The 576,716-nt window shown below is 42.8% G+C and overlaps 6 protein-coding genes across 17 annotated transcripts; 4 read left to right on the forward strand and 2 right to left on the reverse strand.

Moving 5' to 3' along the window:
• Positions 1–14,783: 14,783 nt before the first annotated feature.
• LOC140482765 (kinesin-like protein KIF13B) lies at positions 14,784–204,000 on the forward strand. 2 transcript variants are annotated; one of them, XM_072580355.1, is made up of 40 exons: positions 14,784–15,208; positions 55,761–55,854; positions 105,501–105,513; positions 108,964–109,024; positions 110,149–110,241; positions 110,889–111,069; positions 114,810–114,897; positions 116,387–116,521; positions 117,807–117,919; positions 129,981–130,092; positions 132,568–132,780; positions 139,859–139,969; positions 141,680–141,814; positions 143,532–143,662; positions 144,276–144,362; positions 144,825–145,015; positions 146,304–146,511; positions 146,819–146,981; positions 149,422–149,568; positions 153,714–153,863; positions 156,093–156,233; positions 157,193–157,366; positions 158,576–158,733; positions 162,780–162,912; positions 164,954–165,100; positions 165,616–165,645; positions 167,170–167,269; positions 167,911–168,037; positions 169,797–169,852; positions 173,936–174,060; positions 175,134–175,310; positions 175,719–175,811; positions 179,154–179,306; positions 183,381–183,458; positions 185,404–185,457; positions 187,171–187,279; positions 190,721–190,857; positions 192,867–192,929; positions 193,864–195,088; positions 196,647–204,000. In XM_072580355.1, exons 1-40 carry the CDS (start codon positions 15,154–15,156, stop codon positions 196,955–196,957), a joined length of 6,072 nt encoding a protein of 2,023 aa, XP_072436456.1. In that variant the 5' UTR covers positions 14,784–15,153; the 3' UTR covers positions 196,958–204,000. The 2 variants fall into 2 exon arrangements, with proteins under 2 accessions (XP_072436456.1, XP_072436457.1); XM_072580356.1 differs by lacking the exon at positions 192,867–192,929.
• Positions 204,001–205,321: 1,321 nt separating this feature from the next.
• hmbox1a (homeobox containing 1a) lies at positions 205,322–249,649 on the reverse strand. 8 transcript variants are annotated; one of them, XM_072580362.1, is made up of 9 exons: positions 249,376–249,649; positions 224,099–224,572; positions 223,263–223,348; positions 222,232–222,342; positions 218,064–218,214; positions 217,340–217,422; positions 216,038–216,133; positions 214,084–214,178; positions 205,322–210,452 (listed from the first exon to the last, which is right to left on the reverse strand). In XM_072580362.1, exons 2-9 carry the CDS (start codon positions 224,560–224,562, stop codon positions 210,312–210,314), a joined length of 1,227 nt encoding a protein of 408 aa, XP_072436463.1. In that variant the 5' UTR covers positions 224,563–224,572; positions 249,376–249,649; the 3' UTR covers positions 205,322–210,311. The 8 variants fall into 8 exon arrangements, with proteins under 8 accessions (XP_072436463.1, XP_072436461.1, XP_072436464.1 ...); XM_072580360.1 differs by having other exon boundaries at positions 218,064–218,217; positions 224,099–224,569; positions 249,376–249,648; XM_072580363.1 differs by having other exon boundaries at positions 214,084–214,172; positions 218,064–218,217; positions 249,376–249,647.
• A 160-nt stretch (positions 249,650–249,809) lies between these two features.
• Positions 249,810–288,365, forward strand: ints9 (integrator complex subunit 9). The gene is made up of 17 exons (XM_072580357.1): positions 249,810–249,965; positions 254,838–254,965; positions 257,606–257,666; positions 259,375–259,437; positions 260,488–260,627; positions 263,772–263,858; positions 267,543–267,663; positions 275,170–275,304; positions 275,986–276,097; positions 278,165–278,345; positions 278,788–278,848; positions 279,521–279,692; positions 280,058–280,182; positions 281,341–281,508; positions 282,287–282,385; positions 283,711–283,848; positions 286,463–288,365. Exons 1-17 carry the CDS (start codon positions 249,957–249,959, stop codon positions 286,637–286,639), a joined length of 1,977 nt encoding a protein of 658 aa, XP_072436458.1. The 5' UTR covers positions 249,810–249,956; the 3' UTR covers positions 286,640–288,365.
• An 8,421-nt stretch (positions 288,366–296,786) lies between these two features.
• On the forward strand, positions 296,787–390,533 carry map3k21 (mitogen-activated protein kinase kinase kinase 21). 4 transcript variants are annotated; one of them, XM_072580367.1, is made up of 11 exons: positions 296,787–297,846; positions 361,664–361,844; positions 363,174–363,322; positions 366,956–367,131; positions 369,319–369,559; positions 371,135–371,257; positions 379,651–379,773; positions 381,707–381,860; positions 383,190–383,290; positions 386,816–387,595; positions 388,284–390,533. In XM_072580367.1, the coding sequence occupies exons 1-11, from the start codon at positions 297,075–297,077 to the stop codon at positions 388,718–388,720; spliced, it is 3,237 nt and encodes a 1,078-aa protein (XP_072436468.1). In that variant the 5' UTR covers positions 296,787–297,074; the 3' UTR covers positions 388,721–390,533. The 4 variants fall into 4 exon arrangements, with proteins under 4 accessions (XP_072436468.1, XP_072436469.1, XP_072436470.1 ...); XM_072580368.1 differs by having other exon boundaries at positions 369,319–369,499; XM_072580369.1 differs by lacking the exon at positions 379,651–379,773.
• An 8,219-nt stretch (positions 390,534–398,752) lies between these two features.
• On the reverse strand, positions 398,753–404,833 carry LOC140482581 (microtubule-associated protein 1 light chain 3 alpha-like). The gene is made up of 4 exons (XM_072580110.1): positions 404,553–404,833; positions 404,399–404,454; positions 404,201–404,307; positions 398,753–399,666 (listed from the first exon to the last, which is right to left on the reverse strand). The coding sequence occupies exons 1-4, from the start codon at positions 404,599–404,601 to the stop codon at positions 399,393–399,395; spliced, it is 486 nt and encodes a 161-aa protein (XP_072436211.1). The 5' UTR covers positions 404,602–404,833; the 3' UTR covers positions 398,753–399,392.
• Positions 404,834–414,737: 9,904 nt separating this feature from the next.
• Positions 414,738–437,813, forward strand: dact2 (dishevelled-binding antagonist of beta-catenin 2). The gene is made up of 4 exons (XM_072580371.1): positions 414,738–415,141; positions 424,460–424,592; positions 434,090–434,392; positions 435,640–437,813. Exons 1-4 carry the CDS (start codon positions 414,896–414,898, stop codon positions 436,944–436,946), a joined length of 1,989 nt encoding a protein of 662 aa, XP_072436472.1. The 5' UTR covers positions 414,738–414,895; the 3' UTR covers positions 436,947–437,813.
• Positions 437,814–576,716: the final 138,903 nt, after the last annotated feature.

Below are 576,716 nucleotides of genomic sequence, written 5' to 3' on the forward strand. Positions count from 1 at the left end.
CCGAGTGCATGGCCTAGTACTCCATTTGGTCCTTGGAAAGTGAATGTGAGGCCAAATGGAGTTCCTATTTCTTATGATCTCATTGTCTCAAGTGCCTATCCAATTTCCTTTATAAAATATTCATCATCTGTGCTTCCATCATTCTTATTCCTATTCACTATATAATAAAGTCCTTATTACTATTCACTATATAATAAAATCCTTCTCCACACACACCCTGAATCTCTTGCTAAAATTTTAAAATCTGTGACTGTAGTCCTTGTACCCTTATCTAAAGGGTAACCTTTTCTTTGTCTCTCTTATCAGCTAAAAAGAAAGCCAGACTTTTCAATGGGTGATTGATTTTGCTTTTTAATATGTGGCACACAATATTGAACAGCTTGACATGACAATAGATTACAAAACTATCAGATTGTTTATACTGGATTGTAGCCTTCACATCATGGAAGGATTGGAATGGACTGAGAAAGTCTGGGGGTGAAGACGGGTGGCATCGAAGCCTCTCTAGGAATTAGAGAAGCCCTTTTCTGCTAACCAGCACATATGTATTTATAAGATACTTAAGAACTAACTAATAAGTAGCAGGAAATAGGCCATATTGTCATTATCTTCTGACTTAATTTCACATTCAGTTGTATCCCCATATCCCTTAATAACCTTTGTACGAGGTATTGGAAAGTCTAACAATTTTAGTGTTGAATATACTAAATGCTGAAAATCATATGAAAAGGATTTCCCTGCTTCTGACAATATGCTAGTAGCTTCCTTCAATGCATTGACCATGTCAAGTGTTGAACAAGCAACACAGAAACCATACTGATCTTAACACATGCAGCAAGAACTTGCAACGACTTAAGGATGAAATGTTAAATGCCTTACAGATAAATAAGCAGGAGGCTGGAAGAACACAGCAAGCCAGGCAGCATCAGGAAGTGGAGAAGTCAACATTTCGAGTGTAACCCTTCTACAGGACTGGTCGACATTTCAGGTTGTCTCTTATAGACATATTAAGGCAGACATCCCCCTGTAGTTGTTACAATCATTCCAAACAACCTTTTTTTTGTCCAAAGGATTAAGTTGGCGGTCATTTGTGTCTCCTGCTGAATATTCTTCCCTCCGATATTGTTCAAATACAATCTTGCTTCACTATTTAAACATTAATTTCACTTCATTCTGATAACAGGAAGGTAGTTGTCCTTTAAACCTCAGTTATAAAATGACTCAAAGCCAAACTCCTAAAAAATTCTGAAGCCAGGTTTTGGTTTCAATGCCACATCAGAAAATGGAGCCTTGTGGGAATAAAAAATTGATCCTTTATATTCCAAAGGCAAAATACTTCAGATGTTGGAAATTTGAAATATAAACAGATTTCATGTCAGTGATCTTTCATCAGAACTGGAAAAGGTTTGGAGATACAAAATTGGATAGGAAGCTTGAACAAATAAAAAGGCATGGAATGGTGGGAGGCAGGTGAAAGAAAAGAACAGAGAGGAAGATGTATGGTTGGAAGTCAAAACAAAAGGAGGTTAGACAACAAAGTAATGGTACAAGAATAAAAGGGCACAATCATTGGAGGAGAAATTTCAAGCAGCCTTGCTATTATTGCAACTGCTGATATAACCACGAGGTGGCAGAAAAATGTAGCATTAAAGATTCATCCAGATTTTTAAAAAAATCGCACAACACCAGGTTATAGTCTGACAGGTTTATTTGGAAGGACTGGTTTTCAGTGTGCTGTTCCTTCAACTACCTGAAGGATGAGCAGTGCTCCGAAAGCTAGTCATTCCAAATAAATGTGTTGGACTATAACCTGGTGTTGTGTGATTTTTAACTTCGTTCACCCCAGTCCAACATCTGAGATTCATCCAGGTCTCTGTCCAAGAAACTTTTGTTGCCTTCAAGATTTTGGCTACACAGTATGCAAGCAAGAACAATTCATACCAATTCTTCAATACAATGTCCAAATGTTCATAAAATTAAATATTTTAAGAATAATTTTAATTTGTATCAAATTTGGAAGACTTTAGATTACAATCTGATCTGCAGTGCCATGACAGCATGGAGTGTTACATTACCCTGAATTCCGGCTCATTCCTGATGAAGGGCTTATGCCCAAAGCATTGACTCTCCTGCTCCTCAGATGCTGCCTGACCAGCTGTGCTTTTCCAGCACCACACTCTCAACTCTGATCTCCAGCATCTGCAGTCCTCACTTTCCCCTTACTGAATCTGATGTCATTTCCACTGTCACAATATATTATTGCACAATAGTCTGGAAAATTTAAAATTCAGTTAACAGAAAACATTGTCTGACAATTATGCTAATCTGCCTGCTGTGAGGTTTAAGCCATTGCTCCAGCTTTATTCATAACCCATGCCAATTCGTATGGTTGCTTCCTGCTGTGTGCAAATTAGGTTAAATCAATGTCTTTATACACTCGAGGATAAACATAAGAAAGAGGCACTGAAATGTGCAACCCTTTTCAGACATTCCAGTCATTATGTACTTTTATTCCCAGTCAAGCCTCATGTTTCCATAATTCATTTTCAGTTCTTACTAAGTTCTCAACTTTGTTTTCTGCATTTTTTTTGTTTCTCATTCTACTGCCACCCATACCTCCACCTCATTTTGTTTCAGTTTTAAATTTTCTCTGATCCCTCAACTCTGTTGTTTTGTGATGGCTCAATGGGTGGCGCTGTCACCTCTAGTGCAGACAAATGTTGGTTCAAGTTCTGATTAAGATACTTGAGTGCAACAATTTGGACTGACAGCCCTATGCAGCATATTGTCAGAGGTACAGTCTTTTAAATCGTGGCCCTGCCTGCCTTCTCCTGCGTGAGGTGAAATATCGTAGGGCATAACTCGAAGAAAAACAAGACCTAATATGTTATAACGTTCTCGATCAGATGGGTACATGATAGCGTTCTAAAGCAGATTTAGAGTCCTGGACCACTTACAGTGGTTAAAAACCCATTCACCATATTTAACTTGCTTTAATTCCTTATAAAAACAAGCATACAAATTAATATTTCCACTCCAAAGAGTTGGCAAAAAGTCCGTACTGTCAATCAAACTGTGAACTGACAGGCACCCCAACTGTGATAATAAAAGATTGTGAAATCAGTCAAGCAGCACAAATTCTGTAAGATTAGCCTTCAGGTTTATGTCAACAACATGAGATAGTAAGCAATCAATTCTGTTTCAGTTCTTTTGGTCTTCTTTCCCCCTTATGATGCTAAAGTGACTCAGGATGTTTCAGACATTAAAGGCTTAATATATATGCATAGAGACAAAAAAACTGCAGATGCTGGAATCCAAGATAGACAAGCAGGAGGCTGGGAGAACACAGCAAGCCAGGCAGCATCAGGAGGTGGAGAAGTCAACGTTTTGGGTGTAAATCTTCTTCAGGACTAGGGGCGGCTGGCAGGGGGGCTGCAGATAAAGGGGGACGTGGTGGCGAGGTGGTGAAGTGGGGATAGGTGAAGACAAGTAGATGATATGACCTGGTTGGTCAATGGGAGGAATGAATCCAGTAGGTGGCTAGGAGGAGTGGAAGAAAAGGGGAAGGGCTGGGAAGGAAGGTTATTTGAAATTGGAGAACTCAATGTTGGGTTCTCCGGGCTGTGGCTGCCCAGGTGGAAGATGAGGTGTTATTCCTCCAATTTGCGTTATGGTTCATTGTGGAAATAGAGGATGCCTAAGATGGTCATGTCAGAGAGGGAGTGGGAAGGGGAATTAAAATGGGTGGTAACTGGGAGGTCCAGTCAGCCCCTGCAGGCCTGGCTGAATTCTCAACGAACCATTTCCTAAGTTTATGTTTGGTCTCCCCGATGTAGAGAGGACCACATTGGGAATACCTGATGTAGTAAACTAGGTTGGAACAACTGTTTGGGGCCCTGGATGAAGCTGAGGGAGGTGGTGTTTCAGCAAGTTTTGCATCTTTTCTGGTTGCAGGGTAAGGTACCTGGGGGTTCAGGGGGGTTGGTGATGTGGGTGGTGCAAACCAAGGACTGGCAGAGGAAACAGTCCTTGTGGAAGGCAGAGAGGGATGGGGAAGGGAAGATGTTCTTGGGTGGTGAGGTCTAGTTGGACTTGGCGGAAATGTTTAAGGGTGCTGTGTTGGATGCAGGGACTGGTGGGGTGGTACGTTAGGCCAAAGGGGACTCTGTCTTTATTGCATCTGGAGTAGGGGGGATTGAGGACAGTGGAACGGGGAATGGCGATGGTGTAGTAGAGAGCTGTCTGATGACAGTGGGGATAAAAGCATGTTGTTTGAAATAGGTGGACATCTGGGATGCTTGGGAGTAGAATGTCTCCTTGTCCGAGCGGATGTGGTGGAGGCGGAGGAATTGGGAGAACGGGGCGGAATTCTTGCAGGATACTGGGCAGGAGGAGGTGTAGTCCAGATGGTTGTGAGAGTCTGTGGGTTTATAGTAAATGTCCATTTGGAGACTGTCGCCAGAGCTGAAATTGGAGAAATCAAGAAAGTGGAGGGAATTGCCTGAGATGGAGCAAGTGAATTTGAGGGTGGGATGGAAGTTGTGGGCGAAGCCAATGAACTGCTCCAGTTCAGCCTGGGTGCAGGACTTTGCACCGACGCAGTCATCGATGTAACAGCGGAAGAGTTGGGACATAGTGCCTGTATAAGTACTGAAGAGGGACTGTTTGACATAGCTGACAAAGAGACAGGCACAGCTGGGACCCATGGCCACCTCCTGGATTTGGAGGAAATGGGAGGAGTTAAAGGAAAAGTTATTAAGGGTGACGACTAGTTTGCCAAGGTGAAGGAGGGTATAGGTGGAGGGGGACTGGATAGGTCTGTTGGAGAGGAAGAAGCTGAGGGCTTGGAGGCAATCCTTGTGGGGTATGGACATGTATAAGGACTGCACATCCATAGTGAAGATAAAACACTGATGGCTAGGGAACAAGAGACTACTGAAGAGATGGAGGACGTGGTTGGTGTCACAAATATAGGTAGGGAGCGGCTGGACCAAGGGGGAAGAGGATGGAGTCGATTTCGGACAAGATGTATAATTTGCATGTTACTTTTCAGTTGGAACCTTCTGACCTCTTCATTGTGGTATATTACCATGAGGACAGACCGTGTCACAGAGATTTGGTGGGGTCTTGGTCGACCTTCTGGGCCTGGTGCAACTAGCATTCAGAACTGAGCTGCTTGGGCAGTGATGCTTAATTGGAGGCAGAATTTAGTTTGGACAAACCTGTAAAATGTAACCTGTTGAAATCCTAGGGCCTCTCCTTCGGTTGGTGCAGACTGTGAGTCCATTATTCAACCTTCTGAATGAAAATGTCTACAAAACCTCTCAAAGCACTGATGTTCTCCAATTTTTTTGTTGTCATAAACTTGAAACAAATAAATTATTAGCTCTATCTCAATGGGTAATGATTTTGCCACTAAGCTAGAAAATTGTGAACTTACGTTCCACTCCAGAGATGAGATACCTAAGTTGCTGAGGTGTTAAATTGAGGGCAATATCTGATGACTTAGGCGGACATCTGAGATCTCATAGCCACTATTTCAAAATCAAGAAGTCAGCTCTGATGTTTCATATTTGTCTCTCAAACAACATACTAAAAATTAGACTTTCTGGTCAAAATCATACTGCTGTTTGTATGGATTTGATGCGAACAAATTGACTGCTGCATTACGTATTAATAGAATGGTTATAGCAGGGAAGGAGGCCATTCAGTCCCTCCCTTCCATACCAGCTATCAGTTAAGTTTGTTGCATTCCTTTGTCATTTCACCGTAGCCCTGTCTTTCTCTTCAGATAATTATCTATCCCCTTTCGAAAGTCACATTTGATTGCTGTTTCCACTATTCTCTCAGTAGTCCATAGCAGATTTGAAAAGTGTGGCGCTACAAAAGCAGGGCAGGTCAGCAACATCCAAGGAGCAGGAAAGTCAGGAATGAAGGGCTTATGCCCGAAACATCGACTCTCCTGCTCCTTGAATGCTGCTTGACCTCCTGTGCTTTTGCAGCTCCATTGTTTTTGACGCTGATCTCCAGTATCTGCAGTCCTCACTTTCTCCTGGACCATAGCAGATCCCAACTAAATGATGTGTGATTTTTATTTCTGATTTTGCCTTTAGATTGTTTTGCCTTTCAACTTAGGACTGTGCTCTTTGATTCTTGACAGTGGCCTACCTGACAATCAGCCATGGGATAAGTTTCTCCCTATTTACTCTGTCCAGATCCTTAATGATTCTGAATACATTCATTAAATCTCCTCTCAAATCTCTCTTCTCAAAGGAGAACAGGCGCAACTTCTCTAATCCAGCCATGTAACTGAAGTCCGTCATCCCTGGAAATATTCTTGTAGATCTTTTCTTCATACTCCATAATACCTTCACATTCTGAGAAAGTGTGATACATAGAATTTGACAGTACTCCGATCAGGCCTTATCAGGTTTTTCTTATAAAGGTCCTCTATGCCACTTCTCAAAGCTCATTTATAGTTTTCAAGACTGTCTTGCCATCTTTAATAACTTGTGTAAGCGATGGGCAACCCTGTTTCCCAGAGATGCTGCTGGTTGACTGTTTGGGCTTCAGCCCTGCTCCTCGTCAGTTGTTGCTTCAACCTCTACCTGAAGCGGTTGAGCCAAGTGAACATTCATGGAGTTTAATGACGGAGTTAATATTGATGCTGATTTTAGAACTGCTGAACTTCACAAGGAGATTAACAACTAAACTGAATTTGCTTCATGACCTGATGCCTTTTGTTGTCTCTCAGGACTTTTAGCAGATACCGAAATAATTGCAGATGCCATGATCTATCTGCTCAACTTTCACACCACTGAGCTTGACAACATCAACACGTGCACATATCTGATAATTTGTTCAAAGAAACGTGTTACAAATATTGTGAAGCATTTATGGCTGGGAATCATCTTAACTGAGTGGGAGAAAAGATGTGGACAGGTCTACAAAATGCAATGCAGCAAGGTACCAAGGTTCCGCCAAAAGAGCAAGTTCTCTTTCAAAGCACACACCATTCTCACCTGGAGCTGTATCACTGTTCTTTCATAGTTACTGGGATAAACTCTGGATTTCTTTTCCTAACAATACCGTGGTTCTACTCATTGGCGTCCTGCCATCTCTTTCTCAGGGATAATTAGGAATGGGCAACAAATGCTCACTTGGAGCCAGTGAAAGGCACATCATGTGACCGATCAAATAAAGAAAAAAAAGGGTGGGATGATGGTCTGACAGTAACTTTTCCTTGATGGCTCTGGTAGTCTCTACATCTATCGATATGTTGACCCCCAAACAAACCTGGAGTGATCAAGAATGAATATTTTGGCTTTACTGCAAATTCTCTTACACTTATAGAGTCATAGAGATGTGCAGCATGGAAACAGGCCCTTCGGTCCAACTCGTCCATGCCAATCGGATATCCTAGTTAGAGACCAGGTATCTGGTCTCTAATAACCTAATCTAGGCTCATTTGCCAGCACTTGGCCAATATCTCTCTGAACCCTTCCAATTCACATAACCATCCAGATGCCTTTGAAAATGTTGTAATCATACCAGCCTCCACCATTTCCTCTGGCAGCTCATTCCATTCACGCATCACCTTCTGCCTGAAAAAGTTGCCCCTTAGGTCTCTTAAATATTTTCCCCTCTCACCCTAAACCTATGCTCTCTCATTCTGAACTCCCCAGCTCCAGGGAAAAGACCTTGTCTATTTGCTCTATCCATGCCCCTCATGATTTTATAAACCTCTATAAAGTCACCCCTAAGCCTCCGATGCACCAGGGAAAACAGCTCCAGCCTATTCAGCCTTTCCCTATAGCTCAAACCCTCCAACCCTGGCAACATGCTTGTAAATCTTTTCTGAATCCTTTCAAGTTTCACAACATCCTTCTGAAAGGAGGTAGACTAGAATTGCACACAATATTCCAGAAGTCGCCTAATTATGGATAATTTGGGGAGGTGATTTATGCAGTAGCCATCATTGAGAAAGGAATTCTCTCTGAGCAGTAGAGCATCAAGTTGTCAGCATAATTCTTTGCAAATGTTATCCAACTGAGGAGTTATATCTAATATTGGATACTATATTTTGAGTTTTACAAGGGTGGCTAATTGGGTATGGTTCATACCTTCTCTGTTGAGAATAGCTAAGGGAATATGTTGTTTGATACAACACTTGTATCTTTGGGAATGAATAGCCTACATACCTACCATCACATCAGCACTGAAATTCACATATCACATTATTCATTTGTGTGATAATGTGGAGGTGCCAGTGTTGGCCTGGAGTGGACAAAATTAAAAATCACAACACCAGGTTACAGTCCAACAGATTTATCTGGAAGTCCAAGCTTTTGGAATGCTGCTTCAGCTGCCTGATGAAGGAGAAGTACTCTGAAAGCTTGTAATTTCAAATAAACCTGTTGGACTAGCGAAAAAGCAGAATGGTGAGTTACTTACCTGGTGCCAGGATCAAGGATGTCTCAGAGAGGGTGCAGGGGAGAGGGGCCAGCAAAAGGTCATTATCCACATTGGAACCAACGACATAGGAAGGGAAAAGGTTGAGATTCTGAAGGGAGATTACAGAGTGTGAGGCAGAAATTTTAAAAAGAGGTCCTCGAGAGTAGTAATATCTGGATTACTCCCAGTGGTACGAGCTAGTGAGGGCAGGAATAGGAGGATAGAGCAGATGAATGCATGATTGAGGAGCTGGTGTATGGGAGAAGGATTCACATTTTTGGATCATTGGAATCTCTTTTGGGGTAGAAATTACCTGTACAAGAAGGACAGATTGCACCTAAATTGGAAGGGGACTAATATACTGACAGGGAAATTTGCTACAGCTGCTCGGGAGGATTTAAACTAGTAAGGTTGGGGGGGTGGGGGTGGGACCCAGGGAGATAGTGAGGAAAAAGATCAATCTGAGACAGGTACAGCTGAGAACAGAAGCGAGTCAGTCAGGGCAGGCAGGGACAAGGTAGGACTAATACATTAAACTGCATTTATTTCAATGCAAGGGGCCTAACAGGGAAGGCAGATGAACTCAGGGCATGGTTAGGAACATGGGACTAGGATATCATAGCCATTACAGAAACATGGCTCAGGGATGGGCAGGACTAGCAGCTTAATGTTCCAGGATACAAATGCTTCAGGAAGGATAGAAAAGGAGGCAAGAGAGGAGGGGGAGTGGCATTTTTGATAAGGGATAGCATTACAGCGGTGCTGAGGGAGGATATTCCCAGAAATACATCCAGGAAAGTTATTTGGGTGGAACTGAGAAATAAGAAAGTGATGATCACCTTATTGGGATTGTATTATAGACCCCCTAATAGTCAGAGGGAAATTGAGAAACAAACTTGTAAGGAGATCTCAGCTATCTGTAAGAATAATAGGGTGGTTATGGTAGGGGAAACATAGACTGGGACTGCCATAGTGTTAAAGGTTTAGATAGTGAGGAATTTGTTAAGTGCGCACAAGACAATTTTCTGATTCAGTATGTGAACGTACCTACTAGAGAAGGTGCAAAACTTGACAGACTCTTGGGAAATAAGGCAAGGCAGGTGACTGAGGTGTTAGTAGGGGAGCACTTTGGGGCCAGCGACCATAATTCTATTCGTTTTAAAATAGTGATGGAAAAGGATAGACCAGATCTAAAAGTTGAAGTTCTAAATTGGAGAAAGGCCAATTTTGACGGTACTAGGCAAGAACTTTCGAAAGATGGTTGGGGCAGATGTTCACAGATAAAGGGACAACTGGAAAATGGGAAGCCTTCAAAAATGAGATAACGAGAATCCAGAGAAAATATATTCCTGTCAGGGTGAAAGGAAAGGCTGGTAGCTATAGGAATGCTGGATGACTAAAGAAATTGAGAGTTTGGTTAAGAAAAAGAAGGAAGCATATGTCAGGTACAGACAGGATAGATCGAGTGAATCCTTAGAAGAGTATAAAGAAAGTAGGAGTATGCTTAAGAGGGATATCAGGAGGGCAAAAAGGGGACATGAGATAGCTTTGGCAAATAGAATTAAGGAGAATCTAAAGGGTTTTTACAAGTACATTAAGGACAAAAGGGTAACTAGGGAGAGAATAGGGCCCCTCGAAGATCAGCATGGAGGCCTTTGTGTGGAGCTGCAGAAAATGGGGGAGATACAAAATGAGTATTTTGCATCAGTATTTACTGTGGAAAAGGACATGGAAGATATAGACTGTCGGGAAATAGATGGTGATACCTTGCAAAATGTCCAGATTATAGAGGAGGAAGTGCTGGATGTCTTGAAACAGGTAAAGGGGGATAAATCCCCAGGATCTGATCAGATGGACCCGAAAACTCTGTGGGAAGCTAGAGAAGTGATTGCTGGGCCTCTTGCTGAGATATTTGTATCATTGATAGTCACAGGTGAGGTGCCGGAAGACTGGAGGTTGGCTAACTTGGTGTCACTCTTTAAGAAGGGTGGTATGGAGAAGCCAGGGAACTATAGCCCAGTGAGCCTGACCTCGGTGGTGGGCAAGTTGTTCGAGGGAATCCTGAGGGACAAGAAGTACATGTATTTGGAAAGGCAAGGACTGATTAGGGATAGTCAACATGGCTTTGTGCATGGGAAATCATGTCTCACAAACTTGATTGAGTTTTTTGAAGAAGTAACGAAGAGGATTAATGAGGGCAGAGTGGTAGATGTGATCTATATGGACTTCAGTAAGGCGTTCGACAAGGTCCCCCATGAGAGACTGATAAACAAGGTTAGATCTCACAGAATACAGGGAGGACTAGCCATTTGGACACAGAAAGGTAGAAGACAGAGGATGATGGTGGAGGTTGTTTTTCAGTCTGGAGGCCTGTGACCAGTAGAGTGCCACAAGGATCCACAAGGTGCAGGGTCCTCTGCTTTTTGTCATTTACATAAATGATTTGGATGCGAGCATAAGAGGTACAGTTAGTAAGTTTGCAGATGACACTAAAATTGGAGGTGTAGTGGACAGCAAAGAGGATTACCTCAGATTACAACAGGATCTTGACCAGATGAGTCAATGGGCTCAGAATTGGCAGATGGAATTTAATTCAGATAAATGCGAGATGCTGCATTTTGGGAAAGCAAATCTTAGCAGGACCTATGCACTTAATGGTAAGGTCTTAGGGAGTGTTGCTGAACAAAGAGACCTTGGAATGCAGGTTCATAGCTCCTTGAAAGTGGAGTCGCAGGTAGATAGGATAATGAAGAAGGCGTTTGGTATGCTTTCTTTTATTGGTCAGAGTATTGAGTACAGGAGTTGGGAGGTCATGTTGCGGCTGTACAGGACATTGGTTAGGCCACTGTTAGTATATTGCATGCAATTTTGGTCGCCTTCCTATCGGAAAGATGTGAAACTTGAAAGGGTTCAGAAAGAATTTACAACGATGTTGCCAATATTGGAGAATTTGAGCTATAGGGAGAGGCAGAACAGGCTGGGGCTGTTTTCCCTGGACTGTCGGAGGCTGAGGGGTGACTTATAGATTTTCACAAAATTATGAGGGGTGTGGATAGGATAAATAGGCAAAGTCTTTTCCCTGGGGTCAGGGAGTCCAGAACTAGAGGGAATAGGTTTAGGGTGAGAGGGGAAAGATATAAAAGAGACCTACGGGGCAACTTCTTCACACAGAGGGTGAAACGTATATGGAATAAGCTGCCAGAGGAAGTGGTGGAGGCTGGTACAATTGCACCATTTAAGAGACATTTGGATGGGTATATGAATAGGAAGGGTTTGGAGGGATATGGGCTGGGTGCTGGCAGGTGGGACTAGATTGGGTTGGGATATCTGGTCGGCATGGACGGGTTGAACTGAAGAGTCTGTTTTCATGCTGTACATCTCTATGACTCTATGACTATAACCTGGTGTTGAGTGATTTTTAAAATTTGTGTAATAGACAGAATGTCTTTTTGCCTTCGTGGTAGCATCCTTTCCTTCATGACTGTTCTTTAGTTTTTAGCAGAAATGCAGTTGCAAACATTTGAGCATCACTACTCTTTGTGCTAGTCCGTCTTTCTTTCCTTTTTGAATCAGCACTCTTGCAATAGAGATGTATTGTATTAATTCTAATTATATCAATGCAGAACATGATTTTTTTTGTCCTGTTGATATGTCCTTAAGATTAGATTAGATACCCTACAGTAGGGAAACAGGCCCTTCAGCCCAACAGGTCTATACCAACCCTCCGAAGAGTAACCCACCCAGATCCATTCCCCTTATTCACCCCTGAGTATGAGCAACTTAGCATGATCAATTTACCTAATCTGCACATTTTTGGATTGTAGGAGGAAACCTGAGCACCCAGGGGAAACCTGAGCACCCGGAGGAAACCCATGCAGACGCAGGGAGAACATGCAAACTCCACACAGTCAGTCACCCAAGGCAGGAAACGAATCTGGATCCCTGGTGCTGTGAGGTAGCAGTGCTAACCACTAAGCCACTGTGCTGCACTGTGCTAAGACAAATAAGATGTCGGCCATTTGGCCTGTTGAGTCCAACGGCATTCACTGTGATCATGGCTGACTTGATAATCCTTAACCCCACCTTTCTGCTTTATCTCCATAAACCTTGACTACCTCAGTCTCAAATATACTTAACAACCCAGCCTCTGTGGTAAGGAATTCCACAGATTCAGTATTCTGAGAAAAAAAATCATTATGCTGCCTTGTTGTAGACTCTTCCTCCAGGTGAGGCAATCTCTTTGCATCTATGAAGTCAAGCCCTCTAATAATCTTATGTTTTTTTTCTCTTTTGTTAAATTTAACTTTTTTTTCTAATCAACTTTTTCAGAAATAGTATTACACACTATTGGAACTGGTGGGACTTGCATCCCAGTCCAATGGCAGGGACACTACCATTGTGCTCAAAGAGGGCTTCTCTTATATGTTTCAATATAGTGTCCTCTTATTCTCCTAAACTCCAATGAGTACAAACCCAAACCCATAACTTTTTCTCTCCCCCTCCTTTGAGGGAAGTCGATTTTAAAACTGATCCAATGTTTCTCAAACTGTTTTCCAATCTGACCTCATTTATAACTGGGTGAGAATGTTAGTTGTGTCAAACAAAGCAAGTGACCCAAAAACTTAAGCCTGGGGACCTGATCATCCCGGAGGTAAAAACAATGACTGCAGATGCTGGAAAGCAAATACTGGATTAGTGTTGCTGGAAGAGCACAGCAGTTCAGGCAGCATCCAACGAGCAGCGAAATCGACGTTTCGGGCAAAAGCCCTTCATCAGGAATAAAGGCAGTGAGCCTGAAGCATGGAGAGATAAGCTAGAGGAGGGTGGAGATGGGGAGAGAGTAGCATAGAGTACAATGGGTGAGTGGGAGAGGAGATGAAGGTGATAGGTCAAGGAGGAGAGGGTGGAGTGGATAGGTGCAAAAGGAGATAGGCAGGTCGGACAAGTCCGGACAAGTCAAGGAGACAGTGCTGAGCTGGAAGTTTGAAACTAGGATGAGGTGGGGGAAGGGGAAATGAGGACGCTGTTGAAGTCCACATTGATGCCCTGGGGTTGAAGTGTTCTGAGGCGGAGTATGAGGCGTTCTTCCTCCAGGCATCTGGTGGTGAGGGAGCGGCGGTGAAGGAGGCCCAGGACCTCCATGTCCTCGGCAGAGTGGGAGGGGGAGTTGAAATGTTGGGCCGCGGGGCGGTTTGGTTGATTTAGTGCGGGTGTCTCGGAGATGTTCCCTAAAGCGCTCTGCTAGGAGGCGCCCAGTCTCCCCAATGTAGAGGAGACCACATCGGGAGCAACGGATACAATAAATGATATTAGTGGATGTGCAGGTAAAACTTTGATGGATGTGGAAAGCTCCTTTAGGGCCTTGGATAGAGGTGAGGGAGGAGGTGTGGGCACAGGTTTTACAGTTCCTGCGGTGGCAGGGGAAAGTGCCAGAATGGGAGGGTGAGTCGTAGGGGGGTGTGGACCTGACCAGGTAGTCGCGGAGGGAACGGTCTTTGCGGAAGGCGGAAAGGGGTGGGGAGGGAAATATATCCCTGGTGGTGGGGTCTTTTTGGAGGTGGCGGAAATGTTGGCGGATGATTTGGTTTGTGCAAAGGTTTGTAGGGTTGAAGGTAATCACCAGGGGCATTCTGTCCTTGTTACGGTTGGAGGGGTGAGGTTTGAGGGCAGAGGTGCGGGATGTGGACGAGATGCGTTGGAGGGCATCTTTAACCACGTGGGAAGGGAAATTGCGGTCTCTAAAGAAGGAGGCCATCTGATGTGCACCATAGAAGCCCTGAACAAATCCTTCCAACCTCCGTCTCCCTTCCAAAAATATAACAAGTACGAAAATATTGGATCTCTGCAATTGTCGTTGTCTAGTTCATGTGATCATGATCATTTGTGTGAATTATAGAAATTAAATTAATACTTCTTAGTAGTCTTCTGCATTACCTCTCAATCCATATTTTAGTTCATTTAAAAAAACCAAACTATTTCACGTGGTATACTTTAGGATGTTGAGCCTCGGCGCTATATAAACGTAAGTCCGCCGTTCGTCCATTGCCGAAAATTGCCGATGCTTCGCGCGCTTAGCGGAAATAGCCGACCCTTGGATCCGCAACTCCGGAAGTTACCGATCCTTGGATCCGCACTCCGGAAGTTGCCGATCCTTGGCGCCGCTCTCCGGAAATACCCGATCCTTGGCTCCCCTCTCCGGAACTTTCCGGCCCGTGGGACTGTCCCGGTCGTTCTCCGGAATTGTCCGAGCGGCCCCGCCCACTCACCGACGCTCCTTCCGGAAAGTGCCGAGACATTCCGAAGTCTTCCCTCCCTCCCATCGGCCTGCCCTTCCCTTCCCTCCCCTCCCGCCGGTCCCTGTGGTCGCCGGCTCGGGTTTACCGCTGTCATGGCGAAGAACCACCGTTTCAAATTCAGGCAGGGGAACAGGTGAAACACACGTAGGAGAGAAAGAGAGTGAGAGGGGAGAGGGGGGAAAAAATAAACTGATTTGATAAGAAGTTTTATTTTTAAATTTTGAGGAGCTGTGTGCCGCGCTGGAGAGTTGTCACCGGCTCTGTCGACGTTTTCTTTTTAAAAAAAAATCTTCCTGAACCACGTCCCCAGCTGTTTTTTTTAAAAAATAAAACTGAGGGAGGGAATTAAAAAGTTCCTTTTTGATTTCCGAGCTGGTGCTTCAAGCTTTCTCCTGTCAGCAACATGTCCGAGTCCAATGTGAAAGTGGCCGTGAGGATTCGACCCCTCAACAGAAGAGGTAAAAATCCACCAAATATTACCATCGTTAAAGTGTTCAGATATTAAATTATATTGTTTAAACTGGCACTGATTTGAAAATATCGATGCTGGGTGGGATTTTAAACTTGTGATGTTAGAGCTTCCTTGCGCCCTCCCAAATTAAGGGTGTGTACAATTAAAGTATTAAATCTCTTTTTCTGTATTCTCCTTAGATATTTTTTATCTGTCTTTTGATGGTTTAAAATAAAAAGAAACTAGATGAGTTCGTGTTACACAACTGAATCTTGGCATGTTTTTTTTTTGCACAATTTTTGCTTTTGAAACTAGCATCAGCTTAGAGTGGGTTTCCCCCTCTTATTCTGTCTGTCCCAAATAAACTTTGGTGCAGGTGGGTCACTTGTACCAAAATCTTTCGATCTTGCCCCCAGTCTTCCTCTTTCCCCGTCACTCCCCCGATTGGGAATAGGGTTTTAGTTTAAAAAATTAATTTTGGGCGGTGAAGAGGAAATCAAGGTCAAGCTGAGTCACTTCATGAATAAAACACTTCATGAATAAAGGTGTTCTTGACTAAGCGCTAAGGATCACCTGTCGGTGTGATTCAATTGCTTGAAGAGCTCGGGGGCTTCTGTTTTGCAATTTGATTTTAATATATTTAGATCCCTTTTCCTACTCCAGTTCAAATTATGGAAGTTGAAACAACTGTACAATGCAGTTTCACTAATTTTGCTTGCAGGGCTTTTTTTTTGTTGCAGAAGTTATTAGTGGTAGTCGGCTTTGATGTAGTTCCAGTTAAATGTTTGTTTTCTGTTTAATTTTTAACGTGAAGGATTTCTTCAGGATATTTAGCAACTTTTCTTTTCAGCGGGATAGACATGCTGTTCCTCTACTGAACAGGGCTGCTTTGTGCTGTGATCAGAGATTTCCTGCAATGTTCTTTTTGAAACTTTTTTGTCCATTTTAATTTAAATCTCAGAGACAATGGTGTTCTCACTCCCCTCAATCAGAGACTAAGCTGATTTAAAAAAAAAACAAAAAATTTAAAAAAGAAAAGTTAGAAATGAAATACTGCTGCTTGCAGCCACACCAACTTGAAATGCTAAAAGCTCCTGAAGAGGAGCATTATCGAAAAAAAGATTGACATTGCACTCCAGCCCTTGTGATGCGTATTGTTTACAAAACATTTCAAGCCTTATTGCATCCTCTGTCCATTTCTCTTCCTCCTTCGGATGGTGTTAATTCATCCTCTGGCATTGTTTCATGGATTCCAAATGTACTTTGGAGACTCACTCAAGTGACTGTTCTCTGGCTGAGCATAACTGATAAATGCTATCACGATTCCAAATTTGGAAGCAAAACAGTCCTCAACCTTCATTATGAATCCCTGAATATAATCTAGGAACCTTGACATTTTCTTCACCTTGCTGGGCAATAGCGTAAGAAATTGGGGCGGCACAGTGGTTAGCAGCCAGAGACCTGGGTTCAATTCCCGCCTCAGGCAACTGTCTGTGTGGAGTTTGCACATTCTCCCAGTGTCTGCATAGGTTTCCTCTGGGCGCTCCGGTTTCCTCCCACAGTCCAAAGATGTGCAGGTCAGGTGAATTGTCCATGCTAAATTGCCTGTAGTGTTAGGTGAAGGGGTAAACAAAGGAGAATAAGTCTGGGTGGGTTGCTCTTCGGAGGGTTGGTGTGGACTTGTTGGGCCGAATGGCCTGTTTCCACACTGTAAGTAATCTAATCTAATCTAAAAAAAAGTATCAGAAGTGTAGTAGGTGATGGCCGAGTGATATTGTTGCTAACTATTAATCCAAAAACTGAGGTATGTTCTTCAGACCTATGTTTGAATCCCACCGTGGCAGATTTTGGAATTTGAATTCAATAACAATCTGGAAATCAAAGTTTAATGATTGCCAATTGTTAGGAAAACCCCATCTGGTTCATTAACATCCTTTCGGAAAGGAAATCTGCCATCCCTACCTGGTCTGGCCTGCATGTCATGCCCTGAAGAAGGGCTCATGTCATGCCCTGAAGAAACGTCGATTCTCCTGCTTCTTGGATGCTGCCTGCTCCGCTTTTCCAGCAACACATTTTCAGCTGCATGTGATGTCAGACCTATAGCAATGTGGTTAATTGTTAACTGCCTACTGGCAATTAGGGATGGGCAATAAATCACTGTTCCAGCCAGTGATGCCCACATCATATGAATTAATTAAAGAGCTAGATTTTAAAAATACAATGATGGTTACAGTTATGTGTGATACAGAATGATGTGCATTTTAATTTGTTGCAATTGGTGTGGTAGTTGTGGTGTCCCTCAGGAACTTAAATTCGTATCCGTGAAAATAATGGTACGTCCAAAGATATCATCTAAGATTTGACAACATCAATTACTATTTTGGATGATTTTATGGGGAAACTTTGTGACAACACTTTTGTAAGGGCTTCTCACTGTAATATGATTCTAAAGACTTTCTTCATCTGATGCAGAAAGAATTGGACAGTTTGCAAACAAACTGGAAGTACCAATTCTGCATACTTTTTGACTGTGATATTGGCCAATGACTGTCCTGTTTTTGAGTTCTTGAGTCCCTTTAGGGACAAACCACGTCTTGGTTTGAAAACTAAGTTCAAAGGTAAAATAAAAAGGGAGAATTTAAACCTATGCAGCAATTTTCACGACCTCAAGATAGCCCAAAATACTTCTCGGCCAGTTATGTACTTTTGAAGTGTTGCAGGGGAATTTGGCAGATGATTTGTACACAGCAGACTACTGGAGTTTGTGATTGACCAGTTAATCTGATGTAGAAGCGTGAGCTAAGTGTTAAATATAATAGACCAGAAGACAGGAGTGGAAGTAAGGCCATTCAGCCCATCAAATCCACTCTGCCATTTAATCATGGCTGATGGGCATTTCAACTCCACTTACCCACACTCTCCCCGTAGCCCTTAATTCCTTTTGAGATAAAGAATTTATCAGTCTCTGCCTTGAAGACTTTGAAGTACTGGCTTCCATTGCGCTCCATGGCAATGAATTCCACAGGCCCACCACACATTGGCTGAAGAAATGTCTCCTCATTTTTGTTCTAAATTGACCCCCTCTAATTCTAAGGCTGTGCCCATGGTCCTAGTCTCCTTGCCTAACAGAAACAACTTCCCAATGTCCACCCTTTCTAAGCCATGCATTATCTTGTAAGTTTCTATTAGATCTCCTCATAACTTTCTAAACTCAAATGATTACAATCCCAGGATCCTCAGCCATTCACCGTATGTTAGGCTTCCCATTCCAGGGATCATCTGTATGAGTCTCCGCTGGACACACTTCAGTAGTAGTATGTCCTTCCTGAGGTGTGGGACCCAAAGTTGGGCACAGTATTCTCAATGGGGGCTTAACTAGAGCTTTATAAAGTCTCAGAAGGACATCGCTGCTTTTATATTCTAACCCTCTTGAGATAAGTTACAACACTACATTTGCTTTTTTAATCATGGACGCAATCTGCAAATTAGCCTTTAGAGAATCCTGGACTAGCACCCCCAGATTCCTTTGTACCATGGCTTTATGAATTTTTACACCTTTTAGAAAATAGTCAATGCCTGTATTCTTTTTTCCAAAGTGCAGGAACTCACATTTGCTCATGTTGAATTTCATCAGCTACTTCCTGGACCACTCTTCTAAACTGTCTACATCTTTCTGCAGGCTCCCCACCTCCTCCGTACTACCTGCCTGTCCACCTAACTTTGTATCATTGGCAAACTTCACTAGAATGCCCCCAGTTCCTTCCTTCAGATCATGAATATATAAAGTGAACAGCTGAGGCCCCATCACTGAACCCTGCAGGACACCACCGGCTGCCATTCTGAAAAAGAACCTTTTATCCCAACTCTCTGCCTTCTGTCAGACAGCCAAAGCTCAATCCATGCCAGTAGCTCACCTCCAATCCCATGGGCCCTCACCTTACTCAGCAGCCTCTTGTGAGGCACCTTTTCAGACCTTTTGGAAGTCTGGATAGGTAACATCCACTGGGTTTCCCTGGTCTAACCTACTTGTTACCTCTTCAAAGCATTCTGACAGGCATGACCTCCCTTTACTAAAGTCATGCTGACTTGTTCTAATCTGACCCTGCACCTCCAAGAATTTAGAAATCTCATCCTTAATGATCTCATCCTTGACTCTAGAATTTTACCAACAGCTGAGGTTAGGCTAATCTGCCTATAATTTTCCATCTTTTGTCTTGATCCTTTCTTGAACAAGGGGGTTACATCTGGGACTTTCCCTGACTCTAGTGACTTTTGAAAGATCACAACTGACGCCTCTTCTATTTCCTCAGCCACCTCCCTCAGAACTCCAGGATGTAGCCCATCAGGGCCAGGGGATTTATCAATTTTTTTTTACCTTTTTAGTTTTTTGTAGCACTTCCTCTTTTGTAATGGCTACCATACTCAACTCTGCCCTGACCCCCCTCAATTATTGGAATATTACTCCTGTCTTTCACTGTGAAGACTGAGACAAAGTACTTATTAAGTTTTTCAGCTATTTCTTTGTCTCCCAGCACTAGCCTTCCTGCATCAATTTGGAGCAGCCCAATGTCTACTTCTGCCTCTTTTTTGTTTCTTATGTGTTGAAAGAAACTTTTACTATCATTTCTGATACTACTGGCTAGCCTACCTTCATACTTGATCCTCTCTTCTTTCGATTTCTCTCTTTGTTGTTCTGTTTGTTTTTGTAGCCTTCTCAATCTTCTGATTTCCCAGTGCTCTTGGCCACTTTATAGGTGCTCTCTCTTCCTTTGATACATTTCCTGACTTTCCTTCTCAGCCATGCCCCCACCCCAACCGATAACCTTTTTTGTTCTTTGGAATGAACCTCTGTACTGTGTCTTCGATTACACCCAGAAACACCTGCCATTATTGCTCTACTGTCTTCCTGTTAGGCTCTGTTTCCAGTCGATTTTTGTCAGTTCCCCTCTCGTGCCCCTGTCATTACCTTTATTTAACTATAACGCCATTCCATCGATTTTGTCTTATCTCTTTCAAACTGCAGACTGAACTCTACCATATTATAATCGCTGCCTCCTAAGTGTTCCCTTACTTTAAAATCTTTTATAAACTCAGTGCTATGGAATGAGCTAAAGTCCAGAATAGCCTGCTCCATTGTGGGCTCCATCACAAGCTGTTCCAAAAAAGCCATCCTGTAAGCATTCCATGAATTCCCTTTCTTTGGATCCACAGGCAACATATTCACCCAGTCCACATGCATATTGACGTTCCCCCTTGATCACTGTGACCTTGCTTTCTGACTTGCCCTGTCTGTGTCCTGGTACATGAAGCGCCCCTGGTCCTGACCACTGTTAGGAGGTCTGTATGTAACTCCCATTATGGTTTTTCTTTTTGTCTTTGTAGTTCCTCAACTCCACCCACACAGACTCCACATCATCTGATCCTCTGTCATTCAGTGCCATAGATTTAATTTCATTCTTAATCAATAAGGCAACCCCGCCCTCTCTGCCCATCTCCCTGAACCCCCTGCAACCATGTCTGTGATGCCTACCACATCATAATCATTCACGATGACTTGTGCCGTTAATTCGTCTACTTTATTATGAATACTGCGAGCATTCAGATAAATGCCTTAATGCTAACTTTCTTATCATTATTAGGGATATTGGAAATCATAAGGTGTCCTAAGTTATCCTTTCTTTTTCCTTCATTCCTAGTCTGCCTTGAACTTAAACCCTGTGCACATATGCTGTTTATGTTTCTACCTGACTCCATACTATCTGTCGCTTTCTCTTTCCTCCCCACACCCCCCGACTCACAAGTTTAAAGTCCTAGTGACCATCCTAATTATCCTTTTCGCCAGAACACTGGTTCCAGATCAGTCCATTCCATCGGCACAGATTCCCCCGGTTCCAAAACTGATGCCAATGTCCCATGAAATGGAATCCCTCTTTCCCACACCAATCTCTTAGCTAGGTGTTTATCTCCCTAATTTTCTTATCTCTATGCCAATTAGCACATGGTTTGGGTAGTAATCCAGAGATTATGACTCTTGAGGACCTGTTCTTCAACTTCCTTCCTAGTGCTTGATACTCCTCAAACAGCTCCTCCTTCCTAGCCTTGCCTATGTTGTTAGCTCCAACATGGACCACAACAACTGGTCTCCCTCTGTCCAATATTCTTTCAAGCCGGTCGGAGATGTCCTGCACCCTGGCACCGGGTAGGCAATACACCATGTGGGACTCCTGATCCGGCTCACAAAGGATACTATCTGTTCCCCCTAATTATAGAATCCCTGATAACAACTACTTGTTTTTTTTTTGCTCCCCCCTCTTGAATAGCCTTCTGCACCATGGTGCCGTGGTTAGATTAGATTAGATTAGATTACTTACAGTGTGGAAACAGGCCCTTCGGCCCAACAAGTCCACACCGCCCCACTGAAGCGCAACCCACCCATACCCCTACATCTACCCCTTACCTAACACTATGGACAATTTAGCATAGCCAATTCACCTGACCTGCACATCTTTGGACTGGGCAGCTGGCTCATCCTGTCCACAGCCCTTTTCCTCATAATTTTTAATATCAGGCGAATTAGGCTTCTCCTCTTTGAATACTAAAGTGGAATCTATTCCATCCACCAGGAAGGGGAGGGTGAACCTCATTTTACATCTCATCTTAAAAATGAGTTGCAGTCCAGCATTTTCTGTGCTGCTCTGATGTGTTCACTGAGATGAATATTAAGGTCTGAGTTCTCTATTCCCTCTGTCCCCAAAGGATCTTAAATCAAGATCAGCGCAGATAGTGAGTTGAAATTTCTTTTCCCTCTTGATTGGTTTGTAATCAATTCTGTGAAGAAAAGAAGCAAGATCACTTTGGAGCCTAGCTAGTGTTCATACCACTGACGTAGGTGGCCCAGGTTCACATCCCACCTGATCCAAATGTCTGTAATAAAATTTGAAGTTAATTGTAAAATATCTGGATTCTAGTGTTAGAGCTGTTTCTGTGTGGTACACAGTATCTGTTGATTACTATGTTGACCAGTGGTGTTGTTCAGTTCACTCTCTTAATAACAGCATTTTCACTCGATTTCTGTTTGAAGTTGCTAAAGCTAGACCATAGTTATAACTTTTGGCATTTGTAGTACATGTTCCATGAGCTCGTGATAGCATACGGTGCTATTATTTGACAGGCTACAGTATAATCTCATCTCTTGCTTCAGGATTTGGATCTGTGCAAAGCAGTAAGATCAGTGGACTTGGTGATGAACTTGTCTCATCTCAGGATGTTTTGTGTTGAACATCTGAAAGTACATGATTAAGCCATTGGTTGTCACAAGATTATGATTAGAATAATGATGTAAGTATCTTAAGGCTGAAACTGAGGATTCTGTATCAATCCAAACTCAGCAGAGGAATTTCATGTCAATCAAACTTTTCTCCCAGGCACTGTGGTCACCTGGGTTGCTGGTTTTGAACTATCGTTTGCTGCACTAGAGTTGTTTGATAATGCAGAAAACTTTAGTTTGACTTCTGGTAAATGCTTTAACATGCTAGCTAGCACGATAAACTTTTAATGCAATTGTCTCCATTAGCATTTTACTGGATTTACTTTGTCTCACCTGCCACCAGGATTGCATCAACTTCTTTCTTTTGACCTGTGCTTGCACACCTGTTGAACTTTTGGAGGCATAGAAATCTAAGCTCACATTAATTTTTATGTATCTTCATTTGTTGATAGAGTTTTTATTGTGTTCTTTCACCCACCATTGAGATTGTTCTGCTAAAGTCAACCTTTTCTGGATCTGCAGTCTCATAAATTTTAAATCAACAGGAGAAATAAATGCAGAATGGATTAAATAGCCTTGATTGCAAAGTAACTGTTAGCAGATCAAGGAGTCTGTGGCTTGGATTTAATTTGCATATATGATCTTGAGTGATGGTGCTCCAGTTTGAGTGAAAATCTTATGTTTTGTGTGATTTATGCACATGAGTTTGTGTTAACTCATGCAATGATTAGCAATTAAAAATTTCATTGTGTATGAAACACTTAATTGCAGCAGTCTAATACTGGATATTAAAATGAGAGTCTGTTAATATTTAATTCCTACTGTATTTTCGTTGCTTTTGTGCTTGATCTAATTTTTGAGATCAGATATTTTATCATTTCAGATCAGTAGCGATAAAGATATTTTACAGGATGCAAGCAGTGAGAGTTTCATTGACTAGCAACTTGAAAGATTTAATTTAATAAGAAACAGCATGTTATTTGCATGCATGGTTGGAAGTAGAATTTGAATATTTCTGATAGAGAAATATTCTCCTTGTTCAAAATACTTGTTAGGTTTGCTGTCAGATTTATGGATTATTCTTTTATTGGTTGTTGAAAGGTCAGTGATGCAGCTGGGGAGTTTAAGTGACATTTACTTTTATTCTCTGCCCCCTTTTTCAGTAAATTGAACATAAGAACAGGAATAGACCATCCAGTCCCTTTGACCTGTTACACCATGCAACGAGATCATAGCTGATCTGTGGTCTAACTCCACATACACCTGCCTTTAGCCCATATTGCTTAGTACCTGCGCTTAAGGAAAAAAAAGCTCTCAGACGTTAAATTAATAACTGCATTTGTGCAAACATTACCATAAAACCCTCAATCTATTTTGTTCTCCTGTATATTCATTTTTCATTCCACACAAGCTACTGCTTAAAGAACTAATGGACAATCTGCTCTAAATCCTCTAATCTCATTATGACATTCTTCCCCCTGATTTTTATACTTTGCACCAGCAATGTGGTTGAAATTGGAAACTCTGCTATGTATGCATATGCTTGCCCACGACTTGATAATCCCTAGCACAGACCTGCAATGAAGTGCAACACTTTACTATTTGGAACCTGGTCTTTTTAGGTCTTTGCATTGGGCGGTGAGCCCTCTTGGGAACAGTAAACTTAATTAAATTATTGTACCAAGTCAAGTTTCTCTGCTGCTTCCTTGAAGATGTTAATTTATTTTTGAAGGTAAAATACCTTTTTGTTTTGCATTGCACCTATCCAGTTTCTGTGACTAATTTGTTCATCATGATACACTAATTATAGATTGTATTGCTAAGTGGTAAAGTTATTACATGCAACATGCTCTTATGCATATTGCATGTTATGATAGTGTCTTCTTGACAGTTTTATAACATAAATTAAAGGTTTTGTGGGAATGAACAGGAATGTTTGTTTTTTTTTTCCCTTATGAGCAATTTTTGTCAGAATGGTGCCAGGCTCAATTTATGTGGTGTAGTTCAGTTTACCTGGAAAACTAATGGGTAAACCCACCCATGTTCTGGGAGCCATATAGCCTAGGAAAGTCTCATTTTTAATTTTTCAACTCTGCTGAGCACACACATCTTGGAGTGTCTGGGCAAAAGGGGAAAACCAATATGTTTTTTAAATGTTGTCCAGTGACTTTGCACTGGACTTTTAATAACATCTCTGAACAGGTTGATTAGAAAAATAGGTTAATTTAAAAAAAAGTTAAACACAACACAAACAAAATTGGCAGGGTGGAGTTTCGAATAATTGGCTTAAAAGGACTAAAGTTGTTGTGGATCTACTTGTTCTGAATGATCATGAAAATGTTCATGCAAAAAAAATGCAAATAAGATAACAAAAACATTATGTTAATGGTCCTCTCAGAATACCTGAACAGTCTGATAAAGTATTTGAAGACAATTCTTTAACTGTATTCGGATGGCTATGTGAGTTCTCAAACTGAGACCCCTCTATATTCCTGCTGTCAGCCATGTTCATATGGCAATATGGGGGAGGGGAAGCAAAACATTCTCCAACAGGTCAGTCTATTTAAGTCTAATTTTGGCACATTTTCATTGGCAAGGTGGCACAGTGGTTAGCACTGCTGCCTCACAGCGCCAGGGACCTGGGTTCAATTCCCGCCTCAGGCAACTGTCTGTGTGGAGTTTGCACATTCTCCCCGTGTCTGCGTGGGTTTCCTCTGGGTGCTCTGGTTTCCTCCCACAGTCCAAAGATGTGCAGGTTAGGTGAATTGGCCATGCTAAATTGCCCATAGTGTTAGGTGAATGGGTAAATGTAGGGGTATGAGTCTGGGTGGGTTGTTTCTACACTGTAACCTAATCTAATCTCCAGCTTCCATAGTATTTTACTTTTGTTTTGTACACAAATTTTCTCTAATTACAATCTAGCAGCTTCCATAGTCACTTTTCTACTCCCAGATCTCACATCATCAGACTTTAGTTAAATACAGTTTGCTTCAAATCTTGACCTTTGGGTTGTTTCAAACTACTTGCTCACCATACCCCGCAGCAGAAAGATTCTTTAGCAAGATTTAAATTAGATTACTTACAGTGTGGAAACAAGCCCTTCGGCCCAACAAGTCCACACTGACCCTCCGAAGAGCAACCCACCCAGACCCATTGCACTTACCCCTTCACCTAACACTACTAGCAATTTAGCATGGCCCAATTCACCCAACCTGCACATTTTTGGACTGTGGGAGGAAACCCACTCAGACACTGGGGAGGGGGGGGAATGTGCAAACTCCACACAGACTGTTGCCTGAGGCGGGAATTGAACCCGGGTCTCTGGCGCGGTGAGGCAGCAGTGCTAACCACTGTGTCACCGTGCCGCCCACCTGAAATAAAAACAGAAAGCTAATATCATTCAGCAAAGAGGCATGTCACCTCTCCAGTCTCTGACCTCGATTTTCCACTTTTGCCTTAGGAGAGTTAGGGCTGAATAATAAGTATTTTATTTACATAACCCATGTACCAGGAACATTTTTTAAAAAAAAAGTGATCTTCTGGCATCTATGACACTGTTATGCAACACTTAGAGCAAAGTACTACAGGATCAATACTCTTAACATTTTCAGTACATCGTCACAAGCGAGTCAAGGAGAAAGTTTATATTTGTGAACAAGATCTTTTTCACTATCACTGCTATTGTCTGGTGTGTCATGACATTATCTGTTCTGAGACTCAGCTCCACAAGGAATATCAGTTTGATATTCATCAAGGTTATCCATTTTAATCTGTGCACTTCAGCATGTGTGCACGTAAGTGGATGTTGTCATAAATAAACCCAGTTCAAAATCCACACTTGCCGTTTGTCCAGGCACACCAAGAAAAGTATGCTCAGCACAGTTGCAGAATTGAAGATAAGATTTTCCTGGGTTATATGGCTCCAAGAACATGGGTGGCTTTACCCATTAGTTTGCCAGGTATGGTCTGAATTACACCATGTAAAGGCTATAAATTGAGCCTGGCACCATTCCTAAAATAAAACAATCAAAGATTGCTCATAAGAAGAAAAAAAGACAACATTCTTGTTCATTTCCACTAAACCTTTGTTTCTCCTCTACAGTTTTATAACAGAAATTAATTATAGCTTCCATGATGCAGGTTGCATGTTATTAGTTTTTCATGCGTCACCCAGTTAGCCATTTGATGTGGGTACTGGGTGAATGTAAAAATATTCTATTGTAGACGTATCAAACTGATCCTGTTTGTTACCAGATCCATGGATAGCAAAGTTTTCCAGTTGAGATTGTTGGACACCAACCATAAGTATTATTGCGGGGGATTATAAGGGAAAGCATAGTCCTGGACTGAATTTTGATCATTCCTGCCCGCTGGCCAGTTTTGAAATCCCATTCTGAGTGCCATGTTGTTCAAATAAGGGCTGGTGCCAGTGAGGATCTTGGTATGTAAAATGAGAAATAAGTAACAAAAACAGAGATTTTTGGATGCCCTAAAGTTTAGAGCTAATGACTATTTAAAACATAATTTGTTAGTTCCTGCTAACATTATGTGCAGAATATGAGGCTTTAACTGTTGCCTTTACGTTATTATTGGTGGCATATTCCATAGAACCTGATTTTTTTTAATATGCGAGGTAAAATAGAAGTCCATCCCAAAATATCATTCAACAGTCTACACTGCAATTCAGAGCATGGCATGATTCCAAAAGATTGCTATAGGCAGAATTCAATAGTTTGAAAACAACACACTAATTATATGTCTTGTTAAAGAGACCAAATCAGACTTTTTCACTGACAAAGCTTTAACTGTGATATTACTCATGACTGTCATCAGTTGGGCCTTCAGTTACAAATTTCCTACTCCTTGTCTTAATCTCAGGAAAGAATAATTGTACACACTGCCCTTTGTGAGCGTGGAATCATAAATCGCTTTTGCCGGGTATTTGTTGTAAATTAGGGAAGAGAAGCAAGGTGCTGTAAATTGATCAATAGCCAAGCTGCTTTAGTGGTGTTGGTTTGATGATAAATATTGGCTTAGAAACAGAATGAAGCTATTCTTTGAATAGTGCCATGGAATCCATTTCATAAAGGATAACATGCAACCTTTAGGAGCATAGTGTTTCACTTACAAAATTAGTAGTGAACATTGTACTCTTGTACAGTACATGTCATCCTGCGAAAGCTTGGGCATCGTCACATCGCAGTTATAGAGCTCAGAAGGAAAATGGCTAACATTTGATATCCCTCCCTGCATGATATAGTTGTCTCGTCAGTATTCATCTCCAAGCTATTATATCATTGAGCTTCCATGACCTTCACCTTTTACATTGCATTAACTTCCATTAGTTTAGCAATTGAGACTTTCTGTCTCTGTTAGAGATCCATAGCCACCACTCATAAAGTGCTTGCCTACATTTCAGGGAAAGGATCAAAGCAATTAAGACAGACAGATTTATCCACTGGTAAGATAGAGCTACACTAAGAGCAAACGAAAATTTTTATGACTCCAGTTTGTACAAACCATGAAGGGGGTTTGAGGATCTAGTCTGATGACTTGATCTGGACCAAGGCTGTCTGACAGATTTCTTCTGTCTCCATACTAATGACAAAATTGAGTCTTGTGTACAAGATGGACATTATATTAGCTTGTTCTCTCTCACTCTCACCTAGCAGGGAAGATGACAGTTCAGTGGTATTACTGCTCGGCTGTTAATCCAGAGACCCAAGTGATGTTCTGGGTACCTGTGTTCGAACCGAGCGCAGCAGATGGTAGAATTTAAATTCACTGTATAGGAGAAAATCTGGAATTAAGAGTCTAATGATGACAATGAATACATTCTCAATCATCAGGAAAAACCTATCTGGCTTACTAGTGTCTTTTTAAGGAAGGAAACTGTCATCCTTACCTGGTCTGGCCTAAATGTGACTCCAGACTCACTGTAATGTGGTTGACTCTTGACTGTCCTCTGGGCAATTAGGAATGGGCAGTAAATGTTGGGCTTGCATTTATATGCTAAAATATGTGTTTATATGCTAAAATTCAATGTTTAATCTAACTACAAATATTGTATTCACTGTTCTTCCCTTCAATGAATTTTTGGGGTAGATGAAGGATTTAATTTTGAAAAAGTTGTGTACAATTACAGCTCAAAAATCTCTCGAATTTGCAAGAAATTTGTAACCTATGATTTGATGTTTTCCTGGTTTCCAGTTAGTTGGGTATTCCTGTGTTGACAGACTCCCCTTTAGTCACTAGTTTCAAACAGCCCCAATCTCTCTACTTTGTAATCATGGGCTTTTTGCATCCTGTTTCTCCTCTTCCACCTCCTCCACCCCCCCTCCCGTCCGCCCTCTTTTGTTGACATTGGCTTCTCATTGCAGCCACTCTCTTTTCTCTCATCCTCATCCTCCTCATATCTTGTCGAGTAAACCCTCCCTTCTGGTCTGTCTTGGCAAACTGACTGCTACTTGCAGCTTTTCTAGTCGATGTACCCTTACCCCGGCAACTTCCCTCAGATTGGATAACCTTGCCACGCTTTTTCTTCTGTCACCCACCCCACCACCACTACCCTAGCAATCCTGCAGACTGATTCCCTATGATTGGAGGGGCAGCTCCTTTCAAAATTTTCCAGTTTCACATAAGGGCGTGACTTTGTACAGATCAGTTGGCCCTGTTAGTCATTTTTACTGAGTGATTTAGAATTTGTCTGCTACCATGTATTGTAAAGGTTGTTACAGGGAATGTTTGGTGGTGGAGGTGGTTTAAGATGCCTGTGGCTTAATTTATGGCCTGCATAATGGTAAAACAAATAAGTGGTGGAACAACCACATGTATTCTGCTTTTATATTTGACACTTGATACCTTTGGAACTTTTTGTTCTTATTTTATCATGTCCCGTTTGTCCTTCTCCTCTGCCCTCATTTGCTCAAATCTGCGATCATATAACCTTTATCATTCCTATGCTACTGGTGCATACAGAAAGGGCATACTTGGTTAAAGGTGCTATATTATAAGTTTCTATTGTTTTCCAGTCTTGGGAATACCAGACATTGTTGATATGTGCATAGAGGTTCTTCAACCATTTGAAAAAAGTGTATTCTTTTCACTGAGAATTGAGCTGCTAACTGTTACTCTACTTGAATATTCTGGATAATGTCATGCCCCAAGGGTCACATTCTTAATGAATATTTAATGTGTGTAGCATATATGTATTAATTGATCTGTATAATTATTGAGAGTTTTGAATTCTTGTTTATAAATAAATACATACAATTATGAAAGTATATGCCATTTTAAAATATGTCACTATCTTCAAAACCCTTGAAGTCAATTTATTTAAAATATAAGGAATATTTACAGGCTTTTTAATTCTGTTAATTCGTACCAACAAATGAATGCCCACTTAGTTTATTTTGGTAGTGACAGAGCTTGAAATAATTATGATGTTCAGGATCCTGCAACAGTTCTCTGCTGGAAGGAAAAATGCTACAGTATTTTTACGGTCCCAATTAGTGAGAGCACTCCTTTCTTCCTCATTACATGGAATGACATCTGTGCCATATGGAAAATTATACATTTGAGTGCTTACAGTATGGGCTACTTTTTAAAAAAAAATCAAAGCCTGATTGGCTCCCAGGTAGTTGAATAACTTGTTGGTGTGAATGGTATAAACAGAAACCTTTGGATATCCAGAAAAGGTGCTGTATTTTCTCTGCAGTAAATAAAACCGAGACTGAAATAAGAGAGCCAGTTTATTTTTCCTCACCAGTTGCTCTTAAGTGAGAATTCAGGAGGCATGGATAGCACCAAAATTGGTGGTAAAGTCGACAGTGAAGAATGTTACCTAACATTGGCCTAATTGGTCATTTGGAATGTTCTAAGGAGTGGCATCTGGAGTTTAATTTTAATAAATGAGGTATTGCATTTTCATAACACAAACAAGGACAAGACTTGTACAGTTAATGGTGGGGCAGTTAATGGGTGTTATTGTTGTAAAGAGAGACCTAGGAGTTCAGGAATATGGTTCTTTGTCTACCTGTGACACGACTTTCAATGTTTAGTACGTTTGCGCAGACCATTGTGTATAGTAATTGGGGCATCATTTGGAGTTGTATAGGACACTGGTGAGCCACTTTTGGAGTACACTTTAGAGTTCTGGTCGCCCTGTTGTAGGAAGGATATTATTAAATTGGAGAGGGTTCAGATATATCTAAAGGACGTGGGCAGAGAATATTTCATTTGATTAATCAATGCTGGATAACATAGTTAGCCACGCATTGGGACTTAGCGATCTTGTTCGGATCATCTGAAATACGGTTAATCGAATGCCGGATAGTCGAGATTCCTCTGTCGACAGTAATTTATTGTTACATATATTTCTGAAAGTAAAATAAAATGTGTATAAAGTCACCATGATTAATGCAACACCATTTTAAGAGGGCATAGGTTTAGGGTGAGGGTGGTGAAAGATATAAAAGAGACCTACAGGGCAATGTTTTCACACAGAGGGTGGTGCATATATGGACTGAGCTGCAAGAGGAAGTGGTGGAGGCTGGTACAATTCAACATTTAAAAGGCATTTGGATGGGTGTATGAATAGGAAGGGTTTGGAGGGATATGGGCCTGGTGCTGGCAGGTGGGAGTAGATTGGGTTGGGATATCTGGACGGGTTGTACTGAAGGATCTGTTTCCATACTGTACATCTCTATGACTCTAAATTATAAAAAAGAAATAACTTTTGCAAAATTGTTTGTTCCAACATGACTACTTTGTTTCATGAGCGGTTGTGGGACACTCCATACTCCAAAGCTGTCCCAGAGGCCATAACACCAAGGAGGAAGCACACTGTAGCCCCTGCTGCAGCTGACTGGATCTAGAATGTCTCCACCAATATTGCAACCGTTGCCACAGCAAGGATTTTATCCCAACTCTTGAGGCCTGGGGCCCCATTCTCAACTTCGTAGGACCGACAGACCATCTAAGTTAACTCTTGAGGATTAAGGATCATGCACTCTGCCGCTGTTTGCAGTTGCTGCAGAAACACTTTTTTAAAAAAAAGAACTGACCTCAATCCATCCAGCTGTAGCTGCCATGGCCATGTGGAATGATCTGGATCCGTCACCCAACAGCTCCCTGCAACCCCTCTCCTCCACCACAGTTACAGAAAGAAAAAGTGAATTACCAAGATGTTGATGGGACTGGATGGTTTGAGTTATGAAGAGAGGCTTGATAGGCTGGGACTTCTTTCACTAGAGCATAGGAGGTTGAGGGGTGATCTTACAGGGATTTATAAAATCATGAGGGGCATAGATAAAGTAAATAGCCAAGCTCTCTTCCCAGAATGGGGAAGTATAAAACTAGGGGACATAGGTTTAAGATGAAAGGGGCAAGATTTAATAGACACCTGAGGGACAATGTTTCCACACGCAGGTTCATATGTGGAATGAACTGCTGGAAGAAGTAGTAGCTACCGGTACAATTACATTTAAATGACATTTGGATAGGTAGATGATTAGGAAAGGTTTAGAGGAATATTGGCCAAGTGGGACTAGTTTAGTTTGGGAAACTTGGTCAGCATAAAGTTTGAACAAAGAGTCTGCTCCTGTACTGTATGACTCTATGGCTCTATAACCAATAAGTCAGAGACCTTTCAACCATCTGTGTCTCCTGCAAGCAAGTGTAAATATCTGGAGAAGGGAGTTCAAGGAGCACCAAGTCCTGGCAATCATAGATGTTCACCTTAGTGAACCATATGGACAGGAAGCATTAAACTGCCTTCCCACTCATCAAAGGAGTGATTTGTTTTATATCTGGCTGTGTAGGGAGTTAGAGTTTTAACTGGTGATGTAGTGGACAGTGAAGAAGTTTACCTCAGAGTTCAGCGAGACCTTGATCAGATGGGCCAATGGGCTGAGGAGTGGCAGATGGAGCTTAATTTAGATTGTGAGGTAAGGCAAATCAGGGCAGGACTGATACACTTAATGAAAAGGTCCCAGGGAATGTTGACAAACAAAAAGACCTTGGGGTGTATATTCATAGTCCCTTGAAGGTGCAGTCATAGGTAGACAGGGTAGTGAAAATTGTGTTTGGTATGCTTGCCTTTATTGGTCAGTGCCTTGAGTATATGTGTTGGGATGTCATGTTACAGCTGTACCAGATATTGGTTAGGCCACTTTTGGAATTCCGTTCTGGTCTTCCTTCTACAGGAAAGTTGTTAACCTTGAAAGAGTGCAGGAAAGCTTTACAAGGATGTTGCCAGGATTGAAGAGTTTGAGCTCTAGGAAGAGGCTGAAAGGCTGGGGCTATTTTCCTTGGTGAATCAAAGGTTGAGGGATACCATATAGAGATTTATAAAATCATGGGCATGTATTAAGTGAATACCCAAAGTCTTTTTCACAGGGTAGGGGAATCCAAAACTAGTGGGCAAACTAAAATGAGAGGAGAAAGATTTAAAAGGTACCTAATTGGGGGGGGGGGGGGGCGGGCAACTTTTTCACAGAGGGTGGCATGTGTATGGAATGAGCTGCCAGAGGGAGTGTTGGATGCTGGTACAATAACAACATTTAAATGGCATCTGGATGGGTACATGAATAGGAAGGGTTTTGAGGGATGTGGGCCTCTGCTGGTGAATGAGACTAGATTTGTCTCGGAGATCTGGTTTGAATGGATGAATTGGACCGAAGGTTCTGTTTCCAAGCTGTACAAGTCAATGACTCCAGTAGTTATATGTTAGCAGTTTATAACTGTTTATCTGTAGCTGTAATTTATTTATTTGTAATAAACAGCAAACTTCATTGAATACAGAAACCTGGTCTGTTCTTTCTGAGAATCCTGGTCTAAAAAGGCAGGTAAGCTAGGGAAGTTTATGTACTTTATAAAATCTTCTATTTTTATGGCAATTCCAGGAATTGCAGGGCTCGATTTCCAGAACACTACCCCAGTGAAATGAATATCTTTTTAAAAACAAAAGTCAGATTTGCAAGGAAATTAAAATTTCTTTTCCTCCACTTTACACCGCCAGAACCAAACAATAATAATATATTATGAACTTTCATCCCATCATCTGCATAGAGGTCAATATGTTTAGCGCTTAGTTAACCAGATCTGAATTATGACACTTAGCAATAGAACATGGCCTCAGTTTGGCATGGAATGTCAGTCTAGATTATGTTCAGCTCCTTGAGTGGAGCTTGAACCCACAATTTAAAACGTCTAGGCAAAACTGATGCCAACTAAGTAAGTTAACATTCTCCATGTTGGTGGAAAATGGTTCATAATTGGAGCCATAAAATAAAACCTGAATAAGATTTTAAAAAAAAATGTTGACTCAAGTTCATACTGCTATCTGACATGCTGCTTTGTACCGTTCATGAACATTATCTGCTTAAATGTTTTAGTATTTATGACAATACTCTGGTGAAATTGGACTAATCTTCCAGCAGTTAAAATTGTGTTCTACTAGTTAGAAAAGAAATGAGATTTTCATTGATTTCTCCTGAACTAACAAGCCATTAATGTTCTCAAGTATTTCGTAGCACACTATAGATATTGGTTGTGGTAATTTTCATAATTGTACTGCACTAACTCCAAAAGATTCCTCTGTCCTGCTTCGATAGCTGTATTCCATAATTCCCATTATTTTAACTTTACTCTTTCTTTCTCACTGTCTAAAATCTAAGATCCATTACTAACTTGAGCTCCAGGAGGACTAATCCTAAAATAACAAAAATAACAATAAAAGGTTTGGAAAGTTTTATTGCTTCAACTGAAAGTAGTCAAATAATTGAGGGACAGGATGGACGTGTATTTGGAAAGGCAAGGACTGATTAGGGATAGTCAACATGGTTTTGTGTGTGGGGAAATTATGTCTCACAAACTTGATTGAGTTTTTTGAAGAAGTAACAAAGAGGATTGAGGGCAGAACAGTAGATGTGATCTATATGGACTTCAGTAAGGCATTCGACAAGGTTCCCCATGGAAGACTGGTTAGCAAGGTTAGATCTCATGGAATACAGGGAGAACTAGCCATTTGGATACAGAACTGGCTCCAAGGTAGCACACAGAGGGTGGTGGTGGAAAGTTGTTTTTCAGATTAGAGGCCTGTGACCAATAGAGCGCCATAAGGATCAGTGTTGGGTCCACTACTTTTTTTTTGTCATAAATGATTTGAATGTGAGCATAAGAGGTACAGTTAGTACATTTGCAGATGACATCAAAATTGGAGGTGTAGTGGATAACGAAGAAGGTTACCTCTGATTAGAATGGGATCTTGATCAGATGAGCCAGTGAGCCAAAGAGTGACAGATGGAGTTTAATTAGATAAATGCAAGGTGGTGCATTTTGGGAAAGCAAATCTTAGCAGGACGTATACACTTAATGGTACACTTATTCAGAGTAGTAAGGGTATGGAACGCTTTGCCTGCAACGGTAGTAGATTTGCCAAGTTTAAGTGCATTTAAGTCGTCGTTGGACAGGCATATGGATGTACGTAGAATAGGGTAGGTGGCTTGGGCTTCAGATTAGTATGAAAGGGCGGCGCAACATTGAGGGCCGAAGGGCCTGTACTGCGCAGTAATGTTCTATGGTAAGGTCCTAGGGAATGTTGCTGAACAAAGAGACCTTGGAGTGCAGGTTCATAACTCCTTGAAAGTGGAATTGCAGGTAGATAGGATAGTGAAGAAGGCATTTAGCATGCTTTCCTTTATTGGTCAGAGTATTGAGTACAGGAGTTGGGAGGTCATGTTGCGGCTGTATAGGACATTGGTTCGGCCACTTTTGGAATATTGCGTGCAATTCTGGTCTCCTTCCTATCAAAAGGATGTTGTGAAACTTGAAAGGGTTCAGAAAGATTTTACAAGGATGTTGCCAGGGTTGGAAGAATAGAGCAATAGGGAGAGGTTGAATCGGCTGTGGCTGTTTTCAGTGGAGTGTTGGAGGCTGAGGGGTGACCTTAGAGGTTTATAAAACCGTGAGGGGTATAGAGTCAGAGTCATAGAAGCGTACAGCTCAGAAGCAGACCCTTCGTTCCATTTCGTCCATGCTGACCTGGTATCCCAACCCAATCTAGTCCCACTTGCCAGCACCTGACCCGTATCCCTCCAAATTCTTCCTTTTCATATAACCATCCAGATGCCTTTTAAATGTTGCAATTGCAGTGGCCTCCACCACTTCCTCTGGCAGCTCATTCCATACACATTCCAGCCTCTACATGAAAAATTTGCCACTTAGGTCCCTGTTTTGTTTATATCCCCTCTCACCCTAAACCAATGCCCTCTAGTTCTGGACTCCCCCATCCCAAGGAAAAGACTTTGTGGATAGCATAAATAGACCGTATTTTCCCTGGGATGGAGGTAGTCCAGAGCTTTTAGATTAGATTAGATTACTTAGTGTGGAAACAGGCCCTTCGGCCCAACAAGTCCACACCGCCCTGCCGAAGCGCAACCCACCCATACCCCTACATCTACCCCTTACCTACACTACGGGCAATTTAGGATGGCCAATTCACCTGACCTGCACATCTTTGGACTGTGGGAGGAAACTGGAGCAAACCCACGCAGACACGGGGAGAACGTGCAAACTCCACACAGTCAGTCGCCTGAGGCGGGAATTGAACCCGGGTCTATGGTGCTGTGAGGCAGCAGTGCTAACCACTGTGCCACCGTGCCGCCCACTAGAGGAGATAGATATAAAAGAGACCTCTGGCAACCTTTTCACAGAGGGTGGTGTGTATGGAATGAGCTGCCAGAGGAAGTAATAGAGGCTAGTACAATTGCAACATTTAAAAGGCGGGGTGGGTATATGAATAGGAAAGGTTTGGAGGGATGTGGGACTAGATTGGATTGGGATATCTGGTTGGCATGGACGAGTTGGACCAAAGGGTCTGTTTCCATGCTGTACGTATGACTCTATGACTCTCATCTCTCTTTCTGGTCTTCGCAGATTTAAGATTAGACAACATTTGCTGGATTAGTGTGGCAAGATTTGTGGTTGTGGCTACTACTGTCTTGGTTGAGCTCAGGAGTTGAACAGTGAAAAATAACCAGGTCTCACCAGGTCACAAAAAGGTTTCTATACTCCAGGTTGAGCAGTGGCAGAGGTGACTGAGTACTTGCTTACCTACACTTGGTGGAGATATCAGAAATATTACAGAGCGGAACAAATGTGTTTCCTAATTGGACAAAAAGCTATTTGTGATAAAAGCAAATTACTGCGGATGTTGGAACCTGACACCAAAAGAGAAAATGCTGGAAAATCTCAGCAGGTCTGGCAGCATCTGTAAGGAGAGAAGAGAGCTGAAGTTTCGAGTCTAACTGACCCTTTGTCAAAGCTAAAAAAAAGGGAGAAATAGGGAGGTATTTATACCAGGCTGAGAGAAGGTGAGTCATGGCTCCAGAAGCAAAGGTAGCAATAAAGAGGTGATAATGACAGTGCATAGAGAGATTAGGAGCTGTGAATGACCAAGGCTGAAGCCAGTGCTATGTGACAAAATATGGGGGATGGGTGAAGCAGAGGCAAAGTGGAAAACAGGGGAGAAGGGTAGCAAAGGGGGAAGAGGAGAGGAAAAAGGTGATGAGAGAGTGGGGAGCGAGAGAAAGAGAGACAATCAAGAAATAGGAGGTACAGAACAGTGGAAAAAAATTTAAAAAAAAGATAATTTTATTTCATTTATTTTAATTATGAGCAGAATGAAAACAGAGTTATCGAGATGGGATAATCATCTGAAGTTGTTGAATCATTGTTGAGAGCGGCAGGCTGTAACGTGCCTAGTCAGAAGATGAGATGCTGTCCCTCCAGTTTACGTTGAGTTTCACTGGAACATTGTAGCCAAGGACAGACATGTGGGCATGGGAGCAGGATTGTGTTGAAGTGGCAAGCCACAGGAAGATCCGGGACCTGATTGCATACAGACCGAAGCGATCACCCAGTCGGCGTTTTGTCTCTCCGATATAGAGGAGACCACATTGGGAGCAATAAATGCAATAGACCAAATTGAAAGAGGTACAAGTGAAACACTACTTAATCTGAAATGAGGGCCTTGGATGGTAAGCATGGAAGAGGTAAAGGGGCAGGTGTTGCACCTTCTGCGATTGCATGGGAAGGTGCTGTGTGTGATGGGTGGGGTGTTAGGTGTGATGGAGGAGTGGACTAGGTTGTCCAGGAGGGAACAATCTGAGGAATTCTGGATTAGTGGTGCTGGAAGAGCACAGCAGTTCAGGCAGCATCCAACAAGCAGCGCTGCTTGTTGGATGCTGCCTGAACTGCTGTGCTCTTCCAGCACCACTAATCCAGAATTTGGTTTCCAGCATCTGCAGTTGTTGTTTTTACCTACCTAATCTCTAAGGAATGCAGACTGGGGAGGGAAGGGAAGATGTGTTTAGTGGTGATGCCGTGTTGGAGTTAGCGAAAATGGCGGAGGATTATTCTTTGCATGTGAAGGCTGGTGGGGTGAAAAGTGAGAACAAGAGGGACCCTATCCTTGTTCTGGGAGGGGAAGGAGGGGGTGAGGGTCATGGTGCGGGAGATGGACTGCACGCTGTCGAGAGCCCTGTTTTAACAACTGTAGCTGGGAAGCCACGGTTGGGAAGGGAGCACATATTAAGAGCACCACTTTGGAAAGTGGCATCATCGGAACAAATGTGGCGGAGGCCAAGGTGCTAAGGTGCGAAGAGCTGTAGTCCAGATAGCTGTGGGAGTCAGTGGGCTTGTAACGGATGTTAGTGGATAGACTATTGCCGGAAATGGAGACCGAAAGGTCAAGGAAAGGCAGGCAAGTGTCAGAAATGGATCAGGTGAAGGTAATGGAGGGATGGAAACTGGAAATGAAGTTTGTGAATTTTTTGCAGGTCAGGACGAGACCATGAAGCCGCACCGAAATAGTCATCGATGTACCGATAAAGCAGTTGTGGGAGGGGACCCGGGTAGGCCTGGAACAAGAAATGTTCCACATACCCCATGAAAAGGCAGGCATAGCTAGGACCCATGCGGGTACCCATTGCTACACGTTTCATTCTGCTCTGTAACTTTATTTCATTTTAAAATTTTTTTTCACTGTTCTGTACCTCCTATTTCTTGTCTCTCTTTCTTTCGCTCCCCACTCTCCTGTCACCTTTTTCCTCTCCTCTTCCCACTTTGCTACCCTTCTCCCCTGTTTTCCATTTTGCTCTGCTTCACTCATCTTCTCTCCCCCTCCAATATTTTGTCACATAGCACTGGCTTCAGCCTTGGTCATTCACAGCTCCTAATCTCCCTCTAATCTGTCTATGCACTGTCATCGTCACCTCTTTATTGCTCCTTTTGCTTCTGGAGCCATGACTAACCTTCTCTCAGTTTAGTATAAATACCTCCCTATTTCTCCCTTTTTTTTAGCTTTGACAAAGGGTCAGTTAGACTCGAAACGTCAGCTCTTTTCTCTCCTTACAGATGCTGCCAAAGCTATTTGTGATTTCTTTCTGTAAATAGTTAGAGATGTACAGCATGGAAACAGACCCTCCAGTCCAACCTGTCCATGCTGACCAGATATCCCAACCAGATACTTCAATTAGATCTTCTTTCATTCCTCTAAACTCTAATGAATACAGGCCCAATCTGCTAACCCTTTCCTCATAAACCAACTCGTTCATCTTACGAATCAACCTATTGAAACTTCTCTGAGCTACCTTCCTGTAAATGTATCACTCCTAAAGTAGATTTTCCTTGAGTATCCTATATGCAGTCTTCACAATCCCTGGAGAACTGTAACAAGACTTCCCTGCTTTTCTACAACCATCAGGAAGATGCTTTCACCCAGTGACTGATTTAAGATATGAAATGCGCTGCCTAAGACTGTGGTAGAGGCAGTTTGAATTGTGGTTTTCAAAAGAGAATTGGATAATTATCCATAGGAGAAAAGGTATGCAGGATTGTGTGGTAAGAGAAAATTGGGGAGTTGTTGGTGCAGTGATAATGTTGCTGGACTAGTAATCAAATACCACAGGCTAATGTACTGGGGACATGGGTTTGAAACCTCTGTGGCAGATGTGAAATTTGAATTCAATTAAAAACAAGAGCTGAAATAAAGTTAGTTAAATGTCAACCATGTTGATTGACGCAAAACTGTGTTTGATTCATAAATGTCTTTTTAGAGAAGGAAACCTGCCATTCTTACTTGGTCTGATATACATGTGACACTTAACTGAACTCTAGCCAGGCCAGAATTTATTGTCAGAGTGATGCTGATATCTCATTTTTCGAAAATGTATGAGAGCGTGACTAGCTGAGTAGTTCCAACAGAGTCCCCAAAGTCATAATGGGCTGCATGGCCTCTTCCTGTGCTGTAACCATTCTGATTCTAATGTCTTGCTAACCTCCTACTGACTGTATTCTGGGATGTTTGCCATCTGGGCCAATGGCACTTCACTTTCAGTTGTAAAACGGCAGCTGACACGATTAGCCTGGTATAGAAATATAATCGTTTTATATGTGCTCTTTTTGAAGTGTTTGCTTTTGTTCCAATATAGTCAGTTTACAAATTTGTCTGCTCTGCAAGAATCCAGCTAGCATCAGTGTTCATCACAATACATTTCAACAGACTTGTTTTACATAATTTGTTTTCAAGTATATGGATGTATTTCTCTACAGTATGGGCTCAGGTTTACATGTTGATTTGAAGTGGAATTTTTGTGGTATTTGGAGATCTCAAAATGTCGATTCTCCTGCTGCCTGACTTGTGCTTTTCCAGCACTACACTCTCGACTCTGAGCTCCAGCATATGCAGTCCTCACTTTCGCCTATTCGAAGATCTCCATGTGTGGTGACAATCTCTGGACAGTAAGTGTTTGTGGCAAAAAGGCACAATAACACACTCAAGGCGGTTGAAGTGTAACTGGGTAGCAGCAAGTGACAGAGCGACAAAACTGTCTCTGCCTCTGTTCCTGATAGTATGGATGACGTTTTTCACATGGACTTTGGACACTAATTCATTTCCAACAGTTGACTCCTGAACCCTATGTCTAGGAACAGCCTGTTTCTAGTTCCTTCGGTGCAGTTGTGTGGCAAATAATTTAACAATGTGTGATATCTTCTCATCCCAGTTTTTCAACGACTGTAACTCCTTTGCACTATCTGACAATCACTATTCCATCACTTCTACCCCACAAATAAAAATGCTGAGACTGTGAAGCTATTAGACATAATTATTTTTCTCCTCCTTGGTTTTTGCATTAATCAGTAAAGATCATTTTTACCTGCATTGGTCTAAATGCCACCAGACTTATTCTTCAATCTCTGCTCTCTAATGGAATAGAGATGATAGGGAGAGAGAAGTTTAGACAGTGTTACTGTGATGTGGAACCCATTGTGGCATCTCAACTTGTAACTTGCAATGTTTCAGTTGACTTTCAAATTACAATAAACTTTTGGTACGCAAAGAAAAGCGGTTTGTCAAGTTACTTGTGCAAATCAGTACAAAGGTGTATGATTCAGATGCCATTACAGAAATGTGGTTGCAGGATAGTAATGACTCGGAATTAAATATCCAAGGGCATCAGGTAATTAGGAAGGATAGGCAGTAGGTAAGGGAGGTGCGGTCACTCTCTTAATTAAGGATGATATTAGGGTGATAGGGAGAGACTATTTAGGATCTAAGGAGCAAAATGTTGAATCCATTTGTGTGGAAATCAGGAATAGTAAGGGGAAGAAGTCACTTGTGGGAGTAGTTTATAGGCCACCCACTAATAATGTTACAGTGGCACAGGCGATCAATAAAGAAATATCTGACGCATGTAAGAATGGAATGGCAGTAGTCATGGAGGACTTTAACATGCACATTCATTGGCCAAATCAAGTCAGTAGAGGCAGTCTTGAAGAGGAATTCATAGAACTCAACAGCAATGACTTTTTTGAACCGCATGTTCCTGAACCTACAATGGAACGTGCAATTTTAAATCTGGTCCTTTGTAATGAGACAGGTAAAATTAATCTAGTAGTTGAGGATACTCATGAAAAGAGTGATCACAATATGATCAAATTTCAGATACAAATGGAGGGTGAAATAGTATCATCTAAAACCAGGTTGTTACATTTAAACAAGGGAGACTATAATCGGATGAGGAAGGAGTTGTCTAAATTAGACTGGGAACACAAGTTAAATGGTGGAACAGTAGAGGACTTTGAAAGAGATTTTTCATAGTGCTCAAGGAAAGTATATTCTGGTCAAAAGCAAGGGTAGGAAGTGCCAGCCTTAGATAACGAAGGAAATAAAAGAAGGCATCCAATTAAAAGCCCAGGCTTACAAAGTAGCCAAGAGTAGTGTGAAACAGGAAGATTGGGAAAACATTTTAAAAAGCAACAAAGAACCACAAAGCAAGAAATAAAGAAAGATTAGATTCGATTACTTAGTGTGGAAACAGGCCCTTCGGCCTAACATGTCCACACCGATCCGCCGAAGTGCAACCCACCCAGACCCCTTCACCTAACACTACGGGCAATTTAGCATGGCCAATTCACCTAACCTGCACATTTTTGGATTGTGGGAGGAAACCGGAGCACCTGGAGGAAACCCACGCAGACACTGGGAGAATGTGCAAACTCCACACAGTCAGTCGCCTGAGGCGGGAATTGAACCCGGGTCTCTGGCGCTGTGGGGCAGCAGTGCTAACCACTGTGCCACCGTGCTGTCCAAGATTAGATTATGAATGCAAACTGGCAGAGAATATAAAAACAGGTAGGAACAGCTTTTACAAATATATAAAACAGAAAAGGGTGGCTAAAGTGGATGTAGGTTCCTTGCAGGATGAGAAAGGGAAATTAATATTGGGTAATGCTAAAACAGAGGCCTTGAATAACTATTTGTCAGTCTTCACCGTGGGAGATGTGTCTAACATGCCAAAGAATGATGTTAAGGATACGATGGGAGTTGAGGATCTCAACTCAATTGTTATCACTAAAGGGGTAGTGTTGAGCAAACTTAGACCATAAGACATAGGAGCGGAAGTAAGGCCATTCGGCCCTCGAGTCCACTCCGCCATTCAATCATGGCTGATGGGCATTTCAACTCCACTTACCCGCATTCTCCCAGTAGCCCTTAATTCCTCGAGACAACAAGAATCTATCAATCTCTGCCTTGAAGACATTTAGCGTCCCGGCCTCCACTGCACTCTGCGGCAATGAATTCCACAGGCCCACCACTCTCTGGCTGAAGAAATGTCTCTGCATTTCTGTTCTGAATTGACCCCCTCTAATTCTAAGGCTGTGTCCACGGGTCCTAGTCTCCTCACCTAACGGAAACAATGTCCTAGCGTCCACCCTTTCCAAGCCATGTATTATCTTGTAAGTTTCTATTAGATCTCCCCTTAATCTTCTCAACTCCAATGAATACAATCCCAGGATCCTCAGCCATTCCTCATATGTTAGACCAACCATTCCAGGGATCATCCGTGTGAATCTCCACTGGACACGTTCCAGTGCCAGTATATCCTTCCTGAGGTGTGGGGACCAAAACTGGACACAGTACACCAAATGGGGCCTAACCAGAGCTTTATAAAGTCTCAGTAATACAACGGTGCTTTTATATTCCAACCCTCTTGAGATAAGTGACAACATTGCATTCGCTTTCTAATCACGGAATCAACCTGCATGTTTACCTTTCGATAATCCTCGACTAGCACTCCAGATCCCTTTGTACTTTGGCTTTACAAATTTTCTCACTGTTTAGAAAGTAGTCTATGCTTGTATTCTTTTTTCCAAAGTGCAAGAGCTCGCATTTGTTCACGTTGAATTCCATCAGCCATTTCCTGGACCACTCTCCCAAACTGTCTAGATCCTTCTGTAGCCTCCCCACTTCCTCAGTACTACCTGCCTTTCCACCTAACTTTGTATCATCTGCAAACTTCGCTAGAATGCCCCCAGTCCCTTCATCCAGATCATTAATATACAATGTGAACAGCTGCGGCCCCAACACTGAACCCTGCGGGACACCGCTCGTCACTGGCTGCCATTCCGAAAAAGAACCTTTTATCCCAACTCTCTGCCTTCTGTCAGACAGCCAATCCTCAATCCATCCCAGTAGCTCACCTCGATCACCATGGGCCCTCGCCTTGCTCAGCAGCCTCCCGTATGGCACCTTATCAAAGGCCTTTTGGAAGTCTAGATAGACCACATCCACTGGGTTTCCCTGGTCTAACCTACTTGTCACCTCTTCAAAGAATTCCAACAGGTTTTTCAGGCATGACCTCCCCTTACTAAATCCATGTTGACTTGTTCTAATCAGACTCTGCTCTTCCAAGAATTTAGAAACCTCATCCTTAATGATGGATTGTAGAATTTTACCAACAACCGAGGTTAGGCTAATTGGCCTATAATTTTCCATCTTTTGTCTTGATCCTTTCTTGAACACTGACACTAACTTGAGGATCTAAAGGTAGATAAGTCCCCTGGTCTTGATGGAATGCATCCCAGGATGCTGAAAGAAATGGCAGAAGTTATAGTAGATGCGTGTGTAGTAATTTACCAAAATCCACTGAACTCTGGGCAGATCCTGGCAGACTGAAAGGCAGCGAATGTCACATTGCTGTTCAAAAAGGTATAGGCAAAAGGGGGTAACTTTCAGCTTAACATCTGTTGTCAGGAAAATGCTGAGGGCTGTTGTCAAAGAATAAACCAGTGAGATGTCTGGATGGAAAGGGTTCCATCAGGCAGATGCAGCATGGATTTAGGAAGGGAAGGTTGTGTTTGATAAACTTAGTGGAGTTCTTTGAGGATGTAACAAATGTAGTGGATGGAGGATAACCGGTGAATGTTGTGGTTGGTATTCTAGAAGGCATTTGATAAGGTGCTGCATAAAAGACTCCTCTATAAGATAAGTATGCATAAAGTTGCAGGGAATGTACTTGCTTGGATAGAGGACTGGTTAACCAAGATAAAGTAAAGAGTTGGGAAAAATGTTTTTTTTTCTGGTTGGAGATCCTTGGTGAGTGGGGTGCCACAGGGGTCGGTGTTGGGTCTGCAACTGTTAATGATATATAGAAGCAGAGACAGTGTAACATATCCAAGTTTGCTGATGAGACTGACACTAAATTGAGTGGAAAGGCAAACTGTGTAAAGGATGTGGAGTATCTGCAGAGAGATTGAAATAGGTTAAGTGAATGGGCAAGGGTCTGGCAGATGTTGGTAAATGAGAGGTTATCCACTTTGGAAATAAAAATAGTAGGTCAGAGCATTATCTAAATGGTGAAAGATTGCAGCATGCTGTTGTGCAGAGGGACGTCGGAGTGTTCTTACATGAATTGCTCAAAGTTGATTTACAGATGCAACAGGTAATCAGGAAGGAAATGGAATATTGACTTGCATTGCGCGAGGGATTGAACTGAAGAGTAGGGAGGTTCTGCTGCAATTGTATAAGGTGTTGGTGAGGCTGCATCTGGAGTATTGTGTGCAGTTCTGGTCTCCTGACTCTAAGGATATACTGGCTTTGGAGGCAGTGCGGAGGAGGTTCACCAGGTTGATCCTGGAGATGAGGGGGTTCCCCTTTTTGAGGAGAGGTTGAGCTGCCAGAGGCTGTAATTCACTAGAATTTAGAAGATTGAGTGGGGATCTTATAGAAACATATAAAATTCTGAAAGTGATACATAAGACAGAAGCAGGCAAGTTGTTCCTGCTGGTGGGTGAGACAAGAACTAGGAGACATGGCCTCATGATTGGGGGGCGGGGGGGGGAGGTGGGGAGGAGAGAAGTACATTTAGAACAGAGACGAGGAGGAACTGCTTTTCCCAGAGAGCACTGAATTTATGGAATTCTCTGCACGTGGAAGCAGCAGAGGCAGCCTCATTTAATATATTCAAAACACAGTTGGATGGGTTTTTGCATGGTAGGGGAATTAAGGGTTATGGGGATAATGCAGGTAGGAGGAGCTGAGATGATGAATAAATCAGCCACTATCTTAATAAATGGTGGAGCAGGCTCGACGGGCCAAGTAGCCTACTGCTTCTATTTTTGTGAAACTTAATGCGGTGAGGCCCTGAGCCATAAGAGTGAATTCTTTAATTCCTGAAGTATTTTGGTAATCAACCTCTTCAGAGGTATTTTACCACCTGGAGCAGGTTGACCTTCTGATTCAGAAATGGGGCATTATCACTGTGTAACAAGAGCCCCACTTGAATTCCTCATGTTTCTAATTCACCTCAGAGATGTTATGACACTCCTGAAGCAGGTAGGAAATTTCCTTGGGGTGGTGGAGTCCAGAACTAGAGGGCATAGGTTTAGAGTGAGAGGGAAAAGATATAAAAGGAACCTCAGGGGCAACGTTTTCACAGAGGGTGGTGCATGTATGGAATGAGCTGCCAGAGGAAGTGATGATGGCTGGTACAATTACAGCATTTAAGCCATCTGGGTGGATATATGAATAGCAAGAGTTTAGGGGGCTATGGGCTAAGTGCTGGCAAATGGGGATAGATTAGGTTAGGATATCTGGTCGGCATGGACGAGTTGGACTGAACGGTCTGTTTCCATGCTGTACATTTCTATGACTCTGACTCAGTCTCTCCACCATTTGATTATGGCTGATAAGGTTTTTAATCTCATTCTGGGATTCTCAGTTGTATTCTGAGGTTCTCGATCCCAGTTGCCTGCTTTATCCTGTAACCTTTGATCCCCTTGCTAATAAAGAACCTATCTATTTCTCTCTCAAATACATTTAATCATTTGCCCTCCACAGTCTTAAGTCATTGAGTTCCACAGATTCACCACCCTGTGGCTGAAGAAATTCCTCCTTCTCTCAGTTCTAAAGGGTCGTCCCTTTACACTGAGGCTGTGCTCTTACGTCCTAGTCTCTCCAACTAATGTAAACATCTTCACACCTATTCTAACCAGGCCTCTCATATTCTATAAGTTTAATTGAGATTCTCCCCCATATCTTTCTAAACGCCATTGAGTACAGACCTAGAGTCCTCAACATATAACAGAGCCCTTCGTCCCTAGAATATCTTCTGAACCTCCTCCAAGGCTGGCATATCTTTCCTTGGATATGGGGCCCACAATTGCTCAATATTCCAAATGTGATCTGACCTAAGCCTTTTACAGCCTCAGCGGTGAGTTCCTGCTTTTGATTTCTAATCCTCTTGAAATTAATGCAAATGTTGTATTTGTCTTCCTAACTGCCACGTGAACTTGAATGTTAACCTTGAGAGAATGAACTAGGACTCTCAAGTCTGTGTTTCAGATTTCCAAAGCTTTTCCCCATTTAGAAAACAGTTTATACCTCTTCTTCCTATGAAAATGCATAACCTCACTTTGCCAAATTGTTTTCCATCTGCCACTTTTTTGCCGCCTCTCCTCCTGCAGCCTCCCCACTTCCTCATCACCTAACTATCCCTCCATTTTGTCTTTGTCATCTGCAAACTTAGCAACAATGCCCTCTGTTCATTCATCCAGATTGTTACTGTATAATAATGTAAAATTATGGTCCCAGCACTGACCCCTGAGGAACCCCACTAGTCACTGGCTACCATTTTGAAAAAGACTCATTTGTCCCAACTTTGTGCCTTCTGCAAGTCAGCCAATCCTCTCTTCATGGACAATTGGATTAGTCATTTAAATTTCCTTGCTTTCTGCATATTTTTGTTTTGTGCACATCAATGTGCAGGAGTGTGCCTCCCTCTCCTCATGCCAAAGTGCATCAGAACTACATTGATGTCAAGGTTCATGGTTGGCTTTTCAGAATACAGAAACAAAATGCTGCAGACTCTCCGTTGTGGTTAAAAATAAAAGGTGCTGGTGGAAAAATTTAGCTTGGATAGCATTGATGTGGAGGTGCTAGTGTTAGACTGGGGTCAACAAAGTCAGAAGTCTCACGACACCAGGTTATAGTCCAACAGGTTTATTTGAAATCACAAGCTTTTGGAATGCAGCTCTTTCATCAGGTGAAGTGGAGGGAAGTGCACAGGCGCAGATATTATATGCAGAGAGATAATGGAAATCACTCTCCACACAAAATTCTGTGCCTGTGTGCTTCTCTCTTCATCTGATGAAGGAGCAGTGAGCTGAAAGCTTATGATTTCAAACAAACCTGTTGGACTATAATCTGGTGTCGTGTGACTTCTGACTTTGGGCAGCGTTGGCAGGGAGAGACACAAGTTAATGTTACAAATAAATTGGGCAGCAATTCTGACCAATTTTTTTTTTCATTTTCTGTTTTTATTCTCTGTTGTTGAGAGGCAGATTGCGAAATGTTGAGTGAGGACAAAGCTTCTGTTCATCCCAGTGTATTCCCCTAGATTTAGTAGATTGTTGCAATTACTAAGTTTGTATACGTTTAGGGTGCCACAGTGCAGTCTGGTACTGAGCTTTATCAGTCTACTAGCCATATGGAGTTGTTAAGAAATATAGCCTGTGAAGCTCCAGTACTTTGAAAGCAGAGTGCAGTTATTTCAAATCTGTGTGAACCAGACATTAGTAATGTTAATAGATTAGTTCCAAAGGATTTCAATTTGCTAGAATATCTTGGTACTTTGTTTCACAAGGAAAATGTACAATTATTATGTATTGACTATACTTTTCACTCTTGGCTCTAGTGCTGTAAGCAACTGGCACTCCCTCCCAAGTATCAGAAACATCACGAACATCTACTTAACATCCTTCTTGATGTTTATTCTACACTTGCATCTTTTTAAAAATTTTTCCTTGTAAACAGAAAAACAACATTGAGGTATTAGGATCTTAATATCCCCATTTCTAGTGCCGCCTTAATTAGAAGCTATGCAATGTTTAGACCTGTTGATGAGTGAAATGCTGGCATGTTTATTGATTGTATTTGTGAATCTCAGCTGTCAAGGACATTTCTAAAATTACTCCGCTATCAGTTGCAAGCTAACTAATGTTTGCAGTACTCAACTCACTTTTTTGCATGTAGGTAAATCTAGCAGATGGCACTTGTGTTGTTGCTGACATGTGATTTGAATTTTTCCAATGATTGGTGGTGTTGGTTCCCTATTCGGTTTGTTATTCCAGTTAACCAAGCGAATATGAGAAGAATGCAAAATCAGCTGGAATAGATATTCTGTCCTTATTTGTTTCAACATTGGGGGTTTAAGTTAACATAATTCTGTTCATCGTTTGTGAATGACTTTTCTGGGTTAGTTTTCTGACCTTTGCCTGAATTGACTGAGACTGCTCCAGTTGATGTCAACACCACAGGGTAGAAAGGATTGTTAAAATAGTATACAATGGGACGTTTGACTTGGGACAAATAGAGATCTGATTTGTTTCTGTTTCTCTTTTGCTTATTCTTTTCATTTCATATGCTTTCTAAAAACAAGAATCTGAATGAACTTGTATGTCCTGTGTTTTAAAATGCTCAGATAATTTGGACACATTATGCAAAAGGCATCTGGCTCTTAACCTTCAGATCATTTTAATATTAGTCATTAATTATAATAAATAGTGGATTGGAGATTTCTGCAGCATTGTATTAGTATCAAGATATGTTGCAAATTGGTAGGATGTGGTTTGTGACAGGATTTCCTTAATTGAATGTTTGCAGTGTTGATACATGTTTAAAGGGGGTAAAAGAAAATGCAGGCTAGCTACTTACCGTTAGGGAATGTCAGTTAGAATGGTAGCTTCTGCTCATTTATTTTGAGGAACTATTACTGACTCGAGTGACAAGATTATTCTTTTAAGTATCTTTCAGCTAGTGTATAACCCATGGTATGCTAAAGTTGGAACTATGTTTTCCTATATTTTAGGTAGGGAAATCTTTATGAAAGAGACATTTTGAAAAGCATGTGTTGTCAGGAACAGAAAAGAATTAGAATTTACCCACTTCTTAACATTTCAAAGCGCATCTGTCACAGCATGGTGAACTTGTTTAACTGGTTCTTATAACTTTTGCTTTTTTTCTGTTTTATTTTTCTTCTTTAATGGGATTTGAGCTTTCTTGCTAAAGGCCAACATTTTTATCTTCCTTTAATTGCCTTTGATTAGGTGGTAGTGAGCCACCTTTCTTGAACTTCACCAGTTTAGCTGTTGCAGATAGATCCATAGTCTTTTAGGAAAGAAGTTCCAGCTTTTTGACCCAATCACGTGAAGGAATAGCTGTATACTTTCAAGACAGGACAGGAAATTTGACGAAATGACATTTATTTGCCTTATCTAAATCATTTAATGAAAGAAATCAATATTTGTAGGGAAATGGTGTTGGGGAAATTGAGATTAAAGATTGGGAAATTCCCAGGGCCCGATGATCTACATCTCTGGGAACTTCAGGAAGTGACCCTAAAAATGGTGGATGCAGTGGTGGCAATCTTTCAAGATTGTGTAAACTCTGGAATAGTTCTAATGGATTGGAGGATAGTTCATGTGATTCCACCTTTTTTTAAAACGAAGGATGTACAGAGAAAATGGGGAATTATAGACCAGTTAGCCTGACGTTGGTAGGGACAATGTTAGAATCCATTATAAAAGATTTAATAGCAGTTACAGAATTCAACACAGTCAGCATGGATTTGCTAAAAGGAAATCATGGTTAAATCTGTTTGGAAGTTTTCGAGGATATGACTAGTAGAATTGATATAGAAGAGCTGGTAGATGTGGTTTACTTGGACTTTGAGGCTTTTTGTATGGTCCCACATTTGAGCTTAGCATCTAAATTTAAAGTTTGTGGGTTTGGGGGTACTGCTATAGATAGAGAATTGTTCTGGCTATGGAGGGAGTGTAACAAAGGTTTACTAGACTAAATTCTAGGGTGGCAGGACTGATGCAGTGAAAGGAGTCTGAAGAAATATGAAGGAAAACTGGTTAGAACTATGTTGACTGGAATTCAGAAGAATGAGTGGTGATCTCATAAAAAAGTACAAAACTGTAACTGGACTAGACAAGGTAAATGCAGGAAGGATGTTCCCAATGGTTTTCGACTTCCCAGTCATAGTTTAAGGATACCAGATAGGCCAATTAGCCCTCGGGAGGAGAAATTACAATTGCTGGACTGTTAATCCAGAGACCCCAGGTAACGTTTTGGGGATTGAAATTCAAATCCCGTCAGGGCACATGGTAGAATTTGAGAGTTTAATAATGAGCATGAAACTATTGTTGATTGTCAGAAATACCCATCTGATTCTTTAATCTCCTTTTAGGGAAGGAAATCTACCATCCTTATCTGATATGGCCCATATGTGACCCACAGCAATGTGGTTGACTCTCAACTGCCCTCTGGGCAATTAGGAATGGGCAATAAATAGTGGCCTCACCAGCAATCTGTGAATGAATAAAAAAAAAAGTGAGTGGGGATTTGCAGAATTCTCTGCCACAGAAATCAATTGAAGTCAAAACATTGAATATTTTCAAGAAGGTATTAATAAAGTTCTTAGGGCTTCAGAGATCAAAGGGTTTGGGAAGAAATTGGGAACAGGGTACTAAGTTTGATAATCAGTTATGATTGTGTTGAATGGGAGAGCAGGCTTGAAGGGTTGAAATGGCCTACTCGTTACAAAGTTGCTGTTTCATTGGAGAGAACCATGCAGGCAGTGATGCTCTCTGACATCATCTATCCTGTTTGGGAGATTTTGAAGGAGGCTTGTTGAGTTGTTGGCGTGCATAGGTACAGTACACTGCTGCCACAATACCTCAACGACCAAGGAAATGTCTATCAAATGGGCTGATGTCAAACTTTTTAAGTGTTGGTGGATCAGAAATATGGAGAAAATTCCATCTCATTTCTGACTTGTGCCTTAATAGGTGGTGGTTATGTCATGGAGAATGAGGAAGTGAGTTACTCACCATAGAATTCATAGCCTCTGATTTGCTTTAGTAGCCATAGTATTTACATGGCTAGTCTTGTTAAATTTCTTATCAGGATGTTGTTGATTTCCTCTGCAAACTTTCTTCCTTAGCATGAATTTCCAATGCCCGTTATCTTGACTCATTGTTAATTTGTAAGCTGGAATGTGGGCTGTTGATGGGGAAGTAGAATGGTTGAAGGATAGTAGCCAAATTATTGCAGATGCTCTTTTTGGCAATACTCTGTATGGATGTGCTTCCCCAAGAGCCATGAGGTAATGTTCAGGAGTGGGAACCACAACTGATTTTTACCTCTGTATCAATGTCAGAGCTCTAGCATATGCATGGCAATTTTAAACATTCACTCCTGGGGTGCCAAGCATTTATTACCCTCCTTAATTTCCTTTGAGAAAGTTGTGGTGAACTGCTTTCTTGAACCATTTCTCTCCATGCACTGTAGGTAAACTGACAAAGCCATTAGGGAATTTCAGATTTTTGACCCAATGATACTGAAGAAATGGCAGTATATTTCCAAGTCAGGACGGTAAGTGGTTTAGAGGGAACTTGCAGGTGACTTTTTGTTCCCATGTATCTACTACCCTTTGTTCTTAAGTATGAAATTAAATTTGTCTGTTTTTGACCTTTGTCGCATTTGACCTCCAAGATGTACATTCAACCTCATATTTGAGATTTTTGTGCCATCACTACAACTGTGAAAACTGCCTATTTTCACATGTATAACATTCATCAGATTTCTCCTGTCTCAGCTTTTCTGCTGGTGAAACCCTCATTCGCAACTTCATGATGACTGGTTTCCCCCAGTCTACTTTTTGTACACCTGTGGTCATCCAAACCTCTGATACCTTTCTGCTGATTGCACTGGATCACATTCCTCTATTGTCATGTGTTCACTAACCTTCATTGGCTTCTGGTTAAGCAGTGGCTGAATTTTAAAATTTTAAGCCTTGTTTCAAATTTGTCAATAATCATACCCCTACTTATGTTTTGTAATTTCCTTCAGCCGTATACCCTGCTAAGACTTTGAAAAATTAACTTACAGGATCCATACCTAATTTCCCATGAAAAGGCAGAGATAAGTTGGTGTTTTGAACTGCTGTAGTCCACATGAGGAAGTGCACCCACAGTGCTAGTTGGGAGGGAGTTCCAGGATTTAGTCCAGCAATAGTGAAGGAATGATGTGGTTCCAAATCAGAATGGTGTTTATCTTCAAAGGGAACTTTTGGAGGAGTGGTGTATCCATGTATCTACTGTCCTGTCCATTAGATGCTAGAGATTACAGGTTTAAGAGCTGCTGGTGAACGAGCCTTGTTCAATTGTTGCAGTGCATCTTGTCGATGATAGACAGCGCTGCCGCTGTGCATGTAGATGGAATGAATGTTGAAGATGTTAGATGGGGTGCCAATCAAATAGGTTGCTTTGTATTGGATAGTGTTGAGTTTCTTGTGTGCTATTGGATATGCAGCCATCCGGGTAAGTGGAAAGTATTCCATCGCGCTCCTGACTTCTATCTTGTCAGTGGTAGATAAGCTTTGAGGAGTCAAAAGTTACTCGCTAAATTCCCAGCCTCTGAACTGCTGGTGTAGCTTTATTATTTACATAACTGGTCCAGTTTAGCTTCTAGTCATTGCTGACACTTGTGTAAAGTGTACTTTCCTTTCTGCTTATCAGCTGAAACCTGTAAGTTTTCCAGGTTTTTCTGCTTTTAGACATGAGTTCCTCAATATCTGAGGAGTTGTGGATGGTGCTGAACATTGAGCAGGCATTAGCTAATATTTCCATATCTGACTTGATGGGGGAGGGTCATCGATAAAGCTGCTAAAGATGGTTGGACATCAGGCACTATAGAGATTCCTGTGATGTGATGGTAGTGTCCCTTGGCCAGCAGACACTGGTTTAAGTCTCACCTGCTCCAGATATGTGTGATAGCATCTCTGAACAGGTTGATTAGAAAGTATCTGCAGCGATTCCTGTGACCATCACTACCATCTTCCTTTGTTCTTGGTATGCCTCTGACCAGCACAATGTCTTCCCTGATTCCCATTGAACCTAATTTTCTTGGGCTGCTTGATGCTGCTCCCAGTCAAACGCTCTCTTGTTGTCAAGGAATTTCAGCCCTTTTTGTTTTGTAAACATACAACAATATTGTAATGAGGTTGGGAGGGGTGTGGCCCTGGCAGAATCTAATCTGAACATGAGTGAGCAAAGTAATGTTGAACAGGTGCAGGTTGATAGTGTAATTGATGACGCCTTCCATCACTTTGAGAGTAGGCTGAAAGGGCAGTAATTGGATAGCTGTATTTACCCTACTCTTTCTGGGGAGGATGGACCTGGGTAATTTTCATCTTGCTAGGAAGATGTCAGTATTGTAGCTGTATAGGAACAAGTTGGCTAGGGGCTTGGTTAGATCTGAAGTACAAGTTTTCAGTTGTCTGTGCTTCTTGGCATGCAGGTAATCCTGTGTTGTAGTTCAAGTTGATGCCTTTTTTCAAAAAGATATTCCTGGTGCTGGAATGCCTTCCAGTCCTCGTGAACCAGGCTTGACAGGTTGGATCTTCTGGCCCAGTGTTAACGGTGGAGTGGCAGATATATTGGGCCATGTGATGGCATTATGGTTTAATGTAATTCTGCAGCTGTTGTGGTTAATGGATGCCCATTCCTGAATTGATTTGTTGGAAATTTATTTCATTTGGCACAGTGGTACTGCCACACAACATGACAAAAGGTATCCCCAATGAGATGAAGGACTTCATCTCCACAAGGACTGTATGGTGGTCAGTTCTTCTGATACTGTTAAGGCCAGATGTATCTGTGATAGGTAGACTAATAAGGTTGAGTAAGTTTTTCCCTCTGGTTGCTTCCCTGCTGCAGGCCCAGTGTTGCAGCCAAGCCCTTTAGAGCTTGGCAAGGTTGGTCAGTAATGACGCTACTGAGTGACTATTGCTGCTGACCATTGAAGTCCCCCACCCAGAGTCTCTTGGTGAGTCCTCCAAGTGGTGTTCGACATGGAAAAAAGCTGATTCATCAACTCAAGGGGTGCAGTATGTAATAATCAGTAGGTGTTTTCCTTGCCCATATTGGACCTGATGCTATAAAGCTTCATTGATTCCAGACTCCATGTTGAAGACTCTGAATGCAGCGACCTCTTGATTGAATGCCTCTATGCCTACATCTGTGGTGGTGATGTCTTAGAAACAGTTGTTCTCGTGGAATCATATTTTACGTACAGTGTCAGGCTGTTGCTTTGATGAAACAATGGGACAGGTAAAGCAATTTTGGGCTCCAGCAGCCAGGTGATTGGAAGGTAGATTTGACATGGCCATTGTCATTTCCTGTGCCTTGGTTGACACCAGATGGTATGTGAGACTTTCTGGAGAATGGATGTGACTGAGAGATTTCTAGATCATTTCAAAGGTAATTTTAAAAATGTCATGAATGTGGACTCTCATGTAGACTAGATCAGGTAAGAACGGCAGATATCCCTTCCCTAAAGACATCCATGAACCAGATGGGTTTTAATGAGATTGGCAATGGCTTCATTGTCACCATTAGACTAGTTTTTAATTTCAGGTGTTTAGATTTCAACCCAAGTACCCAGAGCATTAACTGGGGTCTCTAGATTGACTTCATTGACAATGTTACTAATCCATGACCACCTCTAATTTGAGAATAATGAATTCTGGCCTTATGCGCATTCCAGATTTTAAATTACTTTGGCATGGTGACAGTTCCTTCACCTGCCTAAGCCCTAAACTTTGAAAAGCCCTTGCTACGCATCTCAATCTCTACATTTTTTTTCCTTTTAAGTAATGTTGGAAACTCATCTCTTTGGCCATCTAACTTAATATCTCCTTATGTTACCTGGTGTCATGTCTTGTTTTGTAATGATGTTGTGAAGAACATTGGGATATTTTATACTCAAGGCACTGTGTAAACAAGTGGAGTTTTGGTGGAGGTTGAAGTTGGGAGCGGCTGCCAAAGATCCTGTGCATTAGTGGTGGAGGTGCATGGTGATGCACTTGATGTTGCTTTTTTGTAGTTGCATTGTTATAGAGCTACTCATCAAGGAACAGTCAAATCTGCTTCACATTCAGTAGAGAAGCAAAAAGAGATGTCAAGGAAAATGGATAACTTGAAGAAGATTGTTGACAGCCTAAGGTGTGGTTGAGAAAAGGATTGTTGAGATTTCTGAAATTGAGGGAGGTGCAGGAAACTTGGCAGGGAGTTGCAGTGAGTCAGAATAGCATAGATGAATAATAAGCAATCATCAAGACTGCAGGTGAACAAAAAGGGTTGGGAAGTGCAAGCAAAAATGCAAGGTTGGAGGAAATCATTAAGGGATGATAAATGAAGTCATAATTTTTAATTTATGGAAGTACTTTTGAAAATGTTTACTTTTACAGGTATATAAAATATTTAGCTGCTTTATGATGTCTTCTGATATAGGCTTAAAAATGTTTTGAAGATGTATCAGTGTTATTTTTCCTGCCTCAATTTGTTTTAGTAAATGATGTCTCATTTTTGTTTTTAGAGATTGATTTGAACACAAAATGTATTATAGATGTTGAAGGCAATCAGACCATTCTAAGTCCGGCTAATGCCAATCTCGGTAAAGGCGATGCCAGGTAAGCTGTTTGCCATATATGGATTTTTCATGTTACGTTCAAAGTTGTGTTGATGTGTCTTTCTCAGTGTATTGCACCGTTGAAGAGAGACTACTGGTCACTGTGTATTGCAAAGTTTAAACAATACATTCAAATTTTATGTTCTAGAGTTGCACATTAACTATCTTGATTCTTAGTAATGAATTGTTGATTGAAATATTATTGAACTTTTAGAAATAAGCTTTTTGTTCCTTCTATATGCAAGTTACTCTCAGTCATAGTATAGAGTGCAGTGACTGCTGTTCTTCTCGAAACAAACATACTACATATTATATAAAGCCTGAATTAATTCAGTTGTCTAAATATTGTTACCAAATCTCCTAAGTTTCAAAAGTTGAGAAATTTAAATTGTCAGAGTTTGCTAAGCAACACTATTTTAAAGCATTCTATTTCTGTCTGCTTCAGGACTTGGAGAGAGAAAGCTAAAGGCGATCTTTTGTAAGATAAACAATGTATAAATCAGTGATGTCTGAAATTATAATCTTGCTTTTTAGCCAGAGTTGTAAATGGTACATCTTTTAACCCACGTGATGTGAATCCCTCTGAGACTGCTCTTGTCTTTGATTCCTATAATTGATTATCCTGGGTAATACTGGACAAGGAGTACTCTTGTGTGAAAATTACCCTGCATTAAGGGCAGGAAGTGCATTGACAGTTGGTGTCAGCAGATGCTACCATTACAAGAAACTGAGCAAATGCAAAATAAAAGCCTGTGAAGCCTGTGTGAAATTATACCCAATCTGAGAACAATTACTATACAAAATACCAGCCTAATTGCGGGGGACAATTTAAAAGGTTTTGTGTTTATTGATGCCTTCTGAATTACTGTGGTTAGACCTGTGACTAGTAATCAGTTCCAAGTATTTGCAATTGTTAATTGTTTGTACTGTTAACCTAAAATATTTGTTGCTGTTCATTCACCTGCTTGCATGCTTCAGCTTGATCATATATACTGGCTGGTTGCCAGGTGCTACATGGCATTTAAACTAATTTTGTTTTGTACAATCTTATTTCCTCTTGCCCCTGCAAGATCTAGGAACAAATCTGGCAAACTGTTCTGAAGAAAAGTCATACAAAACTTGAAACATTTTACTCCTCTTCTCTTTGCATAGCTGCTGCCAGATGTGCTGAGTTTCTCCAATATCCTTTGTGTTTGTTTCAGATTTCAAGAATCTGCAGAATTTGGCTGTTACAAAAGCCTGGCAGCTTTATGCACCTATCTTCCCTGGCTGAGGAAAGGGGGTGGAATTCTGCTTCTAAATGTCTGCACATTTGTAAGCAATAATGATGATGAGGGATGTGCTGGTTCAATTTTCCCTCCCCAAGGAGAAGCGCAAGTGTGTCTGAGCCTGAGGAGCAGCTGTGTGAAGCATCTTTACACAAATCCATTTTTGAGCATTTTGTGGTGTGGGTCACTGAAAAGCTGATGTGATGTGCCATTGTGTAGCCCAAATTGCATTACAATAAGAGGTTAGAGCAGACACAAAAGGGTCAGAGTAGATAGAAAAAGATGAAGGCTGTCCAGGCTGCAGTTAATAAATTAGCACAAATATTTAAATAAAACACAATATGACCTGTTGTTGAATAGACTGAGTGTTGTGCTTGTCATTTGGGATTTTACACCTCCAGGCTGCATTGACTGTTGTGTCCTGTGTATGCAATCTTGTTTTTCTGCAAATTTGATTTCCACATATGGCTTTTCAGTTTTATAATGTTTGTTTGTCATCAAAATAGTGCAACGGTAGTCAAGGTCCTGTACAATAATGTTTTTGTACAGTGTATGTAGCCTTGGCTTTGGCTTTGAGTGCAGTCTCCTGGTCTGAAGGAGTTGGTCAGAATGCAAATTAGACATCAACTGGTACGTGTTTTAATAATTGGTGACTCTTTTAATTTGGTTGGTGCTGTGTCCAACTTAGGAAATTAAAACAAACATGAATGTAGGTATGTCAATAATTACATTTTGTTTAGTCCATTTTACTTCTTGTCAGCCATTATTTTTAATTCAAGAGAAAGGAAAAATGTCTTGAAGTTCTGAATATCATACCAATTTTGCATTAAAACTTAATTCTTGGAAGACTGCTCAAACTGAGCTGGATTCTTGTATTTTTTTTTCTGTCCTGTTCAAGCTAATTTTGACCCCCTCTTTGCCTTTGGGTCTATCAAGAGAGTCGCAAACTGATGTCAATGCCATTTGTATGAGGTGAGCTTTTTTCTTACCATTTTTAGTTCTTTGAGATACTCTTCTTAATCTTATTTTTCTCTCTTCCATGTTCACCCTACCGCATGTCCAACCAGCTTTCCAAAGATCTTTAGAAGCTTCCACGACCCTCAATCTTGAGTCCCACCATTTGAGTCCTTAGATAATACAGTACTTTGCATGAACGAACCCATTCCATGTATTTTGAATTCAATTCCATTATGTCCTTTGGAATAAAAAAAACTCTCCATGTTTGGGATAAACTTCAATAGAGTATTAGATCCTTGATGTGAAACAGAATATATGGTACACAGATGATCGAGTGAGCTGTTACATTTGTCTGACCTCAGGATAAGGATCATATTAACAGTTTACCATTTCAAATTTTTATTGAATTCCTTGACAACAGCACACATCTAAAGTTCAGAAATGTGAAATGTATTTTCTACCTTGCCCCCTCAACTTGGCCACAAACACATTTTTAGGACAGAGTGAGGACTCAGATGCTGGAGATCTGAGTCAAGTGTGTGGTGCTGGAAAAGCTCAGTAGGTGAGGCAGCATCTGAGGAGCAGGAGAATCGACGTTTTGGGATCAGGATTGTGAATGTAGTCAGGAGCCCATGTGGAATCAGTCAGTTGCATAGGCAGGTACTGAGGTAGGAGATATATGGCTGTAGTAGTGGGTCTGCTTCAGGATGTGACTGAAGAGCTTCAGGACAGAGGAGATGACCTGGGGGGTACAGTAAGAGAGAAACTCAGATCCTTGAAGAGGGAGATGGAGAATGTCAAGGTTGAATGTCATCCTTGGAAGAGGCTTCATAGCAAGGTTATAATCAACTAGGAGAAAGTAAGGACTGCAGATCAGAGTCAAAAAGTGTGGTGCTAGAAAAGCACATCTGATCAGGCAGCATCCAAGGAACAGCAGAATCGACGTTTCAAACAAAAACTCCATGAGGAATGAGGAGATGATGAAGAACTTATGCTCGAAATGTTGGCTCTCCTGCTGCCTGACTGCGTTTCCAGCACCACACCTTTTGATACAGAAACTGGTCAAATGCAACTTGAGGACTCCTGTTAAGAAGCACTTGGCACAAATTCTGTGACTGGCCTTCTGGATAGTGTAATCAATGCAAAAACTTGAATCAAGCTGTAGGATGGGATATATTGTAATGGAAGATTGCAAACGACTGTGTGCAAGAGGATGGAATTACTTCACTCACCTGTTAAGTTGTAGCTTTTTTTTGAAATGTTCATTTTAAACTGGATGAATGTCTTCCAATTGCCTGATGCTCTAATAATCCTAGTTTTGGATTGACTGAAGGCTCTTAAAGACTGTACTTTTTATGTCCCTGCAGGCAATCTTGCAAAAAAATGTTATCTTGCCTTTGGGCAGGTTTTTTTGATGTCTTTGTACTTGGGTTTCAGTTCTGTTAAAGTCTGTGGAAAGATCTAATTAAAATTCCTGTTGGGTATTTTTTCTTAGCCGTGGATCTGCATGTTTTTTAGGTTTGGCACTGAGTTTCCAAAACTGGCCAGCTTCTGTATAGATTCTTTTGAATGGTATTAAACCAGCTGTAGTCATGAGCCAGTCCTAGTTAATGCCTCCATTGTCTGCTGTCACAGAACTTGATGGCTATGAATGGGTTTAGTGCTTTCTGAAGGCATATTTTAATTCCGATGACAGGAAATTGGAACATCTTAGTCACTTTTAAAAGAAAACCTTCACCAAGGTGACTTAGTATTTTGAATGTTTTGATTTTATGGAAAAGAAGCTTAGCAAAGTATTCATGTCTTAGAGCTCAGAATTCTTGTTGGTTCTGTGTCAGCTGGAATTGCCATAATGGTGTTCCTCACATGCAGTGCAAGGAGTGAAATGACTCAGCTTCACACACCTGATGCTATTTGTGACCACTGCTGGAAGATTTACCTATACAGTATATCAGACTCTGCCATCTTAACAAAAAAGCAGAATATGACAAATGTTAGAAATCTGAACAATCACCAGGTTAGGCAGGAAAAACTCAGCAGGTCTGACAGCATCTAGAGAGAAAGAATTAATGCTTCTTCACGAAATGGTCCTTCTTCATGAAGGAGCATTCAGCACCCGCAGTTGTTTGTTTGATTACCAGGTCAAACAGCATTTGTATACGGAGCAAAAGAGTTTGTATTTCAGGTCTGGTGGAAGGCCTTAGCATTTTTTTTTTCAACATTTTCTCTTTTTATATTTTTCTGTAATACTCACTGAAGAATGATGGCTTAGGTTGTTTCAACTTGGCACTGATTCTGCCTTCAATTGTTGACCATGCATACTTAACTTTATAAATGAAGTCTTGGTCCTTCCCCTGTTATGAAAACAGAATTCCTTGCATTGGCTAAATGTTCACAGGCACTCTTCAAAATGTTAATAGCCTATGTAGAATTGGTTCAAATATGTTGCATATTTGTTGGGGACAAAAGTAATCTTTAAATGCAAGATTTGTTTGAAGATATTGTTCAAATAGTCACACTTATTGATGTGGAACCAGTGATTTAAGATGTCATTGTTTGTACTTTTGTGTGAGACTTGGCAAAGTGCTATTAGCTAATTATCTCCTTTAAAATTGTACTCCATTATTAGTGTACTTTTTTATTCATGCATAGTATTATTGCCCATCCTTATTGCCCTTGAACTGAGAGGCTTGCTAAACCATTTCAGAGGGCTGTTAAAGAGTCAACTATCTTTTGAGTTGTATAGGCCAGAGCTGATAACGATGACAGCTTTCTGTTCCTAAAAGACGCTAAAGAAATAAACAAAAACTGGGCTATCTAAATATAGAACACAGTTGGAAAAACCTTAATTAAAAGCAGAATGTAGTTTTTGCTAATTTTCTGATAACTGTCCATTTCAGATTCAAATCCAGAGAAAGTCCACGTATCTGTCTACTCCTTTCGATTCTATTAAGACCATAAGACATAGGAGCGGAAGTAAGGCCATTTGGCCCATCGAGTCCACTCCGCCATTCAATCATGGCTGATGGGCATTTCAACTCCACTTACCTGCATTCTCCCCGTAGCCCTTAATTCCTTGTGACATCAAGAATGTATCAATTTCTGCCTTGAAGAATTTAGCGTCCCAGCCTCCACTGCACTCTGCGGCAATGAATTCCACAGGCCCACCACTCTCTGGCTGAAGAAATGTCTCCGCATTTCTGTTCAGAATTTACCCCCTCTAATTCTAAGGCTGTCTCCACGGGTCCTAGTCTTCTCGCCTAATGGAAACAAAATCCTAGCATCCACCCTCTCCAAGCCATGTATTATCTTGTAAGTTTCTATTAGATCTCCCCTTAATCTTCTCAACTCCAATGAATATAATCCCAGGACCCTCAGCCATTCCTCATACATTAGACCTACCATTCCAGGGTCATCCGTGTGAATCTCCGCTGGACATGCTCCAGTGCCAATATGTCCTTCCTGAGGTGTGGGGACCAAAACTGGACCCAGTACTCCAAATGGGGCCTAACCAGAGCTTTATAAAGTCTCAGTAATACAACGGTGCTTTTATATTCCAACCCTCTTGAGATAATTGACAACATTGCATTCGCTTTCTTAATCACGGACTCAACTTGCATGTTTACCTTTAGAGAATCCTCAACTAGCACTCCCAGATCCCTTTGTACTTTGGCTTTACGAATTTTCTCACCGTTTAGAAAGAAGTCCATGCTTGTATTCTTTTTTCCAAAGTGTAAGACCTCGCATTTGCTCACATTGAATTCCATCAGCCATTTCCTGGACCACTCTTCCAAACTGTCTAGATCCTTCTGCAGCCTCCCCACTTCCTCAGTACTACCTGCCTTTCCATCTAACTTTGAATCATCGGCAAACTTCGCTAGAATGCCCCCAGTCCCTTCATCCAGATCATTAATATATAATGTGAACAGCTGCGGCCCCAACACTGAACCCTGCGGGACACCGCTCGTCACTGGCTGCCATTCCGAAAAAGAACCTTTTATCCCAACTATCTGCCTTCATGTCAGACAGCCAATCCTCAATCCATACCAGTAGCTCACCTTGCTCAGCAACCTCCTGTGTGGCACCTTATCAAAGGCCTTTTGGAAGTCTAGGTAGACCACATCCACTGGGCTTCCCCGGTCTAACCTACTTGTCACCTTTTCAAACAACTCCACAGTGTTGACTTGTTCTAATCCGACCCTGCTCTTCCAAGAATTTAGAAACCTCATCCTTAACGATGGATTGTAGAATTTTACCAACAACCGAGGTTAGGCTTATTGGCTGATAATTTTCCATCTTTTGTCTTTATCCTTTCTTGAACAATGGGGTTACAACAGCGATCTTCCAATCATCCGGGACTTTCCCTGACTCCAGTGACTTTTGAAAGATCTCAACCAGCGCCTCCGCTATTTCCTCAACCACCTCCCTCAGAACTCTAGGATGTAGCCCATTGGGGCTAGGAGATTTATCAGTTTTAAGACTTTTTAGCTTTTCTAGCACTATCTCTTTTGTAATGGCAACCATACTCAACTCAGCCCCCTGACTCCCTTTAATTGTTGGGATGTTACTCCTGTCTTCCACTGTGAAGACTGATACAAAGTACTTATTAAGTTCTCCTGCTATTTCCTTATCTTCCATCACGAGCCTTCCAGCATCAGTTTGAAGTAGCCCAATGTCTACTCTTGCCTGTCGTTTGTTTCTTATGTATTGAAAGAAACTTTTACTATCATTTCTAATATTACTGGCTAGCCTACCTTCATATTTGATCCTCTCCCTCCTTATTTATCTCTTTGTTATCCTCTGTTTGTTTTTGTAGCTTTCCCAATCTTCTGATTTCCCAGTGCTCTTGGCCACTTTATAGGATCTCTCTTTTTCTTTGATACATTTCCTGACTTCCTTTGTCAGCCATGGCTGTCTAATCCCTCCCCGGATAATCTTTCTCTTGGGGATGAACCTCTGTACAGTGTCCTCAATTATACCCACAAACTCCTGCCATTTTTGCTCTACTATCTTCCCCACTAGGCTCTGCTTCCAGTCTATTTTCATCAGTTCCTCTCTCATGCCCTCATAATTACCTTTATTTAACTGTAACACCATTACATCAGATTTTGCCTTCTCTCTTTCAAACTGCAGACTGAACTCTACCGTATTGTGATCGCTGCTTCCTAAGTGTTCCCTTACTCTTATTATTTTATTAAGATTTTTTTTATAAAGTCTGGTTCATTACATAGCACTAGGTCCAAAATAGCCTGCTCCCTTGTGGGCTCCATGACAAGCTGTTCCAAAAAGCCATCCTGTAAGCATTCCATGAATTCCCTTTCTTTGGATCCGCTAGCAACATTATTTACCCAGTCCACCTGCATATTGAAGTCTCCCATGATCACCGTGACCTTGCCTTTCTGACATGCCTTCTCTATTTCCCGGTACATGTTGCGCCCCTGGTCCTGACCACTGTTAGGAGGTCTGTACATGACTTCCACTATGGTTTTTTTGCCTTTGTGGGTCCTCAATTCCACCCCCACAGACTCCACATCATCTGATGCCATGTCATTCAGTGCCATAGATTTAATTTTGTTCTTAGCTAACAAGGCATCCCCGCCCCCTCTGCCCACCTCCCTGTCTTTTCGATAAGTTGAAAACCCTTGGATGTTTAACTGCCAGTCCTGACCCCCCTGTAACCACGTCTCTGTAATGCCTACCACATCATAATCATTCACGATGATCTGTGCCATTAGTTCATCTGCTTTGTTACGAATGCTACGAGCATTCCGGTAAAGTGCCTTAATGCTAACTTTCTTATCATTAAAGCTATCCTTCCTTTTTGCTGCATTCCCAGTCTGTCTCAAGTTTAAATCTGCCTGCACATATGCTATCCTGCTGCTTATCTTTCCATTTAACTCCATACTCCCTGTCGCTTTCACTCCCCCCCCCCCCCCCCCCCCCCCCTCCCCCCCCCAACTCATATTTAACTGACTTTTGATAGCTTTTGTCATGAACTGTGATGACACTTAAAATCTTTTTTCAATTTGCCATGGTGAACCCTTCTATGATGCTCAGAGCCTAAAATTATTTTCTCCTTTCTAAAAATCTGCAGATTTCTAGTCAACTGGACCTTGCTTGAAAATTCCGCCAACTAATTTTTTTTTCTATGGAGGTAGCTTATTTCCTGAATTGCTCTGAAAAACCCCTGTGTAGGAGGTAGACTATTCTTCTGATCTCATTCAGGTCTCCTCCAAACTACCTTAAAACTTTCAATCTTTATCTTCTGAGCTAAAATAAATTCTTCATTATTCTGAACTGAAATGAAATTAATGGCCTTCCATGTTTATTCTGCCAGTCGTAAATCCCACAGTATAAACCCCTTTATACTCCAGGGGTTTATAGTCATCTACTCTTTAATAATTTCGGATTAGGTTACTGTTCTGGAAGAACTCTGACTAGTTTTGTGAAGATTTTTTTAAAAACAAAAACAAAGAACACCCATGGTGCTGCTTTTGAAATCCTGGCTCAAAAAATTATGTTTAAATACCAGTCAGTCAGTCTCTGTTCATCGCACCTATCCTTGATTTTTTTTGTGTGTGCCCTTGTATTTGTAGCTTTGCAAATATTTTTGAAAATGTGTACAAATAAATCAATTACATTCTTTTACGCTGTATTTTTCTAATTAAAATGAGGCAATCATTACCTTTTTAGAAAGCATTGACAGTTGACTCTGCGGAGGGTGAAACCAGCAATCTAATACTGCCATTAACTCAAGTTTGCATTTTAGTGGCGCAGTAGATTAATCTAGATTTATTTGTGTACTGTTTTGTATTGGACCAGATCCCCTAAAAACATATTAGGAAGGTAGCCTATACCCTAAGTTTTTCCTTATTTTAAAGATAAATGTCAGGTGCTTGTTCTAGATACAATTTGATTGGTCAAACTACTTGATGTAGTTGCAATATATTCAACTGCAATATATTGCTTAAAAAGCAATATATTCAAATACTACAGTTAAAATGCAATAAAAGAAAGAAGAACTTGGAATAACTCAACTCGTAGAAAATATAACAGGATAATATATACAGTAACTATGACCAATTAACTGTTCCAATGTAGTAACATTCTATAAGCACACCCTTGGCAAAAGGCAAATTCTGAAAACAGCTTTTATCTCACATGCAATCCAGGAATCTAGGAAAAGACCCCCAACTTTTGGCTGTATTTGAGAGGGGGAAAAATAGCTTCCACTTCAAGTTCCCACAGCAACTGTTGCTGAAAACTAAAATCCCTGGTTCTGTGGATGTAAACTTGACCCCACCCATTCAGTCTGCTTCTGTTATTCCAGCTTTCTTAAAAGAAATGAAGGCTTCACAAGTTATTTATTTTCTCATAGATTGCTCAGCACGTGTCCCCCAAACTCTGCCTGAAAGAAACCAGGACAAGGCAGACCTCTTAAAGCTGCAGCATTGTCACAGTACTACCTCATCAGGTCTGCTCAGTTAGGTGTTTCCCATTTCACGTTTAAGAGCAAGACCTTGCTTATGCAGAACAGGTAATGCACGTGCAGTATTTGATTATATCCAACTTGTTTTATCCAACAACATTTGAGGCAAAATGTCAATGCCATACTGATGTGATCAATCAGGTGTAGATATACAATAGTGCTGTATACAACAGAGCTATTGTTGGCCATTCATTGACTTCACTTTACAAGCTGTTGATAAAAACAGGAAAATAATCTGTCTGGCACTTGCAACTTCTACAAGCTCCTTAAGGCTTACATTAAGTTGAATCAATACATCATTCATATACAGTACTATTTTATTGCAGATATAAGAATACTAGGATATTGAGTTTCTTTAAAAATATTTCTTCCTAATTGGTCAAGAAGGTCAATGACCATAACTTGTTCCCTATCCCATCACTACCTCTGTTGACTTGTCTGAATACACACATAGTGAAAATAAAGTAAACCAAAATACAGAAAAAAGGTTGAGTGAATTTCTAAGTAAAGCATATCACTTAAAAGCCAGTGCATGTTAGCATTTTAGAGAATCTGATCAGCTAGATAAAGCACATGTTAGAGGACCTGCAATATTAGTTCTGAAGTAGCAGAGTTTGAAGAATAGTTTTGTGTACTTTGGGTCACAATTTAGGTTGGATTTGATTGATGGGGTGGGTTATGCATGAAGTGAAGTTTTAAAGAGCACTCTTATGAAACTTTAAATCCACGGTACAGATTTTGAAATAACTATTCCATTTTGTGAAGATAAAATGTTGATGAATTTGGTCAGAACTTGCTTGAATCTAACTGCCTCATGATTTTGCTCCAGAGCTGTTAGTTGTCTTCATGTGGCAACCAGTATACCCACACATCATAAGTGCACAACTTCAGAGTAGAATGCAACCTCAACTTACAATTGCATGTGTGCTTCCATTGGAAAGCACTTGAGAGCAGAGAGAAGTGTCTAATAAAAATGTATGCTGCCTTTCCCACATTTTGCCAATTCTCTGCTTCCAGCTTTCAGCTTTGGGAAATGTTCGGTTTGTCTGTGTATTGTGGGGAGAGAAAATTTACTTTTGATCATGCCAGTATGTCTGCTTGGTATTTCTTTGGAGCAGATCATAGAATGAGAAAGGATAGTGTGAACGAACTGAAAGTGAAAAATCCACAAACCCTTTTGTAGTGCTTACTGAATGGATTCCATCACTTTACATGATTCAGCTTGAATATTCAAGTCTGTGGTGGCTATTTGTGACACTGTTACACAAATGTTGCTGACACCCCAAGGATCGTTTGTGACCCCTTTTTTGGTTTGAATGATGTGGGAAAGTTAAGATGATTGAATACCTTAGGTATGCACATCATTTTGACTTTGCTAGGACAAGTAAGAGGAGGCTATTAAGCTGTGAGATCTTTGACTAGATCTCTGTATTGGCACTGAGAAGTGAAAAGTAGTGGTTGGTTCATCAACCCAGTTTTGGGAATTAATTGGATAAGTATGGAATTTTTTTTAGTGATGTTGCACAGTGAATTGACTATATCCGCATACCATATTAATTACAATGGTCTATCCTTTGTTAATCTCCACTCCATTATAGCAAGACAAATGCAGGTAGTTGCATCGCTGTTGCAACTATGGATTTCCACCCCCACCGACCCCTGTACCCATGGGGGATATTTTCCAAGACCTGCCTCAGCCCTGTGGTCCCTGGTTCTGGAATGTTCCATGTAATATGTTCAGGCTGTGGTAAGCTGCAGGTAACTGAAAAAGGACCTGTGGATACGGCGGCCGCTCTGTAAGTGTTCTATGGAAACCTCCTCATTTACTTAAAAATTTTTTTTTCAGCATGAAAGATTTCTTCAAGTTTCTTTTTGTTAATTGTCGGTATTCACGTTCCTGACTAAAGTTTTCAAGTCTGGAAATGAGTGATTTCTGAAATGAAAACACGCTTGAGAATTATGAAAATGGATTAGTTTAACTCCCATGATCTGAAGAAGAGTCATGTTTAACACAATGTTAGCTATTTCTATCTCCACAGATAATGCCAGATCTACTAAGATTCTCCAGCGTTTTGTTACAATGGATGCTGCAAATCTGAATTTTGCTGTTATTTTTGCTTCAGTAATCGTGCTGGGCCACATGGCTGGTTCAGGATACATGTTTTGCTGGTTATTTTATAATCTGGGTATTGTTTTGATACTTTGACAGTATAATAACTTGTGTAAGATTCTCTCAGTTATTATTAGCCTCCATCTCTGATCCCATAATAAATGGTTCCCTCTCCTTGGGTGATGTCACTCCATTCCAACATAAATGTACCCTGCTCAAGAAATCATCAGCCCATCCTCCCCTTCCTCTTGAATGAATAGATATATCCTAAATCCAATGTCTTCTAGAAAATCCCTCTCTCAAAATCCATGACTTTCTTTCAACTTTGGATTAATCTTCCAACTATCTCCTCCTCCAGCTTGCTGCTTTATTTTGCAGTGTATTTTGATGCTCAGTGTACTTCGTAAATGCAAAGTGGTTGGTGAATTATGAAATGATTGTGCCAAGTCCCAGAGCCCTCAGTAATTTTCGGGTTTATTTTGTTAGTGTCATAGAATTTTTACAGCTTAGAAAGAGGTCCTTCACTGTACGGTGTCCATGCCGGCCATCAAACATCCACCTCCATTTTGCAGCATTTGGCATGCAGCCTCGAATGCTATGTTGTTGTTGCTCCATTTTCCATGTCTAAAATATGGATTAAATTTATCTTTGACAATCATGCCCAAACAGTCATCAATTGTATCAATAGTTTGCTTTACACCCAACCCAATATTTTCCTATTGGGGTCAAGTATTTGGGTGTTAAATGGACTGCCATTTCATTGTTTCCTGAGTTTTCATTCGATTGGCTCCCTGCCTCCATTCCTGATGGAAGGGCTTTTGCCCGAAACATTGATTTTCCTGCTCCTCGCATGCTGCCTGACTGGCTGTGCTTTTCCAGCACCACTCTAATTTAAACTCTGGTTTCCAGCTTCTGCAGTCCTCACTTTCCCTATTTCATTGTTGCCTGTTTTGTTGATGCTAATTTCCTTTTCCTTGGACCTAAAAACGCCTTGGCACTTTTTAAAAAAAATCATTTTTATTTTGCTCCACACCTGAACTATTTTCTATTCTTCCAGAAGCATGCTCTTTCTCTTTGTGCTGAATTCCTCTTGCTCATTTGTGACTAAACTGTAATGACTTGCATTTATAAATCTAGTGCCTCGATTGTTGAACCAACTGACATTTGTTGATTTGGTACAGATTTAATTTGAAACTCAGTTCCTCTGCTTATGACTCATTTCCACTGCAGGGAATCTACTCACAAACAGTCATAGACTAGCTTTGGAGAAGTCTTAATTGCTGAATGCAGACTTAATGATAAACTATTTGCTGTATTGTGATATGGATATCCAGGACAGTTGTAACTGCCTTCTTGTTTTGTAAAACAGTGTGGCGTGCTGTGATCTGAGACATGGATAGTGCTTCTTAGTCTGGCACAGAATTTCTTTTTCCCTCTCACTGGGGTGGAGGAGACTGGAGGATCAAGCACAGTTTTGGTGATCTGATAATCTGTCAATTTTTTTTTGAACCAAAGCATGCCTTTGCAGAACCTAGGGTGGAGAAAACTAGCACTACATGTTTTGATTGCAATTACATACCAGATTTCAAAAAGTTGGTGTTTCTGACTCTGAAATAAAAGTAACTTTGCTTGCAAAATAATTTATAAATATGTTGAGAAAGACTGGTAAAGTGGGATGCAGGGAATTAGCAAAGTATCCACTGGAGTTTAGAAGAGTAAGTGGCGTCTAAATTGAAACAGGCAAGAACGAGAGGGGTCTTGACAAGATAGAATGTGGCAAGGATGTTTCTTTCTGTGGGCGAATCTAGAACTAGAAGTCACTGTTTAAAAATAAGGGGTCACCCATTTAATCCTGAAGAGGAAATTCCTCAAGCTCCCATCCCCACACATTTGAAACTCTCTTCCTCAATAAACAATGGTGGCAGTATTTTTGAATTTTTTTAGGTGGAGATACACAGACTCTTGATAAGCAAGGGGGTGACATTTTGGGGTAGCCAGGAATGTTGGATAAACGTATAAGGCATAATATTACTAAATGGCAAAGGAGGCTCAAGGGCCTACTGTTTCCTAATTTATATGTAGATTCAGAAAAGATAGATGTAGGAAAGTCAACACTAGTAAACAAGGAATTACTAAATTGATGTAATGTGTCTATTAGGAGTTGAGAAGACAATATATCATTAACACAAAGATATCCAATAATAAGGGGAAAAGCTTTGTGGAATTAATACACATTTTTAAAATGGCAACGGAAAAACAAATAAGTTAGGACCTGATAATTTAACACTTTGGGGTGGCAACTAAGTGAAGGAATTGCAGATCTATGTAGTCCTCATAATTAGTGGGATCACATTTTTTAAGTGGAAAAAAAATCAAGAAACCAGCTAACTGCATAACTGTCAGTTTATAAATTGTAGGGAATAATACAGAATAACAATAATAACAAAGACAGAATAATACAATGAATGGATCAAAGTGAACCAGTATGGATTTGTGAAAAGTGGATTATATCCAACTAATCCAATTGAATTTTGAGGTGGTCAATAGCTGAGTGGATAGGGAATTATCGATCTATCTGATTAGCAAGGTAACACACTCTGTCAAAACACACTGATGAGCAACTTTTTTATTACAACATTCTGGTAACATTCAGAAAGATGAGCATGGAACTTAAGATCTCTCGTTTGCTACCCTTGAAACAAAAGTGCACACCTAGATAATAAAAAAAAGTGAAGTAGTAAATGTGGACAAGAACAATGTCAATGATATCTTTCTCCTTTGATCTGGCACACACATTTTGAAACTCAGATGATCTTGGAGAGACAAGGAAAAATACAACAAATTTTCAGAATTAGAGATGGATAGTACATGCGAGTCTGGCCAGCAAAGTCCTCATTCTGTGAATGAATAAAATACAATGCATGCTTTCAAGGAGATAAATATAGTTCTTAGGTTTAAAACAACCAAAGGGGATCGGGCAAAAGCGAGCATAGCGTACCAAGCAGGATAAACAGCCATGAGCACATGAACCAAGACTAGAGTGGTGCTGGAAAAGCACAGGTCAGGCAGCATCTGAGCAGGAAAATCGATGTTTCGGGCAAAAGCCCTTCATCAGGAATGAGGCTGGAAGCCTCTGGGATGGGGAGCAGTTAGCTGAGTGCAAGAGGTGGATGGAGATGGGTGTAAAGGTGATTGGTCAGCGAGGAGGGTGGAGCGGATAGGTGGGAAGGAAGATTGACAGGTGGGACAGATCACGAGGATGGTTCTGAGCTGGAAGGTTGGAACTGGGGTAAGGTGGGGGGGTGGTGGGAAATGAGGGAACTGGTGAAGTCCACATTGATGCCCGGGGTTGAAGGGTCCTGAGGTGGAAGAGAAGGTGTTCCTCCTCTTGGCATTGGGTGGTGAGGGAGTGGTGGTGGAGGTGGCCCAGGACCTGCATGTCCTCAACAGAGCGGGAGAAGGAATTGAAATGTTCGATCACGGGATGCTGGGGTTGATTGGTGTGGGTGTCCCAGAGATGTACTCTGAAGCGTTTTGCGAGAAGGCGTCCGGTCTCCCCACTGTAGAGGAGACCCCATTGGGAGCGACAGATACAATAAATGACATGTTTTAGATTAGATTAGATTACTTACAGTGTGGAAACAGGCCCTTTGGCCCAACAAGTCCGCACCGACCCACTGAAGCGTACCCACCCAGACCCATTCCCCTACATTTACCCCTTCACCTAACACTATGGGCAATTTACCATGGCCAATTCACCTAACCTGCACATTTTTGGATTGTGGGAGGAAACCGGAGCACCCGGAGGAAACCCACACAGACACGGGGAGAATGTGCAAACTCCAGACAGAGAGTCGCCTGAGGCGGGAATGGAACCCGGGTCTCTGGCGCTGTGAGGCAGCAGTACTAACCACTGTGCCACCGTGCCGCCCACGGTGTGTGGAAGTGCAAATGGAACTTTGATAGATGTGGAAGGCTTCTTGGGGGCCTTGGATGGAGGTGAAGGAGGAGGTGTGGGCGCAGGTTTTGCAATTCCTGCGGTGGCAGGGGAAGGTACTGGGAGGGGAGGGTGGGTTGTTGGGGGGAGTGGACTTGACCAGGTATTCGCAGAGGGAACGGTCTTTGCAGAAAGCGGATAGGAGTGGGGTCCAATTGGAGGTGGCGGAAATGTCAGCGGATGATGCGATTTATGCGGAGATTGGTGGGGTGGAAGGTGAGGACCAGGGGGTTTTGTCCTTGTTGCGGTTGGAGGAGTGGGGTTCAAGGGCGGAGGTGTGGGACATGGATGAGATGCATTGGAGGGTATCTTCAACCACATGGGAGGGGAAGTTGCAGTCTTTAAAAGGAGGTGTGTTCTGTGGTGGAACTGTTCCACCTGAGAGACCATGAAGTCTGCAGATGCTGGAGATTAGAGTTGAGTATGGTGCTGGAAAAACATAGCAGGTCAGGCAACATCAGAGGAGCAGGAAAATCAATGTTTCAGGCCAGAAACAATTCTGATTCAGATTCGTGAAGAAGGGCTCCAGGCCGAAATGTTGACTTTCCTGCTCCTCAGATGCTGCCTGACCTACTGTGCTTTTCCAGCAACACACTCTCAACTCTGGTCCTCTCGGGAGCAGATGTGGTGGAGGTGGAGGAATTAGGAATACGGGACAACATTTTTGCAGGAGATAGTGTAATCCAAATAGCTGTGGGAGTCAGTGGGTTTGTAAAAAATGTCAGTGTTAAGTTGGTCATTGTTGATGGAGAGGCCCAGGAATGGGAGGGAGATGTCAGAGAAGTTAAGGTGAAGTTAAGGTCGGGGTGAAATGTGTTGGTGAAGTTGATGAACTGCCCAACCTCCTCATGGGAGCACAAGGTGGTGCCAATGCAGTCAATGTAGCGGAGGAAAAGATGGGGAGTGGTGCCGATGTAACTCTATGGATTGTTCTACGTAGCTAATGAAGAGACAGGCATAGCTGGGACCCATGTGGGTTCCCATGGCTACCTCTTTCGTCTGGAAGGAGCAGGAGGATTCAAAGGAGAAATTGTTGAGGGTGAGGACCAGTTCAGCCAAACGAATAAGAGTATCAGTGGAAGGGTACTGTTGGGGACATTGGGAGAGTAATTCCTGATGAAGGGCTTTTGCCCAAAACGTTAATTTTTCCTGCCCCTCAGATGCTCCCTGACCTGCTGTGCTTTTCCAGCTCTAATCTTAACTCTAATCTGCAGTACTCACTTCTGCATATGAATGGCAGAGCAAGCTCAAAGGGTTTATTTTCAATGTTTTCATTACTAGCATTTGGGACAACACTCCAGACTTGAACAGTTTTCGTTAGAAATATATTAGTTTTATCAAGCCACCTATAAAAAAAGTTAATCAAATTCTTAGATACACCTCAACAAAAACAATATAACTCATTATCCTGTTTTATTGTTCCTTCACGCCTTCTCTCCAACATATTAGGCATGGCGAAGTAGAATACATGCTTCTGAGTTTGGGTGTCTTGCAATTTTCTCTAGTGAACCATTCTACAGTTTTTTCCCCAGATTTGTCGTCTCCCTTAGTTGACAGAGTGTGTATTTTGAAGGCCATTCTTAAAAGACTTGAGGTGCATATCTTGCAGTTCTACATTTTTAAAACAGTACACATACTGCTGATCGAATATCATTTGGTTTGAATAAGATGACAGAGTCAAATTTGGCATAGTTAAATTTTTAAGACTAATTTATTTCCAGATAAGGTTTAATATTTTCAGACACAGTTGAGCTGAATCACCTTTGCTCTATTGCAAGCGTGGTACAATGTTCAATATCTTCCTTTGTTTTATAGATTTGGAAGTAATTTCAAGAGAGTGCTTCAGCATGTGCTCCCTTCTTTAACGTGGTGGATTGTACTCAATTGGCAGGCATTTAAGTTTTTTTGTTTTGCTTTTTGGTTTTGAATGTATTGTAATGCAAAAATGTCTTAGAAATACACGTTGAAGTGGAACTTGACATGGGGCACACAGATACAATATGGCCGCTGAGCCATAAATTGGTCACTTAGAACATAAGATGGCAGCTGAGCTATTACACCAAAGCATACACAGATACTGCCCAAGGTTAACAGGGTACCAATACAATAGACACAGAGCAAGATGATTAGTTTAAGGCAGGTGGGGAGAGAATATAGATCAGTCACATCTACTGTCTGCTAAAGTGTCTGAGTCCAACCACCACCTTCAATAGAAATGTTAACTACCTGAGACTGCTTGTATACAAGTGTTAATACTTCAGATCTGCCGTAATGGAAAATTCTCTTCCTTCTCAGGAAGAACGATCAAGACCACTCAAACTGACAATGATTCGGTAATGTTTTCTGTAAACGAACCATGCTGTACAAACAAACACTCAAAACTTGAACTATTGTACCACAAAACGTTTAAAATATCATGACGTGCACAGAGAGTGAGAGGAGCCTCAAAACTGACAGTTGTGCTGACAAACGCCTCTCTCTCCGGAGCTTTGATTTCTTTGTACAATAAACTCTGTCGTTGAATCCAAATTTTGACTCTTTGAGACTGGTGATTTTCACCACAACAACGTATTTTTCAACTTCAAAGCAAGTGTTTTACAAGAACTATCACGCCTGGTGGTCAGGACATTTGACGTGCTTGAAATACAGTGGATGCTACAGTTGCGAAAACCTGACACCAAGCAGCTTTCTCTCATCTTTCACTATTCTTCAGAAGAATCATTAAAAGGGCACAGTCATCTTGTTACTTGCACCTCATTTCAAACCAAATACGTTTCTGTTCTTGTTGAAGGCTAAGAAGAAATTTTTAACATTATAATTTATAATGCAATGTAATGTTTGCAGAACATGTTTATATTCTGATTGTTACTCAGTCTTACCGATATTGTCATAAACAGAATTGTCTCATCACTTGTTGTTAGTATGTGTAATGAACAGCAAGTACTGCACTTCAAATTAGTTAGGATGTGGTAAAATGTAAATACAGATAAATTTACTCTTTAGATTTTAAAAACTAGTTTGGGTGAGGAATTCATGAAAGTGTTTTTGCTTGTGTTTTATCTAGTTAGCTTGAGAATGTTGTGATTGTATCTTTTTGTTCATTATTAAAACTTCACCTGTCTTCTCAGAGTGAATCGATTCCAATTTACAAGTTGACAGGCTTTACTGTTTATATCTGTGAACACGTGTCTACGACTCTAAAATCGCTTCTATCATTTATAGATTTCACTTTGGAGCATGAAACTTGAAGTGTATTGAGATTGTTTCCTTTGAGTTGTATCCTACAAGTACAACATTGTTAATTCTGCACAAGTAACTTTTGGATAGTATTGGATTGGGTCATAGATTTGTTGTAATTATTGAGAGATAAATAACTCTTGGGGGGAGGTATTCTGCAGAAATAATAGAGGAACTGTGCATTGAAACGTTTAGGAGCTGAGGAAAGAGTGATATATTTGGCATGACTTTGCATCCTAAATTGCTCAATTGTCACAGTGTACTGCTGGTCTAGTCTTCAGCTGCTACATTTTCTTTCTGTTGTCTAGTATTAATGAGTACCAAGTGCCAATCCCCCATCGGTTTTTTTTTGCTGAAACTGTGTTGCCTTAGTAACTGTACCAGCTGTCAGTGTGTGGGGGAGCATGAAAAGGGGGTGTTTATTGATGCGTTTGTGTTAGTGCATTTGTGACATTAAATCCTTTTATTAGCTGTCACCTTAATAGTAATGCAAATTATAATCACTTTTATATTCAGTATATCTGTGACTGTCTTGCCACCATCTTTTAAAAAGCCTTCATTATTTTCTGTGGTTAAAAGCCACTCAGTTACGAGTTTGGTTGGTCCATCTCTGAGAAAGTGAGGACTGCAGATGCTGGAGATCAGAGTTGAGGAGTGTGGTGCTGGAAAAGCACAGCAGGTCAGGCAGCATCTGCGAAACAGGAGAATCAACGTTTTGGGCAAAAGCCCTTCAGGAATGAGGCTTGTCGGCCGGGGGCTGAGAGATAAATGGGAGAGGGGTGGGGTTGAGGGGAAGGTAGATGAAGGTGGGGGAGAAGGTGATAGGTCGGAGAGGAGGGTGGATAGATGGGAAAGGTGATGGACAGGTCAGGTGGGTGGTGCCAAGTTGGAGGCTTGGGACTGGGATAATGTGGAGGGGGAAGGGAAATGAGGAAACTGGTGAAATCCACACTGACCCTTGCAGGGTCCCAAGGTGGAATATGAGGTATTCTTTCTCCAGGTGTTGAGTGATAAGGGTTTGGCTATGGAGGCAGCTCAGGACCTGCATGTTCTTGGCGGAGTGGCAGGGGGAGCTGAAGTGTTCAGCCATGGGGCGGTGGGGTTGGTTAGTGTTGGTGTCCCGGAGATGTTCTCTGAAGCAATCCGCAAGTTGGTGTCCTGCTTCGCCGATGTAGAGGAGACCACATCGGGTGCAACAGATACGGTAGGTAACATTGATGGAGGTCCAGGTAAATTTCTGTGGGATGTGGAGGGTCCTTTGGGGTCTTGGATGGAGGTGAAGGGAGAAGTGAGGGCACAGGTTTTTGCACTTGCTGGAGGTGGCAGGGGAAGGTGCTGGGAGTGGGGTGTGGCTGGTGGGGGTCATGGATCTGACGAGGCAGTTGCGGAGGGAATGGTCTCTCCGGAACACAGATTAAGGGTGGGAAGGGAAATATATCACTGCTGGTGGGGTTTGTTTGTAGGTGGCGGAAGTGGCAGAGGATGGAGATCGCAATTTCCCTTCCCACGAGGTTGACTGTGCCCTCCAGCGCATCTCCTCCATTTCTCACATCTCCGCCCTTGAACTCCACCCCTCCCAACGCAACAAGGAGAAAACCACCCTGGTCGTCTCTTCCATACCACCAACCTCCGTATAAATTGCATCATCCTCTGCCATTTCCACCACCTACAAACAGACCCCACCACCAGAGAGAGAGTTCCCTCCCCACACCTATTTTGTGTTCAGGAGAGACTGTTCCCTCCGTGATGCTTTCATCAGATCCATGTCGCCCCACCAGCCTACACCCCACTCCAGGCACCTTCCTCTACCATTGCAGGAAGTGCAAAACCTGTGCCCACGCTTTCACCTCCACCCTCGCCTCCAAAGGATCCTTCCACATTCCACAGAAATTTACCTGTACCTTCACCAATGTCATCTACCATATCCGTTGTACCCAATGTGGTCTTCTCTACATCAGGGAGACAGGATGCCAACTTTCGGATCGTTTCAGAGAATGTTTCTGGGACACACACACCAACCAACCCCACCGCTCTGTGGCTGAACACTTCAGCACCCCTTCTCACTCTGCCAAAGACATTCAGGGGTTGGGACACCTCCATCGCCAAACCCTTACCACTTGGCGCCTGGAAGCAGAATGCCTCCTATTCAGCCTTGGGACCCTGCAACTACATGTGGATTTCACCAGTTTCCTCATTTTCCCTCCTGCCACCCCCCCCCCAACATTATTCCAGTCTCAAGCCTCCAACTCAGCACCACCCTCCTGACCTGACCATCACCTTTCCCATCTATTTTGCTCCACCCTCCTCTCCGACCTATCACCTTCTCCCCCAACTTCATGTACCTATTGCATTCTCAACTGCCTCCTACCCACCCCCCCATGCAAATGCATCAAAAAAATGAACTATATAAATTTAAAGTATTGTAGTTCATCAAGTATTGAGATAACAAATCATTAGAGAAGATTTGTGGCATACGGAATGAGGTGAAAGGTAGCACGTTTAATTTAAAAAAATACACTGACTGGAAAGGGAAAAACCATAAAAGATGAGTGTTGGTTTATCAATGATGGTTTGTGGAATTTGTTTGGTGACCACTCCCATTTACCATGTAAATTATATGGAACCAAGGATCAAAGAAGGGTACGTAAATTTGTGTTTGATAGAAGAGACAAAGTAAGTCATTCAGTGAGCCCATTGAAGAGCCAGTTATTTACAATATATGTTAATGATGTGGTTGAGGAAAGTGAAAGTATCATTAAATTTGTGGATGACTCAAGAATAGGTGGGAAGGCAAGTGGTAAGGATGGTAAAAACAATGACTGCAGATGCTGAAAACCAAATACTGGATTAGTGGTGCTGGAAGAGCACAGCAGTTCAGGCAGCATCCAACGAGCAGCGAAATCGACGTTTCGGGCAAAAGCCCTTCATCAGGAATAAAGGCAGTGAGCCTGAAGCGTGGAGAGATAAGCTAGAGGAGGGTGGGGGTGGGGAGAGAGTAGCATAGAGTACAATGGGTGATTGGGGGAGGAGATGAAGGTGATAGGTCAAGGAGGAGAGGGTGGAGTGGATAGGTGGAAAAGAAGATAGGCAGGTCGGACAAGTCCAGGAGACAGTAACTGAGCTGGAAGTTTGAAACTAGGATGAGGTGGGGGAAGGGGAAATGAGGACACTGTTGAAGTCCACATTGATGCCCTGGGGTTGAAGTGTTCCGAAGGGGAAGATGAGGCATTCTTCCTCCAGGCGTCTGGTGGTGAGGGGGCGGCGGTGAAGGAGGCCCAGGACCTCTATGTCCTCGGCAGAGGGGGAGTTGAAATGTTGGGCCACGGGGCGGTTTGGTTGATTGGTGCGGGTGTCTCGGAGATGTTCCCTAAAGCGCTCTGCTAGGAGGCGCCCAGTCTCCCTAATGTAGAGGAGACCACATCGGGAGCAATGGATACAATAAATGATATTAGTGGATGTGCAGGTGAAACTTTGGATGTGGAAGGCTCCTTTAGGGCCTTGGATAGAGGTGAGGGAGGAGGTGTGGGCACAGGTTTTACAGTTCCTGCGGTGGCAGGGGAAAGTGCCAGAATGGGAGGGTGGGTTGTAGGGGGGCATGGACCTGACCAGGTAGTCACGGAGGGAACGGTCTTTGCGGAAGGCGGAAAGGGGTGGGGAGAGAAATATATCCCTGGTGGTGGGGTCTTTTTGGAGGTGGCGGAAATGTCGGTGGATGATTTGGTTGATGCGAAGGTTTGTAGGGTGGAAGGTGAGCACCAGGGGCGTTCTGTCCTTGTTACGGTTGGAGTGGTGGGGTCTGAGGGTGGAGGTGCGGGATGTGGACGAGATGCGTTGGAGGGCATCTTCAACCACGTGGGAAGGGAAATTGCGGTCTCTAAAGAAGGAGGCCATCTGGTGTGTTCTGTGGTGGAACTGGTCCTCCTGGGAGCAGATACGGCGGAGGCGGAGAAATTGGGAATACGGGATGGCATTTTTGCAAGAGATAGGGTGGGAAGAGGTGTAATCCAGGTAGCTATGGGAGTCGGTGGGTTTGTAAAAAAAATGTCAGTGTCAAGTCGGTCGTAACTAATGGAGATGGAGAGGTCCGGGAAGGGGAGCGAGGTGTGAGAGATAGTCCAGGTAAATTTAAGGTCAGGGTGGAATGTGTTGGTGAAGTTGATGAATTGCTCAACCCCCTCGCGGGAGCACGAGGTGGCACCAATGCAGTCATCAATGTAGCGGAGGAAGAGGTGGGGAGTGGTGCTGGCATAATTACGGAAGATCAACTGTTCTACATAGCCAACAAAGAGACAGGCATAGCTGGGGCCCATACGTGTGCCCATGGCTATGCCTTTGGTCTGGAGGAAGTGGGAGGATTCAAAGGAGCAATTGTTAAGGGTGAGGACCAGTTCGGCCAAACGAATGAGAGTGTCAGTGGAAGGGTACTGTTGGGGACGTCTGGAGAGGAAAAAACGGAGGGCTTGGAGGCCCTGGTCATGGCGGATGGAGATGTAGAGGGATTGGATATCCATGGTGAAGATAAGGCGTTGGGGGCCGGGGAAATGGAAGTCTTGGAGGAGGTGGAGGGCGTGGGTGGTGTCTCGAACGTACGTGGGGAGTTCCTGGACTAGGGGGGAAGGATGTCTGAGTTTGCAGAGAGATAGACAGGTTAAGTGGACAACTTAGCAATTGGAATATGCTGAGGGAAAGCATGCGATTATGTACTTTAACAGGAAGAATAGGGCAGTTGAATATTATTTAAACAGAGAAAAATTGCAGAAGGCTGCAGCCCAGGGATTTGGGAATCCTTGTGCATAAATTACACAAAAACTGGCATAAGAGTTCAGCAAGTAATAAGGAAGACAAATGGAATATTGGCCTTTATTTTAAAGGGCTTGAATTTCAAAGTAGGCAAGCCCTGCTAAAACAATACAAGGTACCAATCAGACCATAGCTGGAATATTGTGAACAATTTGGGCCCTTTAACTAAGGAAAGCTATACCGGCATTGGAAGCAGTCTAGAGAAGGTTTACTACGCTGATACCAGTTATGGAGGGACTGTCTTCTGAAGAGAGTTTGAGCAGGTTGGGCTTATACTCAAGTTTGAAGAATGAGACGCATTCCAGATTCTTAGACTTGACAAGGTAGTTGCAAATTGGTTCTGGATTAGTGGTGCTGGAAGAGCACAGCAGTTCAGGCAGCATCCAAGTAGCTTCGAAATCCACGGGGCGGTGTGGTTGATTGGTGCACCCCCTGGCCCAACATTTCAACTCCCTCTCCCACTCTGCCAAGGACATGGAGGTCCTGGGCCTCCTTCACCGCCGCTCCCTCACCACCAGACGCCTGGAGGAAGAACGCCTCATCTTCTGCCTCGGAACACTTCAACCCCAGGGCATCAATGTGGACTTCAACAGCTTCCTCATTTCCCCTTCCCCACCTCACCCTAGTTCTAAACTTCCAGCTCAGTAACTGTCCCCATGACTTGTCTGGACTTGTCCTACCTGCCTATCTCCTTTTCCACCTATCCACTCCACCCTCTCCTCCCTGACCTATCATCTTCATCCCCTCCCCCACTCACCCATTGTACTCTATGCTACTTTCTCCCCACCCCCACCCTCCTCTAGTTTATCTCTCCACGCTTCAGGCTCACTGCCTTTATTCCTGATGAAGGGCTTTTGCCCGAAACGTCGATTTCGAAGCTACTTGGATGCTGCCTGAACTGCTGTGCTCTTCCAGCACCACTAATCCAGAATCTGGTTTCCAGCATCTGCAGTCATTGGTTTTACCTAGTTGCAAATTGGTTACTTCTCCTTCTGGGAGAGTCTGAGACAAGAGGGCACACCTCAGAATAAGCAGTCATCCGTTTTAAGACAGATAGCGAATTTCTTCATGGAGCGTCATGAATGTGTGGAATTCTTTACCACAGGTTTGCAGAGGCTGGGTCATTAAGTATATTCAAAGTTGAGGACAGATGTCAGAATGAAGGTTTATGGGGAAAAGGCAGGAAAGTGAAGTTGAGAATCATCAGATCACCATGAATTCAATGAGCAGGAGAAATGGGCTAAAAGCTTACTTCTCCCACATTTTATGATCACAGCTTCAAGATTGAGCTAAGATGGTATCAGAAAAATGTCACTGTCACGAAGTATAAGGTGAAATGTTTTCATTTCAAATAAGTAGAAGCAATACTTAAAAGAAAATCGGTGAATTGGTGACCAGAGGATTGGGTGGCCAGTTTCCCAATAGTTATAATTTCACAAAAGAAGACTATTTGACCCTTTGTATCTGTAGCTTTCTAGAGCAATCCACACAGTCCCATTCTCCTCCCTCCATCTCATTTGCTCAAAAGCTTATCTCTTTTCAGTGCTTAACTAAATTTCCTTTCGTACCCCTTCCCCAAGTCTTAGGAAATAACTGCAGATGGGGAGTAAGGAAAGGATTGTGCTCTGTTGTTCAGAGTCAAGAATGTGTTGCTGGAAAAGCACAGCAGGTCAGGCAGCATCCGAGGAGCTGAAAGCCCAGAATGTCGATTTTCCAGCTCCTCGGATGCTGCCTGACCTACTGTGCTTTTCCAACACCACACACTCTTCTCCAATCTCCAGCATCTGCAGTCCTCACTTTGCCACTGTTGTTCAGAGTCTGATTGATATGGCCTTCGAGAAAACCCAGGTGGTTGTTGGCTTGGTGATGTTACGAAGTTTTGTTTTGGTCATCTGTCTGTCTTTTAGCTGTCTAGGATATGTGGTCAGAAGATTCATTTTGCTTTGTTGATCTTTAATCTCTCACCATTGTTAATTGCATTTTAATAAGGATATTCTTCAGATTATTAGATTACATTACAGTGTGGAAACAGGCCCTTCGGCCCAACAAGTCCACACCGACCCGCCGAAGCGTAACCCACCCATACCCCTACATTTACCCCTTACCTAACACTGCGGGCAATTTAGCATGGCCAATTCACCTGACCTGCACATCTTTGGACTGTGGGACGAAACCGGAGCACCCGGAGGAAACCCACGCAGACACTGGGGGAACGTGCAAACTCCACACAGTCGCCTGAGGCGGGAATTGAACCCGAGTCTCTGACGCTGTGAGGCAGCAGTGCTAACCACTGTGCCACCGTGCCACCCAGATACATATGTTACCTTCTTTGGGGAAAGAATGAGGGTAAGCCAGGCTTCTGCTGAATCAGGTCATCTTTGAGATATGATTCGTGCTGATGATTGTGTTAAGCTCAGAAGTAGGGAGGAAAGAAATTCTAATTTAGTTCTTTTTAAAATGTGCTCCTGATGAATTTTAGACTTCTTGCAGTCAAGTAGAAGGAGCAAGTGACTGGTTCCAGAAATAGCCAGCCATTGTCAGGACAGAAGCAAATGCATCCTCTCTCAGAATGTGGCATCTCTTGGCATTGTGTGAACATTCAACTGAGCCAACACAAGGACTCAAATGAGGTGCTTACCTCAGCTAGTTCTGAATGAAGGAGACAATTAAAACAAGTTATTGCTTAACTTGGTGAAAATGTCTGTATCGTCATCTGCTGAACACAGCAGGTTTTGAACATCACAAACCCACCTTGTGAGCTAAGTGGCGAAATGGAACTATTGATTTGTTGAATCACCTTTTAATTATGTAGCTTTTGACTTTTGTTCATTAATCTGGTGGTAGTAACTGCTCCAGTTCCAGGTTAAGCTCTATTCCTGTCTCTGATCTCAATATCTCTTGAAAGTTTGGCTCCTAAAGAAAGAAGCTCTTTTGTTTGTGAAGTGAATCAATTTGCAGTTTACAAAATCAGCAATTCAGTTGCATCAGAGCTCCTATGAAGGTGACTGCTGTGTACAGTCTTCTGAAAGAACCTCAATTGAGCATTAACTTACTGGACTTCAACTCGTGGACTCATTCTAATCCTTTGATTTTAAATCTCTTAAATTATAACTTCTTTCCCTTTTTCATTTCGTGGGTACATGTCTGTGTTTCATGATTTCCTCAGGTTTAGATGGAAGTAGGCAGAAGTGGGTATTGTAGGTGCTGGAGATTAGAGTTAAGATGAGAGTGGTGCTGGAAAAGCACAGCAGGTGGGGCAGTATCTGAGGAGCAGGAAAATTGATGTTTCGGGCAAAAGCACTTCATCAGAAATCTTCATCGGGATTCCTGATGAAGTGCTTTTGCCCGAAACGTCGATTTTCCTGCTCCTCTGATGCTGCCTGACCTGCTGTGCTTTTCCAGCACCACTCTAATCTTGACTTTGGATGGAAGTATTAGTCTATTTTTTGATTTAACCCTAAAGAATTTGCTCAGGATCATTTTAAGTTGGGCTTCATGAACAGTGTTTGGGAAGATACAGCACTACATATTTTAAAAAAAAGAAATAAAAGAAAATTTTAAAACTGTTCACTGTTAAAAGCAGGAGATAGCTTTTAAAAATGCAGTTTACCTCTCTGCGCCCCCACCCTCCCCATCAGTGTCAAATTTTGGATTGTCTTTAACCTAATTGATAATCTTAACTGAGTCTGGCAGGTCTGCCTTGCTTCAGGATGTGGTTAATGTTTGAGTTGTATTGGCTCATCCATTGACATGTTTCTGGTGGAGTGTCCCTATTCAATTGTGGATAACGCTACTTCCTAATATCTTGATGCATGGCTTTACTTGGACAAAACTAGGTTTAAGCATTATTGACCTCATTGGGAATAGAATTTGTATTCTAAAATATTTGAATCAAACTGATGACATTATGATCCTAGTCAATGGTAATACAGGCAAGTTGGATTGAAAAGAAGACCTCAAAAGAACATATGTTTAGTTTTTGCATTTGGTTACAATACAGTAATGATTAATGACTTAAATATATTTCCTCACGGGTGCAGATGTTCAACCACAGAACATAAATAAGTTCTATATTGTTTATTTTCCTTGAGTAATAAACTTATGAAAATTTTAATAAACATCAAGGCTAAGTTTCAAACTGTTTCCCCAGTGCTATACATTGCAGGTATGCAATCGCAGAGAAATATCTCTCAAGTTAACTTTTAAAAAAATTAACTGGTTTCTTCCTGGCTTTTTTTTAATGGGCAGTTTTGCGAGGACTTTGAGTCAATAGCTATGTACCCCTCAATTCTAATTACCTAAATTTTTTCCGTTCTGACAAATTGAAGAAATCTGTCCAAACTCCATTGGCTTAGAAGTTCCACAGACGAGAAATCACTTCTGGTGAGGTGACTGGCTTTCCTGTACTGATTTGATTTTTCCTGCTCCAGCCAGGAGAGAGCTGAAAATGTGTTGCTGGAAAAGCGCAGCAGGTCAGGCAGCATCCAAGGAACAGGAGAATCGACGTTTCGGACATCAGCCCTTCTTCAGGAAGAAGGGCTGATGTCCGAAACGTCGATTCTCCTGTTCCTTGGATGCTGCCTGACCCGCTGCGCTTTTCCAGCAACACATTTTCAGCTCTGATCTCCAGCATCTGCAGTCCTCACTTTCTCCTCCAGCTAGGAGAGAGCCTGTTCTCTGATGATTCAAGACCTTGAACCTTCTGTTCTGAAACTAAAAGTAAACTACTGGCCTCAATATGTTTACTCTGTTATGAGCTCAACAGCATAACATTTTAACCATTCACACACTATGTACTTAACTGAAGTCATCTACTTTCTTAGAAATTGAGTTTAGCTCAATGTTAAAGCATTTTCGACTAATGCACAGAGACTACACTTCAAGTACTTAATACTCACTGTGCTGCAATCATTATTGCATTCGGCATCATAAATGAGGATTCTGAGTCTCTGCTCATTCATATGTTAAAGAAACTGTCTGCATTTCACTGAGCACAATCAGTGTGCATCAGTTGAGGGAGGTCCGTTTTTATCTTGGGTTTAATTTTGAAAAAACCAAAGAAAGCAGATACCTTAGTGTTTAACACAAACAAATCCCTCTATCATCCCAGGTTGATTCAGAATTCATGTTCTTACTATTGTCATAGAATGCTACAGCATGGAGACCAGCCCTTTGGCCCAAACTGGTCCATGGCAACCAATGTGTCTACCTACGCGAACACGGTTTTCCTCCATTAGCCCATATCCTTCTAAATCTTTCCTATCCATGTATTTGTCCAAATGCCTTTTAAATGTTGTTAGTGTACCTGCCTCAACCACTTCTGCTGGTAGCTCATTCCTTATGCGTATCACCCTCGCTGTGAAAAAAAACGTTGCCCCACATGTTCCCTTTTATTCTTTCCCCTCTGAACTTAAACTGATACCCACTAGTCCACAATTCCTCAACCCTGAGAAAAAGACTGAGTGTATTCACCCTATCCATGTCTCTTCATGATCTTGTACACTCAGAGACATAGAGTCATAGAGATGTACAGCATGGAACCAGACCCTTCGGTCCGACCCGTCCATGCCGACCAGATATCCCAACCCAATCTAGTCCCACCTGCCAGCACCCAGCCCATATCCTTCCAAACCCTTCCTATTCATATATCCATCCAAATGCCTCTTAAATGTTGCAATTGTATCAGCCTCCACCACTTCCTCTGGCAGCTCATTCCATACACGTACCACCCTCTGTGTGAAAAAGTTGCCCCTTAGGTCTCTTTTCTACCTTTCCCCTCTCACCCTAAACCTATGCTCTCTAGTTCTGGACTCCCCGACCCCAGGGAAAAGACTTTGCCTATTTACCCTATCCATGCCCCTCAAAATTTTGTAAACCTCTATAAGGTCACCCCTCAGCCTCCGACACTCCAGGGAAAACAGCCCCAGCCTGTTCAGCCTCACCCTACAGCTCAAATCCTCCAACCCTGGCAACATCCGTGTAAATCTTTTCTGAACCCTTTCAAGTTTCACAACAACTTTCCGATAGGAAGAAGACCAGAATTGCACGTATTATTCCAACAGTGGCCTAACCAATTTCCTGTACAGCTGCAACATGACCTCCCAACTCCTGTACTCAGTACTCTGACCAATAAAGGAAAGCATACCAAACACCACCTTCACTATTCTATCTATCTGCGACTCCACTTTCAAGAAGCTATGAACCTGCACTCCAAGGCCTCTGTTCAGCAACACTCCCTAGGACCTTACCATTAAGTGCATAAGTCCTGCTAATATTTGCTTTCCCAAAATGCAGCACCTCACATTTATCTGAATTAACCTCCATCTGCCACTTCTCAGCTCATTGGCCCATCTGTTGTAATCTGAGGTAACCCTCTGCTGTCCACTACACCTCCAATTTTAGTGTCATCTGCAAACTTACTAACTGTGCATTTTATGCTTGCATCAAATCATTTATGTAAATGACAAAAAGTAGGGGACCCAGCACCGATCCTTGTGGCACACCACTGGTCACAGATCTCCAGTCTGAAAAACAACCCTCCGTCACCACCCTCTGTCTTCTACCTTTGAGCCAGTTCTGTATCCAAATGGCTAGTTCTTTCTGCATTCTGTGAGATCTAACCTTGCTAATCAGTCTCCCATGGGGAACCTTGTTGAATGCCTTACTGAAGTCCATATAGATCACATCTACCACTCTGCCCTCATTAATCCTCTTGGTTACTTCCTCAAAAAACTCAAGCTTGTGAGACATGATTTCCCACACACAAAGCCATCTTGACTATCCCTAATCAGTCCTTGCCTTTCCAAATACGTGTATATCCTGTCCCTTTGGATTCCCTCCAACAACTTGCTCACCACCGAGGTCAGGCTCACTGGTCTGTAGTTCCCTGGCTTGTCCTTACCACCCTTCTTAAACAGTGGCACCATGTTAGCCAACTTCTAGTCTTTCTAGCACCTCATCTGTGACTATCGATGATCCAAATATCTCATCAAGAGGCCCAACAATCACTTCTCTAGCTTCCCCCAGAGTTCAAGGTTACACCTGATCAGGTCCTGGGGATTTATCCACCTTTACCTGTTTTCAAGACATCCAGCACTTCCTCCTCTGTAATATGGACATTTTGCAAGATGTCACCTTCTATTTCCCTATAGTCTAATCTTCCATATCATTTTTCACAGTAAATACTGATGCAAATTAGTATCTCTCCCATTTTCTGCGACTCCACACAAAGACCGCCTTGCTGATGTTTGAGGGGCCCTATTCTCTCCCTAGTTACCCTTTTGTCCTTAATGTATTTGTAAAAACTCTTTGGGTTCTCCTTAATTCTATTTGCCAAAGCTATCTCATGTCACCTTTTTGCCCTCCTGATTTCCCTCTTAAGTATACTCCTACTTCCTTTATACTTTTCTAAGGATTCACTCAATTTATCCTGTCTATACCTGACATATGCTTCCTTCTTTTTCTTAACCAAATCCTCAATTTCTTTCATCATCCAGCATTCCCTATATCTACCAGCCTTTCCTTTCACCCTGACAGGAATATCCCTTCTTTGGATTCTCATTTTCTTATTTCTGAAGGCTTCCCATTACCTGCGAATATCTGCACCCAATCAGCTTTTGAAAGTTCTTGCCTAATACCATCAAAATTGGCCTTTCTCCAATTTACAACTTCAACTTTTAGATCTGGTCTATCCTTTTCCATCATTATTTTAAATCTAATAGAATTATGGTCGCTGGCCCCAAAAGTGCTCCCCAACGACACATCACTCACTCTGACCGTCTAGAGAAAAAAGACCTAGATTGTCCAACTTCTCCCTGTAAGTCAGACCATTGAGTCCTTGTAATCTACTTCTGCTCTCTTTCCCGTTTAATAACATCCTACAGCATCATGATCAAAACTAAACACAGTACTCCAAGTGTGGCCTCACCTACGCTCATACTACAGCACTCAATCAAGACTTTTTTGACAGCACCTTCCAAACCTGTGACTCTACCACTAAGAAGTACATAACTTCCCAACTTCGATACTCATGCCCTGATAGATGAAGTGCAGTGTGCCAAAAGCCTGCTTCACTGCCCTGTTTACCTGTGACTCCACTTTCATAGAACCATGCACTTGATCTCCAAGGTCCTTCATTCCACTACACTCCTTAGGGCCCTACCATTGACCATGAAGCTCCTACCTTGATTTGACTTAGCAAACTGCAAGACCTCACACTTATCTATATTAAACTCCATTTGCCATTTCTCAGCTCACTTCCCCAGCTGGTCAAGGTCCTGTTGCAAGTCTGGTAACCTTCCTCACTGTCTACAATATTGCCTATTTTAGTGCCATCTGCAAACCTTGTAATTGTACCTTGTACGTTCTCATCCAAATCATTGATCTAGATAACAAACAGCAGTGGGCCTAGCACTAGCCCCTGAGGCACTCCGCAAGTCACCGACCTCCAGTCCAACAAGCATCCTTCAGCTATTAATCTCTGTATCTCACATCAAGCCAATTGTGTATCCAGTTTGGCGGGTCCCCAATATTCCATGCTATCTAACCTTCTAGAGCAGGCTACCATGTGGAACCTTATCAAAGGCCTTAGTGAAATCCATATAGACTCTGTCCACCACTCTGTCCTTGTCAACCTTAACAAATTTGTGAGACGTGATCTCCCACGCACAAAGCTCTGCTGACTGCTCCTAATTAAATTGTCTTTTCCAAATGCATGCATGTCACCTCAGAATCTTCTCAAGTAACTTACCCACCACAGATGTTAGGCTTACTGGTCTATAGTTCGCAGGTTTTTCTTTGCAGCTCTTCCTGAATAATGGCACAACATTTGCTACCCTCCAGTCTTCTGGGATGTCACCCCTGGCTAACAATGACGTAAAAACATCAGCCAGGGACCCCACAATTTCTTCTCTCGTCTGTAGTAGTATTCTTGGATATATCTGGTCAGGCTCTGGAGATTTAACCACCTTCATACATTCCAATATGTTCAGCAACACCTCTACTGTGATGTAGATTGTCCCTAAGGTATGACCACTAACTTCCCAAGTCTCCATGCTGTTCTCATGGGAAACAGGAGAAATATTCATTTAAGACCTTGCCCATCTCCTCCAGTTCTACACGTACATGTCTACTTTGGTCCTTGAGGTGTCCTATTTTCTCTCTAGTTACTCTTTTTCCTTTAATATACTTAAAGAATCTCTTTGGATTCACCCTAATCTTCTCAGCCAAGACTGTCTCCTCTTCTCTCTTTTTTGCCCTCCTGACTTCTTTCTTCAGTAAACTCCTGTGTCCTCTGTATATCTTCAGGGATTCCCTTGATCCCAGCGGCCTGTACCTGAGCCATACCTCCTCCTCCTTTTCTGGTCAAAGCCTCAATAACTCTCTGCATCCAGGGTTCCCTATTCCTGCCAATCTTGTCCTTCACCCTCACTGTAACATATAGACCTTGAACTCTAGCTATCTCACTTTTAAAGGTCTTTCACTTGCTGAAGGTCCCTTTCCCTGCAAATAAGCTACTCCAATCAACCCCTGCAAGCTCCTGTTTAATTTCATCAAAATTTGCCTTGCCCCAGTTTAGAACTCAGCCTGTGGACCAGTTTTGTCCCTCTCCATAACTATCTTAAAATTAATAGAACTATGGTCACTGGTCCCAAAGTGCGCCCCTTTCTGTACTTTCAGTATTTGTCTTTTCCATTTGCCCAAGGTGCAACAAAGCAGTTCCTTATTATATAATAGCTTAATTTAGCAAAGTTGAAAGCAGATTTGCTTTGGAACACTTCTCATGTTTCCTGATTCTTGGATGTTCCATACGTTTTTTTCACTGTGTGCTTCTGGACAGCATCTCGAGATATCATAAAGTTCATATAGCAAACAGGCAGTTTTCAAACTCACTTACCAAACAAAAATAGGCTAGGTTTGTTTACTGAGAATACATAAATTAGACGGGGTAAGTGATTGTTAAAGATCGTTGTCTTTAGATCCAACTTTGTAAATTTATGGAAGCCCTTTGTGTCTTTGAGTACAGTGCTTATTGCATTATTACACAGAGACTCTGTAATTTTCAAAGACTATTTAAGCTATAATCACATAGATGACAATCTCAAATGAGAGAAGCTAACTAGCTGCGCTGTGACATTCACTGGCATTACCATTGCTGAATCCTCCACTGTAATTATCCTGAGTGTTATCATTGACCAGGTACTGAATTGGGCCAATGTTTCAAATGTAGTGGCTGAAAGGACAACAAGCAAATAATTCACCACCTTTTTCATCAGTGTATGCCCACAAGGTGCACATTGAGTGTGAGAGCGAATGCTGCCCATTTGCCTGGATGAGTGCAACTCCAATACCATCCAGGATAAGGCAGCCCTCCTAATTGAAACCACATCCACCACTTTCAGCATACACTTCTTTTATCACTGACAGCTGTGTACTATCTAAAAGGCATACCACTGCAACCCATCAAGGCTTTTTTGACAGCACCTTCCAAACCTGTGACTCTGCCACCAGGAAGGACAAGGACAGTAGATGCATGGGAGCACAATCATTGACAAGTTTGGAATTATATTACCACATTTTCACTTTGGGTCAGAATCTGACACCCTATCGACATTGTGGGGCCACCTGCGCTGGAAGGGCTGTCACATTTCAGGGAGGTGGCTCACTACCATCTTCTCGATGGTAATTAAAGATGGTCAACAAATGCTGGCCTTGTTAGTGATATCCATATCTCACAAACACTTTTTTTTAAAAGAATTCACTGGATAAGAAAGACTCTGTGAGATAACTTATTATATTGATAACAGACTCATTCAAACATGACTGAAAGAAATTTCAGAAGTTTTAGTCTGTATGCTTTTAATTTGATATATGAAGTACGACGTTGCCAGTAATATCTTTCAGCCCTTGTACCTTATTCCATTTACAGAACTACTAGCTGAGCTGAACACTCTGTTCTCTAAATACCATATAGACAGAACACCCAGGCCATTGTGTTGTGCATTCTTTTAAGGTTTGTTGTGTAATAGATCATTTTTAAATATCAGACCACAACGTACTGTCATAGCCATAAGACATTTAAAGTACCGTGGGCTTGAGTTTATGTAAGACTTTACTTATTGATTCTGAATAATCCTATTGATAGTATTAATTAACCTTTTCACACGTGTTGTGACACACCTCTGGAACAGGTGGGATTTGAATCAGGGTCTTCTGACCCAGAGGCAGCGATGTGATCACTGCTGCAGGAGATCCTGATTAATCTTCTGTTGGTGTTACAGACATCGAAATCACCAGACATAGTACTTCTCCACTTGAAAACTTAAAATTTCACTGAGATGATTCAGTGTGATGCAGAGAGAAAGTGACAGCTGAAAAATTAACGCACTGGGTGTGAGCAACAGAAAATAAAACTTTCCTGAATCATCATTTCAGTTCGCTGAATGTTCTCAAGTTCCTCTTGACATTTCATGGTTAAATCTCTCCTTCACTGGGAATATAGAGCCAAATTGGATTATTATTTGAGAAATGATAGCCAAAACACGAAGTGATTTCCTTGAATAGTGCCATGTGATTTAAGCTCATCACTAGAATTTTACTTAATTTATATAAAGATTTGACAACTGCCGAATCTCTTACAGCAAAGGTATAGATGCATTGCATATCAATATATTGTTTCAGAAACAGAAAACTAACACAAACAAATGTCAGGTACCTCTTCACTCTGTTTAATGGGAGCAGTAGAGATACAGAATGAATGCAAATTACATTTTGCTCCATTTCACGAAAAAGTTGAAGGTATTCTGGAATAAACCCAAACTGTTTACACACCAGTTTAGATTTTGGAACACAATAAGATATAATTGCGTGAATCCCAAAGCATTCCTTTCTGGAACACACAAATACCCCTCTACAGTACGTAAACACATCCTTAGTTCAGAACTTTGACGAGAGAGGGAGAGAAAAAAGCCTTCTCTAAAACCTTAATAGATTTAATTTCCTTGTGAACTTAAAATCCGAGTCTGGAAGATCTGAGTTACTTTCTAGATTTTCATATACTTGAATTTAAATGTTCTTAATTTCAAATAAGCTCTTCAGGACCTCCTCCAAACTCTTCTGATCTGGAAGTATTACTAAATGCCTTACTCTATCTTCCTTTCTCAGCAGTGTTGCTTTACACATCCATCTAGGTTCAAGGACTAATGCAATGGTGTGTCCAAAATTGAAAAAGTGACGCAATTGTTTACCGTGCTTCGTTGTAAACTTAACGAGTGTACTTAAAAACCCATTCATTCTGAACTCTAATCCCGCCAACTGTTTTAAAATTCAAACTTAAAATGGTATCAAAAATTTAGAAATTATCACGTTTTAGGCCAGCCTTTTTTATTGTATCCTTATCTTAGCATTAGTCATGTGCATAACTAACCTTTGGCAGCATTTGCAGGGGCATGGTCGGTGGATCCATACTTGTGAAATTCATTTTGTGCAAGTTTACCCCAAGTTGTTAAACTTCATTAGTTACACCTTGCACAGGTTGTATAAGAAAAATGCTACTGGTTCCCTTAATTCTGAGTAACTGAATGTTCCTGTTAGAGAAACTTTTGAATATTTGTTGAGAGAAGGATCGGATTATGGCATGCTTATTCTTATAAAAAGCCTGTTGGCATTTTATATGCTTGCATGGAGATTGGCCATATGGGTTGAGTAATCAAAAATTATATTACCATCATCTCAGCATGAGTCATTGACATCAGAGGAGGTGAGGGTAAAATACAATTTTGTGCATAAATTATATAACTATTTAATTACTTGCTATAACTTGTTTGTAGAGTTAATCATTTTTAGAGAAAATGGGTAAAATATTGTAGTTGGAAATCTAATTCAATAGTGGGAGCGGGAGGAATGAATAAGTCAGTACATGCAATGTTTAACAAACTGCATGTGAACTTCGATTATCCTCTTGCAGCATATCCGAAAGTATTCTCAATACTGTTTCCTGAGCAAGTTTTCAGAGTCAACTGCCTATGTTTGCCGACACTCGTCCAATCATGCTAGAACATTAGATCGACAGCAATATGGACATCTCAAATCCTATCCTTTGTCTTCAAGAACTAACACTTATTGGCCACTTATTCCCCTTTACTTGATGTGTGTGTTTTAGGTTATTTGGAAGAAGAAAAATGCATGTTTTCATATTACAAGCCAAGCATGATAACTAGTTTTACATTTTAACCACAGATTTTGATTATAATCAATAGTTTTCATGTTTATGAAAGAGATCTGGTTGAATACGCTTCTAATATAGCAAATGCATATAATTGGCAACTGGATAATATGTGCAATTTATGTGTAGAATAGTGGGATTAGAGAAGGGCAGTGCACTCCTCTCATCTGAGTCATAACAATATTATTGATTTAAATTACACACTAAATCAATCTTTACAAGAAAGCAATAAAGATTAAGTTATATTGCCTTTACAAAACATTAGTTACTGAGTTGTGACCAATTTATGACCAAGTTAAATTCTTTACACAGAGTTGTGAATGCATGGAATGCGTTGCCAGACATGGTGGTGGAAGCAGAGTCATTAGGGACAATTAAGCGATTGCTGGACATGCACATGGATAGCAGTGAGTTGAGGGGTGCGTGGGTTAAGTGATTTTAGTTTACATTAGGATTAACCCTCGACACAGCATTGTAGGACAAAAGGTCTGTTCTGTGCTGTACTTTTCTATGTTCAAAATTCTTCATTGTGCTATATGTACGTTGCTAAGTGATAATCATTATTATCAGGGGTATAGCTTAGAGGAGATACTGAGACTAACCAATGTGAGGAAATTGATTTTCATGTCCTCAAGATTGTAATTGCTTTAGTAGAGAATGTTGTGTAACTGGTTCTTTAAGCCTGGGGTTTTTGTTGTCATCTTGTCAAACGTAAAATATCCTTGATCCAACAATTCCAACCAATTTCTAATAAATTCATAGCTTTCAAATCCAGTGCCTTAGATTACATTTCAGAGCTGTCCTGTTTTTAAATTAGTTGAATAATCAGTCTCTACAGTCTCCTCTCCAGTTAAAATCATTTATTTTGGGTCAGGACTGAGCTGACAGCTGATTGGCACTAACCAGGTTAAAACCTGAACCATTCAACTGTCTAAGTTGCTTGTTCATGCTGAGCACTGTTCCACAGGATGTGCAACTTAATCCTCACCTTGCCAGTCATCTTTTAAATGGTTAGAACTTGAAAGATCAGGTGATTATAGTTGACATGGGATACTATCTGTAATTGAGACAGTTGTAGTCTAAAATGAGAACAGGAATGATGGGCATACTCAACAGGTCAGGCGATGCCAGTGGAAAGAGAAACTGTGAACATGTCAGGTCAATGACATTGTTTAAAAAATAACTTTGAAGTTAGTCATCAATCTGATGGTTTTAGAAGTGTTGACTTTCCTTGCTACCAATAAGATTGGTGTACTTATTTTAGATTCAAATATTGATTAAAGTAATCTGGAGTTAGTTGTAGCAAATATCCTTTCATTTGCTTCTGAATAAATTTAGTTCACTTTCCAGTAATTCTGTTTGCATTTTCTAATGTAGTTTATATCTGTTTTGTTCATCTAGGTTACCTCCCATGCAACTGAAAGGTTAGCTAGCTACAAACTCAATCTTTTCAGGCAACTCCTACTGCTTGTGTTGCCTATCAGAAGACATCAAGAGCAAGCTTGACATGATCTTCTTACCGCTGTAGAAGTTGCCAGTTTTTCCTCAGGCCTCTTATCCCATGCTTCACATAGTTCAGGTTAAGAGTTGAGCAGCTGCATTCTGCCCTGCCTCCACCTTGGCTCTGTGTACAGAGCATTGCCTAAAGCTTTGGAATTTTATTTACTCCTACGTAAATATCTGACCTACCAAAGCACTGAATCTTTTCTTTCAACCTGCCCACAGCACTGCAATGTTAAAAGCATTTTGTGAACCAGCTTAAATACTCAACAGTTTTCCAAAGCTGTGCAGAGATTTTTTTATTTAAGAGGGACTGGTGGTTTTTAAAAAAAAGTGTTCAGGTTTTACAAAAATGTGTCTTGACTTGAATAGAAATTAGCCAGTACTATAATTATACATTATGAATCTCTTGTTCCAACTTGCCCTTTGGCCCACTTCCCAGTTTGTGGTGACTGATGTTCAGGAGGTTCTGCTGGATATGAGTGGGGACCTCATCTAGTCTCCACTTTCAGAATTGTACTAAGTGATTGTGCTGAATCTTTAAGATTTAAGGTTCACATGAAGCATCTTTGTACTCTGCTAAAAGACTGGAAGCTCTTGTAATACAAAAGTATTGGATGAGTTTTGGATACAGCAGTATGTCCAGTCCCAATTACATTTTTGGCTTGTTGAACACTGTTTAGTTATGAATTTCTTGAAGGAAGCAAAACCTGAAATATTTGCATTTTTAAAGCACCTGTTTGTCACTGAACTGAGTTTTGCATCTGGCAATTACTCTTAAATGCACTGTTGTGTTGGTGAATGTGGAAATCACTGGTCACAGCAATGACCCAAAAACACCAGTGAGACAAATGAGCAACTAATTTATTGTGGATGATTGAATGTTGGCCAGGAGTTGGGAAGAATTAAATACCTGCTCCTCAACAAAACAAAAATGCTATGGAACAGTTAGCATGGGCATGTTTAGTGTCTCATTTGAAAAATCTGCTTTCAAACTTCGGTTTCCTTCGCTCACTATTTTTCAATTCCTCAAAATGCACAAATGATCCCGCTTACTGCAGTGGCTTCACCAATGCTTGCTTATGCTACTTGAAAATGCACTTAATTATTACCTTCAATAGAGATGGAGTTAAGGCAATTGGAAAATAGGTTTTATATTCCTTGGAATTTAGAATGTTAGGGGTGACCCTTCAAAGGTATCAAGATAATCAGGATTGATGGAGTAGATAGGCTAAAATAAGAACCGGGCTGCACAGGGTGGAGTTCAGAGACACTCTTGTACATTCCTACCATATATATGCATGCATATAACATGTAGCTATTTGCAATACTCTTCTACATGCGACAGTTGAGCTACATCATTTATAAATTTTAAATCAGAGAATGACTGATTTTTTTTGTAAGTAAAGGTTTTAAGGAAAAGGAGGCAAAGATGGATTTATGGAGTCAGATCACAGATTAACCATGATTATATGAAATGGCAGAATAGGCTAAAGTGGCAAAATGGACTCCTATTTCTATGATTCAACAATAATTCTTTAGGATCTGATTATTTTTTAAACATGGGACTTTATGGAGGTGTAGAAACTGGCAAGTTAGCCCATCAAGTCAGTGCTAGTTGTTTTTCCATCAAAGCCACCTTGTTAATCTCACTTTGGTCTCACATATCACTTTTTTGAGTAATTATTTTCTCTTAAAGTAAATGGACTTCATGTCTGCCACCAATTGGCCAATAGAATATTTTATAATTCCATATGTAATTCTTTTTATGCTTGTGGTCATAGAGATATACAGCATGGAAACAGACCCTTTGGTCCAAATCATCCATGCCGACCAGATGTCCCACATGCGAGCACCCAGCCATATTCCTTAATCCTTTCTAATCCTATACTAATTCAGATACCTTTTAAATGTTGCAATTGAACCAGCTCCTCTGGCTGCTCATTCCATACACATACCACCCTCTGTGTGAAACAGTTGCCCCTTAGGTCTCTTTTATATCTTTCCCCTCTCTCCCTAAACCTGTGCCCTCCAGTTCTGGACTCCCCCACCCTAGGGAAAAGATTGTCTATTTATCCTATCCATGCCCCTCATGATTTTATAAACCTGTATAAGGTCATCCCTCATCCTCCGAAGCTCCAGGAAGAAGAAAGCCCCAGCCTATTCAACCTCTCCCTATAGCTCAGATCCTCCAACCCTGGCAACATCCTTCTGAATCTTTTCTGAACCCTTTCAAATTTCACAACATCCTTCTGATAGGGAGGAGACCAGAATTGCATGCAATATTCCAAAAGTGGCCTAACCAACATCCTGTATACTGCACCATGACTCCCAACTCCTATACTCAATGCTTTGACCAGTAAAGGAAAACCTACCAAATGCCACCTTCACTATCCTATCTACCTATGACTCTACTTGCAAGGAACTATGGACCTGCACTTCAAAGTCTCTTAGTTCAGTAACAGTCCCCAGGACCTTGCTGTTAAGTGTATAAGTCCTGCTAAGATTTGCTTTCCCGAAATGCAGCACCTCGCATTTATCTAAATTAAATTCCTCAGCCCATTAGCCCATCTGATCAAGATCCTGTTGTAATCTGAGGTAACCTTCTTCACTGTCTACTACACTTCCAATTTTGGTGTGATCTGCAAACTTACTAGCGCTACCTCCTATGTTCACATCCAAATCGTTTATATAAATGATGGAAAGTAGTGCACCCAGCACTGATCATTGTGGCACTCCACTGGTCACAGGTCTCCAGTCTGAAAAATAATCCTCCACACCACCCTCTGTCTTCTACCTTGGAGCCTGTTCTGTATCGGGGAGAAAGTGAGGACTGCAGATGCTGGAGATCAGAGCTGAAAATGTGTTGCTGGAAAAGCGCAGCAGGTCAGGCAGCGTCCAAGGAACAGGAGAATCGCCGTTTCGGGCATCAGCCCTTCTTCAGCCTGTTCTGTATCCACAAGGTTAGTTCTTCCTGTATTCCATGAGATCTAATCTTGCTAACCAGTCTTCCATTGGGAACTTTGTCGAACGCCTTACTGAAGTCTGTATAGATCATGCCTAACGCTCTGCCCTCATCAATCCTCTTTGCTACTTCAAAAAACTCCATGTTGGTGGGACATGATTTTCCATGCACAAAGTTATGTTGACTATCCGAATCAGTCTTTACCTTTCCAAATAGATGTAAATCCTGTCCCTCAGGATTCCCTCCAACCACTTGCCAATCACCGATGTCAGGCTCACCAGTATATAGTTCCCTGGCTTGCCCTTACCATCTTTCTTAAATAGTGGTACCACATTAGCCAATCTTCAGTCTTCTGGCACCTCACCTGTGACTATTGACAATACAAATATCTTAGTAAGACGTTCAGTGGTCACTTCCCGAGCTTCCCACTGAGTTCTAGGGTACACCAGATCAGGTCCTGGGGATTTAACCACTTTTATAGGGCCCTATTCTTTGCAGACAGTATTTGCAATTCACCTGTTTCAACCCAACAAAAGAATCAGCCAGTTACTAATTCATTTCTACGGACAATGCCTTTACCTGTCCAATTTAAGACCGTATAATGCTTGGCAGTTAGCTCCGTGTCAGCATTAATGGTATATTCGCTATGGCAATTGCGGGTGTAATTATACAACTACTTTACAGTTATTGCTAGAAAAAATCAATTAAAATAAGAGGTTAGATTTTATCACCTTTTGCATTTTTGTTTATACACGCTGTATTTCTTAATCTGACACTTTTCCCTTTATTTTCAGCCATTGCTTCCATGAGCATGAGTTCTTTTGATTGTCTCATACTACAAACCTTTTGCATTTTTCTCTAAGTGCTCAAATTTAGTAATTTACATTTTTTAAAAGTTGAGAATATGCTAAAGGATGGCATTCAAAGCCATTTTGGACTAGTTCTAGCCACCCCTATCCATTTGCATTTTATGTTATGTTGAACTATTTAAATAAGGATGACTAGTTCTGGGCATAGATTCTCTACTCGGAGCTTCATTGCATCAAGTGCATGCTAAAAATCTTCTCATTATTCAACGTGGGAGCATTGCATGTTGAAAAGTTGAGCTTTTATTGAGCAATAGCAAAAGTGAAGGAAAAACCAAACACAAATAGCTGTATTTGTTTTGGGCAATGAACAGGGCCTGCTTGTCTTTGAACAATAACAAATTTACAGTTAGTGAGTTACAACTGCATCACCTCAGCTCTATTGGAAGCCAGTGTCAATTAAGGGCTTTCTGACTTCTGCCAGATGCTGCATTACTCTATCATGCTCAAGGTGATTATTTTCCTGATTGCATTTATTTTTACGTCTTGGAAACTACTGCTGTTTTCTCAGCTCTTTAGTGTTCATTATATCCCCTCTTCGCATGGCTATAATTGTGCAGAGCGCAGCATTCTGGGATTATGCAGCACAGGCTGTTGAGTTACTGCAAAGCCCCCCACTTCCTAAAAAATGCCAGTGCAACCATTTGGAATCTCATCTTCAAGAGACACCATGAAGATTTTGGATCAGGAATAGTTCTACTGAATCTATGCTTGGCCTCAGATCAATGGGTCGCATAATGGTTTCCGAGCATAGCCCCTTTCACCTAATAACCATCTTTGTAAGGCAATTGGTCCTTGAAATGAAGCAAGACGATAAAGTGTTCTTGTGGAAGTAGGAATTGTGCCAGCTTCTAGTATACCTTGCATTGACTTCTCAACTGAGGTGCCAATGATCAGAGATGACTTGTACTTTGATGGAATGGAATGCTTCTGTCTCAAAGTTTGCTGCATTGATATCGCGCTGTGTTAATGTGACGTGTGTTGGTCTGTAGCACTGCCCATTTCGGGGAAGCCAGCTAAGTTGACAAAACTTACTGCACAAGCTTCAGCACTGCCCTCGTCATGGAGGAAACTAGATGAAGTGTCTAGCACAAGCTGCATCACTGATAGCCTTCACACACTTGTGGATTGAGGGAAATCCACACAGGTCCCAGTTGATCCTTGGAAGCAGCAGTTGCATAAAACCTGACCACAGCTGTCACCTTGAGAACTACTGGGATAGGATGGTCACCCACCTCTTCAGGTCAGATACTAGCAGTTGGAATAGTTCTGCTCTGATGTATTATTAGCCTGTAGTGACATAAACCTCACTCATTTGGACCAATGGCATTGAGAATGATAGACTCTGGACATCCTGTAGAACTTCCACAAGCTGTGGGGACTTTCATCCGCAAATTATTCATATCGAGGCTATTTGTCAACTGCTGGAAGTTGCTCATGATTCTGCACTTGCTGGTGCATCTGTTTTCTTCTATTTCTCTGTGTCTTCATGACACCCGGTCTACAGCAATGATGACCTATTCTGTGGTGGGGTCTATAGGTCACTGCTCCAATGAACCAGTTGGAGGAACATCAAAAACAGGCTCTTATATACAATGCAGCCATTTTACATTTTAAGAGTACGCTGGCCAATACTTACAGTTCAAGTTGAGAGAAAATCATCTCTGTGCCCTTATGCAGCATATGCGATGCTGGATTGTCTTTGTGAATTTGGGTCCTCAAATGACACTTTTAAGGTTGTCTGTGATGACTTCTCTCTCGTTGACATGACTATTTATCAATCTGTAATGACAAAAGACAAAGTAAGGTTGCTTGTGACCAGGATTTGTATTTCTCACTGTTGGAAACTACATGCATTTCACATGCAAGGTATTATTATTACCCTGTGTTGTGACAAGTGAATGTGATTTGCTTCCAGCTGGAGCTTGCGTGTGCAGACAGAGAAAGGTTACTTACTGTGGATCTGATTGCAAACATTTTGCATTTCTGTTGCATGTTTGTGATTTGAATGAGAGAGAAGGCAACACAAGTGAGTCACAGGCTTAGCCTTCATCTTCCTTTCTCTCTTTCATTCCCTGGTGACCTTGCAATACCCAGCTTCCACACATTGCGTCTTATAATCTTTCATTAATGTTCCTCTCTCAACATCACCTTTGAGCTTGGTCATGTGAAACATTGTGCTGCATCCCCCACCCCCACGTAATCATGTTCTTCAATGTACTGTTGTCATCCCCTTATCCTTAACTGATGTCATCTCTGCATCCCAGCATGCTGCCTCCAATTCCCTCAATTGACTTCCCAAATTGTCCTAGTGGCTCCTTGTAACATCTCTTGATTTTCATTTGAGCAAGCCCCAACTGTGACTGTGACCAAGCCCTGCTGACCAATGTGGATAAATAATCATGACTGAGTGACCAGGCCTCTGACTGATCTCTCCCCTGACGGGTCAGATCCCCTGACGGGTTTAACTCAAATTCCCAGACTGGTTGGACTAGACTTGCAGGATTAACTTTGTGCAGCCCTCTCAATTGGTAATCCATCACCTTCAACATTCACACCCTTTATAGTTGCTGAGCATTGTGTACCATTTCTAAGATGCATGGCAGCAATTCACAAAGGATACTTTGACAGCCCCTTCCAAATCTGCAACCTGTGTCATTAAGGGCAAGTGCAGTAGATTAGAATTATGTTTAGAATTACAGTTATTCTCACAGATGCTTGGGGATTGGAGGTTTGCACCAAGAAGTTGACTGGAGGAATCCTAAATGTATTCAATTGTCTCTGTTCCTGCTCAGCCATTGTTTTTAATTACAAGTGGCTAACTTCCATTTTGCCAATTCAGTATGCTTGTAACCTTGTATAAGTGAGTTGTTCGAGAGGAATTATGTATGGCTACTCCTTCTAAAATTCTGCCTGCACTTTTTTTTAACACTTCAGAGTGACTAAAACATGCTGATCTAGTCTAGCAGTAATTTGAAAAATATCATCTAGTATAATTTGAGAAATGACTGTAACCTATAGTTTGGTATCTGTTCTCAGCCATCAGAACGTGAGGTTTGTTTAAAAAAGAACTTGCAATGTAGTTTGGCTTGAGTTATTCTTTTACATGTAGTTCTTCATGAATATGAGTGTTAATGGGCTAGTTACCTGATGGGAGACGTGAAGTTATCTGCTACATGATTTTCATGCAGAGGATAGTACGTGTATGGAATGAGCTACTAGAGGATGTGGTGGAGACTGGTATGATTGCAACATTTAAAAGGCATTTGGATGGGTATATGAATAGGAAGGGTTTGGAAGGATGTTGGCTGGGTACTGAGGTGGGACTAGATAGGGTTGGGATATCTGGTCGGCATGGACCGGTTGGACCGTAAGGGTCTGTTTCCGTGCTGTACATGTCTGACTCTATGATGAAACAAGCAGTAGCAGCATGTACTGCTCTCATTGTAAAATAGAGCTTAATTTTCTTTCCCTTATATCAGAGTAGAAATGAAATCAGGAAACTTTGTTCCTTGCTGCATTCCCACTTGTGTTGTATGGTATACGAGGTTATTCCAAACTCATTACTCAGACTGACAGTGGGATTTCTGCAGTCCTTTGTTAACAAGTGAATCAGCAAAAAATGTGAAGTCGTCTTTTGAATTAAGATCATTATGAACTATTCTAGGAATGCTTTGGAGTATAAGGCTCTTTTTTGTGTGGAATGTTTTGATAGTTGCTCATTTTTGTTCCTTTATTGAGTAGGATAGTAGTAGGAGGAATAATGACAAACTTCAAAATGTATCTTTTGAAGCAAAACCAGAGAACAAAATTTTACTTATTAAGCTGTTTTCTTGATGGAAGCTTAATTCCCATAAATAAATTTATAATAAGGATGCACACTGATTCCTTTCCCTGCAAAAGTTTCACCATAATCAAACATTCAACATTGACTTTGCCAGATGATGTAAAGTAATATGAGCAGATCACTTCAGTTGAATTACTCTCTGTGTTTTATAAATCTTTTTTTCAAAATTAAGTACATGCAGATCATGATGAAATTTATATTTTCTTCCAAGTACCATGTTGTGAAGTTGTATCCAAGTCAGCAGATGATCTGTTCCTAGAATTCACTGATAGTTATTGTATTTTCTTTCTATGCTTGCAATTCCTTGCAGAAGATAACTTCTGTTCTGTTTCCTTTTGAATAGATTATATGAACCCAGGTCCTACGATTAGAATAGTCCAAACTAATAATTGGGTAGAAACTGATGAGGATTCCTTGTGCCATGATAGTTAACTGAAATTCCCACAAGGAACTGTATTGCTAATCATTTCATTGTTTTTTGGCAGTCATGCTTGAAAGAGGAACTCCGAGGTGGCCTTGGTTTACTATCTCATCCAAAGTGCAACACTCCCTCAGGTTTATACTGTTATGTTAGGTTATTATTATGTAGTCATGTCTTGGGAATGGTGCTTGAATCCACAATATCTGACTTGGAGGTGAGTCAACCGATCCAGATTGCTACTACGTTAAAAAAAAACCATGTCTCAGTGCTAGTTCAAGCCTTTTTGCATTTGTTGCAAAACATGAAATGTCTAGCAGATCCAATATTGATCAGCTTGATGATTGCTATTGGAAGCTCCACTTGCCAAGTTTACTGTGTTAAAACCTTCTGCCTATAATTTTGTGAAAATAAGGATCAGATGTTTATTTTGGTTCTGGAAAATTGTTAAATGCTTTCTATATTTTACTTGCCTTAATTATGGTGGTTCATTTTGTTGGAGTAACATCTGATTTGGCTCTGACACCTGAGTATACAATGCATTCTGTTTCTACACTAAACAACATTAGTTCCTTGCTTTGGTTTCTAGCAAAAGTTAAATTTGCCTAGATTATATCATTACTTTTTTTTTGCTAATCTAATTGAAGTTTTAAAGATTGGTTATATGGATCTGCAGTCATAGGAAGGTTGGCTACTAGCCCTTAGTTGCTTAATAACAAAACTGTTTTTTATTTCCATAATAGTTAATGATAACACTTTCTCAACTTTATTAATAATGCATTTGAAAGTAAGACTTCATTTTAGTTAGAGAAAAAAAACTCAAAAATTAAGTTACCTTATTTACATTGTCTCATGTGCCAGTTATTCAGTCTGAAGGCATAACCCATTAGTTCCCATACTCTTATTTCTTGTTTGGCAGCTGTGTTTCTCTATTCAGAATAATTTTGCTTGCCTTTTCTTGATCTGTTCATTACCTGAAGTACTTGCAAGCATTGTGAAAATGCGCACTAAACATAAGGATCTGATGGTGTGTCTTAGAATGTTAGAATAAAGCAGGCTGTGAGCCATCTACTGCTCCTGCACTATATTGTACCGAGAGTCTCACTATCCTATAGTAGAGAATAAGGTTATTTGGCCCATTGTATCTGTGCTGACATTTTAAGGTGCTATTCTATTAGTTTCACTCTAGTCTGTCAACATGGAATGTTGAGTTCTGAAGAGGGAATGTTGAGTTAAGACTTCAAAAATATTGTCGTCATTGATGCCTGTGGCACAGAAAATGGTCCTTCAGCCCATCAAGTCTGCACCTATTAAAACAAACTATTCAAATCCTGTTTTACACCACTTGGTCCATAGCCTTGACAGTATGGGTCGCCTGGTTACGTTTTTTCTAAACGATCCACACCCTTATTATATACTAGAAAGTAAACATGTGGATACCAGTACAAGTCCTCAAGTTATTGACCTATATGTTTGCTCAGACAAAGTTATGTTGTACTTTTAACTGTGTTCCCCGTGTCGCTTGTAGCTCTTATGATGTAAGGGTGTGTCTATATGTGTATTCTCCAGTCAATTGGATCAGCTAGACAATTCAATCCCGAAGTTTTCAAGTGTGTTAAGAGACAACACATTCACACATAGTATCTATTATTGAAAATCATCTTTGTACTTTATGCCATTATGTTACAAGTATCTATTATCAAACATTCTGGTAATAGGAACTTTACTGATGCAGTGATTTACAGTTGTCAAGGTTCTTTTGTTCATAGAATTTGTAGTTTCATAGCATTTTAAAAATTGGTCAAGGTCAGAATATTGTCCCAAGGTTAATTCAATTTAATAATGCTGGTTTTGTCAATTATCTGTAAGAGTTGAGAAATCCACTAATTCTTTGATCAAACAGAGACTTTGAAATTTGTTCTGTTACGTACATAAAACTTCTCAAACTTTGATTTTAAAGTCCTCCATACTGTGTTAGAAATGCTGCATGGATCCTCTACCACAACTCTCATTTTCTGTATCAAAATTAGTAATGCAATTTAATATTTTAATTTGTCTATTCGACTTGCAGTAAAGCTAGCTTGGTGTAAATGCAGTCCAAATCGCAGCGTGCAGTAACATCGGGAATCTGTTCATCACTAAGTACTTGAAGCATTTGTGAAAACGCACACTAAACATAAATATAACCCATTCGTGAACTTGATTCATTTTGTTTGTGGTTGCACTTTTTTTTGGTTTAAATATGAGAATCTGATCAATTACAAACCTATTTCATATGTAAGAGAAAGAAACTTTCAAAGATGTAGTCTGTGATATTTACCAAGCTTATTAAATGAGAAATGCAGCCTGTATATCAAGTGACACTGGCATGTGAAGTAATATGAAATTCTGCATTGCGTCCACCCCAAAATGTCCAAGTCTGTTGCTGAAATCCATTCTTAATCGTTGACCCAAATAAAATACATTGACTTTTCTACAATTATGAAGCCTTGTAGATTTTATCAGTTATTTAAATAGGATATTCTGATGTTTGCATCAGTTCAAAAAATTCCATAGGTTTTTGTTTTTACTTTAATAATTAGATATTGGAATAATATTCAGGCAATTGTCCCACTTTCTATTTGAGGTGGGAGTGGAATTCAGATGACAGGTTTTAGTTTAAACTTTGCTCTTGATGTCAATCACATTATCAAGACCTTTTTCATCCTGTTTTGTGGCTGATCTGACACCATTTGATTGAACATTTTTTCTGAACTTGTGTTGCTGGAAATAACAATTGTTGTTCTGTTGCATGACTCTCTCGTGATCAGCCCAGAGCACAATTGCCATAGGCAACCAAATGCATTTCAGTTGTCTATGTACTTTGCTTTCATTCCATAATTTCAAGCTAATTTTTGACAATAATCAAACTCTTTTTTTTCTTTCCATTTGGGTACTTCTATTTGAAAATTGGGATGTCATTTAACAACAGGAGCCAACCAAAGGTACGTTTGAATTTGTTTCTGCTCTTCTCAGTGTTAACAGAGACAGTGGAGTGATACAAATTTGCAGTATTATATATACCCACTACATTTAGAAAACAGATCATTGCAGTTCAGTGCAAAAAGTTGGTTGTGAGGTTTGATCCTTTCCATCAGAGACAAAATGAGAAATCTTATGGAGTATGTCTCACTTGCCTGAATGGGTACTGCTGAAACAATATTGAAGAAGTTTAGTGTCAACCAAATCAAAGCAGTTCTGCTTCATCAGCAGTTAATCCAGCATCTCAAATATCCTCTCCTCTCATTGCCAGTATGACTGCGGTTTATGCTATCTGCAGATGTACTGCAGCAAATCCCCAATATCTTGCAAACTCATGATCTTCACCATTTTAGAAGGACAAGGCGAGCAAGTGGTTACACCTCCAAATTTCCCTCTAAGTCATGCAGCATTCTGACCTGAACATATTGTATCATGTCTGTATTATTGCTGGGTTTAAATTCTGGAACTCTGAACTCCAAGCATTGTTGGGTATATTGATGCTGTAGTTCTACAAGTTGACAAACCATGCCCACCTTAAAGCAAATAAGGATGGTTAATAAATGTCATTGGCACCCATATCATAAACAACAAGAAAATTAATGAATATTTTGGTGTTGGAGTGTTATGGCTCCTATTCTAAGCCTATTACCTATTTCTCAAATGAATGCAGTACTAGGGAAGTATTATTCCACATTCTATTTCTCATAATGAATTTGCTGTTGAATGCCTGCATCCAAATATTAAACTGTCACCTTTTATTTACATATAGGCATCCTAGTTTTTATAAACTAAACAATTATTTCTCTGGAAGCTTCATGACATTACTTTACATTGTAACTTTACAATAAACAAAGTAAGAGTGAAAATTTCATTTCAGTTTTATCAGGTAGACCTGAAGGTTTATTAATTTAAATGGTGTTAGAGTTTATACAACAAGCTTTATGTTTCACTTGTGCACATACTAATAGATTTTGTTAATATTTTATTTACTCATTGCTTATTCTTCGGTAATCTGATACTCAATTCTTTGGCTCGGTATCGAACCTACAAGCACTGATGAACTTAAAAGTTTGTGTGCTCTGTTGTGTCGATAATTAGTACGTCATAGATTATGCTCGAGTTTCTAATCTACTTCAAGATTCCAATGTACATTTTTTTGAGCTGACCTTCTTTAATAACTGGATGAGACTCCTCTTGATAAAGTGATCAGACCGTGGTAAAGTTAGTTCTGATACTTAATTTCTCTATTGTCTTCAAAGTTCATTATTGCAGGAAAAGAAAATGCCTCAAAGGTCTCTTAAAAATCTGAAACAGGTGAAGTTAATCGTTTCATACGCTTGCTGTGCAGTAGCAACTCGAGCAATATTATAGAGTCATACGGCGTGGAAACAGACCGTTGGGCCAACCAGTCTAAAATTCGAAGCTAAAGTAGACTAACGTGCCTGCGCTTGGTCCATAGCCCTCCAGACATGTCTTATTCATGTACTTATTCAAATGTCTTTTAAATGTTATAACTGTGCCCGCATCCACCACTTCCTCTGGAAGTTCATTCCACACACAAACCACTGTGTTAAAAAAAGCCCTCATGTTTTGTTTTAATTTTTCTCCCCTTACCTTGAAAATATGCCCCATAATCTTGAAATCCCCCACCCCAGGGAAACTATACCTGCCATTTATAACCCTCATTTATAACCCTCATTATTTTATAAACCTTCATAAAGTCACTTCTCAATCCCCCTAGTCTCCAGTGAAAAAGATCCCAGCCTCTCTTTATAATTCCATTCCTGGCAATGTCCTAGTAAATCTCTTCTTAATCCTCTCCAGTTTAATAAAATTCTTCCTGTAACAGGGAGACCACAACTGGGCGCAGCACTCCAGAAGAGGCCTCATCAGTGTCCTCAACATAACGTCCTTACTTTTGTACTCAAAGGTCTGAGCAATGAAGGCAAGCCTGCTTCAATATTCTTCATTAACAGGATATTGTTTCCAAGCCCAAAAGATATTCTAGTCACCACACAAATGAGCAATGTAGTACATGAATATTAATGCTGATGTGATGCCGGCCATGTAGGTCATATGTCCCAGTGACTGATAGGTTGTATCAGTTATCAAATCCCTTTTGCTGTTTGGTACAGACTGCACTGCACCTGTCCATGCTGTCAAAACTCAGAACTATTAGGTGTGATTAGGCAGCAATCACTGAACAAACAGGCATGTGTCAAGAATTACACCAGCATCCAATTCAAGATTATCAGTCATTCTTGCAATATGGCTCGCTTACAGTTACTGGAAACAACATATTCATTCAGAAGACCTTGGTCTCATAGAATCATTGAATCCCTAGTGGAAGTGGGAAAAGGAAAAATGTACAAACTCTCACCTGAGGGTGAGAATCAAACCTGGGTCCCTGGCACCGTGATGCAGCGGTACTAACTACTGTGCCATCCTAACTATAGACAAGAAGAATTTGTGTGGCTTTCAGTTAAAAGCTATGGGATAACTGTCCCCTGATGCATTGGTTGAGGCAGTGTGCACTTGTCAACGAGGTATCATCCTGTTCCTCAATCAGTATAAATTCATGTTCCCTTTGAAATTGGGTATTCTTGCATCTGTTCTGACAAATGCAAGATGAAAAGCTTGACAGTATGTCTGTCTTTATTTCCAGTAATAATCAAGTTCTGTGTTACAAAGTGACTAAAATGAGTATTACTTTGGTCTTGGCTAATCTCCTGATTGGAGGGGGAATGGCCAAGATGAAGTGACATTTTGAATTTAAAATTGTGAATGGTACAAATCTAACATTTAAAAACTGCTGGAAATGTACAGCAGGTTAGTCCAATGAACACGAGAGAGAAGATTTCAGGTTGGATCCGTCAATCCTAGAATGAAAGGTCTTGGCTGTAACAGCTTTCAACTGAAATGCATTCTGTGCATTTAAAGCATGAAACTATATCTTAATCTTCCATTTTTATTTAAGACCTATATATATCATTTTAATTTTATTTTATTTTAGTATACATACAAAAAAAGTGGGCAGCACGGTGGCACAGTGGTTAGCACTGCTGCCTCACAGCGCCAGGGACCTGGGTTCAATTCCCGCCTCAGGCGACTGACTGTGTGGAGTTTGCACATTCTCCCCGTGTCTGCGTGGGTTTCCTCCAGGTGCTCCGGTTTCCTCCCACAGTCCAAAGATGTGCAGGTCAGGTGAATCGGCCATGCTAAATTGCCCGTAGTGTTAGGTAAGGGGTAGATGTAGGGGTTTGGGTGGGTTGCGCTTCGGCGGGGCGGTGTGGACTTGTTGGGGCCGAAGGGCCTGTTTCCACACTGTAAGAAATCTAAATCTAAATGTCCTTTCCAAGACCAATCTGAAATGTATGCTGACCAAGTTTTTTTTCCCCTTTTTATGTACGTAGGTTTTTGCATATGATCACTGCTTTTGGTCAATGGATGAGTCCGTTAAGGAGAAATATGCAGGTATATTGCATTTATTCTACAGTAAAGCTTTAAGGAATTAATATGGTGTCTGTGAGATATAGCTTGCTTGTGATATAAAGCTAATTTTTAGTTATCCTTTCGCCACCTCCTGTTTGTTTGGGTCCTTCTGCCTCTGACACCATTTGAGAAGGTGAAACAGTGACCACATGGGGATTTGGAACAAGTACTGGGAAGTGTGGGGTCAGAATAGGAGCTTATCTTCCGGATTGTATCGAAATGGCATTTCATCTTCTTGCTCCCTAACTACTTCTGTTAACCTCTGATGTCAGGAACTTGCTGTATTCACTTAATAATTAAGACGTTGGTGGCATAGCAAGGTGAAAAGCAAGAATTCATCTCTTTTACTCTTTATATTGAAGCCTTGTCTGTCACTTTTCATCCACTTGAAATTATTCATAGGTTACAAACTCTTACTTAACTCACAATATATGTGCACAGGCTGACCAGGCTTAGGCTAGTGTGATGAAATAATAAATGTGGTTTATTTATTTGACTATATCAAGGCCTTTTTCATATTGAGTAAGAACTATTGGACACCCTGATCACTTTTCTAACTCTTGGCATCCACAAAGGGACAATTAAAATACCTAGCATGAAGTGCATTGGTGTCTGTTCTTTTTCTTTCATTCAAAAATGTTGTTCCAACTGTTCTGCTGTTTCAAATGCACTGACACATATTGAGTATAGTTTGGAAGATGCTGGTAGTCTACTTGAGTGCCACCTGAATGGTGATTCTTTGTATGTGTACCTGGACAATGATGAGGATAGCATTGCAGCTGAATCTACTCCTGGTAGCCCCTCACCATCCATATGTGCATTCATCATTGCATAACTGCTGCTGGGAAGTGTGAAATCCAGAATAAGGTCAAAGTTGCTGAAGAAATGCAGCAGATCAGGCAGCGTCTGTGGAGAGAAAAAACAGTAACTTATTGGGTCCATTGGAGTTGCCAGAAGTACCCGCTTAAGATTTACAGTCCTGTCCTACAATGTGTTGACCTCATTAAGTGCACATTTGTACTGCTACTTATCAGTATTATTCTTCATTTTATATAACTGTACAGTTATTTCCATTTTTTTCTCTCCTCCCTTTTTCTTCATTCTAGGTCAAGACATAGTGTTCAAATGTCTTGGTGAAAATTTGCTGCAAAATGCATTTCAAGGATACAATGCTTGTATATTTGCTTATGGACAGACTGGTAAGAAATTTCAATCGTGTATTTCTTTAAATGAATGTAACTTGTAAAACATTGTGCAATTACCAGAGCAGCTTAGCTGTCATGAAGTTCTAGCTAAATATCTTACAGTCAAGTGAATAAATGTAAATATGATTTAACAGGGATCCTTGCAAGCTTTTACTATAGATCGTTCTGATCTGATGTTACTTCTGTCAAATAGATGCTGCTTAAACTGATGAAAATGGGGCAGCACGGTGGCTCAGTGGTTAGCAATGCTGCCTCACAGCACCAGGTCCCAGGTTCGATTCCACCCTCGGGCAACTGTCTGTGTGGAGTTTGATCATTCTCCCCGTGTCTGCGTGGGTTTCCTCTGGGTGCTCCAGTTTCCTCCCACTGTCCAATGATGTGCAGGTCAGATGAATTGGCCATGCTAAATTGCCCATAGGTTAGGTGCGTTAGTCAGAGGAAAATGGGTCTGGGTGGGTTACTCTTCGGAGGATTGGTGTGGGCTTGTTGGGCTAAAGGGCCTGTTTCCACACCATAGGGAATCTAAAAATAAGACAAAGACAACTATATTTCAGACTGCTCTATTTTCCATAGTGTTTGGAAGAGTGAAACTGAATTTATTTAGTGTTTTAATACCTTATTAATTACCTATTTCCTGTTAGGCTCAGGGAAATCATACACAATGATGGGTTCAAAGGACAAGCCAGGTTTGATCCCCCGATTATGCAGCAAACTATTCGAGCGAGCATTGCAAGAGGCCAATGAGGAACAAACTTTCACTGTTGAAGTGTCATACATGGAAATCTACAATGAAAAAGTCCGCGACCTCCTTGATCCAAAAGGGTAAGTGAGAGAAAATAAAGGTGAAGAGCAAGCGTGCTTAAATCTGGAAGTGGAAGTCATTTTGTTGGGTATGCATTAACTTTAATTCACCATTGACCATTTTTTCAACGAGGAGAAAGTGAGGACTGCAGATGCTGGAGATCAGTAGAGAGCGTGGTGCTGGAAAAGCACAGCAGGTCAGGCAGCATCCGAGGAGCAGACGAATTGGCGTTTTAGGCACATGCCCTTCATCAGGAATGAGGCTTGTGGGCCAGGGTCTCCGATAAGCTGGAGGGGGATGTGGCTGGGGGGAAGGTAACTGGGAATGCAATAGGTAGATGAAGGTTGGGGAGAAGGTGATAGGTCGGAGAGGAGGGTGGAGTGGATAGATTGGAAAGACGATGGACAGGTCAAGTGGGCGGTGCTGAGTTGGAGGCTTGGGCCTGGGATAATGTTTGGGGGAGGGTGTGGGGAAGAGGTGGGGAGGGAATGATGAAACTGGTGAAATCTACATTGATCACATGTGGTTGCCGGGTCCCAAGGCGGAAGACATTGGTGACTAGGGCTTGGTCATGGAGGAGGCGCAAGACCTGTATGTCCTTGGTGGAGTGGGAGAGGGAGTTTAACTGTTCAACCAAAGGGCGGTGGGGTTGATTGGTGCAGGTGTCCCAGAGATGTTCTCTGAAACGATACGCAAATAGGCGTCCTGTGTCCCCGATGTAGAGGAGACCACATCGGGTGTAACAGATACAGTAGATGACGTTTGTGGAAGTACAGGTAAATTTGTATCGAATGTGCAAGGACCTTTGGGGCCTTGGAGGTGAGGGGGAAGGTGTGGATGCAGGTTTTGCACGTCCTGTGGTGGCAGGGCTGGTTGGGATTGAGGGGTGGTGTGGGGAATCTGTTAAGGGAGCCACAGAGGGAATGGTCTCTCCGGAGTGCTGATAGAGGTGGGGAGGGAAAAATATCCCTCATGGTGGGGTTTGTATGTAAGTGGTGGATGTGGCAGAGGATGGTGCGATGTATTTGGAGGTTGGTGGGGTGGAAGGTGAGGACCAGAGGGGTGGGGTTCATGGGCAGAGTTGCGGGAAGTGGAGGAGATGCACTGGCGGGCATCGTTGACCATGTGGGAGAGGAAATCGCAGTCTATGAAGGAGGGGAGGCCGTGTTGGATTTTCTGTGGTGGAATTGGTCCTCCTGGAAACAGATGTGGCAGAAGCAGAGGAATTGGGAATAAAGGATGGCATTTTTACAAGAGGCAAGGTGGGAGGTGGTGTAGTCCAGGTAACTCTGGTAATTGGTGGGGTTGTAGTAGATGTCTGAGATTAGATGGTTGCCAAAGGTGGAGGCAGAGAGGTCCAGGAAGGGGAGGGAGGTGTCTGAGATAATCCAGGTGAATGTGAGGGTGGGGTGAAAGATGTCAGTGAACTGTTCAACCTCCTTGTGGGAGCACGAGTTAGTGCCGAAACAGTCATTCATGTACAGAGGAAAAGGTGGGGGATGGCACTGGTGTAGTTGTGGAAGATGGACTGTTCCATATATACGACAAAGAGGCAGGGATAGCTGGTGCCTATGTAGGTGTCCATGGCTACCCTTTTGGTTTGGAGGAAGTGAGAGGATTGGAAGGATTTCTTCCACGTGGCAATTTTCTGTCTCTTTACACCTCGTGATGTGTGTCAACAGTATTAATTTTTCTTCTTGCATGGATTAAACTTTATTTGGTCTCATTTGTTGACACTTCAGTTGAGATATACTTTTTGATCATGATTTCTTCAGCAAGATTTGCACAATGGTGCTAGGGCTGGAGGATTTGAGCTACAGGGAGAGTCTGAATAGGCTGTGGCTGTTTTCCCGCAAGTGTTGGAGGCTGAGGGGTGACCTGATAGAGATTTATAAAATCATGAGGGGCAAGGATAGGGTAAATAGACAAAGTTTCCCGCCCGGGGTGGGGAAGTCCTTGTTGCAATTAGAGAGGTGGGGTTCAAGCACGGAAGTGTGGCAAGTAGAGGTGTACACACCCTGGCTCGTGTGCTCACATGTGCCGCCTCCCGCCCTGGTTCGTGTGAAATGCTATCCCTTATTCCCAATTTCTCCCCTCCCATGTGGTGGATAATGCCCTCCAGCGTATTTTCTCCACTTGCCATACCTGCAACCACAAGGACAGAATCCCTCTGGTCCTCACCTTCCACCCCACCAACCTCTGTATACATCACATCATTCTCTGCCATTTCCATCACCTACGAACAGATCCCACCATCAGGGAAAAATTTCCCTCCCCACCCCAATCTGCATTCTGGAGAGACCATTCCTTCCGCGACTCCCTTGTTAGGCACATGGCCCCCTACCAACCTTCCCCGCCACCACAAGAAGTGAAAACCTGTGTCCACACCTCTCCCCTTACCTCCATCCAAGGTTCCAAAGGATCCTTCCACATCTGACAGAGATTTACCTGTACTTCCACACATGTCATCTACTGTGTCCATTGCTCCTGATGTGGTTTCCTCTACACTGGGGAAATAGGATGCCAACTTGTGGATCGTTTCAAAGAACATCTCTGGGACGTGCGCAGTAAACCATCTCACCATCCCATAACCAAACATTTCAACTCCACCTTCCACTCTCCAAAGGACATGCAGATCCTGGGCTGCCTCCATGCCAAATCCTAACCACTTGATGTCTGGAGGAAGAATGCCTCATCTTCTACCTTGGGATCCTTTCTGGAGATTGATATCATAAAGCACCTACTTCCTTGGAGGTGCTGCATGCATACTCTTTATTCCATCATGGAATGAATGTGTTGGTTTTACTGTCCAACTCTAATTCTGCTTCAGGTGGAGATGAGCTACTTTTTTGAACCTCATACCTCTAGTTTCATCACGTTTTCAATTCATATTATGTAAAGAACCAGAGAATCTCATCACTGCATATGACTTTTCTCTTAATGCGGACTGGAGTGTGGCTTAAACAAATCCTGTCTTTAGCCATATTTATCTCTTGACATTAGAAGAAACTTATTTTAGTGGGTTGTGTGAGGATGAATAATAGGTGAGAATACCCTGCTTGATGGAGAAGATAAAGTAAGCAGTATTTTAATTATCTTATTTCCTCACATATCTGCCTGTAGCATCATGTGCGACGAAAATCCAGTCAGCCACAACGGGCCAATGAGCCTCCTGCACTGATGAGAATAATGAGATTCTTTGGTTTTTTACATAAGATGAATTGAAAACATGTGGTGAACAACAGGTATGAGGTTCAAAAAAGCAGCTCACCTCCACCTGAAGCAGAGTTAGGGTTGAACAGTAAAACCAATACATTCATTCCATGATGAAATAAAGAGTATGCATGCAATAGAACAGTTTTACAGAATATATTCTAAGACATGCCATCCCATTGGTCAGCCACCCCATTTCAATTGCTACATTCTAACCAATGTGCAATTAACAATTTGCATTAGAAATGGTCCAGAGAAGCTTCAAAATGGTGAACTAAGAAAATAAAATTAGAAACATTTCAGAGTTTTGATCTCCTGAATGAAAAGTTCTTTCTTTTTCTTGATTGAAGGGGAACATTATGGCATTGGTTCCACTTTGTAAAGTGCATCATCAGCTGCTCAAAATGCAGACCTTGCAGTCACAATATTGTTTCATATCCATCAGCACTATTCTAATATGAAACCAAAGATACAAATACAATTTGTTTCTCACCTGAATTTTAAAAACTTTTATTTTGTTATACATTTTTGCATACTTGTTTTATAGGAGCCGACACACTTTGAAGGTGAGGGAACACAAAGTTTTAGGTCCATATGTGGACGGTCTGTCCAAACTGGCTGTGACAAGCTACAAGGTAAGGAACATAATTAATCAAACTGTGTAAAACATGATTGTGTGGGTAGCAACTTCTAAAATGTAGCAGAAGTAAGGTTTTCAAGTGGTTGGTGTAACCAGTGTTTTGGTTTGTGGTAACAATTGAAGTCGCTACAAAAAAAATTACTACTTTATTCAAAGCCTTCAGTTTAAAATTTAGTGGTTAAAAATCTTAATTTATGCTATTGGATTTTATTGCCAACATGACAGATTGTTTTATGCACACGCTATTGCTTGAGGTGTTATTTACTATTGTTTTGGTTGAAGGAAATGGCTGAACGGTTGTAAATATTCTTGGAAACAATGCTGACTTTGTTTTAATTTTCAACATGCTGGAAGTTTTTGACAACTGAAATTTGGAGAAACTTTGGTTTTCATCTTTTACTTTTCTTCTTAAACCAAAGTTAATTCAGTTACACTTGCTCTCCTCTATTCCCTACCACCAAGTAAATTTAAAAATAGCATATTGTGGGAGTCTCCCAAGTTTTGTCTCTGAAGTTGCGCACCTTTCTGACTTGGGTGTATATTGTTGTTTCCTTCTAATCTACAACATACAACTCTTAAGGGGTGCACCAACAGAGAGACCCAGTGTTTGGGCAACAGGATCTTGTTGGTGGTATGTCATTCTACACATGACGTAGGGTCCAATATAATGCATTAAAATAGTTGAAATTTTGCCAAGCATGCAAAGAAGTTTTAGACTGGACTTGACTTGCAGCTGCTGTCTAAGCTTCCCCAGTTTTCTTAAAGATGTGACTAAGATGCTTTCAACATAAAGTGACAAAATTCCTAAATGCAGCATATGGAGATAACACATTATCTGCAGTACACCACTCCAAGTATTATATTTCTCTCCAGGTCTGGCAGTATCTGTGGAGAGAAAGCAGAATTAACATCTTGGGTCTAGTGACTCCTCTTCAGAATGGACTGTAGCTGGAAAAAGTTTGGTAGATATGGAGTGGGGTGAGGGGGAGGAGTAAACGATAAGTGGAGATGGAGCTCAGAGAGAGAGAAACAATTGAGCAGACAAAGGAATGCCTGAAGGTCAGCCTGGGATAATGAATAGCTGCTAATGTGAACTGTTAGTGACTGACAATGGGTTTTTGTGGGGTTGTTACCCACAAACTCTCTAGGCTCTATCTGCTGCCAGACCTGCTGCGTTTTTCCAGCAATTACAGATTTTGTTTCTGATTTACAATATCTGCACTTGTGTGTTTGTTTGTTTTTTTCAAACCATATCCCCTGTCTCACAAGAAAATAGTTTTTTTCTTGGAACAAGACAAGTGACAAGTTGTTATTTGCAGCGCTCAAGCCTTTAAGAAGCTGTCTGTTGGGAGCTGTCGTAAGATTTGAAATGAATGACCTTGGTTGTACCTATTTTAAGATAACAGGAAATTCGAACAGAATGGGGAAAAAAGTTCTATGGGAGAGGGCACTATTTTAAAAAACATGCTTCTCTTATTCAACAGGACATTGAGTCTTTGATGTCAGAAGGGAATAAGTCTCGAACAGTTGCTGCAACGAACATGAATGAGGAGAGTAGTCGTTCCCATGCAGTATTCAACATTATCCTTACTCACACACTATATGATCTCCAATCTGGGGTGAGGAAATATGCATTGAAATCTATTTGAATTTTAGAGGTGCTGCTTATGTGCAGGAGGTAGCCTGGGTGCTCAGGTGAAGTAGTTGCAAATGGGTGCCAGATAGAAAACAGTAAGAGATCTCTGTGACTCTAATACTCAATAAGATGAAGATTTAATGGGAAGAATGGCTTCTAAAAGCTGGGAGGCAAGCAGGAGGCTGGAAGAACACAACAAGCCACACAGCATCGGGAGGTGGAGAAAGTCAATGTTTCTGGTGTAGTCCTTTTTACGCCTGAAATGTTGACTTCTCCACCTCCTAATGCTACCTGGTTAGCTATGTTCTTCCAAGCTCCTGCGTGCCTACCTTGGATTTCAGTATCTACAGTTTTTTTTTCTCTCTTTCTAAAAGCAAGGAGGCTATTTTGAACTATGCCCAGAGTTCCAAAATGCACAGTGGCTCATTGAGTGGGCTTTGGTGGAGTGCAATGGAGAAATTAAGATCTCATTTTAGGCAGAGTGTGCTTGGATCAAAGTATGGTTAAATCAAAGTGGGGTGGTGCCATGTGGAATTTGAAAGCCAAGGTGACAATTTTGAAGTCAAATGGTGGAATTATTCACAATTACTGAAACAGATGATTGTCTGTGTTGTGAGGATCAATTTCTATAAGGCAGATTACACCTTATCAACTTTTATAGGCTTCTTAGAAGCAGGAACTGGGCATTAGAAAAAGTGGATGTAGTTTATTTGCAATTTCAAAAACATCTGAAAGGTGTCGCATGGAGTTACAGCAAGCATAATATTGTATTTGTGGCAATGTGTCACACAAATAGAAAGACAGATGTTGGAGAAGAAAACTTCTTGATCTGTGAAGGTCTGAAGGAATATAGCACAGATGCAGCCTTAGGGTAAGGGGCCAATTATTTGGAATTGAGATGAGGCGTTTCCTCATTCAAAGGGTTGTGAATCTTTGGAGTTTTATGCCAGTAGGGGGTTGTGGAGTTTCCACTGCTGAATACATTCATCATTAGGGTAGGTAGGTATTTGCTGTTCATTGAATCGAAGGACATAAAATGTCGGCAGGAAAGCTGAGTTGGAAGCCCTAGATCAGCCACTGTTATATTAAATGGTGCAACAGGCTTGACAGACCACATGGCCTAAGTCTGCTCCTATTTCATGGGTTCTTGGTTTTATATCTTGGGTCATCTTGGGAAAGAAAAGTGGTTTGGATTAGGAGAGGAATTAATTTTTGAGATTCCTGTATAGCCAGATGTGAGCTAACTGCAGTATTTTCTTCCTATATAGACTTCAGGTGAGAAGGTGAGTAAACTGAGCCTTGTGGACCTGGCAGGCAGTGAGAGGGCAGCGAAATCTGGAGCTGCTGGAGATCGATTAAAGGAAGGAAGCAACATTAACAAGTGAGCTTTCGTGATCGCTGTGATGAATTGTTCTATTTACAGCTACTTACTAATTGGTGCTTATAAAAAGGATATTCTAAAGCCATAGGTGTCAATTGTGCAGGATTACTACCCCTTAACTCCAAATCAGATGGGCAAGCCATTATCTAAACATAAGAACTATTGGCTTTGTGACTTGTTGAGGTAGTCCCTATTCATCCTTGCCTCTTTTTCTTTAGAAGTGTAATGTTGAAAGGAACATATTCATTTTTCCAACTCTTTTAAAAAGGATCTTGGATTTTGTGTAGGACGTGCAATTCTCTATCAACCCCTCTCGGAATATTTTTGGACATTCAAAAGGATTTAGTAAAAAAATCCTACCTTTTAATTTTTGACCTGAATTGTAATAGTTGAAGGAGAAACGTTCCATTTACTTGACATTCCAAGTCCGATATGGCAGGTTGATGTATACTGAATCTACTGTATTATCTTTCCCAGTACTCTGTGAAGTTGTTTATATTTAAACAACTCCCTTACTATCCTTGGCTTGGCTACTTGATTGCGTCATAGAGATATACAGCACTTCTGTGGTAGGCAAAGTAATGGAAAGGGTACTGAGGGATAGGATTTACGAGTATCTGGAACGGCACTGCTTGATTAGGGACAGCCAGCACGGATTTGTGAAGGGTAGGTCTTGCCTTACAAGTCTTATTGAATTCTTCGAGGAGGTGACCAAGCATGTGGATGAGGGTAGAGCAGTGGATGTAGTGTACATGGATTTTAGTAAGGCATTTGATAAGGTTCCCCATGGTAGGCTTATGCGGAAAGTCAGGAGGCATGGGATAGAGGGAAATTTGGCCAATTGGATAGAAAACTGGCTAACCGGTCGAAGTCAGAGAGTGGTAGTAGATGGTAAATATTCAGCATGGAGTCCAGTTACAAGTGGAGTTCCGCAGGGATCAGTTCTGGGTCCTCTGCTGTTTGTAATTTTTATTAATGACTTAGATGAGGGAGTCGAAGGGTGGGTCAGTAAATTTGCAGATGATACAAAGATAGGTGGAGTTGTGGACAGTGAGGAGGGCTGTTGTCGGCTGCAGAGGGACTTAGATATGATGCAGAGCTGGGCTGAGGAGTGGCAGATGGAGTTCAACCCTGCCAAGTGTGAAGTTGTCCATTTTGGAAGAACAAATAAGAATGCGGAATACAGGGTTAATGGTAGGGTTCTTGGTCAGGTGGAGGAACAGAGGGATCTTGGGGTCTATGTACATAGATCTTTGAAGGTTGCCACTCAGGTGGATAGAGTTTGTAAGAAGGCCTATGGAGTATTATCGTTCATTAGCAGAGGGATTAAATTCAAGAGTCGTGAGGTGATGTTGCAGCTGTACAGGACTTTGGTTAGGCCACATTTGGAGTACTGTGTGCAGTTCTGGTCGCCTCACTTTAGGAAAGATGTGGAAGCTTTGGAGAGGGTGCAGAGAAGATTTACCAGGATGTTGCCTGGAATGGAGAGTAGGTCGTACGAGGATAGGTTGAGAGTTCTCGGCCTTTTCTCGTTGGAACGGCGAAGGATGAGGGGTGACTTGATAGAGGTTTATAAGATGATCAGAGGAATAGATAGAGTAGACAGTCAGAAACTTTTTCCCCGGGTACAACAGAGTGTTACAAGGGGACATAAATTTAAGGTGAAGGGTGGAAGGTATAGGGGAGATGTCAGGGGTGGGTTCTTCACCCAGAGAGTGGTGGGGGCATGGAATGCGCTGCCCGTGGGAGTGGTAGAGTCAGATTCATTGGCGACCTTTAAGCGGCATTTGGATAGGTACATGGATGGGTGCTTAATCTAGGATAGAAGTTCGGCACAACATCGTGGGCCGAAGGGCCTGTTCTGTGCTGTATTGTTCTATGTTCTATGTTCTATGTTCTAGAAAAACACCCTTCGGTCCAATGTGTCCATGTTGACCAAATAAATCCAGTCCCATTTGTTAGCATTTGGCCCACGTCCCTCCAAACCCTTCCGTTTCATATCCCCATCCAGATGCCTTTTAAATAGGATTGTACCAACCTCCACCACTTCCTCTGGCGCCTCATTCTATATGTGCACCATCCTCTGCATGAAGAAGTTGCCCCTTAGGTCCTTTTTAAATCTTTCCCCTCTCACCTTAAACCTATGCCTTTTTGTTTAGGCACCCCCATCTTGGGGAGAAGACGTTGTCTATTTACCCTATCTATGCCCTTCATGACTTGATAAACCTCTATAAAGTTATCCCTCAGACTCTGGTCCAGCAAAACAACCCCCAGTCTATTCAGCCTTCCTCTCTAGCCCAAACCCTCCAGCCCTGACAACATCCTTGTAAGTCTTTTCTGAACCCTTTCAAGTTTCACAACTTCCTTCCAATAGGAAGGAGACCAGAATTGCATGCAATATTCCAAAAGGGGCCTAACGAATGTCCTGTATAGCCACAATATGACCTCCCAACTCCTATAGAGTCATAGAGATGTACAGCATGGAAACAGACCCTTCGGTCCATGCCGACCAGATATCCCAACCCAATCTAGTCTCACCTGCCAGCACCTGGCCCATATCCCTCCAAACCCTTCCAATCATATATCCATCCAAATGCCTCTTAAATCTTGCAATTGTACCAGCCTCCACCACATCCTTTGGCAGCTCATTCCATACATGTACCACCCACTGCATGAAAAAGTTGCCCCTTAGGTCTCTTTTATATCTTTCCCCTCTCACCCGAAACCTATGCCATCTAGTTCTGGACTCCCCAACACCAGGGAAGAGACTATGCCTATTTATCCTATCCATGCCTCTCATAATTTTGTAAACCTCTATAAGGTCACCTTTCAGCCTCTGACGCTCCAGGGAAAACAGCCCCAGCCTGTTCAGCCTCTCCCTGTAGCTCAGATCCTCTAACCCTGGCAACAGCCTTCTAAATCTTTTCTGAACCCTTTCAAGTTTCACAACATCTTTCCAATAGGAAGGAGACCAGAATTGCACGCAATATTCCAACAGTGGCCTAACCAATGCCCTGTACAGCCGCTACATGACCTCCTAACTCCTGTACTCAATACTCTGACCAATAAAGGTAAGCATAGCAAACGCTGCCTTCACTATCCTATCTAACTGCAACTCCACTTTCAAGGAGCTATGAACCTGCACTCCAAGGTCTCTTTGTTCAGCAACACTCCCTAGGACGTTACCATTAAGTGTATAAGTCCTGCTAAGATTTGCTTTCCCAAAATGCAGCACCTCGTGTTTTTCCGAATTAAACTCCATCTGCCACTTCTCAGCCCATTGGCCCATCTGGTCCAGATCCTGTTGTAATCTGAGGTAACCCTCTTCGCTGTCCACTACACCTCCAATTTTGGTGTCATCTGCAAACTTACTAACTGTACCTCTTATGTTCGCATCCAAATCATTTATGTAAATGACCAAAAGTAGAGGGCCCAGCACCGATCCTTGTGGCACTCCACTGGTCACAGGCCTCCAGTCTGAAAAACAACCCTCCACCACCACCCCCCTCTGTCTTCTACCTTTGAGCCAGTTCTGTATCCAAATGGCTAGTTCTCCCTGTATTCTGAGAGATCTAACCTTGCTAATCAGTCTCCCATGGGGAACCTTGTCGAACACCTTACAGAAGTCCATACAGATCACATCCATCGTTTTGCCCTCATCAATCCTCTTTGTTACTTCTTCAAAAAACTCAATCAAGTTTATGAAACATGATTTCTCATGCACAAAGCCATGTTGACTATCCCTAATCAGTCCTTGCCTTTCCAAATACATGTACATCCTGTCCTTCCGGATTCCCTCCAACAACTTGCCCACCACCGAGTTCAGGCTCACTGGTCTATACTTCCCTGCTTGTCCGTACCACCCTTCTTAAACAGTGGCACCACATTTACCAACTTCCAGTCTTCCGGCACCTCACCTGTGACTATCGATGATCCAAATATCTCAGCAAGAGGCTCAGCAATCACTTCTCTAGCTTCCCACAGAGTTCTCGGGTACACCTGATCAGGTCCTGGGGATTTACCCACCTTTAATCGTTTCAAGACATCCAGCACTTCCTCCTCTGTAATCTGGACATTTTGCAAGATGTCACCATCTATTTCCCTACAGTCTATATCTTCCATATCCTTTTCCACAGTAAATACTGCTGCAAAATATTCATTTAGTATCTTCCCCCATTTTCTGTGGCTCCACACAAAGGCTGCCTTGCTGATCTTCGAGGGGCCCAATTCTCTCCCTAGTTACCCTTTTGTCTTTAATATATTTGTAAAACCCCTTTGGATTCTCCTTAATTCTATTGGCCAAAGCTATCTCATGTCCCCTTTTTGCCCTCCTGATCTCCCTCTTAAGCATACTCCTACTTTCTTTATACTCTTCTAAGGATTCACTCGATCGATCCCGTCTATACCTGACATATGCTTCCTTCTTTTTCTTAACCAAACCCTCAATTTCTTTAGTCATCCAGCATTCCTATAGCTACCAGCCTTCCCTTTCACCCTGACAGGAATATACTCTCTCTGGATTCTTGTTATCTCATTACTGAAGGCTTCCCATTTTCCAGCCGTCCCTTTACCTGCGAACGTCTGCCTCCAATCAGCTTTTGAAAGTTCTTGCTGAATACCGTCAAAATTGGCCTTTCTCCCATTTAGAACTTCAACTTTTAGATCTGGTCTATCCTTTTCCATCACTATTTTAAAACAAATAGAATTATGGTCGCTGGCCCCAAAGTGCTCCCCCAGTGACACCTCAGTCACCTGCCCTGCCTTATTTCCCAAGAGTAGGTCAAGTTTTGCACCTTCTCTAGTAGGTACATCCACATACTGAATCAGAAAATTGTCTTGTGCGCACTTAACAAATTCCTCTCCATCTAAACCTTTAACACTATGGCAGTCCCAGTCTATGTTTCCCCTACCATAACCACCCTATTATTCTTACAAATAGCTGTGATCTCCTTACAAGTTTGTTTCTCAATTTCTTTCTGACTATTAGGGAGTCTATAATACAATCCCAATAAGGTGATCATCCCTTTCTTATTTCTCAGTTCCACCCAAATAACTTTCCTGGATGTATTTCTGGGAATATCCTCCCTCAGCACAGCTGTACATAGAACATAGAAAAATACAGCGCAGTACAGGCCCTTCGGCCCTCGATGTTGCGCCGACCGAAGCCTACCTAACCTACACTAGCCCAATAACCTCCATATGCTTATCCAATGCCCGCTTAAATGACCATAAAGAGGGAGAGTCCACCACTGCTACTGGCAGGGCATTCCATGAACTCTCAACCCGCTGAGTAAAAAATCTACCCCTAACATCAGTCCTATATCTACCACCCCTTAATTTAAAGCTGTGTCCCCTAGTAACAGCTGACTCCATATGCAGAAAAAGGTTCTCACTGTCAACCCTATCTAAACCCCTTATCATCTTGTACACCTCTATCAAATCTCCCCTAAACCTTCTTTTCTCCAATGAGAAAAGTCCCAAGTGCCTCAGCCTTTCCTCATACGATCTTCCTACCATGCCAGGCAACATCCTGGTAAACCTCCTCTGCACTCGTTCCAATGCCTCCACATCCTTTCTATAGTATAGCGACCAAAACTGCACACAATACTCCAGATGAGGCTGCACCAGAGTCTTATACAACTGCAACATGACCTCAGGACTCCGGAACTCAATTCCTCTACCAATAAAGCCCAGTACACCATATGCCTTCTTCACAGCACTATTTACCTGGGTGGCAACTTTCAAAGATCTGTGTACATGGACACCAAGATCCCTCTGCTCACCCACACTACCAAGTAGTCTACCATTAGCCCAGTAATCCATCTTCTTGTTACTCCTACCGAAGTGAATGACTTCACACTTAGCTACATTGAATTCCATTTGCCACCTTACTGCCCAACTCTGCAACTTATCTATATCGTGCTGTAACCTGCCACATCATTCTTCGCTGTCCACAACTCCACCGACTTTCGTGTCATCCGCAAACTTGCTCACCCAGCCTTCAAGCCCCATCTCCAGGTCATTTATAAAAATGACAAACAGCAATGGTCCCAAAACAGATCCTTGTGGAACACCGCTAGTAACTGCGCTCCAAGATGAACCTATACCATCAACTACTACCCTCTGTCTCCTTCCAGCCAGCCAATTCCTAATCCAAACCTCAATGCCATACCTCCATAGTTTTTGCATTAGCCTGCCATGGGGTACCTTATCGAACGCCTTGCTAAAATCCATGTACACCACATCTTCTGCTTTACCCTCGTCCACTTCCTTGGTCACCTTCTCAAAGAATTCAATAAGGTTTATGAGCCACGACCTGCCCTTCACAAAACCATGCTGACTATCCTTGATCACATTATTCCTATCCAGATGTTCATAAATCCTATCCCTTACAATTCTCTCTAAGACTTTGCCCACAACAGAAGTGAGACTCACTGGCCTATAGTTACTCGGGCTATCCCTGCTCCCCTTCTTGAATAAGGGGACCACATTTGCTATCCTCCAGTCTTCTGGCACTATTCCCGTAGACAGCGACTACATAAAAATTAAGGCCAATGGCTCTGCTATCTCCTCCCTAGCTTCCCAGAGGATCCTAGGATAAATGCCATCAGGCCCAGGGGACTTATCTATTTTCATCCTTTCCAGTATTCCCCAGACCTCTTCCCTACGTACCTCAACGCCATCCATCCAGGGAAGACCGTGGAGGAACAATGGCAGATATTTCTGTGTATAATGCAGAAGATGCAGGATCAGTTCATTCCTAAAAGGAAGAAAGATCCCAGGAGGAGACATGGGCGGCCGTGGCTGACAAGGGAAGTAAAGAAGCATATAAGGTTAAAAGAGAAAAAGTATAACTTAGCGAAGATAAGCGGGAAAACGGAGGACTGGGAAGCTTTTAAAGAACAACAGAGGATTAGTAAGAAGGAAATACGCAGAGAAAAAATGAGGTACGAAGGTAAACTGGCCAAGAATATAAAGGAGGATAGTAAAAGCTTTTTTAGGTATGTCCAAGGCAAAAAAATGGTTAGGACAAAAATTGGGCCCTTGAAGACAGAAGCAGGGGAATATATTACTGGGAACGAAGAAATGGCAGAGGAATTAAATGAGTACTTCAGATCTGTGTTCACTGGGGAAGACACAAGCAATCTCCCTGAGGTAACAGTGGCTGAAGGACCTGAACTTAAGGGAATTTCTATTTGCCAGGATTTGGTGTTGGAGAGACTGTTAGGTCTGAAGGTTGATAAGTCTCCGGGACCTGATGGCCTGCATCCCAGGGTACTGAAGGAGGTGGCTCGGGAAATCGTGGATGCGCTGGTGATTATTTTCCAGAGTTCAATAGAATCGGGGTTGGTTCCTGAGGATTGGAGGGCGGCTAATGTTGTGCCACTTTTTAAGAAGGGTGGGCGGGAGAAAGCAGGAAATTATAGACCAGTTAGTCTGACCTCAGTGGTGGGAAAGATGCTGGAGTCTATTATAAAGGATGAAATTACGGCACATCTGGATAATAGTAACAGGATAGGACAGAGTCAGCATGGATTTATGAAGGGGAAATCATGCTTGACTAATCTTCTTGAATTTTTTGAGGATGTAACTCGGAAGATGGACGAGGGAGATCCAGTGGATGTAGTGTACCTGGACTTTCAGAAAGCTTTTGATAAAGTCCCACACAAGAGGTTAGTGAGTAAAATTAGGGCGCACGGGATTGGGGGCAAAGTACTAGATTGGATAGAGAATTGGTTGGCTAATAGGAAACAAAGGGTAGTGATTAAAGGCTCCATTTCGAAATGGCAGGCAGTGACCAGTGGGGTACCGCAGGGATCCGTGCTGGGACCGCAGCTTTTTACAATATATGTAAATGATATAGAAGATGGTATCAGCAATAACATTAGCAAATTTGCTGATGACACAAAGCTAGGTGGTAGGGTAAAATGTGATGAGGATGTTAGGGGATTACAGGGTGACCTGGACAAGTTAGGTGAGTGGGCAGATGCATGGCAGATGCAGTTTAATGTGGATAAATGTCTGGTTATCCACTTTGGTGGCAAGAACAGGAAGGCAGATTACTACCTCAATGGTATCAAATTAGGTAAAGGGGCTGTTCAGAGAGATCTGGGTGTTCTTGTACACCAGTCAATGAAGGCAAGCATGTAGGTACAGCAGGTCGTGAAGAAGGCTAATAGCATGCTGGCCTTCATAACAAGAGGGATTGAGTATAGAAGCAAAGAGGTGCTTCTGCAGCTGTACAGGGCCCTGGTGAGACCACACCTGGAGTACTGTGTACAGTTCTGGTCTCCAAATTTGAGGAAAGACATTCTGGCTATTGAGGGAGTGCAGCGTAGGTTCACGAGGTCAATTCCTGGAATGGCAGGATTGCCTTACACGGAAAGACTGAAGCGACTGGGCTTGTATACCCTTGAGTTTAGAAGACTGAGAGGGGATCTGATTGAAACGTATAGGCTTATGAAAGGATTGGACACTCTGGCAGGAGGGAACATATTTCCGTTGATGGGGGAGTGCCGAACCAGAGGACACAACTTAAAAATACGGGGTAGACCATTTAGGACAGAGATGAGGAGAAACTACTTCACCCAGAGAGTGGTGGCTGTGTGGAATGCTCTGCCCCAGAGGGCAGTGGAGGCCCAGTCTCTGGATTCTTTTAAGAAAGAATTGGATAGAGCTCTTAAAGATAGTGGAGTCAAGGGGTACGGAGATAAGGCTGGAACAGGATACTAATTAGGAATGATCAGCCATGATCATATTGAATGGCGGTGCAGGCTCGAAGGGCAGAATGGCCTACTCCTGCATCTATTGTCTATTGTCTATTGTCTATTGTCATTCTAATCACTTGAGACTCAATATTCACATTAGCAACAGTGTCCTGTTCCTGAGTGAATACTGATGAAAAGTATTGATTTAGTGTCTCACCAATCTCCTCCGCCTCCACACACAACTTCCCACTACTATCCTTGACTGGACCGATACCTACCCTAGTCATCCTTTTATTCCTGACGTACCTATAGAAAGCCTTTGGGTTTTCCTTAATCCTACCAACTAAGGACTTTTCATGTCCCCTTCTTGCTGCTCTTAGCTCTCTCTTCAGATCCTTCCTGGCTACCTTATAACTCTTAATCGCCCCAACTGAACCTTCATGCCTCATCTTTACATAGGCCGCCCTCTTCCCTTTCACAAGGGATTCCAATTCCTTATTAAACCACGGCTCCCTCACAAGACCCTTTACTCCCTGCCTGACTGGTACATACTTATCAAGGACACCCATTAGCTGTTCCTTGAACAATCTCCACATATCATTTATGTTCTTCCCTTGAAGCCTAATTTTCCAATCCACGCATCCTAAGTCATGCCTCACCGCATCATAATTTCCCTGCCCCCAGCTATAACTGTTGCCCTGCAGTGCACACTTATCCCTCTCCATCACTAAAGTAAAAGTCACCGAGTTGTGGTCACTGCCCCCAAAGTGCTCACCTACCTCCAAGTCTAACACCTGGTCTGGTTCATTACCTAGAACCAAATCCAGTATAGCCTCACCTCTTGTTGGCCTGTCTACATATTGTGTCAGGAAACCCTCCTGCACACATTGGACAAACACTGACCCATCTAACGAACTCGAGCTATAGCTTTCCCAGTCAATATCTGGGAAGTTAAAGTCCCCCATAACAACCACCCTGCTACTTTCACTCTTCTCCTGAATCATCCTTGCAATACTTTCCTTTACTTCTCTCGGACTATTAGGAGGCCTGTAGAAAACTCCTAACAGGGTGACCTCACCTTTCCTATTTCTAATCTCCGCCCACACTACCTCAGATGGCAAGTCTTCCTCCATCACCCTTTCTACTGCTGTAATACTATCCTTGACAAGCAATGCCACACCTCCCCCTCTTTTACCCCCATCTCTGACCCTACTAAAACATTTAAACCCTGGAACCTGCAACAGCCATTCCTGTCCCTGTTCTACCCACGTCTCTGTAATGGCCACAACATCGAAGTCCAAGGTACCAACCCATGCTGCAAGCTCGCCTACCTTATTTCTTATGCTTCTGGCATTGAAGTATACACACTTCAAGCCACCTTCCTGTTTACAGGCACCCTCCTTCGAGATCGACGCCATGTTCCTAACCTCCCTACACTCAAGGTCCTGTACCCTAAAGCTACAGTTCAGGTTCCCATGCCCCTGCAGAGTTAGTTTAAACCCTCCCAAAGAGCACTAGCAAACGTCCCCCCAAGGATACTGGTGCCCCTCAGGTTCAGGTGTAGACCATCCTGTTTATAGAGGTCCCAGAAAGAACCCCAGTTGTCCAGAAACCGGAATCCCTCCCTCCTGCACCATCCCTGTAGCCACGCATTTAACTCTTCTCTCTCCCTATTCCTTGACTCTCTATCACGTGGCACGGGTAACAAACCAGAGACAACGGCTCTTTTCGTTCTAGCTCTGAGCTTCCAACCTAGCTCCCTGAAAGCCTGTCTAACATCCTCACCCCTCTTCCTACCTATGTCGTTGGTGCCAACGTGGACCACGATTTGGGGCTGCTCCCCCTCCCCCTTGAGGACCCGGAAAACACGATCAGAGACATCACGTACCCTTGCACCCGGGAGGCAACATACCAATCGTGAGTCTCTGTCGCCCCCGCAAAACCGCCTGCGCGCTTTTACAAGAAAAAAACCTTCCCAGGTAAGCTAGCGCGACACCAGCTTCCGGGTCCGTTAGGCGCTTAAAAAAAACTTTAAATTTTAGCTGTTAAAAAAACAATAACTGGACTATACCGTGACTTACAAAAAACACCATCAGACAGCCGTTACCTGCTCTGCTGTAATGCTATCCCTTATCAAAAATGCCACTCCCCCTCCTCTCTCGCCTCCCTTTCTATCCTTCCTGAAGCATTTGTACCCTGGAACATTAAGCTGCCAGTCCTGCCCATTCCTGAGCCATGTTTCTGTAATTGCTGTGATATCCCAGTCCCATGTTCCTAACCATGCCCTGAGTTCATCTGCCTTCCCTGTTAGGCCCCTTGCATTGAAATAAATGCAGTTTAATTTATTAGTCCTACCTTGTCCTTGCCTGCCCTGACTGTTTGACTCACTTCTGTTCTCAGCTGTACCAGTCTCAGATTGATCTCTTTCCTCACGCTCTCCCTGGGTCCTCATCCTCTTCTTCACCCCCCCCCCCCCCCACAACCACCACCACCTTACTAGTTTGAATCCTCCTAAGCCGTTCTAGCAAATTTCCCTGCCAGTATATTAGTCCCCTTCACATATTTTTAAAATAAATGTTAGAACAAACCTTAATGACTCTCAGCTATCTATCTAATATGAGGGATCTACTACCGTGAAAGATTTTGAAGTCCTTCTGCTCTATGACTTAATTTCTTTTTTTCTCATGTTTGATTCTGAAAGCCCTTTTAACTTGGTGTCCATAATTTACCTTCAGGAGTAAAATCTAATTTGTATTCTAAATTTGGATTAGTATAGAAAATGTCCTTTGAGCAATCACAACTTTGCATTTCCATGGAACATCAGTGTTGAATATGAATGTATGAATTGAGCCAAATTGTGGTAATGTCACTGGAATAACATTCCAGGGCACCAGCCATTCATTTTCCAGAGACGTGAGTTTGAATTCTGACATGACAAGTGATGACATTCAAATTCAGTAACTATCTGAATTAAAAGCCAGCATGCTGGAAACTAGAACGCTGTCAATTGTAATAAAAATCCATCTGGTTCATTTAAGTCCTTCAAAAGAAGGAAAACATGTCCCTGTCTGGTTTGGCCTACATGTAACTCCGGAGCACAGGAGTGTAGTTGTCTTGTAACTACCCTTGGAAAAGGCCTAGTAAGCCATTTGGTTCCAAGGTATGTAGGGATGGCCTAAGTGTTGGCCCTGCTATTGATGCTCTCACATGTAAATTAACTTTTTAAAGAGTTCCTGTTAGAATGAAAAATATTATTAGATGGTCCTCACGATTATTGGACTTGATTGCGAATGGATGAAAGTACATTTTCTTAGTGATGTCGTGTTTCTTTATGTTAAATCTTCCTTCCCCAGATCTTTAACAACACTAGGCCTAGTAATTTCTGCTTTGGCAGATCAGGCTGCTGGTAAAAACAAGAACAAGTTCGTTCCTTACAGAGACTCTGTACTGACTTGGCTACTCAAGGTAAATTGTTAATTTACACCTGGTTTACGATTTTTCAAAGTTCAGACCTCCAGCCTTTGTTTTGTCAGATGTCTGTCTGTACTTCTGTATACTGTGAAAGCAGAGCAGAGGCTAAGTGATTAGATTAGATTTAGATTACTTACAGTGTGGAAACAGGCTCTTCGGCCCAACAAGTCCACACCGACCCACCGAAGCACAACCCACCCATACCCATTCATTTACCCCTTACCTAACACTATGGGCAATTTAGCATGGCCAATTCACCTGACCTGCACATCTTTGGACTGAGAGGAAACCGGAGCACCCGGAGAAAACCCACGCAGACACGGGGAGAATGTGCAAACTCCACACAGTCAGTCACCTGAGGCGGGAATTGAACCCGGGTCTCTGGCGCTGTGAGGCAGTAGTGCTAACCACTGTGCCACCGTGCCGCCCACTAGGTGAGAGAAGGAGAAGTTGGTATCTTAAAAACTGACTGACTTTATTGAAAGCTACTTATCTGTTCTTGTTCCCAAGAGTGGTATATTGTATCAGCAGAAAATACGAACATTTTTCTTCCAGTGGAGAGGTGATATAAGAGACACAGTCACAAGATTTGTATTGAAGCTTGTTTACAGTCAGCTTTGCCTCTTGTAAACATTGAATGTGGACTGCTGTCATGTGTGCAGCTCTGCTTCAATAGAACAGTGTTTAGTGTTCTTTATCTTGTTATGTAAATATACCACACCCAGTAATTCTCTTTTCTAGACCTGTTTTATGCCTAATTGGCTGATTCGAGCCATGAGGCTTCACGTGGCTGAACACCATCCTGTGGTGTCTGCTATGAAGTGGACACCTGATCATAGAATCAAGTTCTGACAACCCGCTATCCCCAGATTGCGTACCCTGCTTCTTTAGAGTTTCTAGAATACTATTTGGTTACTGGTGACTTGGATGTGGTGCTGGGTTCATAGTACTTCACCCCACACCCAGACTTTGGAAGAGTAGAAAGAATGTGGTGATGAAGATTAGATGATTATGAAGGGCTGTACATCTATTCAACTATTTGAGAGTCAGTTTTGTTAATTACTTCGTTCTGCTTCTTTCAGATGTGGAAAGTAGTTTAGCTAGCTCTTACTGACCTGCACCAAAGGTGGATTCAAAGTTTGTTGTCTGAATCACCAGTTGAATTCTTTCAGCTAACACTTTCTGTTTCTGGTTATGTTTGCCTGTTGTTTGAGGGCAACCAGAGGAAGAAAGATGACTTTGTAATAAGGAGCTGATGTTTTTATTGCTGCTACTGTTGTCCTTTCTGGCATAGATATCTGAACGGGTCTAAATTCTGTCGTCCTCAGCCAATAAGGCTAAAGTAGAATGGAACTGGGTGAGATTAGTTTGGCATGATGAGTAAGAAAGTAGGGGTATATATATGTTTTTCTTGATCTAACCTTCCACTGTTTCTCCACGATGAAGCAAGCATAGATAATAGGAGCAGAAACCGCCCAGTCAGCCCTTTGAGCCTGCTTTGCCATTCAATTTGGTCGTGGTTGATCATCCAGCTCAATACCCTGGTCCGGCTTTCACTCATACCCTTTGATCCATTTACCTCTGAGTTTTGTCTAACTCCTCTGTGTTTTGGCCTCAACCATTGCATAGAATTCCCAAGCCTCATGAAAATAATGATGCATTAATTGTATCTAACTCTTAGCACCACTGCTGCAGTGGCAACCACGGAGCAATCTGCAAGCAGTCCTTTTCTCCAAGTATTGTATCTCCGGTTAGTTCTCATTGTCATCTGATTAATATACATTAAATAAATATATTGTAAACAAGGAAATGGATGAATTCTATCCTTCGTTGCTGACACCATGCACTTTGACTTCTCATTGGTCAAGTGTTTGGCTGAAACCCAGGTTAGGATGAAAGTAATCTTTATACTCCTGATTATCAGGTGCTATCTGAAAACTGGTTTGGTCAGTCTAATCTTGCATCTTATTTTGGAATGGAGCATAGATATGTAAAATAGCCCATAATACTTTAAGGCACTGAGTAGTCGTGGATGTGATTATTTCAGCATTGATTCTTCCTAGTACTTTAGCAAGAAATCTTTCCTTGTGTGAGCTTTGATAGATTGTATTGGTGTTTTGACCATTGAGAAGGAGAAACGTGAATATGGTAGAATTTAATCCTGCTATCACCCTATGTGTATGCATTCTCTTTTTTTTGTACACTGTATTAAAATAATGATTATCAATGGGATATTGGTACTTAACAGCTTGATCATTGACCCACCATGAACGTCAGTATAGCTCCTGCCTCTGAACCCGAAATTCTGGATACAAGTCCTGCTCTCGGACTTGTTTTCCATGAAAGATGTGTTCAGATCTGTAGTCCATTTGGGAGATTTATAATTGAGATTATGTACATATTCGGATATGGATAGTTCAGATACTTAGTCCAAATCATTGCTTTATTTTTTTAAAAACATAAACGCAGGATAGTCTTGGTGGAAATAGCAAAACAGCAATGATCGCAACAGTGAGCCCGGCAGCGGACAATTATGATGAAACCCTGTCAACACTGAGGTATGCAGACAGAGCCAAAAACATAATTAATCATGCTGTGGTGAACGAGGATCCCAATGCCCGAATCATCCGTGAACTCCGTGAAGAAGTAGATAAACTGCGTGAGCAGCTGTCCAGAGCAGAGGTATGATGTGATGGGAGTCTCTGATTTTAAACCAAATGCTATTAAATACGTTATAAATAGATTAGTAGAGTGCATGTCTAACCTGAAGGAGGGAATAGAAATAAATCAGTCAATATTAGGCACAATTTTAAATGGCTCATGGCATTAAGTGTTACATATATAAAATTCTAATGTTATAATGCTAAGAAAAGGTCATAAAATGAAGAATGCAAATGCTGGAGATCTGAAACAATAATAGAAATTGCTGGAGAAACTCAGCAGGCTGGCAGCAAATTTTGGAAGAAAGCAGAATTAATGCTTAGAGTCTGGTGACTCTTCAGAACAGAGTTTAACTCTGCTTTCTTCCAGATGCTGCCAGACCAGCTGAGTTTCTCCAGTTACCTGTTTCTGTTTTGAAAAAAAAATCCTAATCCAAAGGCAGTTACCTGATTCAGAATCACTCAGTAAATAAATGCATTGACAGCTGTTATGTTGTTATGTTAGATTGGAAGATCCAGGTTCAGATTCTAGTTAATATTCAGTTGAAAGGCTGTTTCCGTCTAAGAATTTCTGAGCCAAATATGAAAGTTGGAAAAGAGGAGCATGCAGAGCCACAGTGACCCCTGCTGGAGAATGCAGATTTGTTCACTTTTAAAAAATCACATGACACCAGGTAAAAGTCCAACAGGTTTATTTGAAGGCACTAGCTTTCAAAGTGCTGCTTCAGGTGGTTGGCACAATTTGGTGTTGTGTGTTTGTCCATCCCAATCCAACAGCAGCTCCTCCAAATCTTGTTCATTTTTGATAGATTCATAGAAGCAAATAGCACAGAAAGGAGGCATCTGGTCTAACACGTTTGTGCCCCCTCATCGTGCTTCATTCCATGCACTTTGTCCATTCTCCACTAATCAACTACCTGGCTAACTCACTTTATTTGTGGAAGTCTTCCAAAATAGTTTCGTGTGAAGGATTGAACAATTGAGTAAAAGCACTTCTCTTTTTACCGCTGTCTCTAATCTTTCACCGATGAAGTTGAAGCTATACCTTCTTTATCATTAACAATTCCTCAATGTTTAGTTTTTCCTTTATTCTATCAAAATCTCTCTTCACCTTGATAACCTCTATGTTCTAAGGAGAAACATTTCTAATTTTTTTTCAACCTTCCCTCATAATTCAAAGTCCATGTCCCGGTAAGGCCCTCTCTGTCTCTTCTCAGGCCAATCCATCTTTCCTGAAGTATGGTGTTCAGAATTGTCCACAGTACTCCCAACTAAAGTGTAGCCAGTGAATTAGAGTCATAGAGATGTACAGACCCTTTGGTCCAACTCATCCATGCTGACCAGATATCTTAAATTAATCTGGTCCCATTTGCCAGCACCTGGAATCGAATCGAATCGAACCTGGGACTGTGAGGCAACAGTGCTAGCCACGGAGCCACCGTTTGCCCTTTTTTAAAGGGTAGATTAGATGATATTCCCTACAGTGTGGAGACAGGCCCTTTGGTCCAACCAGTCCACACCAACCCTCCGAAGAGTAACCCACCCAGATCCATTCCTCTCTGAATAATGCACCTAACACTATGCCCATATCCCCCTCAACTTTGCCCATTCATGTACCCATCCAGATGTATTTTAAATGTTGTAATTGTACCAGCATCCACCACTTCCTCTGGCAGCTCATTGCATACATGCACCACCTTCTGCATGATAAAGATGCCACTTAGGTCCCTTTTAATACCTTTCCCTTCTCAGCGTAAACTTATGCCACCTCTCTAAGTAGTTGTGGGAGTTGGTCAGTTTATAGTAAATGTCCGTGTTGAGTCGGTCGCCTGAGATAGAAATGGAGAGGTGTAGGAAGGGGAGGGAGGAGTCTGAGATGGTCCAGGTAAATTTGAGGTCGGGGTGGGAGATGTTAGTAAAGTGGATGAACTGTTCAACCTCCTCGAGGGAGCACGAGGCAGTGCCGATACAGTCATCGATGTAGCGGAGGAAAAGGTGGGGGGTGGTGCCAGTGTAGCTGCGGAAGATGGACTGTTCCACATATTCGGCGAAGAGGCAGGCATAGCTGGGGCCCATGCGGGTGCCCATGGCTACTCCTTTGGTTTGGAGGAAGTGGGAGGATTGGAAAGAGAAGTTGTTCAGAGTAAGGACCAGTTCAGTCAGTCGAAGGAGGGTGTCAGTGGAAGGGTACTGGTTGGGTTGGCGGGAAAGGAAGAAACTGAGGGCTTTGAGGCCTTCGTGATGGGGGATGGAGGTGTATTGGGACTGGATGTCCATGGTGAAGACAAGGCATTGGGGGCCGGGGAAGCGAAAATCATTGAGGAGGTGGAGGGCGTGGGTGGTGTCCCGAACGTTGGTGGGGAGTTCTTGGACTAAGGGAGACAGGACCATGTCGAGGTATGCAGAGATGAGTTTGGTGGGGCAGGAGCAGGCTGAGACAATGGGTCGGCCGGGGCAGTCAGGTTTGTGGATTTTGGGCAGGAGGTAGAAATGGGTGGTGCAGGGTTGTGGGACTATGAGGTTGGAGGTGGTGGATGGGCGATCCCCTGAGGTGATTAGGTTATGGATGGTCTGGGAGATGATGGTTTGGTGGTGGGAGGTGGGGTCCCACCTAGATTACACCTCCTCCCACCCTGCCCCCTGTAAAAACACCACCCCATATTCCCAATTCCTTCACCTCCGCCGCATCTATTCCCAGGACGACCAATTCCAATACCGAACAACCCAGATGGCCTTCTTCAAAGACCGCAATTTCCCCCCAGACGTGGTTGACGATGCTCTCCACCGCATCTCCTCCACTTCCCGCTCCTCTGCCCTTGAACCTGGCTCCTCTAATTGCCACCAGGGACAGAACCCCACTGGTCCTCACCTACCACCCCACCAACCTCCAGATACATCGTATCATCCTTCGTCATTTCCGCCACCTCCAAACAGACCCCACCACCAAGGATATATTTCCCTCGCCTCCCCTATCAGCATTCTGGAAAGACCACTCCCTCCGCGACTCCCTCGTCAGGTCCACACCCCACACCAACCCAACGTCCAATCCCGGCACCTTCCCCTGCAACCGCAAGAAGTGCAAAACTTGCGCCCACACACCCCCCCCTCGCTTCCCTCCAAGGCCCCAAAGGATCCTGCCATATCCGTCACAAATTCACCTGCACCTCCACACACACCATTTGCTGCACCCGATGTGGCCTCCTCTACATTTGGGGAGACAGGCTGCCTACTTGCAGAACGTTTCAGAGAACACCTCTGGGACACCCGCACCAACCAACCCAACCGCCCTGTGGCTGAACACTTTAACTCCCCCTCCCACTCTGCCAAGGGCATGCAGGTCCTTGGCCTCCTCCATCGCCAGACCATGGCAACACGATGCCTGGAGGAAGAGTGCCTCATCTTCTGCCTAGGAACCCTCCAACCACAAGGGATGAATGCAGATTTCTCCAGCTTCCTCATTTCCCCTCACCCCCCCATCTCAGTCCCAATCCTCGGACTCAGCACTGCCTTCTTGACCTGCAATCATCTTCCCGACCTCTCCGGCCTATCACCCTCACCTTAACCTCCTTCCACCTATCGCATTCCCAACGCTCCTCCCCCAAGTCCCTCCTCCCTACCTTTTATCTTAGCCTGCTTGGCACACCTTCCTCATTCCTGAAGAAGGGCTTATGCCCGAAACGTCGATTCTCCTGCTCCTTGGATGCTGCCTGACCTGCTGCACTTTTCCAGCAACACATTTTTCAGTATCGCTAATCAGTCCTTGACTTTCCAAATACATGTACGTCCTGTCCCTCAGGATTCCCTCCATCAACTTGCCCCCCCCCACCGTGTCAGGCTCACTGGTTTATTGTTCCCTGGCTTTTCCTTACCACCTTTCTTAAATAGTGATACCACGTTAGCCAACCTCCAGTCTTCCAAATCTACCTATGACTATAGACGAACCATGTATCTCAGCAAGGGACCCAGCAAAACCTTCCCTAGCTTCCCACAGAGTTCTAGGGTACACCTAATTATCTCCTGGAGATTTATCCACCTTTGTGCGTTTCAATTATATGCTCAGGATTGGCTATAGTAGTAATGGTGAAACTATCACCTTTTGTCATCTTTGTTCCACTGAAACTGATAACTTAGTGCCCATGTATGTGCAAAACATCAAAGAAAATGCAAAAAAAATTACTGTCAGGGAATTTATGTCCCTTTATACGATGAACTGTAAAGGTCATACAGTGAGCCCTTGCAGTCACGAATTGTTGAGAATTTCCACCTTAATGAGTTTAAAAGTCCTGGAAAAAGTTGCTTCTTGAATATAGTGTAATGGGATTCTTATGGATGTGTTAGCTTCATATTTATTGCACATTATGACACTTCACCTGCTGAAGGAGCAGCCCTCTGAGATCTTGTGATTTTAAATAAACCAGTTGGACTATAACCCGGTGTGACTTCTGACTTTGCCCACCCTAGACCAACGCTAGCATCTCCATATCTTCCCTGCCTGGTAACATTATTCCTGCTTCATACCACAACTTGCCTGTTATTTGGGGTCAAATTTGAACACCTGTCAGGAAAGGGGAAATTCCTGCTGTAGAGATTGCTGGATTTTTGTGGGCGGCTTTCTTTAAGGACAGCAGAGTGTCCTTGCATTCCACCAACCTTAGAATCCAAGGCATAAAGCTCCAGTTCAGGATTTAGGCTCTGCTGTAACCTTCATAGTTAAAAGATTTACTGAGTGATAACTCAAACAATGCAAAGGTCCCCTTTCTTTATCAATGTATGCTAAAGGCAGTCTGTTTCATAGGATGCAAAGAATAGACTGCTTGAAGAGATTTTAAAGGCATTAATCTAATTGAAGAATTCAGATGTGCATTTAAAGGTTTGCAAACATTTGCTTTCATCGTTTAATTTCAGGACTCTTTACACAGTAAATACCTGTTCTACTTAAGAATATAGAATCATAGAACCTTTACGTGTGGAAGGAGGTCATTCAGCCCATCACATCCACACTGACCCTCAGAGCATCCCTCCCAGACCCAGCCCCCTACCGTATCTTGTAACACTACATTTACCATGGCTAATCCACCGAACCTACATAATTTCAGTATGGCCAATCCACATAATCTGCACTACTTTGCTCTGGAGGAAACCCTGGCACCCAGAAAAAACCCATGCAGACATGGGAAGAATGTGCAAACTCCATACAGACAACCACCCAAGGCTGGAATTGAACCCCAGTCCCTGTTGCTGTGAGGCAGCAATGCTAACCACAGAGCCATCGTGCCTCAGATTATCACAGTCACCATATGGACTGCAACAAGATTATTTTTGTGATTATTGTGGTGATTTGTGTACCTTGTTCTTGTGATCCTGTTAATATTCATTGAATTAAATGAATACAAATGCACAAATTCTGTTGACTGGATACCTGGTCAGGTCCACACCCCCCCTATGACCCACCCTCCCATCCTGGCACCTTCCCCTGCCACTGCAGGAACTGCAAAACCTGCGCCCACACCACCTCCCTCACCTCCATCCAAGGCCCTAAAGGAGCCTTCCACATCCATCAAAGTTTTACTAGCACATCCACTAATATCATTTATTGTATCCGTTGCTCCCGATGCGGTCTCCTCTACATTGGGGAGACTGGATGCCTCATAGCAGAGCGCTTTAGGGAACATCTCCGGGACACCCGCACCAATCAACCACACCGCCCCGTGGCCCAACATTTCAACTCCCCCTCCCACTCTGCCGAGGACACGAAGGTCCTGGGCCTCCTTCACCGCCGCTCCCTCACCACCAGACGCCTGGAGGAAGAACGCCTCATCTTTTACCTCGGAACACGTCAACTCCAGGGCATCAATGTGGACTTCAACAGCTTCCTCATTTCCCCTTCCCCCACCTCATCCTAGTTTCAAACTTCCAGCTCAGCACTGTCCCCATGATTCGTCCTACCTGCCTATCTCCTTTTCCACTTATCCACTCCACCCTCTCCTCCCTGACCTATCACCTTCATCCCCTCCCCCACTCACCTATTGTACTCTATGCTACTTTCTCCCCACCCCCACCCTCCTCTAGCTTATCTCTCCACGCTTCAGGCTCTCTGCCTTTATTCCTGATGAAGGGCTTTTGCCCGAAACGTCGATTTCGAAGCTACTTGGATGCTGCCTGAACTGCTATGCTCTTCCAGCACCACTAATCCAGAATCTGGTTTCCAGCATCTGCAGCCATTGTTTTTACCGAGCTGGTTTGTATTGCAGAGTGATGCTAACAGTGTGGGATCAATTTCCGTCCCACTTTCTCAACCTTGCTCCTCAGCTAAGGCATTGTGACCCTCATATTAAACTGATGACCCAGTTATCTTGCTGTACCAAATGAGCAGCCTTATGGTCCTGAGACCATGCCAACTTTACCTTGCAAACCTGATTGTTATTATTTCCATTGAACATTCAGTTAATCTGCTTTACTGCTTGGGAAGCACATATTGTGCCTAATTTCAAACTCTGTTTAAAACAAAATCAATATACGCATGTTTATTCATGTTCACATGAGCCTCCACACCATTGCATCCCAAATGCCAGGTTGTTTTTTTTTACCTGTCAGATGAGTGAAAATTGGATACCGGTTTAAAGCCTGGGGTTTGGCACATTAATATTATCTTAGTTGTTCTGGGGCTGAGATATTTGAAATGAAATGTTAACTGGAATATAGGTTTGAAAGTTGTATGGCCTAGTGAAGCTGTTGGTCATTAATTGTAAAAGACTGAGTTCCTTTGTGGAACTGATAGAATGGTTACAATAGAGGAAGCCGTTGGCCATTGTGCCAGGACCAGGTCTCTTTAAGAGTAACTTCTCTGGTCCCACTTGCTGCCCTTTGCCTGTAGCCATGTAAATGTTTTTCTTTTAGGTGCTTATACAATTCCTTTCTGAAAGTCTCCGTTATATCTGCTTCCAATGCACATACAGTACATTTCAGATCCTGACCACTTTTCTGCATTTAAAAAAAAAGTTCTTTCCCATGTTCCCAAGTTTATCTTAGTTTTGGTTTTTAATGCTGACTTTAGAATTGTTCATTTTGGTTTAATTGCATGTTTACATTTTCATTCCAAGGCAATGAAAGCCCCAGAGCTGAAGGATCGTTTGGAAGAATCTGAAAAGCTAATTCAGGAAATGACTGTTACGTGGGAAGAAAAGCTTCGGAAGACTGAAGCCATCGCACAGGTATGTTCTGCAATATAATCTTCAGAAGTCAGAAGGTGAATCTTGCTGAGGCTGGTTAGTGTGCTGCATTTTTAACTCATCTACCTCAATGAGTGACCCAAGTTTGAATCTTTACTTGACCGATGAGATCATACACTTTTGCAATGAACTGTACAGGTTCCGCCAACTGCAGTCTTCCTTTTGTGCTAGGTATGACTCCAACCATTGGGGAGTTTCCTGCCCAATTCCCATTGACTTCAGTTTTGATTGTGCTCCTTGATGCCACTCAGTCAACTCCAAGGCTGAAATGAAATCAGGGTTGAGTGGTCCTCATGGAACCAAAACTAAATGTCCGTGAGCAAGTTATTGCCATGTAGGTGCTGTTTGATAACACTGTTGATGACCCCTACCATTTCTTTACTGATGACCAAGAGTAAATTCAAAAGTGATTGGTTCGGATTTATCTTGTCTTTTATGCCTGGGCAACTTTTGACCTTGTCAGGTAGATGCCAGTATTGTAGCTGTACTGTCACATCTTGGCTAGGGGCGCGGCAAGTTCTGAAGCACATGTTCAGTACTATTGCCGTTTCTTGAGATTACGGAGTGAATCAAATTGATTGAAAATTGGCACCTGTGATGCTGTGGACCTCTGGAGGAGGCAGAGATGGATTGTCCACTTTGTATTTCTGGTTATAAGTTGTTGAATGAATTTCCACGGACGCTGCTGTGTCCAGATTCTTTTTGCTCCCTGCTCACTAATCCACTCTGTGTCATTTCAACAACCCTCTTGGTTTTTGGATATCTGAGTCAATGTTCAAGAGTAGATGCATGCTTCTCCATCTCTCTCTAGTGGTGAACAGCGAGTAAATTAAAATTCACATGTTGCCTCAGTTAACAAAAAGCCCTTATTGGTCCTTCATATATCCATAGTACAAGAGTTGAAAGTCAGTTATCACATTTATTCAATACTGTTGATCTAGATATTTTAATTATTTTAATTTTGCAATTTAAAAAAAACTCATAAGTATCCCTTTTGCATTTTCTCATCTGTTTAATGTTTTGATTATTTGTTGTTTAGTTCTCTATATCAACCATTTTATCTATGTGCCCTATTTCCATACCTTTTTACAGTCACATCCTGCAGGGTTCTTTCTTGTTATTATTAGTATTGGCTTGTCATGCTTGTTTTCATTCTTATTCCAAAGTCTATTTGATCATCTTGTAGATCTGTTTATCATTTTTCATGTGTCATGCACTGTTAGACTAAGCACTCTTGTAATTGCAGTTTTATCAATAATCTTGATCCTAACTTCTAAGTCTGCCGTTGATTACAAAGCAGTGGGTAATCGAAGCAAGAAGTTCAGATAACTTAAAATGCTAATTTGTTTTTGATATCAGAATTTCCTGATTTAATTACTGATTTGTAATTGTGCTCAATTATCTGTTACTGTTTCAAGTAAGGAATCAACAAACCTCTGAAAAGTTGAAGGTTCACTATGTACAATAGAAATGTAACTAAATTGGTTGATGTTTAAACAAGCCTTGATGCTTTCAGCAGATAAGGGATGCATTTACTGCTCTGTAATGATGGCTGAAGTTTCTACCTATGTCAGTTTCCCTGCTTCTCTGTCTTAGCTGTTCATTATTGAAATCCTACTGTATTGAATGTATCCTAGTATCTTCCACGGAAAGTTTTTAATTAGATTTTTATGATTTGCGGACTGTTTACAGGAGCGTCAGAAACAATTGGAAAGACTTGGTATTTCTCTCCAGTCCTCGGGTATCAAAGTTGGTGATGACAAGTGTTTCTTGGTGAATCTGAATGCAGATCCAGCCTTAAATGAGTTGCTTGTTTACTACTTAAAGGTATGGTAACTTGTGGATAATGCTTTGGCCATGGTTTATGCAGAGCGCTCACTATTGCCACATTTTGCCTTTGCACAGCTGAGAAAAAAACTAATAAATTGTTTTGACTTGCGTATGAAAGGGCAGCTTGTGGTTTTTTCCAACCTTTTGCTTATTCTATTGAGTTAAAGGTCACTAGAAGCCCTTTCATACATTGCTAAATGCCAGACCTTAATTGGACATGGAGAAAGTGAGGACTGCAGATGCTGGAGATCAGAGCTGAAAATGTGTTGCTGGAAAAGCGCAGCAGGTCAGGCAGCATCCAAGGAACAGGAGAATCGACGTTTCGGGCATCCTGTTTCGATTCTCCTGTTCCTTGGATGCTGCCTGACCTGCTGCGCTTTTCCAGCAACACATTTTCAGCTCTTAATTGGACATGGTCAGGTTAGGCGACTGAGGGCCTTAGACTTGAACTTGGTCCTAATCCCATCCATGCATATACATATATGTTAGTTCCAAGCTGCAACTGAATGAATGTTGTATCGAGTTTGTGCACAGATCAGCCATAACTTTATTGAATGACTGACCAAGCTCAAGGGCCAAACATTAACTCCTAGGGCGGCACAGTGGCTCAGTGGTTAGCACTGGACCCGTGTTCAATTCCCTCCTCGGGTGACTATCTGTCTGGGGTTTGCACATTCTCCCGGTATTTGCATGGGTTTCTTCCGGGTGTTCTGATTTCCTCCCACAATCCAAACGATGTGCAGGTCAGGTCAATTGGCCATGCTAAATTGCTCAGAGAATTAGGTGCATTAGCCAGGAGTAAATATAAGGTAGGGGAATGGGTCTGGGTGGGTTACTCTTTGGAGAGTCAGTGTGGACTTGTTGGGCCGAAGGGCCTGTTTCCATATTGTAGGGAATCTAGTCGAGTCCTATTTGTAAATGAGCTGCAAGCATGATGGATTCCCCTGTCCCCATTAAAAATAATAGTTTCCAGTATTGGCTGAGAATTTAACATGGATTTTATTTGGTGTTTTACCTACTGAGAAGTAGAGTTCATAAATATTATCAAATTACAATGATTTGTAAGTTACAAATCGAGCTTAACAAATCCTTTGGAGCAGTGCTTCCTCAATGCTGAACAAGAGGACAAGCAGGAAAGTTGCTTTGAAATGTGAGCAGAAGGCAAGGGGAAAAACAAATTCCAAAGATTTGTACCTTTTTCCTTACTGGCTTCTTGTTTTTGTGTTTCCCTCATTATGTCAAGGAATTTGTGTGCAGTGATTTGTTTTTCCAAGAAATATTGTATTGTTGTCTCAGCAGCCAATCACTGGATATGAGTGGCCATACAAAAGAACTAGAAAATAGCATGTGTTAGTTCAAGTTTGCATGAATATAATTATACTCTTTTGGGTGATCCTTATTTATAGAACTTGACTGCACAGAAGGAGGTCATTTGACTTGTCTTGCTTATTTGAAACATCTAATAATTAGTGCCACACACCTTGTTTTTCTTCATAGCCCTACAGTTATTTCTTGCCTTCAGTTATTTGTTCAGCTGAAAGTTAATACTGAATCTACTTTCACTGCCCATTCAGCAGTATGTTCATAATACACTGAAGTACTGACAACTTGTCGGTGTTGTTGGTATCTAAATCAGGTCTTCTGGTTGTTGGGAAAACTCATCTGTGTTGTGGAACAGAGGGATTTGATTTTTGTATTTATTTTCATCTGGCAGAACCACACTCTAGTTGGGTCTGATGATTCCCAGGATATCCAACTGTGTGGCATGGGCATACTTCCGGAACACTGTATCATTGATATCTCTCCTGAAAGACGAGTCATTCTCACACCAAAGCAAAACTCCAGGTGAGATTCTTTTATTCAAATTTGGCTCGTTGATTTAAAAATATGACTAACATTCATCCTAATCTGATCAGGTGGACAGGATTCTTGCACCTAGACTCTGGAAGTTATGGTTTTTAAGCCAAAAGATAAACACTGAGTCATTATGACAAATGATTGTAAAGCTTATCCATTTGTTTATGGAAACATCCGGTTCCTTCCAGATATCCCAATTTGTTTCTCTGGCTTCTTAACATGTTAACATTGTTGCCAGTGCTATAGTTATTATCAGTTGTTTGTCCATTGAATTTTGGTATTCCCTTTCTAAACATATGAGCAGGAGTAGGCTATTTGGCCTTGTGACCCTCTTCCACCATTGGGTATTATGGCTAATCATCCAGCTCAGTACCCTCTTCCCACTTTCTCCCTGGACCCCTTATCCATTTAGCTTTAAGAAAATTAACTCCTCCTTGGAAACATTTAATGTTTTGCCCTTAACTGCTTTTTGTGGGTGCATAGAGATCTTTTGGTATGTTAAAGGCACCTTGTAAAGGCACAAGTTGTTGAAATTAATTGTGTGTTGTCAACTTCACCAGAATTTTCACAACTTCTGGTTGTAATCTTTCTTCCTTGTTAGAACATTTGTGAATGGCTCCCTGTTGACCACCCCTGTGCAGCTTCACCACGGTGATCGAATCCTTTGGGGAAACAACCATTTCTTCAGGTAAATTTGTGTGATCATGTAAAATTAAAGTTTGCTAGTTCTTCTCTAATCTGTTATCATATGGCACTTTAAATTTAAAAACTAGGTCAAAATACTTCTGTTGTGTAGTTAGTGAATTGAGATTCAGAAGATTTTCTTATTTAACGGCAATAAAGTATAGTGAATTTTTGAGGCCTGGTTCGTTGTATTAATTATTGCACTGCTGTTGCAAAAGATGCTGGGTAAATGTTGCGTATTCCAAATCCTGTGAAACCTGTTCAGCTGCATTCTCCAGGATTCAAACAGGGCGGGACCAGGGTTTACCCAGAGACAGTTTAAGGAGGAGGAACCTTGATTGTATTTATCGGAACTATGACTGTAAGGCCGTAAGAAAGGAAGCAGCTGCCAATTTGGCATATTTGAAATATAAATTTTCAGAGTCCACTGAATATGAAATAGCATCTTTGTTTTGACCCTGAACAGAATTAATTTGCCAAAAGCCAAGCAGAAAAGAACACAGGAAGAGGACGGGCAGGAGAGTCCAATGAAGCCAAGTTACAGCAGTGAGCAACTGGATGGAGATGGGGACAGTGTCAGTGAGGGTTCCAGTGAAAGCAATTACAGCTATGAGTTTGCACAGATGGAGGTCACTATGAAGGCGCTTGGAAACAACGGTAAGTAACAAACACTTACTACCCTCATCTTAAAGAATCAGTCTTGTTTAGATAGCTGTATGTTAAAGAAAGAAAGGCTTGTATTCAGCTTTCATAACCACAAAATGTGCTTTGTCCCATCTGGGTATGCATTGAAGTTGTGGTTGAAATAATCACAATCTACAAAAATAAAAATATAGGATCAAGTAGAAGGCTGCTCTTGCGTGGATTTTATCCATTTAGGTGCAGCTTGGGCTGAGGAAGTGGAAGACGTAAGAGTACTTAGTGAGTTTTACAGTACAGAAAGTGACCCATTGTATCTGCTCAGATTATCAACACCCATCCACTCTATTTTTTGAAAAATTGAATAACTGTGGATCCTGGAAAACAAACAAAATCAGATATTGCTGGAAAAGCTGAGCACGTCTGGCAGCATCTGTGGAGGGAAATCAGAGGGTGATGGGCATTTGGAACGCGTTGCCAGCAGAGATGGTAGAGGCAGGAACAGTAGATTCATCTGGACAAATGCATGAGTAGGTGGGGAGCAGAGAGATACAGATGCTTAGGAATTGACTGACAGGTTTAGACATTACATTTGGATAGGCTCAGGCTTGGTGGGCTGAAGGGCCTGTTCCTGGGCTGTAAATTTTCTTTTCTTTGTTAATATTTCATGTCCAGTGACCCTTCCTCAGCACTGCAATTCAACTAATGCAGAGTTTTATTACATTTGTCTTTAAGTGAGTTGTCTTTGGAGAGGAGAATATTGGTGTTAGCAGACAGTCCAGAGCATCTTTAGAAATTCTGGCAAGTAATGTTTAAAGCAGGTAATTGAAATATTGATAAGAGGTGCCTCTGTCAATGCATGAAGATCTGAGGTTAAGGCATCAAGGGCAATATGTTGTATAACAGAAAATAGTAGAAATACATAGCAGATTTGGCAGCAGAAGAGAAGTTCAGGTAGATGGTTCAGCTTTTAACACAAGTCTCAATTTGAAGCACTAATTGTTTTGATCTTCAGATATTGCCAGACCTCCTGAGAATTAGTGAGTTTTGAGAAGATTTGAGGATTGCTAGAAACCTTTTATTTTAGATCAGATTTCTATCACCCGGTGTGTTTTCATTTCGAAGTACGAAAAGGTAACTTGTTAAATTTCTGAAAGGTAAAGAAATTGTCTTTGAAGAATATCCAACTTCTCTGTCGCATTCCTTATATTAATCTTGCCCCTTACTCCTTGATGGATATGGAACAGTGCAAGTGGCGGTAGGACTTTGCACTTTTTGCTAATTCCATGATTTATTGGATTGGCAGATGCAATGCAGTCGGTGCTGCAGAGGTTGGAACGTCAGCATGAGGAAGAGAAGCGCTTTGCACTCGAACAGCAGCGCCTAATGTACGAGCGGGAACTGGAGCAGTTACGTAGGCGTTTGTCTCCAGAGAAACATTATCGTAGCATGGAGCGCCTTTCATTCGGCTCCCCTAGTACTCAACAGCGGCTACGTCAGTGGACAGAAGAGAGGTAAGTCAGTGGCAAGCTCAGTGTTTTTCTTCATAATGACCTCATTGTAGGGTTGTACTGAGTGATCCTTTCCTGCTCCTTTCAAGAAGATGCATGTTGTTTCTTTGGCAAACATTTCTAAACCTGAATTAAAACTCGCTTAGAAGTTATGTCAGCATAACTAGAGGCCAGGATCAAAATTGATCTACTGGATTTTGGTTCTTGTGTGAAATTTTACATCTTGCATTCTTTAATAATTCAGTGGTATTGTAAGTAGCTATTTAGGACTACTATTTTGCTTTTCACAATGGATTTCTTATCATTACAGAGAAGCAATGCTCAATGTCAGTCTCCTGAAGTTACAAGAGCAGATTGCCAAGGCAAATCATTATGTACATGAAGCAAATTATATAGCTGAAGAGATGGAAAAGAAGACAGAGTATCAAGTGACTCTACAGATTCCAGCATCCAGCCTAGATGCTAACCGAAAGGTAAAAATTGGTGTATTGCATGTTCTTAAGTTAAGATGGAAATTGAGAGCATTTATTTGCTTTCCTTGATTTTATTGCTACTGAAGTGCTGTGAGCTTTGATATATCCTGTGTTTCAATGCAACTCCCAAAATTTTGCTTTGTTAGATGTCCCAGTAATTTAAAATACTAATCTTAACTGGTTTAAAAAGAAAAATTGTACAGATGGTCATGAATGTTAGTCCTTCTGCCATGAACAAAACAGGAGGAAGAGATTTCATGAAGCAGCTCATTATGGAGAAGAGGAACCTTGGGGTAACTTCATAAAGGTAAAAACAATGACTGCAGATGCTGGAAACTAGATTCTGGATTAGTGGTGCTGGAAGAGCACAGCAGTTCAGGCAGCATCCAAGGAATTGAGGTAACTTCACCCTACAGAGATCTGAAAGAATTGTGGCCAAGTAGTGTGAGCAGAGGCACTGTTAGACTGAATATGGTCATCCACAATCTAACACTGAAAAATATGTATTTCCATATGTGCCAACTGGCTTATCAGAGTGAAGTTGAAATTTCTTAGGGGACAAGAACGAATTAGCAAATGATGAATGATTTTGATAAAATATAGTCCTTATAAGTGAGCAAGAAATGATCAAGCAAGTCATCAATAGGGGTTCTGTAATGACAGGTTGACATCCATTCATAAGGAAGTTGGAAATTCACAAAACATTTTCCTTTTCCAAATTGAATCTCAGATGTGTTGGTTTAGGAAAGCTCGAAGGATATGGGCTCTAAAGTTCCCCCCAAGCCACCCTACTAAAGTTCTTCGGCTACAGTTTTGAGAAGAATGTTGTATCTTAGATATAAGTTTCATTTCTCCATCAGATCTTTTTATCCCTATTTGTTAGGATATTGCCTGGTGTGGGACTAAATTAATTGATATAAAAATAGCTTTTGTACATTTTGCAAATGGCTGACCAAACACCCTGAAATTCACATTATCTTTGGATCTCATTTGCATTATAAAAGAACAACAGTGCTTGAAATCAGAAATGAACTGCTGTTATTGTGCAGAATGTAAATCATCTTCATTAATGTCGATTCTTACTGCAGACATCTGTTTGTGCCTGTGAATGATCCCACAGTATTGGGATTAATCTCTGCTTTCATTCCTTGTTTGTGATGAGGTAATCGCTGACTAAAGGTGGAGCAATCCTATAGTTAGTTTCAGTTGGTCCAGCAAGGCATCTGCTGTTAAATGTGTATTCAGTAAACAATGCAAACGAGTAATTTCCTAAGCATTGAAGAGATGAGAGAACAAATGAGTGTGCAATTTATATTTGTTAAGACAAATGCATTTAACAGAAACATTGAATTCTAGATTTTCCAACAATAGTTATTGACTCACTTCAACTATTTAGCACAGAAAACTGTATCATATGTAATAAACAGAAATTACTAGGAACACTGAGCGGTCAGAAAGCATTTTTTGGAAAGAGAAGCAGAGTTAATATTTCATATCAGAATTGAAATGTTAACTAATTTCTCTCACCACAGATGATGGCAAATGTACTGCATATTTCTGACTCCTTAGATTTTTTTATATCCACAAAATTGTGCCGCCCATCATCTGACTTGCATATTGTACTTGGTATGATGTTAAGGAGTCCTTCAAACTATAGTTATTCATTTAATATGATACAAATAATTTCATCAGTAAAACATGATACAGAGTCCACATCAATTATTTATTTTATCTCTGACTGTTGCTGCAGGCTTTCAAAATGAGTTATTATGAATGTAGATGTTATTTTCGTGCAGAGTGAAACTGCAATACAGCTCATTTTATCTTAAATATGCATTGCATCATACATTAGTTTGCCTCATCAGTTTCTGTTCGCCCACTAGTACAGTCTGTGGTTGCAGCTAGTATTCTGCTTGTGCCTCGTTTAAATGTATCATGTGGGATAAATTCCAACCTCAATTTACCAGATCTAGATTCCACTGGTGAATGAGATTAATCAATGTTTCATGGCACTGTGTGACTTATTTGGCTCATGTAAATGATCACTGAATTTACAAAAGGTGACCGTGGATTGTCAAGCAACCTATCTTGTAGTTATCTTGTTCCAGGCAGAAGTATCTTTTTTTTTTCCCTTCTCTCCCCCTCAGTTGCTCTCCCCCTACACTCACACGAAGTTGGCAAGATTTCAGTCTTGGAATCTTCCTAGATCTGAATTTCAGCATGTCTTTGGCAATCATTGCACAGAAGGGTTTAGAGTCACTTGTAGCACTTATTCTAGTGCTTCCCCCAGTATTTCAGTTACTGGTCTGCAGAGATCTTATCTTAATAAATAGATTCTGAATTGTTTGTGTAGCTCTAAGTTCTTGTGTGTGTCTGTTGGGGTATTTTGGATGGATTTTCGGTAGGAAGCCACTGCTTTTACATTCTCTGTTTCCAACAGCGTGATTCCGTTCTCAGTGAACCAGCCATTCAGGTACGAAGGAAAGGTAAAGGCAAACAGATCTGGTCGTTGGAGAAACTGGAAAACCGATTAATTGATATGCGGGAACTTTATCAGGAGTGGAAAGACTGTGATGAGGACAATCCTGTAAGTAGATTTATGTCACCTTTTAATACATTGTTAAACTTTAGGAATGTGGGAATATGCTGAAAGAGCTCCTATACCTCTTGACACACTCTATCATATGTAAATATTGTATCTTCATGAGCTTGCAAGTCTGGTTCTCTTCTGTGATGTCATGTTGGTCATCCTATGATATATTCATTACTCCTTGAAATAACTGAACCGGAAGTATATTTTCAGCTAAGTATACTTGATTTTTGATGTTGACATTGTGTAAAAAGAGTTGTTAGAACCCTTGCTGAATTTACATCAGTTTATTTTTAATCTTGTACAATTTGGGGCTGGAAATGACTGGTGGACATTGGGACAGATTGTATTAAAAGGGGAAAAAGCAGAATAACCAAGCTTTCCTTTGTTTGTGAGGCAAAACCTGGTAAATAATTCGAGGCTGAGCCTCGATTTTAAGAAGGTACTAACCGATACAGTGACCTCCTAAGAAGAGCATTGTGTTTTAAACCGATAACAGAAGTTTGCTATTTACAAGGTCAGTACCTTGGAATTGGTTCCAGCAAATCTGAAAGAAACCCTATATTCAAGCTGGTGGCAGTATTTGAATTGAGGCCTTGGAAGTGTCAATTAGTTGGGGTGGAACCAGAATTAAAGTTTTTTTTTGAACCATGTTTTATGAGAAATAAATCCAGACTGCTGCTAAAACAGAGTCAAGATCTGAAAGTTCCCTGCCTGGCCTGATACGCTGACACATTACTGAAACCTAAAGAGTAGAGAGTTGAGTTGGAAGCATTGCTGCTTTTGCAAGGGTTAACCGAGAAAGTGACCTAAATCAATATTTCAGAAAAGCAGCCAAGGGATCCACATTTATGTCTGAAACAATGCCTTCAGGAAGTCCGTTTAAATAATTTGTCTAGATATGTTGTTTTATTTATCCCATAACTATGCTTGCTTGTTTGTTTTTGTTGGTTTGTCTTTTGTGCAAATGGGGCCTGATAATAAATGCTATGGTTTTAAGCACAGATGTTAATCAGCTTACTGTGTTTAATTTTCTCTTTGCTGAAGTTATTGTGTGATTGAAAAGTTAAATCTCTTGTTTAAGATACAAAACTGATGGCTGGTGCGTGTATCAAATGATTGGCCAGAGGAAGTGGTGGAGGCTGGTACGATTACAGCATTTAAATGGCATCTGGGCGGGTACATGAATAGGAAGGGTTTGGAGGGATATGAGCCAAGTGCTGGCAAATTGGACTAGATTAATTTAGGATGGCTGGTCGGCATGGATGGGTTGGACTGAAGGGCTGTATGACTATTTTTAAAAAAAGTTTGAGATTGGTTATTCAATAGTCTGGTTAGGAACCATTGAACTGACTATTTGGGGTCTTTGGTTTAATTTTACTGTGTTGTGAATACTGAGGTAGAAAAGCTGGTTTGGTTCAGCTGTTCCTGTGTTGTCACGTTGTAAAATGTTTTTATTTCAGGTATAATCCTGAAAAGACAGTTCATGTGTCAGGTACCCTCATCATTCACTGGTGATGATCTGTAGCACTGAAAGATCAAATAACAGACTAGGAAAAGTGGGAAATTTCATTTAAAAAAGTATGTCGAATAACATTTATAAGGCATGATTTACCACCTTAGGACATAAATAATCAAATGCATATTGTGAAAATGGAGTTCAATGGGCACCAGTAGGAATGACAAGTCCTCTTCCATGTAGATAAATAGAGAACCAGTTGTGTTCTTAGTGCATACTAACACCTTTTTCCAAGTGCTAGCTTACAAAGTACTGCATTGAATTCAGTTTATAGCTTTTCATGACAGGATTTTAACTGTTCATTCTCTGAATTTCTCATGCAGTGCCATACAATTACCTCTTACACATTGTGAGCATTCTAAGGACAGTATTTTAACTGCATTCTTGCAGTAGTTTCATAAGTTTAATTTAATAAGTCTGTTTAATTGCTTAGAAGTATCCTTAAGCAATAATGCTATATTAATAGGAAGATGTTCATATGTGGCAATGTCTTATCTGAATTCTGCCTCCATGTTTTAACATAAGTCAAGTTTTAAGCACTGAGATGATAGTTTTGGTCCCTGGGCAGTTATCCCTCTGAAGGGTTTAGGTCTGTGTTAAGGCCCGGAACTTGATATGAATTACTGTGAGCTACATAATGAATTGGAATTATGATATTTTGTTTCTAATTTGTACTGGATTGCAATTGTAGTTGGGCGTTTATGCCTATAACTTTGCAAAACTTTCTTAGGAACTTAGGCAGGAGCCATTTAACCCCTGGAGCCTGTTATCCTCCCTCTTGTGGCTGAAATACTTATTGTTGAACAAAGTACATGACTCATATTGAACCTTGTCATGCCTCTCAGAAATATCCTAAATGTTTCATGTGTAACAAATTTCTTTGAAATTGCAGTGATCATCACCCAAACAAATGTGGCAATCAGTTTATTTGTTACAAAATTTCTCAACTGTAGTAAGATATCAATAAATTTGTTTTTGGTGATGATCCTTGAAGAAAAATTGCTCAAGACACCGAAGAAGGCTGCAATTAATAGTTTATCCAGTTATTTTCAATTTTTGGTAGGACATCACACACCCCTAGCCACTCACTCCCACCTCTCCTTTATTATTTTTAAACATACATTTTGTTATAGACGCCTAAATGAGTACATGATGCTGTTTATACAAGGGTTCTACAGTGTGCCATTGTTCAGAATGAAAGTTGCATTACTAAACTTCCTCCAATGAATTTAGGGATAGGCAGTGAATGATGGCCTAACCAGTAGCACCCATATCTCATAAAGGAATGAAAGAAATTAGTGCATCTACTTGATCTAATTTAACTAATATGTACCAGTCCTTTCAGAGGAGCAGCCTTGCAGAATTCTATCTCAAGAGTAATTGACTACTAGTCTTAAAAGGTTGTCAGCAGTTCATGGATTTTAATGATCTGTTGAGGATTTTTAATTTCAAATCAAATAGACTCCATTTTAACCATCCATGTTAATAAAGTAAAACATATGATATTTTCATTCTAAATCAAATTTATTAACAATACCAAATTACTCTAGTGCTTAATCCAAATGTTGCCTTTTGCAATAGAGCATTCTCTATAGTAATACATGAATCTTGCAACATGGAGAGCACCCATTGATGCTTGTTTGCTCAGTTTGGTATTGGAACTTAAAACTACTTCATTTAGAAATGTGTGTGTCATCAGTTGAGCCAAACAAAATTAAAATGTTCTTCCTATAGTGGACCACTAACATTAGGCTGATATTAGCATATACCCCGAATTCTGTCAGTGGTGCTTTCAAATGTTCACTTGAGATAGAGGTGAGCAACTTGGGATGAAATTGCTTTTAGATAAGAAAATAAGATTGTAAAATATCTTCCTTTCAAATCAAGTTTACCTACCGCATGCCAAACCTGTCATCTGTTTGCCTCCAGATATAATCTGTGCTGGTACTTCATCACATTTAACTGTCAGCTTTTGAATTGCCACTTTATCTTCTATCAGCTTATAAAGGCTGTAATTACATGCAAGTCAACCATTTTGACCCAACGCTCTGTACTTCAGTTTGTTTCCAATTTAAAACCATAGTTCTGAAACAGCTAGTTGTAAGCTAGACTTTAGTGATAGTCTGAGGTCTAACAAATGGCATTGAATTTTATTTGGAAGATTGTTTCAATATATTAAAAATAACATGAACTGATGCTGAAAGAATAGGAAGAAAATCCTGCACTCCAATTCATACTCCTCCTTGGATATTCAACTGCTCATGTTCAAAGATCTATTGGTCAAGAATTGGCCTATTCCATTACATGGCAACCCATGGCAGAAACTCAACTCTGAGATGACATCCTCTTCCAACTGAGGATAGCTGATGACGATAAGTGTTGAATGGAGTGAATGTTCAGACAGTGTTTCTCATGCGATGTTAATATGCTGATGAACTTGCATATTTTAGGCATTTTCAGTTTTATTTCAACTTTAAACATTTCCTGTTTTCCTTCGTTTTAGTTATTCATGAATTGCCTCTGGTTCTGAATTTATCGAAGCTACCTGAGCATATTCTGACACCTTGTTTGTATGGGTTCAATTCATTATCAGGCTGTTGGTTGAATGATCTTTCTTTTGCAGATGATGAGATCCTATTTCAAGCGAGCTGACCCGTTCTTTGACGAACAAGAAAATCATAGTCTTATTGGGGTTGCAAATGTATTTTTGGAATTGCTCTTTTATGATGTTAAATTGCAGTATGCAGTACCCATCATTAACCAGAAGGGAGAGGTATGTGATAGTTCACTGTACTTCGCTGGTAATGTTGAAAGGCTGCAGTTACAAAATGTTGAATGTTATCCTTCCACCTCTGAGATATTGATGTTAACTCCAACCTCTGAAAACCTTAAATTCTCAAATAATATGCAAGGGAATTACCCACTTGATAAGATAATAATTGTGTATTGTAAAGCTCTTGGGTTGCTGTTTCCTGCATCATAATCGCTATGGAGATACAAATTCACATCCAAGCAAACATCAACATTAGCTACTAAATTCACTCTGATGCAGCTCTATTGATAGCCAGAACGTTGTTGAGAGGGAGTGCCTCAGGATGACCTTATACCTTCAGTATCTGCTCTGATTTCTGACGTTTTCACTTCACAACAATCTTTCCTCATAGCAAGTTGATGTTTTGCAGAATGGAGCAATTTTAAAATCCACAGAATTAAGTTTAAAAACTGTCGACAGTGCACACAATGTGTACTGGGATTTGAACACTTCAGCTTGCATTTCACACAGAGGTGCTTTGCCAGATTGCGGGTTGCTATCCAAAAGCCTGTGGAATTCACTGACAAAGTGGTTGAGGCCAAACTATTGAATAAGTTGAACAAGGGGTCGGGTATTGTTTTTAGGGCTAAGGGGGTCTCAGAGATGGGGAGAAAGTGGGAACAGAGTACTGAGTGGGATGATCATATTGAATGTTAGAGCAAACTTGAAGGGTTGATTGGACTACTCCTATTTTCCATGGTAACCGTATTTTCCATTCAGATTGTGTGATCTCCCATTTGCAATTTTAATTAAAGTTTCACTTTTTCAGCATTTCAGATTTTTCATTTTGTATCTATAGGCCTGTCCAGAATTATGTGGGAATTAAATGCAATCCTGCTTTGAACTTTAAATGTGTTTTTAAAGTAACTATTTAGTTGAGCCATGTTTAGCTGAATTAAGTATTAGGAAGATTGAGTCGCTATTTTTGGCTTCCACTCCAAAATCCATCCAACCGAAAAACGTTTGCAACTTCTGTCATGTTTGAGACTAAGATGAGGTTCTAAACCACATATTTGTACCATCACTAAGACTTCTCATGTCTGCTGTTCCACATTTTGCCAACCTTAAATTTGAAGAACATACTGCTGCTCATGTCATAACTCCAATCAAGTTCCCATCTCCCATTAACCCCAATGTATGTTGACCTGTTTTGGCTCTTGATCAAACAACACTTCGGTTTTAAAATTCTTACCATTGTTTTTTGCATCCCTCCTTGCTTTACTCTTTCTCTGTGTTTTCCTCCAGCACCACAACCCTCAAATATCTGTGCTCATCTAATTCTGGTTTTATGAGCAGCCCTGATTTTAATCACTCGCACCATTGGTAGTTGTAGCTTTAGTTACCTATGACTTAAATTCCTAGAAGCCTTCTCTGCATCTCTCCAGCTTCATTTTCATCCTTTAGGCCACTAATTGAAACCTAACTCTCATGATCAAATATTTGGTCAATAGCCTGGTCATTGTATTGCTCAGTGTAATTTTGTTTTATAATGTTTTGTGAAAATGTATTGCGATAAAGATCTTTAAATAAATTCAAGTTGTAACTGTGAAGGATTTAGCCTAAAGTCAAATGACTTCATTCCTAGATGATTTCTAGCTTTGTGAACTGAATTACATAAACTATCTTGAGAGTTTTTTCTGTCAGACAGCTAACTAGTATCTGCATAAGTGAATCAGATATAATAATGCTGGTATCACGGGAGAAAAATAATTATGAATGTAGGTGGACCTAAAATCAGTGTTGCAATGTGTCTACATGTTTGACCTAGCTTCACTATTCTACAAACAAGCTCTGCTGTTCAGAGCTATGGGGCATAGTTGACTGTGTACTGAATACACCAACCTTTGCTTAAATCTGTGATGGGGATGAAAGGAACACTGCCAAACAATGCCACAAAATGTAACTAGGTGATAACTCATTTAACTATCCTTTGTGGCAAGAATGGCAGTGTTTTTATAACAATGGAATCTAAATAAGTTATTATCATTGCCTTTTGATGAAGCTGTGTGGTTCGCCAGGCCATACGAGTCATAATTCCACCCCCCTCTTTTAGACATATCAGGAAGATTTCCCTAAAATTTGAATTTGTGTTTGAACCCTCAATTCAAATGTAATATACATATTAGGTAATTTTGAGCATCAAAATTTGTCATCAGCTGGTATGAGTTGCATTATTTGTCCAATTTTTAGGTGGCGGGCCGCCTGCATGTGGAAGTGATGCGAACAAGCGGGGATCTTAGTGATCGAATTGCTGGTGGGGACGATACTTTGGACAGTCCAAATGAAAGTGACATGCAGGAGAGAGAAACAGTGCGCAAAATAGTCTGCAGAGTAAGTGTGACTCCAGTTCGCTGCAACACTGTGCATAAGAGGGAATTTGTTGTCTGGAAATTGGCTGAAAACAGTACTACATATGCAGTAGTCCAGAATTGGTTATTGCTTTGTCATAGAAATGAAGAGTAAGTATGGCAAAATTTTCTTAGTCCCAAAAGACCATTTGGATTGTGCGCTCATTAGAGAGAAAGAGAACTAGTGATGAGATTAACCTGAGGGTCACCATGTCTCTGGCAAGGCATGAGGTTGAGAAGGTGAGACTTTCATGGTGACCTTTGCCAGTATGGGGATTGAACCCACGCATCACACTGCATCGCCATTCAGCCAATTGTGCTGTCTGACTCCAGTTGAAAAAAGCTATGTAATCCATTTAGCAGTTTGTATCATCTGTAAATTACGCAGTAAAGTAATTTCACTGTTTTCTTGGGAAAAAGCAGAACTTGTGCAAGTGACATTCACAACTATAAGGATTGATTATGCAGTAAGTAACTGCCTGTGAAAACAGTTTACTTAATTAGTTTATTTTAATATTCTGTTATTGAATTTCACAAAGATGTGATATGGTAACTGAAATCTAGGATTGGAATTCGGCCAAATATGATTTTTCCTGAGAGATTCCTTTCCCTCCTGCATTCTGTCTTCCAACAATTTCAGCAGTGGTTTCTACAACTGTTACAAATTGTTTGTCCTTTCTGCATAAGTCCTGCATCCCACATTTTGATCACTGATTTGAATAATTCCTTGATATAAGGGTCTTTAAAAGCCATGCTACTGGTCACCTGTTTAAATCTCTCCCACTGATTTTTAAAAAATCATTGGTGATTTTGTAAGATCTCTGTATTGTACCGCGTATGCTAAATGAGTACCCCGATGAAATTTAACATGTATAAAACTCTCCCTCCCTCCCCTCACCCCCTTCCTCTTCCCCCTCCCCCGTCATTCCCCACCACACTTAGATAAAAATTCTTCAAGCGACAGGGCTGCCTCGACACCTGTCAAACTTTGTTTTCTGCCAATATACCTTCTGGGATCAGACTGAACCGATCATTGTTGCACCAGAGGTGGATCCTTCCTCCTTAACCCCACCTGGCAAGGATCCAGAATGCATGGTGGTTTTTGATCACTGTAAGGTAAGGGGATAAATCTTGAAACTTCTACTGACTTTCTGTTGCATCTTCTAATTTGCTCAGGTATTTGGCTTGATTTTGTTGAAGAGATTTCATATTGAATCAAATGTCATATTGCTTGGGAGTCTGAAAATCCGCAGATGTTTAGGCATTTTTTTCTAGAAACCTGCAGAGATGGAATGGGGAGACTAAAGTACTCAGTAATTTTTAATGATGGTATGTACTGTTGTGCCAGAGCTTGGTTAATTGAGGGCATATAGTATCCGAAACAATTGTTCTTCATTTTGATGTCAGTTTAGAATGCTAGAATTGCATTGCAGGTCAGTGTATAGCTGGTGAAAATGCCGTTGCTCGTTAGGGAGACATGTTGCAGAACATTGTCATTAGGGGAAATGCAAACAGGCTACCTCAAAATTAGGCTCTGTTTGACTCCAGCAGTGCACAGAGTGAAACAACAAGAAATAGGGTCAATCTATCAGACCAAAGGCCTGAATATCCTTTTTGTTTGCACAGAATGTGTTCCTACATATGAATGCATCTCACTTCCAAAAAGCATAAATGAGCCATATTAAAATATTGACTTATTATTTTAAATTTCTTGTTAGTGTAGCTATTAACACACTCTCGATTGTGGAGCAGCTGCTGCCCAGTTGCAGAATCAAATCTCATGGTTTGTTCTGGGTTTTGCAAATGTGGGCTTATTGAGTACAACTGCATTTTGTCTATTATAAACCATTAAAGGTACATGCTCAAGGTGTATATAAGGAATATGTTTAATTTGGCATTCTTACATTTGTGCAAGTGGGTGCAAAATGAAAAGCTTAGGTAACATGTCTCCTTCTCCAACAATAAAAAAGTTGATTTTTTTGGTGTAAATCTTCACGAAACACAAAGACAAACCAACCTTTTTAAATTTCATATCAATGTATGAATTTCTGTGTTTTTAAAATTTCTGTTTCTGGCATTTCTGGTTTTATTTTTGTCTCATTATTTCAGCATTTAAAACATACTCCTAGATGTAAACTATAAATATTTATGAACAATATATTCCAATATCCAACCTAGAATTACTCTGATACATTTTCTGGAGTATAAATATTTGTGTTAAATATTTATACTCTGGAAATGTATTCTTGAGTAATTTCTGCATGTTGGACGTTGGCATATTGATTTGAAGTTAATGTATAACCGCATCTAGTTGATTTTTTTCAGGAATTCTCACTCATCCTTTCTGAAGATCTGTTGGAATATCTGTCAGAAGGAGCACTGGCATTTCAAGTTTATGGTCATAAATCACGTGACTCTCGGAAAAATCCCTCCATATGGGACCTGGGAATAATACAAGCCAAAACCCGATCGCTACGGGATAGGTGATTATTCTGATACTGGGTGTTGATTTCTGTTCGATCGTTACCTTCTAGCTTATGTAGTAGTGAAAGCTGTGTTATTGAGACTGAATTCAATTTTAAAGTAATATCTCACTGCTCTGATAGCTACCTCCCAACCTTTCTGTTGATGTCTCTCTGACTTTGCTTCAACCTTTTATTTATTCATTTGTGGGACATGGCTGGCCAGCATTGATAGCCTATCCCTATTTGCCCTTGAGAAGGTGGTGGTGAACTACCTTCTTGAATCGCTGCAGTCCACTTGCTGTGGGTTTGTTTCTTTGTGACTTTCTAGCAATTGATACAACTGAATGGCTTTACTAGGCCATTTCAGAGGGCCGTTGAGAGTCAACCACACTGCTGTGGCTCTGGAGTCACATGTAGGCCAGACCAGGTAAGGATGGCAGATTTCCTTCCCTCTGGGACATTAGTGAACCAGATGGGTTTTTCCAACAATTGACAATGGTCATCGGTCGACTCTTAATTCCAGATTATTTTTATTGCATTCAAATTCCATCATCTGGATGGAATTCCATCATCTGCCATGACTGGATTCGAACCCAGGTCCCTAGAACATTATTCTGGGTTTCTGAATTAATAGTCAAGCGATAATACCACTCGGCCATCGCCTACCCCTTTCTCTGTCATGATTATGCGCTATCCTCATCGTTTCTTATTTTAGTTGGGTTATTCTCAATATTCAACCATTGTTATTCAAACCTATAGCAATTTCAATTTTCTATGTGCCATATTCCACCAAATAATTATGCAATTATATTTTTCAAAAATTTCATTTCAATTTTACAGTAATCAACAAGGCCTCCCCCATCCAACTATACATATTTTGAACAGAACAAACTTTTTAAAAGCATTAGTGGTAAAGCCAGCATTCATTGCCCATTGGTGATCTACTTTCTTGAGGCTCTGTAGTGCTCACCATGTAGCGACTTCCAGATTGCTGCTGGGCAGGGAGTTCCAGAATCTTATGTGACTTGGAGGGGTTGATGATCCAAGGCATCTGCTGCTCTTGTCCTTTTAGAGATCATGGATGTGGAACCTGTGGTCAGAGAGGCCTTGAAGAATTAGTGCTATGCATAGAGTAGATGGCACACATTGACAGCAATGTGTATTAGTGTGAAGGGAGTGAATGTCGAAAGTTTTGGATCGAGGTCTGCGTCAAGGACAGACTATTTTGAGCTTGAGTGTTAGTGGAGCTGGACTCATCCAGGAAAGTGGAGAGCATTCTATGACATTTCTAACTTCTGTCTTGTAGATAGTGGACAGACACTGGAGAGACAGGAGGTGTGTTACTTGTAGCAGAATTCTTAACCTTTGACCTGTTCTTGTAGCTACAGTATCTATGTGACTTGTCTGATGGATGGTAACACTCAGGATTTTGAAAGTGTGAATTTCAGTGATGGTAATGCTGTTGAGTTTCAAGAGGATAGTTATATTCTCCTTTATTGGAAATGATCAGTGCCTGATACTTGTGTAGTGCATGTACTTGCCCCGTAACAGCTCAATGGATATTGTCCAGGTTTTACTGTGTGTGGGATGTTGTGCAATCAGAGAACACTCCATCCTGATCTTCTGATGGAGGGAAGATCACTGTTGAAGCAACTGAAGATTATTGGACCGAGGACACTACCTTGAGCAACACTTGCAGAGGGACCTTTGGGCTGAGATGATTGTCCTCCAGTAAACAGAACTTGCTCGGTATGACTCCAAATAGCAGAGAGTTTTCCCTCTGATTTCCATTGAATTGAGTTTTGCTCCGGTACCCTTTCTGCAACCTCGATGTCAAAGGCTTATTACTTTCACCTCTTCACTAGGTCAGTTCTTATGTCCCTGTTTGGCCCAAGGCTGTAATGAGGTCAGGAACTGTGTGACCCTGGGGCATCCCAAGCTACTATGATCAGTTCATTCCTTTGCAAATGCCATATGGTAACACTGACAAATGAACCTTTCTATCACTTTATTGATGATCAAGAGTAGAATGAAACAGGACAATGTGAACAGGACTTAACTATGTAATTTTCCACATTGCTGGACACAGCCCAGATGTCAGTATTGTAACTGCACTGGAACAACTTATCTAGGATACAGTTAATTCTGGAGCACACCTTCAGTGCTGTTGCTGGAATGTTGTCAGGCCCAGACTTTTGCAGGATTTGGTGTCTTCAGCGGTTTCTTGATATCATGTGGAGTGAACAGAATAAGTTGAAGACTGACATCTGTGATGCTGGGGATCTGTGGGGAATACAGAGATTGACACCTTTGGCTGAAGATAGATACAAATGCTTGAGCCTTGGCTTTTGCATTAATGTGCTTTGTTCCTCCATCTTTGGGGATGAAGTATTTGTGGGACGCTGCCTCCAGTTATTTGCTGAACTGTCCACTATAATTCCTGACTGGACTTAGCAGGATCACATTGTTTAGCTCTGATCCATTGCTCGTGGGATTGCTAGCCCTGCCTGTTGCATGCTGCTTCTGCTGCTTAGCATGCAAGTAGTCATGTGATGCAGCTTCACCGGTGCCTTATTTTTGTGTATGCTTGGTGCTACTCCAGGCATGTCCCCCTGCACTTTTCATCAAACTAGAGTTGGTCTCCTGGCTTGATGATACAGATTAATTCTAGATATCCAGATTTTGGTTGTTAGATATGTTTGAAGTTGGTCCCATTTAGCATATGTTTGACCTGCTACTGAGAGAGTTTGGGAGGGTCTGGAATAAATGTTGAGTATACCAGGATAACTCCTCCCTGATTGAATACCACTGTGCTAACATATCTGGTTGGATCTTGTCTTGCAAGTGGAACAGGGCATAGTCAGAAATGGTGATGGTGGTGTTTGGGATAATAGCTGTGTAGTATGATTCTGTAAATATAACAGTTGGGCTGTTGTTTGACTAGTCCAAGGGACAGCTGTCCCAATTTTGACACAACTCTCTGCATATTGGTAATGATGATTTTGCGGGATTGATGGGCTGTGTCTAACATTGTAGTTTCCAATCCCAGGTGGTTTGTGCAGTTTCATTCCTTTGTTCAGATTTTATAGTTATTCATTGCAATTGCATGGCTCGCTAAATCATTTCAGAGATAAGTCAACCACATTGTTATGGATCTGGAGTCTCAAATGATCAGACTCTAAGGATATCCGATTTACTTCCCTGAAGAATAATAGATTTTCCAAAATCAAACAAGTTTATTGTTGTTGCCAAATTCAGTTGATAGCCCTGATGAGTCATTTTCAATTTTTTCACTCAAATTGTCACCTTCTATTTTTCAACTGTCTTCTGTAGTATCTACTGCACCCTTCCTGGGCTGATACCTGGGCAAAATTTGTATTAGAAGTACATATCATTGCCAGGAGATATCATAGTCTTAATAACTTGAGAAACAAAAGTATAAGTGTGCAGTTTCTGGGGACTGCTTTCGAAAGACAAGGACAACAGTTTCCAGGTACATGCTGTTCATGGCTGGATTTCAGTGCACTTAATTGGTACATTATATGTGCAATATTTGGACTGCATGCTTTTTCTTCTTTCCCCTACATCCCCTGCTCAGTAGGTTTTATTGACTTATTTTTCTCATAAGTCTGCTCAGAGATGCTCACATCAGTCTGCTCACGTGCCTGGAGAGGGTAGGACTTTAACATGGGCCTCCCACTCCAAGGGTAGGGACACTATTACTGTGCCATAAGAGGGCTGAATGATTAGGTTTTATAAGTATGTTCAGTTTGCACCTTTAAACCAGAAACTTATTTGTTTTGATGTTCTGATCAAAGTGCATCGTGATGGAACATATGATATTTAAGGTAAGATGAAATAATAAATTATTTATATTTCATTTAACCCACCATCAGAAAGAACTAAATCTTAAAATAAATCTCTTGCTGTGAATGAAAATAATATTATCTAAATATCGCCACTAATAACTTGTTATACAGGAGGAACTTAGATGACTATTCAGCTTAACCATTGTTTCGCAGCGTAATAATTTGTGTACCTGGGCGATTATTTATAATCAACAGGTGGAGCGAAGTGATGCGAAAGTTAGAACTCTGGATCCAAATATTGGAACTGAATGAAAATGGAGAGTATGTTCCTGTGGAGGTGACCTTCTCGAAAGATGTTTCCACTGGTGGCATCTTTCAGCTACGGCAGGTAACTGGAGGGCGGGAGAGTTCCAAGCTGTGCGTCAGTGAGGATAGAGGTCTGGAAGTCCTTTTGGAGTCTAATGTTGAGGTGGAATGGAAAGAATGCGATTTTGGCAGAAGGAAGACAGTGCAATTGTTCATATAAGGTCCTAGTATGATGTATTAATGTGTTTTCTGTGTGCAACCCACACTAGTCCTTATTGTCCTAGTTAAAATACACAGTCAAAATACATCAGGCATCAACCATATAGTGCAAGAATCTAGTTACAGTCACGTGGAAGCCAGAATTACAGGAGAGGAGTTGTGAGCCGTTTCCTCTGGGAGAAGTTAGTGATGCAGTTGGGTTGTCAGAGTAATACGACAGCAGTTCCATGTACTTGTTCACAGATGATCAGGTTTTATTCTGTATCATAGCATTGAGGTCTGGTCTGCCAACCAGTCTCCAAAGTATCTTGTCATATGATGGGTTGGGTTCCAAGTTCCTGTTTCTTGTGGCATATTTTAGCAAATTTTATCTGTATAGGTGATACCATTGTACCAGCAATCAGTTGATGAGGCAGCAAGAAACTAGGATTTTTTTTCTTTAGTCAAGTAAGCCTTCAAAAAGTGGCTTGGTGAATCTGGAGGACCTCCTCATCCCGATTATATTATTGGATTTCAACTGCTTATTAATATGTTATTATAGCTGGCTCTCAAAAAACATGTGATACATATTCTCATAGAGAAAGACTTGTACTTTGAGTGTAGATAATGCGAACAACATTTCCCTGGACCAAACTTTTGTAAGTATAATTCAAAACATTGTCAGATAGTTACAGATAAGGAGGGTTATTCAGCATATTTCAATTCATCCATTCAAAAAAGAACCTCTCTCACCACCGTGATAATATTCAATAGGTTCTGAAATGTTTTCAGAATTTTGCCTGCACTAATAAACTGCACTCCATTCACTGTACTGGTTGATGAGTGTAGAGAACATCATGGTATTAATCCTAAACTTGTCTCCTATTCATACACCTATCTTCCATTTTAATTCTCATTTAATTTCTCATTCACATGTTAATTCTCTCCATTTTCCAAACACTTGCCCTGCTTTATGCGCGTTTCTGAGATCATTCCTCAGGCAGGAATGTGTTTTCAAGACTAAAAGCTTTTGTTGCTTAACTTGTAGCTCAGCCCTTTGTAACTTCCAGAGCATGCATGTTCCCCTTGTATAGCAATGATCAGACTGTCCATAGTATGTAAAGTGTAGTCAGCTGAATACATTAGGTAGTTTGATCATGGCTTTGTCTGTCTGATATAGTAATATTTTGGCTATGCAGTTCACTATTCTCTTGCCTTGTTGATTGGTGTCCTGCATTTAATTGGGCATGTCTAGCATCAAGCTAACTAAGTTTTCTAGATGTACAGCTCCATCTGTAGTTGTTTTTGTGCCATTTATGCAAATGTGGATCATCCATTTTTCTTTTCTCTATGTAGCATTAAATTGAATCTACCATTGATTTCTAGCTATTGTATTTAACTCATTTGATTGAGTGTTTCCTTTAATTTCACCAACCCTTTCTAGTTTGATGCTGGCCGAAAATATGACAAATGTGTAATGGGGTTATGAGTGCAGGTTACAGATCTAGATGAGAAACTTAGTGACCCCAAATGCCAGTTCTTGGGATCTACACACTTCCACATCATTTCACAAGTTTGTGCTCATTCCAATGATACAGCCAGTTTTTTCAAAATTTTGTACCCAAGATTTACAGTAAATTTATTGATGGCTTTTTAAAGGAAATTTTGACAAATGGATTTTGAACAATTGGGTACGATACATCACTGTTCATTTCAATGTGAAGGTTGTTGGTCAGAGAGGAACTTTCTTTGAATTTATGTTGGTTGCTATTCACTTGATTTCATTTCTTATGATTCATACATTAGTTTGAAAGTTGCCTTATGAGCCTGTTGTTGGCTCTGATATATTCTGTCTTTTTTTAATGTGAACAACATATTAGTCTTTTGATAAAAATGTGCTTCATGTTTGTTCCATCATTTTTCAGGGTCAATCTCGACGTATTCAAGTTGAAGTGAGGTCAGTCCAAGATTCTGGGACGTTGCCTTTAATTGCTGAAGCAGTTCTATCTATTGCTGTGGGATGTGTCAAAACCAGACCTGCTAGAAACCAGAAATATCCAGATGCTCACATGGTAAGAGGTTTCAGGTCTGTTACTGTTGATAACGGCGGAACAATTTAAAATGATTAATTAGAAATGGCACAGAGGAGCACGCAATGGGGGATTTAACTATTGTAGTCAAAACTATGTTTTTATCTTGTATTAGGAATTTTGCATATGTTGCATTTTGAATTGGCAAAGGCGGTTTGAATGGAAAGAAAGCAAAATGCGAACTAAACATTTTGAGATAACTGAGTTGTAGACTATAACTGTAGTTGCAATCTCTGCTGCTACGACTGTTCCTGGTTCTCTGTTACTTGATTCCAAGTGAGTTCTGGTGCTGACTCGTCGTGGCATAGTCAACCTTGTCTACTTCAAGTCATGCATTAAGTTCTTTTCCTACCGAGAGCATGTTGTGTAACTGTGAAGTAAACATGTTGTGCTTTTTAAAGTGATGCTGCTTAGGTGAAATGTTCACCCAATTTATAAATCTGTATACCTCACCTATATTAGCAATGCTTTGACATTTGCTTTTACCTTTTACACAGGAAGAGGAAGATGACATGGACAGTTACCAGGTATGATTTGATAGCTTTACTATTCTGCTGTCTATTCTGGCCTTCATTTTATGCAAATTGTTCTCTCTTGGCTGTCACTGGTACAATTGCCACACAAATGTTGTTGAAAATCAGCTTTCAACAAGTATAAAATCTTAAGCAATTCAGCTCTGGTACGTCTGGTAGAGTTGCATGAGACTGAGGACCAAGAAAGCACTATTGGCTTTCCTTTGATTAGATTATTGTTGTTGAATGAAACTCACTCCTTGTTCTTACAAAATTATTCTATGCCATTCAGCCCATTGAGTCTCTTCTGCATTTCTGTCATGGCTAATATGTTTCTCAACCTCATTTTTCTGCTTTGTCCCTGTAACCGCTATTCTTCTTACTACTCAAGAACCTATCTAGCTCTGTCTTAAAGGCACTCAATGACTTGACCTCCCCAGCCTTCTGTGGCTGAATTCCACAGATTACCATCCTCTGCTGAAGAAATTTCCCCTCATCTCCATTCTAAAGGGTCGTCCCTTCACTCTGAGGCTGTGCCTTTAGGTCCTCGTCTCTCCTCCTAGTGGAAACATCATTACCACATCTTCTGTATAAAAGTACATACCTTTTTAAACTGTCATACTGTCAGCTTTTGATGGAGACAGTACATGGTATGTTTTATATGAAGGGGTTATTGTGAATTGAGCGTCTTTTCATTTCACCATTCCATTGAGCACTGTCAGGTTAAGTGTAAGATGTGAGCAAAACTCCCCATAGTCCAACATCTTGCTTATGGTCATGCAAGAGATTTCCCGACTGTAGTGATGCAATATTTTTTTCATTTAAAACAACAAGCGTCCTAGAAAAATAAGGAAAAATGTTCAAATGACAATGTTATGTTTATTAGTTTACATTTATCAAAAATCCGATCTAGATTGCCCAGTTAATTTTAGTTGTACTAATATCCTAAAATTAACTGAAATGTACTTTATTATATGGAGACATTCATCTGTTTTGGGAAACGAGGGGCTGGATTGACCTGGCAAGATCAATTTGTGAGCATAAGTCACTTTTACAGCTGGTATAAGTGAATAACTTTGGACTGAAGTTGACTTATGGTTTTGTCCACTAGTGTGCTGTCTTGCAATATCTGGTCACTTCTTTGTTCCTCTGCTTTTATCATGCCCTTTCTGATATATTGTCTCCAGGCAGTCCAGTCAGCAGAGAGGACTTGCCATGCTTCAGCTCTGATCCTGGCCAACTTGAGGACTTGCTTAAAGACATTCTTGAAATGTAGATGTGAACAATTTGTTGGTCTTGTGTTGATAGCATGCGTGTGATAGAACGTGATTTTGAGATCTGCCTGTAATCTATTTGAAATGTGTGACTCCTCCAACAATGTTGCTGATGACTTGAATCCCAATGTGTTGGAGATCCCTTTGATTGGTGTACTTCCATATCTGGCACTCTGTCTTGCCAGGAGATGATAAATGTATTGTAAAGGGGCAGAAATGAATGATACGTTGAGCAAGAACATTAACTCTTTCTAATATATTACAGGAGAGGGATTTAGAGAAGCTACGTCGGAAATGGTTAAGTGCGTTGACCAAGAGGCAGGAATACCTTGACAAGCAGCTACAGAAACTTGCTAGCAAATCTAGTAAGTGAAGCAAGCTCAGAGGCAACAATTTTGAGTAATCAGTCTGTTACTGTAGCTTTTCTTGATTACAGCCCATCCACTAAATTCTGTCTTTGCTGCCCTAGTCTTTCCAATTCTTACCCTTTGTCCCTTTCAGGCCGTAAGTCACAAGAGATGTCAATCTGTGAGCATCATTCACCCATCAGAACTCAATCAGCTATAATTGTATGAGCCTGAATAGTAAGTATCAGCAGGCTCCTCTATGTGTGTGCTATCTGTTCTTGTCCTCAGCAATCTGATTTTCAGACTCCACACACTAGTAGAGGTCATCACAGCCCCATGGTGCCATTAAAAGTCATGCAGAGGAAGCTGCATTATGAATTCAAATGTTTTTAATATACTGTTATGAATCTGAGGTTGAAATAAGTATTTTGCTGATCAAGTTCATTTCTGTTTTGAGCGTGCCAATATACTGCCTAAATTAGATGTGAGATGTCCTGTCCATGGTTGGTGACGTATGAGTTCTGACATAATGCGTGTGCTGGCAGTCTCCCATCATTCTCCGTGGTTTGAACAGGATTTTTGCTATATTACTTCAGGCACCAGTTTCTCCTCTCGTTACGTTGGAGTCAGATGTGAATTTGATGCCATGTATCTTTCAGATAAATCTGAAGATGATGCAGACCGAGAGGCGCAGTTGCTGGAACGAAGATTAACTCTAACTGAGGAGAGGAATGCTGTCATGGTCCCGTCAGCAGGAAGTGGAATCCCAGGATCCCCAGCAAAATGGTTTGTCCAAAAATTGATTAGCCAAAACAAAATTCTTCAGCTGAATGTTGCGAATTGCCATGGTGGGAGCCACTGATAGACTCAGAGATGTACAGCATGGAAGGAGCCAGTGATAGAGTTATAGATGTATACAGCACAGAAACAGACTCTTCAGTCCAACTTGTCCATGCTGACCAGATATCCCAACCCAATCTAGTCCCACCTGCCAGCACCTGGCCCATATCCTTTCAAACCCTTCCTATTCACATACCCATGCAGATGCCTTTTAAGTGTTGCAATTGTACTAGACTTCACCACTTCCTCTGGCTGCTCATTCCATACATGTACCACCCTGTGCGTGAAAAATTTGCCCCTTAGGTCTTTTATATCTTTCCCCCCTCACCCTAAACCTATGCCCTCTAGTTTTGGACACCCCCAACCCAGGGAAGAGACTTTGTCTATTTAGGTAAAAACAATGACTGCAGATGCTGGAAATCAGATTCTGGATTTGGGCAAAACCCTTCATCATTTATTCCTGATGAAGTGCTTTTGCCTGAAACGTCGATTTTACTGCTCCTCGGATGATGCCTGAACTGCTGTGCTCTTCCACCACCACTAATCCAGAACTTTGTCTATTTACTCTATCCATGCCCCTAATGATTTTATAAACCTCCAATGATTTTATAAACCTCCTATAAGGTCACCCCTCAGTCTGCGATACTCTGGGGAATACAGCCCCAGGCTATTCAAACTGTCCCTATAGCTCAAATCTGAGGAGCCACGTAGGATCAACTTCCAAATATGGTCCCGCAGTCAGGGCAGTCGATAGAAACTGACGTAAAGACTACTTTTTGCCTTCCTGTTGTAAGTCCCAGGTTTCCTGCCTGTCTCAGCAGTGGCCTCTGACTTTGAAGATAGCAGCCTTCCTTCATAGGAAAGCAGCCCCTATATCTGACTGCTGCAAAATACAACCCTGTGTCCAGCTGTCTGCTGAAGCCAAAGTACCCAGCCCTGTTGTCACCTTCCTGTTGTGTCTGGGCAACTCTGGAGCCTGGTGACTGAAAACCCAATTTCAAAATTGCAAGCATCTCTTCTTTGTTCCATTTTCAAATGTGGTGTTTCTCCTGTTTCTGTTACTCCTCCACATGCAAATACACAAGCTGTATTTAAATATGCTATTTTCTCCCTCCTGAATGGGCCTGTGCACTTCAATGCAGATAGGCAGCATGAGCGTGACAAAGTGAACAGTTGTGTAATGCTTGCAGATTCATCAGCAGTTAGAGGCCAGCATGTAATTTGATATTTAATATTAACTGAGATGAATAGTCAACTTTCTGCACCTTGCATTTTGAATTGCCAAATTCTGATGATCTAAATCATTAAAAGTAGAGAGGTTTTGCCTTCTGCTTCTTTATAACTATCCAGTAATCCAAATTACATGATTTTGAATTGATGTAGTCAGTCACAGCATTGAGCAGTAATGGGTTCCAAAATTCACCCTTAATAGTTGATCTAAAATGACTGAATCCCCAGGTTCGTTTATTTTATTGTGACTTTAATAAATCAAATTCTGTTACTCATTACACTCAATCCAAGATGTTTTTAGTTAACCAACATCTTGCAAATCACACTCCACAGTTGCGTGATTAGAGCTAGACTATTTGTTCGTAGTAGTTGACTCAGGTTAAATTTTTGCAAGTTAGGCATTCAGTTTTTTTCATTTGAGATGGTAAATTGCTTATCCCTACTATATGTATTTGATTTTTGGAATTTCTTGTAGGAGCCCAGTGGCTGGAATGGAAACACATGTTCCTGTTGTTTTCCTTGATCTAAACGGTAATGTTTTGTTCAGTTTTCTTCTATAATGCATTAGTTGAAAGGGAAAAAAAAATGCTTTTCTTCTAAAATTTGGAGGATGGTTAATCATTGTGATCTTAGCAGTATCATTCATGTCCTGACAAATTGGTGACATGTAATGATTTTTTTTAAACTTGGGCCTGATGGCATTTATCCTAGGATTCTCTGGGAAGCAAGGGAGGAGATTGCAGAGCCATTGGCCTTGATTTTTATGTCCTCGTTGTCTACAGGAATAGTGCCAGAAGACTGGAGGATAGCAAATGTGGTTCCCTTGTTCAAGAAGGGGAGTAGGGATAACCCTATTAACTATAGGCTGGTGAGTCTCACTTCTGTTGTGGGCAAAGTCTTAGAGAGAATTGTAAGGGATAGGATTTATGAACATCTGGATAGGAATAATGTGATCAAGGATAGTCAGCATGGTTTTGTGAAGGGCAGGTCGTGCCTCACAAACCTTATTGAATTCTTTGAGAAAGGTGACTAAGGAGGTGGACGAGGGTAAAGCGGTAGATGTGGTGTATATGGATTTTAGTAAGGTGTTTGATAAGGTTCCCCATGGTAGGCTACTGCAAAAAATACGGAGGTATGGCATTGAGGGTGAGTTGGAGGTTTGGATTAGGAATTGGCTGGCTGGAAGAAGACAGAGGGTAGTAGTTGATGGTAAAGGTTCATCTTGGAGCGCAGTTACTAGCGGTGTTCCGCAAGAATCTGTTTTGGGACCATTGCTGTTTGTCATTTTTATAAATGACCTGGAGGAGGGGCTAGAAGGTTGGGTGAGCAAGTTTGCGGATGATACGAAAGTCGGTGGAGTTGTTGACAGTGAGGAAGGATGTGGCAGGTTACAGGAGATATAGATAAGCTACAGAGCTGGGCAGAAAGCTGGCAAATGGAGTTCAATGTGGGTAAATGTGAGGTGATTCACTTTGGTACGAGTAACAAAAAGATGGGGTACTGGGCTAATGGTCGGATACTTGGTAGTGTGGATGAGCAGAGGGATCTTGGTGTCCATGTACACAGATCTCTGAAAGTTGCCATCCAGGTAAATAGTGCGGTGAAGAAGGCATATGGCGTACTGGCTTTTATTGGTAGAGGAATTGAGTTCCAGAGTCCTGAGGTCATGTTGCAGTTGTACAAGACTCTGGTGCGGCCGCATCTGGAGTATTGTGTGCAGTTTTGGTCGCCATACTATAGGAAGGATGTGGAGGCACTGGAACGGGTGCAGAAGAGGTTTACCAGGATGTTGCCTGGTATGGTAGGAAGATCGTATGAGGAAAGGCTGAGGCACTTGGGGCTGTTTTCATTGGAGAAAAGAAGGTTTAGGGGTGATTTGATAGAGGTGTACAAGATGATTAGGTGTTTAGATAGGGTTGACCATGAGAACTGTTTTCCACATATGGAGTCAGCTATTACAAGGGGGCATAGCTTTAAATTAAGGGGTGGTAGGTATAGGACAGATGTTAGGGGTAGATTTTTTACTCAGAGGGTTGTGAGTTCATGGAATGCCCTGCCAGTATCAGTGGTGGACTCTCCCTCTTTATGGTCATTTAAGCGGGCATTGGATAAGAATATGGAGGATAGTGGGCTAGTGTAGGTTAGGTGGGCTTGGATCGGCACAACATCAAGGGCCAAAGGGCCTGTACTGCGCTGTATTTTTTTCTATGTTCTAAACCCAAGCTCACTAATCTTTTATATCATATTTTAACAAGTACTTCTATTAAGCAATGACAATAATGCTGGCTTAACCTGTCCAGGTTAACGAGAGAGGACTGTTATTTGTCCACTTTCTGATCTAATTAATTCGAGGTTGCATGCCCCATCCAGGTGAAGTAACTGGAAGCAGCAAGCATTGGAAGGTTTAGATTGGTTTTAGAGTTCGTGAAATCTTGGAAGATTCATCTTCGTTCCTCAATTTGTTGAGCTCACATGAGCTAAAAGATTAAGTATAATATGGTAAATCGCAGATGAACCTAATTCAACTGATTGACTGTTAGCATGTTTGAATCCAGATTCAAATTAGCCCCCACTCCCTGTCTCTTTCCCAACATGCTTACATGTTTTCTCCCAATCCTTTTCCAATGCCACCCTGAAAATTGCTACCAAATCTATTTTCCCCCATCAAAATCCTAACCATTCGTTATGTAAAATGTTTTTCTCATGTTAGCTCCAGTTCTTCAACCCTCTCTGTAAACCTATGCATTCTGGCAATTGATCCTCCAACTGTTGGAAATAGTTTCTCTTTTATTACCTAAACCCTTTTCTGATTTTGAAGTATTCTCCTAAAAGCAGCTTTGGGTCAGAGACACTTCGATCAGGATAAAAATGTTTTTTACAGAGCACAAGTGTGTCAGTAGTTTGCCCAGGCTGACAAGTACTGCTGCTGAGTTTATCCTTAACTTACTTTGCTCACCCAGGACCTTACTTGTCAGCGTGGATTTGCCTCAGTCTAATTTCTTCCTTGACCCATGGGATTATGCTTGATTGCCATTCTCTTTGATTCCTGATTTCAAATGCCAGTGCCACCAAGTTAGGTTTGTCACTCCCATTTGAGTAGTTTGGAGGGCAAGAGTGAAGGTAGGTAGCAATGCAATGAATGCCTTTCCACAATTCTTCATTTCACTTTCTTGAGACAATAGGTATGTTGTGGTTCTGTTCGCCGAGCTGGGAATTTGTCTTGCAAACGTTTCGTCCCCTGTCTACGTGACATCCTCAGTGCTTGGGAGCCTCCTGTGAAGCGCTTCTGTGCTGTTTTCTCCGGCATTTATAGTGGCCTGTCTCTGCCGCTTCCGGTTGTCAGTTCGAGCTGTCTGCTGTAGTGTCCGGTATATTGGGTCCAGGTCGATGTGCTTATTGATTGAATCTGTGGATGAGTGCCATGCCTCTAGGAATTCCCTGGCTGTTCTCTGTTTGGCTTGCCCTATAATGGTAGTGTTGTCCCAGTCGAATTCATGTTGCTTGTCGTCTGTGTGTGTGGTTACTGAGGATAGCTGGTTGTGTCGTTTCGTGGCTAGTTGGTGTTCACGTATACGGATCGTTAGCTGTCTTCCTGTTTGTCCAATGTAGTGTTTTCTGCAGTCCTTGCATGGGATTTTGTACACTACATTAGTTTTGCTCATGTTGGGTATCGGGTCCTTCGTTCTGGTGAGTTATTGTCTGAGCGTGGCTGTTGGTTTGTGTGCTATGAGTCCTAGTGGTCGCAGTAGTCTGGCTGACAGACGACAAGCAACATGACTTCGACTGGGACAACACTACCATTATAGGGCAAGCCAAACAGAACAGCCAGGGAATTCCTAGAGGCATGGCACTCCTCCACAGACTCTATCAACAAACACATCGACCTGGACCCAATATACTGGCCACTACAGCGGACAGCTCGAACTGACAACCAGAAGCGGCAGAGGCAGGTCACTGTAAATGCCGGAGGAAAGATCACAGAAGCGCTTCACAGGAGGCTCCCAAGCACTGAGGATGTCACCTCGACAGGGGACGAAATGTTTGCAAGACAAATTCCCAGCTTGGCGAACAGGACCACAACAACGAGCACCCGAGCTACAAATCTTCTCCCAAACTTTGAACAATAGGTATCTCTGAAATACAGTTAAAGCTCTCTCATTATGTGGGTGGCACAGTGGCTAGCACTGCTGCCTCACAGCGCCAGAGGTCCGGGTTCAATTCCCACCTCAGGTGACTCTCTATGTGGAGTTTGCACATTCTCCCCGTGTCTGCGTGGGTTTCCTCCCACAGTCCAAAAATGTGCAGGTTAGGTGAATTGGCTGTGCTAAATTGCCCGTAGTATTAGGTGAAGGTGTAAATGTAGGGGAATGGCTCTGGGTGGGTTGTGCTTCGGCAGGTCAGTGTGGACTTGTTGGGCCGAAGGGCCTGTTTCCACACTGTAAGTAATCTAATCTTATCTAATTATCCATATGTATGTACAGACCACAGCAGAGGAATGCCATTAGCTAGGAAAAAGTTTTTAAAACATTTTTTAAACAATGCCAATAGATGTTATGCTTGTATTTAGTGCTGTTGCTATTTTTTTTCTCTTTCCTTGCTCACTCTCACCATTAGCTGATGACTTCAGCTCCCGTGAAGATCTGGATGGTCCAGAACCTGGTGCACTGGATGCCAGCCTTACTGATGAAGATGATGATGACATTTTTGAACTTCAGATTGCAAAGCATCATGAGCCAGAGGTGATTGAACTCTCCATATTTATATATCTTCAGATTAAATGAACTTCTAATAATGAAAAGCAAGGTAGAACATTGGACAGCGAGGACTGAATAAAAGTACATTTGAGGAAGGAAAGGGGTTTTATAAGCTTTCCTTGAAACCAGGATTGTAGGGAGAATAAAAATGTCAAGTTAGAAAGGTGCAGCAATCCCAACTTTTAATAATGGGTAGAATTTTGTTTTCATTTTTCAAGGTAAGATTACAGCAAAGAAGTGAGGATCATTTATCGTCCATGCACTGAGGTTTACAGCAGGTGCAGAATATTTATCTGTTCGAATACGATAAATCCTAAACTGAATCAGTTTTGAAATTCAAATATTTAAGAAGTTAAAGTTCTTGTATCCCACTGCTAGAGCAAAACTGAATGGAGTTGGAAGTGAATTTGTAATGACAGTGTAGTGGTAATGTCACTGGACAAGTAATTCTGCCAGTGGAGCTGTTGGATTTTAAATTCAATTAATTAATAAAAATCTGGATATGAATCACAGTCTTGATAGTGGTATCATAAAGGTATTGTTGTTTGTCATATAAGCCTGTATGGTTGGCTGGTGTCCTTTGGAGAGTAAATTTATCGTCCTTGCCTGATTTAATCTACATGTGACTCTAGATCCAGAGCATTGTGATGGATTCTGAACTGAAAAGGTCAAGTCAGCCACTTAGTTTGTACCAGCACCGTATAACTTTCATTTGAATCATGGACCTACCTTCATAACAGCATTGAGGGAATACTCAAACCAGTATAGCCTGCTGCAGCAATAAAGAGCTACCACCTAAAGGGTGTGCAGCAGAAGCTGGTGTTGACAGTAACAGGCACATCCCATGAAAAAGTTGAAAAAAATAGCTAGCTCTCAATGTGTGACTGAACAATAACACATTATGCTGAGTACCACTGTCCATCCTTTCCTCGTATCTATTAACATTTCATAACATCTTCTGATCCATATTTAAATTTGTTTCATTAGTAGTTTGATGTAAGATGATTTTTGGAATTTATCCACACTAAGTGCCGCACAACAATATATTTTTCTTGTAGGTGAAAGCAGAGGCTTCCTGGGATTCCAACATTCATAACTGTCCATCCTTGAGCAAAGGCACTCCAGCTGATGAGCGTGTTTTCCTCATTGTGAAGACTGTGGTGCAGCTCAGCCACCCTGCTGAGATGCAGCTCGTGTTACGCAAGCGCGTCTGTGTGAACGTTTACAGCCGGCAGGTACAGTCTGAAGAGAACCCTCTGGCAATTCTGATAAAATTGAGGTCCTAAGTAAAATTAATGAAGAAAATTGGGGTGACTCAATGAAGTGAGTTTGTAGAAGATGATTGTGTGAGCTTCCTATCAGTCAACTGACAACTCCCAGCACTCTGGCTGGGGCTTTCAGCTAGAGCTTTTACATGCACTGGACACATGGTGAAGCCAAAGTGGTGAAAGAACCGCTTGATTAAGATGCTGACTTAAGTTGTGCTGCTTTATGAATGCTTCAAGTTGGTAGAAAACGCAGAATACAAGAGAGTACTGGAAATTTAGACGTCGATTGATATTTGGGTTAGTACCTGATCCGGGTGGACTCTCATGAAGTTTATTAATGTCTTCATTTTAAATTATAATAAAATGTAATTTCAGGGTTTCGCACAAAATTTCCTGAGACGAATGTCCCACAAAAGTACACTTAATGCATGTGGAGTGACCTTTGAGATCGTCTCCAATATTCCAGAGGTACGTAAGCAATAATTATCATGGCTTGATAGTGGTTTGTGAGCTTTTTAAAGAGATGTATCGCATTATTAGTGCTGTTTGTGGGGTTATTGACAGGTTTTCAGACAAATGATATTCTGTGTCCTGCAAGCCCTGTAAATTATAAAAAGGAAGTTGCAGGGAAGACAGATTAACTTAAAAAGTCTAACTAATAAGGCCTGCAGGTTTTGTAAGTAAAACAGTACTTGCATGTAAAATGCACAATAATCAAAGATTATTTTTGAGCAAAGTAGAAATCACTCTGGGGAACTTGAGGTTTGACGTAGCAGGTGACTAGAAACTGTATCCACTGACAGGATGGTCATTAACCAATTGGAAAATGATACAAGATAATTGGCAAACAAGCCAAGGGGTCAACAACAACAACTTTCATTAAAGTTAATTATGCCCTGGAAAGGATGCTGGAAGCAAATTCAGAATCAACTTTAAAAAGGGAGTTCCTATTGTTTAAATATTGAAAAACAAATTGCAGGGTTCTGAGCCAAGAGCAGGAGGCCACTTTCCGAGAGAGAGCGAGAACTGGTAGTGTGAGCTAAAATCCTCTTCCTGAGTTGTTAGCTTTATGCTAAAAAATTAAATTTTTAACGTGGCATCTAGATTACATAATTTATGTGATCATTCTTATGCCTCAAGCATAATTTCAGGAAGACTACGAGACAGCAAGTGGAGGTTAAGTTGTTAAAATAAAGGGAAATTTTAATGTGTTGTTTAATCAACTTAAGATTATTTGAGTTAAATTTATAAAATGAATATTTATTGTTACTGGGTTCACTAACCATACTTCGGCTGATATAATTAACTTTCTGGCCCAATTTGCTATAATAGAAGCATGGTGCATCTTTATGGGCAGAGGAAATGTGTAGTTTATTTTAAAACAAACTATGTTTATTTTTGGATGTGAGCTTCGCTGACAATATCAGTCTTTACTCTCCATTGCTTATTAGTGTAGGTGGCACTGAGCCGTTTACAACTGAGCAGTTTGCTTCACCTCTTCAGAGAGCTTTTAAGGATCAACCACAGTGTGTTTGGAGTCACGTAGGACAAGTACAGTGGGGCAAAGTCAATGGATTTCCTCCCCTGAAGGAAATGAGTGGGCCAGGTGGATTTTAATAACTGTCCAGTAACTTCATAAGGCTAGCTGTTTTGTTCCAGAATTAATTCATTCATTTTAAACTGCCCCCATCTGTCATTGTGGGATTTTAACTCGTGAGTCATAGTTTTACAGCATGGAAACAGACACATCACTCCAACCAATCCATGCTGAACATAATCCCAAACTGAAGTAGTCCCACCTGCCTGCTCCCGGTCCATATTCCTCCAAACCTTTCCCATTCATGTAGTTATCCAAATGTCTTTTCAACATTGTAATTGTGTCCACATAACTTAACTGCTGTGCTACTTGAGCCCTCTGACATGCAATGAAACACATTTAGGACTGGAGTAGTGTGGAAGCACTCCATTTCCTTTAGCACCAAAGTTGCAATAGATGAAGAGATGTCTCCCCATGTGGGAGAAACCAAAACAAGGTGAGGAAGTTCAGAAATGAGGGAAGTTGCATTTTAAATTAAAAATGAGGAATTTTCTTTTTCAGAATTAGAAGTATTTGGAATTCTCTTCCCCAGAGATCCCTGGAGGCAGGGTCAGTGTGAATTTAAGGTATAGGGAGACAGATGATTGACTAAGAAGTGGTGCAAGGTTAGTAGATGTGGTCAGGAAATTGGAGTTGAGGCAACAATCGGCTCAGCCAGGATCTTAGTGAATAGCAGAGTAGGCTTAAGGGACTTAAATGTGAAATTAAAGATCTTGCTGTTAAAAATACAGACTGGCACCAGTCATTAATCTATGACAAATAATTGATATAGCTGCTGAAATCTTTAATCCTCCATATACAGTTGCAACATGGTTTAGAAACAAGTTTATAGTAAAGAAACTTGGCAGCTGGAGTTATGTGATGTGCATTCTTTGGATCATGAAACAACACCGGAGCTGACTTCTGGAAGAAGAGATCCTAATTGGAAAGTATATGCATGTACCTTGACAATCTATTAGAGATCAGTTATTCACCAGCAGAGAATTTTGATGCTTATCACTATCCTATGGAGACTGGTACAATTTCAGCAGCTATATCAATTATTTGTCATAGATTAACGACTGGTGCCAGTCTGTATTTTTAACAGCAAGATCTTTAATTTCACAGCATAAACAAAATCCACCTAAGATTCTGTTTTATTCTCACCTGATTTCATTTGAAAGTTACTATTGGATCGACATCTGCTTCCCAAGTTGTTGTCAACAAACAAAGTAAAACATTCTCATCGTCTACCCTCTAACCTCACTTTTAATGCATTGTTTGAGCTGAGATGTCACCTTTTTAATTATAAAATCTTAAGTTATCACAGGAACGTGACTTGAAAGAAGTTCTGGGATTTACATATTAATGAATCGAAACCTGCAACCCTGTTCTAAAAGATGAAAAATTTAACAGCAAACTAAGTTTGTTTAATACATCGCATCAATTGTGTGACACTTTGATCTTTTACTTTAAACTCTGTGTCCTATGATCGTACCCCACTAGCTATCTGATGAAGGAGCAGCGTCCCGAAAGCTTGTACTTCCAAATAAACCTGTTGGACTATAACCTGTGATTGTTAACTTTGTCCACCCCAGTCCAACACTGGCACCTCCACATAATAGTTTGTTTATTAATTATCTCAAATCTTTGACTTCTGGTTCACAATCCTCCTGCTAGACCAATTTACATCTATTTGTTCCATCAAGTCTTTCCTAATGTTGAACACCTCTGCTGAATCTAGACCGACATCTTTAAGAGTTGTCCACGTATCTGAAGGCCCTTGGCCTTGCTACAATTCTAGTAAATGTTCACTTCGATGCCTTGATGTTTTTCCTGAAGTGTAATACTCAGATGATCATATTACTCTATCTGAGGCTTAACTGACAATTTTAAAATAAAATATTTTGTACGACTTCCTTTTGTGCTCCATTTAATTCCTGATTGTGAAGCTAAACTTGTTAGTGATACTATCCTTCCTTTTAACCAAAACCTTTGTCATAAGGGATCAGTTAGACTGAATCTTCATGCCTAAGTGATCAATAATGAAGATGCAGTCTCATTAAAGCAGTGGATACTTTCTCAGTGATGCCAGCTTCCACAATTAACTGACAATTACATGGTCAACTGATGTATTACAACAAAAACTGACTGCCTAATTTTTTTGCATGGTGTGCCTTCAGATACAGGATGTATTGTATGAATGATCTGGCATATTCCTTTCTGTTTCCCAGGATGCTCAAGCGTCTGAAGACCGTGAAACACTGGCACGAATGGCAGCAGAGTTAGAAACTGCAGAGTCTGCCGAGAAGGAAGCATACATTGAGAAATATCTCCGTAGTGTATTGGCAGTGGAAAATATCCTCACTTTAGATCGTCTGCGTCAGGTGAGTTTTACTGAGCTGGGGGATACTGATCAGGCTGATGATTTCCCATTTTCAGTTTCTGATTTAAGACTTGTGGGTGCATTATAGTTTAGTATGCATGTTCTATACATAGGTGAAGACATTTCGAGGTTACAAAAGGATGTCAACATTTTGAACCAAATTTAAAACTGAGTTATAGATGTTAGTTTAGCTTGCATTGTGTATTCAGGTCAAAAATAAATGTTCTATAGGAGTAGCTGATTACTTTACTTTAATTGCACTGAAATTTTGCTCTTCATAGTGTTGATTCCTGACATATAATTGAATTTTGTGGGTGATCCATAGTAAGTTTCAGCACACTGCTACACTTCACCCCACCTCTTCAGCACTTCCAAATACTTCTTGCCTGTGTCACCTCTGTCTAATGAGATAAACGGGAGATGTTGATCTTCCAGGTCTGGTCCACACCCTCTTCTGTGATTTGAGCAGTCACAGGTGCTAGATTTGGGTTGACCCAGAGGAGAAGTAATAGCTAATCATTCCAGCCAGCTGCCAATGTCACCAGAGATCCCGTCTGTTAATTTGTGAAATCCCAGCTAATCAACGTGTCATTGTCAGTTCAGTTTATTTTTAGTTCAGTTATGATGCTGAGTTAGGAGTGTAGGAAGCAGATGTGTGAATTTCTTCAGTCAGCGCAAGACTGGAGTATGACCCAACAATCAGTGGTTTGGACCAGACCAAACCCCTTGAAATACATTAAGAACATAGTCTCGACCCTAACTTTTTCTTATTTTAAAGATAAATGTAAGCTGTTGCAATCCAGATGCATTTTGGTCAAACTTAAACACACTTTATTTTGTCTGTAGTGTAAAAATAAAAATATAAGAATTGACTTAACTGTAATTCTATTGAATTGCTTAACAAATAACGTGTATTAACTACTACTAATTAACTGTTCCACTCAAGTAGCAAACACATCCTTGGCAAAGGTAAATTCAGTAAAGTAGATAGTCTCACATGCACTTCTAGCAGTACGAGGAGAACCCCAGCTTTTAGCTGTAACAGAGAGGAGTAAGAGCTTCCTCAATAATCCTGGTTCTGTGGGAACTTGACCCGAGCCATTCAGACTGCTTCTGTTCCAACTTTTTTTTTGAAAGCCGAAGGCCTCACAAGCTGCTTTGAGTAGACTATTGACCACATCTGTCTTATCCTTTATTTTTAAAAAAAAAGGTTAAAATACACCCCTTAAAGCCATAGTGTCATCACAATAGTGAATTGACTTTTGAGAAATGGTATATGCTACTCAGTTGCAGTTGTACAGACATTTAACAAAAATGAAATCTGAAATGTATTCTTTGTCCTGTAGGTTGTTTAGCTGTACTGAACTTTTATGCTCCTGCTTGCTGTCACTGTCTGGGCAAATTGTTGCATTTTTTTAATGAAGTCAATCAGCAATCTCTGGTGTTTTACGTAAATATTTTCAACTGTTAGATCTTCACCAATTTGCCCTCAGCTACTGTTTCTGTCAATACATGCCCTCTTTTATGATGGCACTGTGTAAATCATTCACATGTTCATTTGTGTCTGTTAACTTTGTCCTTGTGTATTAGCTTGTCCATTTCCATGATGCTCTAAAGATGGGATATTTTTATCTTGGTGTAGTGTAAGCAGTTGCAAAAAGAGCAAACTAGAACTAAAGTTGTTGGAAGCACAGCACAAAAATCCAAGTCTTCACTGGGTCTGGTATATTTAAATTAATTTCATCAGAAGAAATATCTGGGCCAAGATTTGTCTGGCACTGGGAACCTGGTGCTGTTTTCACTGGATGATTAATCCAGAGATCCAGTTAATCTTCTGGGGAACAAGGTTCAATTCCTGCTATGGCAGATGGTGGAATTTGAATTCAATAAAAGTGTGGAATTAAAAGTATAATGACAATCATGAAATTAAGATTTACAAGGATGTTGCCAGGATTGAAGGAATTGAGCTATAGGGAGAGGCTAAATGTGCTGGGGCTACTTTCCCTGGAGCGTTGAAAGCTGAGGGTGACCTCAGAGATTTATAAAATCATGAGGGTCATGGATAAAATAAATTGACAAAGTCTGTTCCTTGGGGTGGTGGAGTCGAGAACTAAAGGGTATAGGTTTAGGGTGAGAGGGGAAGACATAAAAGGGACTTAAAGGGAAACGTTTTCCTACAGGGTGGTGTGTGTATGGAATGAGCTGCCAGAGGAAGTGGTGGAGGCTGGTACAATTGCATTATTTTAAAGGCATCTGGATGGGTATATGAATAGGAAGGGTTTAGAGGGATATGGACCAAGTGCTGGCAAATGCGATTAGATTAGGTTAGGATATCTGGTCAGCATGGACGAGTTGGACCGAAGGGTCTGTTTCCATGCTGTACATCTCTATGACTCTATAGTCAATTGTTGGAAGAACCCACCTGGTTCACCAATGTCTTTTAGGGAAGGAAGCTGCCCTCCTTACCTGGTATGGTCTACATGTGACTCCTGACCCATAGCAGAATGGTTGACTACCCTCTGGGCAATTAGGGATTAGCAACAAATACTGGTCTAATCAGTGACACCCAAGTACCATAAATGTTGTTTTAAAATGGCAATTGAAACCTTTGGTAAACTGAGCCCTTTTTAAAAATTTATATGTGGGTTGCGAGCATCACCTGCTGGAGCAGCATTTATTGCCCATCCTTAAGTGCCCCTTAAACTGAGGGACTTTCTAAGGCCATTTCAAAAGGTGGCTAAGAGTTACAAGTTTTGTAGGTTTGGAGTCACATATAGATCATGCCAGGTTAAAACAGCAGATTTCCTTCCCCAAAAAACATTAGTGAACCGCAAGGGTTTTTATAAAGTCAACAGTGGTTACACAGTTGCTGATAGGTTAGTTTGTATTTCCAGATTTTCATTGAGTCAAATTTAACCATCTATCATGGTGTGATCTGAATCCATGGCCCCAAATCGTTACCCTGGGTTTCTGGATTACTAGCCCGATGACTGAGAGTGGCACAGCATCAGGTGGTGTAATGTCCAAAATATAGATTTTAAAATTGGGAACTGCACTAGACTTTCAACAGTAATAATATACATTGCAGAAAAAAGTTGTTTCAGTGAGCTGCTTGAATAGAGTAAGCTTTGGGTGAGGAAATAGAATTGGGGGAGTTAAAGTTTTTAGACTGAGTGGTGGACCTAGGGAACGTTGCATTATGGGCTGAAGCAGTTGATAAATTAAGAAGATTGGAAGACCAAATCCATTGAAGATCGGCAACGATTGATTCAAAGGAGAGGGGCAAGGGTATTAAACAATGTGAAAGAAAAATAGATAAGTTAAGATATTGAGCAGGAGAAAGTGAGGACTGCACACGCTGGAGATCAGAGTTGGGAGTGTGGTGCTGGAAAAGCACAGCAGGTTAGGCAGCATCCCACTCCTCTGATGCTGCCTGACCTGGTGTACTTTTCCAGCACCACACTCTCGACTAAGATACCAATCAGTATGACCTGATTGAAAAGTAGAACAGCCTGGAGGGGCTGTCTGACTTCTAATTTATTTGTGATGCTCAGCATTCTCTGAATGGAGCAGCTTTGGCTGCACATGGTGCTGTTCCCCTTAACCCTGAATTCTCCCCATCAAAAAGCATAAATGGTTAACGGACTTGAGAAACTGATCAGGATTCATAGAATTGTACTCCAACAGGACCTTGCAACAGGGGGAGAAGACGAATTGGCAAAACATCTATCGCAGTTGGAAACAAAAATAAAGTGCTGGAGAAACTCAGTAGATTCTGCAGCATCGGTAGAGAGAAACAGTTACTGTTTTCTGAGCAAGAGTCATTGTACTCAAAGTTAATTCTGTTTCTTACCAATGCTGCCAGACCTGCTGAGTTTCTCCAACATTTTGTTCTTATTTCAGATCTCCAGTATTTTACTTTTGTTAACTATTCAAAGGCTGGCTGCTTGCTTTCTTCCAAAGTAATGAACTGTTTCGTTGTGTATTGCTGAACTGCAAATTTCTCTTTCTGTTGTTTTGTCCTTGTCCTGATTCTGTGTTGTGTTGTTTCTTTTCTGCTGTGTTTTGTGAACAGGAAGTTGCAGTTAAAGAACAATTAAATACAAAGCGTAAACTGACCAGAAGGTGCATCAGCTCTCCAAACGTCAACCGGGTATGACTTCAGCTGTTTTCCCTCTGCCTTTGTGCATGATGAAAATCGGAATGTGCTTTAAATCATGCAACGAACATATGAATAAGGAGCAAGAATAGGCCACTCACACCTCTCAGCCTGTTTTACTATTCAATAAAATCATAGCTGAATTGATTTTAACCTCAACTCTGCATTTCTGCATGCCCCTATAATCTTTTGTCATCTCCGTCATCAAGCATCTACCTCTGACTAAAAAATAAAGATTTTGGATGTGGTGCCTTTTGAAGTAGGGAATTCCAAAGACTTCCAACCCTTGGAATTTGTTTTCCTTATCTGTATTAAGTGGATGACCACTTATTTTTAAGCTGTGCCCCCTAGTTATTAACTTCACTTGAAATCTTTAAACATTAGGAGGAGGAAACATCTGATTGTCAAGGGTAGGTTGACTGGAAACAGCTGCTTTGTTAAAAGATAGGATTGCGTTACAGAATTTTAGTTGAGTTGAGGGTCTTTGATGAAAAATGTTGATGAGGTATTAGGGGATTAATGCTTGCATTAAGTAAATAGAGGTTTAAAGGTAACTTTCTTAGTCCTTTAATGGGCTGTGAGCATTGCTGACCAAGACAAATTTGTTCCTGAAGCTTGCTGTATAAGAGGTATACACCTTGCTGTATACTCCCTTTGTTAGGGAGAGAGTGCTAATGTTTTAATGAAGTGCCAATAAAGGAAGGGCAATATAGTTCCAAGTCAGGGTGGTGTGTGATGTGGAGGGGAACCTGCAGATGGTGATGCTCTCATCTGTCTTCTGACATTGTGCATCTTTGGTGGTGAAGGGTGCAGTTTTGGAAAGTAGTGATGAAGGGTTCTTGCAGCAGTACATTTTGCAATGTTGTGCACTGTTGCCAGTCAAGGGAGTTGCTTTGTCCTGGATGGCTTTGAGTTTCTTCAGTAGTGTTAAAACAGCATTCTTTGGATGAATGCAGAGTATTCCATCACAATAATGACCTTTGCTTTGTAAATGATGGTAGACTTTGGGAAGTCGGGAGGTGAGTTACTTGCCATAGAGTGCTGAGCCTTTGACCTGCTTTTATCGCCCAGTGTTTCTATGGCTAGTCCAAATTAATTTCTTGTTAATGGTAACCCTCAGGATGTTGATTGGGAATTTAGTGATGATGATGTCATTGAGTATTAACGTTAAATTTCTTTTTGCATGAGATAGCCATTACATGGCACTTCTGTTGCAAAACATGTAATTACCAAGGGAATTCAGGGAGAGGCCAGGAGAAGTTATTTTCTTATATGATTGTAGAATGTAGAATTCACTGCTAAAAACTGATGGAAGTTGAATTCTGATCATTTCCAAGGTAAGTGAATAAATGTTTAATTTAGAAATAATAAGCTGAAAGGGAAAGGGCAGATTACTCCGACTTTAGTTAAGAGTGGTGTTCTCACCACACCTTAGTGAAGTTGACATGAAGTGTTATCACAAAATAATGAACTGGGAGAAGTTACAGGGGAATGGAAAAGTTCTTGTTGAATGATGATAATACAGTTATTATGAATTGAGATGTCCTGGCTGCCTTATTGAAAAACTAATAATTGTTATCTGCAGGAAATATATTGTGTGCTAATTATATTTGTGAATATGAACTCCATTACCCTAGCTAAGGCTGATGTGTCAAGAATTTATGTAAGGATTATTTTTTGTTGATTTGACTCACTTATAAAATACTTTGTTGACTCCTTTATGAAGTCCTGTCCCTAATCACCTTTTTGCTATTTTAATAAACCCTTTGTTTGTTATAAATGCTGCATAATCCCCTTGATTGTTCTCACCACCACATCCAAATTTGGATGTGCTAGAGCATGGCTAGTTCTGAGTTTGCATTCTCTGATCTATGATAGCATCTGTAATAGTTTTACTTCACTTAAGTAATGCATGTTTCTTTTGTATTTTTAAAAAAAGTTATCTGGAAGCCGTCATGATCTCAATGCAAGATCCAGCCTTGAACGCAACAAGGTAATTACATTCCTATCATGAATATATGGCAAATTAACAATATTAAAGAGAAATAACTTCCCTGAATAACTAACTCTCAACATTGCTAGTTGATTCCTGTGTCATTGCTGTTTGGTGACTTGACCATTCAAATGACACGATTCTGGTTAAATTTACCGCAGCGCATGCTAATCAACCTTTAAGCACCTGGTGATGCAAGATTTTAGGGGCATGCAATTGATATCAGCAGGTTTTTTGTATAAACCCCTTTGTGTTTTTGTCTTTGAAGAACAAATTGGCTAGACTGATTAATATTATTATTTGTGCAAGTTGTAAGAGAAGCATCGAACCTAAATAGCCAAATCCCCAATTGTGTAGTGTTCGTGATATCCCCATAGGTGTTGGCCCCCTACTTAAGTCCATCTGTGTTATTGCACTGGTAATCATAGTGGATGGCATGGTGGCTCAGTGGTTAGCACTGCTGCCTCACAGCATTGGAGACCCAGGTTCGGTTCTACCCTAACGTGACTGTCTGCATGGAGTTGGCACACTCTGCCTGGGGTTTGCATGGCTTTCCTCTGGGTGCTCCAGTTTCCTCCCAAGAGGTGCAGGTTTGGTTAATTGTACGTGCTAAATTGTCCACAGTATCCCACTGATATGTCGGTCAGATGGATTAGCCATGGAAGTTGGCTGCTGTCTTGAAAAGTGAATTTGATATTTTCTTCAGTTTAAATTCCAAATTACTTAGTAATTTAGACTGAAGAGAATTAAGACTTAACTTTTGAGAAGAACCTTGCCTGGCATTCAGCCCCATCTATGTTCATTATATTTGCAGCTCCAGATTTCATGGTCAAGGAATAATACTACATAATTGGGGATTTGGCTGTTTAGCGTGGCAGCATGGCTCATTGGTTAGCACTGCTGCCTCACAGTGCCAGGGATCTGGGTTCAATTCCAGCCTCTGGTGACTCACTGTGTTGAGTTTGCACATTCTCCCCGTGTCTGTGTGGATTTCCTCCCACAATCCAAAACGATATGCAGATCAGGTGAATTGGCCATGCTAAATTTCCCATATGTGTAGATCAGGGGAAATGATCTAAATTACTAAGTAATTTGGAATTTATACTGAGAATGCGTCTGGGTGGGTTATTCTTCAGAGGGTTGGTGTGGACTTGTTGGGGCAAATGGCCTGTTTCCATAATGTAGGGATTCTGTGATGAATCTTTATAATGTTGAAAAAGTTCATCTATAAAGGACCATTCTTTGAAATTAATCAAAGGCATTATCATAATTTTCATCATGTAGCCAGTTAAAGTGTTGCAGTGTTTTACTTGCAATGTTTGGGATATGTAGGGGTGGAGACCCATACTGGCCCTTGCTATCACCTAGAATAGCAGTGCTAGGACTTAAGTATATGCTTTTAGTTTAGGGCTGTCATGTTAAATGAAGGCAAGCTTGAACATGTTTCATGTCTCTCTCTGCTTTCCACCCAAACAAACATGAGCAAATGCATGCGTAATTAGGGAGTGGAGTTTTCGAAGTGGCCTTTTGCATCATGCAGGTGTGAGTCTTGGAACTTTCTTCCTTATCTCGTGTGTGGTACTCAGAGACATAAATGAAGGAAAATATTGATGTTGTTTTAAAACCTTTCAGTGCCCACAGTCTCAAGTGCAGCTATCACAAAAACATAACTTGAACTGGATTTCTTCTTTTTTCTCACCTGTTCCTGGACAGAGTCGATGGGAGAGTCAGCAGGACATTTCGACAGCTGCATTGCAGTCCAACAAGAAGACTCCTCCATACCGATCCCCGGCGTCTAGGCATTCCATGCCACAAGATGCAGGTGAGAAGTGTTACAAAGATCTATAAAATTATGAAGGACATAGGGTGGGTAAGAAGAAACCTTTCCCCTTGGTGGAGGGATCACTGACCATGAGGCGTAGACCTAAGGTTAGAGGCAGATTGATCAGAGGGGACATGAGGAAAATGACTTTCAACCAGAGGGTACTAAGAATCTGGAACTCATTGTCGGTTAGGACGGTGATATAGAAAACCTCATAACATTTAAGAAGTGTTTAATTGTACACTTGCAGTGCCAAGACACACAAGTTATTGGCCAAGGGCTGAAAAATAAGATTAAAATAATTAGGTGGGCTTTTGACCAGTTCAGATTCGATGGGCTTTTTTCTGTGCTGTAAACCTCTGACATAGAATAGTTTTCTTTTTATATGGAAAGAGTGCAAGAAATTTTGAAAACAAAAGTTTGACTTACAGGGATATTAAAATGACAGTCTTCCAGATGCTAGTGTAACTGTTTTAGTGCTTTCAAAAGGCATACTGTTTTTGTTTTTGGAACCTGAATTCTTTAAGAAACGGTCATTGAGGTTAGCTTGCAAGTTTCACCTGACCTTTGAGAGAATACATTCCCTCTGAGATATTTAATCTCAATCCTAAAGTTTAATTGTTTGACACAACCTGTAACTTTCAAAAACTACTCCCATTAATTAGGGGTACTTGTTATTTTATTAATGCACTTTTGATCTTCATGAATTTAAGTAATTGGAAACAGGAAGTGACATCCTTGATCTACCTGTGGCTGCTTTCAGCATTCTCCAATTTTTCTGGTATTTGTTCTTTTCGAAAGCTTGTGGCTCATTGAGGAGATTTTAAATATTCTGCTGGTATGATCTTTAACTGAATATTACTTGAGCAAAATGGATTGAAAATTCTGGAAAGACTTTGCGAATAATGAAGCAAGTTCACTTTAATTTCTGTAATCTGTCTGAATACTTAACTGTAGTGGGGCTTTATGGTATGACATACTTCTAATCTTGTAAAAGAATATTTTCCAGCAAAATATCCAGCTGCTGCTTCAGACTTGTAAAATCTTTGCTTCGTATCACGTAATTTATATTTGCTAAAAATGCATGGTTCACTTCAAATTGCCACCTTGCACAATATCCAGTGTTCTGGAAATTCTGAGCTCTTTTTGTTTGATCAACAGTATGCTGTTAGTAGATGACTAACAAAGTAACTTTTGCAGTATGCCTTCTCAGGGTTTGTTAATTTTGTTTCTTAAATGAAACCTTTTTGCGAAGCATTAAGATCACCCAAAAGGCACAAAAGGAAGGAAAGAAGGGTAAAAAAAAAGTATGACTCTCGCTTTCATGTAATGAGAGTAGAAATCAGGCAAATTGGGAACCATGTGTTTTTGAGACCTGCCTGGACTCATAGAACATAGAACATTACAGTGCAGTACAGGCCCTTCGGCCCTCGATGTTGCGCCGACCTGTCATACTAATCTGAAGCCCATCTAACCTACACTATTCCATGTACATCAATATGCTTGTCCAATGACAACTTAAATGGCTGGGAAGATGTAGAATTCATGAGCTGGGTTTGGAAATATATGACTTGGAGAAAAAGTGCAGTTTACAGCAAAGACAAACACAATCCAAAAATCAATTGACTGAAATTTTAGTAACTGTGATACAAACACTAAGGACAGTAGCATCATCTAATGACTTTCTAACAGGGCCAATTCCTTGTTTTGTTTTTTACCCCCCTCTTCATGTCCTTTCTTTGTCTGTCGGGGTTTCCAGTCATTTGCAATGCTGCCTGCTAACAGCTATAAATGGTAATAACTGCTGGCAGATATACTATCCAATAGTACAACGCACTCATTTCGTTGCAGCTCTTCCATTAGTAAAATCTAATATTGTGATACAAAGGCTGCATGTTTTTAAAATAACCTGATTGTGTTGAGACAATTTTGTTGTAAAAAATGAAGTTGCTGCCAATTTTAGAAAGAATTCCTGTGATGTAATTAATAATTTGTCATTTTTTCTCCCATTTGTACTGCCTGTGCTTCTTTGATGGATAATGGTAAGAAATTCTAACAACAGGTTATTGTCCATCTAGATTTGCTTTCATTGTCCATCTAGATTTGCTTTCATTCCAGTGTCAGGGGAAACATTAGTGTATGATATTATTGGAGTTGTAATACTTGTCTGTATTGTTCTTAATTCCTCTTCTGCACCTCTTTCTCATCGATTCACTCACTTTCTAAGGTGTATTGTTTTACTTAATGAAATGAGATCTGCCAAAATAGCAGAAACTCCAGCCAGTTTTACTGTGTGAATTAGAAGGACCATTTATTCCCCAAAAACATCAAATTTGCTGTCCTGTTTGGAAGAAAATGGTCAGTTGTGTGACCCAGAGCCTTAAGTTTTCGTGTACCAATGTGAATTTGAAATCAGAACAATGGCTTCAAGTCCGAATGGTTCCCAGTAGACATTTCAGGAAGTGTAAATGGGTGCATGCATTCCTTTGCTATGCCTTGCTCAATTATGATCACTGGGCAGTATATTAGGGAAACATGAGCTAATGCATGAAGATTGTACTGATAAAATCATTATGCTACTTGTTTTGCAAAGTTATCTTTACTGATGGTACAACTGTTCTCCAAAGCTCTGACAAAGTGAGTAACATTGCTGAATTACTTTGAAATCCCTTGAATGGGAACTGAGAGACCAGTGTGGTAGTAATGTTAGTAGACTATATGCTCACATTCTGAGACTGTAGTTTCAAATCCCATTTGGCAACCAGTGGAATTTAAATTCAATTAATTTTAAGTCTATAAAACTGTAATTGAATGTTAGAAATGGTGACTCTGAAGCTATGATTGTAATTAAAACCTATTGTTCTTGTCAGGTTTGGCAAATCTGATTTTATTTTTATTCACTTATTGAAAAGCTTTGGGTATCCTTAGAAATGGCGAAATTTGTTTCCTTTCTGTAATTGTGCTTAAACTGAACTACTTGATTGCGTATTTAAGAGCTGCTCCCTTGAACAGTCCGTGTGGCATAGGTACACCCAGAGTCCTATCAGCAAAGGAGTTATAGAATTTTGACAGAGTGAAGGAATGGTGACATAGTTCAAAGACAAGGTAGAGTGGTTTGGAGGGGAACCTGTATTTGCAACCTGTGCCTTATGTGGATTCAAACTAATAGAAATAAAATTTGTGTCTTGTGCCTGTGTTTGTATCAAGGAAGGAGGGAAAAGGTGAGATGTTCTGGGAAAAGTAAGTGATCAGTTTGTGGTTACACCTAATGACAAATACACATTGGAGCATTGAGTTTGTGGAGAGAACTCCTACATTTTCTCTGTCCTTAGTCATATGGTAAAGAAACAAAGGGCGGTGCAAAATAGAAAGGTAAAACATATAGTACAATGAAGGAATTCATTTGCAGATTCTGCATCATTATCTACCATCTCTTATCAGACTCATTCTCAGCACTAGCAGCCTCTTACTTGAATCCAGTGAAGGCCTTTGTACCTCAGATGCCCAAACTTCTCAAATCACTTTTCCCTGTACGTGATGAAGAGAAGAGAAGATCTGTCCCTGTACCAAATCAACAGGTGAGGACTTAACTGTTTAATGACTATTTTTTTGAAAACAAACTAAACATATGTGGTTGGGAATGAAGACGTAAGAGATACTGTGAACCCCTTTTTTAGTTTTAAAAGTCCAGAGAATTGCAGGTGCTAGAAATCGGAAGCAAAAACAGAAATTGTGCAAAGATTTCAGGTTGGGCAGCATCTGTGGAGAGAGAGCATGTTTTAACATTATCAGGTCCCGTTTGAACCATAGTATCACTACAGTTTGATCCACTGTCTGTGCACCAACCTACCAAAGAGCATCCCACCCAGACCCAGACCCCACCCCATCCCATCCCTATCCTTGTAACCCTGAATTTTACCCATCTAGCCTGCTCATATCTGAATATTACAGTGCAATTCTAACATGGCCAATCCACATAACCTGTGCACCATTGGGCTGTGGGGAAAAAACCGGAACACCCCATGTTTTCTGTTTGCTCCTTTTCATTTAGTCTTTAGTCTTTAGATGTAGGGATATTGTGAAAACTTTAAGTGATGGTAGTTCTCAGAAACATGGGCAGGATGAGTTGGTGAATTGACTACAGGTGAAAAAGACCAATGTGGCAAATTGAGAGAGGAGCAAGGAAGATTTCAACAATGTCAAAGATAGTGAGCTTAATTGTCAAGAAGCAAGCAGGAATCGGAGGAAGATTGCCATCAATTTGGCAGTTCGTAACAATATTTCAATAAAACTGGCCATGGTGCTTGACAGAATCTTAAAATGCTCATTTTGTTTTTAATTGGTGTAAAACTGTATTTGTGTGTGAAAGAATTATGAAAGCAAGAAACTTTAAGGGCGCCTTTGTAATAATTCATTAAAAAGTTACCAGGCCTTTATATATTCAATGATAGCTTCAATGAACTGGCTTTTCGATATGATCTGTAACAAAGTTCCTGAGGTAAGTGAAGGGGGAGCACTTATTAGCTGCAGGGAGGCATTAATGTGTGTGCAATATAAACAGGAATATTTACTCAGTTTATGGCTCTGTTGTTGTAATCTTGAAGGCACGCCATTCAATACAGAAGGTGCTGCAGTCCTGAACAAGATGTTGAATCTTTTGGGAATGCAGGCATCACCACTGTAACATCACAGGGTCTCAGAATTGTTAATGGTCCAGAAAGAAGCTATTTGGCCTGTTGTGTCTAAACCAGCTGTCTGAGTGTTTTGAATGAGTGTCACTCTCCTGCTTGTTCCCTTTAATCCTGCACACTGTTTCTATTTAAGTAATCATTTGATACCCTTCTAAATCCCTCAATTGAACCTGCCTGTATCAAAGAACCAATAGTGCATTTGAAACCCAAATGTCCACAATGCCTCGCATTAGTTTCTTCTGCAAAATGCTTTAAAATCATGTTTTCTGGTTCATGATCCTTTTATGAGCAATGTGGAAGCAGTTGAAATGGAAAGGGATCACACAAGTGACTTGTTCTGTTACTGAACTCTGTGCAGGCTGGCCTGATCATTTCATTGGTTTCAGTAACTTCTGGTTATGATGACATCACAATTTAAACCATACTTCATTTAAAAAATGTAAAAGTGCCATTACATTTATGTAGTGCCTTTCTCAACCTTTGGGATACCTCTAAGTGCTTTACATTTAACCAAGTACCTTATTTGAAATGTCACTGATATTTTTGTGGACCAGGACTGACACTGAAGTATCATCATGATCTTAGGTTTTAAGCCAGAGCTTCTGTAGGCCCTTGCATAGGATGCAGAGGAAAGAGATGATGGGTTTTGAAGAGATATTCAGAAAAATGTCAATGAACAAGCTGTGATTGGATCTGCTGTTGGTGAAAGTGCAGTGGTCCTGGTTGCACAGAATGTGGAGAACTGGGAACCTAAAATTATTTAATAGCAAATTTTTGTTAAATGTTCACAGGTTGTTGAATGATAGAATAATTTAAACTGAGTCTGGGGATTTTGGGGTTTAAGCCTTATCTAAATAAATAGTGCATAGTAACTGATCAGTATTTCTTACCTGTAGTCTGTTCCTCGAATTGTGGTGCAGTCTGCTAAATTTGAAGATACTTTTGAACAGAATCAAGTCGTAAGTATAATTTCAAGAAGTATTTGAATTCATACCTGTCTGAATAGGTATCTCTCAGCACATTGACTGCACGTGGTCAAAAAAATCAAACTTCTAAAGGTCTTATGTGTACACTTATGTATTCAGCAGCTTAAATATTTTATAGTGCTGCTGTCTTGGAAGTACTTTAAAAGGTAGAAAGGTGAACAGCGTAGTCAGTTGAAAGGAGATCAGTAAAGAGAGATGCTTCTTAAAGGTTGTGAAAGAGGTAACAAGGTCAAATGGATATGAAAGAGAGCTTTCCAGTCATGGAATGGAATGATGATTCAGAATGGTGAGGACGGAGGGTAACAGCTCGGATGCAGACTCGAGGAAGATACTATGCTCCAAGACAAGGGAGGGATTTAAAAACATTTATTAACTCACTGTCTGTTTTGCTCAGAATGTTCTTTATGGACCTGATTGTGGCTAATTGGCAGCTGGGTTTGCTATTTAAGAAAATTGACTGCATTTCAAACAAAGATTTACCGTGAAGCACTTCTGGGATGTCCCAAGGACTCAAAATAAGTTGCTACGCAAATTCAACTTAATTTCTATTTAAATGAACTTTTGAAAAATTGATTTTCATTGCCTTCATGTTCTGTGATGTGTTACTTATAATGTTTATTAAGTCAAGGATGGACTGAGAAATCTATTTCTTTAAAGATGCTTTTCTTTCCAGTTTTGGTCACCGCTCTTTAGCACCTCCCTTTGAACCTCGTTTGTCTACTGAGGTTAGAAGGATGATGAGGAACATATTTGAGATTGTTGCATGATTTCAGTATGGCAGATATTTGTTGCAAAGTATGTGTTTTGTTTGGAGTGGTTGTGGGATGGGGTTAATGAGGAGAAGGGATAAAATGCGCTAACATAATTTGCTTTGCCAAAACGTGGTGTTTCTGTACATTTTCATCAGGCTCAACAAGACAAAGTCTCTTCTGCTCCAGTGATCATGACAAAACCCACCCACCCCGTAGCCATAGCCTCAGGCACTCCAAATGCTCTGTCGAAGATCGATTCAGTGGACACAGCTGGCCATGAATCCCAAGGAGACCCTCAAAGTCCTTCAAGTGAGGCTTCAAGTGGGTATTTCTCCCATAGTGTTTCTACAGCAACACTTTCGGAAACTGCTATGGTGTCAAGTGGCGACGTTGGCACACCTCCACCAGGTTGGGTCACTACAGACAGGGACACTTGTGCCCAGCTACAAAGTCAAAGGTCAGCCACCACTCAGGGTTCAGCACAACTGAATGCTGATGTTAAATCAGATTCCTGCTTTGCTGGGCATGTGGTGAATGGATCTCTGGGCATGCAGCATCAAATCACTCAAGTAACCGGTGGTGCGCCACTGATGTCCAGCGAAGGTCAATTCCAACTGCAAAGCCCAAGCAAGGATGTGGGAAAGGATAGTGGAAGAGTTCAAAATCAATCAGTAAGTCCGGAGGTAACAGCAGAGTCTGCACATGAGACAATGGTGGCAGAGCCCATGGAAATACCTGCATCAGTTGATACGAAAAATAGCTTCTCTACTTCTCAGACATCCAAAACACCATTGGATAAAACAGTCAGTCCAGATGTGACCAACCAGAAGGTCACCCTACGTTCTCTCCAAATCGATGAGCTGGAGGACTTGTTACCGGTACAGAAGTCAACCTCAGCGCTAACTGTCTCAAAGTCTGAGCCAAAATCTGATGCAACACAGTCCATAACCACAGCATCTAACCCCTTCAGAATACAAAAGGTGAGGACATCCGAGTTGAAGTCGTTCACTGGCATCTTGGGGGATGAAACCACTTGGCAAGATTCTGAAGATATTCTTGAAGATAAAGAAGCGCAGTGGTCAACAGAGGAATGGGACTCCGGGGCCTCTGGCCTAGCTGTAAGTCATGTACCAGAGCCATGTGACGATTCTGAGAGCTCTGTACCTGCAAGTGCAAGGTATGATGATGATCCTGAGTTATCAAGTGAGAAACTTGAAATTATTTCAGATTCTGAGGAAGCTGTTGACACCATTCCTGAGTGGCTAAAAGAAGGGGAGTACGTCTCAGTTGGTACAAACAAGACTGGTACAGTCAGGTATATAGGATCTACAGAATTTGCTGATGGAATTTGGATTGGAATTGAGCTGAATGTACCAGCAGGTAAGAGACTTGAGAATATCTTCAATGGGATTTTGGTTCTATACTTAAAGAATGTTGTTAATGGGCTGAAAGATAGCTTTACCTAATTTCAACCCTTTTCTCATTGACTTTATAGCTGGTTTCTTAAGGTCTTGAGTTGCAGCTTCCCACAAGAGTGGCAAGAGTTTGCTTTTCTTTCGTTTTATTTCTGCTTTGTTATTTTCCGTTCTTATTTATTCTCTTGAAGTGCTTCTTTATTTGGTGTCTTGTGTTGGATAAATAATTAAATTTGTCTCCACTATAATTCATAGAGTGCTGCTTCTGAATCTTGTGCAACCAAGTAACAAATAGAGAAATGTTAATATGATCATATGGTGTACAGCATCTCTAAAATTATTTTGTTGCAACTTATTATTTGCTATAATATTGTCGATTATCTAGTATGGAAACATTTCATTTCTGCTCCAAGTTACAAACCACAACTTAAGTTCATGAACGACTCTAGTTCTGCATGGTAAATGTAGCATTTTTTGTGATGCTGTATCCTTCCAGTGTGGACCATAATAGTGTTTGGGTGATGTGAAAGCTGAAATGGGAAGTTATACGGATGCGCAGCGCAGGAGGAGTTAATGTAGCTTATCGTCTTTAAAATATCCACTGACAGAGTCATGGAGAAATACAACATGGAAACAGACCCTTTGGTCCAACTCCTCCATGCCAACCAGATATCCAATATAAACCTAGTCCCATTTGCCAGCTTTTGGCCAATTACCCTTTGCCTTCTCCTATGAACCTTTATCTTCCTTTTGCTTCAAATATTTATCCATTTCTCTGAGAATATACAATGATCACTGTCTGTCGCACTCTACAAACTAGCCCATTGCTCCAATATTCCATTCCACAAAAATTTGTCCCATCACGTTTCTTCACATAGGAGAAGATGAAAAGAAAGATTCCTCCTTCTTAATGGCTTTGCAATTTTGTACACTTTTGCTTTTAACCAACCAGGATGTAAATCCAATGAGCTGGGGGAATGATTTGTTTTGATTCTTGAGATTAGCTGTATTTTTTTTTTCTCCCAGCAGTTGTAGTAAAAGATCAGGTGTACTTCTGTCCCTATGTTCCTTTTCATCACGTTCTTGAAGAGAGTGGTTGTGTCTTTGACCTGTTTTGGGCCACTACTGCCCTCAGCCAGTCATTTTGTTTTGTGAAAGTGCCTTCTGGAGAAAAGCTCCAAGTATTTTGCTGTTCTGCAGTAATGGTGGGATTTAAAGATTCACCTCTCCCTCTTCACATCATCATTTAGACCATAGGACCATAAACAGGAGTAAGCTATTTAGCTGCTTGATCGTTCTGCACTATTCAAAAGGATCAAGGCTAATCTGGCATTCCTTATGTCCACTTTCCTGCCTTTTCCCCATAACCCTTTTGAGAAGCAGTCTAATGGAAGAAAGTTAAATATTGCATATCTTGTCATGAGGCTAGTTTCTGGTTGTTCATTTACTTTGATTTACTTTCTGAATGTTTTCACAATTTGCTTTAAGTTTAAAGTTCTAAAAGCACTTTTGCTATGTTTCAGGAAAGAATGACGGTTCAGTCGGTGGAAAGCAGTATTTCCGATGTAATCCAGGCTACGGAGTATTAGTTAGGCCAAACAGAGTTGCAAAAGCCACTGGCTCAGTGAAACGGCGTAGCACTGGCCTCCGGACTCAGTTGGCTGCAAATTCGGAGAATCGGAGGAGCGGGAACTTTTCCAAATCTAACCCAAACTTGTCAGCTCTCACTGCAATGGCCAAATCTGAAGGAGGAACAGGGCTCCGATCAGGTGACAGGACTCCAAGGAAGAGTGAGCATAGGAAATCCTGGTCTGCTGAGCAAAAACCTTCATGAGAAATCGGCCAGTGCTTGATGTTTAGACCTAACTGGTAAGGCTTTGGAACTGGACATCCATGGCAAACTTCTTTTTAAACTGAATCCAGCGGTGCCTTTTGATAATTAACTTGCCTGTCCCAAGGAGAACCATCCACTGGCCTATCCTGGAACTCTCTTAATTAATTATCTTTTTCCACCTGCCATGTTCACTTTTATCTTCCAACAGTAACATCATTTCATTTTCCTGCTTCAAAGTGGATGATAATCAAATGATCTGAAAATGGCTTGTGAACTACTGGACCTATGCTGTAAAAAATATTTATGATTCACTTGAGGGCTTTTGTATTGTCAAAGTTTGACTTCACAGTTCTACTGTGCTGAGCTGCCTGCAGGCCTTCTCATTGCGAGATGAATGTATCCATGCCCTCTTTCACAACAGTGGAATCAAACATTGTCATAAGCATCTCTTTGAACCTGCTCAAAGAATATCCAAACACTTGAGTATTAATTTCCTGCCCCTATGACATTGTTGTAGTACTTAAGTTTTCACCTTGAATCAGATCTGATTTTAGTTCTGGGGTGATTTTGAGCAGAGCAGAGAGTTCAAAGTTTTTTCCGTGCCATATTGAGGGCTTGGTCCCATTTCTTCACTACTGTTAGGCCTCGAAAGTTTGCTGATATACCAAGTGTGGGAGAATACAGCAACTCCTTAGCAAAACAGGGCTAATACTTAACTGGGCGAAGACCCAATTAAGATGTCAGTAAGGGAATGTACAGTTTGCTATAATGGTCAGGATACCACCAGCGTGCTTCCACTGGTGGAAGCTCCTCCTATTAGAACCCAGGAATCTTTTTTTCCGCCAGTAATGGTGGAAATTTAAGTGCTGTCCCTATGCAATGCAAGCAATGTATTTTAACTGGTCTGTTGGGATTGTGAGGAATATTAGGGTGGCACGGTGGCTCAGTGGTTAGCACTGCTGCCTCTCAGCACCAGGGTCCCAGGTTCGATTCCAGCCTCGGGCAACTATCTGTGTGAAGTTTGCACATTCTTCGAATGTCTGCGTGGGGTTACTCCAGTTTCCTCCCACAGCCCAAAGATGTGCGGGTCAGATGAATTGGCCATGCTAAATTGTCCATAGTGTTAGGTGCATTTGTCAGAGGGAAATGGGTCTGGGTGGGTTACTCTTCGGAGGGTCAGTGTGGACAGGTTGGGCCTTTAGGGCCTGTTCCCATGCTGTAGGGAATCTAATCTAAAAAGATTTTGAAGTATTCAGTGGCTTAAATGGGTAGACTCCAAACAGGTGGGAAAGATGGGATTTCCAATCACTTGACTGTTATCAAAGCTCAGAATCATGTTTGACTGTACATTTGGCAGTATGGATTAGAATAGCAGATGTGGAACAACAAAACAAGATTTCTGAGAGAAAGCTCTGCCTCACCAGACCATTTCTACTGTGGTGATTTTCAAAATGCATTCTGTAAACTATGCAAGTGTTGGTTTGATTAACATTATAAGTTTTTTTTTAATGTAAAGTGGGGAATGCTAATTCCCTTGGGTCTTTCACACAGAGCAGAAACTCCTGATTTAATCAAAATTTTTAACAAGTTTGTAAGTGGCCACAATGCTGTGGCAGGCATTACTGCCACAGAAGGATGGAAAGAGCCTTCATTTTGTGTTATCTAGCATTTCAAAGTTTCTCGAGCTTTATTTCTTGATGTATTCTGAATTATCAAATAATAATTTTGAATAAGCATAGCATTAGGTGCACAATGTTGAGAAGAAACCCAAAAAGAGGAGATACGTACTTATATGGGTCAAGTATCGAACGTCAGGGGTAGTGGATAAGTGAACAACTTTGTGGAACTAGGAAAAAGAAAGGGAATGAGAACCAACCAGTCATAGTTAAGCCAGGAAGTTAACTATTGTTTAATATCTCTCTCAGGCATTGCACTGTCTCTGGCTCGTGTTCTGTACCTGAAGGTATAACTTGTTAATTAGGATGGTGGTGTACCTGCTGCATATTTCCAATTCTATGTTGTCATTTAAGCAGTTGTTTTCTGAGTTGTGATGTTTAGATTTACGTCTTGAAGTCGTGGGCAGTGGTTGCCCAATGTTTCAAATGTGCGTATTGATGGGCAGCTCTTGCTTTACTAACCAGCAATCAGAAATTGTTGGTGTCTGCCACGGTTCTGAGATGTGCCTTGTTCTTTACCTGATTGCTTTGGATTTGAGTTTGCAGTGCATGAGGTCAACTGCAAAACAATCCAAAATGCTCAGGTTCCTTTAAGTTGATAGGGAGCAGGAACGTTGTCAGTTGGTGAGGAGCAAATTTGAGCAAGGAGGGACCATTTTGCTTCATTTCTTGGTCATCAAAGTGGACCTCAGTGCAAGTCTTTTGAGATTTAGGTGGGGTGAGGTGGGCAATGCACAAACTACGAAAGGTGGATTGTATGGTCTTGTTCCAGTTTCATGTCTTTGCCTTGCGAATTATACCTGGACATTTTTTTGTGTTTTTCTGTGTTATACTATTTTACTGAAATATTGAGCACCTCTTAGGCAGTGTTAGAATGTTGTAAGCATTACTTGAATGACTTAGATTGGCTGAATGTTTGGGCTTAAGTTATTCTGCCCCTCAAGTTCAAAGGTAAATATGATTATCTTCTATTTTTGAGATCTTTTTGAGAGGGGGCATATTACCCAAAGCAGACGTGTGATTTGGGCAATAATGAAAGCTGATACTGTAGATGCTGGGAATCTAAAATGAAATGCTGGAGAAACACGGCAGCTCTGTCAGCATTTGGGAAGATAGAATTAATTTCTGTAGGGAACATATTTGCCGATTTTCACTCTGTAAACATATAGTGCAGGTCGGTCTGATATAACGCATGCTTCGTTAACACGAATTCCCTGTAAAATGATTGACAAATTGCGAACACTATTTCTAAAGTGTGAACTTTTAAAACATGTGTTAGTTGTAACACGATTACATCACCAACACTTTAAGCGCTGTTTCTAAAGCGTGATTTTTCTATAACATGAGATTTCACACGAACGCAACCATCACGTTGTAGAAGAACTACCTGTAGTTGTTCTCAGAGTAACTTGCAGGTAGAAGTACTTGAGAGACCTGAATTCTGCAACTGTGTCCCATTCTTATCTTTTACCTAATCAATCCCTTCTTATATCCTAGCACATGACAGATTAAGTTGAGCTGAGCAGCTTCTGAAGAGAGTGAAGACCAAGTCTTCACATAGCTTGTGTTTAAAAATTGACCATTGGGTTTTTATAATGAAGTGCAGCTACATACATCTGCAACATGGGCAAATAATCTGGATACCTCCATACTGATGGTGAAAGCATGGAGATACTGGGAACCAATTTACAACAGATTATATACCTTGGTGCTGTGGTATTGTCCCCACCTGTGAGCTAAGGAATTAGGGTTCAAGTACACGCTGCTCCCAGAGATATCTCATCATATCCAAACGGATTAATTCAAAAATTAACTACACAAATTGTTTGGTTGACAAAGTGCTATTAATCTCTGTAAATGTAGTTGTAAATCAACTACTCCAGATGCCTATCTCCCTTGGAACAGGCTCTTTACCTTGTGTGGAAAGGAGAACAGTCATTGTAATGCAACATAGTACAGGTCTGTATGAGTTTAGGCATCCACAGGTATATTTTCCAGCCAATTTTCTTTCCCTGAATGCAAATTGCACTAAATTCATGTGCACTATTTTAACACAGGGTTCAACTTTTTAGGGCACTTTTTTATTTTAAAGTGCATGTAGAAAATTCCTGTACTTTAATTGTTTGTAAAAGAGGAGTGTCCTGCAGATTAATATTCTACCTGTTTTTCAAGGTAGCTCAGTGGAGGTTGCACATACCCCATATAGCCATTTAGGTTTTTGGATGATTATGCAAAGTTTCCATTTTTTCCAGAATTACTGCTGATTTGCTGCAACCATTTGGAGCGCATCCTACAAAGCTTTTGGACTGGTTTTCAAATTTTAACCACTAAGTTAGCAATTTAATCTACACATGTGTTAATTGGGTGTACATTAAAAACAATATATAAATTGAGCTAAAATCATATTTTACTTTCTTGGGAGGTTGGGGAAGAGAGCTTTGGCAAGTTGGTATGGATCAAAATTATCCTGCCCACATGTTAAAAGTTTACAATGGCCAAGTTATGTCTGCCACGACAGGGAGGGAGGGAGGTGTGTTATGGGATATGTAAAACAAACCAGATATGTAATTACAGTAAATATTTGTGGCAGCCTACTTGCATCAGGATCAGTTAAAATTTGAGCTCACATTTCCTGAAGTTCGACTCGAGAGGAATGACCAGGTAAAATTTTGTTGCACTTGATAATCTACTATTTGGTTATTTTTTAAAAAAATTAAAATTGGGTATTAATTAGTGACTTGTATTGCTCCAAGTATTGTTCTCGAATATTGGTGCAACTGGAGGTATTGTTTGGCACACTGTTTTGTATATCTATAATTGGAATTATATTAATCACATTCAATGGGTTTGTTCTGGGAGAAAATCTTCTGTGAATACTTCCCACAGAGTATGTTTCAGACTTTTGCCTGCAGCAAATAGGAAACCTGAGTTACTTGAGATATTTTGGCCTTAATCCTTATGATATGTCACTGAAGGAAGTGTTTTTGAGTACAATGGAGGAGGATGATGAGCAATGATAGCTCAAAGAACAAGTCATTTTTGTTCATCAGGCACACCTGAAATGGCTCTGGTACAAATCAGAATAATCCCCCATTTTTTTAAAATGCCAATGTAATCAGTTTTTTAAAAAGTAACAATATAAAAATAATTTTCACAACAAATGTCAACTTCTTGGTATTTGTGCACTGCTAATTGAAAGTGTGGAGCTTTGTATCTCCTTGTGTACTACAGCACTGATACATCAGCAGAAAGCTTATTCAAAAAAATTCAAGAAACCAGGCTGTGTATGCTATAGTTGTCCCCCACACTTGACTGCTGGATAATTTGTTGATCATGTTAACCTGCAGCAGATTATGACTGAAAACAAACTAATAACTGTTATTCATGAATGAAGCATTGACATGTTCTGACTAGAATGTCCAGAAATAGTAGAGAAGCTGAAATGAAGAACAAAATGCACAAACTCATCAATTTTAACCCAAGTTTAATGTTTTGTTTTCAAGTTGATTGTATTCATGCATTATTTCAACACTTGAAAAAACAATCCGTGGAACATTTGATTCCAGTGGTTGAAAGTGATTTTAATGCCTCATGTGCATTGTGTAATTCTACACTATGCACTCTTTCTGAAGTAGACCATAAGGATGGTGGTCGTGGAAAACACAGCCAGTTTTACACCAATATGGCCTCATCTGTTGGGTTTATATGACCACTTCTGAACTGCTGTAAGGTGAGTTTGGGTGCATGTTAAAAGTGAGTGGCGCTGGAAAGCCTTCCTTTGTGGCTGACCAGATTTACTTTCCCAATGCACTTTTGGCAGTATAACAAGTTTGCTAACTGTATGTTTCTCAAAAATGCCAGGCAGAAAGGGATAGTTACACTATAGTTGTCCTCCACACTTGACTGCTGGATAATTTGTTGATCATGTTAACCTGCAGCAGATTATGACTGAAAACAAACTGATAACTTTTTATTCATGAACCAAGCATTGACATGTTTTGACTAGAATGTCCAGAAACAGGAGAGAAGCTGAAACGAAGAACAAAATGCACAAACTTGACAATTTTAACCCAAGTTTAATGTTTTTTTTCAATTTGAACGTGGTCTTCTATGCTGTACTGTCAAGGTTTGGTCTGTGTTTGCCGTACATGTATGTGAATGGTTGGTAGTAATTCACTTGCCCAATGTCACACCTGTTTCATAACATGTAAATTCTGGCTTTAATTCTTTTTTTAGTTGAAAGAGAACTCAATTTTATGAACTAGAGGTTTGAAATGGTGACTGTTCAGTATGCCTGATCTTGGAGTTAACATGCAGTGTGATTATTTTAGATTGAATCAATGTTGAAAATATTATGTAAAAATTTTAAAATATTTGGGACAATACAATAGTAGGTGTTTATATACCTTTTATACTGTAATTGTCAAATCTTTAACAGAATTAATGTTACTAGCTCTCAATCTGCAGAAGTGCCTAGTATGTTCCTTCAAGGCCAGTACAAGAAATGTAAATGTTAATATTTAATGATTAAATTGCAAGTCTATGAGAGAAAGCATTTACTCAAAGGGTGATCAGCAGTAGAGGTAAACTAAGTCAAATGATAAGTTCAACTGGTTCGTCTGGTTCGGGGCTGGACGATTCACACCACAAGATGTTTCCTATGTGGTGTCAGTGCAGTTGTGAATATGTGTATGGGTTGTACAAGCAACAGGATAATTGAACTAAGTAAATGCTTTTGTTTTGAACGGACATCTTGTGGTTTTAGAGTACTGGGTCCAGACATTGCATTTTTCTAATATTCTATTTTATTAAATATGGGAATTATGGGATATGTAAAACAAACCAGATATGCAATTACAGTAAATATTTGTGGCAGCCTACTTGCATCAGGATCAGTTAAAATACAATCATTTATTTATAATGTTTGCAGCTCTATGAAGCTGAAGTGTATCATATTTGTCTTGGATTTAATCGTATAATAACCATTTTCAAAAAAAAATAAATTCTAACTACTGATTCTCATTTTATGTATGAATAAACACTGATCTGTCAGTTCTAACTGAAGCTCAATGGTTGTAGAGCCCAGGAGAGGTTTTAACTTAACACTAATTGCTTTTTGGAGTCCAGTGGGAAGTATGCACAAGGTTCTGTAGCTGGTTGGCAATATGTATATCTGCCGGGTTTGTATATAAAAGGCACAATGCAAAAATTTAATGTATGTAATTTTGAATGTATTTTAAGGGCTTAATGAAATTCAAAGGTGCATTGTCATCTTCGTGTCTCTTGTGTACTTAAAAAATCTGTATAATAACACTGCTTGTTACTTTTGGCTGAAAAATGAGCAATAAATACAAATTCATGTACAAACTAGGTTTGCTGTGACTTTCTGTAATGTTGTTGGAGTTAAACTTTCTGAATGGGACTTCACATAGTTATACAAATAATAACATGCAGAATAGGTAAATTTGGAGCATTGCTTCCATGTAACTCATTTGCCAAGTTCTGCAAGTGCTGCAGATCTCATTCAGAATGCTGTCCTTACTTAGTAGATCTGTGGAGAAGGGAGGGCTAATATTTGGGTCATTGTGTTGAAAAGTGATCAGAAACATTAAGCCCCGCTCTCTTTGCAGATGCTGCCCTGACCTCTGTACATTTTAAATTCATTTTCAAAATAAATCTTGACTGATTCAGCTGTGCTAATTTTGCTGTGATAATTGAACCTCCACAAATCCGGGTATCTGAATCATTAAATGAGAGCAAACTTGTTATCTTGTCAATAGCTGAAATTGTGCATCACAATAATTCTAATGGGACTGCCACAGAGGTGGTATTCATCTGTAGAATATTCCATTGAGGCCATTACAGCAAGAGTGTGTTCAAAAAAAGAAATAAACTCCAGGAAGTTGGTCAAAGTTGGATAGCAGTAGGAATAATTTAGATGGGAATTTGAAACAGCTGGTTCAAGAATGGATGGTTTAGACTGGAAGGGAACAGGTTCCTACATGTCAGTGCATTAGCAAGTAAGTGTATAGGTTTAGCTTGCACTAGATTAGATTCCCTACAGTATGGAAACAGGTCCTTTAGACCAACACGTCCACACCAACCCTCCAGAAAACAACCCATCCAGATCCATTCTCCAACCCTATATTTACCCCGACTAATGCACCTAACACTACGGGCAATTTAGCATGGCCAATTCACCTGACCTGTACATCTTTGGACTGTGGGAGGAAACCCATGCAGGCACGGGGAGAATGTGTGAACTCCAAACAGATAGTCACCTGCGGTAGGAATTGAACCCAGGTCCCTGGTGCTGAGGCAGCAGTGCTAACTGAGGCACCGTGCCGCCTCTATTATATTTCCTATATCCACCCAACTCAAAGTAAACAGGCAAAGTGTTGGGGCTTTATTCACAACTCTTACCGTGCATCCCTTCTGTTAGCTGTAATGCGAACCTTTGAAAAGGCAAACAAAAGGAGTGTGCTATTTAGCCTCTTGAATGATACTGTTTCACTGTTTGCATTTTCAACTGGCACTTTTATTGCCCAAACATTGCAACATTATTTTTCTGTTCTTGACTCATTTTATTTCCCTTAATTTGATGTGGAGGGTGTTCGTGATCAGCAGTGAGCAACACTAAAGGACACCATAAAGAAACCCCATTATAAAGCAAAGATGTTGAATGCAGTGCAATTTAAATTATAGTTTATTTTCTTCTACTTGTACAATACAGATTTAACACAAATTTTAAAAAATAATTTCTTAAAACAACTGTACAAACAGCATTTTAACTTTTTTTTGCAGAACAGTCTACTGTCCAAAAAAGGCACTAATCCAGAATAGGGAAAAAAAATTGATACAGGACTCAAATGAAAATACACCTTCTGGTCTGTATATATTTATTTGAAGTACTCTAAGGCTTTTAAGATAGTCTGTTCACCTTCCAGTTTGGGAAACAATAGGTTATTTCAGTGCAGAACTGCCACATTTCCTGCATCATTCCCTCCACCCCATTTTCAACCCACACACCCAAAACAAATCTGGAATGTGGGGGCTTTTGAATTTATAACTGGTCTTGTGCATCTCCTAATCCAATCTGGGTCTAACAAGAGAAGAAAACCAATTAAACAGCAAGAATTGGAAGTATACTAGAATAAACTGAATTGGAGTAGTGGGGTGCATTTCGCCCCTTGAGCCTGCTCTGATAAGATCATGGTTGACTGACAGGATTGTCGCCTGACCTCCACTTTGTTGCCTACCCAATGACCCTTGACTCCCTTATCAATCAAAAGGCTGGCTGCAGCTTCCAACACAAGTACAGAATGCCAAAGAAACTAATGACCTTGAGGATATTCCTCCTCCCCCTCTCATGGGAGAGACTGTAACTGATCGAGTTTACCTATCAATCCTTGCTCAGAACTTTGGATGACTCAATAAGATGACCTCTAAATTTTCTAGACTCCAATGGGTATAGTAGCAATGAATTATGTTCCCTACTTGTAAAAGTCATTCATTAATTTGCAGGGGAGCAATTTTCAAGGACACTGCAAAGAAAGAATGTGCATTCTGGGATAAACATGTCACGAAACCTCGTGACAATTTATTTGAAACATGCATCATTTTGTTCAAAATGAAGTCAACTACGTGATTGTGAGCAATTGGTTATCATTTCCAGAGTTTGCAACTGTACAGCTGAATGGGCGGCAACCGCAGGACGTAAAGTGGTATTTCTGCCACTGTATTGGAACAAAGAATGAAGAGTGATCCATTATAACCAATGCCACTTAAAAGCAGCATGATAATGGCAACTCTTCTATTAGTGTACGGTTTTCCTTTGTAAAAAGACATCTTGCTGAAATCTCTCATTATCCTCATTGCTTAAAAAGTTGGGAAATAGGTCCCAGCAGCAGTGAAAAAAAATCTGGCTGGAACAACAGTCCAGTCTCCAGAATGAACCTGCACTCAAATACAATTTCAGGCTTGAGTGATTCTGACCAGATTCGTTGCTACAAGAGGGATGGAGATGATGTGGGCAAGTTGTAAGGAAAGCTGCCTCTCCTGATTTAGTTGCCCTGAGTATGAGGAGCAGGTTTCCTTATCTGTTGGTTGATGGAAGTAATGGAGTGAGCAGGACAGTGAGGTTTTCTTTTTCAATGAATGACTTAAGACATACTGAAACATATGATCTCTCCTGTTCTAAAATCAATTTGTTTTTTAAAAATTTCATCTATGAGCATAATATTGAAGTCAAGCTAGAAACAAACATGTGTATATAATCTGATTTATCAGCACTTGCTGTGTCCATCCCCACCCCTGAAAAGAATTACAAAGTTGATTTACCAGAGAAGAGCAAAAGATAAAATGAATATTTTACCTAAAATATTTACTAATGGTTGAAGCAGAGACATATACAGGGCTGCACCAACTGATCCTGCAAGAGGGCTAGCAGACACAAACATTGTAAGCTACTGTGGTTCCAAATTATGATATCTAATCTTTTCCTGCATTGTTTCCACTATAAATTGGGAGAAATTGATTGGGTTGAACTTATCTGTTATTAAAAGGGGAACAAAGTAATCATTAGTTTGCTGATATGCCCATGCCAATTTCAGAAACTGAGTCTACCCCATTCTACTTCAGTTTCATCAATAGTTTGAAGAGCCATCTCATTCTCATCCATGGGTTTCTCCACAATTCTGAAAAACACCAGGGCCGGAGTTACTTTCCAATAATCCTAACTGAAAATGAACAGATATTTTAACACTCCAACGATGAATACAAATGCTGTCTTGTTGAAGTGTGCCACAAAAGTACTCTGCAGGTATCTCCACCAGAATAACATCCACAATCAATACTGGCCAACTTCTGTCAGTGCTTTGTACTTCTCTCTCACACAGGGATGTTCTTTTTGGGATTAATTCATGGAAACCTGTTTATTACTGCCTGTAAAAATCCAGTGTGTCTCAAATGAAGAACATGGCTCATTTAAGTTGTGTCACACAGCACTAGTACATGGTCCAGTGTCTCCTGTGCAAAACAAAAAGAGCAACAGGATCTTTGTGTGAAAAACATTTGAGGCCTGTATTAGGGGAGGCGGTGGAATTGTATTACAAATACAAGAACAGCTGCTAAAATAGCAAATACAACATCCATAATACAGGGAAGGATTATGTCGACCTGAATCCTTCATTTACTCTACAGAATATTCCTTTTCTGCTTAGCAGAAAAATACATCAACTTATTACAAGACTAATAAAACCATAAATGAGTAGTGTCTCTATTCCGTGTTATTTATAGGTTTGGCAGCATTAGCTCAAAGGGTGCATGGGAAGTAAACACTTACTTTGATAGCTGAACTGATCAGCCAGGAAAATTGTAGTAAATATAAAACTAAGAAATCATTTAAGTAATAGATTCACCTATTATCCATGGGAGTGATGCTCTAAACCAATATGTCCCTGCATTACCTAATAGCTATTGATAATGGTATATGAGTATTGAAACAAGAGATTTATCATTTGGAGACTGCTGGGAGGAAATGAAATCAGCATTTTCTCATGCAAATTGTGGCATTCATATGGCAACTCTCACTGCATGTGTTAAAAGTCAATTTGTAGCATGCAGTTGCACTATTATTCTGGTTCTAGATTGGAATTCTGATGCTCCTTGATCCATCAACAACATTTGAGGTAATTGAAAATACTAGCTCCTGTTAATGTTTTTATCACCCACTCTCTATGGATGACTATATTCAGCAAGCTCAAGCCCTGGCATACAAATTATTTCAAATCAGCTGGCAGTAAGGAAGTGCAGTTTCTGCCCACTTTATACATTTTCATTTAACCCCCAACATATCCAATTTTATCCCTTTTTTTAAAACCAGATCTTAGTTTCAGTTTGAGATCAATTTAAAGTAAAATAAAATCCATCACAAATGTCAATCTTTTACCACTGCACATTTGTTCCCTCGAAGGACCTTATCCAAAGTTCTATTTGGCTTCACTTCCTCATAGTCATTCTTGAATTTGCAACACAGATAATATACTTAAGGTGTTGAGCTATAAAAGACAGTAACAGCCTGAAAAAAATCCTCAACTATGATTCTCCTACCAGCTTACATGGTAAAGCTATCCAGGATCAGACTTCTTTGTGCTAAACTTCCTGTGAAAATAACCAAAGGAGGTCCTAGTGTTCTTCCCTCCCCTCAATCCTAACATTTATAGAAATTGGATATATTGCAAACTGGTTTTCCAGTTCTCAAAGAAGATCATCAATCTGAAACCTTAACGCTGCACAGAAACAGCCCAACCGATTAGCATCTGCAGCGTCTTCTGTTGACGTGAGTGGAAGGTTCTGCACGTAGAGCATCTGCTGTTTCACATTCATATGGGCACTGCGTAATGAAATACTACACATAATAATAGCTTTAGCTTGCCTCTGATTACTATTAAAACAGTACAGAAATAAAATATGACTGAGACACCATGTCCCTTCAAAGTTATTTTTTGGCCAATGCAGGAACTGGAGTTAAATACAGACACCCCCCTCCCCCCTCCGTTTAATGCAAAAGAGCTCATTAACAGCACTCCGGCAACACGGACACTGCAGAAGAGTCAAATTGAGAACATTCAAGGAAGAAGTCAGGTTTGTCAGTTGTTGTGGGTACATTGTGTGTGTGTGTGTGTGTGTGTGTGTAACACATAGGATAATCTTCTAGGCTGCAAGTGGAATCAAACCCTTGCAAAAACAATTCCAATCAAAGCACATGTTCCACCAGGTTCAAGCTTGAACTTCACTTGTCAGTTGCATTTAGTACATTAAAAGGTGCTACTGGCAGTCTGTTACAGCAATGACCAGTTCAATACATACGTGGGATCCAAGCACTACCTGCAGCTGTCCAAACCAACTATATGTAACAGTATTACAGTACAGATGTCCCAACGGTCTATATTTTAGTAGCCAGTTAGCGTGAGTAGGTTGCCACTGCAACATTTTTTCCTCTGCCATGAAGCTCCGTGCAATGTGGCGACATCCAATTCTAGTCTTTGTCAGCAACAATCCAACACAGAGAAATAGTTTGTCTGTAATTCTGAACAAACCAGCATTTTTAATTTCCCAAACCATCACAGGTAATGAAAATCAAGGTCAGATAATCAGCAAATCTGGGAGACCCAGTCCAGGAATGTGCAGTTTAAAGTGGGAATATTTAACAGCACAGGTTGAAGCCATGGTAGGAGGAATCAGTCAAGGCCAGGCATCTGTGAAAGGATTCTGTTTGTAGGACTACTTTAAGCAGAACCTTAAACAGGAGTAGTGGGAAGAGCCCTACAAAGCTATTACACCAAAGGTTTGAGAAGCATTCATTTGAGGTTACAGGCTGGTCAGTACATATCGCCCGGAATGCTGGAGTCAGGAACACTTCATAAGAACTTCATGCTCGGGCACTGCATCCTTAGGAATGTTGGACGGTAAGGGCAGAGGTGCAGTTTTGACCAGGAGAACAGAGGACTTCTGGGTGAGATGTACAACCTTTGCCCAGGTCACCTCAGGATAGTTTACTGCATCTGGATGAAGAGAACCCTATTAACTATTCAAAACAAAACACAGATATATTGAGATTACATTAAAGACAGGGCAGTCCAATGATGTACCAAATCTCAGTCCTTTCCAACAGTGCTTCAGTCATCTTCAATCACCTCTCTCTTTATTTCACTCCCTCCTTGTCTGGCTAATGCCAGGATGGTGTGATTGACTGCAGCCATTTCGACAGCTAAAGAGATAGGATCTTGCTGGGGATCACTATGGCTCGTGTTGTCATCCTTTGTTCAGGGGAGAAGAGAAAAGATTTAGATTCACAAGAAGAATTATGAACCTTTCATAAATGCACCTCTGCCTCTCTCTCTCTCTCTCCTTACTTCCCTCCTTTCCTCTATCCTGATGGCCCTGAGCGAATCATCATATTACCTAAATGACCAGCCCAGTCAAGAGCCTCGGAACATTGACGTTTGACTGCTCTTGTTGATCGACTGTCCCATTCCAACCAAGTTAAAAGATGGTGATTAGGAGAAGGAATCCCCACGGATATCCCCCCTGCTCAAGAATGTTAAGACTATTTTAATAACTTAGATGGGGCCAAAATGAGAACCTTTCTAGACTGTCCAGCTCACTTACTTGGGCAGCTCTCCTCCTGGTCTATTACACCAGAATTTCTTTTGTTGGTGCTGTGATCCACCATTTTTACCTGAAGTGTGAAATCATGCAACAAGATAATGTAGACTGGAGTGCAGTGTGCAGTTAGTGCAGGTATTATTAATGTACAGCATCAGATCACTGATCCTGGGATAGTTCAAAGGCAGAAGCATTGATCCTAAATATCCCTGGACTACAGAGGTACAATCAGCCAGCAGTTCTCTTGTAGATAACTAGCAACATCACAAGTTTTGCACACCCTTGGCTTCCCTGTCAATCGTGATGGATCATTTTTGATTCGAGGGTAGTTTGCTAAACCACCTCACAGGCTCATTAAAAGCTAACTTGCAGACTGGATTAAAATCAAGCAAGGGGAAGCTATGTTCTTACACTGGGGCCAATGAAATGCTGTATTTACAGATAAAGTTTCGCTATCTCCTGGACTGATTTCTGTTGTGTAAGGTACTTTGGAATTACTCCACCTACTGATACAAAGACTAGCTCTGGAAGGAGGAAGTCGGTTCAGTTTGTTGTTAGTTCTATCTTCTATTGATACTTAGTCTTGACCTGGCTACTCTCACTTCGGCGATAGCCACAAACTGGATGAAAGTTTGCTCACTGAGCTGGAAGGTTAGTTTTCAGACATTTCATCACCATACTAGGTAATATCTTCAGTGAGCCTCCGAATGAAACACTGGTGCTGGAGCCTGCTTTCTATTTATAGGTTTGAATTTCCTAGGGTTAATATCATTTTCTGTGTGACATCATTTCCTATGGTGATGTAATTTCCTTTTCTTTGTCTTGGGGGTAGTAAATGGGATCCAAGTCAATGTGTTTGTTGATAGAGTTCTGGTTAGAATGCCATGTTTCTAGGAATTCTCATGCGTGTCATGTTTGGCTTGCCCTAGGATGGATGTGTTGTCCCAGTCGAAGTGGTGTCCTTCCTCATCCATAAGGATACTAGAGAGAATGGGTCATGTCGTTTTGTGGCTAGTTGATGTTCATGTATCCGTATCCTGGTGGCTAGTTTTCTGCTTGTTTGTTACAGTCCTTGCAAGTATTTTGTACATGACATTATGTTTTGCTTGTTGTCTGTTTCAAGTTCATTAGCTGCTGTTTTAGTGTGTTGGTGGGTTTGTGGGCTACCAGGATGCCAAAAAGTCTGAATAGTGTCTAGTATCTCACTCGTACCCTTGCATACGGATGAGGAAGGACACCACTTTGACGGTGGACAACACATCCATCCTAGGACAAGCCAAACATGACACATGAGAATTCCTAGAAACATGGCATTCCAACCAGAACTCTATCAACAAACACATTGACTTGGATCTCATTTACCATCCCCTGAGAAAAATAACAGGAAATGACATCACTGTAGAAAAAAGACGTCACCACAGGAAATGACATTGCCAACCCTGGGAAACTCAAACATATAAACAGGAAGCAGGCTACACTACCAGTGCTTCATTCAGAGGCCCACTGAAGAGGTTACCTAGTAATCATGACTAATATTTCACTGAATACTAGAGAATACAATAGATCAGTATGGCTGCCCTCACCCCTTCTTGTAAACCTACCCAAAAACCTGACCAGAAGCAGGCACCTCCCAACTGTTTCAATAGCATAACGACGTCACAGGCAAATAGTCTGGAGAATTATTTACTAGCTCTATTTTCATCTGTTCCTTTTTGTCTATCAGAAGAGATGACTTGGTGGCGGGAGATGTCTGGTTGTGATATTCTAACATCAAGAGTTGGAGGGAAGTTTGAGGAGCCTGTGCTTTCCCTTCTCAGGAAGGCACAAGATGAATAAATTGAAGACTTTGCAACTTTCCACAATCTTGATTTTCCGTGGTATATATTTGCAATTTGCCAGATTTGACGAACAACTCATGATGTTTACAAAACACCGGTTCAGTTTCAGCTGGAAAGCTGTTTCCCAGTTCTGGGCACTATACTAAGGAAGCTGGAAGGCCATGGAGGGGTTCAAAAGAGGTTCTACCAGAACGCTATGTCAATGTCGTCAATTCTGGTCCAGGGTAAGTAGCTGAAACCTGTGGGTGTTAACTAATTTGTTTTTAAAAATGTATTTTCAGACAGAAGACAGCAAAGGCAGTGTCCCTGCCTCTGGGCCGGATGGTCCAGATTCAAGTACCACCTCAAGATGCAACAGCCAAACAGAGGTGTTGTTATTTAAGAAAAGATATTATGTTATTTCATTGAAGGTAGTTCAAAGAAGTTCACTAAGATGATTCCCAGTATGGAGGGATTACTCCATGAGAAAAGATTTAACAGGTTGGGACTCTATTCACAGGAGTTTATAAGGAGAGGTGATCTCACAGAAACATCGGATGCTTAAGGGGCTTGACAGGTAAATGCTGAGAGGATCTTCCCTCTCATGGGAAAAGGGTAGGACCAGTGGGTATAGTCTCAGAATAAAGGGATGCCAATTCAAGACGGAGATAAGGAGGAATTTCTTCTCTCAGAGGGTTGAGCCATGGAACTCCTTGCCACAGAGAGCTGTGGGGACAGAGTCCTTGGGTATAGTTAAGCTGAGCTAGATTCCTGACCAGTCGGGGAATCTAGGATTGTGGGCGAAGTGCAAGATCTGAACAGGTTGATTGAAAAAAAAAGATAAAACTGAAAAGGGCACAGCTGGAATATGAGTCAAGAGATCAGCGAGAATACATACATGTAAGTAAGGTTATTATAAAGAAAAGCTCTATCTTCATTCCCAATTCAGTTACAGACTGGGATCCACTTCTCAGCTAACAGGGACTTCAATGATGTGGACACACTTGGAGGCGTTTCCTTCAGAACAGAAAAGATTGAGAGACAATTTGATACTGTGAATAATGACAAACTGTTTTCACTGGTAAGGGTCAGTAAACAGTGAGTAAAGACTTTTAAAGCTGATTTATTAAAGACCCAGTAATGATCTGGAGAAGAAATTGTCCTGCCCATTATTTTTATAAACTTTCTTTTGAAAAGTCAGGGTGCCCCGAACTGGACACAAAAGCCCAGCTGAAAGGAACCAGTGTTTTGGTTTTGTGATCTAAAATGCGCTGATTGAAAGGGGATGGAAACAGGTTTGATTGTAATGTTCAAAAGAAAACTGGAGATGTCTCCACATACAGATTTTGTGGAAAAAAGGTGGCTGCAGTTCACTGACAGGGTTTTTGTTTTCAAAAAGCAGCAAATATTTCTGAAGTTTCCACATGGGTTGACAATCTAACAGAATATAAAGAACATTGTCTACCTGCTCCAGGAAATCACTCCCATCGATATCGTCACTATTGGAATGTCCACCAGGGCTTTGCACATCGATGCCATGAGTTTCTAGGATTGCTGCTTCTTTGAAAAAGCAAAATTCTCCATAAGAAAATAATCTTGCCACACCAAAAATAAATGCTACACTGGGGGAGTAATGGGATCAAAAGTTACAGGGAGAAGGCAGAAAAATGGGGTTAAGAAACGTATCAGCCATAATTGAATGGCAGAGCACACTCGATGGACTGAATGGCCAACCTCATTTCCTATATCTTATGGAGTGACCCAGAAAGCCCCACAATTTGTTCCAGTGTCTGTCACTGAAATTGATGATTGGTTGGGCATGGGGTGCTGGTCTGCTGAATAAATGTAAGCGAAAGCGGCTACAAATGGTTAGCAGCAGGAACAGAAACAAATGCACCTAACACTTGCAGGCCACTTTTAAAAGGAAAGGGACCATCTCCGGTGTTTTGTGTAGGCTGTATCCACAGACAGCTGGGACTGAGATCTGCAGGAACATGCAAAGCACTTCGTTGTGTTTTCAGGCACGTGATGTCAGCTATTGTCCCAATATGGCCTGGATTAGTAAACACATTTTAGCACATCATCGAAAGTGATGATTTAACATGACTTTAAACAGTGTTGACAGATTGCTTAGACTAATGGCATCAGACTGAAGACTGGCTTAAATGCACAAAAAGGTTAATTCCCACCAGAAGTGGAAGACACAGCTTTGATTTCTTGATTTCCTAGGACAGCTGGAGCAGAATAGCGCAGATAGTGCTAGCAAATTGCAGCACTATTACAACCAGCAATCAGTTCTGTTACAACATCCTGGAAAGTGAACTGCATTGGTTCAAGAAGGAAACTCACCACCAAAAGTAACTAGGGATGGGCAATAAATACTGAATGCCCATATCCAATAAACGAACATTTGAAAATAAAAGTTATTGCTCTTGAGATGGTGTAAGCGATCGTGAGGCATGCAATGTCAAAAAAAATTCTAAACCCATGTTTCAATTTATTCAGAGCAGCAGAAGGGGTGATATTATTGACCTTAACTCTCCTAGGTTAGAAGGAAGGTGATATGCATCAAAAGGTTCTTGTTCTTGACCACAACATTCATGCTCACACTGAATAGTGTGCATGTGTGAACACTGAATAGGGTCTGCAAAAGCCCAGACTGGGCTCACACGTCAAGTGGACCGTGAAGCACAGCCATTATTCTGCAGGTGTATGTTGTACCTCAATGAAAGGATAAGATTATCACAGGGCATGTTGAAAAGAAATGGAAACCAAAAATTAGTTAATGCTATTATCCACAATACAAACGTAAAGGAAGAAAAAAAAAGAGAGAAGGTGCAGGGAAGATTCAAAGTTGATACCAGATGAAGGATTTTACAGCTATCGGTAAAGATTGAAAAAATTAGCACTTCTCTCTTCAAAAAATAGAAAACTTCTGAGACTTTTAACATTTTGAGTGTGTTGGAGAGGACATGGAACGAATGTTTACACTTGAGAGAATACAAAACTTAGGTCCATAAATATAGGCTAGTTGCAAATAAATCCAACAGGAAAGTAAGAAACTTCAAGTAGATAAAACATAGACCTTGTCAACTCAGGAAATGCTGAGGCAAATACTTTGAAGTGTTTCGAAAGGAAATTAGAGGAGTACATGGAAGAGAATAGAAAAAAAAAATGGTGAAAGGCTGAAATGAGGGCAATGGAATGGGAGCAGGCTGATGCATGAGGATGAAAATTGGCAAAGACTATTTGGGTCAAATAGTCAGTTTCTGCCCTATATGTTCTACATAATTCTACTGTAACACTGAGCTAAAACACTGACATTATAACCTCCTTGCAGGTTTTACTGCAGATCAGGAGCTTTCTTTCCGACATGCTATTTTACTAAATCCTCTCCACATCATCTTCAACAACATTACCAATATTTGCCCTCCTCTTGATCTCCTTCCTGCGATTGGCAAACCAGTTGTAGACTTTGAGAGGGGTCACTCGCTCGGACTCAGTCAGCTTCCTACCTACAACAATAGCACAACATGTTACTCCAGTCACCATAAAACAAGCAGCTGCTTTCTAACTAACTGAGGAGCACGGGACAGGGAGGCATCCTAAATTCTGAGCTAAAAGACGTTGACTACAAAATGTATCCCACAACAGCGATAACTCATATTGGTATAACAAAACTTCCCAGGTGCTTTATAGAAGCGGTACTATTCAAACTCAGACACCAAGCACATGAGGAGGAGAAATGAAAACAGATGGTCTAAACTTTGATTAAAGTAGTTTTTTACTAGCGTCTTAGGAAGGAGCAGAGAGAGAATTTACGGGGAACCTTCTAAGTGGAGGTCCTTGGCGCTGAAATATAAAATATCCCAGAGTGTCTAGCAGCAGTCACCAGGTTTCTGTCCAAAATTAGCAAGCTGCCTTAGGTACTGAAAGATTTGTATTTTTACAGCATTATTGGTTTTTGTTCCTTTTTGTAGAACATGTTACTAAACCTCAATGCGCTTTACAACTCACTAAGGCCTTCTGAAGTGTAGAAAACATGGCTCCACAACCAGAACTGTGATAGTACCGATTTCTGATGTTAATAAATATTGGCCAGGATAACTCTTGTGCTCTTCTATGAAGAAATGGCCATGGATCTTTTATGTCTGCCTGAAAGCACTGGGTTGGGGGTTAGGATTAGTTCAATCTCTCTGAACAGGAATAACTCTGAAACTGTAGCATTCGTTCAGTATGTGCTGGAGTATCAACCAGAAAATGTGTGTTTAAATCTCTGGAGCGGGTTATTAGATTAGATTAGATTCCCTACAGTATGGAAACAGGCCCTTTGGCCCAACTACTCTACACCGACCCTCCGAAGTGAAACCCCCCCAGACCCATTTCCTTACCCTATATTTACCGGACGAATGCACCTAACATTATGGGCAATTTAGCACAGCCAATTCACCTAATCTGCACATTTTTGGATTGTGGGAGGAAATTGGAGCATGCAGACACGGGGAGAAATGTCTCTAAAGTCTACGTAGACAGTCGCTCAAGGCAGGAATCGAACCTGGGTCCCTGGCACTGTGAGGCAGCACTGCTAACCACTGATCCACCGTGCCACTCCAAACCCAGAACCTTTTGAATCAGAGTGATAACAGCATAATCTACCGAGCCCTAAGTGACATTAATTCGAAGGTCTAAATCATCATCATCTTGAAGGCACAGCTCTTTACCTGGTTTCTGTATGACTGCATTACAAGCATTTGAAATCTCCTCTCTCTTGGCTTCATCTGGGTACTGGTTGTCATTGAAGTAACTAAATAAAGTAAAGAACATTACAGTTACATAATATTATGGCTAGACTTTACTCAATGTGTTTTAAATTTTACATGTGGGTTTCTTAAATGTGCAACTACTGCAGTTGCAATGATGCACCTAGCTCCTGTCACTCAGAGAACCTGCTTCAAGTGCCAAGACTCAGCTGTATGTTGGAGTAACAGAAACTGTGACACTGCAGCAGGGGAACTGGGAACAATGCAAATTAACAGGCTATTGTGTAGTTTGTGTACAGCATAAATGAAATGAGGTGCTGGATGTGACAGGAACAACGAGAATTCAGTGAAGTTTGCCTACAGTATCAAGAATTATGCTGAGCATTTTAAAACACACTACCACGCAATCAATGCAATCATTGCAATATTGTCAAGGAGTAGTGTTGGGGAAAGATTCAGCTAAGCAGCTGTGCTGTGCTACGCTACATTCAGCAGCGTACAGCTTCTACACGCTCAGCACTTATGCTGTCAAAACACTCGGGATGTGTTTGCACTCCAACTACAGCAACTGCCCAACTGTTTAATGTCAAACTCACACACTATCATAGTGCACCACATGCACGTGGATGAGCATCAATGCAATGATAACCACAACGGAACAGGGAGCTCAGGCAGCAGCAGGTACCTCTCCATGACAGTTAGGCACTCCTTCCGCCAGGTGAATCGGCTGCCCCTTCGGAGACGAAAGTTGCCCGATGTGGCACCAGTGGGTGGTGTTGATTGTTTCCACTCTGGTTCCTCCGTGGTGGATGAGGCTGGCCTCATGTTGAGGGTAGCTCCTCCAAACAAGAAAAAAAAAAGACACTCAACCAAAATACTAGCTTGAAGGACTACAGAAAGACTTTTAGTTTGAACAACAAGACTCTCATTCCCTTTATTGGCTGCAATATCTAAAACATTCTCAGCTTTACCTTTGACATTTCAGATCTATACTTTTATAAAATGTGAAATAACCATCTTTTAGAAGTCAGACAATTGAAGGGATACTCAAAGCCATGAAATTCTCATGGAAGCAGGATTACGGCCAATTTGTCGCAAATAGCCCATCTTCTGTTTTAATGCACTGGTGTCCAAAACTGGAACTTTTCACCTCCCGAAGTTTTTATTTCCTGCTAAAATCCATAGTCTATAAACCCATGTTTGTTGTCACATGGTTAAGTCTTGGAGGAGTCCTGCACACCGTAACTCAACTCATTACCTTGTCTCAAAAAAGGGAAACTGGAATCAAGTTCCACTCAGCTTTCTTTGTTGATGGGATGTGGGAGAAAGTGAGGACTGCAGATGCTGGAGATCAGAACTGAAAAATGTGTTGCTGGAAAAGCGCAGCAGGTCAGGCAGCATCCAAGGAAGAGGAGAATCGACATTTCAGGCATAAGCCTTTCTTCAGGAAATGGGTGTTACTGGCTAAGCCACCAGTTATTGCCTATTCTTAATCACCTTGGGGGATGGTGGTGTTGGTGAGCTGTCTTCTTGAGCCTTAGAAGTCCTTGTGGTACCGAGACATACTCGGTTAGGGTGGGAGTGATGGAACAGTAACTTAGTTTCAAGTTAGGATAGTGTTCAGGTTTTTTAGATAACTTAGTGTGAAAACAGGGCCTTCAGCCCAACAAGTCCACACCAACCTGCTGAAGAGCAACCCACCCAGACCCATTCCCCCACATTTACCCTTCACCTAACTATGGGCAATTTAGCATGGCCAATTTACCTAACCTGTACATTTTTGGATTGTGGGAGGAAACCAGAGCATCCAGAGGAAACCCACGCAGACACGGGGGGAAATATGCAAACTCCACAAACAGTTGCCTGAGGCGGGAATTGAACCCGAGTCTCTGGCACTGAGGCAGCCGTGCTAACCACTCTGCAGATGGTGGTGTTCCCATTCAATTGCTGTACTTGCCCTTCCAGGTGGTAGCAGTCACAAGGTTGGAAAGTACTGTTGAAGGAACCTTACTGAGTTAGTGCAGATGTTCCAGTCTGCTACCACTGTGCATAGCTAATGGAGGGAGTGAATGCTGAATGTAGTGGATGGAGTATCAGTCAAGCAGAATGCTTTGTCCTGGATGGTGTCAACCTTCATGGTTGGTGGAGCTCCACAGGCATTAGGGAAAACAGGAGGCAAGCTTCTTGCTTCAGAATACTTGACCTCAAACCTGTTCTTGAACTTCAGCAAATATATAGAACATTACAGTGCAGTACAGGCCCTTGGGCCCTCAATGTTGTGCCAACCTGTGGAACCAATCTGAAGCCCATCTAACCAACACTATTCCATTCTTGTCCACATGCCTATCCAATGACTATTTAAATACCCTTAAAGTTAGCGAGTCGACTACCATTACAAGCAATGCGTTCCACATCGTTACTACTCTGAGTAAAGAAACTACCTCTGACATCTGTTCGCGCTCTAAAGTGGGCGGCACGGTGGCACAGTGGTTAGCACTGCTGCCTCACAGCGCCAGAAACTCGGGTTCAATTCCCGACTCAGGCGACTGACTATGTGAAGTTTGCACTTTCTCCCCGTGTCTGCGTGGGTTTCCTCCGGGTGCTCCGGTTTCCTCCCACAGTCCAAAAGATGTGGAGGTTAGGTAAATTGGCCATGCTAAATTGCCCGTAGTGTTAGGTAAAAAGGGGTAAATGTAGGGGTATAGGTGGGTTGTGCTTCAGCGGGTCGGTGTGGACTTGTTGGGCCGAAGGGCCTGTTTCCACACTAAGTAATCTAATCTGTCCTATGTCTATCACCCCACAATTTGAAGGTTTGTTCCCTCGTGCTAGCCATCACCATCTGAGGAAAAAGGCTCTCACTGTCTACCCTATCTAACCCTCTGGTTATCTTGTATGTTTTAATCAAGTCACCTCTCAACCTTCTCTCTAACAAAAAACAGTCTCAAGTCCCGCAAAGTTTTACCTGCACATCCACTAATATCATTTATTGTATCCGTTGCTCCCGATGCGGTCTCCTCTACATTGGGGAGACTGGGCGCCTCCTAGCAGAGCGCTTTAGGGAACATCTCCGGGACACCCGCACCAATCAACCACACCGCCCCGTGGCCCAAAATTTCAACTCCCCCTCCCACTCTGCCGAGGACATGGAGGTCCTGGGCCTCCCTCACCACCAGACGCCTGGAGGAAGAACACCTCATCAGATGCCTGGAGGAAGAATGCCTCATCATCCGCCTCGGAACACTTCAACCCCAGGGCATCAATGTGGACTTCAACAGTTTCCTCATTTCCCCTTCCCCCACCTCACCCTAGTTCCAAACTTCCAGCTCAGTAACTGTCCCCATGACTTGTCCGGACTTGTCCGACCTGCCTATCTCCTTTTCCACTTATCCACTCCACCCTCTCCTCCCTGACCTATCACCTTCATCCCCACCCCCACTCACCCATTGTACTCTGCTACTTTCTCCCCACCCCCACCCTCCTCTAACTTATCTCTCCATGCTTCAGGCTCACTGCCTTTATTCCTGATGAAGGGTCTTTGCCCGAAATGTCGATTTTGCTGCTCGTTGGATGCTGCCTGAACTGCTGTGCTCTTCCAGCACCACTAATCCAGAATCTGGTTTCCAGCATCTGCAGTCATTGTTTTTACCTCAAGTCCCGCAGCCTTTCATCATAAGACCTTCCCTCCATACCAGGCAACATCCTAGTAAACCTCCTCTGAACCCTTTTCAAAGCTTCCACATCCTTCCTATAACGCGGTGACCAAAACTGTACACAACAGTCCAAGTGTGGCCACATCAGAGTTTTGTACAGCTGCAGTATAATTCATGGTTCTGAAACGCAATCCCTCTACTAATAAAAGCTAACACACCGTATGCTTTCTTAACAACCCTATCTTGGGTGGCAACTTTCTGTACCTGGTCACAGAGATCTCTCTGCTCATCTACACGACCAAGAATCTTACCATTAGCCCAGTACTCTGCATTCCTGTTATTCCTTCCAAAGTTAACCACTTTCTGCATTAAACTCCATTTGGCACCTCTCAGCCCAGCTCTGCAGCTTAGCTAGGTCTCTCTGTAACCTGCAACATCCTTTGGCACTATCCACAACCCTACTGACCTTAGAGTCATCTGCAAATTTACCAACCTATCCTTCCATGCCCTCGTCCAGGTCATTTATAAAAATGACAAACAACAAAGGACCCAAAACAGATCCTTGCTGTACTGCACTAGTAACTGAACTCCAGGATTAATATTTCCCAACAACTACCACCCTCTGTCTTCTTTCAGCTAGCCAATTTCTGATCCAAATTGCTAAATCACCCTCAATCCCATGCCTTTGTATTTTGTGCAATAGCCTACCGTGGGGAACCTTATCAAACGCCTCAGTGAAATCCATATACACCATTCAAACTGCTTTACCCTCACCCGCCTGTTTGGTTACCTTCTCAAAGAACTCAATAAGGTTTGTGAGGCACGACCTACCCTTCATAAAACTATGTTGACTATCCCTAATCAACTTATGATTTCTAATCATCTGTAGATGATTATAAATCCCATCTCTTATAAGCCTTTCCAATACAACTAACCCACAACCAAAGTTAGCTCACAGGTCTTGAATGGCCCAAATCAGTTCCTGATCACTGATATTGTGTAATTGTGTTCCCCTTGGGAAATGAAATGTAAAATCTCAATTGAGCATTGTTAACAGCCTCTTTCCCTGCAACCAAATGTCTACTGCATTTGACTGAACCCTGGAGGGATAGGTCTCTGCTGAGGGCCCCAATTTACACCTGGTCTGAGACCAGAAAGTCTTGACAATGGTGTGCTTAAAACTAAACTTGAGTTATGCAATACCTGGATTAATCTTCTCCAGGAGGTACCATCTGTACAAAGTCCGCTTCTTGGGTTCACTCATGTCGAGTCCTTGCTGCAACAGCCACTGGGAAATAAAGCTTCGACTCATGCCTGCAACCACAGAAAAGGTACCATCCAGTTACTGCTCTGCACACTTGGTACCACTGGCTGGCTTTTTATTTCTCAAAATGAATTTGGTTCCTTCTTTCTCTGTCTCTTCCAGGAATAGTCCCACGGGACCCATGGCAGCATTTTGGCACCTCAGCTGAGTAACTATTGCTGTTGATGGCCCAAATACTGTGTAGGCCTACTATAACAGCCATTAACAGAGAGCTTTGTAGCCAAGCTCAAACTGGTCTCATCATCCAACGGATCTGGTGAAAGGGAAAAGGAGCGAAAGGGAAAGTCCATTTTTCCTTTCCCCAAGCCAGAAGTCAGGTATTGCTGGAGCTAACTTGAAGTTGCTAAGGAGAAAAGGATGATGCATTTCTTGGGCAAATGAAATCAAAAACTCCACAGCTAGCTGTCGTGAACAGGAATTAGTCAGTTATGGTTAAGATTGGATTCCAAAGAGTGATTCAGAGAAAAAAGTTAATTTACATGGCAGTATATCACAAATTATTTCATTTGACAACGTAACAGCCATTTTGACACCAGTAACATCCGACGAACAGCAATAAGATGAAAGAGAAATTAGTGTTTTAATTGGTGAACGCACTGAAAAACAAATAAGTTTTAAATTGTCATCTACAAAGCACTTCTGCATATATAAAAGTTTGTTTGTTTGGCTAGCACGGCCTTCCAGCTGCTACGTTTAGGCCAATATCCACCCTTAATGGCACCTTCCTCTTGTTACGTGGCCACAAATATATAGGGAGTTTTACATTTTTAACTTCAAACTCTAAGGAGGTTCGCAGTTGAAATGTAGCTGCAATGCTAACATACTGGTTAGTAACACCTAGAACAGGAAGGACATTTCTTCTTAAAAAGCACATCAATCTCAAGCCCAGGTTAGCTGGCTGCCTCCTCACCTGTGACCTGGCCCACGATAGTCTGGGAAATCATCCGATTAGAGAGAAAGCTCTTTATCTCTTCTTTAACAGTAGTGCTGTCCCTCCTACAGAATGTAAACAAGAGGAGGGAAAAAAATAACATTAAAAGATTTCTATGTAATGTTCCAGAGTTTTGGACAGCGAATTTCTTTCCACCTCCATTTCCAAACAACAAGTGGTTTGGTCAATGAATGCATCAAAACAAAGCTACCTTTTGATTAGTAAGAGGTATTCCACTGTGTAAAGACTCAGTTTCTAACAGAGAGGAGCACCCCACTCAAATCCTACTTTTCCATTCAAACAGCCATTTGGTTAGTTCTTTTGCGTGCCTCTCAAGCTTTTTAGCATTTCACCATGACATAACTGTCCCCCAATGCTGGGAGACGTACCAATAATAAAACTAACCAAATATCAGCCAAATTTCAGAGGACAGAACCTACTGTCCTGTTGCATGTTTAGGTAGAGCTGTACACATCTGTTGCAGTGGAACCTCAATAAGGGTGTTACGGAGGAACAGGAAGAGGCTGTTCAGCCTCTCGAGCTTGTTCTGCCATTGAAATAACGGTGGCTCCATATCTTCGCTCCACAATCCGCTCTACTGTCGGCCTGCAAAATCTACTGCTCTTGGATTTAAATGAAGGTGCTGATTACTTTCCTAGTTTTGAATATAGGAAATCATGCCATAGGTGGGGCTCCTGAGCTGCACCAGGCAATGCTTAACACAGTTGGCTAACATCATCCTACAAAAGATGGAAGACAGCCTTTGGTGAATTAAACCTCAACACTGAAGCAACTGAATTGTCATTTCAACCAACCTCATGAGCTCTTCAACCCTTTCTTCCAGGTCTGTCTCTTCTTCCATGGCATGGAAACTTCCCATCCTCTGGCTATTGGTAGTGTGGAAACGGTTGGGTGACAGCCTGCCATTGGCCACTGACAGTTTCTCGTTGCTGCAGCTCTCCCGTCCATTCAGGTTAGTGCTGCACGGTGGCGGCGAGGTGTCATAGCTGTTACTCGGAGACGGTGACGCCCCACTGTACTGCGTCTGTGTGGCGGCTGTGACTGTTGAGGATGAAGCAGGGACATTGTTGCTGTTGCCATAGGAACTATTGCTGTAGCTGTGCCGTTTGCCAAATTTCTCGGTGTGTTCCTGGTCGAGCCGGTCCAACGTCTCCAGCGCGTGGATTATGTCACGTTTCGTCATCCCGCTCCTCCGAAGTCGCTGCAGCAAGTCAATCTGTTCGATTGTAAACCTGGGCTCATCCGTGTAGTGTGACATTGTGTTACTGCTAAATGGAGCACAGGAAAAAGGAATTAATTAAGTCCCCAAATGAAGAACAGACAGACCAACATCAATTGCCTACTATTTGGTAACTGCTACCCCACTTTTTGTATATTCCATTATAAAGTGGTTCAATTAACAACCCATCATCACCAATGCCCAGGGGTTATCATTGAGTTCATCTGGACACAGTTTCAACATACTACAAAAAGCAGAATCAAAACAAAATCCATATTTGGTGCAACTTGGTGTTGCTATAGTTATGTACACTATTCATTATTTCAAATTTCTTCCACCGAATGACACTAGCAATTTAGTGAATCGTTAGAACAATGTCTTAGCACGACAAGTTCTGAAAGACAAAATGCTTAACAAGTGTTTTGTGGATTTCCTATGGATATAATGCAAGATTTTCACTGCATTCACACCCAAGCAACTATTATTCAGAATGTGAGCCAAAACAGTTGTATTCAAATATTTACTTCATTGTAAAGATACCATGTTATAACAGAAAAGACAACTTCTCCAGTTTGGCAGCTGAATTCTGCAAAAAAAAAAGGGGCCACTAAAATCAGCCCTTGTAGGGATTATCGTTATGATGATAATTCATTTCACGTCAGGTCATTTACCACCAACGTCATCCTTCCCTCGGACAGGAGGCCAGAACACTGACTGTCACAACCTCTATCATTCCTGACCACAAGATAAGCTTTTTACCACAAACAGTACCTGACCAGGATTGCTATGGAGGTGAAAATGGATAATGACCCAACTTCACTTCTAACTCAGCTCTTCTGCTAAAACAGTTGGTTTTATATTTCTTGCCTCCAGCCTTGGCCATTTTAACTAACTCTGTCTATCTTGCACATTCAATCTTCTAAGACTTTAAAGGTCATTGGAAAATCTTGTCAGCTAGTCCTAGGTTATACCAAATCGCACTCATCCATCTCACCTGAGCTCTATGGTCTACACTGCCACATGCTCACCAGGGATGCAATTTTAATCTATGTATCCTTGATCTCAAATCTTTAAATGGCCTCCAACCTCTCCAGCTCTTTTCCCATCTATGGAACTTTCTCCAACACTCCAAAATCTATGCTTGTCCAATTTTGGTTTCATAATATTAATACTTTGCTGCTGGTACTCATGCAGTTAACTTCACCCTAAGCTAGGAAATTCCCTTCCAAGACATCCATGTCTATCCCTCACTTTTCTCCTTTGAGATCCTTAATCGATAGTCTTATTTTATTTTATAATCTCTCTGCAAGGAAACATGGGATGTTTCATTACAAATAATAGAGTTATACAGCAGAGAAACAGGCCCTTCGGCCTACCACGTCTATGCAGACTAACAAACACCAAACTCAACTAATCCCATTTACCTGCACTCGGTCCATAGCCTGCTTTACCTCAGCATTTTAAGTGCTCATCCAGATGCTTAAGTGTTGTAAGAGCACCTGCCTCCACTAACTTGTCAGACAACACATCCCAAGTATCTCCCACCCTCTGGGTGAAAAAAGGAATTTTCTCAAACGTCTTCTAAACCACATGCCACTTACTTAACCTTCTGTCATCTGGTCTTAGATACATCTACCATGGGGGAAAAGAGATTCTCACACACTATTCTGTTTGTGCCTGTCAATTTTGTATCTCTCAATCAGATCCCCCCCCCCCTCAATCTCCTCTGTTTCAAGGAAACCAAACCCAGTCTATCCAGTCTCTCTTCTTAACTGAAACTTGTCATCTCAGATAACATCCTGATAAATCTCCTGTGCACCCTCTCCAGTGTGATCACATTCTTCTGATAGTATGGCGACCAGATTTATAAACCATTGCTTAGGCCACAGGTGGAGTGAAGTTGTAACACAACTTCCTTGCTCCTACATTCTACGCCTTGGCTAATTTGGCAAGCATCCCATATGCCTTCTCCACCACCCTGTCTACATGTGTTGACACCTACAATAGCCTTCTACACTGAGGATCCCTTGTTTCTCAGTACTCCCAAGGAACCCACCATTGTGTATATCCTTGCCTTTTTTAGATCTCCCAAAACGCATCACCTCACATTTATTGGGACTGAATTCCATCTGTCATTGGTCTGCCCAATTTTCTGGTTGATCAATATTAGACTGTAGCCTGAGACCATCCCCCTCACTGTCAACAGCACTCCCAATTTTCATGTAATCTGCAAATATATTAATTAAACCTTCTACATTCACATCCAAGTAGTTAATTAACATAACAAACAGCAAGGTCCCAGCACTGATCCCTGTGGTACACCACTGGTTACAGGCTTCCAAGCACAAAAACAACCCTCCATCATCCTTCGCCTATTTGTTAGCCAGTTTTTGAATCTAACAGGCTCTTAACTGTTGTACTAGTCTTCCAAGTGGAACCTTGCCGAAATCCATGTAAACCACATTAACTACACTACTCTCATCAATATACTTGGTATATTTAGCAAATAATTAAATGTGCTATATTAAAACAAGATTGTTGTTAAATCCATCTCAATTGATGACAACCATTCTGAAGAGGAATCACTGGAGTTCAAACATTAACTTAGTTCATCTTTCCACAGACGCTGCCAGACCTGGTGGGTTTCTCCTGCATTTTGTTTTTATTTCAGTTCTTCAGCATTTGTAATACTTCGCTTTTACTTGTGACAAGACAGCTGTTTATTATGTTGACAGACTGTTTGACCCAGTCTGTGGAAAGTTCATATCGCGATACTGTCGTCCCGTTTTCCTGTCCCCATATCAGTCCAAGCAAACACTCAGAGACACAGTAAGGCTTTACCTTCTCCAACTTTATTCTGCATCCTGGAGGGAGGGACAGAGTGATTGCCCATGTGCACAGAGGAATGAGTTCTTGGTCTTCTCTCAAACAGCAGATTCTTAATATATTGCACTTACAGGGAGCAGCATCCAAATAAGGCAACATCGATATTGATTGTAAGTCACCCAATCAGTGACCAAAGGTAACGATTAAGCCATCTGGCATTATATAATGAATGTTCTTAACCTTGTTAACTGGCTTCACATAATGAATGCTTTTTCACCACGTTAACCCACTACCCTTGCCTCCAGCACCTCATTGTTTACTGCAAGGTCTTATCTGGTCAAAGTCATGCTAGCTGAGCCTTTGTTACACAACCCAAAACCTAACCCTTCCCTACCTGCTCATACACTTTCTCAATATGATATGAAGGTATTTCCCATAATTGAACACAGCAGTTATAACACGGGTCTCTTGTGACCTTTGCATTAGTGTGTGCGGAGAGAGGACCATTTCCGCTTGAATCCACGTCCACAGGATGGTGCATTTACACTCATTGCTGGCATAACAGCTCTAAGGATATCGATAGAATGGTGACACCAAGTTTGAAAATCCAATTCTTAAAACTACATAGACAGTTTTGCCCTACCAGGCAGTGTCAAACTAATCTTCTGACTAGCAAAGTCCAATCCCATTCTTATTTATCCATTTATCTAATCGGATTTTGACAGATTTGGGATCAGTAGCTGAGGCAGAAACTGGATTACATAACCTCATAATTTGCAGCATAAAGAGACATCTCTAGCCCTCTGTTCTATACTGCTTGTATTTAATCTTGGACTTTTGCTCCAAACCCCTCAACTACAGTCTAAACTGTATTACATTATCTGTAAATGGCTGTTAAAGCCTCAGTATTTCCAACTGCCTATTGGCATTTCTTCATAACATGCAGCAATGTAGTGAATCTGCAATGTATCGGATTTAAAGCCTAATTCTGCACAAAGTTTTCTAACTAAGGTTGTCAATTTTGTTAAAGCTCACCTTCACTAGTATTCTATACAGCAATAAACTCCATTCCTTTTTTGAAAACAAACTGCTTTCCCTATCTAACATTACCATCCCATGAAGTCACCGCACCAAAACAAAAAAATCTCAAGCTCTTGCAAAGCCCCCATGTGCATGACAGTACTTGCATGTCTGCTACATCCTGAAAGAACTACCAAGTTTGTCAAGCTCAGTTGAGTACTGTGCTGAGTGCATCTAATTTCATTTTTAAGATAAGTGGCAACGTTGTCTTTAATTAGACATTAACATTTTCCCAAACAGCTCTGCAATTAACCACATCAACACCCTTCCTAAAAAATGCATACAACACTGGCAATTCTCAGGTCTTTTAACACGCAAGTGCCATTTTGATGGGTTCTGTCATTTCCTCCTTTAGAATACTAGAGTGTATTCCATCTAGTCCTGAAAAGTTTGCTCACTTTCCCCAATTAAACAAAGTGCAGTGATACTGTCAAAAGCATTTGAAACCCTGGTCAGAAGGTTCAAGTTCCACCTGACATGCTGCATTACGTACCTGAACAGGTTGATTAAAAACATTTACCTTTCCTTTCATCCTCCTTCATATCAATCAATTTCCTCTCAACCAACTAAAAAATCAAATCAACTGGCACTTCAAATTCTAAAGAACAGACATAATAGAGTCAAAATGTTTCTCTCCCCTCTGCTGGCAGAGCTTAGAATTTCTAACACTGCTTTTAATTCAGATTTCCATTATGCATTGTATTTTGCTTTTATTTCTGGATTCACTTTCTCCTGGATTTTGCAGGTCTTTTTTCATATAAAATTTCAGTTGCATCACACTAAACTTTTGGCATAAATTCTGTGTCTCACGATTTTATACTCCACAACCACCTGAAGGAGGAGCAGCGCTCCGAAAGCTAGTGCTTCCAAATAAACCTGTGGGACCAAAACGTGGTGTTGTGTGATTTTAATCTTTGTACTGTGTTCTCGTCTTTCCATTAGACGATAAGATGTACGAGCAGAATTAGGTCATACAGCCCATCAAGTCTTCTCTGCCATTTGGTCATGAGTGAAATGTTTCTCAAGCCCATTCTCCTGTCATCTCCCCATAACTCCTAATCTCTTACTAGTCAAACACCTATCTCTGTCTTAAATACACTCAATCACTTGGCTTCCATAGCCCTCTGTGATATTTAATTCCAGATTAAATTGTGGAATTGCTCTGGCTGAAGAAGTTACTCATTTCCGTTCTAAACGGTGAACCCTTCACTCTCAGGCTGTGCCCTTGGGTCCTAGTCTCTCGTCCTACTAGTGGAAATATCTTCTCCACATCCACTCTATCCAATTCGCTCAGTATTCTCTAAGTTTAATTGAGATCTTTCCCTCATCCTTCTCAACTTAGTGTCCTCAACTCCTTGTATGACAAGCTCTTCATTCCTGGAAACATTCTTAGGACCCTCCTGTGGACCCCTTCCAAAACCAGTACATCCTTCCTTAGATAGGGCCTAGGATTATCCACAACATTCTAAATTCTGTCTGAGTACAGTCTCGTACAGTCTCAGCAGTACATCCTCCTCTTGTATTTCAGCCCTTTTGAAATGAATAAATTAGCCTTCATAAGTGCCAACTGAACGTGCATGTTAATCGTAGAAATTAACAAGTCCCTTTTTGCTTCAGATGTACAAAGCCTTTTCCCATTTAGACAATAGTCTGCACCTCTATTCTTCTCAAAGTGTATAATGTAACACATTACCATATTTTATTCCATCTGCCAATTCACTCTCCTAGCCTGTCCAAGTCCTTCTGCAGCATTAACGCTTCCTCACCGCTGTCTGTCCACCTATCTTTGTGTCATTTGCAAACTTAGCAAGAATGCCCCTGGTTTCTTCATCCAGATTGTTAATATATAACGTGAGTAGCTATGGTCCCAACAATGACTTCTGCAGAGCTCCAACAGTCACTGGCTGCCATCCTGACAACGACCTCATTGTCCCCATTTGTCTTCTGCCAGTCAGACAATCCTCATCCATACTAGTATATTGTCCCTCACACCATGGGCTCTTATTTGCCAGACACTCGTGCAACACCTTGTCAAAGACCTTCTGGAAATCCAAATCAATTATATCCATTGGCTCTCCTTTGTCTGACTTACTATTACCTCCTCAAAGAATTGTAACAGATCAGGCTGTGGGTTTGCTCACTGAGCTGGTAGATTTGCTCTCAGACATTTCGTCACCATGTTAGGTAACGTCATCAGTGAGCCTCTGATGAAACACTGGTGTACTGTCCCACGTTCTATTTATGTGACTTGGTTTGTTATGTTAGGTGATATCACTTCCAGTTCTTTTTCTGAAAGGTTGGTAAACGGAGTCCAAATCGAAGTGTTTGTTGGAGGAGTTTCAGTTTGAATACCAGGCCTCTAAGAATTCACGCGCGTCTTTGTTTAGCACGTCCTCGTGAGAATGTGTGTAGGTTATGAGCAGGTAGGGAAAGAGTTGCGTTGAGTTTTGTGAAACAAAAGGTTCAGCTGAGCATGACTCAGATAAAAACTTGCAGTTAACAATGTGGTACTGGAGGCAAGGGTAATAGGTTAACAAGGTGGAAAAGCATTCATTACGTACAGCCATTTAACAATGTTGGAAGCATGTGAGGTCAGTTTAACAAGGTGAAAAGTATTCATTATGTGAAGCCAGTTATTCATTATGTAACAGCAGACGGCTTAATTTTACTATTGACACTCACTGATTGTAACGTTTACCCAATCAATGTGTGTGTTGCTCCTCCCTGCAAAATGACTATATAATTCATTAAGAAACTGCTGTTCGAGAGAAGACCAAGAACTGGTGTCTCCTGGCATATGGGCGATCATTCTCTCTCCCTCCAGGGCCCGGAATAAAGATGAAGGAGGTAAAACTATACTGTCTGAGCATTTTGCTTCGACTATGGGGGGAAACTGGACGACACCTGGACGCATGTCTCGTCCCAGTTGATTTGCGTCCCTCTTCAGCTACGTCTAAGGACAGTTGATCATGTTGTTTGGTGGCTAGTTGGTGCTCATCTATGCTGGTGGCTAGTTTCCTGCCAATCTGTCCAATGTAACGTTTGTTGCAGTCCTTGCAGGCCCAAACACATTGACAAAGAGGAACACCAGTTCGACTGAGACAATACATCCATCCAGGGACAGGCTAAACAAAGGCATGGACAGGAATTCCAAGAGGCCTGGCATTCAAACTGGAACAGCAGTAACAAATCTACCAGTTCAGCCAGTTCAGAGTAGTCCATCTGATCTTGGTAATTTATCCACAGTCAGATTTTTCAGCTTCCTCAGCACATTCTCCTTAGTGATGGCCCACGACACTCACCTCTGACTCCACCTCTCGAAGTTCTGGTATGCTGCTGGTGTCTTCCACAGTGCAAGTTGATGCAAAGTACCTATTCAGTTCCTCTGCCACTTCTTTGCTCCCCATTATTACTTCTCCAGCCTCATTTTCCAACAGTCCAATGTGTACTCCTGCCTCTCTCTTACCTTTTATACATCTAAAGAAACTCTTGCAATCTTCTTTTATGTTACTAGCTGGTTTACCCTCCACTATTGCTACTTTAGTAACCCTGTTTTTTTTTAAATACAGACCTCCCAATGATCTCTCTCTGAACATTAAAAGAGTTCAACTGCACTGACTGGACATCCTGGACATGGGTGGGAACGACATTCATGCTGGAATGTGAATGACTCCCACTCCATTTCGACAATAATTTGCTACTACTCCCCTACTATTTATCAAATTAAACTATCATTCAATCTCTTACATTCAGAAATGCTTTCTAGTTATCCCTGAAGCTAGGCATATCACACATGTTCTTTTGGGGAAATCACTGAGTCAGGAAATCGTCTGCATAATGATTTCCCAGATTAGGGCATTTCGATTTGCATTATCTCAAGGATGATCGCATCCAATCACTGTACCTGTGTTAACATGTGACTGTGAGGGAGTGGCTGAGGGTTGTCTTGAGTAGCATGTGGTTATGTGAGGGGAGCGGCCAGAGTATCTGTGAGCACGACCAACTGACCTGTATAAAGGGGATGTGTTTTCTTTGTTCAGGTCTCTCTTCTGACTTGACTTCGCATGCCTGCGAAGAGTATCAGTGGGGTCACCTCACTTGTACAAGCTTGAATAAACTTTAACTGTTTGCAGAAGTTGGTGTGAGAGAAACCTTGGGAAAAGAACCTAACAATCTAACATTCAGATATAAAATAAACAGTGTGATTGAGCCAGTGTCATATAACACTGAAAAATATAAGAACTTATCTAACTGAATTAATATGTACAATAGTCACATTTGTTTCTGCTGCAAATAGGGTTGGGAGACAGTGTCAACTAACTTATCTAAACACGTACACAATCAACCACAAACCAAACTTCAATGCAAGTGACTTACTGATGGAGTGTCATGTTGTAATTGATTTGTGAAGCTAAAGTTTGAAAATGAAATGTAATGAAAGTTATCAGCATCTCATTGTTTAAAAATACTTATTCTCAGCAACCAATGCAACCGTCACTGCTTAATAAACACTCAGATTTTTAACCTATTGACGACTGGTCATTCTAAGAGGAAAAAGAGCGTATCCAACATCATTTATCTTCAACATACATTTTTTTCTTTTGCCTTTACTGTCCTTGACTTCCCTTGTCAGCCAAGGTTGCCTCTTCCTCCCGTTAGAATGTTTATTTTACTACCTTGGGGTGAATTTCTGCTTGCCTCCTGAATTACCCTCAGAAATTCCTGTTGTTGCTCCATGCTCTTCCCTATTAGGCTCCCCTTCCAATCAATTCTGGCCAGCTCCTCTCTTGTGTCTTTGTAGTTATCTTTACTGAACTGTCACACAGTGACATCCAATTCCAGCTTGAGTCTCAAATTGCAGGTCAATTCTATTTTATTACGGTCACTGCCTCCTAGGGGTTCCTTCACCTGAAGCTCCCTCATTACACATCACCAAATCCTATTGGACTCTTCCAAAAAGCCGCATTTAAAGTACAATACCCTCAGTCCTATGTCGACCACCTCGTTCTCATCATTGTCCCCTTATCAACTGTTCCTGAAGTTAGATTCCTAACCCTTGCTATTATATCTGCCCAATACTAGTTCTGGAAACTTTAATACTACTTTTGGGCGGCACAGTGGTTAGCACTGCTGCCTCACAGCGCCAGAGACCCGGGTTCAATTCCCGCCTCAGGCAACTGACTGTATGGAGTTTGCACGTTCTCCCAGTGTCTGCGTGGGTTTCCTCCGGGTGCTCCGGTTTCCTCCCACAGTCCAAAGATGTGCAGGTCAGGTGAAATGGCCATGCTAAATTGCCCGTAGTGTTAGGTGAAGGGGTAAATGTAGGGGAATGGGTCTGGGTGGGTTGCACTTCGGCAGGTCGGTGTGGACTTGTTGGGCCAAAGGCCCTGTTTCCACACTGTAATGTAATCTAATCTAACCTCTCCTGAGCCTTTCCTACTGTGAACCCACTAAAAATGTTCACAATCTCCTCTACTTTTATTATTTTACAGCATCTTTTTCTAATTGTAGCTACAAGCCAATTTCTGGTTTACTCATCTCTCTCTAATCTGCTGGCATCCAAGGAGCTGCTCTAGGTGTTAAATTTTCACTTTTACAGTATTTAAATCTTAAACCATTTTACATTGAGTTACAATTTTCAAGATAATCATCTCCCTGATCTATTTCTTACCCTTACCAAGTCTATAGAAACACTCCTGCCTCACAGATGTAGTTACATACTGCTCAAGGAAGGAATCCTATAAATTCAGAAATTCTGCACAAACTTCAGGTTTACATAGAACGTTACAGTGCAATACAGCCCTTCAGTCCTCTATGTTGCACCGACCTGTGAAAATAATCTGATACCCATTTAACCTACACCTTTCTGTTATTCTCCATATGTCCAATGCTCATTTAAATACCCTTAACATGGGTGAGTCTCCTACTGTTGCAGGCAGGCCATTTCATGCCCTTCCTCAGTGAGTGAAGAAACTATCCCTCATATTTGTCCTAAATCTATCACCCCTCAATGTTAAGCTATGTCCCTTTGTGTTAGCCATCACCATCTGAGGAAAAAGGCTCTCACTCTCCACCCTATCTAACCCGCTGATTACCTTATACGTCTCAAGTTACCTCTCAACCTTCTTCTCTTCAACAAAAACAGCCTCAGTTCCCTCAGCCTTTCGTCTTAAGACCTCCCTTCCATACCAGGCAACATCTGGAATTGAATTGAATTTATTGTCATGTGAATTGAGGCACAGTGAAAAGCTTTGTCTTGCAGGCAAGACAGGCAGATCACAGAGTTAAGTAGCATAGATAGTAAATAATAGGTAAACAAACAGCAGCAAAAACAAAAGCACAGGTACAAGCAAATGTTAAGAGTTTGAGAGTCCATTCAGTATTCTAACAACAGTAGGATAGAAACTTTTGCAAAACCGGCTAGTGCATATGTTCAGGCTTCCGTACCTCTCCCTGATGGTAGGGGTCATAGAAAAACATTGTCTGGGAGGGATGGATCTTTAAGAACACTGGCTGCCTTTCCTGGACAGCAGGCCTAGTAGATGGGATTCGACAGATGGAAGGTTGGTCTTTGTGACTGTCCGGGCAGAGTCCACCACTCTCTGTAACCGGCTCCGACCTTGAATGGTATAGTTGCCATACCAGGTAGTGATACAACCAGATAGAATGCTCTTGATGGTGCACCTAAACACGTTGGCAAGGGTATTCACCATCATGTCAAAATTTCCTCAGCTGCCTGAGGACGAAGAGCCATTGTTGGGCCTTTGTAACCAGTGCGTCCACATGAAGAGTCGAAGAAAGCTTGTTGTGGATGACCACTCGCAGGAGCTTGACACTCACCACTCGTTCCACCTCTGTGCTGTTAACGTGTTGGGGTGGTGGGCGGGGGGGGGGGGGGGGGAAAAGGGGGGCACAAGTAACATCCTACCAAAAGTTAATAATGAGTTTCTTGATTTTGTTGGCATTGAGAGAGAGGTTGTTCTCAGTGCACCATTTTTCCAGGTCTTCCACTTCCTGTCTGTAGCCTGTTTCGTCGCCATCTGAGATTCAACCAACTATGGTGGTGTCATCAGTGAACTTGTAAATGGCATTAGTCTGGTGTTTGGTGACACAGTCAAGGGCATTACAGTGAGTATAGATTAGATTAGATTAGATTAGATTACTTACAGTGTGGAAACAGGCCCTTCGGCCCAACAAGTCCACACCGCCCCGCCGAAGCACAACCCACCCATACCCCCACATCTACATATACCCCTTACCTAACACTACGGGCAATTTAGCATGGCCAATTCACCTGACCTGCACATCTTTGGACTGTGGGAGGAAACCGGAGCACCCGGAGGAAACCCACGCAGACACGGGGAGAATGTGCAAACTCCACACAGTCAGTCGCCTGAGGCGGGAATTGAACCCAGGTCTCTGGTGCTGTGAGGCAGCAGTGCTAACCACTGTGCCACCGTGCCGCCGAATAGTAGAGGGTTGTCCTAGTAAATTTCCTCTGAACTATTTCCAAAGCTTCCACATCCTTCATATAATGCAGTGACCAGAACTGTATGCAATACTTTAGGTGGGACCTCACTAGTGTCTTGCAGAGCTGAAGCATGATCTTGTGGCTCTGGAAATCAATTCCCCTTCCAATAAACGCCAACACACCATATGCCTTCTTAACAACCCTATCAATCTGGGTGACTATTTTCAGGGATTTATGCACCTGGACACCGAGATCTCTGTTCATCTACACTGTCAAGGATTTACCATTAGCTCAGTACACTGCATTCCTGTTATTTCTTTCGAAGTAAATTATCTCACACTTTTCCACATTAGACTCCATTTGCCACTTCTCTGCTCAGCTCTGCATCTTATCTATGTCCTTCTGTAACCCACAACATCCTTCAGCACTATCCACAAATCTGCCTAAGTGCCATTCGCACATTTACTAACCCATCCTTCTACGCCCACATCCAGGTCATTTATGAAAATGACAAACAGCAGTGGCCCTAAAACAGATCAGTGTGTGGCACACCACTGGTAACTAAGCTCCTGGATGAACATTTCCCATCAACGATCACCCTCTGTCTTCGTTCAGCTAGCCAATTTCTGATCCAAACCACTAAATCATCTTATTTTGTGCAATAACCTATTGGGTGGAACCTTATCAAATGCCTTACTGAAGTCCATATACACCACATCAACCACTTTACCTTCATCCACCTGTTTTGTCCCTTCTCGAATTCAATAAAAAAGGTTAGAAAGACACGACCTACCCTTCTAAAAACTGTGTTGACTATCCCTAATCAAGTTATTCTTTACCAAATGCTTATAAATCCCATCTCTTATAATCTTTTCCAACACCTTATCCACAACCGAAATAAGGCTCACTGGCCAATAATTACCAGGGCTGTCCCAACTCCCCTTCTTAAACAAGGGAACAACATTTGCTATCCTCCAGTCTTCCAGCACTACTCCGGTCAACAATGATAACAAAAAAGATCAAAGCCAAAGGCTCTGCAATCTCCTCTCTGGCTTCCCAGAGAATCCAAAGATAAATCCCATCCAGCCCAGAGATCTTATCTATTTTCAGATCTCCCAAAATTGCTAAAACCTCCTCTTTGTCAACCTCAGTCCCATCTAATCTTGTAAGCTGTCTCTCCATATCCTCACTAACATTGCCCATTTCCAATGTGAATACTGACGAACAATATTCATTATGTCCTCAGATTCCACACAGAACTTTCCATTACTATCTTTGATTGGCCCTAATCTTACTCTAGTCATTCTTTTATTCCTGAAATACTTATTGAGGGCCTTAAAAGGTTTTTCTTCACCCTATCCACCAACAACTTCTCATGTTCCCTCCTAGCTCTTCTTAGCCCTCTCTTTAGATCTTTTCTGGCTAACTTATAAAACAAGGCATCTAACTGAAACTTGACGCCTCACCCTCACATAAGCCGTCTTCTTCCTCTTGACAAGATTTAGCAGATCATTCTGTCCTAATAGACAGGTGGTTTATTAAAATCCCCTATATTTATAGTTTTGTCATGCCTGCCCATTTCTGTAGTACAACTACAAAGCTTTATTTGATGATGAAAAGAAACATGCTGCCAATGCATTTTGTCTTGCACTCAATCAGGGACAAATGCAAGAATGCCAAATAATGACAATTTATACTGCAAATCAAACTCTGATTAGTTGAGACATTTTGTTTTTTTTCATGCCAAGTAATTTTAACATAAACAATTGCATAACATTTGACGAACAGTCATGAACGCGCTAACAACTTTATTAACAAATAATAAATAGCCAAGCTCTGAACATGGCTCGTTCATACTTGCTTGAGCTGAACTTCCACTTTGTTCTCAATTTGAAGATCTCAGTATGTATCCACACAATAGTTCACTGAAATATAATCTTCAGGACCTCTATCTTCCTCAGGATCCTCTGATATATTCTATTTTTAGATTTGATTAGATTCCCTACAGTGTGGAAACAGGCCCTTCGGTCCAACAAGTCCACACTGATCCTCCAAAGAGTAACCCACCCAGACCCATTTCCCTCTGACTAACGCACCTATTTATTTGGCTCTGGTACTTTACAAAAAAGCTCCTCTCATTAAAAAACCTTTAGTCTATTGAATCTGCTGGTGTCCTCCATTATCGCTCCTTTTGGATTTGTTTCCTATTTGACAAGCCTATATTACCATACCAGCTGCTTTGATTTAATGTTCATAACCATATTGGATTACAACAGATTTATTTTTCTCCCCCCTTCATTCAGTTTGTATATAGGCTCTGTAATGCTATTAGATCTAAATCTGCCTATAAAATAATTTTTCTCATGTTGCTTCCCTCAACCTATACAATTGCCTGTTTATTGTTGTTGTTCCCTACAGACCACACTTATTCCCATTTCTGATGAATGGTCATCCATCTTAAACATTTAAAATTGGTTTGTCTCTCCAACAGGTACTGCATGCACTGAGGATTGCCACCGTTTTGTTTTTCTTCCTGCACCTATGATTTCTTTTTGGTCCATTTGTCCTGTACAAACCTTTCTTCATTCAGCACACAATTCAGGAAGCAGATCAGAGGATTGTCATCTGTGCAGTGCTACTCTTCAAAATCTTTTCCGAATTACCTAAAACCACCTGTTCTTTACCTTCAGCTTCCACAAGGACTCTTCCGCCCCATCTATTTCTGTACAATAATACCTGAACTATAACATGTCTCTCATCATTGTGCTTCAGAAACCACAAAATATCCAGGATTTTGGGGCTGTGATGACATATATTCGGCCAACCACTCCAAGTACTGCATCATTGTTGTTTGGATCATACATCTCCTTGAACTCTCTCTTGTACCATTGTAGTGCTGTTTCTTTATCCCCATATCAGTCGAGGCAAACACTCAGACACAGTACAGCTTAACCTTCATGTTTATTCTGGGCCCTGGTGGGAGAGAATCATCACCCATGTGCAGAGAGACATGAGTTCTCAGTCTTCTCTTGAACAGCAGATTCTTAAGCAATTATATAGTCACGTACAGGGAGCAGCATCTCAATAAGGCAACATCTAAGTTAATTGGGTGACCAATTTTTCTTACCAAACACCCCTACCATTAAAATCAGCGAACATCAACAGTAAAGATTAAGCCATCGGGCATTACACAGTGGATGTTCTTAACCTTGTTATCTGGCATTACATAACCTCGTTAACCCACTACCCTTGCCTCCCGTGCCTTATTGTTTACTGCAAGTTCTTATCTGGTCAAAGTCATGCTAGGTGAGCCTTTGTCACGCAACCCTAAACTTAATTCTTTCCCTTATACATTTTCTCACCATTGTAATTTATTGGATTGTTCTACCTGGTCATTTTCCCCGACCAGAGCTCCAAACCTGTTGCAGAGTATTTCATTCAATGTATTCCTCTAACCTTTCCTCTGGTCCTAGGGAAGCCACTTAGTTTTACACTGCTCATGCCTTTTCTCTCATCAGTTAATCAGCACCTTCCACTTGATGTATTAAGTTGGTTTATCACACTGAACAGAAAACAGAAGATAAGTGACAAATAAATTCCAAGTCAGATGACATGGGAAATGAGACCAAAACATTTTTCTTGCTAGTATAGTTACAGAATGCAGCACTACATCTGCCTTCAACTAACACAGAGGACCCCAGCAGTATCTCTTCTACTGCTCCACAATATTCTCTAATCAACCTGTTCAGAGGTATTATTTCACTGCTGGAGCAATGTGCCTTGGACCTGTGCCTCCTGGACTAGAGGTAGGGACACTACCACCACACAAGGGCCCTAGTGATGCATTCAGCCATTATTTCTGACATTTCAGTGACGGTTGGCAGGTGGTACTTGAACAAAAGCCACCTGGCTCAAAGGCAGGAACACACCACTGTGCCACAAGAGCTAATTAGTGCTCAAGGGAGATATTATTAGCCAACTGTTCAGAGATGTTATTATATTCCCCTGGTGACAGGTGGGATTTGAACCAGGTCTCCTGGCTCACAGAATTAGTGCTATGCATTTTCTAATCAACTTGTTTAGATGCATTGTTACACATTGCTAAAGCAGCTGGGGCATTCACGCAGGTCTCCTGCTTCAGAGCCGGGGACCCTAACACTGCACCAAAAGAGCCCCATTACTGCTCTTAAGTATTTTTCCTTTTTTCCTAACCAATCTTAAATGGTTAGGTGGATTGGCCATGCTAAATTGCCTATTGTGTACAGGGACGTGCAGGCACGAGGGATTAGCAGGGTTACAGGGATTGTGGGAACTGGGCAGGCTGGTGTCGGTGGGATGCTGTTCAGAGGATCAGTGTGAACTCGATGGGCCAAAGGGCCTGTTTCCACATTGCTGGGATTCTATGATCTGAACAGAGATGCTATTACACATCTAAAGAGCGGGTGGTTCTTGAACCTAGGCCTACTGATCCAGAGGTAGGCACACTACCTCTGTGGTACAAGAGTTCCATTAGTGCTGTAGGTAATTAATTAAAAAACACCCTTCCCCTATATATCTGAACAAGATAATTAATACAGCATGAAGGAATGTTGAAAATGGATGCAGAACATAGGAAACAGAAACAGAAATTGCTAGAAATTTCTAACAAGTCATGCAGTGCCCTTGGAGGCAGAAACAGAGATAATGTTTCAGGTCAATGGTACTTTATCAGAAAATCAAAGCTCTACCAAAAGATCACTGGTCTGGAAGAGGGTCATGGAGCATGGAAACAGACCTTTTGGTCCAACTCGTATGCACTGATCAGTTATCTCAATCTGAGCTAGTCCAATTTGCCAATATTTGGCCCAAATCCCTTTACACTTTTCCTATTCATGTGCCTTTTAAATGCTATAATTATACCAGCCTCCATCGTTTCCTCTGACAGTTCGTTCCATACACACACCACCCTGTGTGTGAAAAAGTTACCCCTCGGGTAATTTTTAAATCTTTCTCGTCTCAATTTCCACCTATGCCCTCTAGTTTCGGACTCACCTACCCTGTGAAAAAGGCCTTGGCTATTCACCCTGTGCTCATCATTTTATAAACCTCTATAAAAGGTCACCTCTCAGCCTCCAATGCTCCAGGGAAAAAAGTACCAATCTATTCAGTGTCTCCCTATAACTCAAACCCTCTGGCCCCTGTTAACATTTTCTCTGACCAGCTTTTTCTAGCTTTACTGAATTTTAATTAAATTTTAACTTGCACTAGTGGTTTCATTTGAAAATTAACTGATTAATATAATATCCCTCTTCACCTTCAAACATTCGTCCTCTGAACTTCCCTTTCTATTTAGATAGCTATGATGGACAGAGTAAAGATGAATAGTAATTTCACTGGGACACGACAGATCCAGCAGTTGACTCTTCAGCGCATAGGGGCTGAGGAGTGAGCTTTGCATACTGAACAAAAACTCAAAGCAGATTGAAAAGGGAGATGTCTAATTACAAGGCATCCAACTGCATTTCAAGTGGTTTAAATCACTTTACGTAAAATTTGTGGGGTTTTTTTGTGCTGTGATGGTTATATCTGCAGACAGGTAGGATATTTTAGGTAAAGCTTCACCATTAAAAGTAAAATGACTAAATAATCTTTGACAAATTCTTTATTGCTACCAAACTGCTGCTAAAAGTTCACTGACAACAGGACAAGTTCAGTGGGGATGCCCCTTCTGGTAAATGGCATACTGACGCTCATTTTCCAAGCTCACAGCTGAAACATAGACTTCCAGCATTCTATCGAGTGGCTATTAACATCTACAAGATTAAGCCATCTGGCGTTATACAACTCATGTTCTTAACCTTGTTAATTGGCTTCAGATAACGAATGCTTTTTCACCTTGTTAACTGGCTTTACATAATGAATGCTTTTCACTTCATTAACCCTCTACCCCTGCCCCCAGCACCTCAATGTTTCCTGCAAGTTCTTATCTGGTCAAAGTCATGCTAGCTGAGCCTTTGTCTCATACACTCAAAACTTAAACCCTTTCCTTACCTGCTCATACCTTTATATACTTTCTCATTCCCTCCTTTTATCATATCATGATAACGAGATGGCACTACCAGCTTTCATAAGACTAACAGTCAGTACTTAAGCAGGTTACTGACACATAGCATACAACCATTATAACAAAAATTACTAATCTGTGCAGTTAGTATTTCTAGAATCCTCCCACATGGGAGAAACTTTGCCAGTAAATTTGTTAAATCCACAGTCCTTAATGACCACTCCATCCCCTCCAAGTCAAGTGGAAATGAGCCAGCCATCCAAAATCTCCCTCAATGAAGTCCAAACCAAAAACAAAATCCAGTCCTTCTGCATCACTCCAAGGATAAATCTGAACTCTTAGAAAAGAGCGGTTAAATACTTAATTGATGAGACTTCCATCCTCCTGGAGACATCCCAGATGGAGGACACTAGCACATCAGTGTGTGTAGTGCAGCAGCTGCAGGCTAAGTGAACATAGTATTCTTTGCTGCTTCTGCTCCCACTCTGCTGTAAAATGTAACAAAGCCAACTGGCTGTGGTGATGTTAGCTTGACCAGTGAACTATCATATCCATTAAATGATCAAAAGAAGAAGGTAGAGCTCAGATGGTTTAATGTCCACAGGAAGCCCACTGACCTCCTCTTCACCGTTGTTAGCTTCTTCACTTTTCATGCTCTGACTGGGGAACTGATTGAATCCATTGGATCAGGTTGTGGAGGGGTGGGCAGTGGTCCAAAGTCATGGTTTAGAGTTTCTCTATTCACAGGTAGAGAAGATGTTAGCAGATGAAAGTATCTTTGCATGTCCTCTCTCATCCTTTCCTTGCTAAGGTGGTTATCAGTATGAAGACAGTCATGCATTTAACTGCACTAAATTGTGTCTGCCTATTTCAACATACTTTGAATTCTTGAAGTCTGTTACTCTGTTCACTATTTATGACATTATCAAGTTTTATACAATCCATAAATTTCTAACTTGTACTGCCTAAACAACAATCAATGGTCCTAAAATCAAACCCTTGGGTTATTCAACAATTATTTTCCTTTAACAAATTGAGAATTGGCTAATGTGAAAGCTGTCAGGAAAAGAATTTCAAAAGTCTGGAACAGCAAGAAAACAACAAAAATGTTTCCTCTGCTTTAGTAATTGAAGAGGCAGTTTCAGTTCAGATTTAAATCTCAAATATTCGTGGGAAACAAATGCAGAATATATTAAAATATGTTCTCCAAATGAAACTTCTCAAATAAAACAGTCAGAAGTACAGTGGCAACTTTGGTAGAGATCAACACTCTTTGAATTTGCAATATGAAGAGGGCCAAGGAATTTTAATAATTGAAAGAATGTCAACAATTTAATTGGAAGCACACTAGCCTTTGGAGCGATGCTCCTTCATCAGGTGATTGTGTCGCTCCGAAAGCTAGTGTGCTTTCAATTAAACCTGTTGGACTATAACCTGGTGTTGTGTGATTTTTAACTTTGTACACCCCAGTCCAACACCGGCATCTCCAAATCACTCTTTTTGTGAGCACTCTGCATTAAAAACACAGCAAAGATATTATAACACAACACTCACCTAACTAAAGCATGACCACTGACCCAATTGTTTTTTAAAACAGGCATTGTAGAATTTGAAACAAATTGAAATAAATCAGGGGCTTAAGGCACTCAATTTGTTTTAAGGTTACAAGTTGGATAATTTTAAAAAGGGCATAATGTTATAGAATTTCAATGTAAAAACAAAATCTGCCCCATTACATAGCCCACAAAACAATGAATTGAGATCGTGATTCAAACAAGACAAAACAGTTATTTGAAAGGATTTTCTGAACCAGTATTTTAACAAACCAAAATTTTTAAACATCAAACACTCTCAGCATGGCACAATTTACAATGAAACTTATTTTTCTGACCCAAGTATTAGTACAGCCTTAATTTCAGCATTTCTCTTTTTTTTGAAGAGCCTCTGGTCAGAAACCTACTCATTTTAATATGGGGGAAAAACGCGCACATTTGAGACCCACCTCAGTTCACCTGATGATGATCCATGAAATGGAAAACAAGGAGACAAAACGATGGAGGAGGTCGCCCCAAAAGATCCAGAGTCAGACAAAAATAAATCATGTCCACAGACTCTGAATCAACTACCACGGTACAGAAAGAAGAAAAAAATACAAGCCTTGGTCCAAGATTCCCAAAGCTCTGTGAACCCCACAATGCCTGGTGCACGCACACAAAAAGATCAGCAAAACATCCTCACCCTGGTGGAAACCGGACTAAGCTGTGAAGGAAAGACAGACCAGCCGTACCCTCATGACAAAAAACCTCGCAGCAGAGTACATGGCGCCGCAGTCCGTGCCACTCTCTTCCCCCAGAACAAAGACTCTCAGAGCCTCAAATTTCACCACGAGGGGACTGGTGGTCAAACCCCGGTTTGTCAGCACATTTACGAAACTCTGTCTCTCAAATGAACGAATTATCATTCTAGACGCCCGTAGAATAGAAAGTAATTGAACGAGTGGACCATTTCTGACACACAGGAATATCGAGACAGACCAAGGTTTAGAATCTTACCCCTTGTGGGCCCGTCTGTCTCTAGATACCAGTGCCCCAGGTGATCGCTGACACCATCCAATCGCAACTATTTGTTTGGACTCCTACCTGGCTCGCTATATTGTCGTCCCGTTTCCCTATTGGATCAGTCGAAGCAAACACTCAGACACAATATGGTTTTACCCCCTCCATCTTTATTCTGGGCCCTGGAGGGACAGAGAATGAATACCCACATGCACAAAGACATGAGTTCTCGGTCTTCTCTCCATCAGCAGATTCTTAATGAACACTCACAGGGAGCAGCATCCAAATAAGGCAAAATCTATATTGGTTGGGTGACAATTACAATCAGTGAGCAAAGGTAAATACTAAGCCATTGGGCATTATACAATAAATGACCTTACCTTGTTAACTAGCTTCACATAATGAATGCTTTTTCACCTTGATAACCCATTACCCTTGCCTCCAGCACCTCATTGTTTACTGCAAGTTCTTACCTGGTCAAAGTCTGCTACCTGAGCCTTTGCCACTCACAACCTGAGTATCTAAAATCTGGATTTAGACTGTTGTCAGGAGTAAAAGCATTCATTAAATGGTTGCTAACTACAAAATGGCTTCTAAACACAAGTAACATAACAAAATGGTTTCAAGCTGCAAATTAACACGGTTTAAAATGGCTTCTCACCCTGCTATAGGCTGCATTCCTGCCATGCTGAGCTAACTGAATCTAAGATAAAGCAGAACAATGGACCCTTCACAGTATGGAATTAACTAAACTAGATAGGACATTACTAATCATCCCAGCTCACCTTTAACTGCTGGTGGGAAAAGATAATATGTGTTGAACAACTTTGTTTCCCAAAAAATATCATTGGGTTAACTTAAGTCCATTATGTCATTTTATTACACTTTATTGGATGTATTCTGCAATTAAGACTGTACTATTTCTTTAAAAACAAACAAAAGTTGCCTTTGTTCCAAGTGAAATTGAGTAGCTCCTCCAAGGAACACAGAAGCTTTTAACCTCGATGTTGCTGGACAAACCTGTGGCCAGCGTTGTAATAAATTATGAAATCTTGCTGAACAGACTGTACTCCTGTTGTTTCTTTGACTGATCGTGGAACGGAGAGACCCCTCCCGGGGGGGGGTTGAGATCTTCAAACCCAAAACATTATTCTTTCCCTATCGGCACATAACTTATGCACGTTCTCATCTGGGTTTTGCTAAGCTAAAGCCATTCCTTGATTAGTTTGCTTTTGTCTTTAGGATAATGATTTTCAACTTGTTTTTCTTACCAAACACTCCTACCATATAAATAAACTTCCTTTAATACTTCAGGAGGCCTTTACCAGTTTATAAGTCATGGTTGTACAAACACTAACATTGTTAATTCTTAAACACCTTCATGAAAATGGACCAAGACTCATATGCAACAACATCCACTCAGGCAAGATTATCAACAGTTTTAAACTATGAAAACATATACACTATCTTTCTAGAAAACTAAGACTCACACCACCTACAGGTCTGATGAAAATATAAGACTCTGCAGGGTTTATCTTAAAATATTTTAGCCAAGTGACAGTTAGATTCAGTAGAAAAGGCTAATTCACATTGTCCCAAACATTGATTTGTAGCTAAAGTCACTTTGCACACACAAACTCATGGCAGAGATGGCTTTATGGATCAGTTACAGCCAGCTGAAACTCTTTGCTGCAGAAAACGTCATATAATTATAAAGTCTTCTTTCAGAACCGTGTGTGGTAACAGGCCTTCTAGTGGGTTTTCAGATCATATACAGAGGATTTGAGATACTTGTTTGGAATTATTGTAGATGGATGTTCCCATCGAAATCTGTTTCTTGCAAATGCAATATTGTTGCTGGTGCAGTCAGCCTATAGCTTTACAATTTCATGATATATAACTAGAGACATCCACTTAATTAATATTTGGATCACATCTTCATAAAAAAGGCTAAACTCTGGGTTCAGCCAACAGCAATGAAAAAACATCTGAAGAAAGATCCCCTTTTTTCCACCTTTGATCATTTCTGCCACCTCAACACAGCTCTCAGGAATCTAAAACGTCCCATGTCGTGATCAAAAGATCAGGGAGCTCTCCTGTTGGCTAACCAACATTGCTCTCTCCATGAACAATAGAAGTACATAATTTATTTCACTGACTGTGTGGTCTTGCTATGCACAAACTTGCCGTTGTGCTTGCAGTTAAAACAACATTTTCAAAAGCATATTGATGTGAAACATTTTAGAAAAACCTTAGTGAGGTACAGTGTGATGCAAGCTTTGCATTTGCCAGAAAAAAAAGAGTTTACAGACTCCCAATTGAAAGGGTACTAGTTCAATTACAATACATGGAAATCCTGAGAAGATTGTGGGACTGGATAAGAAACTGGATAAAAAAAGGGATAGGAAACTGTGCATTTGTAAGAGGCATAATGCTACTTGAAGGAAGCAAAGATTGGTCACAGGAATCCTTGCACAAACACTATGCTGCAGGGATAAAGGAAGTAGTTATCAGCTTACTACATTTTCAGGAAAAAAATTGCTTATTGTGAATTGCAATTAGGGTCTTGCAAAAAGTACATAATTGTGCAAGTTAACAGCAAAAGGAACTTAATATCAAACACAAAATAAGTTTTGGTTGAAAGAATGATTTTCAATGGAGGCAACCTGATTGTGAGGAGTTTAATATTGAGAAAATATGGACAAATAATTCAATAGCTAAACATTGAAATGTATTAACAGAAGATGGGGCATAAATTCAGAGACTATGCTGAAGCTCCAGAGAACACTCATCGGACTTCAATTGCAACAAAAGCATATATATTACATATAGCAATTTTCAGCACCTCAGATTAAGCACTTAAAATCCCAGGGCATAGTAGGCTATGGACCAAATGTGGGAAATGGGATCAGTATAGTTTGGTGTTTGTTGGTTCGTATAGACAGAGTGCACCAAGGGCCTATTTGTACGCTGCACGACTCTATGACATTCCAAAACACTGTGCAGCTAATTTGTATGCAGCAAACTCCCTACCCCACCCCCGCATAATGATGAAAGGCTTTGGGTTTTTGTAATGGTGATTGATAAAATATTGGTCAGTACACTGGAGATAACTTCACCATCCTTAAAAATCGCACTGAGATGTTTTACTCCTATGAGGGGCAGATGGACCCCAGTTTAAAATCTCAGGCATACAATATAAAGACATTAGCCAAAGATTCTCCGCATTCATATAATAAATCTCCAAATTTATCAAGCACACGAGATTGAATTTGAAGATATGGTGGAATTGAAGATGCCATTAGCCATCTGCTTGACGAGTTCAGGATTGAATTCAATGGTCTTTGCTTATCCCTGGCTATATTTATGTGCTGATTGTTGCCAATAAAAGAAAAATAATCTCAAATCCTTTTCACAAGCTTTGACTAAGACAATATACTTCTGCTCAAATCAGCATCAAGCAATTCTGTACAAGTAATTTTTCAATGCTTTCCTATCTACAGAATTTCAAGGCCGAGCTATGAACTTGGAATTGTAGTGTGTCATAAGAGGTCGCATGCAGAGTCTTAAAAAAAAATCTCTCATGCAGCTTGCTGAAAAGTTCCCTTTTAAATTAGGCAAATCCAATTCTGTCACTCATTCACTCAAGTACTTTCAGACATTCTAACAAGGCCACATGTGACAACCACTACTACCCCATTCATAGCCAAGTTTGCACAGCTGCCTCACAATTTAAGAACTCCACTGTATTCAGCTATTGTCTTTGCACAAGTCCCTGATATAGGTTAAAAAAATGACACATAGAACATACATAAGATGTATCCCAAAGCATTGTTCAGCACATTTGAAAATACCTAGTTGTGTTACAAAATCACATTTTTTGGAAACCTGATCCTTGAAAATCTCTGCTTTGAGGAACATGCCAATGCACAGCCTTAAACTTTACATGGAACAATGACAGCAAGTATAGCCTTCACCTTACAAGCCATCCAAGAGCTATGGCTCAGTCTGTAGCATATCTTAAAAAAAAGAAACTCTAATTTAAATCATACAACATAGAAACTCAGAAGCCACAGCTAAAGAATATTAGGCCACCTATGATCATTATCATATTTACCTGACCCTAGAGAAGCACTGATAACATGAGAATATACCATCCTTCAAGTACAGAAGACTGGAATGACTCAGTTACACTTAATTCATGTGCTTGGCCTCTATATGGAAACTTGCCCATAAATAATCACAATAGTGAGACTGTGTAGTACAAAAAAAAATCAGAAACTTAACTTGCCTGCATAACCCTCAAGAGTGTCTTGAAGGAGAATCTTTTCTAAATTCAAAGTGCCGTTGAGATCGAATTTTAAAAAAACCTCACAATTTAAGTAACAATTATCTTCAGTAAAACTCATGATTTTGATGCATCGCACTCTGGAAAAGAAAACCACATTTGCTTGTGCTTACTACGGTGCTGCCTTTCTTCTTATACATCTCTGCATTTTCCTTGAAATTTGACAGGTTCTGTTAACCAGATTCTGGATTAGTGGTGCTGGAAGAGCACAGCAGTTCAGGCAGCATACTGCTCCTCGGATTTTCCTGCTCCTCGGATGCTGCCTGAACTGCTGTGCTCTTCCAGCACCACTAATCCAGAATCTGGATTCCAGCATCTGCAGTCATTGTTTTTACCTAGTTCTGTTAACTCGCTGAGTTGATCCTCTGCACGATGAGCACATACACATTAATAGTATTTATACAAAACAAAACACCCTGTACATTGGCCTGACATAAACAGATCAGACTTACCAATTACTTCCCGCAAATTTTAAGAAAAAAATCATAAACAAACAGCCTCCGTCAAGGATAATTTAAACACTTCCCACCTTCTCAGCTTCCTCGGTGATTCTTGGAAATAGCCTCAGCCATTTAAACATAACCAGGGTGCTTTCTCTTGCCCCAAAAAGAAGGTGGCTCTTTCACTTATATTTTTAAATTTTCTTTTTTAAAAAGGACGACGCGAGAAACTTTTTTTTTAAATCAGCACTTCAGGAGTGGGTCTCGGCGCCTTTGTCTGCCTCAGACCCGCCATGATTAACAACATCAAACTCCCACAGAGAGAAGGAGGCGGGGAGGCCCAGTTCTCCGTCCGTCCGTCCGTCCCGCCCTCCAGCCCTGACAGGGACACACGCGCGCAGGCGCGGTCGCGCGGAACGCCGGGACCTGTAGTCTCCGATCCCGTCCCAACACGAGACGCCCGCACGGCGCTCGGACTACAACTCCCGGGCGGCCCTGCGACCGCAAGCGGCGTGCGGCTCATGCGCGTTCCCCTAACCCCCCGACCGACGGCGCCGGCCGCCCCTCCTCGACCTCTGACACCTGACCCTTGACCTCCTGGTCCGTGCGGTGGGGTGAGCTGGAAGGGAGGATTTTCCATGGAAACGGTTTGTGCGGCTTGAAAGGGAAGATGAAGCTGGTGAGGATTGACCTTATGTCTGTATTTTATTTACGGTGTGGGAGGTGAACTTGTTGTGGAATGATTCGGAGATGCCGGTGATGGACTGGGATGGACCAAGTTAAAAATCACACAACACCAGGTTAGAGTCCATTATCAGGTCGACGCTCTGAAAGCTAGCGCTTCCAATTAAACCTGTTGGACTATAACCTGATGTTGTGTGATTTTTAACTTTGTTTTGTGAATGGTGGCGAATGCACCATTCAGTCCAATTGGGAGCAAGAGGGCCTGCAGCTTCATTTGAAGTCAGTGTGAATGATGTAAGCGCTTTTATGTCTGTGTGTTCTACTTACAGTATGTGAACGTCTGTGCTTCAATCAACGTCTGGAGTAATCTGCTGGAGGCAGATACCCTCTGCCCTGTGGATATGAAGCTGGAAAAGCACAGCAGGTCACTTAGCATCCGAGGAGCAGGGCGTCTTTCGGCCCGGAACGTTGACGTTCCTGCTCCTCAAGAGTTAAAAATCACACAACACCAGGTTATATAGTCCAACAGGTTTAATTGGAAGCTCACTAGATTTCGGAGCGACGCTCCTTCATCAGGTGAAGGGTCGACACTCTGAAAGCTAGTGCTTCCAATTAAACCTGTTGGACTATAACCTGATGTTGTGTGATTTGTAACTTTGTACACCCCAGTCCAACACCAGCTTCTCCAAATCATGACTGCTGCTCAGATGCTGTCTCGCCTAGTGTGCTTTTCCTACTTCACGTCTATTGACTCCTGCATCCAGAATCTGCAGTCCTTACTGTCTTCTACCCTCTGCTCTGGTTCCTGGGAGCCTTTGGATGTTGTGGAGTGTCTGCTTGACGAATTACACCGCTCTTTCTCCCTTCTTGAATTTTAATCTATTCTCACCAAAAAAGATGAGAAATGTGCCTCTGAACCTATCCATGGAATAGAGTCCATTCACTCCCACTTCTAACATGTATGTGCACAAATTTTGTATCCGGCTGTTTCTTGTTAAGGGTCATAGAGATGTACAGCATAAGAAAGATATGGATTTATATAGCTCTCTTCACAATATCAGCACATCCTGTAAACCCAATCCAAGAGTTTTGAAGTGCAATCACTGGTTTTAATGTAGGAGAGGCAGTTGCTAATTTGTAGACAGCAAGATCCCACCATCAGGATTGTGATAATGGCCAGATAAGAACATAGGTTATAGGAGCAGGACTGGGCTACATCATCTAATGATCTTGTTCCACCATTCAGTGCAATCATTGCTATTTTAGTGATGTTAATCGAGGGTTAAAGGTTGACTGGGCCACCTTTGCCCCACACCAGGGCTATGCTTTTTGCTGTCTAGGACATGATCTGCAAAGACCGTTCCCTCCGTGACTACCTGGTCAGGTCCACACCCCCCTACGACCCACCCTCCCATTCTGGCACTTGCCCCTGCCACCGCAGGAACTGTAAAACCTGTGCCCACACCTCCTCCCTCACCTCTATCCAAGGCCCTAAAGGAGCCTTCCACATCCATCAAAGTTTCACCTGCACATCCACCAATATCATTTATTGTATCCGTTGCTCCCGATGTGGTTTACCCTACATTGGGGAGACTGGGCGCCTCCTAGTAGAGTGCTTTAGGGAACATCTCTGAGACGCCCGCACCAATCAACCAAACCGCCCCGTGGCCCAACATTTCAATTCCCCCTCCCACTCTGCCGAGGACATGGAGGTCCTGGGCCTCCTTCACCGCCGCTCCCTCACCACCAGACACCTGGAGGAAGAACGCCTCATCTTCCGCCTCGGAACACTTCAACCCCAGGGCATCAATGTGGACTTCAACAGCTTCCTCATTTCCCCTTCCCCCACCTCATCCTAGTTTCAAACTTCCAGCTCAGTAACTGTCTCCTTGACTTGTCCGACCTGCCTATCTTCTTTACCACCTATCCACTCCACCCTCTCCTCCTTGACCTATCACCTTCATCTCCTCCCCCACTCACCCATTGTACTCTATGCTACTCTCTCCCCACCCCCACCCTCCTCTAGCTTATCTCTCCACGCTTCAGGCTCACTGCCTTTATTCCTGATGAAGGGCTTTTGCCCGAAACGTCTATTTCGCTGCTCGTTGGATGCTGCCTGAACTGCTGTGCTCTTCCAGCACCACTAATCCAGTAATAGGACATGATCTGGCATACCAAGCCATCTAATATTTTTCTTCTTTGATTTGGCATTATTTTTGCCTGCCTCCTCTGTAAAATTGTTGACATAAAATGCAGATGGTTTGGTAATTGCCATCTAACAGTCACTGCAGCAAGTGACTGGATGGCGGCTGAGAAAAAGAAACTTTAATAACTGGAAATTTTAAGCATTTTAATGAGGCAGGTGTAGGGATAAAACCTGCCTGCTGGAAATTATTTTCTTTTATAAATTCTATATAACATGCGTGTTGCTGTCAAGCAGGGGACTAAATTCAGGGTGTGCCAGTGGGCAGTATGACCACTTTAAATGGAGCCAAATATTTTTCTCTGTGCTTTGTCAATTCTTTCTTTGAATGTTGGTGGGAAGGACAGCCTTTGTTGCTCATCTTCTAATTGCCCATGTAGTTGTGGTGATGAGTCACCTTCTTGAACCACTGCAGTCATCTGGTGTAGACACACCCGCAGTACTGTTAGGAAAGGAGTTCCAGGGCTTTGACTCTGACTATGAAAGAATGGCAATATGGTTCCATATCAAATCTATGTGTGGCTTGGAGTGGAACTAGCAAGCTGGTTATATTCCCATGTACCTGCTGCCCTTGCCCAAATTGGGAGGAATCGCAGGTTTAGAAGGTTCTGTTAAGAAGCCTTGTTACATTGTGATGGTGCGTCTTGTATATGCTATGCACTATTGCCACTGTATATTGATGGTAGGGGTAGTGACTTTTTTTTAAAGAGTCACTGATGGCTTCAAAGCAGTACTGAAAAGACCTCTGCTGACTAGTGAGAGTCCCTGGGTTGTAACTCACCAAAATAGATAAGTTTTTTTTTAGAAAGGCACGGAACACCGAGAGACATTGTCGGGTGAAGACTTTGGAAAAAGTGTGTAAATTCCAAAGTGTGTCATTTGCTCAAAACTTCACCACCAGTCGAACATGTGGTCGAGCCTGCAGATGGGTTTAATCAGCCATCCCAAGACTAATTGAACCAAATCAGAAGGAAATCACCTTGAATACAAGGGATTGCCCAAGAGGAAAGGCAATAAATATTGAAGATAGTGGAAGGTATGCCAATTCAGTGGGCTACTTGCTTTTGGATGGTGTTATTGAAACTGCCTCCTTCCAGGCAAGGAGAGTGTGTTCCATTACATTCCTGATTTGAGCCAAGTAGTTGATGGACCGACTTTGGGAAGCTTGTGAGTGAGTTACTCAACACCAAATTCCCAGCTTCTAATGTGCCCTTGTAGCCACAGTATTAATATTGTTATAACTAGGTGAGGAGAGGTCTTAGGTCCACTCTTTCTTTTGTAACTCATGATCATTTGCAACAATTTTTACATTATTTGAAAGCATCTAGCAACCACACTTAATCAAAGTTAACTAGATTAAGAATGATGGAGAGCGAATTTCAAAGTTTTCTTGAGTGCAAGAGAGCATTTTGTTACCTACTATCCTGAAAAATATAATAAGGCATGACATTAAACAGGAACACAAATACAGAGCTTGCAAAAAAAGGTGAGGTAGACAAGCAGGAGGCAGGAAGAACACAGCAAACCAGGCAGCATCAGGAGGTTTCAGGTATAATCCTTCTTCAGGACTTCTCCACCTCCTGATGCTGCTTGGTTTGCTGTGTTCTTCCACCATCCTGTGTGTCCCCCTTGGATTCCAGCATCTGCAGTTTTTTTTATCTGTGCAAAGAAGGTGAGGGCAGGGAGAGGGCTGTAGTACAGATGGGAAGGTAAAGGCAAATGCAGTTCCAGATTTTAAGACTCCCTGAGTTGTGAGAGTCGAACTGTTTAGCTATTGTTGTGTTTCTTTATCAATGACAAATGTTTCAAGGTTGAATGCTCAGTGAATCAGTTTTCTGAGTTCCTTTTTCATCAACACCTGTCTGTAGGATTGAGATTGAACAGAGAGAGAGAAGAGCTTCCAGTATACTTGCCATTATTAGTGTGCATTGCTTTTTCTCTCTCTCTTTGCTCAAAAGCTGCTCTTGATATACATTCCTTTGCAGATGTTGGTGTATTTGTCATTGTTTCATTCCAAACTGGATAATTGTGGGCAACATTTCGTCTGAATATGTACAATTATCGTGCAAATGCAAGTAAAACATGAGATGCAAATCTCTTGATACCTCATTGAATTTCGGTGCATCTTGATTAAAGTGGTATTTTCAATACAGATAGTTTTGTATATTTCATGTAAGTTGCCTGAAGTTGTCAGGTGATTATAGCAGCCAATGTAGTTCAGCATTGACCTTTTTAAAACCATTTTTAGTTTGTGAAAGTCTCATGTATTAAATTCAGGTCATGGGAGTTGAATGTTGATGGTTCATTTTCACTGTGATGAAAGCAGTATGGCTCCTCCAGTTCAGTATCTGGTCAATAGTAAACTTTGGCCACCATACCTCAGTTTGTTGATAGTAGGGGATTCAGTGATGGTAATTCCATTGAATGCCAAGGAAAGATGGTTAAACTCTCTCTGGTTGGGGGTGTTGTTGTCTGAAACTGTGTGGCACAGTACTTAATTACTACTTACCTGTCAGCTCAATGTTGGATATTGTCCAGGTCTGCTACATATGGCCACGGACTGCTTCAGAATCTGACAAGTCTCAAATGGTATTGGACATGTGAAACACTTTATACATGTTTGTGTGTTTCTATGAAATCTTTATCTTCTACTTCCTCCCTCAGTATTGCTTGTCTGGACATCCGACATTGCCATGCAATGTCTTGAAGTTCAAATCAACCACCATTATGCTCGACTGTGGGTTAGACATGACCTCGGCCCTTCATTTCTTACCTTTGCCTCTTGTCCACAGGTAAGTGTGTCCTAATGAATATCTCAATATTTCTAGTGTGATTTAGACTGGCATTTAAAGACATCGCTCATATCTTTCAATTTAAATATTGATTTTTGGATTTTGATTTACTGGTTTAGGCATTTATGTGTGTCTGAAAGGTTAATAATTAACCTGAGTGTTTCTGTAGCAATGGTGATTTGTTTTAACTGTTTTGTGAGGGCTAGTTCCAGGCAGTGATTTTCATTTACCCTTCAGAGAATTTACAACCCAACAAGAGATTGCCTCAAGAACTTTGTTAGAAATTTCTGGACTGGTTCTTTTTAAGGTTAGGGTAAACATTTAAACGCTTAGAGAGATTTTGTTCAGATTTACTTTGTTTTGGCTGGTTCTGCAGAAGTTTCCATGTGTAAAGTTGCTCTCGTGAAAGGGAGAAGATAGTTAGATTTGCTAACGCTAGATTACCTTAAAGTAAGGAGTTAGTGATGGTTCCACACTGGAAGTGTTTTGATAAAACTCTGAAGAGGTTATTTGAAGCTGACAATATTTAAGCTAAGATGTGTGATAGCTCCAGGAAGAAGCTTTTCCAGATTGAGAATTGGAGTCAAACCCATTGATGTGTTAGAGAAAGGGATTTTCTCGTGTGATACTGTACAAGGGATGTTTATGGGTATGGGATCTGTAAGGGTGTGTTTTGAGGATTGATGGCATTGTATTCGGGTGCTTCAAAATCTTTAATGTCAAATCTTGTGTTCTAAGTAAATGGTCTGGTTTATTCTATTTTAACTCTACTCCTTTAGCTTAGCATACTTTTTTTTATTGTGAATGACAAATCTGGAATAGCGCATGCTTATATTTCAATGAGAGACCAACTTGTTAAAAACCAAATGAAAACAAAACAGAAATATGATCCAACAAGTCAGATTTCTGTCTAGGATCTGATTTGACCAGTAATAGTATCAATTAACATTGGGTAACATTTAAAATTATAATCCACAGACTATTCATTGTTCTGCAAATATGCCACTTGATGCATAGTTGCAATATAATATATATATATATATATATAAAACAGCCTATGTTAAAACTACAGTTTCTGCCAAATTATCTGAGCTAAACTGGGGTAATGATAAGGATGGAACATCGGTGACCCTAGGCTCCGAATAATAAAACTAACCTGTGTTCCTGGTGCTGATCTGATCACTGGAGTTATGGGACATCACTACACATTTTTATAATTGCAAAGTCTGGAAATCCTGTCTCTCTCTCTCATCTATTTCCCCCCAATACACCACAAACATGAGCCTAAAGTAGCTGCTGTTTCAGTAGACTTTGACAAAACTGCCTTCATTTTGCAAAAGCTGGGCCAGTCTTCGGGGGCAAAGTTTGGCGTCCAGTCCTTTGTGACAGGACCATGTCAGAACCATGGCACCAGCATGTACGGGGGGCGAGAAATGCTAGTTCAAAATGGGAAGCAAGGAGAATGCTCCATCTAACCTCCTGAAGAGAGTGGGGAGTAACTTTGGGAGGCAAATGAACAATAAAGTGAAGTAACTGACCAACCAGAGCTTAAAACAAATCCACTGTGCTCTGGAATGCCTTCAAAAGAAATAATAGAAATCTGTTCAATTTCACTTATCCTGTCTCTCCTGCCTCCATCCCTTCCAAATAGACCCAAAAATAACCCTGCTCCTGCCTGACATTGCTGCTGTTTCAGTTGAATTGCACCATGTGGACAAATATCTTTTTATTTTGCAAGAAATGGACCTGCCTTCAGCAGTGAAGTTCCACCACTTCTCCTAAATGTGGCCTTGACTGGCTAGGCTCGTGTGTGAGGATGGATAGAATGATGAACAGGCAGAGACTGGTTGCTGTCCCAAGTAATCACAAAGCGACTGAGCATCGTGCTTCTCCACTGACTCATTACACTAACAGCCCATTAGGAATGTTTAACAAATCCAAGCCTATTTCAGGGGAAGCGTTCTGGAAAAAAAGGTGATCACACAAATACCAAAAGATCACCGTGATCTTGTTATCCTTCCCTTATATCCACACCAGAACCATGCAATTGACTCTTAACTGCCTTCTTAAATGAACTGAACAAGCTACTCAGTTCAAAGGCAATTAGAGATCAGCAACAAATGATGGCCTTGCTGGTGATGCCCAGGTGCCATGACAGAATGAAGGAAAATCAGGCTGTCCTGGATGGTGTGTCACACTGCATGTTGCTGGAATTGTCAAGAGTATTCCAATACAATCTTGACTTGTGATTTTTATAGATGGCGCATAGACTTAAGGGAGTCATGAGGTGGTGTTTGCCACAGAATTCCCAGTCTTTGACTGCATGATAACATTTATTGTCCACAAGCTTTCAGAGCATTGTCCCTCTACTTGACGTAATGAAGGGGCAATGCTCTGAAAGCTTGGGATTTGAAATAACTGTTGGACTAAAGCCTGGTATTGTCTGACTTCTGACCTTGTCCAACCCAGTCCAACACTAGCCTCCACATCATGATAATGTTTATAGACTTGGCCAGTTCATTTTACGGTCAGTGCGTGCACTGTATTAAAAGACCTTGAAGAAGCATCACAATAGCGATAAAAACATTTTGATTGCAGCAAAGTTTTTTTTGTAAGGCCATGTTTCTTTTTGTCCCCCAGCCCAAGACTTTCTAAGCTCCCTGGCTGGATTTCAAAAGATGGTAATGCCATGCTCGAAAAGGTAAAGTAGGACGACTTCACTGTACAAGTTCTTCTGAATGTTGCTTATAATTGTTCACAATTCTCTTGCAGTAAATAATTAGATTAGACTAGATTACTTAGTGTGGAAACAGGCCCTTCGGCCTAACAAGTCCACACCAACCCTCTGAAGAGTAATCCACCCAGACCCATTTCCCTAATATCTTATATTTATCCTTGACTAATCCCCCAAACTTACACATCCCTGAACACCATGGGCAATTTAGCATGGCCAGTTCACCTAACCTTGATCTTTTATTACGTATTGATCCAATACTCAGATTCTTGTTGTCTCTATTTTAAAATAATCATGGCAAGAGCTCCAATCTCTTGTCACACCAAACTTGACAAAGTGCACTGATACTTGAGCCCAAAAGTTAAAAGTTGAGTCAAAGTCCCCAATTTACCTGTCTTTTGGATTCAAGTTAATAAAAAGCACTGATTAGGTTTCTGGACTCAAGACTATTTATTAAAAATAAATCATTTCTAACCCCAGACTAATAAAAATGAACTATCAGCCTATAACACTATTGCTTGAAATTCTTAAACTCCCCATTCTGACTTCTTACACCTCTACACATAGAATCATAGAACTTTACAGTACAGAAGGAGGCCATTCGATCCATTGTGTCTGTACTGGCTTGCAAAACAGCTACCCGGCTAGTCCTGTTCTCCATCTGTAACCATAGCCCCATCAATTCATCATTTTCAAATATACATCCAGTTCTCTTTTGAAGCCTCCTAGGAAATCCAAGTCCTCCACGCTCCACTCTCAAAGGTAGTGCATTTTAATTCTTGAAAGCTTTCTGAGTCAGGAAGTTTCTCCTCATCTCACTCCTAGCTGTCTTGGTGACAATCATGAAATTGTGACCCCCTAGCTACTGGCATAGCAAGTCCTGGAAATAGAATATCCTTCTTTACCCTGTCAAAATTGTTCATATTTTTTTAAGCAGCTCAATAAGGTCACTTTTTAATCTCTGTTCTAAGGAGAATAAGGCCAATTTCTCAAATCTTTCCTTGTATCTAAAATTCCTCATTCCTGGTATCATTCAGTAAATCTCCTTTGCAGCCTCTTCAATGATTTTTGTTTATTTACTCATGGGGCTTGGCCATGAGAAGGTAGTGGTGAGCTTCAGTCCAACTCATTCATATCAAGCAGATATCCCAAATTATTCTAATCCCATTTGCCAGCATTTGGCCCATATCCCTCTAAACCTTTCTTATTAATATACTCATCCAGATGCCTTTTAAATATTGTAATTGTAGCAGCCTCTACCACTTCCTCTGCCAGCTCATTCCATACACGCACTGCCCTCTGTGTGAAAAGTTGCCCCTTAGTTCCCTTTTTAAATCTTTTCCCTCTCATCTTAAACTTATGCATCTGGTTTTGGATTTCCCTACTCTGGGGGAAAAAGACCTTGGCTATTCACTCTCTATCTGTGCCCCTTTGTCTCCTCCGCTCCAGGGAAAGTAGCTCCAGCCTATTCAGCCTCTCTCTGTACCTCAACTCTCCAACCTGACATAGGAGATTGAGATTGGAACCTCCCATGCTGATCATGCCAGTTGGGGAGGTGTTTAAACTCTGAATATGGTACAAGTCTTCTTTCTCACTCCTTCAGAAGCAATTTATTAATTAGTTGTAATTTCTTGCTTATTGTTTTAATAGTGGTGATCTAATGTTTCCATTCTAGGAGCTGAAAGATTGTGCTGGACGAGTATTCGTTGACTCTGTGCCAGAGTTCTGTCTGCCAGAGGTAAAAAAAAACCTTGTGTTTGAGTAACCCTCAGAAGGAGCAGTAGAGTAGAGTACATAAAATCAAGCTACCTGAAAACTGGAGCTGTCTGAAAACTGGACACCTTTTAGATCAGTCTTAAATCAAGTAATTGTTTCCTTAACAATGTATCTTAGCAATTTTGCATGATATAGCTACAGACCAGTAAACATCTTCGCCTGCTGCTTTATCCCATTCTCCAAATTATTCTTGACTATACCGAACTAAGCTTGACTCAAACTATCCACGGCGAAAGTGGGTACTGCAGATGCTGGAGTTTCGAGTCAAGATTAGAGTGGTGCTGGAAAAGCACAGCAGGTCAGGCAGCATCCGAGGAGCAGGAAAATCAACTTTTTGGGCAAAAGGCCTTCACCAGGAATTCCTTTTGCCGGAAACGTCGATTTTCCTGCTCCTCGGATGTTGCCTGACCTGCTGTGCTTTTCCAGCACCACTCTAATCTTGACTCGAACTGTCCGTGCCTGAACTGTCTGACCCAAAATATCTGAAATCCAACAGTCTCTGATTTAAGGTACTGTGTTTGTAGTTCAGTGTTAGTTATGCAGTGTTCCATTTCTGTTGGTACTGGTGCCTCTGGTAGTAAAATTAGCAGACTCCCATTCATACAGCCCCTAACAATAAAATGATGGATCCCCATTCAGGCACTGTCTTCTCCAGCAGTAACAATTTATCTCAGCTGCCATTCATGTATTTGCTTCCTTGACACAGTATACTTTTCTTGGGTCAAGCTGCAGAGCGTCAACACCCGATCAGTCTGACATCAGTACATTGGTGACAATGACTCCAGCAGTTCTGAAAACCATGAGTGTTATTGTCGCTGATCGTGCAGCCAGTGTGACAAAGCGAGATGGGGACCGGGTTTAAACATAAAATATTTCGATTTCCTAAGATTGAGAGAGTGCATTTTCTTAAGCGTATTTCCTTCTCTTTCTGTGTTTGCAAATGATAGTTACACTTGAGCCTGTTTCACTTTAAGGCTGCAATCCTCTTAAATGTTTGTAATGTCCATTACAGACAGAGTTGTTGGACCTCTCCACTGTAGATGTGATCCTGATATCAAATTATCACTGTATGATGGCATTGCCATATATTACAGAGCACACTGGCTTCACTGGCACAGTCTATTCCACTGAACCCACAATGCAGATTGGAAGGTAAGCATTTCTGTTTTTTAAATTTTCTCATTTCACCTTTTCTACCTTTCCATTTGTTCCTGACAATGCTGACTGTGACCATAATGCTATTCCATGTGTAGGGTCTTCCTGTTTGTAACTCTGTCAAAAGTGCCATTCAAGTGTTACTTGCAGGACAAACGTAATGTTTATCTGAAGGCCATCATGTATGGAAACATCACCATTACCAAGTTGGAACAATTTTAAAAGGGGTGCAAGAACAGAGAAATGTTTTGTATAAAGTTTTGATGATTGCAGACAAGTGATTCGCAAAGCAAATGGGATTTTAGGTTTTATAAACATAGGCATAGAATACAAAGTCCAGGGAGGTTTGGTGAATCTTGATAAAACACTAAGTTGGCCTCAGCAGGAGTATTGAGTTCAATTCTGGGCACCAAGTAATGGTTGAAATATGAATTCAATGAATAAATCTGGAGTATAAAACTAGTCTCAGCAATGGTAACCATGATACTACAAGCAATTGCTGTAAATCTGTTCATTAATGGCCTTTATGGAATGAAATCTGCCATCCTGACCTGATCTGGCTTACATATGATTCCAGGTCCACTTGACAGATAAAATGGGCTCTTTTTAGGCACACAAGACTAATAGACCATTCAGCCACTCAAATATTCTAAACTATGATTGATCATATATATCAATACCACTTTCCCATGCTCTCTAGATGAATTGAATTGAACTTATTGTCACGTGTACCGAGGCACAGTGAAAAGCTTTGTCTTGCAAGCAATACAGATCAGAGTTATGTAGCATAGATTAGTAAATAATAGGTAAACAGCAGCAAAAACAAAAACTTAGGTCCAGGTGAATGTGAAGAGTTTAAATGTCCATTCTAACAACAGTAGGGTAGAATCTGTTTCGCAACTGGCTGGTGCGTGTGTTCAGGCTTCTATACCTTCTCCCGATGGTGGAGGTTGTAGAAAAACATTGCCAGGGTGAGATGGACCTTTTTGAATGCTGGTCACCTTTCCTTGATATTGGGCCTGGTAGGTGGATTCTTTGGATGGGGGGTTGACCTTTGTGATTGTCCAGGCCGAGTTCACCACTCTCTGTAACCATCTCCGATCTTGAATAGTACAGTTGCCATACCAGGTAGTGATACAGCCGGACAGAATGCTCTCGATGGTGCACCTATAAAAGTTGGCAAGGGTATTTGCCATCATGCCAAATTTTCTTAGCTGCCTGAGGAAGAGGAGACGTTGTTGGGCCTTTGTAACCAGTGCACCGCATGAAGAGTCCAAGAAAGCTTGATGTCATTCTTGATGTTATTTGGATCTAGAAATTTATCAATTTCTGAATTGAACTTCTCAATGACTAAGTCTCCATAGAGAATTCTGGGCTGTAACAACTCTGAGTGTATTTCCAAAGGTCAGTCAGAGATACTTGATTTGACACAGATTAGTAAAGTAAGTGGAAAGAAGTACAAGGTGAAGAGAGGAAGATTGAAGTTCAGTATAAAAAAGCATTAGAGAAGTGTTGCTTTTTAGTTTTTGGAGCAATTTTTAAAAAGCAATTAATTTCACTTCATTTGAGATCTTGAAGAGAAATACATAAACTATAACCAGAATCATTGTAGGTCTATTTATTCTGCCTTCCTGATAATCCTTTCCAGTCTTGAAGTGTTCTAATAATTGATCTGATGTGGATCATTATTTACTTTTAAACTTTATTCTTGGGATGTGAGAATCGAAGGTATTACTGACAGTTATTGTTCATTCAAGAGGGTGGTGATGAGAATTGTAAAGGAAGTGTCTCTGCAGTGCTGTTAAAAACAGAGATTCAGGATGTTGCCCAGTGGTGATGAAGGTACAGTGATATAAATGTCTCGAGGAGGATAATAACTGACATGGAGGGGACTTAGAACATAGAATCATACAGCACAGAAGTAGACCCTTTAGCCCATCCAGGTAGTATTAGATCCTTTAAAGAACAATTCAGTTAGTCCCAGTCCACTGCTCTTTTCCCAAATCCCTGGAAATTTTTCTTGTTTAAGTACCAATGTTGGCTATCCAGCAATATGTTGGTAAATCAAGGTAAAATACAGAAGCACTGAACAGGCACACAAGACAAATGGCACCTAAAGGAGGAAGTTAATTTTAGGGTTGATCCCTAATGCCTGAACCTGAACATGCATAATTTTATTTTACTTGTCCCATGCTGTAATATGGGTTGCCTGCACAGTTAAGCACATTCACAAAGCAGTAATGTGTAAAGCCATTGATAGTGTTCAGAAATAGGGTTGCAAAATAATCTTGGCCTTAATTGTGACCCCAATGCCTGACACATTTACAGTTTTAGAGACACTTGAGAACAGACGTGCTGCTCTCTGCTGTTCTTTCACAAGATCACTGTTGAACTTCAAGCTTCACTACTTACGAGCTACACATCTCTCAATGACTACTAGCTATGGAATCCTAGCTAGTTAAGATGTGAAAAAACAAAATATAGGAACATAGCTTCTCCCTATAATGATTAAATCTAATGTCAGTTAAACTCCAAACCTTGAAACTATAAAGATCTTAATCAAATGAACAAAGCTTTATTCTACACTCTTCATTTCTTTTCATATTTTTACATTTTACTTCGTATAATCGATAACTTAACTTAAAGGGGAGGCATGGTGTTTCAGTGGTTAGCACTGCTGCCTCACAGTGTCAGAGACCCGGGTTCGATTCCAGCCTTGGGTGATTGTTTGTGTGGACTTTTCACATTCTCCCTGTGTCTGCATGGGTTTCCTCTGGGTGCTCCGGTTTCCTCTCACAATCACAAAGATGTGCGGTTTAGTTGAATTGGGCAATTTAACATGGCCATAGTGTTCAGGGATGTGTAGGCTAGGTGCAAATGTGGGATAATGAGGTAGGGGTGGGTGGGTTACTCTTCTGAGAGTCAGTGTGGATCTGTTGGGCCATAGGGCCTGTTTCCACGATGTGGGGATTCTATGATTAACTCATTTCATCCCTTGTCTATGACCTATCTTGATTTTTAAATTGATTACTTTTTGATAATATAATGGTGTGTGGCCACTGCAGCTCAGTGCATTTCCATTGTAGCAAAATCATCATTTCAATAGTTATATATTTTTTTCTCCTCTCCTATTATTAACAGGCTTCTCATGGAAGAGCTGGTCAACTTTATGGAGCGTGTCCCAAAGCCACAGTCTGCCACCTATTGGAAGAATCGGGAAATGCTCAGGTTAAATAATGAGCTGAATTAAACTGTGACTGTTTTTTCTCTTTACATTTTACAAGTGTTCTTTGACCACTTTTTAATTTTTAGGTGAGCAGATTATGAAAAAACACTCTAATATTAGGAATATTAAGTGAGGAAATGCCTGCAAAATTGCATGGAGTACCCCAATACACTCTGAATGGCTACCCATAACACTTATGGACTTAAAGATTAACTGGATCAGCCACATAAATACAGCGGTTGTAGTATGTATTGTACTATCTATAATGTGCACTGCAGTAACTCCCCAAGGAGGCAAATCCCAAAGGCATGACCTCAACCATTGAGAAGAACTACGATACCAGGAGCAGGGAAACATCATAATTTGTGACCTCCCCTCCAAGCCATACAACATCCTGATTTGGAAACCTCCATCCGCCATGGCCAGGGCCTCCAAGCCCTCTGTTTTTTCCTCTCCAGATGTCCCCAACAGTACCCTTCCACCGACCCACTCATTCTTTTGGCCGAACTGGTCCTCACCCTTAACAATTTCTCCTTTGAATCCTCCCACTTCCTCCAGACCAAAGGGGTAGCCATGGGCACACGTATGGGCCCCAGCTATGCTTGTCTCTTTGTTGGCTACGTAGAGAGTTGATCTTCCGTAATTACACCGGTACCACTCCCCACCTCTTCCTCTGCTATATTGATGACTGCATTGGCGCCACCTCGTGCTCCCGCGAGGAGGTTGAGCAATTCATCAACTTCACCAACACATTCCACCCTGACTTTAAATTTATCTGGACCATCTCTGACACCTCCCTCCCCTTCCTGGACCTCTCCATCTACATTAATGACGACTGACTTGACACTGACATTTTTTACAAACCCACCAACTCCCACAGCTACCTGGATTATACCTCTTCCCACTCTACCTCTTGCAAAAATGCCATCCCGTATTCCCAATTCCTCCGCCTCTGCCGGATCTGCTCCCAGGAGGACTAGTTCCACCACAGAACACACCAGATGGCCTCCTTCTTTAGAGACCGCAATTTCCCTTCCCACGTGGTTAAAGATGCCCTCCAACGCATCTTGTCTACATCCTGCACCTCTGCCCTCAGACCCCACCCCTCCAACTGTAACAAGGACAGAACGCCCCTGGTGCTCACCTTCCACCTTACAAACCTTCGCATAAACCAAATCATCCGCCGACATTTCCGCCACCTCCAAACAGACCCCACCACCAGGGAAATATTTCCCTCCCCACCCCTTTCCGCCTTCCGCAAAGACCGTTCCCTCCGTGACTACCTGGTCAGGTCCACACCCCCCTACAACCCACCCTCCAATCCTGGCACTTTCCCCTGCCACCGCAGGAACTGTAAAACCTGCGCCCACACCTCCTCGCTCACCTCTATCCAAGGCCCTAAAGGAGCCTTCCACATCCATCAAAGTTTTACCTGCACATCCACTAATATCATTTATTGTATCCGTTGCTCCCGATGCGGTCTCCTCTACATTGGGGAGACTGGGTGCCTCCTAGCAGAGCACTTTAGGGAACATCTCTGGGACACCCACACCAATCAATCACACCGCCCCCTGACCCAACATTTCAATTCACCCTCCCACTCTGCCAAGGACACGGAGGTCCTGGGCCTCCTTCACCGCTGCTCCCTCACTACCAGACGCCTGGAGGAAGAAAACACCTCGTCTTCCGCCTCGGAACACTTCAACCGCAGGGCATCAATGTGGACTTCAACAGTTTCCTCATTTCCCCTTCCCCCACCTCACCCTAGTTCCAAACTTCCAGCTCAGCACTGTCCCCACGATTTGTCCGGACTTGTCCTACCTGCCTATCTCCTTTTCCACTTATCCACTCCACCCTCTCCTCCCAGCCCTATCACCTTCATCCCCTCCCCCACTCACCCATTGTACTCTATGCTACTCTCTCCCCAGCCCCACCCTCCTCTAGCTTATCTCTCCATGCTTCAGGCTCACTGCCTTTATTCCTGATGTCTGGCTTTTGCCCAAACGTCGATTTCGCTGCTCCTTGGATGCTGCCTGAACTGCTGTGCTCTTCCAGCACCACTAATCCAGAATCTGGTTTCCAGCATCTGCAGTCATCGTTTTTACCTTGGAAACCTTTAAGTCATTTCTTTATCATCAGTGAATCATGATTGTGGAACTCACTCTGTAATGGGACTGTGAGTGCGTCTACACCATATAGACTGGGGCAGTTCAAAAAGGTAGCTAATCACCACCACCTCCAGAGCAATAGGAATGGGTAATAAATACTGACCTTGCCAGTGATGCCATCATCCCATTTTTTCAAATATATGTGGTGAGTGCCAGTGTGAGGCAGGATTTCCTCTTGTTTCTGTATGTTTGCAGCAGCATAAATATCGGTTGAAATTGCCCAAGCCTGCTGTTTAATATGCAATTGAATAGTCACTAAGTAGTCATGCCCTAGTCTTGGATGTCTGTCATCTTTTAAGGTGTGGCCTGCCTTGTCATTGCCAACAGAAAATGTCGAAGACCTGTAAAGTCAGCTGTAAACACTGCCTCCAGTTTGAATAGGCTATTGCATGTGAGGAATTTCCAGCTCCTTACATCATCTTAACCATGCCTCTGTCCTTCCCTCCCTTTTTCATTAGGAAGTGAGTTCAGTGAGTCATTTGGAACATGGAAGGGTGCTATTTGTTCTAAATAAGCTGCTCTCCACTCAGTCCCATCCCTGAGTCTAGATGCTGGAAAAGCACAGCACGTCAGGCTGCATTCGAGGAGCAGGAGAATCGATATTTTGGGCATAGCCCTTCATCAGGAATCATGCCCGAAACATCGATTCTCCTGCTCCTCGGATGCTGCTTGACCTGCTGTGCTTTTCCAGCACTACACTCTCGATTCTGATCTCCAGCATCTGCAGTCCTCACTTTCTCCTCCCAGTCCCATTCCTGACTCAATGCCTGTAGTGCTCTAAGTTGTCATCCAACATTGTTTTGAAATCATTGTTTCTGGTTCCACATAGGAAATAGGAGTAGGTCATTCAACAAGATCATGGCTCAACCTGGGAATCTTCCTCTCGACTCATTTGCATCTTTCCCACACTATCTTAAATCTCTGTTCCATTAAACTTGTGTTCTTGGCTGGCGATGTTCAATTGAAACTTTTTACATAAGAAAGTCTTCGATATTTGTGAAATACAACAAAGGAATCTGAAGCAAAAACAGAAATTGCTGAAGAAGCTCAGCAGGGCTGGCAGCATCTCTGGAGAGGAGGGAAAGTTAATATTTTGAGTCCAGTGATTTTTGTTCCTCCCTCTTTCGCTCTGTGTCTAACTGCCGCAGTCTATCCAGCACAGAGAGGGTGAGACAGAGACTCGATTCTTATTTATTGCTACCAGTCTTCTGAATCACCTACATTCTACTTTTAGTAATGAGCTCCTTTGTGTGGACGTGATTTTTCTTTGCACAGTATCATGGTTCAGCACTGTACTTCGCCCTCATGAGCCTCAGTCAACTATCTTTGTGTAACTCCACCAAAATATCCTTCTGTTCCTTTCTCATTGTTTTTAAGCTTCTCCTTCAATGGAAATTGCTGTTATCTCAGCTACCCCTTGTGGTTGAAAATCCATATTTTAACCACTCTCTGGGTAAAGAGGTGTCTCTTGAATTCCCTATCATTATTATTCATTGTCTATCCTGTTCCTGCTTTCAGGCACTTACCTGCACCTCTAAAGGATGCTGTAGAAGTTTTAACATGGAAGCGTTGTTACAAAATGCCAGAGGTTAACTTGGCCCTAAGCAAGGTTCAGCTCGTAGGGTATTCTCAGAAAATAGTAAGTATTTATTTATTATTCAAACTTAGTGGGTGGAGGAAATACAATGGTGAGAATGCAGAGCAAAATTGTCAACAGTTCGGTCAATCCCTTGGGTAAACCGTTTCACCTCAGTATTTTGCTTTGAGTTTTGTCTTCCAGTAGTTGTGGAGTTTTGTGTTTTTTCCTTTAAGGTTTATTTCTGGGGAGAGAGCAGCACAATGGTAACATCACTGGTCTTGTATCCAGAAACCCAGGTTAATATTCTGGAACAGCTCAGCAGATCTGGTGGCATCTGTGAAGAGAAATCAAAGTAAACATTTCAGGTCCAGTAACCCTTCCTTGGAAACTGTTCTGAGGAAGGGTTACTGAACCCAAAATGTTAACTTTGATTTCTTTTCACAGATGTTGCCAAATCGGCTGAGTTTTCCAACAACTTCTGTTTTCGTTTCTGATTTAGAGCATCCGCAGTTCTTTTGGTTTTCAATATTCTGAGATCACAGGTTCATGTCCCACCACAGCAATTGGTGGAATTTCAATTCAATTCTCGGTAATGGTGGCTATGAAGCTATCATAGTCATACAGCATGGAAACAGACCCTTCGGTCCAACTCATCCAAGCTGACCAGATATCCTAAACTGATCTTGTGCCATTTTGCCAGCATTTGGCCCATGTCTCTGTCAACCATTCCTATTCACGTACCCGTCCAGCTGTAATTGTACCAGCTTCCATCAGTTGTTGTAAAAACCCAACTGGTTTTCAAAGGTCCCTTTAGGCTTGGGAATCAGCTATCCTTATGCAGTCTGGCTTACTTGTGACTCCAGGCCCACAGCAATATGGTTGATTCCAAACTGTCTTGTGAATTTGCCCAATATGCCACTCAGTGCAAGAACAAAGTAATGATAGGCAACAAATTCTGGCCTTACTAGTGACACCCACATCCCATCAAAGTATTAAAAAAACTTCCTAACTGATTATGTTATTTTATGTAAATTCATTGAATTCTTCGAGAAGAAGAACGGCAACTTTTTCACACAGAGTAGTTCATGCGTGGAATGAACAGCCAGAGGAAGTGATGAATGCAGATACAGCTACAACATCTAAAAGACATTTGGACAGATACATGGATAGGAAAGGTTTAAAGTGATATGGGCCAAATGCAGGTGAGTGAGACTACTTTAGTTTGGGAAACTTGGTCAGCATGGATGATTTGGACTGAAGGGTCTGTTTCTGTGCTGAATGACTCTGTAAGAAACTAAATTCCTATAGGTGAAAATGATTCCATCTAATCAACACAGATAATCAGTTACGGTTTTGAAAACTAGCTTAAATATATTTAGTTTAAAATCATGCTACACTGGGTTATGGTCCAGCATGTTTGTTTGGAAGTGGGGGCTTTTGCAGTACTGCACCTTTGTCAGGTGGCTGGTGGGGCAGGATCGTGAGACACGGAATTTGTGGTGGAAGATTAAGGTGTCGTGCAGCTGGTGCGATGTGTTAAGTGGACCTGGATTGCTGTTGGGTCTTTGGTCGCTTGGAGTGGAGTTGCGGATTTCGACTCATTGATGTGTAAATCCCACAACTACTTTCAATATGTCTCTGAAGTCATTAGTATTAAGTTAGCCGAGAGCAGTGTTTTGTAGAGGAATAAGAAGATACTATTTTTTGGGTTTGTAGACAGTAGAAGCAAAAATGGCCTTTAGTAGAGTGATATGCTCTTCTTGTCGGATGTGGGAGTTTAGGGAGAGTTTGTATAACTGAGGAGTATATCTGCAAAACATGTCGTTGGTTGCGAATTCCATCAGATAGGATGGATCAGTTGGAGTGACAGTTAGAGGCAATGAGGAATTTACGAGAGCAAGGTGGTGTGATGGATGGCAGTTATAGGAAGGGAGAAAAGCCACAGCTACAGTCACATAGATGGGTTAACTTCAGGAAAGGTAAGAGAGGTAGGCAGGTAGCGCAGGAGTCTTCTGTGGCTATCCCCATTTCAAACAATTATGCTGTTTTGGAAAATGTAGGGGGTGATGGATCCTCAGGGAAATGTAGCACGAACAGCCAAGTTTCTGGTACCGAGACAGGCTGTAATATAATGAGGGGTACGTTGGGTTCCAAGCGATCGATTATGTTAGAGGACTCTCTAGTCAGAGGCACAGACATTTGTTTCTGTGACCCTGTGGGGGTGGTGGGGGGAAGCGACCCAAGGGGATAGTGAGGAAAGAGGTCAATTTGAGACTGGTTGAGAAAAGAAGCGAGTCAAGCATTCGGGGTAGGCATGGACAAAGCAGAGAACAAGGTAGGACTGATCAATTAAACTGCATTTATTTCAATGCAAGAGGCCTAACAGGGAAGTCAGGTGAACTCGGGACTGGGATATCATAACAATTACAGGAATGTGGCTCAGGGATGGACAGGACTGGCAGCTTAATGTTCCAGGATACAAATGCTACAGGAAGGATAGAAAGGGAGGCAAGAGAGGAGGGGTAGCAGCATTTTTGACAAAGGATAGCAGTACAGCTGTGCTGAGGGAGGATATTCCTGGAAATACATCCATTTGGGTGAAACTGAGAAATAAGAAAGGGATGATCACCTTATTGGGATTGTATTATAGATCTCCTAATAGTCAACAGGAATTTGAGAAACAAATTTGTAAGGAGATTTCAGTTATCTGTAAGAATAATAGGGTGGTTATGGTAGGGAATTCTAACTTTTCAAACAAAGACTGGGATTGCCATAGTGTTAAGGGTTTAGATGGAGAAGAATTTGTTAAGTGTGTACAAGAAAATTTTCTGATTCAGTATGTGGATGTACCTACTAGAGAAGGTGCAAAACTTGATCTACTCTTGGGAAATAAGGCAGGGCAGGTGACTGAGGTGTCAGTGGGGGAGTACTTTGCGACCAGCGACCATCATTCTACTAGTTTTAAAATAGTGATGGAAAAGGATAGACCAGATCTAAAAGTTGAAGTTCTAAATTGGAGGAAAGCTAATTTTGATGGTATTAGGCAAGAACTTTCAAAAGATGATTGAGGGCAGATGTTTGCAGGTAAAGGGACGACTGGAAAATGAGAAGCCTTAAGAAATGAGATAACTTGAGTCAGAGACAGTATATTCCTTTTGGGGTGAAAGAAAAGTCTGGAAGGTACAGGGAATGCTGGATGACTAGAGAAATTGAGGGTTTGGTTAAGAAAAAGAAGGAAGCATATGTCAGGTATAGACAGGATAGATCGAGTGAATCCTAAAAGCAGTCAGAATATACTTAAGGAAATCAGGAGGGCAAAAAGGGGACATGAGATAGCTTTGGCAAACAGAGTTAAGAAGAATATAAAAGGTTTTTATAAATACATTTAAGGACAAATGGGTAATTAGGGAGAGAATAGGGCACCTCAAAGATTAGCAAGAAAGCCTTTGTGTGGAGCTGCAGGAGATGGGGGAGAAACTAAATGAGTACTTTGCATCAGTGTTTACTGTGGTGAAGGGCATGGAAGATATAGAATGTAGGGAAAAAGATGGTGATATCTTGAAAAATGTACATATTACAGAGGAGGAAGTTTTGAAAAGCTTAAGTGGATAAATCCCCAGGACCTGATTAGGTGTACCCTAGAACGCTCTGGGAAGTTAGAGAAGTGATTGTTGGGCCCCTTGCTGATATATTTATATCATCAATAGTCACAGGTGAGGTGTCAGAAGACTGAAGGTTGGCTAACTGTTTAAGAAAGGTGGTAAGGACAAGCCAGGGAGCGAAAGGCTGATGAGCCTGATGTCAGTGGTGGGCAAGTTGTTGGAGGGAATCCAGAGGGACAGGATTTACATGTATTTGGAAAGGCAAGGACTGATTAGGGATAGTCAGCATAGCTTTGTGTGTGGGAAATAGTGTCTCACTAACTTGATTGAATTTTTTGAAGAAGTAACAAAGGATTGATGAAGGCAGAGCGGTGAACGTGATCTATATGGACTTCAGTATGATGTTCGACAAGGTTCCCAGTGGGAGACTGGTTAGCAAGGTTCGATCTCGTGGAATACAGGGAGAACGAGCCAGTTGGATACAGAACAGGCTCAAAGGTAGAAGACACAGGGTGGTGATGGATGGGTGTTTTTCAGACTGGAGACCTTTGACCAGTGGAGTAGTTAGCAAGTTTGCAGATGATACAAAAATTGGAGGTGTAGTGGACAGTGAGGAAGGTTACCTCAGATTACAACGGGATTTTGTTCAGATGGGCCAATGGCTGAGGAGTGGGTGGCACGGTGCCACAGTGGTTAGCACTGCTGCCTCAGCGCCAGAGACCCGGGTTCAATTCCCGCCTCAGGCGACTATCTCTGTGGAATTTGCACATTCTCCCCGTGTCTGCGTGGGTTTCCTCCGGGTGCTCCGGTTTCCTCCCACAGTCCAAAGATGTGCAGGTTAGGTGAATTGGCCATGCTAAATTGCCCATAGTGTTAGGTGAAGGGATAAATGTAAGGGGGTGGGTTGCGCTTCGGCGGGTCGGTGTGGACTTGTTGGGCCGAAGGGCCTGTTTCCAAACTGTAAGTAATTAATCTAATCTAATCTTTAAAAAAAGTCAGATAAATGCGAGGTGTTGCATTTTGGGAAAGCAAATCTGAGCAGGACATATACACTTAATGGTAAGGTCCTAGGGAGTATTGCTGAACAAAGAGACCTTGGAGTGCAGGTTCATAGCTCCTTGAAAGTAGAGTCGCAGGTAGATAGGATAGTGAAGGAGGCGTTTGGTATGCTTTCCTTTATTGGTCCGAGTAGTGAGTACAGGAGTTGGGAGGTCATGTTGTGGCTGTACAGAATGTTGGTTAGGCCACTTTTGGAATATTGTGTGCAATTCTGGTCTCCTTCCTGTTGGAAAGATGTTGTGAAACTTGAAAGGGTTCAGAAAAGATTCACAAGGATGTTGCCAGGGTTGGAGGGTTTGAGCTATAGGGAGAGGTTGAATAGGCTGGGGCTGCTTTCCCTGGAGCATCGGAGGCTGAGGGGTGATCTTATAGAGGTTTACAAAATTGAGGGGCATGGATAGAATAAATAGCCAAATCTTTTTCCTGGGGTCGGGAAGTCCAGAACTAGAGGGCATAGGTTTAGGGTGAGAGAGGAAAGATATAAAAGAGACCTATGGGGCAACTTTTTCATGCAGAGGATGGTGTGTGTATGGAATGAGCTGCCAGAGGAAGTGATGGAAGCTGGTACAATTATAGCATTTAAAAGGCATCTGGATGGGTATATGAATAGGAAGCGTTTGGAGGGATATGGGCCGGGTGCTGGCAAGTGGGACTTGAGGTTGGGGTGTCTGGTTGGCATGGACGAGTTGGACCTAAGAGACTGTTTCCATGCTGTACATCTCTATGACTCTATGATAGTCTTGACTAGATGAATATTTTGATCAAACAAAAACCAGATCAATGCATATTTTCTCTCCTGATTGTTAGTTGATAAATAGAAATGTTTTTGCACACAAGCTATGTGTACAGAATTGGGAGAGGTTTACAGCACCGAGGCTTGATCCTGAACAGTATAATGATAGTTGATGTGGGAAATGTTTAATGAAAATGCCTGATTCAATGTGATAACATTTTGCCCTTCTATAGTTCCTTTAACTTAGATGCATGCACCTCTAGAGGCTTTTTGGAGAATGTGTTGTCTGGTCTACTCTGCAGTTGGAGTCAAAACCAAACATAATCGTCAGTTGAAAAGAGAATTGTTGGACCAGGACGTGCTGATGTCTTTCACCCACTATTGTGTGGAGTAATGTAAATTCTGTCCTTATCTCTACACATTTACATTAGAAGTTCCCATATTAACATTTATACTGCATTCTACTTGTATACACTGTATTTAAACCATCCCACCAGTGATTGTGTTGAATCACTTCCACTTCCAGGAAGATGTAAGTAGAGTGTGACCAGTTTACCATGTAAACATAGATGTACAAGTTTATAATGAAAAATGTTCATAGAAATTGCTTGAAAATACAGAATTACTTTCCCACATATATGTTTATTTCTATTAGAAACTATGAAATCAATTTTCTATTGAAGTCAAGTAGAACATTTCAGATACTCTCATCAGGAATTAGGCCTTCAGCGTTAGTACTGATATCTATCAGGCAATTACTATCACACCACTGCCTTCTACATCCTTCCACTAATGGAAGGAGAAGAAAGTCAGCCAAACATTAGTTGCTGATCACCATCAAAAAGAGCATTGCTGGAAGCATGTAGATGTGGATTTTGGATGAAGCCATATGTGAAGATCCGATGGTAGAATAGCCTACCAAAGTTGACTATCTTAGTGGACAGACTAACTCATCATTGCTTTCAGAAAGTGAGTGGGGAGCAGGCTCGTTTAAAGATGAGCATAGAGTCATAGAGATGTCCAGCATGGAAACAGACCATTCGGTCCAACCTGTCCATGCCAACCAGATATCACAACCCAATCTAGTCCCACCTGCCAGCACCCGGCCCATATCCCTCCAAACCCTTCCTATTCATATACCCATCCAAATGCCTCTTAAATGTTGCAATTGTACCAGCCTTCACCACATCCTCTGGCAGCTCATTCCATACACATACCACCCTCTGCGTGAAAATTTTGCCCCTTCAGGTCTCTTTTATATCTTTCCCCTCTTACCCTAAACCTATGCCCTCTAGTTCTGGACTCCCCGACCCCAGGGAAAAGACTTTGTCTTTTTATCCTATCTATGCCCCTCATAATTTTGTAAACCTCTATAAGGTCACCCCTCAGCCTCCGACGCTCCAGGGAAAACAGTCCCAGTCTGATCAGCCTTTCCCTGTAGCCCAGATCCTCCAACCCTGGCAACATCCATGTAAATCTTTTCTGAACCCTTTCAGGTTTCACAACATCTTTCCGATGGAAAGAGACCAGAATTGCATGCAATATTCCAACAGTGGTCTAACCAATGTCCTGTACAGCCGCAACATGACCTCCCAACTCCTGCACTTAATACTCTGACCAATAAAGGAAAGCATACCAAATGCCGCATTCACTATCCTGTCTACCTGCGACTCCACTTTCAAGGAACTATGAACCTGCACTCGAAGGTCTCTTTGTTCAGCAATACTCCCTTGGACCTTACCATTAAGTGTATAAGTCCTGCTCAGATTTGCTTTCCCAAAATGCAGCACCTCGCATTTATCTGAATTAAACTCCACCTGCCACTTTCTGGATTAGTGGTGCTGGAAGAGCACAGCAGTTCAGGCAGCATCCAAGGAGCAGGCGAAATCGACATTTCGGGCAAAAGCCCTTCATCAGGAATATTCCAGAATCTGGTTTCCAGCATCTGCAGTCATTGTTTTTACCTCCACCTGCCACTTCTCAGCCCATTGGCCCATCTGGTCCAGATCCTGTTGTACTCTGAGGTTGCCCTCTTCACTACACCTCCAATTTTGGTGTCATCTGCAGACTTACTAACTGTACCTCTTATGCTCGCATCCAAATCATTTATGTAAATGACAAAAAGCTGTTTATGCTGTTAATTGAGTTCTGTTCTTTTCTGTGGGATATCAGGAGCTTTTCGGTGCAGTACAGATCACTCCACTCAGCTCAGGTTACTGTTTGGGCAGCTCCAATTGGATCATCCAGTCGCACTACGAGAAAGTGGCTTATGTGTCTGGATCCTCATTGCTCACCACACACCCACAGGTAACTACCTCCTCCATCACTGGTCCCTTCTTACTAGTGGGACATTGATGCTGTAATGGGAATGTCACTAGACTAATAATCCAGAGGCAAAGACTAATGCTTTGGTGAGAAAGGTTCTGTTAAACGGAATTTAAATTCAGTTAATAGATCTGGAATTGAAAGCTAGTCTCAATGATGGTGAGCATGTAGCTATCGTTGATTACCATAAAAACCAACCTGATTCACAAGTGTCTTTTAAGAAAGGTAACCTGCCATCCTTACCCAGTCTTCAGACCCACAGCAATGTGGTTGACTAATAGTTGCCCTCTTAAATGGCTGAGCACGCCACTCCATTCCAAGATAAGTTGGGATTGTCAACAAATGTTGGTCTTGCTGGTGATGCCCACATTCCACTGGGGGGAGACAAAAATGACTGATGCAGCACCTTTAACACATCAAAACATCTCAAGATGCTTAACAGGAGCTTTACCCTCTTGTGACACCAAGCTGATGAAGGACAGATGGCCAAAAGCTGCTTTAGAGAAGTGAGTTTTAAAGAGCACTTAAAGGAAATAAACAACAGGAAATATTAGTAAATGGGAGGAAAAGTTAAGAACTCATGCTAGTTCTCAATGTTGAGCTACAGCTGTTTCAAGAAGGAAGAAAAATTGATTAAAAAAGAACAAATATGTTTCATTTCAGCCCATGGAGCAAACCTCCCTGAAAAATAGTGATGTCCTCATCCTGACTGGACTGACGCAGATTCCGACCGCTAATCCTGATGGCATGTTGGGTGAATTCTGCAGTAACCTAGGTAACAGACTCGGAAGAAGGTTTGTTAAGATCCAGGACCTCATGTTGCTCAGTCCTGTGCCTCCCTGGAGTGTGTTTTGTTTTTAAGCCCTCTCTGTTGGAAATGTACGTAGAACATAGAACAGTACTACACAGTATAGGTCCTTCAGACCTCAATGTTGTGCCGGCCTTTTATCCTACTCTAAGATATGACTAACCTACATATCCTTCATTTTCCTATCTTCCATGTGCCTATCCAAGAGTCGCTTAAATGTCCCTATTATATCTGACTCTACTACCACCGCTGACAGTGCATTGCATGCACCCACCACTCTGCGTGAAGAACCTACCTCTGACATCTCCCTTAAACTTTCCTCCACTTACATTAAAATTATGCCCCCTCGTCTCTAACTATCCACTCTATCTATGCCTCTCAACATCTTGTACATCTCTATTAAGTCACCTCTCATCCTTCTTCACTCCAATGAGAAAAGCTCTTGCTCCTTCAACCTTTCTTCATTAGACGTGCCATCCTGTCCAGGCAGCATCCTGGTAAATCTCTGAACCCTCTCTAAAGCTTCTACATATTTCCTATAATGAGGCGACTAGAACTGAAAACAATATTCCAAGTGTGGTCTAACCAGGGCTCTATAGAGCTGCAGCATAACCTTGTGGCTCTTAAACTTAATCCCCCTGCTAATGAAAGCCAACACACCATATGCCTTCTTAACAACCCTATCAACTTTGGTAGCAGCTTTGAGGGAGCTATGGACATGGACCTCAAGATGCCTCTGTTCCTCCACATTGCCAAGAATCCTGCCTTTCACCGTGTCATCTGCACTCTAATCCGACCTTCCAAAGTGAATTACTTCACACTTTTCCAGGTGGAATGCCATCTGCCACTTATCATCTCAAGATCAATGTTATATTTCGAAGCATCTCCAAAGTTGGGCTTGCTTAGTACAGTGGGTTTGTCCTTCTGTCTTCAAGTGAAACTGATGTCTCTGTTGAACCCACAGTAAAACGCTGTGAAGTCTGACAAAGGGGGCAAAAAGAGTTAGATCTCTCCAGTGTGGGAGCAGGCCATTTGGCCCATCAATTACACACTGACCCTCTGAAGAGCACCCAACGCAGATCCATCACCCCTTCCTATTCGTGCGTCCCTCCATTTCCCATGGCTAATCCACCTAACATACACATCTCTTGATACTATGGGCAATTTCCCATGGCCAATCCACCTAACCTGCACATCTTTGGACTGTGGGAGGAAACTGGAGCATCGAGAGAAAACTCACCCAGGGACAATGTGCAAACTCGACACAGACATTCACCCAAGGGTGGAATTGAACCTGGATCCCTGGTGCTGTGAGGCAGCTTTGCTAACCACTGTGCCACCATGTCTCCCACAGGTCATGTCACATGTCACAGAAGTTTTATAGTGAAGACCCTTCACACCCGTGCTGACCCTCCTGAGGAGTGATTTGTGTCCTACCGACTCTGTTCGCTCGACATATATCTTACATTCCAGCTCTTCAGATGTTCAGAAAATGTAGAAAATATTGTGCATAAAAGGGGGCCACTATGTGCTGACTGGAAAACAAGCTAACCAGCCTGCTTCTATTTACCAGCACTTGGTCTGTATCCCCAAAGATTACAAAACTACAGGTGCACATCTAGGCATCTTTTCAATGAGTCATCTTCTAGGTGAAAAATCCTTTCTTTAATGCCCCTGCAATCCTTCGACCAAACATCTTAAATGATGCTGCCTAGTCATTAGCCTCTGTGCTGAAGGAAATAGGTCCTTCCCATTCACTATATCCAGGCCTCTCACAAACCTGTACATGTCACTCAGGTTCACCCTCACCTTGCTCTGTTGTAAACCTGACGATCGCTGAAAAAAGAACGTTTGCACATTTTAATAAAAAAAGGCCAAGCAATTTTAAAAAACAGTATCAACTTTTATATCCCTTCTCAAGCTTTTGCCGTTGGTGTAAACTCACAGAGCAGCATTATCCAGCCTTGCTGGTGAAGAAAACAAAATCTTTCCAGTCTAAAAGCCTCGTGTGGGTTTTACTTTATTTGCCCTCAGCTGTGACTGTCCGAAGTGGTGGGAATGTCCTGGTTCCATGCTACCCCTCAGGAGTAATTTACGACCTTCTGGAATGTCTGTATCAGTACATCGACTCAGCCGGACTCTCCACTATCCCATTTTATTTCATCTCTCCTGTGGCCAACAGCTCGCTGGAGTTTTCCCAGATCTTTGCAGAGTGGTGAGTATGTGACAACTGTCGATTTCATGAACTGAGTGCTCAAATGTGTCCATTTCATTGTTGACACTAGGAAAGACAATTGGTATGCATCCTTGCAGGTTTTTGGTGTGACATTTGGGACCACTTTTTAAAAAAAATTCTTGCACCTAGCCAGTGAACATCCTGTGTGTCAGGCCAAAGTCACTTTTATTTCCAGTATTGTATTTAGCTGAATTCAGATTCTCAGGTTGGTCAGATAGCAAGTGTTGAATTCAAATTCTAATGTAAATCGACTATCATCACCATTTTAGTCATGTCTGTAAGTATAAGGCTTAGTATGTAACCTTGTCATTTTGTCTTTTTTTAACTGTTTGCCGATATTATCTTGTTATGACAAACTCTGATCTCTGAATTGTTTCACTTTTCTCTCTTTTCTCCTTGCCCCCACCCACTTTCACTTAAGGCTTTGTCACAACAAACAATCCAAAGTCTACTTGCCGGAGCCACCATTCCCGCATGCAGAGGTAAGGAAAAAGTCAGAAGTATTTTGAGGCTGTATTGTTTAGTGCTGCTTCTATGAAGCACAGAGTTACACAGCGCAGTTACTGACTTTGGTATCTATGTTTCTGAAGTATTGTGTATCTGCACATGACCAACACGATGGAAAAGAGGCCCTCATTTTGGCTGCTTCTAGCCTCTTTGAATGTGATATTATTGAGCATTAAGTCGCTATGGTGTTTCGTTAATTGATGTGGATGGTGTAAATGGTCCGAGTGTGCACCCCTAGGCAAAGGCGGCTATGAAATGACCCAGTGCTGAATTTTGAGATTTTCAGATCATTGTATTCTATTACATGTCAAACTGTTGCGGTTTTTACTTATTTTTCCCCACAACTTGCTGGGACATTCCCCTCAACCCTCTGTGCCTCCTGTCCCAACCTTAGCCACTTTATTTTGGATAAATACTTAGCAGAAGACCTAAGTTGCTTCTCCTCCTGAGAGGGAGCAACAGAGTATTTTCAGGGTATTGCCCTGTGTAGAACTTGGGGGTAAGTCAACAGCTCATCCTCAAGGCTATGATGGGGAGTAGAAGAGAATTTGTTCAGTGCTTTGAAGCTGCTGAAACTTTCCAGCTTGGCTGACAGTTGCTAATAGTACTCTTTACTCTCTCCTTTCCTGTCTCAATTTTGGTTTCAGCTGATTTTGACCAATAAATTGAAGCACTATCCCAGTATACATGGGGAATTCAGCAATGACTTCAAGCAGCCATGTGTGGTATTTACAGGCCATCCCTCCCTACGATATGGGGATGTTGTTCACTTCCTGGAGCTGTGGGGAAAATCCAGCCTAAACACCATCATTTTCACAGGTAACTGAACTATTCCCAGTTGAAAATGGAAGGAAGGATGAATGGAATAGTGTTGAAAGGCACATTGTTAGTGGGCACATCATCTGTCTTTCCAGAGAAATGTTAAACCAAGGTCTTGGCTGACCCGTCGGCTGGGATGTAAATAATCCTACGTGCAAAAAATATAGTACAGCTTCATTTTCCATCACAGGCACCACTTATCAAGTATGAGAAAATCTGCCTTTTAAATAAAAAAAACTTGTATTGCGAAAGGAATTTCGGATTAGCCATGATCCTATTGAACGGCAGAACAGGCTCAAGAGGCCAAACAGCCTACTCCTGCCCCTATTTCTTATGGTAATCAATTGCATCTGATTTCCTTCCAGAACCGGATTTCTCCTACCTTGATGCTTTGGCACCATACCAGCCACTGGCTATGAAATGTGTTTACTGCCCAATTGACACTCGATTAAACTTCATCCAAGTTTCAAAATTATTGAAGGAGGTTCAGGTATGATAGATCGCGGAAGGGGTCATTTTTGTCTTTTTGGTCAGGAGGGAGAAGATGACATATGGGGAATGTCATTGGGCTAGCAATCTGGCGGCCCAGGCTAATGCCCTGGGGACATGGTCACACATCCGATCACAGTAGCTGATGGAATTTAAATTAATTTAATAAATCTGGAATACAAAGCCAATCTCAATAGTGACCATTAAACTATTGTCGATTATCATAAAAGTGCATCTGGTTCGTGATTTAAAAAAAAAAATCATTCACAGAATATGGATGTCATTGGCCAGGCTAGTGTTTATTGTTCATCCCTAATTGCCCAAGAGGGCAGTTGAATGTCAACCATGTTGCTCTTGTTATGGAGTCACATGTAGGCCAGACTGGGTCAGGATGGCAGATTTCCTTCCCTAAAGGACTGTTGTGAACCTTATTGAAGAATGAAATTTGACATCCTTGTCCATTCTGGTTTACATGATTCCTAACCCACAGGAATTTGGTTGACTATCTTCTGAAATGGGATGTAAGCGACTCATTTTCAGGGCAATTACAGATGGGCAACAAATGCTGCCCTTGCCAAATAAAATCTAAAATAAATTGTTGCCATTATATTTATTATCTTAATGTTTTGTAAATCATGTGATGTAACATATTAGACCAAAGATATTGCACAATCTGTTCGCGTGGAATGTTGTCTGACGAATTGTCAAATATGGAGTTACTTTCATTTTGCAAAATAGGTGCAGACAAAGTTAGCCAATCCGTGCTCTTCCGTTTCTCAAATGATCTTTAAAAGGAGTTTTACTTCCTTATTTTTTGTTTCCAGCATGCCCCTGGCTGATCTATGACTCTTTGCAAAAGCATCGATACCATAAAGAATGAAGTCTGTGATTACAAATTTAGATATATTTTCTGAAACCATGTATGGTGAGGCGAGAGTCACTTAGCATCGCCTTACCTTGAGAGGAAATTTGAAGTGGCATTTTCTCATGGTAGAACTTAGAGAAATATGAAGATCAACTAGCCCAAAAGGCAACCAGATGGCTTTTTTTGTTCCCAAACCCATACTGTCAGTGCATGTCAGGATATGGGATTAATCAGTGAAATATTGTTTAGCATTTTCACCCAAACCTGTCAACACTCCACATTTTGGTTTTCCAGCCATTGCATGTTGTGTGTCCGGAACAATATACTCAACCTCCACCTGCCCAGTCGCACCGCACCGATCTGATGATTGACTGCCAGCCCCCGCCAATGGCCTACCGGAGGGCTGAAGTGCTGACCCTCCCCTTCAAAAGGCGCTATGAGAAGATTGAGCTCATGCCTGATGTAAGTGAGGGGCTTTTTTTATCTATTTGTGCAGTTATACTGATTCACTATGTTTGTTTTACTTTTGATTCTCCTTCATCCCTCTCTCTCATTCCCTCAAACTTAACACTATTGTGAGGATGAGTCTGGACTCTCCCTCAAACTTGTATTGAAAACTGACATCAGACAGGATCTGAGAACTTTGCTGGAAAACAGCGACGAAGATTAGAAAACCTAACACAATGAATGGACAAGAACTGTGCTGGGAGAGAAAAGACAGTCTCTTGCCACTTCAGATTTAAATGACGTGTGGCACATTTTACTTTAGTACTTTGCAGGGAGGATGGGTTAAATGCTTGATTCCCAAGACACTGCTTTGGGGAGTTTTTTTTCTCCAAGGTCTGCACACTTAGAAAATAAATAATAGTCAGAAGTGCTGTCCTTCAAAGTGGTACCATTTTCCCTCTTCTGTTTGACATAAAAGATCGCATGACACAATTTTGAAGAAGAGGAGGGGGATTTCTTCCCTCAATTTCGTGGCCAATATTTATCTCTTAAACCAGCGTGACTAAGATAGAAGGCCTGGTCATTATCGCTGTTATGACTGCTTGTTGTGTGTGCATCTTGCTTGCTGCATTTCTGGTGCAGCAGTGACTACATTTCATTCAAAACGTGAGTGTACTTTGTTGGCCATAAAGCACTTGGAGACATCAAGTGCTTATGAAAGGCACCATATGAATGGAAGATTTTACGTACTTTCCCTGGTTTTAAGTCTTCTTCTACCATTATTGTTTTACAGCTTGCTGAGTCCCTGGTGCCTTCAGAGATAAAACCTGGCATCTCTATGGCGACCGTGTCTGCAGTACTTCAGACCAAAGACAATAAGCACATTCTACAGGTGAGTCATGAAGTTGCACTAGCCTTGTCGACTTGGATTTATTTTCCACAATTTCACATAACCTAGTTAAATAATTGATGCCAGTAGGGCTACATGCGGAAGCACCACAGGATAGGATGTTGTCAGCTTTACCTCCCTCTATCTCTGTGTCTGGACCGGCCTGCCCCACCCAAACCCCAGGCAGAAACCTTTGGCATGGTTAACTGCTGGTTATTAGTGTTCACGTACATTTTCTATAGCTAGTACAGTTCAGGAGGACATGAACGATTCCATGGCATAAAATAAGAGGAAGGAGTTCATCAGATGTTCTGGTCAACATTTGTTTTCAGCCAGCATAATTAACACAAGCGGTCTGATCATTACTGTTGTGGGATCTTGCTGTACTCAAGCATATTCAATGTTTCCATACATTACAGCAGTAATACTACAAAGAAAAATCATTGACTTTCAAGTACATTGGACCTTCCTAACCTTGTAAAATGTAAGATTTTCTTTTGTGGGATGTGGGCATGTCTGGCTGGATCAGCATTTATTGTTCATCTCCTAACCATCTAGAGGCTGTTGCTGTGAGCCTAGTGTTGTGTATAGGCCAGTTCAAGTAAGGGTAGCAGATTTTATTCTATGAAAATGCTAGTGAACCAGATGCACGACAATCAGCAGTGATTGCATGATTGCCATTCAGCCAGATTTTTATTGCAGACTTTGAATTTAAATTTCACCATCTCCATCAAACCCATGTTCCCCAGAGCATTAGCCTTAGGTTCTGGAAGATGGGTCACCTGTTTCAATGTTACCTATGCTTTCTCTGCACAGATGTTGCCAGTCGTGCTGAGTTCTCCAGTTTCTGTTTTTGTTCTGGATTACCAGTTCAGTGGTCTTACCACTATACCATCTCCTCTGACAATTGATTCTCTTTCTTTCTACCTCCATCTCACTTCTTTCCATTAATCAGCATGTGTCTTTGGTGAGTTATCAATAAAGCACTCAAAAATACAAGCCTGTCCACTGGTGATATTGAAGTAGCCAGTACACCCAGAAATCACATTTAAAGTCCATTTGACCCTGGAAGAAGGATCGCTGGGCTCAAAACATGAGCTCTGCTTTCTTTCCACAGATGCTGCCAAACCTGCTAAGTTTCTCCAGCAATTTCTGTTTTTGGTTCTGAAGTGAAGCCACTTCATTTTGTGACTGATTTCTTATTTCAGAGGATTGTATAATATATACACTGTCCCTTAAAACAGTGGAATAAAGTGTTGAGTAGCTCTTAGTTGCTCCATTATGTTTTTGTTAAATACATTGTGATATTCCAATCTTCTCCCTTGCAGTCACTCCCAAAGTCAGTGCAGCCACAAACTGGCAAGAAGAGGAAGCGGGCAAACGATGATACTCCTGAATTCAAGCCTCCCAAACCGCTACTGTGTGGATCGATCACCATTGAACAATTTGTACAGAGCCTAGAGAAGGTAAGTATCCACGATGCTTTCTGAAACAATTCTGCTGTCCTGGGATATCCCAAATCCTCTGCTTCATCAGTGGTAGCCATGTCTTCAGCTGCCAAGGCCTGAAACTCTGGGATTCCTGCCCTAGGCCTTTCCATCTCTTCATTCTATCTTTAAAACACTGCTTATGGCGGAGCTTCCCAAATGTTATCCTTGTGTGACTCCAGTTTAAATACCTTCAGCTTTGTACGATGCCAAGGTGAAAATTTGCTGTTGAGTGGGGGATAAGAAGGAAAGGCTTCACAGGTGTTAAGGTAGAGATATATGCATTAAGAGAGTTCATGAAAAGTCAGGATCTCACAAAATAGAAAACCACAGGTTTCTGGGGGTTAATGCCACTGGTCTAGTTATGCAGAGTCCAACACTTTTGCTGTGGGGCCATGGGTTCAGGTCCAAACACAACAGCTCGTGGAATTTGAATTCAATTAGTAAAGACCTGAAATCGAAAACCAGTCTCTGAAATGGTACCACTAAATTACATCACTTATGCTTTAGGGAAGGAAATCTGCCTCCTTTGCCTAGTGTGTGATCTACCTGTATCTCCAGGCCCACAGCATTCAGTTGAGTCTTAACTGCCCTCTGAAATGTTCAAGCCAGCCACTCAGGGAAGGACAACAAATGCTGGCCTTGTCAGTGAGGCTGATATCCCAAGAAAGACTATAAAATAAACGACAACTTAAAGGGACCTCTTAACTGATAGAAATGAGTTTGAGTTGGTTGCACCCGGTGTTGTCTTGGAGCTCATGACCCTACTTGGGCTCATGAGCCACAATTTGGGAATTCTTGGTTTAACACCTACTTCAAGCTTTTTAATCACCTTTACTAATATTCACTTATATGGCTTGGGTTTAAATTAGGTTGTTAAGCGTGTTGCTTTTAAGTGTTTTGGATCATTTCAGTTTATTAAAGATGCTCTGTAATGCACCTTGTTGTTGAACCTCTTAGATGCACTGAATACATCAAAGTTAAGTGATTGTGAAGTCGAGATGATGGTATCTTCAGAGGATAGTAACCCTGACACTTTGCAATTGATAAATTGAATCATTGTGACTAAAGGAGTTTTATCTTTTTCACCCAAATGAGGTAAAACATCCTGTCTCCCCTCGTTTCTTATGAGTGTTGCACATAGAATTGTTATAGTGGAGAAGGAGGCGACTTGGCCCATTGTGTCTGCACCAGCTCTCTGCATGATCAATGAGTGTTGCACATAGAATTGTTATAGTGGAGAAGGAGGCGACTTGGCCCATTGTGTCTGCACCAGCTCTCTGCATGATCAATGAGTGTTGCACATAGAATTGTTATAGTGGAGAAGGAGGCGACTTGGCCCATTGTGTCTGCACCAGCTCTCTGCATGATCATCATGACTAAGTGTCAATCTCTTACCTTTTCCCTGTAACCTGTCTTATTGTTTCTATTCAGATAATTACCCAATGTTCTCATGAATGCCTCGATTGAACCTTTCTCTACCACACTTCTAGCACTGTGTTCAATTGTACCCAAACTACTCACTATGTTGATCTATCATCACATTTTTGTTTCTTTTGCCAATTGCTTTTAATCTGTACCTTCCTTTTCTCAATCGTTTTATGACTGGAAACAGTTTCTCTCTATCTAGTGTGTCCAGAACCCTCATGATTTTGAGAATTTCTATCAAATCTCCTCTCAATCTTCTTTTTAAGGAAAACAGTCCTGACTTCTCCAACCTATTTTCATCTGAAATTTCTCATCTGGAACCATTCTTCTAAACCTCTTTTGCACTCTCTCTGATGTATTCACATCCTTCCTGAAGTGTGGTGCCCAGAACTAGATACAGTATTCCACCTGAGGTCTAACTAGTGTTGTATACAAGTAATCCTTCAGATTAGAATTTTCCCCAGATGTCACCATATTATCTTTTAAGTATTTTAAAAGTATCTACAAACATCAAAGATTCTTTTGACCATGCATATATACATTGTGGAGTCTCTCAAATACGTAGAATTCTCTGGTATGGGAAATGGTTGAGGGAGCACTCATTGTGATCATGCTATCTTTCTCCAGAGTCAGACTGTAAGATATAGGAGCAGAATTAGGTCATTCAGCCCATCGAGTCGGCTCCACCATTTGATAGTAGCTGATGTGGTTCTCAACCTCATTTTCCCGATAATCCTTAATCCCCTTACTAATCAAGAATCTGTCTATCTCTGTCTTAAACTCAATGACTTGGCTTCCACAGCCCTCTGAGTTCCATTGATTCACCACCCTCTGGCTGAGGCAGATTACCAGAAGGAGCCACTTTCCTAGCTCTGATTATGATGTTCATTAGGTTCTGTAGTGAGCACAGCTTTTTTTTTGAGGTAATCTTTATTTTCTCATTGTTTCTCTCACCTTGTTAACACCAGTGAGTGGTTTGGTCCTGAGGAAGCTAATGAGCAGAGAGGTTTTCAATCCATATTTCCACTCCGGTGACATAAGACAAAGATACTCTCAAAACAATGTGCCACATGTCTGTTGTTGTTTTTAAGTAGCATTTTAGTTAAGAAGCAATTGGATGCACCCTTCCCTGCTGTCAGTAACTTGTCCCCTCATTTCTCTGCAGCATGGCATCACAGATGTCAAGGTTGAGGACACACCAGAGGGACACATTGTCCACCTTCAGTCTGAAGACACCTTAGTCCAAATTGAAGAAGATTCCACTCATATTATTTGCGACAACAATGAGCCACTTCGCACCAAGCTCCGTGACTTAGTCCTCAAATTTCTACAAAAGCTGTGAGAGTTGTTTTGACTTTTCTGTGACTATTTTTAGCAGCTTATGCATTTTGGGACTCGCTGATCGGAGCATAATATAAATGGTTGTTAAAGGATATTGTGCTCTGTCATAGGAGTAGGTCATTCAGCCTCTCAAGTCTGTTGTACCATTTATTTAGATCATGGGTGTTCTGTACCTTCATCTTGCTTATGTTACATTTAATAACCTCACCTATCAAAAATCTATCAAACTTAGTTTTGCAATTTTCAATCAACTACCTAATCTCAATAGTTTTTGGAGAGTTCTCAATTTTAACCTCCAATGAACAATTTTCTGACATTACTCCTGAACAGCTAAGCTCATGCTTTAAGACCGTGCTAACTTTGTTTTGGAATCAAGTACCAAAGGAAACATTGCCTTTTTCTTTTTTGCTTTCTCTGTTCCTCTTGCTCGTTTTTTCTCTCTCTCTCTCTCTCTCTCTCTCTCTCTCTCTCTCTCTCTCTCACACACACACACACATTCTCTCTTCAATACCAAAACTATTAATCATTGCAAGTATTGTGCGAGGTAATCTCAATGAGATCAACCCTTGATCTCTATTCACGGACACACATAAACAGATGCTGACAAAATGGCAAGTGTGAAGGTTGGAGCATTTAAAACCTTCACCTTGACATTCAGGCTAGATAAAAGCTTTGATCTCATTCCCTGACCACGCACATAGAGTTTGAAGTTTTACGAGTGAAAGGGGAGCTGTTAATCAATTGATAGCATAATGCTGATGTTGGCTGTGACTGAGTTGGTAACCCTTTTGATTGATTCAGAAAGTTGTGGGGTTTAATTCCCCCTGCAGAGACTACAGAATAATGTAGACTGATGCTTCAGTGCTGTACTGAGTGAGTGCAGCACTATCAGAAGGGCTGACCTTTTGATTAAACATTAAACCAAGACACATCAGCCTTTTCAGGTGCACATAAAAAGTACAAGGACAGAGTTCAGAAAAAGAACAGGGGAGTTCTTCCTGGTAATGAAACCAATACTTAATCGTCAATCAATAACAGTATTTGGACAGTTTCCATTTACTCTTCGTGGGAGCCTGTTCTGTGCAAATTAGCTGGTGACCATCAAAACTATTTGATTGACCAAAAACTTCTTTGAGCCATCCTGTGATGGTGAAAAGACCTATGTTCATGTCACTGAACTTCCAAGTCCTTGATGTGTGATAGATTCCGTAAAGGAGACTAATTGAGCATGATATTTCCACCACAAACCTGTGGAAAATGGTTTCCAGTTGATTTTCCAGGCAACCCTATTTGCGATGTCTGTTTTGTGAAACCTTCAATGGAAATCATTTGGGGGGGGGGGGGGACTGTTTTTCTGCTCCTCACTGGTTTTCACATAGCATCCATTAGAGAAAAAAAAATCAATATTCCAGCAGAATCCAAAATGTAAGATCTGGTATTGCTTTGGGTTTGTTTTCAACCAATCCTCAAAGTGCTTCGCAGAGTGTATTGATCACTGAATATTGGAGTGCATTACATCCATCAATCTAATAGGCATCAACACAAATGTAATTAGCAGGTGTCCTTTTTGACATTTCTGCATGTATCAATTGATTGTTTTTTGAGGATTTTTATATTATGTTTCAAGTGTAAAAAATTGTTTTAAATGAAAATGTATATTTGTAACACCACTATCAGAAAACCAAGTAGGGAGGAATTGCAAGAATAAAAGCTCACTTTGAAAAGTACTGAATGAGGAGGAACCTTTTATAATGGTTTATAACATGTGGATACAAAAGGTGAACCCAGACATTGTTGTTTCACTGAAAGTCAATAGCTGGACTAGCAGACAGGGGTAGAAATGGGTGAAGCCAGACCTGTTTCTTTCAGTAAAGCTTGACTCCTGCTTTGAATAGATGATGGTGAAAACTCCGGCATAATTCTTCACTCCATGCTCAACCATTACAGATAATCAGTTAAGTCTCCTCTGTAGTATTGTTTTCTGTCCTGAGCACCAGACTTTGGGGCAATGTCAAAGCCTTTGGAGATAATGCAGTGGAGATTTACTAGGATGGTATCAGGGGTGGATGGACTCCAACTTTAACAAGAAGCTTGAGGAGCAAGGATTACTGAACATTTTATAAGTGCCTTTTATATTTCTCGTTCACAGCTGAAAATTCAAAGGTCACTGTATCTCCTCCCTTACTGATTGATTTATGGTGCATAAAGACCCTTTTCCCACTCATGGCATAGAACAAAAACATTTATCTGAGATCTCTGCTCTAATCACCAACACGTGTGACATTCCTCCCAAGCAATGTAATCTTGGATTTTTAGTTAATCAAAGTACTGATTGTTAAGTAACATTTATAGCAGTTCACTCCTCCTGTGTAACTTTGCAAATAACATCTTTAATTTGGATTGGTTCACCCTTTCCGTGATTAAAATTGGAAAACATTCAGGAGGCTAGCCAGCATCCATGCAGAAGAGAAAGTTAGTGTTTCAGGTTGATCCCTGTTATCACTGACCTTTGTTCACAAGGGAATAAGTTTGTGCAAGGTGTGCCATATATTTGAACAAAAATGAGAAACATCATGAGTTTTAGCAATTAAAAATCTGTGTGGTAGAACCAGGACTATTTTAACCCTTGGAAATGGAACTATGAGCTGCTTTCAGAAATACTTGTGAAATAATTGAGATTATTTTGTTTATTTTAGACCCATTCCCTCATTTTGTTCTCTGCCTCCCTTCTGACTGCATGTTATTATCAAAGTATTACTCTGAGGCATTTGGTTGTTACCAAAGCAGACGGAATATCAAATGGTTTGTTATCTGCATTTTGAAATGCTTTTTGCGGACAGTGTGACATTCTGAAGGGATTCTTTGCAAAAATGCAGTACGTATGAGAAATTTCACAACAAATAAGCTAGCCTTAAGTTTTCAATGTTTGGATACACAAAGGCATTCTTTAAAGAGACTATCAAAGCTGTTTGTTAAATCGCTCCTACGTAGAAATGGCAATGCACCACAAGATGAAATTGAGCCAGTTATCATGCTTCCCCCACTAAATCCTACTCTATATGCAGGATTGGAAAGAACCTTCCACTGGAATTGTGAAGGACATAAATGCTCTGGTGAGGAAAAATAGTTGCCATACAGAAAGCAAGATAGAAGTGGCTATAAAACCAAATAACCTAATCTATAATTTGTTATTTTACATAACTGATGCTGATGTTGATCCTTTACCTTCTTGGGGAAGTTTTCTGGTTTTGAGAAATTGGAGTTTCATTCATATATGGAATGAGGAAAGGCCAAGTAGTCCATTGGTACTGTCCTCCCACCACTTTCCTTGCGCTATGACCTTGTATAGTTTTGCCTAAATGGATTCTGCACCTAATTACATGTTCTCCTGATCAAACATTTTGCTGATTCTGCCCCTTAAATCAATTTGAAGTAGTAATTTCATTACCCTTTAACACCTCAAGACAACTGACATATCTGGTGACAGAGATTTGATAAATGATACATCATTCACCCACTTAAGCCCAGAAGTCATCCTTCTATCTAATGTTTGACATTTTGGGTATGAACTCTTATACAAAAGGCTGTCTCAAGCATTCTGTGCTGTAGATTTCCAGCACTCATTTAAGCAGAGAAATAGTTTAATGAATTGAAAAGGGAATTATGACTGTGAGAGGTTTCTTATGACCACCATTGCATTGATTGATACAGACAGGAATGGCGCATGTACTTGTAATGAGTAAAATGGGTATTGTTATGACATGGGGTAAACCCCTCTGCTAATTTAAATCAGCACACAGAGAAGATTCACCCCATGCTGAAATCTGTTAAAATTCAAGAGGCAAAATCTATCCCAGAGGTCATTATTTAAAGTAAAAATTAACAACTTTATTCTTTAAGTCCAACAGAGAATATTAAAACGAACAACTATTTACAACTCGTTTCTCTTAAACCTATCTTTTACTTCCCACTCTACAATACTAGTCTGATTAAAAGATCACGATTAAGATTTACAAAAAAAATTCAACTTTCAAAACCAGTCAGCTGTCGAATCTTGTCTTTGTATCTTCTTCTGTAGATTTTCCTCTGTCATCTTTTTGATGTTCTGCTGTGCAAACTTCTTATAGACAGGTACCTTTTAGAGAGCTGTTCTGCTGGCAATCTGTACTTGTTGGTGGCCTGGCAGTTCTCCACTCTAGCTGTTCAAAATGTCCCGTTTTATACCCCAAAACATCAGATTGTTTCATTGGTTTTAATATCATCAAAACACTAAATTCAAATTTGATTGGATTCTGGTATCTTGGGGCATAATTTAAACTGATTGGCCGAACTTGAACTTGTTTTTGTGTTCCAAGTGCAATACAGCTGTACTATTGGTTTCAACCAAGTGTGACATTGTTACCTTGTTGAGAACACTTTGTGCTGTGTCAGGCAGTCCTTGCTAGCTTTTCAACTCTCTTAAAGGTACAGTACCTCTACACCTTCATAACAGTATTTACAAAATTGTTATGTTGCAGCAGAAGGTCATTCGGTCCATTATGTCTGCGTGAGCACCATGACTTAGTGCCAATCTCCTACCCTTTCCCCTTAACCTTGCACATAAATGATCAACAAATGCTCTCATGCCTCAATTGAGGTGAAATTCACCAAATTTTCAGGCAGTGCATTCTATACCAAACCACTTGCTACATGAAAACTTTTCTTTTCACATCTCACTTACTTCTTTTACAAATCCCTTTAAATCCATAGTATCTTGTGCTCGATCCTTTTAAGAGCATAAACTGTTTCTCCTAGTAAACTCATGATTTTGAAAACCTCAATCAAATTTCTTCTTGGCTATCTCTTCAAGGAAAAATGTCCCAACTTCGCCAGTCTACCTCATAACAGAAGTTTTTCAACCGTGGAACATTTCTCAAATCTCTTCTGTACTGTATTGAATGTGTTGACGTCTCCCTTTACAAGACCATAATAAAACTAGATATCACAATGACCCACAAAAGGAGATACTGTTTTGGGCTGATAACCAAATGCTCATGTTATAAGAGACTGTCTTAAAGGAGGAAAGCAGAGGGAGGTAGGGAGGCAGAGAGGACTTTCAGAGCTGAGGACCAAAGTACCTGAGGCACCAGTGATGGAGCGATTAAAATTGCGATTCTCGAGAGGCCAGAATTAGAGGAGCACAGATATCTCAATAGGTGTTGCAGGATATGAGTAGATTACAGAGACAAGGAAAGGCTATGGAGGGAATTGAAAATGATGGAAATTTTAACATGGAAATATTGCTTGACTAAGAGCCAGGTGCAAGTTAACAAGCAGGGTGATGGTGAATTTGATGCAAGTTTGAACACAGTTGGTAAAGCTTTGGATTAGCTCAGAGCAGACATGGGAGTGGTAAAGAAGTGGAAATATGTAATCTTAGTGATGATGTAGGTCACTGGTTAGGGTTAAGGAAATCTCACCTTGCAATTAAATGTGACAGCAAGTCTGGTTCAGCTCTAACCAGCCACAGTGGAGAGGGGTGATGCAGTGCTTGGAAGATTGTGCTGGGGACTGAAGACAATAGTTTTAGTCTTCCCAACACTTGTATTATATTCATGAAAAATTAATTCTGACCTTTCCACCAAAGTAGAGTGCACAATTTCAGATGACCAGAAGCATGCCACTAACCCTCCTACGATGTGATGATGGATGAGAATTGTCTGAAATTATTTTGTATTGGGTCACTGTGAAACTTTGTAACGTTTTTAAAATAGAAATCCATTCTGATGAAGAGTTTCTGGACTCTGAACGTTAAGTCTGCTTTCTTCCCACGGATACTGTGAGATCTATTGCGTTTCTCCAGCGATTTCCGTTTTTGTTTCAAATCTCCAGCATCTGCAGTTCTTGTTTTTAGATTAGTGATTCCCTATAGTGTGGAAACAGGCCTTTTGGCCCAACAAGTACACACTGACCCTCCGAAGAGTAACCCGCCCAGACCCATTTCCCTCTGACGTAACACTATGGACAATTTAGCATGGCCAATCCACCTGACCTGCACATCTTTGGACTGTGGGAGGAAACCGGAGCTCCCAGAGGAAACCCACGCAGACATGGGGAGAATGTGCAAACTCCACACAGACAGTCATCCTATGCTGGAATTGAATATGGGTCACTGGTGCTGTGAGGCTACAGTGCTAACCACTGAGCCACCACGCCGCCCCCTTCTTTGTTTTATGTAAAATAAAAACTTTTTCCCTTAGGCCTGAAAAACAACATTAACAATAGTGATGTATCATTGTAAAACTGATATTCTGCATCTGTTTGTCAATTTATAACTTTGATGCCCACATAGTTGTGATTGTTGGAATGATGCCTGATTCGGGTATACTGAAGTGGACTCAGTTCATGGGTTTCTGCATTGAACCCTATCATCCACTAGATGGAAACAGATCATTGTGGCAATAGGTCAAGGCAGAAGCTGGAAGACTGGTAATGCTAAAATCAGTTTCAGTGTTGACGTATAAACAAAACAAAGAATTGCTGATGCTAGCGATCTGAAGCACACAAAAACATCCTCACACCCTGTTTCCATTCGATTCTTCCAGTTTCTCTGTCACATCTGTTCTGATTATGCCACCTTCTGCAAGGGGATCTCAGAAATGTCCACTTTTTTTCCCAAATGAGGATTCCCCCTCCACTCTGGTTCACAGGCCCCTCAGCCATGTTTGACCCATATCCCACACTTCTGTCCTCACCTCTTCTCTTCCTCCCACAACAATGGTAGGGTGCCCTAGTCCATACTTTACACTCCATTAGCCTCCCCAATTGACAGACCCCAGTCCACTCTTCTGCACTCCCGTGGCACCTTCCCATGCAATTGCAGAAGATGCAGCTCTTGCCTTGTTTACTTGCGTCCCTCCTTGTCATCCAACGCCCCAGACACACTTTCCAGGTGGAGCAGCAATTTACCTGCATTCACTCAATCTAGTCTTATGTACTGTATGCTGCTCATAAAACATAGACCTGGTGACCACTTTGCAGAACACCGACAAATTGCTGTCAAATGGTCCTGACCTTTCAGTTGCCCGCCACTTCAACACACCGACTTGGTCTCCCTCAGGGCTACTGCAGTGCTCCACAAGTTGGAAGAGCACCACCTCATCTTCTGCTTGGTTAGCTCAGTTGGTTGGGTGGTTTGTGATGGAAGTAATGCCAGCAGTATCGGTTCAATTCCTGCAATGTCTGAGTTTACCATGAAGGACTCTCCTTCTCAAGCTATCCCCTAGCCTGAGATACGATGACCCTCAGGTTAAACCACTGTTCATTTTTCTCTCACTAATGAGCAAATAGCTCATTAGGAATATTGCAACTTTATCTGTACCTTTTGGGCTGGAAATGAGGGAGAGCTTTACTCCCCCTTGATTCTAAATGGCAGCTGTTATATTTGCTGAGTACATTAATGCAGAAAAGGTATCACTGGCCTGGAAAGATTGTTGGGAAGGAGAGTGGACTTCACTAAAAGGAAACAAAGAAAGGTTAGTTCGATTAGAGAAGACTTTTTGATGGAGAAAAGGCTTGGGAAAGCAGTTTCAATCACCAAAGCAAGGGAAATATGGGAGCTTGGTGGTGACCATGAAACTATCATTAATTGTTGTAAAAGCCAACCTGGTTCACTTTGGGGAGGGAAAACCACTGACCCTGCACTGTCTAGCTGACAGCTGAATCCAAACCCACAACAAAGTGACTGATTCAAACTGTCCTCACAAATGGCCCTAGCAAGCCTCTCAGTTCAAGGACAATTACAAATAGGCAACAAATACTGCCCTGGTAGACAAGCAGGAGGCTGGAAGAACACAGCAAGCCAGCTAGCGTCAGGAAGTGGAGAAGTCAATGTTTTGGGTGTTTACGCCTGAAACATTGACTTCTCCACTTGTTGATGTTGCCTGGCTTGCTATGTTCTTCCAGCCTCCTGCTTGTCTACCTTGAAATCCAGCATCTGCAGTTTTTTGGTCTCTAGCAACATCCATATCCCATAAAAGGATTTAATTTTTTTTCTGCTTTTTGTCCCTAGTTCAATAAATACTTTTGTCACTAAAAACAGTTTATTTTTATTTATTCTGTTGAAATCATTAATGATTTTGAATACCTCTACTGAATCTCTTTAACTTATGTGCTCTTTAGGAAAGTAATCCCACCTGGATCAGCCATGATCCTATTGAATGGTGGAGCAGGCTTGAGGGGCTGAATGGCCTACTCCTGCTCCTATTTCTTATGGTCTTCTCCAGAGTCCATCTTAGATCTAAGATTTTATTTGGCATGTATCCTAATTCCCCTCATTTTTAATGTATTGAGATGTTCCTTTGCATGGATGATATTGCCTTGCTGGCAAAATTATTTTCAGATTCAATCATAATTTCTTACAGTGTACTGAATTTAAGTAGGAAAAGCAGTGGGAGATGTGTGCTCATAGACAAGGCAATTTAAGAAGCCTTTACACATTAGATGGAGCTAACAACATTGACGAATAGTAGATATGAGGGTCTTAAAGCCCCCTTTGTGGCACAGAGGTAGTGCCCTGACCACCTCTAGAGGTAACATCTCTGAACATGATTTGGAGATGCCTTGTTGTTCTGGAGTGTACAAAGTTTTTAAAAAATCACAACACCGGGTTATAGTCCAGCAGGTTTAATTGGAAGCACTAGCTTTCAGAGCGCTACTCCACAACCACCTGTTGAAGGAGCAGTGCTCCGTAAGCTAGTGCTTCCATTTAAACTTGTTGGACTATAACCTTGTGTTGAGTGATTTTTAACTTTGTACATCTCTGACCAGGTTGCTGAAGAAAAAGATATGATAGTCCAAATGCCATACTATTCCTTGATCCTCCCCCCATCACCAACTGCTCTCCCATAATCTCAAACTTCTTCCCAATACACATAACCGCCTCGAATACAACTCACCGTTTACTCAGACCCATCTCTATCTCAGCTTCACCCGTCCTTACAGATCCTGACCCCCTCACTCCAAACCTTGTCCTCTGATAGTCATACAGCTGACTCGGTCAGCTCCACCTCCCCCTTCTATCACACCCTCCTCTCACTGCGCTGAAACACACGCCAAGCACCGCCCCTCCGGTCCAGACCCACCCCAAACATTCCACCTTACTCCTACCTCCACCTCCTAATCTGCCCCTTCCCGGAGCCCGACCTTTCCTTCCCAGCACCTACCCCTCCCTCTGCGCTTCAACCCAAGCCCAGCCCCGCCCCAACGCTGCTAGCTCCACCCCTCTCCCACAGTCCCGCCCCAACGCTGCTAGCTCCACCTCTCTCCCACAGTCCCGCCCCAACGCTGCTAGCTCCACCCCTCTCCCACAGTCCCGCCCCAACGCTGCTAGCTCCACCCCCATCCCACAGTCCCGCCCCAACGCTGCTAGCTCCACCCCTCTCCCACAGCCCCGCCCCAACGCTGCTAGCTCCACCCCTCTCCCACAGTCTCGCCCCAACGCTGCTAGCTCCCCCTCTCTCCCACAGTCCCGCCCCAACGCTGCTAGCTCCACCCCTCTCCCACAGTCCCGCCCCAACGCTGCTAGCTCCACCCCCATCCCACAGTCCCGCCCCAACGCTGCTAGCTCCACCCCTCTCCCACAGTCCCGCCCCAACGCTGCTAGCTCCACCCCCATCCCACAGTCCCGCCTCGCCTTTGCAGCAAGTCCCCTGTATCCGTGCTTCAACCCAGCCCCGCCCCCCTCTCCTTCCCAGCTCCGCCCTTCACCCACTGTCCCGTTCCTTTCCACACAGCTCCAACTCCTCATCCCAACACACTCCCAGCTCCGCCCCCTTCCCTCCCAGCTCCGCCCCCCTTCCCTCCCAGCTCCGCCCCCCTTCCCTCCCAGCTCCGCCCCCCTTCCCTCCCAGCTCCGCCCCCCTTCCCTCCCAGCTCCGCCCCCCTTCCCTCCCAGCTCCGCCCCCCTTCCCTCCCAGCTCCGCCCCCCTTCCCTCCCATCTCCGCCCCCCTTCCCTCCCAGCTCCGCCCCCCTTCCCTCCCAGCTCCGCCCCCCTTCCCTCCCAGCTCCGCCCTTCACCCCCTGTCACGTTCCTTTCCACACAGCTCCTCCTCCTGATCCCCGCCCCGTCACCCTCCGCCCCGCCCCCTTCCCCGCGGCGCGGGGGGCAGTCGGAAAGTGGCGGTTGGTCGGTGTTGTGAGGGGAGGGCTGAGTGACCGGCAGTGAACCCGCGACTCCTGAGCGCAGCAACTAAACTAAGAGAGAGGGAGACACACACACACACAGCGGTTATTAGTGAGCCCCGGGGGAGGGGAGCTGGGCCCTGCCGCCGCCGGAGTGACTGAGGGCCGTGTCCATGGAGCTGGAGCGGCTGCCGGATCGGGCGGCAGAGGGGCCGGAGGAGGAGCAGGCCGCCGCCGCTGCCGCTGCCGCTCCTCTGCTGCCGGCTCTAGGCCCATGAGCGCGAGCGGAGGCCGCGGCGGCGCGGTTGCTATGGAGCCCCTGGAGGCCTTGTTCAGCCCCGACGTGGGAGTCGGGGAGGGCCCCGGGCCCGGCTCCTTCTGGACCGCGGTGTTCGACTACGAGGCGAGCGCCGAGGACGAGCTGAGCCTGAGGCGGGGCGAGCGGCTGGAGGTGCTGTCCACGGACGCCAAGGTGTCCGGCGACGACGGCTGGTGGACGGGCAAGATCGGCGAGCGGGTCGGCATCTTCCCGGCCAACTACGTGAGCCGGCAGCCGGCCCGGAGCCGAGCCCCGGCGGCTGAGCTGTCGGCACAGGCCGGGGAGGCCCAGCGAGCAGCGGCGGCCGCCGCCGCCACCGAGATCGAGTTTAGCCAACTGACCCTGCAGGAGATCATCGGGGTCGGCGGCTTTGGCAAGGTGTACCGGGGCACCTGGAAGGGGCAGCCTGTGGCCGTCAAGGCCGCCCGCCGGGACCCCGACGAGGAGGCGGGCGCGACGGCGGAGAGCGCCCGCCGGGAGGCCCGGCTCTTCGCCATGCTCCAGCACCGGAACATCATCGCCCTGCGGGGGGTCTGCCTGCAGGAGCCCAACCTCTGCCTGGTCATGGAGTACGCGCAGGGTGGGCCCCTCAACCGGGCCCTGGCCGGGCGCCGCATCCCGCCCCGCACCCTGGTCAACTGGGCCGTGCAGATCGCCCGCGGGATGTGCTACCTGCACGCCGAGGCCATCGTACCGATCATCCACCGGGACCTCAAATCCAGCAACAGTGAGTAGCTGGGGGCACAGTTCGGGAATGGGCTTCCTTGACCCGGTACGTGGTGTATCAGAGGGGTCTGGGGCACGGGTTGTCAGGGTGCCCTGTGTGCCCTGGGGTACGGGGATGGCGGGGTGCCCTGGGGTATGGGGTGCCCTGTGTGCCCCAGGGCATGGGGTTGTTGGGGTGCCTTTGTGTCCTGGGCTACGGGGATGGCAGGGTGCCCTGTGTGCCCTGGGGTACGGGGATGGCAGGGTGCCCTGTGTGCCCTGGGGTACGGGGATGGCAGGGTGCCCTGTGTGCACTGGGGTACGGGGATGGTGGGGTGCCCTGGGGTATGGGGTGCCCTGTGTGCCCCAGGGCATGGGGTTGTCAGGGTGCCCCGGGGCGGCCGGGGTGCCCTGTGTGCCCCGGGGCGGCCGGGGTTCTACCAGTGTTGCCAGTGTGTGCTGGGCATGGTGCCCCCTGATATGTTGTTGCAAAGACATAATCCTGGTCTGGGGTACAGTGTGGTGGGTGTGGGGTCATGCTTGAAATGTGTTCATGTCATCACAGTGCATATCTGGGACTTATTCGGTGTTGTGGTTGTGTCAGAGCGGAGGAAGATCTTGTGCATCTTAAATGGTATGCAGGATGTGGTCAGGTTATTGAAGTTATAATGATGCAAGGTGAATTTGGTAAATTTGAACTATGTTGTTGCGCGTTACTTTGAATTGATAAGGGATCTTTATCATGAGTACTTGGATTTGAGCTGCGGAAGGGATCAAAAGTTGCCTACTGAAATCATTATTGTATATAGCAGTTTATGTGTGAACATTGGTGCCACTGTGGTTTAGTGTTGTAGATGTGTGTGGATTCTTTATTTATAATAAAGCTATAAATGGTTCGGTGTCAAGCTTATGAGGATACAGTTATTTTCTGTTATAATTGGGGTAGTGGGCAATAAATTTTTCACTCGGTCTGTTATGCTGCACATGAGCTTGCTTGCCCTAATCCTGTCGCCAGCAAATTTTTGTTTGCTTGTCCAGTTTCTTGTCTTGTTGTCCAACATCAGTTTCTGATCTAAATGACATTTCCTGCCAGTCTTCTGTTGCTGAAACCCTCAACCACACTGCTTACCTCCATGTACTCATATTTCATTGCTCTCCTTTTCAACCTCCTATATTCCACCACTGATTGACTTGAACTCATTCAAACTCTGCCAGCTCTATTTCACATGCAACACACCATCTTTAATCCCCATGGTCGCTGATGTACATTGGATCCCAAGTCCCCCAAAAGCTTCAGATTAAAATTTATTTTTCTCCTGTTGAAATCTCTCCATGGCCTCTCCCCATCTCTCCTTTGATGTTGAGGAATGTCTGTTTCTCTGACTCTGACCATTCTCAATCCCGTTTCCTATTAGCTGTTTTGCCTTCATGTGACTCTGCCATCAGTCCTGAAATCCTTCTCCATGTCTTTGCACTTCTACAGTCTGACTCTCCTCAAAACATAAGATTTGTGATCAAGCTTCTCGTCACTCTTCTTATATTACTTTCTATGACTTGGCATCAATTTTATTTGGTTACGTTTCCTCAGAACATCTTATAATATTCAAGACACTGCATAAATGCAATTTGTTTTTGATCTGATTTGTGCATGTTTAAAGTTTTTCCTTGAGTTGCCTGTAAATTTGTAATTTTCTTTTTTACCTCTATCCACCATGATTTATATACTGATTTATTGTTCTGCTCTAATCTCAATGTAAATTAGTGCTCCTCTTTGGGGTTAATGCCTGCGTGTCTCCCCAAGACAGTGCATTGCTTTGAACTGCTGCAATGTTGTTATTGGTACTCTTGTCTTAATCCATTTTGTAATGTACCTGTTACAATTATCATCTACCTCTGAGATTCCATCCAAATACTTAAAATGGTGTGAGTGTGAGTTGGCAGCAACATTAAATGTTAAGGTTGAAGATACCAAATGGCAAATTAAGATTGGCAGTATCATGAAACTCAAGCAAATAATAAAGCCATTTTTATTTATTTGGCAGGTCAGCAGTACATACTGGAAAAAACATGGGTAAGATAATCTGTATCAAGTGGATAAGTTGTGCTGCTGGGGAGAGCTGACCTACCAGGAAACTTTCACTTAGATAATTGAGTAATGTGTTAAGAGTAAGGGTCAACCTTTGGAGATATGTTTGGGAATGAAATCATGAGACAGCTAAACATTATCTTCAGGCAATCTTACAAGATTTGAGCTTTGTAATTAGGATAAGACCATGCGACTGTCAAGAATCTATCTTAGCCTTAAATATACAAAATGACTGCCTCACAGTGTATGTGGCAAGGAGTTCCAAAGAGAGAAGCAATTCCTTCTCATCTCAGTTTTGAATTGGCATCCCTTTATGTTTCAGGTCCAAAATTCTTCGTCAGTCACCGGACTTGAATGTTAACTCTGCTTTCCTCTCAAAGATACAACAAGACCTGCTGAATTTCTCCATTAATTTTTGTTTTTGTTTCAGATCTCCACCACCTGCAGTTCTTTGTTTTATTTTCCCTGTATTCTGAGACTGATTAAGAGAGAGATTGGTGTCACAGCAGCAACAGGGATCTATTGCATTCCACTGGAGCTTTTAATATATACCTTTTAGAGATGTCCTACATTTCCATTGTGATTTGAAGCTGGGCAGATTGAGGCGTTGAGTGAAAAGTAGCATGTGGTTTTGAAGTGCGTTTTGTATCTCTGCATTTTTTTTAAGTCAGTGCCAATTTGTTCTGAAGAAGCAAAGTGCTGACTTCTGCTTTGCTCTTGTGTCAGAAAATCTAAGCCATCTGTTAGCTGGATTAAACCTAATAATTACCACCCATCCCCCAGCTCCATTACATGAATTTGAAAATTGCAAGGAACCCAATTTTATGAACCATTAACACACTAGGCTTCAGTTTTGAATGGAGTGGCTGGCTGATGGACAGAGTGAATATTGAATACTTCTATTACAAAGTGGACAGTTGACAGAAGTCTCATAGGGGAGAGATGATGCTGAGGTACAGCTACCAATGCACATCAACTGCTCAAGTTGCTGATGGCACAAATAAGAGTCGGAATGGCACATGGTCCATAATGTGGGAAACTGTGAATTTGTCTGTTTTCACGGAGAGGATAAAAGCATATTATTTAAATGGGCAGCGATTGCAGAATTCTAAGGTGCAGACAGATCTGGTTGTACCGATGCATGAATCACGAAATTGCTAGTAGGTACCACAAGAGATAAGGCAGGCAACTGGAATGTGGCCTTTTGCAAAGAAATGTTTTGCTGTATTTGTAGATGATATTGATGAAACTACATCTGGAGAACTGTGTGCAGTTCTTTCTTAAGGAAAGGTGAAAATTGCATCAGAAGTTCTGAGAAGGTTCACTTAACTGATTCCTGGGATAAGGTGTTATCCTATGAGGAAGGATTGTGCATGCAGGGCCTGTATCCATTAGAGTTTAGAAGAATGTGGGCTGATTTTAATGAAATAAAAGTTCCTGAAGGCACTTGATCAGGGTGGACACTGAAAAGATGCCTTCACCATGCTGTCTACAGCGCTTTGAAGAAACTATGCACCTACACCCCTAGTCTCTGTTTGGCAATAAATCCCAGGGCCCTTCCATTAACTGTACAAGTCCTACCTGGTTTGCCTTGGCAAAATGCAACACCTCACATTTATCCAAATTGAAGTTCAGCTGCCACTTCCTGGCACATTTGATCACGGTCCTGTTGTACTCTGAGATAACCTCCTTCACTGTCCACTGCACACTTAATAACCATATCTCCGGTATTCATGTTGAAATCATTTACATAAATGATGAAAAGCAGTGTACCTAGCACTGATGCTTGCATCACTCTGCTGGTCACAGATTTTCAGTATGAATAACAACCCTCTACCACCATCCTCTGTCATCTACCTTCAAGACAATTTTGTATGCAGTTAGCTAACTCCCCCTGGATTCCATGTGATCTAACCTTGCTAACCAGTTGACCATGCAGAACCTTGTCAAGCACCTTGCTCAAGTCAAAACAGACCAAGTCCACTGATCTGCCTTCATCAACCTTCTTTGCCACATCTTCAAAAAAACTCAAATCAAGTTAGTGAGAGACAATTTCCCACACACAGCCTTGTTGACTATGCCTAATCAATTCTTGCCTTTCCAAATGCATATCGATCCTGTCCCTCAGAACCTTTTCTAATAACTTACCCGCCACTGGTATTAGGTTCACTGGTCTATAGTTCCCGCCTTTTCCTTCCACCCTTTCTTAAATAATGGCACCACATTAGCCACCCTCTCGTCTTCCGTGGCTGTCGATGATATAGATATTTCAGCAAGGGACCCAGAAATCTCATCCCTAGCTTCCCACAAAAGTTTTGGCATACATCTGATCAGGTCCCAGGCATTTATCAACCTTTCTGCATTTTAAGACTGCCAACATCTCCGCTGCTGTAATATGAACACTTCTCAAGACATCACTATTTATTTCCCCAAGGTCCCTAGTTTCCACGTCCTTTTCCACAGTAAATACACGTGAAATATTTGTTTAGTATTTTACACATCTCCTGTGTTAATCTTGAATGTTGACATAGCATCTGTTCAGTGATTAATTTTTCAAGTGCATTGCTTTTCTCATTTCTCATGAGAAATCACTTTTTCTCATTTAAAAACCATGCAACACCAGGTCATAGTCCAACAGGTTTATTTGGACGTGCTAGCTTTTGGAGCGCTGCTCCTTCATCAGGTGATTTTTAACTTTGTACACCAGTCTATCACCGGTATCTCCAAATCATGTCTTTTTCTCATGCTCTTGATTTCTCTACTCTACCTCTTACAACTGTGAGTAATTCTATGTATAGGTGGGTAATTTCGACTTGATATGAAAGTACTCTTGAGAAAATTTCTGACCAGAACAATTGCATAATTTTTGACCAGAAAAAGGACATAGAAGATGAAAGCCAAAAACCAGCAGTGCTGATATGTTTTGGCTATGTTTTTTTTTTACTAGGTTTGGTTTTTTTGTTGTGAGTTAGTGGATTTTCCATACAAATACACGTATGCTGAGCTGAGGCCATAATATTTCACTGGTGAGAAGGAACTAAGTCGAGATCATGGGTGGAGTTGACACCCAAGTTATGGCCAGTTGGACTGTGGGGTTGCCACTGCCAGGAGGCAGACTGGACAAGATTGCATAGGAATTGTCAAGATCGGGGGTGGCAACAATGGGTAATTGGGAGAGAAGTTCAAACTTCTCAGAGAAACCTGATTATAGGTGCAGACTGCTTATCAGATGTAGGTCAACCACTTATCATCTCCTGATGGCACCAACTACAAAGAGATTAGATCTTGCACATTACTGAAAGCAAGCACATTTTATTGAAACTTTGTGTATCAACAATGCAGTGTCTATGAACTCAAAATTGCCAGTCTTTTTGCAAATGTAGTGCTCAAAAACTCCATAGATATTTGTACTATAACACAAATTTAAGGCAATCTTGTCCTGCAATCCTTGTATGAAACAGTATACATAAACTTAATAATTCAGGAACTCCTGCATTTCAGCTCAGCAACATGGATTTTGTGCAGGGTAGATCGTGCCTTACCAACTTATTAGAGTTCTTCGAGGAAGTGACCCAAGTTGATAGATACATGGACTTTAGTAAGGCATTTGATAAGGTTTCCCATGGTAAACTAATGGAGAAAGTTAAGTTACATAGTGTGCAGGATGTTCTAGCTAGGTGGATAAAGAACTGGTTGAGCAACAGGAGACAGAGAGTAATAGTTGAAGGGAGCTTCTCAAAATGGAGAAAGGTGGTGTTCCGCAGGGATCAGTGCTGGGGCTGCTGTTGTTTGTAATATACATAAATGATCTGGAAGAGGTAAAAATCACACAACACTAGCTTTCGGAGCATCGCTCCTCCTTCACCTGATGAAAGCTAGTGCTTCCAATTAAACCTGTTGGACTATAATTTGGTGTTGTGTGATTTTTAACTTTGTACACCCCAGTCCAATGCCGGCAACTCCAGATCTGGAAGAGGGCATTATTGGTCTGATCAGTAATTTTGCAGATGACCCAAAGATTGGTGGAGTAGCAGAAAGCATAGGGGACTGTCAAAGAATACAGAAGAATATCGATAGATTGGAGAATTGGGTGGAGAAGTTGCAGATGGAGTTCAATCCAGGCAAATGTGAGGTGATGCATTTTGGGAAGTCTAATTCTAGAGCAAACTATACTGTAGTCGGAAGAGCCTTTGGGAAAAGTTGATGAGTAGAGAGATCTGGGAGTTCAGGTCCATTGTACCCTGAAGTTGGCTGCATAGCTGGATAGAGTGGTCAAGAAGGCATATGGTATGCTTGCCTTCATCGGACTGGGTAATGAGTATAAGAGCTGACATGTTTAAATTGTACAAGACTTTGGTTCAGCCGCGTTTAGAATACTGTACGTTTCTGGTCGCCACATTACCAAAAGGATGTGGATACTTTGGAGAGGGTGCAGAGAAGGTTTAAGAGGGTGTTGCCTCATATGGAAGGTGCTAGCTATGAAGAGAGGTTGAGGTGGTTAGGATTATTGTCATTAGAAAAAAGGAGATTGAGGGGGGACCTGATTGAGGTCTACAAAATCATGAAGGGTATAGATAGGGTAGATAGAGATAAGCTTTTTCCCAGGGTCAGGGATTCACTAATGAGAGGTCATGCGTTCAAGGTGATAGGTGAAAAGTTTAAGGAGGATATATACGGAAAGTACTTTACACAGAGGGTGGTAGGTGCCTGGAACACGTTGTCAGCAAACATAGTAGAGTCAGGCAAGGTAGGTTCATTTAAGATGCATCTGGACAGGTGCATGAGTAGGTGGGGAGCAGAGGGATACAGATGTTTAGGAATTAGGCGATAGGTTTAGACAGTGGATTTGGATCAGCTCAGGTTTGGAGGGCTGATTGGCTTGTTCCTGGGCTATAAATTTTCTTTGTTCTTCTTTGGTTGTACAGAATTTGAATAGACACATTTTGTGAACGCTTTTCTTACCTACCTTAATGGGCGCCATTCTGGACTCCTTTCTACCCTTGAAATGCGAGACCCTAATGAGATCCCTCTCTTTGATGCCTTGGTTAAGATACTGCAAAGGTACCTTCGCTAGTCAGAATATAAGGTGGAATTCCTACAGTTCTGTGTGCAGTGAAATAGATGTGCGTCAGAGCCATCATGTGGGGCTAATGGCTACTCTAATCAGATCATTTCTCATTCTGCATCGCAAAATTATGAATGGACCGAAGGCTGTCCGCTAAAGTGCCCCACTACCTCAGACAAGGCATCTCAAGCATTTGAGCAACAGATGAAGCTACTTTTTCATGCTGCTGTTTACACTGGCAACATGTATGGTGTTCACCACTATCAAGATGCCGTCGTCAAGCCAAAAAGATGTTCTCCCTTTCGCACAAAATAACTAATGAGGTAAACGAATTTCATCAGTGTGATGCTAGTTTTATCGACTTATTGTTTCAAAATACTGGCAGATCATATTAAACAGCATGTTCCTTCATCTGTGTATGACTGACAAAATACTGAGTGTACCCAACTTGCACTTAGAACATAGAACAATACAGCACAAAACAGGCCCTTCGGCCCACGACGTTGTGCCGAAAATTTGTCCTAGCTTAAGCACCTATCCATGTACCTATCCAATTGCCGCTTAAAGGTCACCAATGATTCTGACTCTGCCACTCCCACAAGCAGCGCATTCCATGCCCCCACCACTCTCTGGGTAAAGAACCTACCCCTGACATTCCCCCATACCTTCCACCCTTCACCTTAAATTTATGTCCCCTTGTAACATTCTGTTGTACCCGGGGAAAAAGTCTCTGACTGTCTACTCTATCTATTCCCCTGATCATCTTATAAACCTCTATCAAGTCACCCCTCATCCTTCGCCGTTCCAATGAGAAAAGGCCTAGCACTCTCAACCTATCCTCGTACGACCTATTCTCCATTCCAGGCAACATCCTGGTAAATCTCCTCTGCACCCTCTCCAAAGCTTCCACATCTTTCCTAAAGTGAGGCGACCAGAACTGCACACATTACTCCAAATGTGGCCTTACCAAGGTCTTGTACAGCTGCAACATCACCTCACGACTCTTGAATTCAATCCCTCTGCAAATGAATGATAATACTCCATAGGCCTCCTTACAAACTCTATTCACCTGAATGGCAACTTTCAAAGATCTATGAACATAGACCCCAAGATCCCTCTGCTCCTCCACCTTACTAAGAACCCTACCGTTAACCCTGTATTCCGCATTCTTATTTGTCCTTCCAAAATGGACAACCTCACACTTGAAAGGGTCGAACTCCATCTGCCACTCCTCAGCCCAGCTCTGCATCATATCTGCACTTGTAAAATTTTCAACACGGTTTCCATTATTAGATGTGATTTGCAATTGTGAATCACCAATTCAGGGTCATAGTGTAGTGTACCTGTGGGTACTGGAGGCAGCAGGGCCCTGTACTTTGAAGACAGGAAGATTATGTAGATGCACTGCCTTTTTAAATGCAACAACATATGTGACAACTAGTTCATTTCTCAAAACAGTGCCTTGATAATCAATCAGTTTCATTTAAAATTTAATGAAGCTTGACAGCTGATTGCACCAGTTAATAATGACTGACATTCTCCATGGCGCCATCTCAACCAATCGGAATCTACTTGTCAGCCGATCAGCATTCACCTTTCAAACATCTTGTGTTCTCTTTACCTTATGATTTATCCTGCGTGTGACAGGAAATTTCTCAAGACTTTGCTGAGAAAAAGACATTTTGATAATATCTAACTTCTGTACTACTAGATCACAATGTAGATCAGATCTTGTTCTTTCAGTGTGTTTCAAATTGAATAAAGCCCCATCTTGTAGGATAATTGCATATTACCTAGTAGAAAGCACCTGTCAATACCTCATCCTATTTTCAAATCTCCACAAGGTCTTGCTCCTCCCTATGTCTGTAATTACCTCCAAACCCTCAACCCTCTGAGATATCCAATTATAATTGCTGTAGCATTGGTGTCCAGGTATTCAGTTACTTAGTCCTCAAGCTCTTGAATTACTGCCCTACACCTTTTAACCTCACTATTCACCTTTTAAGATATTTGTTAAAACGTCTCTTTGCTGAAACTGGTCCCAACCGACCAAATATCACCTGTGTGGTATACAGCCAAACATTGTTTAATAATATTCCCGTGAAGCAGCTTGAGAAATTTCATTATCTTAAAGGTAATTTTTAATTTGAATTGTTGTTGTTAGCTACACAACTGTCTTCCCCTGATCAATTGTACAGAAGACATTTATGTTTTTTGTCTTTATTTTAAGAAATGTAAGGCTTGGCTGTTATATCCTGGTCATCGAGTAAATTTAACAGAACTTCCATAAGACATGAAATGGGCCTATAGGACAATGTCTCCCTGCAATAAATTGACAGGATCCCGAAATCAATTAATCATATTTTATAGATTTTAAGCATAGGAAAGTACGCAGTACTGTTTACTTTGATTCTTGGTAACTCTTGCATTCATAGAGTAAAGGACCTTTCTCGTGCCCTCCAAAGCTGTGTTTATAGATTGGAAATGTGGGGAATAGAGCATCACTGAGGTCATTAGAATTCAACTCTCCTGTCGTCAGAATATTTCTCTCTTTGTTAGCTTGCTGATGAAGGCACATTTTCTGCCTTTGTAACAGGTATTTGGAAATTCCTACCTGTTTTTGTAGGCGATCGCTAAACAGTCGATGAAACAGTCAGTAATAAGTGAGGAAGGTTAATTGGCTAACCAAACAAAATACTTCATCCAGCTTCTCGCTTGAAGAATGAGTTACTATATAAGGCATATCAGTTGATCTAGCACAAAAGACAAACCTATTTATCAGCATCGAAAATTAAGTTTAAGCTTATAATTTGTGTAGAAGTTGATTTCCTTTTCTTCTGCTAAGAATTGTTGTAATCACATTGGCATTTGGCCTCAGATTTTCATTTCAGAAACAAATATTTCATTCACTTCAAATTAACACATCTAGAAGCTGATGTGACTATGTTGCCAAGAAGGTGAAAGTGACTTTCAGACGCACTCACAAGCAGCAGAGTGTGCACACTGACCAAAACATGCCAGAAGTGCAAAGCTGGTTTCAGCTAAATGTTGTAACATTTTGTGAACTTGTCATGTAACGTGTCCTGCAGCAAGGGAGTGTGGTATTTTTGAAAACCCTGAATGTTTATGCCCTTGAGAAGATGCCGAAAACCAAATGCTCCTACAGAGCCCAGACCAACTGCCAACCAGAGCCTCAGAAGCGTGTAACGAAAGGAGTCCTCAGATTATCAGACTGGTCACATAGTCAGCAGAAATGCCGTTTGCATGTATGCATTTAATTGGGCTAACTTAAACCCTACCTCTAGCAAACATTTACAAGCAACTAATGAAACTGTTTATGGAATTGAAATGCCTCATGTTGGAGTGGAGCATTATGATTGTTCAGAGGCCACCAAAATTCAGCTTCTAGCTGTTGGACAGTGGCAACATACAAATACCCATGAACACACACTGGCAACAAGAATGAAATGCCAGTGAAATTTGAAATGCTTAGCATCCAATCTATGGAATAGAAAGGTTTAAAAACAGTTTCAATGAAAAACACAGGACGTGGGGAAAACAGAATTCACAGTGAATTAGGAGTTTCTATGCATGTCTGTAACAACTGTTGAGTGTGTGGTGCTGGAAAAGCACAGCAGGTCAGGCAGCATGCGAGGAGCAGGAGAATCAACGGTTCTGGCATAAGCCCTTCACGTAACAACTGTTGGAGGGATGAGCATGAAGTTGTGGATCAATTAATATGGGGAAATAAGTGTTGTGATGCGTGTTCATATAACTGACGAGATCAAGAAGAACCTATGAAGAAATAATACACACACTGCTGTTATGCCAGGGACATCAAATATCTCCAGTTTAACTTTTGGATGTATTCTGGAATGAACGTTCACAGATCATGTTCATGTTGAATGGAATATGTGGACCGTTAATAGATAAAATGCCTCAATGATGACTGGAAGTATGCTTTAGGTTCTGCTTTAATGTTTTGTCATCAAATCTTGCGACCAGTTAATGCACAAACTGTTGTTAGATTATTCAAAAACTGCAAGATATTCAGTTCAGTGATGGAAAGGAAGTTAGTGTTTTCAAAATGATCCCTTTGCAAAGTGTCAGCACCAGATCTGACCCAGAGCTAGATCTTTAAGATGATGTGATAGTTACACTTGGATGATTATGATGTACTCATTTACGGCTGATGTCAAAGATAATGTATTTGGTATTAAAATATTGACTGTAGTCAAAGATTTGCTTGTATAATTAATTCATTTAATGATAAATAATTGAATTTGTAACACGTTTTATATTTCAAAATGATGGCTACCTACACAAACTTAAATTATCATTTTAGTTCGCACCATTTCTAGAAGGACTTCTTGAGGCTCCACAGTTTAGTTGAAATGCTATGACCTTTGGCATTAATATTAACTTGGTGCTGGGAATGGCTGCTCTCTTTGGAGCCATATCTGAGCAGGATTAAGTTTCTCAGGGAAATGAGTGAAAATGCAGAACATTGTCAAAACTAGAGAAATATGAATTGTGTTTGAAGACATTGGCTCTTTTTTGTGCATCTTTTAAATTTTATTGCAGAATTTCTTATTTATCCATGGTTGTCACTGGCTAGACAAGCATGTATTGTCCATCTCTCATCTCCCAGTTGACAGTTCAGAGCTAACCACATTGCTGTGGTTCTGGAGTCGTTAGGCCAGACCAGTTAAGGACATTAGTGAACTACATGGGTTTTTCCTTCCAGTTGACAATGGTTTCATGGCCATCCTGGACTCTTAATTCCAGACCTTTTACTGAATTCAAATTCCAACATCTGCCATAGCAGGACTCCAACCTGAGTCCCCAGATCTGGGGTCTCTGGTTTAATATGTCGGCGATATATCTCGACCATTGCCTCCCAGATGTTTTGATGCTGGCCCAGATTTTGTTTATTTGAATTCAGATTCTTCATTCATCATGAGGGAATCATGCCCATCTCCTCAAACTTTATTCTGGATTTTTAGTCCAGCAATATTACTACTTTACATCACCTCTCTGACACTGGATAGTGTTTAGGTTCACATCTCGTTGGTAAAAGTAATCATTTTACATAGACCTATATATGAAAGAATATTTGCACTAGAGCTATGACCTGTTTGTGTTTTTTGAAGGTACCTATGGAAATATTTGTTGATTGCTGGCTTTGAACAGTCTTTGGAAAAGTCCTACGGCATGGTCCAGTGAACTAGCTGAATGTTGCTTTTGTGACCAGAAGTGTACAAAGAAATTCTTTCAGCCTTGAAGCAATTCAAGCAATATTTATTATTGAGTCTGGTAGACATAGTACATTGTGTACCATTTAATTACATTCCAAATTGTACATATAGAATTATGAATGGATGGAAGTGAGTAATAGGTTGTAACTTAACAGGTGAGGGAGGAGTTGTTCACATGACTTTGCAAGGTTGTATGCTTTGAATTTTTTTTTAAATGATCTATTACGCTTTCCAAATAAAGTGTCAGGCAGCATCCAAGGAATAGGAGAATCAGCCCTTCAGGAATGAGGCATGTGGGCCGGGGAGCTGAGAGATAAATGGGAGGGGTGGGGCTGGGGGGTGAAGGTAATTGGGAATGCAACAAGTAGATAGAAGTGGGAGGTGATGGTGGTACATTGGAGAGGAGGGTGAAGCGGATAAATGGGAAAGTTGATGGGGAGGTCAAGAGAGCGGTGCTGAGTTGGAGGCTTGGGACTGGGATAAGGTGAGGGGAGGGGAAATGAGGAAACTGGTGAAATCCACATTGATCCCATGAGGTTGCAGGGTCCCAAGGCAGAGATGAGGCATTCTTCCTCCAGACGTTAGGTGGTTAGGGTTCGGCTATGGAGGAGGCCCAGGACCTGCACATCGTTGACAGATTGAGAGAGGGAGTTGAAGTGTTCAGCTACGGGGCGATGGGGTTGGTTGGTGTGGATGTCCCAGAGATGTTCTCTGAAATGATCCGTAAGTTAGCATCCTGCCTCTGTAGAGGAGACCTAATCAGTTGCAACGGATACAGTAAATAACACCTATTGCGTTCCCAGCTACCAACCCTGCCCCCCCCTCCCATTTATCTCTCAGCTCCCCAGGCATCAAGCCTCATTCCTGATGAAGGGTTTATGCCTGAAACGTTGATTCTCCTGCTCCTCAGATGCTGCCTGATCAGTGCTTTTCCAACACCACACTCTCGACTCTGATCTCCAGCATCTGTAGTCCTCACTTTCTCCTTTACAAATAAAGGTTCAAATAATGGCAGGATTAAGCAATGCCAAACTGGCGACATTGCAAATAATGTGATGTTTTTCAGAAGTGCATTTGAGGGCATTATTTTTCCAGATGTAGGAAGGAAAGTGTAGTTATCTAGCCTGTGATGTTCCAGTAGAATCCAAACTGTCTGTATTCTGGTTTATATAAACTTACTAGTTTATTGGCCAGGACTAGTTTTGTCCCCAGATGAAGCAGCTTAACTACTCCAACTCTGCTCAGTGGTTGATTGTCTAGATCCTTTTCTGCATCCATCTCTCATTATGCTACTGATCATGTGATTGAAAAGCTTGTCTCATTTCTACATTTTTAAGAATTTACTCTTTTATGGAACGTGAGCATTACTATCAACACCAGAATTTGTTGCACTTCCCTCATTGCCCTTGAACTGATCATTTTGCTGAGCAGTTTGAGGACAGTTAAAAATCAACCACTTGCTTGGTGTGGAGTCATATGTAGGCTGAGGTGAACATGAGCTTTCCCAGCTACCTCCCCCCAACCCCACCTCTCCTGTTTTATCTCCCAGCCCCAACCCACAAGCCTCATCCCTGATGAAGGGCATATGCCCGAAATGTTGATTTTCCTGCTCCTCAGATGCTGCCTGATCTGCTGTGCTTTTCCAGCAGCACACTGTCAACCCATATGTTGGCCTGACCAGATTAAGATGTGAGATTTCCTTTCCTAAGACACATTAATGTACCAACTGGGTTTTTAAAAAAAATCAATTGTTTTATTTATTTACTGAGACTAGCTTTTAATGCCAAATTTTTATGGATTGAATTTAAATTCCACCAGCTGCTATAGAAGGATTTGAACCCATTTCTCTGGAGTCTTAGTCTGGGCCTCAAAATTATTAATTGAGTGACTCTCCCATCAATATCTCCATCCTTTGTAGCCACCATCTGAAAACTGACATGAGATTGCTATACTGGTGGGATTAGGTGACCTGGTTGACAGTTATGATCTAGCCCCTCAAATGGGCGACTGTTCATTTAAGGAAGTAGAATCAATGACATGGAAACAACCATACAATAATCTCCTTTCTTCCCCAGCCTCGCAATGTCCTTTGGTTCTCTCTGACATGAATTGTTAAACCTTCTATTTGGAACTTCGTTTAATAGTTGCCTAATGTAAGTGACTGTTTCTGCGAAAATGTATGATCTGTATCAGCATGGACTGTATCAAAGGCAAATCTGATTCTTCTGGCAAATTCCACCTTTTCATGTGGCAAGTCTAGTTCTTCCCTCTTCACTTCCACCCTCCCCACTCAGATCCCTCAACTACTTGAGATCAGCAACCTTTGTACAGGTGGGCAATGGTTTGTCTGCATCTTGGATGCTTTGAAATAATGCTGTAATTATTGAGGGAGATTTGAAGTGTTTGAATGTTCAATTCTAGGCTGTAAAAACTTGCATATTAATTTTTCATATGTTAGACTTTCAGTTCTTTGTTTTGCTACATCACCCAATACATGAAAACGCAGCATATCATAATTCTACATTGCCTACTGGTTGAGGTTGCTATTTTGTTATCTGATATATCTAATGCTATGTGTGCCCAATAGAATTGTGTTTAGCCCTTGATTCACTGAATTCGAATCATTAAATTCAAATTTGCCATTTGACAAAGTGCTTGCTGTTGAAGTCGTCATTATTTTCATTTATCCAAGGATCAGAAAAAGGTTGTTAGATACCTGTTTGTACTTTAATGAGTACAATTTCAAACTACTCGACCTCCCCTCATTAGAAAATTCATCCTTTCTTGGACAGACCCAAATAAAATTTCTCGTGGTCTGTCTCCAATTCCAGTTGCCTTTGGTAAGGGGCTGTCTATTAGCAATATTTCACCATAAACCAAAACCCTTCATTTCCAGAAATGTGCCTAATTTTTTCTTTGGCTTCCAAGTTAACTTAGTCTGCATTTTTGCTGTTCTGTCATTGAACATGGTTCTGCCAGCGTTCCCGTTTACTCTTCATTTCTTCATTTTCTCTCTCATTCCTTGAACAGTCATCGAGCCTTTCACCACCGTGTGCTTTTTTAGCTTGGATCAATTCCTGTCATACACTACCAGACATCAGGAAGAGCACAAGACCAAATAAGTCACTAATGTTACGAAATTGACATCTTGAACAAACCTGCTGAAATTTGTCAGTGACTAAAGAAGTTTGTTTATATTGTCTCATAGTCCTCCCAGACCCTTGTTCCTTTCCATGTTGTTCAAAATTCATACTGTGAATATTGATCAAGAACTGAAATGTCTGTGTGACCCCATTTGTATGTATTAAAATACATACTGCAGACATGCATCTCTTTTACATGGAACTTCTGCAGAGAAATAAGATATTTGACAGAACTGGTCTATGTTGGTATTCATGCTCCCACACTACTTCATCCAGCCGTAACTGCATATCTTCCTTTGTGTAAGTCCTTACATAGTTTTCCTTAAAATAGAGTCATAGAGATATACAGCACGGAAACAGACCCTTTGGTCCAATTCATCTATGCCAACCAGTATCTTAAATTAATCAAGTCCCATCTGCCTGTATTTGGCGTGTATCCCTCTAAACCCTTCCTTTTCATATACCCATCCAGATTCCTTTTAGATGTTGTCATTGTACCAGCCTCTATCACTTCCTCTGGCAGCTCATTCCATACCAACACTACCTTCTGCGTGAAAGAGTTACGCCTTAGAACCCTTTTAAATCTTTCCCCTCTCACCTTAAACCTATGCCCTCTATTTTCAACTCCACCATCCCTGTGAAAAGACATTGCCTACTTACCCTATTGTTGACCCTCGTGCTATTATAAACTTCTCAGTCTCTGACATTACAGACAAAATTCAGTCTATTCAGCCTCTCCCTAATCCTCTAATCCTCCAAACCTGGCAACATCCTTGTAAATCTTTTCTGAACCCATTCACGTTTCACAACATCCTTCCTAAAACAGGGAGACCAGAATTGCACACAATATTCCAAAAGTATCCTTATCTGTTTTAAAAGGGTGACCCCTAATTATGAAAGATTGTTTCCCCCATGTTTTGGATTGACTTGACCACAAGAGGAGATATCTTTCCACACCTATCTTGTCAAAACTATTCAAGATCTTATATTTTCCATATGGATTACTCTGACCACTCTTCTAAACTCCAGTGAAAATAAGCCCAACATGTCCAAACTATTTTGTCAAGACAACTCACTGATTCCAGGTAAAAACGAAGTAAACCACCTCTGAACTGCTTCCAATGCAGTTGCGTTCTTCCTTAAACAATGTAGTATTCAAGATGTAATCTCAACAATGCTATATGTAACTGAAGATTGATATTGTTACTTTAACGTTCAATTTCTAAAGAATAGCATCTCATTAGCTGCCTTGATTATGTGCTGTATCTGCATGCTAAACTTTTGTGACTTATGCACTGGAGCACCTAAATCTCTTGACACTTCATATCCACAGTCATTATCTGTGAAAGTAATGTTCTCATTTCTTCAGCCTCTCAAAGTGAGCTTCTTCACATTTTCCCACAGTGAATTGAATTTAATTAGCTTTGTTGTCACATGTATTCAAATGAGTACAGTGAAAAGTTTATATGTCACCCCTACAGTGCCATCTTAGGTGCAAAGGTACCTGGGTACGGCTTCTTCGGTTACAAGAGTTTAGAAAATACAGAAATACAAGTTTAGATAAGCAGTTTTCCACCCAGACCACACTGACATTTAGATTCCAGACTGCACAAGGCTTCACCATGAAGATCGTGACACAGGGAAATTGTTCTAGTATCACCTGAAGGTCAGGAGACCATGCCAAGGCCACGTCAGCCCTTGAGACCACCATGCCAGGCCAGGACGCTGCTCTATCAAGCTGGGAACACTATCACAGGAGATGTTACACCAGGCCGATAGGCCACTTCTCGACATCAGAACTGAGGCCTGGAGAGAAGATGGCAAAAAGAACAGAAAGAAGAAATACGGGCGGAGTGGATGAGCTCCAGCTGAAACGTCCAACTCCATCGCCATCTTGAATACGCTCCGTCTACCAGATTTTTACACACTTGATGACCTATGCATCTGCAACCTCGGTATGTCTTTGCAACATAATTACCTAATCAAAGTAAACAAGGAACAGAAGCTTCCAAATATTCACAATTGTCACTCGATGTGATCTCTACCACAAATGAAAATAATGTCTTAATTATATTTAATTCTAATTCCTTTACAATTTTATGATTAGCATGTTGTGAAAGACTACAGTTTACAATTTAATGCTTTAAATTCAGTCTTTGCCAGCAATGCTGTTACGTTTAAATCTTTTTTAGAGCTGTGTTAGTTCTGTCCTTTTATGTCATGTGAGTCTTGTGCAGCCAACGGCAACACCAAAGTAAAATTGCCAGGCTGAGTAAGGCTGATAGATGTAAGACCAAATAAAAGCATTCCTAGCTGCCAAAAAGTTGCCTTTTGGCACAGTGTGAGATCCATGCACCAGGAGCCAGCAGCACTAACCTGCCACTCAACCCAGGATGAAGATGACTTCAGTTCGTTGTCTACCTCAAATTGCTGCCATCATTACCTGTTTGTGAGAAATTTAGAACTATCAGTACTTCATCTCATGTTAAACAACTTTGCAGTTTGGCTAGACAATTCCAAACCTTGAGAGGATGCAGTCTGTCATAATACTATTGAATATGTTCAACAGTTTCGGCAAACAAACTGAACTTTCCATCTTTGAGGATTATGGATTCTCAAACATTGAATCTATTTGACGCTGAGTTGGACAGATCGTTGATGTGCCATGGAATATGAGAAGTGGTCAGGAAGTTGTGGCAGATCATCATCCATGATTGTATTGAATGGCAGAGTAAGCTCAGGGGCTGGTTTTCTTGTACTTTTGCAGCATACTTCTTGTTCTATCAAGTTGGTGTTCTGTTTTGCACACACTAAGAAAGCTGACATTAACAATCCTTCAAAAAGGCAATTACTCACCTTAGCTAAGTATAGATAAGCCAACGTTTTTTAAAACATGTTTCTCTATTTATAAATTATTTCCCAAGTTCGGTCAACCTGACCTCATCATCTCTGCTGCCAAGCAAGCAGGTGGGGCAACTTTCTGCACGTTGCTGCCAAAATTCCCATTGTCTGCTGTGACTTTCTCCAATTTCCTCCCTGCCCCCTCCCAAAAGAAGACTTCATTCATTTAAAGCTCCTTCCCATTGTGCTTTAAGTGACTTTAATCTGGGGATTTGTATTTTTCATCTCATATTTCAGTACTCTTATACTGCATCAAATTTAGCTGAAACTAATTCTGATCATTGAATATTTACAGTAAAGAAAAAGGCTATTCACCCCCATCATATCTGTTCTGGCTCTCTGAAAGTGCAGTTTATTTAATGCCACTCTCTTGTCTTTTCCTCAAAGTACTGAAAACCTTTCCTTTTTAGACAATGATCCAATTCCCATTTTAAAGCCTCAGTTGAACTTGCCTCCACCACAGTTCAGGCAGATCCCAACCACTCTGAGTGGAAAAGATTTTCCTCATGTCGCCATCGTTTCTTTTGCCAGTTGCCTTAACTTTGTGCCTTCTGGTTCACGATCTTTTCACCAGTGGGAACTATTTAACTCCATCTATTCTGTTCAACCCTTGTGATTCAGTATACATTTATCAAATTTCCTTCCAATCCTCTTGTCTCCAAGCAAAATTGTCCCAATTCCTTCATTCTTTCTATCTAACCAATGTTCCTCATCCCTGGAACTCCACATATGAATTTTCTTCATATCCTTTTAATGCTGTCACATCATTCCTAACATTGTGGCTCCTAGAACTGGATACTGTATTCACTTGAGGCTGAAGCACTTAATTTTTTTGCAGATTATCACTAATTTCCTTATTTTGTCCTCTGCCCCTATTTGTAAAGCCTTGGATTCGATATGTTATAATAACCACGTTTTCAACCTGTTCTACCAACTTCAATGACTTAAGCATATATACACCCAGGTCCTTCTGCTCCTGTACCCTTTTGTAATTGTACCTTTTACTTTTACATTTTTCAACCCGAAGTTCTTCATTGACCTCCTTCTGTTTCTTCATGTTTCCAAGTTTTGTATCATCTACATATTTTGAGATTGGGCCTTTCACAACTCGGCCCAGGCTATTAATATATATTAGAAAGAACAGGAGTCCTGACACCAATCCTTGAGGATCTCTACCATAAACCTTTCTCCTTGTTTTTAAAAAAAACATTTGCCATTTCTGTTTCCTGTTATTCAGCTATTATTAAATCCATGTCTCTCTCATTCCATGAAGTCTAACTTTACTTACAAGTTGGGTGTTTGCCACTTTGTGAAATGCATTGTTTGTAAGTTTGATTGCTGAACTGGAAGGTTCGTTTTCAGACTTTTTGTCACCATGCTAGGTAACATCATCAGTGAGCCTTGTGAAATACATCTTTGAAGTCCATCATCCATATGACCCTCATCAGCCCTGTCTGTTACTACTTCAAAATCAAACTCTGGCAAATTAGTTAAAAATGATTTACCTTTAATAACTCCATCATGAATTACCTTAGTTTGTTTTATTAATTCGTGGGATAAGGGCATCACTGGGAAAGTCAGGATTTATTGCCCAGAGTGCAGTTAAGAATCAACCAAGTTTCTGTGCAGTTGGAATCACATGTCGGCTGGACTAATTAAGGATGGCAGTTTCCTTCCCCAAAGGACATTAGTGAACTAGATGGATTTTTTCTGATAATTGGTAATGGATTCATGGTCATCATAGACTGTTAATTTCAGAAATATTTAGTATAGAATTCAAATTCTACCATCTGCCATGATAAGATTTGAACCTGGATCCTCAGAACGTTATCTGGATCTCTGGATTGACAGTCCAGCAATAATATCACTAGGCCATCGCCTCCCCTACGTTTATCCCAAAGGACTGTCATGTTGTCCCGAATTGTCATTTCTGAAAGCTTTCCCATCATCAAGGGTAAAATAACTGATTGTTCGCTGCCAGTCTTTATACCTTTTTTGAACAAATGTGTAATACATGCTTTTCTCCAGTCCTCTGGAAACACATCTGAGTCTAAGGAGAAAAGGTGAAAAATAATGGCCAATGTTTCTGCATATTTCCTTCAGTATCCTTGGATGATCCTGGTGTTATACGAACATTAAGTACAGGCTGCCTATCCAATACCACTGCCTAATTTTTAAAATCTTCAATATCTGGACTACCTCCTGTTTCACCATGGCTTCGGCAACATCTTCTAAGTGCAAAGTATCTATACGTTTGCAGTACTTAAACAATCACTTTCGTAACAGCAGCCCATTGTTCACTTCGTGTTTTGCCTGCTAATCTTTGACTCAAATTTATCTGGGCCCAATTTACCCATACCAATTCAAAATGAGCTTTTCTCTGGTTTCGTTTGCTTCTCCTTTCTCATTGACAATATAGACCTCACTTTACATCAAGATCATTTGCCCCTTTGTCCCCCTATTGAAACTTGATGTACATGGCACACCTTACTCCCAAGAACCAAATTCACCAAAGCATGGTTTCCCAATGAACCAAAATGTATTGATATAGAGAATTCTTCTGAACACATTCTAATAACTCTTCTTTGCCCTTCATGTTCACCAGTCCATGATTGAAAGATTTAAGACCCCCATTATGACTCTTTTAAAAAATGTTTTTTGCAATTTTCTGTAACTTCCTACAAATTTGTTCCTTAATATGAACTAGCTTACGGCCTATTGATTATCCTGAGCAATACAAATGCATCCTTATGTGTTTGTTGCCTCAAACTAAACAGATTCCGTCCTTTTGTGGTACTAGAGAGAATATCTTCATGTTTTCCTTTAATCAAACCTGCCTCTCTTTTATCTTTTCCTCAACAATTTACCTGCACTTCCACATGTCTAGATTGGGGAGACAGGATGCCTACTTGCAGAACCCTTCAGAGAACATTTCAGGGGCACCTGCACCAACCAACTCCACTGCCCTGTGGCCAAACACTTTAACCCCCTCTGCCACTCTGCCAAGGACATGCAGGTCCTGGGCCGCCTCCATCGCCAAACCCTAACCACAAGACGCCTGGAGGAAGAACACCTCATCTTCTGCCTTGGGACCCTCCAACCACACGAGACTGATGTGGATTTTACCAGTTTCCTCACTTGCCCTCCCCCCACCTTATCCCAGATCCAACCTTCTAATTCTGCACCGCCCTCATGACCTGTCCTGCCTGTCCATCTTCCTTCCCACCTATCCTCTCTACCCTCCTCTCTGACTTATCACCATTACCTCCAGCTTTATCTACATATTGCATTCTCAGCTACCTTCCCCCCCGCCCACCTCAGCCCTATCCTTCTCCCATTTATCCCTCTACCTCCTTGACTCAGAAGCTCATTCTTGATGAAGTGCTTATGCCCGAAATATCGATTCTCCTGCTCCTCGGATGCTGCCGGACCTTCTGTGCTTTTCCAGTACTACACTCACGACCTTGTTCTATTTAATATCCAGTCCTGCCTTTCTTTTGACCACGTCTCTATTATCACCATGTTGTAATTACATGTGGTTATCTGCACCTGCGATTCACCAATATTATTTAACACACTGCACTTTGCCATTCATGCTCTCTTTCTCACATTGTACCTACTTAACATCTTAATTGCCCCTTATTTTCTTTGCACTTTGCTACCCCTTTTTAGTCTGTCTTCCTGGTTTCCATACACTGCCATATTAGTTTAAAATCTCCCCAACAACACTAACAAATTGATCCCTCAAGGAATCAGTCCAGCTGTATTTGGGTGCCATGCCAGAATTGATCCCAGTACCTCAAACATCTAAAGCTTTTCCTGTTGTATCCCATATATTCATATATTGCCATCTTATTTCTATACCTGTGTGGGATACCAGCTGTAATCCAGAGAATCTTTTTAAGGCCATGTTTACTAATTTTCTACCTGTCTCCCTAAATTGATACTATAACTAACTGGAGAGAAAATAGATCCTTTAGCAAGAACAGTGAAGTTCAAATATAAATATGTCTTCATTTTAAATCTTTAATTGTTTTCGCTTGTCTTCTGAAAATCTGGCACGTGTGATTGTCTCACTGAATCATGGGGGTGGCGCTATGAATACAGCAATACTCAACTTGGGCAGAAGGACCTTTTGCTGTGAGGCGCGTGTTTTTATTGTTCAGGCAGGCAAATACTTAACAGGTGTGCTGTATTTGCCAAGGCTGGATTCCAAACTGGCCACATCAGTCTTGGCATCCACGCTTCTCTACATTTTGAATGCCACACTCTTAATCAGTCTTGAATTCAAGTTTGCTTAGTAAATTATTTGCACTATTTAAATTGCAAAGAAAGGTACATAGTGGAAAGTGCTTGAATCTTTGTCTTCAACTGTACTCCCTCTTCAGTTTTTGTCTGCTCAACTTCAAGCATGTCATTCCCCAATTAATGTGGGTTAACTTGCTTACATTTTCTATATTATAACAGTGACTGTGCTTCAAAAGTACTTTGCTGCCTGTGTATTGCTATGGCACAACTTCAGGTAGTAAAGGCTTCTGTAGAAATGCAAGTCTTTCTTTATTGGTGCTATTTCAAAGCACCTCACTAATTGTAAAAGCAAGAAGTATGACTGCTGGAAAGACACAGCAGTTTGAGCAAAGTCTGTGGGAGAGAGAAACAGTTCAACCTTTCAAGTCAAAGACCTTTCATTGGGATGGCACTTGCTTTTCTGGCTATGTAGTACTTACTAATGAAGGCTTACCTGCTTGAATCTGCTTTCCCTTTCCACAAATGCTGCCTGACCTGCAGAGTATTTTCAGCATTTCCTGATTCTACCTCACTCAGATATCTGATGGACCTTTCCCTTAAACAGAATTCCTTGCCCGATGCTAAGGATGACTAGGGCTGGGACCTGAATGTGGAATATTTCACACTATAATGCAAGAAAGCTATTTAGTTGATGATTAGCTCAGTACTGAAAGATGTCTGTAATTTTAAAGATGTATCGATTTGGATAGAGACAACAAATAGCAAAGATACGAGATCCCTTATGAGAGTACAGAGGTACCTTGATTGTCCGAAGGACATTGGCATTCGGTAGTCAAATGTCGGATAATCAATGCCAGATAACGTAGTCAGCCACACATCAGGACCTTGTCATCTTGTTCAGATGGTCTGAAGTTTGGTTAATCGAGGTTCCTTTGTAGTTGCACTTTAAGACAGAATTTATGGGAAGAAAGTTTTGGGACATGTAAGAAATGTACTGTGATAATCATGAGTGACTTTAATCGACATAGACGGGTGAATCATGTTGAAGAAAGTAGCTTAGAAATTAGTTCTTAGATTTTCTTTGAGCAATATGTTCTACAACCAACCATGGGTCAGGCAATTCTAGATAATTTTTAATCAGCCTGTTCAGACATGTTGCAACACATGTCCAGAGCATGTGACACTCAAATCCAGACTTTCTGGCCCAATGATAGGGATACTACCACTGCATCATGAAAGCCCTTGTTCGCCTATTCCAGACTTGATAATGTACAATGAGACAGGATTAAACATTAAAGGGATAAAGAGGTCAGTGATCACATGATGATTGAATTTCATGTTCAGTATGAAAAAGAGATTTATTAGTCCATGACAGTGACTTAAACCTAAATAAAAACATTTTGAGAGCTGAACTATTTGAAGTGAACTGCAAAACTAGCTTAAAAGCAAAAATGGTAGAGTTGCATTGATAAGGATGTTTAACAACTCAGCAAAGAATTATCTCAGTGAGAAAGAAAGACTCTTTGAGGAAGATGTGTCTTCCTTGCCTGAATAAGGAAATTGTGATTGGTATTAAATCAAAAGAAACACTGTATAAATCTGTAAGTTAGTGGTAGGCCAGAGGAATGGGCAGACTTAAACAACCACCAAAGAATGATTAAAAGGTAAGAAACCAAGAGTATGTAAGAAAACTATCTCATAATATAAAAAACGGAGTTTCTGCAAATATTTGAATAGGAAAAATGTTGGCCCTGTGTAGAGTGAGCCTTAGCATTTGAAAGTAGGAAAAACAATGACGAAGGCCTTGAACAGCATTGTCTGCCTTCACTGTAGAACATTTAAAATTCCCAAATATAATTGAAAATTAAGAGATTATAGAGAGGGATGAGTTTAACAATAATCATCCCAACAGTAAATTCACCAGCAAACCATTGAAACCAGCTAGCCTACATCGAAGGATCTTAAAAGAAAAGACAGCGCAGTTACGCTGGTTAAATTTTCTGAATTTGCTTAGATTCTGGAAGGGTCTCGGTGAATTGGAAAATAGAAAATACAACGTTCTTTAATCAAGAAATGATAGGGACAGAATGCAGGAAACTATACAAGCCAGCTAGCCTAGCATTTGTTATAGAATAAGGTGTATGAATATTATTTAGAAGATTTTAGCAGGATTCTCGAAAATCATGATTTTATCAGCAAAATCAATATGATTTTATTAAAAGGAAGATGTGACAAATAATGTATTTGTATTTTTGATGAGCTAACATGGGTAAAGGAGAACTGGTAGATGTGGAGTATTTGGATTTCTAAAAGGTATTGGATAAGATGTCATGTCAAATGTTGCTGTACAAGATTAGAGACATGATACAGACAATAACTTAGCAGCACAGGTAAATAATTATTTAGCTAATACAAAGCAGAGAATAGGAATAAATGGGTTTTTTTGGGTTTGGCAAATTGTAGTTAGAAAATTGCCTCAGGTCAGTGCTGAATTCTCAACTACTTAGTTGGAGGGATTGAATGTATGATTACCATGTTTTCCACAGAGTGCAAGGTATATCGTTATATAGGTTAAATGAATGGCAAAAAAAAAGCAAATTGAAGATAGGTGAGTAAATATGAATTTATCCATTTTGACAGGAAGAATAGAAAACTGTGGTATAAAGGGAAATAGATTGAAGTACCCCATGATGCTGAGCGATCAGAAGTCCTGGTGCATGAATCACAATATGTTAGTATGCAGGCACGGAAATAATTAGGAAGGTTGTTGGAATGTTGTCATTGATGCAAGGGGAATGAAATCTAAGAGTAGGGATGTTTTATTTTAGCTGAACATGACATTGGTGAGTTCACATTTAGAACACCCTCCACAATTTTAGTTTGCTTGTTGGAAGCAGTTAAGAGAAGAGTTTGACTCATTCTCAGACGAAGGGCTTATTTTATGAAGGAGGGTTGAAGGCCTATATCAGTTAGAGTTCAGAAGAATAAGAGGTGATCTTAATAAAGTCATTAGATCTTGAGGGTAATGGACAGATGGATACTAGAAGGATGTTTACTTTCGTGAGAGATCCTAAAACTAAGGCCATGATTTTAAAAATAAGAGGTGTCCCTTTAATAACAGTAGTGGGTATTTTTTGAGTGTTGCTAGTGTGGATTTATTTTTTCCATAGAAGAGGCTGGGTCTTCAAATCTTTGTTTCTTATGCTTCAAAATAGTTGTTTAATTAGTTTTTTCATCCAACATTTCATAGCTGAATGGGTAAAGGCACTGATTTATGGAGGTGTTGGTGTTGGACTGGGATGGACAAAGCCAAAAATCTCACGACACCAGGTTATAGTCCAACAGGTTTATTTGGAAGTACTAGCTTTCAGAGCGCTGCTCCTTCATCAGGTTGTTGTGGAGCAGGATCATAAGACCTAGAATTTACAGCAAAAGATCAGTGTCATGCATGCAACTCGTACAATATATTGAACAATACCTAGATTGCTGTTGAGATCTGCCCTTTGTCCCAGGAATGAATCAAATAGCAAGATAAACTCAGCAAGTCTGGCAGCAGCTGTAGAGAGAAAGCAAAGTCAATGTTTTGAGTCTACTGATCCTTCTTCAGACCTGCTGCATTTCTCCAGCTATTTCTGATTGTTGTTTTGGCTGGTGGAGTGTGATATCAGAGGACTTTTTATGACCAAGCCAGGTCCGAGCAAGAGGACAGACAAAAAGAGCCGAGATCATTCTACTAAATGCAGCTTTGACTGGCTGCTATTTGGTATCACTTGCCAGTCTTGTCTACAGCTATAGTTGCTGCGAAAGGATTTGATTGAAGGTGGTGCATTGTACTGTAAATGTAACAGCAGTCACAGACATTTACATTTAGTCCACATGTTTTTGCGCATTGATATGCTATTTAGTACCGAGAAATTGTGCATGGTGATTCACTGAGAAGTCTAGTTGTGTAACTTAGCACGTTTACAGTCATTTGAGGAGTTGTGGTTAGACGCAAGTCTTGGAGAAATTGGACTAAATCCAGATATGCAAATGTCGGTCGTCAAAGGAAGAAGTGCCACTCAAACTGAAATTCATGGCTTTTTGGGGCTTTGAAACCATTGCTAAATGCATCCTTTCAATATTAATCACTTTTGTAAGGGGAAAAAAACATCTCCAGGGAATGTGTGCCTTTGATTTATTGAACTTTGTTGGATTATTTGGGTGCAATTCAAAAATCTTAAACAAATTGAGAAACCTCATTCCAAATAAGTCAGGTAAACAAGAGAACTCGTGTGTATTGAGGATTGAAGCCAAGTAGTCTGTAAGATGTCACAATTTGGCACATAATACTTGTAATTTTGTTTTGGTGACTGGGTCTGCTTGCACCTGTGTGACTGTGCAAACACTACCAAATTTCAGCATGTTGACCAAATACTAAATTAGTGTTAATTTGCAGGATAAATGCCTGCATATAGATGTGCAACTGGAGACAAGGGAAACTTACATAGTATTTTAATCATATTAGAGTCGAGGTTAGAGTGGTACTGGAAAAGCACAGCAGGTCAGGCAGCATCCAAGGAGCAGGAAAATCGCCGCTTCAGGCAAAAGCCCAAGGTGATTTTAATCATATTAGTATATACACCATACTGCTAATGCAAAGGTTATGAACTCCATCTCCACGGTTAGAATAACTATAATACTGACTTTCGATTAGGCTGTAGTAGGAAATTTGGGAAAGCAACTCTGAAATAAGATTAGGTTAGTACCACTATTTTGATCATGTGAAAACTGCCCGCTAAAGTATCGCTTCAGTGATCCTGGCTCATAAAAGAAAAGCATGATAGCACACAGGCAGCTTTTTGGCCCATTATGTCAGTTCTCTGAAAGATGTCACTGCTTAATTGCATAATGCAAACTACTCTTCTGTATTGATTTCAAGAAGAAACATTCCAAATTCCGAAGTCACTTTGCATATAATGAGGAATTCTCCTGTTCTGTTGTTTGAAGTAGTGATGACGTTGGTGTGTTGAGTTTGGGAGATACATTTCGCTGATTCTTGGGGGAGTATTCAGATAGCAGGAGCAGCTTTGCTGCCAATTTGTGCTCCGGGTTCATAAGTTGGCACGGAATGATAGTGTGCAGCTGTTGTCAGTGCAAGCTCTAATTTACACATTTACTGCTTTTTGTGGCGCTGCCCCCACATGTAATCTTGTTGCTGTGCCTCATCCCCTATTCATGGGATGTGATGATCAACATAGCAAAAGATAAATTGCACAATGCTACTGGTTGATTTTCTTTATGGGAGTCGTTGACTCATCTTGTGTGGGTTTTTTTCATCCTCATAAGTCAATGTTGGCAGTACCCCATCAAAGGTTTGAATTGAAACCGATGCTTTGAATAAATCAATGTTCATTTTTGCTATTGGATTTTTCTACATTATCCTTTCCTAGTGATAGGTGCTGAGATACAACCTGATGAGTAGTAGAGGCCACATAGTGCCTTAAATTTAAAATTCTGGTCATTATGTTCAAATCTCTCCAAAATAAATGTCTAAATGCAAGTTGTTACAAATCCATTCCTTGGTTGTGTCTTTTGATAGTGGATGTTAACAGATTAAATCAAGCATGTAGTCAAGCATTCCACAGTTTTATCAAGGCTCAATGAATATTGGCCATATGACAATATGCTGGTAGAACTCTAAACTGTAAATAAGTTGTGGAAGTGTGTTGTGGAAGAAATAGCTTGTGTTTTGGAGGCATCACAGTTTTACAGTACATTCTTTACAAATGAAATTGATGAAGGAAATGTTAGTACTAGAGTATGCATTGAAAGCAAGAATAATTGCATTCACAAAAATCCATGTCATATCCTCCATTAATTTGTAATCTCTGGACAAGTCTATCTTAATGGACCTCTGAGTGGATTTCCACAGCCAACCTTCTGTAGACTTGATGTTATTCATAACTCCCTGTTACCTGTTCCTAACATGCATCAAGAACTGTCTCTGTTTGAAAATTAGCATCCCTATCTTCAATTCCTTCCATGGTTTTGCCACACCTGATCACTGTATTGTCCTCCAGCCTCTCCATCCCTCGGATGTCCATGCTGTTCTAAATTTTATCACCTTAATTTTAATTGCTGTACCATTGGTGGCCACGCCTTCAGATATCTAGCCCAAAGCTCTGAAATTGCCCAGAAATCCCTCGGCAACTCCTGAACTTCCCTCATTCCTTTAAGATGCTCCTTAAAACCTCCCTTGGACTTTGTTGTTAGTCATTTGCCCCATTATATCTGGCTTGATAACTTGTTTTATAATGCCTCTATAAAGTATCCTGGAGTCTTTATTGCTTTAAAGGCTACAGAAGCACAAATCATTGCTTTTATCCAAAGTCTAGGCTGGCATTTCAGTACAATAGCAAGGAAATGCTATACTTCTCGATGAGGAATTAAAGGGAGTCCCCATGTATTTGTTCAGCTGGAATGCAAATGATGCTGTTTAACAGGGAGTGTTCCCAATGTTCAGACAAAGAGTTACAGGACTCGAAACATTAACTGTTTTTCTTTCTGCAGATGCTGCCAGACATAGACTTTCTCCAGTGCTTTCTGTTGATGTTCCAATTGTTCTAGCTGTAGGTCCCAGCAGGAAATGTGGCCAGGATAGATGGCATTTTATATTGCATTTTTAAATTCCAAGAACCTCAGTGGGTTAAGAGTTGGAACTTTGACAATTGTACAAAAAACTCAAATAAAAAAGATATCCAGGAACTTTGAAAGTCCTTTTCAACCTACATGCTCATAATTTAGAGAATATTGTTTTTCTAAGTGTTAGATCCAAGTATTAGAGAGATGTAAAGCCCTTCCACTTCAGTGCCACATCAGAGAATTGTTTGCTGAATATATCCTTCACATTCTAAAGGTCTTTAGAAACTTCAAACTGGGATCATCTCAGAACATTGTTGAACCAAAATATGTTAACTATTAACTGAACTCAAACTATTCCCGTTAACGCTGTGCACTGTTGAGTGAACCACTTACCTCTTTGTTCTAAAGTAGTCAAAGATGCAATATGACACTACAATACTTGCTCTTAAATGACATTACAATGCAGTCACCAGTCCAACATTAGGAATACATAATAGGATTTGTGGGTACAAGTTTGCATAACAGCATGGTTTTAGCTTACTTGTGGACAGTATGAAGTTATGTTGTTTGAAATAGTGTTTCTCATCTGGTTTGATCATCATTAAAAACTAATAGAAGGAGGGACTTCTTAACCATCAAACCTCAATTCGCCTACTGCCTTGTTCTCTGGTTTTATGCGTGATCATGGTTTTTCTTATCTGGTACTATTCCAGACAACTGTTTGCTCCATGACCCTGAACAGTCTGGACATCACAGTTAAAGTAGTACAACAGTTCCTTGTTCTCTCTAGCTTGTTATCTAAACTTCTCATTGTTACTGTGCTATACCTTTGGGATTATTAGTATTATGTAGGATTGTTTAAACACCAATTTGTTTGATCATGGTTTTCCTGTGACCAAAATGACAATTTGTACCATTCATTTGCTGCATCTGGCTCTTTCTGTGCATCGTGTCTGCTTTATTTAACAATACATAACTGATTGTACTTCAAAGAGTAATCCATTGATGGTAAAGCACATTTTGGTATCTCCTGTAGATGCGATGAGGTGCAATATAAATGCAAATTATTTTTCTTTACTCAGCTAATTGTGTTTAAAACTGAACATTGTACAAAATCAGTGTTGAATATTGTTATATAGCCGTAATAATATTTTTTACTCACAGCAGAGCAGAATAAAAAGTATTTTCGCTGATTCTTCTTCAGGATCTATCCTGGTTATTTGGTGGGTTTTTTTGTGGCCATTAATGAGAAGAAAATTGTCCAAAATATTCCCATTATCTGTTGGAATATTGCTTGCAATTCTGGTCTCCTTCCTATCGGAAAGATGTTGTGAAACTTGAAAGGGTTCAGAACATGTTTACAAGGATGTTGCCAGGGTTGGAGGATTTAAGCTATAAGGAGAGGCTGAACAGGCTGGGGCTGTTTTCCCTGGGGCATCGGAGGCTGAGGGGTGACCTTTATAGAGGTTTACAAAATTATGAGGGGCATGGATAGGGTAAATAGGCAAAGTCTTTTCCCTGGGGTCAGTAAATCCAGAACTAGAGGGCATAGGTTTAGGGTGAGAGGGAAAAGATATAAAAGAGACCTAAGGGGCAACTTTTTCACTCAGAGGGTGGTACGTGTATGGAATGATCTGCCAGAGGAAGTGGTGGAGGCTGGTACAATTGCAACATCTAAGAGGCATCTGGATGAGTATATGAATAGGAAGGGTTTAGAGGGATATGGGCTGGGTGCTGACAGGTCTGACTAAATTGGATTGGGATATTTGGTCGGCATGGACGGGTTGGACCGAAGGGTCTGTTTCCATGCTGTACATCTCTATGACTCTATCAGTGACACCGCTCTTTCTCTTCCAGATGCTGACTGACACACAAACATTAGGAATAGCCCATTCAGTCCTTCAAATTTGCTCCACCATTCCATTTGATTCAGGCTGATCATTCAACACTACCCTGTTCCTGCTTTCTCCCCCATATCCTTTGCTCCCTCAGGAGCTATATCTGACTCATTGAAAAACATTGTGTTTTTGCCTTAACCATTTTCAGTGGTATAGTATTCCACGGGCTTGCCACTTTATGGGTGAGGAAATTTCTCCTCTTCTCTGTCCTAAATGACCTATCCTGTATTCTTAAACAGTGACCTCTGGTTCTGGATTCCTCAGTTGTCAGGAACATCCTGCATTTAACTTGTCTAGTTCTGTTAGAACTTTATAGGTTTTAATCAGATCCTTTTGCACTCTCTCTCTAAGACCTTATTGAATGTAGTCCTAACTGATCCAGTCTCTCTTCCAAACTTCAGCCTTGCCATCCAGAAGTCCGTCTGGAAATCTTTGCACTCCTTCCTTAACCATCTTCAGATGAGACAAACACTGCTCACACTATGCCAGGTGTGGTTTCTTGTTGCAATTATATCAAAATATCCCTGCTCCAGTACACAAATCTTGTTATGAAGGCCAGCTTACTGGCCTCTGCATGCTTTGTTCAGTACCTACAATATGGAATTCCAACACATGGATTCACATAAATAATGACGTTCTGAAGAAAAGACACACCTGACTCAAAATTAACTCTATTTCTATCTCTACTAATGCTGTCAGATCTGCTGAGTTTCTCCAATATTATTTTGTGCCAGAGATTTGTGTAGTGTTTCTCATATTTAAGCGTTTATCAGCAATATACATTTGTACTGTGCATTTACAGTAGTGAAGTATCCTAAGGCACTTCTCAGAACCAGTGAATAGTCATGTTAATATTAATGGCGAAAGAAAGAGGAGGAAAAGCAGAGAAAAAGAGATTCAGAAGACATAACTGGTGCCTGATCTGTAGAGGTAATGGTTGAAAAGTTGACTTCCCATGGCAGAATGGAAGCATGGGCAACAATGAGGAAATCTAAGTCAGAGTGATTGGTAGCAGTGGTGATTTGAGGAAGAATCTGAAGACACAAGGTGTATTGGATTATTTTCTGGGCACAGAAGGTCATTAGACCTTGGTAAGGCCAAATACAATGGATATATTATTTACAGCTTTTTAAATTACTTTTGCATCATGAATATCCCATGGTACTCATCACTATTATTTTCACTTGTTTTGATATAAGCGGATAGAACTGAATAAAGTGCTAGTCAAATCTTCCAAATAACCATTAAACCTAAAGACCAAGTGGCAATGGTTCTATCTTTCAGTAGTGGCATTGAAGTAGGGCTTTTGAGCCTGGGCATGTCAGCTGTGTCAACCTTTTTTGTTTCTCTTCTTTATTTCTTTTTTCTCTTTTATTTTACTTACCTCTTGAAGAGCTTGGAAGCTCGCAGTGGCAACATTGGTAGTGGCAAGTAGGCCCAGTATGGCAGCAGCAACAGCGTGTATGTTTGGGTACATCAAGGCAACTTCAGCACCCACTCATGGCTGCTGTGGCAGAGGTGAGTTTGGGTTCCCAGTGGTGTCTGCGTCCAGTGCAGATACATGAAGGCAGCAGCTTGAGTTGAGCTTGGACCGGTGTGGTACCCAGCATCAGTGGCCTCTGCATTGAAGTGCAGCAAGGAGTCATAGTGGCAAGGGTGTTGGTGGAGGTATGGAAGAGCAATGACTTTCATTCCAGCAGTGGCAGTGCAGTGAAGGAACTCATGCCTGGCCATGAGGCCAGTGGCCTGTGGCGGAGCACTTAGCAAAAAGGGCTGAAAAGTAGAAGACAGAGTGTGATGGTGGAGGGTATTTTTCAGACTGGAGAACTGTGACCAGTGGAATGCCATAAGAATCTGTGTTGGGTCCACTACTTTTTGTCATTTACATAAATGATTGGGATGTGAGCATAAGAGATAGAGTTACTTTTTTTGCAAATGACACCAAAACTGGAGGTGTAGTGGACAGCGAAGAAGGTTACCTCAGATTACAACAGGAGCTTGATCAGTTGGGCCAATGGGCTGAGAAGTGGCAGATGGAGTTTAATTTAGATAAATGCGAGGTGGTGCATTTTGGGAAAGCAAATCTTAGCAGGACTTGTGCATTTAATGGTAAGGTCCCAGGAAATGTTGCTGAACAAAGAGATCTTGGAGTGCAGGTTCATAGCTCCTTGAAAGTGGGAGTCGCAGGTAAACAGGATAGTGAAGAAGGCGTTTAGTATGCTTTCCTTTATTGGCCAGAGTATTGAGTACAGGAGTTGGGAGGTCATGTTGCAGCTGTACAGGACATTGGTTAGGCCACTGTTGGTATATTGCGTGCAATTCTGGTCTCCTTCCCATCGGAAAGATGTTGTGAAACTTGAAAGGTTCAGAAAAAATTTACAAGGACGTTGCCAGGGTTGGAGGATTTGAGCTATAGGGAGAGGTTGAATAGGCTGGGGCTGTTTTCCCTGGAGTGTCGGAGGCTGACGGGTGACTTTATAGAGTTTTATAAAATCATGAGGGGCATGGATAGGATAAATAGACAAAGTATTTTCCCTGGGGTGGGGGAGTCCAGAATTAGAGGGCATTGGTTTAGAGTGACAGGGGAAAGATATAAAAGAGACCTAAAGGGCAACTTTTTCACAGGGGGTGGTACCTATATGGAATGAGCTGCCAGAGGAAGTGGTGGAGGCTGGTGTGATTGAAACATTTAAAAAAGCATCTGGATGGGTATATGAATAGGAATGGTTTGGAGGGATATGGGCCAGGTGCTGGCAGATGGGACTAGATTCGGTTGGGATATTTGGTCGGCACGGACATGGTGGACCGAAGGGTCTGTTTCCGTGCTGTACATCTCTATGACTCTATAACTGTGAAATTGAACACTTTTTTTTCTTTATAATGATAGAAGAATAAAGAAATGTTCTATTTTTGTTTGTTTTTCTATATTTAAGATGGTGCCACAGAGTGGTGACACTATACGTCACTTTTGTAACAAAATGTAATAAATAAATCAAATCAGATCAAAATCAAATCAATTTATCGGTGAAACGAATAACTGTCTTTAGTCCCCTCTATTCATTTCGAACATAGGAACCCATGTTTATTCATTCGCTCTCTTTATTTCATCCTCTTCCCCTCTTCTCTCTTTTTTGAACAGCCCACCCCACCCCACGCCACTCCATGCACACAGAGAGAGACACAAAAGCACTGCCACTTACACTTACTACTGCCAGTGCAACTAATTATAATGGCCTAATTGCTGCCTCAGTTGAGATCAGCAACTCTGTTCAGACCAGCAAATGAGCCTGTGACCTACGTGCTTTCTCTACTCTTATGAATGGAAAAAGTGCTTTTCATTGAAACAGATTCTGAGCTAGGATTGTTTTCATCACATTGACATCAAGTAGCTTGTTTTGTGTAATTCTGCAGTAGAGGATTTCTTAATTGTCCTTTGTAATTGGCATTTGAAGACGTGTAGAGGGGAAGAGAAGAGGTGTCTCAAGAAAGCTCATTTTCAATGATATGTGGATTGCCATTACTAGTCAAAGAGCTGACTGTTTTCTTAGAAAATCGAGTATAGTATGACACGACCTGGCACTTGAAGCTTTGAAAATTCATTTTCCATATTTGGAGGTTTAATAGTTTTGCTGTAATGTGTATTGAATATGGGGAAATCTTGAAGGATTCAAATATGACCAATTTATCAGTTGGTAAATAACTTTGAAATTGGTCGCTCAATAGTTTAACATTCACTGTGAAATAATTATGGTAAATTGAGTAGATGAAAGCATGGAAAACCAGAAACAGTAGATTAGAAAAATAGAGGATATATTCAACAAATATTGAAATGTTTTGGCATTGCAGTTTTACTAATGAACAATACACAATATAATATCTGGGATTTAAGAAAACTTTTGATAAGTTTTCACATCGATTATTATTGCAGGTAAAGCTAGTACAGGCATATATAGATTGAAGATAAAAAAAATTTCATGAAAATATATTAATGTGAAGAAATACAGAAATAGAGCACTCAGGCATGGTGGTGTGTCACAGTGCACTCAAGCAGTCTGAGTTCCTGTGTAGGAGTAGTTTTGAATTATGGTGGACAGTGATGGTAAAGACTGCAATGTTCCTTCCATCACACAGCTAAACCGGATTCGCTCCTGTTCTTCACATCTGACTTTGCGTGGATGGAAAGATTTTTACAGATTGGTCACCTTGTTTTGCTGCATTTTCATAATGGCAAAGGAGGCTATTCGGCCAATCATGTCTACATAGGCTTTCCAAATTTTCCTGACTTCTGCCTTTAACCTTGCATATCATTAAGTTTCAATTAACAGTCTAACTTCTTTGATTGAACATGTTCCACCACAATCTCAGGCAGTGAGCTCCAGGCCCTAACTACTTGCTGTGTGAGGTGAAAAAAAATTTTTCATTGTTGTTTTGCTTTTTTTGCATGCCACCCTTGGCCCTCCAGCCTTGGGTTGTGACTCAAACCTGGAACTTCTGGCTTAGAGGCCAGAAAGCGATCCACTGTGCCACAAGACCTCAAAGACAAATAATGAGCCATGAGAATTGATGGTCTGAACTGCGGCCTCTTGTGCTGTACTATTCTATGTTGCTGTTAGCCTTCTGGATTTGCATTTCACTAACTTTGTGAAATAATTAGATAAAGGCAGCTTTGACCAAACCTGCTTTTCCTCAAGATAAAAAAGGAAGTCCAAATAAGGGAATTTTCACACTTGATGAGAAAAGCAATTTTGGAACAAGTGGTAGCTTAATGAATACAATAGTTTAATAAATACATACCTCCTTTCATAGGATTTCAATGTTTAAGGAATTGATGCATCTGCAGCAACATCCCTCTATGGAACCTCAATCTACTATATGTACGTTACACAGGTTACTGGAGATTAACTCTTTATGCTGCCTTCTGTACAGGCAAAGATTGTGATTTCCATGTCAACTGGGTGACCTTGTTACTAGCATCTCACCTTATGTATTATAGCTTTGTATAGTTGTCCACTATAACAAAAAGCTATGGAAAGTTCTAAGGTATATTTGGTGAAGAATAGGCTATGAATAAAAAGAAATTGCATTGATTCTGCACAAATTGTTGGTCAACTCTCATATGTGCTCAGTTTTTCACGTTATTTGAAAGGATAGAAGTAACGTGGCCAGAGTTGTAGAGGACCACAGGTCTGTATTCTCGGATGGGGGGAGAGGTCAACAAGGCAGGACCTTCATGGTGCGGGAATTGAACCCATGCTGTTAGTAGCACTGTGCATCGCAAACCAGCTGTCCAGCCAGCTAGGCTAACCAGCCACGAATTGAATACAAGCTCCAAATAGAAATCATACAACAAGAAATCCTGAAAAAGACGAGCATTTCTTTCTGGCACAATGATATTTTAAATGCATGCTTGTGTCACTAGGGTTATTGAGGATCTTCGCATCAACAAATCTAGGAAGAATAACTAATTGAGGCAACTTACTTCTATACTAAACAGCCTGTAATGTTCTTCAGATGTGGATGTTGCTTCAACAGCTTTATTTATTGCTTATCTCTTATTTACTGAGGACAATTAAGAACCACCTTTGTAGTGTGGGACTAGAATTACGTTTATGCCAAACTAGATAGGGTGTAGCAGGGTCCCAGCTGAGATTTTTTGGCAATCTTGGTGTCTTTACTGCTAATTGCCAATTTTATTACGTAGGGTTTTAAATGCTGAACCTCTTGTCTGGATCACTACTGTAGAGAGTTGAATTGTATTGTCAGTAAATGATGGGGCTTGCACTTTGATAATGCCATCAGCATTCTCTGCCCATTGTAATGAGGTACATGAGAAATGTCATCACTGCTTTAATTTGGACATTAATGAAATTAAAGGAAGAACATGAGCATGCGGGTATTTTCCACAAGTTACCTAGTCTGTCAAATAAAGATCAACATGCAATCTTGTTTTGCCCACCAAAAGCCAAACAGAGAAATTATATGACAGGAATGCTGTGTTTTTGCAGTTATGGGGTGTGTCTTTGGATTAAAATGTGATATTTTACAGAAACAACCTAATATTACGGTAACTTTAGAACCTAGAGTGGCACGGTTGTACTGTTGCTTCACAAGGCCAGGGACCCAGGTTTGATTCTAGCCTTGGGTGACTGTCTCTGACTCACTTCAGAGTTGGCTTTGAAATTAGGTCAAGCTGATGAAATTTTGTTTATTTGTGTTTGCAAAATGATCTTGATTCACTTTGCAAGGTCTGTTACTCTCTGTTGGATGAAGTTAGCAGTATCACTTTGGCCTACAGGGTGATTGTTATCAGCAGTGAACGTGCTTGATCGGAAGTTAGGTTTATTATTCCACTACTTTAGATCAAGGCATTTTGAGGTTGACTAGCCATCCCCCCCAGTAAATGCTGGGTGCAATCTGTAAGGGAGGCAGTGTTCAAATCCTGCCTACTAATTGTGAGCTTAGTTCAAATTTCTTCAGTTCTTCATAATTTCCGTCCCACACACCCTCCTCTTCTCTTCACCACCAAAGGTAATTGGGCTTCAGTTTGCTTTCCAAATAATTGGGCTGAAGTTTAGACAGGGTGGTAGGCTCCTGCTTTCCTGTGTAACTGCCTGTATTTCATTGACTCAACCTGGAACTATTTAATAGGCATTGAACCTTTTAATTATCATAGGGCAGAGCTTTTGTTCCAGCTGAAAGGATCCCACCCCTGAGAGCTTACTGCTCAGTCAAATGGCACTGGTAGATGTGACTCCTCTTGGGATGACAATGAGCCTCCGGATAGGAGAGGAGCCAGAAGCTCAGAACGAGTGTCTAGGTCTCACAGGGACTAGACTGGCCTAGTGACACCCAAATGGTATTACCTTGTCACCAACATTTACTGAGCAGATTAGACCACAATGACATGGCAAGTTCCTACTGCCAGAAATATCACAGGAAGAAGAACCCCTTAAGAGGTTGTTAATTGGCTACTTAAGGCCTCAGTTGGCCCACAGTGAATGAGTGACCGAATCTTCTACTATTTTGTTCAGGTATCGTTGATACTTAAAATTGAGACTTATTCTCAGTTTGTGCGATGTCATGTGCTTTTATGAAGACCCAAACTCTGAGAGTAGTACTGTTAAGTTATAAAGCTTCCCACCTTTTTTTTCCCCAGTACTGTAATATTGTAATTTGCTTGGATGTTTGGGTGAATGAATCATCTTGTGTAAGGCATCTTGCAGCTTTATAACTCAGAATTGGACAGTCAGTTCATTGCACTGCATGTTATATTGTTGTTTTCCCCCCTCATTCCCAACCCTGCTGAAGCAAACGCTCAGAGATACAGTAGTTTTACCTCCTTCATCTTTATTCCGGGCCCTGGAGGGAGAGAGAATGATTGCCCATATGCACAGAGATATGAGTTCATAGTCTTCTCTGGAAGTGCAGTTTCTTAATGAATTATATAGTCATTTTACAGGGAAGAGCATCCAGATAAGGCAATATACATATTGATTGGGTGACCATTACAATCAGCAAGGGTCAATAGTAAAGATTAAGCCATCTGCTGTTGCACATTGAATAACTGGCTTCACATAATGAATACTTTCCACCTTGTTAAACTGACCTCACATACTGAATGCCACCTCATCTTGTTAAGTGGCTGTACATAATGAATGCTTTCCACCTTGTTAACTCATTACCCTTGCCTCCAGCACCCCATTGTTAACTATAAGTTCTTATCTAATCTGAGTCATGCTCAGCTGAACCTCTTGTTTCACAAAACTTAGAACTTAACTCTTTGCCCGTCTGCTTATACCCTATATACATTCTCAGTTAGATGGTTTGCCTTGAATCCTATGCTAAGTTTTCATAGCTCATATTTGTCCATCATATATGAACAATTTGATTGAGATGACCACTGTCATATGCTGGCATATCCTTGGAATTTCATTTGTGGAGGAGCTGTGATGTCTTGGCTAGTACAGATCCTATTGAGTATGGACCACTGTTAACAAAGTGATTTTTAAAAAAGAGGAAAAATCATTTCCTGATATTGTAACCTTCATCTCTCTTAGAATAGAGCTTTGTACACAGCAATGAAAATATCCATGACACTAATTGATTGATTTTTGTTTCAATAGAACAATAGAAAATATTTCTAGTTAGTAGCTCCATGGATAACAATGATGGAGAAGATCCATAAAACAAATGTAGCTCCTGTATAATGTGAAAACTCTCAAAAAGTGATGGCTTCTATTTATTGTTGTCCTGTCTGCTGACAAGTTATTGATATGGGTATGGATGTTGCTTGTTCTATGAAGGGCAATTGGATTGTTTTGGGTGCAAAATAGTATTGAACTAGTTGGATAGTAGTCGGCTGAGGTTGTGTGAAATGGGGAAGAAATTAATACCTTGATCGAAGTATTTTAGGGTTCTTTATCAAATGGATGAGTAGGCTGAAAATGGCAGATGGAGTTCAATTTTGGATAAATGCAAGGTATTGCATTTTGATACAACAGACAGGGGGAGAGCGTTTACACAATTAATGGTAGGGCCTTGAGTCGTGCTGTACAACAGAGACCTAGGGGTTCAGGTCCATAATTCTTTGACGTTTCTGTCACAATAGACATTAAAAAGGTATTTAGCACACCTGCCTTCATTGTTCACTCCTTTTGAGTATGGGAGTTGAGAAGTCCTGTTGAGGTTGTACAGGGCATTGGTGAGGCCTCTTCTGGAGTACTCTGTCCTGTTCTGCTCATCCTGTTATAAGAAGGATATTATTAAGGTAGAGAGGGCTCAGAATAGCTTTACCAGGATGCTGTGGGTGTAGAAGGTTTGAGTCATAAAGAAAGGTTGGGATGTTTTTCACTGGTTGAGTTTGAGAGATGACTTTATCGAAGTTTATAAAATCATGAGGGATATAGGTAAGGTTAATAGTACTTGTCTTTTCCCTAAGATTGGGAATTTCAAAACTGGGGGCATATTGTTAAGGTGAGAGGAGAGAGATTTTTAACAAGACATGAGGGGCAATTTTTTTAGAGAGTGTGCTTCGAGGGTGAAATAAACTTCCTAAGTAAATGTTACAATGTTTTAAAAGCTAAGTACATGAATGGGAAAGATTTGGAGGAATATGGGCCAGGAGCAATCGAGTGGGACTCGTTTGGTTTGGGATTATGTTTGGCGTGGACTGGTTGGACCAAAGGGTCTGTTTCCATGCTGTATGCCGATTGGATGAGAGCACTGCTGGCATGTCAGCATTTGTCCATGCCTAATACACTGGAAAAGGAGATGATGAGTAGCGGCTTTGAATTGCTGCAATCTGTTTGTTGTAGCTGCACCAACAGCTACTCTAGGTAGGAAATTTCTGGGGTTTTTTTGGCCAAGTTTTCCACTTTTCATTTCTCTTTCCTGCCAACCAACTTCTGGATCAAGACTTAACTAACACTACAAGTAGTTTTTTGCATACATTTACGTAATGCTTTGTGCCTGCTTTATATTCCTTAAGGTACCACTGAGATCAGCTATAGCATAAAACATTATTCTGTCTTAACAATGTGGCATAGTGACCTGCTTCAGATCAAGGAACCTGTGTTTATTTAAATTGTAAATGCTATGCTCGGCACCAGCAATAACACAGATCGTTGACCATTTAGACCATTAATTCTTAGTCTGTCAGTTAAGTAAATCAACCTCAGAATGTTGTGTTGTTCTTGTGCAATTAACAAGTAACTGTAAGATATCAATTTGAAATTCACTTTCTCACTGGTTGCAGTCCTAAATATTTGGAGCTTGCAATTCATAGAAAGGACCTACATGTACATATATCTGTGAAAATGGACAGTGATAATAAAGCTTCTGGCTTAAGATGCTAACAAATGGAGACTTGAAGCAATTTTGAAGACCTGTATAATGTACCTGCTTGAAAGGTTATGTGATCGCTGTGTCCTGGCCTTTCCTCACATCATCCATTCAGCGTTTTCTCTGCAACTTGTGTTCAAAGTTCTCTAACTCAGGCCACATTACTGTGGAATCATTTAAATTACAGAACCAAATGTTGCCATTCAGCCCATCATGTTTGTGCCAGCTCTTTGAAAGAGCAGTCTAATTAGCCCCACCACGATTTTGTAAGTTTTTATTTTCCACTTAGTGTGATGGCCTGCTCTTAGTGTGAAGTTAATGAATGTCCTGCTTTCTTTTCTTCTCAATGTATTTTAAGCAATGTGTCACACCAAAGTGTGGTTTAAAAGAAGAACTGGGTTCAGATACTTAAATTATCAGGAGAGAATAGTTATTAACCTGAATTACCCTTTGACCTGTTACTCTCTCCTGACATATTCTAGTCAGTTTCTTTATTGTTACACTCCCATTGCCTAAATGTTCTTCTGGTAGATTTCCAGTTAGACTTTGTGGTGAACTATTCAATAAATTAAACCAAATCGTACATCTTTTAACAAATTGCAAAAACCCATCTTAGCAAAAATACTTAATGGTAAGCACTGGAGACTCAAGTATTGAGCATTTTTCATACTATTAAAATATAGATTTCACATTGTACTAAATCAGTACTCTTGATTGGAATGTGCTGGCCCAGGCAAGTTATCAGAACTTGCATATACACATCATACTGGAGTAGTTCCAGACCTGGTACACAAAGTCTGCAGAGGAGTGCACCCTCAGGAATTAGTGAATAATCAGATAACTGGATAGGAAAAGTCTAAAGTTCGATCATCTGACTGTAGTCTGGTAGCTAATTTCAGATATGGGAAATACTAGGAGTGTTATAACAGGTGCCCATGCTCCATAAACTGCCTTGTGTAAGGAGTACTGTGTTTGGAGTCAGGGAGAAAATAGCCAGCACAGGGTCTTGCTGTCTGGTGACCTTGCTAAAAGTGCACAGCTGAAGGCCAAAATCAGTCAGTCTTCATATTTGACTAAGTAGGCTCATTGTCTGGACTATTTCAGGAAGAATGATCATTAGGCAAAGGCCAGAGGGTACAATAAGATCTTGTAGAATTATATCCCAGGATTTTTGAAAGCGAGGGAATTGAAGATTTGGGAAAGAAACGTGATGAATTCTAGTTTCTCATGACTTTGTTTATGTTCCTCTGCCTGACCTACTGTGCTTTTTCCAGTGCCACGCTTTTCGAATCTGACTCTCCAGCATCTGTAGTCCTCATTTACTCCATGGAGTGTGATGGTGAAGAGACCATGTTAAACCTATTGCACCACAATATGACCTTTTGACTCAATACTTTAAGAAAAGCATGTGGTATTTGCATAGCATGCCAATTAAGTAAAAAGAAATGTTTTGTTTTTGCATAGTTTTTCATTGTAGCTGATTTTTATCCATATGATGTTCTAGACTGAGGCTATTTTTCCTCTACCTTCTTCCCTATCACCACCTTTCACCAGTGGTTTGACTGCATTTGGTGTGATGTCACACTAGACTACCTCAGTTGGTTTACAATACAGAGTGATGCCAACAACATGGATTCATTCCTGCAGCAGATGAGATTACCATGAAGAACCCTCCTTCTCAACCTCTACAATGCTTCCAGTGTAACTATATTCCTCCTTAAGTAAGGAGGCATGAACTGTCGGCTAGTCTCCAGGTCCAGTTTCCACAATGCAATGTATAATTATAGCACAGTGGTGCGACAGCAGCACAGAGTATACTTTTATTCTGTAAGTCCATTGGACTTCGTTGCAATGTTCTATTTGCCTTTGGACTTACTTGTACCTGCATACTGTTTTTTGTGATTCACATACAAGGGCATCCAGATCACTCTGAACTGCAGCATTCTCTGTTTAAGTGACATTCTCTTTTTCTGCCTTGTGAATAACCTTATTTTCCCACATTATATTCTACCAATTTTTTTTTTGTTCATTTAACCTATATACAATAGCTCAGTTGGCTGGATAGGAGAAAGTGAGGACTGCAGATGCTGGAGATCAGAGTCAAAAAATGTGGCGCTAGGAAAGCACAGCCGGCCAGGCAGCATCTGAGGAGCAGGAGAGTCGACATTTCGAGCGTAAGCTCATGGCTGTTTTGCAATGGAGAGAAGCCAACAACCTGGGTTCAATTCCCACACCGGCTGAGATTACCTTGAATGTGCCGCCTCCTGAATCTTACTCTTCGACTGAGGTGTGGTGACACACCAGTCTTCTCTCTTTAATTGGAGCTCTGAAAGCTAGTGCTTCCAAATAAACCCGTTGGACTATAACCTCGTGTTATGTGATTTTTAACTCTCATGGGAGCAGCTCTGTGGTCCTCTGGTACCATGGTAACTTTGCCAGCAATATATGTTATTGTCTCATATGATCTGTAGGAATATCTGAGACTAAGTTGAGTGATGAAACAGGTGTTGGATATATTAGTTGTAGGTTAATAGTATCATGGGTTATATCAAAGCCTGGCGCAAAATATTAAGATGATAGCCTAGGCCCCAACTTTTTCTTACTTTTAGAACATAGAACATAGAACAAACATAGCACAGAACAGGCCCTTCGGCCCACAATGTTGTGCCGAACATTTGTCCTAGCTTAAGCACCCATCCATGTCCCTATCCAATTGCCGCTTAAAGGTTGCCAATGATTCTAACTCTGCCACTCCCACAGGCAGCGCATTCCATGCCCCCACCATTCTCTGGGTAAAGAACCTACCCCTGACATCCCCCCCTATACCTTCCACCCTTCACCTTAAATTTATGTCCCCTTATAACACACTGTTGTACCTGGGGGAAAAGTTTCTGACTGTCTACTCTATCTATTCCTCTGATCATCTTATAAACCTCTATCAAGTCACCCCTCATCCTTCACCGTTTCAATGAGAAAAGGCCTAGCACTCTCAACCTATCCTCGTACGACCTATTCTCCATTCCAGGCAACATCCTGGTTAATCTCCTCTACACCCTCTCCAAAGCTTCCACATCTTTCCTAAAGTGAGGCGACTAGAAATGCACACAGTACTCCAAATGTGGCCTGACCAAGGTCCTGTACAGATGCAACATCACTTCATGACTCTTGAATTCAATCCCTCTGCTAATGAATGCTAATACACCATAGGCCTTCCCTCAAGCTCTATCCACCTGAGTGCAACTTTCAAAGATCTACGAACATAGACCCCAAGATCCCTCTGCTCCTCCACCTTACTAAGAACCCTATCATTAACCCTGTATTCCGCATTCTTATTTGTCCTTCCAAAATGGACAACCTCACACTTGACAGGGTTGAACTCCATCTGCCACTCCTCAGCCCAGCTCTGCATCATATCTAAGTCCCTTTGCAGCTGACAACAGCCCTCCTCACTATCCACAACTCCACCAATCTTCGTATCGTCTGCAAATTTACTGACCCACCCTTCGATTCCCTCTTCCAAGTCATTAATAAAAATTACAAACAGCAGAGGACCCAGAACTGATCCCTGCAGAACTCCACTTGTAACTGGGCTCCAGGCTGAATATTTACCATCTACCACCACTCTCTGACTTCGACCGGTTAGCCAGTTTTAGTTTAAAGGCAAGTGTACGGCATTGTGTTCTAGATGCAATTTGATTGGTCTAACTACAAACTTGAAGCAAAACACACTTTATTCTTACTGTCTCACATACAATTCCAGCAGCTAGAAGAGAACCCAAACTTTTAGCTGTAACAGAGGGAGGAATAACAGCTTCCACATCTAGTTTCATGACCCCCAGCAATGACTGAAAATTAGCTAAAATCCTGGTTTTGTGGGAGCTTGACCACCACCCCCTCATACTGTTTCTATTGTTTGAACTTTTTAAAAAGCCCAAGGCCCCTCAAGCCATTTATTTAATTGGCTTGGAACAGAAAATTCCTGATGAAGGGCTTGTGCCTGAAACGTCAGTTCTCCTGCTTGGATGCTGCCTGACTTGCTGTGCTTTACCAGTATCACACTCTTGATTCTGATCTCCAGCATCTGCAGCCTTCTCCTTCTTCCACTTGGCACCTCTGTCTCAACCTCTCTCCATTTAAAAAGCAAAGGTCAAAATACATATCTTAAAGCAAAAGTATCATCAGAATAGGATATGAGTGGGCCCCCTTGTAGCTCAGTGGTCACGTCCCTACCCCTGGACTGGGCAGCCCTGGTTCAAGCTCCACCTGCTCCAGAGGTGTCCAATAACATCTCTGAACAGTTTGATTAGAAAGTAAGAGTTGGTGATTTTTTTTAGAAAAACAGACATAGAAGTAGGTTTGTGGACCTGTCTATCCTGGGCTGGGCTGGGACTAGCCTATGTACACCACAAATGGTGGCTCTATTTTGGTGTTCAACAATAAATTATATTCCTTTTGGGAAAAAAAAAAGAGAGGGTGTGAGTTGTTTGGATAAACATGTGGAGCTAGTAATCAGTGGAGTGAGTGTTTCATGGAATGTGGTCAATGTAAATAAATCTCAAGGTAACTGAAAGAATGCTACCTGGACACTCTCTTTTTAAATAGTTCTTCCTAGTGTATAACTACTACACAGCTCTTTGCAGGTTCTTTGTACCCTCCTCACAATTTGTTTTTCTATATGGCTTTGCCATCAGAATATTTGGCTACAATATAGTTACCCCTTAATCCAAGTTATTAATTTAGATCATAAATAGTTGTGGCTGCGCACCCCTACCTCAACTGAGCAGCACTGCAGTGGTTGCAGTTTGCTAAACTGAAAATGACACATTTATCCTAACTTTTTTACTAGTTAATCCCTCTTTCCCTGTTTGTTTTCTTGTGTAGTAAGACCATAAGACATAGGAGCAGAAATTAGACCATTCTGCCAATAGAGTCTGTTCCACCATTCAATCATGGCTGAGGAGTCTTTCAAGCCCATTCTCCCTCTTTCGCTCCATAACCCTTTGTCCCTTTGATACTCAAGAATCTATCTATCTATGTGTTAAACATACTGAATGAGCTTGCCTCCACAGCCTTCTGTGGTAATCAACTCCATAGATTCCCCACACTCTGACTGACTGAAGAAGTTTCTCCTTATCTCCATTCTAAAATGTCTTCCCTTTACTCTAAGGCTGTGGCCTCTGGTCCTAGTCTGTCCTACCAATGGAAACATCTTCTCAATATCCACTCTGTCCAGGCCATTCAGTATTATATATGTTTCAATTAGACCCCTCCTCATCCTTCTGAACTCCATCAAGTAAAGACTCAGAATCCTCAAATGTTCCTCATATCGTTAAGCTTTTCATTCCTGGGACCATTTTTGTGAAGCTCCTCTGAACATGCTCCAAGACCAGTATATCCTTCCTGAGATATGGAGTCCAAAACTGCGCACAATACTCCAAATGTGGTCTGACCAGAGCAGTATAGAGCCTCCGAAGTACATCCCTGCTTTTATGTTACATTATAGTAACATTTTATCTTTAACGTTTGATATAGTAACATCAAATCCACTTACTGGTTCCCTCTATATTCACCTTGCTTGCTTCACCTCTTGAAGACTAGCTGCCCTTTTGTTTTCCGTCTGTCGTCTCCCTCCTTTCTTGACAGCGGTTGATATATTTAAATCCAAATTTTCTTGGACCTTTTCAGAAGTTGGGAAATATTGAAAGATTGCAATTAATGTACCAACTATTTTGCAGTAACTTCTTTAAGACTTTATGATGCAAATGCTCATGTTGAGGGTTTATTTGGTGAAATCAACTTATTTTCTGTTGTTAAGGTCTGTGGCCTTATGTGAATATATCTCAATGACTTACTGCCCTGTTAATTAACTAAAAAGTACACATCTATCAAGCCAGGTTTCATTATGGGATATGACTTGTTCAGCTGTACTATCAATTAGGATCTGAACTTGTAGGAGTTTTCACTGTCTGATCTTGTATTTCTGGCTAATTTTCTCTCATCCATTGTACTCCAGTTTCTCTTTTGTTTAGTCATCCTTTGTATTCTAAGTTTTAAAATCTTTTTGAAGTGGTAATAGACTTTATGACAATGTATATCTTTATTTTCAATTTAAAGCTGTCATTAACTTTCTCATTTAGCCATGGCTCATGCATCCTTCTCAAGTTTTTTTTTCTGTCAATGGAATGAATGCATTTTTGTTGCAATTTATGCCTGTGCTCTGTTAACATCCCCAAAGATCCTGACTTAGTGTATGAGTTTAGGCAATGCGAGTTGGCTACTTATGTAGAACATCACAGCACAGCTCAGTTCTGCCCTTGCCTCGTGTCTTAGATGTGCGCACAGATTATGATTGATCATAACTGGGAGTGTTGGTTGTTTTCCTCAATTCTAACCTGCCCAACCCTGTGCAGCTTAGATCAGGTTGTTCAGAACAAGGATCGACCAGAAAGCAAGAATGGCCTTAAAGTAGTCTATTATTTTAAGTGGAAGTTAGAAGACTTTGAATAAATTTGAAAACTTAAGCACATTGTTGTAGTGTGGGGTCTAAACATAATTTTCTTTATCTCCCTTTCCCTATCTCCCCACTTCCCCTTGCATGCTAGAGGCTGGGTGATTTTTCTTGAATATTAATGAAAGTCAATAATAAATGATCTCTATTGGCATCCCAACCTTGTATGAACTTATTCCACGGCAACCTTTCAGATGTAATGTGTGTCATTATGCTTGAATAACTTTTGTTGAATTGGCACCATTGTCTATGTCCAGTGCCTCAGAAATCCTGGCAAGACACAGTACTACAGCTGCCCAGTTCAGCCAGCCGGTTTGAAAACAATGTCTTGTTCTGGTAGCACCAAGCATTCTCGTCTGATTCTTTAACTGATGACATTTCTTGTCTCATTGTTTTTAAAAAAGATAGCTCTTTTACCAGTCGTAGCTCTTTTCTCCAAGTCTTTGAAGGAGAAGTTGGATTATGATTTACCATAAAGCAGATTATTCCAGGCAGATTCCAGTGATGTGGAATTGTGGGTTACCTGTAAAGATTTTGAGCAGTGTTTTGATGCAGATCTTCTGAGTTTAAATCGCTATATACCATAATTTGTTTCTCATTGTTCAAAATGAAACAGAAAATAGCTCTTCGGCAAAGGAACTTGCTGGACAGCTTAAGTGGTGATTGAGCTGCAGGTTTTGGAGTGTTCTGCCTCACTGAAATCACATAAATTGTACTTCGCAGCCTGTTGAATTTAATACAATCCATTTGTCAAATGTTTTTGATCAAGCAAGGCAGATCTATTGAGGAATTATTCTGGAAGTAGAACCCTGCAATTACCTCAGCTGTAATTTATTTAACAGAGATATGATATCTTTTAACATATCTTTTACGGTCACCCAAAAAGGCAGATTGGGCTGGTGTGGGGATATGGTGGGAAGGGCGGTAGGGCACCTCTACTTAACATTTAATTTTAAACACACACCACTGACAGTGTGACAGTCTCCCAGCACTGACTGGCGTATTGGCTACAGTTTTTTTGAGAGTAACCACAGCATCACTTCTGTCATTTTAAGCTTTGATGTCAACTGACTCCTACCTGAAAAATGTTCTTCACAGCTCAGACTGTGGGCATTGGGCACTGATTTCTTCCAATTTGTAACCAAATCTTTCTCAAGAATGACACTGTTCTTTTCCCTGGCTGTCTTTTATGTCTGGTTTGTAGTGGGCAAGTTTCTTCAAAACTCTACCTAATTTGACATTAATTTTCAATCCCAAGTCCCTTCATCTGTTAAGGTTGGTGCCCCATTCTCTGAACATAAAAGTTTCATTGCAGATCTGATTTAGTGTACACGCTATTGCCATGTGACATATACCTTTATCTATTGCTATATTGCAAAGCATGCCAGAGTGTCCTGAGGATGTTGCTGAAAGGCTAGGTGGTCTGCCACGTCTTCATATGATTGTGCAATTACAGAACCTGGAATTATATGTTTATAATTCATTCTTCAACCCTGTTTCTTTCTGACTGAATTGGCTTTTTTAAAGGTAAACATTTTGAGGTTGATTGCAACTTCAGGTAACCCACATTCTGTGTATTGAAATAAATGGTATTAGTTAGCGATTAACAAAAGGGTAGTAAATTAACTTTTATCAGAACTGTGAATCTGCTGCTTTCCATGGTTTCTCATAGATATCAGAAGCTTGTACCATTTGAGTTATTGTCAGTTTTTGTGTTCCTCCAGGCAGGTGGTTTCCATTTTGGCGGTGTTTAAAAAGAAATTGGGGAGCAAATGATTGTGGACGAGCTAATCTTTATCAGGTGCTAGGTATCACACAGGATGTCGCCTGAATGATTTCTACTCTCATAGTTTGGTTCTGTAATTGTCACATCACATGCTCAATCTTCATACTCAAGAAGGAAATGTTTTGACCATAGTTTGCAGATGCCTTTTTAACTTTATTTGAAAAACCTGTGGCAGTGTTTTAATTACAGTGCATTCAGTCAGCTACAATTAACTATTTATTCAACACAACTTAATTTGAACTGTTGAATGTTCTGACTTGTCTTCGCACTAAATTGCATTTCTAATTTGCATTACCAAACTTGAGCATTTTTCATACAGAAGTCAGGTATGAATTATCAGGTACCACATATAAATTGATGGTGTCATAATTGGCAGTTGGTCACTTTTTAATATTCTGAAATAATGTTGAAAGACTCATGCCCATAACATTAAAGCAAGATACAAAAGATAAAATGGAAAATCAGAGTGCGGTGGTTACATGCTGCAAAGCTTAAACTTCCTACCCTTTAGGGTTGAGGGAGGAAAGAAAACTGAAGGAGTATTGTTAAATTAATGAGATGTAGCTGATACTATACACGCAGTCAGCTGCCTGAGCAAATCCTCAAAAAAAAGGCATCAGCAAAAGATGCACTGTTTTATTGGCATTGCGAGCTCCTACTGGATTTGTCCACTCGACTACTGTTTAACATTTGTTGAATCAGGTATGAATGTATTGGAAGGGATTGAAGTCATGTGCATTATCAAAAACAAAATGTAAAACCACTTCAAGCGAACTGAGCAATGACAGTTTTAAGTTTTAGGGCAAAAATAAGTTAGAATACAATGATGAGTAATTGGTTTTCAATTCAGTGCGGTGATAAGTTGTGGAGAAATTTTTAATTCACTAGAACTCTGTCGTACTTGTATGTACTTTAGGTGGGTTAGCCATGGTAAACGCAGGGTTATAGGGATGGGATGGGGGTCTGGGTCTGACTGGAATGCTCTTTGGAAGGTCAGTGCGGACTCAATGGGCTGAATGGCCTTCTGCACTGTAGGGACTCTGTGATACTTAAAACAAAACCAAAGTGCCAAAGAAACTCAGTAGTCTGGCAGCTTCTGTGGAGGGACAAACAGCGTTAGCAGTTTGAGTCCAATATGACTCTCGATTTGCTTGACTTGTTTCTCACTGGGTAGATGCTGTCAGACCTAGTTTGTTTTATTTCAGACCTCCAACATCTGCACAACTTGGCTTTTATTTTATGGAAAGTACTTGAAATTATAAATGTGTCAGCATTACCAGGACTGTATATGAAAAGGTGGTTTGAAAGATTAGTTTGACCTATTTTCCCTTCTGTCCAAAAAAAGTTACCAGTTTTTTCCCTTGAAGCTTGCTTTAAATGAATCAACAGTGTAATAAATATTCTTTATTTAGAGTGAACCTGAAACCTTCAGACGTGTTTTGTAATCGTCCCTGAAATGCTTGCATTCTGAGTATTCATCACTGCAAGTTTTGTCAGGTAGCTATCAGACTTGTAATGCATTTATTTCTGTCAACAATGTCTCAACTTGCCTGTCAGAATGCTGAGTGTTGGATTCTGCATTCCTCTTTACAGTGATGTTTCCTCACTCTTAAATGTTTGCAAAAGCAACTACAGTAAATTGACTCAGGCACACAACAACCTGTACCATTCAGATCCGACAGTCCTGTGTCTAGTTCTTAGACCAGGTAATCAGTGTTGGCAATGTTAGCATGGGGTGGGGTTGGCTGCTATGTTTGTTCTTGACAGCCTGGGGAAAAGAACAAAAACAGCCACGGTGTCCCTGATCATAATCCAGTGATCATGTTCATTCATAAAACCTCCCAACCACTGCCACATGTGGATTCAGCCATTTTTTTTCAGCCCTCACATGAACTATGTAATGAGCATGCGAGTTGCTGGCATCTGTTAAAAGTTTGACAGTTTGAAGTCAACACATGGAGGGGGGGGAAATTAGGGTAGAGCAGAATTAACTAAATTTCCTCTTTGCTTCTGGGACTCTGAGTAACAGGGTTTATTTGTTTTTATTGTGGATGATGCTGGCAGGTTACATTTATTGTTCATCCCTGGTGCAAATGTTTGATGTTTTCACACCTGTCTTCCCAACTAAGCTACTTAAAGGCCTTGAGAGGAGTCAGGCAGGATGTGGTCTCCAGTTTCAACTGCCTGTAATGGCATTCTTTTTTTCAGTTGCTAGTTTGTGTAAATATTTTGCACAGTGATTCAAAATTTTATGATCAAGATTTCTCATTGCAATGCTAATTCAGCAGCTAAACATTTTTATCCTTTTTTTAAAAAAAGGACCTGTGTTCATGAAGTGTCTGACACCACCTCATGATATCTCCTAATGGCTTTACAACTAATAAAGTATTTTCAAGATGTCATTATTGTAAGTTAGAAAAAGTTGCTGCTGTATGTGCACAGCAAGCCTTTGTAGCCAGGCATGAATTAATTATCAGCTGGTCCCTTTCTGTAATGATGTGGTTGGGGAATAAATATTCAACAGGACAACAAGGATGACTTCCATGGTCTTATGTAAAAGTGTGTTGTGCAATTCTTATGTCAATTTGAAAGGGACGAGGCTTTAACACTTCACCTGAAAGATGTGTCATGAAGCTGGTCCTTTTCTCAAGGATACTGTGTCCTTGGTTTTTTTTCAAAGGTGTTGTAAAACACTCAGGTTCCAAATCAACTGGTTTGGAACAGAGATGAAAGGGTATTGCGAGGCCTTTTGTTTATATGTAAACTGATGAGACTTTATGCCAAAGCTTTTCTTTTAGAAGTGACCTTAATAATTAAAGGGGAGTGGTCAGTCCTGAAAACTAGAGTTAAGTTAGAGCCAGTTCAGCAGTGGGCTTCGAGGAAACAGGCTGCTAGACTCTCTCTCCTTCTGCCCTTCGAACTTCAAGCTGTAAGCCTTTGTTTAATTTTACTCTGTGTTTAAGGGAGTTTGTTTATTGAGACTGTTGTGTATTTTCAGAACAGCATAATTAAGTCTAGTTTGGATAGACTGATGTCTGTGGGTATTCTATATTGATTTTTTTGTTTAATTCTGTAATTTTGTGAATAAATTTTTTGTCTGTTTTAAAACCTGGAAGTCAACTTAACTAACTTATTCTGGGTAACTTACACTGTACACTTAGTAAAACAAATTGCAAAGTTATGGTCTGGGCTGCCTGTGTAAGAATGTTTTGGGTGGTGTGGCCTAGTTCATAACAGATGGTATCTCTGATCAACCACCCTCCCTTAGAACAGGAGAGTTTTGAGCTTAAGTCTCTGGACATAAACACTCATCCTTTTTTGAGGTGAGAAAGTTACTGCTTTGTTTGTCAGAAAGCTGCCATTGTAGATATAATTCTGCTGAGTTCTAAGTCAATATATCAAGCTTACCTTTCGATTCATTTCCGTGCTCGGGCTGATATGCTGTACCTCCTCCAAATATAGATGGCTGAGTTTCTCAAGGAGCATATCTAGCAGCTTCCTGATTTTGCTAAGCTAGATACACCTAGCTGCCATTAGAGGGGCTATCTTTAATCTTCAATTCTGTTGCTCAAAGATAATTAATCTTCTAACACTACACTCGTGTGAATAAGCCAGAAAAGTTTTGAGTGTATTACAATGAGATATGGATTCACTTTTGGCGTTATCAGTCTTCATGTGAAGGAATTCATTCCATCTCTTTTGTATATTCCAAAGAACATCTGTTTTCACTTTTCAGGGAATATGGTTTCATTTTTGCTTTTCACTTTTGCCATTTTTCCCCCCCATTTAGAGCTGGGCCTAGAGTTTTTTCCCATAAACCCAAATATACCGCTTCACTGGCTTGTGCAATTGTAAACCTTTCTAGCACCACATGTATGAAAGAGGCTATTTGTGTCAGCATTATTCTGCTTGTTAGTACTACCCTTTCCAGAGTGTCCTCTTGACCCCTGGGATGATGTACTAAGACAGTTATGCACAGTAATCTCTTTCCTGAAGAAATGTTAGAGGTATTGTACACAGTGCGGTTGTGGCGTTGTGATAGATGTTCACCTCTTATGTCATGTTAGCCTGTTCGTCATGCTACAACAGTGCATGGTGAGGGTGTCAACCAGCAACTAACTGTGGCCTTGTAAATTGTTAGTTGAATAAAATAGAATAAGGCCTAATATGATCCAGGATTAGGGCCTATTTTTGCATTGTTAATCTGTTGTCAGCAAAGGAGGAGGAACTCTAACCACATCCTGGATTTGCCTTTTCATAAGTCCTGAGAGCTGCTGTCTGAGATGCACAGAGCCTGTGCTATGCTTTATTTAGTCCTTACTCGCAGTTCCTTTTTGTTGCAATCATACCCATTCCTCCAACAGTCATCTCCCCAGTTGCCACAGTGCCCACAAAGTGGCATTCCTCCATGTGAGGACGGATGCACAAATAAAAGCCATGGGTTTCAGTCAAGTATCACTCTCCCAACAAGAAAATATAACACACCATTTAAATTCCAGTACACCATTAGCATTTGTTTGGAGGTCCTGGTCGAAGTGTACTGTTACTTGGCAAATCAGTTGTGTGTCTGCTACAGTTCAGCAGAATTCCACTTGACTGAAAAGTAAACAAAACGCTTGAGTGGTATGTGTGTTGCTAAGCGTTTGGGCCACGAGAATGCTTCAGTCACCAGTCTTCAAGCTTGTGTTGTTAGTCTGTGGAGTGCGTGTTGGCCTGCTGCCTGTTGAAGTACTGCGCCTTAGTGGCAGAAAGCGGAAGAGCAAAACACACTCAGAAACCTGGGACAGTCGTGGTTCAAGTGAAACCTGGCTTATTGCCAGGCTAGTCCTTGGTGCCTTATTTTTGGTTTCGGCCCAGTCTGAGCACAATAAGAAATTTCAGGAATGTCGCTGTTCACCTTTGGAATGAAAGTGGCCCTGTTGATTCTGGCACAGCACCTAATGGGACTGTTCCTGTCAAAAGGCTTTCTGTGCCAACAAGTTAGCTGGCCACTTGCTGCAAATCACCTTGCACATTTTGTGTTTGTCTTATAGTTGTCTGGGAGAAACCTCTAATTATATACAGGCAGTAAACTATTTATAGAGTTTTATGATTAACCATTTATCCTGTTGGCTTGGCCTTTTTTTTTGCTTCAGTTAATGTTCTCCACTTCTCCTTTTGAGTCAGTTCCATGACACTCTTAATGGGTCTTGACTGTCGCAAGCTGACTTCAGGGACTTAGGGTGGGTCTGGGTGAGGGGGGAGGTGGATAACTGGTGGGACAAATCAGGTCTAATTAGTCTTGGCTCCAAGCTTTGTGGGGGCAGGGGTGTTAGCAAACAAATTCTACCAATAATAAGATTGCAGTTGGTGATTTGAAAAACAAGAGGAGTCTTGTGTCTTTGGGAGAAAGTGGTGTAATTGTTTTTAAATGTGCAACTCAGTGATGTTAAATTGGTTTGTTTCTTGTGCACTTGCACTGATGTACAATTGAGGAGTTGCAGTATAAACAAACATCTGAGCAGTCTGACAGAGTAATAGAGCAAATTGAATAGTAAGTTTCAGAAGCAGAATTTGACAAATACTTCAAGGTGGAAAAAGCTACAGAGCTGTGAGGAAAAAGTAGGGGAATGAGACAATGGAGCTTCTCTGTGCTATATCATTCTGATGGTAATTAGGTTTCAGTCTTAGCATGATATTTTGTTATTCAATAGAGTGCATAATTTTACCAATCCTACTCTTTATTTTGTTAACAAACCATCCACAATTTTATCATCAGATGTTGTCCAATCAAATCAGTTGATGCATCACAACCAGAAAAACAACAAATTAATCTCCATCATGGATGTGATGGGTCGAATGTCCTGTTTTGCTGTCAATACCTTACATTTGTACTTGTGAAATTGCAACATAACATCATATGTGAAGCAATTAGGCATTTATTCCAAATAGTAAACATAAATGTAGCTCCCAGAAGTCAACAACTTATTTTAGATTTTATTGTCCCAAATTAAGACTCAATTGTCCAAAGTATCTAGCTTGTGACTGACGAATTGATCTTGGGTGTTTCCAATGCCAGAGAGAAAAATAGTGACTTTTTCTTGTTAAATACTGGTAGTGTTGGACAAGGAATATAAAGTAGCCTCTTTGAAATGTTAATGGCATGTATACCAAGTTATCATGAATAGCATTTACTAATAAACTTAGCATCCAAGTCGCAAACAAATCTTATAAGCAGTACAAAAAAGGGGAATGGCCATGCTAATGACCTCTAGTGAAGTAGGTTGACAAAATAATGTTGGCCAGAACCCAGAGAACACTCTAACCTCCTTTGACAAATGCAAAGGGATCTTTTGCATCCATAAAGTAAGTCTGTTTATCCCAAAGATTTGACTGTTGGGTAGTATGACCTCTTTCTGTGTCATAAGTTTCTCTAATGAGAAATTGAGCTAATTAATTAGATTTCTGAGGCCAATTCCAGAAAGGAGCTCAGCTGGCATTTGGGTATTGATCCATTGCATATATTTCGTTTGGCAGCCATAATATATGTTTTGAAGCTGTTGGTCATCTAGTTCTATGTTCACCAGATTGCTGAGTAAAAGTATTGAATATAAAATAAGATTGCCAGTTTAATTACATCGTTGTTATTTCAGCCATGATATTACTCATGTTAATGCTGTCTTCAGAAAATGAACCTCGCAAATACCTGAATCAAGTGAAACAGGGAAGGTGGCTGTAAGAAGAAGCAAGACTTGTAAATTTGGGATGTCTGGCTGTATAAATTGATTCTAGAAGTGACTATGCTTCAAAAGTAATTCACTTTTTTTTAAAGCACTTTGTGATGGCCTGAAGTTGAGAGGATTTGTGTAAATGCTTGCCTCCCTTGTTTTCTTCAGTGTGATCAATTTGTGATTTTCTGTTGTGGTCTACCAGAAAAGCCTCATTTCATTGTTAGTTTTGTCAATTGTGCTCCCTTCCCCTCTATATTTCCTGGTCGCAGTAACATTTCAGGATTCTGAGGGCACTGGTATACTCTAATAGCCTTTATTCTACTACCGGCAAGCCGATTTTAGCCAATTGATTTCCTAGCAACAATTTCCAGTAAGATTCCCAGGCCAATTATCCTTTTCCTAACCAGAGTCCAGTTTTGACCTCTCACCTTTTCCCCCAGGTGACATAGACTAACTTGGCACAGAATGGGAATCCATCCGGGAACCTTCTAGCCTGTGATCACAGCAGTGCTGCAGATGTTTAAACCCACCCTCCATGTTCATCCAAGCCAGTGGGTTATTGCAGCCTTCAATGTGCAAGAATCAGAATGCCATCAGCAAAGTTCATGCACTTAGCATGACCATTGTCTGAAGTGCTCTTTTTATGTGGAACAACTCAAATACAGTTAGCAATTACTGACTGAACCCAACTCTGTTCAAGTCTGTGTCAGATTACTCAAAGGCTCTGACCACCGCCTCTTTACACTGCTGTGCAAGCTCTGTTCGCATGTATGGGTAATTTCATGGAAAATTTAGTCTTCCAAATTGTATTCTGTCCTTTTTATTTCCATGACTGTTCATTTGATGAAGTGAATACCATTACTAGATTATCATCATATGAATATTTTCACTGATTTTAATTAGTTGATTTCTTGGGCTTTAGTTTCTGTTCATGATAGGAGCAAAAATGAAGCCTCTGCCAGAAACAGTGGTTGAAGCATAATCCGCACCGGTTTTATAAAAGGGAAGTGGTTAACTGTATGGAAAATAAAGGGAAGGGCTTTGGGGCATGGGGTTAAATGGGTAACTATTTCTGAGAGCTGGATGCTTTACTTCTGTGCTTAATTTTTTAAAATTATATTGGATGTGGGTTTTGTTGGCTGGCTAGATCAGTATTTATTGTCCTTCCCTAACTACCCTTGCAGTATATGGGCTATTTCTGAATCAGTCATATTACTGAGAGTCGGGAGTGATGTTTGGGCCAGACTAGGTTAGGATGACGGATTTCCTTCACTGAAGGACATCAGTGAACGAGATTATTTTTAAACATTCGATTATGGTTAGCATTGCACAGGTTTCCAGATATGCATCAAATTCTTCTGGATATTTACCAAATTCTCCCATGGGGAGGATTGAACCATCATGACCAAGGGCAGGCAGAAGGGATTAGTTTAATTTGGTGTCATGTTCGGTGCCACGCTGTGGGGTGAAGGGCCCATTCCTGTGCTCTACTGTTTTTACATTCTAACGTTATTCTTGGACTCTGGGTTACTAGTACAGTAACATTACAGCTATGTCTCTGCCTCCCCATTTAGCCAATTTTTTTTTGCTGGACTTCAGCATTTGCGATAAAAAGGTTAAGGAATGTGCAGCTGGCTAAATATTTGGCTCCCCTCCCTTACTGGATTGATTTGATGTGAGAAAAAAATCTAATGTTGTAAAGGAACTGATTAGAATTTATCATCCATTATCAAAAGACATGTCACATACATTACTAACTGCTAGCAACTTTTAATTGCTTAAGTTGAAGTTTGGTCTGAAATGTTGAGGCTTAAAGGGCCCTGAGAAACTGTGTTCCAACTTAATAACAAAAATAGAGAGAAAACAGAAATGGAAATTCAATAGATTTTTTACTAAGATGATTGGTTCTCTGAAAGAAACAAAAAGTTATGGAATGTACTGCTTTTTGTTTAGAAAAAGACTTTCTCAAAATCTCTACCAGAGATAAAAATTCTCTGGGGGTTTTGAATGCTAAGGGATAGGTTACAATGTGTAATTGGAACTTTCTTTCCACTAATCTGGACAGAATTTACATTGATTGGGTAGAAGGGTCAGCAAACAAACTGGACCACCCAGCCTCCCCGGTCTTGATGACTGACTGAACTAAATACAGTCCAGTTTGTGTTTGTATGGAAGCAGAGCCAGGCACCTTATGGCATGATCTGGGAGGCAGTTCACACATCTGGAATGAGTGGGATCTTTCTGCTATTTTGTTTTTCCCCAGTTGCAGACCATAATTCCATAGTATTACTGACAAACAACTTAATTATTCAGGTGTTTTGGATAATTAAAAATTGTCTTACTGCAAACATTGTCATGCATAATCCAAGGGTATGTAGCTGTGTTATGAGCCAAATTACACTGTTAGACAAAGTAATCTAACAACGTTTAGACTGACAGGAAAATGGAAGACGGGAAAAATTTCTGGCTGTATCAGCTATTCCTTTTTTGGGGTATTTTAGGTGCTGGAGGTGATTTCCTCACCTTGCAGGAGCAGCAATTACTGTTTCATATGCTATTGCATTGTTTCAGAACTTTGGGGAAAAAAGTCAAAACAACAGCAGTTTTAAAAGGGAGAAGAATAGACAAAGGAAGCACATGGTGAGGTCATTGCAAGAGAGAGAGAATCTGCACAGTTACTGCCTTTGATTGAATTTGTGTATCGCTGGACGTCAGAGTGCATCTGGGAAAATTATCAAACAGTGAAATTCACAACTGATCTTGGAGAAACTGTTGGGCGAAGTTCACAGCACAGTATCAGATAAGTTAATCGTTGTTTTAAGTGTGGCCTACAGAGAATCTTCAGTCGTGAGTAGAGTAGGTTCTTTCTTGATTATATGTTTTTGGAGATATGTCTCTTGATTAAACTTAAAATATAAGCCATAACTATGAATTTAACCTGGGGCAGTGTTTGTAGAGGAATAAGACGGTGTTATTTTATGGGTCTCTAGATTGTGAAGGAGCACAAGTGGATAAATCCCCAGGATCTGATCAGGTGTACCCTAGAACTCTGTGGGAAGCTAGAGAAGTGATTGCTGGGCCTCTTGCTGAGATATTTGTATCATTGATAGTCACAAGTGAGTGCTGGAAGACTGGAGATTGGCTAACGTGGTACCACTGTTTAAGAAGGGTGGTAAGGATAAGCCAGGGAGCTATAGACCAATGAGCATCACATTGGTGGTGGGTAAGTTGTTGGGGGGACTCCTGAGGGACAGGATGTACATGTATTTGGAAAGGCAAGGACTGATTATGGATAGTCAACATGGTTTTGTGCGTGGGAAATCATGTCTCACAAACTTGATTGAGTTTTTTGAGGAAATAACAAAGAGGATTGATGAGGGCAGAGTGGTAGATGTGATCTATATGGACTTCTGTAAGGCGTTCGACAAGGTTCCCCATGGGAAACTGATTAAGCAAGGTTAGATCTCATGCAATACAGAGAGAATGAGCCATTTGGATACAGAACTGACTCAAAGGTAAAAGACAGAGGGTAGTGGTGGAGGGTTGTTTTTCAGACTGGAGGCCTGTGGCCAGTGGAGTGCCACAAGGATCGTCTACTTTTTGTCATTTACATAAATGATTTGGATGCGAGCATAAGAGGTACAGTTAGTAAGTTTGCAGAGGACACCAAAATTGGAGGTGTAGTGGACAGTGAAGAGGGTTACCTCAAATTACAACAGGATCTTGACCAGATAGGCCAATGAGCTGAGAAGTGGCAGATGGAGTTTAATTCAGATAAACGTGAGGTGCTGCATTTTGGGAAAGCAATCTTAGCAGGACTTATACACTTAATGGTAAGGTCCTAGGGAGTGTTGCTGAACAGAGACCTTGGAGTGCAGGTTCATAACTCCTTGAAAGTGGAGTCACAGGTAGTTAGGATAGTGAAGAAGGCTTTCTTTTATTGGTCAGAGTATTGAGTACAGGAGTTGGGAGGTCATGTTGCGGCTGTACAGGACATTGGTTAGGCCACTGTTGGAATATTGCGTGCAATTCTGGTCTCCTTCCTATTGGAAAGATGTTGTGAAACTTGAAAGAGTTCAGAAAAGATTTACAAGGATGTTGCCAGGGTTAGAGGATTTGAGCTAGAGGGAGAGGCTGAACAGGCTGGGGCTGTTTTCCCTGGAGCATCGGAGGCTGGGGGGTGACCTTGTAGAGGTTTACAAAATTGAGGGGCGTGGATAGGATAAATAGGCAAAGTCTTTTCCCTGGGGTCGGGGAGTCCAGAACTAGAGGGCATAGTTTTAGGGTGAGAGGGGAAAGATATAAAAGAGACCTAAGGGGCAACTTTTTCACACAGAGGATGGTACGTGTATGGAATGAGCTGCCAGAGGAAGTGGTGGAGGCTGGTACAATTGCAACATTTAAGAGGCATATGGATGGGTATACGAATAGGAAGGGTTTGGAAGGATATGGGTCGGGTGCTGGCAGGTGGGACAAGATTGGGTTGGGATATCTGATCGGCATAGACGGGTTGGACCGAAGGGTCTGTTTCCATGCTGTACATCTCTATGACTGAGTGGAGCATGTAAAGCTGAGAATCTTATGCAGAATTCTGGAAATATAACAAACTATAATTTGTGCTCACCAAGAATTCCGCGGAAGTGTTAATTCAAGTTCTGTTTGCTCCTAATGTTTATTTCTAAGTTTCCTTTTCATTTCTGAATGCAGTAATGTTCTTGTCAGCTCCTTTCCCCTAGTTCTGTGTCCTTCAGATCAATTCTATTGTGGATATCTTTTTCAATTGAACTGAAACCAAAAGTGTGGTTCTGCTGCCCCCTATCAGCCAAAGACAGTGCTGCCACAGTCTGTACACTTGGCAGTTATTCACTGATAATTATGAAATTAAAGTCTCTGTCTGGGTGAAAACATTATAGCAGAGAGATTCCACTCATTTCAGATGTGCAATGGCCTCCCAGATAAGGTACCGAGTTCAGCTTCCATACAAACGCTAAGTGATTCAAATTAGGGAGTCATCAAGACATGGAAGTCTGGATGGAGTTTAACTCTGTTTATGAAAGAACCTGGTGCAAAATTGCTTGCTTTCAGCAATGCAGTTTGTTATATAAATAAACAAGCCTGAGAGTTTGCACATAACTTTCAGTAAGTGGACAAAAGTCAAATGAAGGATTAACTAATGTGTTTTGATGTTGGTCATATGGAATAAATGTCTCGAAAGCAATATAGAAAAAGATAACCTTGCATATCTTCAGCACCTTTTGTGCACTCTGACATTCAAAATCACCTCAATTTCATTGAATTGTTTTTGGCATGTATTCATTTTTTTGGGTAGGCATGGCAGCCAATCCTACTAAATGGCGTTTGGTTAAATGACCGGATTATTTAGTTTTCTGATGTGCAAGGTGGCCAATACATTGGTAAATCCTCTCCTCTTGAAAAATGGCATGGGATCTTTAACATCCAGCAGACAGGACCTTGTGAAAATGCACTGCTGGTGTGTTGAAATATTGACAAAGTTATTTTGCTGATGACTTAAATTTAAGAGCATATTTTTGTGACACCTGAACCATTTGACTTGGAAAGTCATCTCTATTCATTCGATGCCAACTTGCTTTCCTTTACTTTGGAAGCAACAGAAGGTTGCACTTGGGTGTGCGGTTAAAATTGAACTAAAAAAGCTTTTAAAGGACGGTGGTGCTAAGGGGACAAAATCGTGCGTTTCGTCCCCAATAAACCACTTAAACTAGAGGAAAGAGGTGATTAATGCTGGAAGAAACCTTTTTATTTTCTCTTGCTTGCCATCCTTTTTGGGGAGTTTACATTTAGAGATCCCAGAATAAATTAACTCTTTGAAAGCAACTGAGAGCAGCCCTTCAGTTACTTTGTCTCTATCTCAGTCATTATGTTTTAACTTGGAAATTGAATCGTATGTTAATGCTGGCTTAGTAATGCACTTGTCTGACCCAGCAATTTGTCTCTGGCCCTGTCAGGTTGTTTTTTTCAAGGTAATTGCTTTCATCTAAACTTGAGCAGTCCCTGTCTCCTGATGTAATATCTCCACTTCCAGACAGGCACGTGGAGGATGCTGATCTGCTTTAAAACAAAGAAATCGGAGTAATTTTCTATATACACTCAGAAAACTTGACACTCTGTTATCCAAATCAGCCTTAAAAATCTTAGAGGATAGAGCATACGTGCTTGAGTAGTTTCATTGTCCTGACACCAGAGCAAAGTATACTCCCTAAGAAAATGGTAGGTGGTGACCTTCTGGAATATTTCCCCAAATTCAGGAGTCAGTTATCATTTCCATTCTTCAGAAACTCTTTGTCATCAGCTGTCAGCAGTCTCTAACTATTAACTAAAGTTTTTGAGATTCAACAACCTACTGGAGTGGAATTTGAAACTTGCGTTAATGGTGTTGATTCCCAAGATAAGTGTTACAATGCTGGGTTGTTTGTAGTTTAAACATCAGTAAGTGGGAACTAAGAGCAGAGTTGATCCAAAACAATTGATTAAAAGTGGGAGATTAAATTGTTTGGTTTTGACATTGACTGATTGTACTGTACTGTTACCAGGAAAGTAGATAGTGCACTTAACCTTTTGAAAATATTTTTATGCTGCCAATTCTGTGAATGTCTTTTAGTACCTCTGCACAAAATATGAATCTTGCTGTAAAATTCTAGATTATTTTATTTCAGTCACTGCGACTGTTGTACTTCTGCAATGAAAGAGAACTTGAACCTTGCTACTTGGTGTTTGGCAAGTCCAAGAGCTGAAAGAAATTAATTTATAGGGTGTTTTCTGTTACGTGAAACTTGTATTTTTTGCACTGCATCTATAAATTTCTTTGGTAAAGTTGTGTCTGCAGTGGAGGCTGTGTGTCATTACGGTTCACGCACATTGCTGTGTTGTCTTCTCTGCAGTTGAACTTCATTTTTGCATTAATATCAGTTACAGCACAAACCAGGCTTGGAACTGTTGGTAATTCACTAAAATATCACATGATGGTCACATGAGTATCTTTACATTAAACACATTAGATTAGTGGTTTATAATTGATGAGACTTAAGCAGTTTTGCCTTGGAATGGATGTGCTTCTTAGATCTGCATTCAGTGCAATTATTTTCTTTGATTCTCTCAGCATTCACTGAAGCTCTGGAGACCAGAAATTCCTTTTTAGATCACTATGATTGACCTTTCTGACCCAGGTCAGGGAGGTCAAACATCAGTCAGAATTCCTGGTCCAGATTGCTCTTCAGTAACACCAGCTGGATGGTGCTGGTGTGTGGCCTACTGATGAGGACAGCAATGGATCGCATTAGGCTTTGATGTCTTCTGTTATCACAATGTTGATGTTCATTGTTGAGATAAGCTCTTGGATGAGGTAACCACAAGTTTGTGCTTGACTGAAACACAGGACAGTGTCCTGCTTTTCTACTGTCCCTCCTGGAAGAAACTATGGACCATGGTGAAAGGATTTGCCACCATTCTGAAAATCCATTGAGTTAATTACACATAACAAAGTTGTTAATAGAACAGAATTTGAGAAGGGGATGGGTATGGGCTGTAGTCCTTGCAGGGAAACTATCGCACTTAAAAACTGTTCCATTTAAATGGTAATATTGATCAGAGCAAGTGTTTTCTGAAGACAGCACAAACCAATGTAGTAAACTAAATAGGCAAGCTTAGAAATTCACTTTCTGAGCAAGGAGACAGCGAGGTTAAGTGTTTACAAGGTGATGCTTATGCAGCCCTTTATATTTTTACCCCTTCAGTTCTGTTACTTGAGAAAATTGAAAATGATGATATCGCCAACAAGACATTGAAGATCACTGACTTTGGCTTGGCCAGGGAGTGGCACAAAACAACCAAGATGAGTGCGGCAGGGACGTATGCTTGGATGGCCCCTGAGGTTATCAAATCATCCATGTTTTCCAAAGGCAGTGATGTTTGGAGGTAGGTGTGCCCTTCAGCTGTCCAGCATGACATTCTGGACTTTTTAAAATTTTTCACGGGAAATGAGCAGCACGGCAAGCGTTAACATTTTATTTCCCATCCCTAATTGCCTGCTGCATTGCATGTGGTGTAGGTATACACACAGTGCTGATCAGGAGGCACAGCAATGTATTTCCTCGTCAGGTTGGTGTATACCTTGTGGGTGGTGGCCTTCCAATGTGTTTGCTGCCCTTGTCCTTCTAAGTGGGAGAGGTCATGGGTTTGGAAGGTGCTGCAGTTATAAGGTGCTTTAAGTTTCTTACAGACATAAAGAATAAAAATTAATTGCAATTAATTCTATTCCATTAATCTTTCCCACATTTTGTCTGTCTCTCTGTGCTTCTGTCTGTTTGTGTGTGTGTGTCTCTCTCTCCCCCTCTCTGTTGTGCCCCCTCTCCACTCCTCAATCCATCATGTGTGCCCCTTCTTCGTCCCCCAGACTATCACGTGTGCCACTCTCTGCCAGAGCCTGAGGTTTGGAAGGTTAAAGATTGATATAATCAAGGAGTATAAAATATTAGAAGGGAAAAACAAAGTAGGTATGGAAAACTTTCCTTTGTATGGATTCAGAAAGAGCTTTCACATGCAAGAGATGCTGAAAATCCCAAATTTTCTTCTCCCAAAGTATTGTGTATGAAAATGAACCTTGTGGGTTCTTGTGGGATAAGGGAAATGCAACAAATGTTGGTAAATAATGGTGAGGTCCAAATTACCATCTGGTAGAATACCAGGAAAGGCTCAAGGGACCAAATAGTTTCTTTCTATTTTCTTTATTTGTACAGCATGGAAACAGACCGTTTGGTCCAACTCGTCCATACCGACCAGATATCCCAACCCAATCTAGTCCAACCTGCCACAAACCGGCTTATCCCTCCAAACCCATCCTATTCATATACCCATCTAGATGCCTTTTAAATGTTGCAATTGTACCAGTCTCCTCCACTGCCTCTGGCAGCTCATTCCATAAACAAACCACCCTCTGCATGAAAAAGTTGCCCCTTAGGTCTCTTTTATATCTTTCCCCTGTCACTCTAAACCTATGCCCACTAGCTCTGGACTCCCCCAGCCCAGGGAAAAGACTTTGTCTATTTACTCTATGCATGCCTCTCATGATTTTACAAACCTCTGAGGTCACCCTTCAGACTCCTACGCTCCAGGGGAAACAGCCCTAACCTATTCAACCTCTCCCTATAGCTCAAATCCTCCAACATCTTGTAAATCTTTTCTGCTATAACTTTCTTCCTGCTGTTGATGTTTAAGGAGTTTGATGTCACCTCTTTGTGCTTGCAGCTATGGCGTGTTACTGTGGGAGTTACTGACTGGAGAAGTACCTTATCGTGGGATTGATGGCCTTGCCGTAGCATATGGAGTAGCTGTCAACAAATTAACCCTTCCTATTCCGTCCACATGTCCTGAACCATTCACCAAACTAATGGAAGGTAAGCAAGTGGTCTTGTAAATTGAATTCTGTGAAAGGATAGACTTTTAAAAATAATTTATTCTCTGCATTTTTAAAATTTGAGTCATATGTGAAGATCTCCTGTACTGGTTTTGTCTGTATTGTGCAATTTATTTACTGAATTCAAGTTCATACTATGTGAAATATTTACAACCCAAGTACTTCAAACAATATTGAATTTACTTGTCAAGTCAATTGAATCTGATACAAAACAAAATTCTGGAGGAGCTCAGGATATAGGACAAGTGCAGGAAATTGGGATGAATGCACATTTAGTGGTAGTTATGTCAGTGCAGACTCAATGGGCCGAAGAATCTTTTCTGCACTGTATGAATCTATAAAACTTATCAAGAATAGTTGAGGACTCTGGGTCTGTACTCGATGGAGTTTAGAAGGTTGAGGGGTAGCACGAATGTCATGGAAACTTTTACTGAATATAGGGAGACTGGATAGAGTGGCCATGGGGAAGATGTTTGATCGATTTATTGTTGTCACCTGTACCGAGAAACAGTGAAGTGTTGTTTGTGTGCTATACACGCAAATTGTACCATAAAAAGTACATCAAGAAGCAGAACAGAATGCAGAATACAGTGCTACAGACACAGAAGGTACAGAGAGAGATTAGAATTAACATTTGAGAGGTCCATTTAAAAGTCTGATAACAGCGGAGAAGAAGTTCTTGAATCTATTCGTATATGTATTCAAAATTTTATAGCTTCTAGGGTATAACTGGGTGGAAGAGGGTATAACTGGGTGGAAGGAGTCTTTGATAACGTCGGTTGCTTTCCTGAGGCAGTGAGAAGTATAGATGGAGTCCATGGATGGACGGCTGGTTTGTGTAATGCATTGAGCTGTGTTGAAGAGTAGTTGCCCTTGGTCTTGAGTTTTTTATTTAACTTGATGACCCTGCTCAATTAACACTTTGCAATCAAATTATGTTTCAGCATTTATAATTCTGGTCCTGAACTGGTGTTAACTAGCATCTGGTTTATAAAATGTAAGCTTTTTTCAGCAATTCTTGCTTGTCTTTCTTTAAATTCTCCTGTTGTCCTTACTTGATCAGAGAATTGCATGATAGGAATCATGTTACAGATTATGAAAAACTATGTACACGTTGACTTTTTTTGCTGTCATATGGTTCTATGGATGGGAAAAGCTGTCAGGTTTTGGTCAATGACCATTATTATTGACTTTATGTATGAAAATAGGGAAATCTAAATTGTCTCTTGATTTTGCACAGCAACTTATGGAAAGCTTGGTGGAATAGGGATTAAAAGTGGAAGTGTCTCTCTTTTCCCCCACCCCTGGCTTCCTAATCCACAGTTGCTGCATACAAATATACTGTACTGCACAGCTGAGATCAGCTGCCCAACACAGATCAGGGATGAAATTTTGTTCTTCTCCAAGATTAAGTTGCATAAAAGCAAGATAGTGCATAAAACCATCGCTTTCAATTGTAGACAAAGGATTGCAGTAAAATACATGTTTGAAGGGAGCATTTTGGTTTAATGAATTTGTTTGTCAACTATTTTTGTTCTCTGTGCCTTGTGTAAAACTGAATAACTCAAAATTCTCTTGGACAACTGCTAGTTAAGAAACATTAGGTACAGCTTCAGGAAAGCAATCGACGTTATCAAAGACTCCTTCCACCCAGTTATACCCTGTTCCATTGGGCAGAAGATAGAAGTTTGAATACACGTACGAATAGATTCAAGAACAGCTTCTTCCCCGCTGTTATCAGACTTTTGAATGTTAATTCTAATCTCTCTCTGCACCTTCTCTGTGGCTTAAAGCACTTAATTCTGCACTCTGTTCTGCCTCCTGATGTACTTTGTATGGTACGATTTGCCTGTATAGCACACAAAACAAAACAACACTTTTCACTGTATCTCGGTTTGAATCCTAGTCTGTGCTTACAGCGGTTCTTCTCAGTCAGATAGCAGTTAGGAAGCTATGGTAGGCCTCAGCATTGGTCTTCCAGTGAAAGGAGCTTGCCCAAATTAAGTGCTGAGTGACACTTTAAATTGGGACAGATTTTGCAAAAAGGCAATGTTATTGTACACCAAGGAGCTACAACAGCCTAAAACCCCTTGCATTATGTGACTTGGGCACTGATTCATGCAATGAACGTCACTAGAATCTGTACAATAACTGGCGCAAGGCACCGTTTAATGGTCTGTTCTGTATTTAACCAAATTGATCTGCAATACTTTTTCTCTCTGTTATTCACTCATGGGACGTGAGTTAGCATTTATTGTCCATTACTAGTTGTCCTTGAAAAGGTGATGATGAGCTGCCTTCTCAAACTGCTGCTGTCATTGCAAGAGTCCATGTGCTGTAGGTTCAATGCTGTTATGGAGGATTTTGACCCAGTGACATTGAAGGAATGGCATTATTTTTCCAAGTCAAGATAGTGAGTGGCTTGGAGAGGAACTTGCAGGTGGTGATGTTCCTATATACCTGCTGCCCTTGTCCTTTTGGGTGGTAGTGGTTGTGGGTTTGGAAAGTGCTATGTAAGATTTTTGGTGAATTTCTGCAGTGTATCTTGTGGATGATTCACACTGTTGCAATTGCATGTCTGTTTGTGGAGAGAATGAATGTTTGAGGACATGGTAGCAATCAAGCGGGCTGTTTCATTATTGGGGCTGCATTCATCCAGACCAGTGGGGATTATTCCATCAAATTCCTGACTTGTACTTTGTAGTTGATGGAGAGGCTTTGGGAAGTCGGAAGGTGAGTTACTCACTGCAGTCTTTGCTCTTGTACCTTCTATATTAATGTGGTTAGTCCAAATCAATTTCTGATAAGTGGCAACCCCAGGAAGTTGATAATGGGGAGTTCAGTGATGGTAGTGCTCTTGAATGCCCTGGCGCGATGGTTAGATTGTCTCTTTTTCTTATTGAAGGTGGTTATGTGTGTGGCATGAATGTTACTTACCATTTGTCAGCCCAAGTCTGGGTATTGTCCAAATCTTGCTGCATTTGGATGTGGACTGCTTTAATATCTGAGGAGTCACAAATACAGTCTGCAACCATGAGCAGATATCCCCACATCCGACCTTAAGATAGAAGGAAGGTCATTGATGAAGCAGCAAGATGATTGGACTGAGGACACTAATCTGATGAATTTCTGCTGCAATGACTGACCTCCAACAGTGCGACTGTCTTCCTGGGTGACAGGAATGACTCCAAATAGCAGAGAGTGATTCCCATTGATTTCAGTTTTGCTCGGGTTCATTGATGCCAGACTTGACCAAACGTGGCATTGATGTCAGGCAGTCTTTTTCACCTGAGCTTCAGCAGTTTGGCTACAGCGCACCTATTGCACATCTTGTGCATAAAGTAAAGTTTTGTGAAAAAAAACTAGATTAAAGAGTGCAGTCAAGATTCTCACATGATTATTTCCATTGACTTGCTGGGAGATTGTGAGCCCTGCTATGAGTTCTCTTGGTTTCATAGTTTCCGAGATGAAGTGACCACTTAGAAAAGGTTGTAGAGGGTTGCCATTGGCTGAAGGTGTGTAGGAAGAGTTGATGCTTTCAGTAAACGGAAGAAAATTAGAGAAAAGGAAACAGTATTTTTTAATTGACCCAATAATCTATTGAAACTTTCAGAATGTTGGGACCAGGATCCTCACGTCCGTCCAAATTTCGCTACCATTTTGGAGCAACTCACTGCTATTGAGGCCACAGTCATAACAGATTTACCCCAGGAATCATTTCACTCCATGCAAGATGATTGGAAAATGGAAATACAGCAAATGTTTAATGAGCTGAGGACAAAGGAAAAAGTGAGTTTTTTTTTTAAACTTTGCACTTTTACAAGAGTTTAGACATTGATATTTCTAGTCCTAAAGTAGACCTGGAACAGATAAACTGGATTGATGATTCCATGTAGTGGCTAAGAGAGCACTGTAATGTTCAAGATGCTGCTCTCCAGATAATGGTCTAAGATGCTTTCTGTCTATTCCATTGAGGTGGACATCAAAAGGTGGCCCTATTTAATGAAGAGCAATAAATTTTCCTGATGCCCACTGTTTGGTCTGCAATTGGCTCCAACCCAAAAAAAACTTCGTGTTCAGATTCCTCTTGTAATGTATATGTGAAACTTAATCTTAAAATTCATAGAAATGCTGGTGAACTTTGTGGATCAGAGCATGTTTAACAAATCTGTTTATAGTTGCAATACATGGTCCAAACTGAAAGAACAGTTTGGCTGGATTCAGTAACTTCTGTGCTGTAAATTACTCTGAATCTCTTTACTTCTTGATCATTTAAAAGTACAATTGGTTCTGCTATAATGGACATTTCTTTAATGTGAATTGGCTATAACATGATTGAAGAATTTAGACTATTATTTGTAGAATGCAAAATTTCCTTGCCTGCATTGGCTATAATGCAATTCTAGTCCCATCAGTTTAAATGGTGCTGCTGTGTTTTTATAACAAGAACAGAACTATCACGTTATATCAGAAAGACTGTAAGAACAAATCTACGTCTGGTTAGGGTGTGTACTGCATAGTGGACAATCTGAATCCTTTTTTTAGGACATAACTTTAATGTTAAATGGATGCTCTGCAATAGCATAAGGAATAACGTAACATTTTGAGAACCTACAATGTAAAAGCACTGATGCTTTGAATCAGTTTATCTTCTTTTGAAAGACATGTCTGATAACCCTCTATTCAAAAGAAATACAAAGTAGATACAAAATTCCTATCCTCTCGCATTTTGTGATTTGTCTTTTTAGTGCAAGATCTAATTTGGGTATGGGAAGCTCAGAAGATTCAGCCTATAGTCCCACCAATTCATAAAGGAAAATGGGCTAGCATTCTGCAATTCTGAATATTCCACAGTCACTTCACTGCAAAGAAATTCATTGTGTCAGGAGTTGTAAGACTGTATAATTTGACTTGGTGCCAAATAAATGTGACTTTTTTTTGCTGCCCATCCTGTATCATCATCATTCCGTCATTGCTGACATCTGAAATGATTTTCATTCTCATGATGTACTGCATGAAGTTTACTCCAGATTCTGTTGGATAACTCTACGGTTCAGTTTTAATCTGATTTATGCTTTAATTTGATTAAAGTATAGTTGTAATTGGGTGAAGATTCCATTTATTTCTCCTGAGCTTTGTAATACTTCCCAGTAGATTTAGGATCATAAGTCTGTTAGGCCATAGAAAATAGGAACAGGAGTAGGCTGTTCAGCCCCTCAAACCTGCTCCACCATCCAGTAGGATCAATTAATTAGGATTGTTTTGGAAGTAGTATGTTACCACAATTTCTCATGTATTAATATAGTAAATAAGTACTGTGACACAATTGTTGAAAATAACTTCATACTGTTAGTCCTGCCTATCTGTGCCCTCAAAACATCGCAAATTTAAAATCTACAATCTCATATCAATCTCTATATGGTCTCACCGCTATCCCTGAAATGTTCTCCAGTATTCTAGATACTCGAACTTGAAATCTTGCTCCTCAGATTGTGACCTTTTTCTCGGGGCGCAACCCCTCCCAAATATATGCACTTGCGTGAGCATGCACATGCACAAACAACTTTAACCAATGTTGATGGTGCATTTAGCTGCCTAAACCCCACACACTCTGTAATAAACTTCCAAAATCCTCCTATTGCTCCACCACCCACTCCTTGTGATTAAATCTCACTGTAAAATCTACCTGTAACTAAACTTATCACTCTTCCAAATATTTTCTTATTTAGTACCTTTTTATTATGTGAAACACCTTGACGTTTTGATCTTACGTTAGACATTCTCTAATTAACATAAATTTAATGGATCCAACAGTGTCTTTTGAGCTGTTGCACATAGTGCAAATTTATTTTTTAAATTGTGCACAAGGTCAAGGATCTTAATTCTCATTCTCACTGATCTTGTGTTTTATTGTGATCTGGTTGCAATTAACCCCAAACTTGGCAATGAACTTTAGCTTTCTTCTGTTGTTCCTAGGAGTTGCGATCGCGAGAGGAGGAGCTGACGAGGGCAGAGCTCCAACAGAAGTCCCACGAAGAGCTGCTGAAGAGACGGGAACAACAACTGGCAGAACGGGAAATTGATGTGTTGGAGCGTGAGCTGAACATTCTCATCTTCCAGCTGAACCAAGAGAAACCAAAAGTGAAGAAAAGAAAAGGCAAGTTCAAGAGAAACCGGCTAAAGCTAAAAGATGGAAACCGAATCAGTTTACCTTCAGGTATGGAGTTAAAGACTATGAGGTCTGGGTGTGCACACAGAATATTCTTACCAAGCTAAATTGAAATTTCAGGCTGATAAAAGTATATACTTAAATTAAAATCCATGTAGCAGTTTCTGGCAGATGCAGAGTTGAATCTTCCTATCACTGGACTATTCAACTCTGGTCACTATTTAGTGAACCCTGCTAGATGTTACATGTGTTTAGATGTTGGGTGAGAGCAGAGTGAATTTGTCATACCCCAGCAGTCAAATAGCCTGCCATCACTCACTCACTCCACGCTATCTCACTTTTTCACCTTCTGCATGAGTAATGTCATGCTCTACTGGAGTCTGAACAAGGACCTTTCCAGTTCTTTAGCCCTTTACTTTTGATACACAAACAATCTGTCCTGATAGCAGCATTCACTTTCTTTATCTCAAGTCTCTTAGGTAGGTATCTTGCACAGGATTTAAGACTTTGAGGATGTAAATCACAGCCAGTCCATGCTAATATTAATGCTTCACATGAACCTTGTTCTATCTTTCCTTAACTATATCTATTGTTGTATTCGTCTATTGAATTTTTTGTTATATGCTTGTCCAGGTTCCTCTTGAAAGCATCTGTAGTAATCTGACTTCAGCTGCTTCCTGTGCTAGCATAGTCCATCACATTGTCACCAGTCTTTGGAAAAAGACATTTCTTTTGAGCACCCTATTGGATTCATGCTTTATTGATTACTCTGGTTATGATCTTCTCTGCAAAGTAAGTGTCCTCTCTGTAATCACTCTACCAAAGCCTTTCATAATTTTTAAGATTTCTATTAGAGCATCCCTCCGTTTCCTTTTTGCAGGAGAAAGGGAACTCAGTTTGTCAATTTTTTTTTGCAGGTATGTTTTACAACATTTAGCCCAAATCTGAATATCTGTGTGAACACCAACTACTAACTTTAACTAAGATTTCACATTTCTTCACATATGGAAAGAGCGCTGATGTCACTCCACCAGCAATCCAACCATAACTTAGACCCCATATTTACAATTCTTTCTCTCGAGCCATTCTTCTAGCCTATTGGTATCTCAGTTTTGGCTCCTGTTTACTGCTATTGCCAAACTTCCTGTAGCCCAAATGCAAAATGTATCCTAATTACAACCATAATTCACTTTTTCTTGTGTTTTTTTAATCCTCCTTCAAGCTGTATTGCTACAGTATTTAACACTTAAAGATATGCCAACTTAAAAGCATCTCAGTACAATTTGATCTTTAATTATGGAAATATGTCAATGGCATATGAAGTCTTAGCACCAAGGTTCGATAATCAGTTTAGCGTAAATTCTCTATTTTTCAATTCTGTTCCTTTAAAAATGCAGCTTAATAGTTTTGATAACTAACTAACCACATCATTTCCTTATTCAAATACACAATCTATTATTTCTCTGAAGAATTTCAGAAGATTGGTCAAGGAAAACCTGTATTGATTGATCCTGGTGTTAAGCTGGTGCTCCAAGTGCTTAGAAGTTCAACAATGTAATATTGCATATCAGACATAGCTGTGATGGGTCATCTTCAGTGTCTTGATTTTTTTCACATTGATAGATTTTCAGCATAAGATCACTGTTCAAGCTTCTCCAACTCTCGACAAGAGGAAAAGTTTGAATGGCAGCAGTTATAGTCCACCGAGCAGCCCCACCATTATCCCAAGACTAAGAGCTATACAGCGTAAGTGCAGTGCTGGTTACATCAATCGTGTGTGTTATAGTACTTTTGTACTGCTTGCCAACTAAGACAGGTGACAGAGAAATGAATGAAACTGATTCCTTATTTGTTTAATTATCTCTGTGTGTAATCTTCCTTTTATATAAAAGGTCAGCATTTTTTTCTTTGCTCACGGGATGTGGGATTGCTGGCAAAGCCAGTATTTATTACCATTTTAAATTTTCTTTTAAAAGCTGGCAGTCCCTATTTTGTACATAATCCACAGTGTCCAAATGGTCTCAGGAAGCTTGTATATCTACAGTATATTTTGTGTTAGTACCCTTCCTCAGGTTCAAATTCTGCACCAAAATTTTAGTTTTTATATCTCTTGGTGTTCATGACCATCCAAAAAGATCTAGGCAAAAGACCACATATTTCGTAAATCCGATATAGCTAACCAATTTACAGCATTAGTACCATTTTGATGATGGGCTCTGCTTTTTTTTTTTGTCAGCACAATTCTGTTGCCTATTTTTGCCTGCTTCACTTTGACCATAAATCCCACAAGTTCTGGCTAGTAACTTCTATTTAGCATCCTTTTAATGTCAGCGTCTGGCTTTGGCATCTGCATCATGTTTCAAACTTTCTCACAACTGATACTTTGCATTGACCATTTATGCGTTGATCTTACATTCAGCTATGTGAAGCTTTGCTGAGCAAGGTTCATATTCGAATAATCTGTACACCAAATATGTTTGCAATATAATCCTTTTATTGTGCTGTAGTAAGTCTTTGACAAATATAGTGTTCTGAGCAGTAGGATTCCAGAGAAATAAAGGCAATTACAAATTATGAAGAAAGGCTGAAGATTTTTATGAGTCTTTAATCATGCGCACCACCCTGAGTTAATTCCTAATAACAGATTTTGTGAGTAAAATCCCTGAAAGCTCGACAATTCCTACAAAGTACCCACTTGGTTACCATCGAGGCATGGAATTGATAATCTCAGTTCAATTGCCCCTGCTTCCTATCACCATCTTGACCCCACTGAGAGAGAGAAATCAACACAAAAGGGCTGCTTATGGACTGCACTTCCAGCAAACATTAAATTCTGTCCTGGCACGTTGAACCCCAAGCAATTTGGGAATGATCAACTTTAATAATTTCATAAATTATACCTACAATAAAAATCTTAAAGCCACTTAATCTTAATATTTATGCTTTTTGTTTAAATTTATGAGATTGTACCAGCTCCTAACCCTACATTTTGATGTACACATAGACTGGGTATTTTATAACCTGGTAATTCATGGAAGGGTATCCCACTGAAAATGGGCCCAGTTTGGTTCCCAGTGCAAAGAGGCCTTTAACTCAATCCCTTCCAGGGAATGACTGTATAGTTTGATAAGGAACTAAATTTAGGTAATGTAGAAAGGATACAATGAGGATTAGTATTCACTACAGCTGATTTGGCAAGAGAGATGGCATCTTGATGCAAGGTCCAAACGTCTTTCTACAGCATTAGGCCCACACTTGATCACACCCTTTATTTCTGATGCTAGCCATTTTGCACAGGAATTGAGATGTCAGAAGTCTTTAAAGGTGATGCTTGATTAGGAAAAGGCAGCACCTGATGCAGGGACTGAATAGATGAGGGTTTTTAAAGTTACTGATAAGTTTACTGTATTGATTAGGACGACCTCAGTCTAGAGTGGCAAATAATCCTCTGCCCTGAACTAGGGCATCAAACAAACCTCCCAAGACATTAATGGCACTTAGATTAGAAAGCAGAAAAAAAGTTAAAGGAGTTAAGGCTGAAAGGGTCCATCCAATGACCTTGGCAAATAGAATTAAGGAGAATCCCAAGGTTTCTCATGCATATATAAGGAGCAAGAGGTAGCTCAGGACAGGATAAGTCCACTCCAGAGTAGAGGAGGAACTTTGTGCATGGAGACAGAGCATGTGGGTGAGGTCCTTAATGAATATTTTGCATCAAGGAGAAGGATATGGTGGATGGTGATTCCAGAGGGGAATATGTTCAAGGGCATGTTGATTTTAAAAAACGCAGGTGGTGTTAGGTGTTTTGAAAAGCATCAACGTAGACAAGTCCCTGGGACCTCTTGGTATTTATCCCAGAATACTGAGGGATGAAATTGCTGAGTCCTTGTACAAAATCTTTGTATCCTCCTTCATCACAAACGAGGTTCCTGAGCACTGGAGAATAATAACCAATGTTGTTCCTTTGTTTAAGAAGGCCAACAGGGTTAATCCAGAAAGTACAGGTTCGTGAGCTTTAGTCAGAGGAAATTATTGGAGAAGATTCTTGGGATGGGATTTACTCACTTTTGGAAGAATATGGACTTGTTATAGAACATTACAGCGCAGTACAGGCCTTTCAGCCCTCGATGTTGCACCGACCTGTGGAACCAATTTGAAGCCCGTCTAACTGACACTATTCCATTCTCCTCCATACGTCTATCCAATGACCATTTAAATGCCCTTAAAGTTGGTCAGTCTACTACTGTTGCAGGCAGTGTATCCCATGCCCCTATTACTACTCTGAGTAAAGAAACTATCTCTGACATCTATCCTATGTCTAACATCCCTCAATTTAAAGCTGTGTCCCTCGTGCTAGCCGTCGCCATCTGAGGAAAAAGGCACTCACTGACCAACCTATCTAACCCTCTGATTATCTTATATGTCTAAATCAAGTCACCTCTCAACCTCCTCTCAAATGAAAACTGTCTCAAGTCCCTCAGCGTTTCCACATAAGACCTTCCCTCCATACCAGGCAACATCTCATAAATCTCCTCTAAACCCTTTCCAAAGCTTCTACATTTCCTATAATGCAGTGACCAAAACTGTACACAATACTCCAAGTGAAGCCGCACCAGAGTTTTGTGCAGCTGCAACATGATTCATGGTTCTGAAACTAAATCCCTCTACCAATAAAAGCTAACACATTGTATGCCTTAACAACTCTATCATCCTGCGTGGCAACTTTCAAGGATCTATGTACCTGGATACAGCGATCTCTCTGTTCATCTACACTGCCAAGAATCTTACTATTAGCCCAGTACTCTGTTACTCCTTCCAAAGTGAATCACCTCATACTTTGCTGCATTAAACGCCATTTGCCACCTCTCAGCCCACCTCTGCAGCTTATCTGTGTCTTTCTGTAACCTGCAACATCCTTCGTCACTATCCACAGCTCTACTGACCTTAGAGTCATCCGCAAATTTACTAACCCATCCTTCAATGCCCTCATCCAGGTCATTTATAAAAATGACAAACAACAGTGGAACCAAAACAGATCCTTGTGGTATTGCACTAGTAACTAAACTCCAGGATGAATATTTCCCATCAACCACCATCCTCTGTCTTCTTTCAATTAGCCAATTTCTGATCCAAACTGCTAAATCACCTTCAATCCCATGCCTCCGTAATTTGTGCAATAGCCTACCATGGGGAGCCTTACCAAATGCCTTACTGAAATCCATATACACCACATTAAATGCTTTACCCTTATCCATCTGTCTGGTCACTTTCTCAAAGAACTCAATAAGGTTTGTGAAGCATGACATACCATGTTGACTATCCCTAATCAACTCATTCCTATTTCTTATAACCCTTTCCAATAGTTTATCCACAACTGAAGTAAGGCTCACAGGTCTATAATTTCCAGGGTTGTCTCTACTCTTCTTGAAAAAGGGAAAAACATTTGCTATCCTCCAGTCTTCTGGCACTACTCCTGGAGACAATGACGACATAAAGATCAAAGCCAAAGGCTCAGCAATCTTCTCCCTGGCTTCCAAGGGAATCCTAGGATAAATCCCACCTGTTCCAGGGACTTATTTATTTTTACACTTTCCAGAATTGCTAACACCTCCTCCTCTTTATGCACCTCAATCCTGTCTAGTCTAGTAGCCTGTATCTCAGTATTCTCCTTGACCACATTGTGTTTTATTTTCTAGTGTGAATACTGATGAAAAGTATTCATTTAGCACATCCCATCTCCTCTGATTCCACGCACAACTTCCCACTACTATGCTTGATTGGCCCTAATCTTACTCTAGTCATTCTTTTATTCCTGTTATACCAATAGAAAGCCTTAGGGTTTTCCTTGATCCTAACTGCAAGTGACTTCTCATGTCCTCTCCTGGTTCCTCTTAGCTCTCTCTTTAGGTCTTTCCTGACTAACTTGTAACTCTCAAGTACTCTAACTGAGCCATCACATCATATCCTTACATAAGCTGCCTTCTTCCTCTTGACAAGAGATTCAACTTCCTTAGTAAACCACGGCTCCCACGCTCGACAGCTTCCTCCCTGCCTCACTGGTACATACTTATCAAGGACCTTGTTAGCAACAAGTAACATGGCGTTGTGCAAGGGAGGTCTTGTCTCACAGACTTAATTAAATTTTTTGAGGAAGTGACAAAGATGGTTGAGGGCAGAGCAGTGGATGTTGTCTATGTGTACTTTAGCTAGACCTTTGACAAGGTCCATCATGGCAGGCTGATACAGTGGTTACATGAAAGCTGGGTGGACTGATAATGTGGAAACAGAACTGGCTTAGTCATACAAAAGATAGAAGGATGTTTGTCTGACTGGAGATGTGTGACCAGTGGTATTCCACAGGTTGCAGTACTGGCACCCCTGATGTTTAATGTGTATAAATGATTTTGAAGAGAATGTCTGTAGTCAAATTAGTAAGTTTTTAGCTTAGAGTGGTGCTGGAAAAGCACAGTCGGTCAGGCAGCATCCGAGGAGCCGGAAAATCAATGTTTCAGGCAAAAGTCCTTCAGGACTGAAGGCAAGGAGCCTCCGGGGTGGAGAGATAAATGGAAGGGGGGTGGAGGGTGGGAGAAGTTAGCAAAGAATACAGTGGGTGGATGGGGGTGGGGATGAAAGTGATAGGTCAGAGAGGAGGGTGGTGCGGGTTGGTGGGAAGCAAGATTGGCAGGTAGGACCGTTCATGAGGATGGTGCTGAGCTGGAAGGTTGGAACTGGGGTAAGGTGGGGGGAGGGGAAATGAGGAAACTAGTGAAGTCCCCATTGATGCCCTGGGGTTGAAGTGTTCCGAGGCGGAAGCTGAGGCATTCTTCCTCCAGGTGATGTGTGGTGAGAGAGCGGCAGTGGAGGAAGCCCAGGACCTGCATGTCCTCAGCAGAGTGGGAGGGGGGCATTGAAACGTTGGGCCACGGAGCGGTGGGATTGATTGGTGCGGGTGTCCTGGCGATGCTCCCTAAAGCACTCTGCGATGGGGCGTCCAGCCTCCCCAATGTAGAGGAGACTGCATCGGGAGGAACGGATACAATAAATGACATTGGTGGATGTGCGGGTGAAACTTTGGATGTGGAAGGCTCCTTTGGGGCCTTGGGTGGAGATGAGGGGGGAGGTGTGGGCGCAGGTTTTGCAATTCTGGCGGTGGCAGGGGAGGGTGCCAGGATGGGAGGTTGGTTTGTTGGGGGGCATGGACTTGATCAGGTAGTCACGGAGGGAACAGTCTTTGAGGAAAGCAGAAAGGGGTGGGAGGGAAATATATCCCTGATGGTGGGGTCCGTTTGGAGATGGCGGAAATGTCAGCAGGTGATCCGGTTTATGCGAAGGTTGGTGGGGTGGAAGGTGAGGACCGGGGAGTGTCCTTGTTACAGTTGGAGGTGTGGGATGTGGATGAGATGCGTTGGAGGGCATCTTCAACAGCGTGGGAAGGAAAATTGTGGTCTTTAAAGAAGGAGGCCATCTGGTGTGTTCTGTGGTGGAACTGGACCTCCTGGGAGCAGATAAGGCAGAGGAATTGGGAATATGAAATAGCATTTTTACAGGAGGTAGGGTGGGAAGAGATGTAATCCAGGTAGCTGTGGATGTTGGTGGGTTTGTAAAAAAAATGTCAGTGTCAAGTCAGTCATCATTGATGGAGATGGAGAGGTCCAGGAAGGGGAGGGAGGTGTCAGAGATGGTCCAGGTGAATTTAAAGTCTGGGTGGAATGTGTTGGTGAAGTTGATGAATTGCTCAACCACCTCGCGGGAGCACAAGGTGGCGCCAATGCAGTCATCAATGTAGCGGAGGGAGGGGTGAGGAGTGGTGCAGTTGTCACTACAGAAGATGGACTGTTCTAAATACCGGACAAAGAGACAGGCATAGCTGGGGCCTATAAGGGTGGCCATGGCTACCCCTTTGGTCTGGAGGAAGTGGGAGGATTCAAAGGAGAAATTGTGAAGGGTGAGGACCAGTTCAGACAAACGAATGAGAGTGTCAGTGGAAGGATACTGTTGGGGACCTCCTTCCCCTTCTTGGACCTCTCCATCTCCATCAATGACAACCGACTTGACACTGACATTTTTTTATAAACCCATTGACTCCCACAGCTACCTGGATTACACCTCTTCCCACCCTACCTCCTGCAAAAATGCTATCTCGTATTCCCAATTCCTCTGCCTCTGCCAGATCTGCTCCCAGGAGGATCAGTTCTACCACAGAACACATCCCCGTTCGCCTATTGTACTCCTTGTTACCTTCCCCCACCCACCTCTCTGACCTATCACCTTTATCCCCATCCACCCACTGTACTCTTTGCTACCTTCTCCCACCCTGCGCTCTGACCTATCACCTTCATACCCATCCCCATCCACCTATTGTACCCTTTGCTACCTTTGCCCCAGCCCCACCCCCTTCCCATTTATCTCTCCACCCTGGAGGCTCCCTGCCTTCAGTCCTGATGAAGGGCTTTTGCCTGAAGCGTCGATTTATCTGCTCCACTGATGCTGCCTGACCTGCTGTGCTTTTCCAGCACCACTCTAAACTCTGATTTCCTGCATCTGCAGTCCTCACTTTTGCCTAATTAGTAAGTTTGCATATGGCACAGAGGTTGGGGGAGCTGCAGATAGTAAGGATTGTTAGAGCATACAGCGGGATAAAGGTCCGCTGGAAACTCGGGAGAAATTGTAGATGGAATTTAATCTGGACAAATGCAAAGTAATGCATTTTGGAATGTCTGATGTAGAAGGAAAGCATACAGTAAATGGTATTACTTCCCCTTGAAACACTGACATACAATTCCTGCACCAACTGAGATTACCATGAAAAGCTCCCCTCCTCAACCTCTCTGCTCACCTCAGACCTTAAATCACTACCAGCCATGTCTCTAATGAGAGAGCCAACCCTCTGGTCTTGTCAGACTGTGGCAACTTTACCTTTTACATCACAAACAATGGGGGACCCAACACTGAACACAAGCTTCCAGTCACACAAACAGCCTTATACCATCACCTCTCTCTTGCCACAAAGCCAGTTTTGGATCCAACTTGCCACGTTACCCTCGATCCCATGTGCTTCCATCGGTCTGTCATGTGGGACCTTGTCAAAGGCTTTGCTGAAACCCATATAAACTACCTGGTCACTACCTCAAAAATATTAATCAAATTTGTCTGTAAATGATTAGCCTCACAGCACCATTGCTAAGATTAGCTTTCAATTAATAACATGAATTGAAGTTCCATCAGCTGCTGTCCCTAGAACATTAGCCTGGCTCTCTAGATCATAAGTCCAGTGACATTGCCATTATGCCACCATCTCCCCTGTGATGAGAATAGGACTAGGATTCCATGGCTAATGCATAGATGCTCACTAACTTTAGAAGAAATAGCAGAGAATGGCCAATGTTTGTGCAATTGAGAATCAGAACTTGAACTTTTAGAGAAAGGGTTGAAATTACCACAGATTAACCAGTTATCAAAACAATGTATTTCTTCCTTATTGTTTTGTGGGATGTGGACACTGCCCAACAAGACCAAGATTTGTTGCCTGTCAAAAAACACTCTTGCACTTAGTAGCTTGTGAGGCCATTTTGGAGCGCAGTTAAGAGCCAAATACATGTTGACCAGAAACAAGAACTGATATTGCTGAAGAAACTCAGCAGGTCATGCAGCATCTGTGGAGAGAAAGCAGAGTTAGTGTTTTGAGTCTCTCCAGCAATTTGTTTTAATTTCAGATCTTCAGCATCTGCAATTCTTTGTTGTATTTACATGTAGACTAGATTGAATATAAATAGCAGTTTTCCTTCCCTAAAAGGCATAATACAACGGATGACAGTTTGATAAGTCCCAGTTTAGCATCGATTAGCTTCATGTTTCTGATTTGTTGATTGAATTTAAATTCCACCAGCTGCTCTGATGGAATTTGAGCTCAGGGGCATAAGCCTGGGCCTCCTGTTCAATAGTCCAGTGGCAATTTCACTTTGCCACCATGGCCCTAGTGCTGTATTGTTTCTGTTACAAATGATTATTGTAAATTGCCATTCTCAATATTTTTTCTTAAAGATCTGCACGCAAATAACAGAACTTCAAATTGTACTTAACCTAAAACAGACAGCTGTTTCCCCTCCACTACCCTCCCCTATTTTGTTTATTTTCCTCAGTGAGCTCCAAAACAGATGCTGTCAATTCCATTGGCCACCGCAACAGCATATATGTATACCAACAGGATGTCGATATCGCATGTGAATATACAAGCAAATTCCTCAGTAGGGCTAAGACAAAAGGCAAGGCGTTTGTGTTACATCAGGAGGCAATACACCTTTGTGTCCCATATTGCACTGTTCAGCGGTGTTCTTTTTGAAGCATTCAAACCAATTCTTTCAGTTGTGTCATGTTTTCAATAGTGTTTAGGCATTCACTTCAGAGTCTGGGGATCATTTTGCCTGCATGTTAGTGTCAAAAGAGTGACAGTGAATCAGCAGCCCACTTTTCATATCTCTCTCTCTCTCTATTTTCATTGGCACAAAAACAAAATCTCTCATCTCCTCCCCATTTGTTGTGCAGTTTGAACATGTCAGTTTGTAATGAGCTAATTGACTTTCAGGGTGAAACAATTCAGCTTGCCTCCTCTCAGTTCAGTCAAGCTGCTAGATAGCACTGGTACTTCCTGCTACCTTCAAAACATAACCAGTCCTTGGAACATCTGGCTGTCGATCTAATGCTAAGTTGGTATTGACAGTTACCAAGTGAAAAAGCAAGGTGAGAAAGTGCAACAAAACAAACTAGCCACAAAAAGATATGACCCTCTCTCACTGATATCCTCACATATGGATGAGGAAGGACACCACTTCGACTGGGACAATGCATCCATCCTAGGACAAGCCAAACAAAGACACACACGAGAATTCCTAGAAGCATGGCATTCCAACCGGAACTCTATCAACAAACACATTGAGTTAGACCCCATCTACCACCCCCTGAGAAAAGGAACAGGAAGTGACTTCACCACAGAAAATGACATCACCAACCCAAAGAAGCCCAAACGCACATGGGCGGCACAGTGGTTAGCACTGCTGCTTTACAGTGCTCGAGACCTGGGTTCAATTCCCTCCTCAGGCGACTGTGTGGAGTTTGCACATTCTCCCTGTGTCTGCATGGGTTTTCTCTGGGTGCTCCGATTTCCTCCCACAGTCCAAAAATGTGCAGGTTAGGTGAATTGGCCATGCTAAATTGCCTGTGGTGATAGGTGAAGGGGTAAACGTAGGGGAATGGGTCTCGGTGGGTTGTTCTTTGGAGGGTCGGTGTGGACTTGTTGGGCCGAATGGCCTGTTTCCACACTGTAAGTAATCTAACCAAATGTAAATGGAAAGCAGGAATTTTCAGCATTGCTTCGCCTGAGGTCCACTGAAGATGTTACCTAGTAAGGTAACGAAACGTCTGGAAATGAACCCTCCAGCTCAGCGAGCAAACCTACATCCAAAACCTCAACCTGAGCTACAAATCTTCTCAAAACTCTCAAAACAAAATGTCAACAATATTAATTATTAAAATACATTTAAATTCTTCTCACAGTCTGCTCCATGGTACTTTCACATAGTTTGATCATTTTAATAGATGTATTTCTATCAGCCCCCTTGAGCGATGAAAGTTCGGAATGATCTACCAAGCAAGTTAACAGAAACAAAAAACTTTGGAGTTAATCAAAGTACAATTAGATACTGTTTCAAAAGTTAATATGAGATGAATGGGTAAATGAACTGACCTTTCGTCATCCTTGACTTCATTCCTTTTGAAGTGAATGCTTTTATATTTTGGCAACCTGACTCTGGGGCATTCACCACTGAACAGTGCATTAAAGATTAAATCTGCCTATTGTTAGACATCTGTCAATTGACAAACTGAACTAACTTTTTCTCTCATCAGCGAGTTTGGCTCCTGTCACTATTGGTTTGCTGCTGCAGCTTGGCTGTTCCTTCTTTGCTCTTGGGTCTATTTAGCAATCATTGCAGCAAAAATTTTTAACTTTTGGATCTTTTCTGGTGGGATTATGTGGCCTTCGTGATCTGTTGCTTTCTATGGTGCCTGATTGAGCCTTGCTTTGTATTTAGCTTTTAAGTCCAACTGACAAATACTGTGACCCTGCAGGGGTGAATTCCCATGTTCTGTACACTCTTGGATTACCTGTAAAACTTGTGATTTTTACTATACTTTGTTCAGTTACCCTTGATGAGAGCAATAGAACCTGGGGTAAAAGCACCATATACCGACAAGAAGATTATGATGAAGAAGTGCAGAAAGCTTGCAAAAAGAAGGGGCGAACTTGGGGACCTAGTTCTATGCAAACAAAAGAGCGAGCCAGCTGTGAGGAAAGGTACGTGCTCAAAGGTGGAGTGGTTCCATGGCAGTCTTCCAATAGCCATTCATTATTCATATGCCTAAACTGAGCGTTGGCGGGCTTTTTTTATGAAACGTGGATGTTCACGTCGAGGCCAAAATTTGTTGTCCATGAACTCTGTAGCTTGCTAAGCCATTTCAGAGGTTAATTAACAGTCAACTGTATTGTTGTGGTGCTGGAGTTGCATGTAGGCCAGACCAGGTAAGACTGACAGATTTTTTTTCCTGAAAGGATGCAGTGAACTAAATGGGTTCTTACAACAAGCGATAGTTTGTATGGTTACCATTTTAAGACGAACTTTATATTTCAGATTGACCGTGGAGCGCACAACAATTATGCTTGAGTCCACATTTACCCAATCACCATGCACATATTTTGGAGGGGCCACCACAAAATAGTGATCAACAATGGAAATCTGTGCTCCCTGATTCTTAATTCTTCTACCAGTGGGAATAGTTTCTTCCAATCTACACAGTTCATGATTTTGAATACCTCTATAAATGTCTCAACCTTCGGTTCTCCATAAAGGAGAATAGTCCCAATTTCCCCAAGCTATTCACATGACTGAAGTTCCTTGACTCTGGAATTACTTCTGTGAAACTTTTCTGCACTCTCTCCAATGCCTTCACCCTTCCTCAAGTGTGGTGACCAGAAGTTGAGGCCAGACCAGTATCTTGTATAGGTTTAACATAATTTCCTTGTTTTTGATGCTATACCCTATTTATACAGCAAAAGAAGCTATAGACACACTCAGCCTGCTCTGCCACCTTCAGTGGTTTATGCACATGGAACAGAATGTGCACGTTAGAGGTTGGAGCTGTGCTATTGATTCAATAAAAAGTTTACTATTTAAAGACTCTCAGTTATCCACTTCATTTTTGAGAAGATCAAATACATACATGGAAGTAACTTAAATGATAACTGAAAGTTTTAACTTCCAAGAACCTTAGACTAATTCCCTAACTTTGGTGATAGAGAGAGGAAGCTATAAAACTGAACTAAAAGCCAACTCTGGCCTTTCTGTGCTTTATTTTGTCTCATTATTTTTCAAACTCGGCTGTATGCTTGTCTGCTTTAGTACCCTGCAGAAAAGTGATCAGCCCTGAGTTTGAGCCTAAATTTATTCCCACCCCACCTCATGGATTTCTTATGAGAATGTTCTGGTTCTGTATTGTCTTCATTTTCTTGGTTTTTGCTGGCATTGTGTCTGTCTGTCTGTGTGTGTGGAATAGAGGAAGGAAGGATGGAACATAGAATGTCATGAGAAATAAGATCATACAAAATTATTTTTGTTTTAAATCTTAGGACAAGGCCTTTGTCAGATGGAAACAACCCATGGTCTACAAGTTTGTTGAAGACTCCAACTTTACCTCTAACCTCAGTTTTTGCAAATGTTACAGACCATGGTATGAATTTTTACCAGACTTTATTGTTGAACATTTTTCATTCTGAGAGTAATTTTACCAGCTATTTGGAGTGAGTAAAGAAAGTTCATGATTCATAGGTGTAATAGTGGAAATAAAGATTTGGATATTTCATCACCAATGGACATCTCAAAATGTTTTACAACCATCTTTGAAGTATAGTTACTGTTGTAATGGAGTAAACCTGAAAATTAATTTGCATGCAAGAAATTCCCATTCACAGCAGCGTGATAGTGTCTAAATAATCAATTTCTATGATGTTGGTTAAGGGATAAATATTAGCCAGGACACATTGGTATTGTTGCTCTGTTCCTCTTTGAAATAATGCCATTGGATCTTTACATACAACCAAGTAGGGAGATGGAGTCTTGATCTAATCTCTTACCTGAAAGTAAACAGCTCTGACAATGTAGCGCTCTCCCCCGCCGCCGCCCCCCCCCCCCCCCCCCCCCCCCCCGTGTTGGCCTTGATTTGTGTGTTCAAGCCCTGGAGTGCGACTTAACTTGGAGCAGAAAATTCTCTTAATTAAGTCATGTCTGACATATGTAGTTGACACTTTATAAATAAAATCGATGCAGACCAGTTTCATTCACAGTCAGTAATCTGTCAATTGGAAGAGGTAGAATTGGTGTTGATACTACAGGCTTCTGCTCTTAATTGTGATTTGTCTGATTATCCAAATGTAAAAATCCTCTCTGTCTCTCATGTGGCCATCATTCTAATCTGAGCCTTTTCGGTGTACATGTGAATTAGTTGCAGGAATAGGCAATTTGAAACTTTGAGCCTGGTCCATCATATAGTGGGAGAACCTTAATTTTTAATCCCCTCAATTCTTTCTTCAGTAAGGATACCAGAATTCCAGATGCAGTTAATGAGGTGCCTGTGCAGCTGCAGTAACACTTATGTACCTTTTATATTCTGCTTCCTTGAGATCCTACAACATAGGAGGAAAAATAGACCGTTTCATGAGATCATGGCTGATCTAATACCCTTCAATTCCACTTTCCAGCCTTTTCACAATAACCCTTGATTCATTTACAGATTAAAAATCTGTCAACCCTCACACAATAAATGCCAATATTCTATTCACCTTACTAAGCATGAGCTGTAACTGCATTTTAACTTCTGTGTTTCATACATATGATCCCTCTGTAATCTTGAGTTCTGCAATCTATTTTCAATTAAGTAATATGTGGTGCCTGTCAAGCAGCCTGTTATGTCCTGGATGATGTTAAGCTTCTTGAGAGTTTTTTGGAGCTGTACCCATCCAGGCAGGTGGGGAGTATTCAATCGCACTCCTGACTTGTACCTTGTACATTGTGGATGGGCTTTGGGGGAGTCAGCAGCTGAGTTACTCACCTTGGTTTTCATATCCTCTGACCTACTCTTGTAACCACTGTGTTTATGTGGTGAGTCCAATTGAGTTTCTGGTCGATGGTAACCCCCAAAGGTGTTGATAGTGGGGGATTCAGTGCTGGTAACACCATTGATTGTCAAAAGGTAAGTATTCTTATGTTTTATGTCTTCTACAGTGAAGACAAGCATAAGCTACTGGTTCAACGCTTCTGCATTTCCTCGTCTCCCATTATTTGCCATGTTCATCATCTAAGGAACCAGCACTCAATTGACTTATATTTTTAAATACCTTTGGAAACAGTTAGTGTTTTCATGTTTCTAGCTAAATTATTCTCATTCTATTTTCTCACTCAATATTTGTTTGTCATTTTTTGAAAAGAATCTGTCCAATCTTCTGACATAACTCTAATCTTTGTGGTATTGTACAATAGTCTCTTAAATTTCACTGACCTATTTACAGATGGTGCATTGTCGTAATGCCTTTATTTCCTCAATGGAACATATTTGTCTGTCTTATGACTACCTCCTGAAATTTCTGCCACTATTTCTTTACTGTGCTACCTTTTAACAGGAACCATCCAGGCTATTTGACCCCCTAGCAGAAGCAAATCATGGGCTAAATCTTTTTGAAAAATGTTAGCTAGATGTCCATATTCCGAAAAGGCAATCTGTCCCTAGCCTGGGGGCATTGAAACCAATTGCACTGCCTCTACAATGGCCTTGACTGTAGATTAGATTAGATTAGATTACTCACAGTGTGGAAACAGGCCCTTCGGCCCAACAAGTCCACACCGACCCACCGAAGCGTATACCACCCAGACCCATACTCCTACATTTACCCCTTCACCTAACACTACGGACAATTTAGCTTGGTCAATTCACCTAACCTGCACATTTTTGGATTGTGGGAGGAAACCGGAGCACCTGGAGGAAACCCATGCAGACACGGGGAGAATGTGCAAACTCCACACAGAGTCGCCAGAGGCGGGAATTGAACCAAGGTCTCTGGCGCTGTGAGGCAGCAGCGCTAACCACTGTGCCACCGTGCCGCCCACAAACTGTACTCAACTGACTGAGCACAATTAGCAGCTGATGCTTTGTAGGGCTAGCTAAATCTTTGATACAATTTGACAAAACAGAAGCTTTTTTTTTAAATGTTCCCATACTATAGTGAATTACTTTAGCTGAGGAAAAGAATGTTTATTTTTAACTCTATTTTGCATTGCCTGGGGTTGCCCGTAGATTTAGGCCCGTTGTTGACTTCAAATTTGGGCAGTTCCCTTAGGAAATATCCCAGGTGGTCACCCTGTCATCATTATAAAACCATAAGACATAGGAGCGGACGTAAGGCCATTCGGCCCATCGAGTCCACTCCACCATTCAATCATGGTTGATGGGCATTTCAACTCCACTTACCCGCATTATGGAGCATTGTGTCCTGGGGCGTGGAACCTAGTCATGGATTATTTTTTGAAGAATGAACAGAAGCCTATTAGCTTCACTGGAAGAACATTGAACAGTACAGCACAGGAACAGGCCCTTTAACCCACAATATTCTGCTAAACATGATGCCAATTCAAGCTAATCCCTTACGCCTGATCTTGGTCCATATCCCTCCATTTCTTGCATATTTATGTGCTTACCTAAACATTGCTTAAGCGTCCCTGTCATATCTGCTTCCTCCACCAACCCTAGCAGCATGTTTCAGACTCCTATCACTCTGTGTTTAAAAAAAAAACTTGCCACTCACAACTTTCTCCTCTGAACTTTCCTCCTCTCACCTTAAATGCATGCCCCCTAGTATTAGGCATTTCAACTCTGGGGGAGAAAGATTCTGACCATCAACCCAATCTATGTATCTCATAATATTATAGACTTCTATCAAATGTCCTGTTAGCCACCACTACTCAAGAGAAAACAACTCAAGTTTTTCTGACCTCTCCTGACAGTTCATACCCTCTAATCCAAGCAGTATCCAGGTAAACCCCTTCTGCACCCTCTCCAAAGCCTCCACATACTTCCTGTAATGTGGCGACTGGAATTGAATGCAAGACTTTAAGTTTGACCTAACCAAAGTCTTATAGAGCTGCAAGATGCAAGTATGAGGGGTTCTGGTTGAAGTGGTAACTTATCTGACTGTTTTACCAACAGGTAGCACTTCTGAACAGACACGAGCAGCTGATGACTATGAAAATCGACCAAAGCAGTCCAAATTACCTAACCAGGTGTATATTGATCTACCTCTTCGCAAAGATCATCAGGGAGAGGGAGATGCTGGCAGTGAAAGTCAGGAGGAGGTGACACCCATCAGTTCAGCCAACAGCACCCCACAGGTCACTCCCACAAACAGCCTGAAGCGATTAACACAGAGGAAGAAAACTGATATGGTACTGTACGGGTGTGCTGTGCTGCTTGCATCTGTGGCCTTGGGATTTGATGTCAGAGAAGTGAATAAATCACAGGCTTCAGAGGAAATTGAGATCAAAGAGGAGAAGAAGAAAAAGGAAGGCCTCTTTCAGAGAACCAGCAGGTTCCGCAGAAGCACAAGTCCTCCCAACAGGACAGTCTCCAAGAAGGAAGAGACAAACATTCCCTCACTAAACTCCCATGCTGTTAATCTTTTGTCAATGTCTTCCATATCCAAATGTAATTCCACAAGGTCCTTGCTCCGATCAGACAGTGAGGATACATCCATTTATAACATGCCTGTCACACCGAACACTGTCCCCCATAGACCAGAATTCTTGACTGACAATCCTCCAAATGGTTCTGTGAATGGAGTACATAAGGATCTGGATGAATCTCCTTTATCGGACTCAGATGCACTAGTTTTTATGTGTCAGAATGAATCCAGTGCAACACCAGAAAAGGGAGCTGCTAACCCCAATGTAACCCGCCATGGCCAGTTATCATCAGAAGAAAGCCCAGCCAGTAAGTTTTTCTTTCTTGTCCAAGGCCACATTTCCAACCACAGGTCTTTTTCAGTTCCTCTGACCTGGAAGGCTGTACCACGAATGAGGGGATGTCAATTTACATTTGGAATTCCCCATTCTGCAACTGATTTTAATTGCATAAATCAGAGGCAAACATATGTGTCTCACTGAGAGAAACAGAAACCTCTCTGAAGGATTGATATTCTGTAAAGAGATTGTACTTCAGTAGAACATGAGTGAAACTTGCAATTAGATATTGACACCCTTGCCTTCATTGCTGGAGAGCATGCAAAGGGAAGGGAATGCCATTAAATAAGTCAGCAGCCACCATTTAAGAAGGGCAATGAATGAAGACCTAGAAATATGAATAACCAGCACATGGTTCACAAGGAGGGCACGAGCAGCAAATATCCTTGCATCATAACGAGACCACTGCATTACTTGGAGGGGGATGAAGGTGTGCTTTTGTGCTGTAAAATGCTACCTTAATTGATGGGCTCTGAATTTCCAAATCTGTTCTATTTATTGGGCAGTGTTATTGTCATTTTTCAAGTTTTTTTCTATGTTATGTGTCTGACAAAAATCAGCATGTTAAATTGTACTATATGATTGACAACTATTAAGAGACGGGTTCATTACTTCGGATGATTGTGAAACCATTATTTTCTCTTTATTTCTCTTTTTAGCCAATGGAGATTCTGACTCCAGTCCTCATAGAGAATCATCAGAGTTCCCACGTCTTCCAGATCCCAGAACCATTTATCCAATGTCTGGAAGACGAAGAACCCCAAAAAGGGACGCAACACCAGAGAGACCAAAATCTGGTGACGTGGTACCAAGGCCTCGGCCTTCTTTGTCCCGAATAAGAATGGACCCCTGGCGACTCGTGTCTCAGTTGATAGGCCAAGATGAGTCATTAGAAAGCACAGGAGATGTAATAGTGACTAGTTCAGACATAGCTCTTACTACTGAATGCCAACCCAGTTTGCGCTTTGGTGCCTGCTCTCTACTAGACATGGACATGGAAGGCCAGAGCCAGGATGGCACAGTACCCCTCTGCAAAAGTGAATCCAAGCCGAGCAGACCAAGTGGCTTTGAACTGGAGAAAGAGTTTCTGTCTTAGCACTCACTGCCTAGGATACAAGACCATGCAAACATTCCCTTTTTATGATTTGGGAGCAAACATCTATGAATGCAATGAACCACATTTGGAAAAAGAAATGTGAACAGAATGTAATTTGTTTCAGGTGTCGTGTGACACTTTTTTTTTGTAACTGTACGTCCATGGGGTTGCATCTGATCAGAACAGATGAAAAGTATCATCTCACTACTGTCCTCTTTGTTAATACCTGACTCTCAATTCTTGGACCCAAGCAGGATTTTTGATCTTGGGTCACAGGTACAGAAAGATGGTCTAATCCTGCGCCTAATTCTGGCTCTCAGATTTGGTAAAACAAGTGCATGTTGCTGACAAACAAGAGATCGATCTGCTGCATGTGAAACTGGAATATCAGTTTGGCATTTGGCTCTTGGTGTATTGCACTTTGAATGTTCTGAACACAACAAAAATGTATCTGAGGTCATTACAAGTCCATTGCATATTTAAATTGTAAGTCTAATCAGGTATTTTGTCATTTGCTTAAAAAACAACTCATTAATCTTTTTTGCATTGAACCTCCAATGTGCTGCGAGATCTTTTATACCCATAATTGACTGTTTATGAATAACTTAGCTTCTTACTCTCAATCTGAACACTTTATTTCTCTGACACAGTGAGTGTCCTTTTTACTGTCCCTCCATATCGTTACCTTCTCAAAGTCTATTTTTGTAACCGTCACTATGCAAAATCAATTTAAATGCTGCAGTTTTCACCACATTTGATTAACAAGATGCTCATGAAGACCAGAGGCTTATGAAACTGCCCTATTGCTCAGATTGTCAATGACCATGTTCTTAAAAAAATTAATTGGCCGAGTGCCCTCTTTCCCCCCCACTCCCCACCAAACGCAACTCTTCCCTTTAAAGCGCTTTGGGGCTTGAGGTTCTTCTACTGAGCCACAGAGCCTAGCCACGTCTCGGGTTGTTTTCCTGGTCTCTACTGAGTTAACTACTTTCAGCATTGGCAGTTAGGGGTGCACCAGAAGACAGTGGCACCCCGGCTTTGCACTTCACACTAAATTGCCGAGTGTGAACGTTGCAATATTGTGTCCTTGCAGTCAGATGGCCTGTCAGCACTAACACTTGGTTCAGACCAAAATTATGGCATATTAGACAAAGGAATATGTGTGTCAGATGCCCACAGAACTGTATCCCACTGAAGGTACAGACACCTTCAAGAAAGGATAACTAGAGATGGGGAAATAATTGCACTCTGTAAACCACCGAAGGGACACTAAAGCTTTGTTGCATTTATACATTATATAGTCATTTTGAGCATTGACTGAACATTGCTACTTAGATCTAAAGTTTTAATTTCGAGCAATTTCTAAAGAACTATACCTATTTCTGAAGAAACTTAAGAGGACTTTGATATAATTGACATACTGTAGGATTAAGGGCTCAATTTTTTTGAAGTTAAATTCAGAAAATTGGAGTGAATGTATATTCAATGTCACAATCCAATGATTTTTAAAACTAATTTTACTGCTCATAACCACAGTAAAAGCTACAAACACTGTAATGAGTTGATACTGTTCTTACAGTGCATCCTGAATTTGAGAGAGGGCTGGGGGAGAAGGCTTATATGAAAAGCTTATGCAGAGTGATCACATCACCTTTATTTGCCTTCCTGTTAACTTGATCTATTCTGATTTGGAGATGCTGGTGTTGGACTGGTATGTACAAAGTAAAAAATCACATAACACCAGATTTATGTGGAAGCACTAACTTTCGGAGCGCTGCTCCTTCATCTGGTGCTTGTAGAGTATAAGATCGTAAGGCACAGAATTTATAGCAAAAGTTTAGTGTGATATAACTGAAATTATATATTGAAAAAGACGGATTGTTTGTTAAGTCTCATCTTTTAGAATGAATATGTTGGTTTCAGTTCTTTCATATGTAAATTGCAGAACTTTCATAAAAATTACATTCTCAAGTGAACTTTAACAATTGGTGTCATGTTGGCCCAGATAATACATGACACCAATTGTTAAAGTTCACTTGAGAATGTAACTTTTATGAAAGTTCTGCAATTTACATATGAAAGAACTGAAACCAACATGTTCATTCTAAAAGATGAGACTTAACAAACAATCCAGATCTTTTTCAACATAATTTCAGTTACATCACACTGTAAACATTTGCTATAAATTCTGTGTCTTACGATCTCATACTCTACAACCACCTGATGAAAGAGCAGCGCTCTGAAAGCTAGTGTTTCCAAATAAACCTGTTGGACTATAACCTAGTGTTGTGATTTTTGAATCTATTCTGTTAATACTGCAGTGCTCCACTAAGCAGATTTAACTTTGAAAACAAAGCACATTAGCGTATGTTAATTATTCTGCTGCTAGTTTTCAACTTGTGACAAATTTCCTTGAAAAGTGAATTTACGTGCAACATTTGTTGCAGACGTAATCTTTACAAATCTCTTGACCAATTTGAACACTGATGCTTTTTGTGCTGTATATCTTTTAGATGTATTCCAAAACCTAGTTGCCTTATTAAGACCTTTCATGAACTAGATGCTTCAGGGCACAGTGGAATGTTATTCCAAGTTCCTTTTGAGCAGTAATTCCCCTCAGAGTTGTATGGTTTTTTCATAGTGATGCAACATGTTTATTCAAATACAACTGCTTCATTACCATATTTTGAAGGTATTTCCATTTTTTCCAAGTAGATGGTCAACCCTGGACATTGCACAACCAGGGACTGAACTGAAGTACATCTTACTAAATCCCAAAGTACTGAACAAAGGCCACCCCTGCAGTTAAGGTCTGGATTTAGCTGAGTTTTTTTTAGTTCAGATTTGGAAGTACAGAGCTGGTATTGCTGAAAGAAAAGATATACTGTCAAAGCTTTTCATCTCTCACTCATCAGGACAAATACAAGAATGCCAAATTTCAGCTGGAAAAAATGATGCTGATTTGGTGTCAACTTGCAAACAATCAATATCTTTTTTACATTATAAATTGTTTCCCTCTGTGAAATTTGGCACTCTTGCATTTGTCCTGATTGAGTACACGATGGAGAGTCAGCTTTTTTTCAGAAGTGTTCCTTTTATTATCATTCAGATTGTACTGATTTGGTAAGCTTAAAAAAGACATTTTCTATCATAGCAGAAGATGCATTTCTTTAGTATCATGAGCTCCTTTGACAATGTTGTTGGTGTTTTGAGCTGGTTAGGTTGCTTGGTGCTTCAGGTCAGGACTGAGTGTGACTCTAGGTACCATCAAAAGAAAAGGCCACCCCACCTTCCCTTTCTCTTTCCCCCACACCCCCCAAACCAACCAACCTTCCAGACTGCTGAAAGGAGCAATGTTGACTTTCAGTTGACCTGCATGAGGATTATTTCCATGTACTGAATCATACACAGCAAAAGAGCATTTATGTGAATGATGTGTATCCAGCAATTTGAATGTTTGCAAAATGAAGTGACATCATAGCAATGGGGTTTGCTTCCTATTTGAAATGAGTCATAAAGAATATAGTGGTTTATAGTTTTTTTAAAAAGTCAGTATAACTTGTACCCCTGTTAATTGTGCCTGCCTTATTGTTGCAAAAATCAGTTTTAAATTATACCCTTTTGTACATATTCCAGTGGCCCTTAATAACTGGGGAAAGCAAGAGGATCCAGTAGCAAATGAGATTTCTAAGGGTGAATCTTTTTAAACACCGGATTTTTTTTTTGTTTAAACTTATCCAATAAGTACAAGATTATAATTTAGAGAATGGAACATTGTTATGTAATCCAACTGATTCATCTTGCCAGTGTTATTCTGTATTTTAAAACTAGCTAAGCTTTTTAAACAACTGGTTGTTGATGGAGTATTGTCTTTTACCTCTGTTCAAATACAATCCTAGTTTATTTTTAAAAGCATTAATTGCTGCACAGAGACTGATTCTGACTTTTACTACTCGAATCATACAATTTACTTGTGCTATTATTTTTCAGTAAAATAAGGAAGCTATTTGTACCACTATGTAAATCATCTGTCAAAGGTCTTTTCACTTGAAGATGCTGCTTTATATATTTGTTTAGTTGTATTTTTACTGCAGTTTGAAACTTTGAATAATATTTATGTAAAGTCTTAGGTATTAAATAAGAACTTGTTTTATATTTTGCCAAGCGGGCTTGGTCCATGCTGAATCCCAACAAAGGCTAACGGGAGACCTTTGAGAAGCTCAGCATCAGAGTATGTGTATAGCCCATTTTGTTTCCCTCTTCTAAACATAACTTTGATATGAAAGCTCTTTTTTGAAAAAAAAGTAAATCATGATATCAATTGCAAAGAATTCCATTGAACAGTTTAATCTAAAAATGAACCATTAAATGAGTCTTGATCATTCATTATTACCATTGTTTAATGTGGGTAAAAATTGAAATCTCTTTCTTTTATTTAGTGCAGCCGGTCAGTGATAGGAATGTGAGAACTCGGATGTATCATTCTGTCTCTCAATCCTTTTCCATTAGTTAAGGAGATCACGTCATGGAGTAAGTAGGTGGTGGCATGGTAATGTCACTGGGCTAATAATCCAGAACCCCAGGATAACGTCTGGGGACAAGGATTCAGATCTCACCTTGGCAGTTGATAAAATTTGAATGCATTGAACGTCTGGTGAAATACTCACCAGTTAAAAATCTACATGGTTCACTGACATCCTTTACGAAGATAAATCTGCCATCATACTGAGTGTGGCCTACATGCCGCTCCAGAGCTACAGCAATGGGGTTAACTCTTAACTGCCCTTTGAACAGTTAGGAATGGGCAGTAAATGCTGGCTGTACGAGTGACACCCAATTCAAATTTACACTTCCTTTTAGATAAATGGGTGCTTCCTATTCTCCTGAATCACTTTGATCAAATTTTAAGATTAAATGGGTAAACAGGGGTTACTATAATGTTAATTATCTCAATGTGTAGTATGAACTGCACTAAATGATTGGTACTGTCCATTAGTTTTTTCCCTAAATAAGGAACAAAATGTTAAAGTTTATTTTGAACCAAAAGTGATACTTTCATCATTGAATACTGTTTGTTTAATTAAATCCGTGTAGGCCTCAGTAGTTATGACAAGTATTAGTAGGGTGAAAACCATGGGCTTGGCTGTCACGCCTTTTTTGTTTGACTAAAACTTGCCTCGTGAACTCACGTGTGCAACATTCTCAGGCAGCTAGTCTCCATGGAACCTATTTGTCAGGAATATTCCGTGCCCACAAGAACAAATGAAGATGCTATTACCTAGCTCTAGTATTCTTATCAAATAAGATGAGATCAAACTGGAATTCCGCACCTTAAAAATTATCTTGCTGTTCACAATAACTTTGGCAACAAAATTAACGTAAGAACTTGGGCCATTCTTAATGAAAGATAAGTATAAAGTCTGATTATTGCCCTATTAAATGAATTATGTTTGAAGAATGTAATCCGTTTTCGACAGAGAAATTGAAGATGGGGTCACTATAAGGATCACTCAATACAATTTTTTAAACTAAGTTATGACTGGAAATGAGCTTATGTATTTGGATTTTTTAAAATCTAGTAAATGTTTACAATGGTTTGACTGGAAAACAAGGCAGTCTGATGCTGCCAGTGATACTATAGTATAAAACACCCCAGCTCACAATTCTGGCTTTTCTATTTTGAAATGAAACATTTTGAATGACTAATTTTTATAAAAGTTTTAACCACAGCCTTTTCACTCCCCATTTCATTGTCACCAACCTTCTGGGCCAGATCCTTTAAACTCAACACACAAAGACAACGCAAACTTAAGCTAGGGAATGTGGATTGAACAATCTTTCCACTGCATGGCCCATTGATCCCATATCAAATAACTGAACTGTTTATGATTCTATCATGTCATCATTACTGCAGAACAAAGTATCATTGTTGTTACTTCCACGAACGTCCTTCTCCAGCCTACCTTTGTTTGTAGGATCAGGTTATGGTTGAAGGGGCAAATGAGACCTTTCTATTTGTCACTGAGCTTCCCTTTCTCTGTTTTCCCCACAGCCCTTAATTTAAAATAAATTAGTGCTTAAATACAAAAATACAGTATTAACCTTAAGTTGTTTTTATTGGGAAAGAAATCCTGCCTGTTCTGGGTGTTACCCCTCCCTGATGCTGGGCTGGTGTTTTGAAAGGTTGATATATGACTACGTTGTTTCTGTGCCTTAAATTCTATTTTGATTAATTACGGTGAGTTGCAACCAAAAACTCACTGATTTTGATTGAAAAGGATGCTGTATTGGATGAAGCTTTGTTTAATGCATGTTACCACTCTAGGTAATGGACCAAATGGTACAATGTACTATTCTATTGAAGGACTCTATATTCTGCTGCCATCTTACTGTGCATACCCTGATTGACTTACGCTAAGAGTCAATCTGCACATTCTAACAAAAGAATTACCAGCTGTAAAGTATTTGGGTTAAATAGCCCATTACATTTGTATTGCAAGTCAACTTACTTTTTGGGTTTCTGCAATACACTACATACATCCACCTCTGGTCAAGGTGCCCATGTGTATTTTTTTCTTAAAGGAAAAGATATTTAAATTACAAGTATTCCTTTGTTATGTGGATCATGTAAACTGAATTATTGGCACAGATGGTATGGATGAAATTGGACAGTATGCTCTGCTTGTCAGTTTTACTTGTATCACGGGTGCTGTTTGGAATAGAGTGTTAACACTGTTACAGTACAAATTAATGGGGATGTGTATACTACTGAATATTTTTCTTTAGCTATAAATTGTTTTTTGTATTTTACGTCATAGTTGGCACCCATGCTACTGTTGAGGAAGAAAAATCACTGCATCACTTTCTGCAAAGAGGTTATTTGTGAGAGATAATTGTGCTCTACAGAATTTTGGCATGTTTTGACCAATGCAAGAAGCACATCAATTTTAATAAAACCAGTTTTTCAGTAACTTGTTCAGTGTTTTATTCCAATTACTTGTTTTCTGCTGAGGATAAGACAATGGAATTTTACTCTTGATTGAGATGAAAAGTGTTTTAATCTAGGATGGGTGAATGGCCTGGTTGATTGCTTTAATTCTTTCCCCTTGTCTTTCAAAAAAAAAGTTCAGTATTTTCTTCCTGGCCAGGATAAAATTTAAGTATTCGTTTCTGTAGTTAGATGGTCACTTGCACCCAGGTGATCAGCTTAAGTTGTGGATTCAAGTTCAACTTGAAAATTGAATAGGTGATCTTGATTGACATTTCTGACCTGGAGAAGGTGTGGTCTTGATTGACATAAGAACCTACCATTTATGTAAGGCTAATGATTTTAGATTTTCTGCTATCCCTTTGATTCCATAAGCTGGCAAAATATTTCTCATTTGAAAATTTTGTAAATAGTAGCAGAGATAATCCAGGTAATTATAGATCGGTGACCCTGATGTCAGGGGTAGGGAAGTTGCTGGAGAAGATACTGAGGGATAGGATCTATTCCCATTTGGAAGAAAATGGGCTCGTCAGTGACAGGCAAATGGTTTTGTGCAGGGAAGGTCATGTCTTACCAACTTAATAGAATTCTTTGAGGAAGTGACAAAGTTGATTGAGGGAAGGGCTGTAGATGTCATATACATGGACTTCAGTAAGGTGTTTGATAAGGTTCCCATGGTAGGCTAATGGAGAAGGTGAAGTCGCATGTCCAGGGTGTTCTAGCTTATGGATAGAAAACTAGCTGGGCAACAGGTGACAGTAGTGGTGGATGGGAGTTTCTCAAAATGGAGACCTGTGACCAGTGGTGTTCCATAGGGATCTGTGCTGGGACCACTTGCTTGTGATACACATAAGTGATTTGAAAAAGGTATAGGTGGTCTGATGAGCAAGTTTGTAGATGACACTAAGATTGGTGGAGCAGCAGATATTGAAGGGGACAATGCAGCAGAATATAGATAGATTGGAGATTTGGGCAGAGAAATGGCAGATGGAGTTCAATCTAGGCAAATGTGAGGTGATGCATTTTGGAAGATCCAATTCAAGAGCAAACTATACAGTAAATGGAAAAGCCAGCAGAGGTGGTCGAGGCAGGCACAATAGCTAGACAGGTACATGAATGGCAAGGAGCAAAGGGATACAGATCCTTAGATAATAGGCAACAGATTTAGATAAAGGATCTGTCTTGGCGCAGGCTTGGAGGGCCAAAGGGCCTGTTCCTGCGCTGTAATTTTCTTTGTTCTTCTATAAGTTGGAGCTTACAGAATGGAAGGAGTCAATGGTCAACCTCCTAAATAAAAACTCACTTTTAGGTAAAAACATAGATAAGGTGGTTACAAAGGCATTTGGCACACCTGCCTTCATTGTTCAGATGTTTGAATATAGAAGTTGGGATGTCATGTGAGGGTTGTTCAGGATATTGGGGAGGCCTCTTCTGAAGTACTGTATCTAGTTTTGGTAATAGGAAGGTGGTATTAAACTGGAAAGGGGTCCAGAAGAGATTTACCAGGACTGGAGGGTTTGAATTAGGAGGAGAGTCTGGGACAATGCAATATCTTCTGTATGCTACTTGTTCCTTTGTAAGTTCTCTAAATCAAATCATCTTTACTTGGAGTGGGAGTGTGTGTGGGGGTGGGGGGGGGGGGGGGGTGGGTTGTGCACACAAAAGATGATGGCCTAGTGTATTATCTCTAGTCTGTTTATCTGGTTGCCTGGATTATGAGTTTGGGTCCCTGATTCAAATCCTGCCCCAGCAGATAGTAGAATTTGAATTCAAAGAAAAACATAACAGTACAGGAACAGGCCCCTTGGTCCTCCAAGCTTATGCCATTCCAGATCCTCTAAACCTGTTGCCTATTTAAGGGTCTGTATCCCTTTGCTCCCTGCCCATTCACATCGGTCTAGATAGATCTTAAATGATGCTATCGTACCTGCCTCTACACAGTGGTGGCTACCTGGAACATCCTGCCCATGGAGATAAAGAACTTTTCCCCTCATTTTGAACTGATAACCCTTTGTAATAGAGTCCCCTGCTCTGCGGAAAAAGCTTCTTGCTATCCACCCTGTCTATACCTCATGATTTTGTAGGCCTCCACTCCCACCCTCCATCTTCCCAATGAAAATAATCTTAATCTACTTAGCCTCTCCTCAGAATGCCCTCCCTACTAGATAATGTCCTCTGCACCCTCTCGGTAATGTGGCAACCAGAACTGTACACAATTCAAATGTGGCCAAACCAAACTCTTATACAATTGTAAGATGACCTCCCAATTTGTGTATTGAATTCATCAGATAGGGGATTGAGTACAAGTCTGGAATTTAGAATCCACGGACCACAAATCCATTGAAAAAAATTGATCTGGTTCACTAATTTCCTTTAATGAGCAAAGCTGCCATCCTTACTTGGTCCACCATCTGTCACTTTCTAACCATGGCAATGTAATTGACTCCACCTGCCTACTGGACAATACATGCTGCCTATATAAGGTATGAAGTAGACTAGGTTGTGCATAGGGCTCATCACATTTCCAAAAATATTGTGTAGTAACAGGTCCCCTGAATGACTTGAGGCAGCTCTATATTGCTGCCTCAGCCCTAGAGTCTCTGTGCAAACTCCAGTCACCTCCCAGAGTCTAAAGATGTACAGGTGAGGTTTTTGGGGGGGGGGTGAAAGAGGAGAGGAGGAGAAAGAAAGGAGAGAGGTGGTGGAGTGGAATTAGCCCTGTTAAAACATGGTATTCCAGGGCTGAGTTCAGGTGGGATGCTTGAGGTTGGTGCAAACTTGATGGGCTGAATGGCCTCATTTTACACTAGTGTTTCAACAAAAAAGTTATTGTTTTTAACTTTATAGTGAGGGGTCCCTACATTAGGATTGCAACCCTTTGACTACTGCATTGTTATTTTCTCTACTTCTCTTGTAGTTTATAAAAAAAGGTCATGAGAATATTATCTTCCACCCAGAAAAAGTATGTTTGTATCTATCTACAATGTTAGTACTATTTAAGAGGTTAGTGTTTGAAATCTGGAGTAATAGTAACAAAACACAAGTTACAAAAAGAATTTATGATCAAAAATGGACTTACACACCATGAATAAATTTGTGGATACACATTCCATTTGATTTGTTCAGTCACCAGTACACTTAAGATATGTCATTCCAACATATGAGTTAGCAATGAGGGAGGTGGTACAAATTTTATTCCAGTATTTTAAATAAAAAGGTGTATGTTACTGATGTCAAGTCAGACTACAACATGTTGCTAAACAGTAGAGAGTCTCCACTACGTTTTCCAGAAGGAAAACAAGACTGAAGGGCAGAGTGGTTGCCCTATGGAATGCTTCAAGACCATCTCAGTTTCTTACTGGAAAGAGAGTTAACATAAGCTACATGTTAGGCTATTACAGTGGGAAGGGGAGGGGAGGTGTAGTGAAGCAGCAAGTTGGAAATAGTCATCAGTCTGGCCATGGAAGGAGTCTTGTGTCCACCAAGTCACCTCTAGCCTGCAGACTGTAGGAATGGACCATCTGTTTAAAAGATATTTTTGCTCAATATTGGCTGTTCATATTGTTTATAAATTTGAGTGCTCTTTCACCTTAAATTATTTAATAAGAGAAAAAAGTGGCAAATTAAGTGCAAAGAGTCAACTTATCTAGTTAAAATGATTTTCCCTTCAAAAAAGGTCAGGAATCAATTTAGATTGTGCATCACCTTCAAGAAATCACTGTAGTACAGATAAAAACACACCACCAATACAGACAGCAGGACTTTTAGGTTCCAAAGTTCATTAACTCTTGGCCAAATTGCACCAAACATTTCCTGGGATGCATAGGAGATGTACAAGAAACCATCAGAATCCATGTATTCTTGGTCCAGTTCAGCAATGGTGGCATACATATTGGAGAGACTCTTATTCTTCACCACCAGGTAAAATGCTTGATTAGGTGTTAGAGCTAGCCGGTTCCTAAGGAAAGACATGCTTGTTTTTAAAAAATGTACAGCAGTAGGATGCAGACTATAGACCCTCAATAGCCCAGGAGACCAACTACCTTGTAGACTTGATTACAAAATGTTAGATTAAAGCCAGGAGACTACACAGACTGGTGAACCTAATATGAGTTAGGGTTAAGTTGTTTGAGGGAATTAGGAGATACACCAAAAATGGTTAGTATGGTGGACAGTGAAGGATATCTAAAGAGTACAACTGGAAGGAATGGCAGATTGCATTTAATGCTGATAAGTGGAAGGTGTTGCAGTTTGGTAATGTAAATCAGGGCAAGATTTATCTTACAGTAGGACCCTGGGTATTGGTGTTATCAAACAAAGACAATGGTGCAGGTACACAGTTCCTGGAGTGTAGTGTTCCAGGTAGTCAGGGTGGTGAAGGCAAGTGTACCAGTTTCCTCCATCAATCAGGGATCAGTATAGGAGTTGGAACAGCATATTACAGTTATACAAGACATTGCTAAGACCACATTTGAAGTACTGTACATAATACCAAATTATAGGAAGGATGCTAAAAATGCAAAATAGGTTTTACAAGCCAGTTGCTGAGGAGACAATAAGTGCAGGATTAGGCCATTCTGCCCTTTGAGCCAGCACCACCATGCATTATGATCATGGCTGATCATCCTCAGTCAGTATCCTGTTCCTGCCTTATCCCCATAACTCTTGATTCCACTATCTTTAAGAGCTCTATCCATCTTTCTTGAAAGTATCCAGAGACTTGGCCTCCACAGCCTTCTGGGGTAGAGCATTCCATACACCCACCACTCTGGTGGAAGAAGTTTCTCCTCAACTCTGTTCTAAGTAGCCTACCCCTTATTTTTAAGCTGTCCTCTGGTTCAGGTCTCACCCATCAGCAGAAACATGCTTCCTGCCTCAAGGGTGTCCAATCCTTTAATAATCTTACACATCATCTCAATCAGATCCTCAGCCTTCTCAACTCAAGCATATACAAGCCCAGTTGCTCCAATCTTTCAACACAACAGTCCTGCTATTCCAGGAATTGTGAACCTATGCTGCACTCCCTCAATAGCCAGAATGTCCTTCCTCAAATGGAGAGCAAAACTGTACACAATATTCCACGTGCAGTCTCACCAGGGCCCTGTGCAGCTGCAGAAGGACCTCTTTGCTTTTATACTCTATTCCTCTTAAGGCCAGCATGCCATTCGCTTTCTTCACTGCCTGCTGTACCTGCATGCTTGCTTTCATTGACTGATGTACAAGAACTAAGAAAGTGAGGACTGCAGATCAGAGCTGAAAAATGTGTTGCTGGAAAAGCACAGCAGGTCAGGCAGCATCCAATGAGCAGGAAAATTGAAATTTCTGGCATAAGCCCTTCTTCAGCCTTCTACAAGACCTAGATCTTCTTGTACTTCCCCTTTACCTTACTTGACTCCATTTAGACAGTAATCTGCCTTTCTGTTCTTGCCAAAGTGGATAACCACACATTTATCCAAATTTAACTGCACCTGCCATGCATCCATCCACTCCCCTAACTTGTCCAGGTCATCCTGTATTCTCCTAACATCCTCCTCACATTTCACCGTGCCACCCAACTTTGTCTCATCAGCAAATTTGCAAATATTACTTTTAATACCTTCATCAATATCATTAATGTAGATTGTAAAAAGCTGCGGTCCCAGCACTGATCCCTGCGGCACACCACTGGTCACCACCTGCCATTCTGAAAGGGAGCAGTTTACTCACCTTGGGAGGTTTGAAGTATCATGAGAGGCAGCAAAGATGAATAGCCAAGATCTTGGCCCTCAGGTTTTGAACTCTCCTAGCCAGTGCATAGGTTTAATAAGGGAACAACATTTTCAAACATGGTGCATGGATGGGATGAGATGAGCTGCCAGAGGAACGTACAGTTATAGGAAAAAAGCCACTTGGACAGGTAAATTGACAAGGTTTGAGGGATATGGGTCAGATGCAAATGAGACATTAATTCAGTTTAGGAAACCTGGTCAGCATGGTCACATTATGAAACAGATCCTTCCATCCACTATGAGCAGGTCTCTAGAAAATCAGTCACAATAGCACATTCTACAGACTAAGCACTAAGGTTAGTCTCTGGGGTTCGCTGGAGGGGGCAGTGGAGGGAGGGGAGAAAGGGAGAGCTGAAACAGACCCTTCAGTGCAAATCATCCATGCTTACAAGGTATGGGAACCTAGTCCCATTTGCCAGCACTTGGCCTATATCCCCCAAACCCTGCCTATTCATATACCCATCCAGATGCCTTTGATATTGCAATTGTACCAGCCACCACCACTTCCTCTGGCAGCTCATTCAATACATGCACCACCCTTTGCATGCAAAAGTTATCCCTTTCAAGTCTTTTCCCTCTCACTGTATGAGTGTATATGCCCTCTAGTTCTGGACTCCTCAGCCCAGGGAAGTGAACTTTCACATTTATCCCATCCATGCCCCTCATGATTTTAAGCTTCTATCAAGGTCACCCCTCCGCCTCTAATGCTCTTGGGAAAACAGTCCCAGCCTTTTCAGGCTCTCCTTGTAGCACAAATCCTTCAACCCTGCCAACATCCCAAAATCTTCAGCCCTTTCAAGTTCCACAGCATCAGCGAGAGCAAGAGTGTGACCAGAATTGCACACAATATTCCAAGAGTGGCTTACCATTGTCCTGTACAGCCACAACATGGCCTCCCAACTCCTATATTCCATGCTCTGTCAATGAAAGGAAAGCATACCAAACACCTTCTCCACTATCCTATCTACTTGACTCCACTTCCAAGAAACTTGGAAGCTGCTCTCCAAGGTTCTTGTTCAGCAACACTCCCCAGGACCTTCCCATTAAGTGTACAAGTCCTGGTCTGATTTGCCCTTTTAAAATGCAGTACCTCACATTTATCCAAATTAAATTCCATCTGCCACTCCTCAGCTCATTCACCAATCTGATTAAGATCCCATTGTACTGAGCTAACCTTCATGGTCCACTACACCTCCAATTTGTAGGATCCACCAACTTGCTATATCTTCTAGGTTCACAAAAACATTTATAAATGAAAATTAGTGGACCCAACACTGATCCTTGTGGCACTCTATTGGTCACAGGCCTCTAATCTGAAAAACAACTTTCCACCACCCTCTGTGCACTACCTTGGAGCCAGTTCTGTATCCAAATGGCTAGTTCTCCCTGTATTCCATGAGATCTAACCTTGCTAACCAGTCTCCCATGGGGAACCTTGTCAAACACCTTACTGAAGTCCATAAAGATAGTATCCACTTCTCCGCCTTCAACCCTCAGTTACTTCTGCAAGAAGAAAAACCTCAAGTTTGAGACACATTTCCTACACAAAGCTATGCTGACTATCCCTAATCAGTCCTTGCCTTTCTGAAGGCATCGAAAGGCTGTTCATCAGGGAACTTTCTCCTCCTTGCTTCTCCCCACTAACCCCCCCCCCCCAAAAAAAAACAATTTGCCCACCAGTGCATAGTTCCCTGGCTTTTCCTTATCACCTTTCTAGGTGGCACCATGTTAGCCAACCTCCAGTCTTCTGGCACCTTCACCAATGACTATCAATGATACAAGTATCTCAGCAAGGGACCCAGCAATCACTTCCTGAGCTTCCCACAATTGATCAGGTTCTGGAGGTTTACCCACTTTCAAGACATCCAGCACCACCTCAATAATATTGAGATTTTTGAATATGTCACTATTTCTGTGCCAGTGGCTCAGTGGTTAGCATTGCTGTCTCAACACCAGGGACCAGGTTTGATTCCACCCTCTGGTGACTGATTGGAAAGTCAGCACATTTTCCCAGCATCCACATGTGTTTCCTCCTGCAGTCTAAACCTCTAAGTCAGTCGCCAGCAGGTGGAATCAAATCTGGTCCCTGGTGCTGCAAGAGCAGTACTAACCATTGAGCCACTGTTGGTACAGAAATAGGTGGTACTATTTTGAAGAGTGTCCACATGGGTTTCCTCCCACAGTCTAAAAAGGGAGAGGTCAGTGGATTGGCTCTACTAAGTTGCCCGTAAGTGGGCAAGGATGTGCAGGACAACTGTTTGCCTTAGGAAATGCAGGGTCAGAGTCAGTAATGTGGGACTTGGACCAAATAACCTCTTTCCATACAATGGGGATTCTGATGCAGAGTACTGTGACAGTCATCCTTACACCTCCAGGCAAGAATCAGTCATTGGTTACAATTCAGCAATATCTTACATTGGAGAGCCCATCCCCACCAGTAGTTACATGACTCAAAAGAACGTCCAGTGGATGGTAGTGAGGGGAGAAAAATAGGGGAAAACAAGGATGCAGAGGAGAGAATGGCTCATTACAGTCCCTAGATCTATCGGGGACTATTTAGATCCTCTACACAAAGTGGCCACTCAAGTGAGTCATTTTGTAGATCCGTGCAGATGGGTAAAGAAAAAAGTGGGTTAGTCATTAACTTTTTCAAAGACTAGACAGCCACAAAGCTTGATGTTAGTCATCTGAGACAAGAGTCAAAGTGCTTCATGTTAACGATACCTGATGATGGTAATGAAGTGGCTCACGATTACATCTTGAGGAACCAGGAATTTGGTTTTATCCAACTGTTTTAAGTGTTTCTCGCCAGGATATCGTTCCACAATAACCTGCAGGAAACTCCAAAAGTTACCCCCGGAAGGGAGAGAGAGAGAGAGAGAGAGAGAGAGACTGGAGCCAACGGAGCAGAGAAACTCTTACCGGTATCTTCTGGGGATATTTGGACCGAATGAACGTAGACTCCTCTTTCCTTGCAGCTGTTTAAAAAGGAGAGGGAATTAGAAAATAAAAATCACGCTTTTGAACCATTTTTAAAAAAAAAGAAAATCATACTTTTTTAAAAAGAGTTACTGACCAAACGCCTTTCGATGTTTGAAACGTTGAGTTCGGTGCACGACTGCCATATTCCAGTCCCCAGATTTTCCAATCGATCTCCCGGCCAGTAATTATTTTTTTTTCTTCAGAAAATTAAGAGTTTCGGTTATCGGTACACTCAGGAACCGATTAATCCGAACCTGGTATGGATATCTAAGTAGCTGTTATAGTTGTGGCTTATCCAGAATCCCATTCAACCCTATAAAACTGCAGAGTTCTCTATATAAAGAGAGAGATTGGTATTGATTTCAATTGACAGCCGACCACTTATATAAAGATTGGGATTAGTGTAGCAATCTTTAAACAGAAACAGCTGTAAGACCTCGTCCAGGTTACCAAATAGAGTTTGCCCTTTTCAATTGCCAATCAGGAAGGCTGTCTCTGTCAGCAGTCAAAAGTAATTTAGCAAATTATCAACAAAACAAAGGGAACTGTAACTATTATTTCCGCTGTTTACAATATATGAAGGTCATTCAGGACTGTGGGTGTAATGCTTTAAAAAAAGTGGAGTTATCATAGTTCTACCAGGTAAAAACAATGACTGCAGATGCTGAAAACCAAATACTGGATTAGTGGTGCTGGAAGAGCACAGCAGTTCAGGCAGCATCCAAGGAGTAGCGAAATCGACGTTTCAGACAAAAGCCCTTCATCAGGAATCTACCAGGCTATAGGGTTGCTGTCTCATAAGAGTGGTGCTGGCACATCATTCTGCATCATAGAATGCCTAAAGTGTGGAAACAGGCAAATTGGCCCATTGATTCCACACTGACCCTCTGAACAGTATGCTGCCCAGGTTTATGTCCTCCCCATTCCTGTAACCTTGCATTTTCCATGGAGAGTCCATCTGGCCTGCACATCCCTGGACACTGTGGCCAATTTAGCATGGCCAATTCACCCAATTTGCACGTCTTTGGACTGTGTGAGGAAACCGGAGCACCCAGTGGAAACCCACACAGAGACCAGGAGAAATGTGCAAACTCCACACAGTCGTTCGAGGGTGGAATCAAATCCAGTTCCTGGTGACCACTGTGCTAACCACTAAGCCACTGGGCTGCCCTTTGTAAGGGAGAGTTTGAGAAGGACAGTTTTTTTCATGATAACCTCCATTGCAGCGGGAATTGAACTCATGCTCTTAGATTAGATTACTTACAGAGTGGAAACAGGGCCTTCAACCCAACAAGTCCACACCAACCCGTTGAAATGCAACCCACCCAGACCCATTCCCCTACATTTACCCCTTCACCTAACACTAAGGGCAATTTAGCATGGCCAAATCACCTCACCTGCACATCTTTGGACTGTGGGAGGAAACCGGAACAGCCGGAGGAAACCCACGCAGACACGGGGAGAATGTGCAAACTCCACACAGTCACCTGAGGCGCGAATTGAACCCGGGTCTCTGGCGCTGTGAGGCACTGTGCCACCGTGCTCTTGGTGTATGGTAAACCAGCTTCCAGCCAACTGAGCTAGCTGACCCTCAGTGGCAGTGTCCTTATTCTGAGCTGGAAGATCCGAGTCCAGAAGTGTGTCATAAAATCTCTGAGCAGAGAGGGTCTGTATCCTAGCCACTTTCACCGTTACAATGTTTCATTGAACTGGTGACACAATAGATTGAAGATTCAATTTTGCATCGTGCCCCCCACTTGTCTCTTCAATTAAGATATTGCTAATGCAATGTTAAAGTTAGCATACTGCTCTCTCATTCGGGAGGGATGTTTGATGGTGTATTAGCCTGATAGTCACCTGATAAGGGGAAAGATTGAGAAGAGGAATCTTTCATGGTAAGCTCAGCTGGTGTAGGAATTGAACCCTTGCTGCTAACATCCCTTTGTCCTGCAAGCCAGTTGTCTGAGCTAGCTAACCACCACCCCCTCCCGTTAATACAATACTAAGCAGAGAAATCAAATTAAACCGTATGCTTGATAAGCAACAAAAAGAAGGTACACCCACATGCACTGCAACAGTTCAAGAAGACAGCACTTCACCACCACTTCCAGAGCAATTAGCAACGGGCAGTGAATGCTGGCCCAGCCAGCAATACATCATGTAAATGAATAATAAAGGGGTCTACAATGCATTTCAATGAGGCATTGATAATCAGACATACTGGCAGATACAGTGAACACCTGGATAATGAAAATCCTCCACTCCAGGTAAGAGTGACCAGACGGAGCTTTGTCTCAACACACTTATAACCAAGGAGCTCTGGCCACATTTGACCCAGAAATTTTAGGCTGTGCAGAGTCCAGGAGCGAGACCACGAGACATTGCTTGTTCTCTGACCAGACCAGGTAACCAACAGTGAGGAATACTTATGCAGCTCAAGCTCGGTCAGAATTGAAGGAGCAGCCCCTTCACATTACTAGGCAAAAGTGAGGGCTACAGATGCTGGAGATCAGAGTTTGATTAGAGTGGGGCTGGAAAAGCACAGCAGGTCAGGCAGCATTCGAGGAGCAGGAAAATCGACAATTGATGAAGGGCTTTTGCCCGAAACGTCGATTTTCCTGCTCCTCGGATGCTGCCCCTTCACATCACTGACTGGAAATGTTCTCCCTGGAGTCCTGGCCAATCCCTACCACCCAACCACCAGAGAAAAAGTCTGTTTTCTGCCCTTGATTTGTGGAAGATTGCTGTGCACATATTCTCTGCCCCGTTCTCTACAATACAACTTCCAAAGTCCCTGATTGTAAAACACTTTAGGATGTGTGGATGTTGTGAAAGGCGTTATTATCAATGTAAATCATTCTGTGTTGACTTATTTAATTAAAAAGTACTAATTGGGGTCAACTAGAACATTATGTGTCCCTGGACTTGTGAGAGAGAGAGAGAGAGGAGATAAAAGCAAAATACTACAGTTGCTGGAAAAACAGAAAGTACTGGAGAAACTCAGCAGGTTCAGCAACATCTGTGGAGGGAGAAACAGAGTTGATATCTCACGTCCAGTCTGACTGTCCTTCAGGACATGAAAATTATGGTTTATGCAAGAGCTCGAATCACTGAGTATACAAATGCTGAAGTTAGTTACGTTTACCTGGAGCAATGATGCAATTGAATCCCAAAGACTTTAAATTAGAAGGCAAATGAATCACATTCTCCTATCCCAGTCATTCTACAGTCACAACTGTAGTGTACGGTACCGTCATAGGTAACCTGTGGTGGAACAGGCAACCACTTAATATCTTCCCAAAAACCTTGGGACAGTTTATAATAACACGGCTGCTATATAAATTCAGGAGATGACAGATAGGAGCAATTAGTTGAGAAGAAAAGTAAATTAAATGTTGAAGTGGTGCTTTGAGACTGGGGTAAAGAAAAAAAACTTGCTGAAAGGCCACCAGGTGGCAGTATATTATCATGTTTACTTTAGGATCAGGGCTGAGCTATATGGTAATGATGCTGTGGTATTGGAGGACCAAATCAGAGATTGAGATGGACTCTGACAGAATGATTCCTTGTGTATTGGGGAGAGACTGAAATTTTAATCTCATTTGTATTAAGGCAGCTAATTTTGGTAATACAAAGGTGCCTGTCTCATCGAAGAAAGGAACAACAGTAGGCCATTCAGCCCCTCGAGCTGGCTCTGCTATTGAATTTGAGCATTAATGATCATCCGACTCAGTACCTTGTTCCCACTTTGTCCCAAAATCTTTCTATCCCTTTAGCCCTAAGACCTATAGCAACCTCCTCCTTGGAAACATTCAATGTTTTGGCTTCAACTGCTTTCTGTGGCAGAGTGTTCGACCATCTGGGTGAAGACATTTCTCCTCATCTCAGTCCTAAATGATCCACCCTGTATTCTTAAATAGTGACCCCAGCTCTGGACTCCCAGGTCACCAGGGACCTCCTTCCTACGTTTACTCTGTTAGAATTTTATCGGTTTCTATGAGATCCCCCTCTCATTCTTATAAAGTCCTCTCCTCACGAGTAGGTTCAGTACAAGATCATAAGCAACATGACAAAAGAAACTAGAAGTTTTTCTTTCACATCAGTTGTTGTGTGGAATGTACTGCCATAAGGAGTGATACAGACAGAAACTTGTTTTATTTTGTTGTGGGCATTACTGGCTGGGCCAGCTTACCAGACTAACACCTGAAATAGATGCTGGTTGTCTACTGAGGAAGCATCTTACAGGCTTGTAACCATTGGAGGTGAAAGGAATAAGAGGTGACTTTATTGAAACATACACGATCCCAAGGCAACTTGACGGTATCTATATGGAGGGTATGGGATGTTTGTTCTTGTTGGACAAACTAGAACGAGGATCCAATGTTTAAAAATAAAGTGTTGTCCTTTTAAGGCAAAGGTGACTTTTTTTTCTCATGCAGCCTTATGAGATTTTTGGAACTCTCAACCTCAAAAAGTAACAGAGGCAGAAACTTTAAACCCTGACAGAATTGGAGAGATTCTTGACATTAAGTTAGACTGGAAGTGAAAGGTTATCGGAGAGAGTGAAAATGGGGAGTAATCGGATTAGCCACCACCTTACTGAATGGCGGAACAGAGTCAAGGGGCTGAATGGCCTCCTTCTATTACTGATTGTTCTGTATATATGTATGCATGTTCCCAAAGTGCTGTCCAATAGAGATTTTCAGGATTTTGACCCAGTAACTGTCAAAAAGGAATGAGATAGATGCTTGAATTGGAGAAAGTCGCAAGGCTATGAAGGAAGAGCTGGGAAATTGGAGCGGGTGGTTACTTTATCAGAGAGGTGACAGAGGCTGAATGACTTCCATCTCTCCTGAAAGATCCTAGAAAGCTGGATCTCCTTTGGCTGTTTAATGTGACCTTTCCAATAAATCAGAATCAACGTTTCTCCAAGCCACTTCGAGACAGAGTCAAGATCAGGTCAGTCAGATTGTTCAGTCAGATTGGTATTGTTCAGTTGTCACAAACAGACTGCTATCAGGCCTACACCAGAGTCTGAGCAGAGCCTGTGCTTAGGGAATTCCAAATGAGTAGAAAAGCAATGTGGAGTTTAACCAGTTATAACCATGGCTCCTGGTGCAGTCATAGAGTTATAGACTTGTACAGCATGGAAACAGACCCTTCAGTCCAACCCGTCCATACCGACCAGATATCCCAACCCAATCTAGTCTCACCTGCCAGCACCCGGCCCATATCCCTCTAAACCCTTCCTATTCATATACCCATCCAAATGCCTCTTAAATGTTGCTAATAACTCTCTTCCTCTCCATCACTGTCTCTCTCTGTCTGTCTCTCTCTGTCTGTCTCTCTCTGTCTGTCTCTCTCTGTCTGTCTGTCTCTCTCTGTATGTCTGTCTCTCTCTCTCTACTGTTTTAAGATATTTCTTAAATCTTACTTCTTTAATCAAGCCATTGGTCAATGTGTTCTTACGTCCTTTGATGTCAAGCTTTTTGTTTTATAATGATCCTGTGTTACATCTTGGGAATGTCTACAATGTTCAAGATGCAGGATGTTATGCCCCCATCTGAGCTGATGATAGGGAGGGGAGCAGTAAGGAGAGAACACGTAGCCTCGGTACCCTGAGGTCATTAGACGCACATCACCTGGGTTGATAATTCATGAAGCCTCTCCTGTGATCAAACCTCTGTGTATCTGGGTGAACCGCCATTTTGGGGTATTAAGAAATGGAGGTGGCAAAGGTGCACAGGGGGTTTCAACCCTCACCTCAGTGTGACGATCCCTGTCGGTGGGTGACCACCACATGGGGACAGGCCCCGACTTGACTCCAAACCCATTCGGAGAGCTGTGATGACAATCAAATTCCTGGCAACTGCGTCCCTCCCCCTCCCCCAACCCTTCGACTGGTCTCAGCCTCACAACAGAAAGCAAATAAAGAGATCATGTCTTGAGGCAGGGGGCAAGAAAATCCCAGGAAAAGGAAATTGAAACTGGAAGACATGGAATGATTTGTTTTTTAAGTGAATCCTGGCTGGAATCTAAGCACCTTCGTTGTCCCTCGAACTGTATGCCTCGTTTGGCCATTTCCAAGGGCAGTTTAGGAGTCAACCACGTTGCTGTGGGTTTGGAGGCACATGTGGCAGATTTCCGTCCCTAAGGGACATTAATGAGTCAGATGGGTGTTTAAACAACAAAGTTAAGATAGTAGCTTCACATTGCTAAGGTTAACTTTAAACAATCAACTGAACTTAAGTTCCATGAGGTGCTGTGGGATTCAAACCTACAACCCCAGGACATTATCCTGACCTTCTGGATTCCTAGTCCAGAGACACTATCATTATCCCACCATCTCCCCTAGGAGCTGATGAAGGAGCAGCATTCCCAAAGCTAGTACTTCCAAATAAACCTGTTGGACTATAACCTGGTGTTGTGTGATTTTTTAACTTAATTATATTGAGTGGAAGAGCAGGTACAAAGGGCCAATTGGCCAACTGCGGCTTCAAATTTGTAAGTTTCTGTGTCTTGAGTCATCGTGCAGAAACTGTTAATATGTTGCAGCTTGGATATTATTGAAATCTTTTAACCGCAGTTCAATAGCAGCTACAGCATATGTTTTATTAACCATGGGACCAGGAGTGCGCCAGTTGATCAAATATCATGGATAATCGAGAGCACGTGTAATCACTGTAAACCCTGACCAAGTGAAGCTTTGAGATAGAGTCATAGAGTCATAGAGATGTACAGCACGGAAACAGACCCTTCGGCCCACTTGTCCATACTGACCAGATATCCCAACCCAATCTAGTCCCACCTGCCAGCACCCGGCCCATATCCCTCTAAACCCTTCCTGTTCATATACGCATCCAGATGCCTTTTAAATGTTGCAATTGTACCAGCCTCCACCACTTCCTCTGGCAACTCATTCCATACACGTACCACCCTCTGAGTGAAAATGTCGTCTCTTAGGTCTCTTTTATATCTTTCCCCTCTCACCCTAAAACTATGCCCTCTAGTTCTGGACTCCCCGACCCCAGGGAAAAGACTTGGTCTATTTATCCTATCAATGCCCCTCATGATTTTATAAACCTCTATAAGGTCACCCCTCAGCCTCCGACGCTCCAGGGAAAACAGCCCCAGCCTGTTCAGCCTCCCTATAGCTCAAATCCTCCAACACTGGCAACGTCCTTGTAAATCTTTTTTGAACCCTTTCATGTTTCACAACATCTTTGCACAGTGTCTCAGTGGTTAGCACTGCTGCCTCACAGTGCCAGGGTCCTGGGTTCGATTCCTGCCCATCTGTGTGGAGTTTGCACATTCTCCCCGTGTCTGTGTGAGTTTCCTCCCACAATCCAAAGATGTGCAGGGCAGGTAAATTGGCCATGCTAAATTGCTCACAGTGTTAGGTGCATTAGTCAGGGATAAATGTAGGGTAGGGGAATGGGTTTGGGTGGGTTTCTCTTCAGAGGGGCGGTGTGGACTTGTTGGGCCAAAGGGCCTGTTTCCACACTGTAGGGAATCTAATCTAATCTTTCTGATCGGAAGGAGACCAAAATTGCATGCAATATTCCAACAGTGACCTACCCAATGTCCTGTATATCAACATCCCTCAAAAAAATCTTTGTGGAAAAATCAACACATCTCCTAAAATAAATGTAAAAACATGTGGTAAATAATAGAAAAGTAATGCGGGGTGGAGGGGTGTTGTGTACTTCACATTTATTTACAATATAAATACTTGGACCTTGTGGTATCGTGGTTTGTTTGCGGGTTTATCAAGAGTACTGATCGATTGGCATTGACTGGCATCTTGCTGGTTAAAACAAAGTTTGCTGTATCGGTAGGTCTTGGGGTCAAGCCCCGATCAGGAATTTGAGAGTGGAATCAATGCTGACAATCCAGTGTTACACTGAAGGAATGCTAGACTGGTGGTAGAATCATCTCTCATGTGAAACTTCAAACTAACCTCTCAGCTGAGTGGATGGAATCCCGAGGCACTACATCTGAAAACAGAAACATATGCCACAGGACCTTGACTGCTATTTATCAATCAACTGATAATCTGGCTGTTGCATTACTTTTGTGGGATCTTGCTGTGTGCAAACAGGCTGCCGCATTCCACTGCCTGCTGTTCAGAAGCGTTCATTGGCTGTGAGGCACCTTAAGACTTCCTGAAGTTGGGAACGGCGCTAAGTAAATGCAAGTTGTTCTTCTTTCTAAAACTCGGTTTCCAGGCCATTGCCCACATTGAAGCACAAACAGAAATTGCTGGAGAAGCCCAGCAGGTCTGGCAGCACCTGTGGAGAGAAGAAACAGAGTTAATGTTTCAGGTCCAGTGAACCTTCTTCGGACTCAAGATGTTAACTGTGATTTCTCTCTACAGATGCTGCCAGAGCTGCTGAGTTTCTCCAGCACTTTCTGTTTTTGATTCAGACTTCCAAGGTGGTGAGCTCTTTATTTTATTTACATTACAGATTCTGATTCCTGGCAAACATCCCCCTAATTCTCACAAAAAAACTCAATGTTTAGAAGAAATTCTATAGGAATAGTTGACGTGGAGGAGAGACGAGAGATTTGAGAGAGGTGGGAGACAGGGTCGAAGGTAAGGGGCTTGTGATTCTCCAGTGTGAGGTACAGGAATAACCCGGGCCAGTATTTGCTCAGTAACATCCTGATAGAGAGTTCCCAGACTGGAGACGTTAACTCTTTCTCTTCTCCACAGATGCTATCAGACCTGCTGAGTTTCTCCAGCACTTTCTGTTTTGATTTCATCATCAGTATTTTGCTTTGTTGTCACTTTTAGAGTCACGGAGATGTACAACACGGAAACAGACCCTTCAGTGCAACCCGTCCATGCCGACCAGATATCCCAACCCAATCTAGTCCCACCTGCCAGCACCCGGCCCATAACCCTCCAAACCCTTCCTATTCATATTCCTATCCAAATGCCTCTTAAACGTTGTAATTGTACCAGCCTCCACCATATCCTCTGGCAGCTCATTCCATACACATACCACCCTCTGCGTGAAAACGTTGCCCCTTAGGTCTCTTTTATATCTTTCCCCTCTCACCCTAAATCTATACCCTCTAGCTCTGGAATCCCCCACCCCAGGGAAGAGACTTTGTCTATTTACCCTATCCATGCCCCTCATGATTGTATAAACCTCTATAAGGTGACTCTTGAGCCTTCAAAGTTCCAGGGAAAACAGCCCTCACAAAATATTGTGCATGGAGAATTGATATAGTATGACCATGGGAAATTATTGTAGGAGTAGGCCATTAGGGCCTTGAAACTAATTCTGTGAATCAATAAGATCACAGCTGATCTGACGATAGCCTCAACTCTCTCACCTGTTCTGATATAGCGCCTCCCCCGCCCACCGAATTTCTTGTCAATCAAATAATCTTTCTCTCAGATTTGAATATATTCATGATCCAACTTCCACTGATCCCTAGCGCAGAGATCTCCACAGACTAACTGTGTCCTCAGAGGGAAGAAACTCCTCATCACTGTCTCAAATGGGAAACTCCTTATTCTGAAATTGACCCCCACCCCCACTCTCAGTACAGGAGAGTCCCAGACTGGAGGATACATTCTCTCATCCTTCACTGTCAAATAAACACTGACAGAATCTCCACACATATATATATACCTATATATGCCTATAATATCTCCATATGTTAAATTAAATGCGTTTTTAAATCTCTCTCCACATAAGTTCATTGGGGTATATATTTTTATCTTAATGTTTAATAGAATTCATGTACATCTCCAAATAAGTTAAATAGGATGCATATAATTCCATATAGGTTAAACACATGTGTATATGCTAAATAAGGTGCATATTACTGTATATATAATTCCATATATAATAAATGTGTGTGTATGTACATATAGGATAAAAATCAGGATGTACATATAAATAAAATGATTCCATATAATTTAAACGTGTGTATATATGTGTTAAATAGGATGCACATATACTTTATATGTATAATGCCATATAAGTTAAATGTGTGCCTGTATATATGTTAAATAGGGCGCATATATATGTTATATGTATGTCATGTAAGTTAAACGTGTGTGTTTATATGTTAAATAGGATGCATATGCAAAACACTAGTGGAATTTCTGAAGTGAATTGGGGAGGAACTGATGACGATGACAAGGTAAAGCGAGTGTCACCAATGAAAGGCTTCAGTGTGGTTTTGGGGCGGGGCGAGGCGAGGGTGGGATTCAGAGGGTTTGTATTGGATAGGAGGGCTGGAACTCAGATTGTCAGCCAGCACGTTGGAGGTGAAGTGATAAAAAAAGTTGTCCCTCTGTTGCAGTGTGACTGTTGAATGTGAGTCCCTGTGTGTGTGAGAGAGAGTTGAGAAGCAGCCTGTCTCTCTCTGGGCAGTGAGTCCAATCGTTTGTGCCTCTCAGGGGGGTGCTGCAGGATGCTGAGCAGGAGGCGCCGGTCTGTCCCTGCACCTTCAGCCGCCTTTGACCGCTGCCGGGCCGGGGAGAGGCTGCAGGCAGCGCTGGCCGGGCTGCAGGAACTGAAGCTGCTGAAGGAGAAGCAGAGGGAGCTGGTGAAGGGGGCCCTGGAGATGGAGAGTCCTACAGCCGCACTGTCCACCAGGCAGTGTATCACCGAGGAGGCGCAGTTAGAAGCGACCCTGAGCTGTCTAAAGGAGCAACTGGTAAGGAATTGTCCTCCACAGTCTCTGCACCTGACAGCTGCTCGTTCCGAGGTTAACATTGTCCCAACTTTTCTCAACCTCACGTAATCTGTCATCTGTCCTTTGTTTTCAGTTTTGTGAAGATTTTTAGCCTACACCTGAGGGGAAGGTAAATTAATAAATCATAAAAAGTTATTGGTTTGGATGAGATGATGCGGAGAAGTTTTTATTTTAGCTTACTTACAGTGTGGAAACAGGCCCTTCGGCCCAACCAGTCCACACCGCCCCACCGAAGCACAACTCACCCATACCCCTACGTCTACCCCTTGCCTACAGTACGGACAATTTAGCATGGCTAATTCACCTGACCTGCATATCTTTGGACTGTGGGAGGAAACCGGAGCACCCGGAGGAAACCCACGCAGACACGGGGAGAACGTGCAAACTCCACACAGTCAGTCGCCTGAGGCGGGAATTGAACCCGGGTCTCAGGCGCTGTGAGGCAGCAGTGCTAACCACTGTGTGCTAATCAGCTCCAAATCCTGCAGGGTTTAGCTTTCACCACCAACCTGATGTGAATATGTTGTACCCTGTTCCTAATAGTCATTATGTTTAGATTAGATTAGGTTCCCTATAGCGTGGAAACGGACCCTCCGAAGAGCAACCCACCCAGACCCATTCCCCTACATTTACCCCTGACAAATGCACCTAACACAGAGCCAATTCACCTGACCTGCTCATCTTTGGATCGTGGGAGGAAACCGGAGCACAGGGAGAATGTGCAAACTTCACACAGACAGTTGCCCCAGGCTGGAATCGAACCTGGGTCTGTAGAGCTGTAAGGCAGCAGTGCTAACCACTGAGCCCGTTTAGTCATCTGTCAGGGACTTTAATACGCACCTCTGGAGTCAGGCGGGTCCACAACCCGGTCTTCCCCCCCCCCCCCCCCCCCAGTTCTGAGGAAGGGTCACTGGACCCGACACATTGCCTCTTGATTTCTCTCCGCAGATGCTGCCAGACCTGCTGAGCTTTTCCAGCAATTTCTAGTTGTCTCCCACTTCAGAGGCAGGAGTCATACTGTGTCACAAGAATTTGCTTCTTTTTTTAAAAAAAGGTTGTTTTCCAAAGTTTGCATATAATTCCCACAATGCGATCTCTGATGTGTAAACTTATTTACATGTATGGAATATTTATGCATTTAAGGATTATTGACTGTTTCAAAAACAATTACAAACCTATTCACATTTAATGTGTCTGGAAGAGTTATTTACAACTACAATATTTACTACTCATGTTTCAGAATTTTACAAACATTTTTCTCTGTTAATATTTTTCCACGTCTTCGAGTTAAAATGTCACTTTTGTTTTTACAGGGGACATGATTATATTAAAAAGTTATAGCAATGTATTTGAGTTGCATGCATTCAAATACACAAGAGTTTACAGTTAAGTTTTGATGAATTGGGATTTTTCACGGCCAATTGGATCCCCATGGTCTATGTGCACATTAAGCGTCAATCCACATCGTAACTGGGATACACACCTCGGCCTGGTTTTCTACAGATCGTCTGTCTGTATTTAAAATATCAACAACTCGTCAACAAAGTGTGAAAACTGGGCAGGGTGTTCCCGGGACCAACTCCGTTTTGTTGTGACAAATTCTCTCTCTCTCTCTCTGACTGGACTGCCACTGAGGACACATACAATGCAGATGTGAATTCCTCTCGAATCCTCTCCTCCCCTCCCTCCCTCCCTCCCTCCAACCCCCCGAGGGGCCGTCTCGACTTGTTCCTGGGGCCCGCTGCCAAACGCCAAATAGCCTTTGCATATTTCGAGATTGCCTTCTGCTGAAAAGACAGACTTACATTTGTATAACGCCTTCAGCACCTCCTCCCTCTCCCCTCTTTCCCCCCCCCCCCCCCAAAAAAAAACCCAAGGAACTTTACAGCCACTTTCCAGGGGATGCGGTAGCAGTTGCAAAAGTGGGAAACGTGACAGCCGGGTTGTGCACAGCAAGATCCCATAAGCAAAAATAAAATTCTGATTGCCTGAATTGGTGGCATTGGTCAGGTGATAAATATTAGCCAAGAGGATAACTGCCCTTCAAAATACATATGAATATACAGGTTAGGAACAGAAATAAGCCATTCGGCCCCCTTCAGCTGCTCTCCCATTTAATAGCTGATTGACTGTGGCCTCTCTGGACCACACCATTCGACTCTTGGATATGATCATGGCTGATCTATCTGAACACCATATTCACTTTCTTCCTAGACTCCTTGATACCTTTAAAATCTGAAAACTTACCTTGCTAATCAGGTGGCGAAACCAGCATCAATTGTAACATAAGACCACAAGAAATTGGAACAGGAGTAGGCCATTCGGCCCCTCGAGCCTGAGCGAAGGCAGTCTGTGCTTACCTGGTCTGAATTGCATATGACTCCAGACCCACAGAAGTGAGCCTTGACTCTCATTGCCCTTTCAAAATGGCTGTGCAGGCCACCCCGTTCAAGGGAAGTAGGGGCCAGGGACACATCCCATAAAAGAATAATGATAAACAAAGTTAGTTTGGGGTCTTTTAAAGGTATCAAGAAGCATAAGACGAAAGCGTGCTGAACTGTCAGAGGTGCCATCTTTCAGTTGCGATGGTAAAACAGTTTTCCTGATGAAGAACGTATGCTTGAAAGGTCGAACTCTCCTGCTCCTCTGTTGCCTGACTGGCTGTGCTTTTCCAGTGCCACACTTTTTGACTCTGACTCTGACTCTGACTGTCCAATATCTCCAAGTCCTCACTTTCTCCCGGTGGCCTCAATCCTACCTCCTGATGCCATGGGATCACCAAGCTCTGACTAAGAGGGTAGTCGGGACTCTGGTTTACCATTGCAACTGAAAGGTGGCACCTCTGACAGTGCAGCATGCTCAGTGTGATGTAAGTAGATGCCAAATTAACTTTGTTTATCATTATTCCTTTATGGGATCTGTTCCTTGCCCCTACTTCCCTTAAACTGAGTGGCCTGCACAGCCATTTTGAAAGGGCAATGAGAGTCAAGTCGCGTTTCTGTGGGTCTAGACCAGGTAAGGACAGCAGACTTCCTTCGCTCAGGCTCGATGGGCCGAATGGCCTACTCTTGTTCCTATTTGTTGTGGTCTTATGTTACAATCGATGCTAATTTCACCGTCTGTTAGCTTGGTAAATCTTTTGATTTAAGGTGTCAAGGGGTATGGGGAGAAAGATCAGCCATGATCATGTTAAAGGGCCGAATGGTCTTGTCTTGTTTGTTAATGGACGGCACGGTGGCTCAGTGGTTAGCACTGCTGCCTCACAGCGCCAGGGACCCAGGTTCGATTCCAGCCTCGGGCAACTGTCTGTGTGGAGTTTGCACATTCTCCCCGTGTCTGTGTGGGTTTCCTTCGGGTGCTCCAGTTTCCTCCCACAGTCCAAAGATGTACAGGTCAGGTGAATTGGTCATGCTAAATTGCCCAGTGTTCAGGCCTGTGTAGGTTAGGTGCATTAGTCAGGGGTAAAGGTAGGGGAATGGGTCTGGGTGGGTTACTCTTTGGAGGGTCGGTGTGGACTTGTTGGGCCGAAGGGCCTGTTTCTTTCCTGTACGGATTCTAATCTCCTAATTATTATATTCCAGATTCTTATTAACTGAATTTAATTCCAGCAGTGGGCACCAATCACTGAGATCATGATTCTAATTGCAGCTTGATTCATTGTTTAAATTCAAGTGGTGGTATTTGAACCCTATGTCTCAGCATTGGCCTGTGTCTCTGGATCACCAGCCCAGCTGCATTACCACGGCACTGTCTGAGGAAACTGAAATGCAGAGAGTTAGGAGCATTGTTTCAAAGCATTTTGGGAGGTGGGCTGGCCATTGATTGAAAGGCACTTTTCACATTAGACCAGAAGATAAGATAAGATAAAGATGTTAAGGAAATCAAACAGAGGAGGAAATCCTCTTTGAGAAGAATGTGGCATTGAAGAGGAGGGAGCGACCATGGTAAATATCAGTCCTACCTGTTAATTAAAGGCAGACAGGGAACAATTGACTTTACATCAAATCCTCCTCCTTGACTAGGTCTGTCTGACTAAAATGCTATGGGTTGATAATGGTATGTTTCCAGTTGGTAAGGACTCCTATTCATAAAGAAATCAGTGTGACTGGCTTCAAAAAGATATCATTATTACCTCTTTGTTCCAGTTTCGTAGGTCTCTCTCTCTCTCTCTCTCCCTTTTTCTGTCTCCTGTGCCCGCTTCCCCCCCCCCCCCCCCCCCCACCTCGGTCGCTCACGCTCCCCCTCTCTCTCTTTCTCTGCCAGTCATCTATTCCCACTTTTGAACTTTTCCTCAGGCCCTCTATTATGATGACCATCTCATAACTTTTCCTAAATGAGCTGGAACAAGCTGAATATTGGCGGTATGCCGTCACCTCCTGAATCACAAGGTACTTTGCCCAAGTCCCACTCTAGGACCTGAGCACAAAATCAAGGCAGACATTCCACTGCAGTGAGGGTGGGGATGGCTTAGTCGTGTTATTGCCAGACTGTTAACCCAGAGATCAGGTAAAGGTTTGGCTCTTGGGTTCGGATCTCATCGGGCAGGTTGTGGAATTCCAAATCAGTTTAAAAATCTGGAATTAAGAATCCAATGATGACCATTAATCGATTGTCAGGGAAGACCCATCTGGTTCATCAATTCCCTTTGAGGAAGGACACTGCCATCCTTACCCACTCTGTGACCCCAGAACCACAGCAATGTGGTTGACTCTTAACTGCCTTCTGGGTAATTAGGGACGAGCAATAAATGTTGCGCTCGCCAGTGATGCCCTCATCCCATGAATGTATAAACAAATGTATCAAGGGGTGTGTTGTGTTGATAGTGGTCTGGCTTGTGGATGAAGCATCGACATCAAGGCTCTGTCTGCCTGGTGGGTGCACGTGACAGAATCGGGAATGCTGTTTCAAAGAAGACCTGATGTCCTGACCAATGACTATCCCCTTGACCGACTTGACAAAGCCAGCTGATCTGGTTGGTATCACCTGGTCTGTTGTTTGTTTTTGGGGGTCTTGCAATTTGTCCGCCAATGCTCCTCCACCACCGCAATATCCAAAAGTGTTCCATTGGCTTTGAACTATCCAGTGGTCAAGAATGGCATCATGCAGATGCAAGACTTTCTTTAAATGTTTACGTTGAGAAGCCTGTTGAGCAAGTTAGACCTTCCCCCTTGTGTTTCATGCTCACGCTATCTGACTTTCCAGCTCAGTCGAGTGTGTGGTGCTGGAAAAGCACAGCAGGTCAGGCAGCATCTTGAGGAGGAGGAGCAGGAGAAGAATCAACGTTCCTGGCATAGGCCCTTCATCAGAATGCTCAGTCCCCTGTTCCCACTTTCTCCTCGGAATGTGAAAGGGTAAAGGGAGATTTATGAAGAGATTCTCAGAATCCATGGGAAAGGCTAGGGAAAAGCCGGAGGTTAGTAACCACTGTAGAGGGGGAAGTAAGGGGGCGTTTTTAAAAATATTTAGTCAGTGAATTGTTGTAATCTGGCAGTGCCCAGAAATAAAAGTTGTGACTTTTAAAAGGAATTTGATCTATACTCATTGAGAGAGTATTTTCAGGGTTACTGGGATGGGACGGAACTAACCAGATGGCTCCTTCAAAGAGCTAGCACAGTGGCACAGTGGTTAGCACTGCTGCCTCACAGCACCAGAGACCTGGGTTCAATTCCCGCCTCAGATGACTCTGTGTGGAGTTCACACATTCTCCCAGTGTCTGCGTGGGTTTCTTCTGGGTGCTCTGGTTTCCTCGCACAATCCAAAAATGTGCAGGTCAGGTAGATTGGCCATGCTAAATTGCCCCGTAGTGTTAGGTGAAGGGGTAAATTTAGGGGAATGGGTCTGGGTGGGTTAGGCTTTGACGGGTCGGTGTGGACTTGTTGGGCCGAAGGGCTTGTTTCCACACTGTAAGTAATCTCTTCTAATGATAGAAACAGTGGGCTGAATGGCCTCCAATTGTGTGAAATGAAGCTTCATTCCCCTTGGTACCTGGAGTGTGACGAGGTCACGGGTCACACAGACAGATTCCTATTTTGGCTTTCATCTTCCTGGTGTCAGTTTTTAACTGCTTTTTTTCTCTCTCTCTCTCTCTCTCTCTCTCTCTCTCTCTCTCTCTCTCTCTCCTCTCTCTCTCTCTCTCTCTCTCTCTCTCTCTCTCACATCACATGTTTGGGAAGCTATAATTATTGGAAACTAAATCCTTGCACATCGCGTAATCACAATTAATGTCTTTGTTTTTCTTTGGAATGGCTGAAATGAGATCTTTTTACGATCTGCTGAATTATCAATGACTGCTGTATATCTTCACGGCCGCTCTATGTGCACTACCACCATTAATCAAGATGGTCAAAGACTCTGGCTCCACATCTGTCACTTCCTTGATGTGCATTTGGATCGCTGTAAAATACACATTGAAAATAAATCACTCCAGACGCTGTCATCCGAGGAACTAATTGCATCTCCATTTTCTGTCTCAGGCAACAATATATCTGGGTTGTGTTTTTAAAACAGTGGGTTCCTGACTACCTTCTTGGGTAGGACCTTCCCCAGTTGGGTGGTCAGCTTGTGTGGATCAGACAGCACTTCTGTGCTGCACTGTTACCCTGTTCCTGTTATGTGCAAGGTATGTGGGTGGCACGGTGGCACAGTGGTTAGCACTGCTGCTTCACAGCGCCAGAGACCCGGGTTCAATTCCCGCCTCAGGCGACTGACTGTGTGGAGTTTGCACATTCTCCCTGTGTCTGCGTGGGTTTCCTCCGGGTGCTCCGGTTTCCTCCCACAGTCCAAAGATGTGCAGGTCAGGTGAATTGGCCATGCTAAATTGCCCGTAGTGTTAGGTAAGGGGTAGATGTAGGGGTATGGGTGGGTTGCGCTTCGGCGGGGCGGTGTGGACTTGTTGGGCCGAAGGGCCTGTTTCCACACTGTAAGTAATCTAATCTAATCTAATCAGCTGGGCTTTCGTTGGATGGTCCTCCAGCCTCTGAGTCAGTGGTTTGAGGTCTGCTCAGGGGACTTGAGAACAAACCTTTCCGAGTGCAGTATTGAGGCTCTGTCAGAGGTGCTGTCTTTCTGGGTGAGATCATGTCATGGGTCTAGATTAGATTAGATTCCCTACAGTGTGAAAACTGGCCCTTCTACCCAACCAGTCCACACTGACACTTCGCAGAGTAAACCACCCAGACCCATTTCCCTCTGACTAATGCACCTAGCACTATGGGCAATTTAGCATGGCCAATTCACCTAACCTGCATATCTTTGGACTGTGGGAGAAAACCGGAGCACCCGGAGGAAACCCACGCAGACACGGGGAGAATGTGCAAACTCCACATAGACAGTCGCCCAAGACTGGAATTGAACCCAGGTCCCTGGTGCTGTAAGGCAGCAGTGCTAACCACTGAGCCACCATGCCACCCCCGAATGTTAAACCCTTCACCAGTAGAGGACCCGCCGTTGGCAGGAGTAAGATGTTGAGGAGCCCTGACCGAATGCATGTGGAATGGATGTTGCCTCTTATGGGGGAACTGGGGGTCACCCATTTGACACCAAGATAAGGAGAAAACGTTTCCAAAGAGGGTTGTGTGTCTTTGGAACTCCCTTCCATAAAACAAAACATAAGAGGTCATGCAGCTCATTGAGTCTGTTCTGCACTCAAAGCTGAGTCCTTTTAATGCAGGGATAGATGTATCCTTATTAAACCAGGATAGGTCAAGAATGCAGAGTGTTCGGGTCAGCTGCGATTTTATCAAATAGGCAAGTAAGGGGGCTGAGTGTTCCCACCCTGCTCCTAATTCATGTGTTTGTGTTTGAAGAAGAGCAGAGGGGTTTCTCTGGAGTATACCTGAGAACAGATGTGTTTGTTAACCCATGGCTATATATAAATGCAGGTCGGTGCTCTTTGTAGGACTTTGTTGTCTGCAAACTAGCTGCCGCTTTTGGCTACATTACAGCAGTGACTATAGTTTCTCAGCTGTAAAGCAGTTTGATCTATCCAGAGGCTGCATACAGGCACTGGATTAGTGGTGCTGGAAGAGCACTGCAGTTCAGGCAGCATCCAAGGAGCTCCTCGGATACTGCCTGAACTGCTGTCCTCTTCCAGCACCACTAATCCAGAATCTGGTTTCCAGCATCTGCAGTCATTGTTTTTACCTGCATATAGGCACTACATAAATGCCAATTTCTGCTGCACCTTTTTATAGAGTGTTAGGAAATCTACGGTAAAGTAGGAATCAGAGGGTGTTGTAAACAGCTTTCAATCTCCGTGTCTGAGTTCCACATTGTACACAACTAGCAGACAGGCAGTGGGAGTTGTTGTTGTAATTTGAATGGGAGGTCAGAAATGTTGTGGAGCCATTCCTCAGACAGGTGGAATGATGCAGTAACCATTATGGTCCACGTTTGATGGGCTGAACTGCCTCCTTTTGCTTTTTAACACCCTGGAGATTGACCTGGTGGGTTTGAGCTGTAGGGAGAGGCTGAATAAACTGGGGCTGTTTTCCCCAGAGTGTTGGAGGCTGAGGGATGACCTTTTTTTTTATAGAAGTTTGTAAAATCATGAGGGGCATGGATAGGGTAAATAGACAAGGTCTTTTCCCCCTGGGGTGGGAGAATCCAAAACTGGAGGGTGTAGGTTTCTGGTGAGAGGGGAAAGATTTAAAAGGGACCTAAGGGGTAACTGTTTCACACAAGAGGGTGGTGCGTGGATGGAATGAGCTGCCAGAGGAAATGGTGGAGGCTGAAACAATCATAACACGTAAAAGGCATCTGGATGGGAATATGAATAGGAAGGAATTAAAGGGAAATCGGCCACATGGGGACCCAAATGGGATTAGATTAATTTAGAATATCTGGTCGGCATGGACAAGTTGTACCAAAGGGTTTGTTTCCATGGTGTACAACTCTGTGACCTCATTCCAGTTTTGGAAAAAGAGCCATTTTGTACTCTGAATATTAACTCTAGTTTCTCTCTCCACAGATGTTTCTTGGAATTCTGAGTTCTTCCAGCACTTTAAGACTTTTATTTGTTTGCAGTTTACACCTTCGATACTGAGGGAGAAGCCTCCTGATTTTCATTTGTATCGATGACACTGTACTACATATATCAGTAAGATAAGCAACTTTGAACAGCAAACTTCTCAAGTTAATCAAACGTCATCCACGCAGTGTAGAGTCCTGTGCTTTGTGACCACCCAGTAATATAAAGCAGCAGAAATCGTTGGTCGCTGAAAGTTGCGGCTTGAATTGTTGGGGTTTTTTTTGAGTAAAAGTCTCTGGTTTGCTTTTCAGTCACATTTAAGGAAGCAAGATGCAGGACTAAAAATTCATTTGCAACAACTGGACCGTCAGATCCACGAGTTAAAGCTCGACGTGAACAAGTCTTCCCCAGAGCAACCGGAGAGTGACAGCAGACCAAGTTCAGGTAAAGTCCTCCGGTTGTGGTATTTGCATTGCTGAACCCAAACGTGACGAGCCTTTCCTGTGTTTGAGTGCCCCTCTGGTGGGGCAGACTGCTTTCAGAAACCTGGGAGGAGGCCATTCAGCCCCCGTTGAGCCTGTCCCACCATCCGAGTGACAGTGGGGGGGGGTGAGGGCAGATGATGGCCGCATGGTATTATTGCTGTTCTATTAGCCCAGAGTCCCATAGAAGACCTGGCTTCATGTTCTGATTCAGTAAATATAGAACATAGAATGTTACAGCGCAGCACAGGCCCTTTGGACCTCAATGTTGCGCCAACCTGTGAAAATAATCTGCCCATCTAACCTACACCATTCCATTATTATCCATATGTATGTCCAATGCCCTTAACGTTGGCGAGTCTACTACTGTTGCAGGCAGGCCGCATCACTGTCTGAGTAAAGAAACTACTCCGATATCTGTCCCAAATCTATCACCCCTCAATTTCAAGCTATGTCCCCTCGTGTTAGTCTTCACCATCTGAGGAAAAGGGCACTCACTGTTCACCCTATGATTATCTTATGTCTCAATTAAGTCACCTCTCAACCTTCTCTCTAATGAAAAAAGCCTCAAGTCCCTCAGCCTTTCTTCCCAAGACCTTCCCTCCATGCCAGGCAACATCCTAGTATATCTCCTTGGAACCCTTTCTAAAGCTTCCACATCCTTCCTATAACGTGGTGACCAGAACTGTACGCAATACTCCGGGTGCGGCCACACCAGTGTCTTGTACAGCTGCAGCATGACCTCGTGGCTCCAAAACGCAATCCCCATACCAATAAATGCCAACTTATCATATGTCTTCTTAACAACCCTATCAACCTGATGGCAACTTTCAAGGATTTATATACCTGGACACCAAGATCTTTCTGTTCATCTACACCGCCAAGAATTTTACCATTAGCCCAGTACTCTGCATTCCTGTTACCTCTTCCAAGTGAGCTACCTCTCACTTTTCTGCATTAAACTCCATTTGCCACTTCTCAGCCTAGCCCTGCATCTTATCTATGTCCCTTTGTACCCACAAAATCCTCACCACTATCCACAACTCTGCCTACCTTAGTGTCATCTACAAATTTACCATCCCATGCTTCTATGCCCATATCCTCATTATTTATAAAAATGACAAACAGCAGTGGCCCCATAAAGATCCTAGTGACACACCACTGGTAACTGAGCTCCAAGATGAACATTTCCCATCAACCACCACCCTCTGTCTTCTTTCAGCTAGCCAATTTCTGATCCAACCACTAAATCACCTTCAATCCTGAAACTCCATATTTTGTGCAATAGCCTACCATGGGGAACTTTATCAAATGCCTTACTGAAGTCCATATACATCACATCAACTACCTTACCTGCATCTACCTGTTTTGTCACCTTCTCGAACTCATTAAGGTTAGTGAGACACAACCAACCCTTCTCAAAACCATGTTGACTATCCCTAATCAAATTATTCCTTTCCAGATTATTATAAATCCTATCTCTTATAACCTTTTTCCAACACCTTACCCACAACTGAAGTTAGGCTCACTGGCCCATAATTACCAGGGCTGTCCCAACTCCCCTCCTTAAACAAGGGAGCAACGTTTGCTATCCTCCAGCCTTCTGGCCCTACTCCTGTCGACAATGATGGCATAAAGGTCAAAGCCAAAGGCTCTGCAATCTCCTCCCTGGCTTCCCAGAGAATCAAAGGATAAATCCCATCTGGCCCAGGGGTCTTATCTATTTTCAGATCTTCCAAAATTGCTCAAACCTTCTCTTTTTGAGTTGAAAAATGTGGTACTGGAAAAACACAGAAGGCCAGGCAGCGTCCGAGGAGCAGGAGAATCGACGTTTCAGGCATTAGTCCTTCTGGAAATTCCTGAAGAAGGGCTTATGCCCGAAATGTCGATTCTCCTGCTCCTCGGATGCTGCCTGACCTGCTGTGTTTTTCCAGCTCCACGTTTTTCAGCATCTGCAGTCCTCACTTTCTCCTAGTTGATCAAAACATCCTCTTTGTCAACCTCAATCCCATCTAATCTTGTATACTGTATCTCCGTATTCTCACTAACATTGTCCTTTTCCAATGTGAATTCTGATGGAAAATATTCATTACACAATTCCCCTATGTCCTCACATTCCACACAACTTTTCAACTACTATTTTGGCCCTAATCTTACTCTAGTCATTCTTTTATTCCTGGTATACCTATGGAAGGCCTTGGGGTTTTCCTTGACCCTATCCACCAACAACTTCGTGTCCCCTCCTGGCTCCTCTTCGCCTTCTCTTTCGAGCTTTTCTGGCTAACTTATAACTCTTAAGCCACCTAACTGAGCCTTCATGCTTCATCCTCATATAAGCCTTACTCTTTCTCTTGACAAGAGCTTCAACGTCTTTAGTAAACCATGGTTCCCTCTCTCAACAACTACCTGATAGGTAGATACTTATCAAGGACCCACAGTAGCTGTTCCTTGACTAAGCTCCACACTTCAAGAGTGTCCATCCCCTCCAGTTTCCTTCCCCATCCTATCCATCCTAAATCTTGCCTAATTGTATCAGAATTGCCTCTCCCCCAGTTATACCTCTTTCCCTGCAGTATATGCCTATCCTGGACTAGGGTGGAAAAGGTCAGAGGTCACACTCCATCAGGTGAAGAGACAGTGCTCTGTAAGCTTGTGATTTCAAATACACCTGTTGGACTATAACCTGGTGTCGTCCGACTTCTGACTATACCTTTGAGTTATTTCTTAGAAATTATCCCTTTCACCAATTAAAAAAGTTAAAATAAAAGTTTTACTTTCATTAGCACCTTATGTTTCTGACCCGATATACTCTTTCATTAAAATTCTTCTTCTTTTTAGGTATTTGTCATTCTGTTAAAATATATTTTGGCAGGATATCCCAGCCGGTCCAGCATAGAGTCATGGAAACAGACACTTCGGTCCAACCTGTCCATGCCAACTAGATATCCCAACTCAATCTAGTCCCACCTGCCAGCACCCAGACCAGATCCCGCCAAACCCTTCCGATTCATATACCCATCCAGATGCCTTTTCAATGTTGCAATTTTACCAGCCTCCACCACTTCCTCTGGCAGTTCGTTCCATACACGTACCACCCTCTGTGTGAAAAAGTTGCCCCTTAGGTCTCTCTTATATCTTTCCCCTCTCACCCTAAACCTATGCCCTCTAGTTCTGGACTCCCCAATCCCAGGGAAAAGACCTTTATCTATTTATTCTATCCATGCCCCTCATGATTTTATAAACCTCTATAAGGTCACCCCTCAGCCTCCGATGCTCCAGGGAAAACAGCTCCAGCCTGTTCAACCTCTCCCCGTAGCTCAAATCCTCCAACCCTGGCAACATCCTTGTGAATCTTTTCTGAACCCTTCCAAGTTTCACAACATCCTTCCGATAGGAAGGAGACCAGAATTGCACGCAATATTCCAACAGTGGCCTAACCAATGTTCTGTACAGTCGCAACATGACCTCCCAACTCCTGTACTCAATACTCTGACCAATAAAGGAAAGCATACCAAACACTGCCTTCATTATCCTATCTACCTGCGACTCCACTTTCAAGGAGCTATGAACCTGCACTCCAAGGTCTCTTTGTTTAGCAACAATCCCCAGGACCTTCCCATTAAGTGTATAAGTCCTGCAGGTGCAACCAAAGTAGTACTGCAGGGGAAATGCCTTGGGAGGTTTCATTATGTTAAAGGCACTATATAAACAAAAGCTGTTGTTGCTGAAAGTGTTGAGTATGGAACTTGCTACTGCATGGAATAGCATTGGTGTGTTTAAGGATAGATACAGGAGAGGGAGAAAATTCTGGCCAGCACTGGTGGTAGAGTGAGAGGAGGCTGCTGTGACGTATAGACGCCAGCATTGGCTGAACGGCCTGCTTAAAAACTCTTTAATGGGATGTGGGTATCACTGGCCCACCAGCATTTGTTGACCATTCCTAATTGCCTTTGAATTGAGTGTCCTACTGGGATAGGGTTAGGGCTGAGAGCAGTTAACTGTTAACTGTTTTCCTGTGGGTCTGGAGTCACATGTAGGCCAGAGCATAGAGTCACAGAGATATACAGCATTGAAACAGACCCTTGGGTCCAACTCATCCATGTTGACCAGATATCCCAACCCAAACTAGTCCTACCTGCCAGCACCCAGACCAGATCCCTCCAAGTCTGTTTCATTCATATACCCATCCAGATCCCTTTTTAAATGTTGCAATTGTACCAGCTTCCACCACTTCCTCTGGCAGCTCATTCCATATATGTACCAAAGAAGTTGTAAATTGGAGGAAGGCTAATTCTGATGTTATTAGGCAAGAACTTTCAAAAGCTGACTGGGGGCAGATCTTCGCTGGTACAGGGACGGCTGGAAAATGGGAAGCCTTCAGAAGTGAGATAATGAGAATCCAGAGAAAGTATATTCCTGTTCGGGTGAAAGGAAAGCCTGGTAGGTATAGGCAATGCTGGATGACCAGAGAAATTAAGGGTTTGGTTAAGAAAAAGAAGGAATCATATGTCGGGTATAGACAAGATAGATTGAATGAATCCTTAGAGTATAAAGGCAGTAGGAGTATGTTTAAGAGGAAAATCAGGAGGGCAAAAAGGGGACATGAGATAGCTTTGGCAAATAGAGTTAAGGAGAATCCAAAGGGTTTTTACAAATACATTAAGGACAAAAGGGTAACTAGGGAGAGAAAAGGCCCCTCCAAGATCAGCAAGGTGGCCTTTGTGTGGAACCGCAGGAGATGGGGGAGATACTCGATGAGTATTTTGCATCAGTGTATATTGTGGAAAAGGACATAGAAGATATGGAATAGAGGGAAATAGATGGTGACATCTTAAAAAATGTCCATATTACGGAGGAGGAAGTGCTGGATGTCTTGAAACACGTAAAAGTGATAAATCCCCAGGACCTGATCAGGTGTAACCTAGAATTCTGTGAGAAGCTAGAGAAGTGATTGCTGGGCCTCTTGCTGAGATATTTGTATCATTGATAGTCACAGGTGAGGTACTGGATGACTGGAGGTTGTCTAACGTGGTGTCACTGTTTAAGAAGGGTGGTAAGGACAGATGAGGAAGGCAGATTTAAAGGACATTAGTGAACCAGTTTTAATAACAATTGATGACCGTTTCATGGTCACCATCACTGAAAGCAAGTTTTATAGGTATTTTTGAACCAACCTGTTGAGAAATGTTACTCTCACCTCTCTGAAGCAGGTGGGACTTGAACCTGGGTCTCCTGGCTCAGAGGTAGGGACACTGCCACCGCTCTAGCTTTATGAATGGAGTATAAATTCTATCAGCTGTCACTGTGGGATTTGAACTTGGGTCCAGAGAACATTGGACTGGCCTTTTGGGTTAGTAGCTCAGTGACATTACCACTGTCTCCCCATCGTCCTGGCTTCCTTTTTGAGTGAGTGAGAGAGAGAGAGAGAGACACCCACCAGTTCTTTGTCACCTTAGTGCTGTCTGCCTCACACACTACAGGTATCTTGCTAATGGAAGAGTAACGTTCAGTCTAGCACTGGGCTCCCTCTCTGTTAAATGACTAATGCAACATTGGGATGTACGCCTGGCAGCTACTCAGCAGGATTGTACAAGTGCTGTCTGTATCAGGTTCCCTGGCCTGGTGTATTTGTACAATAACATCTCCCAATCCATTCTCTTGGCTCCAGCTTGGAACAGCCAGCTCACTGCTGCTGGTGGATTCCAGTCTCGACTTTGCCACTTTATTAATAAAAAGTTAAATTTTAAACTTGTATTAATAAGTAACGCTGTTGCTGCCTGAGAGCTGTAAAGACTCCTCTGATTACCACATCCCTTCCACTCTAGCCAGACAGCATCCAGTGCCTGGCAAATCCTGATTTTTCTTCCCCACCTTTCCCCCCCCTACCCCCATTCTGACCGTCTCACTCCAGCAACTGAAAAGTCAAAGTAAGAGCAGCAAGAGAAGACCACTCTGCCCCTTAAGCATCTTGCATCCTTCAACAAGATCACAGCTGATCTGCATACCTCCACATGAGGTTTATAGCAGCAGTCAGTCTCTTTTATCTGAAGGGTCACACCTTAGAGTTACACAGCACGGAAACAGACCCTTTGGGAAACTTGGTCAGTATGGATGGGTTGGACCAAACTAAACTAGTCCCACTTGCCTGCGTTCGGCCCGTATCCCTCTAAACCTTTCCCTGTTCAAATTCATGTACCTATCTCATGTTGAACAGTCAGTTTAAGCTGATACCCAATTGACGCCATCTGGTGCAATATTGATCTCACGTTGTGAGGGATTGCCCCATCTCCTTCATATTTGAACATAGGAATGGAAGTAGTCTGTTCAGTCCATTGAGCTGTTCAATACAATCATGGCTGATAAAACACCTTCAATGTTTTTATTCACCCATGTCCATAAGCCTCTACCCTTCTTGGGGCTTTTAATTTAACTTTGATCTCAGTGATATTACATCTATTATATTCTCAAACTTTCCTAGTGACTAAATTAATCACCTTGAGAATTAGTAATCTCTTCTCCCATCTCTGATAACCTGGTTTGAACTCTCCTTGTATCATCCACGGTCTAGGCTGTCTGTCCAGCACAGAGGTAGGTCATTGGATCGTTGAGACTCTTCGCTCTTGGGAAGAGATGGTGATCTTAACTTCTGTTTTTTCATCCTTGACCCAGTCAATTCCTCCTCCTGAATTAATTCTCCAATTCCCATTTTGAAATTATTTATGGAATAAATGTCTGCACCATTCCAGATCCCAACAGTTCTTGAGGTGGAAGAAGGTCTTTGCACCTTATTTTGAATCCTTGACCTCTGATGATTTGCCAGAGAGAATAACTTCACTCTATTAAACCTTCAATCTAGAAAACCTCTTGAAACTCTCAATCTTCTGTTTTCTGAGGAGAACATGCTAACTCTATCCAACTTCCTCACTATTGAAGCTTTTCATCCCTGGTGAAATCACCTTTTGTTTTAACGGCTCAGTGGTTAGCACTGCTGCCTTACAGCGCCATGGACCCGGGTTCATTCCTAGCCTCGGGCGACAGTCTGTGTGGAGTTTGCACATTCTCCCTGTGTCTGCATGGGTATCCTCTGGGTGCTTCAGTTTCTTCCCACAGTCCAAAGATATGTAGGTTAGGTGAATTGGCCATGATAAAAATGCCTATAGTATTAGTCAGGGGTAAATACAGGGTAGGGGGGTGGGTCTAGGTGGGTTACTCTTAAGAGGGTTGGTGTGGACTTGGGCAGAAGGGTCTGTTTCCATACTGTAGGGAATTTAATATCTAAACCCTTGACATCCTCACTGAAGTTCAGTGCCTTGGATAGACAACATTACAGAGTCAGAGTCTGATAAAGAATTATTCCTACCACAATAATTAGGTTTTATCAACTGTCAAATCACAGACTTTGTTTCTTAATGCTGCAGATTTGCAATGTCTCCAGCTTCTCTTCCGTTCTCCCACCCCCTCTCAACTTTATCCTTCTAGGATTAATCCAGCTCTTGGCTGCAGCTTCTCTAGAGCAAGTTTGTGTAAACTGAGCTTAGTCTCCTAAGCCTGGTCTTCACTGTGGGTTGGGCTGTTAACCTTGAATCCTGTTAATGTTGTGTAGAGAGGAAGTAACTATTGTCTACCTTGACTCCCTTTCCCCATCTCTCCCAGTAACTATGTGGTTTCTCCGGGTGTGGGGTAAGTCACGATGGAGTGAGGTGAAATTAGATTGGAATGGTCTTGTGTGGACCTGAACACCAGCATGCTGTAATTGGACAGAATGGCCTGTCCAATGATACAAACTCTGTGAACACTTTTTACAATTCTGTGTTCACTTTCTCTTCTCGAACTGTAAAAACTGCTCAGTTTACAAACCTCTTTTGAGCAGGTGATGTACACTTAGTACGTTTCTAATGTATCCTTATACAGTTTTAATTTTTCCATTTTTGAGGAAGGATACCATTGCATTGGAAAGGGCTCTTGTGTCACAGTGGTAGTGTCCCTACCTTTGAGACAGAAGGTTCCGATTTATAACACCCCCTGTTCCAGAATTGTCATGATATTTCTGAAAATGGCTGTCTTGGGTCATAGAGTCCCTACAGTGGGAAAGCAGGCTATTTGGCCCATCAAGCCCACACTGACCCTCTTAAGAGCAACCCAACCACCCCTCATGTTATACCTGTAACCCTACATTTCCTGTGGTTAATTCACTTAGCCAGCACATTCCTGGACCTATGGGCAATTTAGGATAGTCAGTCACCGAAAATGCGCATCTATAGACTGTGGGAGGAAATCCATGCACACAGACAGAGAGCATACAACTCAGTCTCCCTGTGGGTGGAATTAAACCTGGCGCTGTGAGGCAGCAGTGCTAACCACTGAGCCACCGTAACTATATTTGCCTGGGAAGGGCTATGGTAAAGGTTCATTAAACCGGTCCATTGGATGAACAGGTTGCTCTGTGATATGAGATGATGTGACGAGATTCTCTGAAGTGCAGAAGAACAAGAGGTGATCGCATCGAAACGGAGACAATTCTGAAGGGGCTTCACAGGGGTGGACTCTGAGAGACTGGTTCTACTGGTCATTGAATCTAAACACAAGAGGCACAGTCTCTGTATAAGGGACCAATGGGTTTGACTGAGATGAGGAGAAATTTCGTCAGCCAGAAGGTGTGATATCTTCGGAATTCTGTATTCCCGGGATGTTGCTGCATTGTCGGATCTATTTTTGCAGGGAAGTGTTGCTGTCTAGGGGAATTACAGCATAAGATGAGCAGGCAGGAAGCTCAAGATCAGCGATGTTTATATTAAATGGTGGATCAGACTCGATGGGTTGGATGCACCTCCTATTTCATGTTGTTTGGTGTTTTCTGGCTTAACCGGTCATTGACCTGAAATGTGGGGTGGTAATATCACAAGAGTGGCAATCCATAAACCTCAGGATAATGTTCTGGGGACATGGGTTCGAAACCTACCATGGCAGATGGTGAAATTTGAATTCGATAGAAAAAAAATATGGTATAAAAAGTGAGGGCTGTCAATTGTAATAAAATCCCATCTGGTTCACTGATGCCCCTTTTTGGGAAGGAAATCTTCCATCCTTACCTGGTCTGACCTACACATGACTCCAGACCCACAGCAATGTGTGGTTGAGTCTGGACAATTAGGGATGGGCAATTAATGCTGGCTACACCATCATCCTGTGAAGGAATAAAAAATGTACTCTACCTGTGCTGTTGTGGCTTAGTTGGCTAAAGAAATTTTCTCTTCAGCAGGAAGTTTGTTGTTCTGTTCCCTGTGACGCCTGTCTCTGTTGAGCTCCTCGCTAATAATAAAAAATGTACTCTCTTCCCTCACCCCAGGGATAATGCCTGGCCCTCTGAGTGTGTGTGGATGATTTCAGTCATCTGCTGTGCCTGTCTCTGCATCTCTGCGATATTGTGGTACTGAGTGTGGTTTGGTTTCTGCTTCGCAGGGTTTTATGAGCTCAGTGACGGAGGCTCCTGCTCTCTGTCCGCCTCCTGCACTTCCGTGTCCAGTGGGTGTACCTCATCGTCATTGAGCAGCATGCTGTACTGCAGCCACCCGGCCGAGACCAGGGTCCTGAGGTCAGAGGGACGACCCCGTTCAGCCGATGAGCTCACCGTGCCGTCACCGGCTTTCAAGCAGCAAGGTCCCGGCAAACGGCCCGGGGGAGGGATCAGAACCAGCGCGGAGCTGCTTCCCGGTGTCCACACTGCCAGGCTCGGGGTCCCCAGGCGGAGACCAGTCTCTACAGGTACTTGGGATCCTCCCTCCCTCCCACCCACACGGGCAAGGGGGCAGACTCAGTGGTGGGCTGTAGGGGACTGACTGATGCTGGATGGAGCTGACACTAGAGAAAGGTAATTTGGCTGATCCTGGGTATTCCTGAAGAGGGGCTTATGCCCGAAACGTCGATTCTCCTGCTCCTCGGATGCTGCCTGGCCTGCTGTGCTTTTCCAGCACCACATCTTTCAACTCTGGTACTCCAGCATCTGCAGTCCTCACTTTCTCCAAGTTGATCCCGGGTATGGGAGGGACTGCCTGATGAGGAGGGCCTGAGCAGATTGGGCCTGAGCAGATTGGGCCTGAGCAGATTGGGCCTGAGCAGATTGGGCCTGAGCAGATTGGGCCTGAGCAGATTGGGCCTGAGCAGATTGGGCCTGAGCAGATTGGGCCTGAGCAGATTGGGCCTGAGCAGATTGGGCCTGAGCAGATTGGGCCTGAGCAGATTGGGCCTGAGCAGATTGGGCCTGAGCAGATTGGGCCTGAGCAGATTGGGCCTGAGCAGATTGGTGGGAGAATGAGAGGTGACTTTATCGAAACATGCAGGACCTGACAGGATGGAAGTGAACCAGAGGGAATAATCTCAGGGTAAGGGGGTCACCCAGTTAAGACCGAAACGAGGAGGAATATTTTTCTCAGTTTGTGAATCTGTGGAATTCTTTACCTCCGAGGGCGGCTGAGGCTGGGGTGTTAAGTATATTCGAGGGCTGAGATAGACAGATGTTTATTCAGTAACTGAATCATGGGAGAAAAGGCAGGAGAGTGGAGCTGAGGATTCAGACCAGCCACTGAATGGCAGGCCACACTCGATGGGCTGAATGGGCTACTTCTGCTCTTGTAGTCTTATGGGTGGAGTGTCTGGGTGGGTGGGGACAGACTGTGGGGATGGGAGTGAGGAGAGGGCAGGACACAGGTATTTGGGACGTGGGGGGCTGGTGGGTCCGACTGTCGTGGGAGGGGGTTGGTGTGAGAAGGAGAGCCCGACTGTGGGGGCTTTAAGGGCTGTTAATTCAGAGGAGACATGGGGGTGGGGGCATACACACTGATTGGGAAAGACCTTCATGAGTTGGTCTCTGTGGTGGATGGGGCACCATCTGTGGAGTTGGGGCTTGGATGAGAGGGTGATATACTGAAGAGTACAGACTGTGACCTGTGTGGGTCTAGGGCACCATGTGAACGTTGGTGCAAGCTGTGTGATGTGCCTTGTTTCTCCCACAGGAGACTTGGAGAGGTTGGTACCGTGGCAGACTGGACCCACGGGCATATCTGACTGGAAGCTGCCTCTGCCTGCCTTTACCAGGAATGAGCCACAGCTCCCCGCTCTGGATCAGAGGTTCCGGTGCGACCTGATCTCCGAGGACAGCAGCGATGTCTACACTTACCCCAGCCCCCTCCATGCCGTGGCTCTGCACAGCCCTGTGTTCTACCCCACGGGGCGGGTGGGTGGTATGGACAGCAGGCCCCACGGTGTCCCAGTGCAGGGGGTGCTCCCCTCCAAAACGAGAGCTGTCTGTCCCAAAATAGGATCTCTACCTCCACAGGCCACCGTTGGAGGGACAGGGCCTGAACTGAGAGCGAGAGCCACCATGACTGAGAAGGAGCAGGAGCCGTGCACGAAGGCGCCACCAAAGGAACAGGCCATGAGGCCTTCTGACCTACAGCGGGCTGCCAGCTGCAGAGCTGTAGGACGTCCAGCAGGAGGCACTGTGGGCGCTGGATTGAAGTCCCTGGGGGCTAACTGTTGGCTCCCAATCCCACCCCCGGGTTGGGAGGGGTTAGAGGTGCAGGTAGATGTCCCATTCGGGTTGGTTGTGCCCAGTGACTCCTTGGGGACTCGCTCAAGCCTCTCCCATTCGGTAGGCCTCACCAGACACGGGCGTCTGGATTCCAGTATTGACTCCATTCAGACGACTGACCGGAGGGCAGGGGTCAGGCCGGGGAAGGACAAGAATGGGTTCGCTCATGCCCGGTTTGTGCCCCCAGAGTCCCGGCTCCAGCTGCAGGTCAGTAAGACCCAAGTGGCCAGAACTGAGAGGAGGGTCAGTGGTGAGACGACACGGGTGGCAAAGAGGCCAAGTGCCGGTGTAGGCCTGGCCGGCACAGGGGGCCTTGGAGCTCCTGGTGGTCCAGAGTCCCAGGGCCGGGCCCAGCGGCCGAGGACAGGCAGGCAGCGGGGTTCACGGGCTGGGCTGAGGGCACGGATCCCCCCTTGCCCCCGCTCCCACCCCCGCAGCGAGTCAGATGGTTCAGAGTATTCAGCTGAGTGTGCCTCACTGTTCCACTCCACCGTCGCTGAGAGCAGTGAGGGAGAGGGCAGCGAGTACACGGCCAACCGCTTTGGGGACAGCGAATCAAGTGGAAGCGAGGACAGAGGGCACAGGGTGGCCCTAGTCTGGCCAAAGGCCTCAGGGGGGCGGCGCCTCCCTGCAGAGGCCAGGGTTTGCCGCATCAAGGCATCGAAAGCTCTGAGGAAAAAGATCCGGAGATTCCAACCTGAAGCCTTAAAAGTTATGACCATGGTTTAGTGAGATTGGGGGATAGGGTGGGGTGAGCCCTAGGCCTCTTCTCTGGGAATCGGGCCCTAGGTCTCTCCCCTGGAGACTGGGCTGTGGGCCCTGAACCTCTCCCCTGGAGACTGGGCCATGGGTCCTACGTCTTCTCCCTGTAGACTGGGCTCTAGGTCTCTCCCTGGAGACTGGGCCCTAAGTCTTCCTCTTGGAGACTGGGCCCTGGACCTCTCCCCTGGAGACTGGGCTCTGGGCCCTAAGCCTTTCCTGTAGACACAGGGCACAGCCATCTTGACAAAAGAAGAGGAGATGATGGTCTGTTGCTATTGTTGCTAAAGTTTTAATCCAGGGATCGAGGTCTTGTTATGGAGACTCCGCTTCGGAGACAGATGATGGAATTTAAATCCAGTTAAAATGTGTAATGTCAGAGAACCCATCTGATTTCCTCCTTTTTAGAGGAGAAAATCTGCCATCCTTACCTGGTCTGGCCTACACGTGACTCCAGATCCACGGCAATGTGTGGTTGACTCTTGAGTCCCCTCTGGGCAATTCGGGATGGGCAGGGAATGCTGGTCTGGGCAGTGAATGCTGGTCCAACCAGTGATGCCCACATCCCATGAGTGAATTGAAATAGTGATGTGGAGGAGCTGGTGTTGGGCTGGGGTGGATGGTGTTAAAAATCACACGCCAACAGGTTTATTCGGAAGCACCAGCTTTCGAAGCGCTGCTGCTTCATTGGAAAAAGGTGAGAGCTGATGTGGTGGCAGGCCTCCTGCGATGAATCACTGAATGCGTCTGGCCTTCTTTGTACTCTGTATAATAACTTTTATTGTTGTAAGGATGTTGTGTAACAATAAGAATAAAAATATTCCTTTTTTGTGTTAAGAGTTGGTCCTTTTTCCTTTTTTGGGGTTTGTGCTCACATTGGATGATAGGGCAGGGATGCAGATGTCAACACTCAGCGCGAATGCCTTCGTTTTCCCAGAAGTCACATTGTGCTGTGATGGATCTTTGCACAAACACCAGGGTCTTGGGGAGGATAGGATGCTGTTAGGATTGGGAAGTGATGTCCAATTCGACGACTCAACCCAACAGATCAGTTTGCTGTTGATCAGACTGTCAGGCAGTTTCATGACACTGTGTTTGATAATGGATTCAACTCAGGCTGGACCTGGCCAGAAAAATCATTGTCGGAGCTTACTGAGTGCATATTGATTGCCCTGTCAGCATTGACCACACTTTGAAACTTCATCAGAGACAGAAGGCCATTCAGCCCCTCAAGCCTGCTTTGCCTTCCGAGAAGATCACAGCTCATCTGATTGTGGCCCCAACATTATGACAACACCCCTCCTCCCCCATGACCTTTTGACACTCTCTTGTTAATCAAGAATTGATATACCTCTGCTTTAAACGTATGCAATGACCCACTCCATCGCTCTGTGAGCAAGAGACTTCCGCTGACTTCCCAATCCTTCATCTTAAAATAGGCATACAGTGTCCCTCTAGTGCTAACCTGTCCCACAGGGTGGAAGGAACACCCACCATGTTAAGTCCCCTTAGGATCTTCCATGTTTCAATACAAACACACCTCCTTCCTCTAAGTGCTAAGGGTATTTGGAGATGCTTTGTAAATCCTTTCAAGCATGTTCATTATGTTCATTTTAGGGGAAGAGAAAGGAAGGATTGAGAGGAACACCAGGGAGGTGTATTATCTACAATAATGAGGTGGGGGGGGGGGAGGGTGGAGAAGGAGAGGAGAGAGAAGCATGCTTTCTTGCAAACAGGAAAAGACCAAAATTAGGAAGTCCCATTAAACCACCCCGATTGGCTCAATTAGTCTAAGGAGCTGGTTAATTTGTTGAAGGGAATGACACCAGCAAGATGTGAGGCTGAGACCTGACTCCACAGGTTTGAAATGTTCAGTTAGTGGATTCCAGGTGGAGTTGTTGACTTGTTATAATTGGGCACAGAGCTCCTGGGATGAGGCGGGTTGGGGGATGGTATCCAGTCTGTCTTTTCTCCCACTATACCATCACTCCTTCAGTTCTGTCCTCTTCAGCATCCCCTGGCATCAAACACGTTTCCCCCCCCCCCCCTCCCCATTTTACTTGTTCCAGTGCTGGTGGCTGTTCTATCAGCTGCCTGGGACCCAGGTACTGTGATTCCCTTCCCCTGGGACCTCTCTGTCTCTCCACCCTCCCTGCAGACTCTCTAGAACACTCCAAGCCTTTGTTGATCTCTGCTAATAGCTCCCTATGTGGCTCCTTGTCCAATTTTGTTTAATAATTGCTCCTCTGAAGAGCTTTACAACATTAAAAGTGCTATATAAATACAAATTGACATTTCTTTCAGAGAATCCTGTTAGTGTGCAATTTATTTTTGGAAAGTAGGTAAGGATGGAAATAATTTCTTGCAGTTGTTTTCCTGGTTATGCAGCCTAGTGCCTAGATACTTTTATAGGGTTGATGGGAATCCTACATTTTTCACTGGAGTGTAGAAAGTTGAGGTTCACGAGAGATATAGATAATGTGAATGGCAGTTGTCTTTTCCCTAGGGTGGGGGGTTTCAAGATGAGGGGGCATAGTTTTAAGGTGAGAGGAGAAAGATTTAAACAAGACAATTATTTTTAAGTGTGGTCTGCATGTGGAATTGACATCCAGAGGAAGTGGTGGATGCAGGTACAGTTACAACGTTTAAAGTACATTTGGATAAGTTCATGAACAGGAATGGTTTAAAGGGATACAGGCCCAGTGGAAGCAATTTAGTTTGGGATTAAGATTGGACTGAAGGGTCTGTTTCCATGCTGTATAATTCTATAAGTGCTCTCCTCCTGACCACACCCCACCCCCTTCCAAAAAGCCTGTCCACCAACTACAAGTCAGGATCCTGATTGAATACTCTGTACTTGCATAGATGGGTGCAGCTCCAACAACACCACAAAACGTTCCATCCAAGACAGAATTGCCCTCTTACGTGGCATTTTATCCACCCCCCAACAGCAGCAGCGTGTACTATCAGCAGAATGCACTGTCGAAACTCTTTTGAAGTCACCTTTCATACCCATGACCACTAACATCCAATGGTGGACAAGGGCAGTAGATATAGTGTATATGGGAACACCATCCCCAGCAAGATCCCCTCCGAGCCAATCCCCATATTGACTTGGAAATATATCGGCCATTTGTTTGCTGTTGCTGAAAATCAAAATCCTGGAATTCCATCCCTCAGGGCAGCGTGGGTCTACCTACAGTACAGACTGAGGCAGTTTGGGAAGGCAGCTCATTACCACGGGGAAGCAAACATGAGATGGGAGCTGAATGAGTCCATTCAGCCCCTCGCCTGCTCTGCCATTCAAACAGCAGGGCTGATCCATCTTTTTTTTTCTGAATTCCTGTTTACCCCTCTTCCCACTACCCCACCCCCCCCCCGACTAGAATCTATCGACCACAATCTTCAGTGACCCACCTGTACCATGTTCTGAGACAAACATTTCCAACATCACCCAACTCGTGAGGGGAAAAATAATCTCCTTGTTCTGTCCTGAAAGGGAGACCCCAACATTCAAACCAAGGATAATTTCCTTTAATTCACACACAGCTAGGCCAGTGTTTATTGCCTATCCCTAATTGCCCAAAGGGCAGTTAAGAGTCAACCACAACACTGCTGTGGGTCTGGAGTCATGTGCAGGCCAGACTAGTTAAGGATGCCAGATCCCTTGCTTACGGGGCAGAAGTGAACTAGATGGGTTTATTCCACCACTGGATTCATGGTCTCTTAATTCCAGGTATTGGCAGATGGTAGAATTTGGATTCAGCTGTAGAGGGATTTGAACTCAAGTCCACAACCTGGGGTCTCTGGATGAACAGTCCAGCAATAACACCACTAGGCTATTGCCTCCACTATCTGACTCTGGCCTGATCCATGTGAAAGTATGTCTCTCATGAACGAGCGTTTCAAGTCTCTCAAGTAAACATTCGCTGATACAGCTGGGGTCTTGGCAGGGATTGTAATGGCTGCCAATTCAAGGGTTTTGTATCCATCCCATTGTCAGTGCATCTCTTCAAAGGTTCTGCTGTAACTGGCCATGGGACTATTAACACCGCATTTGGGAAGTTCCTTTCACTCACAGGAAACAATTTAATGGCCTGAAAAAAGAATACTGTGGAAAAGCCTGTGTGCATAGTACAGGACGTTCAATAAAACAGACATGGACTGTTTCCTGTGCTGCCTTAATAAACACATTAAAACCGAGTGTTACTTTGCAATTTGACTTGGGCATTATTAACTTTATGACCGTTTATGCTCAACTGGAATTATTATTGGTGAAACCATTTGTGCTGAGGCGTCAAGATGTGCATTTACGTAGCACCTTTTACTATGTCAGGACACAGATCCTCAGACAGCACCTTCCAAACCCAAGACCACTGCCATCTCGCAAGACAAGGGCAGCAGATACATAGGAAGACCAACCCCTGCAAACTCCCCTCCAAGCCACACACCACCCTGACTTGGAAATATATCGCCGTTCCTTCGGGGTCGTTGGGTCAAAATCCTGGAATTGCCTCACTAGTGGCATTGTGGATCTACCGACAGTACATAGCCTGCAACGGTTCAAGAAGGCAGCACACCACCTTCTCAAGGGGCAACTAGGGATGACTCATAAATGCTGGCCCAGCCAACAATGCCCAGAGCATTTTGAATAAATACAAAAAAAATCTCAAAACATTTTCCATCCTTTGGAACAGCAGTCGCTGGTGCATTGTGGGAAGCACATTGGTCAATTATCACGCAGTGAACTCTCACGAATGGTAAAGTGGCGAGTTCGAAAGAATCAGAGAGAAAGCATTTAGGTCAAGAATAGGCGATTGGACGGTAGAACAATCTCTAAGGACTGACTCCTTGCAGGAGCATCACCAGGTAGATTGCGTTTTAATGAATTCATTCAAGGAGTATGTTTTAGCCGGGATTCCTGGGGTGGGATGTAACTTTTTCGAAGTAGGGCTTTGGGGCCTTTCACATTGAGCTGTGACAACAACCCATCCAAACAGTGGCTCTGCACTCTCCTGGTACCTGAAGGGACTCTGTGGCCAAGTTTTGGGAGCGGCACTTGACCGGACAACCTTTCACCCAGAGAGAGGTGCCAGCTCCCTTGTGTTCAGAGCACCTGAAAGGTTGGGGCAGAGGGAAACTTGTGGTGAAACGCTCACATCTTTAACAAAAGAACAAAGACATCTGATTAAATCCTTACACATTTCAAAGCGAAAAATATTGGAAAAAGCCAAATGACAGACCACAAGTACAGAATGATCTCAGTGCTAGCCCCTTGCTCTTTTCCACAGAGTTACAGCATGAATGAATTCTAGCCCACCCCCCCCCCCCCCCCCCCCCCCCCGGTGGGGGTGGCCTCTCTCTGCTATTTTGTCAAAACCACATTCGTTTCTCCCGGCAGAAGGTACTGAAAGCACTTAGCAACTTCGACAAATTAAATTGCCCTCAGGTCAGAACACGTAAAGGGATCAAACTCATCGTAGACTCGCGACCTGATCACAAACCAGACTTTGCTACTGAGAAGGGGTTCATTTCTCAGCCACAGGGAGCTGTCCCCTAGCCAACATCCCTGTCTCAGGCTGGCTGCAGTGCCCCAGCTAAGCTCAGAGCAAGCTGGAAGGACAGCACCTCATTTACTGCCTAGGAACCCTGCAAATCTCCGGACTCAATATCGAGTTCAATCATTTTAGGGCCTGAACTCCCCCATGTCCTGGGCTTCTACCACACACACCAGGCCTTGCTGTCACACAGTCTACCATTACACACCACCCACTGTTAGCCACAAACAGTCTCCATTAACAGCTATTCACCCTCCCAGCCGGATCATTATCCCTTGTCTGTCCAACTGTCCTTCTCTCTTTTTGGGATCTATCCCCACCTATCATTTATTCCATACCCCCCCCCCCCCCCCACCACATAAATAAACCAACATTTTCCTAGCTACCATCAGTTCTGAGGAAGGGTCACTGGACCCCGAAACATTAACTCTGATTTCTCTTCACAGCTGCTGCCAGACCTGCTGAGCTTTTCCCACAACCTCAGTTTTTGTTGTCGGGCATTGTGTATTTTCTGCTGTTCTCTTTTCCGTCCACTCTGTCTCTCTCTCTCTGTCCCAATACAGTAACCTTTACAAAGAAGTGTGGGTGGGGTGGGGCAGGTGGGTGTGCTTTAAGAATGAGATGTACGACGTTTCCACCTTCCAAACTTGCCCGGTGATGTGAAAGACATCTCACCAGGAGGTGATCCATTGGGAGACTTGGCATGTCTGGAGGGCATTAGCATTTTCACAATGCCCTACTCATTCTCTCGCTGGGCATTCATTTCTGTGTGCATCTACCCCTTGATCCCCAAGGTCCAATTGGCGTAGAAATAAAAAAGAGACAACTTGCATTTATATAGCGCCTTTCACAATCGCTGGATGGCTCAAAGCAGTTTACAGCCAAGGAAGCAACTTTGAACCATAGTTACTGCTGTAATGTAGGAAGCACAGCACTCAGTAACTCCTACAGACTGCAATGTGATAACTCCCAGGTAATCTCTCTCAGAAATGTTGGTAGAGAAGGAGACCATAAGACCACACAAGCAGAATTAGGCCATTCAGCCCATCGGGTCTGCACTGCCATTTGATCATGGCTGAGGTGTTTCTCAACCTCATTCTCCTGCCTCCCCCCTGTAACCCCTGATCCCCTTGCTCATCAAGAACTGATTTATCTCTGTCTTAAATAAATTGTTTTGCTTCAGTAGTTTCACCAGTCACGTTTCATCTGCAACAGATACTTATATTTACCTTTCAAAATAAAAGAAGAGTTGGGTCCAGTCTATGTTAAATTATTTTGAGGGAGTCCAATCTGGACCATAACATCAAATTGCAATTTCTCATCAAGTCACTTATCAGATATCATTGTGCAGAGTGTAATAGCAACAGTGATCGTTTTAAAAGCAGGATTTCTTTAATTCAATGTCTATTAATTAACAAGCAAACCAGATATAACATTTCTGAGGATTCTTGTGGTTTGGGGGCACCATGGTGGCTCAGTGGTTAGCACTGCTGCCTCACAGCACCAGGGACCGGGTTGGATTCCATCCTCGGACGACTGTCTGTGTGGAGTTTGCACATTCTCCCTGCATCTGCGTGGGTTTCCTCCAGGTGCTCCGGTTTCTTCCCACAGTCCAAAGATGTGCAGGTCAGGTGCTATATTGCCCATAGTGTTAGGTGCATTAGTCAGGGGTAAATACAGGTTAGGGGAATGGGTCTGGGTAGGCTACTCTCCGGAGGATTGGTGTGGACTTGTTAGGTCAAAGCACTTGTTTCTATACTGTAGGGAAGTCGAGGAGACTAGGACCCGTGGCCACGCCTTAGAATTAGAGGGGGTCATTTCAGAACAGAAATGCGGAGACATTTCTTCAGCCAGAGAGTGGTGGGCCTGTGGAATTCATTGCCGCAGAGTGCAGTGGAGGCCGGGATGCTAAATGTCTTCAAGGGCGAGATTGATAGATTCTTGTTGTCTAGAGGAATTAAGGGCTACGGGGAGAATGCTGGTAAGTGGAGCTGAAATGCGCATCAGCCATGATTGAATGGCGGAGTGGACTCGATGGGCCGAATGGCCTTACTTCCACTCCTATGTCTTATGGTCTTATGGTCTTATGGAATCTAATCTAAATGCTCCCAATGACTTGGTTTCCATAGCCCAGTGCAGCAATGAGCTCCTGTCTGGCTGAAGAAATTCCACCTCATCTCAGATCTCAGTTCTAAAGGGTCATCCCTTCACTCTGAGGCTATGTCCTCGAGGAGACATCTTCTCTACGTCCACTCTATCCAGGCATCTCTGTATTATGTATGTTTCAATCAGATCTCCCCTCTTCCTTGTAAACTCCATTGAGTACAGATCCAGAATCATCAACCGCTCCTGAAATGACAAGCCCTTCCTCCCTGGGATGATACTTGTAAACCTCCTGTGGACCCCCCTCCAATACCAGCACATCCTTCCTTAGGTGTGGGGCCCAAATGTATTTACAACATTGATATGCAGGACACCAGACATAACACCTCTGCTCCCCAATGATTTTGTGGGAGACTTTTACGATGAATCGAAGAGTGTGGTGCTGGAAAAGCACAGCCAGTCAGACAGCATCCGAGGAGCAGGAGAATCAATGTTTTGAGCATAAGTCCTTCATCAGAAATGGCCCAAAACGTCGACTTTCCTGCTCCTTGGATGCTGCCTGACTGGCTGCGCTTTTCCAGCACCACACTCTTCGACTCTGACCTCCGGCATCTGCAGTCCTCACTTTCTCCTTGTCTTTTACAGTCAGTTAGGTACTTGTTACCTTCTAAGAGATGACACACCAACAAGGTCCCACTCCCATCATTCAGCACAGTATGTGTCAGCCCTCATATTGGGTGCACGCAGCAGACCGGACTTGAATCTGGAACCTTGTGACTCAGGAGACGTGTAGCTGACGCATAGAATGATGCAACACAAAGGGAAACCATTCTGCCCATCGTAACTCTGCAGGCTCTTTGAACGAGGTATTCAATTAGTCCCACGCCCCAAGCTGCTTTTCCCACACATCCCCAAAAGAAACTTTTCAAGTGTTTATCCAATTCTGTTTTGAAGGTTACTATGGAAGAACCTCGATTATACAAGGGACATAGGTGGGATTATTTCGTTCAGTTATTCGAATGCCTGATAATCTAATGCTGGACAATCAAGGGTCCTCTGTACTGCATTATGCTTCCACTAAACTTTCAGAGAATGCAATTTAGATCATAGTATTTCACTGCGACAAACATTTCTCCTCAGATCCCTTTGCCAATGATCACACATTTCATTTCCCTTGTTCCTGCCTGCTGACCAGCAATGGAGCTCATAGCAAGTCATTGCTGAGGAGGGAAACACATTGGCAATAATTTTCAGTCTCACACTCATCAGGACCAGATGCAAGAATGCCAAATTTCAGAGGGACCATCAATACTACTGCATGGGAAAGAGGTTGGCTGGCATTTCAACTGTGTTTCAGATCCTGTATAACCTTGGCAGGTGGACACAGAAGAGATATTTCCTTTTGTGTTTAAATCTAAACTAATCTCCCTTTTTGGACAGAGACAAGGAGATATTTTTCCTCTCTGAGGCTTTGCATCTTTGAATCTCTCTGCCTCAGGATGGGGTGGAGGGGAAAGAAGTCTTAGCATTTAGAAGCCCCACAGTGTGGAAACAGGCTCTTCAGCCCAGCAAGTACAAAGAGTATCCCAGATTCTGGATTAGTGGTGCTGGAAGAGCACAGCAGTTCAGGCAGCATCCAAGTAGCTTCGAAATCGACGTTTCGGGCAAAAGCCCTTAATCAGGAATAAAGGCAGTGAGCCTGAAGCGTGGAGAGATAAGCTAGAGGAGGGTGGGGGTGGGGAGAGAGTAGCATAGAGTACAATGGGTGAGTGGGGGAGGGGATGAAGGTGATAGGTCAAGGAGGAGAGGGTGGAGTGGATAGGTGGAAAAGAAGATAGGCAGGTAGGACAAGTCTGGACAAGTCATGGGGACAGTTACTGAGTATCCCACCCAGACCCATTCTCATATTCCCCTACATTTCCCCTGACTAATGCAACTAACACTATGGGCAATTTAGCATGGCCAATTCACCTGACCTGTACATCTTTGGATGGTGGGAGGAAACTGGAGCACCTGGAGGAAACCCACGTAGACACGGGGAGAATGTGCAAACTCCACAGAGAGTCACCTGAGGCTTGAACCAAACAAATGTCCCTGGCACTGTGAGGCAGCTTCTGGATTAGTGGTGCTGGAAGAGCACAGCAGTTCAGGCAGCATCCAAGTAGCTTCGAAATCGACGTTTCGGGCAAAAGCCAGGCTTTTGCCCGAAACGTCGATTTCGAAGCTACTTGGATACTGCCTGAACTGCTGTGCTCTTCCAGCACCACTAATCCAGAATCTGGTTTCCAGCATCTGCAGTCATTGTTTTTACCACTGTGAGGCAGCTGTGCTAACCACTGAGCCATTGGGCCGCCCCTTGCCATCTTTGAATATTTTTAAGATGGAGGTGGAGACAATCTGTTTAGACACGGGCGTGGAGGGTTATCAAGAAGAGATGGGAATGTGGAAGTCAGAAACACAAACAGGTCACCCTGATCTTATTGAACAGCAGAGACTCAAGGGGTCAAGCGTTTGACCTACTGCCCTAATATCTGCTCCCTAACTCGGTGACAAATCAGTACTGTTAATGCTTCTGTGAAGCCTGGTGAGGCATTGGTGCTGTGTTAAAGGTGCTATATAAACGCAAGATGTTGTTGAAGAGACGGAGTATTTCACCTAGTAATGAAAGAAGGAGAAATGAACAAAAATAATACGTGGCTTACTAGTAAAAGCTTCAATCGTGGAAATCACTGGAGGAGGTCATTCGACCCAGTGGACCTCTTTTGAGGAATAATTGAACTTTTCCCATTCCAATATCCTGCAACAGATTCTCCTCCAGGTCTTCATTCTATTCTCTTCTGAAAGCAACTATTGATTAAATTTATATGAACGTCTTATAGAGAGTGCATTTGAAGTCCTAACCACTCAATGGGTAAAAAAAATCTTTACCTGCTGTACATCTCTGCTTGTTCCCTAATCATCTTGAATCTGTTGCTGCTAGTTATCCAGTTCTTAGACATTAGAAGATAGCAGCGGAAGACACTTGAACAAGAGTGGGGGGAGAATCTGTTAAAAAGATTGAGAAGTGCCATCTCTAAATTTAAGCCTTTTCCTGGTAGGCCGGGACCTTCCATGCAGAATGAACAATGGGGAGGAGCTGTGCATATGAATAGGACTGTCAGGAGTCATGGGGCTTTGCACAAAACCTTCCCGCATGACAATAGTTTGACCTGGTGAGGTAGTACAGTTTCAGGTCATTTTGCTGTGGGGTGCACGGAGTTCAGACGCTTTAACGTCTGATTTCCTTTTCAGAAGAAAGGACCCCTGTGAGCCGGTCCAGCACCTGGGTTTGGAGAGCATAATGTTCATTTGCATTACCTGGTAGTGCTCCTCCACAGCTGCATCCCATGTGTGAGTGCTCCGGGGAAGGACGTCCATTTCCATAGCGCCTTTCATGTCTCCCAGGAGACACATTACACTCAGTGAAAGTGTAGTCTGAAAAAGGGCAGCCATTTTGCTCACAGCCAACAGCAACGCACTAATGATCAGATTGCGGGCTTTCTCGATCGAGAAATAAACATTTATCGTAGGGAACCTGCCTTTCCTTTGTCAAAAAATTCAAAACGGCACCCTTTAGTGTTTCCTGCAGAGGACAGGGAGGACCTTGGTTTTAATGTCTGTAAATTACCACCTTCAGCTGGTGCCCCCCACAGTGAGCATCAGCTCAAATTTAACAAGATGTACGGATTGGGCCATGTCCCCATAGCTGTCAATGTCAGACACAGGACAGATACCCACTGAGCTGTAGCTGCCATCTTACCCAGGTTCCTTTGTACTGGAGGAGTGCAGCCAATACCAGTGGCTGTACAAGGCGCAACAGCTTGTGTTTTCACCAGTCTCTCAGCAACATAGAATCCCTGCAGTGTGGATACAGGCTCTTTGGCCCAACAAGTCCACACTGACCCTCTGAAGAGTAACCCACCCAGATCCATTCCCCTAACTAATGCACCTAACACTACCAGCAATTTAGCATGGCCAATTCACCTGACCTGCACATCTTTGGACTGTGGGAGGAAACCTGAGCACCCGGAGGAAACCCACGCAGACACGGGGAGAATGTGCAAACTCCACACAGACAGTCACCCAAGGCTGGAATCAAACCTGGGAACCTGGTGCTGTGAGGCAGCAGTGCTAACCACTGAGCCACCGTGCTGCCCAATTCAATTTTAGCATGGCCAATTCATCTAATCTGCACATCTTTGGACTGTGGGAGGAAACCCACGCAGACACGGGGAGAATGTGCAAACTCCACACAGACAGTCGCTCGAGGCTGGAATCGAACCTGGGTGCCTGGCGCTGAGAGGCAGCAGTGCTTACCGCTGAGTCACTATGCCAAGGCTTCAGGCTGTAGAGAGAGAGAGAGACAAAAAAATTAAAAGGATTGAGCGCATCCATCACGCTCGTGTACTCTGCATCAATCAGAAACCCAACCGTTCAGCATAGAGGAAAGGCTGAATACAGGGCTGGGAGGAGGTGGGAAAAGCTTAAAATAGAGAAGGAGAAATTTGAATTCAATAAAAATCTAGAATTCAGAGCTAGCCTACATTAAACCATGTAACCCCTGTCGTTTGTTTGTATAATTTCCTTTAGGGAAGGAAATCTGCCATCCTTAGCTGGTCTGCCCCTAAGGGGTGAAGGTAGGGCGTTGGATTAAAATGGAGTCGAGTGGGGTGGGTAACAAGGCATTCTAGCCCCTGCAGTGCCCACCTCTCTCTGTAAAGGCATCAAGGGTATTGGCAAGGGCACTCAGGCATAAACATTGCCATGAGAGAGGGGCAGGGAGTTGGTGACTATGAGTTCTCCATAGCTCACTGTCTGGCCTTGTTAATGGCCAATTGCCCCAGCAGTCCTTGTGAGGTGATTGAATGGTTTCTCCCCCATGAATTTCAACTGAGTCACTGAGCAATGCTGCACTTTTCAAACCTGCCAACCTACTCGTAAATCTCCTCTGCACTCTCTCCAGAACTATACGTCCTTCCTCTAATATGGTGACCACAAAGTAAATGTCTCTCCCCTTTTGTCAATCACCTTACATCTGGTCCTCTCCTCTGCTACCTCTAGGAACAGTTCATGACCCTCATGACTTTGCCCAGCTCTTTTTTTTATAATATATGTTTATTAAGAAAAAATAGATTTTTAAATATTACAACAAAAACAAAACAATGCAATTCAAAACAGTACAAAAATAGTACAAAACTAAACCCAAATAATAAAAAAATTCCCCAACCCACCCTCCTATATGAATGTATAAACATATATAAATATAAAATTTTAAAAACCTAAACTAGCTATTTAACTAAATAAATAAATACCTAACAACAAACAAATAAATAGTAATAACTCAGCCCAGCCAAACAAAACACTCATACATTCGCAGTTCCTCCTCCCTGGATATTGGACTCATGAAGCACAATCGTTACGGCTATATAAAAGCCCTTGTTAGTGTGGCAGATAAATCTGTGTCCAGGTATTTCAAAAAGGGCTGCCATGTCTTATAAAAATTCTCAGTTTTGTGGTGTACCATATTTGTGAGAAAATCCAGGGGAATATGCTCCATAACAATCTTCCGCCAACTCGACAGGCCTGGGGGGGTTTTTGGATATCCAACCTAGCAAGATATTCTTCCTTGCACAGAATGTAAGAATATTGAAAAGTTTTGCCTTATGTGCATCTGCAGGGAATACAATGGATAGGCCCAATAGGAGAGAAATAGGGTCCTTCTCCACCCCTACACCTAGATCCTCTCCATTGCATCCACTACAGCGCTCCAATATGTTTGAAGCCTGTCACAAGACCAAAGACAATGGGTAAGAGTACCCGTGCAGACCTTGCACTTGGGACATGCCCAGCTGTTTTGAATGTTCTCTCAAACTTCCTGTCTCTGGGGTGACCCCAGTTCAGTTTCTCTAATCTATCCACATGACAGCAATCTTTCATGAGACACTGAGGGTCCCCGGGATATGTTGGGGATGAGGACTGAGCACAGAAAGGTGTCGTGTTATTTTAACACAAATACAGAACCCACGCTGGGCTCAGTACCTGACAAACTCACCTCTAACTCAGGACGTTGCAGGCTCAAGCAGAGAAACGACCATATACCAGGGGAGACAGTGCTCACAGTCACTGGGTTGGAATTCAGAGACCCAGACTTATTTCACAATACAGCATAGCAAGATCCCAGAAGCTCAGAGCCCTTTTGATGTCTTCCCAAGCTGCTGCCTGAGGAATTTGTCCTAGAACGTGGAAAGGCTCCCATTAACTTTTTTACATCACAGGAGAGGCCAAACCAGAACTTCAGTTTACCGTCTCATCTGAGAAATGACAGTGCAGCACTCCCTCAGTACCAGACCACACTATTCTTTATTCTTTCCCGAGACATTGGCAGTGTTGGCAATGCCAACATTTGTTGACCACCCCTAATTGCCCTTGAACTGAGTGGCTGGTAAGACCATTACAGAGGGTAATTAGGAGCGAGTGAGGACCGCAGATGCTGGAGATCAGAGTCGGAGCTTGTGGTGCTGGAAAAGCACAGCAGTTCAGGCAGCATCAGAGGAGCAGGAGAATTGACGTTTCAGGCATAAGCCCTTTATCAGGAAAGTGATGAAGAGCTTATGCCTGAAACGTCGACCCTTCGGCACCACACTTTTCGACAGAGGATAGTTAAGAGTCAACCACATTGCTGTGGGACTAGTGTCACATACGAAGTAAGGACAACATGTTTAATTCTCTGGAGATCATCAATGATCCTATTGGGGATTTTCTTTCTAATTATTTGAATTCTCAGAGGTGGTGTATACCTCCCGATGATAAACCCACAGCTTCACAGTCACTTTTACTGACAACCAACCTTTTAGCCCAGTCTTCCTTTCAAAAACACCAAATTTTTATCTTGCCCTGAATTCATTGTTTTTGAGCATTAACATGAAAATGAAAACAACACGTTTGTTTTCCTAAGTTTGGTTCTTCAGTGATTGGACAAGTCTTGGCATGCCAATTCCAGGCAACATCTTGCAAAATCAGCAAACAATGATCCAAGTGGTAGTGACCTGGAAATGGTCTTGATTAGAGGTTCCACTCCCCAAGGAAGAGATTGTTCGCTGGTGGGACGAGGGTCAGAGTTCAGAGGTTAGAGTCTAAGCAGCTGAAGGTCGCCGGGGTGGAGCAAAGACGATCGAGGAGCCCAGACCTCGGAGAGAGATGGAAGAGGTTGCAGAGGTGGGATTGACAAGGTCAATGAAGGACTTGGAAATGAGGAAGGAAAGGGTTTTCATTTAGACAACATGACCACTGGGCACTTACAGGGTTCAGACTTACAAGGATGTTGCCAGTGTTGGAGGGTTTGAGCTACAGGGAGAGGCTGAATAGGCTGAGGCTACCTTCTCAGGAGGCTGAGGGATGACCTTACAGAGGTTTATAGAATCATGAAGGGCATGGATAGGGTACATAGACAAGGTCTTTTCCTCAGGGTGGGGGAGTCCGGAATTAGAGGGCATAGGTTTAGTGTGAGGGGGAAAGATTTGAAAGGGATCTAAGGGGCAACCTTTTCATACAGAGGGTGGTGTGTGTATGGAATGAGCGGCCAGAGGAAGTGGTGGAGGCTGGTACAATAACAATGTTTAAAAAGCATCTGGATGGGTATATGAATGGGAAGGGTTTAGTGGGATATGGGACAAGTGCTGGCAAATAGAACTAGATTAGTTTAGGATACCTGGTCAGCACGGAAGAGTTCCTGTGCTGTACGTCTCTCTGACTCAAAGTGTAGTCACTGTTGTAATGTTGGATAAAAAAATCCCACAAACAGCCATGTGAGGTTGTTTGAGAGGTGCATTTGATTTGTGTAAACAGATTGGAGTCTGGGAGCTGCAGTCCCTGACGAAGAGAAAGTTAAGAAGTGATTTGATCAAAGTATTCTGTATTTCTGTAATTGCTATCATATCCCAGTCCCATATTCCTAATCATGTCCTGAGTTCATCTGCCTTCCCTGTTAGGCCTCTTGCATTGAAATAAATGCGGTTTAATTTACCAGTCCTACCTTGTTCTCTGCTTTGTCCCTGCCTGCCCTGACTGTTTGACTTGCTTCTTTTCTCAACTGTACTAATCTCAGATTGATTTCTTTCCTCATTATCTCCCTGGGTCCTAGCCCCCACCTTACTAGTTTAAATCCTCCCAAGCAGCTCTAGCAAATCTCCCTGCCAGTATATTAGTATATATGGAGTTTAATATAGATAAATGTGAGGTGCTGCATTTTGGGAAAGCAAATCTTAGCAGGACTTATACGCTTAATGGCTCAGGTCATAGTGAGTATTGCTGAACAAAGAGAACTTGGAGTGCAGGTTCATAGCTCCTTGAAAGTGGAGTCGCAGGTAGATAAGATAGTGAAGAAGGCGTTTGGTATATGTTCAGTTATTGATCAGAGTACAGAGGTCATGTTGCGGCTGTACAGGATATTGGTTAGGCCACTGTTGGAATTTTGCGTGCAATTCTGGTCTCCTTCCTATCGAAAGGATGTTGTGAAACTTGAAAGGGTTCAGAAAAGATTTACAAGGATGTTGCCAGGGTTGGAGGGTTTGAGCTATAAGGAGAGGCTGAACAGGCTGGGGCTGTATTCCCTGGAGCATCAGAGGCTGAGGGGTGACTTTATAGAGGTTTATTAAATCATGAGGGGCATGGATAGGGTAAGTAGGCAAAGTTTTTTTTCCCTGGGGGAGTCCAGAACTAGAGGGCATAGGTTTAGGGTGAGAGGGGAAAGATATAAAAGAGACCTAAGGGGCAACGTTTTCACGCAGAGGGTGGTACGTGTAAGGAATGAGCTGCCAGAGGAAGTGGTGGGGGCTGGTACAATTGCAAGATTTAAGAGGCATTTGGATGGGTATATGACTAGGAAGGGTTTGGAGGGATATGGGCCGGGTGCTGGCAGGTGGGACTAGATTGGGTTGATCTGGTCAGCATGGACGGGTTGGATTGAAGGGCCTGTTTCTGTGGATAAAGTGAGGACTGCAGATGCTGGAGATCAGAGCTGAAAATGTGTTGCTGGAAAAGCGCAGCAGGTCAGGCAGCATCCAAGGAGCAGGAGAATCGACATTTCGTCGATTTTACCTTTTATCTTAGCCTGCTGGACACACTTTCCTCATTTCTGAAGACGGGCTCATGCCCGAAACGTCAATTCTCCTGCTCCTTGGATGCTGCCTGACCTGCTGCGCTTTTCCAGCAACACATTTTCGGGTCTGTTTCTGTGCTGCACATCTCTATGACTCTATTCAAAGTCACAATAGACAATAGACAATAGGTGCAGGAGTAGGCCATTCTGCCCTTCGAGCCTGCACCACCATTCAATATGATCATGGCTGATCATCCTTAATTAGTATTCTGTTCCTGCCTTATCTCCATAACCCTTGATTCCACTATCCTTGAGAGCTCTATTCAACTCTTTCTTAAATGAATCCAGAGACTGGGCCTCCACTGCCCTCTGGGGCAGAGCATTCCACACAGCCACCACTCTCTGGGTGAAGAAGTTTCTCCTCATCTCTATCCTAAATGGTCTACCCTGTATTTTTAAGCTGTGTCCTCTGGTTCGGCACTCGCCCATCAGCGGAAACATGTTTCCTGCCTCCAGAGTGTCCAATCCTTTAATAATCTTATATGTCTCAATCAGATCCCCTCTCAGTCTTCTGAACTCAAGGGCATACAAGCCCAGTCGCTCCAGTCTTGCAGTGTAAAGTAAACCCGCTAATCTAGGAATTGACCTCGTGAACCTACGCTGCACTCCCTCAATAGCCAGAATGTCTTTCCTCAAATTTGGAGACCAGAGCTGCACACAATACTCCAGGTGTGGTCTCACAAGGCCCCTGTACAGTTGCAGAAGAACCTCTTTGCTTCTATACTCAATCCCTCTTGTTATGAAGGCCAGCATGCTATTAGCCTTCTTCACTACCTGCTGTACCTGCATGCTTACCTTCATTGACTGGTGGACAAGAACACCCAGATCTCTCTGTACTGCCCCTTTACCTAGATTGATTCCATTTAGGTCGTAATCTGCCTTCCTGTTCTTGCCACCAAAGTGGATAACCATACATTTATCCACATTAAACTGCATCTGCCATGCATCTGACCACTCACCTAACTTGTCCAGGTCACCCTGTAATCTCCTAACATCCTCATCACATTTCACCCCACCACCCAGCTTAGTATCATCAGCAAATTTGCTAATGTTATGACTAATACCATCTTCTATATCATTAACATATATTGTAAAAAGCTGCGCTCCCAGCACTGATCCCTGCGGTACTCCAGTGGTCACTGCCTGCCATTCCCAAATGGAGCTGTTTATCACTACTCTTTGTTTCCTATCAGCCAACCAACTTTCAGTCCAAGTTAGTACTTTGTCCCCAATACCATGTGCCCTAATTTTGCTCACTAACCTCCTATGTGGGGCTTTATCAAAAGCTTTCTGGAAGTTCAGGTACACTACATCTACTGGATCTCCCTCGTCCATCTTCAAGTTACATCCTCAAAGAATTCCAGAAGATTAGTCAAGCATGATTTCCCCTTCATAAATCCATGCTGACTCTGACCTATCCTGTTACTACTATCCAGATGCGTCATAATTTCATCCTTTATGATAGACTCCAGCATCTTTCCCACCACTGAGGTCAGACTAACTGGCCTATAATTTCCTGCTTTCTCTCTCCCACCTTTCTTAAAAAGTGGTACAACATTAGCCACCCTCCAATCCGCAGGAACTGATCCTGAATCTATCGAACTCTGGAAAATAATCACCAACGCATCCACGATTTCTCGAGCCACCTCCTTCAGTACCCTGGGATGTAGACCATCAGGCCCCAGGGACTTATTAACCTTCAGACCTAATAGTCTCTCCAACACCAATTCCTGGCAAATATAAATTCCCTTAAGTTCAGGTCCTTCAGCCACTGTTACCTCAGGGAGATTGCTTGTGTCTTCCCCAGTGAACACGGATCTGAAGTACCAATTCAATTCTTCTGCCATTTCTTTGTTCCCCGCAATATATTCCCCTGTTTCTGTCTTCAAGGGCCCAATTTTAGTCTTAACCATTTTTTTGCCTTTCACATACCTAAAAAAAACTTTTGCTATCCTCCTTTATATTATTTGCCAAGAGCTGGACACAGTAGATGAGGAGGAACTGTTTCCATTGGTGGAAAGTTTGAGAACAAGGGGGGCACAAATGTAAGGTAATGGGCAAGAGAAGCAATGATGATATGAACAAAAACCATTTCATTCAGTGGTGAGTTAGGAGCTGGAATGCATTTACCTGAGAATGAGATCGAGGAAAGTTCAAACAGACCTTTCAACAGGGTTTTGGATAAGTATCTGAAAAGCAAGAATGGTCAGGATCACGGGGAGCAGCGTGAGATAAATTGATCCTTTGGAAAGCCACCACAATCGCAATGGGCCAAATGGTCTCCTGTTTAGTAATCACTCTGTGATTCCAGGGCAGCAGCAGCAGCTTATCACCTCCTCTTCAAGATACACTAAGGGAATTCGCAAGCTGGGCTCCTGTGGCACAGTGGTAATGTTCCTACCTCTAAGCCAGGAGACCCAGGTTTAAATCCCACTTGCTCCAGAGGTGCATCATGCAATCTCTAAACAGGTTGATTCAAAAGTATCCAGAAAGCAGACAGGGCCTCTGTTTGACATCAACACTGACTCTCAGTACTGCCCTGAGGTGTCAGCCTTACCTTTTATACTGGAGTGGGAACTGACCCCAGAACCTTTCGACTGAGCAGCCAGTGTTCTCCCAGAGTGCCGAGGGAGTGGGATTATAAAACGGTTCTTTCCATTGGCTGGAAATTAATGGCAATTAAAGATCCTAAACAATATTATTAAGCTAGAGAGGATTCTGAAGAGATTGACCAAGTGGTTGCTAGGAATGGGGGGTTTGAGTTATAAGGAGAGGCTGGACAGGCTGGGAGTTTTTCACTGGAGTGTAAGAGGTTGAGCATTGACGTTATAAAGATTTTTAAATTATGAGGGGTATAGAGAGAGTTAATGGTAGGTGTCTTTTCCCTAGGATAGGGGATTTCAAGACAGGAGGCGTATTTTTAAGGTGAGAGGAGAGAGATTTAAAAAAGACATGAGGGGCAAATTTTTTTAGCACAGAGTGTGGAATGAATTTCCAGAGAAAGTGGTGGATCTGCACACTGTTACAACATTTAAAAGACACTTAGGTATTACATGAACAGGAAAGGTTTGGAGGGATATGGGCCAGGAGTAGGCAGGTGGGACTAGTTCAGTTTGCAATTATGTTCGGCATGGACCGGTGGGCCTGAAGAGTCTGTTTCTGTGCTGTGTTACTCTATAAGGAATGTTAGTGCGGTTTGCGGGAGGTGGGGGTGTGGTATAGGCTGTCCCAAACGATTGGCAGTTTCATTAAGTTGGTGCAGCTTCGACGGTTTGCTCAAAGACATGGAAAGAGTTTGCTGACTCAAACCCACACCTGGAATTTCACTGCTGCTGCCTTTTGTGAATTGTGTTAAGTGGCCCCCTGTGAGATGTGGGCCTTTTGTTTGAAGTTTTCCAGATGTGGTTGCTAAACAACCATCGCACAGTGCCCACCCTCAGATCCTTGGTGAATATTATTTTTTTCCACGAGGTGCACAAAAACATAATATAAAGTTCGTGAAAAATAAACAAAACTCCAGGAGTGGCCTGTCAGTGTCCAGGAGACATGTCTGGGTTTAAGCATGTGATGAAGTCTAGGTTGAGACATCGGTGTGCTTCATGAAGGACAGCTGCAACTCCATCTTAGCTCATTGCACGTTGCAGTTTAGCTGGAGCATGCCTGAGAGACTTTACAGCGCGACTGAGTGACTTGTTAATCACTGCAGAGTGGAGCAGTTAATTAGGTTTGGTGTTGTACTTGATATAGACTTATTTATAAAGGATTATGCCTTGCACCACTTCCCAAATCACTTCACAACTAATCAACTACTCCCTCGACTATGATATCAGCCTTTGGATTGTAACTCTGGAGTGGGACTGAAACTCACAACCTTCTGATTTAAAAAGGTACCATTAGTGCAAATGTGTTGTTTTAATCATTGAAATGGCCACTTCCTTCTCCCTTGTACAATTATGCAGAATAAATGAAACATTCACCAGATTGCGTTGATGAAGCATTGGTTTACACTGAAAAATTAAAGTTCTAGCATCTCGCATTTATCTGAATTAAACTCCATCTGCCACTTCTCAGTCCATTGGCCCAGCTGGTCGACATCCTGTTGTAATCTGAGGTAACTCTCTTCGCTGTCCACTACACCTCCAATTTTGGTCTCATCTGCAAACTTACTAACTGTACCTCTTATGCTGGCATCCAAATCATTTATGTAAATGACAAAAAGTAGAGGGCCCAGCACCAATCCTTGTGGCACTCCACTGGTCACAGGCCTCCAGTCTGAAAAACAACCCTCCACCACCACCCTCTGTCTTCTACCTTTGAGCCAGTTCTGTAAGGGATACGGGCCGGGTGCTGGCAGATGGGACTAGATTGGGTTGGAATATCTGGTCGGCATGGATGGGTTGGACTGAAGGGTCTGTTTTCATGCTGTAAATCTCTGTGACTCTATCACTTTAATCCCATGCTCGCACGACACAGAAAACACTGGGGTTTGTAGGATTGATCATTGCTTTAATAAAAATACAAGTGGCAGAATAAGACACAACCCCTTTGTGGGCCAAGGGTCTGGAAACAGGATAGAATGTGCTCACATCTCAGGTCTGCTGGATTTCCTGTCGATGAGGCGCAATTGCTGCCAGCTGTAGATCAATGATCGATGCCCAGTTCTGATTCCAACCAACTTGGTTTTGTGTTTTCCACCCTCTCTGGTTTCACCAGGTAACTGAAAAACTTACATCTGGAAACTCTATCTGGTTCACAGCAATTACTAAAATGAAATATGATTTGAGGAAGAATCTCTTGGCTTCTGTGGTGACCAAACAGAACTGCTAACTCCAGAAGGGACTGCTGGATGATAATTAACATAGAGTCCTCACAGTCTTTTCAAAGCCAGATTTTCCAGAAATTAAGGTAATTAAACCAATCTCTTATCCCCTTGAAAGATTTGCTGGGCTGCTTCTCCAAAGACACTTGATTTCGAGTAAATGGCAAGTGAACTAAAGCACAAATTAAACAGTTCTGCAAAGCAGTCACCCAGTCGTTCTTTTATCTCTCCAGTACAGAGGAGACCACACTGTGAGCGGTGAATACAGTACACTAGATTAAGTGAAGTGCAGGTAAATCTCTGCTTCACCTGGAAGCTGTGTTTAGGGCCTTGGATGGTGGGGAGGAAGGAGGTAAATATCACACCTTCTGCAGTTGCAAGGGAAGGTGCCGTGGAGCTGTGGGGGAGTTGGGAATGACGCAAGAGTGGACCAGAGTGTTCCCAGAGGGAATGGCCCCTGCAGAAGGCTGACAAGGGAAGAGAGGGGAATATGTGTCTAGTTGTGGCGTCCCTCTGGAGGTGGCAGAAACGGTGCCTAGTGATCGTTTCAATGTGGAGGCTGGTGAGATGCTGACCAGGGACACCTATCATTGTTGTGGGAGTGGAGGGGAGAAGTGCAGGAGATGGGTCGATCAGAGGACCGTGTCAGTAACTGTAGCATGGAATTCCCTGCTGAGGAGAAAGGTGGACATTTCTGAGGCTACGCACCCCCCCCCCCCCCCAACACATTAGAACAGATACGACGGGAATGGAGAAACTGGGAGAATAGAATGGAGTCCTTATCAGAAGAAGGATGTATAGTTCAGGTAACTGTGGGAGTTGGTGGGTTTGTAATGGATATCAATGGCCAGCCTATCCCCATAAATGGAAGCAGAAATGTTGAGGAAGGGTAGGCAGGAGTCAGAGATGGACCAGGTAAATGTGAGGGTGGAAATTGGAAGGAGGTTTGATACGTTTTTCAAATTGTTCAAGTTCAGAAAGAAAGAGGAAAGAGTTGTGATGAGATTACTCAAATAGGACTGGATTGAGGAATAATCAACTAGGAGAAAGTGAGGACTGCAGATTCTGGAGATCAGAGTCTAGAGTGTGGTGCTGGAAAAGCACAGCAGGTCAAGCAACATCCGAAGAGCAGGAGAATTGACGTTTCGGGCAGGAGCCCTTCATCAGGAATAGAGGCCTCATTCGTGATGAAGGGCTTATGCTCAGAACATCGATTCCCCTGCTCCTTGGATGCTGCCTGACCTGCTGTGCTTTTCCAGCACCACACTCTCGACTCTGGAATGAGGAATGTTCTACGTACCCCACAAAGAGACAGGCATAACTGGGGCCTGTCTGGGTACCAATGGCCACCGCACTGACCTGAAGGACGAGAGAGGAGATAAAAGGGAAGTTGTTAAGAATGCGGATGAGCTTGGCCAGGCCGAGGAGGTGATAGTGGATGGGGACGGTTCAGAACTTTATCCAGGAGGAAACAGAGAGCCCTGAGACGGTCCTGCTGGGGGATGGACGTGTAAAGAGATTGTACGGCCAAGGTAGAGAGGAGACTGGAGAGAGGAGGTTGGAGCCCGCAAACTGGAAATTCTGAAACTGATGTAAAGCTTCTGAAGGTTCGTGGGTGTAAGTTGGACAAGGGGAGTAAATCAAGACAAGGTATGACCCTCTTGATTGTTGTCTGTGTATCTTGTGTATTCTCAACATTTGTGGAATATAATTTCAGGTGCCCTGCATTTGTTAAGTGCCTTCTGAGACAAACTAATAATGTTTTAATGGAAAAAAGGATGTGAGGTTGGGGTCATAAGGAGGACACACATGGGGTATGGGCAGCGGGTTAGTTGGGAAGTGCTTAAATTAACCAGGAATGCTATCTAATGTGTATATTGAAAAAAAAATGTTGAGGCACTTCTTGTTGGCTTTCAGGATGTAAGAAGCAGGAGTTGGATCAGGCCATTCGGCCCCTCAAGCCTGCTCCACCATTCAGTGAAATTGTGATGGAGCATTAGTCTTCCATCGTTATCACCACGATCTTTAACTTTCTCCGTACCCAAGAATCTACCAACCTCTGGCCTGGTGAAACTCAGTACCTGAGCATCCTTAGCCCTCTGGGGCAGAGAGTTCCCAAGACCCTCCGAGTGTAAACATTTCTCCACATCTCAGTTCCAAATGAGCCACCCCCTTTCTTTTCCTGGGACCCCTAAGCCCCCACGTTCCAGATTTCCTGACTGGGGGAAACACTTCCTTTGTGCTTACCCTGAGAAAAGAACCTTCAATGAGATCACCTCTCATTGTTCGAACCTCCAGGGAATGTAGTTTGAGATTAGACAGCTTCCCTTTCTGGTGACAGGTAAGTAATTCACCGCATTCCCAGAGGGCAGGTTGAGGGGAACAAACTGAGCCCTTACAGGGAGTGCACTTGAGAAAGACTGTTGAAATTTTACTTTTTTTGCTTAATTTTTCCACTAAATACTGGGAAGAACTGGAATGTTAACTGGTAACTTTATTTCGTTGTTTTTCTACTTGTACTAAGAACAACAGTAATGCCTTACATCTGTGTTACTGCTGGTCTTGTACCTAGATACCTTCATACCTAAGATGGTGCCGTGTGGGGCAACATTATACACTTTTTACTGTTCCCCTGTATTTCTGTACTTCAGTACACACAGCAATAAAGGCCCCAGTGGCTCAGTGGTTAGCACTGCTGCCTCATAGCCCCAGGGACCCGGGTTCGCTTTGTGTGGAGTTCTACATTCTCCGTGTCAGCGTGGGTTTCCTCCAGATGCTCCCACAGTCCAAAAACGTGCAGGTCGGGTGGATTGGCCATGATAAATTGCCCCGTAGTGTCCAGGGAGGTGTAGGCTAGGTGTATTAGCTGTGGGAAATGCAGGGGGTGGGTCTGGGCGGAACACTCTTGGGGGGGGGGGGGGGGGGGAAAGGTTGGTGTGGACGTGTTGGGCCGAATGGCCTGATTCCACACTGTAGGGATTTTATAAAAATAAAGCTTACATTAAGTCATTCTCAGTCCCCTGTGAAGAAAGTGAGACTTGGGGGCGATAAAGGAGCCAGGAATAACAATAGTGACCGATTTGTCCACATTGAAAGGACGCTAATCTCACTAATGCAGCGGGTCAATGGCTACAGATTTACCAAGGATGAACCAGGTTTGAGGAAAAACGTCTGTAAATACATTGGAGTTCCAATTCAGTATCGGAACAACGGGGCTGGATGAGGCCCGTTATTCCAGAGAGGGGGTGGAGGGTTTGTCAGCTTCTCCCTCTCCCCTTGCGGCACACGATCCCCACCCCCGTCGCTGTCTCCCTGTGTCCACCGCTGCCCCCCCCCCCCCCCCACCTCAGTGAGGCCATCCTGAGAATCACGCCTGACTCCAGCTGAATGTGACTGAGGTTGCCTCTTGCCTGGGTTAATTATGAAGAGGCGAGTTGTTGATTAACTGGCGTCGAACAGAGAGGAAACGAGGACTCAGGTGGCAGGTTCCTTCAGCGCTCCAGACCCAGACTGTGAGTGGCTCATCAGGGGTCAGGCCTTCGCAAGAAAACTTCAATCAGAATTCTGCAGCAAGATTAAAGAGAGCTGAATTACACAGAAATGTGTCCCGTGATATTAAGTACCCTGTCCTCCCCAAAGGCAAAACTCTGTCAAGTGGGGTTGGGTCACTAAAGGTCGACGGAAATAGATCCTTGGGTTTGAGTTTTAAATGATTTGGAGTTCAAAAGCAGCTTTGAAAGCATGCCATATGTTGCAACACACACTCTCAAAGTCCATACTGGATTAGTGGTGCTGGAAGAGCACAGCAGTTCAGGCAGCATCCAACGAGCAGCGAAATCGACGAAATCAATTCCTGATGAAGGGTTTTTGCCCGAAACGTCGATTTCGCTGCTGGTTGGACGCTGCCTGAACTGCTGTGCTCTTCCAGCACCACTAATCCAGTATTTGCTTTCCAGCATCTGCAGTCATTGTTTTTACCTCACTCTCAAAGTCCAGGCCATTGCTTTCTGCTCAAAACTGTCCCAGAACCCTCCAGCTGAAATTCCTCCGAGCCCCACAGTCCTCAGTTGATCCCAGTACCGGCCAGGCTGACCCCGGGGTGGGGAGATGATCACGGGCTGGCGAGTGACGGGTTGGAAAGCTCAAGCCGCGTACAGCCATTGTGTCAGCAAACCTGGCAACTGTTCTGCGCACAGCAAGATCCCACTGCCGACCCTGCGACTCGCACATGGCACGGTGGACGGGCACATACATTCTCGCCCTGCAGTCAGGAGAAGGTCGTGGAGTTCGGTCTCTCTCCAGTGACCCTGGCGGGAATTCAAAAGCTGACGCTCCAGTGCGGTGCTGAGGAGGAGCCGCCCAGTCAGAGATGGCACCTTCCAGATGAGGCGTCAAACCAAGCAATCGTGTGCCTTCTCAAGCCAAGGTCAAAGCCATCATCGCCATATTTCAAGGAGGAGCAGAGGTGTTTCCCTTCCATATCCTTATCCCTCATTGAATATCACGGGAATCAACAGCTTATTTGATTATTGCTACATTGCTGTTTGTGGGAGTTGGCTGTGAGCAAATTGGTTGTTGACATTTCCTGACGTTAGAACAGCGACCACCCCTTAAAACGTGCTTCATTGACTGTAAGGCTGCCCTGAAATGCCCTTTTGCAAAACAAGTTTTTTAAAAAACGGAATAATCTGGGTCAATGTACTGATGGTAGATGGGGGTGAATATTGTTCAAGACACATCTTCCTCTTTGAATTAATGCAGTGAGGTTTTTCTTGTTCTGTTGAAGAGCAGAATCCTCTCAACTACAACGAGAGTCACACCCTGGATTAAAGCTGGAGTGGGGGATTTTGACCAGGATGGTACCTACTGAATATAGCTGGCATTTTGGCAGGTAGCTTCAGTGCACCAGCTGGCATGTGCGTGAGTGGGTGAGATTGATTTATGGCAGCATTGGACTTTCCACACCCTCTACCCAGTGGTCTGTGGGGGACTCATGGTATGAAGGTGCATGATGGTGCACAATGCCAGCTGGGAATGTTGGCGAGAATGTGGCCAGTACCAAGCAAGAATCACCGAACCTGTGAGTTCCACAAAAGCAGGGCCATGTCTTGTTTCCAATGATTTGAACATTGATGTTTAAAAGTCCGCTCTTTGAGAAACTGTACACACGTGTGCATGTGCTTGTGTGAATGAGCGCGTGTGCACTTGTGCTGATATTTCATAGAATCCCCACAGTATGGGAGAAGGCCATTCGGCCCATCGAGCCCATACCAATCCTCCATAGACAATCCCATCCTCTATCCCAATCCCTGTAACCCTGCATTTCCATGGCTAACCCACCTAGCGTACACATTATGTGCAATTTCCCATGGCCAGTTCACCTAATCTGCACACCTTTGGACTGTGGGAGGAAACCGGAGCACCCGGAGGAAACCCACGCAGACACGGGGAGAAAGTGCAAGCTCCATGCAGACAGTTGCCTGAGGGTGGAATCGAAGTGGATCCCTGGTGCTGTGAGGCAGCAATGCTAACCTCTGAGACACCGTACCACCCATATTTATATGCACAGATGGGTGCTTGCGTTTGTTTATGTGCATGATTCGGCATTTGTACACATGTATCTGCTTGAGTGTATGTGCTTGTGTGAGTGAGGGAGAGTGTGAGTACCTTTCTGTATGTCTTTGCTTGTGAATGGATATACGTGCAGTGAGTCTATGTGAGTATCTGCTTGTGTGTGTGCCTGCACATATGTGTGTGTATGTATGTTTGTGTGTGCATAAGTGTGAGTGTTTGTGTGCATTTTCATATGTACTCGGGTGTGTGCATGAGCACCTGCTTGGTGCGTGTATGTACTGATGTCGTGTATTGAAGCAATGAACAGTCCCATGTACCTCTGTGTGTAACAGCAATGTGCACATGTCCCCGTGCATGCATGTGTGTACGTCAGTGTGTGTGTGTGAGAGAGAAGGGAATGTAAACCATAAAATAATCTCTCACCTCAGCTTGAGAACTGAATTAGATTGACAAAGGACAGGCAGGACTTCAAACAGACAGCGCACTGGCGCTTACATTAAAGTAACAGATGGGTGAGATAAGCCCCACTCTAATTTCCAGCTCTGAAACCTGACCAGTGCCTTTGACCCATTTCTAAGACCTTCTCCATCAGTCACCAGAGCTCTTAAGCAGCAGGACATTTGAGCTTAATGGCTGATGAGTGTTTCACGTTGACAGTGTTTCATTCCAAAGTGCAGGAGATCAGGAGCCTGAGAGAGGTCAACAGTAGATCAAGTGCTTTCTGCATCCCCTTGGACTGACTTAGAAGGTTCCACACGTCTATTCTGAAGCAAAGTGACCGAACTTTTCACCCAATGGCCCAGACTGATAGCTATCCCTGTCCACTACCTTGCAGTACAGGCCTTTGACACATTTCTCTTTGTGGAATCTTGCTGTGCACGAGCTAGCCGCTCCATTTCTGACATTATCACAGCGGCGAATGCACGTCAAGAAAGCACTTCACTGGCTCATCAGGACGCCCCGAAGTCCGGAAAGGTGCTATGTAAATGCAAGTTGTTCCTTTCAGAAGCAAACGCGCACAGCCTTGCGCGTGGAGTGAAGAAGAAAGGGCGAGAGTGTGGACAATCGGAAATAAAAAGAAAGACAAAAAGAAAGACAAAAAGGGTTAGGGTTAGGGTTAGGGTTGTCCTGCAATAGGGTTGGGTTAGGGTTAGGGTTAGGGTTAGGGTTGTCCTGCGATAGGGTTGGGTTAGGGTTAGGGTTAGGGTTAGGGTTAGGGTTGTCCTGCGATAGGGTTGTCCTGCGATAGGGTTGTGATAGGGTTAGGGTTAGGGTTAGGGTTACCATTTGCATAAGATGGTGGACCCATCGTGTGCTGGAGCAGACCTTCAGACAAACTGTTCTCAGATGTTATGACGGCAGAATGGGGAGCAGTTTGGTCTTGTCTGGAGACTCAGGATCTCCTTTATGGACTGGCTTCTCCATGTTGCCAAAACTTTACCCATATCTTCATTCTGTGTATTACCTGAAGGGAGCCGCTTAATGTGAGCACATGGACAATAGAAAGAAGATAGGCCTGAAGATGTGATTTACTGCTGTGGTGCGTTCACCCCCAGTATATAATGAGCACAGAATCAGAGAGCCAGGACACACTGGTCTCCAAATCTACCTCAAGGTTCAGACCCTTCCGATGGAGTTATGAGAGGTATATTTGACTGCTGTCTGCTCTGTGCAGATGAGGTAGTGGGGCGGTGGGTAGTGCCCCCACCTCTGAACCGCAGAGTCACAGAATTGTTACTGTGCAGAAGGAGGCTGTTCAGCCCCTCATGCCAGCACTAGCTCTATTATCCAGTCCATCTCTATTATCTCGTGCCAATCTCCTGCCTCTTCCCCATATCCCCAGACACCATTACTGTCCAAACAAAAACCACCCACTGCCATCTTGAATGCCTCAATGGAACCTGTCTCTATCATGTTTCCAAGCAGTGCACTCCAGACCCTAATTATCGTCAAAAAGGGTTTCGCTCACATTGCCCTTGCTCTGTTTGCCTGTCACTTTAAATCTACACCCTCTTGACCTTGTATCCTCACCCTATCTACTCTATCTAGCCCATTCATAATTTTGAAGCTCTGATCTATTCTCCTGTCATCCTTCTCTCCAGAGGGACCCAGCAACTCTGTGTTCAAATCTGAGTCCAGGACGTGATAGCTGACGAAGGTGTTTTCTGACGTGACCAACCGGTGAAATATCCAGCAGCGAAGCCTTCAGAGCGAGACTGAGGCCAGGTGCTAAGACTGGAAGTTCTCCATTCAGCCAAGTGGCAGGAAGGACATTGGAGCCTCCACTATTCTGACTCTCATGGGGTGTGGGTGCCACTGCTAAGGTCAGCATTTAGTGCCCATCCCTAATTGGCCGTGAATGGCTTGCACAGCCATTTCAGACAATAGTGTAGACAAGCCAGCCTGGACTTGATGGGCCAAAGGGTCTCCTGTACGATTCTACGGCAGTTAGAAGTCAATCATATTGCTGTGGGTCTGGAGTCACATATTGGCCAAACCAGGTAAGGATGGCAATTTCCTTCCCTCAAGGACATTTAATGAACCGAAAGGGTTTTTAAAACAACTGGCAACCTTCTTCCCGTCACTATGGTTACCTAACGCCATCTCCCAACATCGCTTGTTCCCTCCCTCACTCTGTCCATCTCACATCACAGCTCATCTGCTGTGGACATCCTTGTCTGTTGAATTTTGAATTCCATATTTATTAATTGAATTCAAATCCCTCCAGGTACCAGGGAGGGTTTGAACCCAAGCCCCTAGAGCCTTAGCTTGGAATTGTGGATTGCACATCCACTGACATTACCAGTGTCTCCCCCAGTATGCATGTTGCCATAGCAACTCAGGGTCACTGGGGAACAAACATCGCGAAAAGCTCAGTAATGCCAAAACCTTCTCCGGGAGCAAGCTTGGCTTTGTGGCTGCTGGAATTGGAAACTGGGCCTGTTTTCCATATGTATGAGTTGGTCTTTGTCACTGGGGTCACAACAAGGCCTTCTGTCTCATGGGAGTTGGGGGAAGGGAGGGAATGGTTAACTCCAACTGAACTCCTACCAACCCTAACCAAGCATACTGCAAGGGTCCACTTTGACTGATGGCCTAATTTTCCAACTCTCAAATCGGAAAGGTTCACATTGTGCATTCCTGCAAACAGCCAGTGTACTCACTGCATGACCTCTAGTGCTCAGTGAGCTCTCACTGTGATTATTATTAAATTATTGAATGTTTTATCCACCACAGAGCAAGTTCCTCCAAATAAATGTTAAGAAACTGCTTTCAGTTTCCACACTGTTCGCTCGCCAAGGACTCTGTTCCACTTCCTGGCGACAGTCTGAGATGAAGTCAGGATGTTTGTAACATTCGTGTCATGTCTGAACCTCTGGCCTCATCTTCTTCCCGTCACTATGATCACCTAATGCCATCTCCACAACATCGCTTGTTCCCTTTCTCTGTCCCACATCACAGCTTATCTGCTGTGGTTATCCTCGTCCGTGCCTTTGTTAGCTCTCGTCTTGGGGAATGTGAGGACTGCAGATGCTGCAGATTCAGAGCCGAAAAGGATAGTGCTGGAAAAGCACAGCAGATCAGGCAGCATCTGAAGAGCAGGAGAATCATCGTTTCGGACATAAGCTCTTCAACAGGAATGTCGGGTCGGAAGGGGGCTGAGAGATAAATTGGTGGGGGAAGGTAGGCAGGAAGGCGATAGGTAGATGCAGGTAGGGGTTGATGGTGATAGGTCAGTGGGGAGGGTGGAACACAGAGGTGGGAAGGAAGATGGACAGGTAGGACAGTTCAAGAGGACAGTGCTGAGTTAGAGGGTTGGATCTGGGATGAGGTGGGGGGGAGGAGAGATGAGAAAACTGGTGAGATCTAGACTTGACCTTTCCACCTCATTCCTGGTTATTCTTCCACAGGGTCAAGAATTCTCTGATTTATATAACTTGAGGCTATCTGAGATTCTGCTGCCTGTGTCTTCAATTGCAGAAAAATAACTTTGTGGCCTCTTCCCTCGCTGTCTCCGTAGCCTCATTCAACACAACAACCCTTTGCCGTCTCTGCCCTCCTCCCTTTCTTGCATACTCCCAACTTTAATTGCACCACCATTAAAGGCGATTCCTTCAGCTCCAAGCTCTGGAATTCCCTCCGCCCCCTCCCCTTGAATTTCTCCATCTCCCTATCTCAGTTTCCTTACAGCTATCTCAGGCTTTTGATCATACATTGTAACGTGTCCTGATGTGGCTTATTTTGCTTTCTAATAATCTTGTGTGAAAGGCCCAGAGAGTTTTTATTGTATTAAAGATGCTATATAAGCATACTTTGCTGTTGTCAGTGCACAAGGGGGAGGATAGAGAGAAGAAGATGGACAGGTTTAGGGTGAGAGGGGAAAGATATAAAAGAGACCTAAGGGGCAACTTTTTCACACAGAGGGTGGTACGGATATGGAATGAGCTGCCAGAGGAAGTGGTGGAGGCTGGTACAATTGCAACATTTAAAAGGGTGGGTATATGAATAGGAAGGGTTTGGAGGGATATGGACCAGGTGCTGGCAGGTGGGACTAGATTGGGTTGGAATATCAGGTCAGCATGGCCAAGTTGGATTGAAGGGTCTGTTTCCATGCTCTAAATCTTTATGACTCTATGACTCTATGAGATAGGACAGGTCAAGAGGGCGGAGCCAAACTGGGGGGTTGAATCTGGGGAGATGAGGAAACTGGTGAAATCCACATTGATTCCATGACTATATTTCCCTCCCCACCCCTGTCAGCATTCCGCAGGGACCATTCCCTCTGCAACTCCCATGTTAGGTCCTCGCTCCCCCCCACCAACCCACCCCCTACTCCCGGCACCTTCTCTTCCACTGCAAGAGTGTAAGGCCTGTGCCGACACCTCACCCCTCATCTCCATCCAAGGCCCCAAAGGATCCTTCCACATCCAGCAGAGATTTCCCTGCACATCCACATACTTCATCTACTGTGTCCGTTGTGCTTGATTTGGTCTCCTCTACATTGGGGAGACAGGACGCCAATTTGCAGAACGCTTCAGAGAACATCTCTGGGACACAGGCATCAATCAGCCCCACTGCCCTGTAGCCAAACACTTCAACTCCCTCTCCCACTCTGCCAAGGACACACAAGTCCTGGGCCTCCTCCACCTGCAAATCTGACCCCTGGAGGAAGAACGTCTTATCTTCTGCCTTGGGACCCTCCAACTACACAGGATCAATGTCGATTTCACCAGTTTCCTGATCTCCCCTCCCTCCACCTTAACCCAACTCCAACCCTCCAACTCACCACAGCCCTTGTGAACTGTCCTACCTGTCTATCTTCCTTCCCTGCTATCCGGTCCACTCTCCTCTCCAACCTATCACCATCACCCCTTCCTCCATCTACCTATCGCACTCTCAGCTACCTTACCCTCAGCCCCACCCCTCTCCCATTTATCTCTCAGCCCCTTGGGACTTCCCACCCACCCTCCTGCCCCACAACATTCCGAATAAAGAGCTTATGCTCAAAATGTCAACTCTCCTGCTCCCTGGATGCTGCCTGACCTGCTGTGCTTTTCCAGCACCATAGTTTTGACATAAGATATAGGAGCCAAATTAGGCCATTCAGTCCATCGAGTCTGCTCTGCTATTCAATTATGGCCAAATGTTTCTCAACCCTATTCTCCTGCCTTCTCCTCATAACCCCTGATCCCCTTACGAATCAAGAACCTATCTGTGTCGTAAAAACACTCAATGACTTGCCTTCCATAGCCCACTGTGACAAGGAGTTCCACAGATTCCCCACTCCCTGGCTGAAGAAGTTCCTCCTCAACTCAGTTCTAAAAGGTTGTCACTTCACTCTGAGGCTGTGCCCTCGGGACCTAGTCTCTCCTACTAGTGGAAACATCTTCTCCATGCCCACTCTATCCAGACCTCTCAGTGTCTTATAAGTTTTAATCAGACCCCTCCTCATCCTTCTAAACCCCTTCGAGTACAGACCCAGAGTCCTCAAGTGCTCCTCATATGACAGGCCCTTCATCCACAGGCTAGTTCTTGTAAACTGTCACTGAATACCTCCAAGTCCTGCACGTCTTTCCTTAGATACGGGGCCCAAAACCACTCACAAAATTTCAAATGCGGTTTGACCAGAGCCTTGTACAACCTCAACAGTGCATCCCTGGTCTTGTAGTCTAGCCTTCTTGAAGTCAATGCTAACATTGCATTTTCCTTCTTAAATGCCAACTGAACCTGAATACTCACCTTAAGAGAGGCTGGGAATAGATTAGATTAGATTCCCTATAATGTGGAAACAGGCCCTTCGGCCCAACAAGTCCACACTGGCCCTCTGAAGAGAAACCCACCCAAGCCCATCCCCTATTTACCCCTGACTAATGCACCTAACACTGGGCAATTTAGCAGGGCCAATTCACCTGCCCTGCACATCTTTGGACTGTGGGAGGAAACCGGAGCACCTGGAGGAAACCCACGCAGACACAGGGAGAATGTGCAAACTCCACACAGACAGTCGCCTGAGGCGGGAATTGAACCCAGGATCCTGGTGCTGTGAGGCAGGAGTGCTAACCACTGAGCCACCGTGCTGCCAAATGCTGGGATATTTTTCACTGGAGCGTAACAGGTTGAGGGGTGACCTTGTTGAGGTTTACACAATCATGAGGGGTATGGACAAGGTGGTTAGAAAGGATCTTTTCCCTAGGGTGAGGGAGTTCAAAACAAGGGGGCACATTTTTAAGATGAGAGGAAACATTTTGAAAAAGGACACTTTTTTCCACAGAGAGTGGCACATGTGTGGAATGAACTTCCAGAGGAAGTGGTGGAGACTGGTACAGTTACAACATTTAAAATACGATTGGAGAAATACATGAATTGGAAAGGTAGGGTATAGGCCAAATACAGGCAAAGCGGGAGTAGTTTAGTTTGGGAACATGTCTGGTGTGGACTAGTTGGACTGAAGATGGATTCGTGGTGCTGGAAGAGCACAGCAGTTCAGGCAGCATCCAACGAGCAGCGAAATCGACGTTTCAGGCAAAAGCCTTTTGCCCGAAATGTCGATTTCGCTGCTCGTTGGATGCTGCCTGAACTGTTGTGCTCTTCCAGCACCACTAATCCAGTATTTGGTTTCCAGCATCTGCAGTCATTGTTTTTACCTAGTTGGACTGAAGCGTCTGTTTAAATGCTCTATGACACTTTATATCATTTACAGAAAGGTCGTGCCCTGAGGGACATGGAAGGACTCTGTAGGACGTGAAATCAAGAGTTAGGAGAGGATATTTCATCGGAGGTATGGGAAGACATCTGGGGGAATGTACGGAAAATCTCAGTATGTCACAGAGTGCAGGCCATGCAATTGAAGATCTTACACAGAGCTCATATAGCGCCAGAGAGGCTAGCTACGTTCAAGAGAGGAGCGTCATCAGAGAGTCCCAAATGTAAAATTAGTATAAGCACTCTCACACACTGCTACTGGTCATGTTGTAAGATCCAGAGATACTGGAGTGCTATAGTAAATGAGCTGAAGGACATCCTGGGGATTGAAATTAACGTGGATATGGTAATTCTTCTTTTGGGGTTGCCAAATTTGCCCTCTCTGGGGGAACACGGGAAGAGACTGTGTAATGTTCTTACCCACTGTGCAAGGAAGAGCATTCTAGTGAACTGGATGTCAGAAAAACCCCCCAGGTCTTATGGGGTGGCGTAGACTGGTAATGGAGCAACTCCCTCAGGACTACCACACAAATATGGTGCACCATAAAACGGAACAGTTTTACAAGATGTGGCGGCCCTTTCTAAATTATATTGATGCTGACTTATCAGCAATATTAATTAGGGCTGTGTTATAGCTGTGGGATTCAGTATGGGTGCCCGTTAAGTCCTGGGAGGAGGAGACTGGGGGAAAAAGAATATGGGCACTGTAGATGGTGCTCCCAGGGATGGGAGGTTCAGTGGAGGTGTGATGAGTGAGATAGAATAAAGTAGTGTGATATTATTTAAATTAAGTTATTTGAATTTAGTTTAAGTTAGTATTTATTTAACCTGCTTGTAGTTTAGTTTAAGTTAAGTAGATATATTTGTAGGTCGTTCATTAACAATAGGACTTTGTTGTACTGCCTGTTTTTTCTGTTTTGATGATGTTATTCTTTTTCTTGTCTGTGAGTGTTTTGTAAAAGATTTAAAAAGTTTTTCAAGAAAAATATTTATAAAAAAGAAATGAAAGGGTTCAGAAAAGATTTACAAGGATGTTGCCAGGGTTGGAGGACTTGAGCTGTAGGGAGAGGCTGAACAGGCTGGGGCTGTTTTCCCTGGAGCGTCGGAGGCTGAGGGGTGACCTTATAGAGGTTTACAAAATTATGAGGGACATGGATAGGATAAATAGGCAAAGTATTTTCTCTGGGGTTGGAGAGTCCGGAACTAGAGGGCATAGGTTTAGAGTGAGAGGGGAGGGGGGAAAGATATAAAAGAGACCTAAGGGACAACTTTTTCACACAGAGGGTGGTACGTGTATGGAATGAGCTGCCAGAGGATGTGGTGGAGGCTGGTACAATTGCTACATTTAAAAGGCATTTGGATGGATACATGAATAGGAAGGGTTTGGAGGGGTATGGGCCGGGTGCTGGCAGATGGGACTAGATTGGGTTGGGATATCTGGTCGGCATGGACAGGTTGGACCGAGGGGTCTGTTTCCATACTGTACATTGCTATGACTCTATGACTCTATGAGTCCCAAGTCCATTTGTGCTTCATATTCCTGAAGCCTTTCCCCATTTAAAACAATGCCCATGTCTATTCTTCTGTCCAAAGTACACTTTCCCACATTGTATTCCATCTGTCATGTCCTTGCCCACTCTCCTGGCCTTTCCAAGTCCTTCTTCAGCCACCCTCCTTCCTCAACACTACCTGTCCCTCCACCTATCTTTGTGTCAGCTGCAAACCTCGCAGCAATGCCTTCAGTTCCTTCATCCAGATCATTAATATGTAACGTGAATCGTTGTGTTCCCAACACTGACCCCTGTGTAACACCACTAGCCACAGCATGCCATTCTGAAAAAAGACCTCTTTATCTCTAGTCTCTGTCTTTTGCCAATCAACCAATTCTCTATCTATGGCAGTACCTTGCCCCTCATACCATGGACTCACCTTATTCAGCAGACTCCTGTGCAACACTTTCTAAGAAGCATTCTTAGATCAAATAGATCAGGTTGAGGTGGAGAGCGTCAAGTTCCTCAGAGTGACAATAACCGACATTCTGTCCTGGGCCTCCCATGTAGGTGTGACAGATGAATGGACCTCTCTAATTTCAAATTTAATGTTGATTTTGCTTTGTGCACTTCCTGGGCAGTGTACCTCACTCTGTCTAAGCGTCCTGTGATCTGTATGCTCTTGTTGGCTATGATCTGCCTGTGCTGCTCACAAAACAAAACTTTTCACTGTGCTTAGGTACATGTGACAACAATAAACCAAACCAAATCAGGTTACTGGGCTAGATAGAGGGAAACGGTGACCTTCTATTCGACCTTAGAATCGGTCTACAGTCTTCTGAATAACTTAGGATGTTTCTCATTGTAGCTGCTGGAGTTCAATGCTTTAGTGTCATAGGTGGCTCAGTTAGTCACACCGTGAATCGCACAGATAAGTTCAAGGCCCTCTCCCACCACCTGAGCACAAAATCCCAGTTTACACTCTGGTTACAGCACTGTAGGGGAAGAGGTGTGATGTCATCTTTTGGATGAATGGTTAGACCAAGGTCCTATTGATCATCGTGAGGTAAGAGACACCAAAGACCCTTCAAAGACTTGCTCGAGATAACTCATCCCCCACCCCCGACACCTATCTGACAGTCGTCAACATGAATGGGAAGAGATGATTTGATCATGACCTTATGGATGTTTATGGGATCTTGCTTTGCCAAAATTGGCTGCTGCACTACAACACTGGGAACTTCCTGAGGTTGAGAAAGGCACTATGTAAATGCAAAGCATTGCTATCCCCTGAATCTGCTTCAAGTAGAATCTTTGCATGTCCTTGGCGTTAGTTTCAATGCCTGACTCTAAGACAGATACAATCCGTCAAATACTGGGCAGTGTTGGATGCTGAAGGGATATTTGCCCTGTGAGGGACAATCTTGAACGAGAGGTCATTATTTAAAAATAAGAGGATGCCCATTTAAAACAGAGATGAGTGCTCTTTTCTCCCTCGGAGGATTGGGAGGTTTTGGAACTCCCTTCCTCAAAAGGCAATGGACGTAGAATCTTTAAATATTTTTAAGGTAGAGGGAGGCAGAATGATTCTTGAAAATGAAAGATGACGGGGGGACAGGGACTAAGGTTAAAATCAGCTCAGCCACGATCTCATTGAATGGGGTAGCAGACTCAAAAGACCAAATGGCTAGCTCTTGTTCATTGTTTGTTTGTACAGAGGAACCTCGACTATCCAAAGGCCATGGGTAGGCATTTTTCGTTCGATTAATGAATTCTGGATAATCGAATTCCAGATAACATAATTTAGCCGAGCATTGGGACATTGTGATCCTGCCAGATAATCCAATATTCGGATAATCGAGAGCTGAATCATCGAGGTTCCTCTGTATTTGATATCTCGAAGTTGTTGTTGTTGAAGTAGCTGATGTTGACCTACATTCAGTGCGCCTCGTGCAGGCCACAGAGCTGTAACCTCTTACCCTCAAGGGCCTGAAACAGGTGTGTCACCAATCGAGACAAGCTGTTACCCTCCTGCTGCTTGTATGATGGCAGCCTGCCTTTCTCAGGTTAATTACTGACCACTCCTCATATTTCTAACTCGGGTCTGCACAGAGGGTGGCGTGCTCTGCAATTAATGCAAGTCTCGGCAATCGACCACCGACAGCTCATTGCTCACACACAGGAAGTATGTCAATAATTGGATTGTTTGTTGAATCGATTTCCACGCTACCCGAAGCTGTGAAAACATCATTTCTCCAACAAGCATTGCTACCTGCAACCTCCCTCCACCCGCCCCCCCCCCACCCCCATCCTAGACTCTTTGTGTTCAGGAGAAACAGGATGGTATTACTGAAACCAGCTCCTCAGTAGATAAGCCCATTATAAAGCCATAGAGTCACACAGCACAGAAACAGACCATTAAGTCTAACTCGTCCATGCTGATCAGGTTTCCCCAAACTAAACTAGTCCCACCTGCCTGATCCCGGCCTGTATCCCTCCAAACCTTTCTTTCTCATGTACTTGTCCAAATGTACTTTAAATGTTGTAACTGCAGCCGTTTCCATCGCTTCCTCTGGCAATTCATTTCACACACAAACCATCCTCTGTGCGAAAACGCTGCAGCACAAATCTTTCTCCTCTCACCTTAAAAGTATGCCCCCGAGTTTTGAATACCCTAATCCTGGGGAAAAGATATTTTGCTATTCACCTTATCCATGCCCCTCATGATTTTATAAACCTCTATAATGCCACAGCTCAACCTCCTGCCTGGGATATTTGCTGAGTTTCTTTTGGTCATATTTAATTGAATGGTTATTTTGCGAGGTGCTGTGCTTTGGAAGTGACAGAACTCAAAATACTCGGCTATGTGGAATTCCTGAAGAATTCCTGAGGGTGTTGCTGACAAAGACAGCTGCAACAACTTGGCTGAGTGTGTGGTAAGTTCGGGAGCACAAGTCATCAGTGTTGACGGGACCCACAGACTTTCAGTAACCATAACCTTCAGTCGATTCTTGATACAAAGTGGGGCATGTGACATGGGGTAGACATTTATTCTACAGTGAGTGGTTCTTATTTGAATACCTTGCCTGAAAGGTTGGTTCAATATTAATCTTCAAAAGAGACCTAGATAAATATTTAATAGGGAAAGCATTGCAGCAATAGGAGTAAAGTTTGGGATGACTTTTGAAAGAGTCAGTGCAGATCTATTGGGCATAATGGCATCCTCTCGGATATACAATTCTGTGATTCCGTGCAGTAATTTATGCTGTCTCGTAATTGGCTCAATTCATCCACTTTATCATCAGGAGCTTTCTCCTGAAATTAGATGTATTAATGAATATTGTATATTGATGACTATCTTGTTTTGGACTATCCCAATACCGAAAAAAATCCATCTCTTCATCTACCATGTCCGAAACCCTTCCATATCTTAAAGAACATAGATCAGTTAGTTAAAAATCACACAACACCAGGTTATAGTCCAACAGGTTTATTTGGAAGCGCTAGCTTTCAGGGCACTGCTCCTTCGTCAGGTGGTTGTGGACAAGAAGCAGCGCTCCGAAAGCTAGTGCTTCCAAAAAAACCTGTTGGACTATCACCTGGTGTTGTGTGATTTTTAACTTTGTACACACCAGTCCAATACCGGCATCTCCAAATCATAAATCAGTTTGAACATAGATCAGTAGTATGCAATTCAGCCCCTCAGCATACACTACCATTCAATAGGATCATGGTTAATCTGATTATTTCTCTCTAACTCTGATTATCTTCCGATCCCCTTGTTTATCAAGACTTTATTGACTTCTACCTTAAAAATATTCAAAGACTCTAATTCCACTCCCTCATGAGGTAGAGTTTGCCAAAGTCTCAAGACTGTGAGAAACAAGTTTTCCTTGTCTCTGTCTTCGTAGACAGCCCCTGATTTTTAAACAATGAGCCCCGATCCTAGTTTCTCCCACAAGGGGAAAGGTCCTTTCCACCTTAACCTTCCTGTCAACCCCTCTCAGGTTCCCATACATTGCAACTAATAAAGTTCATCCTGAGTTGTTGGGTTTTAATGCAAAGAGCTCCAGCCTGCCCCTCCTCTGGAGTGGTCTCTTTATGACAAGGTGGAAGTCTACTTTCAACCATACTACCTTGAATGGTCCTTTCCTAATGCACCATCACCATAGCAACAAGAATGCTTAATGGTAAGGTCCTAGGGAGTGTTGCTGAACAAAGAGACCTTTGAGTGCAGGTGCTTAGCACCTTGAAAGTGGAGTCACAGGTAGATAGGATGGTGAGGAAGGCGTTTGGTATGCTTTCCTTTATTGGTCAGAGTATTGAGTACAGGAGTTGGGAGGTCATGTTGCAGCTGTCCAGGACATTGGTTAGGCCACATTTGGAATATTGCATGCAATTCTGGTCTCCCTGCTACAGAAAGGAAATTGTGAAACTTGAAAGGATTCAAAAAAGATTTACAAGGATGTTTCCAAGGTTGGAGGATTTGAGCTAAAGGGAGAGGCTGAACAGGCTGGGGCTGTTTTCCCTGGAGTGTCAGAGGCTGAGGGGTGGCTTTATAGAGGTTTATAAAATCATGAGGAGCATAGATAGGATAAATAGACAAAGTCTTTTCCCTGGGGTGGGAGAATCCAGTTCTAGAGGAAATTGGTTTAAGGTGCGAGGGGAAAAATTTAAGAGAGATCTATGGGGCAACGTTTTCACACAGAGGGTGGTGCGTGTATGGAACGAGCTACCAGAGGAAGTGGTGGAGGCTGGTACAATTATAACATTTAAAAGGCATCTGGATGGGTATATGAATAGGGAAGGCATAGAGGGATATGGGCCAGGTGCTGGCAAATGGGGCTAGATTAGTTTAGGATATCTGGTTGGCATGGACGAATTGGGTGTGTTTCCATGCTGTACATCTATATGACTCTATAACAATGTGAATTGCATCTAAGGGCATTAAGCATTGACCGTCGACATGGCCGTTTCCTTGAAAGTCAGACTCTTGTAAGAATAGCTACCCTGTAATAAGCATCATTACAACACACCCAGTACTTCCAATGACATGGTGCCTACTGTACTACCACCACACAGCTACCCACGAGCACACAATAGGATGCCGTATTTTCAGCGTTTAGTATTTGTACAGTGCTGAGGCTCTGGTATTGTCATAAACTGCTAGACTGTTTCAATCCTTTATGGTTTACTTCAGTTTGTTATTGTCTTCCTTCACCTGGATTTTCTCTCTTCCTCTCCTGAAAATGTTCTCTCAGGTTTAGCCCAATTCAGTGGAGTGGAGGAGGTCGAGAGAAGGAGAATCGACGTTTCAGGCATCACCCTTCATCAGGAATTCGGCTTCTGAGCCAACAAGGCTCAGGGGGAAAGTAGCTGAGAGTGCGATAGGTGGATGGAGGAGGGGGGGAATGGTGATAGGTTGGAGAGGAGGGTGGAGCAGATAGGTGGGAAGGAAGATGGACAGGTAGGACAGGTCATGAAGGCGATGCCGAGTTGGAAGGTTGGATCTGGGATAAGGTGGGGGAGGGGAAATGAAACTAGTAAAATCCAGATTAATCCCATGTGGTTGGAGAGTCCCAAGGCAGGAGATAAGGCATTCTTCCTTCAGTTGTTGGGTGGTTAGGGTTTGGCGATGGAGGAGGCCCAAGACCTACATGTCCCTGGCAGAGTGGTGGGGGGATTAAAATGTTCGGCCACAGGGTAGTGGGGCTGGTTGGTGCAGGTGCCCCGGAGATGTTCTCTGAAGGGTTCTGCAAGTAGGCGTCCTGTCTCCCCAGGTGCAGCATCAGGAGCAACAGATACAGTAAATGACGTGTGTGGAAGTGCATGTAAAACTATGATGAATGTGGAAGGCTCCTTTGGGGCCTTGGATGGAGGAGAATGGGAGGTGTGGGTGCAGGTTTTGCAATTCCTGTGGTGGCAGAGGAAGGTGCTGGGAAAGGTGGGTGGTTTGATGAGGGCCATGGACCTGACAAGAGAGGCGTGGTTTGGTCTTTACGGAATACGGAGAGGGGTGGGTAGGGAATATATATCTCTGGTGGTGGGGTCTGTGTGCAGGTGGCGGAAATGACAGAGGATTATAAAATGTTTACAGAGATTGGTGGGGTGGAAGGTGAGGACCAGGGGGGGTTACATAGAACATAGAACATAGAACAATACAGCACAGAACAGGCCCTTTGGCCCACAATGTTGTGCCGAACATTTGTCCTAGCTTAAGCATCTATCCATGTACCTATCCAATTGCCGCTTAAAGGTCACCAATGATTCTGACTCTGCCCCTCCCACAGGCAGCGCATTCCATGCCCTCACCACTGTCTGGGTAAAGAACCTACCCCTGACATCCCCCCTATACCTTCCACCCTTCACCTTAAATTTATGTCCACTTGTAACACTCTGTTGTACCCGGGGAAAAAGTCTCTGACTGTCTACTCTATCTATTCCCCTGATCATCTTATAAACCTCTATCAAGTCACCCCTCATCCTTCGCCGTTCCAATGAGAAAAGGCCTAGCACTCTCAACCTATCCTCGTACAACCTATTCTCCATTCCAGGCAACATCCTGGTAAATCTTCTCTGCACCCTCTCCAAAGCTTCCACATCTTTCCTAAAGTGAGGTGACCAGAACTGCACACAGTACTCCAAATGTGGCCTGACCAAGGTCCTGTACAGCTGCAACATCACCTCACGACTCTTGAATTCAATCCCTCTGCTAATGAATGCTAATACACCATAGGCTTTCCCTCAAGCTCTATCCACCTGAGTGCAACTTTCAAAGATCTATGAACATAGACCCCAAGATCCCTCTGCTCCTCCATCTTACTAAGAACCCTACCGTTAACCCTGTATTCCGCATTCTTATTTGTCCTTCCAAAATGGACAACCTCACACTTGACAGGGTTGAACTCCATCTGCCATTCCTCAGCCCAACTCTGCATCATATCTAAGTCCCTTTGCAGCCGACAACAGCCCTCCTCACTATCCACAACTCCCACCAATCTTCGTATCGTCTGCAAATTTACTGACCCACCCTTCGACTCCCTCTTCCAAGTCATTAATAAAAATTACAAACAGCAGAGGACCCAGAACTGATCCCTGCAGAACTCCACTTGTAACTGGGCTCCAGGCTGAATATTTACCATCTACCACCACTCTCTGACTTCGACTGGTTAGCCAGTTCTCTATCCAACTGGCCAAACTTCCCACTATCCCATGCCTCCTGACTTTCCGCATAAGCCTACCATGGGGAACCTTATCAAATGCCTTACTAAAATCCATGTACACTACATCCACTGCTCTACCCTCATCCACATGCTTGGTCACCTCCTCAAAGAATTCAATAAGACTTGTAAGGCAAGACCTGCCCCTCACAAATCCGTGCTGGCTGTCCCTAATCAAGCAGTGTCTTTCCAGATACTCATAAATCCTATCCCTCAGTACCCTTTCCATTACTTTGCCTACCATCGAAGTAAGACTAACTGGCCTGTAATTCCCGGGGTTATCCCTATTCCCTTTTTTGAACAGAGGCACAACATTCGCCACTCTCCAGTCCCCTGGTACCACCCCCGTTGACAGTGAAGACGAGAAGATCATTGCCAACGGTTCTGCAATTTCCTCTCTTGCTTCCCACATAATCCTAGGATATATCCCGTCAGGGCCGGGGGACTTGTCTATCCTCAAGTTTTTCAAAATGCCCAACACATCTTCCTTCCTAACAAGTATCTCCTCTAGCTTACCAATCCATTTCATACTCTCCTCTTCAACAATACGGTCCCTCTCATTTGTAAATACTGAAAAAAAGTACTCATTCAAGACCTCTCCTATCTCTTCCGACTCAGTACACAGTCTCCCACTACTGTCCTTGATCGGACCTACACTTGTTCTCGTCATTCTCATGCTTCTCACATACGCATAAAAGGCCTTGGGGTTATCCTTGATCCTACCCACCAAAGATTTTTCATGCCCTCTCTTAGCTCTCCTAATCCCTTTCTTCAGCTCCCTCCTGGCTATCCTGTATCCCTCCAACACTCTGTCTCAACCTTGTTTCCTCAACCTTACGTAAGCCTCCTTCTTCCTCCTTACAAGACATTCAACCTCCCTCGTCAACCAAGGTTCCCTCACATGACCATCTCTTTCCTGCCTGACAGGTACATACATATCAAGGACACATCGTATCTGTTCCTTGAAAAAGTTCCACATTTCAACGACATCCTTCCCTGACAGCCAATGCTCCCAATTTATGCTCCTCAGATCCTGTCTTGCAGCATCGTATTTACCCTTCCTCCAATTGTAAAACCTGCTCTGTTGCTTGCACCTATCTCTCTCCATAACCAAGGTGAAAGTCACAGAATTGTGGTCACCATCACCAAAATGTTCACCCATTAACAAGCCCATCACTTGGCCCGGTTCGTTACCAAGTACCAAATCCAATATGGCCTCCCCTCTGGTCGGACAATCTACATATTGAGTTAGAAAAGCTTCCTGGACACACTGCACAAACACTGCCCCATCCAATCTACTTGATCTAAAGAGCTTCCAATCAATATTTGGGAAGTTGAAGTCGCCCATGACTATGACCCTGTGGCTTCTGCACCTTTCCAAAATCTGTTTCCCAATCTGTTTCTCCACATCTCTGCTGCTATTGGGGGGCCTATAATAAACACCCAACAAAGTGACTGCACCTTTCCTATTTCTGACTTCAGCCCATACTACCTCCAAAGGCAGATCCCCCTCAAACTTCCTTTCTGCAGCCGTTATACCATTTCTAATTAGCAATGCCACCCCCCCTCCTTTTTTACCACCCTCCCTAATCTTACTGAAACATCTGTAACCAGGAACCTCCAACAACTATTCCTGTCCCTCTTCTATCCATGTTTCCGTGATGGCCACAACATCGTAGTCCCAGGTACCGATCCACGCCTTAAGTTCACCCACCTTATTTCTGATACTCCTTGCATTGAAGTATACACACTTGAGCCCATCTCTGTGTCCGCAAGTATTCCCTGTCAGTGCGACATTCTCCACAGCTTCCCTACATTCTTGGACATCCTGAAAAACAGCTAACCTACTTGCTGGACTACAAGTCCGGATCCCATCCCCCTGCCAAATTAGTTTAAACCCCCCCGAAGAGTGCTAGCAAACCTACCTCCCAGGATATTAGTGCCCTTCTGGTTCAGGTGCAAGCCGTCCTGTTTATACAGGTCCCACCTTCCCCAGAATGCAGTCCAATTGTCCAAATATCTGAAGCCCTCCCTCCTACACCATCCTTGCAGCCACGTGTTCAACTGCACTCTCTCCCTATTCTTTGCCTCTCTGTCACGTGGCACCAGCAACAACCCAGAGATGATGACTCTGTCTGTCCTAGCTTTTAGCTTCCAGCCTAACTCCCTGAGCTCTTGAATGACCTCCCCACCCCTCTTCCTACCTATGTCGTTGGTGCCAATGTGCACCACGACTTCTGGCTGCACACCCTCCCCCTTAAGGATTCTGAAGACATGGTCCGAGACGTCTCGGACCCTGGCACCCGGGAGGCAACAAACCATCCAAGAGTCTCGCCCATGTCCACAGAACCGCCCATTTGTCCCTCTAACTGTAGAGTCTCCAATAACTAGCGCTCTCCTCCTCTCCCCCTTTCCCTTCTGGGCCTCAGAGTCGGACCTCGTGCCAGAGACCCGGTCACTGCAGCTTACCCCTGCTAGGCCGTCCCCCCCCAACAGTATCCAAAGCGGTATACTTATTGTTGAGGGGAACGACCACAGGGGATCCCTGCACTGCCTGCTTCCTCCCCTTCCCACCTCTAACTGTTACCCAGCTACCTCTGCTCTCTGGCGTAACTATGTCCCTGTAGCTTCTATTTATCTCCCCCTCAGTCCCTCGAATAATCCTCAGTTCATCCAACTCCAGCTCCAGTTCCCTAACGCGGTCTGTGAGGAGCTGGAGCTGGCTGCACTTCCTGCAGGTGAAGTCGGCAGGAGCATCGGTGGTCACCCCTACCTCAAACATCCTGCAGGGTTCTGTCCCTGTTGCAGTTGGAGGGGTGGGGCTCGAGAGCAGAGATGCAGTGGAGGCGGAGGAATTGGGAACACAGGCGGCAGGGTGGGAGGAGATGTAATCCAGGTAGCTGTGGGAGTCGGTAGATTTGTAGAAGATGTCTGTGTTGAGTCGGTCACCATTGATGGAGATGGAGAGGTCCAGGTAAGTGAGGAAGGTGTCTGAGATGGTCCAGGTGAATTTAAGGTGGAATGTGTTGGTGAAGCTGATGAACTGATCAACCTCCTCGCGGGAGCATGAGGTGGTGCCGATACAGTCGTCAATGTAGTGGAGGAAAAGGTGGGGAGTGGTGCCGGTGTAATTGCGGAAGATCAACTGTTCCACGTAACCGACAAAGAGACAGGCATAGCTGGGGCCCATACGAGTGCCCATGGCTACCCCTTTCATCTGGAGGAAGTGGGAGGATTCAAAGAAGAAATTGTTAAGGGTGAGGACCAGGTCAGCCAAATGACTGAGAGTGTCAGTGGAAGGATACTGTTGGGGACGTCGAGAAAGGAAGAAATGGAGGGCTTGGAGGCCTGGCCCTGGCGGATAATGGAGGTGAATAGGGACTATGTCCATAGTGAAGATGAGTCATTTGGTGCCGGAGAAATGAAAGTCTTGGAAGGAGGTGGAGGGCGTGGGTGGTGTCCTGAACGTATGTGGGGAGTTCCTGGATCAGGAGGGATAGGACAGTATCAAGGTTGGTGGAGATGAATTCATTGGGGCAAGAGCAGACTGAGACAATAGGTTGGCCAGGGTAGTCAGGCTTATGGACCTTGGGTAGGAGGTAGAATCGGGTGGTGTGGGTTCCTGAACTATGTAGTTGGAAGCTGTGGGTGGGCGATCCCCTGAGGTGATAAGGTTGTTTACAGCCCTGGCAGATGATGAGTGACCAACAGTGACCGACTCAACACGGACATCTTCCACAAACCCACCAAATCTCACAGCTACCTCCATTACACTTCCTACCATCCTGCCTCCTGTAAGACCACTATTCCTTATTCCCAATTCCTCCGCCTCTGCTGCATCTGCTCCCAGGAGGACCAATTCCACCACAGAACACACCAGATGGCCTCCTTCTTCAATGACTGCAATTCCTCTCCTCCCACGCGGTCGAAGATGCACTCCACTACATCTCCTCCACTTCCCACACCTCTGCCCTTGAACCCCACTCCTCCCAACACAACAAGGACAGAACACCCCCACCCACCCCCAGTCCTCACCTTCCACACCACCAACCTCCGTATACATCATACCATCCTCCCCCATTTCTGCCACCTCCAAACGGACCCCACCACCAGAGATATATTTCCCTCCCCACCCCTATCTGTATCCCATAAAGACCATTTCCTCCACGACTCCCTTGTTAGGTCCACGCCCCCTCACCAACTCACCCTCCCCTCCCGGCACCTTCCTCTGCCACCACAGGAATTGCAAAAGCTGCACCCACACCTCCCTCCTCACCTCCATCCAAGGCCCCAGAAGATCCTTCCACATCCGACAGAGATTTACCTGCACTTCCACACACATCATTTACTGTATCCGTTGCTCCTGACGCGGTCTCCTCTACATTGGGGAGACAGGACGCCTACCTGCAGAACCCTTCAGAGAACATCTCCGGGACATCCACACCAATCAATCCCACCGCCCTGTGGCCGAACACTTCAACTCCCCCTCCCACTCTGCCAATGACATGCAGGTCCTGGGCCTCTTCCACTGCCACTCCTTAACCACCTGATGCCTCATCTTCCACCTTGGGACCCTCCAACCCCAGGGCATCAATGTGGATTTCACCAGTTTCCTCATTTCCCCTCCCCCTACCCTTTTCCTGGATCCAACCTTCCAACTCAGCACCGCCCTCATGACCTGTCCTACCTGTCCATCTTCCTTCCCACCTATCTGCTTCATCCTTCCCTCTGACCTATCACCATTACCTCCACCTCCATCCACCTATCGCGCTCTCAGCTACCCTTCCCTCTAGACCCACACCCCTCCCATTTATCTCTCTACCCACTTGGCTCAGAAGCCTCATTCCTGATGAAGGGCTTATGCCTGAAATGTCGATTCTCTTGCTCCTCAGATGCTGCCTGACCTGCTATGCTTTTCCAACGCCACACTCTCGACTCTGATCTCCAGCATCTAGTAGAGAGAAGGAGCCCTATATGACCATACGATATAGGAGCTCTTCTAGTTGATCAAGGCTGATATGTTCCTCAACCCCAATCTCCTGTCTTCTCCCCATAAACCTTGATCCACTTAGTATTCAAGAACCTATCTACTTCTGTCTTGAAGTCTCTCAATGACTTGAACTCCACAGCCCTCTGCAGCAATGAGTTCCCATGGATACACCATCCTCTGGCTGCAGAAATTCCTCCTTACCTCACTTCTAAAGGTCACGCCCTCAGTCTGAGGCTGTGCTCTTAGTTCCTAGTCTCCAACTAGTGAAAACATCCTCCCACATCCACTGTCCCAGGCCCCTGTAAGGTTCAATCATATCACTCCTCATCCCTCTAAACTCCATCAAGTACAGACCCAGAGTCCTTAACCACTCCTCATATGACAAGCCCTTCATCCCTGGGATCATTCCTGTAAACCTCCTTTGGACCCCTTCCAAGGGCAGCACATCCTTTCTTAGATACGGGGCCCAAAATTGTCCACAATAGTCCAAACGCAGTCTGACCAGAGCCTTATATAGCCTCAGTCGCATATCACTCCTCTTATATTCTAGCCCTCTCGAAATGAATGCTAACATTGTGAATCACTCTAATTCTCCTGCTCCTCTTTATTTCAGCAATTGGAACCAGTTTGTCTTTGTTCTCTCTGTCTAAAGCTTTCATCAGCTTAAACACCTCCTTCCAGCCTTCTCTGCTCCAGAGTGAACAATCCCTTTCCAGTCCATCATGGAATTGCAATTCCTCATCCATAGAAACACTCACCTAAATCTCTTGTGTTTGTTCACCTTGTCTCCATTGTGTCTGTGAGTGGGCTGCCATTAAATCTCTTTCCTGGGTCAAAGGCCACAGGGGCAGAGGATCAACCACAAGATATTGTCTAAACAAGATAGAATTTATTGCATTACAACAATTAGGTTAAAGTTCCATTAGGTGTTAGATATTGTTACAAAGACAATGATGGTTTGCACACCTTGAGATCCCAACCATACCAATATTACATCATCAGGTTGTACAGAACTTAATACATTCTTCAACATTTGAAAACCAGTAATGTATACTGCGCTTTCTAAAATGTGGAGCCAAACCATTTTTTTTAAAGGAGAAACATATGCTTATTAGTGTAAAAGGAAAAAGGATATACCAGTGAGGTTAGTTGTAAGAGAATGAAAAGATAGATTGATGTTTTGTTTTATTCACTCAAGGGATGTGAGTTTGACTGGATGGAACAGCACTTATTTCTATCCTGAAATGTCCCTGACAAAGTGGTGGCCTTCTACAACTGCCCCAGCATGGGGGGGGGGGGGGGGGGGGGGGGGGTCCAGGGCTTTGACCCAGTGACCTTGAAGGAACAGTGATATACTTCCGAGTCAGGATGATGAGTGACTCTGAGGGGAAGTTGCAGGTGGTGATGTCCCTATACATATAGAACATAGAACATAGAAGAATACAGCACAGTACAGGCCCTTCGGCCCTCGATGTTGCGCCGATCAAAGCCCACCTAACCTACACTAACCCACTATCCTCCATATACCTATCCAATGCCCGCTTAAATACCCATAAAGAGGGAGAGTCCACCACTGCTACTGGCAGGGCATTCCATGAACTTACGACTCGCTGAGTGAAGAACCTACCCCTAACATCAGTCCTATATCTACACCCCCTTAATTTAAAGCTATGCCCCCTTGTAATAGCTGACTCCATACGTGGAAAAAGGTTCTCACTGTCAACCCTATCTAACCCCCTAATCATCTTGTACACCTCTATCAAATCACCCCTAAACCTTCTTTTCTCCAATGAAAACAACCCCAAGTGCCTCAGCCTTTCCTCATAGGATCTTCCTACCATACCAGGCAACATCCTGGTAAACTTCCTCTGCACCCGTTCCAGTGCCTCCACATCCTTCCTATAGTATGGCGACCAAAACTGCACACAATACTCCAGATGCGGCCGCACCAGAGTCTTATACAACTGCAGCATGACCTCAGGACTCCGGAACTCAATTCCTCTACCAATAAAAGCCAGTACGCCATATGCCTTCTTCACTGCACTATTTACCTGGGTGGCAACTTTCAGAGATCTGTGTACATGGACACCAAGATCCCTCTGCTCTTCCAAACTACCAAGTAGTCTACCATTAGCCCAGTAATCCATCTTTTTATTACTCGTACCAAAGTGAATCACTTCACACTTAGCTACATTGAACTCCATTTGCCACCTTTCTGCCCAGCTCTGCAGCTTCTCTATATCTCGCTGTAACCTGCCATATCCTTCCTCACTGTCTACAACTCCTCCGACTTTCGTATCATCCGCAAACTTGCTCACCCAACCTTCTAACCCTTCCTCCAGGTCATTTATAAAAATGACGAACAGCAATGGTCCCAAAACAGATCCTTGCGGAACACCGCTAGTGACGGCACTCCAAGATGAACCTTTGCCATCAACTACTACCCTCTGTCTTCTTCCAGAGAGCCAATTCCTAATCCAAACCTCCAACTCACCCTCAATGCCATATCTCTGTATTTTCTGCAGTAGCCTACCATGGGGGACCTTATCAAACGCCTTACTAAAATCCATATATACCATATCTACCGTGGTAGATGTTGTCCTTGCCCTTCTAGATGGAAGCAGTAGTGGGTTTGGAAGATGCTGTCTGAGGATCTTTGGTGAATTTCCACAGTGCACCTTGTTGATGGTACACACTGAGATTTGGTGGTGGAGGGAGTGGATGTGGTGCCAGTCAAGCAGGCTGCTTTGTCCTGGATGGTGTCAAGCTTCTTGAGTGTTGTTAGAGCTGCACTCATCCAAGCAAGTGGGGAGTATTCCATCACACTCCTGTTCATTTGGAGCATAAACAACAGTACAACAGTATGGACATGGGGGAGATGGTGACATATTGATGTTATTGGAATTGGAATCCAGAGACTCAGTCTATTACCCTGGGAATAGGAGTTGAAAGAGGAAAGCGGTTCTGCTGAGGAAATATGGGCAGCTAGGAACTACATTTTAAAAACAACAGAGCCAAGAAATTAATAATCTCTGAATTACTCCCTGAGCCATGAGCTAATTGGCACAAGGTCTATGAGATTAAAGAGTTTGACTCAAAGATTGGTGTGGGACAAATGGGTCCAAATGTATGGGACATTGCATCAATACTGGGGAAGGAGGGAACTGTTCTGATGGGACAGGCTCTACCTGAATCAGGCCAGGACCAGAGACCTTGCGAACAGCATAACTGGGGTTGTGAAGGGTGGTGACTCTTGGAAGGGGGTGTCAGTTTTGAGTAAAATTATGGGAAAAAGTTAAAGATTCCAGAACAAGTAACAAGTAATAGGACAGAGAGATTGGGAAGGGTCAGGAATCTAACTTCAGGAACAGCAGATAAGGGGACAACTATGAGAAAGAGGGGCAGTCAATGTAGGACAGAGGTGGTTGTATTTAAATGCAGGTAGCTTACCAAACAATATGTTTGGACCACGGGTTGAAATTGGCAGGCACGGTGTGGTGGTTATCACAGAGACATGGCTGTAAGAGGATCAAGCCTGAGAACTAAATATCCAAGGGTACATGTCCTATCAAAAGGGGAGGGTGGTCTCTGTGTGGAATGAGCTGCCAGAGGAAGTGGTAAAGGCTGGTACATTTAAAAGCATCTGGATGGGTACATGAATAGAAGGGGTTAGAGGCATGCTGGAAAATGGGTCGAGATTAGATTAGGAAATCTGGTTGGACTGAAGGGTCTGTTTTGTGCTGTACATCTCTATGTCTCTATGACAGGCAGATGGGCAGAGGAGTGTGGGGTTGCTTTGTTAGCAAGAAATCAATAGCAAGAAGTGATATAGAGTTGGAATGTGCCGAAACTGTGTGGGTAGAGTTGAGGACCCTAATGGGAGCTGTACACAGGCCTCCTAGCAGTAGTCTGGATGTGGGGAAGGAAATAAATCAGGAAATAGAAAAGGCATATAAGAAAGACACAATTACAATGATCATGAGGGTCTTCAATATGCAGGTGGACTGGGAAAATCAGGTTGGTAGCAGATCTCAAGAATAGGAATTTGTGGAATGTCTAACAAGATGTTTTTTGGAGCAGCTAATGGTAGAGGCCACTAGGGAATAAGCAATTCAGGTGATGTGTAATGAGGTAGACTTGATGAGGGAGTTTCAAGTGAAGGAACCCCTAGGGGACTGTGACCATAGTAAGAGAATTCACCCTGCAGTTTGAGAGGGGAAGCTGGAATTAGATGAAATGGTATTACAATTGAGTAAAGGTCACCACAAAAACGTGAGGGAATGAGCTGCCAGAGGAAATGGTAAAGGCTGGTACAAAGCTGCCCAAAGTTGATTGGAAGGGGAGCCTAGCAGGGAAGATGGTGGAGCAGCAATGGCAGGAGTTTCTGAGGGTAATTCGGGAGGCACAGCAGAAGCTCATCCCAAGGAGAAAGAAATGCACTAAGGGGAGGACAGGGTAACCGTGGCTGACAAGGGAAGCAAACAAAAATTTGTAGAAGTTAACTAAAAAAAAGCCATACATGGGAAATGATATATTTTGAGAGTAAGATCGCTGGTGAACAAAGAAAATTACAGCACAGGAACAAGCCTTTCATTCCTCCAAACCTACACCATACAAAAGAAGAATATCAAAGAAAATTGCAAGAGTTTTTTTTAGATATCTAAAAGGTAAGTGAGAAGCAAAAGTTGGGCCAGTGGAAAATGAAGCTGGAATAGTAGCAATGGGGAACCTTGAAATGGCGGAGGAGCTGAAGTAGGTACTTTGCGTCACTTTTTACAATGGAAGATCCCAGCAGCATACCAGAACTTCAAGAGAATGAGGGAGGAGTTGAGTGTAGTGGCCATAACTATGGAGAAGCTGCTGGGGAACCTGAAAGGTCTAAAGGTGGATAGATCGCCCGGATCAGATGGAACAACACCCCAGAGTTATGAAGGAGATAGCTGAAGAGATTGTAGAGGCATTAGTGTTGATCTCTCAGGAATTGCTGGAGTGAGGGAGGGGCCCAGAGGATGGAAAATGGCTAATGTAACCCCCCTGTTTAGGGAGGGAGGGAGGCAGACGCTAGGAAACTATAGGCCAGTTAGCCTGAACTTGGTTGTTAGTACAATTTAAGGGCTCGTTATTAAGGATGAGGTGGTGAAGTACTTGGAAGTGTATGGTAAATCGGGCAGAGTCAGTACGTTTCATCAAGAGGAGCTCATGTCTGACTAATCTGTTAGAGTTCTTTGAGGAGGTAATGACCAAGTTGGATAAAAGAGAGCCATTGGACATGATTAATTTGGATTTTCAGAAAGCTTTTGACAAGGTGCCGCACAGGAGGCTGCTAAATGAAATAACAGCCTATGGTGTTAGGGCTAAGTTATTGGTATGGATAGAGGATTGGCTGACGGGCAAAAGGGAGAGAGTGGGGATAGAGTCATAGAGATGTACAGCATGGAAACAGACCCTTCGGTCCAACCCGTCCATGCCGATCAGATATCCCAACCCAATCTAGTCCCACCTGCCAGCACCCGGCCCATATCTCTCCAAACCCTTCCTATTCATATACCCATCCAAATGCCTCTTAAATGTTGTAATTGTACCAGCCTCCACCACATCCTCTGGCAGCTCATTTCATACACGTACCACCCTCTGCGTGAAAAGGTTGCCCTTAGGTCTCTTTTATATCTTTCCCCTCTCACCCTAAACCTATGCCCTCTAGTTCTGGACTCCCCAACACCAGGGAAGAGACTTTGCCTATTTATCCTATTCATGCCCCTCATAATTTTGTAAACCTCTATAAGGTCACCCCTCAGCCTCCGACACTCTAGGGAAAACAGTCCCAGCCTGTTCAGCCTCTCCCTGTAGCTCAGAGCCTCCAACCCTGGCAACATCCTTGTAAATCTTTTCTTAACCCTTTCAAGTTTTACGACATCTTTCTGATAGGAAGGAGACCAGAATTGCACGCAATATTCCAACAGTGGCCTAACCAATGTCCTGTATAGCCGCAACATGACCTCCCAACTCCTGTACTCAGTACTCTGACCAATAAAGGAAAGCATACCAAACGCTGCCTTCACTATCCTATCTACCTGCGACTCCACTTTCAAGGAGCTATGAACCTGCACTCCCAGGTCTCTTTGTTCAGCAACACTCCCTAGGACCTTACCATTAAGTGTATAAGTCCTGCTAAGATTTGCTTTCCCAAAATGCAGCACCTCGCATTTATCTGAATTAAACTCCATCTGCCACTTCTCAGCCCATTGGCCCATCTGGTCAAGGTCCTGTTATAATCGAGGTAACCCTCTTTGCTGTCCACTACACCTCCAATTTTGGTGTCAAGTGCAAACTTACTAACTGTACCTCTTATGTTCGCATCCAAATCATTTATGTAAATGACAGAAAGTAGAGGACCCAGCACCGATCCTCGTGGCACTCCACTGGTCACAGGCCTCCAGTCTGAAAAACAACCCTCCACCACCACCCTGTATCTTCTATCTTTGAGCCAGTTCTGTATCCTAATGGCTAGTTCTCCCTATATTCCATGAGATCTAACCTTGCTAATCAGTCTCCCATGGGGAACCTTGTCGAATGCCTTACTGAAATCCATAAAGATCACATCTACCGCTCTGACCTCATCAATCTTCTTTGTTACTTCATCATAAAAGTTGATCAAGTTTGTGAGACATGATTTCCCACGCACAAAGCCATGTTGACTGTCCCTAATCAGTCCTTGCCTTTCCAAATACATGTACATCCTGTCCCTCAGGATTCCCTCCAACAACTTGCCCACCACCGACGTCAGGCTCACTGGTCTATAGTTCCCTGGCTTGTCTTTCCCACCCTTCTTAAACAGTGGCACCACGTTAGCCAACCTCCAGTCTTTCGGCACCTCACCTGTGACTATCGATGATACAAATATCTCAGCAAGAGGCCCAGCAATCACTTCTCTAGCTTCCCACAGAGTTCTCGGGTACACCTGATCAGGTCCTGGAGATTTATCCACCTTTAACCGTTTCAAGACATCCAGCACTTCCTCCTCTGTAATCCTTCTTTTTCTTAGCCAAACTGTCAATTTCTTTAGTCATTCAGCATTCCCTATAGTTACCAGCCTTCCCTTTCACCCTGCCAGGGATCTCCTTTCTCTGGATTCTTGTTATCTCATTACTGAAGGCTTCCCATTTTCCAGCCGCCCCTTTGACTGCGAACATCTGTCCCCAATTAGCTTTTGAAAGTTCTTGCCTAATACCGTTAAAATTGGCCTTTCTCCAATTTAGAACTTCAACTTTTAGATCTGGTCTATCCTTTTCCATCACTATTTTAAAATGAATAGAATTATGGTCACTGGCCCCAAAGTGCTCCTCCAGTGACACCTCAGTCACCTGCCCTGCCTTATATCCCAAGAGTAGGCCAAGTTTTGCACCTTCTCTAGTAGGTACATCCACATACTGAATCAGAAAATTGTCTTGTACATACTTAAGAAATTCCTCTCCATCTAAACCTTTAACACTATGGCAGTCCCAGTCTATGTTTCCCCCTACCATAACCACCCTATTATTCTTACAGATAGCTGAGATCTCCTTACAAGTTTGTTTCTCAATTTCCCTCTGACTATTGGGGGGTCTATAATACAGTCCCAATAAGGTGATCATCCCTTTCTTATTTCTCAGTTAAACCCAAATAACTTCCCTGGATGTATTTCCGGGAATATCCTCCCTTAGCACAGCTGTAATGCTATCCCTCATCAAAAATGCCACTCCCCCTCCTCTTTTGCCTCCTTTTCTATCCTTCCTGTAGCATTTGTATCCTGGAACATTAAGCTGCCAGTCCTGTTCATCCCCGAGCCACGTTTCCGTAATTGCTATGATATCCCAGTCCCAAGTTCCTAACCATGCCCTGAGTTCATCTGCCTTCCCTGTTAGGCCCCTTGCATTGAAATAAATGCAGTTTAATTTATTAGTCCTACCTTGTCCCTGCCTGCCCTGACTGTTTGACTCACTTCTGTTCTCAGCTGTACCCGTCTCAGATCGATCTCTTTCCTCACTATCTCCCTGGGTGTCACCCCCTCTCCCCCCCCCCCCTCCCCCCCCCCCCCCCCCCCCCCCCACCTTACTAGTTTAAATCCTCCCAAGCAGTTCTAGCAAATTTCCCTGTCAGTATATTAGTCCCCTTCCAATTTAGATGCAATCCGTCCTTCTTGTACAGGTCACTTCTGCCCCTACCCCAAAAGAGATTCCAATGATCCAAAAATGTGAATCCTTCTCCCATACACCAGCTCCTCAGCCATAAAGGGGACGTTTTCAGAATGGCTTCTGTGGAGTTCCACAGGGATCAATTATACACATCATACATTAACACTCTGGATGAAGGAACTGTTGCTAAGTTTGCAGATGGCACAAGGTGAGGTGGAAGGACAGGTAGTGTTGAGGAAGTGGAGAGGTTGGACAGACTAGAAGAGTGGGCAAAGATGTGGTAGATGGAATACAATGAGAATAGTGTGAGGTGATGCACTTTGTTTGGATAGAGGTGTAAGCTGTTTTTTTTAAATGGGAAGGGCTTCGGAAATCTGAAGCACAAAGAGACTTGGGAGTCCTAGCTTAAGATTCTCTAAATATGCAGGTTCAGTTGGCAATCAGGAAAGCAATTACAATGTTAATATTCATTTCAAGAGGACAAGAATACAACAGCAAGGATGTACTGCTGAGGCCGTACAAGGTTCTGGTCAGATTGCACTTGGAATATTGTGAGCGATTTTCAGGAAGGATGTGCTGGTGTAGGAGGGGGTCCACAGGAGGTTTGCAAGAATGATCTCAGGGATGAAGGGCTTGTCATATGAGGAGCGGTTGAGAACTCTGAGTCTGTACTTAATAGAGTTTAGAAGGATGAGTTTAGAAGGATAGGTTTCTCATTGAAACTTACAGAATATTGTGAGGCCTGGAGAGAGTAGATATAGAGTCATAGAGTCATAGAGTCACGGAGATGTACAGCATGGAAACAGACCCTTCGGTCCAACCTGTCCATGCCGACCAGATATCCCAACCCAATCTAGTCCCACCTGCCAGCACCCGGCCCATATCCCTCCAAATCCTCCCTATTCATATACCCATCCAAAAGCCTTTTAAATGTTGCAATTGTACCAGCCTCCACCACATCCTCTGGCAGCTCATTCCATACACGTACCATCCTCTGTGTGAAAAAGTTGCCCCTTAGGTCTCTTTTATGTCTTTCCCCTCTCACCCTAAACCTATGCCCTCTAGTTCTGGACTCCCCCACCCCAGGGAATAGACATTGTCTATTTATCCTATCCATGTCCCTCATAATTTTGTAAACCTCTATAAGGTCACCCCTCAGCCTCCAACGCTCCAGGGAAAACAGTCCCAGCCTGTTCAGCCTCTCCCTATAGCTCAAACCTTCCAACCCTGGCAACATCCTTGTAAATCTTTTCTGAACCCTTTCAAGTTTCACGACATCTTTCCAATAGGAAGGGGACCGTAGTAAGATGTTTCCATGAGTAGGAGAGACTAGGGCCTGAGGGAACAGCCTCCGAGTAAAGGGTTGACATGAAGAATGTCCTCAGCCAGTGAGTGATGAATCTGTGGAACTCATTGCTACAGAGGGCCATAAAGGCCATGTCATTGAGTGTATTTATGACATAGATAGATAGGTTCTTGATTAGTAAGGGGATCTGGGGTTATGGCGAGAAGGCAGGAGAATAAGGTTGAGAAATATCTCAGCCACAATTGGATGGTGGAGTAGACTCATGGACCAAATGGCCTAATTCTGCTCCAACATCTTATGGTCTTAACAACAGTGACCATGATGCTCTCATCCAGAGATGTGAAAGCCCATCTGGTTTACCAACCAGGAAATCTGTCATCTTCACTCGGTCTGGCCAACATGTGAGTGCAGACCCAGGGCAATATGGCTGACTCCCAGGTCCGGATGGTCCGGCAAGTTTCTCCATTCAAGGGACACTTACAAAAGTGCAATGAGTGCCAGATGCTCACATCTCATGAAAGATTGAAAGGAAACGTTAGGCTGAATGCCTTGTTTCTCTGTCGTGATGTCTTTGTTATTCTCTATACCTTGATTGTGTCAGATATTGATAGGGGTCATTGATGACTATCAGAAGTGAAACCTCGCTGGCTCACTTCTTGCAGGACTCTGATATCGCGTCTGACCAGACAGTCTCTTTGCCTTATTCTGGCTGATGTCAGATAACCATAAAACCATAAGGTATAGGAGCAGAATTAGGCCATTCAGCCCAATGTGTCTGCTCCACCATTCAATCATGGCTGAAGTGTTTCTCTATCCCACTAATAGCCTTCTCCTTAAAACTTTTGATCTCCTTCCTGATCATATTGATACGGAGAGAAGCCCCAGACTTGTGAAAGGCATGTTCTGCATCTCTTTCTCTCTGCAGAAGAAAGTCAGCTATTTCCTCCCATCAGTTGCTGTGAGCTGTTGCCTTGAACCAGTAAGTAAGCAATTTTATAATCAGTGTACCAATTGCCCTGTGCCTCCTGTGAAGAAGTGAAAGAACCTGAAGAAAGGAGATTGAGGAACAGAGGGTCTTGGAAAGGGAAACAAGACATCACATGGAACATTAAATAAAAACCAAAAGAACTGTGGATGCTGGAAATCAGAAACAAAACCAGACATTGCTGGAAAGACTGAGCAGGTCTGGTAGCATCACAATATGTCACATTGAATACAGTGAACTGGTGCTATGGAACAGTGTTTCCCCAGTTTTTGCCTCCTCTACCCATCACGGCAATGTCTTTTGTTCATCTGTGTCTGTGTGCAAGTGCCTGGGAGGGTGGTTTTAATGGGAATTTGAGTCTCAACGAACAGAATTATATATTGATCATTGAATCATAGAATCTGATGGTTTGTAGTTTTGGTTGCCTGCAGTTAGACCTTATTTATTAGCAATTAGCAAGAGTCCTTGTTACGTTTGGGGAGTCTGTCTAGTGTTTTCTGTCATTTTGATTCCAATAGACAGGTACTTTTACACATGTTGACCTTTGCGCAACCCTTTGAGAAATAGCGGATCTTGAAATGAACGGACTTCCTTGAGAGGGATTCCAACACCAAGGATTTGGAATTGATGGATGAGCAATTTGACCTGGATTCTTTCTCTGGAGGTCCAGGACTGCTGTTGGAAGTGAACAGGAATGACCATAGCAGAAGAGGGGTATTCTCTGATGACTGGGCTGGCATTTTAACACATTACAATCTCACCCAGTTTTACAGAATTTAAAGTCGTACCCTTGGCACTGAACCCAGACATGAGCAGCCAAGTCTGCTGCAAGGCAAATGGAGCCCCCCAGTTTACACCCGCCACCACCCCCACAACCCCCACCCTCACCAACCCCCCCAACCCTCCACCCCCACCAAACACCCATCCCCACAATGCCCCAACCCCCCCCCCCACCCTGCCATGGCCAATGAGTCGTCAATTTTAATTTAAAAAATTTTGTTGTCAAGTGTATTTTACTGGAATAACATAATAAAATGCAGCGCAATGCTTTTGTTTGTTGGCATGAAACGGTGACATTTTGAATACAGTCATACAGATGTATAACACAGAAACAGACCCTTTGGCTCCACTTGTCCATGCTGACCAGATATCTGAAACTAATCTAGTCCCATTTGCCAGCATTTGTCCCATAACCCTCTAAACCCTTCCCATTCATGTACCCATCCGCATGCCTTTTACATGTTGTAATTGTACCAGCTTCCAGCACTTCCTCTGGCAGCTCATTTAAGACGAATTTAACTCTGATGAGAAAACAGAAAGATATAGCTTAAACAGAGTCCATCAGTCCTGAGCCTGCTCATCACCATCGATGACACCTGAGCCGCCATCTAAATGAACCAACAGCGAAGTTGTCAGGCCTCAGGCGCCACCTTTGCCACTAGGCCAGACCAACCAACATCACAGTCAAGATTAGAGTGGTGCTGGAAAAGCACAGCATGTCAGGCAACATCCAAGGAGCAGGAGAATCAACATTTCGGGCTAAGGCCTTTGTCATTCCTGATGAAGGGCTTTTGCCCGAAATGTCGATCTTTCCTGCTCCTCGGATGCTGCCTGACCTGCTGTACTTTTCCAGCACCACTCTAAGCTTGACTCTAATCTCCAGCATCTGAAGTCCTCACTTTCACCCACCAACATCACAGTTGTGTCTCTTGCCACTGCGCCCACCTCATCGATATTGCCGATCCTCAAGCAAGTCAAAAAGGAAGGCACGGGCACTGCTGGGATGGATGGGAGACGATGGGAGGTGGGAAGCTGGAAGATTGACAGGGAAAGTCGGGCAGAAGGGAAAGGGAGAAGGAAGTTAATTGGAAACCGTAGCAACTTGAGTAACTGATACCTTCACCTTGCAAAGCAAGAGATGTGTGAAAAACAGGTTAGTGTTTCAAAATCAACAAGTGGGGTGTCAAGGGGAGGAGACAGGGAATTTGGAATTTACAGGTGCAGAGTGCACAGGCCCTAGGGATGTAAGGTAGGAATTCGCAAAAACATAAAAGGGCAAGGAAATATGAGAGGTTTAAACTTTGCAGACATTATTGGTATGAGATTGAAGCAGCTTGAAGTTCTGAATCTCTGTACATGTTATTAGTGCTCTCGTACCTCCTTGTGGAGTCAATCATTTCCATAAAGTGAATGGAATAAATTCAAGGGAGTGAGTTGGTGATTCCTTATTATCAAAATATTGCACAAAAGCCGAATTACACCCAAAATGTTTAAGTGCCTCATTTTCAGTCGATATAACAACAACTTATATTCTGTAGTGCCTTCAGTACAATAAAATCACCCAAGTCGATTTGTATAATTGTTCCTAAATGCCGGGCGATATAAGCAGATTTTAGGCGGATGATCACATCTTGCTCACAGACAGTGGTCCGAAACAGCATCATAAGTGAGCAGAGGAAGGGGGCAATGAGGTAGAGAGGTTTAGGGAGAGATTTCAGATTTAGGAGGTAGATCGGGGAATGTATGACCACCACTGGTGGTGCAGTGGCAATAGGACATGTACAGAAAGCCATCATTGCAAGCACACTGAGACCTTGGAAGAAGCAGAAACATAGAAACTAGGAACAGGAGAAGACCATTCGGCCCTTCATGCCTGGCCCCTCATTCAATAGGATCACGGCTGATCATCAAACCCTGTTCCCGCTTTCTCCCCATAACCTTTGACCCCTTAAGCTCCAAGGATTATATCTAACTCCTTCTTGAAAGCATTCAGTGTTTTAGCCTCAAACAACTATTGTGATAGAGAATTCCACAGGCTCACCACTTTATGGGTGAAGGAATTTCCCCTCAGTTTGGCCATAAGTGGCCTGCTCTGTGTCCTTACATTATGGGAGTGTTGGAGGCTGAGGGGTGACCTTGTAGAGGTTTATAAAATCATGAGGGGCGTGGATAGGGTAAATAGACAAAGTCTCTTCCCTGGGTTGGGGGACCCCAGAACTAGAGGGAATAGGTTTAGGGTGAGAGGGGAAAGATTTAAAAGGGACCTAAGGGGCAACATTTTCACACAGAGTGGGGTGCAGGTATGGAATGAGCTGCCAAAGGAAGTGGTGGAGGCTGGTACAGTTACAACATTTAAAAGGCATTTGGATGGGTATATGAATAGGGAGGGATTACAGGGATATGGGTGAAGTGTTGACAAATGGGACTAGATTGGGTTAGAATCTTGGTATGGACAAGTTTGACCGAATGCTCTGTTTTCATGCTGTACATCTCTATGACTCTCTAACCTCTGTTTCTGGACTCTCCGGTCATCAGAAATATCCTTTCTGCATTTACCCTGTCTCGTCCTGTTGGAATTTGGGGTGGCTCAGTGGTTAGCACTTCTGCCTCACAGCAATATGGTCCTAGGTTCGATTCCAGCCTCGGGTGACTCTCTGTGTAGAGTTTGCACATTCTCCCCATGTCTGCGTGGTTTCCTCCCATAATCCAAAGATGTACAGGTCAACTAAATTGCCCATAGTGTTAGGTGCATTAGTCAGAGGGAAATGGGTCTGGGTGCGTTACACTTCAGAGGCTTGATGTGGACGTGTTGGGCCAAAGGGCCTGTTTCCACACTGTAGGGAATCTAATTTTATATGTTTCTATAACATCACCCCTCATTCTGCTAATCTCTAGTGAATACAGTCCTAAGTCGTCCAGTCTACTTTCATATGTCAGTCCTGTCATCCCAGGATTCAGTCTGGTCAACCTTTGCTGCTCTCCCAAAAAAGGGAAAGTCTATGAAGCAATTGGATGAAAATTGGATATTTGAGGCATTGACAGACCAGAAACTGCAAGTGATTTGTGTGAATAGGTGTTGATGTGTCCAGGGAACAGATTGCCATCAATAATTTCAAATTCCTGAAGAAGGGCTTATTCCTGAAACGTTGATTCTCCTAAGACCATCAGACCAGAAGACATAGGAGTGGAAGTAAGGCCATTTGGCCCATCGAGTCCACTCCGCCATTCAATCATGGCTGATGGGCATTTCAATTCCACTTACCCGCATTCTCCCCATAGCCCTTAAATTCCTTGTGACATCAAGAATCTATCAATCTCTGCCTTGAAGACATTTAGCGTCCCGGCCTCCACTGCACTCTGCGGCAATGAATTCCACAGGCCCACCACTCTCTGGCTGAAGTAATGTCTCCGCATTTCTGTTCTGAATTTACCCCCTCTAATTTTAAGGCTGTGTCCACGGGTCCTAGTCTCCTCGCCTAACGGAAACAATTTCCTAGCGTCCACCCTTTCCAAGCCATGTATTATCTTGTAAGTTTCTATTAGATCTCCCCTTAATCTCCTAAACTCCAATGAGTACAATCCCAGGATCCTCAGCTGTTCCTCGTATGTTAGACCTACCATTCCAGGGATCATCCGTGTGAATCTCTGCTGGACACGCTCCAATGCCAGTATGTCCCTCCTGAGGTGTGGGGACCAAAACTGGACACAGTACACCAAATGGGGCCTAACTAGAGCTTTATAAAGTCTCAGTAGCACAACGGTGCTTTTACATTCCAACCCTCTTGAGATAATTGACAACATTGCATTCGCTTTCTTAATCACAGACTCAACTTGCATGTTTACCTTTAGAGAATCCTCGACTAGCACTCCCAGATCCCTTTGTACTTTGGCTTTATGAATTTTCTCACCGTTTAGAAAGTAGTCCATGCTTGTATTCTTTTTTCCAAAGTGCAAGACCTCACATTTGCTTGCATTGAATTCCATCAGCCATTTCCTGGACCACTCTCCCAAACTGTCTAGATCCTTCTGCAGCCTCCCCACTTCCTCAGTACTACCTGCCTGTCCACCTAACTTTGTATCATCAGCAAACTTCACTAGAATGCCCCCAGTCCCTTCATCCAGATCATTAATATATAATGTGAACAGCTGTGGCCCCAGCACCGAACCCTGCGGGACACCGCTTGTCACCGGCTGCCATTCCGAAAAACAACCTTTTATCCCAACTCTCTGCCTTCTGTCAGACAGCCAATCCTCAATCCATGCCAGTAGCTCACCTCAAACACCATGGACCCTCACCTTGCTCAGCAGCATCCCGTGTGGCACCTTATCAAAGGCCTTTTGGAAGTCTAGATAGACCACATCCATTGGGTTTTCCTGGTCTAACCTACTTGTCACGTCTTCAAAGAATTCCAACAGATTTGTCAGGCATGACTTCCCCTTACTAAATCCATGTTGACTTGTTCTAATCCGACCCTGCTCTTCCAAGAATTTAGAAACCTCATCCTTAATGATGAATTCTAGAATTTTACCAACAACCGAGGTTAGGCTAATTGGCCTATAATTTTCCATCTTTTGTCTTGATCCCTTCTTGAACAATGGAGCTACAACAGCGATTTTCCAATCATCAGGGACTTTCCCTGACTCCAGTGACTTTTGAAAGATCTCAACCAATGCCTTCCCTATTTCCTCAGCCACCTCCCTCAGAACTCTAGGATGTATCCCATCGGGGCCAGAAGATTTATCAATTTTAAGACCTTTTAGCTTTTCTAGCACTTTCTCTTTTGTAATTGCAACCATACTCAACTCAGCCCCCTGACTCCCTTTAATTGTTGGGATATTACTCTTGTCTTCCACTGTGAAGACTGACGCAAAGTACTTATTAAGTTCTCCTGCTGTTTCCTTATCTCCCATCACTAGGCTTCCAGCATCAGTTTGAAGTGGCCCAATGTCTACTCTTGCCTGTCGTTTGTTTCTTATGTATTGAAAGAAACTTTTACTATCATTTCTAATATTACTGGCTAGCCTACCTTCATATTTGATCCTCTCCTTCCTTATTTCTCTCTTTGTTATCCTCTGTGTGTTTTTGTAGCTTTCCCAATCTTCTGATTTCCCAGTGCTCTTGGCCACTTTATAGGATCTCTCTTTTTCTTTAATACATTTCCTGACTTCCTTTGTCAGCCATGGCTGTCTAATCCCTCCCCGGATAATCTTTCTTTTCTTGGGGATGAACCTCTGTACAGTGTCCTCAATTTTACCCACAAACTCCTGCCATTTTTGCTCTACTATCTTCCCCACTAGGCTCTGCTTCCAGTCTATTTTCGTCAGTTCCTCTCTCATGCCCTCATAATTACCTTTATTTAACTGTAACACCATTACATCCGATTTTGCCTTTTCTCTTTCAAACTGCAGACTGAACTCTACCATATTATGATCGCTGCTTCCTAAGTGTTCCCTTACTTTAAAATCTTTTATAAAGTCTGGTTCATTACACAGCACTAGGTCCAGAATAGCCTGCTCCCTTGTGGGCTCCATGACAAGCTGTTCCAAAAAGCCATCCTGTAAGCATTCCAGGAATTCCCTTTCTTTGGATCCACTAGCAACATTATTTACCCAGTCCACCTGCATATTGAAGTCTCCCATGATCACCGTGACCTTGCCTTTCTGACATGCCTTCTCTATTTCCCGGTATATGTTGCGCCCCTGGTCCTGACCACTGTTAGGAGGTCTGTACATGACTTCCACTATGGTTTTTTTGCCTTTGTGGGTCCTTAATTCCACCCACACAGACTCCACATCATCCGATGCCATGTCATTCAGTGCCATAGATTTAATTTTGTTCTTAGCTAACAAGGCATCCCCGCCCCCTCTGCCCACCTCCCTGTCTTTTCGATAAGTTGAAAACCCTTGGATGTTTAACTGCCAGTCCTGACCCCCCTGTAACCACGTCTCTGTGATGCCTACCACATCATAATCATTCACGATGATCTGTGCCATTAGTTCATCTGCTTTGTTACGAATGCTACGAACATTCAGGTAAAGTGCCTTAATGCTAACTTTCTTATCATTATAGATATTGGAAGTCATAAGATGTCCTAAGTTATCCTTCCTTTTTGCTGCATTCCCAGTCTGTCTCAAGTTTAAATCTGCCTGCACATATGCTATCCTGCTGCTTATCTTTCCATTTAACTCCATACTCCCTGTTGCTTTCACTTTCCCTTCCCCCCAACTCAAAAGTTTAAAGTCCGACTGACCACCCTATTTATCCTATTCACTAGAACATTGGTACCTGATCGGTTCAGGTGGAGACCGTCCCAACGGTACAGATCCCCCCGGTTCCAAAACTGATGCCAATGCCCCATGAAGTGGAATCCCACACCAATCCCTTAGCCACGTGTTTACTTCCCTAATTTTCTTATCCCTATGCCAATTGGCATGTGGCTCGAGCAGAAATCCGGAGATTATGACCCTTGAGGACCTGTACTTCAATTTCCTTCCTAGTGCTTGATAATCCCCAAACAGGTCCTCCACCCTAGCTTTGCCTATGTTGTTAGTCCCAACGTGAAAAAAGTATCAGTCTATCCAATTTCTCCTAATAGCTCAAACCTGCCAGTCCACGTAACATCCCAGTACATCCTTTCTATAGTAGGACGACCAGAATTGCACACAATACTCCAAATGTGGCCAACACCATAGAGTAATATCTACAGCACACAAACAGACCCTTCAGTCCAACACGTCCATTTAGATTAGATTCCCTACAGTGTGGAAAAAGGCCCTTTGGCTCAATAGATCCACACCAACCCTCTGAGCAATAACACACCCAGACTCATTTTCCCTCTGACTAATGCACCTAACACTACAGGCAATTCAGCATGGCCAATTCACCTGACCCGTACATCTTTGGATTGTGGGAGGAAACCTGCGCAGATACAGGGGGAAATGTGCAAACTCCACACAGACAGTCACCTGAGGCAGGGATTGAACCCAGGTCCCTAGTGCTGTGAGGCAGCAGTGCGAACCACTGAGCCACTGTATTACCTAATCTTGTCCCACTTGTCAGCACCTGGCCCATATCCCTCCAAACCCTCCCTATTCATATACCCATCCAGATGCCTTTTAAATGTTGCAATTGTACCCACCTCCAACACTTCCTCTAGCAGCTCACCCATACACGTACCTTGTACAGCTACAACAAGATATCCCAGCTCTTATAACCAATGCTCTGACTGATGAAAGCTACCATGCTGAATGCCTTCTTCACCGTCCTGCCTACCTATGACTCCACTTTCAAGGAGCTATGAACCTGTACCTCAAGATCTCTTTGTTCTATAACATGGTCCAGAGCCCTACCATTGACTGTGTAGGTTCTGCTCTAGCTTGCTTTACCAAAATGCAACACCTTGTATTTATCTAAATTAAAGCCCAACTGCCATTCTTCAGCTCGTCGGTATATAACCTGATGACGGGGGAATGGGGTGAAAAGGAGCCAATGGATAAGCAGAGAGAGAATGACAGTCAGACAGGCAAAGGGATGGAGAATGGTGAGCCAGAGAGAAGGAAGTGCTGACAATGGTGATCGTGAGTGGGTGTAAATGGGTCGGCTGAGCTGAAAGCAGCCTCTGGGATGATAAGGCCAGGGTAAATGACATAGAAGGTGGTGTTCAAGCTCTCTACTTATTGAATTTGATACTGAACCTTGAAGGCTACAGGATCCCCAAGCGGAAAATGAGATGCTGTTCTTCTAGCTTGTGCTGAGCTTTGCTGGAGCACCACAGCAAGACTAACACAGAGATGTTGCCCAGGGAGCACAGTGATGGGTTGAAATGGCAGGCGACTGGAAGATTGGGGTCATTTATACAGGGAGAAGGGCTCCACATCCACAGCTATTTGGGATTGTTTTTGTAAAATGACTGGCCCAATCACATGCCCTGGTTGTCTGGATTCAAACCCCACCAATGCAGCAAGTGGAATTTAAATCAAACAAATTAATTACAAAACCTGAAATATGAAGATAGCCTCAGTGATGGGGATCATAAAACTATCGTGGGGTGTTGGGAAAAACATATCTGGCTCACTCATATCTCAGTGGGAAGGAAATCTGCCATCCCTACCTGGTCTGGCTCACATATGTGACTCCTATCTGTTCTCTGAGATGGCATAGTAGCCAATCAGTGCAGAAGGAGATCATTGGGCTCATTAAGCCTGCGCTGGCTTGCTAAATTAGCATAATTACCTTAGCATCAGAGAACATCTCTGGGACCCACACACAAAGCAACCCAACCGCTCCATGGCAGAACACTTTACATCCCACTACCACTCCGCCAAAGTTAGAGGTCCTGGACTCCCTAAGCACCCGATGCCTGGCGGAAGAATGTTTCATCTTCCGCCTTGGGACCGTCCAACCACACAGGATTAATGTGGATTTCACCAGTTTCCTCATCTCCCCTCCCTCCACCTTATCCCAGATCCAATCTTCCAACTTGGCAGCACCGCCCCGTTGACCTGTCCATCACCTTTTCCACCCTATCTGCTCCACCTTCCTCTCCAACCTATCATCTTCACCCCCATCTCCATCCACCTATCACACTCTCAGCTACCTTTCCCATTTATCTCTCAGCCCCAGTGGCTCAGAAGCCTCACTCCTGATGAAGAGCTTTAGCCTGAAAGGTTGATTCTTCTGCTCGTTGGATGCTGCCTGACCTGCTGTGCTTTACCAGCACCCGACACTTGACTCTGATCCCCAGCATCTGAAGTCGTCACTCTCTCCCATCGTTACCTTGTTACATCAGATTAAAGATTGGCAGCAACAACCACGTCCCATGGGAGAATTAAAACAAGTCGCCTCTGCTCTGGAATTCACTGTCTTTTAAGACACTCCTTAAAACCTTACCTTTCTAGCCAAGCTTTTGGTCACCCCTCCCACAGTCTCCACCTTTGGCTTGGTGTCAATGTCTTGTTGGTTATGTTTCTGCGAGGTGCCTTGGGGATATTTTGACAATGCGAGTCGGAGTTTACAACTTCAGATGGCATGAGGAGATGGTGGTGTTGGAAGTCAAGTGTACTGCTCTTGGGCACAGGGACCTGCCAGAACAACAGAGAGAGAGAGAGAGAGAGAGACAGAGAAAAGCTAATTGAGGACAGGGTACCGAGGGCAAAGAGCTGGTAAACTCAGCTGTGGAAAACTTGCCTGGCACATGTTGGCTTTTTTATTCACGGAATATGGGTGTCACTGACTGGGCCAGCATTCATTGCCCAGTCCTAATTGCCCAGAGGACATTTAAGAGCCAACCGCACTGCTGTGGGTCTGGAGTCACATGTAGACTAGACCTGGTGAGGATGGCAGATTTCCTTCCCTAAAGGACATTAGTCACCAGATGGGATTTTCTCCTAACAATTGACAATGATTTCATGGTCATCATTAGGCTCCATATTCCATGTAGTTATTGAATTCAAATTCCACCATCTGCCGTGGCAGGATTTGAACCCAGATCCCCAGACCTTACCAGGGTTTCTGGATTAATAGTCTAGTGATAATACCACTATAATGGTCAAGATCCTGTTGTAATCCGAGGTAACCCTCTTCGCTGTCCACTACACCTCCAATTTTGGGGTCATCTGCAAACTTACTAACTGTACCTCTTATGCTCGCATCCAAATCATTTACGTAAATGACAAAAAGTAGTGGACCCAGCACCAATCCTTGTGGCACTCCACTGGTCACAGGCCTCCAGTCTGAAAAACAACCCTCCACCACCCTCTGTCTTCTACCTTTGAGCCAGTTCTGTATCCAAATGGCTAGTTCTCCCTGTATTCCATGAGATTTAACCTTGCTAATCAGTCTCCCATGGGGAACCTTGTCAAACGCCTTACTGAAGTCCAAATAGATCACATCTACCACTCTGCCCTCATCAATATACTTTGTTACTTCATCAAAAAAGTCAATCAATTTTGTGAGACATGATTTCCCACGCACAAAGCCATGTTGACTATCCCTAATCAGTCCTTGCCTTTCCAAATACATGTACATCCTGTCCCTCAGGATTCCCTCCAACAACTTGCTCACCACCGACGTCAGGTTCACTGGTCGATAGTTCCCTACCTTGTCTTTACCGCTGTTCTTAAACAGTGGCACCATGTTGGGGGGATCTAAGATGGCGGCGATCTGAGAAGATCACACTGCAGAGCTTCACATCGCAGCAGGAGCAGGATGGTCCTTTAACCCACCCAACCCAGGTCATTAGGATTTCTTGGGGTGTTGGAAAGATTGTGGAGCCCCAAGAAACATTTAAAAATTGACTTACCTGTATTTTCAGCTGTCCAGAACTACCTAAAAAGGGAGGAGGAGCATCTGAGGCTGGGCCTGCAGCTCAGCCTGCAGCAGCCTCAGAGCAGATTACTCTCCAGGACCTGGTGAACCAGCTCCAGAAATCTCGTGATCTGGGGCAACAGATTGAAGAGAAGCTGGCTCCAGTCTCGCTCATGCTGCAGAAGCATGAGCAGCAGCTGGGAGACCTGGAGAAGAGGACGAATGAGGTGGAGCACAGGGTCACAGTGGTGGAAGCTGATGCCAGTTCATTCAAGGATGAGATCCAAGCCCTGAAGACGCAGGTTCGTAATTTGCGTGACCAAGTGGATGATCTTGAAAACAGGGGCAGGAGAAAAAACATTCGTATCATCGGTCTGCCTGAGGGTAAGGAAGGTGAGCGGCCTGAGGAATTTGTTGAAGATTGGCTTCCGAAATTCCTTGACTTGGAGACTGGCATGAGAGGATTGAAGATAGAGAGAGCTCACCGGGTTGCAGCACGGAGGTCAGGTCTGGGTCTGGGTCAACGCCCTCGTCCTTTCCTGTTGCGGTTCCATCATTACCGGGATAAGGAGAGAGTCATGGAGGCTTCCAGACTCCAGGGGAAGGATCCAAAGGCCCTAATTTACGAGAGGTCTAAGATCATGTTTTTTCAGGACTTTTCAGCGGCGGTGATCCAGAAACGAAAATCGTATGATGGTGTCAAGAGAAGATTGAAGGAGCATGGGATTCGGTACTCCCTGAGATATCCAGCAGTGCTTCGAATCACCTTAGATGGATCCACGCATCCCTTTGACACATCGAAGAAGGCAAGAGACTTTGTGGACAAACTAACCTAATTTAAACAATTGTAGTATGTATAAATATTGTTGCTTGGGAATGCATTTATCATTCTGTAAAAGAAATGGAGGAAATCTGGTTGGAGCTTTGTTTTTCCCCCTTTTTTTCCTCTATTGATAATAATTTGGTTCAAACTATGTCTGGCGGTGGTTACGATGTACATTTTAAATTTCTAAGTTAGGACATACCAAAGGATGGGTGGGGTATTTATTCCCCCTTTTTATATAAAATAATGTTTTTTTTATTCATATTGATATTCTATGGGGTGTTTATTCTTTTTAGCTTGTGCTTGCGATGCGGCTCTAGCTGGGAGAAGTGAAGGTGGTTGAGATGGTTAGATGCCTATTTATGGGCAGTTTGGGATGGGTAATTGCCCCCTCCGGGCAGGGGGTGAGTTCCCCTACTCAGCGCTGTTGGCGCTTTATATGTTGGTTTGTTTTCTGGTTTTTGTTGTTTTTTATTTTTAATAATTTTGTATGTTTATTAAATGTAGTGGTTTTAGTTTATGTAGTTTTTATATTTGGTGGACCATCCGACACTAAGGCTCAGCAATTTGTGGTTCGGGTTCCTCCTGTCTGGAATTTAAATGTAATTGCAGAAGATTATGGCTAATGATTTGATTAAATGGTGTACCTGGAATATCAAGGAAAGTCACTCACCAATTAAAAGGAAGAAGGTACTCTTGAGTCTTAGAAAGGAGAAGGTGGATATTGCTTTGTTACACCTTTGGATGACAAGGAGCATCTGAAATTACAGCAGAATAGCTTTGACCGAGTTTATTTCTCATCATTTAATACCAGAAGTAGGGGAGTGGCTATATTGGTTAGGAAAAATCTCTCATTTAAATTGTTGGAATGTGTTAAAGACACATACAGGAATTCTTAAAGCCTTGATAAATGGGGAAGAACTTGGCATTTTAAATGTTTACTGTCCCTCAGCTCATCCTCTTAAATTCTTGGTAGATGCTTTTTCTAAACTGATAAGTCTCAAGTTTCGGCACATGATTATATGAGATTTTAACTGCCTCATGAACCCCACAGTAGACAGGTTGCCTAAAGGTCCCTCGATACCCTCTGCGCAAACTAAACAGTTATTGGGTTTGTGTGGGGAATTAGGGTTGGTGGACATCTGGAGGTGTCTCCACCCTACAAGTAGGGATTTCACGGTTTTCTCCAATCCGCACAGATGTCACACGAGGATTGATTTTTTCTGACCCCTGCAGTAACCCTGGATCTGGTGGCATCCTGTACGATTGGTAATATTGCCATCTCTGATCATGCTCCAGTGTACCTCATGGTTAAAATTAAGGATGCTACAGTGGATTCAAGGTACTGGCGAATGGACCCATTTATTCTCAGGGACAGCAAGTTTGTGGGGTATTTCTCTAGGGAATTTCGGGCATTCCTAGACATCAACATAGGCTCGGTTGATAGCTCATCTGTTCTCTGGGAAACTGCCAAAGCTTATGCCAGAGGGTTAGTTATTTCATATTCCACCAGTAGGAAGCAGCAGAAGGGTGAGCAGCAACGTCTCCTTGAAGCACGGTTGAAGGCAGCTGAGAAGGCCTATTTTGACAGACCCTCTTTGGTCAAACTACAGAGGATTACGGCAGTGCAGTCTGCACTAAATTCCGTGCTCACGCAGACGGCAAAGAAGGAGCTGGCTTTTGCAAAGCAAAGGTTATACGAGTATGGTGACAAGCCAGGCAAGTACTTAGCACACCTTGCCAGGAAGAGGAGTGCCCTACAAACCATTACAGCGATTAGGGAAGGGTCTGGGAACCTAACATGTGATTCTAAAAAGATTAATGTGACATTCCAGAGATTCTGTGTGACTCCCAAACAACAGTCCTTTCTCAATGCCCCGTTATCAGAGCAAGAAGTGCAGGAAGCTGTGAGGCAGCTTCAGAGTGGAAAGGCTCTGATGGACTTCCCAGTGAATTCTATAAGGAATTTATAGGTATACTATCAGGCCCGATGCTGAATATGTTTAATGATTCATACAGCCATGATTGTCTCCCACCATCTCTGAGAGAGGCCAATATTTTGCTTATCCTTAAAAAAGGGAAGGATCCGGAAGACTGTGCTTCATACAGGCCCATCTCGCTCTTAAATGTGGACTTTAAGATTCTCTCTAAGGCTCTTGCGTTAAGGATGGAGACTGTGTTGCCCTCTATTATTAAAGACGATCAGATGGGCTTCATAAAGGGTCGCAGATCCTCCAATAACGTTAGGAGGCTGCTTAACGTAATTCAGACATGCCGACAGCAGTCAATACAGGGATTGGTGATTTCTTTAGATGCAGAGAAGGCATTTGACTGAATTGAGTGGCCGTACCTTTTCTATACTCTAGACCGGTTTGGTCTGGGCGAAGTTTTCTTAATATGGGTAAAGGTTCTCTACAGTGTACCTCTCGCTGCGGTCATCACCAACGGGGTACGATCAAGCAATTTTAATATTTCTAGGGGCAGCCGGCAGGGCTGTCCCCTTTCACCATTACTTTTTACGTTGGTGATTGAACCGTTGGCAGAGGCCATTCATGGGGATCTCAATATATCAGCTCCAGAAGTGGGGTCAAAATTACATAAGATCTCGCTGTATGCAGACGATGTTTTAATTTTCTTGACAAATCCAGCAGTTTCAGTGCCTTACCTGATACAATGCATTCATGTATTTGGCGCTTTTTCAGGGTATAAGATTAATTTTGCTAAATCAAAGCCTATACCTATGGGTGGTTTTATGAAAGAGTTGGCTCTTGAGAGTGACTATAGATTCCCATTTAGGTGGTCACACGGGGGTTTTGTGTATTTGGGCATATTCATTACTCCAGTTCTGATTGGCTGTTCAAAGCCAATTTTACTCAATTATTTGAAAAAATTAAACAAGATCTCCAAAGATGGGAGGCACTTCCAGTCTCGTGGTTGGGTCGGATAGCGCGTATTAAGCTGAATATTCTCCCTCGTTTGCTATACCCTATACAGATGCTCCCCCTGATTTTCAATAAACAAACACTCAGGAGACTGAACAGTTGGTTCAGCTCCTTTATCTGGCACCTAAACGGCCCCTCATTAAATTAGCCAAACTGCAGTTGTCTCACAGATTGGGGGGAGTAGACCTTCCAGACATTAAAGATTACCAATTAAGCTTGCTTTTGACCTACGTAAGTGATTGGGTTTGTGGGGACCCTCTTTCAATTTGGCTAGATATCGAAGTCTCCCAGGCAGGGTGCCCCCTTACCAGTTTGCTGTTTTTGGACAAGGTGAGGACAGTTAGGGAATATTGCCATAACCCAATAGTCATCAATACTGTTAAAGCATGGAGGGCAATTCAGCAGAGGAAAGGTAATATTGGCAAAACATCTTTGTTTACACGTTTAGTGGGTATGCTGAGCTTTCAACCAGGTATGATAGATTCAGGATTTAAACGTTGGGCAGCTAGGGGTATATCTAGCATGGGTGATTTATCTGAGGGAGATGTAATGACGTCCTTCAATCAGTTAGTACAGAAGTATGAGTTACCTAACAATCTTCCACCAACTTGTTTTTTTCAAGTTAGGGATATTATTCAAAAAAGGATCATAATTTTGACTGATCCCTACAAATCTGACATTGAAAGAGGGGCACTAAGGGCTAAGAGTACATGCTCTGTCAGTACTTTATATCACCAATTGGGGGATGCCACCTCAGATGAGTCTGATCGACTCTGCAAGATGTGGGAAAGAGAGCTGGGTGTTGAAGTTTCTTCAGAGGCATGGGAGGATATTTGGGAGAATGCAAGGAAGATATCAATTTGCAATAGGACCCACGCTTTACAGTTGAAGATTCTCCACAGGGTCCACTTAGCCCCAGACTGTTTGTCAAAATTTAAACCAGGGGTATCTTCAGCATGTCCCAAGTGCAAGGTCTGCACGGGCACTCTTACCCATTGTCTTTGGTCTTGTGACAGGCTTCAAACATATTGGAGCACTGTAGTGGGTGCAATGGAGAGGATTTTAGGTGTAGGGGTGGAGAAGGACCCTATTTCGCTCCTTTTGGGCCTATCCATTGTATTTCCTGCAGACTCGCATAAAACTTTTCAATATTCTTACATTCTGTGTAAGGAAGAATATCTTGCTAGTTTGGATATCAGAAACCCCCCCAGGACTGTCGGGTTGGCGGAAGATTGTTATGGACCATATTCCCCTGGATTTTCTCACAAATATGGTACACCACAAAACTGAGAATTTTTACAAGACATGGCAACCCTTTTTGAAATACCTGGACACAGATTTATCTGCCACACTAACAAGGGCTTTTATATAGCCGTAACGATTGTGTTACATGAGTCCAATATCCAGGGAGGAGGAACTGTGAATGTATGAGTGTTTTGTTTGGCTGGGCTGAGTTATTACTATTTATTTGTTTGTTGTTAGGTATTTATTTAGTTAGTTAAATAGCTAGTTTAGGTTTTTTAAATTTTATATTTCTCTATATATGTTTGTACATTCGTATAGGAGGGTGGGTTGGGGAATTGTTTTTATCATTTGGGTTTAGTTTTGTACTATTTTTGTACTGTTTTGAATTGCATTGTTTTGTATTTGTTGTAATATTTAAAAATCTATTTTTTCTTAATAAAAATATATTATAATAAAAAACAGGAGCACCATGTTAGCCAACCTCCAGTCTTCTGGCACCTCACCTGTGACTATCAATGATCCAAATATCTCAGCAAGAGGTCCAGCAATCACTTCTCTAGCTTCCCACAGAGTTCTCAGGTACACCTGATCAGGTCCTGGGGATTTATCCACCTTTAACCATTTCAAGATAGCCAGCACTTCCTCCTTTGTAATATGGACATTTTGCAAGATGTCACCATCTATTTCCCTATGGGCTGAGACGTGGCAGATGGAGTTTAATTCAGATAAATGCGAGGTGCTGCATTTTGGGAAAGCAAATCTTAGCAGGACTTATACACTTAATGGTAAGGTCCTAGGGAGTGTTGCTGAACAAAGAGACCTTGGAGTGCAGGTTCATAGCTCCTTGAAAGTGGACTCGCAGGTAGATAGGATAGTGAAAAAGGTGCTTGGTATGTTTTCCTTTATTGGTCAGAATACAGGAGTTGGGAGGTCATGTTGCGGCTGTATAGGACATTGGTTCGGCCACTGTTGGAATATTGCGTGCAATTCTGGTCTCTTTCCTATCGGAAAGATGTTGTGAAACTTGAAAGGGTTCAGAAAAGATTTACAAGGATGTTGCCAGGGTTGGAGGATCTGAGCTACAGGGAGAGGCTGAACAGGCTGGGGCTGTTTTCCCTGGAGCGTCGGAGGCTGAGGAGTGACCTTATAGAGGTTTACAAAATTATGAGGGGCATGGATAGGGTAAATGGACAAAGTCTTTTCTCTGGGGTCGGGGAGTCCAGAACTAGAGGGCATAGGTTTAGAGTGAGAGGAGAAAGATATAAAAGAGTCCTAAGGGGCAACTTTTTCACTCAGAGGGTGGTATGTGTATGGAATGAGCTGCCAGCAGAAGTGGCGGAGGCTGGTACAATTGCAAGATTTAAGAGGCATTTGTATGGGTATATGAATAGGAAGGGTTTGGAGGGATATGGGCTGGGTGCTGGCAGGTGGGACTAGATTGGGTTGGGATATCTGGTCGGCATGGACGGGTTGGACGAAGGGTCTATTTCCATGCTGTACATCTCTATGACTCTATGACTCTATGAATAGCCCAAGCCAGCAATACCCACATCCTGAATATATATAGAAGAACAAAATGAGGCCATTTAGCCCTTCGATCCATTCTTCCACCATGCACTCAAATTGGATCTGATCCTTTTCATTATTAAATTTACATGGTTCCTCATTGCTTGACACACCTTGTTTTACGAAAGATTCCCCAACCTCACCTTTGAACTTTTCACCTGAATACGAACTAACCCCACCCCCACCCCCTCCCGATAACCACCCCCCCCCAAACTTAAAAGCTTTTTGGGGGAAGAGTTTGAGAGTTCCACCAGTCTTTGCCTGAAGACGTTTTTCCTAACATCAGCATTCAACAGTGTAGTTCCAATGTTAACCTTATATTTCCCTGTTCAATACTTTCCCACCCTGCAACAAAGGACATAATTTCTTTCTCTATCCTCACCCTATCGAATCCTTGAGTCATAGTAAGCACCTTAACTAGATCACCCCGTAATCCTACATATCCAAGGGTGTACAAAATGAGTCTATGTAACCCTATCCTTACAAGGGAACCCTATTATTATCTCACCAGCCCATTCATCACTCTGCCAACCTGAAGCCTGGAGGAAGAACGCCTCATCTTCCCCCTTGGGACCCTGCAACCACATGGAATCAATGTGGATTTCACCGGTTTCACCATTTTCCCTCCCCCCCCCACCTAATTCCAGATCCAACCCTCCACCTGGGCACCACCCTCTTGAAGAGTCCTTCCTGTCCATCTTCCTTCCTACCTATCTGTTCCACTCCAACCTATCACTTTCATCCCCACCTCCACCGACCTATCACATTCCCAGCTACCTTTCCCCCAATCCCACCTCCTATTTACCTCTCAGCCCCCTTCCCGCCCCCACATTCCTGATGAAGGGTTTATGCCTGAAATGTTGACTCTCCTGCTCCTCAGATGCTACCTAACTGGCTGTGCTTTTTCCAGTGCCACACATTTTGACTCTGACTCTCCAGCATCTGCAGTCCTCACTTTCTCCGAATACAACCTTGGCCTCAGACAAAGATGAGATTTGTGAAATGCACTTGGCCCTTATGCTGATGAAGGACAAAGTCAAGAAAGGATTCTTGGATCTAACTATTAGCCAGGTCCTTGCTACACTGTCTGGGTTTTAGACAGAGTTGGGCTATGCTCATTCCTTGACAATGAGGAGCCCAGTTTGTAAAACAGGAGATAACTGCATTAAAGAAGAATAGATGAAGACAGCTGGAGAGGTTGTTTTCCCTTGTGGGAGAGTCTAGGAGCAGAGGGAATCATCTCAGTGTAAGGGGTCACCCATTTAAGACAGAGATACGGAGGATATTGAATCTGTGGAATTCTGTACTCAGAGGGCTCTGGAGATTGGATCACTGAGTTTATTAAAGGCTGAGATAGAGAGATTTCCAATCAGTAAGGGAACCGAGTGTTACGGGGAAAGTGGAGTTGAGGTTTATCAGAACAACTGTGCTCCCATTGCATGGTGGAACACACTCATCGGGTCCCTATTACATTACCATTGCACCCTATGTCTCCCACTCACCCAGCCTGCACACTTTCCCATGGCCAATCCATCTAACCTGCACATCTTTACACTGTGGGAGGAAACCCACACAGACACAGGGAGAATGTGCCAACTCCACACAGACAGTTGCTCGTGCTGGAATCAAACCCGGGTCCCTTATGCTGGGAGGCAGCAGTGCTAACCATTGAGCCACGGTGCCACCCAGACTCAATGGGCTACCACGCTAAGGTTTTGTTATGTGTGTTTGTTTAGTGACTTCCACGTCTCATTTATTTCTGGCCTGAAGTTACTGATACTTGCTTGTCATTGAGTGTGAGGCCATTCACTCCATCAATCCTGTGCTACAGATTCTGATCACCTCCTTAAAAGGAAAGACATTTCAAGACTTCATGATATAGATCCATAGAGATGTACAGCATGGAAACAGACCCTTCAGTCCAACTCATCCATGCCGACCAGATATTCTAAATCAATCCAGTCCCATTTGCCAGCACCATGCTCCAAACCCTTCCTATTCATATATCCATCCAGATGCCTTTTAAATGTTGTAATTGTACCAGCCTCCAGCACTTCCTCTGGCAGCTCATTCCATCCATGTACCACCCTCTGTGTGAAAATGTTGTCCCTTAGGTCCCTTTTATATCTTTCCCTGTAAACTTATGCCCTCTAGTTCTGGACAACCCTACCCTGGGGAAAAGATTTTGTCTATTTATCCGATCCATGCCCCTCATGATTTTATAAACGTCTGTAAGGTCACCCCTCAGCCTCCAATGCTCCAGGGAAAATTCCTGAAGAAGGGCTTATGCCCAAAACATCGATTCTCCTGCTCCTTGGATGCTGCCTGACCTGCTGCGCTTTTCCAGCAACACATTTTCAGCTCCAGGGAAAATAGCCCAGCCTATTCAGCCTCTCCCTGTAGCTCAAACCCTCCAATCGTGGCAACAACTTTGTAAATCTTTTCTGAACCCTTTCAAGTTTCACAACATTTTTCCTATGGCAGGGAGACCAGAATTGATCGCCTCAAAGTGTTTTACAGCGAACACCTCCAAATGCAATCCCTGTGGTAATGGTGTATTGGCACTGCACTAGTCATCTGGATACTGTTTAGAGGACAGTGACTTCAAATCCCATGCGGAACTTAAATTCAGTTCAGTAACAATATGTATTGGAAAGCTAGTATTCGTAATAGTGACCGTGAAATTATTTTAGAAAGCTCATCAGAATCACTGATCTCCTTCAGGGAAGGGAAATCTGCTGTCCTTCCCTGAACTGGCCTACATGTGACCTCCCTACCTTTTATCTTAGCCTGCTGGACGCACCTTCCTCATTCCTGAAGAAGGGCTTGTGCCCGAAACATCGATTCTCCTGCTCCTTGGATGCTGCCTGACCTGCTGCGCTTTTCCAGCAACACATTTTCAGCTACATGTGACCTCAGACTCACAGCAATGTGGTTGACTCTTAATTATCTTCTGAACTGACACAACAAGGGTTTGGGGAATTAGGGATGGGGAACAAATTCTGACCTTGCCAATGATCCTTGCAGCCCGCTTAGGGACAAAGAAAACAGCACAGCAAGATCCCACAAGCAGGCTCGAGATAATGCTGAGAGGATAACTTTGTTGCTGCTCTTCAAAATAACTGCATGAAAGCATTTATTCCCACTGAAATGGATATACATAGCACCACAGGTGAAACATAGCACCCCCAGTGTAAACGTTTCAGTGCTGCATTCCCAGTGCCAAGCTAAGGTCATAGAATCCCTACAGCATGGAAACAGGCCCTTAGGCCCAACAAGTCCGCGCTGACCCCCTGAAGCGTATCCCACCCAAACCTATTCCCCAACCCTATTACTCTACCTTTACCCCTGACTAATGCACCTAACCCACTCATCCCTGAACACCATGGACAATTCCCCATGGCCAATCCACCCAACCTGCACATCTATGGATTATGGGAGGAAACTGGAGCACCCCGAGGAAACCCACACAGACACGGGGAGAATGTGCCCAAGCACCACACAAGGTTGCCCGAGGTTGAAATCGAACCAGGTCCCTAGCACTGTGAGGCAGCAGTGCTAACCACTGAACCACCGTATGCCATATGACAGATCATTGAGCCATGTTGGCATTTTGTGAAGAAGGAGGCCATTCGTGCCCTTGAATGAATGCAGGCTCTCTGTAGAGCAATCCACTCTGCCCCATTCCCCTTGCTCAATCCTTGCAGCCTTGCAAATTTAATTCCATCAAATTCCTATCCAATTTCCTAATGAATCTCTTACACTTGCATGACCCCTGTGGGTAGCAAGTTCCAGGTCATTACCACTCACTGTATAAAAATATTCTTCCTCACATTTCTATCAAGTCTCCCCTCAGCCTCTGCCGCTCCAGAGAGATCAAGCTGAATTTTTCCAGCCACTTCCAGTGGATCATACCCTCTATCCTAGGCAGCTCCCCAAGTAAACATCTTCTGCACCCTCTCCAAAACCTCCACCTCCTTCCGGCAAGGTGACAACCAGAATAGAACTCAATAAAAATCATCAAAACGGCTCGTAAAGCAAAGCCCCAGATCATACCCAACCTTCATAAGATTTTTATTTTCAGTGGGGATTCAAGCTACATGAAGAAGGGAGGAAATTAAAAATAACTTTTTGTTTGGCTGCTGGGTAACTAACTTTACACTGGAACACTCTCTTTATTTTTTAAGTTTGTAATGATTCAGGTCCAGAGAGGTTTTTCCATTAAGGTGGAAAATTAGTATGCACTTATTTCTGTACATGTCCCTCAGCACTAATCCCCTTATATAAACACCCACAGGGGCCTTTGTTTTTACAGTTATCCCTGGCGGGTTGGTTTAATAGGCAATGATGTCAAACCCAGCAACTACCTCAGCATTAAGCAGGTTTATAAATAACGTGGCAGCCCCCAGTGAGTGCTTCCTGTAGTTCTGCAATACTGGAGTTGGTTGGTGAAGGTGTTCCACAGGGAACACCAGTCCCCCCTCTCTCAAAAGCATCTGCACTCAGTGCAAAGATGGTTCTTTGCAAGTTTCTCCTCAGCTCATGAGCTGAAAACAACAACTTGTATTAATACAGACCCCTAAAACAATAAATTTCACCCCTTCCGCCCCGACATAGGGAATAATCCACCTGCCCATCCCCAAACCCTTCCCCTCCACTCGAGAGCTATGAGTTACGGCAGATGGAGAGCCTCCATTTTGGAAAAGCCCAGTTTGAAAGATGGTGTTTCTGGCAGTATCGCACCCCCTCAATATTGCGCCGGGGGTATTATCCTGAATTCTGTGCTCAGGTGGGATTTGAACCCAGGACTTCTGAACCCAGAGGCAGGAATACTACTTCTCAGTCATGGCCGATGTGCACATTAAGGTCACCTAAAGGCTTTGGTGAGGGAAAAAATGTCTTTGGAGATAGCTAAGGGGAGATTTGATAGAGGTTTCCAAAATCATGAGCAGAGTGAATAGAGAGAAACGCTGCCCCCTCATAAAAGAGAAAAGAACAAGAGACTATTGATTTAAAGTAACGCACAAACAAAGTGAGAAAAAAAATTTGATTTGATTTGATTTATTACTGTCACATGTACCTAGGTACAGTGAAAAGTTTTGCTTTGCTTGCAGTAAAGACTGATCATACCTTACAATGATCATAAGGTGATTGAGGAGGAATACAAGGTTACAGCTGTAAAGAAAGTGCACAAAAGCAAGGGCAACATTAGAATTGAAATTTGAGGGATCCATTCAGAAATCTAATAATAGCGGGGAAGAAGCTGTTCTTGAACTGATTGGTGCATGTGTTTAAGGTTTTGTATATTCTGCCCAATGGAAGAGGTTGGAAGAGATTGTAACCAGGGAAGAAGGGGTCATTGGTGATGTTGGTTGCCCCTCTGATGCAGTGGGAAGTGTAGGTGGAGTGAATGGACTGAAGGTTGGCTTGTGCAATGGACTGAGCTGTGTTCACCACTCTCTGTAGTTTCTAACGGCCCCGGGCAAAGCAGTTGCTGTACCAATCCATGAGGCCTCCGGATAGAAACATTTTCACCCAATGGAATGCACTGCGTGGAAATGTGGTGGAGGCAGGTTCAATCGAGGTATTCAAGATGGTTATTTAGATAGAAATGGTGTATAAGGATAGAGGATGGGGTAAAAGGAAGGAGATAGGCACTGGCTAATTGAACCAATGCAGGGAGATGGGCTGAATAGCCTCCTTCTACTCTGTAACAATTCTGAGATTGTGGGACTTTGCCAGCTCTGAGCACTGCTTTAATTGCTTTAAACCAGCCTTTTGCAGAATATGCTGGAGGGCGTGGAGAGGGTAACTACAGAAAAAAGCTAAGTGCTGAAGGAGCATGCTCTGAGCTCAATAAGACATCAGCAGCAAGGGAGAAACAGACCAAGGTTCCTCCTGCTGTACATTGTTTAGCATATGGCTGAAATGGCAGGCTCTTGTGGCATTGTGGTAGTGCTCCTATCTCTGTGACAGGAGGCCCAGGTTGTGGTCCCACCTGCTGCAGAGGTGTGCAATAACATCACTGAGTAGGTTGGTTAGAAATTGTCCAGCTGTAAAGTGTGTCTGCTGCAGGAGAACTAGAATCATTGAATTTTACAGCACAGAAGGAGGCCATTCAATCCATCATGTCCACACCAGCTACCCTGCTAGTCCCAGTCTCCAGCCCTATCTTCATAGCTTCATCACTTTCAAATATATATCCAGTTCTCTTTTGAAGCCTCCTATGGAATCCACCTCCACCAATCTCCCAGGCAGCACGTTCCGAATCCCAACAACTTTCTGAGTAAAGAGGTGTCTCCTCATCTTGCCCCAGCTCTTTGGCTGACAATCTTGACATTGTGACCCCGGGTTACTGACATACGAACTACTGGAAACAGAATATCTTTCTTTACCCTGTCAAAATCGTTCATAATTTTCACCACCTCAATAAGGCCACCTCTCAATCTTCTCTGGCCCAAGGAGAATAAGCCAAGTTTCTGTAAGAGAGAGAGAGAGAGAAAACCTGCACAGTTACCGCCTTCGTTGTTTGGAATCGTGTATAACTGGACATCGGAGTGCATCTGGGAAAATTAACAAACAGTGAAATTCACAACTAATCTTGGAGGAACTGTTGGGCGAAGTTCACAGCACAGAATCAGATAAGTTAATTGTTGTTTTAAGTCTGTCCAAGAGAAAGGCTGCAGTAGTTAGTATAGTGGATTCTTTCTTGATTATATGTTTTTGGAGACAAGTCTCTTGATTAAACTTAAAATATAAGCCATAGCTATTAATTTAACCTGGGGCAGTGTTTGTAGAGGAATAAGATGGTGTTATTTTCTGGGTCTGTAGATCGTGGAGGAGCAAAAATGGCCTTTGCAGTGATACGTACTTCTTGTCAGATGTGGCAGTTTAAAGAGAGTTTAAGGGTTACTGCGGATTATATCTGCCATAAATGCTGTTGGATGCGAATCTTATCAGATCGAGTGGATTGGTTGGAGAGACAGTTAGAAGCGATGAGGAATTTGCAACAGCAACAGTATGTGATGGATGGCAGTTATAGGAAGGGGGAAAGTCTCAGATACAGTCACATAGATGGGTTAACTCTAGGAAGGGTAAGAGAGGTAGGCAGCTAGAGCAGGACTCTTTTGTCGATATACCCATTTCAAACAGGTATAATGTTTTGGAAAATGTAGGGGGTGATGGATTCTCAGGGGAACGTAGCACAAACAGCCAAGTTTCTGGTATTGAGACTGGCTCTAATGCAATGAGGGGTATGTCAGCTTCCAAGAGATCAATTGTGTTAGGGGATTCTGTAGTCCGAGGTACAGACAGACGTTTCTGTGGCCAACAGAGAAAAAGCAGAATGATTTGTTGCATCCCTGGTGCCAGGATCAAGTATGTCTCAGAGAGGGTGCAGAATGTTCTCATGGGGGAGACAGGCCAGCAAGAGGTCATTATCCACATTGGAACCAACAATATAGGAAGGGAAAAGGGAAAAGGTTGAGATTCTGAAGGGAGATTACAGAGAGTTAGGCAGGAATTTAATAAGGAGGTCCTCAAGGGTAGTAATATCTGGATTACTCCCAGTGGTACGAGCTAGTGAGGGCAGGAATAGGAGGATAGAGCAGATCAATGGATGGCTGAGAAGCTGGTGTATGGGAGAAGGATTCACATTTTTGGATCATTGGAATCTCTTTTGGGGTAGAAGTGACCTGTACAAGAAGGACAGATTGCACCTAAATTGGAAGGGGACTAATATACTGGCAGGGAAATTTGCTAGAACTGCTTGGGAGGATTTAAACTAGTAAGGTGGGGGGTGGGACCCAGGGAGATAGTGAGGAAAGAGATCAATCTGAGATGGGTACAGCTGAGAACAGAAGTGAGTCAAACAGTCAGGGCAGGCAGGGACAAGGTAGGACTAATAAATTAAACTGCATTTATTTCAATGCAAGGGGCCTAACAGGGAAGGCAGATGAACTCAGGGCATGGTTAGGAACATGGGACTGGGATATCATAGCAATTATGGAAACGTGGCTCAGGGATGGACAGGACTGGCAGCTGAATGTTCCAGGATACAAATACTACAGGAAGGATAGAAAGGGAGGCAAAAGAGGAGGGGGAGTGGCATTTTTGATAAGGGATAGCATTACAGCTGTGCTAAGGGAGGATATTCCCGGAAATACATCCAGGGAAGTTATTTGGGTTGTATTATAGACCCCCCAATAGTCAGAGGGAAATTGAAAAACAAACTTGCAAGGAGATCTCAGCTACCTGTAAGAATAATAGGGTGGTTATGGTTGGGGATTTTAACTTTCCAAACATTGACTGGGACTGCCATAGTGTTAAAGGTTTAGGTGGAGAGGAATTTCTTAAGTACGTACAAGACAATTTTCTGATTCAGTATGTGAATGTACCTACTAGAGAAGGAGCAAAACCTGACCTACTCTTGGGAAATAAGGTAGGGCAGGTGACTGAGGTGTTAGTAGGGGAGCACTTTGGGGCCAGCGACCATAATTCTATTCGTTTTAAAATAGTGCTGGAAAAGGATAGACCAAATCTAAAAGTTGAAGTTCTGAATGGGAGAAAGGCCAATTTTGACGGTATTCAGCAAGAACTTTCAAAAGCTGATTGGAGGCAGATGTTCGCAGGTAAAGGGATGGCTGGAAAATGGGAAGCCTTCAGAAATGAAATAACAAGAATCCAGAGAAAGTATATTTCTGTCAGGGTGAAAGGGAAGGCTGGTAGGTATAGAGAATGCTGGATGACTAAAGAAATTGAGGGTTTGGTTAAGAAAAAGAAGGAAGCATATGTCAGGTATAGACAGGATAGAGCGAGTGAATCCTTAGAAGAGTATAAAGGAAGTAGGAGTATACTTAAGGGGGAAATCAGGAGGGCAAAACGGGGACAGGAGATAGCTTTGGCCAATAGAATTAAGGAGAATCCAAAGGGGTTTTACAAATATATTAAGGACAAAAGGGTAACTAGGGAGAGAATAGGGCCCCTCAAAGATCAACAAGGCGGTCTTTGTGTGGAGCCACAGAAAATGGGGGAGATACTAAATGAATATTTTGCATCAGTATTTACTGTGGAAAAGGATATGGAAGATATAGACTGTAGGGAAATAGATGGTGACACCTTGCAAAATGTCCAGATTACAGAGGAGGAAATGCTGGATGTCTTGAAACGGTTAAAGGTGGGTAAGTCTCCAGGACCTGATCAGGTGTACCCGAGAACTCTGTGGGAAGCTAGAGAAGTGATTGCTGGGCCTCTTGCTGAGATATTTGGATCATCGATAGTCACAGGTGAGGTGCCGGAAGACTGGAGGTTGGCAAACGTGGTGCCACTGTTTAAGAAGGGTGGTAAAGACAAGCCAGGGAACTATAGACCAGTGAGCTTGACCTAGTCTGAGGGACAGGATGTACATGTATTTGGAAAGGCAAGGACTGATTAGGAATAGTCAACATGGCTTTGTGCGTGGGAAATCATGTCTCACAAACTTGATTGAGTTTTTTGAAGAAGTAACAAAGTATATTGATGAGGGCAGAGGGCATCTACATGTGATCTATATGGACTTCAGTAAGGCATTAGACAAAGTTCCCCATGGGAGACTGATTAGCAAAGTTAGATCTCATGGAATACAGGGAGAACTAGCCATTTGGATATAGAACTGGCTCAAATGTAGAAAACAGAGGTTTGTGGTGGAGGGTTGTTTTTCAGACAGGAGACCTGTGACCAGTGGAGTGCCACAAGGATCGCTGCTGGGTCCTCTACTTTTTGTCATTTACATAAATGATTTGGATGCGAACATAAGAGGTACAGTTAGTAAGTTTGCAGATGACACCAAAATTGGAGGTGTAGTGGACAGCAAAGAGGGTTACCTCAGATTACAACAGGATCTTGACCAGATGGGCCAAGGGGCTGAGAAGTGGCAGATGGAGTTTAATTCAGATAAATGCGAGGTGCTGCCTTTTGGGAAAGCAAATCTTAGCAGGACTTATACACTAAATAGTAAAGTCCTAGGGAATGTTGCTGAACAAAGAGACCTTGGAGTGCAGGTTCATAGCTCCTTGAAAGTGGACTCGCAGGTAGATAGGATAGTGAAAAAGGTGCTTGGTATGTTTTCCTTTATTGGTCAGAATACAGGAGTTGGGAGGTCATGTTGCGGCTGTATAGGACATTGGTTCGGCCACTGTTGGAATATTGCGTGCAATTCTGGTCTCTTTCCTATCGGAAAGATGTTGTGAAACTTGAAAGGGTTCAGAAAAGATTTACAAGGATGTTGCCAGGGTTGGAGGATCTGAGCTACAGGGAGAGGCTGAACAGGCTGGGGCTGTTTTCCCTGGAGCGTTGGAGGCTGAGGGGTGACCTTATAGAGGTTTACAAAATTATGAGGAGCATGGATAGGATAAATAGGCAAAGTCTTTTCCCTGGGGTCAGGGAGTACCAGAACTAGAGAGCATAGGTTTAAGGTGAGAGGGGAAAGATATAAAAGAGACCTAAGGGGCAACTTTTTCACGCAGAGGGTGGTACGTGTATGTAATGAGCTGCTAGAGGATGTGGTGGAGGCTGGTACAATTGTAACATTTAAGATGCATTTGGATGGGTATATGAATAGGGAGGGTTTGGAGGGATATGGGCTGGGTGCTGACAGGTGGGACTAGATTGGGTTGGGAAATCTGGTCGGCATGGACAGGTTGGACCGAAGGGTCTGTTTCCATGCTGTACATCTCTATGACTCTATAACCTTTCCTTGGATCTAAAATCTCTCAGTCCTAGTATCATTCCAGTGAACCTTCTAGGTATAGACAATGAATCTTGGCCTAGCCAGTGTTGTCCAGATCCTGTAAATGTTTAATTAAAATTGAGTTACTTGGGACTCTGTTCACTGGAGAAGTCTGTACTGAGAGAGTGCCACACTGTCAGAGATGCTGTTTGTCGCCAGAATCAATTCCTCGTTTGCCCTGTGTAATGGAGATAGTACTATTTTGAGGTGAGCAGGGAAATTTCACCTGGTGTCCTGGTCGAATGCTTTCTCTGAATGAACCTGACAAAAAGACATGTTATGGTGGTAAAAACAATGACTGCAGATGCTGGAAGAAAAAGACACATTATCCCATGATTAATTAGCTGTGTGTGGGAGTTTGATGTGAGGGAACTGATTGGTCTGTTCCTGATACGACTACATTTCAAAAATATGCCACTGGTTGTGAAGTATTTTGGGGTTTTCTGCTGTTGTAGTTACCATAGCAACCCAATTGATGTGTTTAATGAGGCACATTTACCCAAAATGAATGATTAGACCGGACTGATGACCCAATTAATTGCTGAGCTACAATGGATGTGAACTCTGTGCAGAGATGCCTCCACACAAGCAACATCTCCACCAGCAGAATATAAATCAGAGGACTGCAGATACTGGAAATCTGAAACCAAAGTAGAAATTGCTGGAGAAACTCAATGGGTCTGGTAGCAACAGTGGAGAGAAAGTAAGGTTTTGGGTCCCAATTTTGGGGGCATATATGCTGAAGATAGAGGTTGGGGAATGTGGGGGAGGGAAAGGAGCAAGCGAATAGTTGGAGACATAGCCTAGAGAGAAAGAGAGAGAGAAAGACGATCAGACAGACAAAGTGAGGGATAATGGTAAGCTGGAGAGAAGGAGCTGCCAGTGGGGACAACCATCTTTGGGACGGGTGTAGAGACATGATGACCAATAAATCCTCACTGGATTCTCTCTGTACAACCCAGGAGAGGGAGACGCACAACAGAACTGGAAATGATGGCCAGGGTTTCAAAGTGTTGTGTACTCTCCATCCATTCCTTTCGCTTCCTGTTATCCTGTCATTCATCTGTAGCAACCCAGAATCTCACCAGGATTTCCACAGCATCCTCTGTAAGAGCACAAAGCCTTCTGTGCAAACAATGCCAGTAATGTATGGACAGTCAGTGTCAGCGATGAGATAAATATTGACCCTATGCTTGTATGGGGCACCAGTATATTGCCCTTGATATGTCCACAGTTGAGTTCACACTCCCCCTGGGATCATCTCTAAGTATTAGGTTACGGGGGCTTTTGTTCCCAGCAGAGAATGAGAACATTGTAATGTATCAGACTCCACTGAAAAACTAACCCTTTACTGTAGAAAAGAGCAAACATAGCCTCCAGGTCACACACAGTGATCTTGGGGGGTTGTCGGCCAAGCAATTGTTAAATGTGCAGAGCTCGTTTGCAAATGCATGCCTGCATTCAGGGAGATAGGGAAGATGATCAGGCCAGTAGGAATGTCATGAGAGAAACTTCATTACATGGTCAGGGGCCTGATCCATCCATGCCCGATTCCTCGCTGTTAATGTCTGCAATCATTCTGCACTTTGCACCACTCCCTTTACTGTCCTTCCCATCTCTTGTCGACTGGTATAGCCACCTCTGCTCACTCTGATCTCACATACCTCCTTCTTCTCCTCCTCGCTTATAAATTTGCTCCTCTGAGCGTTTTAGCACAAGCCTTGCGTAAGTCTATCCAAACCCAGCCCCCCCCTCCTTTACCAGCTGAGAAACTGTCTCTGGCTGTCCAGCCCCACCAGCCTCAGGTCTCCTAGCTGCTCACAGCTGTAATGTAACAAGTGATTAAGGGAATGCAGTATATATAATAAACCTGCACACAGTTCATCAAGATTAACCCCAGCTCCTGCTGTGGAGTTTGTCTGGACATCCTTCCCCACTTTCTGAGACTAATATTAACGAGAGGGATTGGGGCACATTAATCTACCTGAGGCTTCTCAGCTGCCAACAACATTGCACGTGGCAAATGTCATGTTGGCTCAGTGGTTAGCACTGCTACCTCCCAGTGTCAGGGACCTGGGCTCAGTTCTAGCCTTGGGTGATTGCCTGTGAGGAGTTTGCATGTTAAAACATAGAGTGGTACAGGCCCTTCAGCTCTCGATGTTGTGCCAACCTTTGATCCTACTCTAAGTTCAGACTAACCTACATATCCTTCATTGTACTATCATCCATGTGCCTATCCAAGAGTCGCTTAAATGTCCCTAATGTATCTGACTCTACTACCACTGCTGGCAGTGCATTCCACACTCCTACCACTCTGTCTGTAAAGAACCGACCTCTGACATCTCCCCTAAACCTTTCTTCCAATCACCTTAAAATTATGACCCACATGATAGACCTTTCCGCCCTGGGAAAAAATCTCAGCCTATCCACTCTATTTATGCCTCTCAACATCTTGTACACCTCTATCATGTCACCTCTCATCCTTCTTCGCTCCAATGAGAAAAGCCCCGGCTCCCTCAACCTTTCTTCATAAGACACGCCCTCCAGTCCAGGCAGCATCCTGGGAAATCTCCTCTGCAGCCTCTCTAAAGCTTCCACATCCTTCCAGTAATGATGTGACCAGAACTGAATGCAATATTCCAAGTGTGGTCTAACCAGGGTTCTATAGAGCTGCAGCATAACCTTACAGCTCTTAAACTCAATACCCTTGCTAATGAACGCGAACACACCATATGCCTTCTTAACAACCCTATCAACTTGGGTGGCAATCTTGAGGGATCTATAGACAGAGACCCAAAGATTCCTCCACACTGCCAAGAATCCTGCCCTTACCCTGAATTCTGCTTCAAATTCGACCTCCCAAAGTGAATCACTTCACACTTTTCCGGGTTGAACTCCAGCTGCCATGTTCTCCCTGAGACTGTGCGGGTTTGCTCCAGTTTCCGCCCAAGGATGTGCAGGTTAGGTGGATTGGCCACGCTAAATTGCCCTGTTGTGTGTTGGGTTGGGGGTGGGTCTGGGTGGGATGCCCTTCAGAGGGTTGCTGCAGTCTCAATGGGCCAAATAGCCTCATTTTGCACTGCAGGGATTCTATGAGGAAGGGAAGCCCATGTGTTTACCCCCCAGAGGCTGTTTTTACATGTCTTTAATTTGGTTTCAAGCTTAATGCAGTCCTCCATCACGCTCACTAACCTCTCTGCCCTTTGCTTTCCCATTTGCATCAATGTAGTGATGACAACACCTGTCTCACCCACATTGTCCCTGTCTCTGACCAAACTGCAACGTGTTTAAGTGAAACAGTCTCTGAAGTAATCCTCTGACAACAGCTTTTTGGATCAGTCCCTGAAGGGGCAGAAACCATTTACTTTAGAAATGAATTTAGTCCCCTTGCCTCTGATGACCTCAGAGCCTTCTCCCTCCCCTCTCCCTCTCCATCAACCTCAAAGGTATCCATCACCCAAGTGTCACTTTCTCACTTTGCTTTTCATCCATTGATGTCGCTTCCCTCCTCAATCCCTTGGCAGGAAAATGTCTAAATATTGAGAGAACGGAGGAGGGTGTGATGAGAGGTAGTGCAACACAGACAGCATCCCTTCACTGGCTGCTGGCTCTCAGTAACTACATCTTAAGAGATCGACCAATATGTGGAACTGGGCTGCCTAATGGTACTATCACTGGGCTAGTAATCCAGAGAACCAGATATTGATCTGGGAATGTGGGTTCGAATCCTGTCATGGCGGATGGGTTTACAACAACTGTCAGTGGTTACTTGGTCACTCTTAAACTAGCTTTAGATTCCTGATTTTACCAAAATCAAATTTGATAATTTGCTGTGATGGGATTTAAATTCATGTCCCCAGAACATTAAATGCATCTCCGAATGCTGGAGATCTGACACTAATACCAGTTCTGAAGCCTGACCAAGTCGATGGTTGGAATCCTGCCACAGCAGATGGTAGAATTTGAATTCAATAACTATCCGGAATTAGGAATCTAATGTCGACCATGGATCCATTGCCGGTTGTCGGAAAACCCAATCTGGTTCATTAATGTCCTTTATGGAAGGAAACTGCCATCTTCAGCCATTCCTGAAGAAGGGCTGATGCCCGAAACGTCGATTCTCCTGTTCCTTGGATGCTGCCTGACCTGCTGCGCTTTTCCAGCAACACATTTTCAGCAACTGCCATCTTTACCTGGTCAGGCCTACATGTGACTCCAGACCCACAGCAATGTGGTTGACTCTTAACTGCCTCGGCGCAATTAGGAATGGGCAATAAATGCTGACACAGCCAACGATGCCCTCATCCCATGAATGAATAAAGAAAGTCCCATCTGTTCCAGGGGTGTGTAATAACATCCCTGAACAAGGTGATGAGGAAAATAGGGTACAAGTTTTGAAGAAGAGTAACAAGATCTGCACCATTAACTCTGTTTCTTTCTCGACTGATGCTTCCAGGCCTGCTGAGTTTCTCCAGCAATTTCTGTTTTTGTTTGTTTCCTCAGAACATTGGTCAGGGATTCTGGGGTTGCTAGAATTTCTTCCCCCAGAGGGTTGTGAGTCTTTGGAAGTCCTTGTGTACATGTAAGACTGAGACAGTTCGATACCTGCTCAGTCAGGGAATCGAGAGTTCAGGAGAAAACATCAGAAAGTGGATGTGAGGAGTGTTGGATCAGCCATGATCCTATTGAAAGGTGGAGCAGGATCGAGGGGCCGAAGGGCCTATTCCTGTTCTTGTTCCTTATGGTCTTATGATCTCCCAAATCCCTCCAAACCTTTCCTATTCATGAACTCATCCAAATGTTGTTTAACAGTAACTGCATCTGCCACTTCCTGTGGCAGTTCATTCAAATTTTCCCCACAATTTGAAAGTACTTTATTTGGCTGTAACTTATGCTCTGGGACAATCTGTTATGCTCTGGGACACTCTCTGTGGAAAAAAAGTTGTCCCTTGCAGGCAGGTGGGACTAGTTTAGTTTGGGAACATGGTCGGCATGGACTGGATGGACCAAAGGGTCTGTTTGTGTGCTGTAGGACCCGATGACTATGGTCCTACACCTCTCTCAAGTGCTCCAGTGGTGTTCCAGGTCTTTCCACTGATCGTCTCAGGATAACTGATGGGCTCCTGAGTGTTTCTGATGAATGTTTCGGCTTCTCTTTCTCTCCAGCAGCCTGTGGAATCCTCCTTTGCCCATGGTGAACGGTTTGCCATATTGAGGTTTTGTCTTGGTTCATTATGTTGTCTGGGGGGGATGGGTGGGGAGATGGTGGGGGTTGGGAGTAAGGACTGCTAGGGTGAGGAGGGGGAGGGTGGGATGGTGCGGACAATGAAGTGAAAAGGTCTGCTCCCTTCTGAGCCCCTAACACAGCCGTGTCTTTGTGGCAACGAATGGTTCGAATCTCAGAGCCTGACTCCAGTCTGAAAATGTGTTGCTGGAAAAGCGCAGCAGGTCAGGCAGCATCCAAGGAGCAGGAGAATTAACGTTCTGGACACAAGCCCTTCATCAGGAATGACGCCTCCTTCCTGATGAAGGGCTTATGCCCAAAACATCGATTCTCCTGCTCCTCGGATGCTGCCTGACCTGCTGTGCTTTTCCAGCACCACATTCTCAACTCTGATCTCCAGCGTCTGCAGTCCTCACTTTCTCCACATTTTAATAAAGGGGTTTTTTCTCAGGTCATTCCCCAGGAAGTGGATGAGGTGAGATGGGCAGACCCCACAGCCTGAACAGAAATACGCGGGAATTTAAAAGATGGGCAATGGCTCCACTTTCTCCAATTTTCTTTAAGAACCAATCCACATTTTCCTCCCATATCTGTCATGGTAATTTAGGCCCCACCCTACTTTTTACCTCAGCCCGCTTGGGACACCGGCCTCATTCCTGAAGAAGGGCTTATGCCTGAAACGTTGATTCTCCTGCTCCTCGGATGCTGCCTGGCCTGCTGTGTTTTTCCAGCAACACATTTTTCAACTCTGGTCTCCAGCATCTGCAGTCCTCACTTTCTCCCACAAGAAGATTGAGCCCCACACTGTTTTCCTTCCTTCCAACTTCTCTGGGTCTCTGGATACCGCCCCCCCCAACCCCACTTTGCTCCAGGCCACTGGACAGACACCCCTGCTCCAGGCCACTGGATGCCCCCCTGCTCCAGGCCACTGGATGCCCCCCTGCTCCAGGCCACTGGATGCCCCCCTGCTCCAAGCCACTGGATGCCCCCCTGCTCCAGGCCACTGGATGCCCCCCTGCTCCAGGCCACTGGATGCCCCCCTGCTCCAAGCCACTGGATGCCCCCCTGCTCCAGGCCACTGGATGCCCCCCTGCTCCAGGCCACTGGATGCCCCCCTGCTACAGGCTGCTGGACAGACACCCCTGCTCCAGGTCGCTGGGCCCTCCCATTCCGCTCCAGGCCACTAGCAGAAAAGGAAAACGTCAAAAGACGAAGATAAACACAAGAGAGATAAACAAAGAGAAAGAATAGGAAAGGGAATGGATTGAGTGGATGATCTCTGACCCTACTGCACTGCCATCTTGGATTAGTGAGAGCTTTGTTCTTACTGAAACCTTGAAGTCATTGGGGGAACTCAAAAGGCTAGACATTGGGGTAGAACCCCCTGCTCAGTTGAACCACCCGATTCTGCTCTTACTGTGGGAACATCATGGCACAGAGCAAACGTCTCTATTGATTATCACTCGGCACTACAAGTTTACTCATTTCACATCTGACCCAATGGTGTTTCTGACTCTAAATCATTCACCAGACTTGTAACAGTGTTAGGCCCAGTGTTTCTTCCCTGGGGCTGTCCCATCTGCAAGGACTTAGAGATTGAATGGACCATCCCTTCCAATAACCGCCCTGCACCATCCTGCGACCCCCCACCCCCACCCCTCCCAGCCCCCTGACTGTTACACTGACCCTCTCAACCTTTTGATGACTGTAAAGTGAAGAATGCCACTCAGTCTAACGCTCACACCTCCTTCAGGATGTCAGGCCCGCAGATTGATCCAATCACCTCTCACCAGTCTTGTTGCCAGGCAGTTCTATTCGTCTTCGCTCCTGCCCCATCTTGGAATTTCCGCCCACCACTGAACCAGACATTTTTGGAAAGTTCACGAAAGCTCGAATAGAAGAAAAAACAATTTTGGTGCTTAATTCTCCAAGGCCTCCCGAAAGGTAAACAGTCTCTCTTCATATTTTGTTAGGTCCGTAACAAAATTCATGCAGTTGTTCAAAGCAGTAAACTACAGCATTGTAACTCTTCTCCAGCTGAGTCAAAGTCACAAAGCTGTTCATTACACATCTCTTCAGTCATTTTGACCTTCCTCTCAATGTCCAACTCATCGTCTAACCCCCTCCATGCACAGGATTGATTGGATTGGATTTATTTATTGTCACATGTACCCTGTAGCAACATACAGTGAAAAGTGTTACATATTGTCTCCACTCTCTGGCACCACCTTAAAACACAGAAAAATAAACCTGAAACATAGAATATAAAATCCTGAAGAATGAGGAACTAAAGAAAGTGTCTAACTTTACAGTCCTTCTGGTTAAGTGCTCTGACCTGGGTCTGATAGCCAGGTACAGAACCCCTTTCACTGTGCTCCTGTTGCTGGAATAATGAGTCCTTGTCTGACCTTGCCAATGTAGATGCCACCCATGCTGCCGGGAACCGCACCGGCTCTAACTCAACTCCGCTACTGCCAGGAGTCTGCCACGTGCCCACCTCACCAACGCAGCCGCTGCTGATGTTGCTGGTTCTTATACTACATCCCAACTCACTTCTGTCACCACCTCCATGAATCTGGGATGGATGCAGAAGCTGCAGGGAACCCAAACTTGCCTTTGATATCACCACCACGGGTCTGCGCTACTGGGCCTGCTCGAGTCCGTGCTGCTGGGCCTACTCGAATCTGTGCTGCTAGGCTTACTGTAGTCTGTGCTGCCGGGCCTGCTCAAGTCTGTGCTGCTAGGCCTATTTGCGTCGGTGCTGCTGGGCCTAATCAAGTCTGTGCAGTTGGGCCTACTTGAGTCTGCGCTGCTAGGCCTACTCGAGTCTGTGCAGCTGGGCCAATTCTAGTCCTTCCTGCTGGGCCTACTCAAGTCTGTGCTGCTAGGCCTACTCGAGTCCAAGCTGTTGGCCTACTTGAGTCTGTACTGCTGGGCCTATTCAATTCCAACTGTTGGGCCCACTCGAGTCTGTGCTGGTGGGCCTACTTGAATCTGTGCTGCTAGGCTGACTGGAGTCTGTGCTGCTAGGCTTACTGGAGTCTGTGCTGCTGGGCCTACTTGAGTCTGTGGTGCTGGGCCTACTCGAGTCCTCACTGCTGGGCATACTCAAGTCCGTGCTGCTGGGCCTATCGAGTCTATACTGCTGAGCTTAATCAAGTAAGTGCTGCTGGGTCTACTCAAGTCCTCGCTGCTAGGCCAACTCGAGTCCATGCTGTTGGGCCTACCTGAGTTGGAACTGCTGGGCCTAATGGAGTCCTCGCTGCTGGGCCTACTCAAGTCCACGCTGCTGAGTCTACTTGAGTCCTCGCTGCTGGGCCTACCTGAATCTGCAGTACTGGGCTTACTTGCTCCTCGCTGCCAGGCCTACTCGAGTCTGCGCTGCTGGGTCTACCCTAATCTTTGTTGCTAGATCTACTTGGATCTCTGCTGCTGGGTTTACTCAATCCTTGCTGCCAGGCTTACTTGAGTCCTCGCTGCTAAGCCTACTCGAAACCGCGCTGCTGGACCTACTTGAGTCCGTGCTGCTGGGCCGACCCAAGTCCACGCTGCTGGGCTACTCAAGTCCGTGCTGCTGGACCCACTTGAATCTATGCTGCTGGGCCTACTCAAGTCCTCTCTGGTGGGCCTACTCAAGTCAGTGCTGCTAGGCCTGCTTGAGTCCTCTCTCTGCTGAACCTATTCGAATCTGTGCAGCTGGGCCTACTTGCTCCTCGCTGCCAGACCTACTTGAGTCTTCATTGCTGGGCCTACTTGAGTCCGTGCTGCTGGGTCCACTCAAGACTATGTTGTTGGGCATACCCAAGTCTGCGCTGCTGGGCCTACTCAAGACTGTGCTGCTGGGCCTACTCAAGACCACACATCACGTTAGCTTGGATAAAGAGTCATCCAGACTTGAAATATTAGCTTGCTATCTCTCCATGGATGCTGCCTGACACACTGTGATCTCCAGCATTTGTTGTTTTCACTGCAGTACAATAGCTATGCAGCTGGGACACTGTTACCTCTGGCGTGTCAGGGCCTAGTTGCTGGTTGCTATGGACAGGCCGGTCCTGCTTTCTCGGAGTTGGTGGGATACGGACTCAGACCTGCATTTCTGTCAGTTTTGTCACTGGTGCTCAACACCAACGAGAGAGAGAGAGAGAGAGAGACAGAGACAGAGAGATAGAGATTTTTCAGAACGAACACAGAAACTAGGAGCAGGAATGAACCATTTGGATCTTTGAATGGAAAGGTTTAGGGAAGCTGAGTTCAGGGCCCAAGTCTTGAATTGATTAAAATCCATGACACTCAAGAGGTTACAATGAAACTGTTGCAAATAGGAAACAAAATTGATCCACCAGTAAGGGCTCTGTTTCTGTACAAAGTCGACCTGAACAAAGGCTTTGAGTTAATCTCCCCTCAGATCTACTTGGTCAATACTGGAGGAAATGTGCAAATTTAACGAGATAAGGAAAATCTCATTCAAATGCAAACGTTCTTCTGATACGGAGTTAATGGTTCAGTCTGAGAGTCAGAACGAAATCTTTCAGCATCCTTTCGAGATCACCATGAATCAGCAGAGATGTCCGCACTGGAATACGTTCATCTGAGATTGGGTCATTTAATCTGGTTAAGAACCCCTCGTGTGTGTGACCAATTGTAAAGATAAAACCTCAGTAATGCCTCGAAGAGATGTTACTAACCCTCCCCACTTCCCCTCAACAACATGCATTTATATAACACCTTCCAAGTGATAAAATATCCCATCAGTCTCAGGAGTGTTGTATAACAAAATTTGACATCGAGCCACATGGATACAATATCAGAAACAAGCGCAGGGAACGTTGGAGAAACTCGGGGCGTCTGTGGATAGAGAAAAACAGAGTTAATGTTTCAAGTGCAGTGACCCTTCAGAAATTCCCTTCCTCCTACTTCAAGCACTGACAATTGCTGGGGTATAGCTTCCAACAGACATCAGCAACTGAAGATCAGCAAAATCCTCACACCACTCCCGATAACTCCCAACCTGATTTGTGAATTTTCTGCCCATTGGCAAGCTATTTGACTGTGAGGGCTTTGCAGATGTGTTCATTTTTCCAGGAAAGAGACAAGCTGAAGTTCCTGATGGAGGTCTTTCAGATTGAGAAGGGAGGGAATAGGACCAGGGACACCTTTCCATTTGAAGGTCAGACCAAAGCTGAGGGTCACAAATAAATATAAGATGGTGGTGCGTTCCGACTCACACAGGGAATCTGAGTTGTCACGGTAACATGTGGGTTGTAGTCTGGAGCTGTGGATAGTGACAGTGGAGATGTCAATGTTCCTTCATGGCCAGAGGACTAGCAATAGGCCATTCAGCCCATCAAGTCTGCTCCACCATTCAGTAAGATCATGGCTGATCAGATAATCATCAACTTCACTTCTCTGCCTTTTTCCCGTTACCCATGATTCCCTTATTGATTAATAACTGTCTGCCTCAGCTTGGAATATAATGACTGACCCAACCTTGATGGCCTTCCGTGGTAAGGAATTCCACAGATTCACTCCTCAAGAAATCCCTCCTCACCTGTGTCTTAAATGGGTGACCTTTTATTCTGAGATTTTTGCCCTCTAGTCCTGGATTCTCAGCATCTCCCCTGTCAAACCCCCTCAAGTATCTTTCAATAAGGTCACCTCTCATTCTTCGAAATTCCAGTAAATCCCGGCCCAACCTACTCAACGCCTCTTCATAAGACAATCCCCCTCCATACCTCCAACACTCGCGTGAACCTTCTCTGAGCAGCCTCCAATGCCTTTAGTTAAGGGGACCACATTGGCACAATAATTCAACCCCTTGAGTGAACTGTAAAACATAGGCAACACCGCCCACAAGTTAATGTTTTTAAACCATATACAGGGCAACCTCGATTATCTGAATGACGCGGGCGGGGAGTATTTTGTTCGGATAACCGAATGTTTGGATAACCAAATGCTGGATAACCCAGTTTAGCCAAGACCTTGCGATCTTGTTCGGATAATCCGAAATTCAGATATTCAAATGTCAGATAATTGAGGTTTCTTTGTACAAGGACAATCAGGTTCCTTTGAAAGCAAAGCATAGGTGTATTATACCTCAAAAGGTTATTTTCTGCAAGAACTTTGCCTTACTTGCATTTGAATGAACAAATATGATCTGGTTCCCTTAACTCCCTAGGGTTCCTGTTCCATAACGTATCCACCCTTTCACTGAAATATTGAATTTATCTGTTTTTTTTGTGGTTCTGTCTCTCTCCTGGACAAGATTCTGTTCCTCTTCAGCTGTTTCGGATGATCTGATCCAAGCAATTTCTTTTATTCCTGCATAGCGTACACGCATTTAGTCAGAGACAACATTTATTGCCCATCTTTGAACTGAGAGGCTTGGTAGACCAATTCAGAGTGCAGTTAGGAGTTAACCACATTGCTGTGGGCCTGGAGTCACGTGTAGGCCAGACTGGGTAAGGATGGTGGATTTGCTTCCCTGAAGGACGTTAGGGAAGCAGATGGGACTTTAACAATAATCAGTGAGAGTTCACCGTGGTCACCATCTGTGATTGCAACTTCATCAGCTGCCAATGTGGGGTTTGAAACCCCTCAGATGTCTCGGTCCCCAAACCTTCTACACTGAATGGTTCAACATGTGGCTACCCTAAGTTACCAGCAATGTCATTGCCATCACTAAATTCCCCAGCAGCTGCCATTGACCAGATACTGAACTGCATTCACCACATAAATACAACAGCAGAGGCTAGGAATTCTGCAGCGAGTAACTCACCCCCGTCTCCCAAAGGTCTTGATGAAGAGCTTATGCTCGAAACGTTGACTCCCCTGCTCCTTGAATGCTGCCTGACCGGCTGTGCTTTTCCAGCGCCACACGTTTTTACTCTGATCTCTAGCATCTGCAGTCCTCACTTTCTCCCTAAGGTCTTGTCCACCATCTATAAGGCACAAGTCAGGAGTGTGACGAAATACTCTCCACTTGCCCTGAGTGAGTGCAGCTCCAAGAACACTCAAGAAGCTTGACACCATCCAGAACAAAGCAGCCCCCTTGATTGGCTCCACAATTGCCCACTCCCTCCACCACCGGCGCTCAGTAGCAGCAGTGTGTACCATCTCTAAGATGCACAGCAGAAATTCACTGAGGATTCTTGGACACTACCTTCCAACCCAAGACCACTTCCACCTGGAAGGACAAAACCAGCCGTACACCATCCGGACTTGGAAATGTATACCCATACCTTGAGTGTCACTGGGTTGAAAATCCTGGAATTCTCTCCCTGAGTGCATTGTAGATCTACCTACAGCATGAGGTCTGCAGTGATTGAAGAAGGCAGCTCATTACCACCTTCTCAAGGGTAATGAGGGTTGGGGAATAAGTGTTGGCCCAGTCAGTGACACCCATGTTCCACTGGTGAATAAACAATGGAGCCCCTGATGGGGACTTGCATCAGCAGAGTCCTCCTGCACCTGAGGTAAGGTGAGAACAGGTCAGCTGAGATGCCTCCTTAGTGGAATAGTCTTCCAGGATTCACTGTCTTGTATTAACACGCGAGGAGTAACAGAGTGTTCCCTTAGGCAGAATATTCCAGATGCTGTCAGTTGGCCTAGTCTCTTCGGGAGGGTGGGAGAGTGACTGGAGAGTCCCAGCCTGCCTCCAATAATAGGCCTTAATGAGGCCAGAGTCAGTTGTATGCTGCTTGTGGATGGGTGGCCCTCAATCCCATCCTGCAGGAAAATGGCCGGGGCCTGGGATGGAACCCACAAACCCGCACACTGTCACTTGCACCCAAACTCAGGTGCCCTGAGGATATAAAGGATTCAGATGCCACCTTAGTTAGGATCACTTAAAGAATCTTGACAATCTCCTGGAAACTTATGAACATAGAAGTAGGCCGTTCAGCTCCTCAAGCTGCTCCACCATTCAACACAATCATGGCTGATCTCATCTTGACCTCGATGCCACTTTGCTGTTTGTTCTCCATCACCCTTCAACCTGTTACTAATGAAAAATCTAACTCCTCCATAAATAACTCCAACACCTGCGTAGTGAATCCCATTCCTGATGAAGACTTTATGCTCAAAACATTGACTCTCCTGCTCCTCAGATGTTGCCTGCCCGGCTTTTTCAGCACCACACTCTTTGACTTTGATCTCCAGCATTTGCAGCCCTCACATTCTCCTCATGAATTCCATAGTTTCAGGACACTTTGAGAGCAATCATTTCTTCTCATCTCAGTGCTGAATCTGCTATCCCTTATCCGAAAACAGAGACCTCACATTCTAGGTTGCCGTACATTGGGAATCATCTGTCCTCCATCTACTCTGTCAAGTCCCTTCCACATCCGATCCACCTCAATCCCATCATTCTTTTAAACTCCAGAGACTATTGGCCTGCACTGTTCAATTTCTTTTCATAAGACAGACCCCTCACCTCCGGAATTAATCTGGTGAACCTTGGTCTTGTAAATGAAAAGCTTAACTTGAGCCCAGACACTTATTGTGCCTGTTAATGTATTATCACTGGGCTGCGATAGATCTCTGTTGGATTCCTCAACACCACAAAATCCATGCCCCGTTTCTTATGCTGAGATAATATAAAAATTGACATGTCAGATAAAATATCCTGCTGGAGGCAAAATCGCATCAATACTAACTTTCAAGTAATGAGAAATATTGAAAGGGAAAGAAATTGCAGGAGAGTTGGAATAATTGAAAAGCTCTTTCAAAGATGTCACGCAGCTATGGTGGGCTGTATGAGCTTTGTCTGTGTTTAGTTCTATGAAGAACAGCTTTTCTGGTTGGCACTCAGAGGCCTACAGAACAGGCATCAAGTGAGAGTCAGTGTCTTCAAGAGAGAAGATGATAAACACTGGAGGGGGATGGTGGGATAGGCGCGGAAGAATTCTCAATTAGAAGTACTTTTAACTGCAGCCAAGTCAGAGCAAACATACCCCTGCTGTGTAAATGGGGCTCTCGGCCCCACTGCTGGGCTACTTCCCAAACTCTCTGATCCACTGAGGGGAAACAAGGCTGGGTGTCTCCTCACAATCGGAGCGGTGAGATTATTAAAGGTTTATTGTGGGCTTTTAGAGAGGGCCTGTCGTTTGGACAGCTGAAGCTGCTTGTTTAAGCAGCTGTCTCCCTTCCTGATGGACAGAGAGCTCAGGGGTGGGGAGGGGGTTGAGCAAACGGAGATTGGAATGGGTTCCTCAATGCGGCCCTCCCACCCAGTCACATTGAGCTGATGGAATCTACGTGGAGCAGGGGACTTTGCCTGAACTCCCTCCATCTGGAGTAGAGGCTTTGTAAGCTCACCAGAGGCAATGCAAAAGGTAAAGCAGTGCCTGGGTGGTTAAGGAAGGACCCCACTGCCGCCTAGACCTTCCTTCCACCATCACTGATGGCCCTGTGTCCTCGGGGCTGCTCTGTGGACAGTGTATTGCTGCACAGTGTTTGTGGAGAGGAACTGGATCAGAAAGGAGAGAGATTAGTCTCTCTGTTTGCAGGCAAAGCTAAAGCCAAGGGGCATTGCTTTCGAGGTGGAGCTGGAGGTATCAAGGAGCTTTTCATCAATGAATGGGATCTGGACTGTCTCCCTTGAAAGGGTAAAAATGACGCTGGAAACCCGAGTCTGAATTCGAGTGGTGCTGGAAAAGCACAGCAGGTCAGGCGACATCTGAGGAGCAGGAAAATCGACATTTCGGGCAAAAGCCCTTCATCAGGAATAGAGGCAGGAGGCCTGCAGGGTGGAGAGATAATTCTCTCTCCCTTGAAAAGCTGTCCAGGTTGGGTGGGGTCATTTGCAATTTCAAAATGGAGAATGAGGCAAGGATATTCATTCCTGTAGGACCATGTTGGAATTACGATACAGGGCACCCATGACTGAACTGAATGGTAGAATCAGCTCAAAGGGCTGAATGGCCTCAGCATATATCCCTCTGCAGAGCCAAGGCCATTTCTGCATCTCAAACCATTTTTGACAATTCTCTTCAGAGATGTGGGTGTCTCAGGTGAGGCCATCACTGACCACTCACCTGTAGTTGCACCTGGAGAAGATAACGGTGAGCCACCTTATTGAACCTCGGGAGTGTATGCCATTTGAGTACATTCGAAAACCTCGTTGAGAACTCTGAGGCATGTCAAGGGCATATTCCAAGTGAACACGGAGTACTTTTGTTACTGCATGAAGTCCTGCTAATCCTTGGTCCAAAATTGCATCTGACTTCTTTCATGCCCGTGGAAATGGCAGTAAACTCACTACGGTCCCATTGGGCTGCTTAGAGAGAGAGACAAGTGGTGGTGGTTTAACCTGAGGGTCCCCACTCCTCAGGCAAGGGGCACGATTCAGAAGGCAGAACCTTCACGGTAACCTGAGCTGGTGTGGGAATCGAACCCATGATGTTGGTGTCACTCTGCATAGCAAACCCACTGTCCAAGCTAACTCACTCCCAACCTGTACTAAGGATCCCATCATTCATCGATTTCACAACATGTTATACATAAAAGTTGCACACTCTCTAAGCTCCTGTTATGGTTTATTGGGCTCTCCTGGGGTGACATTCCTGATGAAGAGGTAATGCTGAAAACGTTGACTATCCTGCACCTCGGGCACTGCCTGACCTGCTGTGCTTTTCCAGCACCACTCTCTTGACTCTGATCTCCAGCATCTGCAGTCCTCATATTCTCTCCTCGGGAGTTGACATGCCATTCCAGGTCATGTGTGAGAAATCAAGTATCAATCACACTACTTCTTCTCTGTGTTATCACAGGTCCGTTATTCTAGCAGAATGGTTGATTTCCAAATTGGAAGCTCTAGTCCTGTGATGTGGAGAGACCAAGGAAAATGTACACATTGCCATGTTACATCTACGAGGAGCACCTCCGAGTAAAAGTATTCCACCACCATGTGTGATCAGGTTTGGAACACCAAATTGGATCGATTTACCCCCTTTGCACCCACATACTCCTCTTGAAAAGCAACGTGTGGAATCGCAAAAGGAAATGGCCCCGTCAAAAATGCACATTCAGCTCTGCCAACAATCACAAGTGGATCAACAAACAAGTCTGTGCTCAGGATTCAATGTGACAAATCCAAGATCCCAATTCGGCTCAACAGTGAGATGGAGCTGAGGTAAAACCAGACTGTTCCAGTTTTCGATCCTCATTCCAATCCTGTTGCATCGTGAACCCAAATAGGAATGATACACAAAGTCATCATCTCAAGGTGTAGAATTATCAGCACTTTAATTGTATATAATAAAGCCCCTCAGGCTATTATAAAGAGTTGAACTTGCTTTCAGAATGTACACTCATCTTATCTTTAAGAGAATTCAACTTTAAGGACTTTATGTGCTGTGTGTACACAATGTTGTGACTCTTCCTGCTGCTGGGTCTACTGTGGGTTTGGATGCTGCGCTGTTGGTTGCTGCAATATCAGTTTCACATTGCAATGTGTTTTACTGTTTTAAATAAACTAACCCAGAGAGTAACTCAGACCCTAATGTGAATTGATTATTAGACCATTATCCTTAACATGAGAACTTCTGTAGAATCCTTTAATGCGGTAGGCTGTCGAGGCTGGCTCATTAAGTACATACAAGACTGAGAATTTAATCAGGAAGACAATCAAGGGTTATGGGGAAAAGGAAATGTAGAGTTCAGATCAGCCAGGATCAGATTGAATGGCAGATCAGGCTCGATGGGCTGAATGGCCTCCTTCTGCTCCTATGTCTATGGTCTCTGCAGTGATTATAATGAGGTCAGCCAGGTGGACCTCATAGAATATGAGTTCCCTGATTGGGGCTGTTAACCTGGTCCAATCGGGGAGCCTTGGCTGACAGACATCAACAGGAGGGTCAAAGGTTCTGTTGACTCTGAGAGCTGGCTCTGAGGGAGCAGATCAGTGTCAAGGACTCTCCATAAAGAGTGACTTGGGGACAGGGTACCGGCCTCTGTGGAGTTACATCAGTCTTTTTTGGAGCAGAAATATTAGGAGCAGAATGGGCCTCCGCTGTGTTGGACTTCCAGGGTTAAACGCTTGAGTAACAACCATTTGGCTGATGTACCTGAGAAAAAAAAAGGAATTTGTATCTATACAGTTTCTTTCACAACTTCAGGGTGTCCCAAACTATGTGACATTCAATAAAATACTTCTCCAGTTGAAATTCAGTTGTGTTGTTGGGGGAAGGATGGCAGAGGTTAAGCATGTCACAAACAGCAACATGTTAGTGAGCACAGATCCTGCTGGTTCCGGGATAGATGTTGGGCACAACATCAAAAAACCCTTTTCCTCAAAACTGGGCTGTGGGGTGCTTCAGTCCCACAGCAGGGAGAGAGAGTAGGTCTATCAATGCCCATGGGTGACACCACCTCTGACAGTGTCACACTCTGTCAGTATGGCACCAAACAGCCAGACCTGATGACAGGCTTTCCTTTAGAAATTCGCTCACGAGACGTTGGTGTCACTGACTGGGCCAGCATTCATTGGTCATCCTTCATCATCCAGAGGGCAGTAAAGGGTCAATCATGTTGCTGTGGGTCATGGGTAGGCTGGACCATATAAGGATGGCAGATTTTCTTCCCTAAAGAACATGAGCGAACCACAATGAGTTTTTGCAATAATCAATGCTTGGTCACCATCAGATTCTTAATTCCAGATGCATTGAATTCAATGCCACTGTGGGATTTGAAGTGAGATCCCTGGAATATTAGCTGGTGGGGGTGGTAGTCTAGATTAGTAGTCTAGCAATAATACCAATCGATCATCATTTTCCCTTGAAGTCCGTGGGTTTCCTCCGGGCGCTCCGGTTTCCTCCCACAGTCCAAAGATGTGCAGGTTAGGGTGGATTGGCCATGGAGAATTGTCCATAGTGTCCAGGGATGTGTAGGCTAGGTGAGTTAGCCATGGGAAATATTGGGCTGGGGTGGGGCTGAGTGGGACTCCTTTCAGAGAGTTGGTAGTGACTCGAAGGACCGAATGGCCTCTTTCCGCACTGTAGAGATTCGACAGTTTTATGATTCCAAGTCCCTGAAACTCCCCGGATCTTCTTGGAAGGTGCGTCCTGTCATGTCTACCTGAGGGTGCAGCCTGCGCCTTGGCTTTTTTTTGTAAATATTTTTATTGAGAAAACAAATTTTACGTTTTTTACAAAATTACAAAACCACTACAAAATAGCGTGACAACTTTATAATATAATGACAATAACAAGAAAGTTCACTCCATAAATGGCTGAAACGAGAGAGAGAAAAAAACCCTACAAAAACTATAATTTAATAAATAACTAAAGGGAAAAAAAAGAAAAATAAATAAACAAAATAAAACTAAACCAAGTTATACCAAGGTAACAAATTATATAAAATTAAGTTACTACACTCAGCACAATCCCATTAAAGCTCCTCACCACTGGGGCCATTAGTAAATAAACCCGTATTTATTCAGGATTCTTCCCCCCAGGAGCCCCCAGACCGCCAGGCATAGCCCTCGCGGCTACACAAAGGCCCTGACCAATATGGCCGACAAGTCTGCATCAATATAATTCAGACAGGGCCGCCATGTTCTAGATTAGATTCCCTACAGTGTGGAAACAGGCCCTTCGGCCCAACAAGTCCACACCGACCCTCCGAAGAGACACCCACCCAGACACATTCTCCTTCATTTACCCCAGACTAATCCACCTAACACTACAGGCAATTTAGCATGGCCAATTCACCTAACCTGCACATCTTTGGAGTGTGGGAGGAAACCGGAGCACCCGGAGGAAACCCACACAGACACAGGGAGAATGTGCAAACTCCACGCAGACAGTTGCCCGAGGCTGGAATTGAACCCAGGTCCCTGGTGCTGTAAGGCAGCAGTGCTAACCACTGAGCCACCATGTCACCCATAAAACTGCTCTATAAAACAGTTCCATTTTTTGGTGCACCATACCCAGAAGGCAGTCCAGAGTAATGTGCTCGATAACTAATCTACGCCTCCCCGAAAGTCCTGGGGGATTCTCTGACACCCAGCTCACTAGAATGCTCTTCCTCGATCAAAATGAAAGGATATTAAACAATTTCTTCCCATGTACATCCAAAGATTTGGAAGACCCAAGAGGAGGGACACAGGATCCAACTTAACCTCAGTTCCCAAAAACCTCTTCCAAAACGCTCACTATGGCATCCCAATACCTACTGAAGTTTGTGGCATGACCACAAGCATTGAGGGTGCACCTTGGTTTCCGGTCTGTACACCAATAAAGAGACAGCAGCTTCTGTGGGAGAGGGAGGGGGGGTGGGAGGGGCACGAGTGAAATTGATGACTAATAAGAGAGGGTCAAAAAAGTCATAATATAATTCATGACAAAACAAAATACCACAGATGAAAGGAAAATTAATGAAAGGGCTGTGCAACAAAGCAACATTTCTGCTTTCCACCAAGTTCAATCACTCTGCCCCAGGGGCAGGAAGAGACAAAAAAAAACTCCAGATGCTGGAATCCAAAGTAGACAGGCAGGAGGCTGGGAGAACACAGCAAGGCAGGCAGCATCAGGAGGGACAGGCAGGAGGCTGGTGGAACACAGCAAGGCAGGCAGCATCAGGAGGGACAGGCAGGAGGCTGGGAGAACACAGCAAGGCAGGCAGCATCAGGAGGGATAGGCAGGAGGCTGGGAGAACACAGCAAGGCAGGCAGCATCAGGAGGGACAGGCAGGAGGCTGGGAGAACACAGCAAGGCAGGCAGCATCAGGAGGGACAGGCAGGAGGCTGGGAGAACACAGCAAGGCAGGCAGCATCAGGAGGGATAGGCAGGAGGCTGGGAGAACACAGCAAGGCAGGCAGCATCAGGAGGGACAGGCAGGAGGCTGGGAGAACACAGCAAGGCAGGCAGCATCAGGAGGGACAGGCAGGAGGCTGGGAGAACACAGCAAGGCAGGCAGCATCAGGAGGGACAGGCAGGAGGCTGGGAGAACACAGCAAGGCAGGCAGCATCAGGAGGGACAGGCAGGAGGCTGGGAGAACACAGCAAGGCAGGCAGCATCAGGAGGGACAGGCAGGAGGCTGGGAGAACACAGCAAGGCAGGCAGCATCAGGAGGGACAGGCAGGAGGCTGGGAGAACACAGCAAGCCAGGCAGCATCAGGAGGTGCAGAAGTCAACATTTTGGGTGTAACCTCTCCTGCCTGTCTACTCGGAGTGAGGAAGGAGCAAGAATGTGTGGAAAGATCCCAGAGTCTGGCCCCCTTCAGCTGTTTATCTATCGATTTCTCTCACAGCCTCCAGCCCTACAGTCAGGCAAGATCTCTCTGTTCCTTCAGTCCTGGCCTCCTGCTCAACCCTGATATTAATTGCTCCACCATCGGTGTCTGTGCCTTAGCTGTCTGTGTCCTAAACTCCGGAATTGCCTTCCTCTCTCTCTCTCTCTCTCTCTCCCTCTTTCTGTGTCTTTCCCTCTCTCTCTCTCTCTCTCTCAGTCTTTTCATAATATAACCTTTACAACATCTCTAAGCCTTTGGGTCAGTTACCTTCATTTCATGCAGCTTGCTCCTGTGAAATGCCTTGGATTATTTTACTATGTGAAAGGTGCAATACAAATGCGGTTTATCGCTTGTAGTAACTGCAGGAATTGTGACAGGATCAGTTGATAGATGGCCAGATCTAAGCACTGGACAACAGCTGCCTGTGCCTGCTGCATTGTTTGTGCAACGGTCTTTAGCTAAGACTCTGTTCAACTCAAGACTCTGTATCACTGAAGTGTCAGAAAGAAACTGTTCAATTCACTGTGTCTGCACAAGTTTTATCACCCAATCACCTACCTTTCCTCCATATCCCTGCATTTCTCTCTAAATGATCATGCAATGCCGTCTTAAATGGCCTCAAGTGAGTGTCCTTCCAGGCAGGACATTCCACACCCTAACTACTCACTGTGTAAATCAGTCTTCTCTGACATCACTTCTGCTCCTTTTTGAAACTCACTTTAAATCTACCTCCTCCTTCCTGTTCCTTTCATGCATCAGAACAGTGTCTCCCTGTCTACTCTGTTCAGCCCATTCATGATATTGAAACCCTCGGTCAAATCTCTTCATCAGTTCTCCTCGTTGAGGTTCCTCATCCCTGGGACCATTTTGTTTGTATGTTGCGTCTGCACCCTCTCCAACGAATTCACATCCTTCCTGTACTCCAGCTGAAATCTAGCAAGCGTCCTGCACAAGTTCAACATCGCCCAGGTGAAAGTGAGGGCTGCAGATGCTGGAGATCAGAGTCGAGAGTGTGATGCTGGAAAAACACAGCAGGTCAGGCAGCATCCGCGGAGCAGGAGAATTGACGTTTCGGGCCAAAGCATAGCCCAAAACGTGGATTCTCCTGCTCCTTGGATGCTGCCTGACCTGCTGTGCTTTTCCAGCACCACATTCTTGACTTCAACATCTCCTGCCTATTCTTGTACTCGGGTTGGTGTTGTGCCCCTCTGTCTCAGTTAGAGGCCCTGGGCTCACGTCCCAGTCTAAATGATGTTTATCAAAGTAAAACTCAGCCACCAGTGTGTGAGACACCCCAACATCTCTCAATACTGGTCACCGGCCTGGGTAAACGAAGGTGGGCAGGCAGGAGGCTGGAAGAACACAGCGAGCCAGGCAGCATCAGGAGGTGCAGAAGTCAACGTTTCAGGTGTAAAAGGAAAGGTTACCACCAAAACGTTGACTTTTCCACCTCCTGATGCTGCCTGGCTCACTGTGTCCTTCCAGCCTCCTGCCTGCCTACCATGGAATCCAGAATCTGCAGTTTTTTGTCTCTGGGTAAATGAGGGGGCTGCTGGCAGGAGGAACATCCGGCTGTTCAAAAAAAAATACCCACCCATCAAGTTCAAAAACCAGGATTGATGTGAGCCAGCGTCATGGCAACTCCTTGTTGTGTTGGGAAAGTTGTCAGAGTTTTATTGGGATAAGAGCTGGCTAAAATCCTTCTTTTAACCATCACCACCACTAGATCAATGGATGAACTTGTGAATCATCAACAACTCATCCCCTGACTCTGTAAAGCCTGCCAACTATTTCCAAGACACAGGATGGGGTTGGGGTCGCTCCTGTCTGTTTATCTCACCCTCGATGACAGCACCTATACAATGCCAACTGGGCATGATTGTTAGCAGGATATTCAACCGTAGTGGGAATCATTTTTAAACAGATTCAGTCCTTGCTTGCTGCACACACAGACACACACAGACACAGACACCGGCACACACACACACACACACACATATATATACACACACACATTCACACAGACATGCACACACTTTCACACAGACACACACACACATTAACACAGACACAGACACACAGACTCACATACACACAGACACACACACATTCTTACACAGACACACACACACATTAACACAGACACAGACACACAGACTCACATACATACAGTGTCACACACACTCTCACACACATTCTCAGACACACACACACACATTAACACAGACACAGACCCACACACACACTCTCACACAGACATATACACATTCACACAGACATACACACATAACACATAAACCCACAGATGCACACACTCTCACACAGACACACACATATTAACACAGACACAGACACACCGACTCACACACACACTCTCATACAGAAACACACACATTCACATAGACATACACACATAACACATACTCTCTACTCTCAGACACATACACACACTCTCACATACACACTCTCACATACACTCACTCACTCAGACAGTCACACAGACACACACATACACGGAGGCACATGCAGATACACACACATTCACACACACACAGACACACATACGCATGCATGCACATTCATGTACAGCATACATCTGTGTAGACCACATACTGATATGCACATAGTTTCCAGTTGTTATATCAATGTAGAGTGTACTGTTCTGTCTGTCTCACTTGTCATGGGGAACTGTTTTCTGGGCTATACACTGTATTTGGTGGCAGTCACCCAGGGGAGTTTGAGGAAGTCTTTTAACTGCAGGGCTGTTTCAGGCTGATACACTAATTGTCATCCCCACCCATGATCAGTTTGCTCAGAAAACACAGGAACTGACTGTGAGGCCATCTGCTCTGAGATCGTTTATCAGCTGAGGCTACAAAGGAATGAGAAAGATGGTTTTTGTGAAATTATTGAAGTGAAATATGGATTTGAGTATATTACCTAGAGAGGCTCTTGCTCCCTTTTACATTGTGCACACTCACACACTCACCAACTTACACACTCACCAACTTACTCACTCCCTCCCTCTCCCACTCTCTCCATCTCTCACTCTCACTCCCTCACTCATTGTTCCCCCTCATTCCCTCCTTCCCTCACTCCCCTCCCTCACTTTACCTCTTGTAGGATGTGTACTTTGCAATTAAGAGTTGGTTTTTAAAATCTCTAAGTGCTTTCTGAATATGATATATGATACCTCTCTCCTACCTGTTGCCTAAGGTAAGGTTCTGAAAGGGTTACTGTGGGGACTGCATTAAGGTCCACTCAATCGGATAATGTCATATTCTTCTGGGGGCTGAAATTGTGAAAATAGCCCGAATCTCAAAGGGAAAGATGTGTTGTCTCCGTCCCCCAAGAGACCAGATATTTTCCTAAGCAGCCTGTTAGAGATGTTGTGATGTACCTCGAGAGCAGGTGGGACTTGAAACCCGGTCTCCTGGCTCAGAGATAGGGACACTACCATTGCACCACAAAAGCAACTTCCAACAGGCTAAGTAACAATGTCTAAACAGCTAATATAACCCGTGCCTAATTGCTGTCACATAATAAATGCCAAGGTCCCCTTGATGTTGACACCCACTATAATGGCTGTTCCTTTGCCACTGTGAACTAAATAGGCTCTCAGACTTCGTCAACGACCCTCAGACACAGCACTATCTCTCCTTCCTTCCCTCCCTCCACCCCCCCCCCCTCTCTCTCTCACTGAGTTACATCCTTTCTCTATCGAATCTGACACTCAGCACAGATGCTAAGGTAGTGAAGACAGCCAAAATGGCATTGTTTCCCGTCGTGGTGATTGAACCTGGTTCCCTGGTTCAATCCTCACTCTGCCGATATCAGCTGTATCAATACACTGGGGAAGTCTTGCTCAGATTCCTGCTCCCAGTCATTGTATAATAACCATTACCAGTTTGCTCAGATCAGTAAGGTGTTCCCATGATATGGTGTACGCCTGTCAGCACACAACCCTCCAGGCTCATCCTTCTCAATGGCTACTGGAACATGGGTGTCACCCACGGAATTTAAATTAATCTATAGAAAAATGATCATGTCAAACCTGAAGGCAGATGGCATTGAATAAGGACTATGATAGAATTACGGGATTATGCAAGAAATAAATTGGGCCACTTATCACCTATTGGACGGGAGCTGCTGAGGAATGTTACTGTTGCATGGCGAGGTTTCGGGTGACATACAAACTATTAGATGAAAATCATCTTAAACTCAAGTTGTCAGACAAGAGGAAGTGAAATGGACTGAAATATAATAGGCAACAATAACAAATCTGATCTCCTGTGCCCCTCTGATGTTCAACACTTCATCCTCAGTGATTGGCCCTTTGGGGCTGAGACCCTAGATTTTAGAATTCCTTCCTAAACCGCTCTGTTTCACCAAATCTCCTTCCTTCCCTCCATCTACTTCCTCCTCTATATCTCCTTCCTCCTCTACATCTCCTTCCTTCCCTCCATCTACTTCCTCCTCTATATCTCCTTCCTCCTCTGTATCTCCTTCCTTCCTTCCATCTCCTTCCTTCCCTCCATCTCCTTCCTCCTCTATGGTACTCCTTAAGTCCTGTCCCTTTGACCAAACTTTCAGGTCCTCCTGTGACATGCCTTGAGATGATTGCCCTTATAAAAGTTCTGTTTAAATGTCAACTATTGTGCATTATATTCAGCAGCTGGATTATCCAGCTTGATCTTTTACCAGAAACCAGAGTGGTCTCAGATTTGATTTCTGTGTTGAATTCTGGGGTTACTGGCTAACTCTCTCAAAGTGTTTTGCCTCTGATTGTAGACCTAAGACCATAAGATGTCAGAGCAGAAGTAAACCATTCAGCCCATCGAGTCTGCTTTGCCATACAATTACATCATGGCTGATCCGATAATCCTCAAATTCCTCTACCTCTTAATTCTCTTAGTGGAGCGTCGGAGGCTGAGGGGTGACCTTATAGAGGTTTACAAAATTATGAGGGGCGTGGATAGGATAAATAGACAAAATCTTTTCTCTGGAGTCGGGGAGTCCAGAACTAGAGGGGCATAGGTTTAGGGTGAGAGGGGAAAGATATAAAAGAGACCTACTGGGCAATTTTTCCACTCAGAGTGTATGAAATAAGCTGGCAGAGGAAGTGGTGGAGGCTGGTACAATTACAACATTTAAAAGGCATCTGGATAGGTATATGAATAGGAAGGGTTTGGAGGGATACGGGCCGGGTGCTGGCAGGTGGGACTAGATTGGGTTGGGATATCTGGTCGGCATGGACGTGTTGGACCGAAGGGTCTGTTTCCATGCTGGACATCTCTATGAGTCTGTGATTAAAAATCTGTTTGTACCAGCCTTGAATATACTACATCCAACCTCTTCCGCCCTCTGCAGTATAGAGTTGCACAGATTCATCACTGTCTGAGAGGGAAACAAAACTCCTCCTCGTTTCTGTCTTAAATAGGTACCTCCTTATTCTGGAATTATGCCCCCTGACCCTGGAGTCTTCCATCTTATGAAACCTGCTGGAAGTTATTGTGTAAGAATGAGGTGAGAGTTAGATTGCCCTGCAATATGATTCCAGCTTACTTGTGATCACTCGTTAACAAGGAATTTATAAGAACTCGACAGTATCGAGGGGTCAGCATCAACAGGAGAAGATTTCCAATAAAATGAAGAATGGGACACTTGCATTTATGTAGCACCTTTCTCAATCACTGGATGTCTCAAAGCACTTTATAGCCAATGAAGTTTCTTTGAAGCATAGTCATTGTTATATCATAATGACTTTACTTTTATTCTAATATATTAGAATAAATTATATTCAAGGCTGAGATAAACAGATTTTTAATCACCAAGAGGGTCACAATTTAGAGGGAGTTGAGAATGATCAGATCAGTCATGAGGTTCAGAAAAGATTTACAAGGATGTTGCTGGGCTTGGAGGGTTTGAGCTATAGAGAGAGGCTGAATAGGCTGGGGCTGTTTTCCCTGGAGCGTCGGAGGCTGAGGGGTGACCTTCTAGAGGTTTGTGTAATCATGAGGGGTGTGGATAGGATAAATAGACCGGGTGGGGGAGTCCAGAACTGGATGGCATAGGTTTAAGGTAAGAGGGGAAATATATAAATTGGAACTAAGGGGCAATTGTTTCACACAGAGGGTGGTGTGTGTATGGAATGAGCTGCTAGAGGAAGTGGTGGAGGCTGGTACAGTTACAGCATTTAAAAGGCATTTGGATGGGTTATGAATAGAAAGGGTTTAGAGTATATGGGCCAAGTGCTGGCAATTGGGACTAGGTTAGGTTAGGATATCTGGTCAGCATGGCTGAGTTGGACTGAAGGGTCTGTTTCTGTACTGTACCACTCTTTGACTCTATGACCTTATCACATTGAATGGCAGAGCAGACTAGATGGGCTGAACGTGAGAATAAGAATTAACGTTTCTGGTCATTGCCTGGTCATGCTTTTATTCCATTGCCCTCACACTGCCTTTGGGTGGAATATTGACCCCGAACGTGACTGGAAGAAGAACATGGAAGTCCTCTTGTTCCTCCTCCAACCAATAAAAATGTACAATCTTCCCAATGGCCAATTGTGACATTTTGCTGTGCGCCTCTTGGTCGCCACATTTGCCCGAATCCCAGCAGCTGCACTGATTGTCGGTGCCCGGGTGATTGTGGATGGTCTCAGGAAATGGATGGTCAAGGCAACCCCCCCACTTTTCTCCTTGGAGTGAATTGTGGGGTGGTGGGAGTTGGGGGTGAGGAGGGGAGGTGAGGTTGCCCCATTGTTGAGGAAGGGTCTCAATGGCGAGTTCACGGCCTGCAAACTAAACGACAGAGAACTGCAAGCAATGGGGTGTGTGATGAGAAGATAAACCCTCCCAGTCAGTTTTATAAACTGGCCCTTATGTCTGGGTGGTTCAGAAGACCATAAGGACTCGGAGCAGGAGAAGGCCGTCCAGCCCTTGGAGCCTGCTCCACCACTCAGTACAATCATGGCTGATCTTTTCGTGGACTCAGCTCCACTCACCCACCCTCTCACTGTCTCCTTTAATTCACGCACTGTTCAAAAAATTACAAATCTTAACTTGAAAAGCCTCACCGACTTCCCTGGGCAGGGAATTCCACAGATTCACAACCCTCTGGGTGAAGAAGTTCCTTCTCAATTCAGTCCTAAATCTGCCCCCCCCTAATTTTGAGGCCCTGCCCTCTTGTCCTAGTCTCACCCGTCAGTGGAAATATCCTCTCTACTTCTATCTTATCTATTCCCTTCAGAATTTTATACAATCCTATAAATCCCCTTATTCTTCTAAGTTCCAGTGAGTGTAATCCCAATCTACTCAGCCTCTCTTCATAAACCAACCCCCCTCAACTCCGGAATCAACCTAGTGAACCTCCTCTGCATCCTCTACACTGCACTATGATTTGGTGATAGCATGGCCAACTGTGACTCTAATAACAAACTGTGCTGGCACATGCAGGGCAGAACTGAGGGAGTGCTGCATTATTGGAGGTGCTGCCTTTCAGAGGCAAGGTCAAACTGAGATCTGGCTTCCTCCCTGGGGTGTCCAAACTTTATTCAAGGAACACTGTCAAAATTCTCCCTCACGTTCAACGTTTACCCCTTCGCTGAAGCAGTTAACCTGGATACTAGGACAGCATCATTTGTGGGGAGCTGCAAATTTTGTACATTAAGGTAGAGATAATGCGGCTTGAAAGAGCACCACCCCCCTGCACTGCAGGGACTGTGTTCAATGACACAGAGGAGTGGAGGGACAGCTTACAACAGCGATACTTCCACCAGCTTTGATGGGAGGATGATCGAATGAGTGTTGATGAATCCTTCTTGAGATCAGCTCCATAAGTATCCAGGAGGAGAAAGTGAGGACTGCAGATGCTGGAGATCAGAACTGAAAATGTGTTGCTGGAAAAGCGCAGCAGGTCAGGCAGCATCCAAGGAGCAGGAGAATCGACGTTTTGGGCATCAGCCCTTCTTCAGGATTCCTGAATTGATTCCTGAAGAAGGGCTGATGCCCAAAACGTGGATTCTCCTGTTCCTTGGATGCTGCCTGATCTGCTGCGCTTTTCCAGCAACACATTTTCAGCTCCATAAGTATCCAGGTCAAACTCAGGCCAAACCAACTCCAATTAACCCGACACCATGTCTAAACGCCTGGAAAGCATCTTGCCCGCCAAGGCCTGGTCTCTCAACTCTCGAATGGCCAGGGAACAGGACAAAGTTAAATTCTACAGGAGCAGACTGAGGCTGAGCTGCATTGACCCTGAGGAGCTCATGGGGACAACTCGTTCAAGGAGCTGCGGAGCTTTTTATGTCCTGATGGCTTAATGATGAGGTGTGGAATGAAGACATTCCTGTTCCCCAACTCCTACAATATCATGGGACACCCTTCTCCATCCCTGCAGGTCAACCATCGACCTGTACACTCGTGTAAAGACCCTGAATAGGTAAAATTACCATCACCCTGCCAGACCAGAGGCTTGTTCTCTCATTAGAGAGAGAGAAAGAGAGAGAGAGAGAGAGAGAGAGACAAAGAGAGAACTGGTGGTGGTTTATTCTGAGGGTCACTGCGCCTCAGGAGGAAGGGAGAGGTTGAGATACCCTCATGGTGACCTCGGTCAGCGTGGCACACGGTTGGCATCACTCCACGCCACAAACCAGGCATCCAACCAACTGAGCTAACCGAGAGACAGCTGGCAGTATTTCCGATGTACTCCCATTGGCCGGAAAGCACTCTGGGACATCCTGAAGTTGTATTGGGAGCTGCATAAAGGTCAGCTTGTTCCTTCCTCGATGTTAGCTATTTTAACCCAGCAATTCCCTGCTGGATAAAACAGCAAACATTGCTCCCCTAAGGAGAAAAGTCTCACCTGAAGCCAAGCCGTCTGTGTTGACAGCGAGCGGAAAATCTCCTATTACAGTTTCAAGTTCACGTTTTGTTTTCCCACCAATGCCCCTTCCCTTTCCTTTGAGAAACTTTCCATTCTGGGAGGGGATTGTTCGCAGGTGACTAGCAGCTCAGCCACGGCACTCCTCAAAAGCGGTGTCTGTGTGGTTTCTCCTTTCACCTGTGCCTGAGGAGGAGATGTGGAGGAGTTAGGTTTAACCTGCCCCCTGACTGCTTCCCCCATTGAGCTGAGGGGCGGGGGGATGTCGGTGTAACAGCTGGGTACCGTTACTGTCCTATGCTTTGGGTAATTTCCAAAACCTGCCCCCCCCCCCCCCCCCAAGAGATGGTAGAATTTGAAGACTAACCTCCCAACATTGCTGTGAGCCACTTGGGTTGAAAGTCATTAATTTTTTTTTCAAAAGAAAGACATTCATAGGAACGTAGGATGGGCCAGCATTTATTGCCTGGGGGAAGGTTAAGAGTCAACCGCATTATAGAATCCTTACTGTTCAGTCCATCGAGTCTGCACCGACCCTGCATACAGCATCCCACCATGACCCTCCCCACCCCCATAACCCTAAGTGGGGCTTTACCATAGAAACATAGAAGATATGAGCAGGAAGATGCCATTCGGCCCTTCAAGCCTGCTCTGCCATTCATCACAATCATGGCTGATCATCCAACTCAATAGCCTAATCCTGCTTTCTCCCCATAACCTTCATTTGCCCCAAATGCTATTTATAGCCACTTCTGGGCGGCACGGTGGCACAGTGGTTAGCACTGCTGCCTCACAGCGCCAGAGACCCGGGTTCAATTCCCACCTCAGGCGACTCTCTGTGTGGAGTTTGCACATTCTCCCCGTGTCTGCGTGGGTTTCCTCCGGGTGCTCCAGTTTCCTCCCACACTCCAAAGATGTGCAGGTCAGGTGAATTGGCCATGCTAAATTGCCCATAGTGTTAGGTAAGGGGTAGATGTAGGGGTATGGGTGGGTTGCGCTTCGGCGGGGCGGTGTGGACTTGTTGGGCCGAAGGGCCTGTTCCACACTGTAAGTAATCTAATCTAATCTAATCTAAAGTACATTCAATGCTTTGGCATCAACGGCTTCCTGTGGTAATAGATCCCACAGGCTCATCACTCCCTGGGTGAAGAAATGTCTCCTCATCTCTGTCCGAAATGGTCCACCCCAAAAGCCTCAGCCTGTGATTCTTGAACCCACCATCGAGAACCACCTCCCTCCTGCATCTACCCTATTAAATGTTTATAAGCCTATATGAGCTCGTCCCTCATTCGTCTGAACCCTGCAGATTTCTGCACAACTGCATGGCCAATCCATCTAGCCTGCAACATAAACAGAAATTGTTGGAGAAGTTTGGCAGGTTTGGTAATATCTGTGGAGAGACAGCAGAGTTAATGTTTCAGGTTGAGTGACCCTTCCTTAGAAGTGTCCACCTAACATGCACTTCCTCAATTCAGGTCAGGAGTCACATGTAGACCAGACTAGGCAAGGGCAGATGCCTTCCTTCTGTAATGAGTGAACCTCAGTGACAGATTTTCAACAATAAAGTCACTGCTAGTCCAGATTTTATTGAATTCAAATTTCACCATCTGACATGGTGGGATTTGAATTCAATAAATAGCTGGATATTAAGAATCTAATCATTCCTATAAATCCATTGCCAATTGTCAGGAAAAGCCCCATCTGGTTCACTAATCTCCTTTAGGGAAGGACGTCTGTCATCCTTACCTGCTTAAAAATGTGTTGCTGGAAAAGCACAGCAGGTCAGGCAGCATCAAAGGAACAGGAGAATCGATGTTTCGGGCATAAGCCCTTCTTCAGGAATGAGGAAGGTGTGCCAAGCAGGCTAAGATAAAAGGTAGGGAGGAGGGATTTGGGGGAGGGGCGTTGGGAATACGATAGGTGGAAGGAGGTTAAGGTGAGGGTGATAGGCCGGAGAGGGGGTGGGGGCGGAGAGGTCGGGAAGAAGATTGCAGGTCAAGAAGGCGGTGCTGAGTCTGAGGGTTGGGACTGAGATAAGGTGGGGGGGAGGGGAAATGAGGAAGCTGGAGAAATCTGCATTCATCCCTTGTGGTTGGAGGGTTCCTAGGTGGAAGATGAGGCACTCTTCCTCCAGGCATCGTGTTGCCATGGTCTGGCGATGGAGGAGGCCAAGGACCTGCATGTCCTTGGCAGAGTGGGAGGGGGAGTTAAAGTGTTCAGCCACGGGGTGGTTGGGTTGGTTGGTCCGGGTGTCCCAGAGGTGTTCCCTGAAACGTTCCACAAGTAGGCGGCCTGTCTCCCCAATGTACAGGAGGCCACATCGGGTGCAGCGGATGCAGTAAATGATGTGTGTGGAGGTGCAGGTGAATTTCTGATGGATATGGAAGGTCCTTGGCCTCCTCCATCACCAGACCATAGCAACACAACGCCTGGAGGAAGAGCGCTTCATCTTCCGCTTAGAAACCCTCCAATCACAAGGGATGAATGCAGATTTCTCCAGTTTCCTCATTTCCCCTCCCCCCACCTTATCTCAGTCCCAACCCTCGGACTCAGCACCGCCTTCTTGACCTGCAATCTTCTTCCCGACTTCTCCACCCCCAGCCCCACTCCGGCCTATCACCCTCACCTTAACCTCCTTCCACCTATCGTATTCCCAATGCCTCTCCCCCTCCCTACCTTTTATCTTAGCCTGCTTGGCACACTCTCCTCATTCCTGAAGAAGGGCTTATGCCCAAAATGTCGATTCTCCTGCTCCTTGGATGCTGCCTGACCTGGCTGCGCTTTTCCAGCAACACATTTTTAAGCTTTGATCTCCAGCATCTGCAGTCCTCACTTTCGCCTGTCATCCTTACCTGGTCTGGCCTACATGTGACTCCAGGCTCACAGCAATGTGGTTGACTCACAACTACCCTCTGGACAATTAGGGATGGGCACTAAATGCTGCTGAGCCGTCATCCCATGAATGAATAAAGGAAAAAAAAATGAAAGGTGCTATTAAAATGCAGGTCATTTTGCTTTCTCTCCTTCTTGCTTCTTGAAGGGATAGAACATTTTCCTCAGACGTTCTGAAGAAGGGTTACGCCAGACTCAAAACCCTTAGCTCTGTTCTTTTCTCTCTCTCTCTACATAGAAGCTGTTAGACCCACTGCATTTGTCCAGCACTCTTTTTAAAATTTCCTCAAACAGTTTTTGACTCAGAGAATTCACGAACCCTTCTGGATTGACAATGTGTAGGCTTCTCTGAATCAACTGAGGCCTACCCCCTGTAATCGGCCAACCTGACTGCAAAAACAGTCACTTCATGGGAGTGGGGAGGGTTAAGTAATGGAACATATGAAGCAGGCCAGGGCCCAGGAGGGACTGACTCTGACTGTGCCTTGGAGACTTGAATTAAAAGCCACAGGAAATCTGAACTTCCCTGAGGAACAAAAGGGGATCAGAGAGGGAGAGACAGACAGGCAGACAAACTGGGAGCCCCATGACGATCTGTTTCAAAGCATTTGGACTCATAAAAGACAGTGAAACATTCAGGGTCAAAGTCTGGCAGTTAAATGTCTGATGTGAACTAGATGCCTTTGTAGATTAGACCGTGTGCTCCCCCGTTCAAGATCAACACTGGCATCGGCTCAAAGTGACGGAGCAAACCGAGGAGACAGAAACCTGAGGCCATGAGATGTAGGAGCGGAAGTAGGCCATTCAGCCCATCAGGTCTGCTCCGCCATTTTACAAGATCATGGATGATCCGATACTCCTGAATTCCACTTTCCTGCTTTTTCCCATAAACCTCAATTCCCTTCCTGATCAAAAATCTGTCTCAGCTTTGCATATACTGAATGACCCAGCTTGGAAAGTCCCATGTGGTAAAGAATTCCACCTATACCCAACTCTCTGAGAGAGGAAATTCCTCCTTATCTCTTTTAAACATGTGACCCCTTATCCTGAGATGATGCCCTCTGGTCCTGGACTCTCTCACAAGGGAAAGCAACCAACCAGGAAACAACCTTCCCACTTCGATCCTGTCAAGTCCCTTAAGAATCCTGCACATTTCCGTAAGGGTCACCTCTCATTCTTATAACTTCTAACAAGTACAGGCCCAAGCTGCTCAACATCTCCTCACAAGACAGTCCCTCCACACCCAGGAGCCGTCGAGTGAACCTTTTCTAGCCAGACCTTGCAGGGATGACATGCCCCTTTCCCTCAAAGGCACAGAACCAGTTGAAGGTTTAGGACAATCTGACATATTTCTGGGTCTTTTGCATTGAAACACCCGATCAGCGATAAGACACTGGGTCCAAGTACACAGGATGGTGGGGTGGGGCTCTAAGACCCCTGCTTTTCCTGATGTAATGTTAATTTGGTACACAGGGATCAATTCCACAACTAGCAGATGACACAAATAATGAAGTGAACTGTGACTGTGGGGAGGATGCTAATAGGTTTCAAGAGAAAGCTGAAGCGTTTAGGGAAGTGGTTGTATGGTGGCAATCTCACTGGATTGGTAATCCAGAAACCCCAGGCTAACGTACTGTGGGACGTGTGTTTGAAAGCTACCAGAGCAGCTGATGAAAACATTGATGGGGTCAGGTGGCATGGTGGCTCAGTGGTTAGCACCGCTGCCTCACGGCGCCAGGGACCCAAGCCTTGGGAGACTGTCTGTGTGGTGTTTGTACATTCTCCCCGTGTCTGTCTGGGTTTCCTCCGGGTGCTCCGGTTTCATCTCACACTCCAAAGATGTGCAGGTCAGGTAGATTAACCATGCTAAATTGCCCGTAATGTTCAGGGATGAGTTGGTTAGGTGGATAAGTCATGGTAAATGCAGGGTTGGTGGAGGGATGGTTGGATCTGGTTGGTTCACTATGAACTCAATGGGTTGAATGGCCTGCTCCCAAGCTGTAACGATTCTATGAAGAACTGGAATGTAAAGCTGGCTTAACAGTATCACCACTGTCAATTGCTCATTAAAACCCCATCTGGTTCACTAATGCCCTTTAGGCAAGGGAGTCTGCTGTCCTTACCTGGTCTGGCCTACATATGACTGCAGACCCACAGCAAAATGGTTGATTCTTAACAGCCCTCTGGGCAATTAGGGATGGGCAATAAATGTTGGCCTGATCAGTGACACCTACATCCTGTGAATGACGAGAGAAAATGGGATTTAATTCAGGAATGAGTGATGCTGGTAAAATTATAACATTGTATTTGGCAGAATGGGGAGAGGCAATAGAAACTTTAAAAGGGGTGCAGGGAAGGCGGCTAGGAATATAAAGGTGCCAGGGCAATTAGAGAAAGTGGTCACACTTACCGTACAGTACTGAGAGAATACTGCCCTGTCGGAGGTGCTGCTTATTTGGACGAGATGCTAAACTCAGGGCTCACCTGCTGGGTAGACAGAAGATCCTATGGTGCTGTTCATGGCTGAGCAGCAGAGCACCCTGGGCAATACCTGTGGCTTAATGGATATGTCAGGAATCCAGTCGTTATCATAGTGCTGAGTGTGGGAGCTGCCTGTCTGCGAAATATGGCTACACGTCATAAGTATCACATTGACTGTAAAGCACTTGAAGACTTCTAGTGATTATGAAAGATACCATGTAAATGCTACCCTTTCCCTTATTAAAACAAAGTGCAGAGGACCCTGGGCTGAAAAGTGTGTTGCTGGAAAAGCGCAGCAGGTCAGGCAGCATCCAAGGAGCAGGAGAATCGACGTTTCGGGCATAAGCCCTTCTTCAGGAATGAGGAAGGTGTGCCAAGCAGGCTAAGATAAAAGGTAGGGAGGAGGGATTTGGGGGAGGGGCGTTGGGAATACGATAGGTGGAAGGAGGTTAAGGTGAGGGTGATAGGCCGGAGTGGGGTGTGGGCGGTGAGGTCAGGAAGAAGATTGCAGGTCAAGAAGGCGGTGCTGAGTCTGAGGGTTGGGACTGAGATAAGGTGGGGAAATGAAAAAGCTGGAGAAATCTGCATTCATCCCTTGTGGTTGGAGGGTTCCAAGGCAGAAGATGAGGCACTCTTCCTCCAGGCATCGTGTTGCCCATGGTCTGGCGATGGAGGAGGCCAAGGACCTGCATGTCCTTGGTGGAGTGGGAGGGGGAGTTAAAGTGTTCAGCCACGGGGCGGTTGGCTTGGTTGGTGCAGGTGTCCCTGAGGTGTTCCCTGAAATGTTCCGCAAGTAGGCGGCCTGTCTACCCAATGTAGAGGAGGCCACATCGGGTGCATCGGATGGAGTAAATGATGTGTGTGGAGGTGCAGGTGAATTTCTGACGGATATGGAAGTATCCCTTGGGGCCTTGGAGGGAAGTGAGGGGGGAGGTGTGGGCGCAAGTTTTGCATTTCTTGTGGTTGCAGGGGAAGGTGCCGGGAGTGGAGGTTGGGTTGGTGGGAGGTGTGGACCGGACAAGGGAGTCGAGGGAGTGGTCTTTCTGGAACGCTGATAGGGGAGGGGAGGGAAATATGTCCCTAGTGGTGGGGCCCGTTTGGAGGTGGCAGAAATGACGAAGGATGATACGATGTATCTGGAGGTTGGTGGGGTGGTAGGTGAGGACCAGTGGGGTTGTGTCCTGGTGGCGATTGGAGGGGCGGGGCTCAATGGCGGAGGAGCGGGAAGTGAAGGAAATGTGATGGAGAGCATCGTCAACCACATCTGAGGGGAAATTGTGGTCTTTGAAGAAGGAGGCCATCTGGGTTGTTCGGTATTGGAATTGGTCCTCCTGGGAGAAGGTGCAGCGAAGGCGAAGGAATTGGGAATATAGGATGGTGTTTTTACAGGAGGCAGGGTGGGAGGAGGTGTAAGCTAGGTAGCTGTGGGAGTCAGTCGGTTTATAGTAAATGTCCGCGTTGAGTCGGTCGCCCGAGATAGAAATGGAGAGGTCTAGGAAGGGGAGGGAGGAGTCTTAGACGGTCCATGTGAATTTGAGGTCGGGGTGGAAGGTGTTAGTAAAGTGGTTGAACTGTTCAACCTCCTCATGGGAGCACGAGGTAGCGCCAAGACAATTATCGATGTAGCGGAGGAAAAGGTGGGGATGGTGCCAGTGTAGCTGGACCCTGGGTTTTACAAGGAAATGCATAGAATATGAAAGTAAATATGCTCTGATTAGATTGGATTCACTACAGTATGGAAACAGGCCCTTCAGCCCAACAAGTCCACACATACCCCACAGAGGAGAAACACACCCAGACCCATTTCTCTCTGACCAAACTCTACAGGCAATTTAGCATGGCCAATTCACCTGACCTGCACATCTTTGGACTGTGGGAGGAAATCCACACAGACACAGGGAGAGTGTGCAAACTCTACACAGACAGTTGCCCAAGGCTGGAATCAAACCTGGGACCCTGGTGCTGTGAGGCAGCAGTGCTTAACCACTGTGCCACCCCAGTGAACCATTATATAAGACTCTGGTTTGGCTTCATCTAGAGCACTAGGGGGACCTCGATTTCATAAGTTCATAAGATATAGGAGCCGAATTAGGCCATTCGGCCCATCGAGTTTTCTCCGGCACTCGATCTTGGCTGATCTGCTCCTCACCCCTATTTTCCTGCCTCCTCTCTTCAACCCATCACCAATTAAAAATCTAACTCCTCCTTATGAACATCTGACTTACAAACACTTGTACTTATGAATGTGATCCCATACAGGGGTGTAATTTTAAAAATCTGACATACGAATGTTTCCTGTACTTACCTTAATAAACAGTTACTTTCTATTGTCCTGCACTGTGTTCCGACTTGCAGACAAATTGACTTGCAAACAGTCTCAGCGATGGAACCAGTTTGCAGGACAGAGATTACCTATATTGTTTACAATTCTGGGCATCACACTCTGGGAAGGATGTGGATGTGGAATGCGTTCATGAGAGTGATTCTGGAGATGAGGAACTTTGGTTAAACAAATAGACTGAAAGGCTGTTGTCTTACAGAGAGGAGAGTTGAAAGGTGTGACAAAATCATGAGGAATTGAGGGAGAAACTATTCCCAGAGCTGGGAACGTTGAGAACAAAAGGGCACCCATTTGAGGCAATTGGCTAAAAAAACCAAACGTGACTTGAGGAAGACTGCATTAGTGCAGCAACTGGTAGGGTATAGCTGGCACAGCCTGAGAATGCGATGAGGGCAGGTTCATGCTGACCAGACATCCCAGTGTTCCTGGGACAGTCATGTTTTAGTTGGTATCTGGACAATTTCCTAAAAATAGTTTAACTGTCCTGCGTTTTACCTATTTGTCAAATTTAAACTGGGCCTGGGAAGATGGGGTGGGAAATAAGTCTGTGTGAAACCCAATTCATCTTCTCATAATCTCCCCCAGCATCGCAGAGTTGCAGACTCCATATCCCTCCTGAAAGTGCTGCCTTGCTCAGGCATAGAGAGTTATTCCTAGCTTCTAGGCAGTGGGGAGGCCACTTTTGGAATATTGGGTTCAGATCTGGTCTCCCTACTATAGGAAGGATGTTGTGAAACTTGAAAGGGTTCAGAAAAGACTCACAAGAATGTTGCCAGGGTTGGTGGATTTGAGCTATAGGGAAAGTTTGAATAGGCTGGGGCTGCTTTTCCTGGAGCGTCAGAGGCTGAGGGGTGACCTTATAAAAGTTTATAAAATCATGAGGGGCATGGATAGGATAAATAGACAAAGTCTATTCTGGACTCCCCTGGGGTCGGGGAGTCCAGAACTAGAGGGCATAGGTTTAGGGTGAGAGGGGAAAGATATAAAAGGGACCTAAGGGGCAATTTTTCACGCAGAGGGTGGTACGTGTATGGAATGAGCTGCCAGAGGATGTGGTGGAGGCTGGTACAATTGCAACATTTAAAAGATGTCAAAATGTGTGGTGCCAGAAAAGCATAACAGGTCAGGCAGCATCTGAGGAGCAGGAGAGTCAATGTTTCAAGCATAAGCTCTTCATCAGCTCTCTTCATTCCTGATGAAGAACATAAGCCTGAAACGTTGACTCTCCTGCTCCTTGGATGCTGCCTGACCAGCTGTGCTTTTCCAGCACCACACATTTCAACTCTCATCTCCAGCATCCGCAGTCCTCACTCTCCTCTAGCATTTAAAAGGCATCTGGATGGGTATATAAATTGGGAGGGTTTAGAGGGATATGGGCCGGGTGCTGGCAAATGGGACTGGATTAGTTTAGGATATCTGGTCAGCATGGATAAATTGGACCGAAGGGTCTGTTCGGTGTTGTACACCCCCATGAACCTGTGGTAAGACACCTTTTAAATAATTGATGGAACAAGGTGCAACCTCTGATTGGACATTATCCTGGATCTGTCATCACATGCCACATTGCCCCTCCCTAACATGTCTGCCATTGGTTTCCCAATCTGTCAATCATGCCCAAGCCCTACCTTCCCATGGTTTTCCAACACGTCCCAGTTTGGTCAGCCAAGGCTGGGTCAATAGTGAAAAGGGGTTAAATGGAAATAGTTCAAAGAGAAACGTCCATGGGTTAATCCTGAAACATTCAGTGGTGGTACTTGTCTGGGTGCATTGCAACTCCGAGGTGGGACTGTCCCCCAGTGGGTAAGAGGCTGACTCTGTACAAGATAACCCTGTGAGAACAGGAATAGGCTTCACTTTGATAATTGCTAGGGGATCCTGAGAAACAAAAAATTCATGAAAAGAACTAACACTGGGTAACAGGGGAGGTAAATTCGATTTCAGCCTCGGGCGACTGTCTGTGTGGAGTTTGCACATTCTCCCTGTGTCTGCGTGGGTTTCCTCCGGGTGCTCCGGTTTCCTCCCACAATCACAAAGATGCGCCGGTCAGGTGAATTGGCCACGCTAAATTGCCCCGTAGTGTTAGGTGCATTAGTCAGGGATAAATGTCGGGGGATGAGTCTGGGTGGGTTACTCTTTGGAGGGTCGGTGTGGACTTGTTGGGCCGAAGGGCCTGTTTCCACACTGTAGGGAATCTAATTTAATCTAAATGGAAGGTTGGTCTTTAATTCAAAGAGAATGGAGTATAAAAATTGGGAGGTTTCCCTAAAATTATACAAAGGCACCAGTCAGACCACTGGTGTGATGCCGTGAAAAGTTTAGCTCCCCTTATCTAAGGAAAGATATACTGGCATCGAAGGCTGTCTGGAGGAAGTTCACCAGATTGATCAGATAGAAAGGGACTGTCATCTTGGGAGAGGCTGAGTAGATTGGGTCTGTGCTCATTAGAGTATAGAAGATTAAAAGGAGACGTTATTGAATCATAAGGGGGTTTGACAGGGTAGATGGTGAAAAGTTGTCTCCCTTTGTGGGAGAAACTAGGACCAGAGGGTACAATCTCTGAAAAAGAGGTCGCCCATTGGAGATGAGGAGGAATTTCTTCTCTCAGAGGGGAGTCAACCTGTGGAATTCTTTACCACCGAGGGCTGTTGGGGCTGGGTCAGTGAGTATATTCAAGGCTGAGCTAAACAGCTTTTTAATCAGGAAGGTTACAAAGCAGATTTGATGGGCTGAATGGCCTACATCTGCACCTATGCCTTATGGCCTTATGAGCATATTCCCGATGAAGGGCTTACACCTGAAATGTAGACTCTCCTGCTCCTCAGGATGCTGCCTGACCTGCTGTGCTTTTCCAGCACCACACTTTACAACTCTGATCTTCTGACCTCCAGCATCTGCAGTCCTTATTTTCTTTTATGAACACATATAGCATCAAGACTGCCTCAAGTCCAAAATAAAGAGCGGTTCAAGTTGGAAGAGATATACCCCAGAACCTCCATTCTAGGAAGTACAGGAGGGTCACCTCCATTGGGGGAATAATCGTGTTTCTGGAGCTTAGACTGAGTTGTATTGATACAGGACAGCCTTTCACTCTGCTCTCGGTTCTAACCCGAGGGCTCTCTCTGACTGTCATGTTGATTCATGGTTCATCAATGCAGGGAGTTATGGCCAGGAAATGGAATGTGAGACTTCTCTCCAGCCCTTGTCCCTGACATCAATCACTTAACATTACCGGGCAAATTAGCAAAGCAATTGGCCGCGTTCAAATTTCCATCCTCGGGTTACGCTGTCATCCCAAAGCCAAGGCAACCATTGTTACTCGACACAGTTGCTGAAGTTTAAGAGCATTGGGTTATTTTCCTCTCGGGCCCTTGATAAAGGAACAGAGAATGTTGTAAATCAATGGGGACACTCCAACAAGGCAACCCAGTGGACCATCTCAGGGAGGGAAACCTTCAGTCACACCATCCAAAGGCCAGTTTCCAACTTCTAAACTCTTTTGTTTTAATCCCTCACACAACATTGTCAATGAAATACTTCAACCAATCCAGTTCACCTGTTCCTCTCCCCTTTCCCTTTATTCCTCCTCTCATTTCCTCTTCTCCCTGTCCTCTCCAGTCAATCCCCCCTTCCTCTTGCCTTCCCTCTCCACCTTGTCCTTTCTCTCTCCCTCCCTCGTCCCCCTCCCCATGCCTTCCTGTTGCAGCTCCCTGTCACATTGGTCTCTTCCTGCCCCTTCCTCTCCCATCCCCCTGCCCTCCCTGTCCTCCTCACATCCCCCTTTCCTCATCTTTTCCCACTTTTCCCCCCATCTTATCTCTCCCCTCTCCCTCCCGCGATATCCCACCTCCCCTCAGCTAACTGTAGGCTGAAGTCTCAGGGAGGGGAGCAGCTGATGAGCTGGGTCTGTCCAGGTTGTTCACGTCTCTGTAACCTCACTGACCCTTTGCCCGCGGTGGGGGGGGGGGCGTGGGGAGAGGGGGTGGGGGGAGGTGAGTGGTGGTGTGATGTTCATTGTCAAGATTAGAGTGGTGCTGGAAAAGCACAGCAGGTCAGGCAGCAAACGAGGAGCAGGAAAATCGACGTTTCAGGCAGGAGCCCTTCATCAGGAATGAGGCTGGGAGCCTCCCGGGTGGAGAGATAAATGGAAGGTGGGGTGGGGTGGGGCTGGGGAGAAGGTAGCTGACAGTGCAATAGGTGGATGGAGGTGGGGTTAAAGGTGATAGGTCAGAGAGGAGGGTGGAGTGGATAGGTGGGAAGGAAGATTGGCAGGTAGGAACTGAGCTGGAAGGTTGGAACTGGGGTAAGGTGGGGGCAGGGGAAATGAGGAAACAGGTGAAGTCCACATTGATGCCCTGGGGTTAGAACATAGAACATAGAACATAGAAAAATACAGCGCAGTACAGGCCCTTCGGCCCTCGATGTTGCGCCGACTGAAGCCTACCTAACCTACACTAGCCCACTATCCTCCATATGCTTGTCCAATGCCCCCTTAAATGCCCATAAAGAGGGAGAGTCCACCACTGCTACTGGCAGGGCATTCCATGAACTCTCAACCCGCTGAGTAAAAAATCTACCCCTAACATCTGTCCTATACCTACCACCCCTTAATTTAAAGTTGTGTCCCCTAGTAACAGCTGACTTCATTAGTGGAAAAAGGTTCTCACTGTCAACCCTATCTAAACCCCTAATCATCTTGTACACCTCTATCAAATCTCCCCTAAACCTTCTTTTCTCCAATGAGAAAAGTCCCAAGTGCCTCAGCCTTTCCTTATAGGATCTTCCTACCATACCAGGCAACATCCTGGTAAACCTCCTCTGCACTCGTTCCAATGCCTCCACATCCTTCCTATAGTATGGCGACCAAAACTGCACACAATACTCCAGATGAGGCCGCACCAGAGTCTTATACAACTGCAACATGACCTCAGGACTCCGGAACTCAATTCCTCTACCAATAAAGCCCAGTACGCCATATGCCTTCTTCACAGAACATCACACCCCTGGTGGTGGGGTCTGTTTCTAGGTGATGGAAATGTTAGTGGATGATGCGGTTTATGCAAAGGTTGGTAGGGTGGATGGTGAGGACTGGGGGGTTCTGTTCTTGTTACCGTTGGAGGGGTGGGGTTTAAGGGCGGAGGTGTTGGATGTGGATGAGATGCATTGGAGGGCATCTTCAACCACGTGGGAAGGGAAATTGCGGTCTCTAAAGAACATAGAACATAGAACATAGAACAATACAGCACAGAACAGGCCCTTCGGCCCACGATGTTGTGCCGAACTTCTATCCTAGATTAAGCACCCATCCATGTACCTATCCAAATGCCGCTTAAAGGTCGCCAATGAATCTGACTCTACCACTCCCACGGGCAGCGCATTCCATGCCCCCACCACTCTCTGGGTAAAGAACCCACCCCTGACATCTCCCCTATACCTTCCACCCTTCACCTTAAATTTATGTCCCCTTGTAACACTCTGTTGTACCCGGGAAAAAGAAGGAGGCCATCTGGTGTGTTCTGTCGTGGAACTGGTCCTCCTGGGAGCAGATCCGGCGGAGGGAGAGGAATTAGGAATACGAGATAGCATTTTTGCAGGAGGTAGGGTGGGAAGAGGTATAATCCAGGTAGCTGTGGGAGTCAATGGGTTTATAAAAATTGTCAGTGTTGGGTTGGTCATCATTGATGGATCATCAATGTGTTATGTTCATTGCCTATCCTGCCACCTTCCCCCTGAGCCCAGTGCTCACTCAGACAGGTTGGCAGCCATCTGATTGGTCAGTCAGTTGGCAATGAAGGTGGGGGCATTTGGTCATGAGTGACTCTGCTAGTTTACTTCAAATGGCTGGAGGTGAGTTTGTCCACCAAACCCCTCCAAGTTCTTTACTCACGTTGATTGTGCATGATCAGCCGAGCTAAGGCAGTATGGTGGCTCACTGGTTAGCACTGCTGCATTACAGTGCCAGGGACCCGGGTTCGATTCCAGCCTTGTCTGTGGCATTTGTACATTCTCCCTGTACCTGTGTCGGTTTCCTCCCACAACCCAAAGATGTACAGGTAAGGTGAACTGGCTCATAGTGTTCAGGGATGTATAGGTTAGGTGAATTAGTCAGGGGTATATGTAGAGTGATAGAGTAGGAGGAATAGGTCTGGGTGGGATACTCTTCAGAGGGTTGGTGTGGACTTGTTGGGCTGGAGGGCCTGTTTCCACACGGTAAGGATTTGACGATGATCAAGGTGAGTAGCTGTTTATTTCACAGGGTGATGTGCATTTAGAGTCAGCAACCAACAGAGAAAGCAAGGCACATCTCCCTTCATCCCTGTATGATGACCCATATGAACACCTGGTTTGACAAGGACCTCAATTTTCAAATTCTCATCTTCATTTCGAAATGTTTCCAAGCCCTCAGTCCATTTCCTCATTATCTCCTCCATCCTGCAAGACCCCCGCCATCCTCCAATCCTGTCCTTTTGTACAACGCTCCGCCGTTGGCAGTCTTGCCCTCAGCTGTCTGGGCCCTAAACCCTGAATTCTCTCATTAACCCTCTCTCTCACCCTTTAAGGCATTCCTTAGGACTGAAAGGTCACTGCATCAGGACCTAGCTTTCTTCAAGAATCACATTAATGGTTTTTATAGAGTTGTACAGCACAGAAACAGACCCTTCGGTCCAACTTGTCCATGCCAACCAGATATCTGAACCTAATCTAGGCCCCCCAAACCCTTCCTATTCATATACCCATCCAGGTGCCTTTTAAATGTTGCAATTGTACCAGACTCCACCACTTCCTCTGGCAGCTCATTCCATATACGTACCACCGTCTGTGTAAAAACGTTGCCCCTTAGGTCCCTTTTATATCTTTCCCCTCTCACCCTAAACCTATGCCCTCTAGTTCTGGACTCCCCCACCCCAAGGAAGAGACTTTGTCTCTTTATCCTATCCACGCCCCTCATGATTTTATAAATCTCTTATAAGATCACCCCTCAACCTCCAGGGAAAACAGCCTCAGCCTATTCAGCCTGAACTCTCATCAGAAAGATAATATTGTGGGGTTTGGCTGGCATGGATCCAAATGCATCACACAGCCATGATAGACCTCAGGATGTGACAGTGAAGGGACTACATAAATACAAATTGTTAATGAAGATAAACAGGAAACAAATTTAATCAGCTGTGCCTGATTTATCTCTGGCATTGACAGCATTGACAGGACCTTGTCTTTGAATGACTGCACTATAATTCAGCTCTCTGCCCTCTGTACATACCAATCCAATCCATTTTCCTTCCTCTTCCTCCCAAAATTATTGCGTTACACCAGATCGTTCACTAACTTTGGCAGACTCCCAAATGTTTGTGACAAAACCATCCCTGAAGCCACAAGGATAGGATCACTTACACCTTGTCCCACGACTCCCTTTCAGTGTGTGCACTGAAGGAGGGGTTGAAAGAGCTTTCGCTCTAAAGGGGAGCAAGGCCCTTTAACTCTTAAAGGCACACCACCCTCAGAGCTCCAGTTAGATTAGTCTCAGCTGGAGGTCATCAACCTAATCTCTTGAGTCTCCCCCCTGAACATTTGCGCCTGCTAAACATGTTATTACATGGTCAGAGCCCGTTTGGATGATTGTGTTCAGTTCTGGGTACTGGAAGCTTGCTAATGCACTGAAGACAGTTCAAAGGTGACTTGCTAAATGCTACCAGAAGTGAGGGATTTTAGACACAAGATTGGAGAAACTGGGCTTTACTCTCCTTAGAGCAGAGAAGATTAAGAGGTGAACTTATTGAGGTGTTTGAAATTAGGAACAAGTTTGACAGGGTAAAGAAGGATATTCTGTTTCCACTAGTTGTTATGTCAGTAACTAGATTGTCAGCGAGAGAGCTTGGAGTGATATGAAGAGAAACCTCTTTATTCAGAGGGGTGTTAGGATTCGGAATGTGCTGCCTGGGTAAGTGGTGGAGAGAGATTCCCAAAGGAAGTTTCAAAAGAGAGCTGGATATATATTTGAAAGGGATGAAGTTAGAGGCCTACAGAGGTAGGGATTGGAGAGCAGTTTGAGTGGGGTAGCTCTTTCAGGAGCTGGAACAGACATGATGGGTCAAATGGCCTCCTTCTGTGCTGTACAATGTGATGATTCTATGATTCTGTGTTCCTTAAAAGCTACCTCTTTGACTGATTCACCTATTCACCTGTCCTAAATTCTCCAAATATGGCTCGGTGGAAGTTCTTTGTTCTGCTTTAATACCTTAAAGGCAATGCCTGAATATTACTGAACATTTCTCTTTGTGTTTTTATCTTTAGGTGACTATTGGGGGTCCTCACAAGGGAAGCTGTTTAACCTGGTGGTGTTTAACCTGGTGGTGTTTAACCTGGTGGAGAACGAGGGCTGACCGTATTGAAATGATAAAGATTCTGAGGGGCCTTGACAGGGTAGATTCAGAGAGAATGTTTCCCCTTGTGAGGGAATCTAGGACCAGAGGGCATCACCTCAGAATAAAGGGCTGCCCGTTTTAAACAGATACAAGGAGGAATTTTTTTTTCCCTCAGAGTCATAAATCTGGGGGATTTCTGACCACAGAGGGCTGTTGGCTGCGTCGTTAAGTATATTCAAGGCTGAGAGAGACCGATTTTTAATCAGAAAGGGAATCAAGGGTTACAGGGAAAAGGCAGGAAAGTGGACATGAGGGATATCAGATCAGCCACAATCTCATAGAATGGTGGGGGAGACTTGATGGGCTGAATGGCCTGTGACTGATGGTCATCTGTCAGTAAGTCTCCCTCTTGCTGATTTTCTAGTGCAGACCGTCCATGGTGTCAGACGTCTCCAGGCTGGTGGGTTCCGACAAGGTGAGGGGGCATCTTTTGAACATCCCAGGGGAGGTTTTCTTGATTGGGACAAATGGTTCCGCGTGGCCAGGAAGCATCCTTGGGCCTGGTGCTGAATGTAAGAACCCCTCTCAAAGCAGAGAGGGCCTGTTGTACTCAAGGCAATCAAATAGTCAATGAAGAGGGTTCCATAACAGTGACTGACGCTGACTGAAAGAGCAGCACTTCATGGAACCAGATAGTCACTGGGTTATTCACATAAAGATCTGTAAATCACCACGTAAGGTCCTGATGTGGATGCTGGAAGGATGTTTGTCCTTGATGAAGAGACTGGACCCAGTGGAGACTGTTTCAGGGTAAGGAGTGTCCCATTGGAGGTGGGGATGAGAAGGATATTCTTCTCTCAGAGACCCATGGGTCTGGGCAATTCTGTTGCCTAGAGATTGGCAGGAATTAGGGAAAATCTGATTGCATAGTGCAGTGGACGGGCTGAATGGCCTACTCCTGTTCTTCATTCGTATGCTCTTAGACGATGGAAAGTGCAGAGTCCTGATTGGTAATGAGTGCCAAGCACTTCGGAACACCGAGTAGGAACAGACTGCTATTCTATAACAGGATTACACACACAAAAAGACACAGACACACATTCACTCACAGACACACACTCACACTCACACAAAGGCACAGACACACACTCACAGACACACACACACAAAGACACAGACATACACTCATTCACAGACACATTCACACACACATACGCACACACACACACAAAGACACAGACACACACACACACACACACTCACACGTACACAGACGTACACACTCACATGCACACAGATGTACACACACAAAGGCACTGACACACACTCACACAGACACAGACCACACACTCACACAGACACACTCACTCACCCACTGACACACACATTCCCACACAGACATAGACACACACACTCACTCACACACTGACACACACATTCCCACACAGACATAGACTGACACTCACACTGACACTCACACTCACTCACACTGACACAGACACACACAGCTCAGCATCCTGAGATTTGTTCACAAACAGGGAAAGCTGCTGATGGTTATTAAAGAAGGATTGTCTACTGCATGAACAATGTACTGTATTTTCCCCAGGCTTCACCCCGTCTATCATAGTTCACCTGACTTGGATCTAATGGTTTCCTGGCCCTTTCACACAGGTGCCCAGTTCTCCAGGTACAATTCCATGGATACAAGCATCCAATTGGTCATTCTTCACAGGCTGCCCTTGACCCAACTCCCACCCTTGTGCTCCATATGCAACTCCCCTACCCCGACACCCTACTCTCCCGTGCCTTGCCCAGGCTCTGAAGCCTAGCCCTCAGAGTATAAAGGCAACCAGAACTATGTTCAGCTGCTGGCTTTGTCTGTTTGTCTGTCTCAGGCCTGGCGAGGGAGAGAGGCCTCACTATAGGCAGTACACCTGGGCATGGGTTCCCAGAATGCAGCACTTTCCCAGGGGTCCCGAGGATTTATAGATTTACTCCAGGGACACAATGCTGCAGGTAAATCTGGAAGGAAGTCACAGCGGTGTGAAAAAAAAAATGCAGTTTAGTTTTTATTTTCTTTGAATACTTTTATTTATTAGTCAGAAAAATATCACTTGTTCCATCAAGTCAGATAGAGATGGTATAAAAGGTAAAGTTGCCAGAGGCTTATCAGAACATAGGGCTGCTATCTCATTAGAGAGAGAGAGAGAACCGGTTAACGTGAGGGTCACCATGCCCTTTGAGGGGGAGGGTCCTTCATTGTAACATCATTTTTAGGCCGGAATTGAAGCCAAACTGTTGTACAGCACGGAAATGGACACTTCGGGCCAACCAATCCATGCTAACCATAATCCCAAACTAATCTAGTCCCACCTGCCTACACTTGTCCCATATCCCTTCAAACCTTTCCCATTCATGTACTGATCCAAATGACTTTTAAATGTTGTAACCGTGCCTGCATCCACCACTTACTCAGGAAGTTCATTCCAAGTACCAGCAACTCTGTGTAAAAAGGTTACCCCTCATGTCTTTTTAAAACCTTCCTCCTTTCACCGTAAAACTATGACGCCTAATCTTGAAATCCCCCATCCTAGGGAAAAGACAACCTTATCCATGCTCCTCATGATTTTATAAAACTCTATAAGGTCACCTCCCGTGAAAAAAGTCCCAGCCTATCCAACCTCTCCTTATAACTCAAAGACCCCAGTCCTGCAAACATCCTGGTAAATCTCTTCTGAACTCTCTCCAGCTTAATAGTATCCTTCCTATAACAGGGTGACCAGAACTGGACACAGTATTCCAGAGGAGGCCTCACCAACATCCTGTCCAACCTCAACATGGTGACACTCTGTATCACAAGCCTCCAACTGTCTCCCAATAAAGTAATATTGCTCAGGGGCTGTAGATGCTGTTGGCAAGGGCAGTATTTGTTACCCATCTGTAGTTGCCCTTGAACTGATAAATAGGAAAGGTTTAAAGAGAAATAGGCAAAACGCATGCAAATGAGACTAGTTTAGCTTGGGAAACTTGGTCAGCATGGACGGGTTGGGCCGAAGGGTTTGTTTCAGTGCTGTATCACTCTATGACTCTGTGAATAGCTTGCTAAACCATTCCAGAGGGCAGCTCACAGTCAACTACACTTTCCTGTGGGTCGGGACTCAGTTGTCGGCCTGACCAGGTAAAGTTGGCAGAAGACATTAGTGGGCCCACTGATTTTTTTAGGTGAGCTTAGTCAAGCATATTAGAGCCCTTTCAGCCCATCGAGTCTATACTTCCTAAAATACACCACACAAGTCCCACTGTCCTGCATTAGGCTCACAGCCTTGAATGCTTTGTGATTTCAAGGGTTCATCCAAATGCTTTTTATAGGTTAAATGTTTCCCATTTCAACCAGTGGCTCAAGTGGTTAGCACTGCTGCCTCGCAGCACCAGGGTCCCAGGGTGACTGTGTGGAGTTTGCATATTCTCCCATGTCTGTGTGGGTTTCCTTCCCCAGTCCAGAGCTGTGCAGGTCAGGTGAATTGGCCATGTTAAATTGCCCGTAGTGTTAGGTGCATTAGCTGGAGAGAAATGGGTCTGGGTGGGTTACTCTTTGGAGGGTCAGAGTGGACTCGTTGGGCTGAAGGGCCTGTTTCCACATTATAGGTAATCTAATCTAAACTACCCTCCCAGTCCGTGCATTCCAGATCATCCTCCACCCTCTGGATGACAAAACCTTCCCTTGAATCCCCTTTAAAACTCCTGTGTTTCACCTTAAAAATTATGCCTCTTTGTTATTGACCCTTCAGCCAGGCTTTCTATCTACTCTGTCCATGCCCCTCATAATTTTATACCCCTCTATCAGGTCTCCTCCCAACCTTTGCTTCTCCAAAGCTCGTCACTGTTAGCTCAGTTGGCTGGTTTGTCATGTAGAGGGATACCGACATTGTTGGTTCCATTCCCACACCAGCTGAGGTTACCCTGGGGGGATTCTCTTTCTCAGCCTCTCCCCTCAGTTGGAATGTGGTGACCCTCAGGTTAAACCACCACCAGTCATCTCTCTCCAATGCAACAGCAATTCCGTTGCTGGTGATGATAGCGAATCATAGAATCCCTACAGAGTGCAAGCAGCCTATTCGGCCCATCAAGTCCACACTGACCCTCTGAACAGTAACCCACCCAGACCAGACTCCCCACCCCCATCCCCATGTTCCCCACACCCTTCCATATCCCATGGCTAATCCACTAACCATCCTATCCCTGGATACTGTGGGCAATTTAGCATGGCCAGTCCACCTAACCTGCACATCTTTGGGACTGTGGGAGGAAATCAACTAGGAGAAAGCGAGGGCTGCAGATCAGAGTCGAGAGTGTGTCGTTGGAAAAGCACAGCACATCAGGCAGCATCCGAGGAGTAGGAAAATCAACGTTTTGGACATAAGCCCTTTATTAGGAAGCCGGAGCATAACCGTGCAGAGATGGGGAGAACGCGCAAACTCCTCACGGGCAGTTGCCTGATGCTGGAATCGAACCCGCTGTGAGGCAGCAGTGATAACCACTGAGCCACCATGTTGTCAAGCTGATAGAGCAATGGAAGCACTGTGCCAAAATCTTTGTAGCAGCATTGACAATCTGAATTGCTTGAATGCTGTTGGTTTGGATGTAGGAATTACCCTCAGACTGCTTGCCCTGAGAGTACAAGTACCTGCTCTCCAGAGAGAGAAAAGCAGATGGGAGCCTCAGTTTAACAACTTCATCCCAATCTTACTTCCAACAGTGCAGTGTTCCCTTTTAATTATCAATCTGAATGACACTAATCAGCTCGCGCGATGGACCTTCGATCCTACAATCTAAGTGAGAAATCACTGAGCCAGCATTTACCCATCAACAGAAATGTAACACTTTTCTGTTTAAAATCACCAAAGCAATTAAAATGGCATTTATTTTTTTAAAAAAAACGCCTCCACAAACCTCAAGGGAAATTCTCACGTTATTATTAGCTTGGAGCACTAAATGGATATTTTCACTCCAGTATTGTAGTTATTATTATTAAGTGACCACAAAATGAATGCTCTGAAAAGTCCTGGAATGAGTTGATTTTTCTGAGTCTTTGTAGTGAGGCTGCTGGGGTATATTGTAGGGGTGCTGGTGGTGATGGTCTCATTTTCAGGTCTCATCCTTTGTGGTCAAACTTCAAGGGGTGCATTTTTCTCTTTCACAGGAGTGGTTAGGCCACTTTTTAATTTGGCTCTGATTAAAGTATGAGTTTTTTAAAAACATCTATAGCTTTAAAACTGACACTCAAACATCTTGCCTGCTCAGGCAGTTGTTTTTAAAGTTTCTGGCACTGGTCCGTGCCTTGAATGCTGTCAGCGATGAACTAGGACCCCGCGCATCGTTGGAGTTAGGGTGGAGGAGAGTTTGTTGTGTAAGGTCGTAGCTCGGAGCGGGTTAATGTTCATGTTACAAAAACCGAAAATGCTGGAGAAACTCTGTGGATCTGGCAGCATCTGCGGAGAGAGAAACAGTCAGTGTTTCAGGTCCCTGAGTTCTGAAGAATGATCACCGGACCTGAAACGTTCACTCTGTTTCTCTCCCCACAGAAGCTGCCAGACCTGCTGAGTTTCTTTTGCAATTTTGTGCTTCAGATTTCCAGCATCTGCAGTTCTTAGTTTGATTAAAATGTTAAAATTACAGAAGGTTAAAAATCACACAACACCAGGTTATAGTCCAGCAGGTTTACTTGGAAGCTCTAGCTTTTGGAGCGACGCTCCTTCATCAGTTGATGAGGAGCAGCACTCTGAAGGCTAATGCTTCCAAATAAACCTGTTGGACTATAAGGTAAAAACAATGACTGCAGATGCTGGAAACCAGATTCTGGATTAGTGGGTGCTGGAAGAGCACAGCAGTTCAGGCAGCATCCAACGAGCAGCGAAATCGACATTTCGGGCAAAAGCCCTTCATCAGGAATAAAGGCAGTGAGCCTGAAGCGTGGAGAGATAAGCTAGAGGAGGGTGGGGGTGGGGAGAAAGTAGCATAGAGTACAATGGGTGAGTGGGGAAGGGGATGAAGGTGATAGGTCAAGGAAGAGAGGGTGGAGTGGATAGGTGGAAAAGAAGATAGGCAGGTCGGACAAGTCAAGGAGACAGTAAGTGAGCTGGAAGTTTGAAACTAGGATGAGGTGGGGGAAGGGGAAATGAGGAAGCTGTTGAAGTTCACATTGATGCCCTGGGGTTGAAGTGTTCCGAGGCGGAAGATGAGGCGTTCTTCCTCCAGGCGTCTGGTGGTGAGGGAGCGGCGGTGAAGGAGGCCCAGGACCTCCATGTCCTCGGCAGAGTGGGAGGGGGAGTTGAAATGTTGGGCCACGGGGCGGTGTGGTTGATTGGTGCGGGTGTCTCGGAGATGTTCCCTAAAGCGCTCTGCTAGGAAGCGCCCAGTCTCCCCAATGTAGAGGAGACCACATCGGGAGCAACGGATACAATAAATGATATTGGTGGATGTGCAAGTAAAACTTTGATGGATGTGGAAGGCTCCTTTAGGGCCTTGGATAGAGGTGAGGGAGGAGGTGTGGGCACAGGTTTTACAGTTCCTGCGGTGGCAGGGGAAAGTGCCAGAATGGGAGGGTGGGTCGTAGGGGGATGTGGACCTGACCAGGTAGTCACGGTGGGAACAGTCTTTGTGGAAGGCGGAAAGGGGTGGGGAGGGAAATATATTCCTGGTAGTGGGGTCTTTTTGGAGGTGGCGGAAATGTCGGCGGATGATTTGGTTGATGCGAAGGTTAGTAGGGTGGAAGGTGAGCACCAGGGGCGTTCTGTCCTTGTTACGGTTGGAGGGGTGGGGTCTGAGGGCGGGGGTGCGGGCTGTGGACGAGATGCGTTGGAGGGCATCTTTAACCACGTGGGAAGGGAAATTGCGGTCTCTAAAGAAGGAGGCCATCTGGTGTGTTCTGTGGTGGAACTGGTCCTCCTGGGAGCAGATACGGCGGTGGCGGAGAAATTGGGAAAATGGGATGGCATTTTTGCAAGAGATAGGGTGGGAAGAGGTGTAATCCAGGTAGCTGTGGGAGTCAGTGGGTTTGTAAAAAATGTCAGTGTCAAGTCGGTCGTCACTAATGGAGATGGAGAGGTCCGGGAAGGGGAGGGAGGTGTCAGAGATGGTCCAGGTAAATTTAAGGTCAGGGTGGAATGTGTTGGTGAAGTTAGTGTTGGTGGAATGTGTTGGACTATAACCTGGTGTTGTGTGATTTTTAACTTTGTCCACCCTGGTCCAACACCGGCACCTCCAAATTATAGAAGGGGTTGTTGA

The sequence above is a fragment of the Chiloscyllium punctatum genome, chromosome 11 (genome assembly GCF_047496795.1).
Source record: "Chiloscyllium punctatum isolate Juve2018m chromosome 11, sChiPun1.3, whole genome shotgun sequence".
In the NCBI taxonomy this organism is placed as follows: domain Eukaryota; kingdom Metazoa; phylum Chordata; class Chondrichthyes; order Orectolobiformes; family Hemiscylliidae; genus Chiloscyllium; species Chiloscyllium punctatum.

Excerpts from the sequence above, each read along its gene's own strand:
- LOC140482765 (XM_072580355.1), top strand. The coding sequence starts at position 15,154 with ATGTCCGAGTCCAATGTGAAAGTGGCCGTGAGGATTCGACCCCTCAAC. Across the intron at positions 109,025-110,148 it reads CGTTAAGGAGAAATATGCAG|GTCAAGACATAGTGTTCAAA; the intron begins GTATATTGCATT and ends TCTTCATTCTAG. Across the intron at positions 167,270-167,910 it reads GAAACTTGCTAGCAAATCTA|ATAAATCTGAAGATGATGCA; the intron begins GTAAGTGAAGCA and ends TGTATCTTTCAG.
- hmbox1a (XM_072580360.1), bottom strand. The coding sequence starts at position 224,562 with ATGTCACACTACACGGATGAGCCCAGGTTTACAATCGAACAGATTGAC. Across the intron at positions 217,423-218,063 it reads TGCCTAACTGTCATGGAGAG|TTACTTCAATGACAACCAGT; the intron begins GTACCTGCTGCT and ends TACTTTATTTAG. Across the intron at positions 210,453-214,083 it reads GGAGTGATTTCCTGGAGCAG|GATGACAACACGAGCCATAG; the intron begins GTAGACAATGTT and ends CCCTGAACAAAG.
- ints9 (XM_072580357.1), top strand. Across the intron at positions 279,693-280,057 it reads AAACACCATCATTTTCACAG|AACCGGATTTCTCCTACCTT; the intron begins GTAACTGAACTA and ends ATTTCCTTCCAG. Across the intron at positions 283,849-286,462 it reads TTGTACAGAGCCTAGAGAAG|CATGGCATCACAGATGTCAA; the intron begins GTAAGTATCCAC and ends ATTTCTCTGCAG.
- map3k21 (XM_072580367.1), top strand. The coding sequence starts at position 297,075 with ATGAGCGCGAGCGGAGGCCGCGGCGGCGCGGTTGCTATGGAGCCCCTG. Across the intron at positions 361,845-363,173 it reads AAAGGCAGTGATGTTTGGAG|CTATGGCGTGTTACTGTGGG; the intron begins GTAGGTGTGCCC and ends TTGTGCTTGCAG. Across the intron at positions 381,861-383,189 it reads CGAGCCAGCTGTGAGGAAAG|GACAAGGCCTTTGTCAGATG; the intron begins GTACGTGCTCAA and ends TTTAAATCTTAG.
- LOC140482581 (XM_072580110.1), bottom strand. The coding sequence starts at position 404,601 with ATGGCAGTCGTGCACCGAACTCAACGTTTCAAACATCGAAAGGCGTTT. Across the intron at positions 404,455-404,552 it reads CAAACATCGAAAGGCGTTTG|CTGCAAGGAAAGAGGAGTCT; the intron begins GTCAGTAACTCT and ends CTTTTTAAACAG. Across the intron at positions 399,667-404,200 it reads CACTTCATTACCATCATCAG|GAACCGGCTAGCTCTAACAC; the intron begins GTATCGTTAACA and ends GTCTTTCCTTAG.
- dact2 (XM_072580371.1), top strand. The coding sequence starts at position 414,896 with ATGCTGAGCAGGAGGCGCCGGTCTGTCCCTGCACCTTCAGCCGCCTTT. Across the intron at positions 424,593-434,089 it reads TGACAGCAGACCAAGTTCAG|GGTTTTATGAGCTCAGTGAC; the intron begins GTAAAGTCCTCC and ends TCTGCTTCGCAG. Across the intron at positions 434,393-435,639 it reads GCGGAGACCAGTCTCTACAG|GAGACTTGGAGAGGTTGGTA; the intron begins GTACTTGGGATC and ends TTTCTCCCACAG.